Below are 489,033 nucleotides of genomic sequence, written 5' to 3' on the forward strand. Positions count from 1 at the left end.
ACAAGTCCGATTGCGGTAATTACAGAGGAGTTTCCCTGCTGTCTGCCACAGGGAAAGTCATCGCAAGAATCCCCCTCATTCACCTTCTCCCAGTGGCCGAAGAGCTCCTCCCAGAGTCGCAATGCGGATTCCGCCCACTAAGGGGCATAATGGACATGATCTTCACCGCACATCAATTACAACCGCTGTACATGGCCTTCTTTGATCTCACAAAGACCTTTGACACTGTCAACCGTGAGGGATTATGGAGTGCCCTCCTCAAATTCGGCTGCCCTCAAAAGTTTGTCACCATCCTCTGCCTGCTTCACGAAGACATGCAAGCCATGATTCTGACGAACGGTTCCACCAGACCCAATTCACGTACGAACCGGGGTCAAGCAAGGCGATGTCATCGCACCAACGCTCTTCGACCTTCCTTGCTGCAATGCTCCATCTCACCCTCAGTAAGCTCCCCACTGGAGTGGAGCTAATTTACAGAACAAATGGTAAACTGTTCAACCTCCGTCGCCTCCAGTCCAGATCCAAGGTCGTCCCAACCTCTGTCGTCGAATTACAGTATGCAGACGACGCTTGCGTCCGCGCTCACTCGGAGGTTGAACTCCAAACCATCGTCAACACCTTCACCGAAGCGTACGATAGCATGTGCCTTACATTAAACATCCGTAAGACAAAGGTCCTCTACCAACCTGCCCCCACCACACCGTACTACCCCCCGATTATCAAAATCCACGACAAGGCCTTGGACAACATAGGCCACTTTCCATACCTACTGTCAACAAGGGCAGACGTCGATGACGAAGTCCAACACCGCCTTCAGTGTGCCAGTGCAGCCTTCGGTCACCTGAGGAAGAGAGTGTTTGAAGACATGGACCTCAAACCTGGCAGTAAGCTCATGGTCTACAGAGCAACAGTGATACCCGCCCTGCTGTATGCCTCAGACATGGACCATGTACAGCAGGCACCTCAAAGCACTGGAGAGGTACCACCAACACTGCCTCCGCGAGATCCTGCAAATCCATTGGCAGGATAGGCGCACCAACATCAGTGTTCTTGCTCAGGCCAACATCGAAGCTTTGACCACGCTCAATGAGCTCCGATGAACGGGTCACATTGTCCGCATGCCCGATACGAGACTCTCAAAACAAGCGCTCTACTCGGAGCTCTGGCACGGCAAGAGAACCCCAGGTGGGCAGAGGAAATGCTTCAAGGACACCCTCAAAGCCTCCTTGAAAATGTGTAACATCCCCACCGACACCTGGGAATCCCTGGCCCAAGTCCGAACAAAGTGGAGGAGAAGCATCTGGGAAGGCGCCAAACACCTCGAGTCTCTTTGCCGGGAGCAAGCGGAAGCCAAGCGCAGGTAGCGCAAGGAGCGCATGTCAACCCAAGCACCCCAGCCACCTGCCCTTCAACCACCATCTGCCCCACCTGTGACAGAGACTGTAGGTCCTGCATTGGACTAATCAGTCACCTGCAAACTCATTTTTAATGTGAAAGCAAGTCATCCTCGGTTCTGAGGGACTGCCGAAGAAGCACAAGATTAATTAACCCTTTTTCATTGCACAATACTAGATCTAAAATAGCCTGTCCCCTAGTTAGTTCCTCAACATACTGATCTAGAAAACTATCTTGCATACATTCCATGAATTCGTCCTCCACACTATTACTGCATATTATTTTTATATATGACTCCAAAAATGTGTGCCAGGCCCCAACAATAGCATGGGATTTTGCATACTTTGACCTTTATATCCTTTATTATCCAAGTAAGGAAGCTTAGAACTTAGACAAGGTAATGTGACGGATTTCAGATTTATAACACTTACGTATAGCAGCTCATTGGCCTATTGAGTAGAAGCGTAAACATGCTGTGCCACAGAATAGCAGGTTGTGGCCATGCTGCAGCCTGTGGTTTCCTGCCCATTACCGGCTTAATCTCAATTATGCTATCTAAGGGATGCAACAAACCTCCCCAGACAAAGGCAGGAAAAATTGAAACATTATTCAATTTGCATGTCCAGTGAACACTCCTTCACAGTTGACTCAGGAATGAATTGCTGAGAGACATGGCAAGAGGTCAGCTACTCGCTTTGATAATATAATACAATATAGAAGTGTGGCAAACTGAAAATACATTTTAACCAGCAAGTGTTTGTGCAGGGAATTGAAATATATCTACAGCAACTTATTTTGTATATGCTTTAATGCAGTAACTGTTTGAAGGCACTTCATAGAGTTTTTTTTATGTATGCAGGTGCTACAAAAATCATGTGTAGTGCTGGGAAAGCTGCTCATGGTTTTACTTTCTAGTAATTGTATTTTTGGAAGGATGGAAGTAGAAAGTGCTGACCTCAGGAGAGATAGATAGGACAAGATAAACGCGAATACATCAGAAGATACCCCACACAGGTCTGATTTGGATAAGTTATTTTGAATATATACAGACTCATCATCAATATATATATATATATATATATATATATATATATATATATATATAATAGGAACCATCAACAGTAAGCCCTGATGTCAATAAAGAAAATGACAAACTCTGTAAATCTATGGGCTTTATATTACCAATTGCCATGTTAGTTCTTAGAAAATCTTAGTACTCGCACTAATCGCACTGCAGCATATGCAGCCAGCGCTGGTGCAAAGTCTGACATGAAGAGATGCAACAAAGACAGAGATGGAAATAAGAAAAGCAAGTGAGAGCAACTTTTCCTGCATACTGTGCTTTATAAATTGATATTGATTGTTGAAGTACAGTGCTCTTCATGGTGAGGAATATCAGGGCTGGGAATGGAAACTTTATTGTGGGCACTTAGGTGCTGGTATCAAGCAGTGCCGGTATCAAGCACTGCCAGGTCAGTTATAGCTCAGTCAGATCCAAAGTAAAGCTTTCTCTGCCCCAGTAATGTGCCTTTCCCCAAGCCTTAAAATGGACATAATATTGCAGCAGTTTAAACTCTTCCATTTCCCACAAAAGCCATTCTTATGCCTTTGAGTGTAAAATTGCTAATTTAGCACAACTTTTTAGACAATTGTGTGGTGAAGGCTGACTCCTACTACAAACTGCAAGGACCAATTTCACTTAGAGCTCATAGCTGGCAGAGAGTGATCAGTATGAGCTGAATCTTAACCTCAGTCTCCGTGGTAAAGAGTTGTGCGCTAACCCACTGTGCTACACTGTCACGCAGCTAATGGTACTTTTGTTAAAACTGCTTGAATGCCCCAGGCTTATTTTTAATCACATTCCATTTCAAATCAGTATTCCTTTGCCAAAAAAAAGCTACATTTGATACAATGCGTTCCAGTGCAAGCTCATTAAATCGGCGGTATTTTAATTGGCTCAGGTAAGTCATCAAAATGGTCAATTTTTGTTGTGCTATTTTTTGGGTTCTATTTTTGCTTCAATATATTGTTATGGATTTTGTATTTTAAGCTTGAGTGAAGAATCCGTAAATTTTCCTTTTGTTGCTTCCTACTCCTCCCTAACCAATCTTCTCACTGCTTTTTTTTTTACAAAGAAAGATGACCTACAGGAGCTCTGCTTCTTAATGGAAACGTCTTTGCCTCTGCAATCCCTATTTATTATAGATAGACAAAATGTAGCACTAAAACTGCACACAAATATTTCATTTGATGTTCTGGGTCAGTTATTGCATTGATCTCTTCACTGAACCTAATTTAAACATTGACAAATTGTCATTTTGTTTCCAGGAAAACATTTATCAAAGACAAAATATAATTTTAGATTACATATTTCGCCACGAGAGGGAGCATAGTCAGTTCCAAGAAAAAGGTGACATTATGAGCACAATGGATATCTCTAGGTAAAGATTAGAGAGCATGAAATTTCACATTAGATAAATTAAAAATCAATTTACAGATATGCAGTTCACTGTGTCTTTTATTCTGATTATGAATAAACAGATGAACCAAGCCTACTGAGCCTTCAAGAAGCAATCCTCCTAAATATACACTGTTAACACTGCAATATATACTTAAAGCAGTTGGGAATGGTACCTTCAATCTAAACTCTTTACATCCTTATTTTTCCTTATGCTTCATTTTGAAACTTTATTTCTCTTTTACAGGGGTAGGCTGCTGTGAATGACTGTCTGTAATAGCATGCTATATGCAAGTGGAAATGCTCTGTAGCTGTCACATGAGATGAGATGATTGCCATGGAATGTATCTACCAAAAAGGTACTGAGCTCCTACTGGCTGATTGGGATTTATGTTTTGTTTATCAAACGATGACAGTCAAATTTAGCTATTTGCTCGTCAACAGTACAACAATACTTCAACGGGGCTGCTTTTTATAATCCATGCTAGTGAAGGAGGAGAAAGTTTCGAAACAATGCCTATAGTATATTAATTTATTGTACGAACAACTATATTTACGCATGCTCAAACATAAAGTACACCCCTCAAATGATTTAACATAGGAAGGTAAGTACTTTCAAAGCATTTCCTCTTTTTAACAATAAGCACTTCTGTTGTGTTTTGTTTCTGTTCAGATTCCAGGTATTTTAAGAGATTATATATACGATGGAACTTTATACAGAGATAAATCCTTTGCATCTATATTTCTAAAATTCAAGCTTAAGGATTCTACTGAAACCAATGTTAGTACTTCTTCACAGTTCCATACTTAATGGCATTGTTTTCAAAACAGTGATAATATGCAACATTTTATTACAGCAGCCACACAGACTTAGTAACAGTATGTGTCATCCAATATTCCCCCTAATTTTTTTGGGTGCGTGGCCCCTTTAAGTGGCTGCGCGGCGCATTCACAGTTTCGGGACTGCGCAAAATTTAACATTTGAAAAGCTGCTCCCGGGGAGCACGAGACTGGCAGAAAGGGATCATTGGTGTCACACGTGGCTCAGTTATAGCACTCTCACCTCTGAGTCAGAAGATTGTGGGTTCAAGTCCCACTTGAGCACTAAATCTAGGCTGACACCTCAGTGCATAACTGAGGGAGTGCTGCATTGTTGGAAGTGCCATCTTTCGGATGAGTCATTAAACCGAGGCCCCATCTGCCCTCAGGTGGGCATAAAAGATCTCATGGCACTATTTCGAAGAAGGGCAGGGGAGTTTTCCCCGGTGTCCTGGCCAATATTTATCTCTCAACCAACATCAATAAAACAGATTATCAGGTCATTATCACATTGCTGTTTGTAGGGCCTTGCTGTGTGCAAATTGGCTGCTGTGTTTCCTACATTGCTACTGTTTCCAAATTGTAACACTTAAAAGATAATGGCCTAGAAATTGGGTATAGCCCCGCTTGGGGCGTTAGAATTGGCGGAGTGCAAATTTTATAGCCAGACGCAACTTCGACACTTCGTGCGATATTGGGTTGCAGCGCCCCAAAGGTGATTGAGGTGCGAGTTCAGGCGTTACACGGGGCACCTAAGGCGCTAACATGCCGGCGCAACCCAATATTGGGGCGTCCAGCCGCAGCACAAGTGCTCTCAATTACCCAGGGCCACGAGACTTCCAGGCGCCGGCCAGCTCTTAAAGGGGTGGGTCAGGCAGCTCCAGCATCCACAGTCTGCGCCTTGTAGGCCTGCAAATCGGCGCAGGCCCTTCTCTGGCGCAAAAAACTTGGAGCATATGGAGAGGGTGAGGCAGAGAGCAGAGCGCTTCACCAATGAGTCTCTGGAGGAATTGGTGGCCACAGTGGAGCACCGGCAAGATGTCCTCTACCCCGACAATGGCAGGAGGCCTAATCATAAGGATTACCGACGAGCTTGGAGGGATGTTTCTCAGAGGGTCAACTCCAACAGCATGGCGACCAGGAGCCCTGTGCAGTGCAAGAAGAAATTCAACGACCTCACTCGGGTCGTGAGGATGAGTGGAGTTAATGTAAACTTATGCATCCCTCCATTAGCACCTGACTTTATGGCTACAGGGTGCGCTATGCCCCACTGGCCATCTGTCAGCAAGCACCCATGGCCCTTTCTGGTCACACACATGCACATTTGACTCAGGGCATCATGTAAGGGCTGTTCCACCATGGGGGGCATGAGATGATAACCCAGGGCATCATGTAACATCACTTCCCGTCCTTTGCCCTGCAGGCCAAGCTGGCGAGAAACTGCAAGGAGCAGCTTCGCACCGGAGGAGGCCGTCCTCAACTGGAGCCTCTGACGGATCTCGAGGAGAGAGTCCACCAGATTGTGGGAGGACGCCTCAGTGGTCCTGTCACCACTGCAGCTGCCAACCCCATTGTCCACAGCGATGGTAAGGTTCTCTACTATTAGTGGTCACCTTCCAGTTGTTTCCTCCGCCAGCATGCTTTCTCAATGTGGAGCCATGTCATAGCATTGCCGCACTGTTGCATCCCTTGCTGCCAAACTGTCCTTTTGCTAAAGCCACTCTTCAACCTCCCTGCTTTCAGATGTTGCATCACCAGCTCGGGAGCCAGCCCCTCAAGCTGCCAGTGCCAGTGCCTCCAGAGGCGATGACCAGGAGGAAGCCGGACCATCCATGCCAGCCTCAGGGGAGCCACCGCATCTGGAGACTGGGGATAGTAGTTCCCTTGAGGGGAGGGGAGGGAGGGGAGGGCTCTGATGAGGAGCCAGTTGCAGGAACCAGCGGCCTGCAGCAACGCGCGGTGAGTAGGGACGCTCGGGGGCCGTCTCCCCGGAGGGCGAGGCAGGCCACCATGACTGCTGCACAGAGTGCAGAGGAGGTGCATAGCCTTGCCGAGATGAGTGCCCAGGCCCAGCTCAGGCACACTGAGCTGATGGCTACAGTGGGGAGGATGCCGGAGTTGATCGACACACTGGGAAAGTGTGTGCTGGACGTTGGGGCAGCAATGGAAAGGACTGTCCAGGGCTTCGGCCCAGCAATGGAAAGGTCTGTCCAGGGCTTGTCCGAGGCAGTGGAAAGGTCTGTCCAGGGCTTGTCCGAGGCAGTGGAAAGGTCTGTCCAGGGCTTGTCCGAGGCAGTGGAAAGGTCTGTCCAGGCCTTGTCCAAAGCAGTGGAAAGGACTGTCCATGGCTTTTTCCAAGCACTGGCACCCGCCATGCAGGTCCTCACTGCTGCCACGCAGTCACTTGCTGGCCTCGTCCACACGCAAATTGAGGCCACGTAAACACTCTGCTGCCACCCTAGCTGCATCAGGCAGGATCACCCCAGGCCCTTGCAGCACCACAGCAGGCCATGAATCTGTGGAGCAGTCGATTGTGGCGTATGATCCTGTGCAGCCCCGTCAGAGTGCTAGTGTTTCGGCCGACCACGGTGCAGGTGTCCTCTCTCTGCATGTGAGCAGTCCTGATGCCACGTCAGCAGAGCAGCTGCCACCACCTGCGCGGCAGACATGCCCAGTTGGAGCAGCCTGCTTGCAGGACCTCCAAGCCCAGAGGTCAACCAGGCCGTTCCTCAGGGGCTTCAGCGCTTCCAGACACTCGGCAGGCATCCCCCAGCCTTGACGCAGCCACTGGGGTCCAATTACGGAGGAGCTGCAGGGAGGGAAGGGGCCGACCTCCTAAGAGGAGTCGGTCTCCATCAAGGGGTCACCAGTAGAGGGAGGTGCTAAGACGGCTCTTTTTCCGGATTTAAGGCCGTCCACACCTGCTGTGTTTGTTTGTTATGGTTTGGTTAGTTTCGCCAGGTTGCCAGACAGTTATCTGTTAGTTTGTTAGTTATGATTTCTGTTACCATTACGTTGTCATGCTGGAAGGAAGCACTTGTTTGAAAATAAAGAAAACTTTTTATTTACAAATCGAGCTGTACACTATTTACAATCATCGAGGCCTTCATAGGCTTACAGCGAACTGGAGGGCGCTGTTCGAATCACAGCCACCATTCCGTCCAAGGGGCCTAGAACAGAGTCCTTACGAGCCTGACAAACGGCCCTTCCAGTTTCTGGAGCCCTCCCATCTTCCTCCTCCTCCTCGCCCACATGCTCCTCCTCCTCCGCCTGCTCTGCTGGACCTTGAGGGTTGGCTGGCATTGGCTGGGTGCGTCGAATGGCCAGGTTGTGGAGCATGCAGCAGACAACGATGCGCGCCACATGCTCCGGCGAGTACTGTAGGACGCCTCCCGAATGGTCCAGACAACGGAAACGCTGCTTCAGCACACCAATTGTGGGCTCCACAATGTTCCTGGTGGCTGTTGTTGTAATGCTCTTCTGCCGGGATGCTGGGCAAACGGAGCGGGGTCATGAGCCATGGGCCGAGAGGATAGCCCTTGTCGCCCAGAAGCCAGCCTCGTGGGTGAGCCGGGGCCTCAAAAAGGTCAGCCACTGAGGTTTGCTGCAGGATGAACGCGTCACGGCTGCTGCCAGGGAATTGTGCGTTCACCGCCATGATCATCTGCTGGTGATCACAGACCAGCTGCACATTAAGGGAGTGGAAGCCCTTTCGGTTACGGAACTCCTCCGGATTCTGTAATGGCACCCGCAAAGCCACGTGTGTGCAATCAATGGCCCCCTGCACCATGGGGAAGTCCGCAATAGCCGCAAAGCCCTGTGCGCGCTCCCCCTGCTTCTCCAGGGTCACAGGGAAGGTGATTAATTCACGCCTCCTTTTGTAGAGTGCAGCTGTCACTTGCTGGATGCAGCAATGCACTGCAAATTGAGAGATATTTGATATGTCCCCAGCTGCTGCCTGAAACGATCCGCTGGCGTAAAAGTTGAGCGCAACAGTGACTTTCACGGCCACCGACAGAGAGGTCCTGCACCATATCCGTGGCTGCAGATCCCCAGCAAGCAGGTGGCACAGCTCAGTGACAACATCCTTACCAAATCTGAGCCTTCGCAGACACTGCTCCTCCGACATGCTAAGGTAGGAGACCTGCTGCCTGAAAATCCTGGCAGCGTATGGTCGGATTCGGCGACGTCCATTGGCCCTTCTCCTTCTGGCCAATCCCGGCCCTCTCTCCCTCCGTCTCTGTGCCCTTGCCAGTTGTTCAGCCAGGATGACGTTCCCCTCCAAAGCAGCTCCCATTATTCTGGCCGATGAGTAAGACGCAGTCAGCTTTCTGGATCCAACTGTTCTGGACAGGGCTGAAGGTCCCAAGGCTCCTCTGGCTCAATAAGAACAAGTCTGTGTAACTGAAGGTCTGCAACTCTCTCCAGCAGCGAGCAGTATGGCCAGGCCAAATGGCTGCCGGTTTTATACTAGTGCTGTCCCCTTTAAAGAGCAGCACCCCCCCCCCCCCCCCCCCCCCCGAGTCCGAGAAGGACCTGGTAACATTCCATCCAACTGTCACTAATAGCGCCAGGCGGAACGGAGGGGGGCGCCACTGAATTTCCGGTACGGGGCGCCAAAAAGGCATTGCACAATGAAATGACGTCATTATCTGGCTGTGCCCGCGAGCGGGCTCAAAGACTTAGCACCAGCGCTAACAGGCTACTCAATATGGCAGGATGCACTAGGATCACTGCGCACGTCCGAAAATTGGGTAACGCCCCAAATCTCGGGCTCTTTAGGCGCTAATCGCTTGTGCAACCAACCGAATTTCTAGGCCAATGGCTGTAAAGTGCTTTGGGATGTCCTGAGATCATGAAATGTGCTATATAAATGCAAGTCTTTCTTTTTTATGTTTACAAGTGGAGCTGCTGTTTCGCTTATGGATGCCAGAATTCTGTTAGCAAGCACAAAATAAAACATGATATACAAACAAATAAATTTGCTGTTCTACACTAAGAATCAACAGCCGCACATTTGCTTTTACTGTATCATACGTCTGTTTTAGGTCATTGGATAGTCACTCAGCCATTGCAATCTCGAACACAAACACCAGTACCAACAAGCTCAGCTAACTGCATGTTTAAATTACTTTTGCATACCCTATACCCAGCAAATTTCACTTTAATCTTTATGTTTGGTAACCCACAACAACCAAACTCAAGATACACAAATTTTAGTTATGTCCAAAGATGCTTGTCAAAAATTTTTGTCAAATGCATTTTTCTACTGTATTCCAAAGCTATCGCGATGGTTAGAAAATGAACAACAAAGGTGAAATTGTCAATCAGTATTCTCAGACTAATGACTAAATTGAATAAAGTAGATATCTATATCAGGAACCGTAATGATAGAAAGGAACCATTTTGAAGTTATATTGCTGGGACAATGGTATATGCAGTCTCTGTGCACTGCATGTGATTTACAGGGACTCTTCAGAGTAACCAAATGTAATATAAAACATTACTGTATTGCAATGTTATTACCTTTCAAAGAAAAAAAATAATTAATTGGCAAAAACTAAATTCATGAATAAAACTTAAAAATTTCTTTAAATTTGTTTTTGCTTAAGATCCCTTGACTCACATATTGTTTGAGATCATTTCAAGTCCACCTTACATGATTTATTGCTCTGCTTAAATGTCCTGGAAAATATTTAAAAATCTTACAATATTTCAATCTCCTTCACTTAAGCTTTATCACCTAATGGACAGCGAACGTTAACATTCAAAACCTTGCAATGGTAGCAGTCAACCTTGCCCTCTGCAAACACAATAAGTATCCCTCTCTTGGATCCTGTCCCCATGGAAACACACCTGTGTTCTTCAGCAGGAAGACCTGTTACTGTGATTATTTCTGCTGACTAGGTACTATTGAATAGCTCTCGGAGCTGTCTTTATTCAAGCTGGCCATGAATACAGCAAGTCATGGTTTATACACTGGATGCTGAAAGCACCTTTCTTGCAAAGCCTTATATTCCACCTTTGCATTCACCTTTACGTTCAGCATTCCTTCTCCACCAACTGTAGCCTTAATCCAAGCTGCTATCAGCCACCCAGAATCTAAACCTTGACAGAAGAGACCCCCGTCACACTACATACAACGCACACTGCTTTGTGAATGCTTCACTCAGCGTTCGATAATAAGAAAGCAAATTGTATATCTGGCTCGTGTTTTTTCTCCAGAAAAAGTATCAAATAAGATAGTTAACATTATTAGCTGTTACGAACACATTAAAAATAAAAAAGATTTGATTTTTCATTGAATGTCAACAAAACTGGAACATTTTGTGGAACACTGGTTAGGATTATATGGGTACATATGAGTTGATTTGTTGTCTTAAGCTGGTTTGTTCCACCACGACCCCTAATTTCACATTCAACTAAAGAATTTATCCTTTGGCACCATTTCCCAAGGAAAGTTGGAGCCCTCCTTTCAATATTATATTGAAACAGGAACGTAGCAATCTAAAATACTATTTTTTTTTATCATACACTTTCAAAAACCTGCCAACATTTGCAAATGTATCTAATTTTGGGGATATTCACCTATAGTAACATAAGAACATAAGAAATAGGAGCAGGAGTAGGCCATATGGCCCCTCGAGCATGCTCCACCATTCAATAAAATCATGGCTGATCATCGCCCTCAACTCCACTTTCCCACCCGATCTCCATATTATTTTTCTGTTTCCCCCGTTCTCCCCCCCTTGCTGATCCCTCCTGCCACATACGTCCCCTGTATCTGATAGTGTAGACTATTGTTCTACCTCTGAGGAAGGACGTGAGAATGGCCCAGTGATGATGCTCCCAATGATTTTACTTCCCTCTCTGTTGAGAAGCACTTTGCCAATTGATAGCTCTCCAGAAGGAGACAGCTAACACCTGGATCTCATGAAAGTGAAAGGCCAAAGCTACATCTCTCATTCTGTGGCACTTCAAGTAGTTGTTCTAGTTGGTTTCTTTTGTTTGCAGTTGGCTTCAATTGTTGATGAACTGATGAATTGTAGGTTCCATTCTATTCTAATATATCCAATTGTGTCTAAACTGATTTACTGAGTTTCCACAATTTATTTCTTCCCAGGCTGACAGATTGGGCTGCAGTGAAAGGAAATAAAGAGAGATAAAAAGAGCAATTGGAAAATTTCCACATAGCTAATGAGGCACAAATCCAGATTCTATCATTCAGTAGTACAGGAGGTACACAACTCATTGTGCCATTGCATTATTGTAGAAATTCTATTTTTTTAAATTATGATCTAACCTTACTCTGTGCTGAGTTAGTTGATCATAGTTTGAGTGGCAGTAGGGACATGAAAATTGGCCTCGGCAACCTGAGTTAAGGAAGAGAAAATATCATGTAGATGTTTGGCTGAGGATGGCATCAGGGTTGGCTGTGATGGGGTACTACATCAAAAGAATAAATATAGAGAGATTACAGCAAATATGAGATTTAAAAAAGAGATATTATAAATATAGGGTTGCAAAATTCTGCAGGAGGGTGCATCCTGGCGTATGTGCCCACCTGAGACCCTCAGCACTGACCCCGCCAAAGTTTGCATGGTTAGGGTGAGATCCCTTCAAATAATGTGAGAATGGCAGACACCCGTGCCACTCGGGCACTTCTTGGTTGTCCGCCTGCCCCAAAAGGCTGGGAAATCTGCTGAAGTTAGCTTGCTGTGAGGGGTGTGCCGGACCCTTCACTAAATAAAACATATGCTGCCCATTGGCACCCCCCAAGCTGGTTGACTGAAAATACTGAAACATTTTGTAGTTGCGAGGTCCCAAGCCGTTTTCATTCTTGAATCCCCAGGTGGGGCCCATATGGGTCTTTTAGCAGCCATGTATGGCTGGTCTTATGAGGCGTACTGCCATCAAAGAAATGCCAAGTCTGTCTGAGAGTTGGGGATGTAGGAACTGCTGGTTTTGGAAATCTCCGCCCCCAATCCTACTGCATCCTGCCTCAGTGGCTTTGTAAGGGGCAGACGGGGATTCCGCCCCCTACAAAGCACCTTGAATGTCCCAATGTAAGGTTGGAACCTGGCATTTCTGCGTCTGGGCCTAACTTTTGTCCTTTCAGGTGCACTCTTGCTGGAGTTACAATGGGACTGCACCAGAAGGGCTGTAGATTTTGGGCCCCAGAGGGATAATACAGAAGAAAAATACAAGAAGTTTTAAAAAGGAAGCAAAAAAGAAAAGATTAGGAAAGCCAAGAGCACATAACAAATACAAGAGTGTTCAAAGAAGGAAGGAAAACACTTAGCAATGAAGGGGGCCATTTTGTGCTTGAGAGTGAAGGCATGAAAATGCTTAATAAGTAATTTATAGGTATCAGTTTTTAGAGGAAGTTGAATGTAGGCCTGTAGAAATACATGGAAGAGGCACTACAGGAGATAAGTATTCTTAAGGACGCTGTATTAAAAAAACAAATAGGAATAAAAAATAGACAGGTCACCAGGCCCACATGGTATACATCCTACAATGCTGAAAGAGGGTGAGAAATAAATACAGAAGTACTAATCATAGTTTTCAAAAAAATCCTTGAAAATGGGAATCGCACAAAAGAATGGAAGGGTGGAAAATGTTACACTCCTGTTCCAGAAAGGGGAACAAAATAAGCCAGGAAAATATAGCCCATTCTAATCTTACCTTAGTTGTGGATAAACATCTAGGGGCAGATATTCCAGTTCTTGAGCCAAGCTGTATTGGAGCATCAGGGCACAATACATGGAGAAAAACTGGGCAAGTAGTATCACACTCCATTCATTTAAATAGATGGAAAATTAGATCGGCCCATCTACCAGCTTGTGACCTTGCCTGCACAATTTTCTTCTATGTACTGTACTCAGGCAATCCAACGCACCCAGGAGCAGAAACATCCGAGGTGTAGGGTCCCGAATATGATTTGAAATTAGTGAATACTAAGAAAGGCAAGAGTAATCAGAGTTATATGCTATAGAGGTGTAGAGGGCAGGTCCTGCTTGACTAACTTAATTTAATTTTTTGAGGAAATTACATATTATCCATAAAGGTTACATGATGGATGTTATGGATTTTCAGAATAGAGTGCTGCTTGCTATGAAAATTAAGGCACACGGTATGAAAGGGAATGTTGCAGCATGGAAAAAATGTTGGTTGATGGACAAGAATTAGGGTAAATGGGTGTTATTAGATTGGAAAAGGTTTGGAAGTGGTGTACCCTAGGGGTCAGTGCTGGGTCTACTTTTGTCCCGTGTATAAAGATGATTTGGACTTGGGTGTTGGCAGTACAATCTAGAAATTTATGACGCAAAAATAGTGGGGGCGGGTTAGACTAACAGTGAGGGAAACTGTAACAGCCAACAGGAAACCATAGATAGGTTAGTTGAATGGGCAGATAGGTGAAATATGCAATTTAATGTGAATAAATGTCAAGGAATATATTTTGGGAAGAAAACCAATGAATGGGAGTATAGACTCTATGAAATGACACTGAAGGGTGTGGATGAACAGCGTGACATAGGGGCTCAAATACATAATTCCAGGAAAGTGCAAGTACAAGCAGATAAAGCCATAAAAAAGGCCAATAGCATTTGCAATTTTATAAATAGGGGCATAGTGTACAAGAGTAAAGAATGATAAATTTGTACAAAATATAGGTTAGGCTACAGTTAGACTACTGTGTGCAGTTTTGGGCACCATATTATAGAAAGCATAATAAAGCTATAATTAGCATACATTCACCAAAATTATGCCCAGGATGGAAATTATAATTATGAGGAAAAACGAGATACTAGGACTTTTTCCACTGAAGCAGAGAAGGATAATAGGAGATTTAATAGAAGTTTTAAAATTATGAAGGGTTTTAGTAGAAAGACTATTTCCTTTGATTGGGGAGTCAGGGATGAGGAGACATCAATTTAAAATTGTCACAGAATGAGGAAAAAGGTTAGGAGAAATTTCTTCACACAGTAGGTTGTTGGAGCATGGAATGCTTTGCCACAGGGAATGGCTGAGACAGAGATAAATATTTGAAGCAGAGTAAGATACAGGGCCAAGGGAATAGGGTGGGTCAGTGGGATTAATTTTGAACTACACTAGCAAAGAGCCAACATAGGCACAGTGGGCTTGATTGCCTCCTTCTAAGCTATAGATTTCTATGGTTCTATATGGGATGATGGTAGTGGAGTGTTTTAGGGGTCTACTGGGCCTTTTTTATTTATCATATAGGCATTAGCATCGAATAAATTATATTGAAGTTTTCTGATGCTATTGAAGTAAGGGCAAGGTAAACTGTGAGGAAGAAGGCAGATGCATTTGCAAGAGGGCATGGACAGGTTAGTTGAGATGGGAGATAGATAGCTGCTGCAGTTCAATGTAGAGAAATTTAAAGCAGAAAAAATTAATAGTGAAAGGTAAGATTCTCAACAGAATGGATGAACAGAGAGATCTAGAGGTAAAAGAGATTCTGCTTTTTATGCATTGGGACATTGAAAATAAAAAGGAGGAAGTGCTGTTGAATTTGTACAAGACACAGTTGAATATTGGCCCAGAAATTCGGGTCGGGGGCTTCCCGCGGGTGCAAGCCCCTGACCTGCACTTAGCTAGCACGCCGGCCGTTGAGCTGTGGGCCCGCGTGGGATTCCGATCCTGGGCCTCCTCCAGCTGCCGGCGCGCAGTGCTTGCGTATCCCAGGGGCGCAGTTAGTTCAATGCGTCCCCTGGGATCACGTGGGCCATGGAGAGCCAATGGTAGCAGGGAATGCCGCATTCATAAGTTTGACAGGAAGAGCTGTCAAACCTATAAATACTATAAGCCACAAAACGTCACTAAAACCTCAAATAAATTTGAAAAAAACATCACATTTTAAAAATAAACTATAAATTACATGAAATAACTATTTTAAACAATAATTTAAATTTTTGAAAAAATGAATTACATTTTCTAACAGGGCTAAAAATAAACGTACCTTTCTTTAAAGTATTTAAAAATAATAAACCTGTGTAAAAAATGTTTTAATTTAAATTAATTCACCACTTACCTTGTTAAAAAGCAGACCTTGCACCTGCTTTTTAAAAGTGTAACTGCTGGAGACTTACCCTCCCGGAGAAACCTACAAAAAAAAAGTACGTTCAATGTGCACGCGCTGCCTCTCCGGAGCACGCGTTCAACTTCTGAATCCCTCCTTTCAGGGGAACGGAAGTGCCGGTTTCCCGCGCATGCACAAAACCGGCACTTTTGTTGGGCCTACGCACGAGTACCCAGTGCGTACTCACGCGTTGGGACCCGAATTTCTGGGCCATTGTGTGCAGTTCTTTGGCACCCCATTCTAGGAAGCATATTGGAGCCATGGAAAGAGTACAGCAAAGGTTCAGTAGAATGGTACGAGAAATGAAAGCTTAACTTGTATTTTCCACTTCAGTGTTTCTGATGCACAACGGAAGTGCATATGAAGAAATTCCACAATTCCTGCCTACCATTTTCTGACCATTAAAGGTAATTAGATTTAATGGTCATAAAATCATGCACAGTGTGTGCTCAAATTTCTAACATACAAAATTCTTACCGGGCTTGACAGGGTAGATGCTGGGAGGATGTTTCCCCTTGCTGGGAAGTCTAGAACCAGGGTCACAGTCTCAGAATAAGAGGTCGGCCATTTAGGACTGAGATGAGGAGAAATTTCTTCACTCAGGAGGGTGGTGAATCTTTGGAATTCTCTACCCCAGAGGGCTGTGGAGGCTCAGTCGTTGAGTATATTCAAGACAGAGATCGATAGATTTTTGAATATTAAGGGAATCAAGGGATATGGGGATAGTGCAGGAAAGGGAGATGAAGTATAAGATCAGCCATGATCTTCTTGAATGGTGGAGCAGGCTCAAAAGGGCCAAATAGCCTACTCCTGCTCCTATTTCTTATGTTCTTATGTACTCCCAGCCAGTGAGACTTCCTACCAGGAGTGCAAAGTCAAGAAATTACCCCTTATAGTTCCAATGGTTGCAAAAGACAGGGGCTGCGGGCCCATGATTTATTGACCAGCACACCCTGTGACCACCATTCCTTGCCAAGAGTGCCAGATTGGGGAACCAAGCCTTAGAAATCTTGCCAACCCTGCGTTAACTGTGATGGTGCCAGTTTCATACTTCTCAAGTGGCTTAACAGCCATTTATTGAAATAGCAGTTGCATAGGTAAAGACAGCTATGGAGAGTGGAAGTAGGCAGAAACTATGGAACATAGGAATACACAGGACTGTGAAAGACCCTTGTGGCCTATCTGGTCAGTCTTAGGCACAGTAGTGCAGAAGAAAAGGCTGTTTTACTGGTATCTTTGATAATTAGTTGATGCAGTGCTGGAGAAGTGGGCTGATCGATGGAGGTTAGCACCACTAAGGTCATGCTGTAGTGTGCCTGGAAAGATGTAACAACCAGAATGAATGGAAAGTTGCCAAGCCCTCTCCTTTTCAGGCATGAGTTGAGATGTGCAAGAAATTGAGCAATTTTTGGAAAATCATCAAGGTAAGGTAATATCAATAGTTAAAGGATGCATGAAAGGACAAAAATGGATTGCAACCCCATATACTGGAAGCTGCTTGAAATGCAAATGATCTATTGACATCACACATGTCAAATATGGTGTGGTATTTGAAATGAATGAGTAACAGTTTCATAGAGAGTATTGGACTTCACGTATTAGGGAAAAACAACCTGGCTGACACTGCAAAAGCATACTTGTAAGGAAGTCCCACAGTGTCCAATAAAGACAGGTGTCTCTCAGGAAACAGAGGAGGTAGCTACATACAGGAATTCTGTACATTGGTCTACTGTTATTCATAATCTGTGTTTGAAATTCTGTGAGTAAATGGGTTTTTCGGGCTTGGCACAGCAGGGCATAAATGGTAAACGTCCTTTGAATCTAAAATGATGTCTTTCACTCGCCCATTCATTTAAAACAGCTGCATCTGTGCACCCTTCACTAACACTTTGTATCATTATTATATTTCTTGTTTTGCTTAGACCAAGATTTGTGCAACAGCAAAGCCAAGTGTGGGTCTGATGGCTGACATTTCTAGAAGAAGATTGTATGTCCTGGAATGACCACTTAGGACAGTTGATTGAATGACAGAGCTTTTTGTGAGCAAGTGCTCGTGAGATGGATGGCTGACAAATCCAAGAAGATAAATGGCATATGCTGTGCATAGTATTTCTGTGGTAAGCATTACAGCATGCAGCCATTAAATAAATTCATTGTTCACTTCCATGATTGCACATTAATAACAATGCACTCTCCATTATAAACCATTGTTGACCATGTGCTCTCTTCACATATAAAGAGTTCAGAGGTTACGTTCCTGCCACCTCATAGGATCATGATGCAGATGACACTATCAAGTAATTAAAATACAGGGCTTAAAATCTGCATGTCTTTGATCATGTAATAAGTGCTGGGAATGGCCCACTGGGAACCTCTGCCACTGACTCTGCATCTTGGGTGCAGTGGTTGCAAGTGCAGCAGAAGCTGTCCGCTCTGGGGGGTGTTTGGGAGGGACGGGGCGGGGCAAGAGTGCTGGAGCATCCCTGAAAACATGCCACAATTAAGGGGGCAAAAAAGTCTTGCGTCCCTTCAAAATCTTCTAAGATCTAGGTCGAGTTCTAGGCTTGGAGCACAAGGTGCGCCCCACTTGTGCCCTGAAGTGGCTGGTTCCTTCTTTCACTGGACATACCAGCCACTGCTTTTCTGCCGATCTGGGGATGAAGAAGCTCCCAGCCTGAAAGTCCCCTCCAGCTAGCCACACCCCCTCTGTTGTGGGTACCTTGTTTGGGACAAGCAGAAGTTCTGCCCCAAACAAGGCCCTCGGGAAACTAGAGACGGCCAGGGCCTAGCATATCCAGCTCCCTACCTAATTCACGGGCCTTCTGCTGCATTCCCGCTGGATTTACAGTGAAATGGCGTCAGAAGTTCCACTAAAATTCAGGGACACGGTGTTTAGGAGCTGAACTTACATAATCTTTTTCACTCCCCATGAAAAGAATTTTGAAAACTCTTGATAAGGGAGAGAGGTCTGAGTCACCATTAACCCCCCATTGACCTATACTCACATATTATAATAAATATTAAAATTTCAACAAACATAAATATTAAAAATTCAACAAACATAATTTAGTACTAAAATTAAAATGTGGCATCAGTAGAATACTACAGTAGACTCCTATTCAAAAATTCACATCATGCTAATGCCTTTAACAAATGAGAAATTTCAGGATGGCAGTGAAGCAATGCATCATAGCAGCAATGAGCTGTCCTGCAGTGGTAGATGTTACAATTTGGACTTTTTCCAATGATTTTGTCTTATGCTCCTGACAAATGTCAATTCCATAAGTAGACAGAATCTCTTACGATCTAACACCTGTACCCTTATACCTATTCTGTATGGGTTAGCATCACCAGGTTTAACAATTAACTTACAGCGATGGTACAATGTTCACTGAAGAACCCACCATGCTTTCCTGTCTATTCTGAAAATCAGAATATTCCAAAACCTCAGATGCAGGTTTAAGCTATTTAGTCAGATTTATTTACAGGTTAAATAATATACAGAAGCCAAAAAGCATACACCAAGATACTGAAACAGAGCAATACCTATAATAATAAACCAGAATTGGCCCAGCAGAGAACCTTTTTTAGAACGTATTTCTTACCGAGTCTGATAAGTGTCATGATTTGGAATGAAAGTCAGGTTTGTTTCTTGATAAACTTTCCTGATGTGATGTTGTATCTGGATGATATGAATTCCAGTTCATCTGGGGAGTTCAGATCTCCTGCTAAAACTAATGTTGAGCAACCAGAGTTGTGACATATGCCATGTAATATCTCTCATAATTTCCTTGACATAAATAAACAGGCTGAGTGTTGAAAATTTTTTACACCTTGTGATGTGAGCTGATAACGTTTGGACCCTATCCATTTCCTATATACATCTCCGTTAATGGCTCAGCATTTGGATAGATTAGAATGCCTACAGCAGTATCTGTCAATCCACATATAGTAATGTTTCAAATAAGCTTCTAGCCACTAATCAACTTTTGACTTAACTAGTTTTGAGATAGATATTTCTTATTGAATGCACTCTCACAGTCTGATTATACAGTCAGTTATGTGCTGACCACCACTGCTTCAGAAGAATGAGCTCCTTCCAGAGACAAAGGGGGTGATTTCGCCAATGGGGGCGCGTTGGAGGCAGGACTGCTGCTTGTCGAGTCGTTGTCCCGCCTCCATCGACTTGTGGCCAACCCACGCTATTTTCCCTTGATTGACCTTGTTAAGCCCGTCTAGTGGGCTTAGCAGGCCAATTAAGGGGAAACTGGTTACAGAGAACATCAGCGTATGACGTTTCATCTGTCAAAAAATGTTGACAGATGAATTGTCACCGTTTGACAGCTCTGAAGCTGTCAAACACTGACATTCTATGTTGTTTGATGAGTCCTTGTATTCAAGACTCATCAAACCTCTTTCTTTAGCAGAAATAAGATGGTTGTTGCATCGGAGAATGCAGCAGCAATCTGTCATCTCTACCGGTGAGGTGCGAGACTCTCCGCATCCCCAACTGTTGATGCCTGCAGGAAGAAACAAAAGTAAGTAAGCATTTTCTATCACTTTCCACTCACCTCACATACTTACCTCTGCACACTTGCACCCATCACTTATCTTCACAGTGCACTTTTGGATCCCTCCGACCACCGCAGACCCACTGCTCGCCTCGCTGACACTGGTGGGGTTTCCCAACGTCGGGAAGCCCGCGCCTCTGTTGGAAAAATGGGGATAATCCTCTTAACTGCCTGTTAGCAGGCAGTTAAGTTGCTGTAATCCCCTTCCGGCCTCCAAGAGACGGGACCCGGCGTGGGTCGGCTACCTGTCTCCTGGCAAGATGGCACGTAGGTCCCCAGATTGAGCCATTTTCCCGGCAGTCCTGCCTCCATACCCGCCTCCCCAGGGCTTTCCTACACACGCTTTCAGATATAGAACACCACTAGGTATTTTCTCCGGTTCGTCATTATCTGTCAACTGCTGTGAGTGAACCTTGTGCCCCCATTGGAGCAGGCTCGAGGGGTTGAATGGCCCACTCCTGTTCCTAATGTTCCTATGAACTCCAGAGTACCTTTACTGCCCAATACCTAAACAATAGTGTGACCCCGCAACCGTTACAGTAAGATATCTTTATGTGCCCACTGGATACTTTAACCTCACAAGTGCCACCATGTGTGTTCTCCTATCTTTTTGTAGGCTGGACTGATAAGCACTCTAGTAAAAGGAGGCCAATTGTAGGCCAACAAATGGGTTTATTTGTAAATTAAATATAAGAAATAAAGCTTTCACGGCGAAGTTCAATAAATTCCCTTCTGCTTCTTGGATGATATGACAAAAACAAAATTTGTGGCCATACCCCTCTGTTATGGGCCAATCTCACTTACAAGTTAGAATTTGCTGTAGTAACTGGTATTAGTCTTTCCTCTTATAAGCCATATACTTGTTCATATGCCAGCCAGGAACCACTGAGCCTCCCTTGGGCTGATTAGGCAGTGAAAACTCTTTCTCTTCCTGGTTCTTCCAGGCTGAAACTCTAGACCCCTTTATCAAAAGAGAGATGCACAGACAAAGGCTGAATTCTCCCTCGGCTCTGTGTTGAGGATTGGCTTGCTGAACTGCCAAACAAACCTACCACGTTGAATGAGAAACGTCTTCCTTTGGTGTGGAAGCTAGGGCTACTACATGGTCTGTTTAGCTAAGCCCACCTCCCCTGTTGGGCATATTAAATGAAGACCATTCTAATATTAATGGTGCAAATAGCTCTAGAATGTCCTCAATCACCTCCATTGTCTCAGAACTGAAGCAGTATGTAAGAATACATACCTCTGAGGTGGCTCATTTGTTTCAGATTCCAACTAATTTGTCCTAAAAATAATTTCCAGATAGCTTGTGTCTCACTAGGAGTTAATCCTTAGTGAACTGAATCTAACTTCATAGCATGAGTTAAACCAAAATTCCTTCCAGGCCAAATCTCAAACGGTCACAAGTTCCCTAGGGCATTGGAGTTGGGAAGAGAGTTTACCCCCCACAGTAAATGGAAATGTATATGACCCTTCTGGATATCCACTGTTAATTCTGGATTATTCTTTAAGCAGTAGAAAATATTAAATCAATTCTAACAAACCCCAGAAATCCAGAAACAAATTGGAGCAATTACCACAGCAGAGTACTGGAGACATGATGGAGTGAAGACAACCCATAGACATTCCAGCATTCTGCTGTGGGCCTCACTTCTAATTGTTTTGGGTGACTGAGAATTTGATAGCTTTGACCCATCTTTTGGTAGCACAGAGTCCACTGTTTTTGGAAGGTTACGATTAGCTGACTCGGCTTAATTTTATGAATTCATGTCCTTTACTTTCCATCATTATGCATATTAGGGATCTGTGGAGCTTATGTGTTTTGAACTATAAATATCACATACTACAGCTAGGGCTGCTCTCTGCATTAAAAAATGTGTTCCGCCCATGCGGAAAGACCTGGGTTGCCCTAGGTAACAAAACTGGCTATTTGGAATAATGCTATGATGCATTTTGTCTCTCATATCCAAATTGTGACCACAGTATTATAAGAGGAAAGGGGACTAATTAGTATTTCCAGTGGCACTAAAAAGAGGCAGGCACCTCAATGGTGATACACAATTTTATGTTGCCTCAAGAATGGACTCCATAAAATCAACTAGAATGAATCCCTCTTATTCAATGCTACTAACAATGCACCCCAACTGTATGTCTGTGTGCAGTCCTTTGGGCCAATGGACATGTTCAAGTTTATTGTATGATAATGATATGTTCTTTACTGTAAATTTGACTAAAAGAAAAGCTTATATATGATATGTTCTTTACTGTAAATTTGACTAAAAGAAAAGCTTATATATAAACAAAATTAAGGGCATGGATAATACCCCATTTATATATCATGGAATGAAACATGGAAAGCAAGAGGAACTGTGGCAGCCTGATAGAAGCCAGGAAATTGAAAGTTAGGAGGCACACTACACAGTGATAGTGCATAGAAAAAGCCATTCTTTAAAGTCATAAGCAAGTTTCATCTATGCTAAGTAGCATGAATGAACATCCCACCACTATTTTTACTAGTGCAGTGCATGGGAAAACAGGAGTGAACTCCTTAATATTAAAGTTAATGCTTATATGCAAATTCCCATTACATATAAATTTGAGTACATCTGAGGTGTACATACATCTGAGTTACATTCAAATGGTAATTTAAGCATTGAGGACTGTAGAAAAAAATTACAGTATGAAAAATGTTGAGAACTCTCAGGAGTTACATATATCTAGGTTCCATATAAGTAACCATAGCTGTGTATATATATGTTTGCATATCTTTACATAATTGGAAGTCTTGCATCTAGGCATAGGAAAGTGTCTGTCACATTTCAAAGTGTCACACATATAAAGTACACTTGAAATCCTGATTTGCTCAAATATTGTATTCATTAAAAAAAACAAATCTCTGTTAACTGAATAGTGCCTTGCCTCAAATATTACTAAAAAAAGGTAGGAAAACTATCAACAATTTGCAAGCAACTAAAAGCTACCAAACAATACCCACAATAAAACACAAAAAAAAGTTACCAATGAAGAACCAGCAAGCATCTCAAAGCCAACAAATGAAATCGATTGAAACATTTTTGAAAGAGCTTTAAGTGGCGATCTTGGTTTCTCAATAATAATAAACAAATTGTAAATATGAATAACTCTCACAAAAGTCACTAAACTTAGTCATAAATTAATCACTTTTATCTTAGAAATACCTGCAACAATTTTCTCCTGCATAGGCTTTCCCCTTTATTTGAGGCCTGACACTTGGGCCTTGATTTTCATTGAGCCGTGAGGCAGGCTTTGCAACAGGCCCTTGCCTGTTTAACCCTTTCCCCACGTAAAATGCTCCTGGTGGGGATGACACCTGTGAAACCTGGCGTGAACACTATTGGCTTACTGACTATCAGCTGCAGGTCCAACATTAAAGAGGATATTTGATCAGTCATCATTTGCAGGTGGCAGGACTTTGTTGTCTCAGGTCTGGGGGAACTTTGAGAAGGCAGAACCACAGCTGTGGAAGTTTGGAGCCTGACACCCATCTCCAGTGTGACCTCCTGCGAGACCCCTCTCGCCACCCTCACTCAGCGCTTCCTCAACGGAGGCATCTACCAGAAGCATGGGAGGCCTTTTTTTCCTTCCCCTCTTGGCATTAGAGGACCTCCAGCCCCATTCGTGAAATGACACATGCCACAACTGCAGAAGTTGCCATCAGAATTTTTATTTACAATAACCAACTGATGGCATTTTAAAAATAAACACATTTCACTCAAGTGACTACCCTTGTGACTATTAGTGCTTTATTTTCCTCTTACACGTGCTCCTACATAGTGGTTCCCCTGTGGCTTCAGCAGATGTGGAGTCCCCTTGCTCACTTTCCTGCTGCTCCTGTCTCGACACCTTTGGCGGGCATCCTCTGGGATGGCGAGCCTGTGAGGGCTCGCCAGCAGTCTGCTGCTTCTGTGGCTGTGCAGGGGTTGAGACCTCTATCTCCGTTGGGTGTGTACTCCGGCGGGGCTCTGACCGAGGGCTCTGCAGTGGCATGGAAGTGTGAGCGCTTGGAGAGGAGCCCCCACTTCCTTGAGGGCTGCCACCAACCTCCCTCTCATGAGTCAGGTCCCTCTCAGTGCCTTCAAGTGGCTTGAGAGCACCTTGCTGCACATCAGGGGGGCCATGGGGACCTGTATCTGCAATGGCAGTCCTACTCAGAAGGACTTCCATGAAGGTCTGGTTTCCCTGTTCAATAGATGCCCATCGCTCCTCAAGAGATGTCATTCTATTCTGAACACTCACCATGTTTTCCATACCCTGGCGACTAACCTCCTCCATGGCCGTAGCCCTCCTCTCCTCTACTGTAGCCAGCCTTACCACGGAGGCAGCAATCATTTCCACGTAGGTAGCCATCCTTTCCATGTTCATGCGCCAATGACTCCACAAAGGCTCTGCTCATGTTCGCAATGGACTCCTCCATTCACTCCACACTTGCAGCGACCCTAGAAACAAAACCTGCCAGAGACTCCTGCATCTGTGCCTGGAGTTCCATCACCTCTGATCTTACGGATGGACCCAGAGGGTCAACATGCAGCTGAGCCGAGCTGGTAGAGCCCTGCGCCCTCCGACGAGAACTCTCCACTGCTGTCCCTGTCTCCACAATCTGCTGATGCTCACTTGTGAGCTATGATACACCAGGTGACAACTCTACTCTATGTCCCAAAGGTCCCACCGAGGTGTGAGTGTCTGCGCTGGTGCTGGGTGCACTTATTTCTGATGACGCTGCGCCCTCAGAGGTTGCAGATTCCTCTGAGGAGCCCGGCTGCTCAGGCTCTTCCTCCTGCACCGCGGGGACAGGGGTTCTCGATGGTCCTGTGGGGAGTCAAGGAAAAAGTTAGAGATGTGATGGCAAGGTTACATGCACATTGCATTTTGCAGATGATCATAAGTCCATATGATGTAGCTTCAGAATCATTATCAGCGACTCATACAATGCCAATGAGATGGAAAACTATTCTGTCACCAGCTTGCGGGGATGATCCTGCCTGTCCTTCCCCAACGTCCACATCTCGGTCAGCCCCGGCAATCTCCAGCATGCCTTCCTCCCAGGGGGTGAGGTGGGCTAATGAGGGCAGCCCTCCTCCTGTCCTGGCTAGCTCTCTCCTGTTGTGAGCTCTCTTTTCCTGCAATGAGGGAGACAAGTGGAGGTTGAGTGAGAATGAAGGAGTGAGTGCAGAGATTGCATAGCATAGATACTTAGAAGGAGACAAAGATGGAGTGAGGTTGCAATACCATACCCTGTGTGTTGTCAGTTGTGTTCAAAGCATCAGAGTGAGAGGGAGTGTGAGGGCTGCATGGTGGCATAGTTCTGTGAATGTGAGCATAGAGAGAGAGGGAATGGGTAAGGGTGCATGGATGTGCGTGTCGAGTGGGATGTGCAGGAAGACATTGCTAAAGCTGAGTGCTGGTGAGGAAAGGCAATGGGGAACAGATTGAGGGTGATGGAAACATCATACAGTACTTACTTTTCCAGTGCGAAGGTGGTCATGGAATCTTTTCCTGCACTGCAACTACGTTCTTCGTGTTAGCCCCAAGGAGTTGACTTGACCTGCCACCTTTACCCACACAGCCTTGGTCTGGCTGGGAGGCCTCTTCCTCCCTGAAGAAGGGAAGAGGACCTCCCTGTGGGCCCTAGCACCATCTAGTAATGCCTGTAGTGAAGCCCCATCAAATTTGAGCACAGATCTGGCCCTCCCGCTGGCCGTTCCTCCTACAGGCTCCTGTACTATCTTAATGTTGAAGGTTGGAAGCCTGCAGAGGAAGCAAGGCTTGCTGTGGACCTTAAAAGCAGCAGCAATGATGACATCATATTCTGCGACTTTCTGACTGGAAATACTCAATTGCCAAGGCTTCCCATATGCTGGAAATCAATTGGCCAATTGTGTTAAATTTGCATCAATCTCAGACCCATTTACAATCGTGTCGGAATCACTAAATTTCGTCGAAACCGCCAATTCCCCACACCTGATCGAAAATTGACCCCTTGAGTTCTACTCTATTTCCAGAGTTGCTGCACTTTTCTGGCAATATTTCCCTGGCTCAAAGTATGCTGGGCCCTGTGCTGGACGCTAAGGCTGCCGACCTCATTTTGAGGCAATTACCGCCCCAGTAACATCATGTGAAACAAGTTAAAATCAACCCCGTAGTCTTTAAACTCATCTACTGGAGGGCAGAGTGTTCTCCAAAGCCACATTGACAGTGTTGCTATTTATTGTTTTTTGTTTAATTGCTAATTTACTGCATTTAATTACAAGTTTGTGTTGGCGAATATAGTTTAAATATTATATTCCTTAAGTTATTCCTATTTAGTGAATTGTTTTCTTCCCTAGTTGCAAGTGTGTGGACTTGACTTGTTGTGTTACTTTCTACTTTATTTAATTTTATATTGCAACAGTATTCAGACACTTGCCCAATCCATACAAATCTGAGAAAAGCCACTGAATATTCATTTAGTTTTATGTTACAATTTCTTATGAAATTTTGCGATCAACAAGTTGTGGGATATCACTGCTGTGGAAACAGGACGCATTTCAACTTTTAGCATTCAGTGTCTTCATCAAACTCTCTGAGGAAACAGTAAATTAGGACAAAGCTCTCTCTGCACGGTTTCAAAAACATGCTTTAACCCTCAACCTCAGAAGAACTTTTTTCACCACCATGACATTTTCGCATTTGTATGGCGTCTGTTTCCCATTACTGATTGTATTTCACTCTGAGATAAGCCTCATAACTCTAACTGGTGAGCAGGAACCATAATTCACTGGCACTTGCAGCACTCCTAAATTATGGAGCTTTTGTACTTGTTAAATAAGGTAAATAATATGCTGCCATTCGGTGCAATATCCTCTATACATCACTGTAGGTCTGAATATCTTACGCTCGTAAAAAGAACATCATCAGAACTCACGCTTGCGTCGCTTGTTTTATGAAGCTGTGCAATTTATGAAAAAACGACCAAAATGCATCATCACTAAAAGCAGAAGCAACTTAAAAGTGCACTGACGCTGTATGACTTTTGTATGTTTCATCCTCTTCTCGATCAGAGCTCAGAATGAAAACCAATTTGGCATTGGCTGGTGGGAGCAATAAGCCATTTCTGGATCCAACCAGGTGTGGCACACATTCAGAACCACGTAGTATTTATGTCAGTACAGACTATCTCCAAATTATTGACAGCATTGCAAGAACACGGGCAGATTGTTAAACCTGTGTTTTGCGAAGATTTAAAAAAACACGCAGTGATGCTGCAAGCGGCTGGCACATGGTGAAAGGTTACATAGGGTGAAACAAGTGCATCGCTCGGACCTAACGTGACATTACTGAAGAGCAACACGCGCATTTTTTAATTGTACACCTACAGTACATAAACGCTGTGCATATCTTTGCACAAATCAGCTTGTTTACCAAGATTAAAGGACAACGTAAACCCTCCTCCAGTAACGGGTTTAAGTCTCCACAACACATAACCGTATGCATAAGGTCACAAAGTTGTTCTGAATTGTTAATTTGATGTTTCAGGTGAACATGCATCGACCAGAAGTTTGGGACTTATCCGGTTGCTAATGTAGTAAGGAATGGAGCCATCGCTGTCTGCATGCTTATTTATATGTTAATATGTGAACGAAATATATTGACAAAACAAGTCACGCCTTACGATCAGTTTTGACCAATGAATTAAACAAACAACGAATTTTCAGCAAAGTCGTGGAGGCGTCCGATGAGGAGACTGGTATATCGCCGTTTATCTACTGCAGCTAAACATCTCTCATACAGTTCGTTACCATTTGTTTGCCGTCCTCAATATATTCACATTCCCCTTGAGATTTTTCAAACAGACCAGTACAATGAATTAGAAATAATTACACGGATTGATTCTGATTGTAAAGAGAAACGCAAAAAAAGTACAGCAATACAAGTGCTACGTGCTCAGCTTTCCGCAGGTTTTGCAGCAGATCGTCAGATTACAATTGAATACCAACATCGAAATTGTAGAAGAGAAAAACGGGAGAGCGGGGACAACTAAAACAACGAAAGCTGAATTATGATATAGATTTGAATTAAAAAGTAGAACAGAAAGTAATGGAGACTTCCTAGAGCTGCATTATAAGCGAGGCGCGGAATCACTAATTAACCGAAACATTACAGAAAAACACACACACGGAAGGAAGTAAAAGACGGAAGCAAAATAAAAAGACATTGAACAATTAACTTTATTTCCTGGTCTTGTAACGACATCATGTGACGGGTTGGAGTGGTAACATCTCCCGTACGGAGAGACAGTCAGATTGGCTGGCGGAAGCGCCGGCCCCGCTCGCACTCCGCCCATTGTCCCCGGAGCGCGCGCATTGGCGAGCCGCGCTGTCAGCCACGCCGGCTTGGAACGTGGCCCTGGGGCCCGCGGCGCGCGCCATAGGCCGAAGCCATTGTCCCTCTCGGAAGGTTGGGGGCGGGCTTCCGCTCAGGCTCGGCGTGTGTTGGCTCGGAGCAGCAGTTTGCATGCAGCCTGTTCTTATGCAGACGTGTTACACGATGGACAGGTGATGCATTGCAATAGCCTGTTCTTCAGTTCAGTTTCAGGCAACACAGCACCACCTCTTCACGCCCAAACACGAAAACCTCTCGATGGCAGTTTCTGGCAACTGACAAAAGTCTCAAACATTTGAAAAGTGTTGAGAGCAGTTTCTCTTTTTTTTGTGCCGGTTTACAAAACCAAGAAACAGAAATGCCACCGACAACTCTTCTGCCTTTTACTACTCCTAGTACTAGTCGGAAGTCAGTGAACAACAGCTCGGTTTTAATCAACCGGCCCGCCTTTCGACTGACTGAGAAATTCCTGCTGCTCTTAGTTTTCAGTGGCTTCATCACTCTGTGTTTCGGTGCTATCTTCTTTTTACCCGACTCGTCCAAACTGCTGAGCGGGGTGTTTTTCCACTCGCAGCAGACTTCGATTTCAGGGAACGGACCGAAACCGGACGGCAGAGAGTTCGAGGGAGACAAGTTAAGCAAGATTCGCGAGGATCACGAGAAGGCTCTGCGGGAAGCAAAGGACACCCTTCAGAAACTGCCCGAGGACATAAAGCGAGACATCAAAGAGGAGAAGGAAAAAGTTGTCCAGGATTCCGTGAATAAGAAAGTAGGAACCGCGCGTTTGCCGAATGTCGTCTTCCGCAAACCTGTGGGCGCAACAGGGCGTGAACCTACCGACCCTGAAACACGAGAGAGACAAGCGAAGATCAAAGAGGTATGGAATGTTTACAAATCACTTTGAATTATTGATCTCCTTGCTGCTTTATTTTTCTCTAGGTCCCATCACTTTCCTTAAGGGCCAATGTAGGTCTTAAAAGGGTTTTTAAAAAAAACTTAATTCTGTTTTCTTTGCTGTCAGTCTATGTGCATTTTCAGCGAACGTGTTTCTCCATCAGCGGTGCAACTTAGGTATGTCAGTGATCTTCCTGACTCAACTCGGCAGTCCAGATCCGGATGTAAGTCTGAAGTTGTAAACTGGTGCGTTATGTCACAGTAGCACACTACAATGCCGATCGCATAAACCGCCTGGAAGAAAGCAGTAGATGGAGTATTCCCATGGACATTAAAACTACCATTCATTTTTTTAAATGTAGAAATTTAAAAACGCCAACAACATCTTACCTTAGTGAAACGTCATTCAAAAGCCTGTAGCATGTTTAGGAAGTAGTTCTGAAGCAAAAGCTTTAAATTCTGTACTTTTAAACCATTTATGGAATTAACATGGAAAGTGATATATACTCATTTTAATATCTTGGATTTAAAGATAATTGGAATAATGCTTGTCATCATGGATATAAATTGGTCCTTAAAGCTAATATTTTGGAATCAAATTAACTTGAGGAAATGCATGCTGTAAAGTGCTATTTCCAGCCTTGTTAGATTTTATGGTAAAATTAATGTTTTATTTTCTTATAATGGAGTACAGGTAGACTATCCCTTATCTGCAATTCCAAAATTTGAAAACCTCTGAAAACCATAAGTTTTTTCGTGGAGCGTAACTAGAGTATTTATGGTCTATATTTATCCCACTATTTAATTTACCAAATTATTACTGTACAAATAAACTGTAATACTATTTATAGTCTTTATTTATCCCACTCAGAGTGAATATTCATAAGGTTCGCTGCAGCAATATTAATGTGTTTGCTTACGGGGTGCTGCCCAGACCCCCGCTAGGGTGTTACATACTAATTCTGAATACCATTCTGAAATCCGAAAAATTCCAAATTCCGAAAAACATCTGGTCCCAAGGGTTTCGGATAAGGGAAAGTGCACCTGTACATCTTTCCTGACTATCGCTTTACTAATAATCTAAAATGAGCTCTGCAGACTGGATAGTCTCTAGTTCAATTCTGGATATGTCTGAGTTAGAAGTTGGGCATTGTAATTGCCCTCAGTGCTCACTAGGCAAAGGAGGGAAATGGTTTGTGTCCCTGGTCCTGATTGTTGTTTGCTGACCCCTGCTAGAAAGTACGTGTGGATTTGAGGAAGGGATTGGGCTTAGTGTGATGCTCTACCCTGTTGATTAGCTTGCCATTGAAGATTGGCAACTTCAGGAAGTTACTGCAAGGCTGAGGGTGTCCCTAGAAAAGTACCTCTAAGAGTTGACAGGGGAAAATTACACATTGATAAATATTTTAAGTTGGTAGAATATTGATGAACCCTGAAAGTGCACAATTTGTAGTGCAAAAGTGACAGTAATCCTTTTTGACTTTTGTTTTCACATATATATATATACCCTATTTCTTATGTAATTGCATGATTATCCAGAGAACCATTTGTTTCTCACTAGTCGACTCAACTGCTTAATGGATGGCAGCAATGGACACGTATGTCGTATACAAAGTGGTTTTGATTTTTTTTTGGTCCATGATCATTTCCCATTGTTTGCAAGGTATTTGGCATCTAGATCTTGCTTCTATTACATTCTTCACTATAACGTACTCTGTTACACATGGTTCTGTCCACAAACCAATAAACACAGAGAAAGCTTATTTTGGAAAGGCCATGCTTTTAATTTGTTTATTTTGTTAATCATAGCCCAAATGTATAAACTATTCCAGGAAGAGAAAAGCAGATTGGAAGAGAGACCGATTTAATTTTGATGGGGATTATTCATATAATCCTATCTTGTTGACATCTAACTAAAGTACATCTCATTTATTTGGAAGTGTAAAGCAGAGCCAGAAGGAATGCTCTGGTCATACATTAAAAAACATTGAGATTTATCTTGTACCTCACAAGAAGACTTTCCTTGTTCGGTGATGGTAATAATACCATGGAAAAAGTTGTAATTTCCTCTTGGGCCTAACTCACGATCCCCCTCCTAATGAAGTATCACACCAACTGGACTACCACTGCTTGTCTTGCTGCCCCGCAACATCATCAACTTCTCTCTTGAAACCTACAGTCATCACCCCCTTTGTTAAAAACCTACCCTTGACCACTGCATTCACACAAGCTCCTGTCATATCTCCAATTTGCAGTTCCTTTATAAAGTTAATGTCATTGCCCTCTAATCCTGGACCCATTTGCTGTTCAAGTCCCTCAAATCTGCTTTTCTTTCTGTCCACAGCACCAAGATTGCCTGGGTGGAAATTACCAATGTGACTATGGCTGTGGAATGCTATCCCTGCTTTTCCTCCTCCTCTCTTTCCCCTCTGATGTAGTTGTCCATGGTGGCATAGTGGTTAGCACTGTTGCCTCACAGCGCCAGGGACCCGGGTTCGAATCCGGCCTCGGGTGGCTGTCTGTGTGGAGTTTGCACATTCTCCCCATGTTTGCGTGGGTTTCCTCCGGGTGCTCCAGTTTCCTCCCACAGTCCAAAGATGTGCGGGTTAGGTTGATTGGCCATGATAAATTGACCATTAGTGTTAGGGGGATTAAAATATGTGGGGTTACGGGGATAGGGTGGGATATGTGTTGGTGCAGGGGTTATGGGGATCGGGTGGGATATGTGTTGGTGCAGGCTCGATGGGCCGAAATGGCCTCTATCTGCACTGTGGGGTTTCTGTGATTCATTGCTTTCCCTCTGTAGTTCACCTCTGGCATCACTCTTGTAATGCATTCCTTTCTTATCCCAATACAGTCAGTACATTACCTCCAATGGCTTCTTCTCCCATGCTTGCATGATTACCTGAAGCATGCCCCAAGGCTCCATTGTGAACTCTCACCTATTCCTTATTTATGTATTGTCAGGACTTCCTTCAGCAAGACTCAAGCAGAGCATTTGTCCTGCTGAAGAAAATTTCTGTATTACATGTTTTTAATAACTTTAAATAATTACAGCAAATGTGTTTTGAAAATTGGTTTCAGCCAGCAGTATCTCTAGGGACGCTCGCTGTATCAATAGGAAAAGGATTGCAGATTGGTTATTTAAGATGAAGCCCCAGTCACCTCTGAACTGAAGCTAAACACATTCTTAGTTGTTTGAAGGATGGGGATTTTTTATCTTCACTCCAGTTTGTCAGTCAACAATGTCATGGTTTCACTTGCTGCCAGGTGTCAGAACCAAACGGCTTGCAGCTGCTTTTACATTGGCGCTAGAGAGATGCTTGGGCCACCAGTTTGCAACAGGTGGGTCTTGAGCTTTTTGGAAACTGGTGGCACAAGCCTGCTAGCAGCTTCAGTCTAAATTTGCTGGCTTCACTAAGACGAGGAAATTCACATTTGGGTTGCCATCTGGTGCATGAGACCCATGCGTCGGGGAGCAGCACTCTCTAAACTCAATATAAGAGCAGCTTATCAGAGTAACACCTTGTACACAATGTTAAATGAAATGGTTAACATTCTAAGTGATTGACTATTGAGCAGGAATCGTTAAAATGAGCCTGCTTTAACATCATAGTAAAGGCAGCCATTTAATTGAGGAAGAGCCTTGCGGTCTGCATTTCCTTGCTGTGCACTGCTTCAACTTGGCTCTGTGTAAGATCATTTCCTACATAATGTCCATCAGCAACTCCGTCAAAGCCGCTGATAAGAGCTACAAGGATTTTAAACTGTCTATTTTCTTGTTTTGAAGCCATTTATATTTTATGCAAGTGCAAAGTTGTACTTTCAGTCTCTCACTGTGGCTTATTGCTTCTATGTATTCTGTTTGTATATAAATCTAGTAGTTTCAGCTTGAATGCAATGGTCTCACAGCGTGGTATATATCGCTGTTCAGAGTCAGCAGAAGAATGTGGTGAGCATTCTACTTGATTTCTAATGCAGTGTACTGTTGTTAGAGATATGTCAGGTGTCAGTTTATGAGAGACTTGGTCTGATAATATAAACTGCCTTTTACTTTGAGCAAGAATTGAAATGTTGTGACAAAACCACCAGAAACTTTGTCTTGCACTGATTTTTATCTCCCTGGCTGCTTAGTTGGACTAAACTTGACCGTGCACAAGCTTGGTGACTGCTCAAGGCTGATCTGTACATTACACCCCACACCCTGTTCATTGCTAAGACCATTTGCTTTCATCTCCAGAACATAACCTTATGCCCCATCTCATCCCACTCCTCATCACTTCAAGGCGCAATATCCTCTTGCTCTCCATCTTGCCTTCCCCAGCTGCACTCTGCACAAACTCAAATTTCTTCTGAATTTTTCAGTCCGTATCCTATGCTACATTGTCACGCACAATACCACCCTGTCTCTGTTGACTCCGTGTTGTCCTGTCCTCCAGCATATTGATTTCAAAAACCTGTGCCCTCATCTTAAATCCCTATCACTTAGTTTTCTACCGCTTCGTCTACTGTGCACCTCTTTTTTTCCTCCGCATCATCGCTGGTGGAGGAGCCATCTGCCACAAACCCTAGAATTCCGTACCCCTCTCCTTAACCATCTTTGCACTGTTACCTCCTTGAAAAGCATCCTCTAACCTTATCTGTCCAACTATGCTTTTGGTTATCTCCCCTAACTTGTTTTCTACTTGGTGTTCATCTCTGCTTCTGTACAATGCCGAGGGACAACATATTACCAGAAAGTCTGTACAAATGGAGGTTGCTGTTATTCACACCATGCCTTAATTAATTAATTACAGATAATTAGAGATATTAATTATCTGTAGTTCCAACCACAACAGTTAATATCTGTCTTGATTCAGACCCTGATGTTTTAAACAGAAGTGTTTTGTTTGGAGATGAGTCTTTTGCACCTAAATATTGACATCATTATTTCACTTTTTTATCAGGAAGTCAGAATGTTTGTTTTGGCGGATTTCTTCTCTTGGGAGGAGCTGCTTCCTTTTGGTGTTCTGGTAATTTAAGTGCAGCAAGATCATTTGTGGAATAACTGTAGAGCTTGTGTCAACAATAGGAATTATTTTTTTGTTTGAAGAGTCACCTTTCTATCAACAAGAATTATAACCATCTCGGAGAGTGACTAAGTTAGGTTTCTCGTCTCTGCCTTTGCATGTAACATGACTTGGATTTTGAACAGGTTATCCTGCATGATTACAGTATATTTAACAGCTTTTATGATCTGATTGATTTTTCAGCATCACTTTCCTCCCCCTGCGCCCCCCCCCCCCCATTAATGCTGCCTCCCGCAGGATAATCTTAGCATGCATTCTCCAAAGCTGTTGGTGGTGCAGAGTTTATCAGCAGAGAGGAGATGTGCTCCTGTTTGATGAGACCAGTCCCATCAGTTTCTGTTTCCTTTTGCGATGGAATACTTGGTTGTTGTACAGTGCTCTATCTAGTGGCCTTGCAGCAAACTGGCAGAATTCATCAGTTAGGGTGGTAGGTGATTTTGTAACTTTTGGCAGAGACAGGGATTTAGACTTGTGGCTCTTTGGGCTGTTCAAATATATGCAGCTCTGGTGCCCCCTCCCCACAAAAATAGTCAACTTTATTTTAACTGAGTATTTGCAGAGCACATTGTCTGTTACTGGGGAATGATGTGTGACTTCAGTAGCTTTCTAAAGGCACAGGTGTCATGATTTCATTGTTATTTTAAAGGAATTCTATCTTTATTGAAATGCAAATTTAGAATCCTCTTTCCTGTATTAAATAATTGTTATTGGTTCTCAAAATCTAGCTAGTCACACCTCTCCAGCTGGACTGTTATATTCACATCTGTTTGTTACTGTGCCGTAAGTTGCCTGGGGGACTGGCTCGAGTTGCAGGTAGGAAGGAAGATGCCGTTGCTATCAGTCTTTGTTTAAAATGGTGGCCCTGGTTTGTTGTTTTGAGTGTTATGCTGCTCATACTCCTTTTGTAATTAAAAAAAAAAGGTAATTGGTGGAAAATTGAAATAATTCAAGCACCGCCGCTGTTACATTCTTTAAAATTTAACACGGTTGAAAGAGTTGGGTGAAGTTTGTTTTGTGTATAAACCAACAGATAGTATTTCCATTTAAGTACAGTTTTTAATATTGCAATATTTTTGTTTAAGTGAACACCTTATGGTTGCAGCCCCTCATTATGGGGATCCCATATAATGGGATTACTCTAGTAGTCGGACTTGAGATCCACTGACCAAAAATATTGGTGACCATTGGGCCTGGATTTCCCAAAGAAATGCAAGTGGGTTGAAATTGTGCTGCGTAATCTTAGCAACAAAAGTGACTGTTGCTACTATTGCAAAGCACAATTTTAAGCGCCCTGTTCTCTTCTAGGTCAGTGATGCCATCTGAAGAACTCTTTACCATTGAGCCAAGACCGACACTTATGATATCGAGCCTTTAGTTTGTTAATTTTTACGCTGTGGAAACTGTTAGTATTCACTGACATTTGGGAGCCAGTGATTTTGTGCTTCAGTATAGGTTAATGCACAGTACAGGTTGAACTCTGCAGCTGCCGCTAAGGAAACAGAACATACAATTATTTTTTATGTCTGTTCTATTGTGTAAATCAAGCAGTAATTGCTTGTATTAGGTCATTAAGGACTTATTGTTCTTTATATCTATTAAGTCAAAAACTCTCATAGCTAAGTTCAATTTTTTTTTGCCTGAGATACAGATAGAATAAGAACTGCTTTAAAAAAAAACTACAATGAATCTGTCGTCTTAGCTTGTCATTCTGATAATTGACCAACTGATCAGTGTGAAACATGTAGTTTGGTCAAAATATTTTCATCTTTGAACTTTTTTTTGAGCAGATTAGTTCCAGGGGCACCCCCCTGATCATCCTGTTACAGTATTTCTTTTAAACCTGTGAAACCTCAACAGGTCTTCCTGCTTGTAACAAGTTTCAAATTGAAGGGTTATTGGGATTGTCATATCGGCATTGAGCTCCTCTGTAGTCTTGGACATCATGCAAGTGAGAAGCCTCGAGTATGTTTGTTCTGATGTGATATTGGCCACTGGAAAGTGTATGGGGTATGGTAGGGATTATTTTGTCTCCTCTTCCTTCCACTGTGCCTTCAGATTTTCCAAGCAACTGAAAAGTAGTTTTTTTTAATTCAAATAAAATCTGGTTTGTTTTGTTGCTTATGATTTTCAGTGATTTTTTTTTTAGTGCAAGCCTTTACATAAGAGGCGATCAAGAAATTAGAAGCAAAATTAAGCTTTTCTTTACATGGTAGAAGGTAATGTTAGTGCAAGCTTGATAGCTTAACGTTACATTTTTATAGTGTAATGAAATCGGTTTGTCTTGCCTGTATTCGTTTTGCACTCATGTATATTACCCTCCCCCACACAGTGTATAGTTTCACTTCCTCTTTCCTGACTAACCTGGAATGTTCCAGGTCTTGGCTCTTGGCTCCGCCCCTGACTTCTCTTACATAAAGATCCCAGGATCTATATGACTCATTCCTGCGAGCCAGTCAGTGTGTTGAGATGTTAGCTCTGATCTTAGTGATTAAAAGCCAACTTGTTAAGGTCTATAACTTCTAGTTTTGTGGTTATTGAAGGCACATCATATAGATTAACCAGCATTTTTGATGTTTAAGTGAAGTACTGGTACTCATAATTATAAAATAACTTATTTGGGTTCCCATAGTGAACAGCCTAGTGTTACCTAGCACATATTCATTTTTGCTTACTTTTTTAATTAGATCTATGTAGCTAGGAACATTTTGTTTGTGTTAATGGCCAAATAAATATTGAAGCTATGTATTTCATTTAATAATGGTCTAAGTACACAAGATCACCTGATTTGGTAATAACAATGATTGCACACTCTACCCCTTCAGGGCAAAGTTTGTTTCTGGGCTTGGGTGTCCATGTGATCACACACCAGTTAATTTTTAAATCAGTTTGATGTCTATTAGCAGAACAACAGAAACTTAGTTTGTGCCTTCTGGAACACTAAATACACTGAGTAAAGTCAATAAACTAGGTTAATTGTTTTCAACCCCCCCCCCCCCCCCCCCCCCATGCAAGTTACAAATAAGTATATATTTTAAAGCGAAGTTTATTAATATGTCACGTATCAAGTTATGTTTGCAGGTCATGTGTGAAAGTGTTTGGGTAGTTTCCACCGTGTATTGGTAAGTGTTGAACTTAGTGGTTTGGACCTTTGCCTCTTAAAAGTACTAGCAAGTCTTTGCATCTTCCAGCTAGAATTATGGGTTGAGGACTGGAGCTAGTCCAGAGAGTTGTACACTTAAGCATCAGTCTTTTTGGCTGAAAGTGCTGTAGTGAGTGATCTGGAAGGAGAAGAGAAGAGATTTACAAAGTCTGACACTGCTTGAGAATTGTAACTTTTCATATACAGTGTGCTGCATTTGAACTTAAGAACATTGGGAAATATAGTTAGGGTTTGTGCAACATTATACCAAATTTTAAAGCTGTAATCAGGCAAAGGTGACTATCTAATATGCTGGATCGCCATCTACATTAGTGCCTGATCAATTTTTTGTCATTGTTGGTGGATGGCGGAAGTGCCTGCCTGTTTCTGGGTTGGTTTATGTAAATGAGCTGCTGGGAAATGGGGATCATGATATTGCCATCATTTACCACCTCACTTGTACTCAGTCTTAATCATGCCAGCATAAAACTGGCATCCAGATGCTATCCTGAAGACACAACTAAGCTTGAAGGGACAAGCTTATTCAGTTACTGTTAATACTTTATTTTTGTTGTTGTTGACTTGTTGCTGTTGCCACTTTGCTGATTGCCACTGTACCATTTACTATGGGGCTGCCACATAGCTTCCTCCTTTTTAGACAGGGCACAATGGGCTACCCATTGGGGATTCCCCTCTGTTTTTGCTGTTTGGAAGATGATGAGGTGCACCAAAGGGAAGACTGGCTGGTGAGGATACACTGCAAAACCTGGCATCCACCTAATGATGCCTCTGCACTGGAGTTTACAGGCAGAGGAACTACTACCTGCTTTTCACCTGTACGACTTTGCTTTACAAAAGGAAGCTGTCTCAGAATTATCCCATATGCTGCATGTGTGCTAGATTTGTGAACAATTGTGGTTTATAGGAAAGTGGAATGAAATTAGGTAAAAGTGGAATGAAATCAACATCACAAACAGATTATTTAGTCATTATCACATTGCTGTTTGTGGGAGCTTGCTGTGCACAAATTGGCTGCCGCATTTCCTACATTACAACAGTGACTACACTTCAAAAAGTACTTAATTGGCTGTAAAGCATTTTGGGATGTCCGGTGGTCGTGAAAGGCGCTATATAAGTGCAAGTCTGTCTTTCTTTTAGATCAGCATTTGCCCATTTCCACCATGATATGGAAGTGCAATGTGAGGATTTGGAAGAGAGAGACAGACAGATTGAAGTGAACTAAGAGAGTGCATTCAAGTTGGTTAGCTGAAGCAGATCCCAGCCATTTATTGTGTGTAGGGGTGAGAATTGATCCTGTGCACTTTGTTTGAAGGTTAAATTTGCAAATAATCTATACATCATGCACATTTTAACCTATGTGCTTAGGCTTCATGCAGTGTTCTTTTCCACACCCCTACTTCCACTTGCTTTTCTCCCTGTTTTGTAGCGAGGCCATCTTCTGGCGAGGAGATATCCCAAGTTTCTGCCCATACTGCTTGCTTGAATTTCTAATGAGGCTTAGATGGTAGTGCTGAAAAGGACTTGGCTTTTTTTTCTTGTCCCAGTTAACCGTGCAAAGATGAGCAGAGTTGGCTCCTGAGGAGTATAAGGAAAGGCTCAAAGATCATTCAGATCGGTCAGGGAGGTGTAGAGATTGAATATACTCGTCAGATTGCAGCTGAGAGGTGCACAGCATGTAAGAATATTATGCATTCGTAACAAAGTGTGATGTCTGCAGTGTTAACATACTGTTCATAATACATTATAGATATCTTGTAGATCTTAATATCCATCTTTACGAATACATTTTTTTAAAACAGTAAAGTAATGTAGCTTACTTTTGCCTGTTTTAACCAGGTTCCCATATCAAGGGACACCTGCTTATGTGCATAAATTTACCCTGACTTAGTTCAGGCTACAATACAAATAACTAATGGCCTTGCTTCTTTTTGGCTTGAGTCTTCTGAGGAATTGCTGTTCCTAGTTAATTTTTCTGCAATTAAGTTTATAACTTAAAAAAAAAAGGTATCAGAGAAAAATTGATGGGACCGGATCTCCTTCCATTTTGAGTTTATGTAATGCCACTTTTATTGTCCGTTTGCTCTATGAATTGATCAGTACAGACTACATCCAAGCTCTGTTAAAACTGATTGATGTTGGAAGCAAATGCAATAGTGCTTTGGCAAGTGCTATTGCACCCTGACAACTTAACAAGGTACATTGCAAATTAGGATCATAATTTAAAATGTTCGACATCCGACCTTGGAATTACCTTCAGTTAAACATTGAAAATACTGAAGCTATCGTCTTTGTCTTTTACTCCGTCCCCTTGCCACCAGTTCCATCCCCCTCCCGGCCACTCTGACAGGTTGAACTAGTCTGTTTGCAACCTTGGCACCCAATTCAACCTGACCTGTGCTTCCGAACTCTTATCCTGTCCATCAGAAAGATCACCTCTGTAGCATTGCCGCCTCTGCCCTTCCCTCAGCCCATCTGCTTCTGAGGTCTCGCCCTTGCCTTTGTCTATACTCTATAGTTTGACAGTTAAGGTTAATAGTTTAGAAGGTCTTAATTTTGTGGTTTATAGTTGCTAAGGTCTCTGTTGTGTAGCAGGGAGTGCTAGTAAACAAGGGCCCGTGAGTATATTATTTAATTGTAGTGTAATTAGTGGTATTGATTTGATTTAATTTAATTTAAGTTAAAGAGTAAGTCATGGCAGCACAGCTCAGCCCCTTGGCATGCTCCTCCTGCACTATGTGGGAAATCAGGGACACTTTCTATGTCCCTGACGACCATGTGTGCAGGAAGTGTATTCAGCTGCAGCTACTGGCAGACCACATTGTGGCGTTGGAGCTGCAAATGGATACATACTGGAGCATTCGCGATGCTGAAGACATTGTGGATAGCACGTTTAGGGAGTTGGTTACACCGCAGGTAAAGGCTGCACAGGCAGGAAGGGAATGGGTGACCGCCGGGCAGAGTAGTAGGCGCAGGCAGGTAGTGCAGGAGTCCCCTGTGGCCATCCCCCTCTCAAACAGATATACCGCTTTGGATATTGTTGGGGGAGATGGCTTATCAGGGGAAGGCAGCAGCAGCCAACTTCCTGGCACCATGGGTGGTTCTGCTGCACAGGACAGAAGGAAAAAGAGTGGGAGAGCTATAGTGATAGGGGATTCTATTGTAAGGGGACTAGATGGGCGTTTTGGCGGCCGCAAACGAGACTCCAGGATGGTATGTCGCCTCCCTGGTGCAAGGGTCAAGGATGTCTCGGAGCGGCTGCAGGGCATTCTGGAGGGGGAGGGTGAACAGCCAGTTGTCGTGGTGTGTATAGGTACCAACGATATAGGTAAAAAGCGGGATGAGGTCCTAAAAGCTGAATATAGGGAGTTAGGAGGTAAATTTTAAAAAAAAATTAAAAAAAATAGGACCTCAAAGGTAGTAATCTCAGGATTGCTACCAGTGCCACGTGCTAGTCCGAGTAGAAATAGAAGGATATTTCAGATGAATATGTGGCTAGAGGAATGGTGCAAAGTGGAGGGATTCAAATTCCTGGGACATTGGAACCGATTCTGGGGGAGGTGGGACCAGTACAAACTGGACGGTTTGCACCTAGGCGGGACCGGGACCGATGTCCTAGGGGGAGTGTTTGCTAGTGCTCTTGGGGAGGGTTTAAACTAAAATGGCAGGGGGTAGGGAACCTATGCAGGGAGACAGAGGAAAGGGAAGCAAGGATAGAAGCAAAAGACAGGAAGGAGAAAAGCAAAAGTGGAAGGCAGAGAAATCAAGGGTGTAAATCAAACAGGGCCACAGTAAATAATAATTCTAAAAGGACTAAGAGTGTTAATAAAAAAAACAAAAAAAACAAGCCTGAAGGCTTTGTGTCTTAATGTGAGGAGCATTCGTAATAAGGTGGATGAATTAGCTGCACAAATGGATGTAAACGGATATGATATAATTGGGATTACAGAGACATGGCTCCAGGGTGACCAAGGCTGGGAATTCAACATCCAGGGGTATTTAATATTCAGGAAGGACAAGCAAAAAGGAAAAGGAGGTGGGGTAGCATTGCTGGTTAAAGAGGAGATTAACACAATAGTAAGGAAGGATATTAGCTCTGATCTGGAATCTGTATGGGTAGAGCTGAGAAATACCAAGGGGCAGAAAACGTTAGTGGGAGTTGTATATAGACCCCCAAACAGTAATGCTGAAGTTGGGGATGGCATTAAACGGGAAATTAGAGACGCGTGCAATAAGGACACAGCAGTTATCATGTGTGACTTTAATCTACATATAGATTGGGCTAACAAAATTAGCAACAATACTGTGGAGGAGGAATTCCTAGAATGTATACGGGATGGTTTCCTGGACCAATATGTCGAGGAACCAACGAGAGATCAAGCCATCTTAGACTGGGTATTATGTAATGAGAAAGGGTTAATTAGCAATCTTCTTGTGCGAGGCCCCTTGGGGAGGAGCGATCATAATATGATAGAATTCTTCATTAAGATGGAGAGTGAAGTAGTTGATTCAGAGACTAGGGTCCTGAATTTAAATAAAGGAAACTACGATGGTATGAGGTGCGAGTTGGTTAGGATGGATTGGGGAACGTTACTTAAAGGGTTGACGGTGGATAGGCAATGACAAACATTTAAAGATCGCATGGATGAACTACAGAATTTGTTCATCCTTGTTTGGCATTAAAAAAAAAGGTGACTCAACATTGGCTAACAAGGGAAATTAGGGATAGCATAAGATCCAAGGAGAGGACATATAAATTGGCCAGAAAAAGCAGCAAACCTGAGGATTGGGAGCAGTTTAGGATTCAGCAAAGGAGGACAAAGGGATTAATTAAGAGGGGGAAAATAGAGTAAGCTTGCAGGGAACATAAAAACTGACTGTAAAAGCTTCTATAGATATGTGAAGAGACTGGGGGTAAGGTACAGACTTGGATAGAGAACTGGTTGGCAGACAGGAAGCAAAGAGTTGGAATAAATGGGTCTTTTTCCGAGTGGCAGGCAGTGACTAGTGGGGTACCGCAGGGATGAGTGCTAGGACCCCAGTTATTCACAAAATATATATATATATAAATATATATGATCTAGACGAGGGAACTAGATGTAATATCTCCACGTTTGTAGGTGACACAAAGCTGGGTGGGCGTGTGTGCTGTGAGGAGGATGCAGAGAAACTCCAGTATGATTTGGACAGGTTGGGTGATAGGCAGATGCAGTATAATGTGGATGAATGTGAGGTTATCCACTTTGGTGGCAAAAACAGGAAGGCAGATTATTAGCTGAACGGCAATAGATTGGGAAAAGGGGGAAGTGCAACGAGACCTGGGTGTCCTTGTGCACCAGTCGCTGAAGGTAAGCATGCAGGTGCAGCAGGCAGTTAAGAAGGCAAATGGTATGTTGGCCTTCATAGTGAGAGGATTCGAGTACAGGAGCAAGGATGTCCTGCTGCAGTTGTACAGGGCCTTGGTGAGACCACACCTTGAGTATTGTGTGCAGTTTTGGTCATCTTATCTGAGGAAGGATGTTCTTGCCATGGAAGGAGTGCAGCGAAGATTCACCAGACTGATACCTGGGATGGCAGGAATGACATATGAAGAGAGATTGGGTCGATTAGGCTTGTATTTGCTAGAGCTTAGAAGAATGAGAGGGGATCTCATTGAAACTTATAAAATTCTAATAGGACTAGACAGACTAGATGCAGGAAGGATGTTCCTGACGGTGGGAGTCTAGAACCAGGGGTCACAGTCTAAAGATAAGGGGTAAGCCATTTAGGACTGAGATGAGGAGGAATTTCTTCACCCAGAGAGTGGTGAACCTGTGGAATTCTCTGCCACAGAGGGCGGTGGAGGCCAGTTCATTAAATATATTCAAGAAAGAGTTGGATATATTTCTTAAGGCTAAAGGGATCAAGGGATATGGGGAGAAAGCAGGGACAGGGTACTGAATTTGGATGATCAGCCATGATCTCATTGAATGGCGGAACAGGCTCGAGGGGCTGAATGGCCTACTTCTGCTCCTACCTTCTATGTTTGTCACCTTCAGACCGGTGCAGCCTTTGTAGACCAGTCATCGGCCTATGACACGGTCTGGATTGAAGTCCTGATGCTGAACCTTGCAAGGATCATCCCCTGCCTCAAAATACTATGCCTGCTATGGACGATGCTGAGCAATAACGGTTAACTGTTCATTTGGGCCCTGGTTCCTCAACAATTGACTGCCACAAGGCTCAGTACTCGCACCAAAACTCTTCAATGTCTACATGAGCGAAATGCCGCTAATGAAGTCGGGCGAATTTGCATATGTGGATGACCTTTCCCGGGCCACGCAAGCAGCCATCTTCAACGACGTCGAGTCCACCTTGAACAGGGACCTAAACACCATGGAGGAATATTTCCAGAAATGGAAGCTCAAGCCAAACACCCACAAAACAAGTCACTGCATTCCATCTTGATAATAGGAATGCTAAGCGCACCTTGAAAGTGACCTTCTGCGGCAACACTGTGTGACATGACCCCGCTCCAACCTATCTCTGGAGCAAGCTAGACCGCATGTTAATCATTCACGCCACTTGAAGAAGGTAGGCCCCAAGAGTCAACCTGGTGCAGAAACTGACAGGGACAAGCTGGGGAGCATCAGTGTTATGGACATCAGCGATGGCCCCTGTGTATTCCGTAGCTGAGTACTGTGCACCGGTATGAACCAGAAGTAGCTACTCTTACCTTGATGTCCAACTGAACACTGCAGTGCGGTGCATCACTGGAACCCTCAAGTCAACCCAATACTCTGGCTCTCTGTCCTCGGGCTATTGCATTGCTGCAATGAAGCTCAATGTAAGCTCGAGGAACAGCACCTCCTCTTTCGATTGGGCACTTTGCAGCCTGCCGGACTCAACGTTGAGTTTAACAATTTCAGATAATTATCCCTGCCCCCATTTTTCATGCAGTATGATTTTTGCCATTCCCATTTGCAACATTTTATCTTTCCTGCCTCTTACAAAAGCACAGGGTGTTCTTTCTATTCCTTCCTCCCCTCCTAACCCTCCGCCCCCCCCCCCCCTCCCTGTCTCTGCACCTGCTTAATATCTGTTACATCTCCAGCTTTTTCCAGTTCTGATGAAGGGTCCCAGACCTGAAACATTAACTCTGTTTCTCTCTCCACAGATGCTGCCTGGCCTGCTGAGTATTTCCAGCATTTTCTGTCGTTATTTCCAATACTCTGGCTGCTTGTGCTATCGCACATCACGCCCCCGTCGATTCGCTGCGATACTGCAGCTCTCTGGGAATTCCAACGAAACATGGAAAACGAACGTCTCCCCATCCATCAGGATCTCAACAATGCCCCTCACCACTGCTTGAAGTCGCGCAAGGCCTTTTGGAGCCACTTAACCTTCGACAATGTGACTTCAATCCCTGGCTTCGCTTTTCCATGAAGCTTGCAGGCAACCCTAAACTGTATCCACACAAACCATGGTAGATGCGGATACTTGATTCACAAATGGAGAATTAAAAACTCTCCAGTGTGATTGTGGTCACCCGGAACAGACCATGGAACATATAACTACTCCATGCCCGATTCACAAACACGAAGGAGACACGAGCAGGAGTAGGCCATTCGGCCCTTCGAGCCTGCTCTGCCATTCAATAAGATCATGGCTAATCTTCGACCTCAACTCCACCTTCCCTCTGGTCCCTTTTAGTATCTATCGATCTCTGTCTTGAATATCCTCAACGACGACCGACCACAGCTCTCTGGGGTAGAGAATTCCAAAGATTCACTACCCTCAGTGAAGAAATTTCTCCTCCTCTCAGTCCGACCCCTTATTCGGAGACTGTGACCCCTGGTTCTCGACTCTCCAGCCAGGTGAAACATCCTCCCAGCGTCTACCCGGTCAAGTCCCTTAAGAATTTGATATTTTACGTTTCAATGATCATCACAGCAATACACTCCGCTACCCCTGATGCAATTATCTGGCTTAACCACCTAAATGTAAAATTAAAATATTTGCTCGACATCTACATTATCCATACGAAGTGGTAGTAGTACCTCCAGACTTGACTGTTGTATTGTTCTCTTGACCAGCCCCTCACTCTGTAAACATCAACTTTAAACTTTGCTGCTCATATCCTATCCCGCACAAAGTCCTGCTCACCTATCATCCCTGTACTTGTTGACCTACGGTGACTCTCAGTCCCCTAGCGCCTCATTTAAAATCTAATCCTCGTGTTTAAATTGTTTAAATCCCTTTATAGCTTAACCCTTCCCTATTTCTGTAACCTGCTCCAGCATTATTAACCCTCCCCTTCCTAGAACTCTGTTCCTCCGATTCTGGTCTCTCGTGTATCCCTCCTGCCTTTGCTACACCATTGGTGGATGTGCCTTGGGATGTCGTTCTATTTTTGTATGTCAACAAAACAACTTCCATTTGTGCCGTGTCTTTAACATTGGAAAAACTTCCAAGGTGCTTCACGGGTGGGCCTATGGAAAATGTATGCTGGACCAGGAAAGGGGAGAGTAGAAGTGATGACTAAGGGGTGTGTTTTGAAGACATTTTTTAAAGGAGTAGAGAGCAGCTGAGAGCTTTAGGGAATGAGTTATACAGCGAGTAGGACCCAGGTGGCTGCAGACTATTGCCAGTGCTGGAGCAAAGGGAGGGGTGGGTGTGTCAGAGGAATGGAGTTTCTGGGTAGGGATATTGGGCTAGAGGAGGTTTTGGAGATGAGATGTGGTGAGGCCATGGAGTGATTTAAAGATGATTTTAAATTCATGACCTTTGGGTCTAAGCCAATGTACTTCAGCAAGGATCGTGGTGATGGGTGATTGGGCCTTAGTGTGGGATAGGGTACGATGCAGCAGACTTTGTGTTTTATCTTTTTTTTTAAACATAAAAGCTTAGTGTTTCAAGATGATATGTATGTATTAATGAAAAGCCAAGATTTTTTTTACAATATTGAGGTGTGTTGGGGGCAATCAACAGTACACCTTTAAAATTAGCTAGTCCAAATGTCCCATTGTAACCAACGTTTCATTATTCTTTAAAAAAGGAAATACGAACGTAGAGATATGGTAGATTTCTCTACATTACAACAGTGACTGCAGCTCAAAAGTACTTCATTGGCTGTAGTGCACTTTGGGACATCATGAGGTGATGAAAAGGGCTATATAAATGTAAGTTCGTTCTTTCTATCTATGGTCGGTGGGGAAGGGACAAGCAATCAGACACGAGGTGACCTGCTCTCATGGGCTTAACCAGTTCTACTAATGAGAATGGGGTGACTTTTTTTGTCTCTTTCCTGGGAGCATTTAGCCTCCACTCTTGGCGGCACAGCCCAAGAACAAAACTGCTTGTGAGAATTTGTAGATAAAACCCTGTGTTGTTACTTTGGAGCAGGTCCCTTGGATGACCAGCATATTGTCTGTAAAGCATTTTTACAGAACTTCTGAACTGTTTGTGAAGACACTATTTTGGCTGATACTTGGTTTCCCTAAATCTCTCTTTAATCAGTTTCTCTTCAATGCATTAATAACAACTGCTTTTATAATCCATTTATTGGGACGGCTGAGTCTCGTGGGAGAATGTCAGGTTAACAGGGAGCAGCACAGTCATGTTTGTGTGTGCTTGGGCTGCAGCTTTCCTTTATTCTCCTTTTGAATTCTTTCTGAATAAATCTAGGGGGAAATGGAGAGCTCGAGGCAAGGGAGTTAATGTTACTGACGGGAAGTATGTGGAAAAGTATTGTTATTTGTGTTTATTTGCAATAAATATTTTGAGCAGGAGTGGATAACATTGAGTTATCAGTTTGTACCTTTTGTTGTCTGATATTTATTGTGTGGAATGCAGACTTTTAAGGAAAGTATGGTTGCATTGTAGCCTGAGCCATTTCAGAGTGCGGTGTAATTTGGAATTTAAATTGGAACAATGAGTAATTTCATACGTTATATATTTAAACAATTTATGTGGACTTTTTGCTCACTAATGTTTGTTACTGAGTAATTAAATGGAATTTGTGACTCTATTTTAAAAATGAGAAAGGAAAGACTCATTTTAACTGGTTTGTTGTATTCAGGTAAAATTGTTTTCTAGTCTACTAGGTGCAACCAGTAAGATTGAGATTTTCCGCTGTCATCCCCTTGTGCATACTTTAACTGGAGGTTATAATCACACTCAAAATGCCACCTTGAGGACCCTGCCTAGCATTTCCATGAACTTCTCTGAAATGCAACCATCTTACTGCATGAATTTGAACAAAATTACTAATTGTTTTAACACTATCTTGTGTAATACAGTGCTGTCAACTTACCTTAAACCCATTTATGTTGAAATCCCATGTATTTTGACAAAAATGAAGTCCCAGCTCTGTCTCTGCACTTTAATAACATCATAGTTTACTTAACAACAACAACTTGTATTTATCTAGCACCTTTAACGTAGTAAAATGTCCCAAGGCGCTTCACAGGAGTATTCTAAGATACACAATTTGACACCGGGCCACATAAGGAGAAATTAGAGCAGGTGACCAAAAGCTTGGTCAAAGAGGTAGGTTTTAAGGAGCGTCTTAAAGGAGGAAAGAGAGGCGGAGAGGTTTAGGGAGTGAATTCCAGAGCTTGGGGCCGAGGCAGCAGAAGGCATGGCCACCAATGGTTGAGCGATTATAATCAGGGATGCTCAAAAGGGCAGAATTAGATATCTCTGGGAGGGAGGGGGTGGGGGTTGTAGTGCTGAAGGAGATTAGAGATAGGGAGGAGCAAGGCCATGGATGGATTTTAAAACCAATATGAGAATTTTGAAATCGTGGTATTGCTTAACTGGGAGCCGATGTAGGTCAGCGAGCACAGGGGTGATGGGTGAACGGGAGTTGGTGCGAGTTAGGACATGGGCAGCCGAGTTTTGGATGACCAAGTTTACATAGGTTAGAATGTAGGAGGCCGGCCAGAAGTGCGTTGGAATAGTCAAGACTAGCGGTAACAAATGCATGGATGAGAGTTTCAGCAGCAGATGAGCTGAGGCAGTGGCGGAGACGGGCAATGTTACAGAGGTGGAAATAGGTGGTCATGGTTATGCTGTGGATATGTGGTCGGAAGCTCATTTCAGGATCAAATATGACACCAAGGTTGCGAACAGTGTGGTTCAGCCTCCGAGATGTTGGGGAGAGGGATGGAGTAAGTGGCATGGGAACAGAGTTCGTGGCCAAGACCGAAAACAATGGCTTCGGTCTTCCCAATATTTCTGTTCATCCAGAACTGGATGTCGGAGAAGCAGTCTGACAATTTAGAGATGGTGAGGGGTCGAGAGAGGTGGTGGTGAGGTAGAGCTGGGTGTCATCAGCTTACATGTGGAAACTGACAGTGTTTTCGGATGATGTCACCAAGAGGCAGCATTTAGATGAGAAATGGGAGGGGGCCAAGGATAGATCCTTGGGGGACACCAAAGGTAAAGATGTGGGAGCGGGAGGAGAAACCGTTGCAGGCGATTCACTGGCTACAATTGGATAGATAAGAATGGAACCAGGCGAGTGCCCAGCTGGACGATGGTGGAGAGGCGTTGGAGAAGGATGGAGTGGTCGGAGTGGTCAACTGTGTCAAAGGCTGCAGACAAGTCAAGAAGGACGAGGAGGGATAGTTTACCTTTGCCACAAAGGATGTCATTTGCGACTTTGGGAGCCGTTTCGGCACTGTGGCAGAAATCTGATTGGAGGGATTCACGGGAAAGATGGGCACGGATTTGGGAGGCGACAACACGTTCAAGGACTTTGGAGAGGAAAGGGAGGTTCGAGATGGGGCGGTAGTTTGCAAGGATGGAAGGGGTCAAGGTGGATACCAAGACTGGAGTTAATTTGGAAACTTGACTTCAGAATGTTAGTGCAATATTTATTCTTGATCAAAGAAATTGAGTGGAAATTCCAGAAGAGAAGTCTGAAATCTTCTCAGTGAAGCAAAATACCCGATACAGTTGGTGGAAATCTGTTGAATGCATAAAGGCTGAGTATGAAGCAGGAACTCGTGCGTTGTGGATAAAGAGAATGCAGAATATGAAGATTTTTTTTAGCCATATAGTTTAATGAAAAACTTGCCCAAATCCCACCATCATAATTATCACATGTTTATTAAGACGGCCAAAGCTTTGCCGATCAGCTAGCTGCACAAAATGTCTTCACCAGCAATGGGTGGCTTAGTTGCTTCAAGGCTCTGCATGGTGTGCGCAAGAAACTTTGCAGCGAAGGTAAATCTGCTGACTTTACGCACCTCCAAGTGGAAGACTCGTCTCCACAAAATTCTGTGGGACTACAATTCAGGCCATATTTATGACCTGGATGAGACAGACTTGTTATTTAAATGCACCCCGGACAAAACCTACTGTACTAAGAGGTAACTGTGTACTGGTGGTGAAGACCATGGGGACGATATTGGCAGCCCTGTGGAGGCGGGACTGCCAGGAAAATGGCAGAAACTGGGAGCGGGTTCGGTACCTGCTGGGTGGGCTTAACCAGGTCAATCAAGGGAAAATAGCGTGGGGAGGCGGGACTAAAACCTGACAAGCAGCAGTCCCGCCTCCATCACGTCCCCATTGGCAAAATCACCCCCATAGTTTCAGTTCTCCTCATCGCCAACATGACTGTTATCGATGAGCTACAACTTCTCCTCAAAGTCAAAAAATTCGCAACGCTTTTAAAGGATAAATATTTACCAGTCATTTATGAGGGCAATGTCAAAGCTTGAATGTCATCTGATATTTCTGCAAGGTGGATTTAAAAACTTGATCGAAAGATGACAATGCATGGACGGCAAATTCTATTAGTGACGATGATGGCTCTGCCCACCCTCCTGTTAATGGTATGTTTTAACTTTGATTTTCCTCTTCCAAATACCGCATCATTAATCCAAAATCTTAATTACCACTACCAAAAGCTATTAGCTCATTAAAAAGTCGGTAGTTATCGATGTTGAGGAGTTTATGGAAAACCTACTGGGGGCGTTGCACAATTTTAAAACAAGCCTGGAAATTGGTAAAACGAGATGATTCAAAATGAGTGTGCTTTTTACTGTGACCTACACAAGGATAACTTCCATTGATTGTCAGTTGGTCGTGTTGAAGAACATAGAATCACAGGAGGAGGCGATTCGGCCCATCGTGGCTGTGCTGGCTCTTTAAAAGAGCTGTCCAATTAATCGAAGTTCCCTGCTCTTTCCCCACAGCCCTGCAGTTTCCCCCCCCCCCCCCCCTCAGGTATTTATTCAACTTCCTTTTGAAAGTTACTATTGAATCTGTTTCCACCATCCTTGCAGGCAGGGCATTCCAGATCATAACAACTTTGTCTGTAAATTTTTTGCCCGTAATTCACCGCTGGTTCTTTTGCCAATTACCTTAAACTGTTCTCTGGTTACTGACCCTTCTGCCACTGGAAACCGTTCCTCCTTTACTCCTATCAAAACCCTTTGATTTTGAACATCTCGACCCAATCTCTCCATAACCTGCTCTGCTCTAAGGAGAACAATCCCAGCGTCTCTAGTCTCTCCACATAACTGAAGTCCTGGTACCATTCTAGTAAATCTCCTCTGCACCCTCTCCAAGGCCTTGACATTCTTTCTAAAGTATGGCACCTAGATGCCAAGGGTTAAATTACGAGGAGAGCTTATACAAGCTAGGGTTGTATTCCCTGGAAATAAAGATTAAGGGGTGATTTGATCAAAATTTTCAAGATATTAAGGGGAACAGATAGGGTAGATGGAGAGATTTTTTTCTGCTGGTTGGGGAGTCTAGGGCTAGGGGACGTAGTCTAAAAGTTAGAGCTAAACCTTTCAGGAGTCAAGTTAGGAAGCACTTCTACACACACAAGGTGGTAGAAGTTTGGAACTCGCTTCTGCAAATCACAGTTGATACTCGGTCAATTGTTAATTTTAAATCTGAGATTAATAGATTTTTGTTAACCAAAGGTATTAAGGGATATGGGCCAAAGGCAGGTATATGGAGTTAGGTCACAGAACAGTCATGATCTCATTGAATGGCAGAACAGGCATGAGGGGCTAAATGGCCTATTGTTCCTACTGTGGTGTCCAGAATTGGCCACAATATTCTAGCTGGGGCCTAACCCGTGATTTATAAAGGTCAAGCTAACTTTCTTGCTTTTGTACTCTATGCCTCTGTTTATAAAGCTAAGGATCCCGTATGCCTTTTTAACAGCCTTCTCAACTTGTCCTGCCACCTTCAAAGACTTGTGTACAGTCACCCCCGGGTCTCTCTGTTCCTGCATCCCCTTTAAAATTGTACTACAGGAAACTCGATTTACCGGCACCTAAATAACCGGAAATCTCTGTTAACCAGCAAAATTCAGGAGTAGGTTCAGGTAAGTTTTACTTCATATTAGTGGCCGTTCCTGGATCTGTGGCTGTGTAACCGGGGTTCCTGCACCTGGTGCTATGCAACAGGGACACTTGGTCTGTGGCTGGGGTTCCTGCACCTGTTGCTATGCAACAGGGATGCCTGGATCTGTGGCCATGTACGGGGCTCTCGTACCTTTTACTATACCTCTCTGTAATCCGGACTTTTTGGTAAACCGGCACCACGCCGGTCCCGTCGGTGCCGGATAAAAAAGAGTTTCCTGCATTTAGTTTATATTGATGCTCCTTATTCTTCCTACCAAAATGCATCGCTTCTCTGTTAAATTTCATCTGCCATGTATCTGCCCATTTTCAGATGCCGGTGATCAGGTTCTGTATTGAGCTGTACGTTTGTAATTTATTTTTAATATAGTTGGGGAGATGTAGTAGAATCAAAGAGCATTTTAATTCAGTATTTACTCAACAGAATAAATTGCACGTTTCTCCAAGTAACAAGTTTGTGATCTCTGTGCTGCTGTCGAGGGAAGGTGCAGGTGGAGGTTTGATGCTTCTCTTTGGAAAGGGAATATTGTCCAGCCTTGTAAACAGGTTATATGTGAACCCTTTCAGACATGGAATGTGTGGGAGTGGAAAAGGGAAGAGAAACTTTTAAATTTAATAAAACCTCTTTTTTCATTTACAGAAATGCTTTTAATTTCCAGAGGGTAATTTTACTGTTGTAGATGGTTGACACTTGCAAAGGTCACCATACTTGTAATATGCTTATTGGAAAAGGGAGTGCTGTAATACCTAAAGTTAGCACTTCCGCACAACATGCAATCAATTTTAAACTGGGAGGGATAGGGAGTTTTAATGAAGACATTTTGAAAACTCGTTTGGTCATTGCTGAAAGAGCAATGTTTCACTTTAGGAAGAGTATGAATGGCGTATGCAGGATAATATACAAGTGTGCCCAGTGCAATTTATATAGTAGAGACTCTGAATAGTTTTATTGTGATATCTTTGTAGACTAAGTCTTTCAAAAGGGTTGCACCTGAGGAAGTGCCAGAGTTTTTTTGTAATAGTGAAAACCTTTTGAATAGATTTCAAAGCTTCTGCTGACTGATTCTCTTGATTTTGGGAATAGATTGTTCAACAATACTAAGAATGAATACTACGGCCCATGGATTTTGTTACATACGCTCCTCTGAATTGTATTCTGCAGAGCTGTAGTTTTGGTTCCTAAAGATGTTTGGTGAAAAGAACTTACGCCTGGAGTATTAATATTGTATATTTTTGGCTGTTGGGAGCTCCAAGAACTGCATGCCTTCCATATTTGCGTTTCCCCAATTCAGTGCTGTTGTCCTATTCTGTGGCTTTTTTTAACCATGAATTCGATCCAGACACGAGCTATCTTAAAATGCATTTTGAGCAGAAGGCTGCTTCCTCCCTTCCCACTGTCCATTGCCCCAAACACCCCTTCCAGGTGAAACAGCGATTTAGTTGTACAGGAAGCTTTCTGGTATCCGGCACGGACGGGACTGACGTGGTGCCGGTTCAGCAACAATTCCGGATAACCGAACGCTATAGTGAAAGATACGGACCTTGGCTCCGTATGAAGCAACAAACCCTGTTGCTTAGCAACAGCTTCAGAAGAACGTCCACAAGTTGCAAGCGTCTCTGTAGCTTAGCAACAGCTGCAGCCAAACCCTTGCCTTCCTCAATTTGTTGCTGTGCAAGTAATAAAAGTTATAAAAGTTAGCTGAAACCAACTCCTGAATTTTGCCGGTTAACCGACATTTCTGGTTATTTAGGGGCCGGTTAATCGAAAGTTTCCTGTACTACTTGCAATTTAGTATACTGTATTCTTTGCTCACGATGCGGTCTCCTCTACATTGGGGAGACCAAAAGCAGATTGGGTGACCGCTTTGCGGTACACCTCCGTTCAGTCCGTAAGGGTGATCCCGAGCTTCCAGTCGCTTGTCACTTTAATTCTCCACTCCACTTGCGCTCTGACCTCTCTGTCCTCGGCCTGTTACACTGTTCCAATGAAGCTCAACGTAAGCTCGAGGAACAGCACCTCATCTTTCGATTAGGCACTTTGCAGCCTTCTGGACTCAACATTGAGTTAAACAATTTCAGACTATAACCTCTGCCCATATTTTTTCAGGCAGCAGCTGTTGATGATTCTGCCATCCCCATTTGCAACATTTAATCACCCCTGCCTTCCACCCTATCACAGACCTTCCCTTTTGTTCTTTCCTTCCCTCCCCCTTTCCCTGCCTCTGCACCGACTGTTGTATCTCTTTTTCCAGTTCTGACGAAGGGTCACAGACCTGAAACATTAACTCTGTTTCTCTCTCCACGGCTGCTACCTGACCTGAGTGTTTCCAGTATTTGCTGTTGTTATTTCAGGTTGCTTAAAATGTTAACTGCTTCAGATCGTCGCATGTTGAGTGGCAGTTGAAAGGGTGTTTTCAATACAAGGTGGATCATTTTGAAGAGTTCCTAAACAATGGCTTATTACTTAATACAGGAAACTTTTTTTTTATCCGGGACCGGCATGGTGCCGGTTGATCAAAAAGTCCGGATTACAGAGAGGTATACTTACTAAGGTACGAGAGCCCTGTACACGGTCACAGATCCAGGCGTCCCTGTTGCATGGCAACAGATCCAGGAACCCCGGTTACACGGCCACAGATCCAGGAACCCCGGTTACACAGCCTCAGATCCAGGCGTCCCTGTTGCACGGCCACAGATCCAGGAACCCCGGTTACACGGCCACAGATCCAGGAACCCTGGTTACACGGCCACTAAGATGAAGTAAAACTTACCTGAACCTACTGCTGAATTTTGCCGGTTAAGAGAGATTTCTGGTTATTTAGGTGCTGGTAAAAAGAGAGTTTCCTGTAATGTCTGGGCATTCAGGAGACACCTAGGACTGATGTTGATCAATTTCTTTGATCTCTGCTTGTCTTTGAAGGGAAGCTTTAAAAATCAATATAGACACCAGGAGTCAGAGGTTACGAGGGAGAAATAACATCTGCACTGTCAGCAGGGCAGAAGAGTGAATCTTAATTTTCCACGTTTGGTAAGAACCTCCTCATGGGCTAATGTACTCCGCATTCTTTATTTTTGTAATTGTGTGCGAACGGAAGTTGAAATGATTGTACCAAGTGATTTTCATTGTGCTCAATGTTCTGTCTACCATGGAACAAAACAGTTTATGAATTGAACCGAATGAGTGTTAACTTGGTCCACTTTGGGAGAGATGAAAGGAGTACACGCGCTTTAAGGGAGAAACTGACACCACTGAACCAGAGTAGATTCGTGTGGCAGACTGAACATGTAACAGCTGTTTTTGCAAGCGAGAAATAACCATGCTCTTTTTAAGCATTCTGCTCAAAACAATTTGCAGTGTGTCTTTATTTGGGATTAGATTAAAGATATAGCTTTGACTTATTATGTAATCCATGTCTAATTCACTTTAATGCAGTTATGGTTTAATCAAGTACCTTGGATGCTTCACAGAATTAGCAAATTGTTGAAATTGGGATGAACGGTGGATATCCATAAATTGTTTTGTTGAGCAGGAGAGGATGGATATGTGTGGGATGTAGAAGGTGTCCTCGTGTTACTCTAATTGAGTTCTTCATTAGTTAGAATAAAAGAGAATAAAAGATTGGTGAGCTACACGGCAGTAATTGCCAGTGATTCAGTTGATTGGTCTCATGTCTGTGAAATATGAACAATTTAGTTTAGACTTCCACGACATTTGTAGTGTGTTATGAACATACATATGAACATACGAATTAGGAGCAGGAGTAGGCCACTTGGCCCTTCGCGCCTGCTCCGCCATTCAATAAGATCATGGCTGATCCGATTACTCCATATTCCCGCCTACCCCCGATAACTTTTCACCCCCTTGCTTACCAAGAATCTATCTACCTCTGCCTTAAAAATATTCAAAGACTCTGCTTCCATTGCCCTCTGGAAGAGAGTTCCACAGACTCACGACCCTCTGAGAAAAAAATTCTCCTCATCTCTGTCTTAAATGGGCGACCTCTTATTTTTAAACAGTGACCCCTAGTTCTCGATTCTCCCACAAGAGGAAATATCCTCTCCACACCCACCCTGTCCAGACCCCTCAAGATCTTGTATGTTTCAATCAAGTCACCTCTTACTCTTCTAAACTCCAGTGGATACAAGCCTAGCCTGTCCAACCTTTCCTCATAAGACAACCCGCCCATTCCAGGTATTAGCCTAGTAAACCTTCTCTGAACTGCTTCCAACGCATTTACATCCTTCCTTAAATAAGGTGACCAATACTGTACACAGTACTCCAGATGTGGTCTCACCAATGCCCTGTATAACTGAAGCATAACCTCCCTACTTTTGTATTCAATTCCCCTCACAATAAACGATAACGTTCTATTAGCTTTCCTAATTACTTACTGTACTTGCATACTAACCTTTTGCGATTCATGCACTAGGACACCCAGATCCCTCTGCAATCTCTCACCATTTAGATAATATGCTTTTTTATTCTTCCCGCCAAAATGGACAACTTTAAATTTTCCCACATTATACTCCATTTGCCAGATCTTTGCCCACTCACTTAACCTATCTATATCCCTTTGTAGCCTCCTTATGTCTCTTCACAATTAACTTTCCTACCTATCTTTGTGTCATCAGCAAATTTAGCAACCATACCTTTGGTCCCTTCATCCAAGTTATTTATATAAATTGTAAAAAGCTGAGGCCCCAGCACTGATCCCTGTGGCACACTACTCGCTACATCTTACCAATCACAAAATGACCCATTTATGCCTACTGTTTCCTGTTAGCTAGCCAATCTTCTATCCATGCCAATATGTTACCCCTACACCATGAGCTTTTATTTTCCGCAATAACCTTTGATGTGGCACCATATCAAATGCCTTCTGGAAATCTAAGTACAGTACATCCACCGGTTCCCCTTTATCCACAGCACATGTTCCTTCATCAAAGAACTCCAACAAATTGGTTAAACATGATTTCCCTTGCACAAAACCATGTTGACTCTGCCTGATTACTTTGAATTTTTCTAAGTGCCCTGCTATAATGTCTCTAATAATAGCTTCTAACATCTTCCCTATGATATATGGTAAGCTAACTGGCCTGTAGTTTCCTGCTTTCTGTCTTCCCTTTTTGAATAAAGGAGTTACATTCACTATTTTCCAATCTAATGGAACCTTCCCTGAATCTAGAATTTTGGAAAATTAAAACCAACGCATCAACTATCTCACTCGCCACTTCTTTTAAGACCCTAGGATGAAGTCCATTAGGACCCGGGGACTTGTCAGCCCGCAGCTCCAACAATTTGCTCAGTACCACTTCCCTGGTGATTATAATTTTCTTGAGTTCCTCCCTCCCTTCCATTTCCTGATTTACAGCTATATCTGGGATGTTACTTGTATCCTCTATAGTGAAGACCGATGCAAAATACCTGTTCAATTCAACTGCCATCTCCTTATTTTCCATTATTAATTCCCCAGACTCACTTTTTATAGGACCAATGCTCACTTTGTTAACTCTTTTAAATATCTATAGAAACTCTTACTATCTGTTTTTATATTTCTAGCTAGCTTTCTCTCGTACTCTAATTTTTCTCTCATTAATCTTTTAGTCATTCTTTGCTGTTTTTTATATTCTGTCCAACTTTCTGACCTGCCACCCATCTTTGTGCTTTTTCTTAAAGTTTAATACCATCTTTTAACTCTTTTAGTTAACCACAGATGGTGGGTCCTCCCCTTGGAATTTTTCTTTCTTGTTGGAATGTATATATTCTATGTATTTTGAAATATCCCCTTAAATGTCTGCCACTGCAACTCTATTGACCTATCCCTTAACCTAATTGCCCTTATTTAAGTTTAAAATGCTAGTCTTGGACCTACTCTTCTCTCTCTCAAACTGAATGTAAAATTCAATCATCATATGGTCGCTGCTACCTAGGGGCGCCTTGACGGAGGTCCTTAATGAACCCTATCTCGTTGCATAATACCAGGTCTAGTATAGCCTGCTCTCTGGTTGGCTCCAGAACGTGCTGTTGTGTAAATAGTGCAACTTTGTTGAAAGTTGCAAAGACACTGATTACCTAGGAGTAGAAAGTGCATAGCAGCATGTGGATTGGAGTTGGTGTAATTTTAATTTATTTTGCCAGCTGTCCTGTATATGTAAGCTGTTCAGCTTGTCCAGTGTCTTCAAACCAAGCTACTGAGGAATCCACGCACAAATCCATCGTTTGTTTGCCTCATCAGGAATGCACACTTTCTTCCCTATCGGGACATATCCCATTTATCCAAGTGCAGGGAGCCTAGGTGCAGATTACTTAGTCAAGGCCTGGATACTGCTGGAGTTTAGCTGCCTAGAACTGTGCAGCGTGAAGTACTGAAAAGCTTCTGGCAGCTTGTCTAGCCAAGACTACTCTATCTGATCAAGCATTGGCTTGCAAAATGATCTGGAGCTGAATGGGAGAATCTCTGCACCAAGTAACCAGCCTGCCACTCCAGATCCTATTAATGAGCTGGGCTGGCTGACAAATTAACAGTACCCTGGAGATCTGCTTCGCTCAAATATTGGATTATACTGAGACTGCCATGAAGAGTTGACTCCATGCCAATCTTCCATTGCTAGATCTCTTCTTCTCCTGAAGCCACCTCAACCCCAAAGGGATCTTGCTTATATTCTCTTTCCCATCCCCCAGCTATCCAAAGAGCATTGCCACTCGTTGGTCATTAGAAAACTGAACAGTATTTTTAAAATAGACTACAAGTGAGTATTTAATTATGAGGGATAGGCTGTTAAAAGGCAACATAATCGAGAGGCCTTGAGCATCTTTGGTTCATGTTCATTGGAATGGTTGCCAGAGTTTCAAACCAGTCTCGAGGCAACCAAGCCAAGAACAGCTAATGTTGGCAGAATATGCGGCTGTACTCAGCTGGTACTAAAATTACAGAAATTACTTCCCCCTAGCCTTTCCTTCTTTAGGGAAAATGACTGTCTGAAAGGTTAGAATTTGGATTACTATCTTTATCGTTGAAATATGGTCTGTTATTTGTCAACTGCTGTCAGAGCAGAAACAACCCTGTTAATCAAGATGGGAGAACAGAAGTTAACCTTGCCTATTGATTATATTTTACTAGGCAACAAGTTAAATACAGTTTTATTTTTAAGTGGATGCAGAGTAATGTTTGCAGTTTTAAATATGCTTTGTAATAAACCTGCAATTTTTGACCATAATGTCGAGCATTTGTTCACCTGTGTGTCCACTTGTAATCAATTCTTAAGTTAACTGTCTATCTTCCTCGAGTTCTTATCCTCATTGCTGAATAAGTTTCACAAATGGGTAGGGAAAAAAAATGGGGGGAAAAATGTAATTCCCTTGGCTCCAACTGTCTTTCTTTGTAAAACCCACAGTGTAGGATATTACTAAAATTGTAAAGAATAAGCAAGAAGGGAAGCTAAATCAGAAAGTAGTGATTAGGTGACACCAACCTTGAATTTCAAAAGACCAAGTGAGATAAGGGGCCCTATAATACTTCAGGGCTGGTAAGAGAGTTGGGGGTGGGGGGTGTGGTGTATGTAACCTGTACCACCTTAAGAGAACTACCTTAAGAAGATGAACTACTTTCTCTTGCTACTGTATATTGTAGTACCGGTGGTGACCACACCGGTATATAAGCTCTGTGTAGTAATTTGTATAGCAGTTCAGCCCTGACCTTCAAGTAGTAAAGACCTGTAAGTTTTTCCTGTTGTCTGTGTCCAGTTATTTAAAATAAGTATATCTGGAACACACAGACTCAACAGTGGCGACGAGTCGATCTTACCCAGCGGCAATTGCATCCAAGGCAGCTTCATCCCCAGAACGGGCGTCGAGAAGAGGCATCCGCCCTCATCATCCTGCTGAGCACCGCATTCACACGGGAGGCATCGAGAACCCGGGTTGGAATTGCTGACCACGAAGTCCACCATCAGCGACAGGCAGTGATCATCCTTCTTCCACGGCGGTGGGTAAGCCGATCTAGCGACACGGGCAGAAAGTCGGCCGCGTTGTCAGTGGAGAAGGGGGGGCGAGACCGGAGGAAAAAGGGCAGAGAACTCGACCGCAGCCGGTGTAAGGGGCCGGGCTGCAATCGGAACAGACGCGCAGCAAGAAAGGAAGCGCTAATACCCACGAGGACAGCGGGGAGTAAAAGCAGCAGCGTCGGGGGAAACTAAGGACCGCTGGGGGGCGAGAACGGCAACAGCGCGGTAATCGCCATTGTAGCCAGCGGGGGAAGAAGCCAAGCGCGGGAAGCCGCCATTTTAGTCAGCGCAGGAAGAAGACAAGCGCGGGAAAAGCCGCCAAGCGCGGGAAGCCGCCATTTTGGGGAAAAAAAAACTTAAAGAAACTTACAAGGATGCCTAAAAACGGTAACATCACCGCTTTTGATAGCGATGTCGAAGATTGGGCCACTTATGTGGAGCGTATTGAAATTTATTGTACAGCAAATGAGATACCGGCTGAAAAGAAAGCACTAACCCTATTAAACTCGATGGGTGTGAAGACGTACGGGTTATTAAGGCATCTTGTAACACCGGATAAGACTTTCGCGAATATTGTTACTATCCTGCAAGAGCATTTAAACCCCACGCCGCTGCTGATAGCGGAACGATTTAAATTTTACAGAAGAACGCAGCTGAAAGAGGAAAGCAACGCTGAATTCTTAATTGAACTGCGCAAGCTATCAAAGTACTGTCAGTTTGGTACAGGACTAGCAGATGCTCAGAGATAAGTTTGTGTGTGGACTATTAAAAGAAGGAACTCAGAAGCGACTGCTAGAGGAAAAGGACCTTACGCTAGATAAAGCTGTCACCATTGCAGCATCGCACGAGGCGGCAGCACGAGGCACCGTGGAAATGCAGCTAAGGCCATCGGAACTCAGCACCAATCAAATGGCATTGGGTGCAGTAAAGTGCTATCGTTGCGGAAGGACAACGCACGATCAGAACCAGTGCTGGTTCAAAGATCAAGAATGCAGAAAATGTGGCAGACTCGGTCACATAGCGAAAGTATGCCGGTCAGGAAAGAAGACCAGCAACAAAAAATCACCACAGAAGAAGTACAAAAAAGTACACAAGGTGACACAACAGTTCGGATGAACAGAAGACGGATTCAGACTCCAGCAGTAAGGAACTGGGTTGTCTAAGAATACATAATGTGGGTAACACAGCAGACCACCAAACTATTTGGGTTATACTACAGATAGCAGGAGTCCAAGTGAAGATGGAATTGGACACTGGATCGGCATTGACGGTCATGAATAAGCAAGATTACAAAAGGTTATTCTCTCACATTCCCCTAAGGGATATGGAGATTGTATTAAAAACATACACGGGGCAAAGAGTGTACCCCATCGGAAAGATAAAAGTAAAGGTGGTCCACAAGGGTAAAGAAAGCAAAGGAATGGACTTGTATGTGTTACCTGAGGGAGGTCCACCGCTACTGGGACGGGAATGGATCAGGAGAATAAATATGGACTGGCATTCCTTAAAAGCACTAACTGTAGATTCCGGTAAAAAGGACGATGTCAAACCTAAACGACTGTCCAGAATATTGGACGATGCTAAGGAGGTGTTCCAACAGGGACTGGGAACACTGAAAGGAATTACGGCAAACATCAAGGTTGAAGAACATGCAAACCTGAAATTTTTCAAAGCCAGACCGGTACCTTATGTGATACGACCTGCTGTGGAAGCTGAGCTGGAAGGGCTAGAATGTTCAGGAGTACTGTCAAAGGTGGACTGGAGCGAATGGGCCACGCCCATTGTTCCCGTCATGAAGCGTTCATTGAGCAACAAGCCAGGGGAACCGGGGAAGGTTCGCATCTGTGGCGATTTCAAGATCACTGTTAATCCGGTTCTTCACACGGTGCAATATCCGCTTCCGCGGATTGAGGATATCTTCGCTTCGTTGTCTGGCGGGAAACACTTCACCAAGATAGACCTGGTGCAGGCGTACTTACAGATGGCAGTTGATGAAGCGTCACGCCAGTATCTCACGATCAACACGCATAAGGGCTTATATCGGTATAATATAATAGACTGGTTTTTGGAGTGGCATCGGCTCCAGCGATTTGGCAAAGGGCCATGGAGCAGGTAACTCCTGGCACACAATGCTATCTGGACGACATTCTTATTACAGGAGATGATGATGAGGCGCACCTTGCTAATTTGGAACAGGTGCTCACCAGATTGAAAGAGTATGGACTTCGAGTTAATCGCCAGAAATGTGAGTTCTTTCAGAAGCGAATCTCGTACTGTGGTCACGTCATTGACCAGGAGGGGCTTCACAAGTCACCTGACAAGATCGAAGCTGTTGTGAAGGCTCCCGCTCCGGAAAATGTATCCCAGTTGAGGTCGTTCCTAGGGTTGATTAACTAACGATTACCATAAGTTTCTGCCAAATTTATCCACGGTGCTACACCCGCTGAACGCTCTTTTACAAAAGGGAGTGCCATGGAAGTGGAGTGAGGACTGTAAGCGGGCTTTTCACAAAAGCAAGGCATTGATCACCTCTAAGGAAGTGTTGGCTCACTTTAACCCAACGCTGCCTATTCGTTTAGCTTGTGATGCTTCTCCATATGGTATTGGGGCAGTGCTATCACATAAGTTGCCAAATGGCTTGGAAAGACCAGTCGCGTTCGCATCCAGATCATTGACCACCGCTGAGCGCAACTATGCTCAGATAGATAGGGAGGCTCTCAGCCTCGTGTGGGGAGTAAAAAAATTTAATCATTACCTGCAAGGCCAAAAGTTTATGCTGCTGACAGACCACCAGCCGTTGGTTTCCATTTTTAACCCTAAGAAGGGTGTTTCGGTGATGACAGCGCAGAGGCTCCAGAGATGGTCCCTTTTCCTAGGGGCACATCAATATGAGATCGAATTCAAAGGTACAAAGCAACATGGTAATGCTGATGGGCTGTCGCGCCTGCCACTACCTACAGTGGAAGAGGCACCGACAGTTGACCCTGTTGAGTTATTTCACTTGACCATCATCGAATGTTTGCCAGTCACCAATGCGAGTATTGAGAGAGAGAGACCAGGAACGACCCGACACTGTCTCGGGTCTACGAATTGACAGTGAAGGGATGGCCAGCACATGGCGAACCACTGTTACCGGCATTCTCAGCCAGACGAGAACAGCTGTCCATTTGTCAAGGAACATTGATGTATGGAACAAGGGTGATTATTCCTCCTAAATTAAGGGAGCGAGTTCTAAAGGAACTGCATGAAGGTCATCTGGGGGGAGTCAAGATGAAAAGCCTTGCTAGGGCTTATGTGTGGTGGCCAGGTATCGACAAACAAATAGAGGATCTGACTAAAAGCTGCTCAGGGTGCCAAAAAGTTCAAAATGCACCTCCAATTGCACCGCTGCATCCATGGGAATGGCCTTCAACCCCATGGCAGCGTGTACATATCGACTTTGCAGGTCCATTCATGGATTCCATGTTTTTGATAGCGGTAGACGCACATTCTAAATGGCCAGAAGTGATTAAGATGGCGACCACTACCTCGGAAAAGACGATCGCAGTTCTAAGAACCATATTTGCAAGAAATGGATTGCCAGAACAGATATGTTCAGACAACGGACCGCAGTTCGTGTCAGAAGAATTCCAGAAATTCATGAAGAATGGGGTGAAACACTATACATCTGCCCCATATCATCTGGCTACAAATGGGTTGGCCGAGAGATTTGTACAAACGTTCAAAAAGGCGATAAAGGCCATGAGCGAAGACCATATTCCACTAAAACACAAGGTGGACAATTTCCTAATGGCATATCGAAACGCCACACATGCAGTGACAAATCAAAGTCCTGCCATGATGTTTTATAACACGAGGTTGCGGTCCAGGTTGGATTTGTTAAAACCAAATGTGCGTAGGGAAGTCGAAAACAAACAGTTCCAGCATGTAAATAACAAGACCACTCGGAGTTTCGAAATAGGACAACCAGTGTTAGCCCGGGACTATAAGAATGAGAAATGGCAATCTGGAACAATTCGTGCCAGACAAGGACCCCTGATGTACACGGTAGAGATTGGTGAAAACGTAATACGACGTCATGCTGACCAACTTGTAGAATCGAGAACAAGGGTCGAACCCATGGCTACGGCAGAGACACCAGTGGAAGAAATTACTGAACCTGTAGCATCTACCTCAAACGCGAACGTACATGAGGATGTTCAATCCATAAGAGATCAATTAGAGGAGTCACCCCAGCAACCAGAATCAGAGACCCCTGAAAGGCGTTATCCAACTCGGTTCAGGAGGCCTCCTCAGAGACTGAATCACAGAATCGCAGAAACCCCACAGTGCAGATAGAGGCCATTTCGGCCCATCGAGCCTGCACCGACACATATCCCACCCGATCCCCGTAACCCCTGAATCTTTGAACAGTTGCATGAAAGTTGTATATATGTTATCCATGTTATGTTTAAATTGGGGTGTACACTGTTAAGCTAAAAAGGGAGGAATTGTGGTGTATGTAACCTGTACCACCTTAAGAGAACTACCTTAAGAAGATGGACTACTTTCTCTTGCTACTGTATATTGTAGTACCGGTGGTGACCACACCGGTATATAAGCTCTGTGTAGTAATTTGTAAAGCAGTTCAGCCCTGACCTTCAAGTAGTAAAGACCTGTTTAAGTTTTTCCTGTTGTCTGTGTCCACTTATTTAAAATAAGTATATCTGGAACACACAGACTCAACAGGGGGGTGGCTTTGCAGACGAGAAAAGAGATCGAAATTGCAGGGTTGGGGCTGAACATTGGGGCATGGAGATCGGCCAATCACGGTGTTGTAGGGCCGGGGGAAACTCTCCTCCTCCTGGCCCACAAGCAGTGCAGTAAAAGCACTTGCCTCATGGAGTCCTGGGAAATCTGGCCTGCAGAAGTTAAAAATAAAACATTAGTTAAAATGGAGGCACACAGTCTCATTAAATATTTTAGTGACTGACCCACCTCCTGAGAGCGGGTTGATCACCTGCAATGTCTTTTGATTAAGGAGTGTTGGGAGTGTATTTTGAGAGCAGGAGGAATAAGAGGGAAGTTCAGAGCAGCATTGACCAAAGTGGTGTTGATAAATGTGATGGAGGGAGAGGTTAGAGTATTGATGTTGTGCATGCTTTGATGGAGCTTTTGAGTTGTTCATCATTCAGTGGGAAAAGAAGTATTTGGCGTGAAAGAGGAGACAGCTTTAGCAACGGCGGACATGTGGGAGCTCAAAGGTCAGAGGAGACAGTGAAACTGAGAATGTTAATAGACGAGTGGGGATTCTGGGTGGAACCATCAAAGGTGATAGCTGTTGATTAGCTATGAGAGTGTGAGCAACTTTCACAGAAAGTGAGTGTTGATGGGCTCCTTTTTTATTTAGCCAGTCAAAACCTCAAGTTCTCTTGATTGTCGTGATCCCTGTTTTAAAATGTCTAACAGGAAAGTCTGGAACTGAGCTTGTATCATGGATCAGTAAACTTCTTGACACAGAGATGTACACTTTGGTTTGCATGTAGGGAAACACAGGAACCATCCAGCACCAGCAGAGTCCCACAAACAGCAGTGAGATGAATGGCCAGATGACTGGGTTTTTGGTATTGGTTGAGGGAGGAATGTTGACCGGGGACAACGGGAGAATTCTCTACTTTTAGTGCCATGGAGTCTTTACTATCCACCTGAACAGGCAGATGGAGTCTTGGTTTAATGTTGTGCCTGAAGTATGGTGCCTCTGACAGTACAGCATTCGCAGCGCTACACTGAAGTGTCGGCCTAGATTATGCGTCCTAATAACATTTTAGCAATTTTATATTGTATTCAATAAATGTGCAAAGTTACTATTTCAATGTATTAACTGTCGGCTTATCTCTGTGCATTCCTGTTTTAATGTAACAAATTACTGTATGCATTGTGGAATAATTCAACTGAAGGGAATATGACCTTTAATAATTAGTATACAGTTGAGCTGGGCAGCTTCAGTTAACCTCTTCAACTAAGCTGAGGTTAAAAATAAGAAGCCAGCCATAGTTGACGTGTGGGACCTTTTTAGTTTGTGTACTATGGAGTAATTAGATGTGGACTTGTGCCTGCAAGTTCCCAGAACTTAAAATCCTAATTTCAGTTACTCTCAGGGAAGTGGGGAGGAAGGGCTACTTAGTGGCATAAAATGTTTTCCATCAGAAGGGAAATCCGAAGGATAGTCACTCCGAGGGCACCGTGGTGCATCTTAGAAACTGGTTCCTGAAGTCTAAGAGCAAGTCCATGCCTTCCCTCCCTCCCCCCTTTGCTCCCTCTCCCTTCTCTCCTTCCCCCTCCCTCCCTCCTTCCCCCTCTCTCCCTCCCTCCCCCCCCCCCCTTTCTCTCTCCTCCCCCTTTGCTAGGGAGCGATGAAGGGAGATTCAATGAAAATAATTGATTTAAAATTCTATCTTATTTTGTCCTAGAAAAGAGAAGATTCTTACACAAACATTGCAATATATTTATTTAATTCTTGCAACAAATGAAGTAGTTGAAAGCATTTAGACGGGGCAAGTTTTGTTTTTTCTTGGTTTCATGTTTCAGTTTCTTTCAATTTAGAAGAACTGCAAATTAATTTGCAAAACGAAGTGTGCAAAATGTACCAAATGGAAAAATGAATTGTTTTATAGAATTTGAAAATATTCAAAACTTTACTACTCTGATCTTTTGATCTTTGTGCTTTTAGCAGGCAAATTGACACATAATAAGTTAACGGCAATCGCACCTAAGTCCAAAATACTCGGTGATGTGTGATTATGTTGTGCAATTGACCAAGGTCTGTCAGCATTGTTAAAGGGTTATGGGAAATTTAAGGTACTGAGGCTAAGATATGAGGTTGTAAATACATCAATTGTGTAAGATCTATTGTTCAGCAATGAGTGCAATAAAATAATTTGAGAGAATTGTTTGATGCATTTAAAAAGTATGCATTATTCGTGCATGGGCACTTTTTTTTAGTAGGAACAAAGCACTTGTTCATTGTGTCATTCTTCACAGTAGAGATGTGAACTTCAATGCCAATCACTTGCCTTCTGTTTTTATGTTTGATTTTCTAAAATTGGTGACAACCCATTGTGTATTTTGGTAGCACTTCTTTAAATAGGACCACTTGCTAATATCAAAAGATACTTGAAAACTTAGAAGTGCTGTACTGTTCCATGTGCTGCCTGAGTTTTAGCAACATTAAGAATTTGTAGGGTTATCAGTTGATGTAGAAACTACATGTTAAGTTTAGATACTACTGTGGAAATTTGATGAGCAGAAGGACTAATCATAATATGTTCATGGTCTCAGGATCTTTTACCACATAAGAACATAAGAAATAGGAGCAGGAGTAGGCCAATCGGTCCCTCGAGCCTGCTCCACCATTCAATAAGATCATGGCTGATCTGATCCTAACCTCAAATCTACTATCACTCTACATCCCTCCCGAACCCATGTGATCTCCTGGGAGAGGCGAAAAACCAGATAAAAAAACCCAATGGCCAATTTGGGAGAAAAAAATCTGGGAAATTCCTCTCCGACCCATCTAGGCGATCGAAACTCGTCCAGGAGATCACCGTCCCTATATTTTCTACAGTACTTACCTTCTGTAAAAGGTGATCTCCACCCCAGCCAGGAATGATATTGGCAATCAATTAAGATTGACGCGGTACTGGTCAAGCCAACCAAATTTGGTGATTTTTGCACATGGATTTATAGTGTAATGTTATTGGGAGCCATTTACTATGTTTACCATTTAATAAGATTGTTTAAAAATCTGAAGTGACTACTTTTGTAAGAAACCCTCTTTCTACTGTTGCTTAGATACTGGAGCTTTGGTAGATTGGGTGCTAGCAGGCTGAATACGTTATCACTTCAATATTCATAGTTGGTGAATAGCAATCCCAGGATGCAAAAATAATGTTTCTTCGTTAGAACATTTAAAAATTACCACTGTTGGGCAATAATTTAAAGAAAAAGTTGCTTTGTATTTGTAACCTACATTATTGCTATTCTGTCCGTTATACAATTTTTATATTCATATGACACAGATTTATTTTTCAATCCTACTGTACTGTAAGACATAGGTTTTCAATCTGGAGTCCCTAGACCTTGGGTGGTCTAAACAGGGGCCTCTTGTTGGGTGGTGGGTGGACTTCAAGATCATCTGAATTCTATATTGAGTAGAATGTTGTTTCTATTGCTGTATGTTAATGTTTTCTTCAACAATAATAGTATTGTTTTCCTTTGGGTAGAAGATGACAAGTTGTCCCTGGGATTGTCAATATTTGCATGGCATTCCCCTGCACAAAAGATTTAAAAACTGTTGCTGTAAGAATCAATGTAACCTGTTCCAGTTAAACCGGCCATTTATCTTTTGCGTTGGTATAATGTTTATAAGTTACTATAGGAGTGAAATGCTTTCGCAGCTATTCCTTGGACACAATGTTTCTTGAAGGAAGCGAGTGCTATTGTCTACTCCCTGTGGCTAAACATATTGTGGCCTGGAGTTTCCGCTGGGTTTTTTTCAGCGCAATTTGTCAGAAATCGGCCAAACCAGCGCAAAAGATCGAGGAATTTCAAGTGCAAGTTGCATCCAGCCCAAATTGAGTTTTTGTGATTTTTTGTGTTGGTTTAAAAAACCTCGCACTAGAAGAAAGCCCTGCCCACAAAACTGGCCACATCCCCGGATCAAATTAATCACCATTGCGAGTTTTCGCTAACTGTGCCCATTTGCGAACCTTAGAGGAGGCTCTTAAAAATAAGCTTTTTTTAGGCACAATGACCTGAATGAGCATGTTTTAAAAGCTTTTAAATATATTTTAAATTTGAGAAACTAACTACTGTACACCAATATAACACTCAAATGGTTCTGTATAGTGTTTTTAAGTCATTTTCAGTTATTTAAAGTCATAACTGAGTTGGTAGCACACTCGTCTCTGAGCCAGAAGTTTGTGGGTTCAAGTCCCACTCCAGAGCAAAAAAAGCTAGGCTGGCACTCCAGTGCAGTACTGCACTCTGAGGTGCTGTCTTTCGGATGAGATGTTAAACCATCTGCTTTCTCAAATGGATGGAAAAGATCCGATGGCACTATTTCGAAGAAGAGCAGGGGAGTTCTCCCCAGTATCCTGGCCATTATTTATCCCTCAATCAACAGAACAAAAACAGATTATCTGGTTATTATCTCATTGCTGCTTGTGGGATTTGCTGTGTGCAAATTGGTTGTACATTACAACAGTGACTGCACTTCAAAGTACTTTGGCTGTAAAGTGCTTTGGGACGTCCTGAGGTTGTGAAAGGCGCTATATAAATACAAGTCTTTTTTTTTAAATCGGGTTGCTCACAGGTGGTGGACGAGACACTCTGATTAAAAATGCTTATTTTTTTGTGATTAAACCCATTTTCAGCTGTAGTAAGAAACTGCACCAGGTTACCACTCTTAAATATATCAAGGAATATTTTTTAATGCAGTTTTAAAAAAAAAATTATGTGCTAAATCGCTGACCAATTGCGCTGGTTCATGGAGGGTTTTACATATGCAAAAGAGTTTGAGCGGAAACTTGAGCAAACAAAACACTTCTTAAAACTAGCGTAATTCTGAGTGCAATTTGCGCCTGGGTCACCAATTGCACTCAAACTGTTGGCCCTTGTTTCAGTGACCACTGATGATTGACCTTGTAGCATTTCAAAAAAGTTTTAGGATGTCTTCAGCGAATTGTAAGTATAGTAATGTGCTGTAAGATCTGTTTTCTGTGCTAGAAAACAAATCCAGTTAAAATTAATTGTTTGATCTAGCCTACATAGATTTTGGTGCAATTTGACACATTCTGCATTTCAGTATAATTAATAGGTCAAGTGCATTTTTAGAGCAGCAGACTGGATTGAACCCAGCAGCTTTATATGGGCCTTGTGAATATGTCGATCATTCTACAGTCATTGTATCTCAATCCAGTTAATTTTAAAACCATTTCCTAATTTTTTTTTAAATGTACAAAATGAATCCTGGAAATAGTTAAGAGGAAGAGAAGGAAAAGGCCATTTGACCCATCAAAGGTTGTCCCTCCAGTATTGTCACTTTAACCCATATTTCATTCTCAATTTGGTAATCAAATAATCAAACTGCCCAACGCATTACCGGCACCCGGCTACCGACCATAGAGCACATATACCAGAAACGCTGTTTACGGAGGTCACGGTCCATCATCAAAGACCCTACCCACCCCAGCCACAGTCTGTTTGCCCTCCTGCCATCTGGGAGACGCTACAGATGCATTCGCACCCGTACGACCAGATTTAGGAACAGCTTCTTTCCCAGGGCTGTCATCCTACTGAACTCCACAAAAACTCTAAAGCCTGCACATCTGCAAATGCACTTTATTATGGTTATGTTAATGTATTACAAGCCAAATGTATGTTGAATGTTTAAATGTCTTAATCTAAATGTACACTCTCGGGAGCTGCAAGCCTACATTTCGTTGTACTGCACTTGTGCACTAACAATGACAATAAAAGTTGATTTGATTTGATTAAATGGGTTGCAGTATTCATGGAAACCCAAATGACTTTTAGAATCGTATCTTGAAACGTGCAGGTGAAGACTCTAATTCAGATGAGTTTTCTGTGACAAATTCTGGATCTGGAGAAAGTTTGTACGGTGACACAATGTAATACTTGGTTGTGCATATGAAGACAAATAATTGCTATTTTGTTATATTGAGGATTTGTTGAAGTAGATTCTTGATATCTGCTGTATTTGTAGGGAAGGCCAGCAGCAGCAGAGACTAAAGTGTTGAGAAGGGAACCGGTCTCCTTAGAAAGTCGTATTTGCTTGCTAACTGCAACTTATTTAATTAACATGTTTATAAAATGACTCCACCATAATTCACTGACGGTTTCTGAGCTGAAGGGGAGAGCAGGCAGTCTTTCCCAGATTGCCACTTTTGAACCAGCGGCAAGGAGGTACATGCGGATGATTGATTTTTGTTCCCCTCGAACCATGGGAAGGTGCCTCGCGTCTTGCACACCTCTCCCCTCCAGTGGTTGATACTGGACCATACAGGGTGCATAATGTGGACAAACTTGAATGTGTCTTTCTTTCTTTTTTAATGTTTTATGGGGAGCTGATGGTTGGTAGCTAATTCTTCCTTCACTTGAGCACCTAACATTTGGAAATGGCTCATCTGTAATTGGTGATAATCCAATTGCTGTTGTCTGATTATGAATGTCAAAAATTCATTAACGTACACCAACCAGTATGTACAGCTGGAGGTATGTAGATGGGATTGAATCCTATCTGCATCTGTAGGGGATTTGTAATTGAGAAAACCTATTGTAATAATTTGAGGGAACAATTGCCATTTTGTAAATACTTTATTCAGTCTTGAGATGTGGCTGTTGCTAGCAAAGCTGCCATTTATTGCCCATCCCTAGTTGCCCTTGAGAAGTTGGTGATGGGCTGCCTTCTTGAAGTGCTGCACTCTGTGTGGTGAAGGTGCTCTCACAATAGTGTTGGGTAGGATTTTGATCCCGTGACAATGAAGGAATGGCGATGGATGTTCAAGTCGGGATCACGTATGACTTTGAGTGGAACTTGGAGGTGGTGGTGTTCCCTTGCACTGGTTGTCCTTGTCCTTCCGGGTGGTAGAGGTCATGGGTTTGGGAGGTGCTGTCAAAGAAGCCTTGGCGAGTTGCTGCAGTGCTTCCGGTTGTGTACACTGCAGGCAAATTCTACTTTACTTTTTGTTGGGTAGGGGATGATTGTTTAGTTACAGCCTTTTTGTCAAAACATTTCTCTGTCATGCATGCTGGTCTCAAACCGCCTTTTGATGCAGCAGAGTAAGACCTATTTCTCTTTCAAACACATCCTCTGTAACTTGGGAATTTTATCTCTGCATTTTAAACTGGACTGAAATGATAAAAGGGACAACTAGTGCATTGTGGATGAGTTCAATGCCAGGGTGAAGTATTTTTAGTTTTAATAAAGATTTCTGTTGTACAGTATATTGAGAGTTCTGCTTGCGAGTGTGCAATTCCTTGACACCTTCACACATGCACCATAGACTGTTGGATAATGCCTTCTACGTAGTTCCATTGTGTGTGACAGAGTATAGAGATAGCAAACTCAAGGAAGAGGACCTTCAACAAATGGAAGAAAGGAAAAGAACCCTGGAAGATGTATTCATGTGCAGAAACTATACCATGTGATTCGGATTTTCAATAGCTATTAAACTGTCCATCAATTTGTAATAATTTGACATTAAAGACTTCACTTGCACTTGATTCTATGGTTGTAAATTAAATCAACCCATTCAATTAATTTTGCAAATAAAAAGTGAAGTTTTATTTTTCTTAAATGGTATTATAGAAGCGGCAGTATTTGTGATGTCGTAATCAGCTGATGGAATAATAACTACAGGAAAAAAGGTTGCCATGTAAGTCATGTGCATGAGAAATGAACTGCAGGAGTGTGAAGTTAGTGTCGGAGGGGTACAGACAGTGTGTAACTGGTATCTCTGCCAATTGGCCTGACACTGAGCCACTTTTAAATCAAAGCAGTAGGCTGTCCGGTGTAGGTAATATTATCCCAGCTGAATTGCAGAAATCACTCTAATTAATAGAACGTTGTTACGTTGTCAAGGGCCACAGTCCAAACTAATGCCATTTTGAAGGGCCAGTCTCTAATTTTGCAGCGTGCTATACTATGGCGAGAGGAATGGGATGCCGGTCGATCTCTGCGTTCCCTACACAGCGAACTTCTAATTTAAATCATGCCATCGTGGGCAGACATCCAGTGAGGCCCTGTACTTCCCCACAGCAAGAAGAAAACAAAGTACAGGAAAAATAATTCTGTTATAGTTTCATTTTAGTAGAAGTATTTTAATTTACTCTCTTGAGGCTGGGATAACTGTTTTTGAGCTTGCTTTTGATGGAGCGCAAGAACAAGATAACATCCCACAACTTGCCAGGTTGTGAATGGAGGCTCAAAGGCAAGTGGAATAACAAGTCGGCCGAGGGCTGCAGGTGAAGCGGAGGTGGGCCACAAACAGCTGTAGTAGTAGATTTAGAAGAACAAATACTTTGACCAATGCGTATTTCTGGAGACCCATTTCACGAATGGCTAAAGGGTTTCGGTATTTGTGGTTTCTGGAGATGGTTACTCAGTCACAGTTGCATATGTAGAAATAGCTTCACCTGTTATGACCACTTCTGTAAAGAAGACCTTGGATGTGGTTTGTAAAAGTACCTTTTATTAGAAATTTATTTGGATTTTATTCTGTTTTCACTAGAAATTGCAGGGTGGAGTAATCTAACTCAATCTGATAACTTCACACTAGCTATTGGCTGTCACATTTTACTGTGTTATTAGCTTCTTGATGTAAACTACACTCCTGGGATTAGGCAAGTTTACATATTTTAGGAGGATAAATTTAGAAGTAGTGTGATTTTAAACATTCATTTAATTTACACACAAATCTGCACACTATATGGTGGAAGTGTGTTGACATGATTGGCTCCCCACTAGCACTGTTTTACATACTATGCCAAGACAATGCACCAGCATTGAGTAAATAGAGGATTCTAGACAGTATCCCACAGATTACTGAGTCTAGATCAGTAGAGGTCCCACTTGTGGATGCACCAATTTTCTAGTAAATGTGTTGTTAACATATTAAGAGTTTTATTCTTACCAGTTTTTAGTTTGGATTGTCTAAATGTTCTTGATCTTTCTGAAGCAGCCATTGCCTCTGTAGCTGAAGCAGATTTTGCCATCTTGAAACACCACTTTTAAGATGCATAATGGCTAGAAAACTATGGCCAAGTACAGTGCCAACAGTTGTATACTTTAATAATTTGTGAAGGAGTTTAATATCTTAGCTTTCTGATTTATGTTAGTCAAATGTTTAATGCTGGTATGTAGGCTTAAGATATGTTTCAGTTTTAATTTAAAGATAGCCTTATTTACTGTGCCATTGAGTTACACACGAGGTTTAGATTAGCAGTTTTCAGAGCATTAATTGGGACAGTTCTGTGGACTGACGAGAGTGCAGCAAATTAGTCTCCAATCACATCCCTAAATAAGTTATGCCAATGAGACTGTTGAGCAGTAGTTTATTCCTATTATTGTTGCCCCATGAGTGCTATAAATTGGGTTAATTTACAAATGTAATGGCATTCTGCTAAATTAGTAGTGAAAAGTTCTTTCTCCCAAATTTAATTGCTTTTTGAATTAGCAATGGATACAATATAAACAGCCAGTGAAATTGCAGGAGTTATCAAATGTTGAAGCCTGCTTATTAAGAATTGGAAATAATCCTGTAAACTGTTACCCAAGTTGTATGGTGCATGCTGAACAATTTGTGGGGCAATCGTTGGGAAAGTTGCATATTAATGATGACTAGTTGAACCATGTTGGTGAACTGAGGACAGGCGGGTTAGTCCAAAGGATATTGATTACTTCAGTTGGCCTGCTACTTACTCGATCTTCCAGTGCATTGCAAGCAGTCGTCTATCACTGCTGTTGGTCACACTTTTGATTCTATTGTTTCTGACTTTTGATAAAATGAAACTTTTCCTTTTGCTGGGGAAATACCATCAGCATGGGGTTTTCTATTTCTGAACAAAATGATGAAATGTTGGTGAATAATGACTCGGTGGTTGCCAGTCACGAGTTCAGTTTTCTCAAGCGTTTCCTCAACTGAGATTCAATGTGCAGCTTTCAGCAAATTACAACACTGAATTTTCAAATGCTGTGACTGAAAATGTGATGATGCTTACAGGCTGAGTGACCATGGGTTTCTACAGAATGATGAGCTGGTTGGGCCACATTGCTTCTCTTGTCAGTACGATTGTTAACTGTGGGGGGGAAAAAATGTTTTTTTTGCTTTTTAGCTCAAACCTTTTCCTTGCATTCCAAGTCACACTCGGCCCCCAGATTTCTACCTATCTCAATAATATATACTGAAGCTTTGTTTCGGTGTCTTGAATATAAGTGGTTGAATTGATGGCACTGCTCCAGTTGCACCTACCAACACTCCTGGATTGCCCGGGAGTCTCCCGGAATGGGCGATTGGGCTCCTGGGTGCTGCTGCTGGCGACCCGGGAGAAACGGTCCTTGTATGCACAGTTCATGCATGTGCACCATTCTGGCTGTCATTGCTTTTAAGCCAATCAGTGATGCATTCCCTGGTCCCTGCTGGATGCCTCACCCCAGCGAAGTTATGGAGCTGCTACGGAGAGTAGAAGAAGATAGACAGAAGCAAAATGTTGAAGAGCAAGAACGAGTATTGCAAGTGCCTGGAAGATGGGGCAAAATATTCACTGCACGTAGCCAGTCTAGAGGGTAACTACCTAAAATGTCCACTGTCTTCGTAATTTCACTCTGATTCTCTTGAACCTGGGCTGGATTATTGAGTTTATTTTAAACAGGCGTTAAAGGAAGGAAAGGATATAAAATTGGTTCTTCTTTCTTTGTTGTAGTAATTTAGGGTTGCCAACCCTCACGGACTGCCTGGGAGTCTCCCGAGATAGGCGATTGGCCTCCTGGGCGCTGCTGCTGATGACCTGGGAGAAAAATACTTTTGCATGTGCGGTTTACACCTGACTTCCGCGGCACGGATTTTCAATTCCTGCCCTGCACCATCCTGGTTGGCAGCGCATTGAGCGCCAGGGAGACGATCAGCCATTCATTCCATGCTGCAATTTCCTCATGGCTGGTTGCCTTGCTGTCGGAAATGCAGTTTGCTGCATTTCCGGTTAAGTTACTATGGCACAGATCCCTGTGGGGGACACTGATTGAAGAGAGACATCGGAGACAGAATCGGAATTTTTAAAGAAGCCAGGCCAAAGAGAGCGAGAATGCAAGGGAGAGAATTACAAATCCAGTGCGATCCACAAATAAGCAAGATCTATTGTGGAGAAAATGCTGAAAACATTCAGCAAGCCAGGCAGTATCTGTAAGGAACAGAAAATATGAAATGTTTCAGGTATAGCCCTTCATGTAGGTATTACAGATAAACAGTTTATCAGAATAGTGTAGCGAGGGTCAAGGGAATGGGTGAGGGAGGGGGTAAAGGGACTACATACACAAGAAAAGAAAGAATGAGCTATTACTGTAAATTGATTGGGTGGAGAAGAGGACAAGGTTGACAGTCAGACTGATAATGCCTGACAATAGAGGGCACGAAGAGAGATTAGGGAGATAAAGGGCATATAATAGATGAAGATGCAGAGAATCTGAATTGTTAAAGCAGGTTAGCTAAATTGCAAAGAAAGAGCACAAAAACCTTGGTTACCATCTCTTGTTCTCTACCCAGTTCATTTTTTTTTGTTGCTGTGTACCTGATCTCTCTCTTCCCCGCCCCCCCCCCCCCCCCCCCCCAAAACTCCCTTTCCCTTGCTCTGTTCACCTGTAAAATCTTCATGTTCCAGTGAAGGACAGGCTCTGCCTGCAACATGAACATTTTCCTTTCTCAACAGATGCTGCTTGACTTGCTGAGTGTTTCAAGCATTTTATGCTTTTGTTTTACATGAGAGAGTTGAACAGCTTCCATTTCTCAGGGGATGCGCAACTCTGTCAGCGGGGAATCATGCTCTTCCCCACAAGTGGAAACAGTCTCTCTCTATCTACTCTGTCAAAACCTTTTATAATTTTAAAGACTTCTATTAGGTCACCCCTCAGCCTTCTTTTATCAAGAGAAAAGAGACCCAGCCTGTTCATCCTTTCCTGATGGGTATACCCTTGCATTTCTGGTATCATCCTTGTAAATCCTCTTTGCATCTTCTCCAGTGCCTCTATATCCTTTTTATAATATGGTGACCTGAATTGTATGCAGTACTCCAACTGTGGTCTAACCAAGGTTCGATACAAGTTTAGCATAACTTCACTACTTTTCAATTCTATCCCTCTAGAAATAAACCCCAGTGCCTGGTTTGCTTTTTTTATGGCCTTGTTAACCTGTCGCTACTTTTAGTGATTTGTGTATTTGTACTCCGAGATTGGGAACGGTAGCATAGTGGTTATGTTACTGGACTAGTTATCCAGAGGCCTGGAGTAATGTCCTGGAGACGTGAGTTCAAATCCCACCACGGCAGCTGGGAAATTTAAATTCAGTTAATTAAATAAATCTGGAATAAAAAGCTAGTATCAGTAATGGTGACCATGAAACTATCGGATTGATGTAAAAACCCATCTGGTTCACTAATGTCCTTTTAGGGAAGGAAATCTGCCGTCCTTACCTGGTCTGGCCTGTACGTGATTCCAGACCCACAACAATGTGGTTGACTCTTAACAGCCCTCTAAAATGGCCAAACAAGCCACTTGGTTGTAAAAAAACCTCTGAAAAACGAGAAGAATAAAACTGGACGGACCACCCGGCATCGATCTCGGCATAGGCTACAGACATGACAAAGGCACACCCAGCCCAGGCGCCCCTGCAAAGTCCTCCTCACCAACATCTGGGGACTTGTGCCAAAATTGGGAGAGCTGTCCCACAGACCAGTCAAGCAACAGCCTGACATAGTCATACTCACAGAACCATACCTTTCAGCCAATGCCTCAAACTCCTCCATCACCATCCCTGGGTATGTCCTGTCTCACCAGCAGGACAGACAATCCAGGGATGGCGGCACAGTGGTATACAGTCAGGAAGGAGTGGCCCTGGGAGTCCTGAACATTGACTCCGGACTCCATGAAGTCTCATGGCTTCAGGTCAAGCATGGGCAAGGAATCTTCCTGCTGATTACCACCTGCCCTCGCTCAGCTGATGAATCAGTACTTCTCCATGTTGAACACCACTTGGAAGAAGCACTGAGAGTAGCAAGGGCACAGAATGTACTCTGGGTGTGGGACTTCAATGTCCATCACCAAGAGTGCCTTGATAGCACCACTGTTGGCTGAGTCTTGAAGGACATAGCTGCCAGCCTGGGCCTGCGACAGGTGGTGAGAGAACCTACTTGACCTTGTCCTCACCAATCTACCTGTCGCAGATGCTTCTGTCCATGACCGCATTGGTAGCAGTGACCATCGCACAGTCCTTGTGGAGACAAAGTGCCGTCCTCACACTGAGGTCATCCTCCATTGTGTTGTGTGGCACTACCGCCATGCTAAATGGGACAGATTCAGAACAGATCTAGCAGCTCAAAACTGGGCATCCATGAGACGCTGTGGGCCATCAGCAGCAGAATTGTATTCCACCACAATCTGTAACCTCATGGCCTGGCACATCCCTCACTCTACCATTACCATCAAGCCAGGGGGCCAACCCTGGTTCAATAAGGAGTGTAGAAGAGCATACCAGGAGCAGCACCAGGCATACCTAAAAATGTGGTGCCAACCTGGGGAAGCTGCAACACAGGACTACATGCATGCTAAAAAGCAGAAGTAGCATGCTATAGACAGAGCTAAGCGATCCCACAATCAACGGATCAGAACAAAGCTCTGCAGTCCTGCCACATCCAGTCGTGAATGGTGGTGGACCTTTAAACAACTAACGGGAGGAGGAGGCTCCGTGAATATCCCCATCCTCAATGATGGTGGAACCCAGCACGTGAGTGCAAAAGACAAAGCTGAAGCGTTTGCAATCATCTTCAGTCAGAAGTGCCGAGTGGATGATACATATCGGCCTCCTCCTGAGGTCCCCACCATCACAGAAGCCAGTCTTCAGCCAATTCGATTCACTCCACATGATATCAAGAAACAGCTGAGTGCACTGGATACAGCAAAGGCTATGGGCCCTGACAACATCCCGGTTGGCATGCTGAAGACTTGTGCTCCTGAACTAGCCGCGCCTCTGGCCAAGCTGTTCCAGTACAGCTATAACACTGGCATCTATCCGACAATGTGGAAATCTGCCCAGGTATGTCCTGTCCACAAAAAGCAGGACAAATCCAATCCGGCCAATTACAGCCCCATCAGTCGACTCTCAATCATCAGCAAAGTGATGGAAGGTGCCGTTGACCGTGCTACCAATAACCTGCTCACTGATGCCAGTTTGGGTTCCAACAGGACCACTCAGCTCCAGACCTAATTACAGCCTTGGTCCAAACATGGACAAAATAATTGAATTCCAGAAGTGGGGGTGGTGGGGGGTGGAAGCTGTCCACTGGCTGGAGTCATACCTAGCACAAAGGAAGATGGTTGTGTGGTTGGAGGTCAATCATCACAGCCCCAGGACATTGCTGCAGGAGTTCCTCATGGTAGTGTCCTCGACCCAACCACCTTCAGCTACTCATCAATAACCTTCCCTCCATCATAAGGTCAGAAGTGGGGATGTTCGCTGATGACTGCAGAGTGTTCAGAGCCATTTGCAACTCCTCAGATAATGAAGCAGTACATTACCGCATGTAGCAAGACCTGGACGACATTCAGGTTTGGGCTGATAAGTGGCAGGTAACATTCGCACCACACAAGTGCCAGGCAATGAATAAACATCTTCTTAGACAGTCCCTCTGAACCGAGGATGACTTGCTTCCACACTAAAAGAGTTCTTGGGTGACTGATGCCTGAACTTCATTTTAAAGGGTGGAAGATGCCTGTGCATGAATTCTTTTAACGTGGGATGGCCGTTGCACACCAGCTACCACACGGGCTTGACAGAGCAAGGTCTTGGTCCAATGGCAAGGAGATCCAAGACAATTGGGGACCAGGCTCTGCTACATTACATTCTATGCCTCGGCTAATAAAGGCAAGTATCCCGTATGCCTTCTTAACCACCTTATTTACCTGTCCTACCTTCAGGGATCTGTTGACGTGCACTCCAAGGTCCCTCTGATCTTCTGCACTTCTCAGTGTCCTACCATTTATAGTGTATATTCCCTTGCCTTGTTAGCCCTCCCCAAATGCATTATCTTGTGGCGACACGCCACCACTGGACATAATCCGCTCACGGCGGCACGGACAGTCTAAGCAGAAGCCCCCAGCCGGGGGCCCTTTCCTCCAGCAACTTGTTTCCCGCAGGGACAGGCTGCCGGGAGCACTTCCTGTCTGGGAAGTATTTAAGTGGATGCGCGGGCTTTTCTAGTTCCTGTTTGCCATGTGGTTAGAATAAAGCAGTTGTGTTTTCAATAGCTCTGGTCTCGACTCCCACGTTTGCCGCGGTATCTCAACACTGGTGACCCCGACGCTCAGGACGAATCCTAAGCTAGCATGGCGGATACAAACGCAGTCACGGTTAAATTACCAGACTTTTGGGAGAACCTCGCCGAAGCCTGGTTCGTTCAAGCTGAGTCCAGATTCCGGCTGAAAGGCATTACAGTCGACGCCACGAAGTACGACTACCTCGTCGCCTCGCTCACCTATGCTACAGTCCCCAAGGTTTGGGCAGCGCTGCAGGATCCACCAACGGATGGCAAGTACGAACATCTGAAGGCTGCGCTACTTAAAAAATTTCAAACGTCCTCTTACCAGCGCCACTGCCAACTCCTGGACCTCCCCGGCCTTGGTGACGCTTCACCATCAGACCTGCTCTCCCACATGCTGTCCCTCTCAGACGACAAAAATCCCGGCGCCCTTTTTCGCACGCTTTTCATTCGGCAGCTCCCCGCCAGCATCCGCCCGCTCATTGTGGAGTCTGGCTCCACGGACCTGAATGATATAGCCGAAAAGGCCGACCGGCTGCTCTCTGCACAGGCCGCTCGCGACGTCGCGCCCGACCTCACGGCAACGACCACGCGGTCTTCCCGGCCTGTTAGGCCCGACCGCCCTACCACTCCGGGTCACTGCTACTACCACACCCGTTTTGGCGCTAGGGCTCAACGCTACACGCCGCCGTGTACCTTCAAAACCCCCCCCCCTCCGCACCGGCCCCCGCGATGGCCGCAGGGCAGAAGGAGCCCCTACTGTACGTCACTGACGACAGAACCAACCGCCGATTCCTGTGCGACACAGGAGCCCAGCACAGCATCACCCCCGCCTCCGCCCTCGAGATCCAACGCGGCACACGGGGTATCACACTGGCTGCAGCCAATGGCTCTGCCATCCGCACATATGGCACCCGCATGGTCACGCTCGACCTCGCGGGCCGCCGCTACCGCTGGGAGTTCCTCACAGCCAAGGTCCTCTGGCCACTCATCGGCGCCGACTTCCTACGCGCCCACGGCCTCCTCGTCGACATTCCGAGGCACCGCCTCGTCGACATCAACACTATGGCCCCCATCCCCGGCGCCTTTACCCCAGCCCGTTCGGCCGGCCTGACGACCTACTGCCTCGCCAACGCCACGGACGACTACTCGGCACTCCTAGCTGAGTTTCCCGCCCTCACTAACCCGACCTTTTCGGCCAAAGCCGCAAAGCACGGTGTGGAACACTATATCCCCACCACCGGCCCCCCAGTTTCTGCCCACGCCCGCAGACTCAACCCGGCCAAGCTGGAAATCGCGCGGGCCGAGTTCGCCACCATGGAACAACTCGGCATCATCCGCCGCTCCAGCAGCCCTTGGGCCTCGCCCCTCCACATCGCCCCCAAGCCCGGCGGAGGCTGGCGCCCTTGCGGGGACTACCGCCGCCTCAACGACGCCACCACCCCCGATCGATACCCGGTGCCACACATCCAGGACTTCTCGGCCCGACTGGCCGGACGAACCGTCTTTTCCAAAGTCGACCTGGTGCGCGGTTACCACCAAGCCCCCGTACACCCCGCGGACATCCCCAAAACGGCCGTCATCATCCCATTCGGCCTGTTCAAGTTCCTGAGGATGCCCTTCGGCCTCAAGAATGCAGCACAGGCTTTCCAGCGCCTTATGGACTCAGTCCTCCGGGACCTGAACTTCCTATTCGTCTATCTAGACGACATTCTCGTGGCCAGCTCCTCCAAACAGGAACACCTCGAACACCTTCGCGTCCTGTTCGGGCGCCTAGCCCAACACGGGCTCATCCTCAGCCCGGCGAAGTGCCAATTCGGCCTCAGAGATCGATTTTCTCGGTCACCACATCACCCCTGCTGGGGCCATCCCCCTGCCCAACAAGGTGCAGGCCGTCCAGCAATTTCCCCGCCCCACAACCATCAAGGGCCTCCAAGAGTTCCTCGGGATGGTGAACTTCTACAACAGGTTCATCCCCAGAGCTGCAGCCCTCATGAAGCCCCTATACGACTCCCTCTGAGGAAAATCCGGCAAGCTGGACGTAGCCTGGACCACTGACACGGCAGCCGCCTTCGACGCCACCAAAAACGCGCTTGCCGACGCCACTCTGCTCGCGCACCCGAAGGCCGATGCCCGGGTCGCGCTCACCACAGACGCCTCCGACCACGCGGTCGGGGCCGTGTTCGAGCAGTGGGTCAATGGCGCGTGGCAGCCACTTGCCTTCTACAGCCGCCAACTGCGCCCCCCCGGAGGTCAAATACTCCACTTTCGACCGCGAGCTTCTCGCGCTCCACCTGTCGGTCCGCCATTTCAGGTTCCTCCTGGAAGGCCGTCACTTCACCGCGTATGTGGACCACAAGCCACTCACGTACGCGATGGCCAAGCACACCGAACCCTGGTCCGCTAGGCAGCAACGCCAGCTCGCGGCCGTGTCCGAGTTTACTACGGACATCCAGCACGTCTCCGGTAGAGACAACGTGGTCGCCGACTGACTTTCCCGTCCCGCCGTCTGTGCGAATCACCTTGCGGTCGACTACGCACAACTAGCAGCGGCCCAGCTCACAGACCCAGACCTCCTCTCGGCGGCTACCAGCCTGCCAGGGCTACGCCTAGCCAAGGTCGCGCACGGGCCCGAAGCCACGGCAGTCACTTGCGACGTCTCACTCGGCCAACCCAGGCCGGTCGTCCCTGAGACCTGGCGCCGCCGCGTTTTCAACGCGCTCCACGGGCTCTCTCACCCGGGTTCCCGCGCATCCGTCAAACTCCTCTCCAAGCGCTTCGTCTGGCGCGGCCTCAGCAGAGATGTTCGGACTTGGGCCACCTCCTGCCTCACCTGCCAACGGGCTAAGGTACAGCTGCACACCAAAGCACCCCTGGGAGACTTCGAGGTACCCAGCCGCCGCTTCGACCACGTACACGTCGACATCGTCGGTCCCCTGCCGCCATCGCAAGGCCAAACTTATCTCCTCACGATGGTCGACCGCTACACACGCTGGCCTGAGGCAGTGCTGCTGACCTCCACCACCACAGCCGACATCGCCAGGGCGTTCGTTAACACCTGGGTTGCGAGGTTCGGCGTACCGGCCGACATAACCTCCGACAGAGGCGCCCAGTTCACCTCCCGAACTCTGGACGGCCACAGCACGCAACCTCGGGGTGACGCTCCACCGCACCACGGCGTACCACCCGCAGGCCAACGGGCTTTGTGAACGCTTCCACAGGTCACTCAAGGCCTCACTCCGCGCCGGCCTGCAGGACAGTACCTGGACTGACCGCCTACCGTGGGTGCTACTCGGCCTACGCACCGCGGTCAAGGAAGACCTCCAGTCCTCGGCAGCGGAGTTAGTCTACGGACAACCGCTGCGCGTCCCAGGCGAATTCCTCCCGGAGCCTAACGAGCCTTGGTCGGCCAAACAGCAGCGGCTCAACTCTTTCTCTTCCGCTCAGCAGTTCGCCCCACTTCCGGTCAACCGACACAGCGAACTCTCACCTCACGTCCCGCCAAATTTACAGCAGGCGCGCTTCGTCTTCGTGCGACACGACGCGCACCGCGGGCCCCTGCGACCCCCGTACGACGGACCGTACGAGGTACTACAAACCGGGGACAAGGTCTTCAAGCTGCGACTCGGCGACAGGGTCGACACAGTCTCCATCGACCGGCTGAAACCAGCACACACACAACCAGGGGAACAGGTCCCCGTGGCCCAGCCTCCAACTAGAGGCCGTCCCCCCGGCAAGCCAGCACAGCCGGCGGCGAACCGCCCGACCCAACCAACTAGACCGGCGACCACTCAGAGCCGCTGCGGCAGAACCATTAGACCACCGTCACGACTCGTCCACTCCTCCTAAGCGGATTCTGGGGGTAGCTCTGTGGCGACACGCCACCACTGGACATAATCCGCTCACGGCGGCACGGACAGTCTAAGCAGAAGCCCCCAGCCGGGGGGCCCTTTCCTCCAGCAACTTGTTTCCCGCAGGGACAGGCTGCTGGGAGCACTTCCTGTCTGGGAAGTATTTAAGTGGATGCGCGGGCTTTTCTAGTTCCTGTTTGCCATGTGGTTAGAATAAAGCGGTTGTGTTTTCAATAGCTCTGGTCTCGACTCCCACGTTTGCCGCGGTATCTCAACAATCTCTCTCTTTTCCAGATTGAATTCTATTTGCCACTGTTCTGGCCACCTGACCAGTGCGTTGATATCTTCCTGCAGTCTGCAGCTTTCTTCTTCATTAGCAGCCACAAAGCCAATTTTTGTATCATCTGCAAATTCTTAATCGTACTTCCTACATTCAAGTCCAAATCATTGCTATATACTATACCACAAAAAGCAAAGGACTGCTGTGGTGTCACAAGTTCATTGCCATGTCATTTCTAAATCCAGTGCCTCGTTGTCTCAGTAACACTGACAACGATGGCAATTTTGAAAACTTGTTTTTAAACAAAAGGAATAAGTAAAGGGTAATATATAAAAAAAAATAGCATTTACTTAGATAGAATAGTGGTGCACACATTGAAGCATTGGGGGGAGGGGGGGGAAAGGGAATTTTCTTGAAATGAGTTACGCTGCTGTGTCTTTGAAAAAGTGTTACTCCCACTGGTGACCTGAGCTGCACGTAGGTTTCCTTGTGTCTGCTCAGTTACATACCCATTGGAGTAGGCATTGGTGTAAAACCCATGTAAAAAGAATGTAAGTATCTGGACGAAATGGAAACTCGTGCAGCCTTTAAATTCAGTGTCCAGCCTGCGCACTTCAACAGCAGACTGGGGGACAACCAGGTGAGAACAGAACAACGCTTGTCTCTTTCACTTCACTCTCAAATAACTTCACTGAAAGTCTTATCAATATCTGTTATCGTACTTTCCAAGAACTCTCTCTGCAAAGGCCGGTTACTATGTCTAGCCCAACTCCTACCGGCCCTGCCTCAATCACTTTACCTTGCTCATCCTACCTATAGGACAAAGCAAACCTTTAAATATTACCAGCGTATGTTTTACCTCTATCACAATTAGAGGTCAGTGATGTTATGGTATGACCAATGATGATACAGGAGCAGCAGTATGGAGAGTCACAACATTACCACTGATGTTCAGTATGCACTAACAGGTACTGAGTATTTGTAGCATTTTCACTTATGTATAGAGGGAAATCCATCGAATTACCCCATCCCCCTCACACCTAGCCTGCATTGACCAGAGCGTTGTCAATAAACACAGAACAATCAGAAAGGTCATGTGATTAGTACTGGCTAATGAAATTGCCAGAAGCTGACACCACAATCTCATAATTGCTTATATAGGATAAATAGCACAAACAGGCCATTTGGCCCAACCAGTCCATGCTACTGGTTGATAAACTGGCTTAAGAGTGATACACATCAATGAATATCTCAACAAGCGAGCGTCTAACCACTACCCCATGACATTCAACAGCATTAGCATCGTCGAATCCCACACCATCAACATCCTGGGGGTTACCATTGACCAGAAACTTAACTGGACCAGCCACATAAATATTGTGGAAACAAGAGCAGGTCAGAGGCTAGGTATTCTGCGGCGAGTGTCTCACTTCCCGACTCCCCAAAGCCTTTCCACCATCTACAAGGCACAGGTAAGGAGTGTGATGGAATACTTTCCACTTGCCTGGATGAGTGCAGCTCCAACAACACTCAAGAAGCTTGACATCATCCAAGGCAAAGCAGCCTGTTTGATTGGCACCCCATCCACCACCTTAAACATTCACTCCCTCCACCACCGGCGCACCGTGGCTGCAGTGTGTACCATCTACAAGATGCACTACAGCAACTCGCCAAGGCTTCTTCGGCAGCACTCCCTAATCCGCGACTTCTACCACCTAGAGGGACAAGGACAGCGGGTGCATGGAAACACCACCACCTCCAAGTTCCCCTTCAAGTCACACACCATCCTGACTTGGAAGTATATCGCCATTCTTTCATCATCGCTGGGTCAAAGTCCTGGAACTCCCTCCTTAACATCACTGTGGGGAGTACCTTCACCACACAGACTGTAGCGGTTCAAGAAGGCAGCTCAGCATCACCTTCTCGAGGGCAACAAATGTTGGCCTGGCCAGGGACGCCCACATCCCATGAATGAATAATTAAAAAAAAAAAATCCCATTGTTCTTCCACCCCACCCAGACGCGCATCCTCCAAGTAATAAGTGACCTCCCTATTCTTGCTACCAAAATGTAATACCTCACATTTATCAGTGTTGAATTTCATTTACCAATTATGCCCATTCTGCAAGTTTATTAACGTCTTCCTGTAATTTGTTGCAGTCCTCCTCAGTATTAACTATTTTCCACGCCCCCCCCAAAAAAAAAAAAATTTGGTGTCATCTGCAAATTTAGAAATTGTGTTCTTGATTCCAAAGTCTAAATCGTTAATACAAATTGCGAACAACAGTGGTCCCAGCACTGAACCTTGTGGAACACCACTACCCACCTTCTGCCACTCTGAATAGCTACCCTTTACTCCCACTGTCTGCTTTCTGTCTTCAAGCCAGCTAGCTATCCATTCTGCTACTTGTCCCCTGACTCCGCATTCCCTGACCTTATTAGTCTATTATGTGGTACCTTTTTATTGAAGGCCTTTTGAAAATCTAGATAAATTACATCTACTGCATTACCATTGTCTACACTCTGTTACCTCTTAAAAAAATTCAATGAGGTTGGTCAAGCAAGACTTTCCCTTTTGAAATCCATGCTGACTAATCATTATTTTTGGTTTCTAGATGTTCTATTTTCTCCTTTAGTTGGGATTCTATTATTTTTCCTACCACTGATGTTAAGCTGACTGGTCTATAATTCCCTGGACATGTTCTATCTCCCTTCTAAAATATAGGTATTGCGTTAGCTATCCGCCAGTCCTTTGGCACTGCCCCTTTTTCGAACGAATTCGTAAATATGTGTGGTAATGCCTCTGCTATCTCTTCCCTAGATTCTTTTAAAATACCAGAGTTGGCAACCCTATTGGATACATTAAATAGTTTTGCTTCATAGACGTTTTACTCGGCCTGCCTCTGTCCATACCTGCAAGGTTGCATAAATCTTGACTTTTATTTAGAATCATGTATCGAAGCAGAACAATATTTCACAGTGTGCAGATTGTGATGCATGCAGTATATGATCTGATTCGGTCATGCATCTTGCAAAGCTGGGCTCGGGTACAAGTTACTTGTTGAATCCATTAAACTGTTCATTGTGGCACTGATTTTGAGCAAACACGTTGATCTCAAAATATTATGTTAGAGTTTGGTTAATTCTAGTTCTAAGCCACCGTTAACTGCATGACCGTGACATCGGCTTCTGAGACTTAAATCTGCTTATTCCTTACTATGAAAATGTTTCTATTACTCTTCTTCATACTGATATATCCATGCAAAGCTTCAAAGCAGAGCTATTTGCTTTGTGATACAAATTGTGATTGCTGCTTAAATTAATGGACTTCAAACTTCTGTGTGGAGGTCCCCTTGCAGATATTGACACACTTGCGCTGTTCTAATTTTTGAAAGTTGGTGTCGGCCACGTCTGCAATTTTTTAAAAGGTATCTAGCAACAGAACTGAAATGCTAGTATGCAATCAAAGGAGAAATAATGTGTAAGGGATAATAGAAGTCTTCGAATAAATCTAGAATGATAGGAGGGGTAAAAGAGTGCTACTTTGAACTTGGGGAGGGGGTGGGGGAGAGAATAACCCCAAATTGAAATGAAGATGAAGAGGAGAAAAATGCCAAAGCATGAAGAGTTTAAAAACTCAATGCAACTTGAGCAGTGGTGGTAGTGGTAGATATAGTATACAGATTTTTACACGTGGTTGTGGCCAAATGAGCAACGGAGTGGTCCCCATAGAGAGAAATTTTGCAGAGGCTTATGCTTGTATACTAAAATTGGAATGAAAAGTTAATACAGGTTGAACCCTGGTAATCTGGCACCCGACAGTCCGGCACTTTCAGTGGTCCGGCACGAGGAAGGTCCTGCTGTCACATTCCCTCCCTGGGATGGGTCCAGCTCGGGTCCCGGGACCGCCGCCGGGTCAGGATCAGCGCCTGGACCGCGCAGCATCACCGACGGCTCGGCGGAGCGATGCAGCCCGGGATCGGCGGCGGCGGCACAGGGAGGGCAGCAGCAGGAAGAGGAGGAGCAGGTGGTGACGGTGTTTGTGGTGACTTTCGACACCTTCAGTGGTTCGGAATTTTCAATGGTCCGGCACCAGCCTGGTCCCGAGGGTGCCGGATTACCGGGGTCCAACCTGTAGTAAATAGAACCATTTTGACAGAGGTGCAAGTGAGTTGCTTTGATGAGCTTATGCAATAAGCATTGGTTTGTTGGGGAGGTGGGTAGTTCTAGTGGGGAAAAAAGAGAGAATTTATTTACACATGAGATGGAAGAAGGCTGGCTGCAAGCTAGGAATGAATGAATTTTCTGTGGTAAAGGTTTGGTGATATGGTAAGGTTACACTGAATAATCTTATGAGGAGAGAAGGGGATGCATTTGTGAGGTTTAGTTTCTTACAGAAATGGGAGAAAGAGGCAATGGTATCTCGGGTGAATTAATTAATTTGATGAGAGCGCACAGAAAAGTGGGTGTGAAATTGGTTTATTTAGTGCAAGAATCTCATACATTAGGAATAAGGTAGTTAATTTATGGTGCATGTGTAAAGTAATGTACATGTAGTGAATTGGATGATGGTGATATTAGGAAGCAAGTTGGTCTTTAACCAGTAAGGATTCTTAATTCATCTGTAAATTTGTTAAGCTATGGAGGTGGTAATTCTTGTGTTGCCTTGATTGTGGAAGTTTCTTGACTTGTGATGTGGATATGTTTGTAAAGGAAAATATGTTGCTCTTAATGAATAATGGATATGCGGTGGAAGTACCACGTAACAATTGATATGTGATGCTGAAGATGCCAAATTAGATTCAGCCAATGACCCGGATTCACTTATTAAAAGTTTTACAGAGAGCAAAACAAACATTAGGACATACACAAAAGTCGGTGTTCACCATCGTTACCCTTCTGAAACTGACCGTAACTTTAGGATTTGGCGCATGCGCAGATAAACGTGAAAATCCTGAAGTTGCGGTCAGTCATTCCCTGCTCCAACACAGGCTGTGCTGTGGAACTCCCCATAGCTGGCAATCCGTGAAATCAGTTGAACTGATATAAATGTAAGTTTTTCTGATCTAATTACACTGTTAAACTACCCATTAAAAGTTAAACCTTGTTGGAATAGGTGTAACTAGGGTATTTAACGACGTATTGACTGGACAACTGTTCTGGGCCTGAAAAACACATTTTATATTTGTGGAATATCAAAATTCTCCATTATGATAGAAAATGACTAGATTTTTAAAATAATTTGTTTACAATATTTCAGCTTCTACCTTAACCCCATGTGTATGCCCCAATGTTTGTTTTGCTCTGTGTACATTTTTTTAAAAGTGAATTGAATCAGTGCTCATTATCTCCTGGTTTGCTGTCTGTGAGAATTCTTCAGTGTGATTGGCTGCTTAGACTGCTTGATGACATCATTGCTGCATTGCGCTTTTGGGGGTGGGTGGGGGGGATACCCTTATGACAGCGCTACAATCAATTTAATGTAGAGAAGCCTAAAGTTTTCACCACAGAGATAGAGATCTTTTGGGCAGCTTTCTTCGAAGTCAGCAGAAACCGCCATCGCTTTGCTGCTGACCGCAAATTCCGGTCCAGTGTGACCTACCTTGAGTGCAGTTACAAGGATATGTTCTGAAAATATTTAGAAAGTATTGAAATGTATTAAGTGCTTGATAAAAATACATTTTGGCACTCGTGGATGGTTATATAAAATGGAACAATCTGCCTGTTTGGCCTCTGAATGATGTCTCATAGCTCTGTTCTCAGAACTAAATGCTAAACTGGTTCCAGCCTGTAATTTTTATACCGGTTTGGTTTTCCTCCCAGTTTTATCCTGTCTTCTCTTGAAGCTATGATGATTTGTGCTGGGATATAGTTTTGGGACAGCCCTCTATTGAGATCAGCAAACAAGCACAGTCCAGGAATTGAACCAGTGATTTTCCTGGTCTGTATGACTTGGTACCACGTCACATCTTTAATCACCCCTTTTTTTAATTTCCCTTTCCCTTCCTCCCTGTTTCTGTGTTGACATCAATCAATAAGACCTTTTGGTCAGCTGCAAACATCCCCTGTAGTCTCCACTAGTGCTGCTGGTTACTGGATGATGGAAAGCATACTTTGTATTTAGTTAAATTGTTTTACCAATTTATATTAAATAATAATCACTATCTTTTTTTTTAAAAGAAGCCTATTTGATACACAGGATCTATACTGGATTAAAGGAGAGTGAATCAACCAAAGCATTAATTATGTTATGTTATTGTCTACAAGAACAGTTGAGTTTGTATACACTGTGTTAATGGTTCATAGCAAATATGTTTTTGAATCAAGTGTTCATTTCACAGATACAGTAAATACAGTGCAACTGTGGGCTACAGTAGTTAAATGCTAATGTGATTTTCTAGTGACCTTGAAATCCTGTGGTCCAGGGATGCTTTTATTACCAGCTACAAATATTGATAGTAAATCACTCCAGTTCTGTTGCCAGGATGCATAATCATGAAGAACGTCCCCATAAGGCCTTTAGTAGCCTCACATTCCAAATGTTGTGCAAGCAGTACACTGTAATTTTCACAGATGTCATGCAATCCCTCTTTTTCTTAGAACATAAAAGATGTTTTTAAGTCAAATGTCATTGTATTTTTTTCAAAGCACAATTTACTTTAATCCACCTGCAGGTTACTTAACTGTTGCAATAATCTGTTGCAATTATGTGTCAGTTGTGACTCAGTTGGTAGCACTTTCGCCTCATTTAGAAGGTTGTGGGTTTTCAAGATACATTCCAGAAACTTGAGCACAAAAATCTAGATTGACACCTCAGTGCAGTGCTGAGGGAGTGCTGCACTGTCTGAGGGTGCCGTCTTTCGGGTGAGACACTAAACCGAGGCCCCACCTGTTCGCTCAGGTGGACGCGAAAGATCCCATGGCGCTATTTTGAAGAGGAGCTGGGGAGTTCTCCCCGATGTCCCGGCCAATATTTATCCCTCAATCAACATCACAAAAACAGATAATCTGGTCATTACCACATTGCTGTTTTTGGGAGCTTGCTGTGCGCAACTTGGCTGCTGCGTTTCTTACATTACAGCAGTGACTGCACTTAAGTATTTCATTGGCAGTAAAGCGCTTTGGGACGTCTTGAGGTCGTGCAAGTCTTTCTTTAAAAGCAATGGAAAAGCTAGGATCGGGTGGGGTGGGGTGCAGGTAGCCCATGTACTTCTCCCATTTCTCCTTGAAAAGAATAAAATTGGCAAGTATCTCTTGCTTTGATACTCTCTTTTTTTGCAGTCTATTTTTCAGAACTCTACTCTTATCCCAAACTGCTTCAGTGTGCACATTATGCGATAACCACTGTGTGTACCACACGAGTTCTGTTGATCTTATTGGGAGTTCACACTTTGGCCAGTCTAAAGACCAATCCAGATATGAACCTTTCATTTAAGAAAATGTTTGAATTCGATCAGTTCATGGGTCAATGTTCCAAATACGGAAAGCTTAGAGATGCATATTTTAACATATTGGTTCCTAGTTGCCTTTTTGTCTAAAGGAACCAAAATGATATCAAGAACACCAGCTTCTGTGATTTCTATAATGCCTTTAATGGAACTGCACGGAGAGGAGCTGACACTGAGTAGGAGAAGAATACTTAGAGGGGTGCATGGACGAACAAGATTTTAAGCTGGCTTTCAAAGGCTGGGAGGGAAAGGTGAAGAGGTTTATAGAGGGAGGGAGTGGTAGAGGGTAAGGCTCTGCCACTGAAAATTGAGGAAACTGCTTATAGAAAGCATAAATTTCAAAGAGAATGAGGTTGAGTGTATGCAATCCTGCAATCGGAGGAACTGCTTACAGACTCATTTGGCTTTTCCTTATTTTATGGGCGCAAAAGACAAACTACAGTCACAGTGCACTTAATGAAAAGTCAAGTCGACCCATGCTTTACTACTTTATGGCATACTGCACCACTACTTTTTGACATTTGTGTAACACTTCTTGAATAATTTCTTCCTCCTACTTGGGCTTTTCATTAGATGTGTAGGTACACATTTAGCTCTAGTTATTGGATAGGGGTTCTGAGGACAGAGTATAAAATATAAAAACTATCCCGTCTTAAAGTAGCGTACAAAATCTAGTTTACTTGTTGAAACATGGCCAGATATTTGTTGACATTCGAGCAATGCTTGAAATACAAACAGCTGATAACCTTAACAAAAGTCATCACAACCCAGAACCACATCCATCACAGTGCTGTTCTTTTCTGTCCTAAGTAACACAAATAGGAGATATGCTGCTGTCATTTTGCCCAATGAGAGGTGAGAGAAATATTAAAATTTTTACTAGCCAAGTGTTTGGAAGAGCTGCAGTTTATAAAGCTGTGCTTTTTAAATCTATCAATTGTGTCTTTGTAGGGGACAGGTGGGGCTTCAATGCCCTGGACATCATTTGAATCGGAACCTTTTGAGACATGGGGAAAGATTTCTGCTATTTGCTATTTATCGTGAAATGGTAAACGTGTTTTTAATACGTGCCATTTGCTATAACTACAAAACTGAAATCTTCCCTCATTGAGGCTGCTTTAAGTGATTTTGAGAATGGGGATACACTGAACTGTGCACTCTTAAAGGAGAAATTTATTCCCTTGAACTTGAAGATTTTCACCAAACTTCACAGCTAATTTCATCTAGATTTATTTTTGAACTTCATGCTAGGAAGCACAAGTGACTCAATCTCTGCATCTGTATGCTTTCTGTAATTTAATACCAACTTGTCACCTCCAATAACCTCTCAAGATGTGATTTATTTTTGGCCTCTTGACACTGGCGAGCTGAAATCTGTGTGGATATACTCTCTTGATTTCTTAAACATTGACTGATAACTTTCATGCATTAGAGCTACTGTCCCCATAAAGGCGGCGTCTTTTTAAAATTAAAACCATTTGCTAAAAAGCAACTTTTAGTTTTGTGTGTGTTGGTTCGCTGTTGGTGTTTTCTTGTAGCAGGGTTAGTGGGGTGGAGGGGCAATGCAGATTTGGACTTTTTTACATCTGGGCATAAAGGTCTAGATTGGTTAGAAACAGAAAGAGCTTGGAGATGAAATTGGTCTTGGGCAGAAGCGCACAGTGGGAAGTAGGGAATTGGCGGCCTGTTTTACAACCCGCCCGATTTTCTTTTCAATTGTGGAAAAGATGATGCATTCCGGGTAGTTGCATCACGCGATTTCCTGCACTTCAAGCAATTTATACTTCAGACTGTTTATGCCTTTAAAATGAATACGCTAAATACGCCGAGTATAAGATAATCTTGCCTTTCAGGAAACAAAACAACACTTAATGAAACCATTCTGACTAACAAAATATAAACAAGCACTGCTACAGAAAAAAAATTACGAACAAGTTGTAATTTATACAGATTAAACAATTTTCGGGGATTGTTCTCCATGGAGCAGAGAAGGTAAGGGGAGAGTTAAAAGATGTGTTCAAAATTATGAAGGGTTTTGATAGAGTAAATAAGGAAAATCTGTGTGTCGGGGGCTTAAGATGATGGCTTCAGTCTTCCCAGTGTTGAGCTGGAGGAAGTTATGACTCATCCAAGACTTGGTGTCGAACCAATTGTCTTGGCAACGCAGAGGCAGTCATCGGGCCGTCACAGGTAATGGAGCCACAGTGGAAGTGTGAAAGCTGATCTTGTAGTTCCACATGTTACTAAGGGGGCAGCATGTAGATTAGGAAGAGGAGCGGACCAAGGATAGATGCTTGGGAAATCTGGAAGGGTAGTCCCATGGAATTGGATGATAGAGGAGAGGCATTGAGGAGGATGACATTGACCGTATGAAATGCTGCAGGATGTTCTTTGTGACTTTAGCTATGGCTGCCACAGTTTCCATATGTATGTTGACAACTCTTGAGCGCTACTTCTTCACCACTTCCCTCAACCACACTGCGTGTTGTTAGACTGCCTGACTGACGTCCGATCGTGGATTAGTAAAAATGTCCCCCAGCTGAACATTAGGAAGAGTGAAGTCATTGCTTTTGGCTTCTTTCATAAACTTTGCTACCTTGCTACTCATTCAAGCCACTTAGTCAGGCTGTGCATATCCTTTGCATCCTGTCGGGCTAAATTTGAATTGCAACGTCACACACTAAACATCACCAAGATTGTTTATTGTACTATAGCAAAATACTGCAGATGCTGGAAATCCGAAATAACAACAGAAAACGCTTAATCTCCCCTGCTTTCTATCCTATCACTGACCTTCCCTTTTGTTCTTTCATCCCCTCCCCCTTTTCCCAGCCCCTAAACTTGCTTTCCATTTCCTGCTTTTTTCCAGTTCTGATGAAGGGTTTTTGACCTGAAATGTTAACTCTCTGTTTCTCTCTCCCCAGATGCTGCCTGGCCTGCTGAGTTTTTCCAGCATTTTTTGTTATTTTGTTTATTGTACTCCTGCTGAAACCCTTATCTATGCTCCTGCATCCAAAATTTCCAGTTTATTCAAAACTCGTCTGCCTGCATTCTCCTTCCTTGTTGATCTACACTGGCTTCCAGACCTGAGTGCATTGAATTCAAAACCCTTACCCTCATCCTTTATGGCCTTGGCGGCTCTCCCCCCCCCCCCCCCCCCTACCATTGCAACTCCCCGAGCTTTATGTCCCCTCTCATAGCCCTAGTCCTGCAACTTTGGCATTTGTACACCCTCTCCCTTCAATCCATTACTGGTGGGGAAAACCCTTCAGCTGCCTTGGCTCCACTCTCAGCAACACCCTCTGGAACCCTCGCATGGATTTAGTTAGTGCCAAATAAACAGCTGTAAAGCACATTCATATTTGCATTCAATTTTGAATAATACCCACATTTTTTTTAGTGAGGCTTTTTTTTAAAGATCATTTTGTATTTTTACAGGATTCACAACGTGATTTGAAAAGTATTTTGGAAGTACTTTGGTAATCTGGAGTCATGTATCTATGATGTGGCTGAGATAAAAGTTTTGTGTTGGTCAGAAAACTGAAAAATTTAGTGAAGGTATGATACATCTGCACATAGGTACAATGGATTTGGAAAAGGTCACCAGACACTTGTATCTGTTCATTTACTATTCACATTTTTTTCAAGTACACTGATAACAACTTAAAAGATTAAGGGGTTGTGGGGGGTGGTGGAGTTTGCACTAGTAATATCCAGGCGGAACTAGCCGAACTAGTGCAAAAGATCAGGGAATTTTAAACGTGAGTCACCCAAAACCATTGGCGATCGTGTCTTCTGTGTTCTTTTATGCTGGTTTTAAGATTCAATTTGCTGGATCAGGCCCTGTCCACAAAACTAGCCTTGGCCCCAGGTCGAAAGAGAGATTCGGCCGATTGCGCTGGCTTGGGAAGACTCTTCAAATTGCGCTCATTTTATTAGGCCAACATGCCCACTAGTGCCTATTCACCTATCAAAAAAATATTTAATTTACGAAGAAACTGACTTGTGTGCACCAATGGAACCAGTAATTGGTTCTGTATAGTATTTTTAAAGTCATTTTCAGTGATTTTAAACCAGGTTACTCATAGGTGGTGGACTAGACACTTTATTAAAAATGATAAACCCATTTTTAGCTGTATTAATAAAACTGCACCAGGTTACCACACTTAAGTACGTCAAGGAATACTTTGTAATGGGGGAAAAAAGGAAACCATTATGTTCTTTACACTGCCCGATTGTGCTGGTTCATTCAATATTTTACGTTCGTGATTATGCAGGTGAATTTTAGTGGAATCATGAATTGTAACCTAACCACATTTTGGACGCAATTTCCTGATTGCGTCCAGAGTGGAAACTCTACCCCGACATGTTCTTTACATAGGTTTGGTATGAAAAAATATGAAGGGTTTCAAGGAGTGCATAACTAGGCTGTGAGTTTGTTACTTTGTTTTTATTTTTAGCTGTGGCTTTTTACAGTTCTTTTTTCATGTTGCAAACTTTGCTTTGTATATAAAAAGAAATGAATTTCTAGTCAGATGGACCAAGCCTGTAGTAATAAAGGGATTAGCTTTCCAGATGGGGTCACCATTTCACAATCTTTGGTTTATTTTACAATGTTTCGAGACTATATATTGGACTGCAGTACCCTTTAATGTGTTTCTTTTTCAATAATGGGAAATTGGAGACATTTGAAATGAATATTTGTACTGCGGAGAAATGTTTCTGGGGTTAAAATGTTGACTAAATGAACATGACAACTTTGTTTCCCAGTTAAAATTAATTTTTAATTAAAAAAGCATCTGAATATACATGCTTACCAGTATAATGTAGACCCAATTAACTCCTTTTTGTGTGTGATACTTTACAATCCTGATTTGGATTTGGCTGACTGGGACTTTCTGCTGAGGGATGGCATACTTGTAGGCTGCTAAGAAAACCCCTTTTTCTTGTGTTGCATATGTACAAAGGCTGTATCGATCGGAGAGTTTGATGAATCCATTGGCAGGATAGGCGCACCAACGTCGGTGATCTTGCTCAGGCCAACGTCCCCAGCATCGAAGCTTTAACCACGCTCAGTCAGCTCCGATGGATGGGTCACATTGTTCGCATGCCTGATACGAGACTCCCAAAACAAGCGCTCTACTCGGAGCTCCGGCAAGGCAAGAGAGCCCCAGGTGGGCAGAGGAAATGCTTCAAAGACACCCTCAAAACCTCCTTGAAAAAATGTAATGTCCCCACCGACACCTGGGAATCCCTGGCCCAAGACCCCCGCACAAAGTGGAAGAGAAGCATACGGGAAGGCGCCGAACACCTCGAGTCTCTTAGCCGGGAGCAAGCGGAAACCAAGTGCAGGGAGCGCACATCAACCCAAGCACCCCACCCACCCGCCCCTTCAACTACCGTCTGCCCCACCTGTGACAGAGACTGTAGGTCCCGCATTGGACTAATCAGTCACCTGCGAACTCATATCTTTAATGTGGAAGCAAGTCATCCTTGGTTCTGAGGGACTGCCTAAGAAGAAGATGATGATGATGAGGGTGTCCTGCCTCTTTGCTAGATTCTACCTTTTTCAGCATTGATGACTTGTCAGATCATCCTACATGGTCACTGATTTATGATGACTGAATAGTTTAAATTCAATTTTTCCCAATATTTTGGGATCTGAACATTGCAATTCCAGTGATATTCTCTCTTTCCCCCCCACCCCGCCTCATAAAACTGTAAATCAGTAGGGTCGGCCCTCTGAAAGTTTCACAAGATTAATTGGACCAGTGCCACAAAAGTCACCAGTGCTTGAGCCAAGTGTCCTTGTGAGGAAGAAATACATTGTGAAGAGTTGCTTCACTGGACAGCAGTAGCCATACATGCCAACCTAAGAAGGGAGCAAAAGCCGACCAGAAACTTAAAAAAAAAAGCTGATGGCTCAATAATGGACTTGAATGTAAAGCTGTAAGAAGTGAAGCAAGCAGTTACAAAAAATGCAGTAGGACATGGGCTCGTGCCTTAAACTGTAAGTATACCCAACACCCCGTCACTTGTATTGGAGAAAATGAACCATAAAAAGAAAAGCCTGAAGAGATACTGATGTTAAAGGCACATTTATTTTTATGGAGGCGGTGGAACAGACAGTCTGGGGGCATTCTCTTTCCCCGCCCCACCCCCAATTTCCAGGACAAAATGATGTTTTATATGGTGCATTCAGTGGTATTTGGAATCTACATTACAACAGTGACTACACTTCAAAAGTATTTAATTGACTGTAAAGTGCTTTGGGTCATTGTGAGGTTGTGAAAGGCACTATAGAAATACAATTTTGTTCGTTACATTGAACATGTACATTGCATTTTTAGTTGAGAGATTTTATAAAGTTATTGCAAATTGCTCCCTATTTGCCATGTGGAAATTACTTTCCTCTATACTTAATAAAAATGTCTTTCTCCCACTAGCAGCCAATAATTTACTGCTGGGAGAAAAACACATTAATTTTCTGTCTGCCTCTTGCAAAAAAAAAGTGCCCAATAGCAAATTAGGGATTCAAACTTGATATTGACCATAGGATCATAATCAGGGCTGTGGGCAGTAAATTTAGAATTATGCACACCTCTTTGTTCCCTCTCCAATCTCCCAATTTATGCTTCCCCGCTTCAACCTGACAATTTTTCTCCTAGTCATAATCTCTACTCTTACCCCCTGTTAAGCTGGTACTTTTCTTCCCCTCTCCACCAACTCAGTTCATACAGACCTTCTTCCCCACCCCCTCTAACATTTGCATACTGAATTATCATTGGCCCGCAGGCATCTGTAAGGAATACCTATTATATTCACGTGATCACATGCTGAGTTGTCATTGGCCTGCAGGCATCTGTAAGGACCCAGTAGGGGCTTGACTCCATCTTGTCCACACGGTGCTGTACTGTTGAGTCAGAACAAACCTAATGCTTCATTAAGAGTTTAAACTGTAATACTCCGTTGTCCTGCAGTTTATTAGTTTTGTACAAAGTGTGCAAAACAAGACACCCTCGAGTTCAAACAGCCCGCTTCTTGCCTTCCACTCCTCATGTGATCCTGGCATTCTCCTTGCCTCCCATCTTCTCTTCTCCACAACTGCACCAAGTGCTGCTCCCGGTACCTGCCTCCTACTGCTGTTACTCTAAGTAAATGAGCACTTTTGCATGCTGTGGGTAGGAGTTTCTGATCGCAGGAGAATTCCCTCCATAGTGTGCAGTGTGCTCAATTGTTGAGTGCAACAGCTTCAGGAAAGCCACACTGAGTTGTCCATGGGCACTGACCTGGAAACTTTGACAGTTTGCATGAAATACTGACTGCCTCCCTCAGAAACAATAAACAGTTGGAATGTATGAGTATTCTGTATTGATCCAAAAATATAACCACATTAGTGAAGCTCTATATACTATGGGCTAAAAATTGAGTAGCGCCCCAAACTTCGCCGGGACGCTACTATTAGCGCCCTCACGAGGGAAATTGAGTAGTAGCCCCCCCAAGAGGGAAGCTGGGCACTACTGGAAGCTCCCCGCATCCCTCTTGGGGTGCTGCAAGGAAATATCGCAGCGCTATATGCTGCAACGCCGCGGTATTGCAGGCCTTCCTCCCCTTCTTAAAGGGGAGGGGCCTTACGCAGCACGACCCACAGCCCAGCTGGGCCCCCGGGATCAGGAGTGCTGGCAAAAGAGCCCAGCACTTGAAATGCCGGGCTCTTGGAACGCAGCTGGCACTCCGCGGAGGGGTGGGGTGGGGGGGGCGGTGTATTCAGGAGGCCGGGGACGGGAGCGCAGGCAGGTGCTGGCAGGTGGCCAGCAACAAAAATGGCTGCCCCCGCACCTCTCCTTTAAATAGCACCTCCCGACCACAGATCGGACACGGTGTCTGTCGGTAAGTGAGGGGGCGCTCCTGAAGATCGCGAACGGGGCGCTGCGCATGGCGATGATGTCATCGCCGGTGGCAGAGTGCAGGGGGGCGCTACCGGTTAGTGCTGACGCTAACCTCCCGCTGAATTTCGCGGGCGGCGCCGCACCCGGGCGCTAGTTGCTTTGCGCCCTGTTAGCACACTCTTAGGGAGGCGCAAACAGCCTAATTTTTACCCCTATATGCCTCTGATCAGGTCACCCCTCATCCTTCTCTCTTTCAGTGAAAAGAGCCCTAGCCTGTTCAATTTTTCCTGATCGCTCAGTTCTGATATCATTCTTGTCAATCTTTTTTGCACCTTCTCTAGTGCCTCTATCCTTTTTATATTATAATATAAAGACTCTGCACTTTACTAAGTGTGGTCTAACCAAGGTTCTATACGTGACTTATCAGCTTTTCAATTCTATCCCTCTAGAAATGAACCCCAGTGCTTTGTTTTCTATTTTTATGGCCTTATTAACTTGTCGCTACTTTGTGATTTATGTATCTGTACCCCTAGTTTCCTTTGCTCCTCTACCCCATTTAGACTCTTATTTTCCAAGGATTATGTGGCCTCTTTATTCTTCCTATCAAAATGCACCACCTCATACTTATATATATATATATATATATATATATATATATATATATATATATATATATATAGAAATTCATTTGCCAATAATGATCACACCTAGCACACTTATTGCCAAAAACAAAACAATTTGTTTTCCCATCCCAAATATAACCTTAAAGCCTCTTTAAAGGTTTGCTTCGTAGTATAGTACTATCATCCAAAGTGGCTGAGCCTGATCTGTGTAACTCGGTGCCGCATCACAAAGATCATAAGTTCATTTCCCAGTTTGTGCTGAATTGAACTCATTTCAGTCTGGCTGGCAGGTGGCTGAAGAGGGTTAAAATGGCTGTATTTTTTCCTCACCCCTGCTGGATGTGAACATTTGTTGCTAAATTGGGATTACCTATGTTGACCCCTGCCTCACGCAGTCAGTACTTACTGACTGGGAAGGCTGCCATTGTCCACGGAACTGCCACATGTAAGTTATTGCCTTTAGGAGCGGGGAATTTAGGGAATTGGAGGAGAATGAAAATTACTGACCCACTAAAATGTACTTTTACTTCAGGGTGATTGCTTCCAAGATCCCCAAATTTGTTCAGCTCCTCGAAGAGCAATCCCGAAAACACATACACTATAAGTTTCCGGCGTGTGTGTGGGTTAGGTAACAATGTGGAAATTTATTCTGGCCACCTTCTGTGGCGCTTTAATGAGCATAAAATGTGTAATGGAATAAGTGAATAAATCTGCTCTATATGAACACACAGCACAAAATAATTGCACTCTAGTGTGGAATAGCAACAAAAACCTGCAACCAAATTCTAGAGAACGCGAATCTGCTGAAATAAAATTGAGAATATTTTTAAATGTGTGAAATGAAATTGATATTTAGAATACAATATTTGAAAATTTTACATGAAACAATATTCATAGTGGAATATTCTTGCCTTGTTGAGGGACATTCCTCATCTAAATGTGTTTGGATATTACGCATGTCTTGTGTCCATATGCCTTGCCCTTTTAGAAAGTCCATGGACGCCAAAGACACTAGAATACATTGAAAATTCAGCAAAGTTTGTACAAGTTGCCTTTTTGTGTTCTTGCTAGTGTTTTGCTGAATGACACGGTGCTGAATATCTCAGAAAAGACTCCAGGATTATGATTTTTGTCATTGTCCTTTTGCTGTTGCGATTGCTGGCACTATTACTGTACCACATGTCCAAGTAAATTATTGAAGAAGTATTCCTTCTTGGTCTCCCTAAAGCCCACAGTTACATAAATATTGTATTCACTTAGTAGGGTTTGATGAGATGCACGCTTTTAATAAAAACAAAAAGTTTGAGCAGTACACCTGAGCATGAAAAATGAATGAATCTTTTGAAAGATTTTTTACTGCTCCAGGAAAATTGGAAGTGAACATAGAGTAAGTGAGATATGGTAATTCTTGTAATGCCCCTGTGTTCTGTGTTCAACTTCATCGGAGGTCAGAAGGAGGCCATTCGGTCCATTGTGCCTGTGCTGGCTCTTTGAAAGATCTATCCAATTAGTCCCACTCCCCCGCTCTGTCCCATAGCTCTGCAAATTTTTCCCCTTCAAGTATTTATCCAATTCCCTTAGATCTGTGTCCTTTGGTTACTGACCCTTCTGCCATAGGAAACAGTGTGACTGTTAACACAAAGGACTTGAGCTATGTTTCAGCTTTGCGAATTAATCTTTATCCTATATGCTAATCAGTATGCAAAGAGATTCTTTCATGAACAGCAATTTGAATCAGCAGTGGGTGAGACACTGACTTTTCACTTCTGCGATTTTGGTTTGAATTCAGCCCGAGTTAATGTGATACAAATCTCCTTATAGCTGTTGAGTTTGGGCAATCTCAATGATGTTCCTATTGGGCATAGGTCCATAGCATAAAACTGTCCAGAATTTAGCACTAAATTGACAATTTTCACTTGGAGAAATCACTTGGAGACACTGCTGTTCTAAACATCGCATACTGGTGCACTAGGGAATTTTCTTTTGGGTCAGGCTCTGAGGAAGGAGCTTTACTTTTTGTCCAACCAAATTACACCCTGACCAGTGCTTCATGCTGACAGTTTGTGCCAGAAATGGAAAGTGCTCCATTCCCCAGTATGGACCTCTGATCTTGAGGGCCACACAATGAACAAAAGGCCAAAAATATTTTTTAACCGTTGATCCTGCAACAATGCTGCCGACTCAGTGGGGTTCTGCAGGGCTCAGTACTATGTCCCTTGCTTTTTGTGGTATATATCAATGATTTAGACTATCACATTACTGTTTGTGGGAGCTTGCTGTGTGCAAATTGGCTGCTGCGTTTCCTACATTACAACAGTGACTACACTTCAAAAGTACTTTGTTGTGTATGTAACCTGTTCCACCTTAAGAGAGCTTAAGCCTGTTCCACCTTAAGAGATGTACTACTTTCTCAGGCTGCTGTAGACGTAATACCGGGGGTGAACACACCGGTATATAAGCACTGTGCAGTAATCTTGTATTCAGTATAGTCCCTACCTCTAACCAGTAAAGACCTGTTTTATTGTTACTGATTAAGTCTGAGTATTAATTACTTGAACAACTCACAGATTTAACATACTTCATTGGCTGTAAAGCGCTTTGGGGTGGCCGTGAAAGGCGCTATAGAAATGCAAGTCTTTCTTCCTTTCAATGTAGGGGGCATGATTAAGAAGTTTGCAGATGTTACAAACATTGGCTGTGTGATTGATGGTGAGGAAGATAACTGTAGACTGCAGGAAAACATAAATGGACTGGCCAGGTGGGCAGAAAAGTGGCAAATGGAATTCAATCTGGAGAAGTGTGAGGTAATGCATTTGGGGAAGGTTAACAAGGCAAGGGAATACACAATAAATGGTAGGATGCTGAGAAGTGTAGAGGAACAGAGGGATTTTGGAGTGCCTGTCCATAGATCCCTGAAGGTAGCAGGACAGGTAAATAAGGTGGTTAAGAAGGCATGTGGGATACTTTATTTTAGAATATAAGAGCAGGAAGGTTATGCTTGAACTTTATAAAACACTGGTTAGGCCACAGCTAGAATACTGCATACAGTTCTGGTCATTACAGGAAAGATGTGATTTCACTAGAGAGGGGACAGAGGAGATTTACAAGGATGTTGCCAGGACTGGAGAATTCTAGCTATGAGGAAAGATTGGATAGGTTGGGGTTGCTTACTTTGAAACAGCAGGGAAATTTAATTGCAGTGTATAAAATTATGAGGGGCCTAGAGAGAGTTTATAGGAAGGACCTATTTCCCTTAGCAAAGAGGTCAATAACCAGGGGCATAGATTTAAAGTAATTGGTAGAAGGATTAGAGGGGAGTGGAGGAGAACTTGTTTCACCCAGAGGGTGGTGGGGTCTGGAACTCGCTGCCTGAAAGGGTGTTGGAGGCAGAAACCCTTATCAAGTTTAAAAAGTACTTAATTATGCACTTGAAGTGCTGTAATCTACAGGGCTACGGACCAAGAGCTGGAAAGTGGGATTAAGCTGGATAGCTCTTTTGCAGCTGGCACAGACACGATGGCCTCCTTCTGTGCTGTAAATGTCTATGATTCTATGGTTCAGTTGTCCAAAGAATACTACTTCAGCGAGAATAGACGAAACCAATCTGTGAGCCGCTGTGTATTGTAGTAGATGATTGATTGTCCTATCAATGTTTGGTAATTATCACATTTATTGTGAATTGGTAAACTTGTTATGAGTTACTGTTTGTAGCTCTTTGTTGTGGATGAAAATATATTTATTTAAAAGTTGCATATCATGTGGGGATGATTGAATGTGATTGTGGTTCTAATTTGCGACAACCTAATTGGTGGTTATTTAGGCTGATTCCTGACCACAAGGATAGCAATGTTCTTAAAAGTAGCATTTGGAATAACTATGCCTGTAGGGAGTTTATTCAATGTTTATTGGTATGTATGTTACGAATTTTAAAGTCTTGGAAAACAATGTTACAAAGACTGTTACAGAAAATAATTTCTGTTCCAATTCTCTCGGTATGCAATTTGTTGACCACTTGCACAGTCTTTAATGTGCGGCTGTTGCAGGACTGGCTGGAATGCCACTGGCATCAACTATATTCAATTCCATTCAATTTTATTTGCCATATATGTAACCAGTACAATTACAATGGAATGCTTACTCCCTGTAGGGACACGTCAGCTATTCATACAGCGCCGCGTTCAGAAAGTCAATACAATGGCTTCCAGTGGCAGTGGGAGCACGATGTCCCTCAGCCGCTCCGTCCTCCTCGTCACCGCGGCCTCCTCCTCACTGTTGCCGGCTCCAAGTGGTGGCCTGCTTTCCTGCTCACGATCCGACCTCTGGCCGCCATGCCCGGCTCCCTCCCCCCCTCCCAGTCGGACTGCGAGCTCCCTGCCATGGAGCTGCCGGCCGACGTGCTGCAGCGGGACATCTTGGTTGCTGCTCGTTGCGCTGTGCTGCCTCCGCCCGACTTGCTGAACACATCATCGGGATGTGAATGCTCCGGTCGCCGCGGCTGCCTCCTCACTGTCGCCAGCTCCACGGTCCGAAGGCCCGGGGCCCGCTTCTCCCTCACGGTTCGGCCTCTGGCCGCCATGCTCGGCTCCCCTCTTCCCAGTCGGAATGCCTTCCCACCGAGGAGCTGCCGGCCGACGTGCTCCAGCGGGTCGTCGTGGCTGCTGCTTGCCGCGCTGCGCTGCCTCTGCCTCTGCCTGACTCGCCGAACACTTCGCTCCGGTTGCGGGAGCGAGCGGCGAGAGTTGGCTGCCCGAAGCAGGGAGAGCGCGCTCAGCACTGGACCGTCTCGGGCGCCATCTTGACTATGCACCTATTGCCTCTCAAAATAGTTGTTGCAGTAGTTGCTGCGATGCAAAAATGACCGTATGATTCCATAGTCAACGTCTAGAACTGATTTCAGGGGTGGAGTGATGAGAGATCCTACAGGAAGCTGCTTTGCATTGTTTCAGTGTTGTATTGTGCTTATTTTAAAAGTGCTCACGACAGCCTCTAGAAATTCTGGGCAGTTTATAAACTGAATCAGAGCAGAATGAAATGTTTTTGAGGGTGCAGATGCTCCCTTCTATGCAATCAAAATTAGAATTTGGTGGCTGGGAGAGAGAGAGTGTGTGTGTGGGAATGAGAGTTGGATATGGAGCTGACCAATTTAAACAAGCAGTCGAAATTGACAGCTGCAGCCTGTGTCATTCAAACTGTTGCTTTTTTCCATTATATTTTTAATGTTCAAGGGTCAATGATCTGTATTATCTTTTCTAAGTAAAGACTGACAAACCTTCCAATTAGAAGTAAATTGGGTGTGCACAAATAAAACATTGAAGAAGCTATGTTTGTCACGTTAACACTGCGTGCGCAGACTGGTGTAAAGATGGTTTCTTATCGTTCGCCAAGCAACGTGCTGCTTTATTTCTTCCACTTGGAATAGCTCATGCATTAATATTGAGTAATCAAAGACCATTCATTTAGCTAAATTGTGAACTGTTGTATGCTACAAGGTAATAAATTGGACAAAATTCAGGTAAATCTTAAAACTGACTCATTTGGTGTTCTACAATTTGTGCCTGGTGAAAAATGGTGCTTACTAGGTAATTATTCACTAGCAGATTGTCTGCCATTTTTTAACCATCCATGGTGGGTAAATGCAGTGTGACTTTTATGAGATGATTTTATGTTTGTATTCCTATTTGATCCTTCAAGTACCAGTGCACCATGTCTGTTCGCTCTCGCCTTGAGTGATTTTGTTTGCATATTGGTATGATGAAACAAATTGTGTCATTATATACTGTAGTAGAGGATCAGCTAATTTCTTAATGTTTGGTAAATTACATTCAAATTTATCCCACCAACATTGATCATTAAAATTTTTTTCCTTTTTGCAAAGGAGGAGACCACAAGGGAATAAAACTACCTTTTTCCCCTCAAACATTATAAATGTGACTTTGAAAAACATGTCCACCTTAAAAAGCTCCTGCACTTTTCACTTGAGAAAGAAGTTTGAATGTCAAAAGCTGCATACCTAAAGTAATTTAAATACAGTACAATGTTTTAGTGTCTTCCATAGGGAGGATACATGGATTGAGTATGGAAAGTGGCAAGTAGCTTCTGAGTTGTGACATGCAAATAATAATAATCGGCAGGGCCTTGACCGTACAAGAGCAGCAGATGAATTTTAGGAACAGGTAAAGGTCATTTGTGTGTGGAAATCTCTCTCTGGAGGACTTGATCATCATTTCTTTTAACTCCTCTTCTCATTAGTCAAAGTAGGCCAGAATGGTTGCAGCATCCGGTTCTGGCTCTTATTTCACAGGGTGCTATGGTACCACTTGTTGTTGGACTAGTTTTACTCTGAGCCCCAGCTGTGGCCAAAGTATGGTGCAAGAAAGCAAGGGCAAAAACTTATCAAAATAATGGGGAGAGAATTACTAATAAAGGAAATTGCAGTTCTGGAGAAGCAGGAAGGAAAGGTCAGAGTATAAGTGTTGGACTTTGGTGGGGCATTTGGCTTGTTTCCCACCCAAACCCCCCCGCCCCCCCCCCCCCCCCCAACAAGCAAAAACAAATTGGCAAAATTTAGCTCGTGCTGCAAGATATTTTGGCTTAAAGCTTGTGCCTTTTACAATTTGTTTATAACAGCTGTGACATTTCCTCCTCTTATGATGGATTATCTTGCATACTTTATGGATTTTGTGGCTGTTTAATTACAAAATAAGTCAAGCCTAATTCATAACTCTTGACTGGTTTCCATGTTGTACCCTGCTGCTGTGTGTTCCTGTGTCTCTCGTGAGCAGAAATTCTTTCAGTGGCATGCAGGTACATACACTCTTAATAAAATCTGAAGTGAATGTTTTATGCTGTGATGACGGTATTTGACCCTCAACTTGATGATTTGGAATTCTATTTGCATTTGTGAAAAATGAAATGTTTTATTGTCCTCTATCCTACTAAGTCTAACCCCTTAGGACTTGCACCCTGTAGCTGTTCAGTTACGTCTCCATCTGCTGCAACTTTTGCAAAGGCAAGGATCACCGTATTAATTCATTTTTATTGCATCTTTACCTTCAACATGTTGTACTTAACAACAATATGAACTGGCTGCACTAGAAATTAAATATCCATTTATTGTGAATGTAAAATAAACTGTGGTAGCGTATCATGCTGTCAACAATTTCCAGGCACAAGATTGCAAATTAAGTTGTTAAGTTAATGGAAATGAAGCGTGTTTTATAAATTTGTTATGCAACGTATGTTACTCCATAAATGAGTTCAGGTATTTATTTGCTTGGCCTCCAGTTCAATCGGTCAGAGTTTATTTGCTAAATGTATCTCCAGATAACTTGACCTATTTCCTTTCCGCTTGGTGTTTGTTTCACGTGAATGCACTCTTTCTCCTGTAAAGTAATATTGCTTGAAATAACAAAGTATTTAATTTGCTGGCATAATTAGAACATGACTTTTTGAAAATATTTATCACAAGCATTAACAAAAATGATACAATAATGAATTAAAAACTTTTCTTAATGGTCCTTTTATAAACAAACTTTTTTTTTCTTCTTCTATAATATCACATTAGGAAAGCAACTATGTCAAATTACCATTGAAAATAAAGTACTAAAAGCAGATGGTGTCTTTAGACCTGAATATAAGTTGAGATACATAGTCTTATTCTGCGGATTCATTTTGAAAAACGATAATATCATTGTTAAATACAAGGCACTTTACAATCTGATCCCTTTGATGTCTTCGGCCTGGGCTTGCTCTGAACTGGCATATTGGGAATTACGTAGGATGTGCTGCCTCATGGTGTCCACGGCTGCTCCATTGCCATTGTCGGTCTGGTCATAACCTTTCATTAAAATAGTAGCAGCTTCTTAATCTTGGATTGACAACAGTTGAATATACTAAAGATTACAGGAATGGTAACAACATGATACAAGGCTTAGTTATTCAGCAAAATACAGGATGATTGATTTTGCTGTGTAGAGAGGTGCATTATAGTATTTAGCCAGTTTCTAACAAAGCCGATTTATATAAAAAAAAAAATAAAAAAAAACATTTGAAAACCAGGATTAGAATTTTAAACTTGAGGCGCTGCTTAACCGGGAGGCAATGTAGGTCAGCGAGCACAGGGGTGATGGATGCACGTTGGGACATGGGTAGCAGAGTTTTGGATGATCAAGTTTACCTAGGGTGGAACGTGGGAGGCCAGCCAGGAGTGCTTTGGAATAGTCAAGTCTAGAGGTAACAAAGGCATGGATGAGGGTTTCAGCAGCTGATGAGCTGACATGGGTGGAGACGGGCAATGTTATGGAAGTGGAAATAGGCGGTCTTCGTAATCTACTGTATATTTCACTTAGCCGTGGGGCAATGTGTTCCCCATTTTCTATCAAAAGATTTATACCCCTTCCCGGCAGCCAGAAACAGCAGCACGCCTCAGAGTTAAGCGGCGCAGTTATACTGGACACAGCAAAAGCGCTACTAGAGCCATTGAACTCTGCCCACCTAAAGAGATGGAGCAAGCCAGTTGCAAAGTCTGGGCACTCTTCTGTAAGCTTGGAGCTGCTGACCTGGTAAAATGCTGTGAACCCAAAGTGACGGCCAGTGCTGTTGCCTCATAGCTTCTCGGTAACTCGAAGATCAAAGCTGACTAGAAAAGGTCCATAAAGAGGTCTTTATAAATGTCTGACAAAGCCACTTCACCACTATCATCCCCAAATACTCTAAAAGAATTAAACAAGTCATGGTGAATAATAATAGAAAAGCTGCTGGCAAGGATGGCATTCATCCCAAAGTCCTCACAAATTTTGGGCCCACAGGGATGAGCACGGTTGACAGACATGTTCACTGTTGTGCATTCAACGAGTGAGATTCCAAAAAGCTGGCGTAAGGTGATCATCATTCCCACTCCTAAACATAGGAAACCACCAAATGATGTTGGCAGCTATTGCCCCGTATTACTCCACTCCCCAGCTCGAGTTAATGGAGAAAGTCTTACTGGCCCACCGTTTCTCTATCTTTGAGTCCATTGTGCCAAAGGAACAGGTCGCTTTCAGACTGGGATGAAGCTATTGTTTACGTTGGATTACATGAGATATACGGCACAGAAATAGGCCATTCAGCACAACCAGTCCATGCCGGCGTTTGAACTCCACTCGAGTTTCCTCATCATAACCCTCTATTCCCTTCTCCCTCATATGCTTGTCTAGTCTCCCCTTAAATGCGTCTATACTTTTCGCTTCAACCACTCGCTGTGGTAGCGAGTTTCACATTCTCGCCACTCTTTGGTAAAGAAGTTTCTCCTGAATTCCCGATTGGATTTCTTGGTGACTATCTTCTATTGATGGCCTTTAGTTTTGCTCTTCCCCACAAGCAGAAACACTCTCTCTGTATCCACTCTATCAAAACCTTTCATAATTTTAAAGACCTCGATTAGGTCACTTCTCAGCCTTTTCAAGAGAAGAGGCCCAGCCTGTTCATCCTTTTTTTCATATGTATACCCTCGCATTTCTGGCATTATCCTTGTAAATCTTCTCTGCACCCTCTCCAGTGCCTCTATATCCTTTTTATAATATGGCAACCAGAATTGCACACAGTACTCCCAAGTGTGGTATAACCAAGGTTATAATGGTAGCATAACTTCCCTACTTTTCAATTCTATACCTCTAGAAATAAACCCTAGTGCTTGGTTTGCTTTTTTTATGGCCTTGCTAACCTGTGTCACAACTTTTAGTGATTTGTGTATTTTTACTCCAAGATCCCTTTGTTCCTCTACCCCACCCAGACTTGCACCCTCCAAGTGATATATGACCTCCCTATTCTTCCTACCAAAATGTAATACCTCACACTTATCTGTGTTGAACTTCATTCTGCAAGTTTACTAATGTCCTCCTGTAATTTGTTGCAGTTCTCCTCAGTATTGACACTCCATCCTCCTCCCGCTACCCCCCCCCACAAAAAATAAATAAATTGGTGCATTCCGCAAATTTAGAAATTGTGTTTTTGATCCAAAGTCTAAATCGTTAATATAAATTGTGAACAGCAGTGGTCCCAGCACCGATACTTGTGGAACACCACTACCCACCTTCTGCCACTGTGAATAGCTACCCTTTACTCGTACTCCCCTGACTCCGCTGTGACTAGGTGCTCGCTATTACTAGATGCATTGAGGGCTAATTCTCAAAGTTCACTCAGGCACATTGGACAGAGTTCTGAGACAATGCTGATGTCCCAAATAAACACTTGATTGACTGTAAAAGCTTTTATAGATATGTGAAGAGAAAAAGATTGGTGAGGTCCCTTGCAGTCAGAATCAGGGGAATTTATAATGGGGAACAAAGAAATGGCAGACCAACTAAATACATATTTTGGTTCTGTCTTCACAAAGGAGGACACAAATAACCTCCCAGAGATGCTGGGGAACATAGGGTCTGATGTAAGGGTGGAACTGAAAGAAATCAGTATTTGTAGGGAAATTGTGTTAGGAAAATTGATGGGACTGAAGGCCGATAAATCCCCAGGGCCTGATGATCTACATACTAGGGTACTTAAGGAATTGGCCCTAGAAATAGTAGATGCATTGCTGGTCATCTTCCAGAACTTGATAGACTCTGGAGCAGTACCCATGAATTGGAGGGTAGCTAATGTTACCCCACTATTCAAAAAAGGTGGTAGAGAAAAAGCGGGGAATTACAGACCGGTAAGCCTGACATCGGTAGTGGGGAAAATGCTAGAGTCTATTATAAAAGATGTAATAGCAGAGCACTTGGAAAGCAGTGACAGGATCAGACAAAGTCAACATGGATTTACAAAAGGTAAATCATGCTTGACTAATCTACTGGAATTTTTTGAGGATGTAACTGGTAAAATAGATAAGGGAGAACCAGTGGATGTGGTGTATTTGGACTTTCAGAAGGCTTTCGATAAGGTCCCGCATAAGAGATTAGCATGCAAAATTAAGGCACATGGGATTGGGGGCAAGGTATTGACTTGGATAGAGAACTGGTTGGCGGATAGAAAGCAAAGAGTTGGAATAAACGGGTCGTTTTCCGAGTGGCAGGCAGTAACTAATGGGGTACCACAAGGATCGGTCCTCGGACCCCAGCTGTTCACAATATATATTAATGATCTGGACGAGGGAACTGGATGTAATATCTCCAAATTTGCAGACGACACAAAGCTGGGTGGGAGGGTATGCTGTGAGGAGGATGTCATGAAACTCCAGTACGATTTGGACAGGCTGAGTGATTGGGCAGAAACATGGCAAATGCACTATAATGTGGATAAATGTGAGGTTATCCACTTTGGTGGCAAAAACAGGAAGGCAGATTATTATTTGAATGGCAATAGATTGGGAGAAGGGGGTGCAAAGAGACCTGGGTATTCTTGTGCACCAGTCGCTGAAGGTAAGCATGCAGGTGCAGCAGGCAGTTAAGAAGGCAAATGGTATGTTGGCCTTCGTAGCAAGAGGGTTCGAGTACAGGAACAAGGATGTCTTGCTGCAGTTGTACAGGGCCTTGGTGAGACTGCACCTTGAGTATTGTGTGCAGTTTTGGTCGCCTTAACTGAGGAAGGACGTTCTTGCCATGAAAAGATTGCAGCGGAGATTCACCAGGCTGATACCTGGGATGGCAGGAATGACGTATGAGGAGAGATTGTGTCGATTGGGCTTATACCCACTGGAGTTTAGAAGATTGAGGGGGGATCTCATCGAAACCTATAAAATTCTAACAGACCTGGACAGACTAGATGCAGGAAGGATGTTCCCGATGGCGGGGGAGTCCAGAACCAGGGGTCACAGTCTAAGGATAAGGGGTAGCCATTTAGGACTGAGATGAGGAGGAATTTCTTCACCCAGAGAGTAGTGAACCTGTGGAATTCTCTGCCACAGAGGGCGGTGGAGGCCAGTTCATTAAATATATTCAAGAAGGAGTTGGATATATTTCTTAAGGCTAAAGGGATATGGGGAGAAGGCAGGGACAGGGTACTGAATTTGGATGATCAGCCATGATCGCATTGAATGGCGGAGCAGGCTCGAGGGGCCGAATGGCCTACTCCTGCTCCTATCTTCTATGTTTCTATGATTGCCGACTCCACAAAGGAACCAACCCTGGAAACTGTAATGTATATACCTTTTAAGGGGGGAACTACTTTTTACAGCTCATGTATACTGCAGTAACCACACCTGTATTTAGCACTGAGTAGTAATACAGTTCAGTTCCAGAGTGAGCCACGTTGAGTAAACACCTGTTGTACCGTTCCCCTGCAGTCTGGTGTCTTATTACTCTCGGACACAACATTGGCGACGCGACAAATTCGATCCTACCTGCAACTCTATCACCTCCCAGGGATTCGTTCCTGGAGACCAGTAGATTGGAGGTCAAGGCCAGAGACACGGGTGTCGACCACGGGCAACCGCCCAGTCATCCAGTAGAGACTCGAGAATTGCGGGGGAGGCTGTTGAGAGCCAGGCTTGGCTTTCCAGTCGCGGTGGTCCAGCGAAACGGGCTGGCAACAGGTAGTGCGCAGACCCTTCCCAGACAGCGGCGGGCTAGAGCCCGACCGAGCGGCACAGCAAAGGGCTGAGCAGCATCGACGGGGGAGATAGAGATAGAGAAGAGCGCAGCCGGTGTTCAGGGGCCGAGCAGCGTCGAGGAGAGGGAGAGAGACACGCAGAAACCCGCGAGGCGCCGCCATTGCCACGAGGACCGCCGAGAGCGGCGTTGGCAGCAGCGGGGGAGGAAGGAAAGCGTGGGAGACGCCATTTTAAACCACACCCAAAATGCCAAAGAGTGGCAGTATCACCGCATTTGACAATGAAGTCGAAGATTGGACTACATATGTCGAACGAATAGAGGTATACTGCAAGGCAAATGAGGTGTCAGATGACAAAGCGCCGGTATTGTTAAATTTAATGGGTGCAAAGACGTATGGCTTATTACGAAATCTAGTAACCCCAGCGAAGCCAGTGGAAGAGTTTTGGAGACATAGTGACGATACTACAGGAACATTTAAACCCCACACCGCTGCTGATAGCAGAAAGATTCAAGTTTCACAAACGGAACCAGCATAAGGATGAAAGCAATGCTGAATATTTAACAGAACTGCGCAAACTATCGAAACACTGCCAGTTTGGAGCGGGACTGGCAGATACCTTAAGGGGCAAGTTTGTGTGTGGGCTTCAAAGTGAAGGAACCCAGAAACGGCTTTTATCTGAAAAGGACCTTACGCTGGACAAGGCTTTCAGCATTGCGGTACCATATGAAGCAGCAGCACAGGGCGCTGCAGAGATACAACAGAGACCGCAAGAATATGGCACAAACGAAATGTCATACAGAACAGAGAAGTGCTATCGCTGCGGCAGAACAACACACGACCACAATGATTGCTGGTTCAAAGACAAAGTGTGCAGACAGTGTGGAAAAGTAGGACACATAGCACGAGTCTGCAGGTCGGGAAAGAAAACCAGCAAGAAGAAATCTCCAAAAGAAAAGTACAAGAAGGCACATAAGGTGACGGAGAATAGTTCAGACGAACAAAAGAGTGATACCGACTCCGAAAACGGAGCCGAGTTGTCTGAAACTGCATAATGTGATCAAAACGGAGGATCACCGAACCATTTGGGTCAATCTCAAGTTAGCAGGAGTCCAGGTAAAAATGGATTTGGACACAGGATCAGCCCTAACAGTCATAAACTGACGGGACTATGAGCGGCTATTCTCACACATACCCTTGAGAGAGACACACATTATTTTGAAGACTTACACGGGGCAAAAAGTCTACCCCAAAGGAAAAATAAGGGTGACCGTTATATATAACGGTAAGGAAACACCAAAACTAGACATGTATGTATTGCAAGATGGAGGACCACCATTACTGGGACGTGAATGGATCCGGAAAATACAGCTGGTTTGGCATTCCATACAAGCACTGACTGGCTGCCAAAAAGGATGACGACGTCACACCTGGGCGACTGTCAAAGATCCTAACCGATGTGCAAGAAGTGTTCCAGCAAGGACTCTGAACACTAAAAGGCATGACAGCAACAATTGAAATTGAAGAAAACGCAAGCCCAAAATTTTTTAAGGCCAGACCGGTACCTTATGTGATCCGCCCAGCCGTCGAAGCAGAGCTGGAGATTTTGCAACGTTCCGGAGTACTGTCCAAGGTAGACTGGAGCGAGTGGACTACACCCATCGTCCCTGTGATGAAAAAGCCGTTGAGCAGCATGCCTGGGGAACCAAGGAAGGTTCGCATCTGTGGGGACTTTAAGGTAACGGTGAACCCAGTCCTTCACACCGTACAATATCCACTTCCGCGGATTGAAGATATTTTCACCTCGCTATCTGGAGGGAAACGCTTCACTAAGATTGATCTGGCCCAGGCGTATCTGCAAATGGAGGTAGAAGAAGCATCAAAAAAATACCTCACAATCAACACCCATAAAGGTCTCTACCAATACAACCGGCTGGTATTCGGGGTAGCATCAGCTCCGGCTATTTGGCAAAGGGCAATGGAACAAGTCCTGCAAGGGATCCCAGGGACCCAGTGTTATTTGGACGACATCCTGGTCACGGGCGAAAATGACAGTGCTCACCTCGCCAACCTGGAGCAGGTGCTCACTAGATTGAAGGAATACGGGCTCCGAGCTAACTGCCCCAAATGCGAGTTTTTTAAAAAACAGATCGCTTATTGTGGCCACGTTATCGATAAAGAGGGGTTACATAAGTCCCCAGAAAAGATTGAGGCAGTAGTCAAGGCTCCAGCACCGGAAAACGTGTCACAACTGAGGTCGTTCCTCGGGCTGGTAAACTACTACCATAAGTTCTTGCCAAATTTGTCTACAATACTACACCCACTGAACACCCTACTGCAAACTGGAGTGCCATGGAAGTGGAGTGACGAATGTAAACGAGCTTTCCAGAAGAGCAAAACACTAATCATATCGAAAGAGGTATTGACCCATTTCAACCCAGTACTACCAATTCGGTTGGCGTGTGATGCGTCACCCTACGGCATTGGAGCGGTGCTGTCGCACAAATTCTCGGATGGCTCAGAGAGACCAATAGCTTTTGCGTCACGATCACTAACCTCAGCCGAGCGTAATTACGCCCAGATTGAGAGGGAGGCCCTCAGCCTAGTGTGGGGAGTGAAAAAGTTCAATCACTATCTGCACGGGTGGAAATTCACCTTGCTGACTGACCACCAGCCTCTTGTCTCCATTTTTAATCCGAAGAAGGGCGTTCTGGTGATAACTGCGCAACGACCACAAAGATGGTCACTCGAGGGGCGCACCACTGAGATTGAATGTAAGGGCACGAAACAGCATGGAAATGCTGATGGGCTATCACGCCTGCCACTGCCTACTGCGGAGGAAGCACCAGCAGTGGATCCTGTCGAAATATTTCGTTCGACTATAGTTGAATACCTACCGGTAACTAACGCTCGTATAGAACAGGAGACCCAAAATGACCCGACACTGTCTCTGGTATATGATTTGATGGTGAAGGGATGGCCAGCACATGGCGACTCACTGTTGCCAGCATTCTCGACGAGAACAGCTGTCAGTGTGCCGGGGGACCTTGATGTGTGGATCCCGAGTGGTAATTCCACCCAAGTTAAGGGATAGAGTGCTCAATGAGCTTCATGAGGGTCATCTGGGAGGGGTAAAAATGAAAAGCCTTGCCAGGGCTTGTGTGGTGGCCGGGAATCGATAAACAAATCGAGGACCTGACCAAGAGCTGCTCAGGATGCCAGAAAGTCCAAAATGCACCACCACATGCCCCTCTACACCCATGGAAGTGGCCCTCATCTCCATGGCAACGGGTGCATATTGATTTTGCTGGTCCATTCATGGACTCAATATTTTTAATAGCCGTGGATGCGCATTCGAAATGGCCTGAGGTCATCAAAATGTCCTCCACCACGGAGAAAACTATTGCAGTCCTACGGACCATTTTTGCCAGGAACGGCTTGCCAGAACAGATTTGCTCCGATTACAGACCACAGTTTGTGTCCGAAGAGTTCCGGAGGTTTATGAAGAAGAATGGGGTAAGGCATTACACATCCGCCCCGTATCATCCAGCCACACATGGATTGGCTGAGAGGTTCGTACAAACCTTTAGAAGGCAATAAAGGCTATGTACAATGACAACATTCCGCTGCAGCATAAGGTGGACAATTTCCTGTTCGCCCACCGGAATGCGACACATGCAGTCACCAACCAGGCCCCGGCCATGATGTTCTTGAACCGAAGGTTAAGATCTCGCCTGGATTTGCTCAGACCAAACGTACGAAGAGATGTTGAGAGTAAGCAATTCCAGCACATCCGTGAGAAGCCAACAAGGAGCTTCAATGTAGGGCAACCAGTCTTGGCCCGCGACTACCGAACAGAAAAATGGCAGCCAGGAATGATATGCACACGGCAGGGCCCACTAATGTACACAGTGGACGTTGGGGAGAACATCGTGAGACGCCATGCTGACCAGATCCTAGAGTCACAGGAACAAGTCAACCCCATGTCTTGCCCATACGTACCTGGTGAGGAACCCGACGTACAGGTCGCATCTACCCCAGAAACAGTAGCATCGGAAGCTGATGACCCAACCGACGACAGGGTGCCAGAATCGCCTCCGCACCAAGAGCGAGACACTCGGGAAAGGCGCTATCCAGAAAGGATCAGGAAGCATCCCCAAAGACTGAATATATAAATGGACTATTTTCAGCTAGCGTTGTATGTTAAAAGTGTTAATTGTAATTAGTTTGATATTTAATTGTTAAATGAGTGTTATGGTACCGTTAATCTAAAAGGGGAGGTATTGTAATGTGTATATACCTTTTTTTAAGGGGGGAACTACCTTTTACAGCTCATGTATACTGCAGTACTGGCAGTAACCACACCTGTATATAGCACTGAGTAGTAATCTGTTCAGTTCCAGAGTGAACCACGTTGAGTAAACACCTGTTGTACCGTTCTCCTGCAGTCTTGTGTCTTATTACTCTCGGACACAACAGAAACAATAGTCCATATTGAACTGTCTGAGAGCTTCACATGGCATATGCGGTTATTTCTTGTACCTCTAGCAGATGAGAGACCATGCACAATATGACCACGGACACCTGTCGCAAACTACGGACTATGCTAAATCAGTACCCACTGTGGTTGTTTGCCGGTGGCATCTGACTGGTATCAACCCACTTCCAAAGCTACCCACTGGCTCACCAATCTGGACTTGGTTATTTGAATGCTACTAATCACTTCTCTTGCCAATTAAAAACTTTGTATCCAATATATCAAGCTGTTGTGTTTTTAAAAATTAAGCAATCACATAATTAAAAATAATTGCTGTGAATTTGCAAATTAAACTTCGTTTTGCTATAGTAATTTCCTTTCAGTACGATTAGAGTTTCAGTTGTTGTTTATTTGGGTCACAGAATTTTCCCTTGTATTGGCATAGAAATTAAAATGCAATAGCCGTAATCCTTGCTACAAAATGGAGAAGGGCAGTTTGTTCCTGTCATTGTGGAGCGTACTGTTCCTGTGTTTTTAATCCTTTGTTGTAATTATTACAGCAAGTGCAGGCACTGCAATTAAAAAATGTAGATGAATCTTATTCCCCATTTGAGGTTTGATTCAGTGTAGATGAAAATGTTCAATGGCAAATTATTTATTAGCTTACAGAATAAGGATTTTATTTAAAAAAAGAATGTGAAATAGTCAATTATTAAAATATATTTATGGTAAATTATGAAACTGCCACACTGTATAATTAATAAATGCATTTACTAAGAGTGTGGTTGTAACAATTTCTGGGCCTTGAAGCTGAAAAGTCAGTTTTGATTCTCCCTTTTTGCGCCATTATTGCTGGAAGAATGAGCAGATAATAGCGCAGCGAGGGCAACGGGACATCTGGAACCTTGGTGAACAATGGGACCAACAGGATATCTCCTTAATCAATGAGATTTAACGATTGAGAAAGAAACAGAGGAAGGACAGAGAAGGAAATAGGGCAAATTAGATGCAAGAAAGAAAAATAGAGGGAAAGAAAGATTGGATTAAGAGACAGAGAAAAAGAGACACCGGAAAAGCAAGAAAAAAATGAATAAATTTTAAATTTAAAAAATCTAACAAATTTTAGTACCTGTAGGAATGAGACACCACAGTTTAAATTGTTCCTTTTCTAGACTGGAGAGGTTGATTGGCTTTGTAGGAACATAAATCTCCTCATTTAAAAAGGTACTTGCACTGTTACATAGCAGACCTACCTAGTTTTCTACAGCGAGTTTAATTGGTAATTAATGCGCAAATGCAACAACTTCATGAAGCTCTCGGGGAGGTTGAGGGTGAGGTACTGTTTTCGTGAGGCTAACAGTGGAGCAGTGCAAATCGTCTGGAAATTTGTGGCGATTTGCAATTCATGGGATATCTCGTCCTCGCCGTGTGTTGCTGGATGATTTACGGATAAATAACGGCGAGCGTCATTAAACTCACTATTTTAGCAGCAAAATCCAGGCCATTGATTAAAACTGAGCTATGACAGAGCAGATTGTGCTTGGTCTATGCAAGCAGTGGACTTGATGGAACAAATGTCATTTTTTCATTAATGCTTATGTTATTTTAAACAAGTTCCTACTAGCTTGTACAGTATGCACCACTGATACTGTGCTTCCTTTTACATAGGGCATGCAGGTGACTTAATTGGAAGTTTGGCCATTTTATTTGCTGCTTCTGTCCAGTTATTAGGACATCTTAAAATCATTTTGGTCATCTATTTTCTAAAAGACTTCAATTATATGTATTGACTATGTTACGTAAAAGTTCAAATGGAAATTCTTTTAAACTTGTTTCATTAAGAAATATGCATATTTGTGATTCTGATTTCTTGAGCTTTAATTGAAATAGCTTGAGAAGTGTGCACACTATAAAAATAATAATAAATGTGACATGCACTAAAAATGAGTCTGGTTAGTATACAAATAATATTATTCAGAATTACTTCAGAATTATTTGCTTTTGAAATATATTGGATAATGAGCCATTAGAGATTTATGAAATTTTATGCTGAGCTATTTTAAGCATCATAGACAACAATTTTTATAATAGGTAGAGTAATTTTATTTAATGTAGCAAAATTATTCCTATTTGAATATAAGTGTCTTGAGATTTGGGGAGGAGGAACAGCATGCAAGTTGGCTTATTTGCAGCTTAGACAAATTAAGAGAAGGCTTTAGAGGCACATTGACTACAGTAAAATTGATAAAAATAAAGATAGTTCAGAAAGGTTGGAGGCGAAGATGTTGATGGCTAGAGGTGAAAGTGAGATCATCTGTTGGATGCGTTGCTTTATTCATATTGTCCTGTCCAGGAGTGTGAGCGCAGTACTAAGAGTCACCCTAAATAAGGGAACAATATTCAAACCTTGGATGGAGTTGAGCTAGAGAATTGAGTTGTTGAGGAGAAAAGTAGTGTTTGACACAGAAGAGAACCAAGTTTCTTAAAGGAAGCTTTAACAATGAAAGAGATGTCAAAGCTCTATGTGAAGTCAGAGGAAATAGTGAGGCTCAAAAATATTGATGAAAGAATATGGGTAGAACCATTTGTAGAGATTCACGTATCTCTGGTAAACAGGATCGAGTGCAAACCAACATGGTGGGTATATTCTGCTTAATCGGAGTTTAGGACGGAATATAACACACTAGTGATACAGCAGAAACATACGACTGTGACAAGCAGCTGGTACCGGACCAGATTGGACAGATGGCTGGCGTACGCGAACAGTTCCCTGATTATAGCGCCTCTTCCTTTCGTCTGACTGGTGAGCATGGGATCACTTTCGAAAGAGCGCTCGACCAGTCCAACTTTTGCTTAGCTCTCCCCTCCACCGTCTGTGTGGACAACCATGTGGGGTGTTACTTTTATCCTCTTTTTAGGGGTGGGCCTGGGGCCAAGTTTATTGACAAGACCATTTAACCTGTAGAGGTTCCCCATAAACCTCATCACCCAATGGGGCATCAGATTCTTGGATGAAAGCCCTCCCCATTACCTCATCCAATTTATCTTATTGTTTAATCTTTCCGAAGGTTCTTCCTTTGGAATTCGTGTCTTATCTCTATCCTCCTTGGCACAGCAAGTACAAGGCCTGACCTTGTCCCCTTTTAATGTGGAGGCCCAAGCCAGAGCTGTCGTACTTGAGCCAGTCGTTATCTCACTTTCATCTAGCAAACGGCTCATCCTAAGATGGATACCTTAACCTCCTCAAATTCCTTTCATTCTATGTCTTTTCCTAATTAACTTTTAATTACCCCTACAAGCAGCTTTGTTAAGCTAACACCAATTCCTACCTTAGCATTGTATCATGGTTATTGGTAATAAAAGAAGAAACGTAGGTTGAGCCGTCATTGGAAAAATGAAAGATACATTAACAAAGTCAAAACCCTAACTTACAAACAACAGACAGCTAGCCTGGCAGGATGAGGCCATGCTATGGGCCCCTGTGTGGGATGTATATGCCTCATCTAATCTAACTGAAAACATTTTGTCTCAAATTCTAATACAAGTTTTCCAGGAAAATGAAACTTATACATTAACCCCTTACTTGCCTCTAGCAGAAACATACAATCATTTAAACACTATTATTTGCATAGTCATATACATTTTTAGGCACCCCTAGTTTCTAACACATTGAATGTACGAAGTAATAAGTCATTGGATAACTTTGCAAGCAACATGAACTGTGTTTTTTGAAGAATTGGATGAAACAAGATTTACATTGCCTGATCAAAGGCCATGAAGGAAGTTGAGATGTTGTTCAGAGATATTTTGTATTGAATACCTATTTGCTTAGGGCAACCAGTGAGAAATTATTTCACTGGTTGGTGAATCAGCAACAAGGGGTATAGCAGCATCAAAGGATGGAGATTAGAAGAAATTGTTTCATGTCTACAGTTCTTAAAATGTGGAGTGCTTTGCTATACGTGACTATTGAAGCGGAGTCAATCGTGACATTTAAGGGGAATTTGATGTTTGAAGAAAATTATTTGAGTACAGAGGAAAAGCAAGGAAATGGGATTATAGTGGACACCTTTTGTTGGAGGAGCTAGCACTGGCACAAGCATGAAGAGCTGGATGGCTTCCTTCTGAACTGAAATTCTATGGTTCAGTCTACATCATCTTGAGCTGACCATGCTTATGTTGTACACTGAAACATTTGTAAGAAATCACACAACACCAGGTTATAGTCCAACAGCTTTATTTGAAATCACAAGCTTTCGGAGCGCTGCTCCTTCGTCAGGTGAAGTGGAGAGATGCATAAAAACACAGCTTATATAGTCAGAGAATAATGTCAGATGTTTACAGGTAATCTTTCTAACTGCCATTTATCACACCTCGGCAGAGAGATAATCACAGCAATCAAAGGCGTGAATGGTGTCCAAACAGGTCAGTCAGGAAAACATTACATCAAAGAACAATGAGGTGGGGTCACAAGGGTCAAATGTTGCAGATGCTGGGTGGGGTCTGTATGAAAAACAAAAAAACAGACAAAAAACATTTTTTTTGCTGGAAATCACAGCAGGTCCGGCCGCATCTGTGTGGAGAGAACAAGCCAACGACGACTCGAGTCTGAATGACCCTACGTCAGGTGGGGTTACATGTAGTGTGACATGAACCCAAGATCCCAGTTGAGGCCGTCCTCATGGGTGCGGAACTTGGCTATCAGTTTCTGCTCGACGATTTTGCGTTGTGTGTCTCGAAGGCCGCCTTGGAGAATGCTTACCCGAAGATCGGAGGCTGAATGTCCTTGACTGCTGAAGTGTTCCCCGACTGGGGGGGGGAACACTCCTGCCTGGCGATTGTTGCGCGGTGTCCGTTCATCCGTTGTCGCAGTGTCTGCATGGTCTCGCCGATGTACCATGCTCCAGGGCATCCTTTCCTGCAACGTATGAGGTAGACAACGTTGGCCGAGTCACATGAGTCGGAAGTGTTCCCTCCCAGTCGGGGAACACTTCAGCAGTCAAGGACATTCAGCCTCCGATCTTCGGGTAAGCATTCTCCAAGGCGGCCTTCGAGACAAACGACAACGCAAAATCGTCGAGCAGAAACTGATAGCCAAGCTCCGCACCCATGAGGATGGCCTCAACTGGGATCTTGGGTTCATGTCACGCTACATGTAACCCCACCTGACGTAGGGTCATCCAGACTCGAGTCGTCGTTGGCTTGTTCTCTCCACACAGATGCGGCCGGACCTGCTGTGATTTCCAGCAAAAAAAATGTTTTTTGTCTTTTTTTGTTTTTCATACAGACCCCAGCACCTGCAACATTTGACCCCTTGTGACCCCACCTCATTGTTCTTTGATGTAATGTTTTCCTGACTGACCTGTTTGGACACCATTTACACCTTTGATTGCTGTGATTATCTCTGCAGAGGTGTGATAAATGGCAGTTAGAAAGATTACCTGTAAACATCTGACATTCTCTGACTATATAAGCTGTGTTTTTAATGCATCTCTCCACTTCACCTGACGAAGGAGCAGCGCTCCAAAAGCTTGTGATTTCAAATAAAGCTGTTGGACTATAACCTGGTGTTGTGTGATTTCTTACATTTGTCCACCCCATTGTGATTTCTTACATTTGTCCACCCCAGTCCAACACCGGAATCTCCACACCACAAACATTTGACTGAGGTATTGCAGTAAGATGCACTTAAACGTATTCTGGAGGAAATAGAGGTGAGGTGCAAGTTCACTGAGTTAGGATGAGAAAATAATGGAAGTTGTAAAGGGAGCAACGGTATATTAGTATGAGTTTTTAAGAGAATTTGGGGTGGTGTTACTGGATGAGACTTGTGAAGACAGGAAACTGAGAAAATAGAGTATTTGAAAACTGCTGTTCTTGTGAGCATGAAAATCAGGTGGAAATGGAGATTGCAAAGTCAGTGTCTGAGAACTGAGTTCCAAATCTATTACTGTTTGAAGTTCTCGAATATTGTTTAAGTGTCAGCAACTCTGAAGTGGCAGTGGGATGGTGATACATTGACCAAGAGTTTCTGCTTTGGGCGCAATTTGTGCTCAAAATTGCACTTGTTTTGAGATGCTTTTTATCTCGAGTTTCTACTCAAACACATTTGCATATCACCAAATGTAAAATCTGTTATGAACCAGCGCAATTGAGCAGCGTTTTGGAACGTAATTTAAAAAAAAATTTGCATTAAAAATATTTCTTGATGTATTTAAGAGTGGTAACTTGGTGCAGTTTGATTAATACAGCTGAAAATAGGTTTATCACAAAAACATTTTTAATCAGAGTGTCTAGTTTACCACCTGTAAGTAACCTGATTTTAAATAACTGAAAATGACTTTAAAAAGCGCTACAGACCATCTGCTAGTTATATTGGTGTACAGTGGTCAGTTCCTTAAGTTTTTTAAAGTTTTTTTTTAAAAAAGCTTTTAAAATGTGCCTATTGTCCTTGCGCCTAAATAAATGTTTAATTTTAAGCGCCTCCTCAAAAGCCTGCAAACGAGCGCAATTAGCGGAAACTCGCAATGGTGATTAATTCGATCTGGGGGGAGTGGTCAGTTTTGTGGGCAGGGCTGGCTTCTAGCATGATGGTTTTTAAAACTAGTGCAAAAAATCGTGGAAATTATTTGCGCTGAACATAATTTGCGCTTGAAGTTCCACGATCTTTTGCACTGATTTTGGGCGAATTGCACTGGAAAAAAAAAGTGACACCCAGTGGAAATTCCTGCCCAAAGTATTTAGAAGTGCTTCTGAATGAACATACATTTCCTGCAATGTGGGGTTATGTAAAAGTTTCACAGGCTCCTTATTTAAGCAGTAATATACACATGTGCACTCTTGCCAGATTGAAGATAGGCCTGGATCTTCGAAGCATGAGTTTGAATCTCAAATTAGAACATCAGTTTATCTGTAACTTGCAAAGTAGTATATGTGAGATCTGTCTGTCTCCTGTTCAAACAATAAATCTGAAAAGTAAGTGTTGAACTTCAACAAAAATAGACAAAAACCCAAAACTGTTCACCATTCAGTCCATCTGTATGCTGTTATTTACAGCCAGGCTGTTTCTTAGTGATGTGCTACTGTTGTAGGCTTTAGAATTTTTTTTAGCGTTCGTGCCATTTCTGCAACTGTTGATCCATGACATAAAGACTGTTGAATACAAATCAGTAGTAGCAGGGAAGAACGCCATGGCTGTGCAGTAGAAATGTATCAATTCATTGAAAATGGAGTACATTTGCCCTGTAAGATCAGTAGATTTCTTTCAACATCTATTGCTTTTTCCTCTTGCCTCCCTCCCCCTATAAAATATTCTTGGTAAAGTTTATTCGGTCCCTGACATAAGTCATTGTAAGTTGAGCCTAGCAACCATTTCTTAATCGATTTTATGCCTTAAGCATTTTAATGTATTTAGTTTTGCTTTGTTTTTTTAAAAATCCTTGAGCAGTGATTGACTGGCTCGAGTGGACATGTCGCCCACGTATTCACACATTCGATTCTATAAAGCAGTAGACTGATATTTTGTCCCACGATCGTAATGGTATGAAAACCAAAGACCAATCTTAAGGGAGCACTTTGGAGTGGAAACTGTTGGTTGCCAGTTACATAAAGTTCAATTCAAAGCATTTTAATCTTTTGCCTCTTAACAAAAATACATGAACAGAACAAGGTTAACTTTTTTTTCCCAGAACACTCCCCAATAGCAACGTCACCTGTTATAGGATGGGGCACATGTCAAACACAGTAGGCGTGCATGTGCCACTGCTGGACAGTGGGAGGCGTGTTTTAGTATGTATAAACTCCACTGCAAAATAAGGGAAGTCATTCATGTGCTGCCTATCTTGCTCTATCATCTTCACGGTCAGCAAAAGTGGATTCAAAGGATCATAGTGTTAGCTAAAATTATAAAACTCTGTGCAGTGCATTGTATAGTCCAAAACTTTAATTAATTCAAAAAGATTTGGGGAGGGTTTATTTTAATCAGAATTGGGGTTAGGACTGCCTAAATAAAGTTTATTTGCAAGTAATGTTTTCTGATAGGGGTTTAACTCAGTGATAATGCATAAAAACAGTGGGTTAAAGTGCCATCTAAGCGAATTATTGCATCCCATTAAATTATGTAAGGTAACCAGTTTTCAGTGCTATTGAACTGTTTCAACATCTGCAGTATTTATTGGACTAGGACCAGGCTTTACCATCACCCTTGGAACAAATCGTTTGTGTGGAGCTGCCAATGGATTTTTTCAGTGATTATCTTTGCATTTGTTTTGTCAGAGGAGGAATAGAGGAAAGTGGTAATGTGACCAAACTGAAGATGAAGAATCAAGACTAGATCTTACTCCCCAGAGCACCATCACCACAGGACTAGAATGGTATAAGAAGGTGGCTCACTAGTAATGGGCAATAAATGCAGCCTTGCCAGCACCACCCATATACTGAAATGAATAAAAACTTGCAGAAAGCATATACTTGTTTTAGCCCCGTAATATAGGACATTTCAAAGGATCACTGCTTTTAGAGGTTAAGGAGGTACTGATTAGGGCAAGTGATTTGTTATCTGCTCAAACTAGGATTTTCACGGCCAATGGGACTTCCTAAGCAAAATTACGTTGGTTGGCCAGTAAAGTGTGCTGCACGTGGCAAGTGTAGAAATTTTCAGAATGTCCTGACTGAATGGATTCAAATGTTTTGTTCCTGATTACAGAACAGCCCCTTGTCAATGCAGCTGTTCTGGCTGTTAACTTATCAGCAATCATCAGTTTCTTGGCCTGAGTTTCATTTCAGATTAGAGTAAGATGGCCAGCTGCTTTCAGGAGCAAGACACTGTTCTGGAAGGCTCACTAATTTCTCCAGGTATTGGGCAAACAGTTGATATAAATCTTTTACTATGTGGCCATTTCTGGATTTGTTGCAATCCTGGATATACTAGATGGTACCTGCGTGGAAATATAGGCAGCTTCAATTAATCCAGTTCGGTTTATCACGTGTGCAATATGATTCTTCAGGTGACTAGCACTCGTGCATAATTTATTCAACAGGATCTGTAACAATTGCAAAGATGGTTTTTAAGGCATTGCTGCAAGACTATCCAAGACTGTTGGTTTGCTCTGGGATTATTATCTGACAAGTCTGCTTACAATCTATCTTTTATTACATCATTATTCTTGTAATTTTATTTACCCCTTCCAGAATTTACTCTCTTTAAACCCATTTCTCTGCTATGTTCCCTCCAATTTTGTTTTCCTTAACTAAGAATTTCTCAAATATAACAATCCTACTTTTACTAGAAGACAAGTGAAATCTGAGTGGGTGGAATAGGTCAGACTGTGTTTCTCAGTTTCTAGAAATATTTTTAAAATTCATTCTCTGGATGTGGGCAAGGTTGGCATTTGTTGCCCATTCCTAGTTGCTCTGAGAAGGTGGTGGTGGGCCGCCTTCCTCTGGGTTTGATACAACTGAGTGGCTCGTTGGTGTGCGACATATAAGCCAGATTGGGTAAGGACGGCAGGTTTCCTTCCCTAAACTAGTGAGCCAGTCGGGTTTTTTTAATATGACAATCCAACAGCTCCATGATCACTCTTACCGAAACCACCTTTTTATTTTGTTTGTTTTAAACTGAAATCAAATTCTCAAACTGCCATGGTGGGATTTGAACTCGCGTTCTCTGGATTACTAGTCCAGTAATATAATCACGACACTACTGTACCCTTCTTTCTATGCTAGAAATAGATTTTAAACAAACAATTAATCAATTTTCAACGGTCACTTGTGACAAATAAGAGGAACAGACCCATAGAACTGTTGGGGAGCCATTCTGCTCTAGTTGTGGGAGATGGCAAGATTGATGGAATAGTGCTGGCTGCATGTTAGTGGATAAAGACCCAGGCAATTGCCATGGCATTCCTGTGAAGCGCCAGATAGCCAGAAGCTTCCTCACCATTTACTGTTACCTTAATCTCAAGGGGCTATGCTCACCTATTTTTAGCTTGTGCTCTGCTTTCCTGTAGATCCATCACAGCAACAGGGAGGCGAGGCGGAGGCGGCAAGACATTTCTTGTAGTGGAGTAAGGTAGAGAAGAATGATGTGGACCAGGCCAACTAAAACATGACTCCATGTTCCTCTCCCCAGCCCTCTCAGTGCCACGGAGTCATTGGCCATCTTACTCCGATGCACCAGATACTTTCACCCAGAGGAAAGTAGATAATGTGATGCTAGGTGATTGACTGGGCATGTGGGTGCTAGAGGATTGGGAAGTGGGTGACGATATGCCACCTTCTCGGCAGAGGTGGCGCTCAGCTTCAGAGTCGTGGAATCCAAGTTATCCTTGGTACATTGGGGACCGAAGTCTCTGGTTTTAGCCACTCCTACACTGGCTATCCTCATTCGCATTTATTATAGTGAGCTCCAGGTAGGGTATGCGCAAGAGGGCGCGAAAGAGGAATGGAGAATTTGAGGGGGTGGGGGGCGGTTGGTTGTAGAACTGGAGGAAATAACAATAGCGAGGAGCAAAGTCATGAAGGGTTTTAAAGACCAGGACAAGAATTAAACATTTAAGCTGTTGAACCAGGAGCCAAGGAGAGGGGCGATGAGTGAATGGTGCTTGGCGTAGGAACGGACACGAGCAGCAGAGTTTTGGCTGAGGTGGAGATTATGGAGGATCGAGCATGGTAGGCCTGCAAGGGATGGGAAGAGAAGCCATCACTAGAGGTGGTCAGGCTATGATAGCTAAGAGTGGAACTAAGCAAGGACCGTCCCACTGAGCTGGACATAGAGGAGAGAGGTATTGGAGGACGATGGTGTGGTTGACTGGGTCGAAGGCCGCAAAGACTTCAAGGAGGGATAATACACCACAGTTACTGAGGGTATTGATCGTGACTTTGGTTCAGACCATTTCTGTGTTGTGGGAAGGGAAGAAGCCTGTTTGGAGGGATTCAAACAGAGCCGTGGCAGCTATATACTTGAATGAAAAATCAACTTTTATATCAGGGAATTCTGAAGTGTTTTGCGATTCTGCACGTCTAAACTGAGGCAAAATAGAATTAAGTTAAGTGCCTTATTGTGTTCAAAATTTTATGCATAACATAACTTTTAGCTATCTTTTGCCCTGCCAGTACACTTTACACCTAATCCCAGCCTATTACCATCTCGTCTAGCTTCTAATCTCTTTTACTTCTTTTGGTTCTTTTATTCTTTTGTCCGATCGCAGCCCTGCCTTCGATCTAGTTCCTTTTCTCTCCAGTTTTGAAGAAGGGTCAAACCCGAAACGTCAACTCAAATTTCTCTCCACGGATGTTGCCTGACCTGCTGAGTTTTTCCAGCATTTTCTGTTGTTATTTCGGATTTCCAACATCTGCAGTATTTTGCTATCATAACTTTTAGCTACTTCATCACTGGTTGTAAGTGGATGGACAACAAAATTTTGAATGAAGTAGACTAGTTTGACTATTTTTGTTTGGGACTTTAATCTCTTCAGGAAGGTAACTTTTGTGTGAAGGAAGAAAGTGTCTGGTGTTGGTCTCTATTAATTGCATAAATGTGGTTCTACAAACAATAATTGGCTATACGTAGAGAAACTGAAGCATTCCCCTTTCTCCCTCCCTGCCCCACTGTGCCATTTAACCCAAGTCTCATTTTATTACTTGATGAAGTTTTATTCTTTTTGTACATTGTCAATCTTGGGAATAGATCAAAAATTTGAAATTATTTGCCCTACTGTGTGACTGCAGAACTTGGAGTATGCTACGGCGAGCAGCCTACATGTGTTGTATCGCATTGAGGAAGCTCATGACTCGCGCAAGCTTCACTGCAGAGCATGCAGTTTTGGTCATTTCTTGTCCGGCAGGCTGGTAGGGGGGGGAAGAACAAAGTTTCATTAATAAATCAGCTCACATTGTCTATTGCTCCCCTCTGCTATCTTATGATTTGTGCATCTTTGAAAATGTACCAATTCAGGGACTGACTGAAGTGAGAATGAGGTGGTCTTTCATGTAAAGCTTATTTGCTATACAATAAAAGGAGAATTCATCTCAAATGTTTTGTCATATTAGTTGTCAAAACAGAAAAAGGGGCTGTTGTAAGTGTTCAGAACAGCAACATTCCATTGTGAATAAACAAACTACGACTTCTCAATGAAAAATCTTGAATTTTTGCATCCACATCAGTGCAAACGTTATAGTGCTTGATTTATGGTCTAGCTTTGACCTAAATAAATCCAGCTGTTGTACTAACAGCTGATGTACTTGCCTCAAACTTCGTTGAGCATTCGGGAATCTGGGTCACATCTATAATGGAAACTATTTACCCCTCTGACTATAGAATCCCCCAAATCACCACACGTCCATTCTTACAACAACAACTTGCATTTATATAATAACGTAGTAAAACGTCCCACGGCGCTTCACAGAAGCGTTATCAAACATAATTTGACACTGAGCCACATGAGATATTAGGACAGGTGACCAAATGATTGGTCAGAGGTAGGTTTTAAGGAGCGTCTTAAAGGCAGAGAGGTTTAGGGAGGGAATTCCTGAGCTTAGGGCCTAGGCAGCTGAAGGCATGGCCGCCTATGGTGGAGCGATTAAAAATTGGGGGTGTGGAAGAGACCAGAATTGGAGGAGTGCAGAGACCCCGGAGGGTTGTAGGGCTAGAGGGGTGAGGCCATGGAAAGATTTGAAAACGAGGATGAGAATTTTAAAATCGAGGTGTTGCCAGACCGGGAGCCAATGTAGGTCAGCGAGTACGGGCGATGTGTGAATGGGACTTGGTGCGAGTTAGGATACGAGCTCAAGTTTACGGAGGTTGTGAGTTCGGAGGCTGGCCAGGAGAGCGTTGGAATAGTTGGGTCCATGGGTAACAAAGGCATTGAGGGTTTCCCTAAATGGCTCCCCATTGCCTATTAATCGCTTCTGGATACCCTCCTCTGTCTGATCCCTTTTGTCCACATCACTGATGTCTAAACAGGTATACCTAGTAGACAAATCCTGCTTCACAGATGACACCTGGTCTACCCTCACCTGTTAACTTCTTGCTGTGTGCCAATGATCCCCCAGTCTCCATTACTGCCTTCTCTACTCCTAGAAACCTGTAAGGTGACCACTCTCTCTCTGGAATGCCTGCTCCAGAAAACTTTCTCCCTCCTGCTGTTGTGTCCAGTTGACTCGAGCTGTACAAATTGCTGCTCAAGGAGCGCAACCTTTGTACACTTCATTGATATGAACTCACTTGCATGGAGTGAGAGTCCAGGCAGGTCCACATCATTCATGCTGCACACGTCACTCCAGATACTGATCCTGCCATAACTATTTATATGTTTACTCCAACAGATATTTAACCCAGATCCTTTTAAGCTGTTTTTTGAATTATTTCTATTTACTCATTCAAATTTATTATTTTTACTTGATATGTTTTGAAAGTCTTTGTCCTACTCCTTGAAGCTATTATAATATCTGTAATTTAGTCCAGATGAGCAATTTCTTAAAACAAGTACTTAGTTCTTTCTTGCCAGTAGGTTGTTTGTTTTTTTGGTGGGTGGAAGGTGGGTAAAACGATCGAGTGTTGGATTGTTGGGGCTTGTACTATGAAAGGGAAGGTGGCTGATTCACCTGACACCGTACGCAAATATCTGGTTTACAATTTGCTGTATCCTAATCAGCAAATCTGAGTGTTGGGGAAAACTCCCAGCATGCTTCCACTCTCTTTGCGTTTTGAAACTTAAGTCTTTCAGATATTGACATAATTAGTTTCTCATTCAAATGAGCCAGTTGGTATAGCCATAAAACTGAACATAGATTGAAAAATTCAGATCCTGTTTTACAGACTATTCTCGAACCCAAGATGGATTTAAATGTGAATTCTTGCGTTTACTAATGGATTAATTGAGATGGTCTACATTTATGTGCAATATAAATCAGTTGGGCACATTCAGTATCACAGCTATATGCTGTGCAAGGCACAGAATATAAACATAATCATGTACATTTTTATGATTTGTGCAGTATTTGAGCAATCTAAATTTCAGCTTCTAAAAGACCATTGAATTGTTGCTTATTTTGATACTTTGTATATTGAATAGTGCTATGTCTGGTCTTCAAAACTGCCTGCAGAGGCGGTGTTAGGAATCTAAAAGAAAGATGCTGCTATACTGCAGAGAGAACAGAATAGATTCATTTTGTGTTTTTTCCGGTCTTGTATACCATCTCACTCATTGAGAAAAAGGTGATCCTCCCTCGAAAGTGGGACACCACACTGTGGTGCAGTGCAGTTTGTGCATTGATTATGTACCACCAGGACAAAGAATCCTGACAGTGCAAACAAAACCTAATTGTAAGTTTCATCGCTAATGGTCAAAAGTCCGAGCTAGTCTAGTATATGAAAATATCAACGTCTGCATTCTCCGAGGAGGCAGCAAGGCAGCTCTGTAGACTTGGCCTTTGGTGTACTCAGCTGGTCCATTTGAGCTTTTTTGGACCATTTCTACCCGTTTTTGTGGATTATTTCGGCTCTCCTATCTCGGACCATGGGTGAGTCATAGCTCCCCATGCAGCGTTTCCTGCATTACAACAGTGACTACTCTTCAAAAGTACTTCACTGGCTGTAAAACACTTTGGGACATCCTGAGATCGTGAAAGGTGCATGCGAGGTTTTTGTTTCTTGTTTCTTTCAAGAGTGTCCATTCTAGCCTTGAGATCTAGGTAAGCTCACGGTAATGTGCCCAGGATAACCAAACAGAAAATCCTGTCGATTTATTTTAGATACTAGATTTATCCTATGCCTTCATAGATTCTCTCATTTTTGATGAATGGAATAGAGTAGAGTATCAAACCTTTACACCTCGTTTTAAGTTTAAAATTATTAAGCACATTTATTTGATGAAAGACAAACAAGCAAATAATCAGTCAGTAGAAATCCTTCCACTTTACTTTGAGTGGAAAAGTGACCAATAAAAGGATCACAACTCTATGTACTGAGCTAACCCTTTTTGTAAATAACTTTTATATTATGCACTGTTCCTTTTCTTTGGTTCCTGCAGTGGTAAGAAACAAATCTGAACTATCTCTTGGAATTTTCAAACCCATTGAGTTTCCCTCTCAGGAGTTTTAAATTGACCTCTTCTGGGATTTTCAACCCGACAGTCAGATTCTAAGTGTGAATCATTCTTCTCTCATCCCTCAAACTGACCAAATTTATCTCACTGTATTGGGTTAAGCCTGGTGCAAGAACCTGAACTGCATTTTGCTATTTATAAACTACTTGTGTATTGAGAATTGGAAGAAGAGCCACCAAACTCAAAATTAACCCAAGGGACCTCATTTTTGTCACAATCCAGTATGGTTAAAATATCAATGCCAACATTTTCCTGTGTCAGGACTGGGATGACTCCCACTCAAGAAAGGTATTTCAAGAAAATACTTTGTCTCTTGGCAGCACCTCGTCTTAAAGATGGAAATACATAAGACTTACAACGTGGAAATATGCCATTGGTTTACCCTCCATGTTCAAAATGCTGGGAAATCAACTTGTGGATATTATTATGCCATCAACTTGTTAAGGACGTAGAAAATCTGGAGCAAACGGATGCAAGTAATCAGAGGTTAAACTTTGAAGACGGAAAAGATTTTACCTCACATTTACTCTTGTAGTTTGTGAAATTGCATGGTATAAATATTAATTTGGCATCACAGCCCATGTTATCTTGTCTCTCTGGCACAACGTGTTGGAGCATGAACACCCTTCGCCACTCTGTTGCAATGTAATGCATAGCAACATTGGGCATGGGGAAAATGAAGGAAATGAGATGACTGAAAATGGAGGCTAAAAGTAACTGCAAAAATGTAAAACTAGACAGGAAGATGAAAATTTGTCAGGAAATAAAAGGAAGAAAAATAATAAAATTAGGTAATTAACCAGCTCCACATATTCTGCAGCAGAAATAGTTTGGCAAGAGACAAACCCGATTGTGGAAACGATCACTGGTGTGATGTATGCACACCTTGTGGAGAGTTAATTATCTTATATACACACGTAACCTAGGAAGATCACAGCATGTAGAAATAGTGGATGTCTGTCACGATTACTCTTGTCAAATCTCTAGCTTGGATGTACAGCCCTGTCCAATGCAGTGAAGAAAGTTAAATACTGTATGCACCCAAAATCAGCTGCTGAATCTTCTCGGTATCCCACCCTCGTCACGTGGGTACGTATTTAACTTTGTTCACTGCATTAGACAGAGCTGTGCATCTAAGATGGAGATTTGACAAGACGAGGACTCTCAACAAACTCTACACTTTGGTTACCAATGTCCCTTTCGCATCTGACAAAGGCCTACAAGCAGTCAATGTTTTAAAAATAATGTTCTGCGTATGCCAGAGGTTTGCTGCACTTTGCCAACTGGACTCGGCATTGCTATTCTTTCCTTCAGATCACCGATGGGGAAAAGAATGCAGGAAGGCAAATGGTAGTTAAGCAATTTTGTCAGCCCTAGTCAATGTCCTTGTATTTCAAAACATTCCTGGTAATTGCTTAGCCCTATTGTTGGAATATCCCACTCTGGAATGACAGCTAGTTAAGCTGTCTTGAGGTATATATATTTAAAAATCCAAACTTCTAAAGTTCCAAAAATGAAATTTCTGTGTTGTCTCTTGATTTTTCACTAAAGGATAAATAAAGAAAGCATGGAATTAATAATTTGGGGACATGTTGTAACCCTATCCCTTGATACCCTTACCTAACAAACATTTATCAATCTCAGTTTTGAAAATTTTAAAACTCCTAACGCCCACAGCCTTTTGAGAGTGTTCTAGATTTCTACTACCCTTTCATGGAAAAAATACTTCCTGATTTCACTCCTAAATAGGTCTAATTTTAAGATTGTGCCCCCTTGCTCGAGATTCCCACACTAGAGCTCCTCCACAGTCCCTAGTCTCGCACATGGAGAAAATATTCAGATTTCGATTTCTCTTTCTCTGGTCCAAAGTGGGTGCTCTCACATCCCTACATTGAACTCCATCTGCCACAGTTTTACCCATTCACTTAGTCTGTCTATGGCCCTTTCTAACTTAATGCTCCAGTCTACACAACATACTGTGTCCCTTAACTTAGTGTCATCTGCAAAATTGGATATACAACTCTTTTCCTGCATTTAAGTGTTTGATCTTAAAAGCTGATGGGGTGGTGGTGGTGGGGCGGCAGGGGGGTTTGGGGGGCTGCTCCTCCTGGCCAACTAGGAGTGCTCTTAAAAAGCACTAATCTGCTGGAGTCGGCTGCTCCTGTCTCCATTTTGCTGGCATGTTTCCTGAGCCCTGGGTAACCTGGCGGGCAGCTGGTCAATTTAAATCGGTCTCCCAACTGCACTAACCACACCAACAAAAACCCAACTAGCTATTAGTGTGTGGTCTCTATATGCTCACGGACTGTTTAACTGTCTTTAAAAGTTGTGTTGACTGAAGTCATGGCTAAAACGTAGATCCATCACCTGTCTCCAAAGAGGAGTACAGGATGCTTCTATCTTGTTCCTGCAAGGAATCAGAAAATTATTGAGCCTCACCTACTGCTTCGCACCTAGCCTTCAAAATGATGCCTCGTTGCAACTTGAGCCACTCGGATGATGGTGCCTGTTTTATTGAAAAAGTTGCTTTTGAGTGGAAGAGTATGTTGTGACTAGACATGTTCAACTAAAATCCTTTTATAATGTTACATTGGTAGTGTAGCGTTTCGTGTGCATCGCCACTAAATAATCGAGTTCGACTTCGATGAACTATAAATAAGTTGTTTATTTACAGGAACTGGTTAAATACAACAGGTAAGGTAGCAGGTAAGATGGCTGACTGTAGGAGCACCATGGTGTAGGTCTTTCCCCAGCGGGGACGCCATGAGGACTAACTAGAAGTTTCCCAGCTCAACTGCCAGCAGGTTCCGAGCTCAACTGTTGGAAGGTTCCGAGCTCTGATGTCATGACGTCAGAGTACAGGAGAGAAGCCTGAGTATAGTAACAGACACATACAGTAAGGTAAGTTAAAGGGAATTATGTATCTCAATGTAAGGGACAACCGGTGGTACCGCCACATAGGCCCCCCCAGAATTCGCTTTAACGAAAGTCCAAGGATGAGATGGTCTGACGAGCTGGTGGTCTCGGCGGTCGTGCTGCCTCGGTTTGGCGAGCGAGTTCCGAAGATGTTGCTCGTGAGGGGATCCGTACGCGCGTCGTGGCGAATAAAGTGTATCCGTCAGGCAAAGGACCGTGGAGACGTGCGAAACAGCAGGCCTTGTCAGTGACAGGCAGGTTGGGCGGACGCGGGCGATGACTCTGTTGATGTTGGAACAAGTCCTTGTTATAACTAACTCTGCAGGAATGCCAAACGAATGTTCCAGAAGGACTTGACAGGCGAGGTGAGTGAACTCGCCGACAGGTGAGCGAAACCTTCAGGAGGCTGGAACACGCAGAACGGTGCGTGCCATAGTGCTACGACATTAACATAACAGAGGGTGAAGAGTTACTGCGTTAACCTGTGATCAGTGAGGCTAGCAACTTTCACGTGGCTGATTGCGGCCGCAGGATGCCCGTTGGACCCGTCCTCTGTGTGCAGCTTCAGTAGACGTTTGCGTTTGTTAAAGGGAAAACTGGAGAAAGGGCGGCAATGGTCCAGGTTGTTACTGCTTTCAGGAGGGGTCAACTCTGCCTGGAGGGTGGCAACACTTGTAGTTGTTGTAGATTTAGGAGAAAACAGCCGGGAGGGCGGCACGCCTTTTGTTCACGCTGAATCGTGTAGTAGGTAACAACCAGCAGGCTGAAGGGCTGGTGCGTCGTCGGCGGAGAAGGAGTAGTTTTTCGCGAGGGATGGGTCCTCGTGGTTCGCGAGGGATGGGTCCCCGTGTTTCGCGGGGGGTGAGTCCTCGTGGTAACCCTGCAGGGCGCGCTCCGATTTTGTGGGCCCGAACATGCTGTACCCCGCGCTTGGAGAGATGTATACTTGCTGTTGCTTTGGACATAGAGGCCGACGATCCGTGTGGTGGTAGGAAAGACGAGTACGGGGACCGTAAGCAAGTGCGTGGTCGGCATCGCATCGATGTTCTCATCGAACGGGGCTTCTACCTTTTTATAAAGCACGAGGGAGACTGTGGCTCCCTGGATTGCAGTAGCGACAGCAAAATGGCTGGTGCTTCCATGGCGTGCTTCTTTTGTGAAAATTGCTCACAAAAAAAACGAGGTCCGGTTGAGTTTTGCCCGTGTCAAACGGGATCTGCTCCAGACTGTGCTTACCTTGCGAATACGTTTGCAAAGACGGGGTCGCCTTTGGAGGAATCTGTGTTAGGCGGTTGCTGTTCCGTGGTTGTTTGTTGGTTGTGCGTCGGTCGTCTTGTGGGAAGACGAGGTTCAGGCGCGCGTTGCTACCGTGAAAATCGTTCACGGATACGGGTTCACCAATTGTAGTGTTGGAATTGATGAGCTCCCGTACTCACGTCGTTGGGTCACCAATGTAGCGTTTCGTGTGCATCGCCACGAAATAATCGAGTTCGACTTCGAACTATAAATAAGTTGTTTATTTACAGGAACTGGTTAAATACAACAGGTAAGGTAGCAGGCAAGATGGCTGACTGTAGGAGCACCATGGTGTAGGTCTTTCCCCAGCGGGGACGCCACGAGGACTAACTAGACGTTTCCCAGCTCAACTGCCAGCAGGTTCCGAGCTCAACTGTTGGATGGTTCCGAGCTCTGATGTCATGACGTCAGAGTACAGGAGAGAAGCCTGAGTATAGTAACGGACACATACAGTAAGGTAAGTTAAAGGGAATTATGTATCTCAATGTAAGGGACAACCGGTGGTACCGCCACAGTAGTTTGTTTTGGAAGTAGTTGTGGCATGGCAATATGGGAGCAAAAGTACCAATAAAAAAAAAATACACCATAATTCTCTAGTCATTACCTCAACCCATCACAACTCCTCAGCCTTCCTATTCCCCTGTTGCCATTTCAGGCTTGAATAAGCCCACAGCTACCCTCTGGCATTCTCCTGAAGGGCTCTCTACTCACATGGGCTCAAGCACAAGAACATCTCTAGCCACTTGTGTCCATCACCACTCAGACATCCCCCCCCCCCCCCCCTTTCAACCCACTTCCTTCTGCACCTGCCTCATGGAAAAATACTCGACCCCAAGTCACCACAAATGCACTTTCATGCTCTCAACTGCTTAGCCTTTGGCCGTCCATTCGCTATATATTTCTGCAGCTGTCAATTTGTTGAATTACCCTCCACCTTACCGACGATGCCCTTGTCCCCAGGAAAACCTTGTGCTCTCCCATCCTGGTCATTTCCCCAGCTACAGCCTGCCTTCATTCCCTCAATCCCTCAAGTCTGTGGAGTGCAGAATTGAGCGTATCTGACGTCCAACTGGTTTAGCTGTCCATCTACAGATCTGCCCATACCAGAGCAGGTGCTGTTGGGCCTTGATTTCCTCTGCCAAAATCACCCACTATTCCTTAAACTTCTCCATTTTCGCCTCCACCACCAAGTGCGAGGATCTCACGGACATCTTTGCCACTACTTTTACAACCATCGATTAAGTGACCTCTGCAGCGTCACCTCTTCCCCGTGCTCACCAATCCAATCTCTTCCAAGGTTTCCACCTGCTCTAGCCCTGAACCTGCATCTCGCTATACTTTCTCTCCTATCTCCCCTTGTGCCCTCTCTGATGAGTTCATCTTGCACATGTCCCCACCTTCTGCTCCGTTGACCCCACTCCTACTAAACTGCTAGACACCCAGTTTCCTTTCCTGACCCCCATGCTAGCTGACAGTAAAAATGGTTCCCACTCTGCTGCTACTAAGGCCGCCCCTTTCAAAGCTACTGTCAAAACCCTGTTCCACGAGACCAAGCCTTGACTCTTTCCCCCCCCCCCCCCCCCATCTTTGCAAATACCGCCCCATTTCCAACCTTTCTTTCCTCTCAAGTCCTTGAGTATGTTGTCACCTCCAAATTCCTTGCCCATTTTTCTTGCAACTCCATATTTGATTCTCTCCAATCTGGCTCTGCTCCTACCACAGCACCAAACTGGCCCTAACTAAAGTTACAAATGACATCCACTGTGACTGTGGAGCATTATTCCTCCTCATTCTCTTTGATCTTAACTGCAGCCTTTGGCACAGTTGGGCACATCATCCTTCTCCAATGCCTCTCCTTCACTGTCCAGCTCAGTGGGTCAACCTTTGCATTATTCAACTCGTACCTCTCCAATCGTAGTAACAATGCCTCCAGCAATGGCTTCTCTTCCCGCACCTGCACTTTTTTATTTCTGAAGTCCCCCAAAGATATCTCTGGCTCCCTCCTTTTTACATTTCCTTTGGTGGCATCATGGGAGCAATATGCATGCTGACGACACCATGCTCTATCTTTCTACTACCCCTCTCGACACCTTCCACTGCATCTTGTGTTGTCGAGCAAACAGTCTGACATAAGTCTGGGATGAGAAACTGTTTTCTCCAGTTGATTATTGGGAAGACCGAAGCTACGCCTTCGGCCCCTACTGCACATTCCGTACCGTTGCCACAGATTCCAAAACCCTCCCGCGGCCACAGTCTCGAGCTGAACCAGACACTTTGGAACCTTGATGTTCTATTCAACCTTGAGTTGAGCTTCCAACCCTATATCCAGGTGCTTGATCTTATGCTGATAATCTAAACTACCAATTTATGGATTCAGAACTCAGTTCGGGGCCTCAGATGTCAATCCATACATTGCCTCACCACATATGGGATCACCGCTTGATGTCATGATTGTAAATGTCACAAGCTCATTTATTTCATTGTGTACCCATCCTCCTATTGATCCTTTTAGATGTGTGTAAACACATCAGGCTGATAAATCAGTCTGACTAGATACATTCACATTTGAACTCATCATTGTTACACCTAGAATGAGTTTCATTTTGCTATGTTTTTGTGTATTTGAGCTTCAGAAAACCTTTGACAGAGTTCTTCACAAACGGTTGCTACTAAAGCTCAAAGCAGGGAATTCAGCATAAAATCTGGAAAGGCATTAGAAACTGGCTGAAAGGAGGGATGCAAACAGGTACTTATTAACTGGTGCTGGGTGGGGGGGGCAGGGGGATGTGAAGAAACAACTGATTGTAGTAGATTCTGTGTGAGGAGCCCTACTGTTTCCAATTTATAATGATAACCTGGACTCAAAGTTAATGCACAGTGGTCATGCTTGCAGATGATACTGGTGGGGGGGGGGGGAAATATATTGATTTGAGAGAAGCAGCCAAGGAGTTGGATTGAAATCAGTGAATAAGTAGCACAGTGGCATTGCTGCCACCGGTTCGTGCTTCAGGCACAGTATTCATGTTTGCATCAAACTCCGCATGATTCGGCACGTACATCAATGTCCTGTACACTCATTGACCGCATCAGTGCATGTGATGAGCAAGTCCCAGACACATCAGACTGGGTCAGAGAAAGTGGCAGCAAGAACGGTCCTGGTTACATTGATAGACCCAGTTGTGGTCTAATGCGAAAGTGTGCTGAACTACTGACTTGATCTTCCCGTACGATATCTTAGTTTAAAAATCCTGTTAGAATTTGCTTGCTGTGAGAATCAATCAATACATATAACAAATGAAATCCTGTGCAATTTTAACTTTTATAGATTAGGATCATACTGGACAAATTTTGATCTTTAAAAGACTGAATGTTACTCTGGTAGGTATCAGCAATTAACAGCTCATATATTTGCAATAAAATAGCTCTCAAGACCTGCACCTCAAAAAAAGCCTCTTCAGTAGCATTGACTTTCAACTTCCTTACAGTGTGACTGGTTTCTGTGTGAATAATAAAATTGTGGCACCATAAATTCAGCCTGTTACAGGTAATGAGAAATCAAAAGAGCTTGGTTAACAGCCCCACGACAGCTGTTTTTATATTGTCATTTGAATTTGGATTCCAGGAGCCTGCTATCAGTTATATTTGTGTCCGAGTCTGGGGCTCTGGAGAATGGACTTTCAGCATCAAAACTTGGAGCCAGCTCACAGGCACCAGACTCCCAGAATCCAAACTGTTAAGAGAAGGACAATTCCGGTTTAAACCCTTTTACATGGGGAGTTACCCATCCAGAGACACAGGCCACGGTGAAGGAAACAACAGTGAAGGTAAAATAATCCTACAAAGGGTTCGAGGGATCCATCGCAGAAGGACATTCAGAATCCCTCGTTTGTTTGTTTGTTCTTCGTTCTTTATTTAGACATTCGGGAAGAACGTTCACAGTTAAAGGGATTAGAATAGACAGGGCTTTATGGCCGGCGTGGACACGATGGGCCGAAGGGCCTCTTTCTGTGCTGTATAACTCTGACTCTAAAGCCGTTGGATATAACTTTTCACAGGAAAAACGAACCGAATTGCAGAATGTGATCCACTAATACAAATCCTGAAATCCAATTTAATGAAAATGAATTTATCTTATTCAGTCACCTTGAAGCAGTGGTCTTAGTCATGGGCCTTTATCAAGGACTGTTTTTCAGTTGTATTTTTTTTGGGTCTGTCAGCATTTCCACAGCTGTTTGTCAGCTTTTTTGAGTTTTGTAGGCTGTCTTGTATGCAGAGGCAGATGAATAAATGAGATGCTAAAAGTTTGTAAGAAATAATGGGCAACATGCCTTGTATGAATACTGCATAAAGATCTGGAGGTGTTTGTAGATTGAACATTTAACGCTGTGGGGCAGCAATTAACAAAACAAACAGGAGACTGAAATACATTAGTCAGTAGCGTACACCTTTTCTATAACTACGGCCTGGAACTTTTTGCCATAACTTTGGCGTGTGAGTGGCATTTTTTTTTCCTGTGTAAATTCACGTTTAACCGATTTACGGCGGTTTTACACCAAAATATTGCTATGTATGAATTTCCTTGCTGGTTTGTGCTGCTTTGATGTTTGTCCACCGAAACCTTCTACCGTACATTTGCATAGCTTCTGTGCAAAAGACTAGTTCCTGTGTGTTTCCTGCATTTCCGACAGTAAAGCGCTGGTGTAGACTGGCAGCACTACATTTGCACTTGTTTTATGGCAGTTTTTATATGCCGGCACAGGCGAATGATGTTCGCAAGAAATTTCAGTGTATGTTCCTGTCGGCAACAGCGTAGAAACATGCTTAAATTTCAGTGTAATTTCTGCATGATACGATTCAGGCAATTCCGAGCGTGTATAATGCTCTTAGCAGGCTGTACCTTGAGCATTGTGTTCAGTTTTGGACAACTAACCACAAGGGAAGGTAAAACATTCAAGCCCTCGAGGCACTCCAGGGAAAAGACAGAAGACAGAGCTATAAAGGTAGATTGGAGAAACTGGAACTCTTTCGCCTCAAGAGGTGGTGAGTGAAGTGACCTTATATAAGACTACAAGGTAATAATTGGTGTTGAAGAAACAAACCTGAAGCATTACTTCAAGGTAAACTCAAACTGATGAAGGGCAGATTTAGAACTGATTATTCTCCGAATAATCAACACTTGTGATAGACTTCCATGTAGAGTAATGGAAGTGAGAGCTTTAGTCATTCAAAAGCTAATTGGAATGTGTGATAGGGTGCTGTATTTTTTGGGGGGATGAGTTCCGATAGGCCAATCCACATCGTATTTATCTTGGCTCATGAATTCAAGTTCTAGTGTTACACAGTGTCTCAGTGGAGCAAGGTTGTGTAGTGTTTTACATTTCTATTTTGTCTCAATGTTCTGACAAAGGGAGCAATGTGAAGAACTTTACTGAATTGAGTTTGAGGCTGATTCTGTTTTATGGACCTCTGCCCTATAATGGTAGCAATGTTGTATAAAATATAACCAGAACTATAGTGAGACCTGCTTAAACTGGTCTTTGAAAAGTAAAAATATACTGTAATCTCAATTTTTTAATAAATACAATATATGAATCAACAGCCTCCATAACAACTATCTACAATATAACCACTCCACCCACCACTCATTTAAAATACATTTTCATTCTTTGCCCCCAGCCTGTGCTGGTGATGAGCTAGCTGCTCAGAGGTGGTTATTGGAGAGCAGCTTAGGGTAATTTGCTTTTTTTCCTCTTCCCTCTTTGTGGAGAAGGAGCCTGGCCTTTTGCTCAGTGCCTCCTACTAACAGCAGAACTGCGATTAAAACACCTCTATGTTGGAAAGTCTGGGCATGAACCCACACCGAGTTACTCTGTGCCGCAGTGCACTGAAACAGTAACAGATTTACCACAATAAATATAATCTAAAGCTACTGTGGAATAAAATAAATCGTAGCCATGTTTTTGATTGGATTGCTGTACATGCAGAGGAATGATCATGACTGCAAATGTAAATGGTAATGCTTCCATTCTGCAGACTTTAGGCTACAACATCTTCAACAGAAATGTTTCAAAAGGAAAAGAAAACAATTGGATTAATATTTTGTGTTTACTGAATGTAAAATTAAGGAGAATAATTTTCAAGATTTATGGTTCTATGCATCATTTGTGAATTTGGCAAAATCTGCTTATACTAAAGTCTCAAGTGCTTCATTTGAGAGATATGGGGCGAATTTCCCTCTGGCTAATGTCCTGTGTAAGCTAGTTCTCTTGACCAAAGGGAGAGGAAATAAGAGCAGCGACCTGTAATGGACCGACACCCTGTTTACAGTTGATGAGCATTTTCTGGGGTATACCAGGTGTTCGCGGAAAGCTCCTGCCTGAAGTTGGTGGGAACATTTTCATTGTACTGTATGTAAATAGCAGGCTTACACCATGTCCCCAGCATCATTTTCCTCACGTTGCTGGGCAACTGCCTGGAAAGAAAACAGTCATGGAAGATATGTATGTACAGGAGCACAAACCAACTTCCACTTTCCTTAAGTAACATTTCTTCCATTCTTCAGTGCAGCAGAGCCGCACTACAAGGGAGGAGACCGTTTCTGCAATTTCCCTCTCGCCCCACCCCAAGTTGTGGCGTGCGCCCTGATACCCAGGCAGTAGTTCCGCCTGGCTTTCCCCCAGCATGTTCAAAATAGTGAAAAGGCACTGCTACTGAGGCATGAGGGCGGGGAACCACTATTTGGCCTCCTATCTTTTCCAGATTGCCATAATAAAGATTTGCTTGTCTAGTGCTAAGTTCCTGTTGTATTGTGAAATCAATTCCTTCATTACAAGCGAGTATTAAAAAAAAACTGTATTACATGATTTGCTTAATAGCCAAGCAAACCCTATTCACAATACAGTAACTGACTCCGGGAGCCCTTAATTTTTGAACATTGGTGATTGCAGCCAAAACTGGAATTTTCTGTAATTGAAGGGAAAATAACATCAATAATACAGAAAAAGCTAGTGCCATTGGCCACAGTAGCTGATACTGGGACAGAGCTTCGAGAACAATCTTTTCTATACCGGTGTTGTGTGATCTTTTATGCACACTTTCACAGAGAGGTTTTGCACAGAGAAATACTGCAAGAATTTGCTTCTTGAGCAAATACTGCAAATCCACTATGGGAGTTGGGAGTAAAAAAAAAAGTAAATGTTAATGTAACTAACTTGGGAGGTTCTGGAGAAGGAACTGCAAACTGTTACTTGAACCTTAAGCAAATTTGTGAACTGGTAAGGAAATATTAGTACTGTATAAATATGTTCTCGTGAGGCCTGTTTAGTCTTGAGCCATGTAATATTTTTACCTTGGATTGGTCATAGCTTTAGTAAATTTGCTGGTCTCCAGCAATAGGTGAACCACTAGTATCTGTTCACATTTCTGAAATTCATTGGAAGTACTGTACATACAAATGTTTCCTTAAGACAGAATTTGCTTCTCATTTAAAATACATGATAAAAATGTGACTTAAAGAATTTTATGGTTTGAAATGAAATGTGTCTCTTTGGTAGAAAGCATTGAAAAATTTTGTCTAGCTGCAGTCACACAAGATATAATAGCATCAGGAAGCCTGGAATATGCAAAACTAATATGCTAAATCATCCAAAAAGAAACCCCATCATGCAATCTCATCAGAGCTTGGAGAATCTGATTAAGGGGATTTTTTATCTGGAAAGATTAAGTTTTGCTGAAGATGACAGTCAGTTGAAAAAAAAATTGATAAATTAAAGATGGTAAAATACTTTACATGCCAATTTGCAGCCCATAAAATGAGAACATTTTACTTGCATAGATGAAACGGCCATTTTTAAATCTTTTTCTTGTACAACTATTTTTGTTTTCTAGAACTTCATAATAGGGACAAAACTGTTCATGTCACATTGCGTCGCATTTGTTGTCAGATTTCTGTTACAGATGTAGATATCATGTGTTGCCTTTAGATTTCTTTTTACTATCTTCCAATTAGAAATGGACTATTTTGGCTCAGCTGGGATTGATTTTAGCAGCTGATGTTGAGTTTGCTTCCCTCCATTTAAAACTGTACAAAATATGTTGCACTGCATGAAATGTTAGAAAAAAGAAAAAGGACAGACTCTTATTTATATAGCGCCTTTCACGACCTAAAGATATCCCAAAACGCTTTACAGCCAATGAGGTACTTTTGAAGTGTAGTCACTGTTGTAATGTAGGAAACATGGCAGCCAATTAGCACACAGCAGGGTCCCACAAACAGTAACAAGATAATGATCAGATAATCTGTTTGTGATGTTGGTTGAAGGATAAATATTGGCTTGGACTCGGAGAACTCCCCTGCACTTATTTGGTTAGTGCCACGTGATCATTTCCATCCACCTGAGGGCAGCCAAAAGACGGCACCTCTGACAGTGCAGTGTCCACACTCTCTGGAGTGGGACTTGAACCCACAACCTTCTGACTCGGGCAAGACTGCTACCACTGACAAAGTATCTGTTTTTATAAACTGATTGCCATAAGTGAAACTCCCTTTCTGAATGGAATTTATAATAGTGACACAAATTGACACACTCAAAATTCCCAATGTGTTATCGACAACTATGTTGTATAATGAACTTTGTCTAACCGTGTTGGCACACCAGAATTTATATAGCAGTAGCAGAGGACTGTACATGAGTGGAATTTTTCTTGCACCCTGAGGCATGTTAAACCACAAAGGGGGTGAAAGTTCCCCTGTTGATTAGCATAAAAAGTCAGTCTGAGTCCAAATGGCTATTGGGGTATTTTGTCTCCAGAATGTTTAAATTGAGTATTGTAATTATTCTACTTAATTACATAAAATTTTATTTTATTGTGAGTTTGTGATGGGGCTGAAAATATCTTCAGTGTTCCCACTGCTTAACTGGAGGAAGTTACAGCTCCTCCAAATGTCGATACCTGACAAGTAGTCTAACAGCAGAGATTGAGCGGTGGCGCTGTATGCCATCGGTGTACATGTGGAAACTGGTCGCATGCTTTCAGATGATAAGGGGCAGCATGTAGATGACTAAGTGGAGGAAGCCAAAAAATTAATCTTTGGGGTAGTCCAGAGGTGATATGGCAGGGGTGGGGGGATGGTGGTGAGGGTTGGGAAGAGAAGCCATTGATAAAATGGCAAAAGTAGAACCAAGCAAGTGCGCGGGACACTGAATAAGAGTGGTTGGAGAAGGATTGTGTGATTGACTGTTTCAAAGGCTACAGGGAAGCCTTTCTGCCCCCAGCAGGACCTGATCTGCCCTCATCGTCATCAGGAACTAGACCTGACACTGATGTGATACCTGATCTCAGCCGGACTCCCAAGATCAGCCTCACCTAATATTCAGAAGCAGTTCTGGTTAGGCAGGCATCGAAGGAAGATGGAGCAATGAGTTCCATTTTTGAAAATGAGTGGTGGAAAACACCCACTCATTTACATGAAGGTGACTTACTGTGTTACCCCTTGCTGGGTAATGAAAGGAGTGTGTGCATCAACTGGTTTGCGACAATATGGTGGAGAGATTTCTAATCTATGATTTTGGTTAAATGTTACATAGAATTACATAGAATCTACAGCACAGAAACAGGCCATTCGGCCTAACTGTTCCATGCAGTCTTTATGCTCCACATGAGACTCCTCTAGCCTCCTTCATCTAACCTTATCAGTGTAACCTTGTATCCTTTCTACTTCATGTCTTTATCTAGCTTCCCCTTAAATGCATCTATGCTAGTCGTCTCAACTCCTATTGGTAGCGAGTTCCACATTCTGATTACATTGATTAAGAAAAAACAGCTGTAATTATACTTTGGATGTAGGATCGGTGCTGTGGAAGCAGGATTATGGGGGGGATAGCTGTGAAGAACAAGAGTTGCCTATTTATTGGTAGGGAATTGTGTGAGCGAATTGTTTTGGTCATAACCCCACGTATGAATGAAATCAACTGGTCTTGTATGTTGGTGTCGGTTGTGTATATTATATGATTCCATTCTTGACTTTTTTGAAGAATGCACTTTACGCTTCTGAGTGAGATTGTCCAACAAACAGCAGTGCATTACATTAAAATATGATACAGAAAATATTGGTCCTGTGCCAGAGATACAGATGAATCACAGGCCATTTTCATTTAATTAGTAGTTCATGGTTTATATCTGAAAGGGATGTTCTGAACAATTTAAAAGCTCTGCAATTGCATTTTACCTAATTAGTTGTGAGAACTTTTCTGTTGAGTTATTAAAAGGAGGGACCAAAGCAATAGCGAAGGACACTATCGGAGTTGAGAGTCTGGGGCAAAAAAAGGAGCTAAATTTAGTTGTGATTCGGTGGTGCTAAACCTAGGCTTTAAAAGGAAGCAGTGGAAAGTGGAGGTCGTAGAGTTTCATAGTTTTTGAGTTACTGGCAAAGAGCAAGTTAGAGCCGGAGAGAGTGTGATGAGTCTTAATTTCAGCACAGTGAAGGAGGAAGGAACATGTAGAATAGCATATTTGGGATTTTAGATGGAACAAGAGAGCAAAGTTCAGACATAGTATTATCTATTGAGCGAGAGATTGATTGTAGGTTAGCGGTGTGAGGATGGCACCTATTGCATAACTAGCTTTTTACTTGTGTCCTGTCCAGAAGAGGTTGGAAGGGCCTCCCCAGATTGGAGCAGTATTCAAATATTCTTGTGTTTTGCAGAAAGCTAAGATATTCAGAAATGTGTCTAAATTATAGATGGATACTGGATTGGAAACAGTATTTGCACATGTTTTGCCTCTTCTGTTGGTTTTTATTGTTTGGAAGCTGCTTCATCAACTAAATGTCTCTCTGGTGGAGGAAAAATGTGTCGCTCTATGCTGACTCCTTCTGTTCTGGTTGTATCTATCTTGTTCTGCCAGCACTATCTGCAAGTCCAATCAACTTGTCTTCATTCCATCTTCTTACTTGAAATAAACAAGGTTGGGAAAATCAGTGAATTAAAAAAAAAAAAAATCATATGTATGTGCTGATTCAGTCATCTTTTTGGATAGCATTGGTATAATAGTGCATCATCATAACTGGAAATAACTCTGTGGAAGAAGTGAAAAGTGTGATATCTAAATTGCATTTATTCTTTTTTGCTGACCAGCGTGAGATTGAATATGGTGGAGGCATGGTATATTCTCCCACTCCTGTAGCAAATAACGTTTCCTTGACTTGGGCATGGTGGTATTAGCAGAACTGTCAGATTAGAGCATTCCCAAGTTATGTGAAAGTATTGGCCCAGGTTTTGCTCTAATAATGGTGAGGCTGTCGGCACGCTTGTTAGTACAGGGTAAATTTGATGGCAACTTCTGTCATCCGCACATGCGCAGTTAAATGTGGAAATCCAGGATTAGCTGTCAGAAATACCCTGCTCCTCCACAGGGAGCGCTGCTGCAGTCCTCTCCGATAAGACTGCATTGAAATGACTAATAGCGTGAACTTGGGGTATGTACCCACTAGTTCCTCACTAAAAATAACTGAAAAGGTTAGGGCTGGTGCATTTAGGAGTGAGTGAGTTTTTAAAGGTGATAATTACTGCTGAACAACTTTGCTGGCCCTGAAAAAATAATTTTGTTCTTTTATCTCTCTCCCTTAATCCCAACTTTATTTCATTTCCTGTACATGATTTAAATCATTTATATTTCCTGTTTTTTTACTACTTGGTTTGGACTTTGCGTGGCTCAGTGAAGATACTGCAATCTGATTGGTTGAAGAGCCTTCCTGTTGCTTTTCCTGTTCAGACGCCACAGATCTTCTGTAGAGGGCGCTGCACTGAAACAGATGTCCGATGACTGGGTCTCCGCTGACAAGCCCACTTAAAGTCTGTGGGTAACTGTCTGCGAGGTGAGCAGCAAAAGCCGTTCCTTAGCTGCTGAGAACAAAATCTGGGCCATTGCATTCTGAATATTTTCAAACCTGCCCAGTTTAACCTTGAATATGATGTAGCATCACTAGTAATTGATTCTGTTTGGTGACATGGGGTGGGAAGTTGATGAAAGCTGAAGTTAGTCAGCGAATTAGTCACTGGAGAAGGCCATTCAAGCCTATGTTTCAATTTAGTGGATATCAGCAAAAATTGGGAATGCACAACTAGAATTATAACTACAGTAGAAAGACTATTCAGGACGTTAGATCACTTAAAAATGTTGTTCACAACAGAGCTTGCATACTAATCAGTGAGTGCTGCGATGGTAAGTGCACAGCACTGATAATGACATTGAATCAATGACATTGAATCTTAAGAGAAACAGAACATCCAAAATGAATGTGCCAGGTTCCTTCATGACTGAAAAAAGGAACTGATCAATAATCAAAGCATTTAATAAAAAGAGAACATTTGTGTTTTCATTTAAAAAAAAAAAAAAAAAAAACTTTGTGCTGTGGACTGTTCTCTGGAATTTTGATTGCGACAGCCTCAACTAATATCATTTATTGTAGGGCCCTTTTCCGCTGTCAGTAGAGTCTGTCATTCTGTCAGTTGAAATGAGTGTAAAATGAAAATTCTAAAGGCCAACTGGAAATGGCTGCTATAAATCTGAGTTGATTCAGGTTTTACCCATTCAACTGAGTCAGGCCAAAGCCAGACCAAACTAAGCTCTGCTGGTCTGTTTTCAGTTCTGTCCAGTTCATGCCTTTTATTTACTTTCAAAAGGGCAGTGGAGCATGATCTATGCATACTTTGTACATACCCTCCCTGTGAGTGGGCAGTACAACAGTGTATGTCTTACAAAACTTTGCTCATAATGCACTGGTACGGGCAGTATAACAGCAGCATGAAAGGTGAGAGAATAACCAAAAAAAACTGTTCAATGCAGAAATGTCTTGCAGTGCTCACACCAGGCCCTGCTACTCTAATGACTGGAATTGCTGTTGGCCTAATTAGATCCGGGTGGGACATGTGGTGATGCCCCACTTAAGTAATGTTCTGAAACTAAAAAGATTGAAATAATGACATCATTCAAGCATGTATTGTCTGATTCTGCAGAACATTATATTTAATTAGATTCTAAATTGTGATCATCCATCAAATATTTTACCACTAGAGTATTCAAGATACAGGATGATGAATTTTTGTTGTCATACTCCGTGAAAACTTCTCATTGGAAATTGTTTTTGGAGAAAAAATTCAGTCCAATTTTGAAGGACGATAACTTCGCAAAGGATTAATTAATGGATATAAATGATTCAGAAAGTATTAAAATACTGTAGGTATGAAGAGTGTCCACAGTACACCATTGCTTATAATCTTTAATTTTGGGTAGTTAAGACCTGTATGTCTGATGGGCAGATTTTAATGGTGCAGTGAAGCAGTAGAAACCAGTCTGAAATGGGAAATGTGGTTGCCTGTCGTTGAACTGATATTAAAAGCTCCATATTTTGCTGTCTGAGGCCTTCCTTGTTGAGATGAACCACGTTTTCTTTGTCTAATCTGTCATTTTCATTATCCTCGTACTGCATTATTATGAAACAACTTGACCTCCATGCTCCGTGACGGCACTTATAATCAGGGATAAATTGGTACTCTAAACTCCCTCGATGTTTATGCAAATGAAACCCTGTTTCAAATGACATGGTAGGGAATTCCTTCTTCATTAATTTCGTGGTTAAATAAGATCATTGTGTGTGTGGGGAAGGGTAGAGAGGGAAAGTTTGTAATGAATGATTGTCTAAATGCAAAAATTTGATTAAAATTTAAATTACTTAATTTTTACTTTCTAAAATCCATGCTTTGAAATACATTTAGAAGAACTATGGAAATTGAATCTATTTTGCACCATCAGCTTCTTGTACATTTAATGGACTTTTTTTTCCTGCTGCACAAACTGATAACTACATTCAAAGGTAGTTGTTTCTTCACAATGCCATGAGCATTAATGTGCAGGGTATGTGTTATCACTTGTTTACTAGTTTCAGATGCTTGAACAAATTTTCCCAGGCCTACATTATGCCTTATTTAGAAGGGCATATCTGACAGGATGAAATAGCTTCATGCTATGAGAAGTATAACAATTAAAATCATTTGGTATTATTGTGAAGAATCCCAGCACGCATCAACAACAATCAGCTCATCATTAACTGTTGATCATTATAGCTGTATTGCTCTATTAAATCTGCATCTCAAGTGAGAACATTTTGTTTTGGAAAAACATGCAATATTTACTAGGTGAGTTACTTGAATTCTGATCATTTTGAGTGAAATGATTGTTTGTTTATTGATAAAGTAGCTGTAGAACATTTGCATTTGCCGAATATAAGCATTTTCCAGCTTAGTGCCATGTTCAGAGTGTAATCACTTTGATAACATTAGAAATTTGTCTTGCAGCTGTGTGAAGCTAATTGTAAGAATGATTGATTGTTATCACTCTCTCACCTTTTACTGGGCAAGTACTTGGAAAGTCCAGCTCTGTGATCGCTCATACAATATTTACCATTCTTGCACTATGACCTCATGTTAGCTGCTTTCCAGAAGGTGGTTTTATATTTTATTTGCTAACTTTAATTATATGGTGCACTGGTACTTCCAATTAGTAAATGATCAGAATTCTTCTGCTGTATATAAAGAATTAACAAGGCAAACAGTGTTTTTTAGCTTTCAAGACTGACGTTTGATTCCAGCCTTGGATGATCTACAATATATTTAAAATCTTATCTCTGTGCAATGCCTGTCTACCTAAACCATGTTGTCATGTTTTTGTCACACTTTGTCTCAACTTTTTCCATTTATAAATTTTTATATCTACATTTAGAATGGAAACTGTCGAGAGCCACTTGCCATACTGCAATAACTCCCTCCTGCCAGTAGAGTTTTGTGTCTCCTGGTTCCTTGGCCTGTACTGCAGAAAAAACATCTATGCTGCAACATGCTCCACAAATTGCCATATCATTTGCAATTTAGTATTTGATTGTATTGTAGGAATGGCTAGATTCCTAACTAAAGAGAGTCTATCAAACAAACGATGTTTAATACTAATCAACAGAGTTTAAAACGAAAACACAGGAGAACTACATTACAGGCCTGTACTCTTTGGCTCCACGAGGACTGGCTAGGGCAGCTCCCCAGCCTGACGTCATGACGTCATCACGTTTTCCCGCTGCTGGAGGATCACGTGATCAACGTGATGACGTCATCGTGTTTGGTCTCATTCTTAAAGGGACCGTGCTATGTACATGCAATGATATGAACAAAGATACAGATTCATTCTGTAGCTAATAATTTGTTAAATATAATTATGTACATTAGATCAGAGTCCCCCTGGTGGCTCTGCCACATGCGCCCCCCCAGAATTGTCTTTAACAGTAAAAGTCAATCGACTAGGAGGTCTGACAAGCCTGTCACAGCAACTCCTGTATTCTTGGAGTGGACGATGTTGAACTGCGGGCGGGCTGGCGGATGGAAGCCTTCGGTCTGGCGTGGATGCAGCGGGAGGTCGACCACGTCGTGGTGGCTGTGCGGTCTCTACTGGCCGGTCGATGTCCAGGTGTGCCGGTTTGAGACGGTCAATGGATATGTGGTCGGGTTTACCACCGATGTCTACAGAGAAACTCTTGTCGCCTGTCTCCAGTACGCGAAAAGGGCCTGTGTAAGGGGCCTTGAGCGGATCCCTATGGGCATCATGACGAATGAATACAAATTCAGCATTCTTTAGCTCCGCTGGTACATGTGAAGATGGAAGGTCGTGGAGGAGAAAGTGGGCTTGGTCAGCTCCAGGAATTCACCTAATAGGCGAGTGAACTCGTTCGGCGAGGACAACGCGCAGGAGACAGTGTCCGACCTTGCGGAACTGCGGAAGCAAGGGATGGAGTGGAAGGTGGCCGCGTTGACCAATCGACGATTTCTTACATCCACCAAGAGGCTGTTGGCGCATAAGGAATCTGCGCCGAGGATGGCTTGCGCAACCTTGGCTGTAATAAATTCCCACTGAAACCGTTGCCCGCCGAAGCACACCTGGACCCGCCGTTTGCCAAAGGTATGAATGGCCCCGCCATTAGCTGCCTCGAGGGAGAGGCCGTGCCTCCCAGACTGAATATCGAGTGCTGAGGCAGGAAGGATGCTACACTGCGCCCCGGTGTCGCATAAAAAGCGCTGGCCCGAGAGGGAATCTGTAATGTAGAGGAGCTTCCCGGAATTTCCAATCGCCATCGCGGCTGCGGAACGTCCCTCGGACTCGGTCCTCCTTTTCTGGAGTTACTGCTGGTGTTGATGTCGGTTTTTTATTTTAGGCGCGAAACTGCAGGGAGGGTGGCAGCCTCTGGCTTTCGCGCCGAAACGGGCGTGGTAAAAGCACAAGCTGGGGGATGGAGGCGTCGGGGCGGGGGAGGGGTGCCTCGTGGCGGCGCAGTATTGCTGCGTGACCACATAAATCATATCTGCTTCTGTAGCAAGTGCTGCGCAATCTGTGGCTTCCGATCTGGCGAGGGCAGCCTGAACCTGCTCTGGTAGTTGACTCAGGAATAACTCCCGAAAGAGGAAACATTGTGGTTCTGAGCCAAGGAGCGTGAGCATCTGGCTCATTAACTCCGATGGCTTGGAATCGCCAAGCCCGGGCAAAGCGAGTAGCCGGCAGGCACGCTCCGCCTTCATGAGCCCGAAGACCTGTATTAACCGCGCTTTGAGAGTATTATACTTGCTGTCAACCGGGGGGTTTTCGAGCAGGCTGATGATCCGTGAGGCCGTGGAACTGTCGCGTGCGGAGACCACGTAAAGGTAACGGGTCTTATCCACAACGATGTTTCGGAGATCGAATTGTGCTTCTGCTTGGATGAACCAGGAGGCCACCTGTTGTTCCCAAAACTGTGGGAGCTTCAAAGCCATGGAGTTCGCTTCCATGTTTCGTCGCGCTTCGCTTCTTCCGCGAAAATTGTTCATGAAAATTCGGGGTCACCACTGTAGGAATGGCTAGATTCCTAACTAAAGGACTGAGGTCGAGTCAGTCTATCAAACAAACGATGTTTAATACCAATCAACAGAGTTTAAAATGAAAACACAGGAGAACTACATTACAGGTCTGTATTCTTTGCTGGCTCCACGAGGACTGGCTAGGGCGGCTCCCCAGCCTGACGTCATCACGTTTTCCTGCCGCTGGAGGATCACGTGATCAACGTGATGACGTCATCGTGTTTGGTCTCATTCTTAAAGGGACCGCACTATGTACATGCAATGATATGAACAAAAATACAGATTCATTCTGTAGCTAATAATTTGTTAAAGATAATTATGTACATTAGATCAGAGTCCCCCTGGTGGCTCCGCCACAGTATCTTATTTATTGTTACATTAAAAATAAGGATAGAATGTCTGACTTCAAAATGGGGACTGAATTACATCTGCATGCCCTGGTCCGATTATACTGGAACCTCAAATCCCTCTTCATCTAAAGACTATGCTTGGTCAGCTTCCTATTTGCAGTGCCACGGGGATCAACAAGGAGCAAAAATAACTCTCTGGAAAGCTGAGAGACACCTATGTCCACACAGCACAAAACTGCTTATGACTTGACTGCATGTCAATTTGTGCTAAGTGGGCCATAATGATCACTTTTATATGGGCAATGCTGGCACGCTGGGCTTCCTTGATAGCCTGATGGGTGAAGGCATGCCATGGTATAACACTAAACCATTCAAAACTCCTGGATTAGGGAGCTGAGAATTCAGCCAAGATTCTTGTCTCCAATCACTTCTAGTGATTGCTTGTGTGGTAGGAGATTGCAGTAATTATGGGGTTTCAATAGGTAGAGGGGTTCACAAGATCTTTTGCAGTCCCGAGCAAGAGTCGCAGCTGCTTGATTGCCTCTTGGAATCTAGGGTAAGGGACACGATCCATAGTTTGGAAAAAAATTGTATAAGGGGAGGGAGAGGAACCAGTCATCATGGTTCACGTGGCTGTGGCTAAATCCAAGTATGATTAAACTGACTTTTTTTCCTCCCCTTTCTCACTTTCCCCAGCCTCCGTCCCTCCCTCCCTCCACACCACCCCCCACCCCCCAACAAAAAGACGAGCGTCTGGCAAATAGTCAATTCCTCAACTCCACTTTCCTGCCCGCTCACCATAGCCCTCGACTCTCCTGTAGCTCAAATATCTGTCCATCTCCGCCTTGAATATATTCACTGACTCCGCCTCCACAGCTCTCTGGGGTAGAGAATTCCAAAGATTCCTCCTCCATCTCCATTTTAAATGGGCGACCCCTTATTCTGAAACTATGCCCCCTAGTTCTAGATTTCCCCATGAGGGGAAACATTCTTCCTGCATCTACCCTGTCAAGCCCCCTCAATGTTATGTTTCAATAAGATCATCTCTCATTCTTCTAAACTCCAGTAAGTAATAGCTCAACCTTTCTTCATAAGACAACCCCTTCATCTCTGGAATCAACCTAGTGAACCTCTGAGCTGCTTCCAAAGCAGGAGACCAAAACTGTACGCAGTACTCCAGATGTGGCCTGACCAGCGCCCTGTACAGTTGTAGCAAGACTTCCCTACTTTTATACTCTATCCCCCTTGCAATAAGGGCCAACATTCCATTTGCCTTCCTAATTACTTGCTGTACCTGCATGCTAACTTTTTGTGTTTAATGTACGAGAACCCCCTCTGCATTATGTAGTGTCTCTCCATTTAAATAATAATTTGCTTTTTTATTTTTCCTACCAAAGTGGATAATCTCACATTTTCCCACATTATACAACATCTGCCAAATTTTTGCACACTCACTTAACCTATCTATATCCCTTTGTAGACTTTGTCCCCCTCACAACTTGCTTTCCCACCTATCTTTGTATCGACAGCAAATTTGGCTGCAGTACACTCTGTCCCTTCACCCAAGTCATTAATATATAGTTGAGGCCACAGCACTGATCTTTGTGGCACCCCACTAGTTACAGTTTGCCAACCTGAAAATTACCCATTTATCCCGACTCTCTCTTTTCTGTTAGTTAGCCAATCCTCTATCCATGCTAATATATTACCCCCAAACCCGTGAGCTCTTATCTTGTGTAGTAACTTTTTATGTGGCACCTTATCGAATGCCTTCTGGAAATCCAAATACACTACATCTACTGGTTCCTCTTGATCAACCCTGCTCGTTGTATCCTCAAAGAACTCTAGTAAATTTGTCAAACACAATTTCCCTTTCATGGATTTTCTAAATGTCCTGCTATTACTTCCTTAATAATAGATTCCAGCATTTTCCCAATGACAGATGTTAGGCTAACTGGCCTATAGTTTCCTGCTTTCTGTCTCCCTCCTTTCTTGAATAGGGGTGTTACATTTGCAGTTTTCCAATCTGCTAGGACCTCTCCAGAACCCAGGGAATTTTGGTAGATTACAACCAACACATCCACTATCTCTGCAGCCACTTCTTTTAAGACCCTAGGATGCAGGCCATCAGGTCCAGGGGACTTATCGGTCATTAGTTTGCCTAGTACTTTTTCTCTAGTGATAGTGATTGTTTTAAGTTCCTCCCTCTCTATAGCCCCTTGATTATCAATTATTATTGGGATGCTTTTAATGTCTTCTACCACGAAGACCGATACAAAATATGTGTTCAAAGTCTCTGCCATTTCCCTGTTTCCCATTATTAATTCCCCAGTCTCATTCTCTAAGGGATCAACGTTTACTTTAGCGACTCTCTTCCTTTTTATATACCTGTAGAAGCTCTTACTGTCTGTTTTTATATTTTTTGCTAGTTTACTCTCATAATCTATTATTTTTTTTAGTCATTCTTTGCTGGTTTCTAAAAATTTCCCAATCGTCTGGCCTACCACTAATCTTCGCAACATTGTATGTCTTTTCTTTCAATTTGATACCATCCTTAACTTCCTTAGTTAGCCATGGATGGTTCATTGTTCTCGTAGAGCCTTTCTTTCTCACTGGAATAAACCTTTGCTGAGAGTTATGAAATATCTCCTCAAATGTCTGCCACTGCTTATCTACCGTCTTACCCTTTAATCTATTTTCCCAGTCCACTTTAGCCAACTCTGTCTTCATACCTTTTGTAATTGCCTTTTATTTAAGTTTAGGACACTAGTTTCAGACTCAACTTTCTCACCCTCAAATTGAATTTGAAATTATATCATGCTAAGATCCTTTACTATGATATATCCTTAATTAATCCTGTCTCATTACACTTTACCAGATCTAAAATAACCTGCTCCCTGGTTGGTTCCACAGCGTATTGTTCTAAGAAACCATCCTGTATACACTCTATGAACTCGCCCTCAAGGCTACCCTTGCCAATTTGATTTGTCCAATCTATATGAAGACTAAAATTGCCCATGATTATTGCAGTACCTTTCTTACAAGCCCCCATGATTTCTTGATTTATAGTCTGTCCTACAGTGTAGCTACTGTTAGGGGGGCCTATAGACTACTCCCACCAGTGACTTCGTTCCCTTACTATTTCTTATCTCCACCCAAACTGATTCTACATCATGATCTTCTGAGCCAATATCATTTCTCACCACTGCACTGATCTCATCCTTTATTAACAGAGCTACCCCACTTCCTTTTCCTTTCTGCCTATCCTTCCGAAATGTCAAATACCCCTGAATATTCAGTTCCCAGCCTTAGCCATTAGAGACACAGTTGCAAGGTGACCATCAGATCATACCCATTTATTTCTCTGTGCCGTCAACTCATCTATCTTGTTACGAATGCTAATTTTGTGTCTTTACCATTATTCCCTACTCTGACCCTATTTGCTGGTGCACTCTTATGTTTGTACGCTCTGTCTCTTCCTGTCACACTCTGGTTATCATTACCCTTATCGCTATCCTGCACTATTGCCTTCTCCTTTTTCTTTGACTTTCTAAATTCTCCTTCACCTGAGCCCTCCCCCCCCCCCCCCCCTCCCCAATATTTAGTTTAAAGCCCCATCTACTGCCCTAGTTATTCGATTCGCCAGGACACTGGTTCCAGCATGGTTCAAGTGAAACCCGTCCCAACGGAACAGCTCCCTCTTTCCCCAGTACTGGTGCCAGTGCCCCATGAATGGAAACCCATTTCTCCCGCACCAATCTTTGAGCCGCGCATTCAACTCTCTGATCTTATTGACCCTATGCCAATTTGCTCGTGGCTCAGGTAGTAATCCAGAGATTATTACCTTTGTGGTTCTGCCTTTTTAATTTGGCTCCTAGCTGCTCATACTCCCTCAGCAGAACCTCTTTCTTAATCCTTATGTCGTGACAACTGGATCTTTCCCCTCCCACTCCAAGATCCTCTCCAGCCCCGAGGAGATGTCCTTAACCCTGGCAGGCAACACCGCTTTCGGGACTCATGTTCTCGCTTGCAGAGAACAGTGTGTATCCCCCTAACTATACCGCCCCCTACCACTGCTACATTTCTTTTTACTCCCCCCAACTTGAATGGCCCCCTGAACCACGGTGCTGTGGTCAGTTTGCTCATCCTCCCTGCAGTCTCTGCTCTCGTCCACACAGGCTGCAAGAACCTCATACCTGTTGGACAAGTGCAAGGGCTGAGGCTCCTCCAATGCTACCTTCTGGATCCCCATACCTGCCTCACTCGTAGTCACACCCTCCTATCCCTGACCACGGACCAGATTTTAAGTATTTATCCTAGGGGGGGTGGTGTCTGCCTCCTGGATCAAAGTGTCCAGGTAACTCTTCCCCCTCCTCGATGTATCGCAGTGTCCAAAGCTCGGACTCGAGCTCATCAAATCTGAGCTGAAGTTCCTTGAGCTGCAGACACTTACTGCAGATGTGGTCGCTGTGGATCACACTGGTGTCCACTAGCTCCCATATGCTACAGCTGCAACACATCACCTGCCCTGCCATCTCTCTTGTATTTTATTTAACTAATTAGGTTTTTAAGTTTGGAATATCACTTAATTATATATGTATAGTTTTAATCTGAAATCACGGTTCTTAATTTAAACCAATGCCCTAGTTTAGGGAAAAGGAGAAAAAACGAGAAGTACTTGCCAACCAATCACTTGCCTGCTTTCCTGTGATGTCACACTTTGATTTTTTTCCCCCTTTCACAGGTCTGTTCGTTCTTCAGGCAGCCACTCCCGCTCTTTTTAAATCCGCCACTCCTGCTCTTGGCTCTTTTTAAATCAGCCTCTCCCGCTCTCGGCTCTCTTTAAATTAGCCTCTCCTCCTCTCGGCTCTCTTTTTAAATCAGCCTCTCCTCTCGGCTCTTTAAATCAGCTGCTTCCGCTGATCTCCTGAGCAAATAGATCAGTGTGAATTCCCGCTAAAGACTCCCTTCTTGGATCTGTTCAGAGTTATCAATCTTGAGTTGTTCCCACAAGTGAGGTTCACTGTCTGGAGTGACAGTTAAACGTGGTTCCTTTGTGCATCTCCTACAGATAGATGTTTTGTCTTATTTAAAGGAAGACTGCTAATTCAGTGTCTTCTACCTTTTATGGCACACTCTTGGCATCCAGAAAATCTTTAATGTTAACATTTTTAATAGGTGCTGGGGAAAATTGCTTTACAGCCATAGATTGGCATTCTAACAACTTGAAATTATTTGGGATACTTTTTGACTAGACCATGAGACTTCTCCCCGAATTAATTTGCATGCTCTTGTAGATTAAAATAAAATCTAGGTGGTGGTGTGGTTCTTGAAAAAGATTTGGCAAAAGAAATTTAATATTTTAATCCTGTTCTTCCAAACTGTCTGCTCCTTTTGAGCCCATGTTGTTTTGTAGCTTTGGGGTTAAGATGGTCAATCACCTGATTCTTGTTTCGGTATATTCAGTGAAGAGCTTTCAGACATTTGATTCACTCTTTTACTTAGCACTTGATTAGGCTACTTACCCCATCTCAAATTGTTACCTAACATTGTCAGAATTCCAGATTATTGTGAATCTGGATGTAGTGTTTGGTTTGTTAGAATTCAAATCTGGCATAAAAGAAATTATATCTGCAGCAAAGGTCGTAGTCATAACGGCACAGAAGGAGGCCATTCAGCCCATCGAGTCCGTGCCGGCTCTCTCGAGCAATCCAGTCAGTTCCATTCCCCCGCTCTATCCCCATAGCCCTGCAAATTTATTTCCTTCAAATGCCTATCCAGTCTCCCCTTGAAAACATTCAGTGTGTCCCCTTCCACCACTTCCGTCGGCAGCGAGTTCCAGGTCCTCACCACTCGCTGCGTAAAAAAGTTTTTCCTCACATCCCCCCTGTATCTGTTGCCCAAAACCTTAAATCTGTGTGCTAGTCCTTGTACCATCAACTAGTGGGAACAGCCTTTCCCCATCTAACCTATCCAAACCCTTCAAAATCTTGTACACCTTTATCAAATCACCCCTCAACCTCCTTTGCTCTAATGAAAGCTAAGATCCCCCATCCCTGGAACCATTCTAGTAAATCTCCTCTGCACACTCTCCAGGGCCTTCACATCCTTCCTAAATGTGGTGACCAGAATTGGACACAATTCTCTAGCTGTGGCCTAACCAGGTGGGTTTTTCCCCTCTGAACTGCACCTTCACAACATTTTGAGTTGGGATGATGATGATTGATTCAAGGATCAGGCTTTTGTACTGCTTCTGATGCCGTTGCTTAGTTCATGGCTTGGCTATCTGGGCACATGTCTCTACTAAATAGTGGTGTGCTAACTTTTCTCCTATCATGGGATGCACTACTTACGGCCAGCACCATCACTTTTATTCACAATAATGGGTGAGAGTAATGGTCAGACTCACTTTGGATGCTATCAATTGAGTGTAAAACAAATGCTGTGACCTGTACAGTACCACGGGACTGTTGGGCCTGACCTCTGAGAAATACTGAAGCACGAACATATATGCTTATCCACCCATCGAAAATACAACTTGTAAGCTAAAGATTAGCTAGGTTCACAAAGATTTTTCTTTGTGGTGGGTGGAAGACAATGACACGTGAGTAAAATAAGTAAATTAGGCGTCCAGTTATTTTCAAAATGTTTGTTACTATTGATCAGTGATTTTGGAGCCATCAAGTTCTATTATGGTAAATAATGTAAAGTAGTCTTATTCGTACCTGTTGCCATTACAACCGTATTAAACATTGAATAACTGGTGGGACTTATTATTTAATTATGTAACTAAATTATCTATAGCTGTCACGTTCTGTGCTGAGAATTTGACTTCCTGAATAATAACCAAAAATCCAATTTTTGGTTAATTAGGAGTTTTTGACATTAAATATATGGAGCAGGCCAGCATGTTTATGTACAAGGTACAGGGAAGGTCAAGTGTTTGTTCCTAATCTGCTACTCCTAATGTATTCTGGTGTTAGGAAACTGCATAAAGCATGTGGCTTATTTTGTCTATATGTGGCCACCATGCATGATATAATAGAGAGGCAGTGGAAAGGATTCGGGGAAGGACAACAAAGACTCCATATACCTATGAAGGCTAAAGGTGTAAATTCTATTTTCATGAAAAAAATTGAGGATCGCAGAGATGGAAATAGCTGAGATTTGGGTTTTGCTCGAATGTATGCTTTGTACAGTATGCCTCGTACAGTATGCAACATTCCTTTCGTAAGCAGGATGGAAATTTCTACTCTGAGATGGTGTTCATTATATCACGTCCTGCTACATCTTTCATCCTGTATCCTACTTTCGTTCCTTTTAAGATTCTTTTAACTTTGATTGAGCCTTCACCCAGATTTTGGGATAAGAGAGGCGGAAGCCTTAAGAAAGTTTGGGACATAAATAGAACTTTTGTCCATGATTTCTCCTGTCTTTGCTTGGTTTTAAACATGATCTCAAAATGGAGGTTACCTTTTATTGCAAGTCGGCATGTTTTCCCCTCAAATATGATGTGTGGCACCGCCATAGTACCGCTTTGAAGGGGACAGAATAGTTCACTACGCTAATGTCTTGATTGCAAAGTAAAAGATGACATATCACAGGAATACTTCCTGTAATCCCATCAGGATATGCTCTCGTAAGAACATTACTTGCATTTGATCAGAAAAATCAGTGAATTAAAGTCATGGTATGAATGGATTTAATGTCCTATGTGATCATTCTCACGCCTGTGTTTATAGGTTGTAAATACTTTTATATGTTTCTGGGATGTGGGTGTCGCTGGCAAGGCCAGCATTTATTGCCCTTCAGTAATTGCCCTTGAGAAGGTGGTGGTGAGCCGCCGCTTTGAACCTCTGCAGTCCATGTGGTGAAAGTACTCTCGTAGTGCTGTTGGGAAGAGAGTTCCAGGATTTTGACCCAGTGACGATGAAGGAACAACGATATATTTCTAAATCAGGATGATGTGTGACTTGGAGGGGAACTTCGAGGTGGTGGTGTTTGTTATGTATTGTGTGTTCTATTGTGTGTTCTCCTCCCACCTGTGGTGGCGCTGTCACAGGAGATAAATGGTTGGGTGTTCTCTCGGTTAAGTTTAGCTCTCTTTGTTCGGAACTTACCAGAACTTCCTTTCCTTCCAATAAAGCACTTCCTGTTTGAAGTTCTGAGTCCTAAATTGTGTCTAGGTAGAAAGGTACCGACACAACAGTGTTCCCATGTGCCTGCTGCCCTTGCCCTTCTAGGTGGTAGAGGTCACGGGTTTGGGAGGTGCTGTTCAAGAAGTCTTGGTGAGTTGCTGCAGTGCATCTGGTAGATGGTACACACTGCAGACACGGTGCGCCGGTGGTGGAGGGAGTGAATGTTTAAGGTGGTGGATAGGGTGTCAATCAAGTGGGCTGCTTTGTCCTTGATGGTGTTGAGCATCTTGAGTGTTGTTGGAGCTGCACTCATCCAGGCAAGTGGAGAGTATTCAATCACACTCCTGACTTGTGCCTTGTAGATGGTGAAAAGGCTTTGGAGAGGCCATAGGTGAGACACTTGCCACAGAATACCCAGCCTCTGGCCTGCTCTTGTAGTCACAGTACTTATGTGGCTGATCCAGTTAAGTTTTTGGTCAATGGTGACCCCTCAGGATATTGATGGGGGATTTGGCAATGGTAATGCTGTTGAATGTCAAGGGGCGGTGGTTAGACTCCCTCTTGTTGGAGATAGTCATTGCCTGGCACTTGTGTAGCGTGAATGTTACTTGCCGCTTATCAGCCCAAGCCTGAATGTTGTCCAGGTCTTGCTGCATGCAGGCATGGACTGCTTCATTATCTGAAGAGTTGCGAATGGAACTGAACACTGCAATCATCAGCGAACATCTTTCTGACCTTATGATGGAGGGAAAGTCATTGATGAAGCAGCTGAAGGTGGTTGGACCTAGGACATTACCCTGAGGAATTCCTGCAGTGATGTCCTGGTGTGATGATGGCCTCCAACAGCCACAACCATCTTCCTTTGTGCTAGGTATTTGACTCCAGCCAATGGAGAGTTTCCTCCTTGATTCCCATTGACTTAAATTTTACCAGGACTTCTTGATGCCACACTTGGTGAAGTACTGCCTTGATGTCAAGGGCAGTCACTCTCCCCTCGCCTCTGGAATTCAGCCATTTTGTCCATGTTTGGACCAAGGCTGTAATGAAGTCGGGAGCCGAGTGGTCCTGGCGGAACCCAAACTGAGCATTGGTGAGCAGGTTATTGCTGAGTAAGTGCCGCTTGATAGCACTGTCGATGACACCTTCCATCACTTTGCTGAGTATTGAGAGTAGACTGATGGGGTGGTAATTGGCAGGATTGGATTTGTCCTGCTTTTTATGGACAGGACATACCTGGGCAGTTTTCCACATTGTCAGGTAGATGCCAGGTAGATACTATTGGGATTGTTTATCCGATCACCTTTATCTGACCAATTGGATTTCAAAGCAACTGCCTGTACAAATGAATTTGGAGCATTTTTTTTAAGAGCAGTTTGATTTGTTTTGCCATGAACTGAGGTACCTAAATTTGCACTGAACATAGTTGTTGCAAAGGCTGTATTCTGTTTTCACTGAGGAGCAATATAGCCTGCTTCATTCTGAGATGTACTGCATATGAAATCCTGTAAGAAGAATTCAGAGGGACTTGTCCGACTATTTTGCTCGACTAACCCCTTGTAAGCTATCTCCAGACTTCTAGTACCGTATTGCACGAGTGTTTTAACCTGAAGCCCTAGAGCCACACAAGCCCTGACAAATCGGTTTCAAAGCCAGCCAAATGAATTTTGTTTTGTGCAAATATTTCTTATTTGTTCTGTTTGAATTGTGAACCTGGAGGCTTGGAAAGCCCTTTTTCCAATGAAGTTACTGTACCTCATTGGCAGATAAATCTCAAATCTGAACATCAAGAACTTGAGATGTATGGGAACTACTGGGAACATTGATTATTGGTACCCCCGCTCCATGGTATGCATGTGTGCATCCCACAAAGAAAGAAACATAGACATCCTTGCTGTATTGCTGTTTCATCTTTTTCCTGTTTGGTCTATATTGTTTATGAGACATAGTGGAATTCTACGTACAAATATACAATATTCGTGATTGTCTATCCTGCGGCATGCAGCGTCCCACAAACTAAAAGGTTAGGTGTCGAATTATAAGGTTTGCCGATGGAAACTGTCTTTTGTAGGGAGGAGCCATAAAAAGTATTGGTAGCAAGCCTGAATCCTAATGCATGTTTCTGTGGCACCATAGAGGGACCATATGGTTCAAATAGTTCTGCTCTACCAATGTTGTATATTGAGGTTTTACTTAGAACACACCCCACTGACCTAACAGTTCATTCTGCCTCTACCCAAGTATGGCAGTAAAACATGTAACTTGACCATTTGGACTGTTTTTTGCATGTTTTAAACATGATGGTACTTTTGCAAAGATTAATTTGTGAAGCTCTGGGGAAAAAATTCCACCAAAAGGTGTATTTTTGACTTTTGCATTGATTTCCAGTCAAATGAATTTGGTTTTCACAATGTGATTGTTGATGCAGCCTGGGCTAAGTTTTGTCAACTGTCCTGTATCAGGTAAAAGCCATCTTTCATCATCTCATCTGCTAATGATAGTGTTAACATATGGTTTCAAGATTTGCATCTCATGCCAATGATTGATGTCAACAAAAACGACATGGCACACTTTTTCAGAAGTGCTTAATGTTTAAATCAAGGAAAAGGTGTAACAAACATTTAGTTAAGAGATCTTGCAAGGTAGGATGGCTTCATCCAGTGCACCATGTTGATACATCTCTGGCTTCAGCTTATTGGAGGAAAGGCTCCAGGTAATAGAGTACAATAATGGAACCTAATGTTGAACCCTGACATTGGGCCGTATTTTCCGATCGGAGGTTTCCTGCGTGCAGAGGCCTCCGATCTGGAAAAAATCGACGCACTTACCTGAGGGCTCCCGAGGTGCATTTAGTTCCGATGCTGGGCCTCTCCAACTCCAAGTGCGCAGGGCCCACGTAGCCCAGAGGCGCATGCGGTTCGCAAGCGTCCCTGGGATCACGTGGGCCATGGGGAGCCAATCAAAGAAGGGAATCTCCCTTCATGCACTTGACAGATAGACCTGTCAAATATATATGAATGGAGATCATCCCAAAAACATAGTAAAACTTTAAATAAATAAATTAAAAAATCACCAATTCGTTGAAACTACAAATTAAATATTTTAAACAAATTTAACTTTTTGAAAAAAGTAAAGTTTTTTACAGGGCTAAAAATAAACGTACCTTTTTAAAAAATATTTTTAAATGATAAATGAGTAAAAAAATGTTTTTACTTTTTTCAACTCTTATCCTGGTAAAAGCAGGCCTTGCGCTTTTACCAGGCATAAGAATTCTAAGGGTTTTCTGCAGGCAGAGGGTCTCCAGAAAGCGGAACTATCCGCCCGCAGAGGCCCTTCTCCAGGGCCGGTGTCTGATCTGTCAAGAGCATTCTTGACCGATCGGAAATGCCGGTTTTCAGCGCATGTGCTGTGCATGCCTGAAACCGTCATATCCGACATCTCTGCGGGTGGGTTACACACCCGTAGGAATCGGAATATCCGGCCCATTATGAATATTGAACCTGCACCTTCAGTGATACCAAAAGTATTTTGAATAAAGCCACAATTTAATCTTTGGCTGTCAGTACAGTTGAGAAAAAGAATAAAATAACATGTAGCCTCTGTCCAAAACTCTTTCTTGGACCCATCCAGAGGCCACTGACATTAATGAGGTTGACTGTACAGATTCAGGATTTTGAACTTTGAATATATTATGTAATCAGTCAGAATTCAAAAAAATTGCCTGTTGGTTTAAAATGTGTCAATCTAGTATAACCATCAACTTAAATTGCCTTCCCTAATTTTGTTGCATAAAGCAAACTGGCTGATTAAAAGCTGACTGGAATGCACCAGCGTCCCTGATGGTGGAACTCCCCTTGGCTCTATGGCAATTTATTTTCTTCAGACGCAGGCACCAAATATAGCATGCTGACTTGCAAGTGTCAGGCTGCTTTCCCCATACTGAGATGCCAGTGTAACAAAGTGAAAGGTGAATTAATTGTGAGGTAACTTCAATTTTCAGACCAGGCTGGATACTTTGGTTTTCAGAGACTGTACAAGTTGCATTCAGTATATGATCAGTGAGATTCTAGATAGTGCTGTGGCTGGTATAGTACTAGCAACCCACAAGAATGGTCTCCGCGGTTAGATTCTAGTGAAGTGTGGAATACAGCAACAACTTGCATTTGTATAGCGCTTTAACTTAGTAAAACGTCCCAAGGCACTTCACAGGAGTGTTATCAAACAAAATTTGACACCGAGCCACATGAGAGATATTAGGGCAGATGACCAAAAGGTTGGTCAAAGAGGTAGGTTTTAAGAACCGTCGTAAAGGAAGAGAGGAAGGTGGAGAGGCGGCGAAGTTTAAGGAGGGAATTCCAGAGCTTGGGGCCTAGGCAGCTGAAGGCAAATGGACGAGGTGCCAAGTTCTCATGGTTGCTTTGTTTTGATATCAAGTTGGTAGGATCTTTATATTTGCGTTGATTGTGTGCTGATATAAAGTTGATCACATTAATGCAACTTTGATTTAGTAAAATCTCCCAGCTGTTAAGAATTCCCTACAAAATTCAACTTTGCAATTGAATTAACAGACATGGAAACCAGTTATATCTTGGATTCTTTTGTTTGTGACGCTTAAGTGGTTGTTGTTAATTGCAATGATCAGGTTTGTCCAAGAGAATCTGTACATTGACACTGCCAGGGAGCCACACAGACATCGCCTTGCTCAAGGTAATCTGCTAACAGGAGAGGAAGTAACGGGAGATAATCACAGTACTGTAGTGACATTTAGTTCCAGTTACCATGGCATTTGATAAAGTAAAATACATTTTTTTTATTTGCTTGTTCTCACTGATTACCAAAGTATCTGTGAATTAAAATTGTAATATACTTATTAATAATACTCCCACTAACCTATGTGGTATTGAAGTGAAGTATTTAATGGCCATAGTATGTCAACTTCTATAAACTTCACACTACAGTCCAAGTTATTTTAAAATCCTTCCGATCCGCAGTTTGTCATGTACACTTGATCATCAGCTTTACAAAGAAATGCCAGAGGCAGCAGTTGAACAAATATCTGGTACGGTAGCTAGCAATTCTTACTGCCTCTCTTTAAGCCATTACATCAATATAAATAGATTTTTGTAAAAATGTTCTACTGTAACAACTTCCTTTTTATAATGTTCTTTACTTGCATTAATAATACAAGATTTAATTGAGAATAGGATATCAAACTAAATTTATTTTGATGGGGATTTCACGAGATGCTGAACGTTCAATTTAGTTTAAAGGGAATCGGTAGTCTGTAGGTGGTTCAGTATGAGAAGTGACAATTTAAAAAAGATACTCTGATGACTTGCAGAATACTGTAATGATGAAATAATGAAGTGCCTTACAGTAATGGAGTGCTGATTTTCTAGTGGTGTTTCTCAATTGATAACTTGGGTAATGCTTCACTGTTTGAAAATTCACAACCAGATTTGAACTGTTTAATTGTTTCAACCTTACACATATGTGCCTCATAGGGTACAACCACAATTTGCCTTTTTTTAAGCAAACTTTTTTTCTGTTTTGCTTTTAAGCAATTCCAGAGGTGTCCCACTAAAGCTTTTAGTGCAAAAACATTCAGAGTCAAATAGAAGATGCCATTACATACACAGGTGGGCAGGAAACTGTTAGCTGCTGGGGTGGGGGCCGTGGTGGTGAGGTCGGGGGCACGGTGGGAGGAAAGAGGGGTGAGTAATGGTTGAGGACCATCAGCCTCCTGAATGTTTTGTTGATAAGGGGCATGGTGGCAGCAGTCCAGAGAATTTCTGCTGATTCAGTCAGAGGGAGCCCATGATTTGTTTCTGACTGGACCATTGCCGATTTTATGCTGCCCTTGTAGTAAAGGCTGTCTTTTGCCACATGATGGGTATGCACCGGGGAATGGCAAGAAGCAGTAGATTTATGAATTTGACTGGATGGGTCAAGAGGTATCTTGACCAGTCCGCCAAGGGGATACGGAGAGTCTATTGAGATGCTAGTTGCTTCAGCGGTGAGCCATTGGATCATTCAACAATACCTTTTTGCACCACAGTTTGTGTTTAGTAGCTGCACATGTGGCTGTCGCTGGCTCAGTTGCCCGCAGCGCCATGGCTGCTGAGAGAGGGTGAAATTAAATTGTAACACCTGCTTTCATTCTGTTCTAGCAAGTTAATGTGAGTAACCATGTGAATGTTTTTGGGCACATTTGCCATTTATTAACTTGCACTAAATTGTTCGTCTTTGTTGTGTCTGAGCACAAGTGTGATATTTATAGTTGTAACTAAAACCTCAAAAGCATTAATAGGTATTTTGATTAGTGTTCCCGTGTAACCAGTCTAATTATGGGGTGGATTCTGGTCGGACATTTAGAGCATTGTGTTTCATATACAACATGATATTGCAAAAGAAGGAACTACACAGTGACAGCCGAAATTCAATAGAGCTCGTAGTAAAGATCTTTTATTTTCGCCTTGAACAGTGCATCGGTGATTGAAAAGACTCAGTTGTAATTGCAAACACAGTTTTCCAAATTCATACATCTGTGATTTTTGGCTGCAACTGCACTTTAGATAAAAGCATGTGGTGGAGGCCAGTTATGGCTGACATTTTTAGAATAAACCAGAATTAGATAAAGCAAATTAAAAGATTCAAATTTGTATGGGGGAGGGTGATATTAAGAATTTCAACAAAACCTGCACAGGTTGGGAAGGATGTGCCTTGCATTGGTGTTAGCCGGTTTATGTAATGTTTGCTTTGACTTTGTTGAGAATTTATGCTAATGTTGCTGTACAAAAGTCTGATAATTCAGATTCAAATTATGTTTGAATGCTTTCAGGGATTGAAGAGCAATCCCCCACTTTTCCAAAACAACTGCCATTACCCTGGAAGATCCACCATTTAGAGCCATGCCTGACAGTTCAGTCTAATCAGAAGCAACTGTGTGAAATGGAAATTTCAGTGTGTGTTTGTTCCCCAAATCTGTTTAGCTATTGATGTACAGTAATTGAGTTGGAACACAAAAAGGTATGATTTTAGACTTACAATTCATGGAGCAAGGAGAATGCATTTTTTTTGGTGCTAGTGAGAAACTCCTGCAAATGTGTGAGAGAAAGAAATCTTGGAATGTAAGCCACATCTTCATGCAATGTTTTATAACTTGTAAACCTATCATGTGACTTGTGCACCACATGCTATGGTAGTTGAAACACTAACTTGGGGTTGACTAGCAGATTATAATTTTAAGTGAGGAGTTTAAGTGAAACTCAACCTTCAGCTAGTCTTAGGTCAGTCTGGTGCCCGTCAACTGTAGTCTCCAGTGCAGATTTAAAAAGTACCAGAGGGCTTTCGAGCATACAAGAGGGCCATCGTCAAGAAAGTGTGTCGCACGGCGTGGTGCGAGTCATGGTCCTTTTTATTTTTCTTTGGTCAACTTAAATATGGTAACAAGGAAATGATGAATGATGTCAGTTGCTGGTTCTCACATTGTACATTTTGCTGTAGAATTTTAATTATTTTGCAACACTTATGATAGCCAAAGAGACACACATCTGTTCTAATTTTGAATTATTTTATAACATTCTAATTATATCTTTAATAAAATTAAGTTTATTTCCATAAATCAAGCTGTAAGATTCAGGATCACAGGCTCACACAGATTACCCAACAGGGTTTTAGAAGTTGCAAGGCTTTTATTAAAGAGCTACAGTTTTAAAGCATAATCAGATATTACATATGGTTTAAGCCGAGTATAATAGACATACAACCCGTGACAGTAGAAAGCGATCTACGACTCCCGAAGCGGAATGACACGGCCGGACGGACGGGGAGGCAGTAGGGTGGTCTCGGATTGGGTGGATTCCTGCAGTCTGCTGCAGTGGTCACTTCCGTTGGGTCATCTCTCAAGCTGCTGGAGGTGTTAGGCCATCAGCCACCTCAGAGGCTAAACTTGACCAAGGTGTTAGGCCGTAGCCACCTTGGGGAAGCCTTCGCCCCTGACTGCCTGATTTCCTCTCTCGGTCGTCTATATTTATAGTTATTTCGGTGGGCTGGTAATCACCTGGTGTCAATCATTGGATCCCCATCCTATTGTCCAATTGTGAAGCGGGAAGGCAGCCCTCGCCGTCCCTTTCTGCATGGCTGATGAAGCCTCCTCTTATCTTTCTGAGGAATGTTTTGTTATATTTCTTTAAGGACATGACTTTTTGGCTTCATTTTGTCTAGCTATGGTCCCACCACCCTGTGTTGTCTTGCATTTTACGATCCCCTTATCACTTTCAGGCCTTTCAGTGTTTGTTATTTGACCTTGCTGACATTTGTGCTATCTTTTTCCACTTGCCTGTTGTCAGTCTCTGTTCTAAGAATTAAAACCCATCTTTCAATCTAACAGCTATTTCTTACAAAGCTATTAAAATGCACACAAAAATTGACCTAAAATGTCTTTTTTGACAACAGAATTTAATACTTTGAATTACAAATGAGTGTTTGTAGGATTGTTAATCAGATTGTATACAATAAAGAATGGTGAAAAGAAGCAGAATTGTTAATTTTTTTTTTGGTTTTTCCATTCAGCAGAACGGTCAGTAATTTTAACTTGGATATTGATCTGAAACGCAGTCCTTTCTGCCAGTATTTACTGCAGTCTTAACAGTGGAAATATACTGCACAGACATTTTAATAATCTCTAAGCGCATTTAATAAAAGCGAATGTTTCTGCGATAGGGAACACATGCCATTAAGTGTCATTTTACCTGCATTTATAATAAAGCTTGATAAAAGCTTTGGAGGAGGTGTTGGGGGTGGGGGCGCGTTGGTTATGGCAAGACCACAGCAGGGTACAGTTTTAAACAGTTGAAAGTGTGTGAACTGATAATAGACAGTTTTGTGTGAGTTGATTACTTCTATCAAAAGGACTGCACTGCTCCTCATGGGAAGTTGCTGGAAGAAAAATGAACTGCTTTGTAATTCATACAATGTTTAAGCTTGCTCAGTAAGGATCAATACACTGAGCAGTTCAACACAGCACGTGTAGGGTGGATTCATCTGATATGTCAAACATCCTGAGTGTCTGAAGCTTTGTGACAGTTCTTATCAGTGAACATACTGCAATGTGCGTGTTTTATAAAACCCAAGTCAATGAGATGGAGCAGACTCTTCGAGCCAGTAAGATTTTGAATTTGACTATCTAGTATATATTGAAGAAACACAGAGGGGCCTAGGTAAAATAATTCAGATTTATATTGAACAATTGATTTGATAATAGTGCTTATGCCCATGAGATGTGTCACCATATCTCCTTGACTATTATGTGACCAGCTTTCACTGATATGGGAAAAAAATTGAAATCATTCATTACTTGCATAGTTGGATAAATTCCAGGCCAGCTCCTTAGCCAGAATATTGATCTCACCACAGAACCATTAATCTGTGTGTAGAATTTTTTTTACTGGGAAAGAAATATTGTTAATGACCAGGATTGCGTCTGGTTGAGCTGACCAGTTTTGCCATAAAGTTGTTGGACAGGTAATTTAAAATTGGCTCCTAATCTGGCAGTCAAGTTAACGAAACCTGGACTTCACTTCAAAAAGTCTAGTGTTAAACATATAGGTTTTTTTAAATCTCTCTATCTTTAGGGTAATTCAGAGGTAAAAATCAACCGAGAATCAACTTTTCTAAGAATTGGTTTTATTAACATTAAAACACAGGTTTACAGATAGGGAACCTTAGTTAGAAGTACAATTTGAAACTCAGAGTGGTCAAATGTTTCTGCTTCAGGAGTCTGAGGGGTTAATTCTTTATTGATGTCCTCCTTGGTGGTGGTGTGGTCTGTTTCCTTTCACGTTTTAAAATGGCTATCTTTATACCAGGGCTGCTGCTAACAAAATCGGGCTGCCGGTAGTTTTTCCTTTCTCTCTCTTCCCAAGAAGCTGCTGTAGTCATGGCCTCCATAGCTCACTCCTTGTCCTTCGAAAGTACGGCATATCTGGAATTAAGGCTGCAGGACATACTTATCGTCCATGATGTTTTGTTAAAAGTAAGCTGTGTTTCTAATTTATTCTTTTAATTTTAAAAGTCCATATTGAAAGTCCAAAGTCCTTCAAACTGAATGTTATCTCTCTGCTGCTTATGCTAACAAATGAAACGTGTTGTTTATGTAACATATTGTTGAAGATGTTTTGATGTGGGTGGGGGGGGGGGGAAGGGGGGGCGTGTGGGTTGTAAATTTTTGTCGGTAGGTGGTCCCTCGTACGTTAATGGGTGCCATTTGTCATGAGCCAGCATGGGAGCCACACATTTTTTTAACAGCAAATGCTGACATGTATATTTTAATAGATTAATTGCTATTCATTTATATTGATTCAATTCTAAGCAGCAAAGACTCAATGTAGCTATTACAGGATCAGAGGTTAACGAATGGTATTCCTAACTGGGCCACTAATTCTTATACTATTTCACAAGCACTTATTTTTGTGGTAGGTTTATAAAGTCTTTAGGTTGTGACCAAATTTGATGCAACACGGTGGCATAGTGGTTAGCACTGTTGCCTCACAGCGCCAGGGACCCGGGTTCAAATCCGGCCTCGGGTGACTGTGTGGAGTTTGCACATTCTCCCCGTGTTTGCGTGGGTTTCCTCCGGGTGCTCCGGTTTCCTCCCACAGTTCAAAGATGTGCGGGTTAGGTTGATTGGTCATGATAAAAAATTGGCCCTTAGTGTTGGGGGGGATTAAATACGTGGGGTTACGGGGATAGGGCTTGTGTGGGATGGCTGTCGGTGTAGGGACCGGGTGCTAGGGTTTGGATGATCAGCCATGATCTCGTTGAATGGCGGAGCAGGCTCGAAGGGCCGAATGGCCTACTCCTGCTCCTATCTTCTATGTTTCTATGTTAACTCCTGCAGAGAGAGGTCATTCACTTGTTCTTTGTGGATTGAAGGGGGCAGAAGAGTTTAAATGTTTCAAGGGGAGATGTGCAGCAGAGAAGTGCTGTAACCTACAAGGCTACAGACCAAGAGCTGGAGAGTGGGATTAGGCTGAATAGCTCTTTTTTGGCCAGCACAGACATGATGGGCCGAATGGCCTCCTGTGCTGTAAATTTCTGATTCTATATGATTGATGCAAAATATACTGGAAACAATGCTTTAAAATGTGCAATCAGGGACTTATAATACATAAAATGTCAATCGTTAATATTTGACTGCTACTTTACATTAGGAGGGATTGAAGGTCTTGAAGAACAATGTCAGAACCACCAACTCGCTCAGAGCTGCCTCTTCTGAGGCTCGTGGTTCAGATTCTACTTCAGGCATGCAAACCCTCAGATTCCAGGGCACGGTTGTGGTCTCTGTTCACATAAAGGGGATCTAAGTGAACCAAAAGCTACCTGATATCTTGCCGATATCAGTGGCTTTTAAGTTGTTTTGATCAACTGCTTTGGAGGTCCACAGAGTAAAACGGAAGGGAACAGGCTGCACTTTTTTGCATTTGTGAAAAATGTGTAGGGCAAGTTGTTTGTTGCTTTATACGAGGTTACAGAGCATCATAAGTTTCGGTAAGCCCATTCACATTGCTTTCATCGATATTTAATAATGCTTTCAATCTCGTGACTGATGTTGACCCTCTTTGATAAACTGGAAATACATAGCAAATATTAGAATTTATCTGGGATTTGCACTCCAGCTCCAAGATTCATGTAAGGCTAGATGGGAGAATCACTGAATCTATCTCTGTCAGAAGAGTAAGACAAGGTTGCCCACTGTCACCTATCCTACTTGATGTCCTTATCACTGATGTGTTGGGACGATGTTGTAAGGGTCGATTTTGAGTATCTATTCTCTATTTCTGAAAGAATTGTATTGCTCCTTTTCTCAAGACATTTTGTTGTTGGTAAGATCGCCTGAGGGTCTAAGGTACTCTACTCAGCATCTTGAACAATTAACGAACCAGTGGACACCCCCAAGCGCAGCATTATGGTATTTACCTATTTTTTTAAATTTTTTTTTTTTTAATAGGAGAATCGCAAAAATCTGATTTAAAGATACAAAGGGCATCTTTCCTAATTGTTGATTCACATCAGTACCTGGGGCCTTTATGGATACCAAATTCAGCCTGGACACAGTCCTTCAGGACCACACAGAAAAGGGCAAAGAGCACTTTGGGTGGTATTGTCTTTCTTCAATGACAGCAAACCCCCAAACAGGTTTGGGGTACACAAAATGTTCACACGGTTCTCCTTGGTGGTTTAGAAATCCTCAGCATGCAATAGAAGATTTTGTCTAGTTCATGTGAAAGATCCATGGCCACTTATTTACATTATTACATCACTCGCTCTGGTACATGCAAACAGATAGGCCTGCTGTGTTGTGTTCACCACGTGTTACTATCCAGTGGTGCAAAAATTGAGTCTGTTTTAACTTGTAAGAACTATTTAATATATCTGTAACCCTTGAAGAATTTATTTTTGGCTTCAAAAGCAGTTTCCCATCCTAGCCTCTCCATTTCACTCCCACTTCTTCATGCTTGGTGTGCTCATGTCCTCCTTCTTAATGTAAAGTGCTCTGAAATGCCTTGCAGGTGAAGAGCATTAAATAAATGCAGATAGATTCTAAATGGCTGGAAAATGTACTGAAGAAGTGTAAAACTAAGTCTATTTCCTGGGCAGGCAAACCTCCCACAAAATCTTTCTCACATCTTCAGTGCTGATGGGCCCCATTCAAAAAAGTTTCCAAATCCAGAACTGCAAAAACACATTTAGCTTAAGTTACAATAAGCTCATGTGACCAGTGTGTTTACTCGTCACATCATTGGTAAGACTACTGAGCTTTAAGAACATAAGAAATAGGAGCAGGAGTCGGCCATTTGGCCCTTCGAGCCTGCTCCACCATTCAATAAGATCATGGCTGAGCTTCGACCTCAACTCCACCTTCCCGCACTATCCCCATATCCCTGGATTCCCTTAGTTTCCAAAAAATTAGTGACCTCTGTCTTGAATATACTCAACGACTGAGCATCCACAGCCCTCTGGGGTAGAGAATTCCAAAGATTCACAACCCGTTGAGTGAAGATATTTTTCCTCATCTCAGTCCTAAATGGCCGACCCCTTATTCTGAGACTGACCCCATGTTCTACATTCCCCAGCCAGGGGAAACATTTTCCCAGCAATTAACCCTGTCAAGTCCTGTAAGAATTTTGTATGTTTCAATGAGATCGCCTCTCATTCTTCTAAACTCCAGGGAATATAGGCCTAGACTACTCAATCTCTCCTCATAGGCAATCCCCTCATCCCAGGACACAGTCTAGTGAACCTTTGTTACACTCCCTCTAAGGCAAGTATGTCTTTCCTTAGGTAAGGAGACCAAAACTGTACACAGTACTCCAGATGTGGCTTCACCAATGCCCTGTATAATAGTAGTAAGACTTCTTTACTTTTAGGTTAGCTTTTGTTACAAAGGGATTAGAGTATACCATTTGCTTTCCTAATTGCTTGCCGTACCTGCATGTTAACTTTCTGTGATTCATGCACAAGGACACCCAGGTCCCTCTGAATGCAAACATTTCCCAATCTCACCATTCAAAACATATTCTGCTTTTTTGTTTTTACCACCAAAGTAGATAACTTCACACTTCCCCATAATGTATTCCATTTGCCCACTCAGTCAACCTGTCTATATCTCTCTGCAGCCTCTTTGCATCCTCCTCACAGCTTACTTTCCCACCTAACTTTGTATCATCAGCAAACTTGGATACATTACACTCAGTCCCTTCATCCAAGTCATTAATTTAGATTTTAAATAGCTGAGGTTCAAGCACTGATCCTTGTGGTACCCCGCTAGTTACAGCCTGCCCATCTGGAAAAAATCCCGTTTATTCCTACTTTCTGTTTTCTGTCCATTAACCAATCCTCAATCCATGCTAATATATCCCTCCCCCCCCCCCCCCCCCAAAAAAAACCACGCGTCCTAATTTTGTGCAATAACCTCTTGTGTGGCACCTTATTGAAAGCTTTTTGAAAATCCAAATACACTACATCCACTGGTTCCCCCTTATCCATCCTACTAGTTACATCTTCAAAAAACTCTTAACAGATTTGTCAAACGTGATTTCCCTTTCATAAAACCATGTTGACTCTGCCTAATCATGTTACGACTTTCTAAGTGCCCTGTTACCATGTCCCTAATAATAGATTCTAGCATTTTGCCTACTACTGATGCCAGGCTAACTGGTCTGCAGTTCCCTGTTTTATCTCTTCCTCCTTTCTTAAATAGCGGGGTTATGTTTGCTACCTTCAATCCTTGGGGACTGTTCTAGAATCTATGGAATTCTGGAAGATTAATACCAGTGCATTCACTATCTCTGCAGCTACCTTTTTTTAATGCCCTAGGATGCAGGGCGTCAGGTCCAGGGGATTTGTCGCCACTTAGTCCCATTAATTTCTCCAGTACCATGTTTTTACTTATACTGATTTCTTTAAGTTCCTCATTCTCTCTAGACCCTTGGTTCCCCATTATTTCCAGAATGTTTTTCTGTCTTCTACCGTGAAGAAAGACAAAAAGGGCTGAATTTTGCCGGCGCGCTCAGTGCAGGTTTGGAGGCGGGTCAGCTGTCAATCACAGATTGACACCAGCATCACTAGCATCCACACTAACCTTCTCCACAATCATCTGATGTTGCACTGGACACGGCATCATCACTCATGCACATTACTGCCCGGGATGCCAGCGATGGCCTCACCATGTCCAGACTTGCTTCACTTAACATTGTACACCCTGGCTGCCACGTGATGTGCCAGGTTGACACCACCCCACACTAGCACCATAAAGCATCCCTACAATGTCGAAGCCATTCCTTTCACACTCCTCACCATTGGGGGGAAACGTTATGTCTCACCATTCACTGGAACTCACCAAGACACTTTCAATGGTGCACACAAGTCTGTCCAAGAAGGCAAAGTCGTGACAATAAGGATTTCAATGCTTGACAACACAATAACAGAAAGTTTACGCGAACATTGGCTAAAACACCCAAGTGCCTACCCTTGTATGTTAGCTGGTATGATTGAGCTAGGATGAGGGGGAGTGTGAGGGGTGGCTAGTGAGATGGGGAAGTGATGATGTAGATAGAGAGGAGGGTTGGCAGTGCAAGGTAAGTTGGTGTGAGTAAGGATGTGCAGGAGTAGGGTAGGGAAGGCAGAGTGATGGTATCATGAGTGGCACAGCAGGATGAGGTTGAGTATGGCTTTGCAGTAATGTTTTGTGATCTACTGAGATCATTGAAAGGTTTGCGCCATTGCAGCCTGGTCCTCCTGACGACATCCCTTCTTGTGCCCTCCTGTGCAACGTGCAACCAGGCTGCGTTGGTGTCCTGGGGAGGTCTCTACTGCCCATTAGGAGGGAAGAGAGCCTCCCTGCATGCTGAGACTCCCTCCATAAGCCTGAGTGCAGCCATGCACCTTTGTGCAGTGCTTGTCAGTGTTTGCAGCACCTCCACCAGAACTGTCAAAATCATTTTGGACATGGCCCCTTTTAAGGAAACTGGCTGATAACGCATCATCAAATTACGTCAACAGACCTGCTTCCTATTAATTGGCTGAGGACCTCGCAGGGCGGGCTTAAGAAGCCAAATCAACGTAAAATCTTGTTGGAGGTAGGGTTTGAGTCAGATGCGAGGTCCCAATGGACGCTGCCCGCCATGGACCCGCAGAGTTTGGAAAATTCCAGCCCATAGTATTTGTTTCATATCTCTGCCATTTCCTTAGTGCCCATTACAATTTCTCCTGTCACTGCCTCTAATAGGCCCACATTTACTTTAACTAATCTCTTATTTATATACCTAATAGAAGGTTTACACTCTTTTTTTCTCTTTCCTTATCAATTTCTTGGTCCTCCTTTGCTGAATTCTAAAAATCCTCCCAATCCTCAGGCTTACTTCGCTTTTTGGCAACATTATAAGCCTGTTCCTTTGATCTAATACTATCTTTAACTTCTCTTGTTAGCCACAATTAGACCACTTTTCCTGAGAGATTTTTGTGCCTTAAAGGAATGTATATTTGTTGTAAATTATGTATTAATTCTTTAAATGCTAGCCATTGCTTGTCTACCGTCATACCTTTTAATGTAGTTTCCCAATCTACCGTAGCCAACTCGCCCCTCATACCTATGTAGTTTGCTTTGTTTAGACTTAAAACCCTAGTTTCGGACTTGACTAAATCACTTTCAAATTCGATATAAAATTCTATCATATTATCATATTAGATACTAGATCTAAAATAACCTGTTCCCTGTTGGTTTCTCAACATACTGATCTAGAAAATTATATTGTTTACATTCCATGAACTTGTTCTCCACGCTATTACTGCAAATGTGGTTTGCCCAGTCTATATGTAAATTAAAGTCCCCCATGATTACTGTGTTACCCTTGTTACATGCACCTCTAATTTCCTGATTTATATTCTGCCCTACTTTACAACTACTGTTTGGGGGCCTATAAACAACTTTCACCAATGTTTTCTGCCCCTTGCTGTTTCTTAGCTCCACCAAAACTGATTCTTCTACTTGAATTTTGGAGCTCAGATCCTTTCTCTCTGCTGTCTTTATCCCATCCTTTATTATCAGGGCTTCCCCTCCTCCTTTTCCATTTTGCTTATCTCTTCTAAAAGTTAAATATACTGGAATATTTAGTTCCCAACCTTGATCACTTTGCACGTCTCCATAATGGCTATTAGATCAAACCTATTCATTTCTATCTGTGCTATTAATTCTTCTATTTTATTGTGAATGCTTCATGCATGCAGATATAGTGCCTTTAGCTTTAACTTTTTTCTATTTTTCCCTGATATCACCTTAGTCACTGATGCCCTATTACCTTTGTTACTCTCTCTGTCCCTTCCTGACCCACTCTGCTTATTTTGACCCAAAGCTCTGCTTTGCTCTGCTCTGGAGCCTTGAGATTTTTCTTGTTGTTTTTAAATTTACTCTTTCCTGAATCCTCCCAACCCCGTTCATTAGTTTAAAGCCCTGTCTACTGCCCTAGTTATTCAATTCGCCAGGACACTGATTCCAGTCAGGTTTAAGTGGAACCTGTCCCAATGGAACAGCTCCCTCTTTCCCCAGTACTGGTGCCACTGGCTCATGAAGCGAAACCCCTGCCTCCCACACCACACTTTCAGCCATGCATTTAACCTTCTAATCTGCTTATCCCTATACTAATTGGCACATGGCTCCGGTAACAATCCAGAGATTATTACCTTTTTTGAGGTTCTGCTTTTTAATTTGGACCCCAACTGCTCAAACTCCCTCAGCAAAACCTCATTCCTAGTTCTACCTATGCTGTTGGTTCCTGTGTGGACCACGACAACTGGATCCTCCCCTTCCCACTCCAAGTTCTTCTCCAGCCACGAGGCTTTGACATTCACATTACAAAATGTGACGACCTGAAACACTGCTGCAGGAAAAATCCTGCAATCCAATATAATAAAAATGGAATCTAACTAAAGTCACAGTGAAGCTAGGGCCCTGTCATAAGCTTTATTGAGAGAATTTGAGTTTTTTTGAGTTTTCAGCTTTTATGAATCCGTTCATCAGCTTTTGCCAGTTTTCTGTGTTGGCATTAATGGCCCAGAAATTCGGGTCTCACGGGTGAGTACGCACTGGGTACTCGCCCGTAGACCCAATGGAAGTGCCGGTTTCATGCATGTACTGCGCATGCGCGGGAAACCGGAACTTCCGTTCCCTTAAAGGAGTTCAGAGGTGGAATGCGTGCACCGGAGAGGCAGCGCATGCGCATGGAACTTACGTTTTTTTTCCAGGTTTCTCCGGGAGGCTAAGTCTCCAGGAGTTACACATGTAAAAAGCAGGCGCAAGGCCTGCTTTTAACAAGGTAAGTGGTGAATTAATTTAAATTAAAACTTTTTTCCACAGGTTTATTATTAGCCCTCTTAGAAAATGTAATTAATTTTTTCAAAAATTTAAATTATTATTTAAAAGTTATTTTATGTAATTTTATAGTTATTTTAAAAATGTGGGATTTTTTTTACATTTATTTGAAGTTTTAGTGATGTTTTGGGGCTTATAGTATTTATAGTTTTGACAGCTCTTCCTGTCAATTTTATGAAGGGGCATTCCCTGCTACCATTGGCTCTCCATGGCCCACGTGATCCCAGGGGACGCATCGAACTAACTGCGCCCCTGGGATACACAAGCACTGCGCGCTGGCAGTTGGAGCAGGCCCAGGATCGGAATCCCACGTGGGCCCACAGCACAACGGCCGGCGCGCTAGGTAAGTGCAGGTCGGAGGCTTGCACCCACGGGAAGCCTCTGACCTGAATTTCTGGGCCAACGAATTTCACTCGCAGCTGACCGAGAAGGGGAGACGGCCTTAGTCTGGTGTGCAAGGCTAGGTACCAGAAATGAAAGTACAGTGTGATATCCCACCCCCCCACAAAATCCTGTTTAAATATATGCCACATAGCCAAATTATCGTTCTATTGCACATTTTTCTCCTTTTTAGGTTGTTACCTGCTGCGATCACTTATGATGCTTCCACCTTCAGATGGATAGGGTAGGGAGATGCTGGCATGTTGGATCATTTTAAATGTGATCAATATGCCTGATGCAGCTAATGCTAATAACCATTGTAGACGAGATCTAGGTGGGCGGACCTCTTGTTTAAAATTTTGCACTTGTAGTCTTGAAGGAAAAGGAGGAATTGCATATTGACATGACTTAATTATAGGGCTTATTTTTAAGCAAGTAGCCTGCAGTATTTCTATAACAACTAAATTATTAGCTTCTGAAATGGTAGTTACCTTGAGGCAAAATTTTTACAACCTTTAATTCCTTTGACAAAACTTATATAGTTTGAGATAATGGGAAATAATTGAGTTTTTCCTTTGAAGAAATTCCATAATCGATCCATAAATAAATCATTCAGAAGGGTTGAATTAAGTAGAACAAGAAAAGTTTTCTAGCTGCAAGAAATATACATTTTCCCTTTTTTATAACTGACGAAAGTAACCGTACAGTACAGGGCCTCCTTTGTTTTTGACTTCAGTTGAGTAGCAGGCTTTGATTTGTAAACTGCAGAATTGGAGATTTTATGGTTATATACATTTTTTTTCAAGTTAATTTTTTTTAAACTTCAGTTCGTGGTTTTGATCAGACACATTTGCCTTTTTAGAAAATGAATGTGTTGGAAATGTCACAGATCATATATAGGTGAGAACAGGTATCCAGAAATGCTCATTAAAACTTGCATTTTAGCCAAATATCAATTATTTCTCATCATTGGTCAATAGGTTTCTTTTATAAAAGAGCATACTGGAAGATATGCAAGTTCTTCTAAACTAATTGCACAACAAACCAGGCCATACTGCTGCTAAACAAAACTCAAGCCGTCTGACTGCCATGGGCATACTAAAATAGTTACCTATTATCACATGAATGGAACATGTGTGTATATGTTGTATATGCATAAAAATGTGCAATTAATGTACAAAGCAAATATTTATATGCCCCATTCTAGTGTCCCTTTCCAGGATGAAGGCATTGGTTTTATTTTGCTATCAAAATTGCCCTGTGTTATTTAGTAGGTATTTGCTAAATAGTTGCGCTCTAGTATTGTTACTTGGATATAAATATTAGTTCATCTGTGGTATGCATAACCTTTTTTTTGTTACGTTAGTTAACCATGGTATTCACTCAGCGTCTGACATCTGCACCAACATCTATTGTGGTCTTACTGTGTGTGTGTTTCAAGCTTTCAAAATAGGTATTCTTACTATTCTATACAAGTCTGAATGGTTTAGATTTTGAAATTCATTTGGGTCTTGTCCTACTTACACAACATAATCTATCTTGTTCGCCGAAGCCCAGATCTGGGTTGAATGCTTCTATTTACAGTACAATACTTCAAATATAAAGAGGTGTGTACAAATGCTTGTATTTTAATGCTAACTACAGAAAATTGAGTTAATGAATTGAATGGATGAATTATCATCTTCATTCTCAAAGACATAATTGCTCCTGCAGAGGGATTTAGCTGGTTTTCTGGTTTGCTCTATCATATTATAGCACCAGCTCGCCAATAGCAATAGGACAGGTTAGTAGAAACTATCATGGACAGTACACAAAAAAAACTGGATTTTACTAGCGAGTAAATTAATTACTGGTAAAGGTATTTAAATGCAATATTTATTTTCAGTTGAGAGTTTTCTTAATCAAGAAAAGGAGGAGCATGTGACATCTGAGAAGCTCCCCAGCTGCAGATTTAAACTCTATTTTAATTTGCATGCATGAACTGGTCTTTTTAAATCGGCTTCTCCATTATTTCTGATGCAAACCCCATTTGCTTCTGTGTTTAGTTCAGCAGAATTGCTTTTGTTCATTTATTGCTGGCAGAACTTTTGGCAGTATGTGGGCAAATCCCAGCACTTGAATCCTCTCCTCCAATCCATATCTTGGTGAAGTTTCTCCCACTTTGGGTGCAGTCATGCTACCATTTTCATGTAATGCAAGGTCTATCTCTCTGCCTGCTCCCCATTGAATAACTCGGAGATCCCCCTCTAATCATTGGGGGTTTCTGCAAGTGGAGTGGTTTGGATGTTGCACTCTTGTCTCACTTGCTCAAGTCGAGGGTGATTCAATCCAATCTTTCACTTTCCTACAAAGGAAGTCTTTCTTTAAAATGGTAATATTTTTAGATATTTCCAGAATTATCATTCCCTTTCAACAACAAAATCTGTATGTTAGGTTTAAGGAAGATGGGCTGATTTTGCAGCTTCATTCTATATTGATCTATATGGATGTGATGAGCAATGGGTCTTAACTGTATAATTGCAGTTGAGAAGTGCAAGGCTATTTAGCTTGGAATTCCTATCTGTCCAGCAACAACTACCTAGGTGGGATAATTTGGTATACATCGGTGGGCGAAACGATTGCAAAGCCAGCATGATGTTGCCAGCGAGAAGCCCAAACAAGTTGATGGTTGCACCTCATTTGCATTCAACTGGGGTGGGTGTGAAGAGGCATGAAGAGCATTATTGAAGGGAGAGGAAGGGTTAGCAGCAAGGCACGGGGAGAGCTGCCAAATTGTCAATTTTTTTTTTTACCAGACCTGTTTTCAGCGATCTCTTTATTGGACACTAGCTCTGGCTGTTTCAGCCTTTGTGTAGTGGGTGGGTCCAGCACTCGGCAAGTACCATGCTTAACTGCACCAAAATGGAGTTGGGGACCTAACTACATCATAGGGCCCCAATGCATATTGAGTAATGAGGCTCCAGCCTCTCTGGCGAGCGCACAGGATGCCTAAATTGAGGCCCACTCAAAAATGGCTGTGGGCGGGCCAGCAAGTGGCAATGAGTTTAATTTTTGTCATTTTGGTCCTGCAGTAAAATGGGTTGGCACAGAGCCCCAAATTGGGGCCTGAGATCACCAAACAGATCTAATGGTGTCATTCCTGCTCTATTTGTTTATGCAAAATAAATATTGTTTGAGATGTCTTTCAACTGTGACAAAATGCATATCAGACAGCTCGCATTCGCACATCTTCTGTAATTGTCCCTTAATCCAGCTATATTTGGCCATACAGGAAGTTAATTTCATCACAACTTGCTGTGCTGCACTCATTCCATTGCATTATATCTTTGATGTTTTGTGAAAGTTCTGCAATGGCTCCCTGCTATGGACTCTATATCCATCCCCTCCACCACCGGGGCACACTGGCTACAGAATGTATGACCTGCAGCTTGCACTGCACCAACTCACCAAGATTACATCAACAGAATCTCCCTCTCTGTGATCTCTACAACTGGTGAGCAGCAATTTTGGGAACACCATCCGAACCAAATCACACACCATCCTGACCTGGCCATCCTTCACTGTTCCTTCATCTTTGCTGGGTCAGTATCCTGGAAATACCTACCTCTCAGTTGTGGGAGAAGGACTCCAGCGGTTCAAGGAGCAGGCCCACCACCACCACCTCAGGGCAATTAGTGATGGATAATAAATGCAGCCTTGCCAGCGTTGCCTACATCCAGAGAACAAATAAAAAATAAAAATTAAAAAAAAAACTTTTTTAGCTATCTGAATTTACTTAAGTTTATTATTGTTGCAATTTTTCTATCTTGATTTATTCGGGTATCCACTTTTTTCTCTAAACTTGTAGTGCAAATGCACTTGTAGAGTTGGTGAGAAGCCATTTCAGTTTTTTTTACTTGCACTTGTTTCTCTAATTTAAAACTGAAAAAATAAAGTTAAATGTTGAAAGAAAAATTCAATTTCTAGAGCTAGAATTCTGCTTTCTACTTTTTACTGAAAGCAATATTTAAAATATTCAAGTACAGACTCAAGAAATGTTTAATTAAACAGACTTTGAATTATTGTGTGTGGAGAAACCATGACTTTGGCCTAGAACATTCCATGTACAGCTATGTGCCTTAGTTTTATCCAAATTATATCAGAATTTACCATTATGTTTTGTAGATGATGAAACATGCCTGGGAGAATTACAAACGTCACGCATGGGGGTCAAATGAATTGAAGCCTTTATCTAAACACCACCATTCTAGTAGTCTATTTGGTAAGTATTTTTCAGTTGTACTTTTTTCCGTAAATTTAATATTGGGGACTGAAAGCTGTGCAGCATTTATATATATTTTTTTACCTGTATAAAAAGGTGTATTTTATATATTTTTTAAAACTATTGAAGTCACTCATGATGCCCATATAAGTTGATGAGGTTGAAAGACATCTCAAACAATGGTTATTTTGCATAAACAAATAGAGCAGGAGTGACACCACTAGATCTGTTTCCATGGTTTTGCATAATTTAACTACTCAACGTGGCTTGACTATTTAAGCATTCTGTTCTGACATTTGCGCAAAATCTACTGTAAAGGGCTGAAAAAGTAGCCGTCAATAAAGCAGCAGTAGCAATAATGTACATTTATTTCATGCCATAAACATGGTAAATTGTCAAGGTGCCTCACAAAGGAGAAACCTCTTCTCTCACCAGAGCGCTTTTTGCAAACTGTGATGAGGGTTTAAGTTCCCAAATATTTCCTGTTCATAAATTGTTATTCCTTCATCATACTGTTGCATTATGCTGTATTTGCTTTATTCCTCAACCTCTGCATGCATGTTTTGTACGATGGATTGTGTTATTTCTGTTAACTAAGACACTGCTGGATTGTTTGAAGAAAAGTTGCATAGATCCATTTTACAAATACAGGAAACTTTTGATTTACCGGCACCTAAATAACCGGAAATCTCGGTTAACCAGCAAAATTCAGGAGTAGGTTTTACTTCATATTTTTTTGTCTTCTTCCATCTGTGCTGTGCAAGGGTGTGGCTGCAGCTGTTGCTAAGCTACAGAGACACTTGAAACTTGAGGCCATTGTTCTACAGTTGTTGCTAAACAACAGGGTTTGTTGCTTTATACGGAGCTGTCAGCTCTCCCTATCTTTTACTATAGCGTTCGGTTATCCGGAATTTTTGATGAACCGGCACCACGTCGGTCCCGTCCGTGCTGGATAAAAAAAAGTTTCCTGTATGTTTGCAGCAGTGTTTCAAAGAGTCAGGGACCATGCGTCACATGTCCGAATTAACTCGGAATGTTGTAGCTAAATTGTACTGATGCTTTTCAAGCTTTTAATAATTTTCATTATATTGTCTTACCTTTTTTATATGATAGAAAGGTCTTTTTGTTTTTTTTTCCAGTCGCTGCTGAGTATTTGCTACGCCTACATTAGGGTGACCATACGTTCCCGTTTTCTGGGGACAGTCCCTGGGTGAGGTACTGTGTCACTGGGCAAACAATGTCCCCAGAAGAGTCCCCGGTTCACAAAACTCATCCCTGACATGAACCCCTGGGCAGTGAGTGTGACCCCCTGAGCTGTCAGCTTGCAGCTCGAAGGCTAAATTAAACAACAACTTGTAAAATGGCCACAGTGACACACTGCTCATGCGTGATTGGGTGGTCTTTCTGCGCATGTGCCCGTTGTTGGAGGTTTCCGGTCGGGCTCCTGCTGCTGGATTGTCAGCGGCAGAAGAGCCTGGGAGCACGGCAACCGGAGCGAGCGAGTGAGGGAGAGATCGCGGGGGAGGGCCCAGTCACAGTCACCGGGGGAATGGGAGTTGGGGGGGGGGGGGCTAATCCTAGACACTGGGTGGGGGCAAGGAGGGTCAGGTGGGACCTCAGTCACCGGGGGGTGGGTCCAGTGTTTGAATACGCTTCAATAGTGTGACATCACATCCGCGGTAATTCTATACACATTTGTTTTGCATTTGTAGTGTATATGTGCAACTGTTAAAATATAGGCTGCTAAAAATGTTTTACTTCACTACGCTGCGCAACCTGCGTTTTCCGCCCTGGCTACTTTGCTGTGCTCTGACCCTGTGTGTCCCCGGATTCAGTTTAGGAAATATGGTCACCCTAGCCTACATATTGTATCCAAGGAATTGACTGGATTCAGTGGGCTTAAGTCATTTCCACATCCCCAAAAGCTCAAGAATTTCCTCAGCTGGCTACTTTGTATTTTAATAATTCCTCGTTCATTGAAAGTCTACTTGGCAACTTCCCTTCATGTACTGGGGAAATCATTTTCACTGTCACTGATTTTCAAAAAATTTTGTTTTGCCTTTTTGCTTGGGTGATTTCCACTTTATTTCCACCTCACCTAAGTTCCGAAGATATACGACTTCACTTTTGCCTAGTTTCTCAGTTCTTCCTTTCACAAGATGTCTGTATGCTTCCAAACATGGTTTAAAAAAAATTAGCATTTTGGTGAGTAGAGATCCTGAATTGTGCAATTTTCATGCGAGGAGTTTGCTATAGCTAGTTTTAGTTTTTTTTTCTGCATTCTTGTACACGGTTCACAAGTTTTAAAATTCTGATGTCTTTGAGTTAACTCAAAGACATCACACATCCTTTACAATATGAAAGCAAAATACTGCTGATGCTGGAAATCTGAAATAAACCAGAAAATGCTGGAAATATTAGCAGGTCAGACAGCATCTGTGGAGAGAGAAACGGAGTTAATATTTCAATTTGATTTCATTTTTTACCTAGTTTAAGTCAGTAACCAGTTTCAGAATTTCTTAGGAATGCCAGAACCTTTCTGGTGTCAGACCTACTGACTTGTTCTCGGTCAGGATTTTAGCATGCATCATATGTGTTCAAAGCTTAGCACTAGAGCCTTAAGGGCCATGAAAATCACTGGAAAGAAAAGCCTGACTTCCAGAATGTACAGAGCTGATGTGCCCCAGTGCAGCCCTAGTTTGTTAAGACCCCCCAAAAATGTACAGTGAGTAAACAATAAAGCAGGAGTTCTCTGGGAGCTGCCCCCTCCCAGCTGCTGTCCTGTGTAAGCTTGTTTGATTGGGTGCTTCAGCATCTCTCTCAAGTTCCTCCAGCATTGGTCACTGACATACGACCCATACTCCAGGGTTGACCTCCAGGTTTTGCAGCGTGATGCTGATTCCTGTGCGGTGCCCAGCGGCAGTCGCAAGAAAATTGTTCTGCGCATTTGATCCCACCCTTCTGGAACATAAAACTTACTGTTCCACGCTATCAGAAGGTCCACTGAATTTTGTAACTGGCATGCAATCATGGTCCAAATTAAGGGTATATGTGCAGCATGGGAGGAATTGAGTTTATATCACAAAAACAATCTAATATTGGAGTGTACTAATTTGTAGTTCAAATCATTTGTGTAATAAGTGAAGTAGGCTCACTGAGCATCCTACCTTTTTTTCCCTCCCCATTGTGCAATTTTGCAATTGCTATTAGTAATGCTAATTTAAGACTGTAGTGTTTGTAAATTCAGTGACATTTCAAGTTGTATCATGCAGAGATTCACGTATCTCTGATAAACAGGATCGTGTATGGTGGGTATATTGTGTTTAATCGGAGTTTAGGACGGAATATACGACCGTGACAAGCAGCTGGTACCAGACACACACCCTCTCCCTCTCCCACTCCGATGGTGAGCATGGGATCACTCTCAAAAGAGCGTTCGACCAGTGCAACTTCTGTTCGGCTCTCCCCTGCACCGTCTGTGGGCAAGCCCTTGGGTTGTCACTTTTATTCTCATTTTAGGGGTGGGCCTGAGGCCAAATTATTGACAAGACCATTTAACCTATAGAGGTTCCTCAAATTTCATCAACCAATGACAGGTCAGGTTCTTTGTCTTGGTTCTTGGATGAAAGCCCTCCCCAAAAGAGGGTCTCATGACTTCATCCAATTTATCTTGGAGGTTCCTCCATTAGAATTCGTCTTATAGAGTCATAGAATTATACAGCACAGAAAGAGGCCCTTCGGCCCATCGTGTCTGTGCCGGCCATCAAGCCCTGTCTATTCTAATCCCATTTTCCAGCACTTGGTCCGTAGCCTTGTATGCTATGGTGTTTCAAGTGCTCATCTAAATGCTTCTTGAATGTTGTGAGGGTTCCTGCCTCTACCACCCTTTCAGGCAGTGAGTTCCAGATTCCAACCACCCTCTGGGTGAAAAAGTTTTTCCTCAAATCTCCTCTAAACCTCCTGCCCCTTACCTTGAAACTATGCCCCCCTGGTTATTGACCCCTCTACTAAGGGGGAAAAAGTTCCTTTCTATCTACCCTATCTATGCCCCTCATAATTTTGTACACCTCAATCAGGTCCCCCCTCAGCCTTCCCTGCTCTAAGGAAAACAACCCTGGCCTGTCCAGTCTCTCTTCATAGCTGAAGCACACCAGCCCAGGTAATATCCTGGTGAATCTCCTCTGCACCCTCTCTAATGCAATCACATCCTTCCTATAGTGTGGCGACCAGAACTGCACACAGTATTCCAGCTGTGGTCTAACTAGCGTTTTGTACAGCTGCATAACCTCCCTGCTCTTGCCTTCATTAGCCAAGGCATAGAATATAAGTATCCCATATACCTTTTTAACCACCTTATCTACCTGTCCTGCAGCCTTCAGGAATCTATATACAGTACATGCACACCAAGGTCCCTCTGATCCTCTGTCCTTCCTAGGGTCGTACCAATCATTGTGTGTTCCCTTGCCTTGTTAGTCCTCCCAAAATGCATCACCTCACTTTTCAGGGTTAAATTTCATTTGCCACTGTTCTGCCCATCTGACCAACCCGTCTATATCGTCCAGTAGCCTGAAGCTTCCCTCCTTGCTATTTACCACTCCACCAATTTTCATGTCATCTGCGAACTTACTGATCATACCTCCTATGTCCATATCTAAATCAATAACGTACACTGCAAACCGCAAAGGACCCAGCACCGATATCTGTGGGATACCATTGGACACAGGCTTCCAGTCACAAAAACAACCTTCGACCATCACCCTCTGCCTCCTGCCACTAAGCCAATTTTGGATCCAATGTGCCAAATTGCCCTGGATCCCATGGGCTCTTCCTTCTTGACCAGTCTCCCATGAGGGACTTTGTCAAAAGCCTTACTGAAGTCCATGTAGACGACATCAACTGCACCACCCTCATCTACACACCTAGTCACCCCCTCGCAAAATTCAATCAAATTGGTTAGACATGATCTCCCCCTGACACAGCCATGCTGACTAGCCTTGATTAATCCTTGCCTCTCCAAGTGGAGACTAATTCTGTCCCTCAGAATTTTTCCCAATAATTTCCCTACCACTGATGTTAGGCTCACTGGCCTGTAATTCCCTGGTGTATCCCTACTACCCTTCTTGAATAATGGTACTATATTAGCTGTTCTCCAGTCCTCTGGCACCTCCCCTGTGGCCAGAGGTTCTGAAAATTTGTGTCAGAGCCCCTGCAATCTCCTCCCTTGCCTCACACAGCAGCCTGGGATACATCTCGTCTGGGCCTGGGGATTTATCCACTTTTAAGCCTGCTAAAACCGTTAGTACCTCCTCCCTCTCGATACTAATTTGTTCAAGTATATCACAATCCCCCTGCCTGATTTCTATGCCTACATCGTCCTTCTCCATAGTGAACACGGATGCAAAATATTCATTTAAAACCTCACCCACATCTTCCGGCTCTACACATAGATTGCCGCTGTGGTCCGTAATGGGCCCTACTCTTTTCCTGGTTATCCTCTTGCCCTTAATATACTTATAAAACACCTTGGGATTTTCCTTTATTTTGCCCACCTGTGTTTTTTCATGCCCCCTCTTCGCTCTCCTAATTTCTTTTTTAAGTACCCCCCTGCTCTCTATACTTCTCTAGGGCTTCCACTATTTTTAGTCCTTTGTATCTGCCAAAAGGCTCCCCTTTTTTCCTAATCCATTTTTGTATATCCCTTGAGATCCAGTGTTCCCCGAGTTTTTTGGTCTCACTCTTGACCTTTACGGGAACATGTTGGCATTGTTCTCTCTCTCTCTCTCTCTCTCTCTCTCTCTCTCTGAAAGACTCCCACTGCTCTGATGTGGATTTTCATACAAGTAGCTGATCCCAGTCCACTTTGGCCAGACCCTGCCGTATCATATTAAAATCGGACTTCCCCCAATTTAGAACCTTTACTTCCGGTCCATCTTTGTCCTTTTCATGACTACCTTAAATCTCACCGAATTATGGTCACTGTCACCAAAATGCTCTCCTACTGACACTTCTACCACTTGCCCGGCTACATTCCCTCGAATTAGGTCCAGTACTGCCCCCTCTCTTGTAGGACTTTCTACATGCTGGCTCAGAAAGCTCTCCTGGATGCACTTCAAGAATTCTGCACCCTCTGAGCCTTTCATACTCTGACTACCCCAGTTAATCTTGTGGAGGTTGAAATCCCCTACTATTATTACCCTATTATTTCTACATTTCTCTGACATTTGCCTACATATCTGTTCCTCTATCTTCCCCTGACTGTTTGGGGGCCTATAGTACACTCCCAGCAAAGTGCTTGCCTCCTTTTTGTTTTTGAGTTATACCCATATGGCTTAATTAGAGGAACCTGCTAAGAGATCATCCATACTTACAGCAGTAATTGACTCCTTGATTAATATTGCGACATTCCCTCCTCTTTTACACCCCCCTCTGTTTCGGCTGCAGATTCTATAGCCCGGAATATTGAGCTGCCAGCCCTGCCCCTCCCTCAACCATGTCTCTGTGATAGTAACAATATCATACTCCCATGTGTTCATCAACACCTTCAATTCATCTGCCTTACTCGCAAGACTCCTGGCGTTAAAATAAATGCCATCCAGCCTTGCCATACTCCCTTGTGCCATTACATATTTACATAGAAACATAGAAGATAGGAGCAGGAGTAGGCCATTCGGCCCCTCGAGCCTGCTTCGCCATTTAATGAGATCATGGCTGATCATCCAAATTCAGTACCCTGTTCCTGCTTTCTCCCCATATCCCTTAATCCCTTTAGCCTTAAGAAATATATATCAATCCTTCTTGAATATATTTAATGAATTGGCCTCAACTGCCTTTTGTGGTAGAGAATTCCATAGGTTCACCACTCTCTGGGTAAAGAAATTCCTCCTCATCTCTGTCCTAAATGGCTTACCCCTTATCTTTAGACTGTGACCTCTGGTTCTGGACTCTCCCGCCATCGGGAACATCCTTCCTCCATCTAGTCTGTCTAGTCCTGTTAGAATTTTACAAGTTTCAATGAGATCCCCTCTCATTCTTCTAAACTCCAGCGAATATAAGCCCAATAGACCCAATCTCTCCTCATACGTCATTCCTGCCATCCCAGGTATCAGTCTGGTGAATCTTCACTGCACTCTCTCCATGGCAAGAACATCCTTCCTCAGATAAGGTGACCAAAACGGCACACAATACTGGAGGTGTGGTCTCACCAAGGCCTTGTACAACTGCAACAAGACATCCTTGCTCCTTCCTGTTCTTGAATCCTCTTGCTATGAAGGCCAATGTTGTGTATGTACCTTTAAGAGAATAACTGGTCTCAGACTGCAGTACCGGCAGTGACCACCCCTGTATAAAAGGCGCTGGTGAGCCTCTGTTTTCAGTTTCACTATTAACTTCCATCAGTAAAGACTTGTTTTGTTCAACTCCTGCTGTCCGTGTCTCAATCATTCACGGACGTAATACTGGCGACGAGCAGATACGAACCTACCTACAGTCTGCACCACCTCCTGGGATCCATTCCTACAGCGAAGTGAGCAGAGGTCGAGGCCAGAAAGAAAAGAAAGTAAGAGGCAGTAGAAACGGGCGTCGACCGTGGGCATCCGCCCTGTGTTGCGGAGTTGAAGATTGTTGGAGAAGCTGTCGGAAGCGGGGCCTGGTTCCTGTCGACGGTGCTTCAGCTAATCGGGCTGGTGGCAGGTAGTGCACTGATCCTTCCTGGGCTGCGGCGGTCGCGAACTCGAGCGGGTGGTTTGCAACGGGGCCGAGCAGCGTTGTCGGGAAGAAGAGAGAGAGAGGGTGGAGCACACAGGGCGCCGCCGGTGCTACGAAGCCGGGCTGCGTATAGACCCACGAAGAGGGAGGCAAGAGTCCCACAGGGTTGTTCCACGACGGGAAGATAATAAAAAAAAGAAATATTAAACGCGCAAGAAACCGCGAGGTGCTGCAGGTTGCAACGGGAACCGCGGGAAGCAGCGCTAACAGCGGGGAAGAAGGCTAAGCGCGGGAGGCGCCATTTTGTTAAATCGGGGAAGAAGGCAAAGCGCGGGAGGCGCCATTTTAGATTTGCAAGATGCCGAAGACTGGCTGTATCACTGCTTTTGATAATACAATAGAGGACTGGACCACGTATGTGGAGAGTCGAGGTATATTTCGAGGCAAACGAAATAGCGGAGGAGAAAAAGGCATCGATATTGCTAAACTTAATGGGCGCTAGAACGTACGGCCTATTGCGGGACCTGATTACTCCAGCCAAACCGAAGGCGAAGAGTTTTAACGAAATTGTTGCTGTCCTACAGGAACACCTAAACCCTGCACCGCTGTTGATAGCAGAAAGATTTAAATTCCACAGGAGAACTCAGCATAAAGATGAGAGCAATGCTGAGTACCTTACGGAACTACGCAAGCTATCAAAGCACTGCCAGTTCGGAGCAGGACTGGCAGATACCCTACGGGACAAATTTGTCTGGACTCCTGAGTGAAGGAACACAGAAGAAGTTACTATCAGAGAAAGAGCTGACGCTAGATAAGGCTTTCAGCGTGGCAGTATCGTATGAAGCAGCAGCCAGGGGAGCTGCAGAAATTCAACAAAACCACAGGAATACGGCACCCACGAAATGACACGGGGATTTGCAAAATGTTATCGCTGCGGCAGAACTAACCATGACCAGAAGGACTGCTGGTCCAAAGACAAAATATGCAGGCAATGCAGGAAGATGGGACACATTGCACGAGTTTGCAGGTCTGGGAAGAAGACCAGCGACAACAAAAAGGCTACTAAGGAACCGTACAAGAAAGTACAAAAGATGACGGACAGTAGTTCCGAAGACCAGATGAGCGATAGTGAATCCGGGAACAGGAGACTAAGCTGTCTCAAACTTCACAATGTAATCGCAAAAGAGGATCACCGAACCATTTGGGTCACCCTCACGATAGCAGGGTCCCAAGTTAAAATGGAATTGGATACAGGATCAGCGCTAACCGTCATGAATCGACAAGACTACGAGTGGCTATTTTCACACATACCCTTGAGAGAGACATCCATCGTCTTGACGACGTATACGGGGCACAAAGTATACCCCAGAGGAAAAATAAGGGTGCCTGTCGAATACAACGGCAAGAAAATACGGAAATTGTATCTCTACATACTGCCAAATGGTGGACCACCGTTATTGGGACGGGAATGGATCAGGAAGATAAACTTAGATTGGCACTCCATTCATGCAATGACGGTGGACGGTAAAAAAGATGAAGACGTCACTCCTGGACGATTGTCAACAATCTTAGCTAACGCCAAAGAGGTATTTCAACAAGAACTGGGCACGCTTAAAGGCGTAACCGCCTCGATAAAAATAGAAGAGAATGCAGTTCCCAAGTTTTTCAAAGCAAGACCGGTACCATATGCAATTCGCCCAGCCGTCGAGGCAGAGCTGGAGAATCTGGAGAAGGCAGGCGTGTTGTCTAAGGTCGACTGGAGCGAGTGGGCGACACCCATCGTTCCTGTCATGAAGAAAACGTTAAGCAATAAGTCCGGGGAGCCAAGGAAGATTCGCATCTGTGGGGATTTCAAGGTGACGGTGAACCCAGTCCTTCACACAGTACAATATCCTCTTTCAAGGATAGAAGACATCTTCGCCTCACTGTCTGGAGGGAAGCGTTTTACAAAAATTGACCTAGCAGAAGCATATTTGCAGATGGAGGTTGAAGAGTCCTCTAGGAAGTAGCTCACGATAAACACTCACAAACGTCTTTACCAGTATCATCGATTGGTATTCGGAGTAGCATCGGCTCCGGCGATATGGCAAAGAGCGATGGAACAAGTCCTGCAAGGGATTCCGGGGACTGTTAGTTGGACGACATTCTAGTGACAGGTGAAGATGACAGTGAACACCTTAACAACCTAGAACAGGTGCTCACTAGACTACGGGAACATGGGCTGCGAGCCAACCGCCCCAAGTGCGAATTTTTTAAGAAACAGATATCGTATTGTGGCCACGTGATTGATGAAGAGGGGTTACATAAGTCCCCTGACAAAATTGAAGCGGTTGTTAAGGCCCCAGCGCCTGAAAATGTGTCGCAACTGAGGTCATTCCTCGGATTGGTGAATTACTACCATAAGTTTTTGCCGAATTTATCGACAATTCTGCACCCACTGAACGCCCTGCTACGAACGGGGGTAGCATGGAAATGGAGCGATGATTGTAAGCGGGCCTTTCAGAAGAGTAAGGACTTAATCACTTCAAGGGAAGTATTGGCTCACTACAACCCAGCACTGCCGATCAGACTGGCGTGTGATGCGTCTCCCTACGGCATTGGGGTGGTACTGTCACACAAATTCCTTGATGGTTTGGAGAGGCCGATAGCTTTTGCGTCACGCTCGTTAACTTCTGCCGAGCGTCACTACGCCCAGATTGACAGAGAGGCCCTCAGCCTAGTGTGGGGGGTGAAGAAGTTCAATCACTACCTGCACGGTCAAAAATTTACTCTACTAACCGATCATCAACCTCTTGTCTCTATTTTCAACCCTCAGAAGGGCGTACCGATAATGACCGCACAACGGCTGCAGAGGTGGTCCCTTTTCCTAGGGGCACACCAATATGACATCGAGTACAAAGGAACTAAACAGCATGGAAATGCTGATGGATTGTCACGCCTACCGTTGCCGACGGTGGAAGAAGAAGACCTTGCAGTGGATCCAATGGAGTTATTCCACTTGACCATAGTCGAATGTCTCCGTGACTAATGCAAACATAGAAAAGGAAACACGGAATGACCCGACACCATCACGGGTCTATGATTTAACAGTGAAGGGATGGCCAGCACATGGCGAACCACTGCTGCCAGCATTCTCGCCGAGAAGAGAACAGCTGTCAGTGTGCAGAGGGACCTTGATGTGTGGATCCAGAGTAGTAATTCCACCCAAATTGAAGGATAGAGTGCTCAATGAGCTTCATGAGGGTCATCTGGGTGGGGTAAAAATGAAGAACTTAGCCAGAGTGTTTGTGTGGTGGCCGGGAATCGATAGAGAAATCGAAGAGATGACCAAGAGCTGTGCAGGATGCCAGAAGGTCCAAAACGCCCCACCACAAGCTCCTCTGCTTTCATGGGAGTGGCCCTCATCTCCATGGCAAAGGGTGCACATTGATTTTGCTGGTCCCTTCATGGACTCGATGTTTTTAACTGCGGTGGATGCACATTCAAAGTGGCCAGAGGTAATAAAAATGTCCTCAACCACCACAGAAAAAACTATCACAGTTTTACGAACCATATTCGCCAGGAATGGGCTGCCTGAACAGATTTGCTCTGACAATGGACCACAGTTTGTGTCTGAAGAGTTCCGGAGGTTCTTAAAGAACAATGGTGTTAAGCATTACACATCTGCCCCATATCATCCAGCCACTAATGGATTGGCCGAGAGGTTTGTCCAAACATTCAAGAAGACTATCAAGGCAATGTGTAATGAAGATATACCCCTACAACACAAGGTGGACAACTTCTTGTTTGCCTACCGGAATGCGACACATGCGGTTACCAACCAAACCCCAGCCATGATGTTCTTCAATCGAAGACTACAATGCCGCTTGGATTTGGTTAAGCCAAGCGTCCGAAGAGATGTGGAGAACAGGCAGTTTCAGAATATGAATGAAAGGCCGACCAGGAGTTTTAAGATAGGTCAACCAGTTTTGGCCCGGGACTACCGCACTGATAAATGGCAGCCAGGAACGATTTGTACACGGCAAGGACCTCTCATGTATACCGTGGACGTTGGAGAGAGCATTGTAAGACGCCATGCTGACCAGATTCTAGAGTCACTGGAAAACGTCAACTCCACACCACGATCTGATGCACCTGGTAATGAAATCGACGTTCCAATTGCAGCTACCGCCGAAATGGTAATATTGAAAGCAAATGAACCAAACAACGACATTGATCCCGACTCAACATTGCCAGAAGAACCTGATACCCCAAAGAGGCGTTATCCAGACAGAATCAGGAAGCCTCCTCAAAGACTGAACTTATAATTGCTTAAACTTAACCAATGTATCTGGCAACCGTAATTGTGATTGTAATTAGTTATCATTTTAGTTGTTAAATGAATGTTATGTACTGTTTATCTAAAAGGGGAGGAATTGTTGTGTATGTACCTTTTAAGAGAATAACTGGTCTCAGACTGCAGTACCGGCAGTGACCACCCCTGTATAAAAGGCGCTAGTGAGCCTCTGTTGTTTTCAGTTTCACTATTGACTTCCATCAGTAAAGACTTGTTTTGTTCAACTCCTGCTGTCCGTGTCTCAATCATTCACGGACGTAATAGCCAACATACCATTTGCCGCCTTAACCGCCTGCTGCACCTGCATGCTTACCTTCAGCGACTGGTGCACAAGAACACCTAGGTCTCGTTGCACTTCCCCCTTCTCCCAATCTGTTGCCGTTCAGATAATCTGCCTTCCTGTTTTTGCCACCAAACTGGATAACCTCACATTTATCCACATTATACTGCATCTGCCCAATCGCCAACCTGTCCAAATCATACTGGAATTTCTCGGCAACTTCCTCACAGCACACATGCCCATGCAGCTTTGTGTTGTCTGCAAACTTGGAGATATTACATCTAGTTCCCTCATCTAGATCATTAATATATATTGTGAATAGCTGGGGATTTGCTGTGCCTTCTAGGCTGACTTTTTTCCTCTATATTTGGCTGTGCATCACCCCCTACTATAGCTCCACTCCGTATCCCATCCCCCTGCCAAGTTAGTTTAAACGCCCCCCCCCCCGCCCCCCCCCAAACAGTACTACCAAACCTCCCCGCAAGGATGTTGGTCCCATTCCGGTTGAGGTGCAACCTGTCCGACTTGTACAGGTCCCACCTTCCCCAGAAGCAGACCGAGTGATCCAGGAAACTAAAGCCTTCCCTCCTGCACCAACTCTTTAGCCACGCATTCATCTGCTCTATCCTCCTATTCCTATACTCACTAGCACGTGGCACCGGGAGCATTCCAGAGATTAGAACCTTTTTGAGGTCCTGCTTTTTAATTTGCTACCTCGCTCCCTAAATTCTTGTTGCAGGACCTCATCCCTCCTTCTACCCATGTCGTTGGTACCAATGTGAACCATCACCTTGGAGTGTTCGCCCTCCCCCTTTCAGAATGCCCTGCAGCTGTTCAGTGACATCCTTGACCCTGGCACCAGGGAGGCAACATACCATCCTGGAGTCACGTCTGCGGCCACAGAAACGTCGTATCTGTTCCCCTTAAGATAGAATCCCCTATCACTATTGCTCTCCCATTCTTTTTTTTCTCCCCTCCTGTGCAGCTGAGCCACTCATAGTGCCATGGACTTGGCTCTTGCTGTCTTCCCCTGAGAAACCATCTTCCCCAGCAGTATACAAAACAGAAAATCTGTCAGAGGGAGATGGACCCAGGGGACTCCTGCACTACCTTCCTAGTTCTTTTACTCTGTCTGGCGGTCACCCATTTCCTGTCTGCCTGTGCACTCTTTACCTGCGGTGTGACCACCTCATTAAATGTGCTATCCACAAAGATCTCAGCTTCGCGGATACTCCAGTGACTCCTGCTCCAGCTCCGAAACGCGGATTTCGAGTAGCGGCAGCTGGAGACACTTCCTGCACATGTGTTTGCCCTGGACACCGAAAGTGTCCCTGACTTCCCACATGGCACAGGAGGAGCACTCCACAGTACCAAGCTGCCCTGCCATGTCCTACCCTTAATTTACTCCCTTTAATTCCTTTAAATTAAAGATATTAAATACACTAAGGATCTTGCTTCACTTTAAACACTACATACTCTAAACTAGAGACCTTACTTTCACTTTAACGACTGGACTGTAGAAATACTCACCAGATCCTACTTACCAATCGGCTCCTTCCCTGGTTGTGATGTCACTTTAGCGGTTTCGCAATTGTTGTATGACTGCTTCCGCTTTCTGACTCTTCCCTTGGTGTAAAGTAAGAACCAATTCCGACAGGGTGAAAAGTTAGGAAAAACAAAGGTGAAGCAAGGGAGCTCCTCCTTCCACTCCTCACCTAACTCCCTGACTCACCCAACTCGCAGCACTCTGTTTAAACCGCACTCTCTTGACTCTATCCTCCTTAACCCAGCAAGTACAAGGCCCGGCCCTGTCACTCTTAATCATGGCCCCAGCCAGAGCTGTTGCACGTTAGCCAGTCGCTATCTCACCTTCATCTAGCAAATGGCTCATTCTAAGATGGATACCTTAGCCTCCTCAACTTCCTTTCATTCTATGTCTTTTCCTAATTAACTTTTAATTATCTTCGCAAGCAGTTCTGCTAAACAAACTCCAAATTCTATCTGTAGCGATTATAATATGGTTATTAGTAATGGAAGAAACATCGGTTGGGCCTTCACTGGCCAAATTAAAGATACAAAGTCAAAACCCTAACTTACAAACAGCAGATATATCTAGCCTGGCAGGGTCATCGTATGCCCCCCCCCCCCCCCCCATGTGGAATGTTTATGTTTCACCTAATCTAACTGATTAAAAAGACTGTCTCAAATTCTAGTGCAAGCTTTCCAGGAAAACGGAACTTATCATTTAAACACACTATTATTCGTGTAGCCATATACGTTTTTAGGCACCCCTAGTTTCTAACAGTCCCCACCTTGAGGGGGAGAAAAACTCTATTTCGACCTCTCATTTTTAGCCCTCTACTAACCATGCCAGCTCTAAATTATTGGTTCGACGGTTCAATTCACTGTTTCAATTCTGTCCTGCCTGGGGTATCCTCTTTCTTCTTTCTTTCCTGATCTTACCCCACCTGGGGTCTCCCCTACATTACCTCTGATTTCCGTCCATCATTAGTTCATTAGTACAGTTGGTCATGATTATAGATACACATTTGGCTTATGCATCAAAGTCTTACTTCACAGGTTACATATATCAAATACACTATCATTACAAGTTGGAGAACTACCAGAGCGTGTGAAATAATACGAACCTAAGGGTGTGCTGATGTATAAACCCCAATCCCACCAGTGTGAATCTTCCCCTATGCTGTCAATTTCAATATCTATTCTCGAGTTGTCTTGCACCAAAACATAAAATTGCTTTAGGGGGGCGTTCAATCACATCACGAGCTCATGGAAGTCCTCCGACAACAGGAGAATGTTGTACCCGAATTGTACCACATAATTGTGCAGCTCGTACTGGCTTTTCCCACGCTCTGTTACCTACAAAACACAATTATTACAGTCACAGTTATAATTCAGTCTCTCAATCATTAGCACGTCGATTAAGTACATACATTTCAAGTGACTGATGCAAAACAAAGAATACAGAAATTGTGAAGATAGCTACAGTTTAACATCTAACCAGGAATATTTATTCTTGCACAGTTTTCAACTGATTGATATGGTACCATTTAGCCACCTTTTTCCTCCCTCCCCTTTTTCCCAGGGAATTGCACCAGATAAACCGAAGGACTGGCCCTGTCAATAATCGGGAAGGGGCCATTCCACTTTGGTTAAAAGCAATGTTGCTTCTTCCCATAGTTTAGTACCATTACAACATCTCCCACTTGGTACTCAAATGGTCGGGCCTTCTTGTCAAAGTATTTCTTTGCCTGGTTTTTTGATTTGCCTGTTTGTGTAGCTACAAACATGCTTGTTAGCCTCTTGCTGGGCGTCCCCAGCCGCGCGGGTGAAATTAACTGAGTCCATGCCCAAATGGGAACAAACTGCATCTATAACATCCCACCACCCCTTTTATCATAGATTTCCCATGAAATGCATGACAACAGAAACATAGACCTGTTCCACCATTTAATGAGATCATGGCTGATGAACCAAATTCAGTACCCTGTCCCTCTTTTCTCCCCATATCCCTTGATCCCTTTAGCCTTAAGAAATATATCTAACTCCTTCTTGAATATATTTAATGAATTGGCTTCAACTGCCTTGTGTGGTAGAGAATTCCACAGGTTCACCACTCTCTGGGTGATGAAATTCCTCCTCGTCTCAGTCCTAAATGGCTTACCCCTTATCCTTAGACTGTGACCCCTTGTTCTGGACTCCCTGGCCATCATAAACATCCTTCCTGCATCTAGTCTGTCTAGTCCTGTTAGAATTTTATAAGTTTCAATGAGATCCCCCCTCATTCTTCTAAACTCCAGCGAATATAAGCCTAATCGACCCAATCGCTCCTCATCCCAGGGATCAGTCTGGTGAATCTTTGCTGCACTCCCTCCATGGCAAGAACATCCTTCCTCAGATAAGGTGACCAAAACTGCACACAATACTCAAGGTGTGGTCTCACCAAGGTCCTGTACAACTGCAGCAAGACATCCTTGCTCCTGTACTCTAATCCTTTCGCTATGAAGGCCAACATACCATTTGCTTTCTTAACCGCCTGCTGCACCTGCATGCTTGCCTTCAGCGACTGGTGCACAAGGACACCCAGGTCTCGTTGCACTTCCTCTTTTCCCAATCTATTGCCGTTCAGATAATCTGTTTTCCTGTTTTTGCCATCGAAGTGGATAACCTCACATTTATCCACATTGGGCAGATGCAAGGCAAATGCAGTATAATCACCCAACCTGTCCAAATCATATTGGAGTTTCTCTGCATCCTCCTCACAGCACACACGCCCACCCAGCTTTGCGTCGCCTGCAAACTTGGAGATATTACATCTAGTTCCCTTGTCTAGATCATCATCATATATATATATATGAGAGAGAGAGAGACAGAGGGAGAGCTGGGGTCCTAGCACCGTACCCCACTAGTCACTGCCTTCCACTCGGAAAAAGACCCGTTTATTCCAACTCTTTGCTTTCTGTCTGCAACCAGTTCTCTATCCAAGTGTACCTCACCCCGAATCCCGTGTGCTTTAACTTTACACGCTAATCTCTTATGTGGGACCTTATCGAAAGCCTTCTGAAAGTCCAAGTACACCACATCCACTGGTTCTTCTTTGTTCCCCATTATAAATTACCCTGATTCTGACTGCAAGGGACCTATATTTGACTTCACCAATCTTTTTCTCTTCACATATCTATGGAAGCTTTTACAGTCAGTTTTTAAGTTCACTGCAAGCTTACCCTCATAATCTATTTTCCCCCTCTTAATTAATCCCTTTGTCCTCCCTTTGCTGAATCCTAAACTGCTCCCAATCCTCATGTTTGCTGCTTTTTCTGGCCAAATTATATGTCCTCTCCTTGGATCTTATGCTATCCCTAATTTACCTTGTTAGCCTCGGTTGAGTCACCTTTTTTGTTTTATTTTTATGCCAAACAGGGATGAACAAATTCTGTAGTTTATCCATGCGATCTTTAAATGTTTGCCATTGCCTATCCACCGTCAACCCTTTAAGTAACGTTCCCTAATCCATCCTAGCCAACTCACGCCTCATACCATCGTAGTTTCTTTTATTTAAATTCAGGACCCTAGTCTCTGAGTCAACTACTTCACTCTCCATCTTAAGTGAAGAATTCTAACATTATGATCGCTCCTCCCCAAGGGGCCTTGCACAACAAGATTGCCAATTAATCCTTTCTCATTACATAATACCCAGTCTAAGATGACCTGATCTCTCGTTGGTTCCTCGACATATTGGTCCAGGAAACCATCTCATGTACACGCTAGGAATTCCTCCTCCACAGTATTGTTACTAATTTGGTTAGCCCCATCTATATGTAGATTAAAGTCAGCCATGAAAACTGCTGTGCCCTTATTGCACGTGTCTCTAATTTCCCGTTTAATGCCATCTCCAACCTCAGCATTACTGTTTGGGGGTCTGTATACAACTCCCACTATCTTGTTTTAAGTCTGTCCACAATCGCCAGGCAGGAGTGTTCCCTCCCAGTCGGGGAACACTTCAGCAGTCAAGGACATTCAGCCTCCGATCTTCGGGTAAGCATTCTCCAAGGCGGCCTTCGAGACACACGACAACGCAAAATCATCGAGCAGAAACTGATAACCAAGTTCCGCACCCATGAGGACGGCCTGAACCGGGATCTTGGGTTCATGTCACGCTACATGTAACCCCACCTGACGTAGGGTCATCCAGACTCGAGTCGTCGTTGGCTTGTTCTCTCTACACAGATGCGGCCGGACCTGCTGTGATTTCCAGCAAAAAAAAAAAAATGTTTTTTGTCTTTTTTTGTTTTTTACACAGACCCCAGCATCTGCAACATTTGACCCCTTGTGACCCCACCTCATTGTTCTTTGATGCAATGTTTTCCTGACTGACCTGTTTGGACACCATTCACGCCTTTGATTGCTGTGATTATCTCTGCCGAGGTGTGATAAATGGCAGTTAGAAAGATTACCTGTAAACATCTGACATTATTCTCTGACTATATAAGCTGTGTCTTTATGCATCTCTCCACTTCACCTGACGAAGGAGCAGCGCTCCGAAAGCTTGTGACTTCAAATAAAGCTGTTGGACTATAACCTGGCGTTGTGTGACTTCTTACATTTGTCCACCCCAGTCCAACTCCAGCATCTCCACACCATCACTCTAACTCAGGGTGACCGTGACGGAACGTAGCCCAGTCACTTGTTGGAGCGACTGGGTTTGGCCCCAATTCTTCAGCTAGTGCTTTGCACAGTGTTGGAGTCAAACTTCTACTGGTAGTAGTAGTTACTTCCACATTTGGGGGCAGGTTGTAGGTTACAGAAGAGGTATCATTATTGAATTCATCATCCGAGGGTGTAAGGTCACCAAATTGGGTGGCAGTAGTGACTATATTAACCTGCTTGGTTTCTGACGGGGCAGTTTGTCCTGCATAGAGGGGTGGAGACGCAGAGGGTGAGGGACTATTTTGGCAGATGGGGTTATTATTGCACTGGGCTTTTCTTGTTGAATCATCCCAGTTAATACTGGGATCCTCTGGTTTAAGGCGACTAACGGCCGCAACAGCAGCTGTTTGTCTCCCCAGCTTTCCCTTCAATTCCATAATTTTTAATTTGCAGTGTATGGTCAGTGCTCACCAGAGGGGTTTTTTCAAGTAATTCTTTTAAGGCTCCCCTGGCATCCTCAAGTTGTGAGATCAGGGAATTCACTTTATTTTTAAAGCCTTGTTATCCTCAAACACCTGATGGTGGCGTCTTGAGACAAGTCGTGCTTCATCTACCAAGGCTTGCTCTTGAAGGAGAAGGGCACCGACTGTGGCATGTCGGCCTTGCCAGTCCTGTAAGTCTCTTTCAAGTTGTGCATTTTTCTCTTTCAGGAGTACAACTTCGCCCCCCCCCCCCAAGCAAACAGCACACAAGTGGGCTGCGTAAGCCAGCCTATTTCTGGCTTCCTTAACTTTACATTTATTCGAACGCACCTGGGACGCTATCTTGCCCCAAATCTCAGAGTAACTCTTCTCATCTCCCTGTACTATTCCAATTGCTGCTTGGGCCCCCGGAGCCCTAACTTATCCGAAAGACTGTTCGCAACCTTTTCTCTAAAATACGCATCTACCATTTCGTTTTTACTTTACAACCCGATAAGAACGCCTAGTACCATTATAGACTGAACCCGTCCTCAACTCGTTTCGACTACAACAGCCCTGTTGCACTCCTAGCTGGCTCGCCAATTTGTAGAGATTCACGTATCTCTGGTAAACAGGATTGAGTGCAAACCTTTATGGTGGGTATATTGTGTTTAATCAGAATTTAGGATGGAATATAACAAACTAGTAACACAGCAAAAACAAACAACCGTGACAAGCAGCTGGTACTGGACCTGATCGGACAGACAGCTGGCATGCGTGAGCAGTTCTCTGGCTTCCGGCTGCTCTCACTCTCGCTGTTGCTCTCGCTCTCTTTTTCCTCTCTCTCTCTCACTTCCAATGGTGAGCATGGGATCACTCTCAAAAGAGCGTTCGACCAGCCCAACTTCTCTCTACAACTTCTGTTCAGCTCTCCCCTCCACTGTCTGTGGGCAAGCCCTTGGGGTGTCACTTTTATTCTCATTTTAGGGATGGACTTGAGGCCAAGTTATTGACGAGACCATTTAACCTATAGAGGTTCCTCTAAATCTTAATCAACCAATGACTGGTCAAATTTTTTGTCTTGGTTCTTGGATGAAAACCCTCCCCAAAAGAGTCTCATTACTTCATCCAATTTATCTTTCTTGTTTTTACATTTTGAAGGTTCCTCCATTGGAATTCGTCTTATCTCTCTTGACTCTATCCTCCTTAACCCAGCAAGTACAAGGCTCGGCCCTGTCTCTTGATCATGGCTCCAGCCAGAGCTGTCGTACGTTAGCCAGTCGCTATCTCGCCTTCATCTAGCAAATGGCTCATTCTAAGATGGATACCTTAGCTCCTCAACTTCCTTTCATTCTATGTCTTTTCCTAATTAACTTTTAATTATCTTTGCAAGCAGTTCTGCTAAGCAAACTCCAAATTCTATCTGTAGAGATTATAATATGGTTATTAGTAATAATGGAAGAAACATCGGTTGGGCCTTCACTGGCCAAATTAAAGATACAAAGTCAAAACCCTAACTTACAAACAGCAGATATCTAGCCTGGCAGGGCCATCCTATGGCCCCCGTGTGGAATGTTTATGTTTCACCTAATCTAACTGATTAAAAAGACTGTCTCAAATTCTAATGCAAGCTTTCCAGGAAAACAGAACTTAGCATTTAAACACAGTATTATTCGTGTAGCCATATACATTTTTAGGCACTCCTAGTTTCTAATTTTATTTTTATCAGACTAGTACCATTAAACAAAACAGATATTTTGTCTTTTGTTGGTGTAATATATAAAAATTGGATTTCTGGATTGTATTTGGCAGTAGCTTCCACCAACAGATGAGCAGCTTACCCAATACCTTGACTTCCATTTATTAATGGATGGAATTGCCTTTTGAATTCATCGGAGACCCAGTTCCTCTCTATTGGAAAAAGCTCAATCAAATCAAATCAACTTTTATTGTCATTGTTAGTGCACAAGTGCAGTGCAACGAAATGTAGGCTTGCGGCTCCCGAGAGTGTACATTTGGATTAAGACATTTATACATTCAACATACATTTGGCTTGTAGTATATTAACATAAATATAACCATAATAAAGTGCACTGGCAGATGTGCAGGCTTTAGAGTTTATTTGTGGAGTTCAGTAGGATGACAGCCCTGGGAAAGAAGCTGTTCCTAAATCTGGTCGTATGGGTGCGAATGCATCTGTAGCGTCTCCCAGATGGCAGGAGGGCGAACAGACTGTGGCTGGGGTGGGTAGGGTCTTTGATGATGGACCGTGACCTCCGTAGACAGCGTTTCTGGTATATGTGCTCTATGGTCGGTAGCCGGGTGCCGGTAATGCGTTGGGCAGTTTTGACTACCCGCTGCAATCGCAGTAAGGTTGTGGGATGAACAGATTACATTGAGTGCACATGTAATTTGTTCTATGTGCTGTGGATGTTGCAAGATAATTTTTTTCAATTCAGTAAAAGCTTACGGTAAAATTATTTGTAGGCAGTATCACAATCGAGTTATCTGGACACTTGGATCCAGGAAGCAGTCACAACTTAGGTTAGGCAGTGGTACAAGCCTGTTTAGTGGTCAGGGACAGGAGAGTGTGAGTGCGAGTCAGGCAAGTAAGAGGACCCCAAGATGCAGTGCTGGAGGAGCCTCAGCCTTTGACCTTATGCAACAGGCATGACTTACTTGCTGCCTGTGTGGATGAGGGCGAAGTCTGCATGGTGGATGAGCAAATTGATCACGTCACCATGGTACAGGACGCCATTCAAGTTGGGGGAGGGAAAAGGAATGTTGTGGTTGTAGGGGACAGTATAGTCAGGGGATAGATACTGTTCTCTGCAGCCGTGACCGGGAGTTCCGAAGGTTGTGTTGCCTTCCTGGTGCCAGGGTTAAGGAAATCTCCTCATGGCTGGAGAAGAACTTGGAGTGGGAGGTGGAGTATCCAGTTGTTATGGTCCACATAGGAACCAACAACATAGGTAGAACTCGGAATGAGGTTCTGCTGCGAGAGTTTGAGGAGCTAGAGTCGAAATTAAAAAGCAGAACCTCACGGGTAATAATCTGGATTGTTAGCTGAGCCATGTGCAAATTGACATAGGGACAAACGGAATAGAAGGTTATATGCGTCACTGCAAGAGTGATGTGGGGGGCAGGGGTTTTGCTTCATGGGGCACTGGTACTAGTACTGGGGAAAGAGGGAGCTGTTCTGTTGGCGAATTGAATAAGTAGGGTGCAGTGTTTCCTCTAATTTTTTTTTGGATCCCTTTAACGGGCTCCATGGCCCATTCAAAATCTCGTGCATGCACGAAATCTCACATTGAAAAGCCAGTGACCAACCTGTGTGTGACCTCCAGACAGCCACGCAGCTTAGCGGGAACATTGCTAGGGTGGTAGTTAGGGCTTTAAACTAATAAAGCGAGCATTGGGAGGATTCAGGAAAGGGTCAATTCAAAAGCGGTAAGAGAAATGTCAAGGCTGTAGAGCAGAGTAGCAATTTGGATAAAAATAAGCAGAGTGGATCAGGAAGGGACAAGGAGCTTAACAAAGGTAATAGGGCATTCGAGACTAAGGTGATATCGGGAAAATAGGAAAAAGTTAAAGCTAAAGGCACTATGTGCGATGCATTCGCAACAAAATTAATTAATTAATAGCACAGATATAAATAAATGGGTTTGATCCAATAGCCATTACGGAAACGTGACTGCAGAGTGATCAAGGTTGGGAACTAAATATTCCAGGATACTTGACTTTTAGAAGAGATAGGTAAAATGGAAAAGAGGGGGGGGGGGTAGACCTCATAATAAAGGATGGAATAAAGACAGTAGAGAGAAAGGATCTTGGCTAGGAAAAACAAGATGTAGAATCAGTTTGGGTGGAGCTAAGAAACAACAAGGGGCAGAAAACACTGCTGGGAGTAGTTTATAGGCCCCCCCCCCCCCCCCCCAACTGTACTTGTAGTGTTGGGCAGAATATAAATCTGGAAATTAGAGGTACATGTAACAAAGGTAATACAGTAATCTTGGGGACTTTAATCTTCATATAGACCGGGAAAACCAAATGTGTCGCAATAGTGTGGAGGCCGTGTTCATGGAATTGTATTCACGATAGTTTTCTAGATCAGTATGTCGAGGAACCAACTTGAGAACCAGCTATTTTAGGCAATGAGGGGGTTTATTAATAACCTTGTAGTACAGGAGCCTCTATGGAAGAGTGATCATAATATGATAGAAAATTATAGCAAGTTTGAGAGTGATTCAGTTAAGTCCAAAAGTAGAGTCTTAAATCTGAACAAAGCAAACTACGTAGGTATGCGGGGCGAGTTGGCTAACATAGATTGGGAAACTAGATTAAAAGATATGATTGTAGATAAGCATTGGCAAACATTTACAAAATTAATTCATAATTCGCAACAAATATACATTCCCTTAAGGAATAAAAACCCCATGGGAAAAGTGATCCAACCATGGCTAACAAAAGTTAAAGATAGTATTAGATTAAAGGAAGAGGCTCATAATATAGCCAAAAAGTGTAGTAAGCCTGAGGGTTGGAAGGATTTTAGAATTCAGCAAAGGATGACCAAGAAATTAATAAAGAGAAAAGAAAATATGAGAGTAAACTAGCAAAAGACAAAAACAGATTGTAAAAGCTGCTATAGGCATGTAAAAAAATAAACGTGGGTCCCTAGGAGGCAGTGACAGGAGAAATTATAATGGATATAAAGGAAATGCTTTGTATCTGTCTTCACAGTAGAAAACACAAAAAACATTCTGAAAATAGTGGGGAACTAAGGGTCTAACGAGAATGACTAACTTAAAGAAATTAGCATTAGTAAAGAAATAGTACTGGAGAAATTAATGGGACTAAAAGTCGACGAATCCTGTGGACCTGATCCCCTGCGTCCTAGGGTTTTAAAAAAAGTGGCTACAGAGATTCTGGATGCATTGGTTGTGATCTTCTAGAATCTAGAAAATTCTGGAACGGTCCCCATGGATTGGAAGGTAGCAAATGTAACCCTGCTATTCAAGAAAGGAGGGAGAGAGAAAACCGGGAACTATAGGCCAGTTAGCTTGATATCCTAGTAGGGGAAATGCTAGAATCTATTAGTAGGGAGGTGGTTATAGGTTACTTACAAAGTCATAATATGTTTGGGCAGAGCTAACACAGATTTATGAAAGGGAAGATGGTGTTTGACAACCCTGTTAGAGGAAACCAGTGGATGTGGTGTATTTTGGATTTTCAAAAAGCATTCGATAAGGTGCCACACAAGAGGTTATTACACAAAATTAGGGCTCATGGGATTGGGGGTAATATATTAGCATGAATTGAGGATTGGTTACCGGACAGATAACAGAGTAGGAATAAATGGGTCATTTTCGGGTTGGCAGGCTGTAACTAGTGGGGTACCGCAAGGATCAGTGTTTGAGCCTCAGCTATTTACAATCTATATTAATGACTTGGATGAAGGGACGGAGTATAACGTATCCAGGTTTGCTGATACAAAGTTAGGTGGGGAAGTAAGCTGTGAGGAGAATGCAAAGAGGCTGCAAAGGGATGTAGACAGGTTAAGTGAGTGGGCAAGAACATGGCAGATGGACATGTGGAGAAGTGTGAAGTTACCCACTTTGGTAGGAAAAATAGAAAAGCTAAATATAGTTTAAATGGTGAGAGACTGGGAAATTTTGGTATTCAGAGGGACTTGGGTGTCCTTGTACATGAATCACAAAGTGAATGTGCAGGTACAGCAAGCAATTAGGAAAGCAAATGGTATGTTAGGCATTATTACAAAGGGATTGGGGTATAAGCGTAGCAAAGTCTTACTACAATTGTATAAAGCCTTGGTGAGACCACACCTGGAATACTGTGTACAGTTTTGGTCTCCTTACCTAAGGAAGGATGTACTTGCCTTGGAGGGAGTGAAACAAAGGTTCACTGGACTGATTCCTGGGATGAGGGGATTGTCCTGAGGAGAGATTGAATAAACTAGGACTATATTCCCTAGAGTTTAGAAGAATAAGAGGTGATCTCATTGAAACATATAAAATTCTGAGGGGGCTTGACAGGGTAGATGCGGTGAGGATGTTTCCCCTGGCTGGGAAGTCTAAAACTAGGGGTCAGAATAAGGGGTCGGCCATTTAGGACTGAGATGAGAAATTTCTTCATGCAATCTTTGGAATTCTCTCCTCCAGAGAGCTGTGGATGCGCAGTCGTTGAGTATATTTAAGATAGAGAATGATAGCTATTTGGATGCTAAGGAAGTAAAGGGATATGGGGATAGTGCAGGAAGGTGGAATTGAGGTAGAAGTTCAGCCATGGTCTTACTGAGTGGCAGAGCAGGCTCGAAGGACTGAATGCCCTACACCTGCTGCTATTTCTTATGTTCTTAAAACTGAGTTTAATTTAGGAGGAAGTTGCTACAATTAGAAATATATTTAGAGAAACATTCACTCAGAAGCTCAAAGCTGCTTACTTGTGCTAAGTATTAAGCTGTGGACTTCAGTGGCCAGTAATGTTACTGCTGTTGGAGTCGACAGAAATCAACAGGCTGAGACTTTTCTTTAAGCAAAAACAAAACGTGTCTTACTTTAATCAATCTCCACGAGGTCTGAAGGCTCAGCCCCATGCAGGGGCTATGACGTCATCACGCAACCGACGCTCTTAAAGGGACCCTGCACCAATAACCCAACCCAGCATGTACATATCACAACATTGCTATACAAGGTGAATTATGTTTTTATAGGTACATATAACAGCATTGGCTATATATTGTGTTATTGTCCCTATGTGGTCTCCGCCACATACGTCCCCCCAGAATTCACCAGTACTGGCAATGTCAGTCGTTGGGGGGGGCCGGATCATAGGGTTGGAACGGCTCCTCAATTCCGGGGTGGGGACCGGGGGGTTTGTCGGAAGGACCTCGGATGCTCGGTGGTGGATTGAGGGTGTGGAAACCGGAGGTCGGCCTCGTCTCGGGGGCTGTGCCAACTCAACGGGTCGGTCCAGATCCAGGTGGGCCGGCTTAAGACGGTCCGCAGAAATGCAGTCCGGCTTACCGCCGATATCCACGACGAAGGTCTTGTCCCTGATTTCCAGGACACGGAATGGTCCATCGTAGGGTGGTTGAAGAGGTCCCCAGTGGGCGATGTGGTGGACGAAAACTTATTCCGCCGCACGAAGGTCGAGCAGAACATGGGACTGCGGGAGGCCATGCTGCAACGTGGGCACCGGAGCGAAAACCTTGGCGTTGTCCAGAAGGTCGGACCGCTGAACCGGAGCGAAAACCTTGGCGTTGTCCAGAAGGTCGGACCGCTGACGGGCTGCGGACCAAGGCTCCGTTGCGTTGGGGATGAAATCCCCGGGAACCCGCAGCGGCTGTCCGTCGACGGGCTCGGCGGACGAGGATTGGAGGTCCTCCTTGGGAGCGGTCCTGAGTCCCAGCATGACCCACGGGAGTCTGTCGATCCAGCCGTCGTCTCGGAGGCTGGCTCGGAGCGCAGCCTTCATGGAGCGATGAAACCGTTCGCACAGCCCGTTAGCCTGAGGGTGGTAAGCTGTGGTGTGGTCGAGTTTCAACCCGAGGCCTTGGGTGACAGCGTTCCAGAGCTCCGACGTGAACTGGGGCCCCCGGTCGGAGGAAATGTCATATGGGGTGCCGAACCGGGCGACCCAAGTGCTGATGAACGCCCGAGCCACATCGGCGGCCGTCGTTGAAGACAGCGGGACGGCTTTCGGCCATCGGGTGGTTCTGTCGACCATTGTGAGGAGGTGGGTGAACCCGCGGGAGGGCGTCGGGGGGGCCCCACCAGGTCCACGTTAACGTGGTCGAACCACCTCTCTGGCACCGCGAAAGGCGCCAACGGGGCCTTAGCATGACGATGTACTTTCGAGCGTTGGCATACCACGCAGGTGCTGGCCCAGTCGTGAACGTCTTTCCTGAGCCCGTGCCAGACGAACTTGGCCGCCACCAGCTTCTGTGACGGCTTCCTGACCGGGTGGGAAAGATTATGGACGGCGTCGAATACTTGCCGTCTCCACCCTTCGGGCACGACGGGACGTGGCTGCCCATTGGAGACGTCGCACAGGAATGTGGTGCCAGCAGCGTCGAATGCGACGTCCGCTAGTTGAAGGCCCGTGACCGCCGTCCTGTCGGCCTGGACGTCATGCGGGTGTAGTCGATGCCGAGCTGCACGGCGCTGGCGACGGCTCGGGAGAGACAGTTGGCGACGGGGTTGTCTTTCCCAGCCACATGCTGGATGTCCGTTGTAAACTCCGAAATGAAGGCCAACTGGCGTTGCTGACGGGCTGACCACGGCTCGGAGGCTTTGGCCATGGCGAAGGTCAGCGGCTTGTGGTCCACGAACGCCGTGAACGGGAGGGCCTCCAGCAGGAAACGGAAGTGTTGGACGGCGAGGTAGAGGCCGAGAAGCTCGCGATCAAAGGTGCTGTACTTCCGCTCATTGGGGCGGAGCTGCCGGCTGAAGAAGGCGAGCGGCTGCCAGGCGCCGTTGACCCACTGTTCATGGACGGCGCCGACCGCATAGTCCGAGGCGTCGGTGATGAGAGCGATTGGCGCATCGGGCAACGGATGCGCCAGCATGGTCGCGTTAGCCAGGGCCCTTTTCGTGTCTGAAAGAATTGGCCATCTCATCAGACCAGTTGACGACGAGTTTGTCGGGCTTGCCTTTGAGGGTCTCGTAAAGGGGGCCCCATAAGCTGGGCTGCTCGGGGGACGAAATGATGGTAAAAGTTCACCATGCCCAAAAACTCCTGCAGGGCCTTCACGGTGAGGGGTCGCAGGAAGTCCATCACAGCCTCCACTTTCGATGGGACTGGCACCGCCCCGTCTTTCATGATGCGGTGCCCGAGAAAGTCGATTGACGACCGCCCGAACTGGCACTTGGCCGGGTTGACGATTTAGGCCGTGTTGGCTGAGTCGTTCAAAAAGAATCCGGAGGTGGGACACATGCTCCGTCCTGGAGGCGCTGGCGATGAGTATGTCATTCAGGTATACAAACAAGAACGTCAGGTCCCGTAACACGGTGTCCATTAGGCATTGAAAAGCCTGTGCGGCGTTTTTGAGGCCGAATGGCATGCGGAGAAATTCGAATAGCCCGAACGGGGTGATCACCGCAGTTTTCGGGACGTCCTGCGGCCGGACGGGGACCTGGTGATAACTCCGGACGAGGTCCACTTTCGAGAATACCACTTTCTCGGCCAAGCGGGTGGAAAAGTCCTGGATGTGTGGAATCTGATAGCGGTCGGGGGTCGTTGAGGCGCCGGTAGTCTCCGCACGGGCGCCACCCGCCGCCTGGTTTCGGGGCGATGTGGAGGGGTGAAGCCCACGGACTGTTCGACCGGCGGATGATGCCGCGGCGCTCCATGGTGTCGAACTCTGCTTTGGCGATAGCAAGCTTCCCCGGGTCGAGGCGCCGAGCGCAAGCGTAGACGGGCGGACCGGTGGCCCAAATGTGGTGTTCTACCCCGTGTTTAGTGGCGGCTGTGGTGTATGTGCCTTTAAGAGCCCCAGGTGTGCGTAATGCCGGTAATTGCCACTTGGGCTATATAAGCCTGTGTATTGTATATATCCTTTAGAACCCCCCCCCCCCCCCCCCCCCCAGACTTGCTTAGTAAATACCTATGAACCAACTCCTGTCTTCAGTGTCTTTATCTACACACGGACACTACAGTGGCGACGAAATGGAAACGGACTTACCTGCAATTTGGCAGCACCTCAAGGACATCGATTCCTCCAGCGTCCAGAAGACTCAAGGAAGTTATAGAAACTGTGGTTTCACCAGCTGGCCAAGCTGGTGGCAGGTACTGCGCTAATCCTTCCTGGGCGTCAGGCTGGGGCTCCAGCGTCGGGCTCTACAGCTGAGACAGGCAGCGAAATCGGAGGCAAGCAATAACGGACTGGGAGGGTGCACTCGGGAGACGGCCGGCGCGGCAAGCAGGTCAGCGTTTAGACCTCCGTCGGGAACAAGTCTCCAACAGTGAATAAACGGAAACCACAGTAAAACAGCGTTGTTATCGGTAGCAGCGGCGGGAAAGCGCAGGAAGCGCCATATCGTTGCTACAGAGAGAAAAAAAAAGCGCGGGAAGCGCCATTTTTTTTTGTTGAAATGCCTAAGTCTGGCAATATTGATGCTTTTGATAACGAAACAGAGCCTAACTTTGGCAATATTGATGTTTTTGATAACAAGATAGAGAATTGGACCACATATGTAGAAAGAGTGGAGGTGTTTTGCACCGCAAATGGAATAGAAGATGAAAAAAAAGCTTCAGTGCTTCTGGATCTAATGGGCGCAGAAACATACAAGCTGTTACGCAACTTAATCACTCCAGCCGAACCGATGGACAAGAATTTTGAGGAGATTGTTGATACCCTACACTGCCAATTCGAGGCAGGACTGGCAGATTCTCTGCAAGACAAATTCATCTGCGATCCCCTAAGTGTAGAAACACAAAAAAAGGTATCTTCTGGAAAAGATTTAACACTGGACAAGGCTTTCAGTGCAATAGGAGCGGCAAAGATACAGCAAAGGCCACAGGACTTCGGCACCCATGAAATGACACGGGGTTTCGAGAGATGTTATCGCTGCGGCAGATCCAACCATGACCAGAGGGATTGCTGGTTCAAAGAAAAAGCATGCAGGCGATGCGGAAAGATGGGACACATTCCACGTGTATGCCGATCTGAAAATTAAAAAATCCACTAACGGGAAAAGAATCAATCAGGACAAGCACAGAAAGGTACAAATGATGACGGACAGTAGCTCCAAAGACCAGAAGAGCGATAGCGACTCCGGGAACAAGAGACTAAGCTCTCTCAAATTACATAATGTAATTGCCAATGAAGATTACCAGACCATCTGGGTTACCCTCATAATAGCAGGGTCCCCAGTTAAAATGGAGCTAGATACAGGATCAGCTCTAACCGTAATAAATCGACGAGATTACGAGAGGCTATTTTCGCATATACCTCTAAAAGACACATCCATTATCTTAAAAACATATACGGGGCAGAAAGTATACCCCAAAGGAAAAATAAAGGTGCCTGTGGTATACAACGGCAAAGAAATACAAAAGTTGTATTTATACATTCTACAAGATGGTGGTCCACCGTTGTTGGGACGTGAATGGATAAGGAAGATACGTTTAGACTGGCACTCCATTCAGGCACTGACGGTGACCAGTAAGGAAAAAAACAATGATGACATCATACCTGAACGATTAAAAGACATCTTGGCCAACGCCAAAGAAGTGTTTCAAGAGAAACTAGGAACCTTGAAAGGCATCACCGCCTCAATAAAAGTGGAAGATGCAGCAATTCCAAAATTCTTTAAGGCAAGACCGGTGCCATACGCAAGACGTCCGGCAGTCGAGGCAGAGCTGGAAAATTTGGAAAAGGCAGGCGTATTATCCAAAATAGATTGGAGCGAATGGGCAACACCCATCGTTCCAGTCATGAAAAAAGCATTGAAAAATAACTCTGAGGAACAGAGAAAAATTCGCATCTGTGGGGACTTTAAGGTGACTGTAAACCCGGTCCTTCACACGGTACAGTATCCTCTTCCGAGGATAGAAGATATTTTCGCCTCACTATCCGGAGGAAAACGTTTCACAAAAATTGACTTGGCACAGGCATATCTACAGATGGAGGTTGAGGAGACCTCTGAAAAGTTTCTCACAATAAACACACACAAAGGCCTGTACCAGTACAATCGACTGGTTTTTGGAGCAGCATCAGCTCCAGCTATCTGGCAAAGAGCTATGGAGCAAGTCCTGCAAGGGATTCCGGGGACTCAGTGTTACCTAGACGACATCCTGATAACAGGAGAAAACGACAACGAGCACCTTGCCAATTTGGAGCAGGTGCTCACTAGGCTGAAAGAACGGGGCCTACGAGCAAATCGCCCCAAGTGCGAATTTTTCCAAAATCAGATATCATATTGTGGCCACATAATTAATAAGGAAGGGTTGCATAAGTCACCTGAAAAAATTGAAGCAGTTATAAAAGCCCCAGCACCTGAAAATGTTTCACAATTGAGGTCATTCCTGGGATTAATAAATTACTATCATAAATTTTTACCGAACTTATCAACTATTCTACACCCTCTTAATGATCTTCTACACACAGGAGTGATTTGGAAATGGAACGAAGACTGTAAACGTGCCTTCCATAAATGTAAAGACTTAATCACATCCGAGAAAGTTTTGGCTCATTACAACCCATCACTACCAATCAGACTGGCATGCGATGCATCCCCTTACGGCATAGGAGCGGTATTATCCCATAGATTCCCTGATGGCTCGGAACGGCCGATAGCTTTTGCGTCACGCTCATTGAACTCAGCTGAGCGTAACTATTCCCAGATAGACAGGGAAGCACTCAGCCTGGTATGGGGAGTGAAGAAATTCAACCATTACCTACACGGACAAAAATTTACCTTGCTGACTGACCATCAACCCCTCATCTCCATAGTCAACCCTAAGAAAGGTGTCCCCATTATGACGGCACAAAGACTACAGAGGTGGTCCCTCTTTCTAGGGGCACACCAATACAACATTGAATACAAAGGGTCAAAACAGCATGGGAATGCTGACGGTTTATCGCGCCTGCCGTTGCCAACGATAGAAGAGGCACCTACAGTAGACCCAGTAGAGATATTCCACTCTACCATAGTGGAATGTCTACCGGTGACAAATTCTGCCATTGAAAGGGAGACCAGAAATGACCCTACTCTCTCACGGGTCTACGATTTAACAATAAAGGGATGGCCAGCACATGGCGAACCACTGTTGCCAGCATTCTCGCAAAGAAGAGAACAGCTGTCAGTGTGCCGAGGAACCTTGATGTGTGGATCCAGAGTGGTGATTCCACCCAAACTCCAGGATAAAGTGCTAAAGGAGCTTCACGAGGGGCATCTGGGTGGAGTGAAAATGAAGAACCTAGCTAGGGCGTTTGTATGGTGGCCAGGTATCGATGGAGACATCGAAGACATGACCAAGAGCTGCCTAGGATGCCAGAAGGTCCAAAATGCTCCGCCACAGGCCCCTCTACATCCATGGGAGTGGCCCTCATCTCCCTGGCAAAGGGTGCACATCGACTTTGCTGGTCCATTTATGGACTCAATGTTCTTAATCGCAGTTGATGCACACTCCAAGTGGCCGGAGGTAATAAAGATGTCCTCCACCACCACCACGGAAAAAACCATCACAGTATTAAGGACCATATTTGCCAGGAATGGGCTGCCGGAACAGATATGTTCTGATAATGGACCGCAATTTGTGTCCGAAGAATTCAGAAAGTTCTTAAAGAACAATGGGGTAAAGCACTACACGTCCACCCCATACCATCCCGCCACCAATGGATTGGCTGAAAGGTTTGTCCAGACCTTTAAGAAGGCCATAAAGGCCATGGGTAATGAAGACATAAAACTTCAGCACAAGGTGGATAACTTCTTATTTGCATATAGGAATGCAACACATATGGTTACAAACCAAACTCCCGCCATGATGTTCTACAATAGAAACCTAAGATGCCGGCTGGATTTGGTCAAGCCCAACATCCGAAGGGACGTGGAGAACCGGCAGTTTCAGGGCATGAATGAAAGGCCAACTAGGGCCTTCCAGATAGGCCAACCGGTTTTGGCCCGGGACTACCGTACCGAGAAATGGCAGCCTGGAACTATCTGCACACGACTAGGACCACTGATGTATACCGTGGACATCGGAGAAAGCATAATAAGGCGCCATGCTGACCAAATCATCAAGTCATCCGAAAAGGGACAACCTACACCACCACGCTATACATCTAACGATGAAGTAGAGATACCCATATCTACCTCCGATCCGGTGATACTGGAACCCGATGAACCCGACACTGGCCTTCAAGCCGAATCAGCCTTGCCAGAAGAACCTACTACACCACCAGAAACTACTACACCCCCGAGGCGTTATCCGGACCGAGTCAGGAAGCCTCCTGAGAGACTAACTTATAATTAATTAATACAGCAATGTATATTATTTTGCATATAACATGTAATTAATAATTACTTAAAATATGATGTACTAGTTAGCTAGAAGGGGAGGAATTGTGGTGTATGTGCCTTTAAGAGCCCCAGGTGTGCGTAATGCCGGTAATTGCCACTTGGGCTATCTAAGCCTGTGTATTGTATATGTCCTTTTGAACCCCCCCCAGACTTGCTTAGTAAATACCTATGAACCAACTCCTGTCTTCAGTGTCTTTATCTACACACGGACACTACAGCAGCGGATGAGAACGTGGGTTTCGTAAGGTCCGGGAACTGGGCGAGGAGGCGGGAAAACTCGTCTGAGGCCGAGAGTGCGCTGTACAACTGTGTCGTGCTGGACCAGCTGAGGGAACACGGGAACGAGCTGAAGGTTTCCGCGTTGATGAGACGTCGGTTCTTGACGTCCACCAAAAGGCTATTGGCGCAGAGGAAGCCAGCGCCGAGAAGGGGGGTGGACACTTTTGCTGTGACAAAGTCCCAGGTGAACCGTTGCCCGCCAAAACCAAGCGCCACGTTCCGTTTCCCGAAGGTGCCGATGGAACTGTCGTTGGCGGCTTCGAGGACGGGGCCGTGGTTCCCCCCCCTTGAATGTCTATGGTTGACGCGGGCAGGATGCTCACCTGGGTGCCCGTGTTGCAAAGGAAACGACGTCCAGAGTCGGTGTCTGTAATAAACAACAAACTGCCTGAACGACCGACAGCCACGGCAGCCGACGAGTGGTCTTTAGTTTGCTTCGACGCGGGAAAACTGCACGGGGGCCGGCACTTCCTGGCTTTGGGGCTGAACTGCGCATGGTAAAAGCAGAGGCTTGAGGGTTGCTGCCGTTGGGTTATATCAGTGGGGGCAGGGCTCCGCGTGGCCGCGCAGTACTGTCGCCCGGCGGAGAAAAATTTGTCGGCTTCCTTGGCCAGGTCGCGGAAATCGGAAGAGGAAGAGTTGGCTAACGCCGACCATACCTGACCTGGCAGCTGTTGGAGGAACAGTTCCTTGAAGAAGAAGCATAGCGTGTGTGTGCCCAGGAGGGCCAGCATGTGGTCCATCAGCTCCGAGGGCTTGGAGTCGCCAAGCCCGGGTAGAGCGAGAAGCCGGCGTGTGCGTTCGGCCTCGGTGAGTCCGAAAGTTTGTAAGAGGTGCACCTTCAGTGTATTGTATTTGTTAAGCTCCGGGGGGTTTTCGAGCAGGCTCATGACTCTGGCCGTGGTGGAGCTGCCGAGAGCAGAGACGACGTAGTAGTAGTACCTCGTGTCGTCCGCGGTGATGTCCCGGATTGCAAGTTGAGCCTCGGCTTGGGCGAACCAAGCGGCAGCCTGTTGTTCCCAAAACTCGGGTAATTTAACGGAAACGGCGTTCACCGCCATTTCAGATGAGGTCTTTGGAATCGTCCAAAAGAGCAGTGGGGTCACCAATGTTGGAGTCGACAGAAATCAACAGGCTGAGACTTCTTTAAGCAAAAACAAAACGTGTCTTACTTTAATCAATCTCCACGCGGTCTGAAGGCTCAGCCCCGTGCAGGGGCTATGACGTCATCACGCAACCGACGTTATGACGTTCCCGACGCTCTTAAAGGGACCCTGCACCAATAACCCAACCCAGCATGTACATATCACAACATTGCTATACAAGGTGAATTATGTTTTTTAGGTACATATAACAGCATTGGCTATACATTGTGTTACTGTCCCTATGTGGTCTCCTCCGCCACACTGCCCTGCTTCATTTGGATTTATTTGGTATCTGGCATAAAACATCTTCCTAATAGTGCCTAGATAGAGTGAGCAGGACAAGGTAATCACAAATGGGCGACAAAATTACTGACGAGGACATGATTACTAATATTTTTGAAATGACATTGACCAAGTCAGAGAGAAATAGTCTTTATCACTGCAGCTTATCTATCTATTTTAAGTGCCTCTCTGAGGTACAATTGCCAATGTTAATTTGCATAAAATAAGAGGCCACGTTGTAAAATTTGCCTATCCAGGCACTATTCTGACAGTCCTGCTTAGCCTCCAGCTGAGCTTCAAACCTTACATCCAGTTAATAATCACCCAAAACTCCCCACTTCCACCTCAAATATTCCCTACCAGCATCCCTATCTTAACCTCGCCACAGTTCAAAGTTTCACTCATGCCTTTGTGACCTCCAGGCTTGACTTCTCCAATTCATTTCTTGCTGGCCTCCAATTTAATTTCTTCAAATGGCCTTGTCTGTTGAAATTTTAAGAACAGATTCAGAAAAGGGAGAGGATCATCTAATCTAGCATGTGCTAGATAGTTAATGGAAGACCTGGATGACATTCTGACATAGTCATAGTCATAGAGTCATACAGCACAGAAAGAGGCCCTTCGGCCCATCGTGTCCGCGCCGGCCATCAAGCCCTGTCTATTCTAATCCCATTTTCCAGCACTTGATCCGTAGCCTTGTATGCTATGACATTTCAAGTGCTCATCTAAATGCTTCTTGAATGTTGTGAGGGTTCCTGCCTCTACCACCCTTTCAGGCAGTGAGTTCCAGAGTCCAACCACCCTCTGGGTGAAAAAGTTTTTCCTCCAATCAACTCTAAACCTCCTGCCCCTTACCTTGAAACTATGCCCCCCTGTTTATTGACCCTTCTACTAAGGGGAAAAGCTCGCTTCTATCTACCCTATCTATGCCCCTCATTGGGCTGATAAGTGGCAAGTAACATTCGCACCAGGCAATGACCATCTCCAACAAGTGAGAGTCTAGCCACTGCCCCTTGACATTCAGTGGCATTACCATCATCTAATCCCCCACCATTAACATCCCTGGGGGTGGGGGGGTCACCATTGACCAAAAACTTAACTGGACCAGCCACATAAATACTGTGGCAACAAGAGCAGGTCAGAGGCTGGGTATTCTGCAGTAAGTGTCTCACTTCCCAACTCTCCAAAGCCTTTCCACCATCTACAATTCAGGAGTGTGATGGAATACTCTCCACTTGCCTGGATGAGCGCAGCTGCAACAACACTCAAGAAACTCAACACCATCCAGGACAGAGCAGCCTGCTTGATTGGCATCCCATCCACCGTCTTAAACATTCACACCCTCCACCACTGCACACCGTGGCTGCAGTGTGTACCATCTACAAAATACACTGCAGCAACTCGCCAAGGCTTCTTCGACAGCACCTCCCAAACCCGCGTCTTCTATCACCTAGAAGGACAAGGGCTGCCGGCGCATGGGAACCATCACCTCCAAGTTACTCACCATCCTGACGTGGAAATATATCGCAGTTCCTTCATAGTCGCTGGGTCAAAATCCTGGAACTCCCTCCCTAACAGCACTGTGGGAGTACCTTCACCACAAGGACTGCAGCAGTTCAAGAAGGCGGCTCACCACCACCTTCTCAAGGCCAATTAGGGATGGCAGTAAATGCTGGCCTTGCCAGCGATGCCCAGATCCCATGAACTAATTTTTTTTTAAATGGCCTGTCTAACCTTGCAGTGAAGAACTGGAATTTTAAGGGGGACCTGTGCAACCTTTTCTTTTAAGCGGAAGCATCATTGAGTACTACTTAAAAATACTGAAATTAGGCCTAAAATAACTGCAAAAAACAGGAGTCCTTGATTTGGAGTAAATTCAAAGGAGTGGGTTGACTTGTTACTTGCCATCACTGGAAGTTCTAAGCTTGTCTATTTTAACTCTTACATTAAAAAAAACGATCAATTCAATGTAAATGTTATAAACTCTTAAGACAAGTACTTATTGACATCAGTTGACTTTACCTTTCCTTTGTTTATTATGCAATTGTTTACATTGTAATTTATGCACAATTCTTGGTCCATCAGTTTGGCAAGTTGATCTCTTTGGAAAATTAGAGCACATTGGTGGCCCTGCTAATCTATGCTGCTACAAGAAATAAGGACTGTTTTTCGAAGACCCCAGTGCACAGCTAGGATAACTTGAATGCCGAATTCACATGTTGTGAATTAACTGTGAAGTAATTCGCCATAATGATATTTTAAAGTTGTACACCCTTTCACTGTAACCAACATAACAATTCAAATTTGAGTTTTAAATGCACTTAATCAATGAAGAGAAAACAATAATAGGAGTTTAAAAGCTACTCAAATACATAATGCTTAGGAAGTATTGCCGGGTGGTTTGTGGAGAAGCGGGGACTGGGGGGTGCTTGGTGTTGTGGGAGAGAAATAGTGTGACTTTCTGTCTTGGCTTGATAACAGTATAACATCGAAACTGAACTCTAGGTTGGCTCATGGGATTAGAATGCAATCTTTCAGTCAATTTAAAATGAAAGAAAAATAGCCACCGGGATAGTTCTCAAATATTATGCTTCACCAACCTTATCTGTTGCATTGAAATCCTGAAGATTTATTAGCAGTTGCGCAGCACTGAAAATATCGTAAAGTGATAAAGAATATTAAATCCATAACAAAAAACATTGAACCTGAATTTTTGTGCTAAACCGCCATGAAGAGCATTATAAGCAAATCTATTTTTAAATCTGTGTACTGTCTATAGTTATTTGGGCAAATCAATATTGCAATTAAAATGAAAATCTGTTTGGTGATTGGGTTGTGCACTGACTTTTCCTGGGATCTGTGTTTTGAATCCTGCCCCGGCTGAAGGCTCCAATGTGAAATGAGAGTGGGCAGCCTCAATCCAGTTCGGAGAATCTGGGGCTCCAGCACACAAGCAACCAAAGTAGAACCCAGATTGGCATTAAATTGCTGAACTCAGTTACAGAACCCATAGGGAAGATTGCTACAGATAATAGACTGCATTAGTGCACCACGAGTTTTTGAGGTTTACCTTCCGACACTGGTGTTAAGGCATAGAATTGGTGTGTGTTTGGGGGGCAGGGAAGAACTTTACTACAATAGCAACAACAACTTGCAATTATGTAGTGCCTGCAAAATATCGCAAGGTGCTTATCTGACTATGATGATATCACTGGTTGCCCAAAATAGAAAAGTCCTCCCAATCTCCTGCTCCACACTCTGCATCACAGGAAGTGAAGTTTCCTCTGCTGGGGGTGTGCATGGAAACTAGTGGGCCAACACCTGCTGTTTGAGTGTAAAAGTGCTACTGCCATTGAAATCTGCTTTTTAAAAAAAAAAATGACCTTAACTTGGTTATAAAGTAGGGAGGTTGTCTTATACGTGGGTCACATTATATGCAGTATAAACAATACCATTCTCAATAAGTCAAGGAAAACTTTATCAACAGCTGCTTCAGGTCTATTTCCTTCCATAGAGGTGCTCATGACCATTAAAAGTCTCCTGTCGTAATTTACTGCCCTTTATTGGTAGCCCCCCGTTAATCAATGTTTACTTGTTTCCTCTGAGAAAGGGTGCCGATGTACTAGAGCTCCTGAGTCCTGGTATAAATCTGCAAAATTTGTAAAATTTATCAAACTGCTGTTTTTGAGGGGCAATAAGAGTGGTAACTCTGTTCAGTTGAAGAGGTGTTTTCCAACCTTTAAATATGGAGCTTCAATTTGTTTAAGGTCATCAGCTACAACAAGAGAGGAAATATTGCAGCAACATCCCTTAATAATTGAGTCTAAAGATATTTGACCTTCAAACGCTACCTTTGAAACAATATAAAAGTAACATTCCACTTGAGCAAACCAGGAGAAATTAAATTCTTAATCCTTTGAAAGCTTGTGATTCAATCTTGTAATTGCATCCAGAATAGATTAGAAAATACATTCATCAAATCCACTTGGAGTACTTGGTAGCAGGATAACCTGCTTCTCTTGCTGTGCAAGAAACAAATGGCAAATCAGAGACCCTTGAATGTTTTGTATGATAAGTGCAAATGAACAGCCTTCAATGATCTGTTAATCGAGACATTGTAATTGCAGTCATGGAAAAATGCCTTTATAGATGACTCTGGCAGGCAGCAAGAGCACCATCAGTAGTGGACGCTAATGAAACTAGTCTTAGATATTCTGAGACTTGCTATTGTAAAAGCTCCATCTGACTGTGTCTGCAGTGTCTGTTTTCGATCAGGTACGATGACACCTCTGCAGGGACTCTCTCCATTCATATTGCAATTAGAACTGTTCTCCGGTGATCTTATTTATAATTCACTGAAAATAAACTCAAATTTGCTTTGTCAAAAATTAAGTTGCATTCTTTTTGAATAGTCGGTGATATCATAGAATGATACAGCGCAAAAGGAGGCCATTCGGCCTATCGTGCTTGTGCTGGCTCTCTGGTAGAGCTATCCAATTAGTTCCACTCCCCTGCTCTTTCCCCATAGCCTTGTAACTGTTTTCCTTTCAAGTATTTATCCAGTTCTCTTTTGAATGTTATTATTGAATCTGCTTCCACCACCCTTTCAGGCAATGCATTCCAGATCATGACAACTTGCTGTGTTTATAAAAATAAAAAAAAATAAAAAAATGTTTCCTTTGGTTCTTTTGCCAATCACCTTAAATCTGTGTCCCCTGGTTACCGACCCTTCTGCCACTGGAAACAGTTTCTCTTTACTGTATCAAAACCATTCATGATTTCGAACACCTATCAAATCTCCTCTGAACCTTCTCTGCTCTAAGGAGAACAACCCCAGCTTTTCCAGTCTATCCACTGGAATAAAGTTTGTGGTTTAGAAAAACTGCTCTCTTCCAAGTCCTTATATCAGCTAGGTGAACTCCAATGTGGAGTAATTTGTTTTTTTGGTGACTAAAAGATAATGTTGTCTATTGTCATAATGCAGAAGTCCATTTCTCAAGTTGATGATTTTCATTGAAAGTAAATCATAACCCTGATTTTTTTTTTTTAATGCCCCTATGCATTAATTTAGACTAAGTTGATTTCCACGAGTTAAGACGTGTATAGCTTTGATTTCACAATTGTTCAGAGCTTTCACAGACTTCTGGTTTTTAGTTTGTCTTAAAAAGTTTAATTAGGTTGTCCTCTCACCAAACGCTTTTTGAATGGATTTATGATATTTCTTTTAACTTATTCTGACTAGTTAATCCTGGCACTAGCTTTGAAGAGCCACTTTCCCAGAGGATTACCTCCTTGTCCACAGAAATTCTTTCAACTGAAATCTATAGGTGTTGTGTCGGTACCTTTTTACCTAGACACAATTAGAACTCCGAACTCTCAGATTCAAACATGAAGTGCTTTATTCGAAGGGAAAAGGACGTTCTGGAGAGTTCCGAACAAAGAGAGCTAAACTTAACCAAGAGAACACCCAACCATTTATCTGCTGTGACAGCGCCACCACAGGCGGGAGGAGAACACACAATACATAACATATAAGCTCACTGTCTTTTCCTAATCACTGAGTCCAACAATCTTGGACTTGCAGGTCAGGTCTTTTTTTTTGGAGTAATGTAGTTTCAAAAGCAGCTGAAGCCATCTGCAAATGGCTGACTTTTTGGTGTTCGACTCCTACTTTTTCCAAAGTTCCCCCCCCCCCCCCCCCCCCCCTTTGGCTTTCTATGGATAATTTCCTTTTATAATAAGTATTATTCATTAGAAAGATCTTACTAAGACAACTTGAAAGAATGAACTTGTGGTCACTGTTGTAATGCAAGGTCCCACAAACAGCAATGAAATAAACGGCCAGATTGTAGGAATTCGTGAATTCCTGATGAAATTACTAAGAGCGAGGCAATCAGCTAACCAAAACGATGTTTAATGCAAACTGGTGGAAGTAACATTCAAAAACACAGGAGAACTCAAACACAGGTCTTTGCTTAAAGCTGGCTCCACGAGAACTGAGAGGGGAGGCGCCTCAGTCTGACGTCATGACGTCATGACGTCATCACATTTCCTGCCGTTGGGAACGCCACGTGATGACGTCATCACGCTTGGTCTTAACCCTTTAGAGACTGCGCTGTTAACATGCAGCAAATGAATACAGATACCGATTGACTTTGTTACAGGTAATTATGGACAACAATATAAGAACCCCTTGGTGGCTCTGCCACATGCGCCCCCCCAGAATTGTCCTTAACAATGGCAGTCAATCGAAGAGGAGGTCGGACAAGCCTGTTCGAACGACTCCTATATTCCCTGAGAGGAATGTGCTGGGCAGTTGATGAACTGGCAGGTGGAACGATGTGGCCGGGCGTGGCAGCGACAGGCGGCCGACCACGACGCGGTGGCTGTGCGGTTTCGACTGGCTGTTCGAGGTCCAGGTGCACGCGGGCTTGAGGCGGTCCACTGAAATGTGGTCGGGTTTGCCGCCGATGTCGACCAAAAAACTCTTGGCACCCGCCCGCAATACTTGGAAAGGCCCCGCGTAAGGAGGCTTGAGTGGACTGCGATGGGCATCGTGACGAACAAAAACGAACTTGGCCTGCATTAGCTCCACTGGAATGTGGGAGGCTGGAAGACCGTGATGTGACGTCGGAATCGGCTGGAACATCGGGGCAGCGTCCCGGTGGGCGTCGAGTTGCTCGGTTGCGGACCACGGCTGCGTTGGTGACGGCAGGAATTTGCCTGGCACCCGGAGTGTCTGGCCGTACACCAGTTCCGTGGCAGACGACTGCAGGTCATCTTTTGGTGCCGTATGCAAACCAAGCATAACCCAAGGCAGCCTGTCTACCCATGCGGTGCCCTGGAGGCTGGCTCGGAGCGCCGCCTTCAACGACCGATGAAAGCGCTCACATAACCCGTTGGCCTGCGAGTGGTAGACCGTGGTGTGATGGAGCTTGGTGCCCAAACCGATAGCCACAGCATTCCAAAGCTCGGATGTGAATTGTGGGCCGCGGTCGGACGAAAAATCCGATGGGACGCCGAACCGTGCCACCCACGAGGAAATAAATGCTCTGGCGGCATCCGCAGAGGTAGTGGACATCAGCGGAACAGCCTCCGGCTATCTCCTAGTGCGGTCGACCATGGTCAAGAGGTGAGTGAAACCGTGTGATGGTGGAAGTGGCCCAACGAGGTCGACGTTGACGTGGTCGAAACGGCATTCCGGCACTTCGAAGGTGGCCAAGGGGGCTTTAACATGACGTTGCACCTTGGCTCGTTGGCAAACGACGCAGGTATTAGCCCAGTCGTGAGCGTCCTTGCGCATCCCCCTCCAGACGAATTTGGATGCCAGTAACTTCTGAGGCACCCTCACGCCAGGATGTGAAAGTCTGTGTATGGCGTCAAAAACTTTGCGACGCCAGGAAACCGGAATGATCGGGCGGGGAGGCCCCATGGAGACGTCGCAGGGCAAAGAGGTGCCCGCCAAGTGGAAATATACGTCCGTCGGCTGAAGGCAGGAGGAGTCGGTACAGAAAGCTTGAGTTTCGGGGTCAGCTGCTTGGTCGGCAGCCATGTGTGAATAATCTATTCCCAGCTGGACGGCCGCGCGCGAGAGGCAATCGGCCACCACGTTGTCCTTGCCGGCCACATGACGGATGTCTGTGGTGAGCTCTGAAATAAAGGTGAGTTGCCGCTGCTGCCGAGCCGACCACGGTTCGGTAGTCTTGGCCATAGCAAACGTCAGCGGTTTGTGGTCCACAAACGCGGTGAAATGGCGCCCTTCCAAAAGAAAACGAAAATGGCGGATAGCCAGAAACAACGCCAACAACTCCCTGTCGAACGTGCTGTACTTGCGCTCGTTACGGCGCAGTTGGCGACTAAAAAACGCCAGTGGTTGCCACACACCGTTGACCCACTGCTCTTGTACGGCTCCTATTGCGGAATCGGAAGCGTCGGTCATGAGGGCGATGGTGGCGCCAGGCAGTGGGTGTGCCAGCATCGTTGCGTTCGCGAGCGCGGCTTTCGTGTCCCCGAAGGCACAATCCATCTCCGGCGTCCAAACCACGGGTCCCTTTCCCGGCTTTCCTCTGAGAGCCTCGTAGAGTGGCTGCATTAGTTGTGCGGCCCTGGGCACAAACCGATGATAAAAATTCACCATACCCAGGAACTCCTGGAGGGCCTTGACGGACTGTGGCTGCGGAAATGCTGCGATCGTCTCCACCTTTGACGGAAGTGGCAACGCCCCCTCCGAAGTAATGCGGTGGCCCAAAAAGTCCAACCGCTGCAGCCTGAACTGGCATTTGGTCGGGTTGCTTATCAGGCCATGCTGATGGAGGCGGCGAAAGAGTAAACGCAGATGAGCGATGTGTTCCTCTTTAGTGGCGCTGGCGATTAGAATATCATCGAGGTACACAAATAAAAACTTAAGGTCCCGCAGTACCAAATCCATAAGGCGCTGAAACGCCTGTGCCGCATTCTTGAGCCCGAATGGCATTCGGAGAAACTCAAATAGGCCGAAAGGGGTAATAACCGCCGTCTTTGGGACGTCCTGGGGGTGCACAGGCACCTGATGGTACCCACGGACGAGGTCGACTTTGGAAAAAATTGAATTCCCGGCCAAATGCGCGGAGAAATCCTGAATGTGTGGTTTGGGATACTGATCAGGGGTTGTGACCTCGTTAAGCCGTCGGTAGTCACCGCAGGGCCGCCATCCGCCACCGGGTTTAGGAACAATATGGAATGGCGAGGACCAGGGACTATTCGACCGGTGAATAATCCCCAACCGCTCCATTGCGGCGAACTCTGCCTTCGCGGCCGTGAGTTTGCTGGGTTCCAGTCGCCGAGCGCGTGCGTAAACCGGGGAGCCGGCCGTCTTAATATGGTGCTCCACCCCATGCTTGGCGGTCGTTGCAGAGAAGGTGGGCCTGGTTAACTCTGGGAATTCCCCAAGGAGGCGGGTGAAATCGTTGGACGCTGGCAAGGCACAGGAGACCGCGTGCGACGCGGCAGAACCTTGAAAACACGGGATGGAGTTGAACGTGGCGGCATTGATCAGTCGACGATTTTTCAAATCTACTAACAAGCTGTTGGCGCATAAAAAGTCGGCGCTGAGGATCGCTTGCGCAATCTTGGCGGTGATAAACTCCCATTGAAAACGTTGACCGCCGAAACACACCTGGGCCCGCCGTTTCCCAAATGTACGAATAGCACCACCGTTGGCAGCTTGGAGTGGACAACCGTGCCTCCCAGTCCGGATGTCGAGGACCGATGCGGGAAGGATGCTACACTGCGCTCCCGTGTCGCATAAAAACCGCCGGCCTGAGATGGAATCGGTGACATAGAGTAGCTTCCTGGAATCGCCATCGCGACCGTGGGGCAAACTTCAGGTTTGGTCTTCCCGTCGCGCGGTTGGTGCTGGTGTTTCTCCGTTGCTCTAGGCTTGAACCCGCAGGGAGGATGGCCGCATCGGGCCTTCGGGCTGAAATGGACATGGTAATAACACTAGCCGGATGGTGGAGGCATCAGGGCGGAGCCTTTCTGGGAGGGAGGCCTCGAGGCAGCGCAGTATTGTTGCAAGACGGCGTAAATTTTGTCAGCCTCGGCCGCGAGCGCCACACAATCCGCAGTTTCCGACCTCGCGAGGGCTGCCTGCACCTGCTCAGGCAATTGGCTCAGGAACAATTCCCGAAATAGGAAACACTGCGGTTCTGAACCAAGGAGCGTGAGCATCTGGCTCATTAACTCCGATGGCTTGGAGTCGCCTAACCCGGGCAGCGTTAGTAACCGCCGTGCGCGATCCGACTTTGTGAGGCCAAATTCCTGGATAAGCCGCGCCTTAAGGGTGTCGTACTTGCTGTCGGCCGGGGGATTTTCCAGCAGGCTGATGATCCTCGAAGCTGTGCAGCTGTCGAGTGCGGAGACCACGTAGAGGTAATGGGTCTGATCCTGCACTATGTTCCGGAGCTCGAACTGAGCCTCCGCTTGCACAAACTAGGAGGCCGCCTGTTCCCAGAACTGAGGGAGCTTCAAAGCCACTGCGTTGGCCTCCATCATGTCACTGCGTCTCGCTTCCTCCGCGAAGATCGTCCACGAAGAATCGGGGTCATCACTGTAGGAATTCGTGAATTCCTGACTAAATTACTAAGAGCGAGGCAATCAGCTAACCAAAATGATGTTTAATGCAAACTGGTGGAAGTAACATTCAAAAACACAGGAGAACTCAAACACAGGTCTTTGCTTAAAGCTGGCTCCACGAGGACTGAGAGGGGAGGCTCCTCAGTCTGACGTCATCACGTTTCCCGCCGTTGGGAACGTCACGTGACCCACGTGATGACGTCATCGCGCTTGGTCTTAACCCTTTAGAGACCGCGCTGTTAACATGCAGCAAACGAATACAGATACCGATTGACTTTGTTACAGGCAATTATGTACAACAATACAAGAACCCCTTGGTGGCTCTGCCACAAGATCACCTATTTTCGGTGTTGGTTGAGGGATAAATGTTGGCTAGGATCCCCGGAGAACTCCCCTGCTCTTCCAATCGTGCTGTGGGATCTTTTACTTCTATGTGGGAGGGAAGATGGGGATGATGACTCTGGGGATGGTTTGGGAAGTGTATCCAGAATATTTGTGGGGCAGATCCAACCTGAAAGATAGTCATTTTAGTCTTAGTTTTCTTCAAATATGGTTTTCCAGAGAGATGGATTTCTCTACACAATTTCTACCTGTCTACATTTTTCCTGCTGGGTTCTTTGCTTTCTCTCAGCTACAGTTGTACAGTTCCTGGTCCAGATCTGTGAGTACCCCTGTAGCCATTAACCTTATTTAAAACTGGTTTTACAGATTGTTAGTTATCTAGGTCCTTAGAATATAATACAATTGAACAGAGAATTTCTTTGAAGTTTACCATATTTAGTGCTCTTCTGGCAAATGTGCCAAAAAAAAACCATATTGAATCTGGTATAAGCCAAGTTGTTGTATTTTAAAAATCCAATGTAGATGTTGTTGAAATACTTACTTTTTATTAAAGAAGCACAAAATCTTATCTCAGTAGCTACTTTACATCAGGATGAAAGATGTCTATGGGGGACCTGATGTAGTTATAAGAACATAAGAAATAGGAGCGGGAGTAGGCCAATTGGCCCCTCGAGCCTGCTCCGCCATTCAATAAGATCATGGCTGATCTGATCCTAACCGCCAATCCACTATGACAGGACTATCTCCTGAATCTAACAGAATTAGACACACGAAATAGGAGCAGGATCAGGCTACACGGCCCCTGGGCCCGCTCCGCTACCCACAGGGCCATGACCGATCCGAACCTAGACTCATGTCCAAATTCCTGCCCGCTCCCCGTAACCCTTAATTCCCTTATCTTCTAGGACTCTGTCTATTTCTGTTTTAAATTTATGCAATGACCTAGCTTCGACAGCTTTTTGGGGCAGCATATTCCATGGACCTACCACCCTCTGAGTGAAGTAGTTCCTCCTCATCTCAGTTTTGAAAGAGCAGCCCCTTATTCTAAGACTATGCCCCCTAGTTCTAGTTTCACCCATCATCTGGAACATCCTCCCTGCATCCACCCGATCCAACCCCTTCACAATCTTATATGTTTCAATAAGATCGCCTCTCATTCTTCTGAACTCCAATGAGTAGAGTCCCAATCTACTCAACCTCCCCTCATATGTCCATCCCCTCATCCCCGGGATTAACCGAGTGAACCTTCTTTGTACTGACTCGAGAGCAAGTATGTCTTTTCTTAAGTATGGACACCAAAACTGTATGCAGTATTCCAGGTGCGGTCTCACCAATACCTTGTACAACTGAAGCAATACCTCCCTATTTTTATATTCTATCCCCCTAGCAATGAAAGCCAACATTCCATTGGCCTTAATCACTTGCTGCACCTGCATACTAACCTTTTGGGTTTCGTGCACCAGGACCCCCAGATCCCTTTGTACTGCAGTACTTTCCAGTTTCTTGCCATTAAGATAATAACTTGCTCTACGATTTTTCCTGCCAAAGTGCATAACCTCACACTTTCCAGTATTGTATTCCATCTGCCAAATCTCTGCCCACTTGCTTAGCCTGTCTATGTCCCCTTGCAGGTTTTTTATGTCCTCCTCACTCGCTACTTTCCCTCCCATCTTAGTATCATCTGCAAACTTTGATGTGTTACATTCAGTCTCTTCCTCCAAATCATTAATATAGATTGTAAAGAGTTGGGGACCCAGCACTGACCCCTGCGGAACACCACTGGTTACTGATTGCCAGCCTGAGAATGAACCATTTATCCCAACTCTCTGCCTTCTGTTAGATAGCCAATCCTCTATCCATGCCAGAATATTACCCCCAATCCTGTGATTTTTTACCTTACGCAATCTTTTGTGTGGCACCTTGTCAAATGCCTTTTGGAAGTCCAAATACACTACGTTCACTGGTTCACCTTTATCCACCCTATATGTTACTTCCTTAAAGAACCCTCAGCAAATTTGTCAAACATGACTTCCCCTTCATAAAACCATGCTGACTTTGTCTTATTAAATTATGATTATCCAAATGTCCTGTTACTGTCTCCTTAATAATGGACTCCAAAATTTTACCTACCACAGATGTTAGGCTAACCGGTCTATAGTTTCCAGCCTTCTGTCTACTGCCCTTTTTAAATAAGGGTGTTACATTAGCAGTTTTCCAGTCTGCCGGGACCTTTGCTGAGTCCAGGGAGTTTTGGAAGATTATTACCAATGCATCCACAATCCCTACCGCCACTTCCCTCAAGACCCTAGGATGTAAGCCATCAGGTCCAGGCGATTTATCTGCCTTGAGTCCCATTATTTTACCGAGTACCACTTCCTTAGTGATTTTGATCGTGTTTATCTCCTCCCCCCCCCTATAGCCCCCTGCTTGTCCAGTGTTGGGATATTCTTGGTGTCCTCTACTGTAAAGACTGATACAAAATATTAATTCAGTGTTTTTGCCATCTCCATATTTCCCACCATTAATTTCCCGGTCTCATCCTCTAAGGGACCGACATTTACTTTAGCCACCCTTTTTTCTTTTTATATAACTATAAAAACTCTTACTATCTGTTTTTATATTTTTTGCTAATTTACTTAATCAATCTTTTTGTTATTTTTTGCTGTCTTTTAAAGTTTTCCCAATCCTCTATCCTCCCACTAGATTTGGCTACCTTATATGCCCTTGTTTTTAGTCGAATACTATCCTTAATTTCTTTACTTAGCCACGGATGGCTGTCTTTTCTTTTACACCCTTTTCTTCTCGGTGGAATATACTTTTTTTGGAAGTTGTAAAATAACTCCTTAAATGTACACCACTAATCATGTATCGTCTTACCCTTTAATCTATTTTCCCAATCCACTTTACTCAATTCCGCTCTCATACCTTCATAGTCTCCTTTATTCAAGCTTAGCACACTTGTTTGAGATACAACCTCCTCACCCTCTAATTGAATATGGAATTCAACCATGTTATGGTCACTCATTCCAAGGGGATCCTTTACTAGGACATTTTTAATTAATCCTGTCTCGTTACACAGGACCAGATCTAAGGTTGCTTGCCCTCTGGTCGGTTCAGTTACATACTGCTCAAGAAACCCATCCCTAATACACTCAATGAACTCCTCCTCAAGGCAGCCCTGCCCAATTTGATTTGTCTAATTAATATGATCGTTAAAATCCCCCATAATTATAGATGTTCCCTTATTACAAGCCTCAACTATTTCCTGATTGATACTCCGTCCAACCGAGTTGCGACTGTTCGGAGGCCTATAGACTACGCCCACTAGTGTTTTTTCCCCCTTATTATTCCTTATCTCCACCCAAACTGTTTCATTATCCTGATCTTTTGACCCAATATCATTTCTCTGTATTAGTGATTCCTTCCTTTATTAACATAACCACCCCACCTCCCCTTCCTTCCTGCCTGTCCTTCCTGATTGTTAAATAACCTGGTATGTTTAATTCCCAGGCATTGTCACCCTGCAGCCATGTTTCTGTAATGGCCACAAGATCATACCCATATGTAGCTATTTGTGCCATTAACTCGTCTATTTTGTTACGAATGCTACGTGCATTCAGATAGAGAACTTTCAAATGTGTTTTGTGACACTTAGTTCCTGCTTTTGCCCTTTTTATTACTTTACCTTTTACTCCATACCTCCTGCCCCTTCCTGACACGCTCTGGTTTTTAATTTCCCCACTGCTACCTAAGTCTATGACCTTCTCTGTTATTTTTATTATTTGTTCTCTAGGAACCTCCCCCCCACTAGTTAGTTTAAAGCCCTCTCTACAGCCCTAGTTATATGGTCCGCCAGGACTCTAGTCCCAGCATTGGCCAAGTGAAGCCCGTCCCAACGGAACAGCTCCCTCCTGCCCCAGTACTGGTGCCAGTGTCCCAGGAAGCAAAACCCATTTCTCCCACACCAGTCTTTGAGCCACGCATTTAACTCTCTTATTTTATTTGTCCTAGCCAAATTCGCTCGTGGCTCAGGTAATAATCCAGAGATTATTACCCTTGAGGTTCTGTTTTTTAATTTGACCCCTAGCTGCTCATACTCCTTTAACAGAACCGGCTTCCTAGTCCTATCTTTGTCGTTTGTACCAACATGGACCACGACGACTGGATCCACCCCCTCCCACTGCAAGTTTCTTTCCAGCCCAGAGGAGATGTCCTTATGGAAGTAAGATGCTGGTGTCTCATCACTTTGGCCCACATGAAACCAATCTACTCATTTTACTAACAATGTTTTAGCAGCGACTTGCAAGAACTTGTATATGAAAGCAGAACTTGTTATCTTTCCTTATTCAACTATTCGCTGCACATAATCGGCCTGTTTTCTCCAGCTGGGAGAAAATAATCTGAAAAGCCGACTGAGCCACCAGTAAAACCACCAACCATCCCCAGCTCAGAGCTCCTACACCAACACCATTTCAATCTCTCCTTGGCTCAAGGTGGATATAATTTGCGCTTCTGATTCTGTACCTTTTTTATAACATTTGATTTATTATCTTCTTTGGCATTTCATGTTTTTAAAATGTATATAAGTTCCTGTACTTTGTGTAGATCAAGGAAATTAGAGGAGTAGTATTTACAAAAAAAAGGTCTAGAAAGACATCCATATTGGTTGTGTTTCTGTGCTCATTTCTGATGGGATGGGCTGTCTCTTGGTTTGTGGTAGCGGGATTTGCTGATTTTTCACCCATACCTAGCTCAAAGCTGCTCTTAACATTCATTAAAAGCTACACACTCCCCAGCCTCAGATTGCGATTTTGGAACAATGACTGTCACTACATTTCATTTAGTGTCTCAAGGTCACAGACATAGGTTTTGTCTACTCCTCCAAACTGGTGTCAGCCATCATACGTGCATGGTTATTGTGATACTAGCTGCTAGGATTCTGGTACTGCTCACATTTATGAACTGGCTTTATGCAAATGAAACACTTGTCTGTGTTATTAAAAACTGCTCATTCCCATTTTAGTGGGTATGACACAAAGTAATTAATTGGATGTGTAATGCTTTGGTATGTTTTGTAGGCATGAGGCAGTATATAAAGGTGTATGTTCTTATTTCTTATACAATGGAAATATTTACTCTAATTGTAAAAGGGTTTCTTTTTGCCCTTGAGCAAACACAAATAATAATTTGAATTAAACCAGCAGACCAGTTCTCTTTCTCTCACCCCCGCCCCCCCCCCCCCCCCATTGGCTTACTAGTCCCGCAGTCTAATTCTGTCAACTGAATTTGAACCACTGTGGAATGCACTACTAAAACTTCAGTCACACCCTGCTGCTTGCTTTTTCCCCTGGTTTGAGTTGGTGTGAATAGCGGTAATTCAGAATCCTTTCACAGGTCTGAAATTCTATAGCATTGCAGTAGTTACACTGCACTCCTGCTGACATGCTATTTGGGCTGTTGGATATAACTTTTTAACCATATTCCAAATAGAAAAAAGTGTGTTGAATTATCAGGCCTAAATTTAAAAGGAATATTCGTGTAGGAGGAAGTACGTATGAGTAAGGTACTTACCTCTTTGTTCCCACAATAATACATTTTCAAAAGAAGATCTGCAATTTGCAAATAAAAAGCTGGCACCAGTAAAAGTGACCGTGAAGCTGTTGGATAGTTGTAAAAACCCACTGATTCATTAATGTCCGTAGGGGAATGAAACCTACTGTTCTTATCCTGTCTGGTCTATATGTGACTCCAGCCCCACACCAATGTGGTTGACTCTTAACTACTCTCTGAAGTGGCCTAGCAAGCCACTTAGTTGTATCAAACCACTACCAGAAGGCTCACCACCACATTCTCAGCAACTGGGGATGGGTAATAGCACCAGCCTTGTCAGCAGCACCCACAGCCCGAGAATACATTTTTTTTAAAAACCCGTTGAAGCTTTCCTGCATATAACCGCAGAATCTCATTTAAAATCTGCAGTTCTAATGCAGATACGCATTGATGACTTTGAACAGAGATACTGGTAGCCACTAGAGCACACTGAGGCTTGCAAGAATCACACTTACTGTTGAGCTCGCACATTTAATCATCCATCATGAAAGCAGATGTGATCTCAATAATAGACTTTTGAGAGCTCCTAGTATCTATAACCTCTTTATACAGTTCTTGAAATTCATATAATTTCATTGTTTTTATAAGCAGTTATTTCTATTATATTACTTTCATCAATTAAAAATGGAATATGATGTGCTTTAATTGAACATGGAGAATACTGCACAGGTCTAAGTGGTTTACAAGACAGCAATCCAATCAAGAGCTTCAGATTACTTCATGTACCGCAAGAGTGAAGGTTGAGAGGTTTGTTAGTCCATTAAACCCTGAGATTGAATTATTTCCTGCAATCCTCTCTCTATCAGCTTTTCCCCCCACATATATTTATTGGTGAATTTTATGTCCATCAGGGTGAGAGATGTTAAAGATGGGAAATTGAATACTTTCTGATTTTGAGCACCCATTATCAGTCCCCAAGTTCTCCCAGGTAAGGTATAGTGCAGTTAAATGTAAACTAAATTCTCTGACTACCTCAACTGTATACCTCAGTCCTACACGCAGAAGAGATTGCCAGTTAGTAATGAATTAGGGTTAGGTCTTTCCTGTGAGCAGATGCCCAATTGAATCTAGGGCGAGATTTGCCAAACTCCTTTCAAATAGGACAAAGGAATTTGTCATCTTCCGTATAATTCAGTCTGCCTAATAGTTGGGCATGCTGCTGCTGCTTCTTTGTGTTTCATCAACAGTTGGTATTCCTAACAACAAAAGTCAGACGTGGGCAGTTGATGCTTGTTGGTCCCTAGTGATTATGTCTTGCCTAGTTTTCAAATCTGTTAAGTCTGCTGGAGAAGATATTGAGACACCTATCTTGAAGTTGAGCTCATTTGTAATTTTCCACGATCATTCTTCTCCCAAGGTCTTTTGTCTTTGTACGATTTTCATGTTCAATCAGGTCCTGAAATCTTGCCAGTATATCTTAGCTTTATTATTTATTTTGATTACGTGGAATTTTTACATTGGGTTACACATAGGATTTGTTCACTTGAGGGCATTATTTTGTGTATTGATCATTATCCTGTAATATTGTGGACTTTCAGATATCTCAGAATTTTCTTTGAGAAGTGATTTGCTTAGGAGTAGGCCATTCAGCCCCTTGAGCCTGTTCCACAATTCAGTTAGATCATGGTTGATCTGTAGCTTAACTGCATTTACCTGTCATTGTTCCATATCCCTTAATACCTTGCATAACAAAAATCTATCAATCTCCATTTTGAAATTTTCAATTGACCTAGCCTCAACAGCTTTTCGGTGGAAGAGAGTTTCAGATTTCCACTACCCTCTGTGAAGAAGTGCTTCCTGACTTCACCCTGAACAGCCTAGCTATAATTTAAGGTTATGTCCCTTATTTTGTTTATTATGCCCCTTATTGTTTGTTCATGTGGCAGTCATCTCCTCAGTCAGCTCCTGTAAATGAAGGTTTTCTCGGGGCGCAACCAACCACTGCCCAAATTTAATTTACCCTTAAGTGAGTATTAAAGTGGCAACACCTGACTTGGTACATCTGAAAATGTTCTTTTAAAGAAATTTTGTGTGACAATACCTTACTACAGTATTGAGTCAAGAACATTGAATCATTTGTATGCTGAAATCAGATGTAATATGAACAACAGACTTAAAGAACTCTGCTGCCTCCTGTGTCTCTAATGTGCTTTATCTAATGCATAAAGGTTATACAATGTCATTGTTTTTACAACTAGTTATTTCTATTATTCTGGTTTCTTCAACTTAACATGTAATAATACGACTGCATAAACGACATCCAGAAGGCTTCAGTTTTCAATTGCTTAAATGGCAAGAAAATGGCCAATCATTCCTTGTAAGGAATTGTAGGGCTTGCCACCTTAAAATAGCAATTACTCCTTATAGCAGAGTGGAAATTAAGTTTGCTTAGTGCTGTCATTTATTTTGTGATGAGACCTATTCTCCCATTTTATAAATGCCTAATTTTAGAAAGAGTGAAAGAGTTCTGAGGTACAAACATTTTTATTTGAGGATGGGAACTTTGAATCCCCCTCAGTCTTGATCTATATGCCATACAACTGCTGACAAGTGCAGAAGATTGGTTGCTGTCTTCCTCTTTGTTTGTTGTATACAGAATACAGTTGATTTATTTTTCAAATCTTTTTGTGTGTGTGTGTGGCTTAAAAAAACACTGCGTTGAAAATCGAGCCAGATGATTTAAATTAGTGACAAAAATGATGCATGGTTCATCTACGGTAAACAGGAAGGGTTTTCCGAATACTTTCTCATGCTTCATTGTTTTTTTTTATCAGATCTATCCCCAGCCAGTGTTTTATTCTTTTAAAAAGTTGCTGGTTTTTTTCCCCCGTTATCAAATTGATCAGCCTTCCATATGTATGGGATGGTACTCTATACACAAACTTGTACAAAGACTTACCAAAAATGAAACCACCAAGAGTTCTTCAGAATTGTATTCAGGGAAACCTGTTTTGGAAAATAACAACTTGTCTTATGGTTTAATTCCATATTATTAATAGCAAAGGAGTTGTAGCTACGATCCATTTGTAAGAGTGAGTTAATAATGATTTAATTGATGGAAAATAAGCTTTTGCAAATAGATCAAGACACTGTACCAGTAACCAGCTGGTGTTGCTCAGGAGCTTGAACTGGCAGGTTCTCTGTTCATTTTGATGTCCGCAGCATCCCTGAGTGTGTGCTGCAGAGGTTGCTAATAGGATAAGTGCTGATGAATGCATGATCTGTTTAGTCCTGTGAGGCTGAGGTTGTGGGGAGGAGGGGTGGTGGTCATGGTTGGGTGTATTTTTGATAAGTTGCCTCTGGCCTCTGGACACGGCTTCACGTGCCGGCAGGTAAAAACATAGGGGCGCTTTCAGGTGGAACTTCAGCTGGATAGTTGTAGAATCACTTGATCTTGCTAGCAATAGGAGGGGGAGTATTGAAGAAAAAATGTTGTCAGCGCTGACTCCCACTATCGGTGAAAATTTTTGTGGATGACGGAGAATGTGGATGGCCGGGGCACAAATAACAGGTTTCACTGCGCAGTAGTGATAGGTTGATTTGGCTGACATTTTTGGATCAAGGATATATTGAAGCTTACAGTGCAACAATTTTAATGAATTACTGGACAGGGGCACATAGAATATTCGAAGTTTACGGCACAGAAAGCAGCCATTCGGCCCATCGTGTCTATGCCGGCCAAAAAAGAGCTATCCAGCCTAATCCCATTTTCCAGCTCTTAGTCCGTAGCTATGTAGGCCACGGCACTTTAAAGTGCATATCCAAGTAAGGCCACGGCACTTTTAAGTGCACGTCCATAATGGCTGTGCAAAATAATACAAAAAGCATTGTTTGTAAGATGAAACAAATAGCAATAATTGTAATTTAGAGTACATGCTAGACTTATGTTGTCAGTTGTATCAGTCATCTGGTAGTTTGTGATGCAAATTAAGTGTTGCAACTGAAAAAGCGAAGTAGCACTGCAGTGACCTACCCAGCAGCTGTCAGCTTGAGTTAAATTGGTTTCTAAATTACAGTAAAGATAAAACCTTCATGAATAACAAAACCAAATCTTTTGTTGCACTGGGAATTTTAAGTTTGTTTTAATTGGTACATACCTTGGAAACAATCTAGAAGTTTTAATTGTAGTGCTTTTTCACAAGTGTGTTATACAACAACTAAATAGGAAAATTATCAGTAGGGGGAATAAGAGAAATCTGTGTAGATTTTAACATATTTGTGCGTGCTTTGAAGCTGCTGAAGAGCCATTACTGTCCTAACGGTAGAACTCCTTGATTTGTAATGCATGCGTCTCGATAGTGTTTACAAAAGTATTGTGCTTCCTGCATAGTTGAAGTGTCCTTGATGGCATCATATTATTTACAGTTAAAGATTTCTGTCATTGCTCACTTTTCCATTGTTTAGTGGCAAATTAATTTATGTCCCATATATTCACATGTGTCTTTGTGGGTGTATCTTGGGAAATACTTCCTATATTAAATAATTTAGGAGAAACTATTACTGTCAGTTTTCTTTATCCTAAAGACCCGAGAGAAAGCTAAATCAGTCTATATCTTGCTTTGTAGGTAATATTCAAGGAGCAACAATAGTGGATGCCTTAGATACATTGTACATTATGGGAATGCATGATGAATTCAAAGAAGCTAAGGAATGGATTGAGAAGAATCTTGACTTCAATGTGGTAAGTATTTCTGAGAAAATTAATTTTTATTTGTAAAGCAAATGAAAATGATAATGGTATCTGGAGTGTGACCTGCCTAGATTGTGAAGAAGACCGAGGATTTGGGGTAGTCTATCTGGGCTGTGAGCAGGCAGAGGAATCTGGATGGGTGTAGTGGGAAGATTTGGGGTGAGTGTCTAGGCTAAGGACATAGCAATTGGGGCAGTCCTGTCTGACCCATAAATAGAGCCAGACCACTCGGAGTGGACATCCAGAAAGCCCATTTAATATTTTTGACTCCCCTGAGTTGGCGCAGCCCACTGGAAGGCCATCACTTTGCTGGACACTGTGGTAGTAACGTGTGCAGAGGCCTGAATGGTCACTCAGGCACAGAGGTCCAGAAATTATTGAGGAAGGCTGAATTGAACAAAGTTCCAGAAAGAGAGCAACATTCAAATCCCCCAGCCCCTAAGAAAGGGATGGTACCTGGGTGTAAAACTTATTGGACAGATTTGCAACAGAACATGCGCAATTTTGTGGGTAAGTTTGAAGATTTCATTTGTGAATTGCTCACAGTTTTATCTGTTTTTATAAGCCAGAAAACTTTAGTTTTAGCACAGAATGCTTGTGTTACTAATGAACCATGATGTGATCTGAAAGCATTTTTTGTAGTCTTTTGACCAACGTCATTATTCTTCCTTGTTCTCCTTGCTAATTTGTGGCTATCGATTCTTCATTGGTAGCTCTTCTACTTTTCTGCCTGTTCACTAATATTTAAGACAATGGAGAATTGTTTATATTAAGTGAAACATACAAGATCTCCTATGGTGTGGCTCACTAAGTTGATTTATTGTTTATAAAGATAGGAGCATTATACTGTGTAACCAGCTGTTTACAGGCAGCTTTGTGTAATCTGCCATTTCCCTTTTAAGATAATGGCGGAGTCCAAAAACTAGGGGCCATTGATATAAGCTAGTCACTAATAAATCCAATAAAGAATTCAGGAGAAACTTCTTTACCCAGAGAGTGGTTACAATGTGGAACTCGCTACCGCATTGAGTAGTTAAGGTGAATAGATTAGGGCTTATGAGACTGCGGGTAACATATTCGCATGGATGGAGGATCGGTTAGCAGACAGAAAATGGGGAGTAGGGATAAACGGGTCATTTTCCATTTGGCAGGTTGTAATTAGCGGGGTACTGCAAGGATCAGTGCTTGGGCCTCAGCTATTTACAATCTATATTAATGACTTGGATGAAGGGACCGAGTGCATTGTATCCAAATTTGCTGATGATACAAAGCTAGGTTGGAAAGTAAGCTGTGAGGAGGACACAAAGCCTGCAAAGGGATATAGACAGGTTAAGTGATTGGGCAATAAGGTGGAAGATGGAGTATAATGTGACGTTATTCATTTTGGTAGGAAGAATAGAAAAACAGAATATTTTTAAATGGTGAAAAAATATTAAATGTTGGTGTTCAGAGTGTCCTCGTTAGGAAACACAGAAGGTTAGCATGCAGGTACAGCAAGCAATGAGGAAGGCAATAGTATGTTGGCCTTTATTGCAAGGGGGGTTGGAGTACAAGAGTAAGGAAGTCTTACTACAATTGTACAGGGCTTTGGTGAGACCACAACTGGAGTACTGTGCTCAGTTTTGGTTTCCTTATCTGAGAAAGGACATACATGCCTTAGAGACCGTGCACCGAAGCTTCACTAGATTGATCCCTAGAATGAGAGGATTGTCCTATGAGGAGAGATTGAGTAGATTGAGCCTATACTCTGGAGTTTAGAAGAATGAGAGGTGATCTCATTGAAACATATAAGATTCTGAGGGGGATTGACAGGGTAGATGCTGAAAGGTTGTTTCCCTTGGCTGAAGAGTCTAGAATGAGGGGGCGTAGTATCAGGCTAAGGAGTCGGCCATTTTGAGGTGAGGAGGAACTTCTTTTACCCAGGGTTGTGAATTTTTGGCATTCTCTACCCCAAAGGGCTGTGGATGCTGAGTCATTGAGTATATTCAAGGCTGAGAGATTTTTGGATTCTAGGGGAATCGAGGGGTATGGGGATAGGGCGGGAAAGTGGAGTTGAAGATCAGTCATGATCTTATTGAGTGACTTGAAGGGCCTTATGGCCTACTCCTGCTCCTAATTCTTATGTTCTTATGAATAGCATGGATGCCTTTTAAGGGAAGGTAGATAAGTATATGAGGGAGAAAGAAGTAGAAGGATATGCAGATAGGTTTGGATGAGGCTTGTGTGGAGCATAAACACTAATACAGACCAGTTGGGCTGAATGGCCTGTTTCTGTGCTGTAAATTCTATGTAATGATATGCTCCAACCCCCATAAATAGGAATATCCCAAGATCAATTAGAGGTTCATTGTTTTTCTGTAAATTTGCAGCTACTTGTAAATTCCTGGCTCCTACCAAGGTCAGAAAAAACCAACAGGAGATGATTGGCATTCTTTGCTTAAGTGTAGGACCGAAGTTTGCATGTATGCCAAAGTATTACACTTCAAGTGAGACTTGAGATGTCTCAATACTTCGACATAAACTATGGGATTTTCATGGTCATGGCAAGTTAGATGATGCACGATTTTATAAGGACAGGAGTATCTTACCTGATACAATGTATTCTTCTGCTAAGGTGTGGAGATGCCGGAGTTGGACTGGGATGGACAAATGTAAGAAGTCACACAACACCAGGTTATAGTCCAACAGCTTTATTTGAAATCCACTTCACCTGACGAAGGAGCAGCGCTCCGAAAGCTTGTGATTTCAAATAAAGCTGTTGGACTATAACCTGGTGTTGTGTGACTTCTTACATTCTTCTGCTAAAGTAAAGGTGTGTCCCCTGAAAATCAGAATCCAAGGGAGGCCTGTGAGGCTGGAGGGCAGAACAGGCTAGAGCAGGAAGCAAGAACAGGGTATAGTAGCTGGTGGGAGAGGGAAGGCAGAGCAGGGTTACAGCGAAGAGGTGGGGGTGGGAAGTAGAGCACAGTAAGAGGCCAGATTTAGAGCCCTGGGAGGGGTTGTCATTTGGAAGGAGAGAATTGTAGGCCAGCGGAGGATGCTAAAGCGGGGCTGGAACCCCTACAAGGTGGCTACACCACTGGAACCAGTCACACCAGTATGGTAAACCTGGCCAGAGCAGTACTGTGGAGAGGAGGAGGGAGAAAGAATAGGGAGAGGGAGGAGGGAGGGTGTTTGCAGGGGTGGGGTGGGGGGGTGGTGTGTAGAGGTTTTACAGTTCCACACATACAAATATAGAATCATTTTAAAATATAAACAAGAATATGTTCCACACATTGGACGTATATATAAAATATAATTTATGTTAATACAAGGTAAGGTTACAACCCATTTCATGGCTTTACTTTGTGGGAATTTATTTGGAAGCAGTAGTAGCTGGAGCAGCAGCTTGTCACAAGCACCCGCTTGCTATTTTGGGAAGAAAAACATTTGAGGCTAGAACTGGAGAATGGAGTCCATTCCCAAAGATAGGTTGGAGCAGCGACTCTTCCCGAGATGCCGTTCACTGCATTAGAAGAAAAGAATGAGGCCATGGTCAGGAAGTACGATTTGGGTGCTAGAGGCAGTTGAAAGGCCAAAGGTCGGGACTGGAAATGGGACTCCGGCCCTGAAGGAATATATTTTTTTCTCATTTATTCATTCACAGGATGTGGGCGTCACTGGCAAGGCCAGCATTGATTGCCCATCCCTACTTGCCCTTGAGAAGGTGGTGGTGAGCTGCCTTCTTGAACCACTCCAGTCCGTGAGGTGAAGGCACCCCCACAGTGCTGTTAGGTAGGGAGTTCCAGGATTTTGATCTAGCGACGATGAAGGAACGGCGATATACTTCCAAGTCAGGATGGTGTGTAACTTTGAGGTGGTGGTGTTCCCATGCGGCTGCTGCCCTTGTCCTTCTAGGTGGTAGAGGTTGTGGGTTTGTGAGGTTCTGCCAAATAAGCCTTGGCGAGTTGCTGCAGTGCATCTTGTAGATGGCACACACTGCAGCCACATTGGGCCGGTGGTGGAGGGAGTGAATGCTTAAGGTGGTGGATGGGGTGCCGATCAAGCGGCCTGGTTTGTCCTGGATGGTGTCGAGCTTCTTGTGTTGTTGGAGCTGCACTCATCCAGGCAAGTGGAGAGTATTCCATCACACTCCAGACTTGTGCCTTGTAGATGGTGGAAAGGCTTTGGGGAGTCACGAGGTGAGATACTCGCCACAGATGAGTCAACTACATTGCTGTGCGTCTGGAGTCACACACAGGCCAGACTGGGTGAGGACAGCAGGTTTCGTTCCTTGAAGGACATTGGTGAACCAGTTGGGTTTTTATGACAATCCGGTAGTTTCACGGTCACTATTACTGATACTAGCTTTTTTTTTAAATTCCAGATTTATTTCATTAACTGAATTTAAATTCCCCTAGCTGGTGGTTGAATTTACGTCTCCGGATTATTAGTCCAGTGACAAAACCACTATGCTACCATATCCTCAATGGATTCCCCTGCCAGAAAAAAATATTTTCTCTGTATCTACCCTATGGAATCCCTTTCTCATTTTAAATTCATCGATTAGATCAGACCTCAACCTTCCAAACCCAAAGGAATACAAGCCAAGTTTATGCAACCTGTCCTCCTAATTTAGTATTTTAAGCCTTGGTGTCATTTTGGTGAATCTGCACTGTACCTCCTCCAATGCCAGTATATCTTTGCTGAGGTTCAGTGCCCAAAACTCAACGCAGTACTCCAGATGGGGGTCTGACAAAGGTTCTGTAAAACAAATGCATCACTTCCTCACTTTTGTATTCCAACCCCCCTTGAGATAAAGGCCAAATTCCATTCGCCTTTTCAATTACTTTGTGTACCTATTACTAGCTTTTAGTGTTTTGTGTACTTGGACATCTAAATCCCTTCGCTTCTCCACAGCTCCTAGTCATCATTAAGAAAATATTCTGTTTTGTCTTTCTCAGATCTAAAGTGGATGACCTCATACGTCCCCACGAACTCCATCTGCATAGTTTTCCCCACTCACTTAGTCTGTGTATGTCCCTTTGTAACTTCCTGCTCCCACCCATACAACTTACTGTGCCTGCTAACTTAGTGTCATCTGAAAACTTGGATTTATAACTCTCTATTCCTTCATCCAAGTCATTAATATATATGGTGAAAAGCTGAGGTTCCAGTACAAATTCCTTGGGAACATCACTTAACACATCACACCAAACAAGAGAATTAATCCGTTATCTGTACTTCTGTCTCCCACTTACCAACCAGTTGCCGACCCATGTCAGAAGTTTGCCTCCCTTTCTGTGCGCTCTCATTTTTGCTAATAATCTCTTGTGCAGAACCTTATTAAATGCGTCCATGTAGACAACACACTTCCCCTATCCACCATGCTAGTCACCTCCACAAAAAAATCAACTAGATTAGTTAGACATGACTTGCCCATCACAAATCCATGCTGACTCTTTGAACACCAAAAACTTGTCCAAGTGCTCAGTCACTCTGGCTGCGATTTTATCGGCACTGAGAGGGCGGGTTTGGAGGCAGGTCAAAGGTTAAAATTGTTTTGATTGACGGCGGGGTCCGATCCTGCCTCCAAACAATTTTCCCAAGTGTCGGGTCCCCGATTTGCGCATGGACCCGACACCTAGCGGTTGGAAGAGGATTAAAGCCAATTACCTGCCTGTTAACAGGTAGTTGATTGTAGTTGACAGGCTATTTTTTAATTTTGCCACTTCTGCCTTGGGCTTTCTGACGTCCGGACACCACGCCAGGTAAGTGTGGCATGTTGAGTCTGCTGTAATGTTTCTGCATTGATGACAGCTGCAGAAGTGGTGTGAAGGATCCAATGGTGCACTGGTGAGTCTGAGGTAAGAAAATGTTGGGAAAATCATTTTTAATGTCTTGACACATTTCTTTAGGTAACAAGTTTTGAAAATGATGTCCAGTGCCGCCTCATTGGGAGAACCTCTCACCAGTGACAGATCACTTCTGTCACCTCACCTGCAGCTGCCATCTGTTCCAGCCTATGGAGGGAGTCATTGGAGAGCCTGGGTGCAAGAGCTCACTTTTGTACAGTGATTGTCAGTGTTTGCAGCACCTCAATGCTATCAAACACTGAGAAATGAGCTGTCAAAAAATAATTGTGCATGGTCCCTTTAAGAAAACGGGCAGAGCAGGCTTAACCAGGTCAATCAACGTAAAATCACGTCCGTGGGCCGGATGCAGTTGGGGGCCGGACCGGAAGCCGGAAACCACCTGACCCGCTCCCAACCCGAATCCATTGACAAAATCGCGGCTTCTGTCTCTGATAGATTCAGTAACTTCCCCACAATTGATTTTAAACTGACAAGTCTCTCATTAGCTGGTTTCTCTCTCCCTCCCTTCTTAAATAATTGAGTGACATTTGCAATTTTGCAAGGCACAATTCCTAAATCTGGAGAGCTTTGGAAAATTATGACCTAATATATCTGCAGTTTAGGTGCTTATTTCTGATGAGGCGTTATTTTGACCAGGCAGGCACCAGTGCAAGTGAAGCACGATGACTTGAGCACTGAGAAATTTAAAGTTTAAAAATAAAATTAAAAGAACTTAAGAGGGTACCATGGGGAAGGGAAATCAAGACACTGAGATCTGACCAAGCTAGGTAATTTATAATTATTTGGGCAGTTACAGTTAAAATGTTATGTTTAACCTTTTAAAGATTACTTGCTTTTGAAGCTTACTAAGGTGCAAGCAGAAAAATAAGATGGTGGACAAGACTGTGTTTTGTGTAATCAAGTTAGTTTGCAAACTCTTTACGTTCTAGAATACGTGCAGTAATGTAATCCTACTTCATTTTCTGTCTTTAAAGGCAAGAAATATTAATATGTAAATGATCATAAACTACAAATTTAAAATGCATTAAATATTCATTATCCTGTAAGACAGTCTTTAATTTTATTGCAGACTATAACAATGTTGCTCAGATTGAAAGGCTGTACTCAACTGCCCTCAAGCAAATGGAGGAATAAAGGAAAATGGTACAGCAGAAAGACTGCTTTGATACTTGCTAAATTAATATTTTAATTGCATAACATTATTTCAGTGACTACACGTAGTTTGAGTGCAGTAGCTAGATGTATTTGTTTTGATGTGAAATTATTATTTTAAGGTGGGCCTTGGATTCAAAACACAACTGAGGTTTCCCAAACGGAAACATTAATTAGCAGTAATTAACATGAAGCCTGTGGTGAATGCAGTTAGAAGAATCTGATCGTTCCAGGAGTAAATATTATTTATTGTACAAGGTAGTGTTAAAACAAGCAAACACAAATTATCAAGTTCAATACTATAAACAGATGGATTGGGTAATTTTATGAACTCTACAACGTCATTTTGCAGACGTAATATTATACACTGGACGAGTAAAGCTGGAGTGTATTATGTCCGTGTGTAATTGAGACACGGACTGCAGGAGTTGGACACAAGTCTTTACTGAGTGGAGACAAACTGGAACTACTATGCAAAAGTTACTACGCAGGCTTATATACAGGGGTGGTCACTACTGGTACTGCAGTATACAGGGGCTGCAGAATATAGTTCCTTCTGCAAAGTACATACACTACAATTCCTCCCCTTTTAGCTAAACAGTACATAACATTCGATTAATAATTAAATAACATATTTACAATTACAGTTGCTAGATACATTAGCTGAAGTTAAGCAATTATAAGTTCAGTCTTTGAGGAGGCTTCCTGATTCTGTCTGGATAACGCCTCTTTGGGGTATCAGGTTCTTCTGGCAAAGTTGATTCAGGATCAGCGTCGTCGTTTGGTTCGTCTGCTTCCAATGTCACCGATTCTGAGGTAGATGCAATTGCTACTTCGGTTTCAGCACCAGGTGTATCAGATCGTGGTGTGGAATTGACGTTTTCCAGTGACTCTAGAATCTGGTCAGCATGGCGTCTTACAATGCTCTCTCCAACGTCCACGGTATACATTAGAGGTCCTTGCCGTGTGCAGATTGTTCCTGGCTGCCATTTCTCTGTGCGGTAGTCCCGGGCCAAAACTGGTTGACCTATCTTAAAACTCCTGGTCGGCCTTTCATTCATATTCTGAAACTGCCTGTTCTCCACATCTCTTCTGATGTTTGGCTTAACCAAATCCAAGCGGCATCGTAGTCTTCGATTGAAGAACATCATGGCTGGAGTTTGGTTGGTAACCGCATGTGTCGCATTCCGGTAGGCAAACAAGAAGTTATCCACCTTGTGTTGTAGGGGTATGTCTTCATTACACATTGCCTTGATAGCCTTCTTGAATGTTTGAACGAACCTCTCAGCCAATCCATTGGTGGCTGGATGATATGGGGCGGATGTGTAATGCTTAACACCATTGTTCTTTAAGAACCTCCGGAACTCTTCAGACACAAACTGTGGTCCATTGTCGGAGCAAATCTGTTCAGGCAGCCCATTTCTGGCGAATATGGTTCGTAAGACTGATAGTTTTTTCTGTGGTGGTTGAGGACATTTTTATTACCTCTGGCCACTTTGAATGTGCATCCACCGCAATTAAAAACATCGAGTCCATAAATGGACCAGCAAAATCAATGTGCACCCTTTGCCATGGAGATGAGGGCCACTCCCATGGATGTAGAGGGGCTTGTGGTGGGGCGTTTTGGACCTTCTGGCATCCTGTACAGCTCTTGGTCATCTCTTCGATTTCTCTATCGATTCCCGGCCACCACACAAACGCTCTGGCTAAGTTCTTCATTTTTACCCCTCCCAGATGACCCTCATGAAGCTCATTGAGCACTCTATCCTTCAATTTGGGTGGAATTACTACTCTGGATCCACACATCAAGGTTCCTCTGCACACTGACAGCTGTTCTCTTCTCGGCGAGAATGCTGGCAACAGTGGTTCGCCATGTGCTGGCCATCCCTTCACCATTAAATCATAGACCCGGGAGAGTGTCGGGTCATTTCGTGTTTCCTTTTCTATGTTTGCATTCGTCACAGGTAGACATTCGACTATGGTCGAGTGGAACATCTCCACAGGATCCACTGCAGGTGCTTCTTCCACCGCCGGCAACGGTAGGCGCGACAATCTATCAGCATGCCCATGCTGTTTAGTTCCTTTGTACTCGATGTCATATTGGTGTGCCCCTAGGAAAAGGGACCACCTCTGTAGCCGTTGTGCTGTCATTATCGGGACGCCCTTCTGAGGGTTGAAAATGGAGACAAGAGGTTGATGATCAGTTAGTAGAGTAAATTTCTGACCGTGCAGGTAGTGATTGAACTTCTTCACCCCCCACACCAGGCTGAGGGCCTCTCTGTCAATCTGGGCGTAGTTACGCTCGGCAGAAGTTAACGAGCGTGACGCAAAAGCTATTGGCCTCTCTGAACCATCAAGGAATCTATGTGACAGTACCGCTCCAATGCCGTAGGGAGACGCATCACACGCCAGTCTTATCGGTAGTGATGGGTTGTAGTGAGCCAATACTTCTCTTGAAGTGATTAGGTCTTTACTCTTCTGAAAGGCCCGCTTACATTCATCGCTCCATTTCCATGCTGCTCCAGTTTGTAGTAGGGCGTTCAGTGGGTGCAGAATTGTGGACAAATTCGGCAAAAGCTTATGGTAGTAATTCACCAATCCGAGGAATGACCTCAGTTGCGACACATTTTCAGGCGCTGGAGCCTTAACTACCGCTTTAATTTTGTCAGGGGACTTATGTAACCCCTCTTCATCAATCACGTGGCCACAATACGATATCTGTTTCTTAAAAAACTCGCACTTGGGGCAATTGGCTCGCAGCCCATGTTCTCTTAGTCTAGTGAGCACCTGCTCTAGGTTGGCAAGGTGTTCACTGTCATCTTCACCTGTCACTAGGATGTCGTCCAAGTAACACTGAGTCCCCGGAATCCCTTGCAGGACTTGTTCCATCGCTCTTTGCCATATCGCCGGAGCTGATGCTACTCCGAATACCAGTCGATTATACTGGTAAAGACCTTTGTGAGTGTTTATCGTGAGATACTTCCTAGAGGATTCTTCAACCTCCATTTGCAAATATGCTTGTGCTAGGTCAATTTTTGTAAAACGCTTCCCTCCAGATAGTGAGCCGAAAATATCTTCTATCCTCGGGAGAGGATATTGTACTGTGTGAAGGACTGGGTTCACCGTCACCTTGAAGTCCCCACAGATGCGAACCTTCCTTGGCTCCTCAGACTTATTGTTTAACGTTTTCTTCATGACAGGAACGATGGGTGTCGCCCACTCGCTCCAGTCTACCTTAGATAACATGCCTGCATTCTCTAGATTCTCCAGCTCTGCCTCGACGGCTGGGCGAATTGCATATGGTACCGGTCTTGCTTTGAAAAACTTGGGAATTGCATTCTCTTCTATTTTTATCGAGGCGGTTACACCTTTAAGAGTTCCCAGTTCTTGTTGAAATACCTCTTTGGCGTTAGCTAAGCTTTTTGACAATCGTCCAGGTGTGACGTCGTCATCCTTTTTACCAGCCACAGTCAGTGCCTGAATGGAGTGCCAGTCTAAACTTATCTTTCTGATCCATTCACGTCCCAATAACGGTGGTCCACCATCTTGCAGTATGTACAGATACAATTTCTGTATTTCCTTGCCGTTGTATTCGACAGGCACCCTTATTTTCCCTCTGGGGTATACTTTCTGCCCCGTATACGTCTTCAAGACAATGGATGTCTCTTTCAAGGGTATGTGTGAGAATAGCCGCTCGTAGTCTCGTCGATTCATGACGGTCAGGGCTGATCCTGTATCCAATTCCATTTTGACTTGGGACCCTGCTATCGTGAGGGTGACCCACATGGTTCGGTGATCCTCTTTTGCGATTACATTGTGAAGTTTGAGACAGCTTAGTCTCTTGTTCCCGGATTCACTATCGCTCTTCTGGTCTTCGGAACTACTGTCCGTCATCTTTTGTACTTTCCTGTACTGTTCCTTAGTAGCCTTTTTGTTGTCGTTAGTCTTCTTCCCAGACCTGCAAACTCGTGCAATGTGTCCCATCTTTCCGCATTGCCTGCATATTTTGTCCTTGGACCAGCAGTCCTGCTGGTCATGGGTTGTTCTGCCGCAGCGATAACATTTTTCAAATCCCTGTGTCATTTCGTGGGTGCCGTATTCCTGTGGCTTTTGCTGTATTTCCGCAGCTCCCCTTGCTGCTGCTTCGTACGATACTGCCACGCTGAAAGCCTTATCTAGCGTCAGCTCTTTCTCTGAGAGTAACCTCTTCTGGGTTCCTTCACTCAGGAGTCCACAGACAAATTTGTCCCGTAGGGTATCTGCCAATCCTGCTCCGAACTGGCAGTGCTTTGATAGCTTGCGTAGTTCCGTAAGGTAATCAGCATTGCTCTCATCTTTATGCTGATTTCTCCTGTGGAATTTAAATCTTTCTGCTATCAGCAGCGGTGTAGGATTTAGGTGTTCCTGTAGGATATCAACAATTTCGTTAAAACTCTTCGCCATCGGTTTGGCTGGAGTAATCAGGTTCCGCAATAGGCCGTACGTTCTTGCGTCCATTAAGTTTAGTCGTACCGATGCCTTTTTCTCATCGGCTACTTCGTTTGCCTTGCAATATACTTTGACTCTTTCCACATACGTGGTCCAGTCTTCTATTGCATTATCGAAGGCAGTGATCTTGCCAGTCTTCGGCATCTTGGAAATCTAAGATGGTGCCTCCCGCGCTTTGCCTTCTTCCCCGCTGGATTACGATGGCGCCTCCCGCGCTTTCCGTCTTCTCCGCTGCTGCTAGCGCTGTTGCTGGCGTTTTATGCCTTGATGGCGACGTCCTATGGTCTTCGCGCACTTCCCCCCCCGCGCTGCTGCTGACGACGCTCTCCGCGGTTCCCGTGGCAAACTGCAGCTCCTCGCGGCTTTCTGCGCTTCTAATTTCTTTTATTTTCCCGTCAGAGCAACCCTACGGGACACTTTCCTCCCTCTTCTCGGGTGTGTACGCTGCCCGGCTTCGTAGCACCGGCCGCGCCCTGTGTGCTCCACCCCCTCTCTCTCTCTCCTCTTCCCGACAACGCTGCTCAGCCCCGTTGAAAAGCCACCCGATCGAGCTCTAGCCCGCCGCAGCCCAGGAAGGATCAGTGTACTACCTGCCACCAGCCCGATTAGCTGGAACACCATAGCTGGATAACCAAGCCCAGCTCTCGACAGCCTCTCCTGCAAATCTTCAACTCCAATGAATCAGAGGCGGTTTCCCACGGTCGACGCCCGTTTCTTCTGTTTTTTTTTCTTTCTTCCTTCTGGCCTCGACCTCTAACAACTTCGCTTCAGGGATGGATCCCCATGAGGTGGTGCAGAACTGTAGGTAAGTTCGGATCTGCTCGTCGCCAGTATTATGTCCATGTGTAATTGAGACACGGACTGCAGGAGTTGGTTACAACAGGTCTTTACTGAGTGGAGACAAACTGGAACTATTATGCAAAAGTTACTACGCAGGCTTATATACAGGGGTGGTCACTACTGGTACTGCAGTATACAGGGGCTGCAGAATATAGTTCCTTCTGCAGAGCACATACACTACAGAGTGGTTTACGCAGGTGGTCTGGATTTAGAGATAGTGCTGTAATTCCAATGGCTATGCATAGACTTTTTAAAAATTTGGTTTATGGAATGTGGGCGTCACTGGCAAGGCCAGCATTTATTGCCCATCCCTAATTACCCTCGAGAAGGTGGTGGCGAGCCGCCGCCTTGAACTGCTGCAGTCCATGTGGTGAAGGTACTCCCACAGTGCTGTTAGGGAGGGAGTTCCAGGATTTTCACCCAGTGACGATGAAGGAACGGCGATATACTTCTAAGTCAGGATGGTGTGCGACTTGAAGCGGAACTTGGAGGTGGTGGTGTTCCCCATGCGCCTGCTGCCCTTGTCCATCCCCTTCCGTCATGTCTTTTAAAATTTGTTCTTTCCGATTCACAGTAGAATTTTCTTAAAGGCTTGCTGATTAGTGCAGCATTTGCAGGGACCTGAGACACTTCATTGAGAGATGGGGGTTGGTGGGGGCGGGAACGCCTGAGACATCCATGTGAGTTCATAGATCAGTTTTTAAAATATTTTTGTCAAAGTTGTTTTAAGTACAATTTCTTTTTCACGAGAATTCCTGTTTTGAACCGTTGCATAGTGATGGTTTGTGATTGTCAGTACTGTTTAAGTCGCTGGATAGGAAGAAGAGGCGTGTCATGGGTTTGATAATTCCTCAGGTCAAGTTACAGGAAATAATGTCATTCAAAACCGTGATGTCAGATTGAAAGGGAAAAAAATGAAGTCTGCTTCGTACCAGTGGTCAGAAACTGTGGAAGAAACTTAAAAAGATCTATAACTAACTCTATTAATAAACTGGTTCCAGTTTTATTTCTTCTTGGTTCTTTTATCCCTTTTAAGTCCCAGTTCTTTTCATGGAATCCTGATTAATTTTGCCACTTTGAATAGTTTCCCTCGATTTTTTTTTTAAACCATTAAATTTTAATGTGCACATGTATATAAGTTTCTTGTCAAGCCAGGCAGATGAAAGTATTTAGCACACTTTCTAGATGGAGAACTTAATCAAATTCTCCACAGAATTACAACGGCAGTAACTTATTTTGAGAGTCTTTATTCCTCCTTGGAAATGTAAATTTGGATGAAAATTTGTTACTGTTTCATATATTTTGTGGATGAGGAAAGGTGTGGGTAGGGTGGAGGGTGACTCAGCTCAGGATAGATCCTTGGGTGACTCCGGAGGTAACGGTGTGGAGGGTGGGGCGAGAAGCCATTGCTGGAGATCCTCTGGCTACAATCTGATGGGTAAGAGTTGAACCAGGCTGGGGTAGTCTCACTCAGCTGGTCAACGGAGGAGAGGCTTTGGAGGAGGAAGCTGTGGTCGACTCTGTCAAATACTGCAGCAAAGCTGAGGAGGAGGGAAAATGCACCCCGGTCACAGTCACATAGGATGTCATTTGTCACTTTGATTAGGGCCGTTTTAGTGCTGTCGGGGTTGGAAACCTGGTTAGAGAGATTCAAACATGGAGTTACAGGAAAGATTGGCATGGATTTACGACAGAACACATTCGAAGACTTGGAGAAAAAAGGGAGGTTGGAGATGGGGTGGTTGTTTGCCAGGACAGAGACCCCCTCAACCACTGGAAAGGGTCTGCTTCTATCTACCCTACCTCATCCTTTCATAATTATAAACACTTCCATCATATTGCCCCGTAATATGCATTGTTCCAATGTAATGTTTGTATTTCCTTAGACCAGTCAGAATCTGCGTTGTATGTGATCTTCAGGTTTTCTATCTGCTCATCATTAACATTTGACTTTTATATTCTGTATGATTTGTGATAAAACCTAGAATTATTTTATAACCGGAGGCGTTGCCTTTAATGTCCTGTGAAGCTGTCCCCCCAAAATCCCTCTGCTCTTGCACAGCACCGATCCTACTTTGAGTGTAATTACTGCTGTTCTCCCTTAATCAAAGAGGCTAGAATATGGAACTCTGTATCACAAGGAGTAACTATGGGGAATAGCATAGATGCATTTAAGGGGAGCTAAATAAACCTATGAAGGTGAAAGAAATAGAAGGGTTATGCTGATGGGATTAGGTGAAGAGGGTGAGAGGAGGCTCCTGTGGAGCTTAATAGCCGAATGGCCTGTTTCTGTGCTGTAGATTCTATGTAAATTTATGTAATTAGATGTAATCACCTCACACTTACTGACATTGAATTCCATCGGCCACTTTTTAGCCCATTCTACCACATTTGCAGCTATTTGATTATCTTTCCCCTTCCCTCATGTTTTTTATATATTCTTTCAGAGTCACCTCAGAATTTTCTTAAGACTTGCTGATTAGTGCAGCATTTGCAGGGACCTGAGATGAAATTGCTTAAAACTTCCTTGCGAGATGGGGCTGGGGTGGTGGGAGACTGGCATGTGAGCTCACACAAATCAGGTTTTTATATTTTTGTCTTTTTTTTATTGATGTACCATTTTTGTTTCATCAGAATTCCTGTTTTGAGCCGTTGCATAGTGATGGTTTGTGATTGTCAGTACTGTTTAAGTCACTGGAGAGGAAGAAGAGAAGTGTCATGGGTTTGATAATTCCTCGGGTCAAGTTACAGGAAATAATGTCATTCAAAACCGCCGTGATGATGTCGGATTGAAAGATTTTTTATGAAGTCTGCTTCGTACCAGTGGTCAGAAACTGTAGAAGAAACTTAAAAAGATATATAACTAACTCTATTAATAAACTGGTTCCAGCTTTATTTCTTCTTGGTTCTTTTATCCCTTTTTAAGTCCCAGTTCTTTTCATGGAATCCTGATTAATTTTGCCACTTTGAATAGTTTCCCTCATTTTTTTAAACCATTAAATTTTAATGTGCACATGTATATAAGTTTCTTGTCAAGCCAGGCAGATGAAAGCATTTAGCACACTTTCTAGATGGAGAACATAATCAAATTCTCCACAGGATTAAAACAGCAGTAACTTATTTTGAGAGCCTTTATTCCTCCTTGGAAATGTAAATTTGGATGAAAATTTGTTACTGTTTCATATATTTTGTGGATGAGGAAAGGTGTGGGTAGGGTGGAGGGTGACTCAGCTCAGGATAGATCCTTGGGTGACTCCGGAGGTAACGGTGTGGAAGGTGGGACGGGAAGCCATTGCTGGAGATCCTCTGGCTACAATCTGATGGGTAAGAGTTGAACCAGGCTGGGGTAGTCTCACTCAGCTGGTCAACGGAGGAGAGGCTTTGGAGGAGGAAGCTGTGGTCGACTCTGTCAAATACTGCAGCAAAGCTGAGGAGGAGGGAAAATGCACCCCGGTCACAGTCACATAGGATGTCATTTGTCACTTTGATTAGGGCCGTTTTAGTGCTGTCGGGGGTGGAAACCTGGTTAGAGAGATTCAAACATGGAGTTACAGGAAAGATTGGCATGGATTTACGACAGAACACATTCGAAGACTTGGAGAAAAAAGGGAGGTTGGAGATGGGGTGGTTGTTTGCCAGGACAGAGACCCCCTCAACCACTGGAAAGGGTCTGCTTCTATCTACCCTACCTCATCCTTTCATAATTATAAACACTTCTATCATATTGCCCCGTAATATGCTCATGTTTTAATGAAAAAATAGTATTTCCTTAGACCAGTCAGAATCTGCGTTGTATGTGATCTTCAGGTTTTCTATCAGCTGGGTTTAAATCCTAGATCTCCCTCCCTAACAGCACTGTGGGAGTACCTTCACCACACGGACTGCAGCGGTTGAAGACGGGGGCTCACCACCACCTTCTCGAGGGCAAATAGAGCTGGGCAATAAATGCTGGCCTTGCCAGCGACACCCTTATCCCACGAATTAATTAAAAAAAAGCCTCATTTTAACTCGCTGTTTGCAACTTTTTTTGGTTGCTGTGCCTTCATCAGGCACACTGGGTAACAAGTTTTAAAAAAAGTTAAAGCCAATGCCAGTGCCACTGGCTAGAAAAGATGGTGACTTTTACCTTTGGCATCAACATTTCTGTTAGAGGAGTGTAGCTGGCTACTGAAGTGCTGGCAAAAACCACCTCGAGCTCAAGAAAATACTCATCCACCAGTGGTATTTTCAAGATACAAAACCACTTTGAAAGAGGCAAACTGATGTATTTCATCCCTGTGACTGCCCACATAAGAATCAGAACTTTATGGGCTCAATTTTAGCTCAGCCGTCAGGCGGGCTTTGAGACGTGTGGAGGGTTAAAATCGCAAAACCTGGGGGTCGGGACTGATTCCTGACACCTAGCCATTTTAACTCGGGTGTGTCTGATGGTCCCGAATCAGTCCCACCTGCAACAGGCGGGACTGGTCTTTAGGGCCCTTAAACAGCACTCTTGGCCTTTATAATCCCATTTTAACAGGCCCTTGCCTGTTTAACCCTTTTCCCACGTAAAACACGCCTGGTGGGGATCACGCCTGTGAAACCTGGCGTGAGCACTATTGGTTTGCTGACTATCGGCTGCAGATCAACCATTAAAGAGGATATTTGATCAGTCATTTGCATTTGGCAGGACTTTGTTGTCTCAGGCCTGGGGCAACTTTTACCAGGTTTAACCACACCTGTGGAAGGTTGGAGCCTCTCGCACATCTCCAGTGTGACCTCCTGTGAAACCCCTCTTGCCACCCTCACTCAGTGCTTCCTCAACTGAGGCATCTACCAGAAGCATGGGAGGCCTTTTTTTCCTTCCCTTCTTGGCATTAGAGGACCTCCAGCCTCATTCGCAAAATAACACACGCCACAACTGCAGCAGTTGCCATCAGAATTTTTATGCAAAACAAACAACTGATGGCATTGTTACAAAATACACAACATTTCACCCAAGTGACTACCCTTGTTACTATTTGTGCTTTATTTTCCTCTTACGCGTGCTCCTACATAGTAGTTCCCCTGTGGCTTCAGCAGATGTGGAGGTCCCTTGCTCACTTTCCTGCTGCTCCTGTCTCGACACCTTTGGCGGGCGTCCCCTGGGGTGGCGAGCCTGTGAGGGCTAGTAAGCAGTCTGCTGCTCCTGCGGCTGTGCAGGAGTTGAGATGTCTATCTCACTTGGGTATGGACTCCGGCGGGGCTCTGACCGAGGGCTCTGCAGTGGCGTGGAAGTGTGAGCGCTTGGAGAGGAGCCCCCACTTCCTTGAGGTCTGCCACCAACCTCCCTCTCATGGGTCAGGTCCCCCTCAGTGCCTGCAAGTGGCTTGAGAGCACCTTGCTGCACATCAGGGGGGCCATGGGGACCTGTATCTGCAATGGCAGTCCTACTCAGAAGGACTTCCATGAAGGTCTGGTTTCTCTGTTCAACAGATGCCCATCGCTCCTCAAGAGATGTCATTCTATTCTGAACACTCACCATGTTTTCCATACCCTGGTGACTAACCTCCTCCATGGCCATAGCCGCCCTCTCCTCTACCGTAGCCATCCTCTCCTCTACGGTAGCCAGCCTTACCACGGAGGCAGCAATCATTTCCACGTAGGTAGCCATCCTTTCCATGTTGATGTGTTCATGCGCCACTGACTCCACAAAGGCTCTGCTCATGTTAGCTATGGACTCCTCCATTCGCTCCACACTCGCAGCGACCCTGGAGACAAAACCTGCCAGAGACTCCTGCATCTGTGCATGGAGTTCCATCACCTCTGCTCTTACGGATGGACCCAGAGGCAGAGGGTCGACATGCAGCTGAGCCAAGCTGGCAGAGTCCTGCGCCCTCCGACGAGGACTCTCCATTGCTGTCCCTGTCTCCACAATCTGCTGATACTCACTTGTAAGCTGTGATACACCAGGTGACAACTCTACTCTATGTCCCGAAGGTTCCACCGAGGTGCGAGTGTCTGCGCTGGTGCTGGGTGTGCTTATTTCTGCTGACGCTGCGCCCTCAGAGGTTGCAGATTCCTCTGATGAGTCTGGCATCTCGGGCTCTTCCTCCTGCACACTGGGGACGGGGGCTCTCGATGGTCCTGTGGGGGAGTGAAGGATAAAGTTAGAGATGTGATGCCAAGGTTACATGCACATTGTATTTTGCAGATGATCATAAGTCCATATGATGTAGCTTCAGAATCATTATCAGCGACTCATGCAATGCCAATGAGAGAGATGGAAAACTATTCTGGCACCAGCTTGCGGGGATGCTCCTGTCTGTGTTTCCCCAACTTCCGCATCTCTGTCAGCCCCGACAATCTCCAGGACAGCTTCCTCCCAGGGGGTGAGCTGGGCTAAGGAGGGCGGCCCTCCTCCTGTCCTGGCTCGCGCTCTCCTGTTGTGAGCTCTCTCTTCCTGCAATGAGGGAGACAAGTGGAGGTTGAGTGAGAATGAAGGAGTGAGTGCAGAGATTGCATAGCATAGATACTTAGAAGGAGACAAAGATGGAGTGAGGTTGCAAGACCAAGGGCCCTCACTGTGTGTTGTCAGTTGTGTTCAAAGCATCAGAGTGAGAGGGAATGTGAGAGCTGCATGGTGGAATAGTTACGTGAATGTGAGCATAGAGAGAGGGGGAATGGGTAAGGGTGCATGGATGAGAGTGTCAAGTGGGATGTGGAGGAAGAGATTGCTAAAGCCGAGTGCTGGTGAGGAAAGGCAATGGGGATCAGATTGAGGGTGATGGAAAGTTCATACTTAGTTTTCCAGTGCGATGAAGGTCATGGAATCTTTTCCTGCACTGCATCCAGGTGCGCTGTGTGAGCCCCAAGGAGTTGACTTCACCAGCCACCTGTAGCCACACAGCCTTGGTCTGACTGGGAGGCCTCTTCCTCCCTGAAGAAGGGAACAGGACCTCCCTGTGGGCCCTAGCACCATCCAGCAATGCCTGGAGTGAAGCCTCATCAAATTTGGAGGCAGCTCTTGCCCTCCCGCTGGCCGTTGCTCCTGCAGGCTCCTGTGCCATCTCAATGGTGAAGTTTGGAAGCCTGCAGAAGAAGCAAGGCTTGCTGTGGACCTTAAAAGCAGCAGCAATGATGACGTCATATTCTGCGACTTTCTGACTGGAAATACTCAATTGCCAAGGGTTCCCACACTTTGCAAATCAATTGGCCATTTGAGTTAAAATTGCATCAATCTCACAGACCCATTTAGATTCGTGTGGGAAACACTAAATTCGGGGAACCCGACAATTCCCCGCACCTGAGTTAAATTCGACCCCTATATACCCATTAATTAACACTGACTTGTGACCTGAAATATCTAGATTTTCACTGATTCCACTTGTGATTTCCTTCCATCAAATTCTAGATTAATGAAATGAACAAGTAACAAGATCACTATGGTCTATTTGTGGTAGAATCTAAGTCTGTGACATGCCAAAAATTGCCAGGCACTTACTGCCAATGAAAAGCATGAATCTAAAAATGGCTTTCAAGCATCAGATAAAGAATATGTCTTGCTGTATTTGAGAAGATCTAAATTTGTGAAAATGTCACTGAAGTAAAAGATATTTGCATATCTGTTCTCATAACATTTTTAATGGTTTTCACAGCATTCCCCACACGTTATTGTGAGCATTCCTGACACAGTTCCATTTTTGTTAGTTTCACCTTTTAACCCTTGGCTTCAGGGAGCCTCTCATTTCTCTGGGCGGACAGAAATTATTTTCACCTCTCGCACTCATTATAGTAGCCAAGCAACTCAAACACCAGGAATACTCTTACTGCTGTATTATTAACTCTAAACTATTAAAAATTTAAGATGCAATTTTACCTAAGCTATCAGTTCACTGCTTTCCTCCTATTTCCCTTCTGTATTATTTTAGCTTTAATTTTCATAACTGTCTTCAATTATACCTATTGCTACATTTTTTTCCGCTTTTCAATTACCTTTTTACTTGTTGATTTTGGAGGCAGGATTTTTTTTTAAAGAAAGGGTTTTGATTGGCTGTAAATTGGTTTTAAATAGCTGCTTTCCAGCTAATCAAAATAACAGATTCTGTCAACTCAGATTGTTGCGTCATAAATGCAACCAGGTCTCTGGCATCCAAATTTCACAGGGTTGTTGCTGATGAGTTTATTCATCAATGCCCCCCATTGCCCAACAGTTCCTTCGCAACAAATTACTTCCATGGTACCAAGAGTTAATTCTGGCTGTAATTGCACTTGGTTGAGTTATGTTCCAAATTGTGCCCTGACTCTCCTGGTTATTATGTTCAAAAACGTGTAAAGAAGTTTCTATCCAAAAAAAAACTCCGCTTCCTCTATCCTAATTCTGCCCAAGTCCCATTCACCCATCACCCCTGTGCTCGCTGACCTAAATTGCCTCAGAACACCTTCATTTTAAAATTCTCATCATGCTCCAATCCCTACATGGCCTCGCCTCGCCTCTCCCTATCTCTGTAACCTCCTACAATCCTCTGGGAACTCTGTGTCTCTTGTCCATCAACCCCCCCCCACCCCACCTTCCTTCAGACCACCATTTGTAGCCATGCCATCAGCTGTCTAGGCCCAACGTTCTGGAATTCCCTGCCTACATCTCTCCACCTGTCTACGTCTTTAAAACCTACCTCTTTGACCAAGCTTTTGGTCACCTGTCCTAATGTCTCCTCCTTTGGCTCAGTGTTAATTTTAGTCTGATTATTTTCCTGGGAAACTCCTTGGGATTTTTTACTACCTTAAAGGCACCATATAAAAGCAAGATGTTGTTAACTATATCATTGCCACTGGAGGTACTTTTCCATCTTCCCCAGTCAGGTTTCCTTGCTTTTTAAAAATTTTATATTTATTAATGTTTTCAAATGCCCTTTGACTCCCAATAGTTTGAAGTGCTTTGTTCCTGCATGTCTTCACTTTTCAAGCTTTTTATTTTCTTTCCACCTGGAAGTGCTACTTTGCATAATACAGAATACTTGACAGTGTAGCATATGTCCTGTTGAACAGATCCAGTGATAAATTGATCAGAGTGCACGTGTATGGAAAATCTAGAGTTAAAACATACTTAATGAATGCATGTGTGGTGAACTGTGCCCCTATTTCTTTCACACTACATACTGACACATTGTATCCTCCACAACCCCTCACCGCCTTGTCACTCCTCATCCTACTGACTTCTTCATTGTCTAGTGTCTTCACCTATTCCCTCTGTGAGGAGGATGCAAAAAGACTGCAAAGGGATATAGACAGGTTAAGTGAGTGAGCAAGAACATGGCAGATGGAATATAATGTGGAGAAATGTGAAGTTAGCCACTTTGGTAGGAAAAATAGAAAAGCAGAATATTTTTTAAATGGTGAGATTGGGAAATGTTGGTATTCAGAGGGACCTGGGTGTCCTTGTATACGCATCACTCAATTAACATGCAGGTACAGCAAGCAATTAGGAAAGTAAATGGTATGTTGGCTTGTATAACAAAGGGACTATAGTATAAGAGTAAAGAAGTCTTACTGCAATTATATAGGGCCTTGGTGAGACCACACCTGGAGTACTTTGTACAGTTTTGGTCTCCTTACCTAAGGAAGGTTAAACTTGCCTTGGAGGGATTGCAAATAAGGTTCTCCAGACTGATTCCTGGGATGGGGGGGATTGTCTTATGAGGAAAGATTGAGGAGACTAGGCCTATATTCTCTGGAATTTAGAAGAATGAGAGGTGATCTCATTGAAACATACAAAATTCTTAGAGCTGGAAGGATGTTTCCCCTGGCTGGGGAGTCTAGAACCAGGGGTCACAGTCTCAGAATAAGGGGTCGGCCATTTAGGACTGAGATGAGGAGAAATGTCTTCACTCAGAGGGCGGTGAATCTTTGGAATTCTCTACCCCAGAGGGCTGTGGATGCTCAGTCGTTGAGTATATTCAAGACAGAGATCGATAGATTGTTGGATATTAAGGGAATTGAGGGATATGGAGATAGTTCAGAAAGGTGGAGTTGAGGTAGATGATCAGCCATGATCTTATTGAATAGTGGAGCAGGCTTGAAGGGCCAAATGGCCTACTCCTGCTCCTATTTCTTATGTCATTCACGATCTGCTGCAGTTCACCTCGTCTTATGCCTCTCTTTCCTCTCCCTCCAATCTGATGGTCTGACCCGCCCATCCTGTATTTAGACTCCCCTTTTCCATTCCCCTGATGCCTTCCCATATCTTTTGACCCAATCCTGATTACTCTTTTGTCCCCCCATTACATATCCTCTACACTCCCCATCACTTGCTTAACTGTTATTCTACCCTCCAACATGAGCTCTCATTGCCTTACCTGATGAGCCCAATCCCTTGAACAAATTCTGCATCCATATACCCTTCCTTTGCTCCTGATTATCAGTGATCTATCCACTCGGTCCTATTATCTTGCCCTCAACAGTGTGATCTGATTGTGAAACTCAACTCACTTATTCTCCTCCACCCACTCTGCTATTTGGCCATGTTTCTTGTCCCTGGCTTTCTTGGGCTTTGCTTCTTCCCTCCCTCCCAAATTACTTGACCCGGATCCCCATTGCACCCCCACAGTTCTCCGGCGACATTCATTTTGTTTGCTTCTACTGGCAAACTGACTTAAATTTTTATAGTACTGTACACAGAGCAGGACAGAGCAACCATGAGTGGGATGTGCAAGTTTATAAGACTGACAATTGGGCATTTTAAATTTCAGCAGGACAAGCCACCAGGACTGTGTCTGGGAATCCGGAGGTAGTGCAGCAGGACTGGAGCATGGGAGAAGGTAGCTATCAGTACAGAAGAGGAAGAGCAGCATGGTAGACAAGAGGTGAGCAGCATGGCAAGGCATGGAAGGCAGGCTGGCTGGGGTCAGTAAATAGGAGACAGCAGGCCCCACTGAACAGCGGAGCAACACTGGGGCCTCGGCCTATTAGCCCACTTCTTCTTCTTAGGCAGTCCCTCGGAACCGAGAATGACTTGCTTCTACGTTAAAAATGAGTTTGCAGGTGACTGATGAGTCCAATGCAGGACCTACAGTCTCTGTCACAGGTGGGGCAGATGGTGGTTGAAGGGACGGGTGGGTGGGGTGCTTGGGTTGACGTGCGCGCCTTGTGTTGCCTGCGCTTGGCTTCCGCTTGCCCCCGGCGAAGAGACTCTCGGTGTTCAGCGCCTTCCCGGATGCTTCTCCTCCACGTTGTGCGGTCTTGGGCCTGGGATTCCCAGGTGTCTGTGGGGATGTTACACTTTTTCAAGGAGGCTTTAAGGGTGACCTGGAAGCGTTTCCTCTGCCCACCTGGGGCTCTCTTGCCGAGTCGGAGCTCCGAGTAGAGCGCTTGTTTTGGGAGTCTCGTATCGGGCATGCGGACGATGTGACCCGTCCACCGGAGCTGATCGAGCGTGGTCCAAGCTTCGATGCTGGGGATGTTGGTCTGAGTAAGAACACCGACGTTGGTGTGCCTATCCTGCCAGTGGATTTGCAGGATCTTGCGGAGGCAGCGTTGGTACCTCTCCAGTGCTTTGAGGTGCCTGCTGTACATGGTCCAGGTCTCTGAGGCATACAGCAGGGCGGGTAACACTGCTGCTCTGTAGATCATGAGCTTAGTGCTGGGTTTGAGGTCCTGGCCTTCAAACACACTCTTCCTTAGGCGACCGAAGGCTGCACTGGCACACTGAAGCCGGTGTTGGACTTCGTCACCGACGTCTGCCCTTGTTGACAGTAGGCTCCTGAGGTATGGAAAGTGGTCCACGTTGTCCAAGGCCTTGTCGTGGATTTTGATAATCGGGGGGCAGTACTGTGTGGCAGGGGCAGGTTGGTAGAGGACCTTTGTCTTATGGATGTTAAGTGTAAGGCCCATGCTCTCGTATGCTTCAGTGAAGGTGTTGACGATGGTTTGCAGTTCGATCTCCGAGTGAGCGCAGACGCCAGCGTTATATACGTTACAGTCTGCATACTGTAATTCGACGACAGAGGATGGGTTGACCTTGGATCTGGACTGGAGGCGATGGAGGTTGAACAGTTTCCTGTTTGTTCTGTAAATTAGCTCCACTCCAGTGGGGAGCTTACTGAGGGTGAGATGGAGCATTGCAGCAAGGAAGATCAAGAAGAGTGTTGGTGCGATGACATAGCCTTGCTTGACCCCGGTTCGATAGTGAATTGGTCCTGTGGTGGAACCGTTGGTCAGGATCACGGCTTGCATGTCACCGTGAAGCAGGCGGAGGATGGTGACACATTTTTGAGGGCAGTCGAATTTGAGGAGGACACTCTATAATCCCTCACGGTTGACGGTGTCGAAGGCCTTTGTGAGATCAAAGAAGGCCATGTACAGTGGTTGGTGCTGTTCCCTGCATTTCCCTTGTAATTGACGTGCGATGAAGATCATGTCCATTGTGCCCCTTAGTGGGCGGAATTCCCATTGCGACTCTGGGAGGAGCTCTTCGGCCACTGGGAGCAGGCGCTTGAGGAGGATTCTTGCGATGACTTTCCCTGTGGCAGACAGCAGGGAAACTCCTCTGTAATTACCGCAATCGGACTTGTCACCTTTCTTGAAGATGGTCACAATTACGGCGTCTCTGAGATCCCCTGGCATGCTCTCCTCCTTCCAGATAAGAGAAATTAGTTCATGAATTCATGCCAGTAGTGCTTCTCTGCCATGCTTTAGTGCCTCGGCGGGGATTCCATCTGCTCCTGAGGCCTTGTTATTCTTCAGTTGTCGGATGGCCTTTTCAACCTCATGCCAGGCTGGGGTTGCACTGAGATGGTGGCAGGTAGCATGCTGCGGGATGGAGTTGAGGACACTCTCATCGAAGACGGAGTTTCGGTTAAGGAGATCTTCGAAGTGCTCCTTCCTGCGGGCACTAACTGCCTCGCTGGCCTTGATGAGTACCTCTCCGTTCTTGGCCTGCGGTGTGGTAGGGCCTTGGGTGCTTGGGCCGTAGATGGTCTTGACTGTGCTAAAGAATCCACGCACGTCGTAGTTGTCGGCTAACTGCTGGATCTCCTGCGCTTTCTCCACCCACCATCTGTTCTTTAGGTCGCAAGTTTTTTGTTGGACCTCGGCCTTCAGCCGTCTGTAGAGCTGCTTTCTTGCTCTCATTCTGTTGCTGTTTCCAGATCAGGAATGCCTTGCGCTTGAGGCTTATTAGCTCCTGAATTTCCTGGTCGTTCTCGTCGAGCCAGTCTTGGTGTTTCCTGGTTGAGTGACCGAGCATCTCTTCACAGGTGCTGATTATGGAGGCCTTGAGTACAGACCAGGTGCTGTGGGTACTCTGTGTCTCTGCATCACTGGGAGTTGTCAGGTTGTTTGTGAGGCGCACGCTGAATAGGGCTTTCTTAGCGGGGTCTTTGAGTGCTCCAGGGTTGATTTTCCTGCGGCATTGTTTCTGGTGCCGCTGCTGTTTTGGGGCTACATTGATGGAGATGACAGAACGGATTAGGCGGCGGTCTGTCCAGCAGTCGTCTGCTCCTGTCATGACGCGGGTGATGCGGACGTCCTTGCGGTCCTGTGCTCGGACGATGACGTAGTCCAGCAGATGCCAGTGGTTGGAGCGAGGGTACTGCCATGGAGCCTTGTACTTGTCTCTCTGACTGAACAAGGTGTTGGTTATGACGAGGCTATGTTCTAAGCATTTCGACAGGAGGAGGGTACCGTTGGAGTTGGCTTTCCCTACCCCCTCTCTGCCGATCTCACCTCCCCAGAGGTCTGTGTCCTTTCCAACTCTGGCGTTAACGTCGGCAAGGAGGATCAGCTTGTCGCCCATTGGGACTCGGGACAGGGATTGTTCGAGGCTGGAGTAGAATTCCTCTTGTCTCGTTTGTGGTTTCCAGTGTTGGGGCGTACGCACTGATGACCGTAGCGCACTGGTTCCGGGCTAAGGTGAGCCGAAGAGTCATGAGGCGCTCATTTATACCACTAGGGGAGTCTCTGAGACGCCCAACTAGTTCATTTTTTATGGCGAAGCCTACCCCATGGATGCAGCGTTCTTCTTCAGGTTTGCTTTTCCAGAAGAAGGTGTAGCCACCACCTTGCTCCTTGAGCTGGCCTTCCCCTGCCCGCCGGGTCTCGCTTAGGGCGGCGATGTCAATGTCGAAATGTCTGATCTCCTGGGCAACAATGGTAGTATGGCATTCCAGTCTGTCACTGGGGTTGTCCATGCGGGTCCTGACATTCCAGTTCCCGAAATTCATTTTAAAGGGTGGAAGATGCCTGTGTGTGAATTCTTTTAACGTGGGGTGGCCGTTGCACACCAGCTACTACGCGGGCTTGACAGAGCAAGGTCTTGGTCCAATGGCAAGGGGATCCAAGATGATTGGAGACCAGGCTCTGCTTAGCCCACTAGAGCAGCAGGAAGCCTGGAAGTTGGGGAGGGTGGAGAAGGGGCATGGGGATATCAGAGGCCCATGTGCCAAATAATATACAAATTAAAATGGACTTGGCCAGGCCTGTGACGATAGTTTGACACAATGTCGGGACTAGATTTTTCCATTATGTTGCTATGAAATTTTTCCATTATAAATTTCAAAAAGCGTTATCGAAAATCATGAAAACAAGAATTAAGGTTTGTCGACAAGAAGTGCATGCTATATGTAAGACTTTTAGGTATTTCTGTAAATATATATAATTATGGATATATAGATGAGAAAGAGATATAAAATGTACATCTGAGGTACACTCCATCAGTTAAATACAACCATGGTTGGGGACAAACAGGTGGTGATAGATTCCTAGTAAATTATATACATACAACCTGTGATTTGGGCATGTTACAACAGCATGCAGGAAATCATCCTTTCCACTCTCATGCTTAACATGATTGTGCCAAACCACACTTTCTTCACACAATCACACAATTACTCAATCACTCAAGTTCTTAATCAATCAACCCAGAGGAACAAAGTAAACTTAGTAGGAGTATCTTCACAAAACGGATGCCCAGCTGCAATTATGTCCTCCTCCTTACTAAACTGAGTCACAGATCATTATTTCTTAGAAACCGTTATTTCCAATACGTTTTTAACTCGTGTTGCACTGGATGGTGAGAGGGGAAGGATTGTATGAAAGAGAATGTGTACATCTGCATGGTTTTGCAGGCATGGAAAATGTTTAATTTTGTAGGCCTTTTTTAATTAAAGTCGTCCCATCTGCCACGATTATCTAATCTAGTGCAGTGTTATTAGCCACTAGCCACATGTAACTAATTGGAAAGCCAGATGTGGCTTATTGCTGTTTTGATTAGTAAATAAAAATGAGTAACGGACACTCGTTGAGCATGTGACCGCGATAGTCATTTGCTCACTGCATACTTTAAGCTTTTTGTGCGTTTCTTGATAAAATGGTAAGACCAAAAGCAGAGCGTGCAAATTTTGTTTAATTGTTGTGTATGCTTTACTTCCCTGGCTACTGTTTATTGGTTATTTGCTAAAATAGCTTGTAACATGTGAAAAGGCCAGACTTCAGCACCATGGTGTTACGTCCGTGTATCTTAATGTTGTGTCCTTCAATAATCAGACTGCAGGGAACGATTCAACAGGTGTTTACTGAATGAGGGTTACTCTAGAACTAACTGTACAGATCACTACTCAGGGTTTATATACAGGTGTGGTCACTGCCGGTACTACAGTATACAGGAGCTGTAAAAAGTAGTTTTCTCCCTTAAGGTATATATACATTACATACATTACAATTCCTCCCCTTTTAGATTAACAGTACCATAATACTCATTTAACAATTAACCTTTTTAATATACAATGTTATATGAAAATAGTCCATTCATATATTCAGTCTCTGGGGAGGCTTCCTGATTCTTTCTGGATAACGCCTTTCCCGAGTGTCTCGCTCTTGGTGCGGAGGCGATTCTAGCACCCTGTCGTCAGTTGATTCATCAGCTTCCAATGCTATTGTTTCTGAGGTAGATGCGACCTGTACGTCGGGTTCCTCACCAGGTACGTATGGTCGAGACATGGGGTTGACTCGTTCCTGTGACTCTAGGATCTGGTCAGCATGGCGTCTCACAATGTTCTCCCCAACATCCACTGTTTACAGTAGTGGCCCCTGCCGTGTGCATATCGTTCCTGGTTGCCATTTCTCTGTTCGGTAGTCGCGGGCCAAGACTGGTTGCCCTACATTGAAGCTCCTTGTCGGCTTCTCATTGATGTGCTGGAATTGCTTACTCTCAACATCTCTTCGTACATTTGGTCTGAGCAAATCCAGATGAGATCTCAACCTTCGGTTAAAGAACATCATGGCCGGGGCCTGGTTGGTGACTGCATGTGTCGCATTTCTGTAGGCTAACAGGAAATTGTCCACCTTATGCTGCAGTGGAATGTCGTCATCGCACATGGCCTTTACTGCTTTTTTAAAGGTTTGTACGAACCTCTCAGCCAAACCATTTGTGGCTGGATGATACGGGGCGGATGTGTAATACCTTATCCCATTCCTTTTCATAAATCTTCGCAACTCTTCGGACACAAACTGTGGTCCGTTATCAGAGCAAATCTGCTCTGGCAAGCCGTTCCTGGCAAAAATGGTCCGTAGGACTGCAATAGGTTTGTCCGTGGTGGTGGAGGACATTTTGATCACCTCAGGCCATTTTGAGTGCGCATCCACGGCTATTAAAAACATTGAGTCCATGAATGGACCAGCAAAATCAATATGCACCCGTTGCCATGGAGATGAGGGCCACTCCCATGGGTGTAGAGGGGCATGTGGTGGTGCATTTTGGACCTTCTGGCATCCTGAGCAGCTCTTTGTCAGGTCCTCGATTTGCTGATCGATCCCCGGCCACCACACAAGCCCGAGCAAGGCTTTTCATTTTCACCCCTCCCAGATGACCTTCGTGAAGCTCATTGAGCACTCTCTCCCTTAACTTGGGTGGAATTACCACTCGGGATCCACACATCAAGGTCCCCTGGCATACTGACGGCTGTTCTCTTCTGGATGAGAATGCTGGCAACAGTGAGTCGCCGTGTGCTGGCCATCCCTTCACCGTCAAATCATATACCCGAGACAGTGTCGGGTCATTTCGGGTCTCCTTCTCTATACCAGCGTTAGTTACTGGCAAGCATTCAATTATAGTCGAATGAAATATTTCGACAGGATCCACTGCTGGTGCTTCCTCCGCAGTAGGCAGTGGCAGGCGTGATAGCCCATCAGCGTTTCCATGCTGTTTCGTGCCCTTATACTCGATTTCATATTGGTGCGCCCCTAGAAAAAGGGACCATCTTTGTAGCCGTTGCGCAGTCATCACCGGAACGCCCTTCTTTGGATTAAAGATGGAGACAAGTGGTTGGTGGTCAGTCAGCAAGGTGAACTTCTGCCCGTGCAGATAGTGATTGAACTTTTTCACTCCCCACACTAGGCTGAGGGCCTCCCTGTCAATCTGGGGGTAGTTACGCTCGGCTGAGGTTAGTGACCGAGATGCAAAGGCTACTGGCGTCTCCGAGCTGTCCGGGAATTTGTGCGACAGCACCGCTCCAATGCCATAGGGTGATGCATCACACGCCAACCGAATTGGTAGTGCTGGGTTGAAATGAGCCAACACCTCTTTTGATGTGATCAGTGCTTTGCTCTTCTGGAAAGCTCGTTTACATTCGTCACTCCACTTCCATGGTACCCCCGTTTGCAGTAGGGTGTTCAGTGGGTGTAGTACGGTAGACAAATTCGGCAAGAACTTATGGTAGTAGTTCACCAGCCCGAGGAACGACCTCAGTTGTGACACATTTTCCAGTGCTGGAGCCTTAACTACTGCCTCAATCTTTTCAGGGGACATATGTAACCCCTCTTTATCAATAACGTGGCCACAATACGAGATCTGCTTCTGGAAAAACTCGCATTTGTGGCGATTAGCTCGGAGCCCATATTCCTTCAATCTAGTGAGCACCTGCTCCAGGTTGGCGAGGTGATCACTGTCATTTTCGCCCGTGACCAGGATGTCATCCAAATAACACTGGGTCCCTGGAATCCCTTGCAGGACTTGTTCCATTGCCCTTTGCCAAATAGCCGGAGCTGATGCTACCCCGAACACCAGCCGGTTGTATTGGTAGAGACCTTTATGAGTGTTGATCGTGAGGTACTGTTTCGAGGCTTCTTCTACCTCCATTTGCAGGTACGCCTAGGCCAGATCAATCTTAGTGAAGCTTTTCCCTCCAGATAGCGAGGCGAAAATATCTTCAATCCGCGGAAGCGGATATTGTGCAGTGTGAAGGACTGGGTTCCCTGTCACCTTAAAGTCCCCACAGATGCGAACCTTCTTTGGTTCCCCAGGCGTATTACTCAACGACCTCTTCATTACAGGAACGATGGGTGTAGCCCACTCGCTCCAGTCCACTTTGGACAGTACTCCTGAACATTCCAAACCTTCCAGCTCTGCTTCGACAGCTGGGCGGATCGCATAAGATACCGGTCTGGCCTTAAAAAAAAAAAAACTTTGGGCTTGCATTTTCCTCTATTTTGATTGTCGCTGTTATGCCTTTTAGTGTTCCGTGTCCCTGCTGGAACACTTCTTGTGCGTCAGTTAGCATTTTTGACAGTCGGCCAGGTGTGACGTCGTCATCCTTTTTGACATCTACAGTCAGTGCTTGTATGGAATGCCAATCTAGCTGTATCTTCCGGATCCATTCACGTCCTAGTAGTGGTGGTCCTCCGTCTGGCAATACATATAGGTCCATTTTTGGTGTTTCCTTGCCGTTATATATAACGTTCACCCTTATTTTTCCTTTGGGGTAGACTTTTTGCCCCGTGTACGTCTTCAAGACAATCTTTGTATCTCTCAAGGGTATATGTGAGAATAGCCGCTTGTAGTCCCTTCGGTTTATGACTGTTAGGGCTGATCCTGTGTCCAATTCCATTTTCACTTGGACTCCTGCTATCTTGAGCGTGACCCAGATAGTTTGGTGACCCTCCGTTTTGATCACATTATGTAGTTTCAGACAACCCAGCTCCTTGCTGCCGGAGTCTGTATCACTCTTCTGTTCGTCTGAATTACTCTCCGTCACCTTATGTACCTTCTTGTACTTCTCCTGTGGAGATTTCTTGCTGCTGGTTTTCTTTCCCGACCTGCAGACTCTTGCTATGTGTCCTACTTTTCCACACTGTCTGCACACTTTGTCCTTGAACCAGCAATCATTATGGTCGTGTGTTGTTCTGCCGCAGCGATAGCACTTCACTGTTCCGTATGACATTTCATTTGTGCCATATTCTTGCGGTCTCCGTTGTATCTCTGCAGCACTCCGTTGTATCTCTGCAGCACCCCGTGCTGCTGCTTCGTGTGATACTGCAATGCTGAAAGCCTTGTCCAGCTTAAGATCCTTTTCTGATAGAAGCCGTTTCTGGGTTCCTTCACTTTGAAGCCCACACACAAACTTGTCCCTTAAAGTATCTGCTAGTCCCGTTCCAAACTGGCAGTGTTTCGATAGCTTGCGCAGTTCCGTTAAATACTCAGCATTACTTTCATCTTTATGCTGGTTCCTTTTGTGAAACTTAAATCTTTCTGCTATCAGCAGTGGTGTGGGGTTTAAGTGGTCCTGTAGGATTGACACTATGTTTTCAAAATCCTTTTCTACTGGCTTCTCTGGGGTTACTAGGTTTCGTAGTAAGCCATACGTTTTTGCACCCATTGAATTCAACAATACCAGCGCTTTCTTGTCATCTGGCACTTCATTCGCCTTGCAGTATACTTCTATGCGTTCGACATATGTCGTCCAATCTTCGACTTCATTGTCGAACGCTGTGATACTGCCACTCTTCGGCATTTTTGGGTGTGGTTAGACTGGCTTAAAATGGCGCCTCCCGCGCTTTCCTTTATTCCCCGCTGCGGCTTAAAATGGCGTCTCCCGCCAACGCCGCTCTCGGCGGTCCTCGTGGCAAATCGACGCCTTGTGGGTTTCGCGCGCTGCTGCTGCCAACGCCGCTCTCTGCGGTCCTCGTGGCAATGGCAGCACCTCGCGTTTTCCTGCGCGCCTCTCTCCCCCGTTGACGCTGCTCGGCCCTTGAACACTGGCTGCGCTCTGCTCTCTCTCGTCTCTCGCCCCCGTTGACGCTGCTCAGTCCTGAACACCGGCTGCGCCCTGTGCGCTCTGCCCTCTCTTCCCCCGTCGACGCTGCCCAGCCTTTTTCTGTGACGCTCGGTCGGGCTCTAGCTGCCGCTGTCCGGGAAGGGTCTGCGCAGTACCTGTTGCCAGCCCGTTTCGCTGGACCACCGTGACTGGAAAGCCAAGCCTGGCTCTCGACAGCCTCCCCTGCGATGCTCAAATCTCCGCTGGATGACTGGGCGGTTGCCCGTGGTCGACGCCCGTGCTTCTGGACTCTACCTTCTTCCACTGTTCTCCAGGAGCGAATCCCTGGGAGGTGATGCAGAGTTACAGGTAGGTTCAAAACTGCCGTCGTCGCCAATGTTACGTCCGTGTATCTTAATGTTGTGTCCTTCAATAATCAGACTGCAGGGAACGATTCAACAGGTGTTTACTGAATGAGGGTTACTCTAGAACTAACTATACAGATCACTACTTGGGGTTTATATACAGGTGTGGTTACTGCCGGTACTACAGTATACAGGAGCTGTAAAAAGTAGTTACACATGGAAACATCACCTTGGAGAGGGGAGCTGTCATCGGAATCAGCTTGACAAATCGGCATAACCTCTCCAGGCCAGCAGAAGAAAGCAAGAGGTTGAAAATAATACTGTACAACTAAAAACAGAAAATGCTGGAAATACTCATTTGGTCAGGCAGCATCTGTGGAGAGAGAGAAACAGAGTTAATGTTTCAGGTCGATGAGCTTTCATCAGAACTGGAAAATTTTACAGATGTAACAGGCTTTAAGCAAGAACAGAGGCCGGGAGAGGAGGGATGGGAGGAAAGAACAAACGGGAAGATCTATGATCAGGTAGAAGGCCGGAGAGATTAAATGACCAGGATGATGCTGCGAGGCAGAAGGGGGTGGTAATGGGACAAGTAAAGAAACAAAAGCTGGATCTAGAAGAGGTGTAAATGGGAATAGAAGAATCAGATGTTCCTTCCTCTCTCCCCATCCAGCACAACATGAGTTCAAAAAGTGTTGGAAATATCTGTTTCTAAGAAATAATTATCTGAAATTGTTGAACTCAGTGTTAAGTCCAAAAGACTAAAGTGCCTAATCGAAAGATGAGGTGTTTACGGTCAGAGTGGAAGTGGAGCGGAGAATTAAAGTGACAGGCGATCAGAAGCTCAAGGTCACGCTTGCGGACTGAATGCAAGTGTTCCGCAAAGTGGACACCAAATCTGCGTTTGATCTCCCCAGTGTACAGGAAACCGCATTGTGAGCAGTGAATACAGTATACTAAATTGAAAGAAGTACAAGTAAATCGCTGTTTCACCTGGAAGGAGTATTTAGGGCCCTGGATGGTGAGAAGGGAGGAGGTAGTGCAGGTGTTGCATCTCCTGCGCATGCACGGGAAGGAGAAGGGGAGGGGGTGATTGAGGAGTGGCCCAGGGTGTCGCGGAGAATAATACAAACCTAGAAGGTGCACTAAGATGTGCTGTGTCTGATAAATTTATAGCAGAATTCTAAATATCAGTGAAAGAGAAAGAGTTCAAAGTTTTGCACTGTATGGTGATAGATACTTGTTGAGTAAATATACGTGAAGTACAGTACATTTGCCTGTATAATGTGTAAGGAGTTTCTTTTTACTAGAATTAGTGCATGTGATGAAACCAGTGTCACTGTCTCCTGTGGCTAGTCTGCGATTTCTCTGAAACAACATTGGTCTACTGTGACAAACAGCTTTTGGATTTATTTGTTGTAAGTCCCTTCAGTGAAAGAGTTAGACACAGGGCTTCATGGAGGACTCATAAAATTGGCATTCTTTACACAATGACTGTCTAAAAAGTATATAATTGTCTCCAACTTGTGATGAGGCAAGTACTTACAATTTCCATTGTGTACCTCGTGCACTACAATTCACATTTAAGCTGAAAAGGGCTTTTTACTATTCTCTGAATTTGGATATTAGTTGAATTCCACAAAGGGTTCTTTTTGAGATCTGAGCCTTAAGTATAGCATTTTAGGTGTTCTTTTCAATTAATTAAATATTTGCAACAATACATTTGTCTAGTTTTGCACATTGACATTGATAATTTGAGAATATCTGGTGATCTTGCCAGCAGAGGTTCAGGCCAGGTGGATCAGGAAATGTTTGGGCCATGCGGACTTTATTGGAACTGAGTGCAAGATGCTGTATACTCTAATTGGGGTGGAAGAAGGGAGAGGGAGAAAACACATTCTGGTATCTGAGTTCTGTGAATGTGGAAAGGTACATTTTATCTCTACTGGAGTATTTCACTTTTCATTGCAAATGAGGTGCAGTGCATTATAGCTGCTGCATAAAAAGTGGGAGATTTAGTAACGACGCACAACATTCATTATGTTGAGCTTCTATTTAGAGAGCTAAGATGGGACAGGTTGGGCGATTGGGCAGATGCAGTATAATGTGGATAAATGCGAGGTTATCCACTTTGGTGGCAAAAACAGGAAGGCAGATTATTATCTGAACGGCAATAGATTGGGAGAAGGGGAAGTGCAACGAGACCTGGGTGTCCTTGTGCACCAGTCGCTGAAGGTAAGCATGCAGGTGCAGCAGGCGGTTAAGAAGGCAAATGGTATGTTGGTCGTCTTAGCGAGAGATTTCGAGTACAGGAGCAAGGATGTCTTGCTGCAGTTGTACAGGGCCTTGGTGAGACTACACCTTGAGTATTGTGTGCAGTTTTGGTCGCCTTATCTGAGGAAGGATGTTCTTGCCATGGAGGGAGTGCAGCGAAGATTCACCAGACTGATACCTGGGATAGCAGGAATTACGTATAAGGAGAGATTGGTCGATTGGACTTATACTCGCTGGAGTTTAGAAGAATGAGAGGGGATCTCATTGAAACTTATAAAATTCTAACAGGACCAGACAGACTAGATGCAGGAAGGATGTTCCCGATGGTGGGGGAGTCCAGAACCAGGGGTCACAGTCTAAGGATAAGGGGTAAGCCATTTAGGACAGTGATGAGGAATTTCTTCACCCGGAGAGTGGTGAACCTGTGGAATTCTCTACCACAGAAGGCAGTTGAGGCCAATTCATTAAATATATTCAAGAAGGAGTTAGCTATATTTCATAAGGCTAAAGGGATCAAGGGATATGGGGAAAAAGCAGGGACAGGGTACTGAATTTGGATGATCAGCCATGATGATCTCATTTAAATGGCTTGAGGGGCCAAATGACCTACTCCTGCTCCTATCTTCTATGTTTCTATCAAACCTGCATAGCTGTTGTCTCTGCCAGGTATGAAGAACTTGTTTTATTAGTTGCCCTTGGCAGTTGGCAAGTGAGCTCTCATTATGTCAGATGTATCTATGAGAGAGACTTGTCTCGATACGTTAGTCCTTTAATTTCCATGGCACTTTGCAAAGCTGAAGGAAAAAAAAACCTCCTTGGAGCAGCCAAGAAGTGTACTTATTGAGAAGATATTGGTTTCAGAGGGAAAGAAGCATCTTTCCATACTATTTCTTTAGGCTGAAGAAACTAATAGCTTCTACATATGTTGCTTTGTACCTGAAGGCATTAGATTTCCAACTTGAGCTTGAGCAATCCCATCCAAAAGAAGTTAGTCAGTAACACTCCCAGACTTCATTCAGGAATCTGACTATAGACCTTAAGGATGTATACTTAAGAATAATCTTTGATTGAAATACTTGAGCTTTCATAGAGGCAGACTAAACTACAGCGGACATCTATTGATATCAATGGAACAAAAATCCAGCAGTTTCTATAAGTGACTGACGGTCTGCTCCACCAGATAACCACTCATACAGATGAAGGCAAAAAATTACTCCAATATGCTTTGGTTTCAATACAAGAAGGATGCAGGGTGTTAAGTCTGTGTGTTATAATGAGAATTACTACACAGACCACAAGAGTAACTTTTAACAGGTCTTTACTAGTCGAAGGTCAGGGCGGAACTGCCCAATAAATCATTACACAGCACTTATATACCGGTGTGGTCACCACCGGTATTACAGTATACAGCAGCCAAGATAAAGTAGTGCAACTCTTAAAATAGTTCTCTTAAAGGTGGAACGGTTACATACACTACAATCCTCCCTTTTTAGCTTAACAGTATATATTTCCCATTAAACATAACATCATAACATATATACACAACTTCATGTAAAAACAGTTCACAGATTCAGTCTCTGAGGCGGCGCCTCCTGACTCGGTCCGGATAGCGCCTCGGTGGTGTAGTAGTTTTCGGTGGTGTAGTAGGTTTTCGTTGCTGGGGTGACTTATCTAATAGTCCTTCACTGGACTTAACAGCTTGAATTTTCGTAACTTCAGAACCAGCATTGTTGACTTCTAAAGGCTCGAGTACCTTGGGAAGTTTTTCTGCTTCCAGACTGATTTGGCTCAGTTCGGAGGGACCACGTGCGTGACCTGGTAGGGGTGATAATGGTTCAGATGAGTCATCATCTTCCTCATCGTGGGACAACTCACATGAATATACTAGATTGCTGTCCTCCTCAGTATCTACGTCCTCCAAATGTTTTACTATTTCTATTTTTGGAGCTTCAACTGTGAGTGTGGCTGTGGTCTGTGCATTACTTGATTTGCAGCTATATTCACCAGAGCCTTTGGGTGTGAGGTTTGTAATGGTAAGTTCTATCACATTCTTATTTTGTTTAAATTTGTATCGGTCAGAAGATTCGATTAAGCTCTGGTCTTTGTACCATCTGACCATCTTGGAAGTAGGTGTAAACTCACAGCTCAAAGTAGCAGAATGCTTCTCTTCCACTGTAATGTTCTGTAGTTCTTTGACTACCTTTGACGGAGGCTCTTTAATAGTCAGCCTCGCCTCAGATTTTGATTTCCCTGTGATAAACTGCAGCAAGCCGGTCATCTTACAAGTTGTTTTTTTCAGAGTGAGACGATGAATAGTGCCACGATGCTCAATGTCCACATCTTTAGAAGCATGAAGAATTTCACCATTTAGTATCCATTTTGGAGGCTTCGCGTCAGCAACTGAAAGCTCACACTCAAGAATGGTGTCACTTGGCTCTGTCACTTCCACATCACATATGGGTTTAATGATGGTAATTGATTGCTCTTCTACATATAACTTTGCTGTGCTTTGGTCATCTATGGCATCGCACATGTAGTTGCCTTCATCTTCAAAAGCGACATTATTAATAACGAGCTTCCTGTACACATCTTCACTCACAATCTCATATTTATTACTGGGATGAATCTCTTTGTCTTTGTAATACCACTTGACAGCAGCATTTGGCCTGGAAACCTTGCATTCGAAAATGACACGATGTTTCTCCATGCCAATCTTCTCTCAAGGGTTTCACAATTTTAACTGGCAATTCTTTAATTCGAAGCAAAGCTCTGGAAGTAGCGCTTTCAGCAACAAACTTGATCTCTGCAGCATCTTCAGTTTTTGCCTCTGCCACCAATTCCCTGAGTGGCTTATTACTGCTAACACTGCTCACAAAAGGGTGCTCTTTCTTCTTAGCTTTCAACTGATCGATGAATTTGACATATTCTCTTTCTTGCTCAGCTTTGATTCGTTTGGCCTCATCGCGCAGACGGTTTGTGTGTTCCTGTTCCATTTTCTCAATCAGCTGCTTCTGCTGTCTTTCCAGATTCTCCCACTCTGTGTCAAAGAACTTTTTCTTTGCATTCATCTCTTGCTCAAAACGGCGAATCATTTGTTCTAATTGCTGTTGTAGTTTGAAATTGAGTTGAGTTCGAGCCCGGTGTTCCTCAGAAATGTGCATGTCTGTAGACTGGACAGACTCAGAATTCTCTGTCAAACTATGTTGTTCAGTGGAATTCTGTTCTGATACTTTGTTCTCTTCTGAAGCATTTATGCACTCCTTCGTTTTTCCATCATTAGTCTGCAAGTCCATTTTAGACTTGTCTTTTGCACATGGGCTGGTCTTACCATCATCAGTTCCAGAGTCTGAGCTGATTATCTTCACCGAGTTCTCACTCTCTGCTTTGTCACTGTCACTGCTGCATATGCCCTCATCCAATATTCTGGACAATCGTGCAGGTTTGACATCTTTGTTTTTTCCGGAAACTACCGTTATTGCTTTTAGGGAGTGCCAGTCCATATTTATTTTCCTGATCCACTCCCGTCCCAGAAGTGGTGGACCTCCCTCAGGTAGTACATATATGTCCATTCCTTGGTGTTCTTTGCTCTTGTGTACCACCTTGACTTTTATCTTTCCGATGGGGTATACTCTTTGCCCCTTGTATGTCTGCAATACTATCTTCGTATCCCGTAGGGGAATATGTTTGAATAACCTTTTGTAATCTTGCTTTTTCATGACCGTCAACGCCGATCCGGTGTCCAATTCCATCTTCAAGTGGACTCCTGCTATCTGCAGTGTGGCCCAGATAGTTTGTCGGTCAGCTTCCTTACTCACATTGTGAATTCTCAGACTACCCAGTTCCTTGCTGTTGGAGTCTGAGTCCGAATTCTGTTCATCCGAACTCTTCTCAGCCACCTTATGTACCTTTCTGCACTTTTCCTGCGGTGACTTTTTGTTGCTGGTCGTCTTTCCTGACCGGCATACTTTAGCTATGTGACCAAGCTTGCCGCATTTTCTACATTCCTGGTTTTTAAACCAGCATTGGTTCTGATCGTGTGTTGTCTGCCCACAACGATAACATTTCGTTGTACCCGAAGCCATTTGATCTACGCTGAGTACCGCTGCCTTCAGCTGCATTTCCGCAGTGCCTCTCGCTGCGGCTTCATGCGATGCTGCAATAGAGACCGCCTTATCAAGTGTAAGATCATTCTCTTCAAGCAGCCGCTTTTGTGTTCCTTCTTTCGACAATCCACACACGAATTTGTCTCTCAGTGCCTCTGTCAGGCTTTCCCCAAACTGGCAGTATTTCGCTAGCTTACGCAGTTCAATTAAATACTTCGCGTTGCTTTCCTCTTTCAGTTGCGTTCTCGCATAAAATTTAAATCGTTCTGCTAACATCAGCATGTGGAGTTCAAATGATTCTTCAGGACAGCAACAATATTAGCGAAAGTCTGATCCGCCGGTTTAGCTGGTGATAGAAGATGCTTCAATAGCCCGTATGTCTTCGCACCCATTGAGTTTAGTAAGGTTAGTGCTTTATCTTCATTTGATATTTTATTTGCCTTACAATATATCTCTATGCGTTCAACATACGTGGCCCAATCTTCAACATCGGGATCGAAATCGTTGATGTTACCACGCTTAGGCATCCTCGCAATCTTCTTGAGAGACAAAAAGAAATTTTTCTTTTATTTTTTTTTCAAAATGGCGGTTTCCCGCACTCGTCTTCTTCCCCCGTCTACGAAAATGGCGGCTTCCCGCGCTCGTCTTCTTCCCCCGCCTACGAAAATGGCGGCTTCCCGCGTTTGCCTTTCTCCCCCGCTGGCTGTAATGGCGATTGCCGTATCGCTGCATTCGCCCTCCCCAGCGGTTTTCAAATCATGCCTCCCAGCCCCTCTTGCAGTCCGGTCCTTCCCCCCCCCCCCCCCCCCCCCCCCGGCTGTGGCTGAGTTCTCCGCGGTTTTTTTTTTTTTCTCCCGCGCTTACGCTGTCCCGGTCGCTGCGCCTCGCGGCCTCGGTAGCTGCCCGGCCTTTTTCACCGGTCGCGGTTGAGCTCTCTCTCGACGCTGTTGCGTCTCCCAGCCCGCTTGTAGCCCGGTCTCTCACACCGGCTGCGTTCCCGCTTGTAGCCCGGTCTCTCTCACCGGCTGCGTTTGCATTCACCGCGGCTTCCGTGCCTTACGCTGCCCCAGTCTCGGCGCCTCTGGCCCCGACTTCTGTCCGGCTCTTTTCCCCGGCCGTGGTCGAGTTCTCCACCCTTATATCCTCTGTTTTTCCCTCCCCTACTTCACAGCCAACGTGGCCGACTGGCTGCTCTTCGCTGATCGGCTTACCCACCACCGTGATAGAAGGGATGATCACTGCCTGTTGCTGATGGAAGGCTTCGTGTCAGAATTCTTCCTTTGCTCTGCAGACCCGAGTCTTTTCTCAGCAGAATGATGAGGGCGGATGCCTCTTCTCGACGCCCATTAAACTGCCTTGGATGTATCTCTGCCGCAGGGTAAGATCGTACTCGTCGCCACTGTTAAGTCTGTGTGTTATAATGAGAATTACTACACAGACCACAAGAGTAACTTTTAACAGGTCTTTACTAGTCGAAGGTCAGGGCGGAACTGCCCAATAAATCATTACACAGCACTTATATACCGGTGTGGTCACCACCGGTATTACAGTATACAGCAGCCAAGATAAAGTAGTGCAACTCTTAAAATAGCTCTCTTAAAGGTGGAACGGTTACATACACTACACAGGGAAGTGAAAGAGGATGTACTACAGTTTATTTGGAGCTTAGAATAATATTTAGAGCAGTAATGGACATATGTGATAAGTACAGAAAGACAAAGGTGGGAGAAAGAGTGTCTGTTGGAGTTTTTCAGAACAGGGAGCTGCATTAAGGTCTTGGATGGACTTGGACTTTATATTTAAGCACCGTTGTGGGCAAAAAAAAGTGGTTTGCACAAAAGAACAACTAGAATCTCTGAGGCAGCTTTTTTGCTCAGAAGAGATAGTGAAGCCAACAATGTCAATACGTCCGCTAAGCGAAAAGCTGTTAAGAACAAGAGATGATAGCTGGTTGGACTTGTGAAAGACATGAAATGGTTTTGAAGAATTGAAAGAAACAAGATTTTCATTGCCCACCAAAGGGCATGGAAATCAGGATTTGGCTGATACATTGCTGACAGACAAGGCTTCTTACCAGGAGCACCAATCTAAAATTGGCCAATATATTTAAAAGCATTTAATGGAGAGTGGTAAGTGATAAAATATTAGTTATATTTGAAAATATGAAATTAAGTTGCATTTTCAAGCTATTAGAAATAGTGGAAATCTTGAAAGTGCATTTTGTTGATTCTCTCCTCCTCTTTCCCCCCCCCCCCCCCCCAGTAATTTTTTTTTATTGGGGGAGGGGTGCAATAGCCTTGAGACAAGTCACTTATGATCCAAACATTGATCATTTATTGGACATGTTTCACTATTTCCAACTCATCCTGGCATTGATGCTGACCTTAAATTCTTGTATGGAGCAAACCAAACTGCTGAAATAAACTCAGAAAATGCTGGAAATACTCAGCGGGTCAGGCAGCATCTGTGGAGCGAAAAACAGAGTTAACGTTTCAGGTCAATGACCCTTCGTCAGAACTGACAAAGGGTCATCGACCTGAAACGTTAACTCTGTTTCTCTCTTCACAGATGCTGCCTGACCTGCTGAATATTTCCAGCATTTTCTGAGTTTATTTCAAATTTCCAGCATCCGCAGTATTTTTCTTTTGCTGAAATAAACTGTTCTTTTTAGGTACGCTGAATGAAAGAGAAGTCCTGTAAGGACCTTGCATTGCATTTAGTTACTGTGGTCTTTTGAGGAAGTTGCTCTTATTTTTGATTTTTGTCAGCAAAATTATTTATGAAATCATGATGCTGTCTTTGGTTTTTTCAATATATACAAGGATATGGATTTAAAAAGGTGCTATTATTCTCCTATTGTGCTATCCAATTCTGGATTCTTGCGCAACTCTGATTTTAATCTCTTCACCATTGGCAGCCGTGCCTTCAGCTGCCTACGCCCAATGCTCTGGAATTCCCTTCATAAACCGCTCCGGCTCTCTACCTCCCTTTCTTCCTTTAAGACGCTCCTTGAAACCTACCTCTTTGACCAAGCTTTTGGTCATCTGTTAATATCTGCTTATGTGGCTCGACGTCAAATTTTGTTTGATAACACTCCTGTGAAGAGTCTTGGGATGTTTTACTACGGTAAAGGTGCTATATAAATACAAGTTGTTTTTGCATGTACAAATTTGTTACACAGTAAATACTCTTCCAAACCCGTTTAAATCTATTGCAACTACGTTTCCAGAATTGCTCTAAGAAAATAAATTGTGTGTTGTAACAAGTTTAGTAATCTATATAATTTGAAATATAATTTGAATACTGGATATTGGGTTGAATTTTACATCATTTACATTTTCCTACAAGGCTGATTTTGAACTACAGAATTATTCATTAAGTGTGCATTGCTTGACTTTAGACTGGAAGAAGATTATCATGAATTACAATTATATAATGAGTTTATCAGCTTCATAACTGGCCTTGTATTTTGGAAATTTGTGTGTTGTTCAGCCATCTGTGCAAGCTAAATTTCAGCATGTATTTCTACGATGAGTGTCACCTTGAATAATTTCATGGTCTAGGTTCACTAACCAACTGTAAATTTTTATATGCCCTCTTCATTCTGATTAGAGACACTTTAGTATTGATGAACAACAGGAATTAGCATATTAAAGCAAGTGCGGGTATTTTTTGGTTCTTTTAGATTGCTCAACGTAAGAACAACTTGTGCAACAAACAGAATAAAGTCATTTTTGACAATAGGGCGGCAACGGAATAAATATCTTCCCAGACAATGAGAAATACACATTAGATGAAAGGTAACCTTTATCATAATGTTAACACGTGAGGATTTTATTTAACACACTATAATATAAATGTTTAAGGGGCACAAGAATGTAACTCTGATACTAGGAAAAACATGATTGGTGTTTTAATGAGACAGAAAACTTTGTACATTGTTTCTATCCTAATGTAAATGATTTATGATGCGTAGAGGCTATTGTATAATTTTTCACTTTTTATTTAAAAAATTAATCTCTGATTATACGTTTTGGACAGAAATGCTGCTGCTGCTATGTACATGGTTCATGTTGAAAGGTTAATTAAAATGTTCATTTAATATATTTTACTGAATGATTCAAAGTCAACAGATTATGGAAATTGTTAACAATGATATCTAAAAATATTAAGTCAGTTCATCTCATAACAAATGGTAGGGGAGAGGGAACACCAGTGGACTTTCTTTCTCCCATACTAAAAATAGAGAAAATAGATTTTAAAAACTCAATTTATTTCACAGGTCTTGCGTCCCTTACAGTACTGGTATATGTTCAGGAAGGACGTGCGAGAGCAGGAAAGTTGTTTTGATGGGTGACTTCAATGAACCAAATATAAATTGGGAAAACCAAAGTGGTTTACAGTTGGAGCTGTTCAATTTAATGTATGACTGCTTCATGACCCAGTGCATCAACGAAGCCACAAGGGGCACTTTTGATCTAAACCGAGTATTTGTAAGTGACCCAGGTAACATACAGGAAATGGAAGTCACGGTATCCTTGGGGAATGGCGAGCATAAAATGATCAAGTTCAGAATGATCTAGAATTAAGAAATATCAAGGAATAGGAGGCAGGTATTTAATCTTAAAAGGGTAACAGGCAAATTTTGGGGGGTGTTCAACAAAACTTAAGTAAAGGACAAGTGGAACAGCTTTGAAAGCATAATTTGAGCATGCAGGATAATAACATACCTAGAAACCAGCAAGTGTGACCTGAAATGGATTAACAAATTAGAGGTGAAGCAAAGAGGAACAAATGACCTGTACATATTCTACAGGGAGAAAAGGGGACATAGTTCCCAAGGAGGAATATAGGAACATGCAGAAGTATGGTAAAAGGGTGGTTACAGGATCCAAGACCTAGAAAGAAAGCATAGGTGCAGACGCAAAGCATACCAGTAAGAAAGTCTTTCAGTCCTTCAACAGTAAAATGGGCAGTCCGAAAGAGGTGAGAACAGTAAAAGGTCCAGAAACCGAGAATGAGCACCTGATGGGTAATATTCTGAATGATTACTTCCTCTGAGCATTGACAAGGGAACACGTCTTCCCTAAGGATAGATGACCTCAGCAGAATTAATGAATTTGACATAAATGAGATAGAAGTATTAAGACAGCCGAAAATAACTCGTGTAAATAAATCTCCCCGGACAGATGGCATTTATCCAAGAATACTAAATGAGACTGGGAAGCATATTTGTGAGGCATTGAAGATCACTACGAGGCAGTCAGTAGACTCTGGGGATGTATCAATAGATCGGAAATGGGCTTATATGGTGTTGATAACAAAAAAAAACACACTGGCAACTGCATTAGTCTTGCTTTAATCCCTCATAAAATAACAATTAATTATCAGGAGCAAAATGAGAATTATCTATACAATACCCTAATAAACAGCAGTCAATATCGATTCAGAAGGGAATGATCACTGCCTGACCAACTCCCATGACTTTTTGAGGGAGTGACATTCCAAGTGGACAGTGGCAATCACTACAGTATGGTGTACCGAGACTTCTAAAAGATATTTGATCAAGTTCCATGCTAAAAGCTATTTGTTTGACTCTCAAGAAATGAGGATTCAGGGTAAATCTGGAAATTATGATCCCTAGTATCAGTGATTTGAGTTGTGAGGAAAGATGAGAGAAAGAAGCTTGCCTGGGATACCGTCACAGGTTCACTGGCATCAGTCACTCCAGTAAGTAGTTTGAGTGTCTTGGTTTTGTGGGAATTGGATTATATTGCCCTATATCTACTTCTATGGTAGCATAACCCAGGGATATAACCGTAGTATCCCCTTATGATCTTGACCGCACATTTGTGTTTTTCAGTTGTGTATTACTTCAATGAATAGGGTTGATGCAGCAGCAGACGGTGAATGATCATCGGAATACGAAACTCTCTTCCATTGAGACCGCACCTTGAGTATTGTGTGCAGTTTTGGTCACCTTACCTGAGGAAGGACGTTCTTGCCATGGAGGGAGTGCAGCGAAGATTCACCAGGCTGATACCTGGGATGGCAGGAATGACGTACGAGGAGAGATTGTGTCGATTGGGCTTATACTCACTGGAGTTTAGAAGATTGAGAGGGGATCTCATCGAAACCTATAAAATTCTGTCAGGTCTGGACAGACTAGATGCAGAAAGGATGTTTCTGATGGCCGGGGAGTCCAGAACCAGGGGTTATAGTCTAAGGATAAGGGGTAAGCCATTTAGGACTGAAATGAGGAGGAATTTCTTCACCCAGAGAGTGGTGAACCTGTGGAATTCTCTGCCACAGAAGGCGGTGGAGGCCAGTTCATTAAATATATTCAAGAAAGAGTTGGATATATTTCTTGAGGCTAAAGGGATCAAGGGATATGGGGAGAAGGCAGGGACAGGGTACTGAATTTGGATGATCAGCCATGATCTCATTGAATGGCAGAGCAGGCTCGAAGGGCCGAATGGCCTACTCCTGCTCCTATCTTCTATGTTTCTATGTAGCAGCAGACGGTGAATGATCATCGGAATGCCAAACTCTCTTCCATTGTCTCCAGCATGCTGGTTCTGACACCATGTCTGAAAATCAGTTCTTTGAATTTAACCCTTTGATAGCGTTTTTTAACATGGATTGTATCCTGTGGCATCATGGCCTAAAACCATCAAAATGTGACACTTTTGGGGTTCTCAGCCTTGAAACGAGCATCTGGCAGTGATCTTCGAGGTATGCAAGGTAGCAGAGTGTGGAAAAGGTAAATCCAGAAAACTGCTTGAAACTAAATTGAACAATAGAGGTGTTCAAAATTATGAAAGGTTGCTGACTTGAGGGCATAAATTCCAGATCATCCCCAAAAGAACAAAAAGACATGTTAGATTTTTTTTTTACATAGAGGGCTACTGGAACATAAAAGGTGTTGACAGTAGAGTGCATAAAAGCTTTTAAACGGGAGAAAAGAAGAGAGAATTTGCATTTATATAGCGCCTTTTACAACCGCAAGTCGTCCCAAAGCACTTTACAGCCACTGAAATACTTTTGAAGTGTAATCACTGCTGTAATGTAGGAAATATGGCAACCAAGTTGCGCACAGCAAGGTCCCACAAACAGACATGTGATGACCAGAATCTGTTTTAGTGATGTTAGTTGAGGGATAAATATTGGCCAGGATATCGGGGAGAGCTCACCTGCTCTTCTTCGAAATAGTACCATGGGATCCTTTACATCCATCTGAGAGGGCAGATGTGGCCTCGGTTTAACATCTCGCCCAAAACATGGCACCTCCGAAAGTGCCGTACTCCTTCAGTACGGCACTGGAGTGTCAGCCTAGATTTTGTGGTCAAGTCTCTGGAGTGGGACTTGAACCCACAACCTTCACACACACAGGTGAGAGTGCTTACCACTGAGCAACGAAAGTGTTTATATATTTGAAAATGAAAAAACAAACTTCTCTGGTTCAGTGGAGTTAGTCAGTTCTGTAGGTTTGAGTGTCCTTTATTGCAGCGGACTCACACTGCCCTATGTCTACCTGTACGATTGTTGGTGTAACAGTGGAACCCTCTGACTTGAACCAGGTATTTTTAATTTTTTTCTAAAGGTGGACAGAGTTAACACTAGTTGAGGCAAGGGTTAGTTTGAATCATTAAAAGCTGCTTTAGACCACAGTAAGGTAAATGTACACAGCAATAGTTATGATCAAATTCACTTGGTTCAATTGATGTAACTTAACGCTGTATAATCATGTAAAATAGTGAACATGTTACACTACTCCGCTTAAGTGGGTTGTCCTGCTTGACTAACTAATTTCCATGTTATTCTTTCCCTAACCTAGGACTGAACTTCCCTTCTGTCTTTTGCAGCTATTTGCTGCCTGATTGCCTCTGTAGGATCTTGTTTCCAAAAGCTAAACTATCTATTTGGTGTCTGTGTCTCTCTTCTTAACCCCGTTTCACATGCAATCAGAGATCAAAGGGTTTTTCAACACAACCGATTACCAAGGCAACTTTGTTTTTCTCTCCACAGATGCTGCTTGACCTGCTAAGTGTTTTCAGCATTTTCTGCTTTTATTTCAGATTTCCAATATCTGCAGTATTCTGCTTTTGTTTAATTTTTTTTTACTGTTTATGCTGAGGAAAAAATCTACAGTTTGGCACATTAACAGCCCTTCCTCTGGATGTCCTTCTTGGAAACTTCATGAGAATTTGCATTGCTTTAAAAAAAAAACTCCCTAAAAGTAACACTTTGTGTAAGAATGGTGAAAGAATGCATAAGAAACATGACACTATAACTTGCACATACTGTGGTAACAAGCTTACGGTATATAAGGACTAGTGCTTTGATAATTGAGTCAGATTTATTTTTTTATTCACGGGATGTGAGCGTCGCTTGCAAGGCCAGCATTTATTGCCCAACCGTAATTGCCGTTGAGAAGGTGGTGTTGAGCCGCCATTTCAGAGGGGAATTAAGAGTCATTGTAACACATTGTTGTGGGTCTGGAGTCACAGACCAGACCGGGTAAGGACGACAGATTTCCTTCCCTAAAGGGCATTAGTGCACCAGATGGGTTTTTATGACAATGCGGTTGACAATCCGGTAGTTACATGCTCACCATTACTGCTACTAGCTTTTTATTCCAGATTTATTTAATTAACTGAATTTAAATTCCCCAGCTGCTGTGGTGGGATTTGTACTCTTGTCTCCAGATCATTAGTCCAGGCCTCTGGATTACTAGACCAGTAACATTACCGCTATACTACCGTCCCCATGCTTCATTTTTTTTGCTGTGCAGCCTCTCTCTTCAGTATTGTCAGCAGTCTCGATCTTCAGGTCAGCTTGTCCTTTTAATGTCCAAGTTGCATTGTAACACATTGGCCCAGAATTTGCTGGAGCGGGGCATCTCGGTGTGCCCTGTGAGTTGGATTTTTTTCCCCTCACCCTTCTCCTTGGAAAATTGTATGAAAAATGGTCCTTGCGTTGCTAAATACCAGTCCTAACTTTCTGTGGCGAGTTTAATTTATTTTAACTGTGCAAATGCAGCAATTTCTTGAAACTCATAGGGAGATTGACTGTGAGGCTAACAACGGATTGGTGCAAATCGTCCAGCAATTTGTGGCGATTCACAACTCTTGCTGCGTGAGTTTGCTGGATTTTCTTTTACACACTAATAACAGCGGGTGCAGTAAACTTGCTGTTATTTTCCCAGCAAATTCTGGACAATTGTAGTTTACCATGCAAACCATTAAGCACTGTGACTGGCATGGAAATGAAGAATGTAACCAGAAGAGACTCAGCTGCTACCGCTTGCTAATTTGTGATTAATGTTTGATGTCATCATTCCTTTGCATTTTTCACCTGATGAAACTATCTCACTGGTCCTGAGAGTAGGTCTAATTACTGCTGTAGTTTGTTCAATTAAAGGAGTCCAGCAGTAATGGGAAAAAATCCCCACTGCCTTTTCATAGGTCAGCATGCTAAAGTGTCTCATTTCTAATGCTATCTGAGGGAAAAAATGTGTATATAGCGAATCTATCTGTGGTGGTGGAATCCCTCTCCTAATTGTCCAGACCCAGTTTTGATGGTTTGTACTGTCTGGGATGGCTTTAGGGGAGCGGTGAAGTCCTTCCTCAGAGGAAGAGAGAAATCTGAGGGTGTCAATTTTATTGCAGTTATGTATCTCCTTTTGGTGTTAGCAACCATGTTTACAGAAGCCATGGAAACGTGTTGGCTGCCTGCTGTCAGCTTGGGGGGTAGTGTGTAGAATGAAAACCTAGAAAAGGACAAAGATAAAATAAACGTTACACCACTTAAATTTGTGATTTCATGCAAACTAGGAAAATCTGTAGTGCTTATTGTGGTTCCTTTTTTGATGTAGTTACATTTTTAATTTAGTGCTTTTTAAATAGGTTACATTTCTGGAATCTAGTTAAAGTGGCTTGAATGGGGTTGAGTTTTAACTTGTGGGAAGGGGATTAGAGAGTGTTTGTTCATAAATGCCAAGGCGGGTGAGATCTTTTCTTTAAAAAAAATCACTTTAACCACTGTAGTTATCTGACTGTCACTAAATCTAATGTCTCTGAGCATGGTGAAAAGCTCTGACTAAATCTAATCTCTCTGAGCATGGTTGAAAGCTCTGACTGAATCTAATGTTTCTGAGCATGGTGAAAAGCTCTGACCAAATCAAAAATAACAGTAAATTACATTTACTTTTATGTATCAATAAATATGTTCTATGCAAGCATGAATGTAAAGCTGTATCTTTTCTCTCAAAGTGAGCTCTCTTGCCTTCAAAAAGATGGATCCCGTTGATCCAATCTGAAGCCGCAGATGTTTATAAACAGCAATCAAAGACGGTGGGGATTTTTTCCTGTTACTCCAAGAGGGATTCCCTTGGTTCATGCCCACTCCAGTCTGAATAACGTAGAGAGCTCCAAACAAAAGTATTATAAATAAAACTGTTTCTGATGCTCTAACATTGAAAGTAATGACTCAAGGCCAAATACCAGTCTACTACTATTAATGATGGTGATTTAGTTTTTAACATGATGTAAAGAAATGTAGAGAATATTGCAATAAACCTGTTTATTTACAGCACATGGTAATGATGATGCAATAGAAGAGCCCTAAAAATGTGACTTTTTTTCATTTCCTTAAACTTTGCTTTCAACTGAGGTGTAACTCAAAGTAGAAATAATATTGGTGATTTCTCTGATAGTTTGAAACTAAGCTTCTATATGAAGTCATAATATGTTTTTGACTCTTTCCTTTTGAGAGTTATGTTAGAAATTTTAAATATAATCCAATGTACATCAATTACTGGAACCATTGTTCTGTGACAACAGCCAGATAACTTTTTAATGTTCTTGGTAACATATTGAATCAGTCAGTTGCTGGGAATGTAAGACTGCTAAAGCTATACAGTAATTTAATAAAACTTGTTGAACTCTGTGGTTAAACGAAGGAATTAAAAAGGGGAAAAAACTGAAAAGGCATGAACAGCTACCACTTCTAATTGGGTTTTCTCTCGTATGTTGAGTCCTACCTCTGGGGATCCTGGGCTTGACTGTACTCGGGCCTTGGTTAGCCTTAATGTTTCAACTTAGTTAAAATTTTGGTTAGAACTTGAATTTTTAATTGTTTAATTATTTCAGCTTCCTCAGATAAACTTTCAGTTACAACTGTTAAGTGGTTAGAGTTATTTCAGTTTTTGGTGTGGAAGTGTAATGATTTCAATTTGTTGCAGAAACAATGTGCCACTAATCTACCTGGCTAGCGCAGAACAGTCAAAGCAATTTTTAATGCTCTACACATACAATTTATATGGAGGCAATTTTAGAATGTTGTTAAGTATGCGAACAGGTAGTCTGTTAGAAAGTGATGCATTTTATTCAATCTTGACAACATTTGTTTTCCTCTTCTTAGCATGCAGAGATTTCAGTTTTTGAAGTGAATATTCGATTTGTTGGAGGGCTCCTCTCTGCTTACTACCTTACTGGCGAAGAAGTGAGTACCACTAAGCATTGTAACTTTATAAAAATATTTGCATTCCCCTGGCCGCTCATCTCCAACTTGAAGATAAATATTTGTGAAGCAGCTGGTATTAGTCCAGTTACTTGAATGGTATCTTGGTAGCTCAGTATTATGACTCTGTAGAATACATTATAAAAGTATATAAGAAAAATTCTGGTCAGAATTTCCTGTTTTTTCTGTGGGGTATAAGGTGGTTGGCTGCTTCAGGTGGGACCTGTTACTGATCCATTTGCTGATGGGACCTATGGCTGATCTTAGCTTTGTGGCTCAGGTGAGGCATTGGAAAATGTGCCAAGGATCCTGATCGGTATGTAGGACCTCTGCTGGAGAATTGTGATCGTTGGGTGAAGCCAGGTTCGGATCTGCCTGTGATTTTCACCCCTCCCCCTCCCGGCTCCCCTTTTAACAGCACCTGTGAAAACTGTACCTCAGCAAAAGTCAGAGCCTTTGAGGAGAGAAAGGGAGAGAAAATTATAAAGGGAGGTCAGAGGGAGAACAAATGTTGTAATTAAAAATGTTGTAATTAACCTCTAGCTCAGTTAGACCAGTGTCTTTGCAGTTAGGGGAAGGCTGTCACATCTCTGAATTATTTTTAAAAATTCTTTATGTTGCTACATTACAAGAGGTACTTGTAAATTTAGTACATGGTATGTGATTTTTTTGGAATATTAATGTTGCTTTTACAAATTAAATTAATTGTCCTTTTTCTGCTTTTTTCCAAACAGCTTTTTGTAAAATCAATTGCACACAATTACTTCATTCTCTTAGATTCCCTTGCTGCACAGTGCCAACTGTGCATCTTTCCTACTTGCACAGTTGCAACAAGCCCTCAATCAGAAATTCATGACAGCAGGTCTCTCAAATTAAGTACTGCGAGAAATAAAACATTTGAAACTTACTTTTTACAGTTAAGACTGCGGTATTAAGTAATGCTCTTTCCAGAGGGGACACGTCTATAAAATTGGATATTAAAAACATTTTTTTGTAAATACAAACTACAGTTTTCTAATTTTCTTGGAGATCAGTTATAAGAAGAATACAGCTTGAACCCTTGGTGTTTTGCTCCTGGTTATGTGCTCTGAAATTGGCAGGAACCAGGTATAACAGCAGATGTTAGCACTGAAGTATAGAAATCAGATGCTTAATATTGATGCTTAATATTGATGCCCACATACAACAACAAAAATCTCTGGCATTTAAAAGATGTTTGGCTAAAACATTGAAAATTGAGGTTTTGTTCTCTAGAATAGTGAGTTTACATAACTCTAAGTGTGGTGCTGGAAAAGGCAGTTCTTTGCTAAATGTAGCTGAAAAAATGCTTGTTCTAAATGGCCATTTTGGTTGAATTTCTGTCCCCCACATATTTTCTCCAATGAAGAGGTAGAATAGCGTATTGGTTCTAGATCTCCACCAGTGCCCATCTGTAATTAGCTCTGTTGTGTAAAGAAGAAGCTGGTGGTGACTTCCTTGTGTGTTGTACAAAAATCTCTTGCCATCTACCAGCGAGGGACACTGTTTCCGACCAGTGCTTGTCCTTATGGCTTGTTTGAGACTGGGAGCTTGACATATGGCAGAATTTCCAATGTGCACCCTACCATTCTGATGCAGCACACATGGAAAATAAACATACTGTACCAGTACCTTTTAGTAACTGCCTTTAATCAGTGGTATGCTTTCTGTTATTTTGTGTGTTCAGAAGAATGTCTATGCACTGATCAACCTATTTAAGTCCAACAATTTATTCCTGAGAAGGTGTTTGGTCATGCATGAGCATTTGTGCAATCTTAAAATGGATACTGAAGTCAAGGACCACTAAAATCTGCTGAATATTGCTTGCTGATGCAAAAAGGTATAATCTTTTAACAAAATGAAAATGTATTCAGTTAATTTATAATGTAAAAGAAATCATGGAAAATGATGGGATTTTTACGCTAAGCCTGTTTAACCCGGGCATTCTAATTTAAATCAGCTTATTCTTTAAGTGCTTCTTGTTAATAAACATGAAGTAGAAAAGAATGAAGGTTACTAGGGTCTTAATTTGATGACTTTGCATTATGAGCTGACCTCTTAACTTCCTGTTTTAAATGCATAAGATTACTTCTTGGCATCAATCTCCATGAAGATTCTATGATTATCAGTGAGATATTTTAATGTGCAATGAGACTTGTACTATAACATATTATAATAGCATGCAGATGACATATGTGAGCTTGATTATTTGCTAACTCTCACTAAGAAGGATGCTATTTGATGTCATTCCAATGCCGTCTCCAGTTCCAGAGCGGCTCCAGATGGTGGTGGTGTTATAGCTGTACTGATTTAATGTGGGTTGTATCAAGCGACATTAGAACGGCAAATTGCAGTGAATGGGCTGAAGTACGTTGAGAGGTTTAAAATGTATTGATTTGTAGGCTTGACACGAAATATTGAAATGCATATAATGTGAGAGCCAATAGGTATGCTGTAGTCCTGATGGATTTCTGGAATTATAGTGAATTAATATAATACAACAAGCGTTTTCCAAATACTCAGTTCGGAGGGAAAATGGTTATAATGAGAAATTGATTTTGAATGTTAGTATTAATCTAATTCTAGTTTAACAATTTCTAGTCTTCTAATAAAGCTTAATAAGGGATTCAGTTCTGTTGAAGCTTCTTACAGGAACTCAAGAGCCTGAAAGGCAAAATGGAAATTACATAAGCATTGATCATTTTAGAAGGCTGCTATTAATTAGACCCTTAGGTGATTCCACTGCAGTGGAATTCTTATTGCTAACTTCTTACTGTTTCATTTGTTCTTCCCAGGATATTTTTCCACTTGTGATTTATTCAGTTATGCTTATTTCTAGTAGATTATTACTCCCTGGTGCCCTGCTAGGATTATTGCCATTATATTCACTACAGAGTATGGCATGGACGGGTTAAATCACTTTGTGCTTTACTTTAAAGTAAACTACCTCCTCAGTAAGTTGGTTCTGCATACATCATTTCAATCAGATATTACTGAAAGGATCAAAGGTGCCAAGTTGTGCAATTTAACAATATCTGACTGGGAGGAAATGGTGGGGTGGGCCAGGGGCTGTGGGGAGGGTGTGGAAGTCTACTTGTGATACAAGGAAGCAGCTTAGTGGGGCTGAGAGCTGAAGAGGGGGAGGCAGGATAGAAGAGACTGGAGGTGGGGAGGAGGTAGGGCGTGGTCTTACTTATTGGAAGTTGATTTGGGAATACTGTGGGATGAGTTCAATTTCCTATAAATCCATAGGCTTGAACCTTCCCCTGCCCTGATTTATTAAAAAAAAAAAATAGCATTTTCCAAAAACAGAGCCAGTCAAAATGACCCTTCTACCCTCTCCCTATCTTCCCAATAATGGTGTGCTATAAATCACAGGACATATATTAAGATAGAATTTCCTCAAATAGTCTTGGGATTTATCAAATAATGTAGCACAACTTCAGTAATTGTCTGCAGCCAACACCCCCTCCATGCACACACATCACATCCCAAACCATTATTGTACCTTTCATTGCATCTTTTTCCTCCTTCAATTGAACTGCAAAACATTCTTCACATTATATAAAATGTAGCAGAAAGAGAGGGAGAATGCTGCTGTTTGCTGAACAGCTTATTTCTCTCTTTCCACCTCCGCCGATCCACACAATGTCCTGATCTTGTTTACTTTTTGCCCCACACATCCACTTCAGTGGCTTCACACTGTGCAGATTACCACAATTGATCACTACAATTATCCATGATTCATCATCATTGTAAGTGAGCTTGAGAAGGACATTGATGCTGTAGTGTAGGATTCATTGAAAGTCCACAACGGTGCGGTTTTTGCAAAAGCCAATAGAATGTTAGGATGCATTGCCAGGTGATGAAATACAAAACAAGAAATACTACTGTCTCTATAAAGCCTTGGTCAGGCACTTCTAGAATACTGTTTCCAGTTTTGGTTCACTTATATGGCAGGTGATTATAAAGGTTCAGAGGAGGGACACTAGATTGATACCTAGTTTAAATCCCTCAGTTACCAGAATAGGCTTAGAGCTGTGGCTTTTTAACCCTAGAAAATATAGACTTTGAAGAGATTTGATTAAGGCCTTTAAAAAATGATTAGATTTGATCTGGGTGGATAGGCTATTCAATCTAGATAGGTCAGGAAGGACCAAGGGTCATGAGTATGCTACATAAGCACAGATCTTGGTTAGATGGCTTGTGGTACTACTCTTTACAGAGATTCATCAACTACTGGAACAAGTTGCTGGCATGTTCAGCAAGTGCAGATTTAGTGCAAGTATTCAAAAGGAGCTGGACGAGTTCCTGAGTGTGGCTCACATAACTGCATATAGAAGGTAGGTGGCTATTGGGGTATGTCTCCAAGTCACTTTGGTTTCCTGGAACTTGTTTGGTTTGCTTCAGGGGTCGGAGAGGAATTCGAGTTTTTTTCATAAATTGGCCTATGTTTTCTTTCCTCTCTTTTTTAACTCTCCCAGGAGGTTGTGTGGGGGAGATGGGAGTAATGGTATTGAAGGCACACGATGATATTATAGGATAGGCTCGATGGAGCAGCTGGTCTTTTATTTACCTTAGTTTTCGTATGTTCGTAATGTTTCGATATGAAGTTAAATTTCTGTTGATTACCAGAGTGGCGATCAGTGGTGGCAGAGACCAGAAGTAGATATATATTGCTCTGTTGTTACAAAAAATAAAGGTCAACACCTTCGGTCACTAAAAATGAAAAAATAATTTTCTATTGTCTGACAGGAAAAAACCTCTGGTCCATCCAGCCTGTCCCCCACAATTATAGGGACCAGGAGTCGGCCATTCAGCCCCTCGAACCTGTCCCGCCATTCAATTAAATCATGGCTGACCTGCGACCTAACTCCATATAACTGCCTTTGCCCCATATACCTTAATACCTTTGGTTAACAAAAATCTATCAATCTCGGATTTAAAATTAATCTAGCATCAGTTGCCATTTACGGAAGAGTGTTCCAAACTTCTGCCACCCTTTGTGTGTAGAACTGTTTCCTAATTGCACTCCTGAAAGGTCTGGCTCTAATTTTTAGACTGTGACCCTAGTCCTAGACTGCCCAACCAGTGGAAATAGTTTCTCTCTCTGTCCTATCTGTTCACCTTAATATCTTGGAAAATTCCCTTGACTTTCTAAATTCTAGGGAATACAACCCTAGTTTATGTAATCTCTCCTTGTAATTTAATCCTTGGAGTCCGAATATCATTCTGGTAAACCTACGCTGAATTCCCTCCAAGGCCAATATATCCTTCTGAAGGTGTGGTGCCCAGAACTGCTGTAGAGATTCACGTATCTCTGATAAACAGGATCAAGTGCAAACCAATATGGTGGGTATATTGTGTTTAATCGGAGTTTAGGACGGAATATAACACACTAGTAATACAGCAAAAACATACGACTGACAAGCAGCTGGTACTGGACCCGCTCAGACAGATGGCTGGCATGCGTGAACAGTTTTCTGGCCTCTCTCTCTCTCGCTCTCATTTTGAATGTTCCTCCATTGTAATTCGTCTTATCTCTCTTGACTCTATCCTCCTTAACCCAGTAAGTACAAGGCCCGGCCCTGTCCCTCATGATCATGGCCCCAGCCAGAGCTGTCGCACGTTAGCCAGTCGCTATCTCACCTTCATCTAGCAAATGGCCCATTCTAAGATGGATACCTTAACCTCCTCAAATTCCTTTCATTCTATGTTTTTTCCTAATTAACTTTTAATTATCTTTGCAAGCAGTTCTGCTAAACAAACTCCAAATTCTATCTGTAGAGATTATAAAATGGTTATTAGTAATAATGGAAGAAGCATCAGTTGGGCCTTCACTGGCCAAATTAAAGATACATTAACAAAGTCAAAACCCTAACTTACAAACAGCAGATAACTAGCCTGGCAGGGCCATCCTATGGCCCCCGTGTGGAATGTTTATGTTTCACCTAATCTAACTGATTAAAAAGACTGTCTCAAATTCTAATGCAAGCTTTCCAGGAAAACGAAACTCACAGTATTATTTGTGTAGCCATATACATTTTTAGGCACCCCTAGTTTCTAACAGTCCCCACCTTGAGAGGGAGAAAAACTCTCTTTCGACACCTCATTTTTGACCCTCTATTAACTATGCCAACTCTAAATTATTGGTTCAACGGTTCAATTCACTGTTCCGGTGTTCCAATTCTGCCCCGCCTGGGGTATCCTCTGTTTCTTCGATCTTTCTTGATCTTACCCCGCCTGGGGCCTCCTCTACATTGTCTCTGAATTTCATCCATCATTAATTCATTAGTACAGTTGGTCATGATTATAGATACACATTTGGCTTATGCATCAAAGTCTTATTACACAGGTTACATAAATCAAATATACCATTATTACAAGTTGGAGAACTAGCAGAGCGTGTGAAATAATACGAACCTAAGGGTGTGCTGATGTATGAACCCCAATATCCCACCAGTGTGAATCGTCCCCCATGCTGTCAATTTCAATATCTATTCTCGAGTTGTCTTGCTCCAAAACATAGAATGCTTTAGGGTGGAGTTCAGTTGCATCACGAGCTCACTGAAGTGCTTAGACAACAGCGGAATGTTGTACCTGAATTGTGATACACAACTGTACAGTCATACTGGATCGTACTGGCTTTTCCCACGCCCTGTTACCTACAAAACACAAATATTACAGTCACAGTTATAATTCAGTCTTACAATCATTAGCACATCGACTAAGTATATACATTTCAAGCGACAATGATGCAAAGAAAACGGAAATTGTAAAGAAAGCTACAGTTTACATCTTGTGGAATGTTTATTCTTTCACAGTTTTCAACTGTGATATGGTACCATTTAGCCACCTTGGCCCTCCCCTTTTTCCCAGGGAATTGCACCAGATAGACCGAAGTACTGGCCCTGTCAATAATTGGGAAGGGGCCATTCCACTTTGGTTCAAAGCAATGTTGCTTCTTCTCATAGTTTAGTACCATTACAACATCTCCCACTTGATACTCAAATGATCGGACCTTCTTGTCGAAGTATTTCTTTGCCTGTTTTTTTGATTTGCCTGTTTGTGTAGCTACAAACATGTTACAGGAAACTCTTTGGTATCCGGGACCAGGATGGTGCCGGTTGATTAAAAATTCCGGATGACGGGGAGGGTTATCTACCGAGGCTATTTTTAACGAACAAAAATAAAAAAATCAAGAAATGTGCAGTATACAGTAATTGGGTACTCACCTACAGAATGTTGTGTTAAATGGATGGTGGAAGATGCTTGCTTAAGTACAGTACTGCCAGTTGAGGGTAATCCATAACTCTTTAATTACTTAACAGTAAAACAAAGCTTATACAGTAAATGACTGTATACAGCGCGGGAGAATCAGACTCCTGTTATTGAGTTATTCGGACTTCCGACAGCGCCAAGAAGCCGAGTAGTGGCAGTTTGGAAAACTACCCCCACTGACTAACTCGGCCACCGCGGGAGACTCGGACTCGGCAACATTTCTGGTTATTGAGGTGTTGTTTTCGGAGTATGAATTTTCCCGGTTAATAGAGAATTTCAAGCCATTTTTGGTTGGCATTTCCCTGTACTAAGGATGTGGCCGAAGGGGTTAACAGATGGGCTGGCATTCGCAGTAGTCGCCCAGTCATAGCCTGGTAGAGTGAGATACCCGTTGTGTTATGCGGGGTGGATCTAATAGCCATTAGACACATTAGCAACACACTGGACCATTTGGTGGGGTGATCTGCACCAAATTTGTTTAACATAGTTTTCAGAGTTCGGTTTCCTGTTTCCACCACTCCAGATGATTGTGGGTGATGGGAGATGTGAATTTTATGCGAGATACCCATTATCCATTGTAATTCAGTAAACGTTTGGGCGGTAAAGTGTGATCCCTGATCACTAGCAACTTGAATTGGCACTCCCCACCTGCAGATCACCTCACCCAATAAAAGGCGAGCTGCTGTCAATGCGGTGTTTGTTTTACATGGAAAAGCCTCCATTCATTTAGTAAATTTATCAACTATAACCAGACAATGCCGCAAGCCAGAAGGTCCTGTAGGTAAGGGCCCTATAAAATCAATTTGAAGGTGGATCCATGGCCCATCAGAGGAGGGGGACTGGGCAACAGTGCCCGATTAGTGTGGGCACTTGGATTGTGCTGTAAACAGGGCAGACAACGATTCACCCTATGAGTGACATCTGTGACGCAATCGGGAAACCATGCAAATTTGCGTCGTTTCTGAACAGTTGCATCAGCTGAATTGTGCCCTCCTACCGGATGTGAGTGCAGGAGATCAAAAATTTTGGGTGCCATGGATGGGGGAACACTGACAACCGGGAGATCAGATGATAGCCACCGCAAGCAGGGGTTGTACATTAATAAGGAAGCAGGTTCCCCAGACTGATCCGTAGCCAATTGTGTGTCCACAGCCCATGGAGTGGGCTGAGGTAACAGACATCCATTCTGATGCTATGCAATAACAACTGCATAGGGGGAATAACGACTGGAGGGAAGGGAGGTCGATGTCCCCATCTTGGATACTCAAGACTGATCTGAAGGGAGGGGTAGGGGCTTGCCAGAGGTCACCGTTAACAGTGGCATCCTTGGCAGCATGATCTGAGTGCGAGTTACCCTGGGTATGTACGTCTGAAGAACGTGAATGGGACTTTACCTTACCAACATAGACAGGGGCTGATCGTGAATTTAAAGAGTCCCAAAAGAAGCAAAGAGGTCTGCATGAGCAGGGTCTTACCATCCACAGTATCAAAAATTATTCCTAGCATACAGCGGTAAAGATAACAAAGTGTTAATCGCATAGGCACTACCTGACCAGACATTAACAGGTATTTTATGAGTAATTTGGATTGTTGTCACCAGGGCTGCAACTTCAGCATATTGGGCAGAGTGGAGAATGCATTTATACTTAAGTTCTCGGCCAGGCATGACTACTGCAAATCCAGTAAGGGGCTTTCCATCCCTGTGATAGGATGACCCATCAATGTAGACATTCTGGGCGTCACTTAGCGGAGTAGGAGAGATGGGTTGACAGTCGAACTCCAGTGGTGGCACTCATGGCTTCCCCCCTCATACAGTAGGAGCTGAGGTAGTAAAGTTGTCTGCCTTGGCGTTATTTACCAAATCTCTGAGTTAACAGAAGTGTCCAGTGACTGAGTCGGGCAGAGGAGACCAAAGTGTCCCCTGGTTTGAGTAGAAGATTCAAAGGGGTGTGAGGGCTGTGTATGATCGTTTTGTTCAGCCCGGTAATAAACGTGAAGTGTTTGACTGCCCAAAAAGTGGCTAGCAGATGTCACTCACACACAGTGAAATTCTTCTCTACGCCAGTCAAAATACAGGAGGCGAATGCGATTGGCATAAGTTTACCCTGTACTTCCTGGCACAGAACAGCAGCAAGACTCTGATCGGTGGATCCCACCTCCAGGTAGAAAGGCTTATCTCGGTCAGGGCTTGTCAGGGATGTGGCTTGCATAGAAACATAGAAGATAGGAGCAGGAGTAGGCCATTCGGCCCCTCGAGCCTGCTCCGTCATTCAATGTGATCATGGCTGATCATCCAAACTCAGTACCCCGTACCTGCCTTCTCCCCATACCCCTTGATACCTTTAGCTCTAAGAAATATATCTAACTCCTTCTTGAATATATTTAAAGACTTGGCCTCAACTGCCTTCTGTGGTAGAGAATTCCACAGGTTCACCACTCTCTGGGTGAAGAAATTCTTCCTCATCTCTGTCCTAAATGGCTTACCCCTTATCCTTAGACTATGACCCCTGGTTCTGGACTCTCCGACCATCGGGAACATTCTACCTGCATCTAGTTTGTCCAGACCTGTAAGAATGTTATAGGTTTCGTTGAGATCCCCTCTCATTCTTCTAAAATCCAGCGAGTATAAGCCCAATCGACCCAATCTCTCCTCATACGTCATTCCTGCCATCCCAGGGATCAGCCTTGTGAATCTTCGCTGAACTCCTTCCATGGCAAGAACATCCTTCCTCAGATAAGGCGACCAAAACTGCACACAGTACTCAAGGTGTGGTCTCACCAAGGCCCTGTACAACTGCAGCAGGACATCCTTGCTCCTGTACTCAAACCCTTTCGCTATGAAGGCCAACATACCATTTGCCTTCTTCACCGCCTGCTGCACCTGCATGCTTACCTTCAGCGACTGGTGCACAAGGACACCCAGGTCTCGTTGCACTTCCCCTTCTCCCACTCTATTGCCATTCAGATAATAGTCTGCCTTTCTGTTTTTGACACCAAAGTGGATAACCTCGCATTTATCCACGTTATATTGCATCTGCCACGCTTCTGCCCAATCACCCAACCTGTCCAAATCACCTTGGAGTTTCTCGGTATCCTCCTCGCAGCACACACGCCCACCCAGCTTTGTGTCGTCTGCAAACTTGGAGATATTACATCTAGTTCCCTTATCTAGATCAGTAATGTATATTGTGAATAGCTGGGGTCCAAGGACCGATCCCTGCGGTACCCCACTAGTCACTGCCTGCCACTCGGAAAAAGACCCGTTAATTCCTACTCTCTGCTTTCTGTCCGCCAACCAGTTCTCTATCCAAGTCAATACCTTGCCCCCAATCCCATGTGCCTTAACTTTACACGCTAATCTCTTATGCGGGACCTTATCGAAAGCCTTCTGAAAGTCCAAATACACCACATCTACTGGTTCTCCCTTATCTATTTTCCCAGTTACATCCTCAAAAAATTCCAGTAGATTAGTCAAGCACGATTTACCTTTTGTAAATCCATGTTGACTTTGTCCGATCCTGTCACTGTTTTCCAAGTGCTCAGCTATTACATCCTTTATAATGGACTCTAGCATTTTCCCCAGTTCAGTTCTAAGGAGAGACACAGCCGTTGTATGTTCGGTGGTCCGGCCACAGCATCCTCGTCACCCTTTTACAGTTCATATATTGGTTTGGCTAGCTCTGCAAATCTGGGAATAAATGAGCGCTGGTATCCCACTAGGCCCAGGAAGGAGCAAAGTGCAGTTTTGGTTGCGGGCAATGGTAAACGCTGAATCACCTCAATCTTATGCTGGTCAGGGTTGAGTCCCTTTTGTCCCACTGAAACCCCTAAAAATGTCACTTCTGGCTGTAACAGTTGTACCTTTTTGGGGTTAATTTTCAGCCTAGCTTTTAGAAGAAGGTCTAATAGCTCTTCCATTAATTTAATGAGTCTTTTTGTCAGGCTTTGCAAGCAAAAGGTCATAAATATACTGCAGCAGGCAGTCGCGTCTCGAAAAAGGTTTCAGTGCCTGAGCCATCCGTTTGTGGAATATAGTTGTGGCGTTGTGAAAGCCTCGAGGTAAACATGTCCATGTATTGTATAACTTTGATCTTCAAAAGTGAAGGCAAACTTGTACTGATCCTCTGACTTAACAGGGATACTCCAGAAGCCGTTTGAAATGTCAAAGGTAGAGAAGTAGCAGTTAGCTGGTGGAATCTGGGACAGGAGAGTGGGGGGTCTCCCGAGCAACAGGGGCGCAAGCTGGGGTTACCGAATTAAGCTTGCAATAATCAATTGTTAGATGCCAGCTATTGTCTGGTTTCTTAACTGGCCAGGTTGGAGAATTAGTGGTAAAAGTGCCAGTGCAGATAACACCCTGCTTTAACAATGAATCGATGGTAGACCAAACATAAGGTTTACTCTCAGCCGGAATGGAATACTGCTTAACAGGAGGGTGGGAGGGTCCATTAATCTCCTCATCTCCCGACATCCTACCACAATCATGTTTGGGCTTAGCAAAAACCTCTGAAAATTTATGAATTAATGTATTAACCATGGAGTCTTCTGTCCCTGGAAGGGCAAAATCCTCCGATTTTTTAATTGCATATACCGAATGGGCATCTGAAATAGGTGTTGGTGGTCCCTCATTAAAGTGCCACCAAAGACAATCATTAGCGTAGTCGAGCACAGCACAGTGTTTATGTAGCGTGTTACTTCCAAGGATACCTTTCTGGTCATGGGTGGCCATATGTACAGGAGAGGGGACAGCGACGGGATTCCCATTGATGGACAAGACTGTGGAGCTCAATCCCTGATTAGCTAACTGAGTAGAAGTATTAAAGCCATAAAGGTTTAGGGCGGTGCCAGAATGGGAAAAGGGAGCGGGGTCATGTAAAATAATCACAGCAGAACCGGAATCCACAAGCATTACATGGCAGCAGCCTCCATGATCAGTGGCCCGGACAAAGGGTCGTCCATCCTCCCCGTACCAGACAGGAGAAGACGTGGTCACTGTGGAGGCCTCTGACCGTCACTGGGGCCGTGAGTCTGGGAGTGCATCTCCACTACGAGAAACAGCCAAAACGTTTTGCCACCCCCCCCCCCCAACCTGACTGTGCTTCATGGCTTCAACTACTGCCGAAAGGCGTTCTAGCTGCTGCTGCACAGAATTCAAATCAGACCCGATACCTTCACGGATGGGGGGTTGGTAGCGTGGGCCATTATTTGGACGTCGACTATCGCGGCAGTCGTGAGCATAGTGTCCGGGCTTATAACAGTAATAACAGATTACGTGGTGTTTGCCTCCCGACTGGGGAGGGGTTTGTGGAGTCAGAGGACCCTCCACTGCCGACACTTTGGACTCGGTAGGGGTGAGGGACGATTTAACTCGGTCCCAAGCTCGAATGCAAGCGTCCTTCAGATCAGCCCATGGGGTTCCCTGATGAACAGTAATACCAAGAGCGTCCCTTATGGGGGGATAAGAGAGCATCAATGACTGTCAGCTTAAATCCCTCCGTGTCCCAAAACTCTTGACCATTATAGTTTCTCTGGAACTGGTTGTACAAATCATACAATCGATTTGCAAAGGCTACGGGATGCTTGTTAGCCTCTTGCCGGGCGTCCCCAGCCACGCGGGTGGAATTAACTGAGTCCATGCCCAAACGGGAACAAACTGAATCTATAACATCCCATCACCCCTTACTTTTATCATAGATTTCCTGTGAAAGTGATAACTTGAGTTTCCGTGAAATGCATGACAACAGAACTTGTTTTAAGTCTGTCCACTCTAACTCGGGGTGACAGTGATGGAACGTACCCCAATCACTTGTTAGGGTGACTGGGTTTGTCCCCCAGTTTATTGGCCCCAATTCTTCAGCTAGTGCTTTGCACTGTGCCGGGGTCAAACTTCTACTGGTGGTAGTGGTTACTTCCATATTTGGGGGCAGGTTGTAGGCTACAGAAGAGGTATCATTATTGACTTCATTATCCGAGGGTGTAGGGTCACCAAATTGGATGGTAGTAGTGACTATATTAACCTGCTTGGTTTCTACCGGGGCAGTTTGTCCTGCATAGAGAGGTGGAGGCGCAGAGGGTGAGGGACTATTTTGGCAGATGGGGTTATTATTGCACTGGGCTTTTCTTGTTAGATCGACCCAGTTAACACTGGGATCCCCGAGTTTAAGGCGACTAACGGCTGCAACAGCAGCTGTTTGTCTCCCCAGCTTTCCCTTCAGTTCCATAATTTTTAATTTGCAGTGAGTATGGTCAGTGCTCACCAGAGGGGGTTTTTCAAGTAATTCTCTCAAGGCTCCCCTGGCATCCTCCAGTTGTGAGATCAGGGATTCACTTTTTATTTTTAAAGCCTTGTTATCCTCACACCTGATGGTGGTGTCTTGAGGCAAGTCGTGCTTCATCTACCAAGGCTTGCTCTTGAAGGAGAAGGGCACAGACTGTGGCGTGTCGGCCTAGCCAGTCCTGTAAGTTCTTACAAGTTGTGCATTTCTCTCTTTCAGGAGTACAACTTCGCCCCCCAAGCAAACAGCACACAAGTGGACTGCGTAAGCCAGCCTATTTCTGGCTTCCTTAACTTTACATTTCTTCGCACCCACCTGGGACGCTATCTTGCCCCAATTTTTAGAGTAATTCTTCTCCCTCTTCTTGTCACCCTGCACTATTCCGATTACTGCTTGGGCCCCCAGAGCCCTTAACTTATCTGAAATTCTGTTCGCAACCTTTTCTCTAAAATATGCATCTGCCATTTTGTTTTTACTTTACAACCCGATAAGAACGCCCAATACCATTATAGACCGATCCCGTCCTCAACTCGTTTCGACCACAACAACCCTGTTGCACTCGTGGCTCGGCTCACCAATTTGTAGAGATTCACGTATTTCTGGTAAACAGGATCGAGTGCAAACAAATATGGTGGGTATGTTGTGTTTAATCAGAGTTTAGGATGGAATATAACACACTAGTAGTACAGCAAAAACGCAGGTATCGGCCTCTCTCTGCCCCTCTCTCTGCATGGGATCACTCTTTTGCAAAAGAGCGTTTGAGCAGCCCAACTTCTGTTCAGCTCTCCCCTCCACCATCTGTGGGCAAGCCCTTGGGTTGTCAGCTTTATTCTCATTTTAGGGGTGGGCTTGAGGCCAAGTTACTGACGAGACCATTTAACCTATAGAGGTTCCCCCAAAACGACTTCAACCAATGACAGCTCAAGTTCTTTGTCTTGGTTCTTGGATAAAAGCCCTCCCCAAAAGATGGAAGGTTCCTCCATTGGCATTCATCTTATCTCTCTTGACTCTATCCTCCTTAACCCAGCAAGTGCAAGGCCCAGCCCTGTCCCTCTTTAATCATGGCCCCAGCCATAGCTGTCGCACGTTAGCCAATCGCTATCTCGCCTTCATCTAGCAAATGGCTCATTCTAAGATGGATTCCTCAAATTCCTTTCACACTCTGTCTTTTCCTAATTAACTTTTAATTATCTTCGCAAGCAGTTCTGCTAAACAAACTCCAAATTCTATCTGTAGAGATTATAAAATGGTTATTAGTAATAATGGAAGAAACATAGGCTGGGCCTTCACTGGCCAAATTAAAGATACATTAACAAATTCAAAACCCTAACTTACAAACAGCAGATATCTAGCCTGGCAGGGCCATCCTATGGCCCCCATGTAGAATGTTTGTTTCACCTAATCCAACTGATTTAAAAAGACTGTCTCAAATTCTAATGCAAGCTTTCCAGGAAAACAGAACTTATCATTTAAACACAGTATTATTCGTATAGCCATATACATTTTTAGGCACCCCTAGTTTCTAACACTGCTCACAGTACTCCAGGTGTGGTCTAGGCATGGTTTTGTATAGCTGCAGCATAACTTCTACCCCCTTGTATTCTAGTCCTCTAGTTATAAAGCATTTTTGATTATTTTCTGTACCTGTTCATGACATTTTAATGATGTATGTACCTGGACCCCCCAAGTCTCTTTGGACCTCCACTGTTTTTAGCGCTTCACCATTTAGAAAGTACCCTGCTTTATCCTTTTTAGGTCCAAAGTGGATGACCTCACATTTGCCTACATTGAAATCCATTTGTCACAGTTTTGCCCCAAACCTAATCTATCAATATCCCTTTGTAATTTTATGCTTTCGTCCACAGTGCCTACAATGTCGCCTATCTTTGTGTCATTGGCAAATTTGGATATGTGGCTTCCTATGGCATCATCTAAATCGTTAATAAATACAGTGAGTAGTTGAGCCCCCAACACAGATCCCTGCGGGACACCACTAGTCACATCCTGCCAATTAAAGTACCTGCCTATTATCCCTACTCTCTCTGTCCTGCTGCTCAGCCAATTTCCTAACCAGGTCAATAATTTGCCTTCAATTCCATGGGCTTCAACCTTAGTTAACCGTTTCTTGTGAGGGACTTTATCAAATGCCTTCTGGAAGTCCATATAAATAACATCCATAGACATTCCACTGTCCACTACTTTAGTCACCTCAAAAAATTCAATCAGGTTTGAGATCATTGAAAGGTTTGCGCCATTGCACCCAGGTCCTCCTGATGACAACCCTGCTTGTGAACTCCTCTGCAGTGTGCAACCAGGCTGTCTTGGTCTCCTGATGAAGTCTCTTCTGCCCATGGGAAGGGAAGAGTACCTCATTGTGTGCTGTGACTCCCTCCATAAGCATATGGAGGGAGTCATGGGAGAGCTTGGGTGCAGCCCTGCCCCTCTGTGCAGTGATTGTCAGTGTTTGCAGCACTTCAATGCTGTAGAACGCTGACAGCACAAACATCAAAAGTAGGGTGGCCATGGTCCCTTTAAGGAAACTGTCTCAAGACGCGTCATGAATGACGTCACCAGACCCGCTCCATCTAATTAGGCTGGGAAACACGCTGGGCGGGCTTAGCAAATCCCATTGAGAAGTTAATTTTAGGCAGCGGGATGGAGGCAGCAGCGGGGCCACGACCCGCCACCGCTACTGGCTGCACCGGACCCGCCGAGGTGAGCAAAATCTCAGCCAAAGTCATTATTCAACATAACAGAAAATGCTGGAAAAACTCAGCAGGCCAGGCAGCATCCGTGGAGAGAGAGAGTTAATGTTTCAGGTCGAAGACCTTTCGTCAGAACTGGAAAAAAGCAGGAAATGGAAAGCAAGTTTAGGGGCTGGGAAAAGGGGGAGGGGATGAAAGAACAAAAGGGAAGGTCAGTGATAGGATAGAAAGCAGGAGAGATTAAGACATTGCGAGACATTGAGATATTCAAGGCAAGAGGAGGTGGTAATGGGACAGGTTAAGGAATAAAGGATGGCTCTAGATGAAGTGTGAATTGCGCTGGCAGAGTGAAGGACAGCTGCTATGTGGGAGGGAAGAAATAAAGGCCAAACAAAAAGTGTGGATAAAAAAAAGAAAATATATATATTATTCAACATGTCCACCATTTCCTTATTATCATTGACAATATCACTTTTCAAAGGCTGACATTGCTCCTGACCACCCTCTTCTTTCCTAATATAATTGTGAAAATTTTTGTGTTGATTTTAATATCCCTTGCAAGTTTCTTTTCATACTCCCTTTTTGTAGCTCTTGCTATCTGTTTTGTGACCCTTTGCTGTTCTTTGTATCTTTCTCATTCACCAGGATCGGTGCTATTTTTTTGCACCTGTGCATCAGAATACATGCACTTCCCACCCCACTCAAAATCGTGTGATCTCCTGGGAGAGATGAAAAAACAGATTAAAACCCAGGCTAATTTGGGGGAAAAGAATCTGGGAAATTCCTCTCCGACCCCCTTAAGTGATCGAAACCAGTCCAGGAGAGATCTCTGGCCCCGATAGCTCTATGCTGTACCTACCTTTTGTACAAGGTGTTCAGCGCCCTAACCAGAAACCGGTCCAGCTCTCGCTTGAAGGAATTCAGCGAATCGGTGTCCCCCGCACGAACCAGGAGCCTATTCCAGAGGCCCACTGTTCTCTGGGAAAAGAACCACCTTCTGATATCTCACCTAAATCTGGTATTATACAAATTAAAATTGTGACCCCGGCCCCGATCCTCCCTAACCTATTTAATTTGAAAAAACTGTCAACTCGAACACAATCTATTACCTTCATCATCTTATAAACCTGAGAAAGCCAGGCAGGTAGCGTTGCCCAATATGAATTCACGTACGTTCCCTACAGGAGTACATCATAATAGCTTTTAAAACAGAAGTTGATGAATATTAAAACAAGAAGCATTTAAAAAGGCATGGGAAAAGACAGGGTAATGGGACTAAGTGGATAGCTCTTTGAGAGCTAGCATAGGCTAAGTGGCTTCCTTCTGTGCTGTGGAATTCTATGTAAAACTCTGAACCTATGCCTTATTTATAAAGGTCCAGGGAGCTTGGTTGCAGGCAGGCAGAGCCAAGCTATAAGGACCCCCAAGTATACATGGGGGTTGCTGGTGGAGCTTGACCAACTAAAACCAACTCAGTCTATCAGCTCAAAGCTTCCTGCTGTTTGTGAAGTCAGGACCACAGCTAGGGCAGTGACTTGGATTATCTGCAGCTGTATAGGAAGAATCCCAACTCCCAGTAACTGGTCTACACTTCAGGTTCCACCAGCCAGCTAGCCTAGTTCACTATTCAGCCACAGTGCCCCGGAGAACTGTCTGATTCCGGTATCCTATTATCACTGCTGCCACAGGTGACTTACTTGGTTCCAAACTTTGTTGCCAGATCTTGGAACTACCTCAATCCCAGAGATTTGGTTTTCTTCTCCACCCCAAGGAGGGTAGTAATTTGCCGGTCCACCTAATATTTATTTACATATATGTCATAAAATGCTAGATGGGTCAAGGATGAGTTGTAAGTGTATATGAGGAATTATATGTCAGGGATGAGTTATATGTGTAAAGGTGTCAGCTTGGTTTTAAGCTTCCGTGCACATGTAGTGATTCTACATTTTGGTGCCAAATCATTGATCATAGGTCAGCAGTATGAAATCTATTCATTCTGTATTACAATAGTAAATATGAGATTTTATTAGACTAAATAAATCTCAGGAGCTTTTGGAGCCACGCAGTTCCCTTTTAATTGTTAATATGAAACTTGTGAAAAGTACTTCCAATTTAAATATGGTATTGACTCAAAATGAATTTCATGCTACAGTATTTAGTTTTGTGTCCTGATTTTTTTTTGGGGTCATTTTTGTTTAGTGAGTCTGTATAATTGCACCAAATTTTAATTCTTGTATGTACCAATCTCCCATGGTGTTGTGCCCAAGGGGTGTCAAACAGGTGACATTGAATTGGCTGCCCATTACACACACTGCTCGATTTTTCTTTCCATTGAAGTCAATAGAAGGGAAAACCGGGCGGGGTTTATAATGGGCAGCCAATTCGATATCGTGCATTTACTCCCAAGGAGTGAAAAGCCGTACCTCTATGTTTGGAAAGAATGTGATGACAGCACATCCTAAAACAGTGGGCGACAGAAGTTGATGCTATAATGACATTATGGTGATTTTAAAAATCAAGAAAATAAAATGGAAAACTTGTGTTACAAGATATTGTGTTATTGTTACAGAGCAGAAAACCTTAACTCCCAAATTATACGTATGGCCACTCGGTCACAAAGGCAAAAGTTTATTAATAAGCATTACAGAACAGCTAAGCAGACACCAGAAAATTAATGAATTAATACAGCACCAACCCTACTGAATTAATAACCTCAGATCAGTGAGGATGAGCAAATTAAAAAAATTAACATAGCAGTAGGTAAACCTGTAATTTAATAGGTCAATGGAGCAGCAGGCAAATCAACAAATGAATAAGTTGAGAGCAGTGGGCACCAATGTATTAATGAATTAATAGGGCACCGTATACTAGCAAAATAACAAATAACTAGAATAACGGGCAAATCACTGGAGACATGGGTACCAATGAATCCATAAATTTATGGAGCAGTGACCACATAAGTAAATTAATAATACAGTAGTAAGCACCAGTTAATTAATAAGTGAATGGAGTAAATTCTGGTCTGTGCTTTACTCAAATTATTCTATTGTTTATTATTTGGTAAAACTAATGGACCAAAGTGAACAGGCATGGTCCTAATAGTATTACTGAAAGGGCTGGAAAACAAATACAACATTATATAACAAAGTTTCCAGGACCGAAGAAATCAGAGAAGAGCAGCTGTTGGTGCTTTCAGAACTTAAGTGCCACGGTGGGGAGTGGGTGATAGCTAGGAATGATTTAACAAATTTGTAGATGGGGGCGGGGGAAGAAATGGACATGGGAGGGCAGGAGTGTAGTCAAAGCAGCAGCAGGGTGGAGTGAGCAGAAGTGGGTCCATTTTTCAAAATAATTAATTTGTGGGGGCGGGGGGGAAGCACCAGGAAAGATCTCAACAAGTGCTAACAACACTTTCAATGCTTAAAGTGCTGTTGTGGTAAGCAGGCAATAGGCAGGAGCAATTTAACTGGCAAAGGTAGATCAGATCTGGGGAATGAGGGCAGTAGAGCAGCAGCCAGCGGTGGGGCACAGCGAGCTGGGATGGAGGCCAACTTTTCCATTGAAAATAACACGTCTGGTTGGTGTTGGACAGATCAACTAGAATGTTTGCCGCCTGCTGCTTCAGGCATACACTTTGTCCAATGTGGTTATTGTAATGCATCCGTTTCATGTGATGCACAGAATCTGGCCACTTCCACAAATTGTTTGCAGGTATATTAGAAATGTGAGTCTTAAGGGCAAGTGTGGGATTTTGTCGTTCTGTCTTTAACAGCTTAAATTCAGCATGAGTTTTATTTGTCCATTTATTATTGGCTGTTCTCACTTGACTTCTAAGAATGTAGTTAGGTGAAGGATAGTTTCCAGTTCCTGTTGTGTTATGAAATGAAAAATAAACAAAACACTTTGGTAAAAGCATGTCATTTTTTCGCTTAAGTAGATTTCTAGACGATCTGCTGGGAACAGCGGTTGCATAAATCATTGGCCAATTTTGCAAGCTGTTCTTTTGTATAGAAAGATTTGATAAATATATAAATAGAAATATATAAATAGCACTAGTGAATGTGATTAAAACATTAATACATTTAATTTTTTTTTTAACCAACAACATGGGAGATAAGTGCTAGTTAAACGTATTAATAAATTGTATAATGAAGTAGGAGGTTGTGGGATTGAATTGCACTGAGTTGCCAAACTCAAGGGAGCCTAGTATCCAGTTGGAGAAGTTGCTGGACCAAAGAGAGAGAGAACCTCACATCAGCAGCTAGAAGTTGAAATGTTACGTTGACAGCTCTCTAAGTGTAGGTCTGAATACCCAGTTTTCTGAGTGGGGTAATGGATCAAAGCAGACGTCCACGTTTTATTCAACTTACTTTCAGGCTGCCCATTCTAGTAGTTTTCTTTTGGCATCATGAATTGTAATTTTTTTTGTATTTTTTTGTGTTAGCTTTGGTCTGTCAAATTGATATTGTAGGCGTTCTCAACTCCTAACGAAAGTACTGAGATTGAAACTAGCAGTTAACCAAACGTGGTTTAATGCACTGGTAAAAGTGACAAACAAAAACGCAGGAGAAACTCTAAACAGGTCTGTACAATACTTGGTTCCACGAGGACTGTTAGGACACGCCTCTCCCCTCTGACGTCATCATGTTTCCTGCCGTTGGGAACGTCACGTGACCTGCGTGATGACGTCATCGCGCTGGATCGACATTTTACTGAACCCGCGCTATTTATACAGAGCAAACATTTAAAGGTAACAAACCCCTGTTAAAGGCAATTATATACATTACTGCAAGAGTCTCTTGGTGGCTTTGCCACAATATCAGGTTTTTCAGATTGCTTCCCATTTGTTAAATAAATTCGTGACTTTACAGGGATTATAGAAAGTGCTTAAACAACTTGATTGTATTCTCTTATGGCATATGAAGATCTTGTTCCTATACCTCCAGTGGCTGTTCACTGACGGGGATGCTTTCCGAATTAAAAGGGGGACTGCAGTTTACACAATCTCATAGTTCTGTTACCTCAAAAAGAATCACAAAATAGTGCTGCTTTAAAATGAAAATAATCTACTTTTGCTGGAAATGCCTGCCTGTTACAATTTCGAACCGCGAATGATTAATAAGCCCAGCTAATTATGAACATGAAGTGCAAAAATTTAGATTATAGATGAATAGTTGTATGCAAACATTAATATATGCAAATTAATTTCTAAACCACAGTACTTATGGATTTAGTCAATATAAGCTTAAATCAACTTTGGTGTTGATTTTGACCAAAAAAGGCGTTTCAGCTGTGATGTAGTATTTGCCAGTTTAATATATTCATTTCTGTCTTAAACTTCGAATAGTATTATCCTTAGCAGAGCTATTATCATTGGAGCTCAAACTGTATGCAGTCACAGCCATAGAATGCGGATCAAATGTTTATATTTAATATCCATCGGGCGAACATAACGGCTATCAAATGACATTCAGTGGTCTTGTTTAATTCATAGGAAGTTATGGTAACTTCAAGTCCTTTGAAATATTTTTTAAATGGTTGATGAAAGCTAATGGCTTAAAGTGAAATGTCAAAAAAAGGTCCATAAAAGAGCAATTAATTGACACCTCGTAATTTGACCACCTTGATTTTTGAGAAATTGTTTATCACAAGATAAAATATTTCACATAACAGCTGGCAACAACTTTGTAGTCTTGGCAGCTAAAACCCGTTGCATGTCAACAAACAGTTTGCTTTTTCAAGTGGAATTATTTCCAAATATCTGTCTAAAGAATGACTTGATTGATGAAACATGGTTGTCTTGGGAAGATTCAGTTTAAATTTAGATCCATTAAAGTTTAAATTTTGCCAGCTTAAAAATAAAATTAAGGTGAGATAACTGGGTTTTCAAGAAAGGTACGTCTTAATGTAAGTAAGTGCTGTCATTGTGAGGCAAAGTTGGGCAAATCATTTTTTTTAAACTGGTGCAGTAGAGATAAAGGCCCACACACACATTCTGCCACACAAGTGATGCAAGAATGTGTTTTAACATGGTTTATGGCATTGTTATACGTAGTAGCAAAAAGGTTCACCACAGTTTTAAGACAGTTCCCCACTACCACAGACATGGGATTTTAAGTGTCTGTAACTGTTGGATAGCACATTCCCAAGATTTTTAATGACCAAGACTTCTCAATCCACAATTGAAAATTAATATTGGTTCTGACTTTACGTTGAGCTGAATTGACCTGTCATGTCAAATTATTGTTTTGCTTACTAAATTAAAAGGGAAGAGTATTCTATTGAGCTGATTTATATTCAAGTTAGGTTCCAGTAAGTATATATACATATCAGTCATCTGGATAGGTGGGGAGAAGGGTAGAGAGGAAACCAGATCCCAGATGACTGATTTGAATGGTAACTAACAGGTGGGTTTGGATACAGAAACTAAGGGCTGGATTTTCTCAATGGGGAGCTTTTGGAGGCGGGACTCCCACTTGTCTGGTTTTAGTCCCGCCTCCATCGAGTTGTGGCCAACCCACGCTATTTCCCTTGATTGACCTTGTAAAGCCTGCCCAGCGGGCTTAGCAGGCCAATTAAGAGAGAGCCTGTTACAGGTGACGTCAGCGAGTGACGTTTCACCTGTCTAGAGCTTTTGACAGATGAAATGTCAGCGTTTGACAGCTCCGTGAAGCTGTCAAACACTGACAATCTGTCCTCTAACTGAGCCTGAGTGGAAGGACTCAACTTAGAGGGCTCTCCTGAGCAGAAAGCAGAAGGCTGCAGCTTTTGACAGTTCAGCAGCCATTCTGCTTTCTGTGCTGTTGAGTTGAGGGACTCCCGAGACCTGAAGGGAGGAGGCCTGCAGGAAGAAGTAAAAGTGTAAAACATATTAAAACACTTTACATGCACCTCACACACTTACCTCTCCACACTTGCACTCATCACTCACCAGAACACCAGACATCTCGACCCCCTCCGACCGCAGACCGACGGCCCGTCTCACTGACCCTGGCGAGGTTTGGAGCCGTCAGGAAGCCCACACTTCAGGGGTGAAAATAGGGATTCTCAAAAAAGCTGCCTGTTAACTACCTATGAATAGGCAGTTAATTGGCACTAATCCCCTTCCCGCCTCGGGGAGGCAGCTCCCAGCGCGGGTCGGGTACCCGCCTCCTGGGAAGATGGCACGTAGGCAGGATGGGTACCTGCCCCCAGATTCTGGCAGACCCGCCTCCCCAGGGCTGGCAAAATTGTCCCCTTAGTCACACAGGACCTTGAGGTCAGGAAATGCCAGATACTGGGATCTTTAAAGGAGGTAAATCTACATGAAGAATCATATACATAAATGCTGGGAGCATTGTAAGTAAGATGCAGGAACTGGAGGCTGTTGTGGCAATAGTAAACTATGATGTAGTAGGAATATCAGAAACATGGCTAACTCCAGAAGATCTCGAGATCACAAGATAATTATGGACGAGGCACTCGGTCCATATTATTTCATCTATCCAGAAGCACCCTACAGGACCCCTATTGCAGCATATCATTGTTTTTTATATGCATCCAGGGTTTTCACCACCACCACTTTACTGGGAAGGCCATTCCAAATGTTGCTCCCTGCATTGAAGAACCTCCTTGTACAAGTCTTTAAGTTACTTTTTACTAAGTTTGAATCTGCATCCTCTTGTCCTACTCCCACAATTTAATTTAAAGTAATATTTTGGATTTACCATTTACTACCTTGTATACCTTTAAGATCACTTTGACAGCACCTCTACCACTGAAGAATGAGCAGCAATGTTACGGGAATGCCGTCACCTTCAAGTTCCCTTTAAGCCACACACCATCCAATGCTTCATTGTTGGGTCAATATGCTGACATTCCCTTCCTCACACTATTGTAGGAGTACCACCACCAGGACTGCAGTAGCTCAAGAAGCTGGTTCACCACCTCCTTAAGGCAACTACAGAAGCGATCACATGCTGAATGAAAATTGGTTAAATATGACAACAACTTGCATTTATATAGCGCCTTTAACATAGTAAAACATCCCAAGGTATTTCACACGAGCGTTATCAAACATAATTTGACACTGAGCCACATAATGAGATATTACAACAGGTAACCAAGAGCTTGGTTAAAGAGGTAGGTTTAAAGGAACGTCGTAAAGGAGGAGAGGCAGAGAGGTTTAGAGTGGGAATTCCAGCACTTGGGGCCTAGGCAGCTGAAGGCACAGCCGCCAATGGTGGAGCGATTAAAATCGGGGATGTGCAAGAGACCAGAATTGGAGGAGCCCAGAGATCTCGGAGGGTTGTAGGGCTAAAGGGGGTTACAGAGATAGGGAGGGGCGAGGCCATGGAGTGATTTGCAAACAAGGATGAGAATTTGAAAATTGAGTCGTTGCTGGACCGGGATCCAATATAGGTTAGCGAGCACAGGGGGACTTGAAGCGAATTAGGATACCGGCAGCAAAGTTTCGGATGAGCAGAAGTTTATGGAGGGACAGCATTGGAATAGCTGAGTCTGGAGGTATGAAAAAATGCATGGATGAGGCAATGTTCCCTCTAATCTCTCTTTTGGGCCGCGCGGGCCCTTTAATGGACTGCACAGCCCATTCAAAATTCCGCGCATGCGCGATTTTTTTCTATTGAAATGTTGGTAAGCTGGGTGCACGAGAGCTCGAATGCCCCGTGGCTGCGCAGCTTGAAGGGAACATTGGGATGAGGATTTCAGCAGCAGGATGGGCTGAGGGAGAGGCGGAGACGGGTGATATTGTAGAAGTAGGCGGTCTTTGTGATGGAGAGGATATCACACTAAACATGTCCAACCAATGCAGCGCAGCAGTCAACAAAGTCAATAAAATGTAGAAATAGATCATCAAAGCGGTAGAATACAGGTCAAAGAAAGATGTACTGCTGACTTGTTTGCCTTTGGGTTATTCAAGGGTGGGTGAAGTGAAGGTCTGTGACTTTAGCACCCAGTTGTTAAAATATGACCGCACCAGGGGTACAGTTTGTTCAGATGGTATGGGGTAGATTTTTAACTTTCTTCCTGGGTGTAAAACTGGCATTGTGAATGGGTGTCTGTTATGGAAACTGCCCAATTTTTGATTTTCAGTGCCATTTTTTACACCCGAGTGGCAAGTTGAAAATCTACCCCTGTGTGTCTTCAGCGCTCATCTATGTTCTGAAATGTAAATTTTGTATTGGGAATCTTGCAGCTACAGTCTGATTTGGTGCTCCTTGCTTTTGAACTAGTAATCCCAGAATTCACTAAAAGGCTCTGAAGTAGATTGAAGTGATTGAGGAAATAAAACGCCGCAAGTTGCTCCCCCGCGCCCCCCCCCCCCCCCACCTATTGTAAATAAATTGTTTTTCACTGCTCTGGAAGATTTTGATTCTTTGAGCTGGAGCATACATTTTAACTATAGGAACATGTGTTGCTATCCAGCTTCCTCTGAATTACACCATCAACAACCAATTGGCAGAACACTTTGGAGGATACAGTAGTCAAGTTGGTCTCCTTGCTGAGTATATGAAAACTCAGCAAGGTGGTGTCTTAGAAAATGATAAATTACTTCTTTATACACCAGTGGGGATTTGATGTCCATGTCATGTGACACATGCAGTTAACGTGGGATATTTATGTATTGTACTGATAGATCATATAGTTTCAGGACATTTTAACAGCCATCGTGAGTGTTCTTTGGCAACAATGTTATTACTGTTGCAGATAACATTGACACCCAGGCAACAACCTGTTCCATGTATACAAAACATAAGATAAATGAGAAGCAATACTTTTCTGAAAACATAACCTCTACTAATAGGATTCCATGATCCTAATATCCAAAGAGTTTCTTTTTTATGAGGTATGGTTAAGTTCAGTCCCTGAACTGTTTGTTCCGGTGCTGTGATGTCCAGAGAATTGCAACCCGCAATGAAAATAAATTCCAAAATCGCAACATAGTGATGTGCAGTTTGGCTTGTTCGGACTTGATTTGATAACTTAATTCATAATCATAGAGTCATAGTCATAATGGCACAGAAAGAGGGCATTCGGCCCATCGAGTCCACGCCGGCTTTCTATCGAACAATCCAGTCAGCCCCATTCCCCGCTCTATCTCCATAGCCCTGCAAATTTATTTTCCTCAAGTGCCTATCCAATCTCCCCTTGAAAACATTGAGGGCTGGATTTTAATACTGGAGGTGGGACTACAACTTTCGGGGTTGTAGTCCTGCCTCCATCGAGTTGTGGCTGATCCATGCGATTTTAACTTGATTGACCTCGTTGAGCCCACCCAGTGAGCTCAGCAGGCCAATTAAGGGCCACCCGGCAACAGGTGACGTCACAGATTGACATTTCATCTGTCGAGAGCTTTTGACAGATGAAATATCAACATTTCACAGCTGTTTGAAGCTGTCAAACACTGACAATCTGTACTCCAAGTTAACTCCTTCCCCTCAGGCTGATTTAGAGAGATCTCCAGAACAAAAAGCTGAATGCTGCAACTTTTGACAGCTCGCGGCCATTCTGCTTTCTGTGCCGGTGAGATGAGGGACTCTCGAGACCTGAAGGAAGGAAGGCTGAAAAGGTAAGTAAAACTTCTTTAAACACTTTACACACACCAAACACACTTACCTCTGCACTCATGCACCCATCACTCACCTGAACAACGGACATCTTGACCCCTCCAAGCTCTTCAGCCAGACGATCCGCCTTGCTAATTTGGCGTGGTTTGGAGCCGTCGGGAATCCCACACTTCAGGAATAAAAATGGGGATTAGGCTAAAAACTGCCTGTTAACTACCTGTTAACAGGCAGTTAATTGGCACTAATCCCCTTCCCGCCTCGGGGAGGCAGCTCCCAGCACAGGTCGGGTACCCGCTTCCTTTGAAACTGGCATGGAGGCGGGAGGGTTCGTGCCCCCCGATTTGGAGACTTTAACCCCCCCACACGCCTCCAATCCCGCCTCTACGGCCCAATGAAAATCCTGCCCTGAGTGTCTCCGCTTCCACCACTTCCATCAGCAGCGAGTTCCAGGTCCTCGCCACTCACTGCGTAAAAAAGATTTTCTTCACATCCCTCCTGTATCTCTTGCCCAAAACCTTAAATCTGTGTCCTAGTCCTTGTACCATCAACTAGTGGGAACAATCTTTCCCCGTCTAGCCTATCCAAACCCGTCATAATCTTGTACACCTCTATCAAATCACCCCTCAAGCTCCTTTGCTCTAATGAAAACAAATCCAGCGTCTCTAACCTGTCCTTGTAGCTAAGATCTCCCATCCCCAGAACCATTCTGGTAAATCTCCTCTGCACCTTCTCAAGGGCCTTCACATCCTTCCTAAAGTGTGGTGACCAGAACTGGATGCAATATTCCAGTTGTGGCCTAACCAGCACTTTATAAAGGTTCAGCATAACTTCTCTACTTTTGTACTCAATACCTCTATTTATGAAGCCCAAGATCCCATATGCTTTGTTAACCACTCTCTCAATATGTCCTGCCACCTTCAGGGACCTATGCACATTAACTCCCAGGTCCCTCTGTTCCTGCACACTCTTTAAAACTGCCATTAAATGTATATTGCCTCTCCCTGTACCTTCTGTCAAAATGCATCACCTCACTCTTCTCTGTATTAAATTCCATCTGCCACTTGTCTGCCCATTCTGCTAGCCTTTCCATCTCCTGTTGCAGTCGATTGGTATCATCATCACTGTTTGCCACACCCCCATGGTGTGGTGAGTTTCTGATTGATTGGGGGGCGAACTAGGAGGAGAACAGTTTGAGGTTGAGTTCACATGGGTTAATTTCATAAAACTCGCTACTGGTGGGCTCCCTGATAGCTTACTGATTAAATAGATGGCTGGTACAGTAGTGAGCTGTGCAGGATATAAATGTCCCAGAGGCGGTGGGGTAAGAAAAGAGGGACAAATTGCTGGTTCTTAGCTGGAAGTTGTGAATGTGTGGCTGTTGGGTGAAGACAGCTGTAATACTCTCTCTTTCTTTCCCTCCCCCAACCAGTATTGAAAAGTGGGTGAACATTCATTGGATAGGCTCCTAATTAAAGCAATTACCACTTGATAAAGTCCCAGAAAACTGCTGCTGTCAGTAGAATCATGGCCCAGAATGAGTGGAACCTTCAGGAACACTCCCGAGCATCCATTTATCGAGCAGCTGGGGCAAGTTGGGAATGCTCTGTGGTGATTGGGGTTGAGTGACGAGTGGAGGTTAATTCAAGCATTCTGTTAAAATACACAAGCATAATCTGAAGGTAATAACGAAATTTAAATGTATGTTGTCTTAGGTTTTAGCACTCAGTTTTGTTTTGTGGCAGAATCATTCAAGAATCCATAATAAGTGCATCTTCCTTTTGGCTAATGGTTAATAATGTATATAGTAATATAAGAATACTGTGCTTTATAGGTAATTATGGAATAAGGCTTATTACCACTTCTGAAGATGACCTTTTTAACAGGAGATACTTGAATTGTTTAAGTACCTCCAGCAGTGTGGGCCAATGAACTAGTGAGGAACAAACTACACTGAAGATGAAAGCAATAGATTGTCTCTTAATTAACCCAATATTACAATAGATGGTACTTAATGTTTCAAACAGAAGTACTTAACTCTACAATCTTCCTGTCCAATCATAAACAACATGTAGAAAAAAGAGTGTGCAACATCTGTAGCTGTAATCTCAATGATCAGATTCACATAAAGCAAACCTTGTATTCAAAAATATCTCATTATTTTAAATTGGAGGGAAATAATAAAACAAAAAAAGCACACGTTGCACTGGATAAGGGTGGCAATGACATTCTATACAATCTGGCTTAAAAAAATCTATTTTATGAGTGATCCCATTTTTCACATCTTGTAGTTTTTTCTTTGACCCAATGTGTGATTGAATTTCAAGAGGGAGCTGGTGCACTTTATTTCATAATGTGTTTCACCACAAGGTGTCGCAAGCTGAATGGAGAGGGTGGGGTCTCAATTTGCGCGCTCTGTGTGGTCCCTAACTTTATTCCCCTGGAACTAGTAGCAGGTGCAGTTGGATATCACAACAACTAGTTCAACTGCATATTAACTCCTTTTTGTTGATCAGTGTAGCTTGGTCACTTTTTGTGTTTTCCCAATTCAAACTAGATTGATTAGTTTGAGCATTTGGGTATTGCTGCTGTTGGCACTTATTGCTGGCACGTCAGTTGGCGAGATGTGTGGCCCAGTAACTTTAGCTGGTCTGAGGATTTATAACCCCTATCTGCCCTCTATGATTTCTAGTGCCTCCCTGTTGTGAGAGAAAAGTAAAACAGCCTGATTTGTTTCGAGGAACTAACCAGCGGAGTTGGTTTTGAAATTTTAATTTTTATAAGGTAGTCTGTCAGGGCGCTTCTAACTTTAAAAAAAAGACCACTGCTGCATTGTGGGGGAGGAAAAAAGGAAGTTTTGAAGGTACTGTTCAGCCTATATTTCTGTAAAACTTCCAAACAAAAAATTAAACTTTATATTATATTGGTGGCAACATTTCAGCTGCCTTAGGTGTATTTTTTCCCCAAAAATAAAGTGAAATTCTTTGTCTATTCATGTACATGGAATTGAGCTGTCAGTTCCTTACTAAATTTAAATTGACTTCCATGATAAATTTGTATGTTGCCCCAAGGGTTTTGCATGGAAAAAAACATTTAATATATAATCAATGTACTTCAGAATGAGAGATTGTACACAGGACATCCTCTCCTAATACTTGGGCAAAGCATTTATCTAACAGTTAATATTTAAAATGTTGATCATTAATTTAGGGATGCAAAGCTTGAAAAAAGTGGTTCATGTTCCTCTTGCCACTTGTGACAGGACTAAAATGTTCTTTAAATGAGACGTTGTCAAACATCAGTAGTTCTTTTAAACTGAGCCTCTGATACTATTCAGCTGTCAAGTGCTGACATGATGTTTGCATTCCTCAAACAAGTTAACCTTTTTAGAAGTGTGTGCTGTTTTTCTAAGCATGTGGGTTATCAAGTATGGGACTTTTTTGGCTTGGTATTCAAATGGGTTTTCAGCAGACTAGATTAAAATTATATTCATATTTTCATTTTCACACCAGACTACAGACACAATTCTACTTTCCATCTTCTTCTTAGGCAGTCCCTCGGAACTGAGGATAGCTTGCTTCCACACTAAAAATGAGTTCTCAGGTGACTGATGCCCGAACCTCATTTTAAAGGGTGGAAGATGCCTGTGCATTAATTATTTTAACGTGGGGTGGCCGTTGCACACCAGCTACCACACGGGCTTGACAGAGCAAGGTCTTGGTCCAATGGCAAGGGAATCCAACACGATTGGAGACCAGGCTCTGCTACATTATATTCTATGCCTCGGCTAATAAAGGCAAGTATCCCGTATGCCGCCTTAACCACCTTATTTACCTGTCCTGCTGTCTTCAGGGATCTGTGGACATACACTCCAAGGTCCCTCTGATCTTCTGCACTTCTCAGTGTCCTACCATTTAATGTGTATTCCCTTGCCTTGTTAGCCCTCCCCAAATGCATTACCTCACAATTCTCATTCCATTTCCATAAATGTATTTCCACTCCCCACTTTTCACCCTCCTGAAGCTGCTAATTTTTTTGCTAGGGTATGGATTCATAGATGTTCTGCCAGACTTTTGGTACTGATTCCCTGTACCCATTCTTGATATTTGAGCATCAGAAAATGAATGTTGATAGGCTGTTCAACAAGTGGAGAATATTACAGTCAACCCTGACTCCTCCTTTATCTGCCGACTACAAACACACATTCTTCCCCCCCCCGCCCCCAAAACAAAATCCAGGAGCACATCGTGCGGCCCAGCTGCAGATCTGACGGAGATCAGCTGACTCTGCACAGATGAGAAAATTAATGTTTAGTGGTATATTGGTCAGTGCTTTTTCATCCTGTCGCAAATTCCCGATTTTTGAAAAAAAAAATATTTGTGCAACTTTGTAGCACGTTGGGCGCTGGCTCTTCAGTTTTTTAAAACCGGTGTGGAGTGGGAATTCTGGGTTTCTTCTGATTGGTTGTAATTTGTGTCATTAAGCGTGTTAGATCCGTGGTTCAGTGGATAAAGAATTACACGGATGCTGTACATAAACAAACAACAGGTCTTTACTGGAGGAGGGTCATCTCTAGACTGGAGTACAGAGGCATGCGCACAGCTTATATACCAGTGTGGTTACTGCCGGTACTACAGTATACAGGAGCTGTAAAAAGTAGTTCTGACTTAAAGCACATACACTACAATTCCTCCCTTTTTAGATTAATAATACCCCCTTAATATTCAAATAACAATTACATTTTTACATGTACATTCCATAACAAAAAGTCCATTTATAGATTCAGTCTTTGGGGCGGCTTCCTGACCCTTTCGGGATAGCGCCTTTCTGGAGGTTCTTGTTCTTGGTGCAGAGGCGATTCTGACCCCTTTTCATCGGGTTCCACTGCTACTGGGTCTGAAGTAGATGCTACCGGTATGTCGGGTTCATCCCCAGGTACTCGAGACATGGGGTTGACGCCTTCCTGTGACGCTAAGATCTGATCGATATGGCGTCTCACAATGTTCTCCCCGACATCCACTGTGTACATTAATGGCCCCTGCCTTGTACATATCGTTCCAGGTTGCCACTTCTCTGTTCGGTAGTCACGGGCCAAGACTGGTTGCCCTACATTGAAGCTCCTTGTCGGCTTCTCGTTGATGTGCTGGAATTGTTTGTCCTCCACATTTCTTCGCACATTTGGTCTGAGCAAATCCAGACGAGATCTCAACATTCTGGTAAAGAACATCATGGCCGGGGTCTGGTTGGTAACTGCATGTGTCGCGTTTCGGTAGGCTAATAAGAAATTGTCCATCTTATGCTGTAGTGGAATTTCCTCGTCGCACATGGCCTTTATCGCCTTCTTAAAGGTTTGTACGAACCTCTCAGCCAATCCATTGGTGGCTGGATGATACGGGGCGGATGTGTAATGCCTTACCCCATTCCTTTTCATGAATTTTTGGAACTCGTCGGACACAAACTGTGGTCCTGTAGGATTTCTACTATGCTTTCAGAATTCTTGTTTACCGGCTTCTCTGGGGTTATTAGATTTCGCAGTAACCCATAAGTTTTTGCACCAATGGAATTTAACAGAACCAGTGCTTTACTCGCATCTGGCACTTCATTCGCCCTGCAGTACACCTCAATACGTTCCACATATGTCGCCCAATCTTCAACTTCATTGTCGAACGTAGAGATACTGCCACTCTTCGGCATCCTTGGTTGTGCGTTAACTATCACCAATGGCGCCTCCCGCGCTTCCCCTTCTTCTCCGCTGGCACAAAATGGCGTCTCCCGCGCTTTCCTTCCTTCCCGCGCTCGCCCGTCTTCTCCGCTACGGCTTTGCAAAATGGCGTCTCCCGCGCTCTCCCTGCTTCTCCGCGGCTCAATGGCGTCTCCCGCGCTCTCCCTGCTTCTCCGCGGCTCAATGGCGTCTCCCCTTGTTTCGCCCCGCGGACCCTGATCAGCCCGTGATCCCTGGCTGTGCTCTGCGCGTTCTTTTGATATTTGTCGACGCCGCTCAGTCTCGAACCCAGCTGTTTCTTACCCTCTCTCCGGTTTTGCAGTATTTTTCCACGACGCCGCTCGGTGATCAACCCCCGGCTGCGCCCTGCTCTCTTCACCCTTTTTCTTACCCCGTCGACGCTGCCCGGCTCTCTCTCTCTGCCGTCGGTCGGCTCCAGCCGCCGCTGCTCGGGAAGGGTCTGCTCAGGACCTGTCGTCGGTCTCTTACTGCTCGTTGTGGCTTGGGAACCAAGCCCGGCTCTCCACAGCCTCCCCAGCGAAGTTGGATCTCTGCCTGACTGCTGGGCGGTTGCTCGCGGTCGACGCCCGTGTTCCTGGACTCGACTCTTTTTTTGTTTAATGTTGCAGGTAGATTCGCATCAACACTCGTCACCACTGTTAGATCCGTGGTTCAGTGGATAAAGAATTACACGGATGCTGTACATAAACAAACAACAGGTCTTTACTGGAGGAGGGTCATCTCTAGACTGGAGTACAGAGGCATGCGCGCAGCTTATATACCGGTGTGGTTACTGCCGGTACTACAGTATACAGGAGCTGTAAAAAGTAGTTCTGACTTAAAGCACATACACTACAAAGCGGAAGGTCCTTCCTTTCAGCACTATCTCTGGCTGCTTCGTTTCTTTAAAAACAATTCCTCGTGCCGTTTGCAACCTGGCAAAGCCCCCAGACCAGCAGTGCCCTTGCTGCTGAAGTAGACCCAGCGTTACGTACCAGTTTAGTACATGAACTGTAGTCAATGCAACATCCTGTCTACTCCATCCCTCCCCCCAACAGTCCCAGTTATTTTTTTATATAATAATCAAGTGTAGCACTGCTAGAGCGTTAAAAAAAACAAGCCTGAAGGCTTTGTGTCTTAATGCGAGGAGCATTTGTAATAAGGTGGATGAATTGGCTGCGCAAATAGAGGTAAACTAATACGATTTGGTTGGGATTACAGAAACATGGCTCAAAGATGGCCAAGACTGGGAACTCAACATCCAGGGGTATTCGATATTCAGGAAAGATAGGCAAAAAGGAAAGGGAGGTGGGGTAGCATTACTGGTTAAAGAAGGGATTAATACAATTGTAATGAAGGATATTAGCTCTGATGATGTGGAATCTGTATGGGTAGAATTGAGAAATACTAAGGGGAAAAAAACATTAGTGGGAGTGGTATATAGACCTCCCAACAGTAAGGTGGAGGTTGGGGATGGCATTAAAAGGGAAATTAAAGAAGCGTGCAATAAGGGCACAGCAGTCATCATAGGTGACTTTAATCTACATATAGATTGGGCCAACCAAATTAGTAACAATACTGTGGAGGAGGAATTCCTGGAGTGTTTACGGGATGGTTTCCTGGACCAATATGTTGAGGAACCAACCAGAGATCAGGCCATCTTAGACTGGGTATTATGCAATGAGAAAGGATTAATTAGCAATCTTGTTGTACGAGGCCCCTTGGGTCAGAGCGATCATAATATGATCGAATTCTTCATTAAGATGGAGAATGAAGTAGTTGACTCAGAGACAAGGGTCCTCAATTTAAATAAAGGAAACTACGATGGTCAGAGGAGCGAGTTGGGTAGGATTGAGTGGGGAATGGCGCTCAAAGGGTTGATGGTGGATAGGCAATGGCAAACATTCAAAGACCAAATGGATGAGCTACAGAATTTGTTCATCCCAGTTTGACGTAAAAATAAAACAAAAAAGGTGACTCAACCGTGGCTAACAAGGGAAATTAGGGATAGCATAAGATCCAAGGAGAGGGCATATAAATTGGCTAGAAAAAGCAATAATCCTGAGGATTGGGAGCAGTTTAGGAGTCAACAAAGGAGGACAAAGGGATTAATTAAAAAAGGGAAAATAGAATATGAGAGTAAGCTTGCAGGGAACATAAAAACTGACTGTAAAAGCTTTTATAAATATGTGAAGAGAAAAAGATTAGTGAAGTCAAGCGTAGGTCCCTTCCAGTCAGAATCAGGGGAATTTATAATGGGAAACAAGGAAATGGCAGACCAACTAAATGCATACTTTGGTTCTGCCTTCACAAAGGAGGACACAAATAACCTCCCAGAGATGCCGGGGAACATACGGTCGGATGAAAGCGAGGAACTGAAAGAAATCAGTATTTGTAGGAAAATGGTGTTAGGAAAATTGATGGGACTGATGGCCAATAAATCCCCAGGGCCTGATGGTCTACATCCCAGGGTACTTAAGGAAGTGGCCCTAGAGATAGTAGATGCATTACTGATCATCTTCCAGAACTCGATAGACTCTGGAACGGTACCCATGGATTGGAGGATAGCTAATGTTACCCCACTATTCAAAAAAGGTGGTAGAGGAAAAAGCAGGGAATTATAGACCGGTAAGCCTGACATCGGTAGTGGGGAAAATGCTAGAGTCTATTATAAAAGATGTAATAGCAGAGCACTTGGAAAGCAGTGACAGGATCGGACAAAGTCAACATGGATTTACAAAAGGTAAATCATGCTTGACTAATCTACTGGAATTTTTTGAGGATGTAACTGGTAAAATAGATAAGGGAGAACCAGTGGATGTGGTGTATTTGGACTTTCAGAAGGCTTTCGATAAGGTCCCACATAAGAGATTAGCGTGCAAAATTAAGGCACATGGGATTGGGGGCAAAGTATTGACTTGGATAGAGAACTGGTTGGCGGACAGAAAGCAAAGAGCTGGAATAAATGGGTCGTTTTCCGAGTGGCAGGCAGTGACTAGTGGGGTACCGCAAGGATCGGTCCTAGGACCCCAGCTGTTCACAATATATATTAATGATCTGGACGAGGGAATTGGATGTAATATCTCCAAATTTGCAGATGACACAAAGCTGGGCGGGAGGGTAAGCTGCGAGGAGGATGTCGGGAAACTCCAGTACGATTTGGACAGGTTGGGTGATTGGGGAGAAACATGGCAAATGCACTATAATGTGGATAAATGTGAGGTTATCCACTTTGGTGGCAAAAACAGGAAGGCAGATTATTATTTGAATGGCAATAGATTGGGAGAAGGGGGAAGTGCAAAGAGACCTGGGGGTCCTTGTGCACCAGTCGCTGAAGGTAAGCATGCAGGTGCAGCAGGCGGTTAAGAAGGCAAATGGTATGTTGGCCTTCGTAGCAAGAGGGTTCGAGTACAGGAACAAGGATGTCTTGCTACAGTTGTACAGGGCCTTGGTGAGACCGCACCTTGAGTATTGTGTGCAGTTTTGGTCACCTTACCTGAGGAAGGACGTTCTTGCCATGGAGGGAGTGCAGCGAAGATTCACCAGGCTGATACCTGGGATGGCAGGAATGACGTATGAGGAGAGATTGTGTCGATTGGGCTTATACTCACTGGAGTTTAGAAGATTGAGAGGGGATCTCATCGAAACCTATAAAATTCTGTCAGGTCTGGACAGACTAGATGCAGGAAGGATGTTTCTGATGGCCGCGGAGTCCAGAACCAGGGGTCATAGTCTAAGGATAAAGGGTAAGCCATTTAGGACTGAAATGAGGAGGAATTTCTTCACCCAGAGAGTGGTGAACCTGTGGAATTCTCTGCCACAGAGGGCGGTGGAGGCCAGTTCATTAAATAAATTCAAGAAAGAGTTGGATATATTTCTTGAGGCTAAAGGGATCAAGGGATATGGGGAAAAGGCAGGGACAGGGTACTGAATTTGGATGATCAGCCATGATCACATTGAATGGCGGAGCAGGCTCGAAGGGCCAAATGGCCTACTCCTGCTCCTATCTTCTATGTTTCTATGTTAGCTTGTAAACTGATTAATAAAAGTATTTTTTTCTGCCTGTTGTTACAAAGTGGCCTTTTCTATTGCTGGTTAAAAAGCTGCCATAATAAATTGATGAACTGTGTATCTGGTGTAGAAGCGATGATAAATTGTTCATTACAGCCCTCAAAATATAGGAAGGCTTAGTAATCACATCTGATGCACATAAGAAGTAGGAGCAGGAGTAAGCCATTCGGCCCCGAGAGCCTGCTCCGCCATTCAATAAGATCATGGCTGATCTTCTATTTCAACTCCACTTTCCTGCCCTATCCCCATATCTCTTGCCTCCCTTATTATCCAAAAATCTATCGATCTCTGTCTTGAATATATTCAACAACTGAGCCTCCACAGCCCTCTAGGATAGAGAATTCCAAAGATTCACCACCCTCTGAGTGAAGAAATTTCTCCTCATCTCAGTCCTAAATGGCCGACCCCTTATTCTAGACTCCCCAGCCAGGGGAAACATCCACCCTGCCTCTACCCTGTCAAGCCCTGTAAGAATTTTGTACGTTTCAATGAGATCGCCCCTCATTCTTCTAAACCCTAGAGAATATTGGCCTAGTCTACTCGGTCTCTCCTCACAGGACAATCCCTCATCCCAGGAATCAGTCTGGTGAACCTTTTGTTGTACTCCCTCTATTGCAAGAATATCCTTCCTTAGGTATGGAAACCAAAACGATATATAATACTCCAGGTGTGGTCTCACCAGGATCCTATATAATTGCAGTAAGACGTCTTTACTCTCGTACTCCAATCCTCTTGTAATAAAGGCCAACATACCATTTACTTTCTTGCTTGCTGTACCTGCATATTAACTTTCAGTGATTTGTGTACAAGGACACCCAGGTCTCTCTGAACACCAACATTTCCCAATCTCTCTCCATTTAAAAAATACTCTGCTTTTCTATATTTCCTACCAAAGTGGATAACTTCACATTTCTCCACATTATATTCCATTTGCCGTGTTCTTGCCCACTCACTTAGCCTGTCTATATCCCCTTGAAGCCTCTTTGCATCCTCCTCACAACTTACATTCCCACCCAGCTTTGTATCATCAGCAAACTTGGGTATATTACATTTGGTCCCCTCATCCAAATCATTGATGTAGATTGTGACTAGCTGAGGCCCAAGCACTGATCCTTGCGGTACCCCACTAGTTACAGACTGCAAACCTGAAAATGACCCGTTTATTCCTACTCTGTTTTCTGTCTGTTAACCAATCCTCAATCCATGCTAGAATATTTCCCCCAATCTTATGAGCCCTCATTTTGTTTAATAACCTCTTGTGTGGCACCTTATCGAATGCCTTCTGAAAATCCAAATACACCACATCCACTGGTTCCCCCTTATCTATTCTGCTAGTTACAACCTCATAAAACTCTACCTGATTCGTCAAACATGATTTCCCTTTCATAAACCTGTGTTAACTCTGCCCAATCCTATTATTATTTTCTAAGTGCCCTGTTACCATGTCCTTAATAATAGATTCTAGCATTTTCCCTACTACTGATGTCAGGCTAACTGGTCTGTAGTTCCCCGTTTTCTCTCTCCCTCCTTAAATAGTTGGGTTACATTTGCTACCTTCCAATCCACAGGAACCGTTCTAGAATCTATGGAGTTTTGGAAAGTGACAACCAATGCATCCACTATCTCTATAGCCACCTCTTTCAAAACCCGAGGATGTAGGCCGTCGGGTCCAGGGGATTTATCGGCTTTCAGTCCCATTAATTTCTCCAGTACTATTTTTTTTTTTTACCAATACTAATTTCTTATAGTTCCTCATTCTCGCCAGACCCTTGGTTCTCCACTATTTCCGGGAGGTTTTTTGTGTCGTCTTCCATGAAAACAGACAGTTAATTTCTCTGTCATTTCCTTATTCCCTATTATTTTTCCTGTCTCAGCCTGTAAGGGACCCACATTTACTTTTGCTAATCTTTTACTTTTTACATACCTATAGAAGCTTTTGCAGTCTGTTTTTATGTCTCTCGCTAGTTTACTCTCACATTTTCCCTTTCTTTATCAATTTCTTGGTCCTCCTTTGCTTAATTCTAAAATCCTCCCAATCCTCAGGCTTACTACTTTTTTTGGCAACTTTATACACCTCTTCCTTTGATCTAATACTATCTTTAACTTCTCTTGTTAGCCACGGTTGGACCACTTTTCCTGTGGGGTTTTTGTGCCTTCAAGGAATGTATATTTGTTGTAAATTATGTATTCTTTAAATGCTAGCCATTGCTTCTCTACCGTCATACCTTTTAATGTAGTTTCCCAATCTACCTTCTCCAACTCGTCCCCCCCCCCCCCCCATACCTACGTAGTTTGCTTTGTTTAAATTTAAGACCCTAGTTTTGGATTTACCTAAATCACCTTCAAGCTCAATATAAAATTCAATCATAATATGGTCACTCTTCCCTAAAGGCCCCTTTATTACAAGGTTATTAATTAACCCTTTTTCATTGCACAATACTAGATCTAAAATAGCCTGTTCCCTAGTTGGTTCCTCAACATACTGATCTAGAAAACTATCTTGTATACATTCCATGAATTCGTCCTCCACACTATTACTACAAATTTAGTTTGCCCAGTCTTTATGTAGATTAAAGTGACCCATGATTACATTGGTATAAACAAGTTGAAAAGATGACGGGAATTTCTGGCAGAGATGTGGAAATCCTTACGAATGCTTAATCTTTCATCATTGACATCTTTAAAGTGCTACAAAGCCGATACTTGTCCACTGATGAACTATTGTACCCCTGTTTGGTAAGTTGCAGAAACCTGACTATTCCTTGTAGACTGTACAATCAAATTCTGGCAGGTTAGTGGAATTGATGAGCGTCATGCAAGAGTCTGCTGTCTGCTAACATTAAAAAAAAATATGGCTGGGCTGTCAGTCCTCCACATGATTACAACTGAAGCAACAACACAGTAGTTGGCTAGTATTCACATCAGGAGTATAAGAGCTACTGTATTTGTTGTAATTCAAAAAGTCTGCACAGAATAAAATTGGCAAAGCTTCACTTTGCCTCTGTACCTACGGTTACCTCTGGCACTGTCGCCTATAATTCTTCAAATACATAAATAGTTAACCATCGTTCACTGAATCAAGATTTTTAGAGTATGTATTAAACTATGGGATAACCTGTTTACCACTCAATCATTAGAATGATACAGCATAGACGGAGGCCATTCGGCCCACCGTGCCTGATCCCCATTAAGGAATCTTTGCTCCCAGCAGCCACATCAGTCAAACTTATCTGGCTGTATAGTGTTAAACAGCCTGAAAAAAAAATAAAAGGAAAGTAAGTTCTACATCAGTGTGCAAAATGTTTTGAAAAAATAAAACAAAATGAGGAGACTTCTCAATTATACTATGTCGACATTTTGGCTGACCCAAAAATAACATTGCCTGCCTGTAAAATAACATTGACCCATTTCTGATGGTTTTGTTGCTCTATAACAGTCGTTCAAGTTGATATGAGCTGCCTCAGTGTATGTGTGCTGGCCTACAGACTGCCTAATTGTGATCAATTCACCTTTTCTTTCACGAACAGGAACAAGGTAAAATAGAAAATGTACTGAATGGGATTAATTTAACAGCCACAACTGTGTGTTTTTCAGCAGAACAACATTTTCAAGCTATTAGACAATAGTGATGATAAAAATTTCTCCGGGGTAATTTAGATCTTTGCTTTGATCCAATTTAGTCTGTTGGTAAATGTAACTCATTGATGAGGATGAAAAATTAAATAGTTCTGTATTGAACAAGGAGCAGAGGAGATTTCACTGTTTTAATTTTACAAATGTTCACACATACAGACTTTACCCTTGTGTAGAAAAGTTAGGTAATCACAATGGCCTTGAATTTCCAATCGGAGGCTTCCTCCGGGCGGATGCCTGCGATCGGAAAAAAATCTACGAACTTACCTGCTGGTTCCTTAGACCCCGAGGCTTGCGATCCTGGGCCTCTCCTCTTCGAAATGCGCAGAGGCCCATGTATCCCAGGGGCGCGTGCGGTTCGCCAGGTGAACCAATGAAAAAAGGTAATCCCCCTTCATCCTTTTTGACAGTTCCGTACGGATAGAACTGTCAAAAGTATGAATGGATATCACATTTAAAAACACTCGGGCTTCGCATGCCTGAAACTGGCACTTGTGCGTACACACCTTGTGGGGGTCGCAAAATCCGGCCCAATGTCTTTATTCCTCCAGACCTGCAGACAGGGTGATTTAATCTTAAGCACTGTTTGTCATTCAGATAAATTTGACACCACAAGAACTTAGAATACTGCTTATTTTCTTTTAATGAGTGACTTTATTCCTATTCTTCTTGGTTCCATCCGAGAATGGTTTTTAAATCTGTTTTATGCAACTATGGGGTATGGTCAACTCTATTATGTGACAAATAAAAGGCTGTAACGTGGTCTTTTTAATTTAATCGCTGTAATATAAAAAATGTTCCTATTATTTTGCCATTAGAATGCCTTGTACTGTGACATTATGTAAAGGGTGTGCAATGGTGGACCAGATGGCTTCACTCAAATATGTGAATAGGAAGATTCTATGATTATTTTTTAACAGCTATGATTATGTGTGCCTGCCTGGTTAAATTATAATTATTAAATTAGATATTGAATAGAAGGTAGTATTCTTTTCAAGGGATTTAAATTACATAACCACAAGAATAAAATGCATGAAATTCTGAAAACTATCCAGATGCCATTTAATCAGTGCAACATTTCTCTTTTTCACTTTTTCTGGCCCCAGTGCATGTCATACTGCATGTCATGTTGCTCAGATGTTCCTATATAGTTAAGTGAAGACTGAAGACATTTGGATTGAAGGATTAAAGATTCATTTGACATCCTTTGCAAACTGCTGGAGTCGAATCGACCCCAGCCAATGTTCTTAAGAAAACTATCCTAACCCAGTAACAGCAAGTCAACTGGTCTCTTGCTAACTCAGCATTCTGAAGGGACCATTCTCTCCGCAAACCCTGGTCCACTCTTCAATCACCCCCAACACCCACTCCCCATCCCACGGCACCTTCCCGTGCTAGTGCAGGAGATCGAACACTCACCCTTTTGCCATCTCCCTTCTCACTGTCCAGTGCCCCAAACACTCCTTCCAGGTGAAACAGCGATTTACTTGTACATCTTTCAATTTAGTATACTGTATGCATGCTCACAATGCAGCCTCCTCTACACTGGGGGGACCAAACTCTGATAGGTGTCCCGCAAAGCTATCACCCACAGTTTAGTCCGCAAGCGTGACCCTGAACTTCCGGTCACTTGCCATTTTAATTCACCGCCCTGCTCCCACTCTGACCTCTGCTTCCTACACTGTTCTCATGAAGCTCGAGGCACAGCACCTCATCTTTTGATAAGGCACTTTACGCCTTCCACCTCTAGACCCATCTTTTGTTTTTTTGGCCCATTACCACCCCCTTTTTGTCTTGCACCATCATCCCTTTTGACATTTAATTTGTCTTGCCTTCCACCCGATCCCAGAGCTTCCCCTTTGTTCTTTCCACTTCCCCTGCCTCTGCTTGCTTAAACATGTTGCATAGGATTACACATCTCTAACTTTTTCCAGTTCTGATGAAAGGTCATCGACCTGAAATATTAACTCTGTTTCTCTCTCCACAGATGCTGCCTGACCTGCTGAGTATTTCTAGCATTTTCTGTTTTTATTTCAAATATCCAGCATCTGCAGTATTTTGCTTTCGAATTCGGTGTCTTTTTTTTCTTGGTAGTGGTGTTTGAAGGATAATTGTTAGCCAGGACACTGACATCTTCCCTACTCTTAAAACAGTGCCATGGAATTTTATACATCTACCAACTAGGTAGGCAGGCTTTAACCTCTGATCCTAAAAACAGCACTTCTGATAACTTAGCACTTTGTCAATATTGCAGTTAAGTATCTGCCTGGATCTTGTGCTGAGGTGGAGTTTGAACCTACAATCTTCTGACTCCGAGGTGAGAATGTGACTACTGAGTCAAGCTGGTACTTCTGTATACCAGTAGATAATACAGAGGAAAAGATAATTAATCATATAGTTGTGTTAGACATAAGGCTAACGATAGGGTTTTTCAGATTTGCTTTATCAATAGATAAATAGATTTCCCCAGTTTTCTGATCAGTGCTCTTAGAAGGGAATTTGGATTTGGGCAAGATATCTGAAGTTATTTAAATCTCATCAGTCTTTTTCACTTTACCAAAGGAGAGCTTTGCTTAGACTGGGCTACGTGTACAATAGCTTGACTGTTCAGTCTTCCACAAATTGCATTATTTATGCTTTGCAAATGAGAGTATCTGTTTTTCTTGTTAGCAAGAACTCTCTACTTGATGCAAAAGATATTGCCCACATGGTGAGCTTGTGTTTACTCTTTATGGAGTATATTTGTGACCCAAATAACCTGTTATTTATAAGTATTGGGATTTTTGAATGACACACTCAGTCATAAGTTGAAATGAAAATCTAGCATGGAGCTACTGCTGCCACTTAGTGCCTCTCTGCTGTATCTCATACTTTAGTGAAACTAATCCACCTCTGCCATTTCTCCACTTGAAATACAACCATCATTAATTTCATCAAATCCCATAGATGTGGACGCAGCTGTGCTACAAAAAAAACTGCGACTAGTCCCAACAGTGGCATTAGAAATTATCAGGTTAACTTGTATGAGAAATGGAGCTCTCGTCAGAACTATGAGGAACTAAAAAAATTATTTGGAGCAGTTACATTAGATCTAAATGATAAGCTGAACGCTGTCTGTATACATTTCAAGGTAAGCATTAAGGCAGACAGAAAGCATATTTGGGAACAATCACGTTAATTTTTGTGGTGTTGATATGGCTCGAAATGAAAATGAACACTTTTCAACACCATCAATTCTGACAGTGTTAACTGTTACAAGGGGTCTTGGCTTCCCCTCTCTTATAATCTTGAAACTCTCTCTCTTTTCTCTATCTAGTACCCTGAAATGGGTAGTGGATTCTCTCTAATAAGCACATAAGAAATCGGAGCAGGAGTAGACCAGACCACCTCTCAAGCCTGCTCCGCCATACAAGAAGATCGTGGCTGAACTTCTACATCAACCCCACTTTCCCGCCCTATCCCCATATCCCTCGATTTCCTTAGTGCCCAAAAATCTATCGATCTCAGTCTTGAATATACTCATCAACTGAGCATCGACAGCCCTCTGGGGTAGAGAATTCCAAAGATTCACCACCCTCTGAGTGAAGAAATTTCTCCTCATCTCAGTCCTAAATGACCAACCCCTTATCCTGAGACTATGACACATAGTTCTCGACTCCAGCCAGGGGAAACATCCTCTCCGCATCTACACTGTCAAACTAGAATTTTATACGTTTCAATGAGATCACCTCTCATTCTTCTAAACTCCAGAGAGTATAGGCCCATTCTACTCAATCTCTCCTCATAGGACAGCCCTTTCATCCCAGAAATCAATCCAGTGAACCTTCGTTGCACCCCCTCCAAGGCAAGTATATCCTTCCTTAGGTAAGGAGACCAAAACTGCACACAGTACTCCATGTGTGGTCTCTCCAAGGCCCTATATAATTGCAACAAGACTTTGTAACTCTATACTCCAACCCCCTTGCAGTAAAGGTGAACTTACCATTTGCCTTCCTAATTGCTTGCTGTACCTGCATGTTGTCTTTCTGTGATTCGTGTACAAGGACCCTGATGTAAGAAAACTACTAGGCACTTGGTCTAAGCGTTAAACAAAGCTTTAATCAACTGTTTTACAACATGGAGGTCTAGTTGTGTCCTTCGCTAGTTCCTGTGAAGAATGTCCTGCACAAGCTGGGCCCATGCCTGAGTATTTATACTCCCTGGACAGCGCCACCCGTAGGCCACTCAGTATTATTTCATAAGTCTTTCTTTCGTGAATGACTGATTCATGTCAGGCCCTCAAACCTTTCTGCATACCAACATTTACTAATCTCTCACCTTTTTATAAAAAAAAAAAATAAAAAAAAATCTGCTTTTCCATTTTTCCTACCAAAGTGGATAATCCCCATGTTATACTCCATCTGCCACCTTCGTGCCTAATCACCTAACCGGTCTTCTAGCCCTTTGCAATCTCTGTGTCCTCTTCACAGCTTACTTTCCTTCCTAGTTTTGAATCATCAGCAAACTTGGATAAATTACACTCACCCATGTCATTGATATAGATTGTTAATAATTTCCTACATTACAACAGTGACTACACTTCAAAAGTACTTCATAGGCTGTAAAGCGCTTTGGGACGCCATGAGGTTGTGAAAGATGTTATATAAATGCAAGTCTTTTCTTTTGCCATCCTGGAAATGACCACTTTATTCCTACTCTGTTTTCTGTCCTTTAACCAATCCTCTATCCATGCTAATATATTACCCCCAACCCCATGAGTGTGTGGCACCTTATCGAATGCCTTCTGAAAATCAAAATACGCTACATACACTAGTTTTCCCCTATCTGTACTACTAGTTACACCCTCAAAAAACTCTTAATAGATTTCCCTTTCATAAAACAGTGTTAACTCTGCCTAATCATATGATTTTCCAATTGCCCTGTTACCATGTCCTTAAAGATTCTAGCTTTTTCCCTACTACTGATGTCAGGCTAACTGGCCTATAGTTCCCTGCTTTCTGTCTCCCTCCTTTCTTGAACAGCAGGGTTAAATTTGCTACCTTCCAATCCGCGGGGACCGTTCTAGAATCTGGGGAATTTTGGAAGATCACAACCAATGCATCCGCTATCTCTTTTAAAACTCTAGGATGTAGGCCATCAGGTTCAGGGTGTTTGTCGGCTTTTAGTCCCATTAATTTTTCCAGTACTTTTTCTTTACTAATAATTACTTTAGGTTACTCACTCTCACTAGACCCTTGGTTCTCCACAATTTCTACTATGTTCTTTGTGTTTTCTATCGTGAAGACAGACACAAAATATTTGTTTAATGTCGCTGCCATTTCCTTATTCCCCATTATAATTTCTCCTGTCTGTGCCTCAAAGGGACCCACGTTTACTTTCACAAGAACATAACAGAATTAGGAGCAGGAATAGGCCACACTGAAGGGATAATTACAAGTCCTAGCCCTTTTCGGGCTACCCCAGATCAGGCGTATTCCCCAGGCGTTCACCTTCAACTAAAGTTAGAGATAGCCGAATTCTATAACATAGAAACATAGAAGATAGGAGCAGGAGTAGGCCATTCAGCCCCTCGAGCCTGCTCCGCAATTCAATGCGATCATAGCTGATCATCCAAATTCAGTACCCGGTCCCTGCTTTCTCCCCACACTCCTTGATCCCTTTAGCCTTAAGAAATATATCCAACTCCTTCTTGAATATATTTAATGAATTGGCCTCTACTGCCTTCTGTGGTAGAGAATTCCACAGGTTCACCACACTCTGGGTGAAGAAATTCCTCCTCATTTCTGTCCTAAATGGCCTACCCCTTATCCTTAGACTGTGATCCCTGGTTCTGGACTCCCTGACCATCGGGAACATCCTTCCTGCATCTAGTCTGTCCAGTCCTGTCAGAATTTTATAAGTTTCAATGAGATCCCCTCTCATTCTTCTAAACTCCAGTGAGTACAAGCCCAATCGTCCCAATCTCTCCTCATACGTCATTCCTGCCATCCCAGGTATCAGCCTGGTGAATCTTCGCTGAACTCCTTCCATGGCAAGAATATCCTTCCTCAGATAAGGCGACCAAAACTGCACACAATACTCAAGGTGCGGTCTCACCAAGGCCCTGTACAACTGGAGCAAGACATCCTTGCTCCTGTACTCAAACCCTCTCGCTACAAAGGCCAACATACCATTTGCCATCTTAACCGCCTGTTGCACCTGCATGCTTACCTTCAGCGACTGGTGCACAAGGACACCCAGGTCTTGTTGCACTTCCCCATCTCCCAATCTATTGCCATTCAAATAATAATCTGCCTTCCTGTTTTTGCCACCAAAGTGGATAACCTCACATTTATCCACGTTATATTGCATCTGCCATGCTTCTGCCCAATCACCCAACCTGTCCAAATCATTCTGGAGCTTCTCAGCATCCTCCTCACAGCACACACGCCGACCCAGCTTTGTCTCGTCTGCAAATTTGGAGATATTACATCTCGTTCCCTTGTCTAGATCATTAATATATATTGTGAATAGCTGGGGCCCAAGGACCGATCCCTGCGGTACCGCACTAGTCACTGCCTGCCACTCGGAAAAAGACCTGTTTATTCCAACTCTTTGCTTTCTGTCTGCCAACCAGTTCTCTATCCAAGTCAATACCTTGCCCCCAATCCCATGTGCCTTAACTTTACACGCTAATCTCTTATGTGGGACCTTATTGAAAGCCTTCTGAAAGTCCAAATACACCATATCCACTGGTTCTCCCTTATCTATTTTACCAGTTACATCCTCAAAAAATTCCAGTAGACTAGTCAAGCACGATTTACCTTTTATAAATCCATGTTGACTCTGTCCGATCCTGTCACTGTTTTCGCTTAAATGGGTCTAAAGGTTCAGGCTATCTCTCCCTAAAGGAAAGGAACAACTGAAGATGTTACCGTCCTCCGGATAGCACTTTTAATAAGTTGAACTAGACTGTAACCTTCCGGATATTATGAGGGTCTGGAATACCCCCCAGAATTCTGCAACTCCTTACAAAAGAATGTACAGAAATTGGGTTCGCTAGATTGATACAGAAGTACTCGGACAATTTCTAAAATATATAGATTTATTTAAGAGCCGACATTCACTTAACAGCTGTTGAGTCAGTCACAATAATAACAGTTCAAAAACAATTAGCTTACACAATCTTATTCTCAGCGATCCTTATTCTCAAATCTTTACTTCGTTACATTTCCACACTTCTACTTATTCTTAATCCAGAATATCCACCAAAATCAAATACCTTGATTACCCGAGACTCAAAGTTGTAGGCTTACAGAGTGGTTCTGAAACCGAGAATCGCTTGCCCATCTCCAGCGACTTCTGTTTTCCCATTTGAAAATCCTATCTTTTATATCCTTTTTGCAGTAGTAAATCCTTCGATGTTTTCTGCTGATGTAAGCTAATTATCTCTCTCATTCTTTCTGTTGATTTCTTTCTATTCTTACTGCCAATTTAGCTGCTGCGTGCATAATTATGTCTACCTTTAGGTGTTCCAAAAACTTATCAAAAAATGGCTACAACAGATTTATCTGATGTCATTCTTATCGAAGATCTTTCATTCAATTCTTAATATTGGCTTAACTGGTTTTAGCAGACGTTTTGACTCCGTGGTGTTCCGAGTTGAATACAAAAACCATGTGATTGCTTGGTGCATCTATTGAAGTCATATCTTCAAAGTGTTCTGTTGGTATCACATTTACTACATGTAAATCAAAACCACTTTAACCAGGGTGTTTGCTTGTTTTCTAGCTATCTCAATTGGTTACATATTTAATCGTGCTTCCTGTCTTATTTGATACTTTTACAAAGGCACATGGTTTTTTAATATTCTGTGTTTCTGTTTCACGTGTTAGTTCTTAACACTTTACTTGGGTCATTCCATTGTGTTTCTCCCAAACTCCAGACCACCTGGAAGCACCAAACTGCTATTTCAATAGGGCCATTGTATTAGCATTAACAATCAACTCCCCTTTCAAAGCTTGTGTGGTTTTTATAGCTTGTGTTATCAAACTGCCCCATCTCAGAAGCCTGTTTGCAGCCTGTGTCTCCGAGGCTTCAGATTTTTAAACCCAGTATATGTATTAATAATATCAGAAATCTGTTCATATTATGGTGTATCTCTTGGAATATGGCTTATTCCGTCATGACACGGCCCCTCGAGCCTGCTCTGCCATTCAATAAGGTCATGGCTGATCTTTGACCTCAACTCCACTTTCCTGCCCTATCCCCATATCCCTTAATTCCTCGAGTCCAAAAACCCGTCTATCTCAGCCTTGAATATACTCAACAACCGAGTATCCACAGCACTTTGGGGCAGAGAATTCCAAAGATTCACAACTCTGAGTGAAGAAATTCCTCCTCATCTCAGTCTTAGTCTTAGAAGGCCGGCCCCTTATCCTGAGACTATGCACCCTAGTTCTAGACACTCCAGCCAGGGGAAACCATCTCTCGGCATCTACCCTGTGAATTTCCCTCAGAATCTTGCATGTTTCAATGAGATCACCTCTCATTCTTCTAAACTCCAGAGAGTATAGGCTCAATCTACTCAATCGCTCCTCATAGGACAACCCTCTCATCCCAGGGATCAATCTAGTGAACCTTTGTTGCACCGCCTCTAAGGCAAGTATGTCCTTCCTTAAATAAGGAGACCAAAACTGCACAGTACTCCAGCTGTGGTTTCACCAGAGCAATTGTAGCAAGACTTCCTTAGTCTTGTATTCTAACCCCCTAGTAATAAAGGCCAACATACCATTTGCCTTCCTAATTGCTTGCTGTACTTGCATGCTAACATTGTGTTTCTTGCACGAAGACACCCAAATCTCTCTGAACACCAACATGTAATCGTTTCTCACCATTTAAAAAAAATCTGTTTTTCTATTCTTCCTACCAAAGTGAATAACCTCACATTTCCCCACATTATGCTCCATCTGCCACCTTATTGCCCACTCACTTAACCTGCCTATATCCCTTTGCAGGCTCTTTGCATCCTCTTCACATCTTACTTTTCCACCTAGATTTGTATCTTCAGCAAACCTGGATACATTGCACTCAGTTCCTTCATCTAAGTCATTAATATAGATTGTAAATAGCTGAGGCCCAAGCACTGATCCTTGCAGCACCCCACTAGTTACAGCCTGCTAATCTGAAAATGATCCGTTTATCCCTACTGTCTATTAACCAGTCCTTTTTCCATGCTAATACCTTACCCTTAACCCCATGTGCCCTTATCTTGCTTAACAACCTTTTATGTGGCACCTTATCGAATGCCTTTTGGAAATCCAAATATACAACATCGACTGGTCCCCCTTTATCTACCCTGCTAGTTACACCCTCAAAAAACTCTAATAAATTTGTCAAACACGATTTACCTTTCATAAAACTATATGTTGACTCTGCCTAACCATGTTATGATTTTCCAAGTACCCAGTTACCATTTCCTCCTTAATGGATTCCAACATTTTCCCGACGACTGATGTCAGGCTAAATGGCCTTGTAGTTCCTGGTTTTCTCTCTCCCTCATTTCTTGATTTGCTAATCTCCTTTTTACATACTTGTAAAAGCTCTTACAATCTATTTTTATTTTTGTTTCTCTTCCCTCCCACCTCCAACCCCACCCCCAAAAAGGACAAGAACAGCAGAACTGTCCATTTTACGACTTGACATGCACTTTCTGATCTTGGCTAGGATTTCAGCTTAGGAGATAGAGGGTTTACTCAACTCTAAATTAGTTTTATAATGTTCGTACTTGCAGCATAATACTGAGAAACAAAATATATTTAGGAGAACAGCATGAGCTCTTGTTTACTTGGGTCAAATATATACTTTATCATATGATACACAACCAATTTGAGTGGGTTCATCTGCAAACAAGTTACATAAGAAATAGGAGCAGGAGTAGGCCATTTGGCCCCTCGAGCCTGCTCTGCCATTCAATAAGATCATGGCTGATCTTCTACCTCATCTCTACTTTCCTGCACTATCCCTATATCCTTTGATTCCCTTAACATCCAAAAATCTATCGATCTCTGTCTTGAATATACTCAACGACTGAGCCGCCACAGCCCTCTGGGGTAGAGAATTCCAAAGATTCACCACCCTCTGAGTGAAGAAATGTCTCCTCATCTCAGTCCTAAATGGCCGACCCCTTATTCTGAGACTGTGACCCCTGGCTCTAGACTCCCAAGCCAGGGGAAACATCCTTCCTGCATCTACCCTGTTGAGCCCTGTAAGAATTTTGTATGTTTCAATGAGATCACCTCTCATTCTTCTAAACCCCAGAGAATATAGACCTAGTCCACTCAATCTCTCCTCACAGGACAATCTCCCCATCCCAGGTACCAGGCTGGTGATCCTTTGCTGTACTCCCTCTATATCCTCCTTTGGTAAGGAGACCAAAACTATATATAATACTCCAATATATAATTTCCAATGAAGCTCAACATAAGCTCGAGGAACAGCACCTCATCTTTTGATTAGGCACTTTAGAGCCTTCCGGACTCAATATCGAGTTCAACAATTTCAGATAATAATCCCTGCCCCCATTTTTCATGCTGTATGATTTTTGCCATTCCCATTTGCAATATTTTCACAGTATGTTCTTTCAATTCCTTCCTTCCCTCCTAACCACCACCATCCCCCCCCCCCCGTCTCTGCACCTGCTTAATATCTGTTACATTTCCAGCTTTTTCCAGTTCTGATGAAGGGTCCCAGACCTGAAACATTAATTCTGTTTCTCTCTCCACGGATGCTGCCTGGCCTGCTGAGTATTCCAGCATTTTCTGTTATTTTATAATACTCCAGGTGTGGTCTCACCAGGGCCCTATATAATTGCAGTACGACGTCATTATTCTTATACTCAAATCCTCTTGTAATAAAGGCCTACAAACTATTTGCTTTCATAATTGCTTGCTGTACCTGCATGTTAACTTTCAGTGATGTGTACAAGGACACCCAGGTCCCTCCTGAACACCAACATTTCCCAATCTCTCTCCATTTAAAAAATACTCTGCTTTTCTATTTTCCCTATTTTCTATTTTCCCTTCACATTTCTCCACATTATATTCCATTTGCCATGTTCTTGCCCACTCACTTAGCTTGTCTTTATCCCCTTGAAGCCTCTTTGCATCCTCCTCACAACTTACATTCCCACCCAGCTTTGTATCATCAACAAACTTGGATATATTACATTTGGTCCCCTCATCCAAATCATTGATATAGATTGTGAATAGCTGAGGCCCAAGCACAGATCCTTGAGGTACCCCACTAGTTACAGCCTGCCAACCCAAAAATGACCCGTTTATTCCTACTCTCTGTTTTCTGTCCATTAACCAATCCTCAATCCATGCTGGTATATTATCCCCAATCCCATGCGCCCTAATTTTGTTTAATAACCTCTTGTGTGGCACCTTATCGAATGCCTTCTGAAAATCCAAATACACCACATCCACTGGTTCCCCCTTATCTATTCTGCTAGTTACAACCTCAAAAAACTCTACCAAATTCGTCAAACACAATCTCCCTTTCATAAATCCGTGTTGACTCTGCCCAACTCTATTATTATTTTCTAAGTGCCCTGTTACCACATCCTTAATGATAGATCGTAGCATTTTCCTTACTACTAATGTCAGGCTAACTGGTCTATAGTTCCCCGTTTTCTCTCTTTTTTTAAAAGGTGGGGTTACACTTGCTATCTTCAATCTGCGGGAACCGTTCTAGAATCTATGGAATTTTGGAAGTTGACAACCAGTGCATCCACTATCTCTATAGCCACCTCTTTTCAAACCCAAGGATGTGGGCCATCAGGTCCAGGAGATTTATCGACTTTCAGCCCCATTAATTTCTCCAGTACTATTGTTTTACTAATACTAATTTCTTTCAGTTCCTCATACTCGCTAGAGCCTTGGTTCTCCACTATTTCTGGGAGGTTTTTTGGGGGGTCTTCTGTGAAGGCAGTCACAGAGGGCTGGATTTTACCAGCCCTGAGGAGACGGGTTTGGAGGCAGTACTGCTGAGAAAATGGCAGAAACTGGGAGCGGGTACCAACCCCGCTCCCAATCCGCCTCCGTGATATCTTCCCGTGAGTCGGGTCCCTGAGCCGCACAGGGACCCATCTCTCGAGGCGGGAAGGGGATTAGAGCTAATTAACTGCCTGTTAACAGGTAGTTAACAGGCAGTTTTGAGGCTTTTCTCCATTTTACACCTGCAATTGTGGGCTTCCCGATGGCTGCGCACCTCGCCAGGGTCAGCGAGGCGAGCAGTGGGTCTGCGGGGGTGAGAGGAGTCAAAATGTAAGCTGTAGAGGTGAGTGATGGCTGCAAGAGTGGACAGGTAAATATGAGAGGTGAGTGTAAAGTGTTGGAAAAATTTTCCTTACCTTGGCTTCTTTCTGCAGGCTTCAACCTCTGAGGATCCGGAGCTGCCTCATTTCAACGGCAGAGATAACAGAATGGCTGCTGCATTCTCAGATGCAGCAGCCATCTGCTTTCTGCTGAGGAGAGAGGTGTTGGTGAGCCTTCTGTGCAGGGATTGTCAGTGTTTGACAGCTTCTCAAATCAGTGAAACACTGACAATTCATCTGTCAAAACATTTTTGACGGAGGAAGCGTCATATGCTGACGTCATCTGTCACCGGCTTTCCCTTAATTGGCTGGTAAGCCCGCAGGGGATGGGACTGAACCCCGGAAACCAGAAGTCAAGCTTCCAGCATGTCCCCATTGATTAAAATCCAGCCCAAAGTATTTGTTTAATTTCTCTGCCATTTCCTTATTCCCCATTATAATTTCTCTTGTCTTGGCCTGTAGGGGTCCCACATTTACTTTTGCTAATGTTTTACTTTTTACGTACCTATAGAAGCTTTTATGTCTTGTGCTAGTTTACTCTCATATTTTCCATTTCTTTATCAATTTCTTGGTCCTCCTTTGCTGAATTCTAAAATCCTCCCAATCCTCCGGCTCACTATTTTTGGCAACATTATAAGCCTCTTCCTTTGATCTAATACTATCTTTAACTTCTCTTGCTAGCCACGGTTGGACCACTTTTCCTGTGGGGTTTTTGTACCTTAAAGGAATGTATATTTGTTGTAAATTCTGTATTAGTTCTTTAAATGCTAGCCATTGCTTCTCTACCGTCATACCTTTTAATGTAGTTTCCCAATCTACCTTCTCCAACTCGCCCCTCATACCTACGTAGTTTGCTTTGTTTAGATTTAAGACCATAGTTTTGGATTTAACTAAATCACTTTCAAACTCTATATAAAATTCTATCATATTATGGTCACTCTTCCCTAAAGGCCCCTTTACTACAAGGTTATTAATTAACCCTTTTTCATTGCACAATACTAGATCTAAAATAGCCTGTTCCCTAGTTGGTTCCTCAAAATACTGATCTAGAGAACTATCTTGTATACATCTTGTATTAATTCTTTAAATGCTAGCCACTGCTTCTCTACCATCATACCTTTTAACGTAGTTAAGTTTCTGATCTTACAACTGGTGACTGCACCTTTGCAAAAAGCTGTGAAAAGATCTTGTTGTCTCATTTTTGCTGCTTCAATTACTTTAGCAAAGGAGTTTCTGGCAAAGCCCATTGCTCCCAGGTTGAGGTCTAGGGCATCCACGTCAGAGATTACATATCCCAGTTTTTGGCTGTGCTTTAATATGACAAGTATGCATAATTCTTGGGGACCATGTTCTTCTTTCGATGAATACAATCAGTGCCACTGTTCAAGAAACAAGGTACTGTAACTAAACATGATAATCAGACAAAAGCAGAGGCCGAAATTGCTTGAGAACATCGCCAGGATCAGTATCTGCTTTGCTGCAGCACTGAATGACACCCCTCATTGATGTACATTATCCCTTGCCTGGATGAGACCATATTGGCCCAGAAATTCGGGTCGGGGGCTTCCCACGGGTATAAGCCCCTGACCTGCACTTACCTTGCGCGCTGGCCGTTGAGCTGTGGGCCCCTGTGGAATTCCGATCCGGGACCTGGTCCAGCTGCCGGCGCACAGTGCTTGCGTATTCCAGGGGCGCAGTTAGTTTGATGCGTCCCCTGGGATCACGTGGGCCATGGGGAGCCAATCGGAGCAGGGAATGCTCCATTCATAAGTTTGACAGGAAGAGCTGTCAAAACTTATAAATATTACGGCCCCAAAACATCACTAAATCTTCAAATAATTTTTTTTTTAAATCACATTTTTAAAATAAACTATAAATTACATGAAATAACTATTTTAAACAATAATTTAAATTTTTGAAAAAATAATTTTATTTTCTAACGGGGCTAAAAATAAACTTGCTTTAAAATATTTAAAAATAAACCTGTGGAAAAAATGTTTTAATTTTAATTAATTCACCACTTACCTTGTAAAAAGCAGGCCTTACGCCTGCTTTTTATATGTGTAACTTCTGCAGACTTGCCCTCCCGGGAAAACCTGCAAAAAAAAACGTAAGTTCGATGCGCACACGCAGCCTCTCCTGCGTTCGCGTTCGAACTCTGAACCACTTCTTTCAGGGGAACGGAAGTGCCGGTTTCCCGCGCATGCGCAGTGCATGCAAGAAATCGGCACTTCCATTGGGCCTACGGGTGAGTACCCCGTGCGTACTCACCCGTGGAGACCTGAATTTCGGGGCCATTAAATTAATTTTGAAAGGCAAATAAGCTTTTATCTTACAATCTAATTTCTCTAAAGCTAAGATAGTGCTTGATCTCCAAGTTGAAGAAATAATTCAGAACATTCAGAATAATTCGTTCTGAGAATTTTAGATGGTTTGACCTTCAACAGAAGGCATACAGCCATTTTTCTCTTTAAAAAAAATATGCTGCTTTTAGGTTTTTGTTTACAAAAAACACTCCAACATCCTAAATTTACGAACACCTCTGCTTTCAAATAATCTCAAGATTTGGTATTCAGTTACCAGCCTTTTACAGTTATCCTCCTGACAAATGTCCTGTCACTGCAACATGCCATTATTTCCAGTAACGAAATTTGATGTGGTTTTCAGACCATAGCAAGTTTGTGTGTAGATGACGTACTCGATCTTTTTATTGAGCACTTGGTTTTCTCATTTTAACAAATCGAGTGAGCTACAAAGTGAAGAGAAAATCATTTTATATCACTACAGTCAACTGAAGCAGTTTAATTCCACCCGTTACCTAGATACTCAGACAGACCTTATAACCCAAATGGATTTATGTAGAGAACTGATGCATGACAAAGTTTATTTCCAGTTTTTGTTGTATCGTCTGTTTAATGAATTTAAGTAATACTATTGTCTGTAGAGCATGAGGGATGGACTTGAAAACTCTAAACCTGCAAAAACAACTCCACTTTAAGATTGTAAATATTGAATTGTGAATCTCGTGACATTCCAAAGTCACTAAACAAATATTTACCAAGTTAGCCACCTCACTTTGGTAGGTGCAGGAATTTCAGGGCTGTATTTTTATGGGAATGTCCTACTTTGTGTTTTTTGAGAAATAGTCTGTTTGTCTCCTAGACTCACTTCCCTAACCTTTTAATATATGGAAATACATAGACGTTACAGCGCACAGACCATTCAGCCCAACCATTCTGTGTCGACGTTTATCCTCGAAATGAGAAAATAGTTAATGATCACATTTACTCACCCTGTTCCCATATTCTTTCAATCCCTTTTCCTTCATCCACTTATCCAAGCTAAAGTTAAATGTTGACACAGTTTTCTCCTTGACCACTAAACCTGGAAATGAACTCCACAGCCTCACGACTCTAAAGAAGTTTCTCCTCCTCCTGTTTTAAATCTCTCTCAAATTTAACCTTATATCTATGGCTTCTCATTCTTGACCCCTCAACTATTGAAAACAGTCTGCTCTATCTACCCAGTCCCATTGTTCCATACTTTTAAACATTTCTGTTATATTGCCACATAATTTGTGTTCTAATAAGCCTTTCTTCGAATTTGTATTTCTTCCTACCAGGCAGCATCCTAGTGAATCTGTGTTGTCCCCTCTTTAAAGTCGCAACATCCTTTCTATAGAGTGCAGCCCAATACTGCACACAGTACCCATACTGATGTCTTATTAAGGTTTTAAATAGGCTCATCATGACTAGTTGGCTTTTACATTCGAGAGAAAACCTAGAATTCTATTCCCTTTTTTACAGCTTTACCAACCTGAAGTGCTGCATTTAATTTTCAGTGAACCTCTTTCTCTCCCCCCCCCCCCCCCCCCCCCCCACAGTCCCTCTGCTCTTCATGGCACCAAATTTATTTTTGATTTGTTTTATATAAATTTAAGTATTACTAACTAAACCAACATTGTCTGGGTTTTCAAAAACTAATGCTTTTAGCACCATGTTATTTTGTTAAAATAGTAGAATCAAAATGTCCATCCCCTTGAAAGGTGACCCACCGGGCTCCTTGGTAACTTCGTCTCAGTAGTGAGTAGAAAGTAGGGATTATGGGAAAATCAATTCCAGGCAAAGCTCGAGTATCTCTATCCTCATGCCGCTGAACATTGATAGATTGAAATGTTGCCTTTCTAACCTAGACTCTGATGATGGAGTACTTTATTTTTTTGTGTGCTCTTATAGTTTTGGATGATTATCATTTTTTTTTCATCTGTAATTCTGACCTTTTGCATTCAAAAAAACAAACGAAACGCAGTCACAAAACAAGGTATTGTTGCAATCTTTTTTAACTGTGCTTCTCATTCTTTCTGTTCATGGATGTTGATTGTTTCCCAGAGGAGAGGCAGGGAAGAGCGGGCACACCACTAACAGTGGAATTTAAAGATAGTCACGTCCGAATTTTCCACTAGATATTTAACACTTTGTGGAAAATTATAGCATTTGTTCTCCCATTTTCTGTAAGGCTTTTAAAGTTCCAGACAGCAATTTAAAATCTCTACACGTTACTTTCAGATGTTATTTACAGGAAACTTTTGATTTACCGGTACCTAAATAACCGGAAATGTCGGTTAACCGGCAAAATTCATATTTATTTGCCGCCTTCCATCTGTGCTGTGCAAGGGTGTGGCTGCAGCTGTTGCTAAGCTACAGAGACACTTGAAACTTGTGTTCATTGTTCTACAGTTGTTGCTAAGCAACAGGGTTTGTTGCTTTATACGGAGCTGTCAGCTCTCCCTATCTTTTACTATAGCATTCGGTTATCTGGAATTTTTGATGAACAAGCACCGCGTCGGTCCCGTCCGTGCCGGATAAAAGAAAGTTTCCTGTATTCTGTAAATTTATTCCAAATATCTCTAGTTATTAAAGTAATTTCACTAATGGGGCAACATGGAGTGCTGTTTTGCTTAAAATTGCCAATCTATCTATACTTGCATTTCTTTAGCAACTTTAAGGTAGAAAAACATCCAAAGATGCATCACAGAGACATAATCAGACGAAAATAGATGTCGAGTCAAATAGGGAGATATTAGGAGGGGTAATCAAATGCTCGGTAAAAGATGGGTTTTAAGGAAGGCACTAAAGGGGCAGTGGGAGATGGGGAGGCAGAGAGGTGTAGTGTGGAAATTCCAGAGTGTAGGGCTAGATGTAGACAGAAGTAGTGTTGAAAGGTTGTAGGAAGATGTGGATAGTGAGGAATTGAGGAAAGTGGTCAGACACGATAAGGGCCCGTAATTTGCGGTCAGCAGTGAAGCAAAGGCGTTCGCCGCTGGCCCCGAAGAAAGCTTCCCACAAAGATCTCGTGATCTCTGTGGAGAGAAGTTTGGCTTTTTCGACGTGCAATTGAGATCAGTGCAGTGTAATGTACAGGAAACTTTGCGCTATCCGGCACCGACGGGACCGAGCTGCTGCCGTTCCCTCAAAAGTGACGTACACTCCAGAGCTAATGTTGAAACATACAGAGATCCGTATGAATCAACAAACCCTGTTGCTCTAAACAGTCGGCAAGCATCTCAGTAGCGTCTCTAGCTGAAGCTGTTGCTTAGCTACAGACGTTGCAGAGCTTGACTGTTCAAAAAAAGAAAAGAAAAGAAACGAAAAGAATAAATGGCTCCTGATTTTTGCCGGTGGCTCGAGCTTGCCGGACGGTTCGCCTCCGGATAACACAAAGTTTCCTATAATGGGAGATCTCTAACGTGAGCTGCTGTGAAGTCAACAAGCTGACTAAGCAGCCAATCACAATGTAGAATTCTCAGACGGGCAACCAGGAAGTGAAGAAGCTCCTTTTATTCTGACTTTTTAAAAATGTTACAAAGAGCAAAGCACAGATTGGGGCTCTCACATGGGGAAAAGGTAAACCTGAAAAAAATATGAACAAATTTGTAATTTTCAATATAATGGAGAAAATTAGTTTTTCTGGGCCATAACATTTGTTTATCAGTCAATACGCTGTTAAAAGAATATTTTTAAATGGTGAGAAGCTTTCAAATGTTGACATTCAGAGAGATTTGGGTGTCCTCATACAAGAAACACAGAAAGCTAGCATGCAGGTACAGCAAGCAATAAGGAAGGCAAATGTCATGTTGGCCTTTATTGCAAGGGGGTTGGAGTATAAGGGGGTGGTTTTGCCAATGGGGACGTGATGGAGGCGGGACTGCTCCTTGTTGGGTTTTAGTCCCGCCTCCATCGACGTCCGGCCAACCCATGCTATTTTGCCTTGATTGACCTTGTTAAACCCGCCCAGCAGGTTTAGCGGGCCAATTAAGGGAAATCTGGTGACGCACGTCAGCGTATGACATTTCACCTGTCAAAAATTTTTGACGGATGAATTGTCATTGTTTGACAGGTTTGAGAAGCTGTCAAACACTGACATTCTCTGTTGTTTGGTGAGTCCTTGTATTCAAGACTCACCAAACCTGTTTCCTGAGCAGAAATCAGATGGTTGTTGCATCGGAGAATGCAGCAGCGATTCGGTCATCTCTGCCGTGGAGATGAGGCACCTCCCGATCCCCAACGATTGAGACCTGCAGGAAGAAACTGGGTAAGGAAACTTTTTCTAAGACTTTTTCACTCACCTCACATACTTACCTCTCCACACTTGCACCCATCACTCCACAGCGCACTTTTTGAACCCTCTGACCCCCCGCAAACCCACTGCTCGCCTCTCTGACCCTGGCGGGGTTTCCCGACGTCGGGAAGCCAGCACTTGTGTTGGAAAAATGGCGATAACCCTCTTAACTGCCTATTAACTACCTGTTAACAGGCAGTTAAGTGGCTGTAATCCCCTTCCCACCTTGAGGAGACGGGTCCCAGCGCGAGTCAGGGTACCCGCCTCCTGGGAAGATGGCACGGAGGCGGGTTGGGGGCGGGTTTGGTACCCGCTCCCAGTTTCCGCAATTTTCCCAGCGGACCCACCTCCCCAGGGCTGGGAAAATCACCCCCTTAGAGTAAGGAAGTCTTGCTACAATTGTACAGGGCCTTGGTGAGACCACACCTGGAGTACTGTGCACAGTTTTGGTCTCCTTATCTAAGGAAGGATATACTTGCCTTGGAGGCGGTGCAACGAAGGTTCACTAGATTGATTTCTGGGATGAGAGGGCTGTCCTATGATGAGAGATTGTGTAGAATGGGCCTATACTCTGGAGTTTAGAAGAATGAGAGGTGATTTCATTGAAACATACAAGATTCTGAAGGGGATTGACAGGGTAGATGCTGAGGTTGTTTCCCCTGGCTGGAGTGTCTAGAACTAGGGGGCATAGTCTCAGGATAAGGGGTTGGCCATTTAAGTCTGAGATGAGGAATTTCTTCACTGAGGGTTGTGAATCTTTGGAATTCTCTGCCCCAGAGGGCTGTGAATACTGAGTCTTTGAGTATATTCAAGGCTGAGATAGATAGATTTTTGGGACTCTAGGGGAATCGAGGGATTCGAAGATGGGGCGGGAAAGTGGAGTTGAGGTTGATGATCAGCCATGATCTCATTGAATGGCGGAGCAGGCTCGAGGGGCCATATAGCCTACTCCTGCTCTTATTTCTTATGTTCTTAAAACCCCAGTTACACCTAATCCAACAAGGTCTAACGGTAGCATAGTGGTAATGTTTCTGGGCTAGTAATCCAGAGACGTGAGTTCAAATCCCACCACGGCAGCTGGGAAATTTAAAATTCAGTTAATTAAATAAATCTGGAATAATTACTAGTATCAGTAATGGTAACCATGAAACTATCGGATTGTCGTAAAAACCCATCTGGTTCACTAATGTCCATTAGGGAAGGAAATCTACCGTCCTTACCTCACAATAATAAGAATAAAACCAGACAGATCACCCGGCATCGACCTCAGCACCGGCTACGGACAGACATGGCAACAGCATACCCAGCCCAATCGACACTGCGAAGTCCTCCTCACCAACATCTGGGGACTTGTGCCAAAATTGGGAGAGCTGTCCCACAGACTAGTCAAGCAACAGCCTGATATAGTCATACTCACAGAATCATACCTTTCAACCAATGGACTCCCCCATCACCATCCCTGGGTACGTCCTCTCCCATCAGTTGGATAGACCCACCAGGGGTGGCGGCACAGTCGAGAAGGACATAAGAACATAAGTAGTAGGAGCAGGAGTAGTCCATACGGCTCCTCGGGCCTGCTCCGCCATTCAGTAGGATCATGGCTGATCCGAACCTAGACTCACGTCCACTTCCCTGCCCGCTCCCCATAACCCTTAATTCCCTTATCAGCTAGGAAACTGTCTATCTCCGTTTTAAATTTATTTAATGTCGCAGCTTCCACAGCTCTCTGAGGTAGCAAATTCCATAGATTTACTACCCTCTGAGTGAAGAAGTTTCTCCTCATCTCAGTTTTGAAACAGCAGCCCCTTATCCCAAGATTATGCCCCCTAGTTCTAGTCTCGCCCATCAGTGGAAACATCCTCCCCGCATCCACCCGATCAAGCCCCCTCACAATCTTATATGTGGCCCTGGGAGTCCTCAACATTAACTTCAGACACCATGAAGTCTCATGGCTTCAGGTCAAGCATGGGCAAGGAAACCTCCTGCTGATTACCACCTACCACCCTCCCTCAGCTGATGAATCAGTACTCCATGTTGAACACTGCTTGGAAGAAGCACGGGCACAGAATGTACTCTGGGTGGGGGACTTCAATATCCATCACCAAGAGTGGCTCGGTAGCACCACTACTGACCGAGCTGGCCAAGTCCTGAAGGACATAGCTGTCAGCCTGGGCCTGCGACAGATGGTGAGAGAACCAACATGAGGAAAAAACCTACTTGACCTCATCCTCACCAGTCTACCTGTCGCAGATGCATGCCCAGGACAGCATTGGTAGCAGTGACCACTGCACAGTCATTATGGAGACAAAGTCCCATCTTCACACTGAGGACACCCTCCATCGTGCTAAATGGGGTAGATTAAGAACAGATCTAGCAGCTCAAAACTGGGCATCCATGAGGCACTGTGGGCCATCAGCAGCAGCAGAATAGTATTCCACCACAATCTGTAACCTCGTGGCCCGGCATATCCCTCACTCTACCATTACCATCAAACCAGGGGACCAACCCTGGTTCAATAAGGAGTGTAGAAGAGCATGCCAGGAGCAGTACCAGGCGTACCTAAAAAAATGAAGTGCTAACCTGGGGAAGCTGCAGCATGCTATAGACAGGGCTAAAAGATCCCACAATCAATTGATCAGATCAAAGCTCTGCAGTCCTGCCACATCCAGTTGTGAATGGTGGTGGACCATTAAACAACTAACTGGAGGAGGAGGCTCCATGAATATCCCCATCCTCAATGATGGTGGAGCCCAGCACGAGAGTGCAAAAGACGAGGCTGAAGCGTTTGCAACCATCTTCAACCAGAAGTGCCGAGTGGATGATCCATATTGGCCTCCTCCTGAGGTCCCCACCACCACAGAAGCCAGTGTTCAGCCAATTTGAGTCACTCCACGTGATATCAAGAAAAGGCTGAGTGCACTGGATACAGCAAAGGCTATGGGCCCCGACAACATCCCTCCCGGCTGTCATGCTCCAGAACGCCTCTAGCCAAGCTGTTCCAGTACAGCTACAACACTGGCATCTATCTGACGATGTGGAAAACTGCCCAGGTATGTTCTGTCCACCAAAAGCAGGACAAATCCAATCCGGCCAATTACAGCCCCATCAGTCTGCTCTCAATCATCAGCAAAGTGATGGAAGGTGCTATCAAGTGGTACTTAGCAATAACCTGCTCACTGATACCCAGTTTGGGATCCGCCAAGATCACTTGGCTCCCGACCTCATTACAGCCTTGGTCCAAACGTGGACAAAGGAGCTGAATTCCAGAGGTGAGGTGAGAGGAACTGCCCGTGACATCAAGGCAACATTTGACCGAGTGTGGCATCAAGGAGCCCTAGTAAAACTGAAGTCAATGGGAATTCAGGGCGGTGGGGGTGGTGGTGTGGTGGGAGAGGGACTCTCCACTGGCTGGAGTCATACCTAGCACAAAGAAAGATGGTTGTGGTGGTTGGAAGTCAATCATCACAGCCCCAGGACATCGCTGCAGGAATTCCTCAGGGCAGTGTCCTAGGCCCAACCATCTTCAGCTGCTTCATCAATTACCTTCCCTCCATCATAAGGTCAGAAATGGGGATGTTCGCTGATGACTGCACAGTGTTCAGTGCCATTCACAACTCCTCAGATAATGAACCTGTCCATGCCCACATGCAACAAGACCTGGACGACGTTCAGGCTTGGGCTGATATGTTGCAGGTAACATTCGCGCCACGCAAGAGCCAGGCAATGACTATCTCCAACAAGCGAGAGTCTAACCACCGCCCCTTGACATTCTACAGCATTACCATCACCGAATCCCCCACCATCAACATCCTGGGGGTCACCATTGACCAGAAACTTAACTGGACCAGCCACATAAATGCAGTGGCTACAAGAGCAGGTCAGAAGCAAGGTATTCTGCGGCGACTGTCTTGCCTCCTGACTCCCCAAAGCCTTTCCACCATCTACAAGGCACAAGGAAGGAGTGTGATGGAATACTCTCCACTTGCCTGGATGAGTGCCGCTCCAAAAACACTCAAGAAGCTCGACACCATCCAGGACAAAGCAGCCCACTTGATTGGCACCCCATCCACCACCTTAAACATTCACTCCCTCCACCACTGGACTACCGTGGCTGCAGTGTGTACCATCTACAAGATGCTCTGCAGCAACTCGCCAAGGTTTCTTCGGCAGCACCTCCCAAACCCGGGGCCTCTTCCACCTAGAAGGACAATGGCAGCAGGCGCATGGGAACACCACCACCTCCAAGTTCCTCTCAAGTCATGCACCATCCTGACTTGGAAGTATATCGCCGATCCTTCTTCATCGCTGGGTTAAAACCCTGGAACTCCCTCCTTAACAGCACTGTGGGAGTACCTTCACCACACGGACTGCAGCGGTTCAGGAAGACGGCTTACCACCACCTTCTCGAGGGCAATTAAGGATGGGCAATAAATGCTGGCCTTGCCAACAACGCCCACATCCCATGAAATAATTTTTTTTTAAATCTGTGTATTTAACAGCGATATTACCACAGAAAAGCCCAAGTTTTCGTCAGTTTCAATGATTCCCCTGACTGCACTGATTGCCGGCTTGTGGGGCGGGGTGGTGCACACGCAGTCAGTGTTTGAGCAGTAAATGATTGACCACAGCTTCAGGATTTCCGCATTAGGATGCATATGCACTAAATCCTGAATTTGCAGTCAGTTTCAAAGGGGTAGTTGTTACCCACCGCAAATTCTGAGCAATGTCTATGATCGAGAGCAAGGGAAGTAGAGGCCATGTGAGATGGTTAGGTCGAGGAGGTAGCCGTGAATATGGTTAGGACTTGCGACACCAGCTTATAGAAATTCATTATACAGTGAAGTTTAAGTACAGAATAATTTATAAACTTTACAGTTTTTACAAAGAGCATAGTTGCATATCTGTCACACTTTCCTCAAGGTTTACACATCTCAGAAGTGCACGAGAGTTCATAAAATTGCATGCTCTATCAGATACAGAGCTTATGCCACACAGGAGGTTGGGATTGCAGTAATATTAGGTCATATCAGTTTGTGAGATGATAAATGGATTGTATAGCTGGGTGACATGATAAATGATACAGTAAATTAGTAGACCAAAGAGGAAACCATCATGTTTGTCAATCCGTCACGATTTCTTTGAGCAGAGAAGTAATTTTGAAAGACTCCTATTGATGATCCAGTATATTAAATGCAATGTTTGAAACAGAATACAGTATGACATGTTTGAAGGTTATTGTGTTAAAATAATCACATTTGCAGCATGAATACCTTTCTTTCTATTAAATGCTTAGATGTGGTAAGAATAGTAAAGAGCTTTCTATTCCAATAAATTTTTAAGGAATACTCCAGGGACAGCTGAAAAAGAATGTCAGCCAATAACTGCTAGTTGTTTAGATTAAAAACAGGATGCCACTAACTTTTTTGATATTGCAGTTTACATAAAGGTCTTGAGCACTGGCACAAGAAGAATTATATTCAAGTTTGCTGATGACACCCAATTAAGGGGCGTAGCAAATTGTGAGGAAATATGCAGGCGGACATGGGTAAGCAGAGTGGACTGATTAGTGACAATGAAGTTCTTTACAGAGTCAATGAAGTTCTTTACAGAGACAATCACATTCTATTTTACTGCCTGCACTGGAACGGTGTGTTCATGTTGTCTATTGATTGATGTGTAACGGCCTGTTGCAGTGTACTACAAAAAGAATCGGGATTTATATCTCTCATCCACAGGACATCTCAAAGGACTTCACAGCTAATAATTACTTTTGAAGTGCAGTCACTCGTTGTAGGCAAAGTGGCAGTCAGTTTATGCACATAGCAAGATCCTCTGAACAGCAGCTGAATGAATGACAAAGTAATCTGTTTTTGGTATTGATGCTTGAAGAAGGAATGATGACCAGAACACTGGGAGAACTCCCTATGCTCTGTGACTAATGCCATGGGATCTTTTACCTCCACCCGAACAGTCCGGGCCTCAGTTTAACATCCCATCCACAAGATGCTACCTTAAACAATGCAGAATTCCCTTAGTTTTCCATTGAGTGCCAACCTGGATTATGTGCTCAAATCTTGGATTGGAACTCGAATCCACAATCATCTAACTCAAAGGCGAGAGGGCTACAAGCTCAGATCACTTAGTTCAGTGCACTGTAGAACATTACAAACATTTTTCTCAACATGTATTCCAAATGTAATCTCAAATGTAATAATTGTAAAGCAAAAAATGACAGCCTTTAATTTCATGGTTGTCATCTTAATGTGTTGTGCAAATCCTGTTGATGAAATGAATTGGATTTACAGGAATTATGCTTAATTTTAAATCATTAATTAACTAGAACAGGTAGTAGTCTATATTTATCCTCATTTATATTCTTCTTTAATTGCCTGTAGATAAAGTGATAAAAGCTTAAATTAGCATCATCGGGAATCTGCAAATTTTGGGACTGTATTGAAGTTGCAGGTCTTGAGTCATTTAAACCATAACGACGTATGTTAAGTAATGCTCGAGAATAATTGAATGTTTTCAACACACAATTCAATTATATGTACAAAGATCTTTTTTGCAATTGTATTGGTGATCTCATTACTGACTTATCTAAAAAGATGTATTTCCTTAGGTAATTTGTTCAGGTAGCTCATTTTTGAGTGAAGGGAGGGAGGAATAAAATAATGATCCTTCCTATTATACATTGATGATTCGCGTGTCTGAACTGTACCAAATTTATCCCACTAAGATTCAACATTTTAGACAGCTCCATTCTTTTCCTTCTTATGGATTCTTTGAGCCCACCATTTTTATGAAGTTAACCAAATGTAGAAAACAAACTGAGGTAGCTCAAGAGGCGAGATTCTACATTGGGATAAGGTCATTATATTCCACTCATTACAAAATCAAAATGATTTAGTCACTTTTATATTGGCTGAGTTTTAGCTCCAATTATGGGACATCTGTGTCTGTGAACCAGCTTCCAGCATTTACGTGAATTCTAGCTCCCAAATCATGTTTGCTCAACAGAAACTTACATTTATATAGTGCCTTTAACATAGTAAAACATCCCAAGACGCTTCACAGGAACGTTCTGAAACAAAATATAATGCCAAGCCAGGAAAAGTTAGGGCAGGTGACCAAAAGCTTGGCCAACGAGGTAGGTTTTAAGGAGCATCTTAAAGGAGGAGAGGGGTAGAGAGACAGAGAGGTTTAGGGAAGGAATTGCAGAGCTTGGGGCCTAGGCAGCTGAAGGCAAGGCCGCCAATGGTGGAGCGATTAAAATTGGGGATATGCAAGAGGCCAGAATTGGAGGATTGCAGATATCTCTGAGGGTTGTAGGGCTGGAGGAGATTAGAGATAGGGAGGGGCGAGGCCATGGAGGGAATTGGGGGGAAAAAAGGGTGAGAATTTTACAATCAAGGTGTTGCTGGACCGGGAGCCAATGTAGGTCAGCGAGCGCAGGGGTGATGGGTGAACAGGATATACGAGTTAGGACACGGGCAGCAGAGTTTTGGATAAGCTCAAGTTTATGGGATGCCGGCCAGGAGAGAGTCATGTGCTGTAGCTAGTGGAAAGCCCAATCAAACGTGGGCACTGCACTCTGAACCGAATGCTGAAATGCATAATTTAGCTAGGAAATTCTCCACTCATACTTTTATAGGCTGTGTGGAGAAGGGAGCAGATACAGATGGAATCTATTAAAATATTTTGGGGTGGTTGCATATATAGCAGTCAAAGGCATTGATTGGTTTAGGGAGGGTGGATAGTCATAATCCAGCACTTTCTCAGAATTTGGGAGGGAGGGGTTAATTGAAAGTGGTTTATGGGAGGGTAAGCAAGCATGTAATATACAACAAATTTATATTTAAGAATAATTCATATTGTTGAGGCTTGCAGAACTTATTCAATGAGAGGTTTTTAATGATGCTCTAAACTGCGGAGGGCGGGGGGTCTAATATTTTATCTTTGTGGTCTGCTCATGTGCATACCATGGAGCCTCCAGAGAATTGAATAAATACTTGAAGGGGAAAAAAATTGCAGGGCAATGGCGAAAGAGCAGAGGAGTGGGACTAATTGGATAGCTCTTTCAAAGAGACGGCACAAGCATGATGGGCTGAATGGCCTCCTACGCTGTAAGATCCGATGACTAGATATAGATTTTAATTTATATTAATTTACATATATCATGTTGCTGGTACTAATAGACCTTGGAGCTCTGATTAAGGATTTGTTAACCAATGAGGCGACAGGATCTAAAACCATCCTTTCCAAACTTCTAGGTTCAAACAGGACAAACTAGTAAATACGGGGGGAAAAAAGAGGGGGAGGACTGAGGTGTCTGGGCTTTGAGCTGAATATTGGACACCTTTGTCTTTAGCAACTTGTTATCTGTGGAACTCAGACTGAATTACTGTCTTGCAGTCCTGTCTTTTTCTTTTTATATACTAACTACAGTTTTGAATCACAATAAGGAAATACTCTTTAAATTGTTCTGGTGAAACAAAAATGCACCAGAGACCATCAGTGGCAGTGTCACAATTACTTTCTTGAAAGAGTAAAAACTACAATACAATGGCCCAGAAATTCGGGTCGGGGGCTTCCCGTGGGTGTAAGCTCCTGACCTGCACTTGCGCGCCGGCCGTTGAGCTGTGGGCCCCTGTGGAATTCCGATCCTGGGCCTGCTCCAACTGCCGGTGCGCAGTGCTTGCGTATCCCGGGGCGCAGTTAGTTCAATGTGTCCCCTGGGATCACGTGGGCCATGGGGAGCCAATGGTGGCAGGGAATGCCCATTCATAAGTTTGACAGGAAGTGCGTACTCACCCGTGGAGACCCGAAGTTCTGAGCCTAGTGTTTTTGCATGATTCACAGGTTTATACAGTGGTTTATTGAATTGCTCTGCAGTTACTATAAGGAGGAATTCAGAGAACCTGCACACCAAATGGTTTAAAAGGTCATCTGAGCTACATTGACTTTCTCTCGGTCAGTTTGCTGCTGCACAGTAGTTGCTGTGCATTGAAGGATGGGACATATTTTCATTTACAGTACAGCTATTTACTGTAGTAGTTTTCACCCATTTTGTACTGTTGTAACCACATTGCCTGAATTCAGAACTAACTTTTATGCACATCTGCAGTCCGCTGTTTATATAAGTAAAATACATGTGCAGTTTCTGTACTAGAAGACTCACTAGTATTTGATATACTGGTAAGAGCTAAAGTCTGTGATATCTTTAGACTAGGCCAGTCTGGATTCAGCAGCAAAGTTCTGGAATGAAAATGCTACAATAACTAAATATCAATTCACAGACTTTATTAAACATCTTAAGAGAAACACCCCATGCAGTGTTTCAGGTACATCTGACATTTTTGTTAATCCTATGGCGAATGTTTGGTTGTGTAGAATAATGTTGAGCATTGAGAATTTTGTTTTACTGCTGGCATAATAACTATTTTGTGGTAGATGCTGTGTTTTGCACTCTGCCCATATATTGTAGAACTGCACTGCCCCTTGGTAGATTGGTAATGGAAATGAAGATGGTGCATTAAAATTCCAGTAGTTGCCCATAAACCTATTCCTTCTATTACATTTGGTATGATTTCCTGCAGTGCTGTTAAGAGATAGTAAGAAGGAAAGAATTAGCTATGTGATTTTCTTTTTACTTACTGCTTTTAATAAGAACATAAGAAATAGGAGTAGGCCATTTGGCCCTTTGAGACTGCTCCGCCATTCAATAAGATCATGGCTGATCTGCTACCTCATCTCCACTTTCCTGCACTATCCCTATATCCCTGGATTCCTGCACTATCCCCATATCCCTTGATTCCTTTAATATCCAAAAATTTGATTTCTTTTTTTAAAAGAGCAAATTGAAATTTGAAAGCAAACAAAGTATCTCTCAGCGAAACGCAAGAAGGGAGGAGGGAAACTGGTTCAAAGTGAAAGGGGGCTGTGGCCTCTTCGCACCCACCATTGTGGGGGCCACAAGTGGGAGAGAGTGGTGGAGGGTTAAGGATGAGGTAAGCAAGGGGGAAAGGGAGGATACAGAAGTTGAGTGGATAGTTCAGAGTAAGGTAGGGATCGTGAAAGGAATGAGGAGCAAGGAAGAAGGAAGGAAGGTGATGGGACACGGTGGGAGTGAGGGGGCGGAATGAAACACAAATGATTGGCAAAATGATGAGAAAGGAGCCCCATCGAGTGCCACATTTTCTTCCTCAACTACCACCCTAAATGCAATAGTGTCTCCTTTCCCAGCAACACCACACCATACCACCCAACACCTCCCACCCAAAAGAAAAGAAAAGAAAAGGGCAGAAAGAATCCAAGATGGACAGAAAAGAAAGAAAAAGACTTGAGGGGAGAGAGATAAGAAGAAAAAGAGATTGAGCAACAGAAGAGAATTAGCGACATTAGAGATAGCTGAGAGCATGACCATGTGCATGCAGAGACATCAGTTTTTCTTTCTTTCTTCCTATTCTCCCCATTTATTCCCACTGATGCTGAGGCAAATTTTAGCAACTCTACTGCTGTATGAGTGGCGGTCAGCCTGGACTAGGGAGTGAACTTGGTTTGTTTAGCACAGCCACTGAGGAGGTAAATTTGCTGAACCATCCATAGCGCTGACATATCTCAATAGTTTAAGCTACTTAATGGATCTGCTCATGTTTATTGACAAACAGGAGATCAGATAAGGGATATGAGTATTATTGGAATAGTAAGATTAGAAATAATGGACTATTAAAAAGCTGAAGTCGTCATTTCTCTTCTACCTCTAAAGTCATGTTTCTGCAATAAATAATAAACCTGTTTAAAGCAGTAATGAGGATGGGGAGTCTTGAGTGTCTAATGATATTCTGTTGGGTAATATTGATTCCTTGTGATTTATTTCACTTGACTCTGTTCCCCATTTCTAAATGTAATTTGAAGTAACATAATAGAAAATTAAATGTTTTTTATTTGGGTGGGGAGAGAATGGAAGCAGTCATTTGAACTAATGGTACTCTGTTGAGTTTTATTGATTCTTTGAGATTTATTTCACTTGACTGTGTTCCTCATTTCTAAAAGTAATTTGAAGTTACATAATAGAAAATTAACAGTGTTTTGTTTGGATCGGGGAGGGGAAGAATGGAAGTTGTCATGGTTCTCAACCTTTTCTATATTGGGATGTGTGCAAAATCAGAATATTTCACAACCCAGTTACCCAAGGCACTTTTCTCTCCGCTTCAGGTGTAAAGTACAGGAGAGAATTGAAAAAGTTAATACGGGAGGCAAAGAAAGGTTGCAAGAAAAGATTAGCAGGGAACATTAAACTGAACCCTAAAATATTTTATAAACGCATAAAGTGTAAGAGATTAGCTAAGGATGTAGTTGGGCCAATTAAGGACCCAAAGGGAAATCTTCATGTAGAGGCAGAGGACATGGCTGAAGTATTAAATGAGTACTTTTCACCTGTCTTCACAAAGGAAGTGGATGATGTGAAGGTTACATTAAAAGAGGTGAGGGAAGTTATGGACAGGATAGTAATAGATAGAGAAGATGTGATAAAAAGATTAGCGTCACTGAAAGTTGGTAAGTCACCTGGTCCAGATGGAATTCATCCTAGGTTGCTGAAAGAAGCAAAGGTAGAAATAGCAGAGGCATTGGTCACAATCTTTCAATCCTCATTGGATACAGGAGTAGTACCAGAGGACTGGAGGGTTGCTAATGTTACAGCACTATCCAAGAAAGGGGAGAGGGATAAACCAGGAAACTACAGGCCAGTCAGCCTAACATCTGTAGCGGGGACATTACTGGAAACCATTATCAGGGACAAAATAAACTTTCATTTGAAAAGGAATGGGTTAATCAAGGAGAGGCAACATGGATTTGTTAAAGGAAAATCATGTCTGACTAACTTGATTACATTCTTTGATGAGGTAACAGAGAAGGTTGATCAAAGAGTAGTAAATGTTGTGTATCTATGAACTTTTGGAAGGCATTTGACACAGTGGCACAAAGGAGGCTTGTTAAGATGGAAGCCCATGAAATTAAGGGGAAAGTGGCGGTATGGATATGGAATTGGCTCAGTGACAGGAAACAAAGGGTGGTGGTGGATGGATGCTTTTCAGACTGGGAGGTGATTTGCAGTGGTATTCCCAAGGGTTGGTTTTGGGTCCATTACTCTTCAATTTTAATAAATGACCTAGACTTGGGTGTCGGGAACAGCATTATAAAGTTTGCAGATGACATGAAACTTGGCAACATGGTAGATTATGATGAGGATAGTTGTAGACTTCAGGATGACACAGACAAGATGGTGAAATTGGTGAGGGTTAAAAAAGTATTTAGGTTACTGGGTTTATAAACAGAGGCATCGAATTTCAAAGCAAAGAGATAACGCTAAACTTTATAAATCACTAGTTAGATCTCAGCTGGAGTATTGTGGACAATTCTGGGCACCACACTTCAGGAAAGATGTAAAGGCCTTAGAAAGGTTACAGAGGAGGTTTACCAGGATGTTACCAGGGATGAGGGACTTCAGTTATGAGGAGAGTTTGGAAAAGCTAGGATTGTTCTCCTTGGAACAGAGAAGGTTATGAGGTGACCTAATAGAGGTTTTCAAGATGATGGGTTTTGATAGAGTAGATAAAGCAAAAGTATTCCCTCTGGCAATTGGGTCAATAACCAGAGGTTAAAGATTTAAAAATCATTGGCAAAAGATCTAGATGAGAATTTTTTTCACTGAGTTGTCGGATCTGGAACGCTCTACCTGAAAAGGTGGTGGAAGCCAATTCCATAAATAATTTTAAAAGGCAATTGGGCAGGTACTTGAGGATGCGGAACTTACCGGGTTATGGACAGAAGGCTGGGGCGTGGGACTAAGCATGGCAGCTCTTTCAAAGAACCAACACAGACACGACAGGCTGAATGGCCTCCTGTGTTGTAATAAGTTTCTATAATTCGATGAAGTGCTGTTCACTGCCACTCTGCTTATTGAGATGTTTCTTGTTGCCACTGTGCTCTCCACCCGCCGCCCCCCCCCACCTGCTCCCCCGCCCTAAAAGTTTCTCATTCCTGCCACTCTACTCCCAGATGGCTGTCTGTGCCTATCCAAGCTCCTAAAAGTTGGTTTGCTCTAGGCCTAGATTCTGGAAGAATTCCAGATTTGGCAAAACCTATTGAGATCAAAATTCACACACTTGGTGATAAGCAACAGATTCAAGTGAGAGCTGAGGCAATGCAAGTTGTTGTTGTTTTTGTACATCAGGGACAGTAATGACGATATTAGATAATTTAGATAATTTTCCTATCCTGTCTCCTGCCTGCCCATTCTTTAATGGGAGAATTTTGTTATGCATAGTAATGTAATTGCAGTAATACCATGAGGTTTTCAGACTTTTTTCTGCACACTGAAATGGCATGGTGATATTGTGTGCAATAAAGAGAAAATTGTCTTTAAGTGCAGGTGAGGAGAACCAATCAGTGCCTTTTTTAAATGAATTTAGTGTTTGAGAAAGATGAATCTTAAAATGCAAAACCTGTTTCACCGGCTGAAAATATTTTAGATTATGTGAAGGTTTTCAGTAAATGGGCTCCACACAGCTGAGACTTGCTTGAGAAATGAGATGCATTCAATTTACAAGAATATATCCCGGACAACCTTGCATGTCCCAAGGGTATTGAAATTCATAAACAGTTCTTCAGATTAGTTGGGAGTCATGTAATAGTTTGTGAATGAAGTCTGTTTCATTCTTTTATAGAACTGTCAAATGTTATTTTTATAACATTCAATTCTTTAATTTGGTGGTATTGGCTTCCATGGCCTTTCATCCTTTTAAGAAGAAAAGTTTCTGCTTTTCACGCCAGTTAGACTGGAATTGCTTTACTGCAAGATTGTTTTTGGTATACAGTCACTCACTGTCCATTTAAGTGAAGGTTGATTGGAACGTACTATAACACTGTAAAGTGCCTTGGGATGTCCTGAGAGAGTGAAAGACGCTATATAAATGCAAGTCTTTCTTTTATACACGAGCATGAGTCACTCTCTGTCGGAAAGTGGGTGCTCTTCTGCAGCTTAGAGTGGAGCAGACTGTATTACAGGTATATGGTGCTTTGAAGTAAACACGCTCAATGGGAATAAAATGTAAAAGTTCTTCGGCGAGAGAGAATGGAATTTATAAATTAATTTTCTTCTGAGCCTCATTTTTAACTCTAGTAATTCAGTCAAACTGGAGGGACTAGGCTGTTGTAATTCTTGGTGTTCTACTCCAATCTGGTGTGTGTGTCTCTGCTACTATTATTAGTACTGATTACCATACAAGATGTTGGCAGTGCTTCAAAAGATACTGATTAATGGATGCCAATCAGTGCTAACCATTGGATCAGGCACTAAAGATACTTTAATGTAATCAGTGAAAAGGTGAATTCAAAAGGAAGCATTTGTGATTTCTTTTATTATTATTAAGGTCTGAATGGTTAGAAGCGCTGCAGCATCAGGTTCTCGAGTATTTGCAGCCACCTGTCCTGCCAACCTGGGACTGAGCTTGACATTTCAGCTAGATCATCTGACCGAGATAAATAACAAATGGCCAATGAGGTAACCTGCCATATTGTCAAGCTGCTTCATGGCTGGTCGATAATGAGTTGGTGGTGATGGCTTTTGTTGGCATGCCATTAGGCTGTCACCCTGGGCGAAATGGTTGTATGAACTCGACCAGAGAGGAAGGGAAGAAATCTGTTTATCTACCTGCCTCGTTTCTAATGTGAAGTGCCTTGAATCTGCTCGGCATCACCGACAGTACCCTGGCTCAGATCAGGGCCTCTGAACATATGGGACCTGGAGTGTGAACCTGGACTCCATCACTGCATGGCTGCAGTTCTCAATATGCAGCACCAGAATGCTGTTGAAACCGTACATTTTTAAAACTGAATCAAAGTTATGTACACCTTGATTTCCCCGCCCCCCCGTATTATTTGCAATTTATTTTGATCAGACGTGTGGAATTAAATTCAATGCACTTTTCTGGCATTACAGATTTTGTTAATTTCAATGCTCATCAAAGCTCAAAGTAAATCTCCAGAAATTATTATTTTGTCTGCTTCCCACTTTAATTGTCACACTGCTACCTGTTACTTGGGCTGTCATTTACTGTTTGTAGCACAGAGGTGCTGCTATTATTTAAATACATGCAAAACAGTGGCCACTAGAATCTTCAATTACTGGACAGACTGGTAGGGAGGTCCTGCCAACATGCTGGCAGATGATGTGTCGGGTATGGATTTACGACTTTCATTTGCACAGTTGCGAGACAAAATTAGTCTTCTAATTTTTAGGTTGCACAGGGTAGAGCTATGATTTCAGCTTCTATTACCCAGGGACCACATGAAATGAACAAGGGGTTGGGGTTGTGAATGATGCGTTGGGTGAAGCATTAGACTATAATTAGTTGAAAGCAATCAACCTAATAAAATAACATGTCTATCTATACTGTTACAGAATATTTAAAGAATGTTTCAATTTGATCATTTCTGGTTATGCCAGGATTATATAAGAATGTATATGAATTAAGCAAAAGTACCCAGATGTGCCCCATAAAGCTCCTGACTGACTTGCATTGAAAGGAGAAGGTAACCTTGGGAAGGGAGTAAAAACAAATAATTGAAAATTCATATCAACATTCCCCTGGCATGAAGAACTTTTAAAGGTACTGGTCTGATGCTGAAGATTTAAGGCTCCGCTGCATCTCATTTGACATCCAAGCCTTGAGGTGATGCTGCTCTGGTTTCCTTGAAGCTAACAGTCAATAACTGAGAAGCTCCCAAGTAAGTATGAAGATGTAAAATGTCAGAACAACACAGAGCTCGGGATTTTCCTTGAGATTTTGAAGCAAGTCATACAAGGTAGTGTACTTGAATTTTTTTTTAAACTTCGTTCATTGAACATTCTGAGGGGGGAGGGCGAACAGCCAGAGGTCGTAGTCCATATCGGTACCAACGACATAGGTCGAAAAAGGGATGAGGTCCTGCAGACAGATTTCAGGGAGCTAGGAAAGGGATTAAAAAGCAGGACCTCAAAGGTAGTAATCTCTGGATTACTCCCGGTGCCACGCGTGAGTGAGTATAGAAATAGGAGAATAGAGCAGATGAATGCGTAGCTGGAGCGATGGTGCAGGAGGGAGGGCTTCAGATTCCTAGGACATTGGGGCCGGTTCTGGGGGAGGTGGGACCTGTACAGGCTGGATGGGTTGCACCTCAACAGAGCCGGTACCAATATCCTTGCGGGGAGGTTTACTGGTGATGTTGGGGAGAGTTTAAACTAAGTTGGCAGGGGGATGGGCACCAGGATGTAACATTAGAAAGGAGAAACAAAGGGCACAAAGGATTGGGAGAGAGGGATAGCACTAAAGTAAGGAGAAACAATGGGCACAAAGGATTGGGGGAGATGGATAACGCAAGATCTGGCCTGGGTAAATTGGAATCAAAGATTGGCAGCCAAAACTGTAATGGAACAATGGGCTGCCTTTAAAGAGGAAATAGTTTGGGTACAGTCGAGGTACATTCCCACTAGGAGGAAAGGTAGGGCAATTAAAGTCAGAGCTCCCTGGGTGACGAAAGATGAAGCAGAAAAAGAGCGCATATGACAGATGTCAGGTCAAGAATACATCGGAGAATCAGGCTAAATATAGAAAGTTCAGAGGAGAAGTGAAAAAGAAAATAAGAGGGGCAAAGAGTGGGTATGAGAATCGAATGGTAGCCAACATAAAAGAGAATCCAAAAGTCTCCTATAGGCATATAAATAAACAGGTAGCAAGAGAAGGGGTGGGACCAAAAAGGAGACCTATGCATGGAGGCAGAGGGTATGGCTAAGGTGCTAAATGAGTACTTTGCATCTGTCTTCACCAAGGAAGAAGATGCTGCCATAGACATAGTGAAGGAGGAGGTAGAGGAGATACTGGATGTGATAAAAATTGATAGAGGGGGTACTAGAAAGGCTGGTTGTACTTAAAGTAGATAAGTCACCAGGACCAGATGGGATGCATCCTAGGACGCTGAGGGTAGTGAAGGAAGAAATCGCAGAGGTACTGGCCATAATCTTCCAATCCTCCTTAGAAACGGGGGTGGTACCAGAGGACAGGAGAATTGCAAATGTTACACCCTTTTTCAAAAAAAGGTATAAAAATAAATCCAGCAACTATAGGCCAGTCAGTTTAACCTCAGTAGTGGGGAAGCTTTGAGAAATGATAATCAGGGACAAAATTAACAGTCACTTGGACAAGTGTGGATTAATTAAAGAAAGCCAGCACGAATTTGTCAAAGGCAAATAGTGTTTAACCAACTGGATTGAGTTTTTTGATGAGGTAACAGAGAGGGTTGATGAGGGCAATGCGGTTGATGTGGTGTACATGGATTTCCAAAAGGCGTTTGACAAAGTGCCACATAATAGGTTTGCCAGCAAAGTAAGGAATAGTGGCAGTATGGATACAAAATTGGCTAAGTGATAGGGAACAGAGTAGTGGTGAACGGTTAGTTTTCGGACTGGAGGAAGGTATACGGTGGTGTTCCCCAGGGGTCGGTTCTCGGACCACTGCTTTTCTTGATATATATTAATGACTTGGATGTGGGCGTACAGGGTACAATTTCAAAATTTGCAGATGAGACAAAACTTGGAAGTATAGTGTGAACAGTGAGGAGGATAGTGACAGACTTCAAGAGGACATAAACAGGCTGGTGGAATGGGCGGACACGTGGCAGATGAAATTTAACGCAGAAAAGTGTGAAGTGATACATTTTGGTCAAAAGAATGAAGAGAGAAAATATAAACTAAATGGTGCAATTCTAAAGGGGGTGCATGAACAGAGAGTCCTGGGGGTATATGTGCACAAATTGTTGGAAGGTGGAAGGGCAGGTTGAGAAAGCAGTTAAAAAAGCTTACAGGATCCTGGGCTTCATGAGAACAAAAGTGTGGAAATTATAATGAACTTGTATAAAACACTGGTTCGGCCTCAACTGGAGTATTGTATCCAATTCTGGGCACCAAACATTAGGAATGATGCGAAGACCTTCGAGAGGGTGCAGAAAAGATTTACGAGAATGATTCCAGGGATGAGGGACTTCAGTTACGTTGAGAGACTGGAGAAGCTGGGGTTATTCTCCTTGGAGCAGAGAAGATTGAGAGGAGATTTGATAGAGGTGTTCAAAATCATGAGGGGTCTGGACAGAGTAGATCGAGGGAAACTGTTCCCACTGGTGGAAGGGTCGAGAACGAGAGGACACCGATTTAAGGTGATTGGCAAAAAGAACCAAAGGCGACATGAGGAAAAACTTTTTTACGCAGCGAGTGGTAAGGATCTGGAATGCATTGCCTGAGAGGGTGGTGGAGGCAGACTCAATCGTGGCTTTCAGAAGGGAGTTAGATGAGTACCTGAAGGAAAAAAATTTGCAGGGCTACGGGGGTAGGGCAGGGGTGTGGGACTTGCTCAAGTGCTCTTGCAGAGAGTCGGCACAGGCTTGACTGGCCGAATGGCCTTCCGTGCTGTAATCATTCTATGATTCTATGAACCTATCAGCTGCCATTTTAGTTTTGATTTGCCAGGTGATATCTCTCAATGTACCATTGGCTGTGCATCTTGAATGTGCACATTTATTTAGTATGGTAACATGAAGCTCTTTCCCTTAATTAGTTTGTTCAGAAGCGCAAGAGTCTTGAAACAATTTTGTTACTTGCCTTTTGCTTCAAGTTTATTATCTCATATCTCTGCAATATAACTGCATATTAAAATGTCTGCATGATTTCACTTGTAATGTGCCAATATACTAGTACCATTTTAATACAGTAGACAAAAGGCATAGCCATTTGTAGTGCAGGTAATTCAACAGGTGGTATTCTTCATCTAAGTGCTGGAAGGTGTTGGAGAACAATCTTGGGTGACTCTTCCTGCCTCTCTTTTCCCCCCCCTCCCCCCCCCCCCCCCCCCTCCACCCAATCCCCCACCTCCCCCAATCCCCACCACCGTTTTCTCTCCTCTACTGGAAGTCCCAAGCCTTCACTTGGCATCACCTTGGATGGAGAGACTGAGGTTGTTAACTCGCCAAATAGGGAATCGTAGATCAAGACCCACATCCCACCACGCCATAAAATCATAGACTGGATAGAATTAGAAAAAATAAAGAACACTACGGGGGGAAAAAAAGCTTTTTAGAAAGGATTTCCAGTGGATCCATGTAGAAACGTGCTGTCTGGCGTGTAGGCTACGTACACATCTTCGCAGTTTCCCCACATAATCCAAATGGGGTGGAAGAGCAAAGGAATCAGAGTACAAATACACAAATCACTAAAAGCAGTGACACAGGTTTACAAGGCCATTAAAAAAGCAAACCAAGCACTTGGGTTTATTTCTAGAGGGATAGAATTGAAAGGTAGTGAAGTTACGCTAAACTTGTATCGAACCTTGGTTAGACCACACTTGGAGTACTGTGTACAATTCTGGTCACCATATTATCATAAGGATATAGAGGCACTGGAGAGGGTGCAGAGAAGATTACATGGATGATACCAGAAATGCAAGGGTACGCCCATCAGGAAAGGATGAACAGGCTGGGTCTCTTTTGAAAAGGAAAGGCTGAGGGTTGACCTAATAGAGGTCTTTAAAATTATGAAAGGTTTTGATAGAGTGGATACAGAGAGAGTGTTTCCACTTGTGGGGAAGAGCAAAACTAGAGGCTGTCAATATAAAATAGTCACCAAGAAATCAAATAGGGAATTCAGAAGAAACTTCTTTACCCAGAGAGTGGTGAGAATGTGGGACTCGCTACCACAGGGAGTGGTTGAAGCAAATAGTATAGTGTAGGAATGATCAAATTCCTATCTAGAGATTGAGTTCGACGCAGGCAATCAATCAAAAAGGTTTTTAATGTCAAACTAACGAGTTTAAACAGATTGATGCAAGAGAACTATGGATACAGGTCTTAACAGGTCGGAGGCGCCACGAGGACTGCCTGGGCGGTCCCGTGGATGGCGTCATGACGTTTTTCCCGCGTTTGGGTGATCACGTGATTAGCGGCATGACGTCATCGCGTTTGCCCGCGCTCTTAAAGGGACCGCGCACTGTACATGCAAACAGTATATTCAATGGTGCAGATTTAGTCTGTAGCTAACACATCGTTAAAGGGAATTATGTACAGTTGTTCAGTGTCCCTCAGTGGCTCTGCCGCATGCGCCCCCCCAGAATTGTCTTTAATGGAAAAAGTCAAACGGTGAGGGGGTCTGACAAGCCTGTCAGAACGACTCCTGTATTCCCGAAGCGGAAGCTGTTGGACGGCGGGCGGTCTGGCGGGTGGTTGCACTTGTTCTGGCGTGACGACGGTGGGCGGCCGACCTCGTCTCGGTGGCTGTGCGGTCTCGACGGGACGGTCAAGGTCCAGGTGTGCTGGCTTCAAACGGTCGACCGAAATGTGGTCCGGTTTACCACCGACATCCACCTTGAAGGTTTTGTCTCCTGCCTCTAACACGCCGAAAGGACCAGTGTATGGGGCCTTGAGTGGATCCCGGTGAGCATCGTGGCGGATGAACACATAGTCGGCTTGTTTCAGCTCCGCTGGAACGTGAGAGCCCTGAAACCCGTGATGCAATGTGGGAACCGGCGCGAAACATCTGGCTGCTTCCTGGTGGCTGATAAGCTGGTGTGAGGCGGACCATGGCTCCGTTGGTGTTGGCAGGAAATCCCCTGGCACTCGCAGCGGCTGACCATAAACGAGCTCTGCCGCGGAAGAGTGAAGATCTTCCTTGGGGGCCGTGTGAAGGCCCAACATGACCCACGGCAGCTTGTCTGCCCATCCCAGCGTCTTGGAGGCTGGCCCTCAGTGCAGCCTTAAGCGATCTGTGAAAACATTCGCACAGACCGTTCGCTTGTGGGTGGTAGGCTGTGGTGCGGTGTAATTTGACACCGAGTCGTTGAGCCACCGCATTCCAGAGTTCGGAGGAAAACTGCGGTCCCCGGTCCAAAGAGATGTCAGCAGGCACTCCAAAACGGGCGACCCATGAAGAGATGAACGCCCTGGCCACGTCCGCCGAAGTAGTAGATGACAGGGGAACCGCCTCCGGCCATCTGGTGGTGCGATCTACTATGGTCAGGATGTGCGTAAAACCATGGGAAGGTGGAAGTGGTCCTACCAGGTCCACATTAACGTGGTCAAACCATCGCTCAGGAACTGCAAAGGTGGCCAATGGAGCCTTGATGTGGCGCGGAGCCTTGGCCTTTTGGCAGACCACGCAGGTGTTGGCCCAGTCGCGGACATCTTTATGCATGCCCCGCCAAACGAACTTAGATGACATTAGCTTCTGAGAAGCCTTCATTCCTGGGTGTGACAACCCATGTATGGCATCAAACATCTTGCGGCACCAGGCGACCGGCACAATAGGGCGAGGGTCCCGAACGGAGACGTCACACAGCAACGTGGTACCAGCCGAATGAAACCTGACGTCGGCCAACTGGAGGCTAGTGGTGTTGGTGCGGTAAGTCTGCACTTCTGGGTCTGAGACTTGGTCTGCTGCCATGAGGGCGTAGTCGATGTCCAGCTGGGCCGCATGCACGGTCGCGCGGGAGAGGCAATCTGCCATCAGGTTGTCTTTACCGGCCACGTGCTGAATATCTGTGGTAAATTCGGAGATGTATGTCAGCTGACGTTGTTGTCGAGATGACCATGGTTCGGCGGTCTTGGCCATGGCAAAGGTCAGTGGCTTATGGTCGACGAAGGCGGTGAAAGGACGTCCTTCCAACAAGAACCGGAAATGGCGGATGGCCAGAAAAAGGACTAGTAACTCCCTGTCGAAAGTACTGTACGCCCGCTCGTTACGCCGCAGTTGACGGCTGAAGAATGCCAACGGCTGCCACGTCCCGTTCACCCACTGCTCCTGAACGGCGCCGATTGCGTAATCTGACGCGTCGGTGGTGAGGGCGATGGTGGCTCCTGGTAGCGGGTGCGCCAGCATGGTCGCGTTGGCTAAGGCGCTCTTGGTGTCAGTGAACGCCCGGTCCATGTCACCTGTCCAGCCTTGCCAGACTTGCCCTTGAGGGCCTCGTACAGGGGCTGCATGAGCAGTGCTGCCTTAGGCACGAAACGGTGGTAAAAGTTTATCATGCCGAGGAATTCCTGCAGGGCCTTTATGTTCTGTGGGCATGGAAAGGATGTCACCGCCTCCACCTTCGCTTGCAAAGGAACCGTTCCCTCTGTGGTAATGCGATGTCCCAGGAAATCAATTTGATGCAGACCAAACTGACACTTGGCTGGGTTGATAATCAGGCCGTGTTGGCTGAGGCGTCGAAAGAGGGTGCGTAGATGAGATGTGTTCCTCCTTATTAGGACTGGCGATGAGACTATTGTCTAAGTAGATGAAAAGGAACTTGAAGTCCTGCAGCACGGAGTCCATAAGGCGCTGGAAAGCCTGGGCGGCGTTCTTCAACCCAAAAGGCATCCTTAAAAATTCGAAAAGACCGAAAGGGGTGATGACTGCGGTCTTCTGGACGTCTTGCGGGTGCACCGGGACCTGGTGGTAGCCTCGGACAAGGTCAACCTTGGAAAAAACGGTGTTTCCTGCCAAATGGGCAGAGAAATCCTGAATGTGGGGGATCGGGTATCAATCAGGAGTGGTGTCGCCGCAGGGCCGCCATCCACCACTAGGTTTTGGTACGATGTGCAGACCAGGGACTATTCGACCTGTGAATAATCCCCAAGCGTTCCATTGTTGCAAACTCTGCCTTCGTGACCACTAGCTTGCCAGGTTCGAGGCGCCGGGCCTGCGCGTGGACTGGGGGGCCGGTGGTGGTGATGTGGTGTTCCACACCATGTTTCGTGGCCGTGGAGGAGAACGTGTGCCTGGTCAGGTCTGGAAAGTCGCCTAGCAGGCGAGCGAACTCATTCGGAGTCGGGAAAGTGCAGGAGACGGTGCGCGACATGGTGTTACTACGGTGGCAAGGGATAGAGTGAAACGTGGCCGCATTGATCAGCCGTCGGTTCCTTACATCGACCAGGAGGCCGTTGGCGCACAGGAAATTTGCACCGAGAATGGCTTGCGAAACCTTGGCCGTAACGAATTCCCAGAAAAACCGCTGGCCGCCGAAGCACACCTGGATCCGCCGTCTGCCGAAGGTCCGAATAGCTCTGCCATTAGCCGCTTCAAGCAGGAGGCCGTGCCTCCCAGCCTGTACATCAAGAGCTGACGCGGGTAGAATGCTGCACTGCGCTCCGGTGTCACACAGGAACCGACGACCGGAGAGGGTATCTATGATGAAGAGCAGCTTGCCTGCATTGCCAATTGCCATCGCGGCCGCGGGGCACCCGTTAGACCCGTTCTTCATTGGACGGAGTTGTTTTTTTTTTTTGAGAGAAGCTGCAGGGAGGGCGGCAACATCTCGCCAAACCGCGCATGGTAGAAGCACAGCCCCGTGGGCTGAGGAGCTGGGGTGGCGTCTGTAGGGGATGGGCGCCTCGTGGCAGCGCAGTACTGTTGCGTAACAGCGACTATTTTGTCTGCCTCGGCAGCGAGCGCTGCGCAGTCTTCGACCTTGGATTTCGCCAAGGCCGCTTGCACTTGCTCTGGTAATTGGCTGAGGAATAACTCTCTGAAGAGAAAGCATTCCGGTTCGGAGCCGAGGAGTGTGAGCATTTGGCTCATCATCTCGGAAGGTTTGGAGTCCCCGATCCCGGGCATAGCGAGCAGCCGACGGGCGCGCTCTGATTTCATGAGCCCGAAAACCTGTAGCAACCGCGCCTTGAGGGTCTCATACTTGCGGTCCGCTGGGGGGTTCCCGAGAAGACTGACGATCCGCGAGGCGGTAGAGCCGTCGAGTGCGGAGACCACGTATAAGTATCGGGTCTGATCCTCAACGATGCCTCTCAAGGCGAACTATGCTTCAACTTGGATGAACCACGAGGTCGCTTGCTGCTCCCAGAACTGCGGCAGCTTCAATGAAACGGTGTTTGCCTCCATACTGTGTTCCTTTTGCGAAATCCGTTCACAAAAGTCAGGGTCACCAATGTAGAAATGGTCAAATTCCTATCTAGAGATTGAGTTCGATGCAGGCAATCAATCAAAAAGGTTTTTAATGTCAAACTAACGAGTTTAAACAGATTGATGCAAGAGAACTATGAATACAGGTCTTAACAGGTCGGAGGCTCCACGAGGACTGCCCGGGCGGTCCCGTGGATGGCGTCATGACGTCATCACGTTTTTCCCGCGTTTGGGTGATCACGTGATTAGTGGCATGACGTCATCGCGTTTGCCTGCGCTCTTAAAGGGGCCCCGCACTGTACATGCAAACAGTATATACAATGGTACAGATTTAGTCTGTAGCTAACACATCGTTAAAGGGAATTATGTACAGTTGTTCAGAGTCCCTCAGTGGCTCTGCCACAGTAGATGCATTTAAGGGGTGGTTAGTTAAGCATATGTGGGAGAAGGGAATAGACGCTTATGCTGATAAGAGTTAGATGCGGAAAGACTGGAGGAGGCTCGAGTGAGCATAAACACTCGCATGAACTGGTTGGGCCGAATGGCCTGTTTCTTTGCCGTATATTCAATGTAATAATGAGTTAAGATAAACTGAAGATCAAGGTTGAGTCATTTGCAGTGTCCAGCAGATCTGGTTTTTGTTTCAGTTTAGAAATGGAGTGTGATGAGATGAACTAAAAGAATGGGAAGAAAGACCTACAAAATTTTGAGGTGAATGGAAAAAGTAAAATGGCAGTAAAAATACAAACATTTAAAAAATAATACACAAATAATAAACACAGAAGGAAAGACTATATGAAAAAAGTGCAACAGTTTATTAGGGTTGCAAAGGGGTGGAAAGTTTCCGGGAAATTTCCGGAAATTTTCCACGGGAAGTTTAGCTTGGGAATTTTGCCCAAAAAAGCACATGCTAGCATAATATTGTTTTTTTTGTATTTCTTTTTTTTTTTCCACAGATCCTCTCTTAAAATTACTAACAGAGATGGAATCTTAATTATTAAGGAATTTCTTAATCAATATATGTTTATCTTCTTACTTGGCTTGTTTTAATAATTACAAGTTTTGTGTGTGACTGTGAACAAATGTGTCCTGATTGGGTGGATGAGCGATTAGCTCCCTATATTTGCATATCGAATTGTGATTGGCCTGCAGGCATCTGTAAGACTGCTATAGTTTTTTTTAAGATCCAGGTTAGGGGTCCTGAGGGAAGTCATTTTGTTTTCTGCTGATGTTGTGATGATGCAGTAAGTAAATCAGACTTTATACCAAATAAACCAGTTACTTGTTGAACTCTGTTGTCCTTCAATTTAAAATATACAAAATAATACACTATTGGTGATGTAGCGTCGTGTGTGTACAGGTCATGCTTCCATCACATGGAGCATCAGCAAAAATGTACTCACCCTGTTGCAATCGTGCTGATCGACCGCAGTTCGACACAGAGATGAATGCCCTTTATTTCTCTGCATAGAACAATGCCACGTTTACTGTCGGATGTGTGGAAGCATTTTACCCCAGGCATTAAAGATGGAAAGACTGTGTACATGTGCAAACACTGTAGAAAGCCATATGTAAAGAATGCCACAAAGATGCAGCAGCATTTATCCAAATGCAACAACTTCACTCAAAGCTCACAGCAGTCAGCCCAGAGTTCCTCTGCTTCCATTCAAGAAGATGATGGTTCTCATTCTCAGCACGGTGGCATAGTGGTTAGCACTGTTGCCTCACAGCGCCAGGGACCCGGGTTCGAATCCAGCCTCGGGCGACTGTCTGTGTGGAGTTTGCACATTCTCCCCGTGTTTGCGTGGGTTTTCTCCGGGTGCTCCGGTTTCCTCCCACAGTCCAAAGATGTGCGGGTTAGGTTGATTGGCTATGATAAATTGACCCTTAGTGTTAGGGGGATTAAATGCATGGGGTTTCAGGGATAGGGTGGGATATGTGTTGGTGTAGGGGTTACGGGGATCGGGTGGGATATGTGTCGGTGCAGGCTCGATGGGCCGAAACGGCCTCTATCTGCACTGTGGGGTTTCTGTGATTCAGCATCAGGCTCCTTATCATCAGCAACTCCTGGCCCACTTGGAAGGTTCTTCGATACAATGGATAACCATAGCCAGAAGAATGCAGATGAGTGCCTTGCTCGAGCTGTATATGCAACAGGCTCACCCCTCATGCTCACAGCCAATGTGTACTGGAAGAGATTTTTCAATGTTATTCGCCCTGCATACTGTCCTCCCACCAGACATGCTTTGTCTACTTATTTGCTGGAGGCTGAGTGTAACAGAGTCCAAGGAAAGCTCAAAGAAACGATAGCGATGGCAGACTGTGTTGCAGTTATCTCAGATGGGTGGTCAAATGTACGAGGGGAGGGCATCATAAACTACATCGTCTCCACTCCTCTCCCAGTGTTCTTCAAGAGCACAGACACGAAGGACAACAGACACACAGGCACATACATTGCTGATGAGCTGAAAGCGGTCATCAACGATTTTGGATCACAAAAGGTCTTTGCAGTAGTTACTGACAATGCTGCGAATATGAAGGCTGCTTGGGCTCAAGTGGAGGAGGCCTACCCTCATATTACGTCTATTGGGTGCGCAGCTCATGGGCTTAACCTGCTCCTCAAGGACATCATGGGTTTGAGAACCATGGAAGCACTGTACAAGAGAGCCAAGCAAGTTGTTAAGTATGTCGGGGGAAAACAGGTAGTTGCAGCAACCTACAACTCCAAGCAAATGACAAAGAACAAGAACACCACACTGAAGCTGCCCAACAACACTAGATGGGGTGGTGTTGTCATAATGTACAACAGCCTTCTGGAGGGTAAGGAGTCGCTGCAAGAAATGGCAATATCCCAGTCTGGGGATATGGAAACCACCATCAAGAAAATACTGCTGGATGATGTGTTTTGGGAGAGAGTGGTTAGCAGTCTTAAACTACTCTCACCAGTAGCATCTGCAATTGCTCAGATTGAAGGAGATGACGCTGTCTTGTCAGATGTTCTCAGGCTTTTTACTGATTTAAAAGAACAAATCAGCATTGCCCTACCCACATCCCTGCTGCTCAAAGCAGAGGAGAAGGCAATTGTTCAATTCATACAGACGCGTCAAGAATTTTGTGTCAAGCCGATTCATGCTGCAGCATACATGCTGGACCCAAAGCATGTTGGGAGACCAATACTTTCTGGAGAACAGATCAACAGCGCTTACAGTGTGATTTCTACCCTCTCACACCATCTCAATCTGGATGTGGGCAAAGTTCTGGGAAGTCTGGCAAAGTTCTCTACCAAGCAAGGTCTTTGGAATGGGGATGGGATATGGGAATCATGCAAGCATATCAGTGCACATACCTGGTGGAAGGGACTTTGTGCATCTGAGGCCCTGTCACCTATTGCATCGGTGATACTCCAAATCCCACCTTCATCAGCGGCCTCTGAACGAAACTGGTCACTTTTTGGGAATACGCATACAAAGGTGCGCAACAGGCTGACTAACAAGAGAGTGGGGAAACTGGTGGCTATCCGGGCGAACCTACAATTTATTGAGCCAGATACAGAAGTGTCCACCACACAGCTAGACACTGACACAGAAGAGGAAATGGACACGTCAGAGCCAGAGTCAGAGAATCAGGAGGAGCAATGAGGAGTAGAAGACTCAAAGGGACAAAATAAGGACAAATTACAGGCTAAATAAGCTGACGCTCTTTATTTTATTTTAGATGGGTCTTTTTTGTGGGGATTCAATAAAGTTCAAAATTATAACCTAAATAAAGTTTTGAAAGCCTGTTTTTATTTGTATGGAACAGTATGTCTATTTTGACGACAAAGATAATATAAGGGTCAGAGACAAAAACCATCAGTGTGCAAAAAAACTCTAAATTCCTGAAAATTCCCATGGAAAGTTTTCTCGTTTAAAAATTCCCAGAATTTTGCAACCCTACAGTTTATTGATTAATTTTAATTCTTTCCCTCTCCCAGATACATGTTACTTTCCCAGAAAATATTGTGAAGAAAATGATAATTGCTTATTCTGTTTGTGTATGGAGATGAAACCTTCCTTGTTCTTTGTACTTTCATGAAAACTGTGAATTATGAATGAAAGAATAACCCGTCTTTATTAACATTTCATTCAAAGCTCCAAGCAGATTTGATTATATTGAGTGACTTCAGAGTGCAAATTAGTACTGAAATTATTCAGTGATATTCTGTTCCTTTCACATTCCTCCCCCACCAGTTAGTTTGCTCTGGGTGCCATCTTTGAGCCATTTCGTGCTTCAGTACTTTGCCTGTCTATAGAGAAAGTTTGTGTGTAGTGATCAAACTTCATTCATAAACTTCAGACTTGCCCATAAAGAACATTCCATCTCTCCCAAAGACAGTTGTTCCAGTCAAATTTCATTAATTTAATTCTAAAGCTGTGCTGCCACTTCAGTGTTGTAAGCTCCAGTGCTTGAAAATTAGATATTGCAAGGTTATACATAAGGAGAATTGTCTTGTTACATAAACACTCTTGAAAATTATAATCTGTATGATTGTCTGCATTGCTAATGAGATTGCTAATAGGATTCTAGCTTTAAGCTATATTTTTTCTTATCCCTATGAGATGAATGTACAAAACATGAAAAACTCTCCAGAAAGACTTGCATTTATATAGCACCTTTCCTGACCACCGGACATCTCAAAGCGCTTTACAGCCAATGAAGTACTTTTGAAGTGGAGTCGCTGTTGTAATGATGAACATTTCCTTTCAAAGAGAAACAGGGTGCCACACTAACAGATGGAGGCATCTGACTAGTAGACTTCAGCTTGCATTTAGCAGAGGGAAAGGTAGTGTTATGGTACTGGACGAGCAACCTTTCATGAGTTCAAATGCCTCCATGGCAAATTGTGAAATGAATTTTAGCAGGCATCAAAAACAAACCATCAAAGCTGCTGAATTGTCATTAAAAACCCAGCTGGTTCATGTAATGTGCTTCAGGGGAGAGAACATGGCCTCTTTACCCATTTGGCCTAAGTGTGACTCTAATCCACTACATGGCTGTCTCAGAAGTGGCCTAGATGGCCCTTTTCCTGTTTTTAAAAAAAAAAAAAAAATCACTTTCTCAGGGCAACTGGAGATGAATAATAAATGTGCCCTTGCCAGTATGACCCACATCCGATAAATACATTTAAAAATAAAATTGCTGATTACATCGTCTACAGCACAAAAACAGGCCATTTACTTAACTGGTCTATTCCGGCTTTTATGCTCCCACCCCTCTTCATCTAACCCTGTCCACATACTATTCTATTCCTTTTTCCCTCCTGTGTTTATCTAGCTGCCATTTAAATGCACCTGTGCGATTCACCTCAACTACTCCTTGTGGTAGCGCGTTCCACATTCTTGCCACTCTTTGGGGAAAGAAGTTTCTCCTGAATTCCCTATTGGATTTATTAGTGACCAGCTTATATTTATGGCCGCTAGTTTTGGACTCCCCCCCCCCCCCCCCCCCCAACCCCAACAACAGCAACAACTACTTATATATTTATATAGCGCCTTTAACGTAATAAAACGTTCCAAGGTGCTTCACAGGAGTGTTATCAAAAAAAAAATTGACACCGAGCTATATAAGGAGATGTTGGGGCAGATGACCAAAAGTTTGGTCAAAGAGTAGGCTTAAAGGAGGAAAGAGAAGTAGCGTGGCAGAGAGATTTAGGGAGGGAATTCCAGAGCTTAGGACCTAGGCAGCTGAAGGCACGGCCACCAATGGTGGAGCATTTAAAATCAGGGTTGTTCAAAAGTCCAGAATAGGTGGAGCGCAGAGGTCTAGGAGGGTTATAGGGCTGGAGGAGATTAGAAACAAGGAGGGGTGAGGCCATGGAGGGATTTGAAAATGAGGATGAGAATTTTGAAATCGAGGCTTTGCTTAACTGGGAGCCAATGTAGGTCAGCGAGCACAAGGGAGATGGGTGAGTGGGACTTGGCGCAAGTTAGCACATGTGGAAACATTCCCGTCTACCCTGGCGAAACCTTCCATTATCTGCTTTTTAATTCTATCCCTCTAGAAATGAACCCCAGTGCTTGGTTTTCTTTTTTATGGCCTTAATAACCTGCCTCGCTACTTTTAGTGATTTGTGAATGTGCACGCTTAGGCCTAAAACTTCAGTTGCTTTGCACCTCCCGTTAGCGCCCTAAGAGAAACTAGTGTCTGGGCGCGGTGCCGCCACGCCTCCCGTGAAATTCAACGGGAGGTTAGTGGCGGCGGGAACAGCGCGGCACTGCGCCGCCGCTGATGACGACGTCGCTGTGCGCAGCGCCCGGCCGCGATCTTCAGTAGCGCCCCCTGACTTACCACTGAACGCTATGTCTGACAGGGTCAGGGAGACCTACCTGCGGCCGGGGCAGCGCAAATTAAAGGGGAGGTGCCGGGTGGGAATTTTTGTTGCTGGCCGCCTGCCAGCAGCTGCCCCCTCTGCCACCCCCGGCCTCCTCTGCAGCGCGCCCCCCCCCCCCCCCCCCCCAGGCAGGATGTCGGCTGCGTTCCGTGAGCCTGGCACTTCTCGGGCTCTTTTGCCGGCACTCCGATCCCTGGTGGCCCAGCTGGGCCCCGGGTCGCGCTGCGCTAGACCCCCCCACTTTAGTAAGGGGAGGAAGGCCTGCAGTACCACAGCGCAACGTGCATCAGCGCATAGTGCCGTGATATTCACTCGCAGCGCCCCAAGAGGGAGGCAGGGTGCTTCCAGTAGCGCCCCGCCTCCCTCTTGGGGCGCTACCGGTGAATTTCGGCTGTGGGGGCGCTAATTGCTTTCGGGGCACTAAATGTATCAATTTCCCCCCCTTATTATCCAAGCAGTATTTGGCCTCTTTATTCTTCCTACCATCACTTAGCTCTATGGAAATTCATTTGCCAATTGCATGCCCATTCTGCAAGTTTATTAATGTCCCATTCTTCCTTTATTAACTACAACCCCCAATTTGGTGTCGTTCGCAAATTTTGAAATTGTATTTCCAATTCCTGAATCCAAATTGTTGATGTAAATTGTGAACAGTAGTAGTCCTAGCACTGATCCCTGTGGAACACCACTTCCCACCTTTTGCCAGTCTGAGTACCTACCCTTAACCCCTACTCTCTTCCATTTTGTAGCCAGCTTGCTATCCATTCTGCTACTTGTTCCCTGACTCCGCATGCTCTGACTTTAGTCATGAGCAATGTTCCCTGTAAACTGTGCTTTGTTCTGTGCGGCCTGTTTCTTTTAGTGCGTGGTCCCTTTAAATTTCTGCGCATGTGCAGTATTTACAGTGGAGAAGCTGGTGAGCGGCCTGCATGAGACCTTTCCCATTATTGCATGGTCGCACAGCTTAGAGGGAACATTGGTCATGAGTCTACTATGCAGTACCTTATCACAGGCCTTTTGAAAATCCATTACCCTAATGCTTGAAATTTAAAGGTGATCCTAACCACTTCTGTTTAGTGTTAGAATGTTGACTAGCTGGCTGTCACCACTAATTAGTTCTTTACTGTGTCATTTACAAAGTAAAAGCAAATTTCAAATGCAAGTGTTTTCTAATTACCAAGAGCAGCATTGATTGCTTTTGAGAGATCATTAGCAGCCATTTGTCACCAGAAGTGTGACATGGTTTACAATTACAGCTAAGTACGTAAAAATCTATAAATATCAACTTTGAACTTTTTAAACTGGAAGATTTTTATAGAAACAAGCTTTATGCTTCTGATTTGAAGAGTTTGTTGTGTGATTGAGACTGTCCTGGTGAAGGGGAGCAAATAAATGAATTTATAGATTTCCGAGTAATTTTAGATAGCATAATGTGATTTTGTGACATGATGTTAATCTCTGCATTGCAATTAACGGCTGCTCTTTGTAAATCAAAATTGTTCATGTTGAAACTTGTTTAGCATTAGATAGGTGAAATAAGAATGAAAATAATGCTAAGAACGAAGTATTGGAGGGCTGCTTAGTGTTCTGACTAGAAGTCATTTGGCGTATGATCCTTCCCTTGTAATGCTAGTTCTGAACTTTTCAATGATTCTAACCCTAAAGCAGATAATGTTCGTGTTTCCTTTAACTTGGTAAGAAGTTTGGGTAACTGCTATTTTTGCATTACAGTAAAAACTATTGCATATTTTATCCACTTGTCTGATTATCTTAAAATATAGAGGTATGTGTGTTTGGTAATTTCAATCATAGTTAATGGGTTCCTCATTAAATTGCTCCTCAGCACCTAGCAGTAATTAGGGTTTACTGTGTTTTGAAAACTATAAAGTAAATTAGGCACTCAGATTGTTAAATCATGGCTCTGTCCATCTTGTAAGTAACTGAAGAAATTTGCTGACTTGGGAATAAATGATGGAACATTAGGGAATTTATAATGTCTTTTATAATATTTGCCACAGAGCTTTGGGAAGTTGACATGTTAGTCCAGCTTTTTATGAATACAAATGGTGATTCTTGTGTTGTCAATTTACATAATTTGTTAATGCATATAGAAACACTAACCACTTGGCTCATATACAATACAAGCTCAAAATCCATCTGAATATTGACATCTGGCAGATGTGTTAAAAAACAATGATCTGAATTACCGTCCCATCAGTCTACTCTCAATCATCAGCAAAGTGATGGAAGGTGTCGTCGACAGTGCTATCAAGCTTACTCAGCAATAACCTGCTAACTGACGCCCAGTTTGGGTTCCGCCAGGGCCACTCAGCTCCTGACCTCATTACAGCCTTGGTCCAAACATGGAAAAAAGAGCTGAACTCAAGAGGTGAGGTGAGAGTGACTGCCCTTGACATCAAGGCAGCATTTGATCGAGTGTGGCATCAAGGAGCCCTAGCAAAACTGAAGTCAATGAGAATCAAGGGGAAAACTCTCCATTGGTTGGAATCATACCTAGCACAAAGGAAGTTGGCTGTGGTTGTTGGAGGTCATTCATCTCAATCACATGACATCACTGCAGGAGTTCCTCAGGGCAGTGTCCTAGGCTCAACCATCTTCAGCTGTTTCATCAGTGACCTTCCCTCCATCATAAGGTCAGAAGTGGGGATGTTCGCTGATGATTGCACACTGTTCAGCACCATTCGAGACTCGTCAGATACTGACGCAGTCCGTGTCCATATGCAGCAAGACCTGGACAACATTCAGACTTGGGCTGACAAGTGGCAAGTAACATTCGCACCACACAAGTGCCAGGCAATGACCATCTCCAACAAGCGAGACTCTAACCATCTCCCCTTGACATTCAATGGCATTACCATCGCTGAATCCCCCACTATCAACATCCTGGGGGTTACCATTGATCAGAAACTGAACTGGACCAACCATATAAATACTGTGGCTACAAGAGCAGGCCAGAGGCTGGGAATTCTGCGGCGAGTGTCTCACCTCCTGACTCCCCAAAGCCTTTCCACCATCTACAAGGCACAAGTCAGGAGTGTGATGGAATACTCTCCACTTGCCTGGATGAGTGCAGCTCCAACAACACTCAAGAAGCTCGACACCATTCAGGATAAAGCAGCCCGCTTGATTGGCACTCCATCCACCACCTTCAACATTCACTCCCTCCACCACCGGCGCACTGTGGCTGCAGTGTGTACCATCTACAAGATGCACTGCAGCAACTCGCCAAAGCTCCTTCAACAGCACCTTCCAAACCCGCGACCTCTACCACTTAGAAGGACAAGGGCAGCAGACGCATGGGAACATCACCACCTACAAGTTCCCCTCCAAGCCACACACCATCCTGACTTGGACCTGTATCGCTGTTCCTTCACTGTCACTGGGCCAAAATCCTGGAACTCCCTTCCTAACAGCATTGTGGGTGTACCTACACCATATGGACTGCAGCGGTTCAAGAAGGCGGCTCACCACCATCTTCTCGAGCAATTAAGGATGGGCACTAAATGCAAGTCTAGCCAGTGACTCCCACATCCCATCAATGAATAAAAAAAAAACTGCTTTACTTTCACTTTAGATAGAAAATAGAAATAATGGGGGACAGTAGCTTGGTACCCAGCAGAAGCATTTGATTTAGTTTAAACTGAAGTTGTACATGTTCTATCATTTGTTCAAATGATTCTAAACATTAAAATAGCTGATCAAGTTCATTTTGTCATATTTCTATCCAAGGAAACAAGTGTGTAATTTATGATTGAAAAGTGAAAATCATTACACTTGTTACTCAAACCATGACAAAAAAGACAACCTGTATAATTTTTACCCTTCCCCCTCAAAAATGTTTCCAAAAAGTAGGATGAACAAACGTTTGTACAAATGGCAGTGTATACACACGGCAAACCAGCAACAGCAACAACTTGCATTTATATAGCACCTTTAACATAGTAAAATGTTCCAATCTGACAAAAATTGACACCAAGCCAAAGAAGGAGACATTAGGAATGGTGACCAAAAGCGAGGTAGGTTTTAAGGAGTGTTGTAAAGGAGGAAAGAGAGGCGGAGAGGTTTAGGGAGGAAATTCCAGGGCTTAGGCTTTAAACGGGGGATGCTCAAGAGGCCAGAATTGGAGGAACACAGATCTCAAAGGGTTGTAGGGCTGGAGGAGGTTACTGTGATGGGGAGTGGCGAGGCCATGGAGGGATTTGGACATGAGGATGGGAATTTTAAAATCGAGGCATTGCTGGACTCAAGTTTATGGAGGGTGTAAGATGGGAGGCCAGCGGGAATAGTAGAGTCTGGAGGTAACTACAGCATGGATGAGGATTTCGTTAGCAGATGAACTGAGGCGGGGTGGAGACGGGTGATATTACGGAAGTGGAAATAGGCAGTCTTTGTGATGGAGAGCATACGTGGTTAGAAGCTCCGCTCCGGCTCAAATAGGACACCGAGGTAGCGAACAGTCTGGTTCAGCATCAGACAGTGGTCAGATAGAATTGGTGGCTTTGGAACAGAGTTTGTGTTGGGGGCCGAAGACGGTGGCTTCCCTTGCCACTGATTTCAATGAAAAGTAAAATCAGACAGGATTTAAAAACCGCTGGCTGGGTTAGGTTAAAATCAGGCTTTAATTTTTCAGGTATAACACTTTGTCAGAACTGACTGCTGCTGTTGATCTTTCCCATTTTCCTGAATAGAAATCACCTTCTACCAATTTAATTTGGTACACAAGAATTATTAAAGAAAAACGAATTTCCTACCACATTTTAAACTTTTCCCTCCCTATTTGGTCTTTATGCAGTGCGTAGGGCAACATCAGCTCTACCACAAATGGATGGTTTATTATTTTGGAGAAACACTGTTGGCAATTCATCCGGTTAACCTGTACAATTCATAGTAAAGGAACTGGGCACCAGTAAAGTGTTGAACTCTCAATCAAATCCACCCGAGTCACATCTGACATCCAAATTCGTATGCACTCAGTGAGCCATTTTTGATGACACTTGGTCACCTTCTGCTTGAAGAAGTGCTTCAGTGCAGTAGATCACTTACTTTCTAAAATGGGATGAAGTAGTTAGACACTGGAGCATCAGAAGAACATCTGCAGGACTAAGAAATCCATTGTTTGGAACTGGCTGATATAGTGGGATAGATGCAGGTCTTTCACCTCTGTGATCCAGTTTCATATCCAGCCCCGATTGATGGGATGAATATTGTCTCTGTCTACTAGCTGTAAGGACCATATGTGAAGTAAGTTTAGGCAATCTCAGTCCAGTTCTTAGTGGGCATGGCTATAGTACAAAACTGTCTGTAATTCAGCACTAACTGGCGTTCTTTGTCAGAGAGCCTGCAGGGTGGTCGGTATGAGAAGTGGAAAACCTGTCACATTGGAGGAGAGTAGAGGGGAGTTTTACTCTGCATCTGTCTGAGCTATACTTGATCTGGGAGTGATTGAGGCTCATACTGGCTACCTGAAATATGAATAGTTCCATTCCCTAGCATTAACATCCTTTACCTTGATGAAGTCATAAAACAATGTCTGTGATTAACCGACCCCTTTCCCCAACCTTTTGGTTATGTGATGAGGGTAACTATTTTAACCTGGCCACAAATAAGACAACCATTTCCTTTCTCACTTTTTGTCTCTCAAAAATTAATTCTTCCTTTGTTTACTTTGTATTGATCTTCAATGCTTTTTCATTGTTGGCTTCCTTTAGATTTTTTTCTTCATTTTTACTTATTTCATGGCTTAATTTTTTTCTCTTGTATTTTAATTTTGCAATATTTCTATTGGCTGTTTTTTCTCTCTCTATTGTTAAATATGTTGGTTATTTTCTTTGTCCATCACTTTGTTTCCAAGTGTCAAATCTGGTCTGATCATTGGCTGGTTGATAAAATAGCTCATTATTTAATTTTGTCTTTAAATGCATTATTTGCAGACACATCTTGATTTAGTCAGTTAGCATTTGCTGTGGAATTGAAAAAATCTGGATCGCTGTTCGCAGGAAATAAACCATTTTTCTGTGTGCAAACAAATTATTGTTCACTACTTACTTCATAAAGGCTTATTTTAGAAAAGCACTTTGTTAATAATAATCAACATCCTGTTTTACAGAAAGGGATTGATGTGCAAAACAGCAAAATGTTCCCATAGCACCGTTCACTGGTAATACAGTTAACTAGAAATGAATGCGATCTACCTTTGGAACAAGTCTGATTTAAGAAAAGCAAATTGCAGATGTTTGTTGTCAGAAGAGCTGATGAGACTTCAGCCATGCAATAGTGTACTATCAATCAAGCAGCAGCTGCTTCGTAAATCAGGTCCTTGATCTGTTTGGGTAGCTGTTAAACTGTATTTATAGTTCTTTAAACACTGCCTTTGGCCTATTAGCACTGATAGCAATGTCACTGACAGTCATCATTTTGCTAGGTGCTTATCAAAAGGACGCACCGCTCAAAGAAGAGTAAGACTAGTAATCACAGTTTATTATAATTAATTTTGGAGTGGTAATCAGGCGGCCAGGGGCAGAAGTCCTGACCTCCCAGCGCTCTGCCCATTTGTGCTGCGACATAGTTTGTGGTGGGTGGGACCAGTGGTTGGCAGACCCTTCCTGTAAATAGCCATTTTTAGCTGTCAGTCCTGCACACACTTTCCCGCCATTCTGGCATGCAGGCTGTCAAATGTTAATCACAGATGGAATGACAGAAAATTGGGTGCAGTTTGTCAAAAACCCGCCAATAGCTGTTTGGTTCTATACCACGACAAAAATAGAAATTTACCTTCATATCTCGTAAGCCAAGATTTTGACTTTACAACCTCTGTCATTTAAAAAATTCTGAATACACCTAATTTTAGTTTTCAAAAGTCTCTCAAAGTAGCATATCAGATGCACAGCAGATGTGTGGCTCAAATTCTGATTTGAGTAATGCTGGCAGGAAACAGCTGGCAAATCTTGTATAAGTGAAGATGATTTGAGATTTTTTTTTAGTATCTGGTGCTAATTGTTGCAAGGCCAAAAATTGCATATCTGGTGCAGCTGCAGCTTCTAAAGGTCATCTCTCCATATAATGTGCTGTCATTTTAATAATAGCTCGTAATTGTATGTTGTAAGAAATAGTAAAAACTTCCATGGTTACGGTCTTCTGTAGACGACTTGAAAATTCATTATTAATCGTCCATTTATTCATTGAGGCTGCAGTTATACTTCAACCATGGAATTTTACAGCTCTGAAGAAGGCCATTCGGACATCATGGCAGTACAAGCTCTCTGGAAGAGGTATCCATTTAGCCCCAGTTTCCTGACCTTCCCCCATTCACTTTTTTTTCCCCAAAAATATTTATCCACTTCACTTTCAAAATCTGTTACGGATTGTATTTCCACCACTGTGTCTGTAGCACATTCATGTCCTACCAATGCTCTGCATAATCAATAATTCTCCTATCCTCTCCCATCATTCTTTTGGTGGTGCTCATTAATTTGTGCTCTCTAGATACTGACTCACTTACCATGGAAATAGTTGATCTCATGTTACCTTATCAAAACCCACTGAATTTTGAACATCTCTATTGGATCTCCTTTTAGATCTTGTCTGTTCTAGCAAAAAGAGCTCCCTTTTCTTTCAGCCCTCCTCATAACTAAACCCCCTCATCCCTGATATAATCTTAGTAAATCTCTCTTGTACTCTTTCTGGCCTTAACATCCTTCCTAAATTGGACTGAAAATTCTAACCGAGGCCCGACCAATGATTTAGCATTACCTCTTGCTTTGTACTCGGTGCCTCTTTTATTAAAGCTGGGATACCATTTTTTTTCCCAAACAGCCGCATCAACTTGTTCTCCATTTAAAAACAATTGGATATCTGAACCCCTAAGTGTCTACTCTTCTGTCATTCTTCCTCCAAAATGTATCACCCCATATTCCTTTAAATTAAGTTTCAACATGCATCATATCTGCAAACTGTCTCTGTCCTTTTGAGGTTACTTAAAGTCCTCTTCACAGTTAACCACATTCCCTACTTTTGTGTCTCTGATGAGTCACTACAGTGTTGATTTCCAGCCAGCGGTAGTTAATTTATACTACAAGCTGTAAACTGACTCTGCTGGCCAAGAGGAGCTCTGTGTATCTCCACTCTCGGGTGGTAAATTTGAAATATATCGAGAGCATAAGCAAGGGTGTTTATAGTCTCAAAACATGTAAAGCAACTTTGTGTCCAAGGAGTCCAAAAGATCAGTCAGCACTTTCAAAGTTTGTTTTGAGAGTGCCTTGAAGCTGCACTGCACGTGGTCTCAAGCCCCAGCAGCAAAAAACTGCCTCTCTGTAGCTGTTGCATACTGCTCTGTATGTTATAATAGCACTTATGCATTGATGGAAAAATACCAATCTAATTGTTCCCTTGCGTCCTGATGGCCAGGTGGGTAAAGGCACTGCCCAATGTGTGTGTGTGTGTATATTTTATATTTACAATAGATATATCTAAAATATATATTTATATATTATATTTATATTATATTTGTGATATTTGTGTATATTTATAATAATATCTATACTCGAGGCCATCAATATAAGATAGTCACCAAGAAATCAAATCGGGAATTCGGGAGAAACTTCTTTACCCAGAGTGGTGAGAATGTGGAACTCGCTACCACAGGGAGTAGTTGAGGTGAATAATATAGATGTATTTAAGGGGAAGCTAGATAAGCATATATGAGGGAGAAGGGAATAGAGGGTTATGCTGACAGAGTTAGATGAGCAAGGGTGGGAGAAGCCTCGAGTGGAGCATAAATGCCGACATGGACTGGTTGGACCGAATAGCCTGTTTGTGTGTGTGTGTGGCATCGACCCATCCCGCAGTAAATGCACGCACACAGAACTATTGGGATAATCAGTCCAGGAGATGGAGGGGAGAAAAAGCCTGGTGCAGTTTATGAAGTGTGATTCCAAATCTGGGTTTAAGCAATATTATTGTGGCAGAGCAGAGGGAGCACTGGGTGGGAAAGGGTTCCACCACCCAGAATTCTCATTTCCCCAGCTTGAACACACAAATAAATCAGTCTTTTAAAAAGGAATTGTTTATTGGCTTGTTTGGGCAGCCTCTTCTGTGTGGAGAGGCTAATCCTGTCAGTCATTGCATAATAGTAGTGGTTTTGGCTTCAGAGCAACAATAATCTCTCATAATCTGTATTTGATCACCAGTATCCTGAACTCATTACAACATTTTAAATTGAAACATAACCAATTTGATTGTTATTAACTGTGAATTGGTGTCAGACTAGATGGAGCTCTTGTACGTGATAGGCACCTTGCAGTAAGTGTCATGGGCCAGTCTATGAGCTGTGGGCCTAAAAATTCGGCCGTGCACATTTTTGGCTGCGTGGGGGAAATGGCGCACAATTCCTGCACCTGAATGGTGAAGCCAGAGGCGCCTGTTACTGGGCCTCCGGCCTCATTTCCATGGAGCCGGTAAGTTGCTGTTGAAGTGTAATTGGAGATCGGCCCTTAGCTAAGTGAGGAAGGGTGGGTGATCGGGTCGGAAGGTAGCAGTGACCGGAGATTGGGGGGGTGCAATGATGGGTAGAGGTGTCTGAGGGGAGCGGGCCACACTCTTCTATGTGGAGTCGGGAGGAGCACTCCTGCTTCTCCCGACTCCACATTCAGGTAAGTATATTTTTAAAAAACTTACCTCGTTGGTTGCAGCATGTAGGCCTGGCCTTCCTTCGTGTCGCCGGTAGTGGGCCTCAAATATGCGTTTGGCTCCTAATTTGCATATGCAAAGGATGGTTTCAGGCGTGGCCACTGCACACCAATTCTTTTTGGCCTTTACCAATATAACGGGCAACACACTACCAGCTCATAATGTGCGTGCACTTCCTGCCCGTCAGATTGAAGACTCAGGAAGCCGTTTAGCACACAGAAAACAGGCACTGCGCCACCAAATTTCTAGGGCCATGATTTGTTCTCTACAATTGCAGAATACAAATACACGCTTCTGAAATTGTGACAATACCTTTGAAATCTGATCATGGCATTCAGTAGATTTATGATATTGTTTTCAAACTCCTAATTGGATACAAAGTATTTGACAGTTCTCTCTCTCCAGACAGTCCTGCGCCGCATTGCAGCAGGAATAAAACTAATTCTATTTCCAGAGAGAAATCCTATGCTAAAACAATTACACCACTTGAATACGCAAGTGCATGGTTGATTATTATTGGACGTACTTTGGAGTGTGTCATTCCTAAGAGTACTTTACAATTGAAGATTGGGATCAGTTGAATAACAGCAGTCGCACATGCAGCAGTTCTTAACACTGGCAAAAACATGATGAATGTATGGTAGAATATTCTACCAGCTATTTGAGACTAATTGTCCAAACTGCACTTTAAATAATGCATCAGAATAAGTAATCTAAAGTTTCTGTAACAGTGGATATTGTTAATTTTTTAAGAAACAGATGGAACAGGTGACGGTTAAAATTAAGTATTTTGCAATCCGAACTACAGTCCCATTTTTCATTTGCTAATTTTTGCAGCCTAAAGGAATACCTCAAAGTAGTGCAAGAAGGTCCTGAAAATGTTATTCTCTCAGTCATTCCTACAGTATTTTTATAGTGAAAATAGTTTGCTTATTTGACTCAACAAAGTTTCTGTGGCAAACAGTGTGTGATTTCGGGAGAAACTGAGCTGATGTGTTTGACTTATTTGGAAGATTTTCTTTCTCCGATTGTTGACGTAGCATTGCTGGATTGTGATGGTCCAGCTGGCCTTTCTCCTCTTAGTCTGCTCTTGAAACTAGCAAACTAGAACGGACATCTATTACAAGCATACTTACTACTTCAACTACCTGGACTATTAATTTTTCCATCCCACTGGCCTCCACATTTACCAGATTATTTTCATCACCTGATCGCACCATCAAGGACATTGTCCCACGCTCTGGTGGAAGCAGCTTCCTTCAGTATACACGGTCTCTTTGCCACCATCCCAAATTTCCAACTGCCCTCACATTATCCCACGCAGGTGCAACACCTGTCCATTCACTTCCTCTCTCACCATTGTTCAGAGCCCCAAATACTCCTTCCTTGTGAGACTGCCATTTACATCAACTTCCTCTGATCTAGTGTACTGTATTCACTGCTCAGAGTGGTCTCCTTCATATTGGCAAGATCAAATGCCAATTAGGTAACCACTTTGCTGAGCACCTCCTGTTCTGATCACAAATGTGCTCCTGACCTCCCAGTACCTCACCACTTCAATTCCTCTCGCTCCCCCCCCCCCCCCCCCCACCAATTCCATTCCCACTCTGACATCTTCGTCTTTGGCTTCCTGCACTATTGCAGTCAAGCTCAATGTAGACTTCAGGAATAGTGTGTAGCCTCTCTCCTGGGCACTCTGCAGCTCTCTGGCCTGATCACTGACTTTAGTAACTTCAGACCTAAGCTTTATCAGAACAAGAAAAATGTTGCAGGGACTAGAAATCTGAAACCGAGACAGAAATGCGATATCCTCCATTTACTTTGCAGCAAGGGATGATGGTGGGCACGGTTGCTATCCAGGAGTAGGAAGGTAGGTTGACATTCTTCATCAGAAGACACTCCTGGTGGGGGAAGGGGTTGGTGTTTGTTCCTTGAAGTTGCCTTTTTTTCTCTCCTACGAGATTGGTGTACCACTGTGTTTTCAGTATTTAGTTTTCATTTTGGATCTGGTTCTGCAGTTTTACTATGTTGAAGGTGCTGTATAAATGTAAGTTGTCTTGCTGTGTTTTTTTTCCTAATTTTCTGACATTTTCCTTGGGTTGGGCCTCTTGCCACACTAATTATTTTCACCTTAATTTGTTCTTTCATTGTTTTTTTCCCACTCCCTCCCTCACATTTTACATCATCTAACCATCTACCTTTTTTAAGCAAGTTGTAGCTCCTGCAACCCATTAATGTATTGGCTGTCAATTGCTAGGTTTTTCACACAGGTAATCTTCTAGTTTGTTCCTGTTGATCAATTGCATTCTTTTGCCAGTTATTGATGCAAGACTCATTACTAGAGCAGTGCTGAGTATTGCACAAACAGACCGGTTTTGATTCCAAATGCAAGTTAACTGAATTATCCAATCTAATACTACTACACCAACATAAGTGTTTCAAAGTCTAATGATTTTTTTTAACTAAATAAGCTTAATGATGAATCACAGCAGTAGTGGTTACCACCCCAACCTGCATTTCCTGCCTCCCATCGGGACTGCTGCTGGCTGCTCCTTCCCTGCCTGCTGAATATAAAAAGTGATGCAAGGGCACAGGGCCCAGGCTTCTGGCTGATTTTTCCTGGTGTCTGCTATAGTTGCTTCCACTTCCTGAGACCACCATGTGGAGGTTGGCATTATGCCCCAGGAAGCGGTGGTAACAGCCTTGCAGACCGCCAATGGGAGGAGTGGGTCTTTAGCGGCCTCCTCCCTCTTCAATCTGAGCCCCGCTCACCATCCTTTGTCGGCCTTGGTCTCTTCAAGGCCTACAAGGCTGACAGTTGGCCAGTCTCCAAGGCTCTTGTGCCTCTTTAAATGCCTAGCCACTTGTTGCAGCACTGCTGCAGCACTGCTGGCATTTTGTGGCAGCCAACCTCTTGGCAGTGGGAATCCCGCCAGGAGCCTGCCGTGCATCTGAAATCCCCCCTGACCCAGGGAAATGGGTCGGAGCCGCTACAGAGGGGTGTGTGGAAGTCTCATTCCACTGGGACTCCGTCCTGAAGAGGAGATTCTAGCCCCAGGAGCTTAGAATGTTGTACATGGATGTCTTTATTGTTAAATCACAAGTTGACTTTATATAAACTGCTCAGCCAAGTAACTTGGCTTGCAGTTCTGAGAAGGAGTACTGTTAAACAATGAATACACTGAATGTGTCTAATCAACCCCATCCTGTTTCCACTCCACAGCTGCTTGTGCAATACTTCCTGAGGCCAGTGTGTCCAGTCACTCAAAACCTTCCTGCACGAATGCAATCAGTACTAAATGCTACAAAAAGCAGTCTGTGTGTTATAGAGCTGCTGATGGTTTGAGAAATCTGTAGTAGAATAGTCACGTTCTTCATGTGGATTGTTAGATTTTTATTAGTAAATTTAGTACAGTTAGAAAAATAGAGAAAAAGAGAGCTACAGCCACCAATCTCCGAGTTAATGTGCTAAATGACCTGCAAACTGCTAAATAGAAAACAGCTAGATGCTATAACAGATCATCAGTGAGATAATGCAGACAGGAATCATAGAACGGTACAGCACAGAAGGAGGCCATTTGACCCATCATGCCTGTGCCTGCTCTTTGAAAGAGCTATCAATTAGTCCCTCTCCTCTGACCTTTCCCCATAGCCCTGGAAATTTTTCCCCGTCAAGTATTTATCCAATTCCCTTTTTGAAGCTATTATTGAATCTGCTTCCACCACCCTTTCAGGTAGTGCATTCCAGATCATAACTGCTCACTGCATAACATTAATTCTCCTCATTTCGCCTCTGGTTCTTTTGCTAACAACCAATCTGTGACCCTTGGTTAGCGACCTTCTGCCATTGGAAACAGTTTCTCCTTATTTACTCTTACCAAAAACCCTTATTAATTTTGGTCTCCTCTATTGAATCTCCCCTTAACCTTCTCTACTCTAAGGCGAACAACTCCCGTTTCTCTAGTCTCTCCACGTAACTGAAGTCTTTCATTCCTGGTACCATTCTAGTAAATCTCCTCTGCATCCTCTAAAGCCTTGACATCCTTCCTAAAGTGTGCCAGAATTGAACACAAAAATCCAGCTGTGACCTAAGCAGTGTTTTATAAAGGTTTACCATAACTTCCTTGCTTTTGTATTCTATGGGCTGGATTTTGTGAATGGAGGCGGGACTGCTGCTTGTCGTGTCAATGTCCCGCCTCCATTCTCGCCTGACCAATCAGAGGGATTTTCCCCTGATTGAGCTTGTTAAGCCCTCCCTGCAGGCTCAGCAGGCCAATTAGGGAAGAAGTCACTGACAGATCACGTCAACGTCAGATGTGCTATCTGTCAAGACTTCTTAAAAGAAGAAATGACAGCGTTTGACAGCTCTGTGAAGCTATCAAACACTGACATTCTCTTTAGTTTGATGAGTCTTTGTGGTGAGGACTTGTCAAACCTTTCAACTTTGTAAATTTCACATGTCTGTAAGATCGGAGGATCCAACAGCTATTATGTGAAATTGACAAGGAGCATGTCGGCTCTCCCGATCCAGCATGGCTAAAGGCTGTAGAAAGAAAACCAGGTAAGTGCACACTTTTTTAAACTTATCACTCACCTTGCATACTTACCACTCCACACTTGCACCCATCACTCACCTCTACACCTTACTTCCAGGTGCCTCCGACCGCTGCAGACCTCCTTCACGTCTCCTCCAACCTGGCAGGGGTCTCCAAGGTCAGGAAGCCTTCACCTGTGAAGGTAAAATGGCACTAATCCTTCTTTCTGCCTGTTAACTACCTGTTAACAGGCAGTTAAAAGGATTAAAAGCCTTTCCTGCCTCCAGGAGACGGGACCCGAAGCTGCACATCCTCCCGCCTCCTGGCAAATGGGAACGGAGGCGGGATGGGGGCGGGTTTGCCATCCGCCCCCACTTTCTCTGATTTTTACTGGCTGTTCTGCCTCCATGCCCGCCTCCTCGGGGCTTGGAAAATCCAGCCCTGTGTCTCTATTTATAAAGCCAAGGCTCCGTATGCCTTTAACAGCCTTCTCATCTTGTCCATCCACCTTTTGAAGACTTGTGTACGTACACCCCCAGCTCTCTCTCTTCCTGCACCCCCTTTAAAATTGCACCATTTAGTTTGGAATAAAAACAGAAAATGCTGGAAATACTCATCAGGTCAGGCAGCATCTGTGGAGAGAGAAAGAGTTCACTTTTCAGATTGATGCCCTTTTGTTAGAGATGTAACAGGTTTTAAGCAAGTACAGAGGCAGGGAAAGGGGGGAGGGGAGGAAAGAACAAAAGGGAAGGTTTTTGATCGGGTGGAAGGCAGGAGAGATTAAATGACAGAAGTGATGAAGGGAGAGGGGAAGTTGGAGGCGAGTGATATTGTCCTGTTGATTGAAGAACAAAAATAGGAGAAAAAAAGCTTGTCTATGGGGAGGGTGGAGAATCCCTGCTGAGATGAAATGGAGTGAGAGATCTGGTGGGAGTGAAATAAATGATTGCTGCTGAGAGCTTAGTGGACACTAATAAAACAGCATATCCTCCAATTTACTATAAGCAGCATTAGGGGTGATCCACTTCTATTTTAATAAGTCCATAAAGACTCCTTTTTAAAAAGTAAATCATTACAGTTATGGTTAAATCCATTTCCATTGCTTTGGTGAAATGTAGTGAAAGGGTAAGTGCTGCTGAGCTGTATGTGAGAGCTGGTTAGAAGAAACCGGGCCGAAGAGAGCTGAATTCTCATAACAGCAATCATACAATTTCAATTGTGTAACACCCTTCGGTTAATAACTAATCTGTACTGATATTAATCTCCTCTCATCCAGTATCCCCCAATCAGTTCCTCAGTAAACTACCAATTAAAATGATGTGCAAAAGGAAAGGATGTATAAGGGATCATAATTCTTTATATATTTTATTTTAACAGAGAGCACCATTTGGGACATTTTACTTAATGCAAGAAGCATAATGGATTTGACTTGTCAGCCTCCATTCATTCACATCATTAAACTATTTGATTTCTCAGCTGGGCATCTTCCTCCTGAAATGATGCCTTTGTAAAAAAGAAGGATTTCATAAATTCCTGATTCAATATACTTTTGTGAATTTTGTGAATTGTGTACTTTTGTGATCTGCAGTCAATATTTGAGAATTAGAGCAATTCTGAAGCACTAGTTTATCTCAATTAGCAAGAAAAAGGAAATATCTATCCCTGCTTTTAATTAAAATTCTTGTAACTAGCATTTTCTACTGTTACACATCACTTTTTTTGCTTTGATTTCCATTTACTGTACCAGGTGATTATAGTCTGCATAACTGCAGCAGTGGAGCTGAAAGCAAACCTTGTTGATGAATATTTCACCACCAGGTTCAAGTTTGCATTTCCTATGTGAGTAAGAGCAAGGTGCATCTATTCTAAGGCGATCTGTGCCATCACCAATCATTTTCAAATTCCAGAAATTACTTGGAACACCTCCAGCATATGTTCGTTTAGAAGGGTTATGATGGAGTAGTCCGAGAAGTTCAAGAACAGTGTGCCCTTGTTTTGTTTTATCGTTAGTTCCATCTGGATAGCAGTAAAATATTCCTGTTTCCCTACTGGGGTTTGTAGTCCTTTTGTACAATCAAAGCTCTATGGGGGAAAAATTTAGTTGGTTGCGCCTCCCGTTAGCACCTTAAGAGAGCGCCAAGTGGGGCGCAAAGCAACTAGAGGCCGGGCGCGGCGATGTTTGTGCCGCTCGCAAAATTAACTAGACATTTTGCGGTGGCGCTCAACGCTACCGCTACGATCTCCTGCGCCGGCAGATTGTGACGTCAGTTGAGTGCACAATGCCCCGTTAGCGCCCCGGACCGGATATTGAGTGGCGCCCCCTGCCTTACCGCCTGCTGCTAGCAACGACGGGTTCCGGGGAGCGTTATGCTGTCAGAAAGGGACTAGGGGAGCGCTATTTAAAGGCGACTGCTTCCTGCCTCTCTTTGTTGGTGACATTTTGGCACCACGCATTCTGAGAGAGCGAGAGAGAGAGACACTTATGGAGAGATTCAATGCTGTGTGAAGGAGTTTTGAGTACTGAGCAGCACTTTGCAGGTTTATTTGGATTTGCCCTTCCTTGCTTCGCCAGCGCTCTGAGGTAGCGTCTCGCTCCTCGGCCTTTGCGCCTTAAGACGGGCGTGAAGCGCCTGATTTAGCGCTCCAACCACCTCCAGGGGCGATAAAAGCCAAGTTTGCTGTCTTAACATAAGAAATAGGAGCAGGAGTAGGCCAATCGGTCCTCGAGCCTGCTCCACCATTCAATAAGATCATGGCTGATCTGATCCTAACCGCCAATCTACTATCACAGAACCATCTCCTGAATCTAACAGAATTCGACACACGAAATAGGAGCAGGATCAGGCTACCCGGCCCCTGGGCCTGCTCCGCTACCCACAGGGCCATGACCGATCCGAACCTAGACTCATGTCCAAATTCCTGCCCGCTCCCCGTAACCCTTAATTCCCTTTACTTCTAGGACTCTGTCTATTTCTGTTTTAAATTTATGTAATGATGTAGCTTCTACAGCTTTTTGGGGCAGCATATTCTTTCATGGACCTACCACCCTCTGAGTGAAGTAGTTCCTCCTCATCTCAGTTTTGAAAGAGCAGCCCCTTATTCTAAGACTATGCCCCCTAGTTCTAGTTTCACCCATCATCGGGAACATCCTCCCCGCATCCACCCGATCCAACCCCTTCACAATCTTATATGTTTCAATAAGATCGCCTCTCATTCTTCTGAACTCCAATGAGTAGAGTCCCAATCTACTCAACCCCTCCTCATATGTCCATCCCCTCATCCCCGGGATTAACCGAGTGAACCTTCTTTGTACTGACTCGAGAGCAAGTATGTCCTTTCTTAAGTATGGACACCAAAACTGTATGCAGTATTCCAGGTGCGGTCTCACCAATACCTTGTACAACTGAAGCAATACCTCCCTATTTTTATATTCTATCCCCCTAGCAATGAAAGCCAACATTCCATTGGCCTTCTTAATCACTTGCTGCACCTGCATACTAACCTTTTGAGTTTCGTGCACCAGGACCCCCAGATCCCTTTGTACTTCAGTACTTTCCAGTTTCTTGCCATTAAGATAATAACTTGCTCTACGATTTTTCCTGCCAAAGTGCATAACCTCACACTTTCCAGTATTGTATTCCATCTGCCAAATCTCTGCCCACTTACTTAGCCTGTCGATGTCCCCTTGCAGGTTTTTTATGTCCTCCTCACTCACTACTTTCCCTCCCATCTTAGTATCATCTGCAAACTTTGATATGTTACACTCGGTCCCCTCCTCCAAATCGTTAATATAGATTGTAAAGAGTTGGGGACCCAGCACTGACCCCTGCGGAACACCACTAGTTACTGATTGCCAGTCTGAGAATTAACCATTTATCCCAACTCTCTGCCTTCTGTTAGATAGCCAATCCTCTATCCATGCCAGAATATTACCCCCAATCCCGTGATTTTTTATCTTAAGCAATAATCTTTTGTGTGGCACCTTGTCAAATGCCTTTTGGAAGTCTAAATACACTACGTCCACTGGTTCCCCTTTATCCACCCTATACGTTACTTCCTCAAAGAACTCCAGCAAATTTGTCAAACATGACTTCCCCTTCATAAAACCATGCTGACTTTGTCCTATTAAATTATGATTATCCAAATGTCCTGTCACTGTCTCCTTAATAATGGACTCCAAAATTTTACCTACCACAGATGTTGGGCTAACCGGTCTATAGTTTCCAGCCTTCTGTCTACTGCCCTTTTTAAATAAGGGTGTTACATTAGCAGTTTTCCAGTCTGCCAGGACCTTTGCTGAGTCCAGGGAGTTTTGGAAAATTATTACCAATGCATCCACAATCCCTACCGCCACTTCCCTCAAGACCCTAGGATGTAAGCCATCAGGTCCAGGTGATTTATCCGCCTTGAGTCCCATTATTTTACCGAGTACCACTTCCTTAGTGATTTTGATTGTGTTTAGCTCCTCCCCCCCCTATAGCCCCCTCTTTGTCCAGTGTTGGGATATTCTTAGTGTCCTCTACTGTAAAGACTGATACAAAATATTCATTGTGTTTTTGCCATCTCCATATTTCCCACCATTAATTTCCCGGTCTCATCCTCTAAGGGACCAACATTTACTTTAGCCACCCTTTTTCTTTTTATATAACTATAAAAACTCTTACTATCTGTTTTTATATTTTTTGCTAATTTACTTTCATAATCTATCTTCCCTTTCTTAATCAATCTTTTTGTTATTTTTTGCTGTCTTTTAAAGTTTTCCCAATCCTCTATCCTCCCACTAGATTTGGCTACCTTATATGCCCTTGTTTTTAGTCAAATACTATCCTTAATTTCTTTACTTAGCCATGGATGGCTGTCTTTTCTTTTACACCCTTTTCTTCTCAGTGGAATATATATTTTTTGGAAGTTGTAAAATAACTCCTTAAATGTACACCACTGATCATGTACACCCTTTAATCTATTTTCCCAATGCACTCTACTCAATACCGCTCTCATACCTTCATAGTCTCCTTTATTCAAGCTTAGCACGCTTGTTTGAGATCCAACCTTCTCACCCTCCAATTGAATATGGAATTCAACCATGTTATGGTCACTCATTCCAAGGAGATCCTTTACTAGGACATTTTTCATTAATCCTGTCTCGTTACACAGGACCAGATCTAAGGTTGCTTGCCCCCTGGTCGGTTCGGTTACATACTACTCAAGAAACCCATCCCTAATACACTCAAGGAACTCATCCTCAAGGCAGCCCTGCCCAATTTGATTTGTCCAATTAATATGACAGTTAAAATCCCCCATAATTATAGATGTTCCCTTATTACAAGCCTCAACTATTTCTTGATTGATACTCCGTCCAACAGAGTTGCAACTGTTCGGAGGCCTATAGACTATGCCCACTAGTGTTTTTTTCCCCTTATTATTCCTTACCTCCACCCAAACTGTTTCATTATCCTGATCTTTTCACCAAATATCATTTCTCTGTATTAGTGATTCCTTCCTTTATTAACATAGCCACCCCACCTCCCCTTCCTTCCTGCCTGTCCTTCCTGATCGTTAAATAACCTGGTATGTTTAATTCCCAGGCATTGTCACCCTGGAGCCATGTTTCTGTAATGGCCACAAGATCATACCCATATGTAGTTATTTGTGCCATTAACTCGTCTATTTTGTTATGAATGCTACGTGCATTCAGATAGAGAACTTTCAAATATGTTTTGTGACACTTAGTTCCTGCATTTGCCCTTTTTATTACTTTACCTTTTACTCCATACCTTCTGCCCCTTCCTGACACGCTCTGGTTTTTAATTTCCCCACTGCTACCTAAGTCTATGACCTTCTCTGTTGTCATTTTTATTATTTGCTCTCTAGGAACCTCCCCCCCCCACTAGTTAGTTTAAAGCCCTCTCTACAGCCCTAGTTATATGATCCGCCAGGACTCTAGTCCCAGCATTGGCCAAGTGAAGCCCGTCCCAACGGAACAGCTCCCTCCTGCCCCAGTACTGGTGCCAGTGTCCCAGGAAGCAAAACCCATTTCTCCCACACCAGTCTTTGAGCCACGCATTTAACTCTCTAATTTTATTTGTCCTAGCCAAATTCGCTCGTGGCTCATTATTACCCTTGAGGTTCTGTTTTTTAATTTGACCCCTAGCTGCTCATACTCCTTTAACAGAACCGGCTTCCTAGTCCTATCTACGTCGTTTGTACCAACATGAAGCACGGTGGCATAGTGGTTAGCACTGTTGCCTCACAGCGCCAGGGACCCGGGTTCGAATCCGGCCTCGGGCGACTGTCTGTGTGGAGTTTGCACATTCTCCCCGTGTTTGCGTGGGTTTCCTCCGGGTGCTCCGGTTTCCTCCCACAGTCCAAAGATGTGCAGGTTAGGTTGATTGGCTATGATAAATTGACCCTTAGTGTTAGGAGGATTAAATACGTGGGGTTACGGGGATAGGGTGGGATATGTGTTGGTGTAGGGGTTATGGGGATCGGGTGGTATATGTGTCGGTGCAGGCTCGATGGGCCGAAATGGCCTCTATCTGCACTGTGGGGTTTCTGTGATTTCTGTGAACTGGATCCACCCCCTCCCACTGCAAGTTTCTTTCCAGCCCAGAGGAGATGTCCTTAACCCTGGCACCGGGTAGGCAACACAGCCTTTGGGACTCTCGCTCTCGGCTGCAGAGAACTCTATCTATCCCCCTAATAATACTATCCCCTACCACTACAACATTTCTATTTATTCCCCCCTCTTGAATGGCCCCCCGTTCCACGGTGCTGTGGCCAGGTTGCTCATCCTCCCTGCAGTCCCTGCTCCTGTCCCCACAGGGAGTAAGAACCTCGAACCTGTTGGACAAGAGCAAGGGCTGCGGCTCCTCCAGCTCTACCTCCTGGATCCCCGTACCTGCCTCACTCATCGTCACACCGTCCTGTGTGCGCTGAACTTTGCACACCGCCAATAATGGTGCCCCAAATGGGGCGATACCGAATTTTTCCCCCTATGTCTTGTTTAGAAAACGATCTTGTTTTATCTTTCAAAATGGTGTATGTTTATATGTGGTTGGAGACGGCATGGGGGAAAAGTTCAGTTGGTAGCGCCTCCCGTTAGCGCCTTAAGAGGGCGCTAAGTGGGGCGCAAACCAACTAGCGCCCGGGCGCGGCACTGCCCACGCCTCCCGCAAAATTCAGCGGGAGGTTAATGGTGGCGCTAAACGGTAGCGCCCTGCGGCGCTGCGCCACTGGCGATGACATCATTGTTGTGCGCAACGCCCCGGCCACGATCTTCGGGAGCGCCCCCTGATTTACTGCCAGACACTATGTCCGACGGGGTCATGGGGGGGCGTAACTGCGGCCGGGGAGGCGCAATTTAAAGGCGAGGTGCGGGGCAGCCATTTTTGTTGCTGGCCACCTGTCCGCACCTGCCTGCGCTCCCGCCCCCCGGCCACCTGAAACAACCCCCCCCCCCCCCCTCGCGGAGTGCCAGCTGCGCTCCAAGAGCCCGGCACTTCTCTTGAGTACCGGGCTCTTCTGCCTGCACTCCCGATCCCCAGGGGCCCAGCTGCGCCCCAGGTCGCGCTGTACAAGGCCCCTCCCCTTTAAGAAGGGGAGGAAGGCGTGCGATACCGCGGCGCGACGTGCCGCAGCGTGTGGCGCTGTGGCACATAACGCTGCAATATTGACTCACAGCGCCCAAGAGGAATGCAGGGCGCTTCCAGTAGCGCCCCGCTTCCCTCTTGGGGCGCAACCACTCAATTTCCGGCGCGGGGGCGCTAATTTTTCCGGGGCGCTACTTTTAGCGAAGTTAGCGCCTCAATTGGGGCGCTACTCAATTTTTAGCCCCATGTCTTTTATTTTCCAAAATGTATTAGTTTAAGCAAAAAATAAACATATCAGTTTCACTTTTGAATATGTTACAAAACGTTATGGAGACACTACATAAAAATAGAAATAAAATGAAAATTGTGTAGACTCTGAAAGAGAGTAAAATAGCTATAGGTAGCATTGGTCTGCTCGAGCCATGTTTATGTTTAGTGTTCTGAGTCTGCATTAAAATTCGCGTTCTAACTAGTGCAAAAATAAAAGCTGCTCAATATTTTTAAATCAGGACCATCTCTCATTTTGGCGTCAATTTTACTAATTTCATCCATTGGCGTTTTAAAAATATGAAACTTTCAGTTTTTCCATGATTATTTGGTAAGAATGCCAGATTGGTGTATCCTGTGGCGATCTCCATGAGCACTGTAAATTACATTCTTGGTTGACTTGCAGTCATTTAGGAGCAGGAAGGGGTGTTCTCTTCATTGCCCGTCTCTGAGCCAGGACAAGTGAGCATACCAGCCATGCTGTTTTGGTTCAAGCTTTTGAAGTTTGAAGGTTGATGTATCCAAGCTTTATTAAATGGATTGCCAGTGGCTACATCACCTGAATTTGGATGCTGCATGAAGAAATACTTGCGTGAAATGGTTGGGTTTCAAAATCTGCACCACTTTTCCTCAAGTAAGCAGAATTTTGAGATTTGGGTTATTGTGTCCAATTCTGGGCACTGCACTTTAGGAAGGAGGTGAAGGCCTTAAAAAAAGATTTACAAGAATGGTTTCAGGGATGAGGGACTTCAGTTACGTGGATAGACTGGAGAAGCTGGGGTTGTTCTCCTTAGAGCAGAGAAGGTTGAGAGCAGATTTGATGGAGGTGTTCAAAATCATGAGGGGTCTAGACAGAGTAGACAGAGAGAAACTGTTCCCACTGGCGGAAGGGTCAAGAACCACAGGACGCAGATTTAAGGTGATTGGCAGAAGAACCAAAGGCGACATGAGGAAAAACTTTTTTATGCAGCGAGTGGTTAAGATCTGGAATGCACTGCCTGAGAGGGTGGTGGAGGGTGATTCAGTTGTGGCTTTTTCAAAAGGGAATTGGATAAGTATCTGAAGGAAAAAAAATTGCAGGGCTACAGGGAAAGGGCGGAGGGAGTGGGACTAGCTGAAGTGCTCTTGCAGAGAGCCGGCATGGACTCAACTGGCCGAATGGCCTCCTTTTGTACTGTAACCATTCTATGAATCTATTCTATGATTTCCTAACAAGAGTTGCAACTTATGCACCACTATGCTCATAATTTTGCTAACTATTGCAACCCAACAATATCACAATGTTATTTACATTACCAACAATGTGAACTATCCCAATTACCTAACAATAATAAATAGGGGTGGAAAACCTGAGGACAGGACTGCCATATTCAATACTGAAGCTGGAGTCCAAACAGGTCTAATTTGGCTTATCTCATCCTGTAATTCCCAAGTTCTAATTTTGTTATAAAATGCAGAATTAAAGTTTTAATGAATTCTAGACACAAAATAATGAATACATAATTTTTGATCTTGCAAAAATGTGTTTTATCCTTCGTCTGTCCAGCATTTGTTCACTGACTGACCTGGAATTCTGCTAAAAGGGTGGATAATGTGGACATCTTAGTAGCTTCAATCAATACTGCAGCTGGCTTGTAGATTGTGTTAAAGTATAACCCAACGTGGGACAAAATAGAGCTCATTGTTCATGCATTTTATTACATATGGGGCCATGTAACCATAACCATACTGGTATTTGACACTGTTAGGATTTTAACGTCACTGCACCTATATTTTTCCAAGGGCTTTCATTTATACAAAAGTGCATTTGTTCTATGTTTTCTTTTTTCTGTAGTTTTTGTTTTTGGCATTGGTGTAATGTTGCTACATTGCTGGGTTTTTTTTTCAGATATTCAGGACTAAAGCAGTGGAACTAGGGGAGAAGCTTCTGCCTGCTTTTAACACACCTACTGGAATCCCTTGGGCTCTCTTGAACATTAAAAGGTAACCAGTGCAGCTGTAAAGCATTCTGTTCTCTTTTCATAAAGTTGCTGGGTGTCATTGTTTAGTTTATTAATGCATTAGTATCTAAGAGGAATACAAATCAGCATTATCAAAGTTAAAGGCACCTACTTTAGTTTCTCTTCCTGTATTTTCTGTGAGCTGTTCCAATTATTATGTTATTAAACACACAGCAAAAACTTTTTGTTCTTCCTCTCGTTGTCTCTTCTCCCCCGCCCGATATTGACTCGTATGGAGTCGTCTTGTGTGAGCCTACACAATGAGTATTTACAGGCTGTTGGACCATGGAGAGTGGGGAGTATCACAGCTGATTCTGATCCTGTCCCACCCCATGTCCTGGAATTTCCAGCAAAGGCCACAATCACAGAAGTGGGGACTCTGGCTAATTCCCCTCTCCCAATTACCTGAAACCTTCCTGTTCTGAGAGTCAGTTTCACATTGGACAGTGCAATTACTAACTTCAGCCATTAGGACTGCTCAGGATGAAAGTTGAATGAATTGCTTGATGGCGAATGTCATGCTTCTGTAGGCTCATAACAATGTATTTTACCTGCATTTTCTCCCCTCCAGAGCACTGACCAGATACTCATATTTGGTTTTTACCAGCTACTTTATTCAAAAAGCCAATTTTTGGAAAGGAAACTTTTTGATGAAACCAAAGTGTTATTAACCCATTTATTGTCACTGTCCAGACTTTTGATCAATTTACAGTATTCTTAAATGGAGAAGGCCAGGTTGAAGAAGCACTTTCATTTTGAATCTTGTCTAACACCTGGAATCACTCCAATGTGTTTGTCTAAGAGCTGCTCTGTTTATACAGGAGTTAACTTGGATGCCAATGTGGAGCCACAGCGTGGAAATAAAATAAATACCAATTAGATACTGTTGTGCACTTGGCCAGTATTAATGTTTCCAATCTGGGCACCTCTGGATCACACTCTTAGATGGGCGCTAAAGCTTTGACATTTGTATAACTGAATGGAAAGTAAAATCAGGTGGGGTGTATAATGCTCTTTCAAGCTCAAGTCTGTCCAAGACTTAAATATTGCTTCCATATCTGGAAATCTCTTCTAGCAACTCTTGCATTCCTGGACGGGATACAACAATTTGTGTTTATATAATGTAGTAAAACATCTGAAGGCACAAGCTTGCTGTCTGATGCACTTATCCCCCTCTCTCTCACCTCCAATCTCTTGCAACCCTTATTGTCTGTCTTTCTTTTATCGATCTGCTGTGGTCAGTGCTGCTCCAAAATCCCCCTCAATCCCTCAACTCCAAATATACTTTCCTGTTTGCAGCTCCTAATCTCTCCATCCCCACTAAATTGAAATCACTAAATTGCACCAACTCAAATTGTAACTTATTCTTTCCCAGGATATCAGAACAGTAGATCTCCTTGCCTCCTCCAGTCTCTGGTCCCTCTCCCAATCTTCAGGCTTTTAAAATCTAATCTAATCAGTGCTTTCTGATTTATCTTGTCTTTTCTTTTACCTATTTCAAGCTTGGTAGTGTCCTACAAATGTGGGCCTTGGGCCTTCACCTTAGTTTCTCAATGATTTAGGTTGTGACAAAGCTTCAGTGCTGCATGGAAAAGCTGTTCATACCTGCATGCGCCACCACCTACTGTTGCACATAAAACTTCAACGTTTTCAGTGCATTCTGACATCAACTCATCAGCTTACTATGAAAAGGCAGAATATTTTTTACCAGTCTCGAACATAGATTCTGATGTACCATCAATGAAAGATCGTGAAACTTGAACTTGATTATAGCTTTGTTACAGCCAGTGTTCAAACTCAAACTATGATCGTCTTAAAAACTGTGTAGTTTACAAAACTTGTGTCTGTGCACAGTTTGATTTGAATGGTCAAACATTTCATTTTTGAATGTGCGGTCATTGCTTGTTTTTCAAAATATAACTTCGGTTTGGTGAGAGTTTGGAAATGTATTGAATTACCTGTAACAAGATCCAATCAAAAATATGCAACAAAAGAACCTGTATGATGTAAAGTCTAAACATTCTGAAAAATAATGAACAAAATGTGTACACATCGCAGTAAATTGTTCTTTTCAAATGGTGCCTAATGGAGTTTTGTTTTATTAATGGGGCTGCATTTGTAATTGAGATTTGCTAATGAAAATCATCTTCCCTTGGACAAGCTTGGAAGGGCATTGTCCATGGATCAAATAAAATGAGTGATTCATAGAGAACAGTTAGGAACAATTAGCTGTTGTACACCGTAGCTGTTGCTCAAGGACAAATAGACTATTTGGAACAAATCTATTTGCCTAAATCAGGGTAAAATATAATTTTTAAATGATTTAATAATTGTACTCATCCTTGTTATAAAAAAAAATACGTAGGTATTACTTTAGTAATTTGGCTCAGTCAGCCTTGGTGTATCAAAACAAAAGCAAAATACTGTGGACGCTGGAAATCCAAAATAAAAACAAAATGCTGGAAACACACAGCTGATCAGGCAACATCTGTGGAGAGTGAAACCGAGATAACGTTTCCGGTCGATGACCTTTCATCCCAACTGGAAGAAGTTAAAGATTTTTTTTTATTTGTTCACGGGATGTGGGCGTCGCTGGCAAATCCAGCATTTATTGCCCATCCCTAATTGCCCTCGAAGGTGGTGGTGAGCCGCCTTCTTGAACCGCTGCAGTCTGTGTGGTGAACATAAGAACATAAGAAGTAGGAGCAGGAGTAGGCCATATGGCCCCTCGGGCCTGCTCCGCCATTCAATAGGATCATGGCTGATCCGAATCTAGACTCGTGTCCACTTCCCTGCCCTCTCCCCGTAACCCCTAATTCCCTTATCTGCTAGGAAACTGTCTATCTCCATTTTAAATTTATTTAATGTTGCAGCTTCCACAGCTCTCTGGGGTAGCAAATTCCATAGATTTACTACCCTCCGAGTGAAGAAGTTTCTCTCATCTCAGTTTTGAAAGGGCAGCCCCTTATTCTAAGATTATGCCCCCTAGTTCTAGTCTCACCCATCAGTGGAAACATCTTCACCGCATCCACCCGATCAAGCCCCCTCACAATCTTATATGTTTCGATAAGATCGCCTCTCATTCTTCTGAACTCCAATGAGTAGAGTCCCAACCTGCTCAACTGAGTGAACCTTCTCTGAACCGCCTCGAGAGCAAGTATAACTTTTCTTAAATATAGAAACCAAAATTGCACGCAGTATTCCAGGTGTGGCCTCACCAATACCCTGTATAACTGCAGCAAGACGTCCCTGTTTTTATACTCCATTCCCCCTTGCAATAAAAGCCAAGATTCCATTGGCCTTCCTGATCACCTGCTGCACCTGCATACTAACTTTTTGTGTTTCATGCACCAGGACCCCCAGATCCCTTTGTACTGTAGCACTTTGCAGTTTCTCTCCATTTAGATAATAACTTGCTCTTTGATTTTTTTCCGACAAAGTGCATAACCTCACACTTTACAATATTATATTCCATCTGCCAAATCTCTGCCCACTCACTTAGCCTGTCTATGTCCTTTTGCAGGTTTTTTATGTCCTCCTCACTCACTGCTTTCCCTCCCATCTTTGTATCGTCGGCAAACTTGGATATGTTGCACTCAGTCCCTTCCTCCAAATCGTTAATATAGATTGTAAAGAGTTGGGGTCCCAGAACTGCCCCCTGCGGAACACCACTAGTTACTGATTGCCAGCCCGAGAATGAACCATTTATCCCAACTCTTTGTTTTCTGTTAGATAGCTAATCTTCCACCCATGCCAGTATATTACCCCCAATCCCGTGATTTTTTTATCTTGATCAGTAATCTTTTGTGTGGAACCTTGTCAAATGCCTTTTGGAAGTCCAAATACACTACATCCACTGGTTCCCCTTTATCCACCATGTATGTTACGTCCTCAAAGAATTCGAGCAAATTTGTCAAACTTGACTTCCCCTTCATAAAACCATGCTGACTCTGTCCTATTAAATTATGTTTATCCAAATGCTCTGTTACTGTTTCCTTAATAATGGACTCCAACATTTTGCCAACCACAGATGTTAGGCTAACTGGTCTATAGTTTCCAGCTTTTTGTCTACTTCCCTTCTTAAATAAGGGTGTTACATTAGCAGTTTTCCAATCTGCCGGGACCTTTCCTGAGTCCAGGGAGTTTTGGAAAATAATCACCAATGCATCCACAATCCCTACCGCCACTTCTCTCAAGACCCTAGGATGTAGGCCATCAGGTCCGGGGGATTTATCCACCTTAAGTCCCATTATTTTACCGAGTACCATCGCCTTAGTGATTTTAATCGTGTTTAGCCCCTCCCCCTTGTTTGTCCAGTGTTGGGATATTTTTAGTGTCCTCTGCTGTAAAGACTGATACAAAATATTTGTTCAGCGTCTTTGCCATCTCCATGTTCCCCACCACTAGTTTCCCGGTCTCATCCTCTAAGGGACCAACGTTCACTTTAGCCACCCTTTTTCTTTTTATATAGCTGTAGAAACTCTTGCTATCTGTTTTTATATTTTTTGCTAGTTTACTTTCATAATCTATCTTCCCTTTCTTAATTAATCTTTTAGTTATTGTTTGCTGGCTTTTAAATGCTTCCCAATCTTCTATCCTCCCACTAGATTTGGCTACTTTATATGCCCTTGTTTTCAGTCGGATACTATCCTTTATTACTTTACTCAGCTACAGATGGCTGTCTTTTCTTTTACTCCCCTTTTTCCTCAGTGGAATATATTTATCTTGAAAGATGTGAAATATCTCCTTGAATGTAGACCACTGCTCTTGTACCGTCTTACACTTTAATCTGTTTTCCCAGTCCACTTTAGTCAATTCTACACTCATACCCTCATAGTCTCCTTTATTTAAGCTCAGTACGCTGGTTTGAGATCCAACTCTCTCACCCTCAAACTGAATTTGGAATTCAACCATATTATGGTCACTCATTCCAAGGGGATCCTTTACTAGGACATTTTTTATTAATCCTGTCTCATTACACAGGACCAGATCTAAGATTGCCTGCCCCCTGGTTGGTTCAGTTACATACTGCTCAAGGAACCCGTCCCTAATACACGCTATGAACTCTTCCTCAATGCTGCCATGCCCAATTTGATTAGTCCAGTCAATATGAAAGTTAAAATCCCCCATGATTATAACTGTTCCCTTATTACAAGCCCCAACTATTTCCTGATTTATACTCTGACCAACAGAGTTGCAACTGTTAGGAGGCCTATAGACTACGCCCACTAATGACTTTTCCCCCTTATTATTCCTTATCTCCACCCAAACTGTTTCACTATCCTGATCCTTTGAACCAATATCATTTCTGACTATTGCAGTGATTCCATCCTTGATTAACATAGCAACCCCACCTCCCTTTCCTTCCTGTCTGTCCTTCCTAATTGTCAAATACCCTTGTATGTTTAGTTCCCAGTCATGATCATCTTGCAGCCATGTTTCCGTAATGGCCACCAGATCATACCCATGTGTAGTTATTTGTACCGTCAACTCGTCTATTTTGTTACGAATGCTGCGTGCATTCAGATGAAGAACTTTCAAATATGTTTTCTGACTATTTATTCCTGCTTTTACCCCTTTTACTACTTTACCTTTATCATTATACATTCTGTCCCTTCCTGACACGCTCTGGTTTTTAATTCCCCCACTGCTACCTTGCTCTATTGCCTTCTCCGCTGTCATTTTTATTTTTCGCTCTCTTAAAACCTCCCCCCCCCCCCCCACTAATTAGTTTAAAGCCCTCTCTACAGCCCTAGTTATGCAATTCACCAGGATTCTAGTCCCAGCACTGTCCAAGTGAAGTCCGTCCCAACGGAACAGCTCTCTCCTGTCCCAGTACTGATGCCAGTGTCCCAAGAAGCAAAACCCATTTCTCCCACACCAGTCTTTGAGCCACGCATTTAACTCTCTAATTTTATTTACCCTAGCCAAATTTGCATGTGGCTCAGGTAGTAATCCAGAGATTATTACCCTTGTGGTTCTGCTTTTTAATTTGGCCCCTAGCTGCTCAAACTCCCTCAGCAGAACCTGTTTCCTTGTCCTATCTATGTCGTTGGTACCAACATGGACCACGACAACTGGATCCTCCCCCTCCCACTCCAAGTTTCTCTCCAGCCCAGAGGAGATGTCCTTAACCCTGGCACCGGGTAGGCAACACAGCCTACGGGACTCTCGCTCTCGGCTGCAAAGAACCTTATCTATCCCCCTAACGATACTATCCCCTACCACTACAACATTTCTTTTAACTCCCCCCCACTTGAATGCCCCCCCCCCCCGCTCCACGGTACACCCACAGTGCTGTTAGTGAGGGAGTTCCAGGATTTTGACACAGCGATGATTAAGGAATGGCGATATACTTCTAAGTCAGGATGGTGTGTGACTTGGAGGGGAACTTGGAGGTGACTGTGTTCCCATGCGCCTGCTGCCCTTGTCCTTCTAGGTGGAAGAGGTTGCGGGTTTGGGAGGTGCTGCCAAAGATGCCTTGGTGAGTTGCTGCACTGCATCTTGTAGATGGTACACACTGCAGCCACGGTACGCCAGTGATGGAGGGAATGAATGTTTAAGGTGGTGGATGGGGTGCCAATCAAGCGGGCTGCTTTGTCCTGGATGGTGTTGAGCTTCTTGAGTGTTGTTGGAGCAGCACTCATCCAGGCAAGTGGAGAGTATTCCATCACACTCCTTCCTTGTGCCTTGTAGATGGTGGAAAGGCTTTGGGGAGTCGGGAGGTGAGACACTCGCCACAGAATACCTAGCCTCTGATCTGCTCTTGTAGCCACAGTATTTATGTGGCTGGTCCAGTTAAGTTTCTGGTCAATGGTGACCCCCAGGATGTTGATGGTGGTGGATTTGGCGATGGTAATGCCGTTGAATGTCAAGGGGAGGTGGTTAGACTTTCGTTTGTTGGAGATGGTCATTGCCTGGCACTTGTGGCGCGAATGTTACCTGCCACTTATCAGCCAAAGCCTGAAAGTCGACCAGGTCTTGTTGCATGCGGGCATGGACTGCTTCATTAGCTGAAGCAGTCCATCATTTTAAGCAAGTCCGGGGCCAGGGAAGAAAGGTGACCAAACGCAGATTGGGTGATTGTTTTGCTGAACTCCTCCATTCAATCCGCAAGTGTGACCCTGACCTTCCAATCACTCACCATTTTAATTCTCGGTCCCATTCACACTCTGACCTCTCTGTCCTCGGCCTCCTGCACTGTTCCAGTGAAGCTCAATGGAAGTTCCAGGAACAGCACCTCATCTTTCAGTTAGGCACTTTGTAGCCATCCGTCCTCAACATTGAGTCTAATAACTTTTGATCATAACCACCATTTCCATTTTCTTGGACAGCGGGTGCTGGTAATGATTCTGCTGTTGTCATTTACACCTTCTCTGGACCCATCTTTTGTTTCTTGTTGCATTGCCACCTGTTTTTTGTCTTGCACCATATCCTCCATCCTATCACAGACATTCCCTTTTGTTCTTTGCCCGCTCCCCTTGCTTTTTTCCCCCACTGGCTCTGCACTTGTCCACAGATGCTGCCTGACCTGCTGTGTGTTTCCAGCATTTTCTGTTGTTATTTCAGTCTTGGTGTATGTCCTCCACGTGCCATGTTCTCGTATCCCTTTATCATCTTCTCCATTAACCACCTATCTAACTTATTCTTAAATGTAGATATGATCTCTGCATCAATCACTAACTTTGGGTAGTGCGTTCCACAGCATCACAAATTAGTGAAGTTTATGAAACTTAACTGACCTTGCATTTTGCTGTGCCAAAATTCTACTACTTCATTTTGGGTTTTTCCTAAAGCTGAACATATGTAGGACGTGCGGAATTACCCCTCGCCCCGTCCAACAGGTTATAGAGTTCGGGCTTGAGACTTATGAGAAATTACACCAGACACACGGGTTCTGCCTTTAACCTTTTATTGTTCCTAAGACAGATTCAAAACCCCAATCAGTATTCGAGCAGTTCACCAATAATGTTGCAGAAATCATACATACAACCACCCGCGGATGATCAGTCCAGCATTGATTGCCGGCCACGTTCTTTCGACTGCAGCAGCTCTTCACCTTGAGCCAATCAGCCAGGCCCCTCCTTCCGACTGCAGTGCCGATACTTTTCGTCACTGGTTTTTATACAGTTTTCCTTGTTTTTTTCCAGTAAATCAATCATTCAGAAATGGTGAAATGTTCCTTTTAATGCTCTAACGGAGTTGTTTGAGCTGTCAATCTTTCACACTCTCACATCCTGTGTGGCTATCCATTAGTTGCCTTTGTCAAAGCCCAAAATTGTTCATTCGCTCAAAGTTTACAAAAGTGGCAGAAAACCACTTGGTTACAGTTCATGTGTTACGTCGTATCCTGCATTTCAAAACGTCAAAGGTTTGACTCCTCCCCTTTAGCCACCAAAAATCATTTTGTAATCTTGTAGCCTATTTGTTGTAGACACATTGCCTGCAAATCTAAAGGGGTTTGTTTATCTCATTTGTCTATGACTACCCGCCCCCCCCCCCCCCCCCCCAGCAGTCACAGTGAAAGACCGTCTGTTACAACTTTATTTTACTTCAAAAAAAAAACCTTTTGGCCTGGCAAAGCATTTCAATATAGACCAAAATTTAAAAATTAAGGGTTTGTGTATGCTTACAATATTGTGAACAGTCTATGGGCAGGATTTTCATTGGGCCGTGGAGGTGGGATTAGAGGCGTGTGGGGGGTTAAAATCTCGAAATCGGGGGGCACGAACCCATCCCACCTCCATGCCAGTTTCAAAGGAGGCGGTTACCCGACCTGTCCTGGGACCTGCCTCCCCGAGGCGGGAAGGGGATTAGTGCCAATTAACTGCCTGTTAACAGGTAGTTAACAGGCAGTTTTTAGCCTAATCCCTATTTTTATTGCTGAAGTGTGGGATTCCCGACAGCTCCAAACCACGGCAAGTTAGCAAGGCGGACCGTCGGGCTCAAGGGCTTGGAGGGTTCGAGATGTCCGGTGTTCAGGTGAGTGATGGGTGCATCAGTGCAGAGGTAAGTGCATTTGGTGTGTGTAAAGTGTTTAAATAAGTTTTACTTACATTTACTTACCTTTACAGCCTTCCTTCAAGTCTCGGGAGTCCCTCATCTCACCAGCACAGAAAGGCCGTGAGCTGTCAAAAGTTGCAGCTTTCAGTTTTCTGTTATGGAAAGATCTCTAAATCAGCCTGAGAGGAAGGAATTAACTTGGAGTACAGATTGTCAGTGTTTGACAGCTTCAAACAGCTGTCAAATGCTGATATTTCATCTGCCAAAAGCTTTTGACAGATGAAATGTCAATCTGTGACATCACCTGTTGTTGGGTGGCCCTTAATTGGCCTGCTGAGCTCACTGGGCGGGCTCAACAAGGTCAATCAAGTGAAAATCGCGTGGATCAGCCACAACTCGATGGAGGTGGGACTACAACCCCAAAAGTTGTAGTCCCGCCTCCTCAATGAAAATCCAGCCCAAACTCTCCAACCATATACCTGTAATCTCACTACATTGTCAGCACAGTAAAACAATGTTCTTTATTGGATTGTAATCGGACTTCATGAACAGCGCTCTGCCATCATTATTTGGGTTCAGCTATATAGTAGTAATGCTGAAAGCCATCTGTGTATTCTTTTGTGATGTGAATTTGCTCTTGTAATGTATATACCTTTTAAGGGGGGAACTACTTTTTAACAGCTCATGTATACTGCAGTACCAGCAGTAACCACACCTGTATATAGCACTGAGTAGTAATCTGTACAGTTCAGTTCCAGAGTGAGCCACGTTGAGTAAACACCTGTTGTACCGTTCCCCTGCCGTCTTGTGTCTTATTACTCTCGGACACAACATTGGCGACGAGACAAATTCGATCCTACCTGCAACTCTGCATCACCTCCCAGGGATTCGTTCCTGGAGACCAGTAGATTGGAGGTCAAGGCCAGAGACACGGGCGTCGACCACGGGCAACCGCCCAGTCATCCAGCGGAGACTCGAGAATTGCAGGGGAGGCTGTTGAGAGCCAGGCTTGGCTTTCCAGTCGCAGTGGTCCAGCGAAACGGGCTGGCAACAGGTAGTGCGCAGACCCTTCCCGGACAGCGGCAGGCTAGAGCCCGACCGAGCGGCACAGCAAAGGGCCGAGCAGCGTCGACGGGGGAGAGAGAGAGAGGGCAGAGCGCACAGGGCGCAGCCAGTGTTCAGGGGCCGGGCAGCAGCGCAGGAGAAGCGTGCGAAACCTACAGGGCACCGCCATTGCCACGAGGACTGCCGAGAGCGGCGTTGGCAGCAGCGGGTAGGAAGGAAAGCGCGGGAGATGCCATTTTAAACCACACCCAAAATGCCGAAGAGTGGCAGTATCACCGCATTTGACAATGAAGTCGAAGATTGGACTACATATGTCGAACGAATAGAGGTATACTGCAAGGCAAATGAGGTGTCAGATGACAAAGCGCCGGTATTGTTAAATTTAATGGGTGCAAAGACGTATGGCTTATTACGAAATCTAGTAACCCCAGCGAAGCCAGTGGTGGAAAAGAGTTTTGGAGACAGTGACGATACTACAGGAACATTTAAACCCCACACCGCTGCTGATAGCAGAAAGATTCAAGTTTCACAAACAGAACCAGCATAAGGATGAAAGCAATGCTGAATATTTAACAGAACTGCGCAAACTATCGAAACACTGCCAGTTTGGAACGGGACTGGCAGATACCTTAAGGAGGGACAAGTTTGTGTGTGGGCTTCAAAGTGAAGGAACCCAGAAACTGCTTTTATCTGAAAAGGACCTTACGCTGGACAAGGCTTTCAGCATTGCGGTATCATATGAAGCAGCAGCACGGGGCGCTGCAGGATACAACAGAGACCGCAAGAATATGGCACAAACGAAATGTCATACAGAACAGAGAAGTGCTATCGCTGCGGCAGAACAACACACGACCACAATGATTGCTGGTTCAAAGACAAAGTGTGCAGACAGTGTGGAAAAGTAGGACACATAGCACGAGTTTGCAGGTCGGGAAAGAAAGCCAGCAATAAGAAATCTCCAAAAGTAAAGTACAAGAAGGCACATAAGGTGACGGAGAATAGTTCAGACGAACAAAAGAGTGATACCGACTCCGAAAACAGGGAGCTGCGTTGTCTGAAACTACATAATGTGGTCAAAACGGAGGATCACCGAACCATTTGGGTCACTCAAGCTAGCAGGAGTCCAGGTAAAAATGGAATTGGACACAGGATCAGCCCTAACAGTCATAAACCGACGGGACTACGAGCGGCTATTCTCACATATACCCTTGAGAGACACAAAAATGATTTTGAAGACTTACACGGGGCAAAAAGTCTACCCCAAAGGAAAAATAAGGGTGACCGTTATATATAACGGTAAGGAAACACCAAAACTAGACCTGTATGTATTGCAAGATGGAGGACCACCATTACTGGGACGTGAATGGATCCGGAAAATACAGCTGGTTTGGCATTCCATACAAGCACTGACTGTGGCTGCCAAAAAGGATGACGACGTCACACCTGGGCGACTGTCAAAGATCATAACTGACGCGAAAGAAGTGTTCCAGCAAGGACTCTGAACACTAAAAGGCATGACAGCAACAATTAAAATCGAAGAAAACGCAAGCCCAAAATATTTTAAGGCCAGACCGGTACCTTATGCGATCCGCCCAGCCGTCGAAGCAGAGCTGGAGAGTTTGGAACGTTCAGGAGTACTGTCCAAGGTAGACTGGAGCGAGTGGGCTACACCCATCGTCCCTGTGATGAAAAAGTCGTTGAGCAACACGCCTGGGAACCAAGGAAGGTTTGCATCTGTGGGGACTTTAAGGTAACAGTGAACCCTGTCCTTCACACCGTACAATATCCACTTCCGCGAATTGAAGATATTTTCGCCTCGCTGTCTGGAGGGAAACGCTTCACTAAGATTGATCTGGCCCAGGCGTATCTGCAAATGGAGGTAGAAGAAGCATCAAAAAAATACCTCACAATCAACACCCATAAAGGTCTCTACCAATACAACCGGCTGGTATTCGGGGTAGCATCAGCTCCGACTATTTGGCAAAGGGCAATGGAACAAGTCCTGCAAGGGATCCCAGGGACCCAGTGTTATTTGGACGACATCCTGGTCACGGGCGAAAATGACAGTGATCACCTCGCCAACCTGGAGCAGGTGCTCACTAGATTGAAGCAATATGGGCTCCGAGCTAACCGCCCCAAATGCGAGTTTTTTAAAAAACAGATCTCGTATTGTGGCCACATTATCGATAAAGAGGGGTTACATAAGTCCCCAGAAAAGATTGAGGCAGTAGTTAAGGCTCCAGCACCGGAAAACGTGTCGCAACTGAGGTCGTTCCTCGGGCTGGTAAACTACTACCATAAGTTCTTGCCAAATTTGTCTACAATACTACACCCACTGAACACCCTACTGCAAACTGGGGTGCCATGGAAGTGGAGTGATGAATGTAAACGAGCTTTCCAGAACAGCAAAACACTAATCACATCGCAAGAGGTATTGGCCCATTTCAACCCGGCACTACCAATTCAGTTGGCGTGTGATGCGTCACCCTACGGCATTGGAGCGGTGCTGTCGCACAAATTCTCGGACGGCTCAGAGAGGCCAATAGCCTTTGCGTCACGATCACTAACCTCAGCCGAGCGTAACTACGCCCAGATTGACAGGGAGGCCGTCAGCCTAGTGTGGGGAGTGAAAAAGTTCAATCACTATCTGCACGGGCAGAAATTCACCTTGCTGACTGACCACCAGCCTCTTGTCTCCATTTTTAATCCGAAGAAGGGCGTTCCGGTGATGACTGCGCAACGACTACAAAGATGGTCACTCTTTCTAGGGGCGCACCGCTATGAGATTGAATATAAGGGCACGAAACAGCATGGAAATGCTGGTGGGCTATCACGCCTGCCACTGCCTACTGCGGAGGAAGCACCCGCAGTGGATCCTGTCGAAATATTTCATTCGACTATAGTTGAATACCTACCGGTAACTAACGCTCATATAGAAAAGGAGACCCGAAATGACCCGACACTGTCTCAGGTATATGATTTGACGGTGAAGGGATGGCCAGCACATGGCGACTCACTGTTGTCAGCATTCTCGACAGGAAGAGAACAGCTGTCAGTGTGCCGGGGGACCTTGATGTGTGGATCCCGAGTGGTAATTCCACCCAAGTTAAGGGATAGCGTGCTCAATGAGCTTCATGAGGGTCATCTGGGAGGGGTAAAAATGAAAAGCCTTGCCAGGGCTTATGTGTGGTGGCCAGGAATCGACAAACAAATCGAGGACCTGACCAAGAGCTGCTCAGGATGCCAGAAAGTCCAAAATGCACCACCACATGCCCCTCTACACCCATGGGAGTGGCCCTCATCTCCATGGCAACGGGTGCATATTGATTTTGCTGGTCCATTCATGGACTCAATGTTTTTAATAGCCGTGGATGCGCACTCGAAATGGCCTGAGGTCATCAAAACGTCCTCCACCACCACGGAGAAAACTATTGCAGTCCTACGGACCATTTTTGCCAGCAATGGCTTGCCAGAACAGATTTGCTCTGATAATGGACCACAGTTTGTGTCCGAAGAGTTCCGGAGGTTTATGAAGAAGAATGGGGTAAGGCATTACACATCCGCCCCGTATCATCCAGCCACACATGGATTGGCTGAGAGGTTCGTACAAACCTTTAGAAGGCAATAAAGGCTATGTACAATGACAACATTCCGCTGCAGCATAAGGTGGACAATTTCCTGTTCGCCCACCGGAATGCGACACATGCAGTCACCAACCAGGCCCCGGCCATGATGTTCTTTAACCGAAGGTTAAGATCTCGCCTGGATTTGCTCAGACCAAACGTACGAAGAGATGTTGAGAGTAAGCAATTCCAGCACATCCATGAGAAGCCAACAAGGAGCTTCAGTGTAGGGCAACCAGTCTTGGCCCGCAACTATCGAACAGAAAAATGGCAGCCAGGAACGATATGCACACGGCAGGGCCCACTAATGTACACAGTGGACGTTGGGGAGAACATCGTGAGACGCCATGCTGACCAGATCCTAGAGTCACAGGAACAAGTCAACCCCACGTCTCGCCCATACGTACCTCGTGAGGATCCCGACGTACAGGTCGCATCTACCCCAGACACAGTAGCATTGGAAGCTGATGACCCAACCGACGACAGGGTGCCAGAACCGCCTCCGCATCAAGAGCGAGACACTCGGGAAAGGCGCTATCCAGAAAGGATCAGGAAGCCTCCCCAAAGACTGAATATATAAATGGACTATTTTCAGCTAACGTTGTATGTCAACAGTGTTAATTGTAATTAGTTTGACATTTAATTGTTAAATGAGTGTTATGGTATTGTTAATCTAAAAGGGGAGGTATTGTAATGTATATACCTTTTTAAGGGGGGAACTACCTTTTACAGCTCATGTATACTGCAGTACCGGCAGTAACCACACCTGTATATAGCACTGAGTAGTAATCTGTACAGTTCAGTTCCAGAGTGAGCCACGTTGAGTAAACACCTGTTGTACCGTTCCCCTGCCGTCTTGTGTCTTATTATACACGGACACAACAGCTTTCATCACTTACGAATGCTGTATTGGATTTTCACCAAACAGCTGCTTATGCCCTTTTAATGGGTCGGATTTTGCTCTGTGGTGGACGAACGGCGCCAGCCGTTCATTACACTTATACTTGCCCACAGACTTTCTATGGACTTTTGCGGTGATTTGAAATCCATTTCAGGGGATCTGAGACCTGTGTGAATAGGGCAAGCAACTGTGTATCTCTCTAACCAATCAGATTGAAGAATCACTAATGAGCAGCACAGAGTCTGACCTAGGAAGTGTCAGTTAGAATATTGAATTCAATGTCAAATCAGGAACAGAAAGCAAAATAAAGAGAGGGAAAGAAAGATGGGATTAAGAGAGAGATTTAAAGAAAAATCTCCAACACTAATTAAAATTTGAAGGAATGAAACTCCACACTTGTCAAAGTCAAAGTTAATTTTCCAGTACCAGAGAAGTTGTTCGACAGTAGTTAAGACTTATCGCACATTAATAATGTATTTACACAGAAATGGACAAGCCCTAACTTTTTCTTGCATGTTTAGTGGGTATCTATCATATAACTACCGCAACTTCATGCCATTCCAAGTATTTGAATACCGAGTTTCTTGGCAAGATACTGTTGCAGTGCAGCTTCTGGAGGAGCAGGACAACTTTGACAGCAACTTCCTGATTTCTGTGCTTAACTGCACATGTGCAGTCGCCGGATGTTGCTGTCCAATTTACTGTAATAACAGATGGTCTTAAATAGCTTTACTTGATTTTCAGCTGAGCCAAGGGGAAGAAGTACTCCAGGAGTGTCAGAAAATGTTCCTGTTCAGGACAAATGACATTCTATAGTAATTTCAACATGTAGCACAACTCCTCCACTCCAGTGCAGTACTGAGGGAGCGCTGCACTGTTGGAGGTGCCGTCTTTCGGATGAGACGTTAAACTGAGGGCCCGTCTGCTCTCTTGGGTGGACGAAAAAGACCCTATGGCACTATTTCAAAAGAGCAGGGGTGTTATCCCTGGTGTTCTAGCCAATATTTATCCCTCATCAACATCACAAACAGATTATCTGATCATTATCACATTGCTGTTTGTGACAGCTTGCTGTGCACAATTTGGTTGCCATGCTTCCTACATTACAACAGTGACTACACTTCAAAAGTACCTCATTGGCTGTAAAGTGTTTTGGGACATCTGGTGGTCATGAAAGGCACTATATAAATGCAAGTCTTTCTTTATTAAAATACAGTACTACAAATTTTTATGCAGATCACTCAGTTGGTTTGGATGTATGGAGTATGATCGACTTTCAAGCTCCTTCATCAACCTTTGAAACTTTTTGTTCAATTCTGCTAAAATTGTATTGGGGAAAAGTTATTTCCTTGAGTGTTAGCGAGCACTTCTTTGCTTTATATTCTGGCCTCCATTAGACCAGGTTTAGGGTTAGTATATGCAGCAAAGGGTAAAAAGTTGTTTTTCCAATGACCACTTAATACACAGCAGCTTAATTTTTTTAAAGAGTTATTAATTCTAACAGCATAAATATAGATTTAGTAGCAATCAAATGATGGCCAACAGTAGTTGTTCTTCCACTCACATCGTGTAAAATCTAATTGAATTCTTTCAAATTGCTTGTGAAATAAACCCTCTTTCTACTTTCAGTCTCTGGTTATAAGGAGATGCAATTGTGCCTCCTTTCTTCTCTTACTCCCCATCCTCCTCCAAAGAGAAAGGACCTGTCCTGCTTCCCTTAAGAATGCATGTTGAAAAGATTAAACTTACTAATGTCTCACGGTAACTGATCTCTGATCATCAAGGCTTGCAGGAGCAGTCAAACTTCAGATGCAGAAAGCTTTAAATTATTCCATTTATTCTGACCAGGATTTCCACTTCTTACATTGATATGTTATTGATCAATTAATGATGGAATAAACTGTCGTGATGTAATTTTCTCTGAAGAAATTTGTAAACTCTGCGAAATCCGGCACAGGCTCGACAGGCTGAATGGCCTCCTACTGTGCTGTAACGATTCTATGATTCTATAAAATTCAAATTTCTTTGTAATTAAATTTGGATAGTGTAGCTGGGAGCTGGAAACATCCCAGACTGTTGGAAATAAACACACATTGGCTTCATCTCAGCTGTTAATAGTTTACTAACACTCTGAGGCTGTTGTTCAATAATTTATGTGATGGTGTAGTCTAGGGACATAAGGTATGTATTGTGGCCAACTATTTCTGCAGCGTTGAACTGTTGGATACTAAACATTTTGATCTCCTTAATTATGCCTCAGACCCTAGTCTGAGAGCAGGACAAATGTGGAATCCCAGTCATTAAATACTTGACTCATCAATCCCATAGAAAGGTGACCACTGTCTGTCTGTTTAGAACAGTGTCCTTTAACATTAGTCTAGGCTGGATTTGAATAGAGGAGACCAATAAAATGAGAATTTTCTTTCTCTTTTGGATGTAAATGTGTTTGGGCTGTCTCAAACTAGTTCTTTAGGCCCACAGCACAAAACTGATAATTTTGTGCCAAATGATGTGCAATTGCCAGAGGCCATAAGGATGGCAAACTGGGCAGTGGGAATCATGGCAATTATAGAACAGAGGGAGTCCACTTGGCCCACTGTACCAGTGCTAGTTCCTCAATGGAGCTGCATACTCTAAATCCCACTTCCTTGCTCTTTCTGTGTGTCTTTATACATTCCTTTTCAAAGACTTATCTAATTCACTTTTAACTGATATATTCTGTCACTTTCAATGTCCCTCCTGTGTATAGAACACTCCTTCTGACTTTCCCCTCATTCTTTTTCTGGTAATCCTCAGTCTCTGCCTCCTTGTTACTGATTCACCAAACAATGGAAGCAACCCATATTTACCCTCTCAAAATCTTTCATAATTTTGAAAACCACTATTGGATCTCATTTACCCTCACTGTTCCAGTGGAAAAAAGATCCAGTTTTTTGCACCTTTTTTCATTCCTGATACCATTGTAGCGAATCGTTGCTGTACTCTTTCCACGGCCCTAATATTCTCCTTATAATCAGATGCCCAGAACTTTAGATCAGCAAATTGGACTGCATGACATCAGGAATGGTGAAGAAGCCTGTGTGTCTGGGCCTTTACCTTTATTTTTGTTCAGCAGAATATCTGGTCGGTCTGCAAAAAATTGCCATCATCCTTGATTTGCCTACCTATGCAACTGGGAAATGCACACATGTTCCGTTTGATATGAAATGCACACACACTCCCCATTTGGGATACAGCCCACTTACCTGAGCCCAGACAAGTTCTGCACAGGTTGGTAAGAGTCAAGCTTTAGGGACTCCCACCTGTACATCAGAGTGCTGCCGGGGATTAACCGACGAATCTACACAATTCATCAGGACAAAACACTGGGGGGAAACTTCCTGCAGCTTGAATAGCTAGGATCACCCAACCTGTTACAGTACTGGCATGCAGTGCTGTCCAGAGCAGAGTGGAAACAATCTAGATCAACAGTAGCTGATGTATCCCCTTAGGTTCCACTAGTGAGCTGGGTTAGTTTAGCCAATCATCAATAGTGCAGTATGCTGGAAATTTCAACTACTGGGGCGTAAATTGGTCAATAGCAGTACGCCGCCTGTTGTACACCCCGCTCGGTTTTCCTTTCCATTAATTTCTGATGGCGCTTGTTTTACGCCCCGCAGAAGTTGAAAGTTCCACCAATAGTGTAATAAAGTCCTGCCTGGATGAGTTGTTAGAATCTGAATTCTGCCATAGAGGACTGACTCCGCTGCAATCTTTTAATCTGCCAGTGTGCCATCTTGCATCGTCTCATCGTGTCTATAGCACAGAAACGAGCTGTTCGACCCAATATGCCGGCGTTTCTGCTCCACACTATGCTCACGACCTTGATGGGTTTTAAACTAAAGAGTTTTTTAATAGCTTATTTCTTTGTCTTGTGCCAATGTAATCACGATCATAGCAAAACTTCCAATTTACATATATATGCTTTCTCATTCGTTATTGTCTAATTGAGCTTATGCACAGGCAAAGCACAACTTGCCCATGTTGTCTCTGAAGCAAATTCAACTGCTGCAGTACCTAAACTTCCAATTATTCAGATTGTGTGAAGTCTGTGCCTTAAATATTACACATACGTGCCATTGATGTTTGCATAATCACTGTTCTAATGGCCCAGGCTGTGCAGTGTTTTTAAATCATTTTCAAAACTACAGGAAACATGTTAATGGATTTTCAACAAAAAAAGCTATGAAATGTAGCAACCTGAGGGCTTACAAGAGTGATAGTAATGGATTGTAATTCAAAGCTAAAGGACAAGGACATTATTATTTTAGGTGCGCTATAAGAAAACTGAAAGCTCTAGCAAGTTGAATCTGTAAACTCCATTAGTCTTGTAAAAGCCTTCTTGGTGCCTCTAATGATATTAAGGATACTCATACCAATATCTGCTAAGCAAGCAATGAAAAGCTGAGAGTTTTTAATGTGATGTGCAGGTTGTACCACACAACATATTTTTTGTATTTGCAAAAAATATTATAACCAGCTCAATTCAAAATATGTGGTCCAGTGTCAAGGGTAACAGTTTAATGTTTTCATATATAGGGTAACAGTCCTGTGTAAATGCTTATTTATCTTGAAATTTACATAAAACGTTGACTATCTTGATTCAGATAGTAGCATTTTCTTAATTTTAGCTAGTGAATTTTCAGTGACTTCGCTCTCAGTAAGTTAGAGGAGGGGCTGTTTTATGACGGGAGTGTAATAGCATGTATCCCAATATATTTATTAAATATTAAATTCAATATGTGAGGTGTGTGTTTCATTGCAAACTCATTATAAATGCCTGTCATACCTGTTACTCCTATACCTGGTGCTATGTTGGGTATTTTTGCTATTATCAATGTCATACTGTGCGACACACAATAGCTACTATTTTATTGTTGCAGTACATCATCCTGAGATGAGTAATCTGATCACCAGGTTCCTATAAATCACTCAATGTTTTCTGGAAAAGATATTTCAGCTACCTTTTTTTTCTCGGTAATGAAATTTCTAACACCAAAAATAAGGATTTAATCAAAATAAAACATTGAAAAGTTATATATTTCACAACAGGGTGTTTGAATTGATCCATGAATTCCCTTTTGTGTCTTTTAATGCCTTCATTAAAGTTTTTATTTCGAGACCTCGTCTTCGCCCAAAAGCCAGAACGGTAACTCCGTGAGCTGAATTTGGATTGTGCAATCAGAGCATCTGCAGTGTACCAACTTCTCAGGATGCATCAGTACTGTTCAGTCAGCCGTACTGATGGGATATTTTGCTTTACCTTCCAGCACTTGCTACCCAATAGCTTTTGCACAAATAATTTTGAAAAACAAGCAGACAAATTTGATAAGCTTTACTGAGGTCCAGTTTATCTTGAGTGGTTTCTAACTGCATTGTGTGTGTGAGTGAAAACTGACAGTATTCTGATTGCACACCTGTTGTAAGTTCTGCATTTTGTTCTTTAAACTATAAGAAGTGTCTTGAACTGAGGGGGGGGAAGCAAGAGACACACACATAAGTCAGAGAGGAAGAGAGAGAGAGCATTTTGTTCATTTATTGTTAATTTAGTTTTCAAAAACACCAGTTGACTTTTGAATCTAACTAATTAGCTCACCTGGGTTCTGTTTACAATAAAGGCCACTGCTAATTGCGTACACCTGTGGGACAGATTCTAATTTCTCGCACATATGAGACGGGGAGAGACGGAGGAAAGCACAAATACAGAGAAAGGCTGATAAGCAGTTGGCTTAACTCCTAATTTGATTTCTTGTAAAGAAAAAAATTGAATTTTGTAAGTAGGAGACAGATAAGAAGGGGAGGGGATGAGGGAAGCTGAGGGGGCATTGGCCTCTTGACACCCACCCTTGAATGAGTAGATGGAAGGTGAGGTGAGTGACAGTGGAGCAAGTGGTTGAGTGGGTCATCCAGTGAGGGGGGTGGTAGGAAGGGCAGTGAATATATACAAAGGTGAAGAAGTTGGGGACACGATGGAAGCAAAGAGGTAGGGGGAAGAGATGGAAACATAGCTGTTGGTGCCACATTTACTCCACAAGCCTCAACCCGCAGTCTGTAGCTGTGTTAGCTCCTCCACCCCCCTTTTCCCCCTATAACACATAATAACACTTACCATCTTCAACCTTCAAGAAAAGAAGAACCAGCAGGGGACAGATCGAGAAGGAAAAAATAATTAAGGGGTGAGAAGTAGCAGAGAAGAGCAAGAGAGATGGAACAACCACCTGCATTTATATAGCACCTTTAACATAAAACCATTCCTAAGGCACTTCCCATTAACACCAATCCGAAAAGGGAGATATTAAGAGGGGTGACTAACAACTTGGTCTTAAAGGATGAGTGTGAGTTGGAGAGGCTTAGGGAGAAAATTCCAGAGCTTCGGGCCTAGCCTGCGAAAGGCACGGTTGCATTAGGTAGGGCAAAGGGACTGGGTGATGGTTAAGAGGCCAGAGTTTGAGGAATAGCGCACTCTTGGAAGGTTGTAGAGCTGGATCAGGTTACGGAGATGGGAAGGGGTGAGACTATGAAGGGATTTGGAAGTGAGGATGAAACTTTTAACTTGGAGGTATTGGGGGACTGTGAGCCAATATCAGTCAATGAATATAAGGGTGATGGGTGAGTGGTACATGGTCCAGGTTAGGAAATGGGCTACAGAGTTTTGGCTAAGCCTAAGTTTATGGAGGGTAGAGCATGGGAGGCTGGCCAGGAGAGCACTGGAATTGTCAAGTCTGGAGGTAATAAAGGCATGGATAAGATTTCAGCAGCAGATGGGTGAGGCAGGGGCACAGTCGGGTAATATAACAGAGGTAACAGTAAACGGTCTTTGTGATGGAGAGGATATGGGGTTATAAGCTCAGCTTGGGGTCAAATAGATTGTGAACTGCCTGGTTCAGCCTGAAACAGTGGCCAGGGAGAGGAGGGAATCGATGGCAAGGTTACAGAGCATGTTGGGGGAGGGGTGACAAAGACCGCGACTGTGATCTTCCCAATATTTAACACTAGGAAATTATGGGTAAGCTAGGACTGAATGTCAGACAATACAGGCAGTGGGGGACGGGTGTGGGGTGTGTCGAGGGAGCTGGTGTCGTCCGCATACATACGGAACTTGACACACAGTCTTCAGATAATGTAGTCAAAAGGCAGCATATAGATGAAGAATAGGAGGAACCCAAAAAATGGGAGTGGGCCATATAGCCCCTCGAGCTTGTTCTGCCATTCAATTAGATCATGGCTGATCTGTACCTCAACTCCATTTATCCATCTTTGATCCATATCTCTTGATACCCTTACCTAATAAAAATCTGTCAATCTCAGTCTTGAAAATTTCAATTGACCTAGTATTGGGGGAAGAGAACTCCAGATTTCCACTACCCTTTGTGTGGAAAAAGTGCTGCTTAATTTCACCCCTGAATGGCCTAGCTCTAATTTTAAGATGGGTGTGTTTATTTGCCACACCAAAAGCTCTGACTGGTCCCTTTGGATGACAAGTCCTGATTGCTGATTGGTTCCCTTAGAGGACAAGACACACCTAGCAGTTTCTCTGGAATGTGTAATTAGACCCTCCCTGCCTATGTAATCAGCTACTTTGCAAAGTATTGTTCGAGCCATTCTGATTACCTACTCCAGACAGAATAGAGCTCACTCAGAACAGACAGGGCTCACCCTCACGGGTTAAGACCTTCTCCTACTCGCAAACAAGTTCCTGCTCCACACACCCCCCCCCCCCCCCACCCAAGTTTGTGACCGACTCACCATCTTCCCCCCCCCCCCCCAACGCAAGTTCCTGACCTCCTCCCCTGCGCAAATTCCTGACCTCCCCCTGCCCAAGTTCTCCCCCCCCCCCCCCCCCCCCCCCCAACCATAGATGGGGCATTGTGGGTCACTGATTGTTAACAGGTTTATTTGGTATGAAGTGAATAGTGACAGTGTCGTGACTTCCGGATTTCGTCCAGTTCAATGATGTCACTTGCCACACACGCACCGAGCTTTCCGAAAAATCAACCAGGTCAAGGGGGAGGAGAGCAAGAACATGGTGCGGGTGTAAAGGGGATGGAGTTGGTAGAACATGATCCGTCTTGCCATCTGAATCACGTCCTCGCCCTAATTTCTCTCCTCACCCCCCCACCAACCTTAGACCTGGATCATGTTCTTCCCCCATCCCCACTCTGCTCTCTGTACTCTTTACCTCCACAACTCCGCCCTCCCCACCCCAGCTCAGAGTTCCTGACGACCTCCTCTCTTTCCCCCACCCCCTCCGATTCATCTTTCTCCGATTTCCTCTCTCTCTCTCTCTCTCTCTCTCTCTCTCCCCTCCGATTCTCTCTCTCTCTCTCCCTCCCCCTCCACTTCATCTCTTTCTCCGATTTCCTCTCCCTCTTTCTCCGATTCCCCCTCGGAGAGACTTGAAAAAGACAGAGACTAAACAGAAGACTGAGCTTCAACAGGGTAGAAACATAAAGGTAGAGGGCTGAATTTCCAACCTTGGCGGATCCGGGGTGGGCGACATCCGTGGTGTGTGGAAACTTGGCATCTGTCTCGATCCCAGCCTCCAACAAGATTTTACGATGATGGGGCTTGTTAAGCCTGCCCTGCGAGGTTCCCAGCCAATTAATCAGAAGCGGGACTGATGACCTCATTTGATGACGTGTCATCAGCTGGTTTCCTTAAAGGGGCCATGTCCAAATTGATTTTGACAATTGTACTGTCAGTGCTGTGCAGCATTGAGGTGCTGCAAACACTGACGAGCACTGCACAAAGGTGCACGGCTGCACCCAGACTCGTGCATGACTCCCTCCATATGCTTATGGAAGGAGTCGCAGCACGCAGGAAGGTTTTCCTCCCTTCCAGTGGGCGGAAGACTCCTCCCCAGGACACCAACAGAGCCTGGTTGCACATTGCACAGGAGGTCACAAGCAGGGATGTCATCAGGAGGACCAGGCTACAGTGACACATACATTTCAATGATCTCAGTAGATCACGAAACGTTACTGCAAACCACACTCAACCTCATCCTCCTGTTCCACTCATCACATCCCCATCACTCTGCCTTCCCTACCCTACTCCTGCACATCCTTACTCACACCAACTTAACCTTGCACCTCCACCCATCCCTCTATCTATATTATCACATCTCCATCTCACTAGCCACTCCTCACACTCACCATCATCCTAGTCCAGTCATACCAACTGACAACATACAAGGGTAGGCACTTGGGTGTTTTAGCTAATGTTCGTGTAAACTCTCTGTTAATGTGTTGTCTAGCATTTAAATCCTTATTGTCACCACTTTGCCTTTTGGATAGATGTGTGTGCACCTTTGAAAGTGTCTTAGTGAGTTCCAGTGAATGGTGAGACATAACGTCCCCTTCCCCCCCCCCACCCCTCCCCCAATGGTGATGAGTGTGAAAGGACTGGTTTGGACATTGTCGGGATGCTTTATGATGTTAGTGTGGGGTGGTGCCAACCTGCTGCATCATGTGGCAGCCAGGGTGTACAGCGTACAGTGAAGCAAATCTGGACATGTTGAGGCCATCCCTGGCGTCCGGGGGAGCAATGTACATGGGTGATGATGCCCTGTGTCCAGGGTAGTATCAGTTGATTGCGGAGAAGGTTGGTGTGGATGATGATGTGCCCGGTGATGCTGGTGTTGGGGCTGATAGTTTGGAGATTCTGAGGACCAAGGTGAGATCTTTTCAAGAGCACCGATGCTGATGGAATAGATGGCAGGTGAGGTTGAGATGACCGAAGTAATCTGTCAATGTTGAGAGAAGATGTCCCAAGGAGGTGACAGTGGATAAAGAGATTACTCCAAACACTTCAAACATGCATAAAGCTCAAAAGTGGGTTCCAAATACTGTACTGAAGGCTGAAGCTTCTGAGATTGGAAACTAACCAGCTGTAAAATGGTAGGTTTTAAACAGTTATATAAAAAGAAAAAGGGTGGCTAAAGTGAATGTTGGTCCCTTAGAGGACGAGACCGGGAAATTAGTAGTGGGGAACATGGAGATGGCAAATACGCTGAACAAATATTTTGTATCAGTCGTTACAGTAGAGGACACTAAAAATATCCCAACACTTGACAAACAGGGGGCTATGGGGGGGAGGAGCTAAACACGATTAAAATCACTAAGGAGATGGTGCTCGGTAAGATAATGGGACTTAAGGCGGATAAATCCCCTGGACCTGATGGCTTACATCCTAGGGTCTTGAGAGAAGTAGCGGTAGGGATTGCGGATGCATTGGCGGTAATTTTCCAAAACTCCCTGGATTCAGGAAAGGTCCCAGCAGATTGGAAAACTGCTAATGTAACACCCTTATTTACAAAGGGAAGTAGACAAAAGGCTGGAAACTATAGACCAGTTAGCCGAACATCTGTGGTTGGTAAAATGTTGGAGTCCATTATTAAGGAAGCAGTAACAGGACATTTGGATAAGCATAATTTAATCGGACAGAGTCAGCATGGTTTTATGAAGGGGAAGTCATGTTTGACAAATTTGCTCGAATTCTTTGAGGACGTAACAAACCGGGTGGATAAAGGGGAACCAGTGGATGTAGTGTATTTGGATTTCCAAAGGGCATTTGACAAGGTGCCACACAAAAGATTACTGCACAAGATAAAAAATCACGGGATTGGGGGTAATATACTGGCATGGGTGGAAGATTGGCTATCTAACAGAAAACAAAGAGTTAGGATAAATGGTTCATTCTCAGGTTGGCAATCAGTAACTAGTGGTGTTCTGCAGGGGTCAGTGCTGGGAGGTAGTGCAGGGGTCCCCTGTGGCCATCCCCCTCTCCAACAGATACACCGCTTTGGGTACTGTTGGGGGGGATGGCTTATCCGAGGAAGGCAGCAGCAGCCAATTCCTGGCACCAGGGGTGGCTCTGCTGCACAGAATGGGAGGAAAAAGAGGGGTAGAGCTATAATAATAGGGGATTCTATTGTAAGGGGAATAGATAGGCGTTTCTGCGGCCACAAACGAGACTCCAGGATGGTGTGTTGCCTCCCTGGTGCAAGGGTCAAGGATGTCTCCGAGCGGCTGCAGAACATCTTGGAAGGGGAGGGTGAACAGCCAGTTGTCGTGGTGCATATAGGCACCAACGATATAGGTAAAAAGCGGGATGAGGTCCTAAAAGCGGAATATAGGGAGTTAGGAGATAAATTAAAAAACAGGACCTCAAAGGTAGTAATCTCAGGATTGCTACCAGTGCCACGTGCTAGTCAGAGTAGAAATAGAAGGATACTTCAGATGAATATGTGGCTAGAGGAATGGTGCCAGGGGGAGGGATTCAAGTTCCTGGGACATTGGAACCGGTTCTGGGGGAGGTGGGACCAGTTCAAACCGGACGGTTTGCACCTGGGCAGGGCTGCAACCGATGTCCTAGGGGCGAGTGTTTGCTAGTGCTGTGGGGGAGGGTTTAAACTAAAATGGCAGGGGGTTGGGAACCTGAGCAGGGAGACAGAGGAAAGGGAAACAAGGATAAAAGCAAAAGATAGGAAGGAGAAAAACAAAAGTGGCAGTCAGAGAAATCAATGGTTTAAATCAAACGTGGCCACAGAAAATTATAATTCTAATAGGTCTAAGAGCGTTAAAAAAACAAGCCTGAAGGCTTTGTGTCTTAATGCGAGGAGCATTTGTAATAAGGTGGATGAATTGGCTGCGCAAATAGAGGCAAACGAATACGATTTGGTTGGGATTACGGAAACGTGGCTCAAGGATGGCCAAGACTGGGAACTCAATGGGGTAGCATTACTGGTTAAAGAAGGGATTAACACAATTGTAATGAAGGATATTCGCTCTGATGATGTGGAATCTGTATGGGTAGAATTGAGAAATACTAAGGGGAAAAAACGTTATTGGGAGTGGTATATAGACCTCCAAACAGTAAGGCGGAGGTTGGGGATGGCATTAAAAGGGAAATTAAAGAAGCGTGCAATAAGGGCACAGCAGCCATCATGGCTGACTTTAATCTACAAATAGATTGGGCCAACCAAATTAGTAACAATACTGTGGAGGAGGAATTCCTGGAGTGTTTACGGAATGGTTTCCTGGACCAATATGTCGAGGAACCAACCAGAGATCAGGCCATCTTAGACTAGGTATTATGTAACGAGAAAGGATTAATTAGCAATCTTGTTGTACGAGGCCCCTTGGGTCGGAGCGATCATAATATGATCGAATTCTTCATTAAGATGGAAAATGAAGTAGTTGACTCCGAGACTAGGGTCCTCAATTTAAATAAAGGAAACTACGATGGTCTGAGGAGCGAGTTGGGTAGAATTGATTGGGGAATGGCACTCAAAGGGTTCACGGTGGATAGGCAATGGCAAACATTCAAAGACCGAATGGATGAGCTACAGAATTCGTTCATCCCAGTTTGGCATAAAAATAAAACAAAAAAGGTGACTCTACCGTGGCTAACGAAGGAAATTAGGGATAGCATAAGATCCAAGGAGAGGACATATAAATTGGCCAGAAAAAGCAATAATCCTGAGGATTGGGAGCAGTTTAGGATTCAACAAAGGAGGACAAAGGGATTAATTAAGAAAGGGAAAATAGAATATGAGAGTAAGCTTGCAGGGAACATAAAAACTGACTGTAAAAGCTTTTATAGATATGTGAAGAGAAAAAGATTGGTGAAGTCAAGCGTAGGTCCCTTGCAGTCAGAATCAGGGGAATTTATAATGGGGAACAAAGAAATGGCAGACCAACTAAATACATACTTTGGTTCTGTCTTCACAAAGGAGGACACAAATAACCTCCCAGAGATGCTGGGGAACATAGGGTCTGATGAAAGGGTGGAACTGAAAGAAATCAGTATTTGTAGGGAAATGGTGTTAGGAAAATTGATGGGACTGAAGGCCGATAAATCCCCAGGGCCTGATAATCTACATCCCAGGTTACTTAAAGAAGTGGCCCTAGAAATAGTAGATGCATTGCTGGTCATCTTCCAGAACTCGATAGACTCTGGAACAGTACCCATGGATTGGAGGGTAGCTAATGTTACCCCACTATTCAAAAAAGGTGGTAGAGAAAAAGCGGGGAATTATAGACCGGTAAGCCTGACATCGATAGTGGGGAAAATGCTAGAGTCATTATAAAAGATGTAATAGCAAGAGCACTTGGAAAGCAGTGACAGGATCGGACGAAGTCAACATGGATTTACAAAAGGTAAATCATGCTTGACTAATCTACTGGAATTTTTTGAGGATGTAACTGGTAAAATAGATAAGGGAGAACCAGTGGATGTGATGTATTTGGACTTTCAGAAGGCTTTCGATAAGGTCCCGCATAAGAGATTAGCGTGCAAAATTAAGGCACATGGGATTGGGGGCAAGGTATTGACTTGGATATAGAACTGGTTGGCGGGCAGAAAGCAAAGAGTTGGAATAAACGGGTCGCTTTCCGAGTGGCAGGCAGTGACTAGTGGGGTACCGCAAGGATCGGTCCTAGGACCCCAGTTGTTCACAATATATATTAATGATCTGGACGAGGGAATTGGATGTAATATCTCCAAATTTGCAGACGACACAAAGCTGGGTGGGAGGGTATGCTGTGAGGAGGATGTCGTGAAACTCCAGTACGATTTGGACAGGTTGGGTGATTGGGCAAAAACATGGCAAATGCACTATAATGTGGATAAATGTGAGGTAATCCACTTTGGTGGCAAAAACAGGAAGGCAGATTATTATTTGAATGGCAATAGATTGGGAGAAGGGGAAGTGCAAAGAGACCTGGGTGTTCTTGTGCACCAGTCGCTGAAGGTAAGCATGCAGGTGCAGCAGGCAGTTAAGAAGGCAAATGGTGTGTTGGCCTTCGTAGCAAGAGGGTTCGAGTACAGGAACAAGGATGTCTTGCTACAGTTGTACAGGGCCTTGGTGAGACCGCACCTTGAGTATTGTGTGCCGTTTTGGTCACCTTACCTGAGGAAGGACGTTCTTGCGATGGAAGGAGTGCAGCGAAGATTCACCAGGCTGATACCTGGGATGGCAGGAATGACGTATGAGGAGAGATTGTGTCGATTGGGCTTATGCTCACTGGAGTTTAGAAGATTGAGAGGGGATCTCATCGAAACCTATAAAATTCTGTCAGGCCTGGACAGACTAGATGCAGGAAGGATGTTTCTGATGGCCGGGGAGTCCAGAACCAGGGGTCATAGTCTAAGGATAAGGGGTAAGCCATTTAGGACTGAAATGAGGAGCAATTTCTTCACCCAGAGAGTGGTGAACCTGTGGAATTCTCTGCCACAGAGGGCGGTGGAGGCCAGTTCATTAAATATATTCAAGAAAGAGTTGGATATATTTCTTAAGGCTAAAGGGATCAAGGGATATGGGGAGAAGGCAGGGACAGGGTACTGAATTTGGATGATCAGCCATGATCTCATTGAATGGCGGAGCAGGCTCGAAAGGCCGAATGGCCTACTCCTGCTCCTATCTTCTATGTTTCTATGACCCCAACTCTTTACAATCTATATTAACGATTTGGAGGAGGGGACCAAGTGCAACGTATCCAAGTTTGCCAACGATACAAAGATGGGAGGGAAAGCAGTGAGTGAGGAGGACATAAATAACCTGAAAAAGGACATAGACAGGCTGGCTAAGTGAGTGTGCAGAAATTTGGCAGATGGAATATAATGTTGGAAAATGTGAGGTTATGCACTTTGGCAGAAAAAATCAAAGAGCAAGTTATTATCTAAATGGAAAGAAACTGCAAAGTACTGCAGTACAAAGGGATTTAGGGGTCCTGGTGCATGAAACACAGAAGGTTAGTATGCAGGTACAGCAGGTGATCAGGAAGGCCAATGGAATCTTGGATTTTATTGCAAGGAGGATGGAGTATAAAAACAGGGAAGTCTTGCTTCAGCTATACAGGGTACTGGTGAGGCCACACCTGGAATACTGCGTACAGTTTTGGTTTCCATATTTAAGAAAAGATATACTTGCTCTCGAGGCGGTTCAGAGAAGGTTCACTCGGTTGATTCCGGAGATGAGTGGGTTGACTTATGAGGAAAGGTTGAGTAGGTTGGGCCTCTACTCATTGGAATTCAGAAGAATGAGAGGCGATCTTATCGAAACATATAAGATTGTGAGGGGGCTTGATCAGGTGGATGCGGGGAGGATGTTTCCACTGATGGGTGAGACTAGAACTAGGGGGCATAATCTTAGAATAAGGGGCTGCCGTTTCAAAACTGAGATGAAGAGAAACTTCTTCACTCGGAGGGTAGTAAATCTATGGAATTTGCTACCTCAGAGAGCTGTGGAAGCTGCGACATTAAATAAATTTAAAACGGAGCTAGACAGTTTCCGAGCTGATAAGGGAATTAAGGGTTATGGGGAGCGGGCAGGGATGTGGACGTGAGTCTAGGTTCGGATCAGCCATGATCCTATTGAATGGCGGAGCAGGCCCGAGGGGCCGTATGGCCTGCTCCTACTTCTTATGTAAACCACTTTTGCAGCTGTCACCTAATGAAAGAAATGAAGAGTTGTTCAGAGCCCGACATACTTACCTGGCATGATCCCTGAGCGACGGGAACCTCGTGGAAAACTTGGGAAAATGCTTTGTACGTGGTAAAATTATGATTAAATTGCTTTAAACACCCTCTTAACAAGCACAATTGCATGACCTGCCGCTTAGTGACGTTTCTGCAAAATGCAAGCAGAGCCGGCACTAGGGAAACTCAAAAGGAGGCGGGTTTAGAGCAGAATACCGCCCTCTGAGCGCCGGCAAAATTCAGCCCAGCGATTGGGAGAATAAGTGAATTCCACTTCACATCCTTCAGTTCTCCTGGTTGCACTTGTCCAAAAGGTCGGGAAAACCAAAAATGCCCTTTGCCTTTTCTCAACATGGTCCCAAAGGACTGTGTCCAGGAGTAAGTTGGCATTGACCAGAACCCTCAAGAACTGATATAAATCAACAATTGGGATAAATGCCCCTTCTACCTTTCAATCAATACCTTTTTAAGATCCTTTCCTGAGCCATGCAGACCTATAATACCATAATATCATCTGCAAAAAACAAGCACCAATTTTTCCAAAAAGCCTGGAGCAGACTCTCAAGGAGCCATCCAATAGAATATTGGTGAAAACATTAATGGCTTGTCTTTTGAGAGTGATGGGTTGAGAACCTCTCATCTATTCTTACATGGAGCAGGTGTAAACATACTAAATACCCATCTGAAAAAACAAACTACCCCTTCAAAGGTAGGCATTGTGAGCCATCAACTTCAATAAAATTGATATTTTTATAAGATTCTAGAGCTGTGTTGTTGATCTATGAACATCCATCAACTGGAATAGTCTGTTTTGCTGACCTGATTTCACCACAGTACTCTTGACATTTTAACTGCTATAAATGTTGTTCTTTGTAGTGCAGTGTCCTGTGATTATGACAGCCAAGCATTTATTGCTGTACTGCCCCTTAAACTGCATAAAACATACTGCAGCCAGCTTCAAAGTTTTCTCAATATCCTTCGCACTAAGAAATAATTCATACTGTTCTTTATCTACAGGGAAAACTTTAAATCTGTACTTCAGTAGAATTATATTTTAAGATATGAGAAAGCACGGCTCCAGAGATACCCCTCTGATCCAGGAGCCTGCTCACATCATAAACCATGTACAATTTTCCCTGTTTGAACTCAACCAAACTTATTTAATCTTCTGCAGAGAGTTCAGTGAAATTTCTCCCTGACCCCCTAAGGTAATCAAGTGAAACTCAAAGTTATCGAATGTAACATTACAACCTACATTATTCAGCCTCCACAGTTTCTTTCCATAGGCAACATTTTCACTGTCCCAAGAACATGGGAATCGATCTGTTCCATAGAGTATCATTGTCCTTATTTATTTTAAATGCTGTTCTTGCATTGGTATTTGTCCAGTATTAACTCCTTATGATGGCAGTCTGTTCCATATAAATCCTTCTCTGCTGTTTGGAGTGAAATTTCTTGGAAGCATGTCTATGTTTTTGTGGCCTGGTGAATGAACCAACCACAGTACTGCAAGTAACAACAGAGAATGCTGGAAAAACTCAGCAGGTCAGGCAACATCCGTGGAGAGAAATTTGAGTTGACGTTTCGGGTTGAAACCCTTCTTCAAAACTGGAAAGAAAATAAAAAGATCAAAGGCAAAGCTGCGATCGAACAAAAGAAGAAAAGGAGACAATAAAAGGTATTAGAAGCCAGATGAGATGGTAATGGGCCTGTGGAGACAAAAGGCAGCTGAGATTAGGTGTGAAGTGTACTGGCAGGATAAGGACAGCTGCCAGGTGAGAGAGAGAAACAAAAGGAAAGGAGTGGCGGGGGGGGAAAGGAGGACCCAAAACAAAGGGGTGGAAAAAATTAAAAGGAAAAAAGTAATAGAGGCCGAGGTTATGATCTGAAATTATTGAACTCGATATTGAGTCCGGAAGGCTGCAAAGTGCCTAATCGGAAGATGATTTGCTGTTACTGGAGTTTACGTTGAGTTTACGTTTACGTTGAGCTTCCATGGAACAATACAAGAGGCCAAGGACGGTGAGGTCCGAGTGGGAATGGAGCGGTGAATTAAAATGACAGGCGACCGTACTGCAAGTGAAGTCTGACAAATGCATCACAAAGCCTTAGAATATTATTTAGACACTTGCTATCCTGGCTTTATATTTATGACTTCTATTAGCTTTTTAATTCTTTTGCCACATTGTCTAGACATCTAAAGTGATGCGGCTACTGTCACTCCCAGGTCCCTTTCTAAGTCTTCCTTTGGCCAATTCAGTCTCATTCATTACATAGTTGTATTGCACATTGGGCAAACAGCTGTGCATCATATTACATTTGTAAGTGTTAAATTTAATTTACTATTTGTCTTGTAATTGCATCATTTAGAAATAGTCGGAAATAAACTTCTAATCCTCCATCTCCAAGTGGTAGCGCATCAGTAAACTAAATAACACTGCTACCCTGGAGTGAAACTATTGCTTTATCCAGGTTGTTGATAAATTCATTCCCTTCTGAACATTCATACGGATTCCTAATATTTCACTGGGAATTTTTTTTAATACAAAAGTAAGGGTAGGGCACTAAAAACTATTGCAAATGTTGCTAGCTGTCGTATATTAACTCAAATCTTGTTATGCGATTGTCATGATAATTTATTTCAGAAGTCAAATCTTTCGTTTCTGTTTTTATAAACTTAACATTATCCAAAACAATAAATTGATGAGTAAAAAACACCATGTGGATGGGCCATTTGAGTAATAAATTAAAACATTCAATAATTTGACAATACAACATCAAAATTTCCTCTGTTCTCTTCACTATGCAGAATATATGATCATAATAAGTGAAGATTTCAAAACATAAATTGAAAATGTTTTATGCAATCGGGAGGGATAGAAGTTTCAGCTAACAAATGTTGCACTTAATTCAGTTTTTTTTCCCCCAGCAGTGGTCCAATGTATTAGTGCCAATAATATGAGTATTTTTGGATTTAATGATATGCTCAGATTTATATTTCTTGTATGCTCATAATCCTCTACCGATACAGTACAGCTCCGAACTGGAACATTCCATTCACCAGCAGGCCTGGGGGCAATCATTTTTGGTGATCTGAAAACCTACGTGCAAGTTACCCTGGTTTGTTTTATCTCTCTGTTTCCAATTTTTCTCTATCTCTCCACCTCCCTCTTGCTCTCTTCGCCCCTCTCTCCTCCCCCTTCTTTCTCTTATCTCATCTCTCTCACTCTCTATCTCTGCCACCACCCCCCTTAATGCATCTGACCCTACAGAACCTGTTGTAACTTTTCCCAAATTTTTTCGGAAATGTTGGGATTCCTGCCAATGTGAAGTTTCTATATAAACGAGCTGATTTGTTGTCATCCCTACCTCTCCGAATCATTTTTGGGTAGACATATTGCATCAGAGCTAGACTGTCGACAGTGGTGGATTTGGATATTTCTGTAAAAGGTTACAGTGATGAAATTTAATTTCTGCCCAGAGAAAAGTTCGGGTACTTCACCTTTAGAAAATTTTCATCTTAATATTTGTTTCATTATGGAGTAGAAAAATATATAATATACCACACCATATTAAAATCTTATACCTGCATGCACTTCTTGTCAATTTTTTTCTATTATAAATTGTGGAAATGAGTTGTAAATTCAGGAGGAACTTCCTTACCCAGAGATTTGTTAGAATGTGGAACTGTCTGCCACAAAGAGTAGTTGACGTGAATAGCATAGATGCATTTAAGGGAAAGCTAACACATGAGGGAGAAAGGAACAGAAGGTTATGCTGATAGGGTTAGATGAAGTAAGGTGTGAGGAGGCTCGTGTGAAGCATAAACACCAGCATGGACCAGTTGGGCCGAATGACCTGTTTCTTTGCTGTACATTCTATATAAGTCTACATAAATAGCCAGATTGGAGAACGTTACACACTTAAGCAGACCATGTGATCCATCGAGTCGGGAACTTTTTTCTCCTCATGAGCCACGTAGGTTATTAAGAGCAGATGCACACATACATTCACTCACTCACTCACTCACCCTTTGCAACCATCCCTCTATCCATGCGATTGCCTTCCCCTTAATTCTATGTGCCTGTTATCTTTGAGACAAGTCTCTCAAAAGTAAGACTTGCTGTAGAAAGTGATGGTGTACGTATTATTGCAAAATATTTTAAGATCAATAACATAATGAGATTAGAAAGGATATACTTAATTGGGAATCTGGAGGCAAAAGTCCAGATACAATACACATTGTACAAATGAATATAGGCAGACAGAAAAGGGATTGGATTTAGTGTGACTAGGATGCGGCCAAATATGTTTGTGAAGGGAATGGGGCAAATTGTGTGACTGTCTGTTTTGGCCCTGCCTTTGTTTCTGCTGGGAGCTGAGGCCACCAGTGAGTACCAAGATCTGTGTATCTATCAGACTTCTGGATCATAGAGTCACTCCCATGCTGCTCCAGTAATAGCTGCCAGCTCCAAATTCACTGTTGTCAGTTATTTATTTTGTTGTCAGTTATTTATTTTGCTGTCAATTATGTATCTTTATGCATATGTATGTACGTATATATGTATCTATATGTATGCATATTTGTCTCTATATATGCATATATATATATATCCTCATCCATGCCTTTGTTACCTCTAGACTTGACTATCCCCATGCTCTCCTGCCCAGCCTCCCATCTTCCACCCGACATAAACTTGTGCTTATCCAAAGCATCTTAACTTGCACCAAGTTCACCCAATTCCCCTGTGCTTTCTGACCTCCACTGACTCCCGGTTTGACAACGCCTCAATTTTAAAATTCTTGATTTCAAATCCCTCCATGGTCTCGCCCCTCCCTATCTCTAACTTCCTCCAGCTCTACAAGCCTTCGAGATCTGCACTCCTCCAATTCTGACCTCTTGAGCATCCCCGATTTTAATCGCTCCACCACTGGTGGCCGTACTTTAAGCTGCCTTGGACCTAAGCTCCAGAATTCGCTCCCTAAACCCCTCCTCCTTTAAAATGCTCCTTAAAACCTACCTCTTTGACCAAGCTTTTGGTCATCTGTCCTGATATCTCCTCCTGTGGCTCTGTATCAAAAATGTTGTTGTTAATGACGTTCTTGTTAGGCGCCTTGGGACGTTTTGCTACGTGAAAGGCGCTATATAAATGCAAGTTATTGTACCTATAAGAGGGGCCTAATGATCTTTTCAGGCTTCAAATAAAGTAAAAACGTTACAAAAAACGGCAATAAAGAGGAAAAACATACGCACAAAATTAAACAATATAAGAACCAGAAGTCATTGCCATAAAATATATTTTCAAAAATTGTATAATTTTAAACATTTTTGTTTTGTTTGAGAGTGCAACATTGCTGTGGTTTACCTAATGTTAATTAATATGAACTTGATCATTTTTTGTACGCTATAAATGTTTTTAAAGCAAAAGTAAACTATAAAAGATAAGTTTTATTTTTTAATTAAGGATTATGGGGTAATTTTATGACTGCTCTACCATTTAAATTAATGACTGGACAATCGTGCACAACGTGTGCTCCCAGTGGGAGGGTTACTGCTAATCTGTAAATTTATCACAGTAAAAGCCTCACTTTCTACAAACAGTTTGAAAATAAAAATTTATATTTTTAATTATAATCCACATCTTTAAATGCAGAATCATTTTGTTTCTTTTTGGTTTTGCAAGTTTTGTATTGAAGCCCAAAGCGTTTATATGAAAAAAATACTGTTCACCACAGCTGATGAACAGGCAAAGGGGGTCTGTGAAGCTGGGAGAGATAGGCTGCTCCCACTGTCTGTGCATGGATGTGCATGATTGCTAGCTGTTGGGGTGAGGAGCAGGAGAACCACGTCTGTGTACCTGACGGTTGGGTCCAAGCTGGAAACTGTTCGGGTGATAGAAAAATGGGGGGGGGGGGAAGCGCGGGGGGGCAGGGTGGAGTGGGATGGGGGCGGGCAGCCAACCCGCTGCCAGGAGGCAGGCTGTGTATTTAAATATTATAATGAGGCTGGAAGCCTCTCTTTTTTTAACCCCCCATTTTGTGTTTAAGTATAGCTGATTAGGTTTTGCACACCTTGTAAAACTCGACAGCTACAGCAAGGTGAGGACTGCTGCATCCAGGAGGTAAGTACCTTTACACCTACGTCCTGAATCCAGGGTCCCTGCCGAACCCATTGTGTAATAAGATTGATAAATGATTTTTAAAAATTACAGCCCAGAAGCAGAGACTTAATTCACTTAATTAATGAAGAAAAGTGAGTAATGACTTGATGGTTGCGATGTAGGCAGATGGCCATGAGAAGCACGGGAAATGTTATTAAAAAGATAGATACGTTGAGGCTATCCGGTTGAGTTGACTGTTCAATCTCCTTAGTTTTTCAATATAGTATACATGGAAATTAATGTTGGTTTTGGATCAAACCATTTTGAAAAAATATATTTTGACATAGAAATATTGGCCCAGATATTCCTGTCTGACTAGCAATGAGGCTAATGGCACTCGTCGTTATTTATGTACAAAGGGTATAAAGATAAATCCAGCAACTGCAGGCCAGTCAGTTTGACCTCTGTAGTGGAGAAGCTTTTAGAAACAGTAATCAGCGACAAAATTAAGTCACTTGGACAAGTGTGGATTAATTAAGGAAAGCCAGCACGGATTTGTTAAAGGCAAATCGTGTTTAACTAACTTGATTGAGTTCTTTGATGCGGTAATAGAGAGTGTTGATGAGGGTAATGCAGTTGACGTAATGTACATGGATTTCCAAAAGGCATTCGGCAAAGTGCCACATAATAGGCTTGCCAGCAAAGTTGAAGCCCATGGAATAAAAGGGACAGTAGCAGCATGGATACAGAATTGGCTAAGTAATAAGAAACAGAGTAGTGGTGAACGGTTGTTTTTTGGACTAGAGGAAAGTATACAGTGGTGTTCCCCAGGCGTCGGTTCTAGGACCACTGCTTTTCTTGATATATACTAATGACTAGGACGTGGGTGTACAGGGCACAATTTCAAAATTTGCAGATGACACAAAATTTGGAAGTATAGTGAACAGTGAGGAGGAGAATGATAGACTTCAGGAAGACATGGACAGGCTGGTGAAATGGGCGGACATGTGGCAGATGAAATTTAACACAGAAAAGTGTGAAGTGATACATTTTGGTAGAAAGAATGAGGAGAGGACATATAAACTAAATGGTACAATCCTGAAGGAGGTGCACAAACCGAGACCTGGGGGTATGTGTGCACAAATCGTTGAAGGTGGCAGGGCAGATTGAGGAAGCAGTTAAAAAGGCTTATGGGGTTCTGGGCTTCATAAACAGAGGTATTGAGTACAAAAGTGTGGGAGTTATGATGAACCTGCATAAAACACTGGTTCGGCCCCAACTGGAGTACTGTGTCCAATTCTGGGCATCACGCTTTAGGAAGGATGTGAAGGCCTTAGAGAAGGTGCAGAAAAGATTTACGAGAATGATTCCAGGAATGAGGGATTTCAGTTACGTTGATGGACTGTAGAAGCTGGGGTTGTTCTTCTTGGAGCAGAGAAGATTGAGAGGAGATTTGATAGAGGTGTTCAAAATCATATGGGGTCTGGACAGAGTAGATAGTGAGAAACTGTTCCCATTGGCAGAAGGGTTGAGAACCAAGGACACAGATTTAAGGTGATTGGCAAAAGGACCAAAGGCGATGTAAGAAAAAACTTTTTACGCAGCGAGTGGTTAAGATCTGGAATGCACTGCCTGAAAGGGTGGTGGAGGCAGATTCAATCACTGCTTTTAAAAGGGAGTTGGATAAGTATCTGAAGGAAAGAAATTTGCAGGGCTATGGGGAAAGGGCGGGGGAGTGGGACTAGCTGAAGTGCTCTTGCAGAGAGCCGGCACAGGCCGAATGGCCTCCTTCCGCGCTGTAACCATTCTATGATTCTAAATTGTACAGTAACTTCAGACGAGGGCAGATGCGTGGTTAAACTCATAAATCCAAAGTTGCAGTCGGAGATGCACGAATCCGCCATTAGCTTCGCGAAAATGACATGTCTCCACCTGGCTCACTATTGAAATGTATTAAATGGCGTTAAGTTGCTGTATTTGCACGGTAAATGCAAACTAAACTCGCCACAGAAAGTTAAGTCTTGTCCATTCCAGTCTAAGTACCCTTCTAATGACGTGATAAGTTTTAATTACTGCCAATCAACCTTTTTGGCACTGAAAATTAACTATTTATTAAAAGTGTGAAGTATCATTCCATCAGGTTTAATTGTCTGAGATTTTAAAAATGCCAAATTTAAAATTATAACTTTTTTTTACTTTCCTGTCTCTCTCTCTCAATCCAGTATTTCTTTCCCTCTTTATTTCTCTTTCTGTACGTGATTTGACATTGAATTCACCCACTCTAATTTACACTTCCTTCTCAGTCCTGTTAATTTTGCAATCCTTCAATCTGATTGGTTAAGGAGATGCACAGTTACTTGCCCTGTTCACTCAGGTCCCAAATGCCCTGTTTCCCTCATTGTGACGTTATCAGCTCGCACTTCCAGCAACTTCACAGAAAAAAATTTTTAAACCATAAACGTGCATGGGCAAGTCTAACTAACGGCAGGTGCCGTTAGATGCCCAGCTACAGAAAAATCAGGCCCATTAATCTGTTTTGTTCCTTTTATTTATGCATGGTATTTTTAGTATGTGATTTGAATTGTCTCAGTCATATCTAGCTGACCACAGTTGTCTTTAAAAATGCAGCATTCAATTAATCAAGATGTTGCACTGTACTCTGTTATTTTCAAATTAGTATTGTTTACAGAGGAAATGGTGCACAACCTGTATTGAGAAGCATTGCCTGTTTGGCAAATTTGTTTTTAATTCTCCAACTCATTCTTACCCAGGACCTCAAAGCTGTGGAATTCTGTACCTTGCTCACTCTTACCTTCTTTTACCTCTCTTCAACCTTGGTAATGCTCGACAACATTGTGTTTGGCCCTTCACTTATATTTTTTAGTTTAAAACAATTACAGGTAAACTTAACTCCCAATCCTATCCTCATCCAGATTTAGTACAGTTCTATTTAATATTGAAAAACACATTAAAGACTGAGCTAGTTGTCGTCCTATCATTTTTCATTCTGGGCCTCAATTGACTGAGAAAGAACAATCTTTGGGGCTGGTTTTGAACTAGATGCCCTTTTTTTTAATGTTGGTCCCATTTGCAAAATGGATAGTAGGAATAAGTAGGCAGAAGAAACCATTAATTGTTTTAAATTTTTAATAAAAAATGTGGAATAGGTTAGGTTCTATACTGGATAAAATAGACAATTTTGTAATGCATTTTTAGCAATCTAGGATTAATACTAAATAGTAAAACATGCTCTAGGCATTTGAATAGCTTTACTAGTGTTTGCTTCCATGTTGATGTGCGAGCTGAAAACAATTTTATTTTAAACCTAGCTGAAGGGAACCTGAAATCCCAGACAAGATTGCATTTTTAGCCTGGGATTTTCCTGTAACAAAAATGAAAATTCACAGTTGATCATCAACACATTTAAAAAAAGTAATATCTAAGAGTACAATCGTCACATTTGTGTGTAATGTTTATTGGTATCAGAGGGTTTTACTTATTTCCCTGTTATTGTTCAGTAAATTGAGCCCAGCAAGCAGTTGTCCCTAATATGTGGAAGAGGAAAGTTCCCATTCTTCAAAAAGCCTTTGTGTACTGGAGATCATGTTGCTTGTAATGCTGCAGGTCCTCAAATTACACTTGTTTCAAACTGAATAGAGAAGTTTACGAGCAGTTTTTGTAAAGAGCCTTTTCCTTTTGGACATTGATTTGTTTCTATTTGAAAACTATTCCCTTGGTTGCTGAATCTAGTCCAGTTTCATGACCCTGCCTAATCTTGAGATGTTGACCATCTTAAAAATATTTACTTTTCAGTGCTTTAGCTTTTTTTAAACAGGGAAAAGATTAATAACCGCGAATGGACCTGAACGCTAAAATCTAATCTAGGAACTTTGCTGTGTGTTCAACACACCTTGTAAATTGAGATGCTTCCAATTAAACTAGCTTCTAAGGAAAATCACTTTTAAAGCTTAGTCATGCAAGGTTAATACTGTGTCATCAAAAGGATGGATATTGTGACAAATTTCAAAATAGCTAGCTAGTTTATGTGAGTTTACAAAATTGTTTTTTGTAAAAAGTGGCTTAAATAGTGTGCCATTTCTCCCCCCCCCCCCCCCCCATTATTATTTTTATATAGAATACTTTTTTCAGTTTGTGGATATGCATGACTTAATACTTCAAGGGTTCAGGAATGTAGTGCTTTTTGGACAACAGTTCCATCCCCAAGTTACTAGATAGAGTAAATGTACAATGCTTGAGAGTGAATAAAAAAAAGTAACTGCAAAATATTTGCAGTACTGTAAGTGGGTTTCTGCTTCTGATCTTAAGGATTGCCTTGTATGTAAAATTACAAACCAATACAGCAAGACAGATACAGGTTGTATGAGAAAAATGCAGAATATCGTCAATACACTGCAATGCCTGGATATTTACTGCCACAGAACTTCTGTACGTCCAAACGTGAAGACCAGGCCTTTTGGAAGAAGACGGCTATACCAGGGTAAACATCTGGCGCTTGTGGCACAATGTGCTGAGTTAGTTCATCTTTGGCAGGGTGGCAGTAGGATCCCGAAAATTGGTCCCAGCATCCAGATCTGGGGATAGGGAAAATCAGCCAATGTTCCCACTTCTGCATTGGAAAGTATGCATGTGTGGACAGAATTGAGCTTGTGATGCCCAATGTGATGAAATATACTGCTGAAATTCAGTCAGTATTCACAGTTTGTTTGAGGTATTAATTTGGCTGCCAGTGGATGCATTTAGAAGAGGAAGGGTAAAAATGGGGAGGGGGGTGGAAGGAAAGAGGGAAGCTATTTTGATAGTAAATAACATTTCATGATGTTTAACTCTTGATGACTGGGAAATATATAAAATGTAATATATACATTGAACACTTTATTCATTGTCTCATCTCCTTAGTCTTTCCTGGGTTGAATGGAGATGAGGTACATAAACTGAAAAAAAAATTAAACAAGCTAAGTATTTTATATTCCGAGGCCACAACCTCCGCTATTGCTGCCAATTTGGTTTTGTGAAGATATCTAATCTACCCAGAATAATTTATGTTTAACTGAATTTGTTGCCTCATAAAGCCCCTCCCTCAATCTACACTGGTCTGCTTTACAGCAGATTAGTCACTTTAGATCTCCATAAATTTTGTTGGAGGTTTGTGTAATGCTTAAAAGTATAGCTTCCCAGAGATTTCTCTATCTTTCCCCCAGATCCAAGACTAGTAAAATAGATCTCAAGAAAAGTCTGCATGAAAATGTCAATTGAGCCCCAGTCTCCTCCTTGAGACTCAGAATTCTAGTATAGCTGTTCCAGACTGAAGCTTTCTCAAATTGTAAGCAAATTTATGTTGTTTATTTTCAGTCAGATACTGTTTCTATTAAAAAAAATATACCAGAAACCATTCATATATCATCATATCCTGTTTGTTCTGTAAAATTCTTGTCACCTCAATATTTTAACTCTTGTTTGGGTTTGATAAAGTTGTTAAGAGGAAACTACTGATCAAACCTATGTTGATTTATGAGAATGGTGTATGCCCACAAGTATTTCTGTAAGAATAGTTTTGAAATCTGTCAACCAATATCTCCTATAAGCCCACTGACTCCCACAGCTACCGTCATTGCACTTCCTCCCACCCCGCTTCCTGTAAGGACTCTATTCCATTCTCTGTCTCTCTGTTTCCGTCCATCTGTTCTGACGATGCCACCTTTCACACCAATGCTTCAGAGATGTCTTCCTTTTTCCTCAACCGAGGATTCCCCTCCACCGTGGTTGACGGGGCCCTCTACTGTATCCGTCCCATTTCTACACTTCTGCTCTCACCCCTTCCCTTCACTTCCAGAACCACCATAGGGTTCCCCTTGTCCTCACTTTTATCCCACCAGCCTCCACCTTCAACGGATCATCCTCTGCCATTTCTGCCACCTCCAATGCAATGCCACCACCAAACACATCCTCCCCTCCCCTCCACTTTCAGCATTCCAAAGGGACCGTTCCCTCCCTAACACCCTGGGCCACTCTTCAATCACCTCTAACACCTCCCCATCCACGGTATCTTGCTGTGCAAGCGCAGGAGGTGCAACACTTGCCCTTTCACCTACTCCCTACCCCATCGTCCAGGGTCTCAAACACTCCTTCCAGGTAAAACAGCGATTTACTTGTGCTACTTTTAATTTAGTATACTGTATTCGCTGCTTATGATACAGTCTTCTCTACATTTGGGAGACCAAACACTGATTGGGTGACTGCTTTAGTAAACACCCCTGTTCAATCTGCAAGCATGAACCTAAGCTTCTGGTTGCTTGCCATTTTAATTCTCTGATCCACTCTGTCCTCTGCCTACTACACTGTTCTAATGAAGCTCGGGGAACAGCACCTCATCTTTTGATTAGGCACTTTATAGTCTCCAGGATGCGACATCGAGTTGAATAATTTCAGATCATAACCACTGCTCCCATTTTTTCTTACTGCAGGTGTTGGTACTGATCCTGCTGTTGCCATTCACAGCTCCTCCAGACCCATCTTTTTTTTTTCCACTTGCCCCATTACCGCCACCTTTTGCCTTGTACCATCATCCTGTTCGTCATTTAATCACTCCTGCCTTCCACCCTATCACATTTTGTTCTTTCCTCTCCTTCCCTCTCCCCACCCCCCCCCCGCCTCGCCTCACCTCTGTACTTGCTTAAAACCGGTTACATCTCTAACTTTTGCCGGCTGTGATGAAAGGTCATCGACCTGAAACGTTGACTCTGTTTCTCTCTCCACAAATGCTGCCTGACCAGCTGAGTATTTCCAGCATTTTCTGTTTTTATTATTAACACCACAACCGCTTTTGAAATTGAATAACTACAAAGAATTATAAGCTACCTTTAAATACTGGGGCATCGTTGGTATGCATAGTCAAAGTGAAGCATCCCTTGTATGGTTACCATTGTTAGTTCATTTGCAGGCAATCAAGAGCAGCAATTAGCACCAATTCATCCCATGATATCAGTGCTCATCTTTTAAACAATATTGTTAAAATAAATCATCAAGCAAAAGGATGTTGAAATGACTTACAATTGTAACCGGTTTCAAAACCAAGTCCTAATCAGATTTACTCTTAAAATTCAACTTTTGCATATTTGTAAATGTCACAAGATAATGATGTGACTAGGATTAATTGTTTTCTAGTTAACTGTATAAGCTTGTGATATATACACTGCCCTCATTTGGGAATGTTGCAATACAACATTCCATTCATCAGGAAGACCTTGGCCCGGATCTTGCAGCCCTGATGACGGCGAACTGGCAGCGTTCACCGTCATTTTGCCTTTGAAACTGACCGCAACTTCAGGATAAAGCGCATGCGCAGCCTTAATGCAGAAATCCTGCAGTCTGTCATTCACTGCTCCTGCACAGGCTGTGCTGTGGATCCCCTCTTCGCTCTCACCCCCCCTTTCCACCCCCAGCCAGAGCCGGCAATCAGTGACATCACTGATCTGATAAAAACCTCCCCTTTTCTGAACCAATATCGCTGTAAGAAACCCTATAATAGGTTAGACCCATTCAAGTGAGGTGTAACTGGGAGTTTAACGGCAATCTGAGTAATAACTATAGATAAACAACCGTTCTGGCCCTGAAAATCTAATTTTATATTGGTGGAATGTCAAATTTCTCCATTAAGTTAAAAAAAAATTATTAAATTTTAAAATGAATTAAGCATTTTTTTAAAGTTTGTTCAGGATATTTCAGCTTCTGATGACGGCTTCAAGATTAATTAGCAATCTTGTGCGAGGCTCCTTGGGTCGGAGCGATCATAATATGATAGAATTCTTCATTAAGATGGAGAGTGAAATAGTTGACTCAGAGACTAGGACCCTGAATTTAAATAAAGGAGACTACGATGGTATGAGGTGCGAGTTGGGTAGGATTGATTGGGGAATGTCACTCAAAGGGTTGACGGTGGATGGGCAATGGCAAACATTCAAAGATTGCATGGATGAACTACAGAATTTGTTCATCCCAGTTTGGCATAAAAATAAAACAAAAAAGGTGACTCAACCGTGGCTAACGAGGGAAATTAGGGCTGCATAAGATCCAAGGTGAGGACATATAAATTGGCCAGAAAAAGCAGTAAATCTGAGGATTGGGAGCAGATAAGGATCCAACAAAGGAGGACAATGGGATTCATTAAGAGAGGGAAAATAGAGTATGAGAGTAAGCTTGCAGTGAACATAAAAACTGACTGTAAAAGCTTTTATAGATATGTGAAGAGAAAAGGATTGGTGAAGTCAAGCGTAGGTCCCTTGCAGTCAGAATCAGGGGAATTTATAATGGGGAACAAAGAAGTGACAGACCAATTAAATACATACTTTGGTTCTGTCTTCACAAATAACCTCCCAAAGATGTTGGGGAACATAGGGTCTAATGAAAGGGAGGAACTGATAGAAATCAGTATTTGTAGGGAAATGGTGTTAGGGAAATTGATGGGATTGAGGGCCAATAAATCCACAGGGCCTGATAATCTACATCTTAGGGCACTTAAGGAAGTGGCCCTAGAAATAGTAGATGCATTGCTGGTCATCTTCCAAAATTCGATAGATTCTGGAACAGTACCCATGGATTGGCGGGTAGCTAATGTTACCCCACTGTTCAAAAAGGGTGGTAGAGAGAAAACGGGGAATTACAGACCGGTAAGCCTGACATCGGTAGTGGGGCAAATGCTAGAGTCCATTATAAAGGATGTAATAGCAGAGCACTTGGGGGAAAAAAGTGACCGGATCAGACAAAGTCAACATGGCTTTACAAAAGGTAAATCGTGCTTCACTAATCTACTGGAATTTTTTGAGGATGTAACTGGTAAAATAGGTAAGGGAGGACCAGTGGATGTGGTGTATTTCGATTTTCAAAAGGCTTTCGATAAGGTCCCGCATAAGAGATTAGCGTGTAAAATTAAGGCACATGGGATTGGGGGCAAGGTATTGTCTTGGATGGAGAACTGGTTGGCAGACAGAAAGCAAAGAGTTTGAATAAACTGCTCTTTTTCCGAGTGGCAGACAGTGACTAGTGGGGCACCGCAGGGATCGGTCCTTGGACCCCCAGCTATTCACAATATATATTAATGATCTGGACGAGGGAACTAGATGTAATATCTCCAAGTTTGCAGACGACACAAAGCTGGGTGGGCGTGTGTGCTGTGAGGAGGATGCTGAGAAACTCCAGTATGATTTGGACAGGTTGGGTGATTGGGCAGAAGCATGGCAGATGCAATATAACGTGGATAAATGCGAGGCTATCCACTTTGGTGTCAAAAACAGGAAGGCAGATTATTATCTAAATGGCAATAGATTGGGAGAAGGGGAAGTGCAACGAGACCTGCGCGTCCTTGTGCACCAGTCGCTGAAAATAAGCCACATCTTGAGTATTGTATGCAGTTTTGGTCGCCTTATCTGAGGAAGAATGTTCTTGCCATGGAGGGAGTGCAGCGAAGATTCACCAGGCTGATACCTAGGATGGCAGAAATGACGTATGAGGAGAGATTGGGTCGATTGGGCTTGTACTCACTGGAGTTTAGAAGAATGAGAGAGGATCTCATTTAAACTTATAAAATTCTAACAGGACTAGACAGACTAGATGTTGGAAGGATGTTCCTGATGGTCGGGGAGTCCAGAACCAGGGGTCACAATCTAAGGATAAGGGGTAAGCCATTTAGGACAGAAATGAGGAGAAATTTCTTCACCCAGAGAATGGTGAACCTGTGGAATTCTCTGCCAAAGAAGGCAGTAGAGGCCAATTCACTAAATATATTCAAGAAGGAGTTGGATATATTTCTTAAGGCTAAAGGGATCAAGGGATATGGAGAGAAGGCAGGAACAGGGTACTGAATTTGGATGATCAGCCATGATTTCATTGAATGGCGGAGCAGGCTCGAGGGGCCGAATGGCCTACTCCTGCTCCTATCTTCTATGTTTCTAACTTAACCCAATGTGTAATGTAAAAAATCTTTATTACACTTTCTGTTAATGTTTTAAATAGTGATTATTGGTGCTTTCTATTTCCTGGTTCCCTGTCTGGGAATTCTGCATTGTGATTGGCTCGCACTATGAATTTCCACTAGAGTATGTTGCTTTCAACTGCACGACGGAAAAGCCGAACTTCTCGCGACAGAGATCGCGAGATCTTTGCGGGAAGCTTACTTCGGGGCCAGCGGCGAATGCCTTTGCTTCAGTGCTGACCGCAAATTACGGGCCCTTGATTAATTCATACATTCCACAATTCCATATTGCCGCTCCTCCAACATACCCTGTGTGTTTATAGACTGTACTGTTGCTCACTGCAACAGTAGTTCCTGCCAATCACGGTGCTAGAGGTACAAGTGTACGTTATCACCATTTTGTAAACAAGAACAGCCCCGAATTTGCGGTCGGAGGCGTACCTCCGGAGTACACCTCCGACCCGCGAAATATTTCTGAACTTACCTCCTGGCTCCACAGCTACGGAGAGGTCAGGTCCTGTGCCTCCAGGCGTACGCCTGTGTAAAGGCCCACGGATCCCAGGGGCGTAGGCGGTTCAGAATCGTCCCTGGGATCAGCGGGTCAGCTCCTCCAATGAGAAAGAAGAATTCCATTTATGAACGGAATCCCCATAAACCCTAATGGAATCACGAAATAATGAAACAATTTAGACAACTGCAATAACAAATAAATGTAAATACAATATAAAAATAAATTTTTTTGAAAATTTTTAATCCAGGCCAAAATTTGCATTAACTAATTTCAAGTGTTTGTGCATTTTTTATTTTTATTTTAAGATTTATATTAACCCTTACCCTGGTGAAAGCAGGCCCTACACCTGCTTTTACCAGGCGCAAGAGTTTCGTGGGCACTCGCTGGGCAATAGAATTCTGCGCCAGCTAAAGTGTTTTCTCAGTCGGTTCGGTAGATCTGTCGAGGCGTAACCTGACATCGCAAGTTCCAAGTTTTCGCGCAGGCAGAAACCCGGAACTTGCAGAATCCTTTCAGAGGGCTTACGATGGCGTACGCCGAGCGTATGCTGTCATCGGGACCGCAAATTCCGGGCCAGTGTGTTGAAGGAATAAAAACAGAAAATGCTGGAAAACACTCGGCAGGTCAGGCAGCATCTGTGGGGAGAGAGAAAAACCGAGTTAATGGGCTGGATTTTCATTCAGGGGACATGATGGAGGCGGGACTACAACTTTCGGGGTGGTTGTCCTGCCTCCATCGAGATGTGGCCAATCTACACGATTTTAACTTGATTTACCTTGTTGAGCCCGCCCAGCAGGCCAATTAAGGGCCACCCGGCAACAGTTGACATCACAGACTGAAATTTCATCTGTCAAGAGGTTTTGACAGATGAAATATCAGCGTTTGAAAGCTCTTTGAAGCTGTCAAACACTGACAGTCTTACTTCTAACATGTGTCCTTCTCCACAGACTCGGTTAGAAATCTCTCCTGCACAGAAAGCTGAAGGCTGTCACTTTTGACAGTTCGTAGCCATTCTGCTTTCTGTGCCGGTGAGATGAGGGACTCCCGAGACCTAAAGGAAGGAAGGCTGTAAAGGTAAGTGAAGGTAATTTAAACTTCTTTAAACAGTTTAGACACACCAAACACACTTACCTTTGCACTCATGCACATCACTCACCTGAACACCGACATCTCGACCCCTCCAAGTCCTTCAACCTGACGGCCCGCCTCGCAAACTTGGCATGGTTTGGAGCCGTCGGGAATCCCACACTTCAGCATTAAAAATAGGGATTAGGCTAAAAACTACCTGTTAACTACCTGTTAACAGGTAGTTAATTGGCACTAATCCCTTCCTGCCTCGGGTAGGCGGGTCCCAGCACAGGGCGGGAACCCGCCTCCTTTGAAACTGGCATGGAGGCGGGTTGGGGATGGGATGGGTTCGTGCCCCCCGAATTCGTGACTTTAACCCCCGCACATCTCCAATCCCGCCTCCACGGCCCAATGAAAATCCTGCCCAATGTTTTAGGTCGATGACCTTTCATCAGAACAAGTAGATGTTTGAGAGTAATAGTTTTAAAGCAATTATAGAGCCAGGAAAAAGGTGGGGGGAAAACAAAGGGAAATGTCTGTGATAGGGTGTAGGGCAGGAGTAATTAAATGACAAAAGGGATGATGGTGCAAAGCACAAGGGTGGTCGTACTGGGACCAGTAAAGAAACAAAAGATGGGTCCAGAGGAGGTGTAAATGGTTACAGTGGAATGGCAGAGGTGGAGGGAAGCATGGAACATCTGGCAAAGAGGAGAAGGCACTCACGGGCCGGGAGTGTGATGGAGGAGGGTATCTTGCTTTAAATGTCAGCAATACAACTTTTAAGGACCAGATTGTGCAATATGGTATGTGGGTCCTGTAGATTTTAGCATTTTGTTTGTGTGCAATAGGGTGGAATTGATAAAATAGCTGATAACTCAGTTTCTAGAGTTTGATTGCTGCTTCTTGTATTATGTTTTCAGTGAAGTTATATTTAAATTCTGTTTTACCCTTGTCATTCTACTGCATGCCATTGTTGTGCTGTGTGTTGAAATCAATTTGTTTGCCCTTAATGAAGGCAGCCTAGAAACAGTGGTGCCAGCCATCCTAGCACCAGCTATCAGTTTTGCTTAGTGTTTGTATCTCTGAACTGTCATTGGCCTAAATATGATATGGAGTCAATAGAAGTAATGGGTCCAATCAATATTTGTTGAATTTAAATTCAGTGCTATTCCGAGAAATGATTCAATACTCTGGCTGGAGTAGGAGTAAGAGTTAGTGGTGGTGGGGTGGGGGTGGGGATCATATGGGGATAGATATTAGCATTTTAGTCCGCAGTATTCAGTGGCGCGTTCAGTCATTAATGAGTAAATCTGACAGGTTGTTTCAGTCATGCCAGTATTGCCCTTTCTTTGAAATCTGAAACTCAGTTTGTTTAAAAATGTGTTTAAAGGTGAATGACTTCATAGATCAAATGAAAACAAACTGCTTTTATTGAATATGTTAAACATATTGTAATCCATTTATTACTGAAGAGCTCAAGAACATCGTCAGAGTTTAATTTTCAGATTTATTTTGTAACTGTTGGAACAGAGCATGTCAATGTTTTTCTAGGTTAAGCACCTCATTTAGATGAAACAAGCTTGAATTGTGACATGTGTGAGCACCTGATAATTTTTGCACTTAACCTAGATGTGAGTAACTCCATCATTAATCCTGTGTACATCATCTTCACTGGCACTTCTTCAGAATTTCCATTGTACCTCTTGAAAGTACATTTACAGCCTATGCCTATTGGTTCAAAGGCATAGAATTACATAGAAATTACAACACACAAACAGGCCATTCAGCCCAACCAGTCCGTGTTGATGTGAATTAAGAAGAGTAGACTGTACTACAAATTGGCACTGTGCATTCACAGCTGCTTGTTTTACTGACCAAACAGTCTTTTTTCCTCCTCTGAAATGGGCTCAGCCAGCAGGGAGCTGTAAAAGAACTGAAAAACATAGCTACCTTACTCCATCACAAATGAAGTGATTCTTGAGGGGGTTGGTGGGGGGGGGGGGGGCTCCCGATGGTACCCTCTCAGTATTTGCTGAGAGAGATTCAATTTTTTCACTTTGACAGACTTAGTACTGCTGAAGTCTCCTCATTGCAGTGACAGTGCAATATGTGAATACTGGAATTATTTTTTAAAAATCAGTAAAAATGACCACAAAGCTTTTGGATTGTCGTAAAACCTCAAATGGTTCATTAATGTTCTTTAGGCCTGCCGTACTTACCCGGTCTAGCCTACTGTCTCATAACTGACTTCTGAAGTGGCCTAGCAAGCCACCCAGTTATGTCAAACTGCGACAAAGAATAACTTGCAGCGATTTTAAAAAGGCAGCCCCCCCCCCCACCACCACCTCAGGACAACTAGGGAAGGGAATGAATGCTGACTTGGCAGCGACACCCACATCCCAAAAAGTAACAAAAAAAATTCTGCCTTCTTTGCTATTAGATTTCTTGCAATTACGTATAACCCCGTCCATCCCCTTACTTTTGTCCCATTTGTAATTGAATTCCATTCCAAGGACATCTCTGATCATTTCCTTGTATCCCTCTCCACTCACATCCCCCTTCCCCCTCCCAAACCTACTTCCTTCTGTGTCCACCCCTGGAAAAAAACTCTTTCCCCCCCCCCCCCCCCCCCCCCTTTGCCTCCAGGTCACTTACAACAGCACTTTCAAATTGCCAACTGACTAGCCTTTGGCCCTCCATTCACCATGACATTTCTGCAGCTACTGATCTGCTCAATCACAACTTCGCCACCACCTTTAATGCCCTTGTCCCCATTAAAACCATTACTCTCTCTCTCACCCTGGTTGTTCCCCCTGGTATGGCCCCCAACTCCACTCCTTTACGTCCAAGGGACACAGACTTGAACGTTTGCTACCCTCAGTGCTTGGAAGAAGCACTGAGTGTAGCAAGGGCACAGAATGTACTCTGGGTGGGGGACTTCAATGTCCATTACCAAGAGTGGCTCGGTAGCACCAATACTGACTGAGCTGGCCGAGTCCTGAAGGACTGACTGGGCCTGCGGCAGGTGGTGAGAAAACCAACACGAGAGAAAGACCCAATTGACCTCATCGTCGCCAATCTACCTGTCGGAAATGCAGTTGTCCATGATGGTATTGGCCATGGAGTGACCATCGCACAGTCATTGTGGAGACTAAGTTCTGTCTTCACATTGAGGACACCCTCCATCATGTTGTTTGGCACTACCACTGTGCTAAATGGGATAGATTCAGAACAGATCTAGCAGCTCAAAACTGGGCATCCATGAGGCACTGTGGGCCAGCAGCAGAATTGTATTCCACCACAATCTATAGCCTCATGGCCTGGCACATTGCTCAGACTACCGTTACCATCAAGCCAGGGAACCAACCCTGGTTCAATGAGGTGTGTAGAAGAACATGCCAGGAGCAGCCTAAAAATGAGGTGCCAACCTGGTGAAGCTACAACACAGGACTGCGTGCATGCTAAACAGCAGAAGCCGCATGCTATAGACAGAGCTAAGCAATCCCACAACCAACAGATCAGTGTTATAAAACACTGGTTCAGCCTCAACTGGAGTATTGTGTCCAATTCTGGGCACCGCACTTTAGGAAGGATGTGAAGGCCTTAGAGAGGGTGCAGAAAATATTTACGAGAATTATTCCAGGGATGAGGGACTTCAGTTATGTGGATAGACTGGTTGTTCTCCTTAGAGCAGAGTAGATTGAATGGAGATTTGATAGAGGTGCTCAAAATCATGAGGGGTCTGGATAGAGAGAAACTGTTCCCATTGGCGGAAGGGGGCACAGATTCAAGGTGATTTGGTAAAAGAACCAAAGGCGACATGAAAAACTTTTTTACGCAGCAAGTGATTAGGATCTGGAATACACTACCTTAAAGGGTGGTGGAGGCAGACTCAATCGTGGATTTCAAAAGGGAATTGGATTAGTACCTGAAGGAAAACAAATTGCAGGGCTATGGGGAAAGGGCAGGGGAGTGGGACTAGCTGAAGTGCTCTTGCAGAGAGCCGGCACGAGCTTGATGGGCCAAATGGCCTCCTTCTGTGCTGTAACCATTCTATGATTCTATCAGATCAAAGCTCTGCAGTCCTGCAACATTCAGTCATGAAGATGGTGGACAATTAAACAACTAACGGGAGGAGGAGGCTCCACGAGCATCCCCATCATCAGTGATGGTGGAACCCAGCTCGTGAGTGCAAAATAACAAGGCTGAATCTTTTGCAACCATCTTCAGCCATGGTTGGATGATCCATTACGGCCTCTTCCTGAGGTCCCCACCATCACAGAATCCAGTCTTCAGCCAATTCGATTCACTCCACGTGATAATCAAGCAACAGCTGAACACACTGGATACAGCAACGGCTATGGGCCCTGACAACATCCCGGCTGTAGCGCTGAAGACTTGGGCTCCAGGACTAGCCACGCCTCTAGCCAAGCTGCTTCAGTGCAGCTACAACACTGGCATCTACCCGACAATGTGGAAAACTGCCCAGGCATGTCCTGTCCACAAGAAGCAGGATAAAGCCAATCCAGCCAATTATCTCCCCATCAGTCTTCTCTCAGTCATCAGCAAAGTGATGGAAGGTGTCATCGACAGTGCTATCAAGCGGCACTTACTCACCAATAACCTGCTCAGTAGCCAAGTTTTGGTTCTGCCAGGACCACCCGGCTCCAGGCCTCATTACAGCCTTGGTCCAAACATGGACAAAAGAGCTGAATTCCAGAGGTGAGGTGAGAGTCACTGCCCTTGACATCAAGGCAGCATTTGACCGAGTGTGGTATCAAGGAGCCCTAGTAAAATTGAAGTCAATGGCAATCAGGAAGAAAACTTTCCACTGGCTGGGAGTCATACCTAGCACAAAGAAAGATGGTTGTGGTTGTTGGAGGCCATTCATCTCCGCCCCAGGATATCGCTGCAGGAGTTCCTCAAGGATGTGTCCTAGGCCCAACCATCTTCAGCTGCTTCATCAATGACCTTCCCTCTCCAGAATTGGGAATGTTTGATAATTACAGTGTTCAGTTCCTTTCGCAACTCCTCAGATAATGAAGCAGTCCATGTCCACAAGCAGCAAGACCTGGCTTTCAGGCTTGGGCTGATAAGTGGCAGGTAACATTTGCACCACACAAGTGCCAGGCAATGACCATCTCCAACAAGAGAAAGAAGAGGAAGTCTAACAACCTCCCTTGACATTCAATGGTATTACCATCGTCTAATCCCACACCATCAATATGCTGGGGGTCACCATTGACCAGAAACTTACTGGTCCAGCCACATAAATACTGTGGCTACAAGAGCAGGTCAGAGGCTAGGTATTCTGCAGTGAGCGACTCACCTGACTCCCCAAAGCCTTTCCACCATCTACAAAGCACAAGTCAGGAGTGTGATGGAATACTGTCCACTTGCCGCCACCTTCTTGAGGGCAATTAGAGATGGGCAATAAATGCTGGCATTCCCAGCGATGCCCACATCCCTTGAATGAATTAAAATAAACTGGTTTAGCCATTCATCGTCAGATCTAGCTGGACCACATAAAGCACTATTGGGTCCTGCTCTCCCCGGCCAAGACTGCTCACTATTCCAGGATCATCCTGGAATATAAAGATAACCCCCCAGCTTCTCTTCACTACAATCTGTCTTCAACCCCTCTCGCCTGCTCCTTCCACCCTCGCCTCCACCAACAAGTGCGAGAAGCTCATGGACTTCATCATTAAGATTGAGACCCTCCATTTAGCTGCTTCTACCGCTTCCCTCCCTTCCTCTAGCCCACCAAACCAAACTTCCCCATGGTTCTCCTATGCCCTAGCCCTGAACACTCCATCTTTCTCTCGTTTTTCTCTTGTCTCCCCTCATGCCCTCTCCATCACCAAGACCAACTACTTCCACCTCATTAACATCACCTGTCTCCGCCCCGCCTCATCATCTGCTGCTGAAACCCTCATCCATGCCTTTGTTCCCTCTAGACTTGACTATTCCAACGCACTCCTGGCTGTCCTCTTGACTTTCTGCCTTCTGTAAACTTGAGGTCAGATTCTGCTGCCTTTATCCTAACTCTTACCAAGTCCCGTTCACCCATCACCCTTGTGCTCGCTGACCTACATTGGTTCCCGGTTCGGCAATGCCTCAATTTTAATATTTTCATGCTTGTTTTCAAATCCCTCCATGGCCTCGCCCCTCCCTATATCTGTAACCTCCTCCAGCCCTACAACTCTGAGATCTCTGCGATCCTCCAATTCTGACTCTTGTGCATCCCCGATTTTAATCACTCCATCATTGGTGGCTGTGCCTTCAGCTGCCTAGCCCCTAAGCACTGAAATTCTCTCCCTAAACCTCTCCGCCTCTCTCCCTTTTAGGTGCTCCTTAAAACTTAGCTCCTCTTGTCCTAATATCTCCTTGTGTGGCTCTGTGTCAAATTTTGTTTGATAATGCTCCTGTGAAGCACCTTGGGACCTTTTACTATGTTAAATGCAATATATAAATGCAAGTTGTTCTTGCTTACCCTGCTGATCATTTACAAATCTGATTTGAAGAGCATCATTCATCTCAGCAGCTCTGGCACTTATTTCACAATAGTTTAAGCATTTTCTTTCATTTTATAACTGTGTTTGGAGAAAAAGATTACACCTAGTTCCTATTATCAACTAATGAAATACTAAATTGATCTATAGGCAGCATGTTTATAAGAAGCATGCTTATCAATGCATGAACTGATTATATCAGATTATCTGTAAATATTGCATTGCAGTAAAGTGGTAAAAATGTGGATGTCAAAAAGCGGACAGTAGTGAAATCTGTCACGCGCCTGTGCAACAAATCATGCTGAAACCTCTAATTCTCAAACAGTGCCTGTTTTATGATACTCAATATCACAGAAGGCCATTCTTTTCTCTACCTTTCAAAGAATTGGCAAAGGATCTTAATCGATGCAGCAACAATGTTAATATCTTAATATTTGACAAAATGAAATAGAACGTATAATTGTTTCCCCACCTCCTGCCACTGCTTTGAGGCTCTGTTCCTGCCCCAGTTTGTGCGCAGACTCAACAACAACTTATATTTATACTTATATTGATATGACTCTTGGAAGATATATTCTGACTCCTCAGCATTGTCCCTCCATCACAGCTATAATTATTTAGCAACTCGACACCATTCAAAGCAGTGGCAGAGAAAATTATTTCTATTGCTAGGGAAATGGAAGAACAAACTCTGAAGAGACAGCACCCAATAAAACACTTTTTAACCAGTCCCCTCCTTCATTTAAAAAAAAATGTTCTCCTCTCCACCCTCTTCCACTTCAGTTTAACTTTTTAAAGCTCTTGCATTTCTCTTGAATCCCTATTTTAGCATTCAACATTTCAGAGTTCTGTGGTTTCATACTGCCTCATTATTGTCACCTCTTGACTTTTGTACTTTCCACTTTTCAACTGTTGACACAAGGATTTCAATAATGCCCAATGGTCGCTTTGTGAAGTTTTCATACTGTTGCCTCTTCAACGAAACGCTCAACTTTCCTACTTACAGATTTTGACTTTCCAAACTTGGGTTGTATCTGGAATGAGCATATTGAGATACATAAGGCTACCATGGGTGCAAAATATTCTTAATATCATTACTTTATCATTCCTAATCATTCGCGGACTCGTTTCACTGTATTGAAGCACTTTAATTTTGAAAGTTTGAATTATTTTCTTATAGTATCACCTGTGCTTTTTACAGGGTAGTAGACTTCTCCAGCCCCTTGAGGCCAATTTCTGCTGGATTTCCAATTCTGTGGCAAGAAAATATAGATTTTGCGGCAGGTTACTAAGCAAATTTTATTGAAAAACACACCACAAAAAGAAAACAACTATAATTGTAATCAATCATCAACTGAATCACTATTGTAACCAAATATTAATTGCTTTAAAGAGCATTAGCAGCAATTTAAATTTTTTAAAATAGCTACTTTTATATAAAAAAGACACTGACTTTTTTTTTTAAAGAAGTGGATTCAATATATAATCCTATTCAACATGGCATTAAAGCATTTACCTCTAACCTTCAACCCCACCACTGTGTCCTTCCCATTTTTATCTATTGCAATCTTTCTTGTATCTCTGAATTATCAAAACTGTTGTCATTTCTTCTGAACTTTCCAATCATATTTCTCATATTGTTCTGGACCGATGGACATTGTGACATCCTGGATGTTTTTACATGCAATAGCACCCTCTGGTGGCGGTTATTGTGTTAACAGTTTGTAAGCTGGAAAGGTCATCTGTTCCTTTCTTCCTGTGTGAGGTCATTTGACATTTGTTCCTTTCTTCCTGTGAGAGGTCATTTGACCTTCTTACCTTTCTTCCTGTTGACCCCAGGAAGCAGTTTTACCAGGAAGAACCTGACTTAAGTAATGGAGAATTCCATGAGGGATTTTCAATCCAGTGTAATCTGACTTCATATATTAGGCCAAACGCAATATCTGTGAGTATCTTTAGTTCTTAGCATAATAGCAATGTTGTCAGAGTAATATTTTGATAATACTATGTTTGTAAAAGGTTAATATTTAATAGTTACAGAAGTTGTTCAAATGTTAGTTAGTTATACAATTAGTCTATTCTACTGTTGTAAATATGTTTATATCTTGTGTAATATTGAATGTGTAGTACTCAGTTTATGTACAAAACATACTTTGTCTTTGTTTACAGTTTCACAAATTCGTTCAAGTAAAAGCTTCAAACAGCAAACCGCTTCACGAAGAATTATTATGAATGAGTGTTTAACTTGCTGGATAGCTAGATAGGAGCACGTCTAGCGCGGCCAGTACACACATACTCTGTCCTACATGTGTTTCCTCTTCCTTACATTCCTACTGCAAACTCTGATTTCCATAACTTCAATATTGTTGAACAGTAGAACCCCTTGGCTCTTTCAGTCTTTACCGCCTCCTACTTAAAACCCAAAGTTGATGTCACTTAATTGCTACTTTCTGATTTATTGCACCTCCTTTTTGTCCTGCATTATGTCCTTTCACTTTGGTTTCTCAATAAAAATAAAATGAAGTTGCATTCTTTACTAGTTGTAAATTTAGTGTATCGTTGAAGAATCCACAAATGCTTATAACTCAGGTAAACTGTCTAAAGTTTTCTCTCATAATTCTTTAGTCTTTTTTTACCCCTGTGGATAAATGGGTATTTTATAAGTGATGCTGTGCTCTTCATTTTTTATTATGTTATTGCGATCCCTGTTGGCGGTGAGTGATACTATATTTTACAGATGCTGCCTATGTTTCCAAGGTTGCCACTGTTAATAGTTGGTAATATTCCCTGTTACCAGACTCATAACGTATTAATGCATCTTGGAGTTGCTGTGCTGGCTGAAGTGTATTCATTGATGTTAAATGTGCTTTTAGTGAATAAAATTAGGGATGTTGATTAGAGCAGCTTAGGATGGAGTGAGCATTTCCCACCTCATCCAATCACAAGCACAAATTGAAGGGGCCAACTGAAGACTAATAAAAGCTAATTCCACTGTGTCTGTTGGATTTGAGGTATAGACAACCTCTGTATTTTACCGATAGCACTGAACAGTGATATAAACTAAGTGTGAGACAACTGAAAGGAGGACAGAGCTCTTGTATTTTAAGAATGACTGAGCCACAGGTACTATTAATGCTCACTGTAGTGACTGAGAGAAACAAATGTATGTATTCATTTTGACAGCTAGTGAAGCATTGTAAACTTTCAGCTCCTCAAAAATACCTGCATTCCGCCCCCCCCCCCCCCCCCCAACGAATACATACTGGAAATAAATATACAGGCTATATTTTAGATGTAGAGTACCAACTCATTATAGTATGTCCACAAACAGGATGCAATAATTCTCCTGCGAATGCCTTTAATGCTACAGTACAAAATTACAGGCCTTTTGTAATGCTGGGCAGTTTTCCAGTGCAGCTGGATCTTTTGTTAACACTTCAAACACTTTGAAATGTGTTGTGTTAAGGTGTTCATTTTTGATTATGCTTACATGAGCAGCCTAGTTAGTGTTTCATAGAGGTTTGTAGGGACTTAGTTTTAGGCATGCACCTCACATCAGTTTTCAGCCCATTTTCTTCAATCTCCCTTCAAAATTGGAAAGCTGTATATGTGTATTCATGGCTACTGAAGCTGCTAGCAATTTCAGTGCTAACAAGGTCATTGGTGCGAAGCACTAAAATCATAATGACTAGAGTAGACCTAACTAGCAGTAGCTGTGATGGGAGGAGCTGTTGCCCAAAAGGTATTTTTTATCTTTAAAATAATGTACCACATCTCCAGAGACAGGCTGTATTATTTAGGAACTCCTCTGTTTACTGGTAAATCCTATTCAAATTATTTTGTTCTTCCACATTTTAGTAATTCTTATTACTATTTTTGCATAATACACAACCCATTTTGATTTTTTTTTCCAATTTTAGCAGCATTATCTCTATCAAATAACCCTCCATTGCAAATAGAAACTTGAGGACCAGAATTATTTTAATTATTATACACCACGTGTGCACAACATTCCCCAAAATGCTGGTTTGTATCTAGTAAAATCGATGAAAAAAACAATAGCTGGGAGCACATCAGATAAGAGGAAATAATTCATACTGTACTTGGCATGGATGCCATTTGTGGCAAAGGAGTTCAGGAACAGATTGGCTTGTTATAGCAGATCTTCATTATGGAAGATATTATACACTAAAATTGGGTTTAATTTGCATTCAAAGAGGGTTGTAAATAGATGAAACACATTGGTGTACTACTGTACAAATTTAGCTATTGTTGAACTTTATAGTCTACCTTAAAAGTCAAGGATCTGTTATGTTTATGTGGGAGAAAAACATCAGGGATCAGCACTAAACTGTACTGTTGTTACACGATGAGTAGCCTGACTTTAGAAAATAACAGTAACAGTTCATAATCAACTCCATCATTTCTAGTTTATTTACCAGTTAACATTTTTAAAAATATATAATTGAATCCTTTTCTTGGGGGGCAGAGATGTAAACTTCTAGCATGAGACTGTGCAGAAGTGCTGAAGCCAATGTCTGCTGATTCAGTTGGACTCAGTCCTGTTCATCAAAGTTTAAGTTGCGCTTATGTAACAATGTACCTTTTTGCTGAGTCTCATTTGTAAACTACTCATCGTAAACAACATGGTAAGTGTATCACACTTTTAGATCAGCAGTTATCCGTGTCAGGCCATTAAGGGATAGTGCTGAATGTGAACAAGGCATTTTTCCACTCAAGAAGAGAAAATTGAACTCTCGAGTACTTTCATATGCCGCCTCATTGCTGGCATCAGCATAAGGCTAGGACAAGCTGCCTTCTCATACTTTTCAGCCACTGGTTCATACATGGTATGGGAGGAGGAGCACAGGGGGAAAGAGACTGACAGTGAAGGGAATGCAAATGTACATATGTTTGAAAACACTGCCAGTACTACTTATGCTTTAGGCTTCTTGGGCTTCAAAATTGTCAGCTTGATTCAGTTTATTGCACTCCCATCTCTGAGTCGTGGGTTCAAGCCCCACTCTAGGTGATTATGTTGCGTTCATACAGACATACGAACATATGAAATATGACATTCATGTTCCAAGCCAAATGCGGTTAATGTAGTGTATGTACCCGTCTATCTTTAAGGGAACTATTGAATGTAACCGTTCACCTTTAAGGGAACTACTTTAGGTGTGGCACTATTTGTTTGGCTTCTGTATACTGTAATACCGATAGTGACCACACCAGTATATAAGTGTTGTGCCAGGAGTTATTGGGCAGATTCGCCCGGACCTTCGAATAGTAAAGACCTGTTTTGTTTGTTACTTCTGAAGTCTGTGTATTTATTAACTGCACAACCCACAGACTTTACAGTTAAAATATGGAATAATCGTATGCTGGCACTGAGGAAGTGTTGCATTACTGAAGGTCATGTTTTTCAGATGAAACATTAAAAAGTGGCCCTATTTGCCTGTTCAAGTGGACATAAAAGATTCCATGGCACCATGTGAAGAAGAATGCGGAGTTCTTCCTGTGTCTTGGTTCTCAAACAACACCACTTTAAAAAAAAAAAGATTGTTTGTCTCATTTGCTGTGCACAATTGGCCGCTGCTTTTACCTAGTGTACTTCAGAAGTAATTCATTGGATGTGGACCACATTGAGATGTGCTGAGGATGTGATGACGTACTATATAAATGCAAGTTTCTTTTTATATAAAAACATTGAAGTAGAGATTTTCAAACTGTGGTCCTCATTAGATTTCTGATTTTTTTTCTGTACTGACTTATTAGCACATTATTTCCTGTGTACTCATAATAAAAATGCCTTTTTGCAATGCTAACACGGTTATCCTTCAGGTAATTGACACCGTCTTTCACAAGGCAGGGCTGTTGGTTCCTGACAATGTGTCTATTTCCAGAGTCCCCCGGAGAATATCAGTATTTTCAAAGGGTCCCCATACAGAAAGGTTTGAAAGCCCCCACAATACGACACACTTGTACTGAGGCTAAATTGTATCTCCCCCACCCCCCTTTCTCTTTCCTCCATTTGGCCTTTACGTTGTGCTATGCTAAAATTTCTCTAGGTATCAAACATCCTCTGGTACCTCTAGACTGTTTCCGCAACAATTTGCGGCAGAAAATTCCACATTCTAACCTTGTTTGAGTTAAAACACGAACATTGGTATTTTATGAGATCAAAATATCTGTATGTAATGTAAGTACCTAAAAAGAGGCTTCTAAGGCACCTCGGCCTAAAAGCTGATTTCTTTTCGATTAGTTCCTGGGAGAGTTGATGCCCCACAGTGTTCTTTGCAATAGATATATATATTTTTAAATTACAACTTGGAGCAGGCACAGTAGGGGTGTGATCTCCACACTGCCTTAATTAAAAAGACTCATTTTGAACCTCGGTGCTGCCTCTGGATTCTGGCTTCCTCTGAAAATTTGCTCTCTTTCTGCCTCTAATTTTTTTTTTTAATTCTGGATCTGATTTATTTTCCCTCTTGCCTGCCTCTCGCTTCCCAGTATTGATTCTGTAGATCTGTTTATGAATCTGGTATCTAATATTCTAGGTCCTGATCCAATCTTAATATATCTGTTTATAGTTGTAGGAATAAATTGCAACATTATTAAAATACTTTTGTGATCCTGAAATGTGCGTGTAATGTTCAGGCACATTTCAGTGTTTCATTAATGGTACGTCTTATTCATCAGTGTATCAAGTAACAAATGACATAATATATATATGTGTGTGTGTGTGATATATATACACATGTATCAGTTGATTATCAGTTACATCCTTGGCCAAAGTTAAAGGGTTTAAACGTGATGAATTTTTGTTCTTAAATGCTAGCATTAGTTGGGACCAAATTGTATCTTTAGCATGAAAATTACTATGAACATTCTCCATCAAAAAAAGTGATTTGCAAACATTATATGTAATCCTGGTTGTCTCATTTGGTAATTTGTAAACGCAGGGTATCACTGGTGTGGTAGAATATTTATACAATGAATGGATTTTTCTGCATAAAACATAAGCAGTGAAATCGTAAGTATGTTATGCTCTCACAATGTTTATTCTACAAATAGACTTGAATCAGAATGAGCCCCGATTAGTACCTACTCATACAACGAGCTAGTAATTTTAGACTTTAAAAATAAACATAAGAATATCCGATTAATGCATATGATCTCACAATGGGTATAGTAGGTATGCTCTGATTTGTGATGTTTGAGCTACAAAAATGTGTGGTGAATGGGCCTGGAGCCTGGCACTAAATTCTAAATGTTCCCAGTGTTGCACTAGCAGTTGTTGATGTGTGAATCCATTGCTGGAGTACAGAAATAGTTTAGTAATACGTTTTGTAGAAATGGAACAAGAAGTTATTTTGAACGAAATAAAGTTGTTTGAAGGAACACAAAAAATGTTTTAAAGTCTCAAAGACTTTTTGCAGATTTGTAGGAGCTTACATTGGGCCGCATAGTGCCTGTTTTTCAGGCGCTATGCGGCCTCCTAAGGCACCAAAATAGTGGAAAGGAAGTGCGCCACCCACCATATTGGGCAAGGACAAACAAGAGGCGTCCTTTACCCACGCTTGAAGCAGGCGTTGGGTCATTTGCATATGCAAATAAGGAGCCTAATGCCTGCTTCAGGTCCATGCTGCAACTTTGGTTTGCCCTGAGGCAGTAAGTGTGGCAGCCCCAGGGAAAACCAACTTTAAGCATTACCTAAATTTTTTTTTAAAGTTCTAATGCTTGCTGTCGCCGCCGCTCTTGGTCCCAGGCTCGATCCTTGTCCAAGGCCCCGACTTCATCTCCCGAACCCTGATCCTTAACCGAGGCCCTGACTACAGTGTCACAACTTACCTATGGGCCCTACTGTGTGCTGCCAGCTCCAGCAATGCCGCCCTTTTTATGACCACAGACCTCATAGTTTGTGTATGGGCTGTTAACACTCGGGGCGGGGGCGCCCAAAAATGGCCACTCCCGAATTTAACCCCTGTAATGTAATGTTTGGGATTATGGTAGTGCCTTGTGAACATATTTGATTAGTTTTATTTTTTTTGAGGGTTTTTTTTCTGAATCTTTATGTTTCATTTCATTGCAGGAATTAAGTGTTTGGGTTGTATTTTATAAGCTGTATGTCTTTAATTTTTTTACAACATTTGAATAAAGAGGTGATCATGTGGTCCACTTTGCAGCAGTTTAAAGTCCTGTGAAAATGTGGTGTTGCAACACTGCACCTGAAGCAGTTTCCATGGTGTAAACCTTTCTCACGTGTTCAGCATTGCCAACTTGTGTGACCTTATCAAAGGATTCAAAATTTTGGCCTTTTGGAGATTATTTGTTGTACTATCTAATTCATACAACTTTGCTTATGCTATGACATTTATAAAGGTTCATACATGCGCACTAATTTGTGTGCTACATGTGATGTTTACAACTCTGATTTATATGGTGCCCAACAAAAAGAAAAATACTGCAGATGCTGCAAATCTGAAGAGAAAAAAATTGAACAGAAAAGTTTGGAGACACTCAGCAGGTCAGGCAGCATTTGTTGCAGAACATAGGAACATGAGGCCCTTCAGCCCCCTTGGGCCTGTTTCTCCATTCAATTAGCTCATGGCTGACCTGTATCTTAACTTCATCTACCCACCTTCGTTACATAACCCTTAATACATTTGCCTAACAAGTTCTATCAATCTCAGTTTTGAAATGTTAAATTGACCTAGCCTCAACAGTTTTTTTGGGGGTTGTAATGATATCAGCAAATAGTGATGATATTTGCCTGTTTGATTATGATGCCTTGCCAGCATGTTTGCATGTATTGATTACTTATGCCTGACCAGCAGAGGGCATGTGACAGAGACAAGCAGTTTGGTTTGGTTTCAGTTTCGTTCTAGATGCATCACTAGCATGATGTCTCCTGTAAATGCTGTATAAAGAGTTGAACAGACTTTAGATTAAAAGACATTCTCTTTCATAAATGTCTCGTCATTGAACCCACAAAGAAATCAATACAGGGGTTTGTGTTAGAGTTCCAGATAGCCACTACCCTTTATGTGAAAAAGTCCTTTCTGACATCACCCCTGTATGGCCTAGCTCTAATTTTAAGATTATACCCCCCTTGTTCTGGACTCTCCACCAGAGGAAATAATTTATCTCTCTTTACCCGATCAAATCCTTTAATCATATTAATTATCTCAGTCAGGTCATTCCTTAATCTTCTATATTCAAGGGAATACAAGACTGATCTATGCAACCTGACCTCATAATTTAACCCTTTTAGTCCCGGTATCATTCTCCAAGGCCAATATATCCTTCCTGAGGTGTGGTGCCCAGAACTGAACGCAGTACTCTAAATAGAGTCTAACCAGAACTTTAAATAACTAACACAACTGCCACCCATTTGTATTCCAGCCCCATTCCAATAAAGGCCAACATTCTATTAGCCTTTTAAATTATTTTTTATACCTGTCCACTAGCTTTTAGTGATTTCTGTACTTCAACCCCTAAATCTCTGCTCATCCACAGTTCCTAATTTCTCACCATTTAGAAAATAATCTGATCTATCTTTCTTGGGTCCAAAGTGGATGATTTCACACTTCCCCAAATTTGTCATCTGCGACAGTTTTGCCCAATTAATGTCCCTTTGCAACTTTCTGCTCCCATCTACACTATTTACTGTGCCACCTAAATTATTGTCATCAGCAATCTTGGATATATGGCTCGCTATTCCTTCATCTAAGTCATTTTTAAATATAGTGAAAAGCTGAGGCCCCAGCACAGATCTGTGGTAGACACCACTAGTCATATCCTGATGATTGGAGTGCATACCCATTGTCACTACTCTCTGTCTCCTACCTCGTAATCAATTCCCTATCCAAGCCAATAGGTTGCCTCCAACTCCATGTGCTCTCATTTTTGTTAAGTCTGTTGTGTGGAACTTTAGCGAATGCATTCTGGAAGTCCACATAAATAACATCCTTATCTACCTCATTTTACTTCCTCAAAGTTCAACTAGATTTGTTAGATATAACTTACTCTTCACAAATCCTTGCTGGTTCTCTCTGATCAGCTCATGTTTGTCCAAGTGCTCAGTCCCTCTGTCCCTAATAAGATTCTCGTAACTTCCCCACAACAGACGTTAGACTAATAGGCCTATCATTTCCTAGTTTATTTCTCCTACACTTATTAAATAATGGAGTGATGTTGGCAATATTGCAATCCAAGGTGACAATTCCTGAATAGAGAGTTTCGGAAGATTATCACGAGAGCTTCTACAATTTCCTCACCTTTTAATACACTGGGGTGGAAACCATCAGATCCTGGAAATATGTATATCTTTAGTCTCATTTTCTCCATTACCAAAATACGAATCAGTTGACGTTTCAGGTATAAAGCCTTCTTCAGCTTGGTCCCACCCCAAACAAAGTAGCATTGTAAGTCACCGTTAAAAAAAAGTTCTGGGTTGAGTGGTTCTGCCTTCTATTATTCATATTGAGCTCTGATGATTACATAACTAAGTTCTGAACACCATTCATGAATTACAAAGATATTTATGATGTGAATTGTACACTTAGTTTAACATGGTTAAGGTAGCATGATGGCCCCAAATCCTTTTTTATTCCTCTTTATATTTAAAAAAAATATATCTTTTGGGGGGCGGGGGACCCAAAAAAAGTGTTGATAGTGGGTTCCATCTATTGGTGGAATACTGCAAGGTAGTTGAATCGTGTGAAATTCAAAACGGCCAAGATGAGAAATTGTATGCTTGGATCAAGATTTTCATAAAATACAGGTACTGCATATGGGAATAGTATTTAAGAATGTTTGAACTAGATTAAACAGTGTGAAATACTTGTTTTAAAAAAGATGTTTATTCCATAATTCCTAAAGTGCTGAAATGAGCATGTTCATTTATAGAAGACACCTAAAACCTGATTTAACTCCATACTGAGTGATTTTCTATTTTGTTGTATTGAAAGTAGACTTCTGCTGCATTTGGTGATATGAGACAGAAGTTATAGCTAACTTCCTATCCACTCCACCTAAGCACACATACACATCAGCTTTGGTGACCTTCCTCATTCTACCACCTTCAGGCATCTGGGTCTTTAGATAGCCAAGCTTTCTCTCAGCAGTTTGTACTAAGCTAGGAGATAATAGCAGATGATACTAACTGAGTGGAACATGAATTGTGAATTGGTGGTATAGTGAATTGTGAAAAAGACCATAAAATTGCAGTTGGACATAAATAAAGTGAGTGAACAGAAGAATGGCAGATGCAGCTCATCATAAAACTTGAAGTAGTCTTCTTAGGCAGTCCCTCGGAGCCGAGGATGACTTGCTTCCGCATTAAAAATGAGTTCTCAGGTGACTGATGAGTCCAATGCAGGACCTACAGTCTCTGTCACAGGTGGGGCAGACGGTGGTTGAAGGGGCGGTGTGTGGGTGGGGTGCTTGGGTTGACGTGCGCTCCTTCCACTGTTTGCACTTCGCTTCCCCTTGCTCCTGGCGAAGAGACTCGAGGTGTTCAGCGCCTTCCCGGATGTTTCTCCTCCACTTTGTGCGGTCTTGGGCCAGGGATTCCCAGGTGTCGGTGGGAATGTTGCACTTTTTCAAGGAGGCTTTGAGGGTGTCCTTGAAGCGTTTCCTCTGCCCACCTGGGGCTCTCTTGCCATGCCGGAGCTCCGAGTAGAGCGCTTGTTTTGGGAGTCTCGTATTGGGCATGCGGACAATGTGACCCGTCCATCGGAGCTGATCGAGCGTGGTCAAAGCTTCGATGCAGGGGATGTTGGCCTGAGCAAGAACGCTGACATTGGTGCGCCTATCCTGCCAATGCATTTGCAGGATCTTGCGGAGGTAGCATTGGTGGTACCTCTCCAGTGCTTTGAGGTGCCTGCTGTACATGGTCCATGTCTCTGAGGCATACAGCAGGGCGGGTATCACTGCTGCTCTGTAGACCATGAGCTTAGTGCCGGGTTTGAGGTCCTGGTCTTCAAACACTCTCTTCCTCAGGTGACCAAAGGCTGCACTGGCACACTGAAGGCAGTGTTGGACTTCGTCGTTGACAGTAGGCTCCCGAGGTATGGAAAGTGGTCCACGTTGTCCAAGGCCTTGTCGTGGATTTTGATAATCGGGGGGCAGTACTATGTGGCAGGGGCAGGTTGGTAGAGGACCTTTGTCTTACGGATGTTTAGTGTGAGGCCCATGCTCTCGTACGCTTCGGTGAAGGTGTTGATGATGGTTTGGAGTTCGACCTCCGAGTGAGCACAGACGCAAGCGTCGTCTGCCTACTGTAATTTGATGACAGAGGATGGGACGACCTTGGATCTGGACTGGAGGTGACGGAGGTTGAACAATTTCCCGTTTGTTCTGTAAATTAGCTCCACTCCAGTGGGGAGCTTACTGAGGGTGAGATGGAGCATTGCAGCAAGGAAGATCGAGAAGAGAGTTGGTGCGATGACACAGCCTTGCTTGACCCCGATTTGTATGTGAATTGGGTCTGTGGTGGAACCGTAGGTCAGGATCACAGCTTGCATGTCGTCGTGAAGCAGGCGGAGGATGGTGACAAACTTTTGAGGGCAGCCGAATTTGAGGAGGACACTCCATAATCCCTCACGGTTGACAGTGTCGAAGGCCTTTGTGAGATCAGAGAAGGCCATGTACAGTGGTTGGTGCTGTTCCCTGCATTTCTCTTGTAATTGACGTGTGGTAAAGATCATGTCCATTGTGCCCCTTAGTGGGCGGAATCCGCATTGCGACTCTGAGAGGAGCTCTTCAGCCACAGGGAGTAGGCAATTGAGGAGGATTCTTGCGATGACTTTCCCTGTGGCAGACAGCAGGGAAACTCCTCTGTAATTACCGCAATCGGACTTGTCACCTTTCTTGAAGATGGTCACAATTACGGCGTCTGAGATCCCCTGGCATGCTCTCCTCCTTCCAGATAAGAGAAATTAGTTCATGAATTCGTGCCAGTAGTGCTTCTCCGCCATGCTTTAGTGCCTCGGCGGGGATTCCATCTGCTCCTGAGGCCTTGTTATTCTTCAGTTGTCGGATGGCCTTTTCAACCTCATGCCGGGCTGGGGTTGTGCTGAGATGGTGGCGGGTAGCTTGCTGCGGGATGGAGTTGAGGACACTTGCATCGAAGACAGAGTCTCGGTTAAGGAGATCTTTGACGTGCTCCTTCCAGCGGGCACTGACTGCCTCTCAAAAGTACACTTTTGGACACGAGCACAATAGATGTGTGTATAATCTAGATGAAAGAAAGAAAGATGAGGAAGCATTGAGATGAATGAAGAGACTTAAGTGCCCAACTACATAAGCCATTTAAAATATAGCTCACAGGTCCAAAAATTGATCATAAAGATTGCTAAGATGCTGGGCTTCAACATAAGTTTAGAGTTCAAGGCAAAGCAATAAACTGCTACTGCAATTATGCAGAGCATGTTTGGAATATTGAGCATCCCACCTTGGAAAGAATATATTGGCCTTGGAGAAAGTTTAGCTACACTTTACCAGGGTGATACTGAGATACTTGCGAAGTATGGGTTATTAATGAATGTGGGGGAAAAAAATCAGGGAATTGGGATTAGAGCTAGAGCTGCCACAGCTAATAAAAATGGCAGAGTAGGATCAATGGGGCAAATGGCTTACTTCTTTTCCTATGTACCTGAATCATAACTAGTCCATTAATTGCTCTAGATAATGACAGGTAGTGTTGGTTGTTCAACACGGTATGGATTCTTTCCACATTATGGTTTGATGGGTGTTAACCAATCTTTGGTACCTTTCCAAAATAGTCATTTTTCATGTGCGAGCCTGAACGTAGACAATGAGTGGCATCAAGCTATTTGGCTCCAGAGGGCATCGCAGCTCCAATTTCCAGCTTGCGTATACTCTTGAAGTCTGGGATTAAATATCACTCCTTTGCAAAGATGCCAAACCTTGTTAATCTGTCATCAGAAATTTTACAATAACTTGCATTTAATTCTACCTTTTAAAGCCTTGGGATGATTTTAATGTTAAAGAAGAGGAATAAAATAAATAACACTGAGCCATGGAGGGAGAGTTGAGAGGTGACCAAAGCCATGGTCAAAAAGGGTTTTCACTTTTTTTTAGTACGCAGTGGTAGTTTAATGAAGGAGGTCAGAGAGCAAGACCGAGACAGTTGCAGGCCGTCCCATTAGTGTTGGAACAATATCTATTTAAAAAATGCGATAATAGGATGAATAATCAAGGTTCCACCAAATTATAATTTTGTCCTATTTTTCCCTAATCATGTCTGCTACGCTCATTTATGTTGACCTCAGATTCTCGTTAGCAGCCTCTATTGATCACCACCTCTCTAGTCCATATGACTGTACATAAATTTTAAAGTCATATTTGCAATGTAACATCCCCAGCTCTTCACGCAAGGTGATTCACACTGGTTCTCATTTGGGTGTTCACATTGTGCTACAGAGGAGAACCTAATTGGCTGTAGCAGATATCACGGAATGGTTGTGTTAAATGAGTGTGAATCTTATTTGAAAATGTTTTGTTTTTACTTCATAGAACAGCTTGAATTTATGTAGTGCCTTATCACGTATGCCACAAACATCCTGATGCACTTCACGTTCAGTGCAGTTATCTAAGCAAAAGTGGCATGGGATCTTTAACGTCCATCGGGACCTCTATTTCAAGTCTCATCTCTGACAATGCAGCACTCCTCATATTCCTTCTGTAGTTATAGCCTAGATTATGTGCTCAAACCCTGGAGTGAGGCTTAAACCCATAACTTTCTGACTCACAGGCAAGAGCGCTACCAACTGAGCAAACTAGCATTCAAAACTTTTTTTTTAAGTTTCTGTGCAGCACAGGCACATATAAGGCAGTCATGGATGTGAGATTCATTTCATTGTTTAAAAAAAACCAAATCCAATGTTTTGTGTGAAAATTATGGGGTTGTATATGTGAAACCATCCAATAAAAGAATAATTTACTAGCAGCTGAAAGTTTGAACAATTTTCTGTCATGTAAAAATTTGCAAATATGTAAACATAAAAATACACGGAAGTTACAGCACGGACACAGACCATTCGGTCCATCCAGTCTACGTCAGTGTTTACCTTCCAGGCAAGCAACTAGCACTAATTACATTAACCCAGCCTGTTCCCATGTCCCTTCAACCCTTTTTCCTTCATCCACCTATTCAGTCTAATAATGTTGAATGTTGACACAATTTCTGCGTCATCCAATAACCCTGGAAGTGAATTCCATAGCCTCACAACTCTGTGTAAATCTTGCTGCTTAGCTACTTTTTGATAATATATACTTTAGAATTTGTTCATCCCTTCAATAATGCATCCACATTTGACATTATAAGTAACTTCTATCCCTTTTTATCAAAACTGAGCCCTTGATGTATTAATTTCAGCACTTGCTATGCCAAGTTAATGGAGTTTCATCAAATAAGGGTTAAATTTAGCTTAGACAGTAATCTTTTCTGCCTGAATTATGAAAATACAAGAAAAAAATAATGAACTTTAATTTAGACAGCAGCTTTATTATGCCTCTCAAGACATCCTAAAGCACATCACATCTAATTAATTACATTTTCAAGTGTAGTCACTGGCTAAATGCAGCAACCAATTTCATCACAGCAAAATCCTACAGACAGCAAATTAGATGGATGACCAGTTAATCTGCTTTTGGTGGTGGTTGAGGGAATAATTATGGCCTTAACATTTGGAGAACTCCCTGCACCCTTTCAAATAGTGCCACAGGATCTTCAACACCCACTTGAACCAGCAGAACAGGCCGATGTAGTTTTAGTTTAATGTCTCATTCACAGAATGCCACCTCCAATAATGGAGCACTCCCTCAGCACTGCATTAAAGTGTCAGCCTAAATGATGTGCTGTGTCCTTCAGTGAGGCTTGATTCCACAAGCTTCTGACTTAGACGTGAAAGTACTGAACCAAGCTCACACAGTTAATGTAAACCATTTTCCATTTTTAAAAAGTAGTATTGTGGCGGAGCCACGAAGGGACTCTGAGCAACTGTATATAATTCCCTTTAACGATGTTTTACTCCAACCTAAGCCTGTACCAGTCTGTTAGTGATTTCTGTGTTTGTACATACTGTTTGCATGTACGGGGCGTGGTCCCTTTAAAAGCGCGGGCAAACGCAATGACGTCATGCCGCTAATCACGTGACCACCCAAGCGCGGGGAAAAACCGTGAGGATGTCATGACGCCATCCACGGGACCGCCCTAGCAGTCCTCGTGGAAGCTTCAACTTGTACAGACCTGTTTTCGTGGTTCTCCTGTATCGATCTCAACAAACTGTTTAAACTCGTTTAGTTTTGCATTAAAAACCTGTTTGTTTGATCGCCTGAGTCGACCTCAGTTCTCAGTTAGGAATTCGTCAATTCCTACAGTATAGTAATAAAAATACTAATTACTAGTTGTATTTCAGTGCAGTCACCATCGCTTATACTGGGTACGTTGGTGTTCGCATGGTTTGCCCGCAATATGAGGTGGATGGTAAAACGAATAGTGCTTCTCAAAGCATTATCCTGACATTCAAAGTGCCTCAAATCGCCAGTAAATAAAAGTAAACCAGCATGTATGCGGGTTCACAAACTTTACTTATACTGCACTTGTTAAGTAAGGTCAAAAAACAGTAACTTCTCATTTCATTATAGAGCACATAATTGTACTGTACTTTGCAGTTTAAACCACAGCAGTCCTACTTGTCTCCGATGAAGAACTCTAATCTGTGTCTGCACTTTTTTTTCTGGCAGTATGGATGCCAGACTTTTACCACCATTCTTAGCATGTCCCAGTCTGGCTCTATATCGAGATACTGCTGCATAACATGTGTAAACCACAGAGCGAACATCGGCCATATTCGCTGCTGTAGTCATTGTTGTCATCCGACAGAGCACTACAAACAGATACCTAGAAGACTACTGTACTTTGGCAGGCTTCTTGCGGGACTTTCTTCTTCATCTGGACGGCTATCCTCCGAACTGCATAAACTGCAAGAAACTGCTCTGCCACATCATCCCATGTAGCTGCCACTATATTTGTTGAGGAGGCCGCCCCTCATAATCCAAAGATTGTACCTCCTTTAACATGACCTCTAAGTTATGGGAGAGCCTGGGTGCAGCCGTGCACCTCTGTGCAGTGCTTATCCGTGTTTGCAGCACTTCAATGCTGTAGAACACTGACAGCACAACTGTCAAACTAAAGTTGGGCATGGTCCCTTTAAGGAAACCGGCTGATGACGCATCATCAAATGACGTCATCAGACCTGCTTCCTCTAATTGGCCGGCAAACGCGCTGGGCGGGCTTAACAAGCCCAATCAAGGGAAAATCATTTCAGAGGCCGGGATAGCGACAGCAGCGGAGTCGGGGCCCGTCTCCCACCACCGACCCGTCGAGGTCAGCAAAATCGCGGCCTTAGTGACTGAAGAAAGATCCCTTTTATGTCCTAGTGTATGGGCTGGAATATCCCTATACCAATGATTAATTGTAAGACACAATAAATGTTCAAAGAAGTCTTGGTGAGATAGCTTATGTATTGGGCAGTGTATGTGCACAAATCCTGCTTGTGACTCCCCAAGTATATATTTGTTGAAATGTGTTGCAAATTTTAATACACTGCATGAAATTCAACTGGAAAAAGTTGTCTACCCTTAGAATCAGATTGTTAATTTACCTGCCCAGTGACCAGCAATGTGAGGCCACCACTTTTCTTTAGCTCTTAAATATTTGTTTTCCTAATTTCTTTATTTTGGGAGGGAAGTTAATTATTCAGTGGTCCTTAAGTTAACACTGCTCTACTGAATAAAAACAATGAAATATGATTGGTCTAATGGACCAGTAAATATTTACTTAATTGAAAGCTTATTTTCTGCTATGTGCTTAACACTGCGGGAAGCTTCTTGCCCAAGCTTTTTAAAAACACCTTCTAGAAAACTCTAGTATGTCTATAAGGTATATGAAGTACCCATTTAGTTTCTGTTGTGCTATTGGATTTTACTGCAGTCTAATGCTGTTCCTCAGCTGCTGGTCCAGTTGTCCAGTCGTGTTCCATTGCTGATCCTGTGATAATTTGATGTGTTTGCCATTTATAATGTTTATATTTTCTGAATTTTTTTACATTTTGGTTACTTTTCCTCCTAGCTTGGGTTATATGATTTTTAGATGCTTTCTATATTTTGCTCTTGGTCAAACATAAGCTTTCTTTCCCCTTCAAATAATCTGGATTCTTTTTTTATTTTTAATTCCTCTCAGTGCTGCTGCACCTACCCACTCCATGGCCACTAAGTATTGTCTTTTCTCTTGGGCAGTCCCTCGGAACCGAGGATATGTATTAAAGGGTGGAAATGCCTGTGCGTGAATTCTTTTAACGTGGGGTGGCCGTTGCACGCCAGCTACAACACGGGCTTGATAGAGCAAGGTCTTGGTCCAATGGCAAGGGGATCCACAATGATTAAGACCAGGCTCTGCTACATCGGCCTAGCACACACACACAAACATACTCCTACTGTCCTCCTCCCTCCTTCCCGCAGGGCCTCTCTGCCTGGGTTTCATAGGATGCAGTGAGGTCCTCCCTACCTCGCTGTTGGCCCGTGCTGCACCTTCCCTGGGCCCCGACCCTGCTGGTGGTCCACGCTGCGCCAGTCCTGGGTTCCCGCCCTCGCTCCTGGGCCTCGTCCTCACTCCTGGGTCCCGGCCTCGGACATGAATGATGTTGTCTTTCACGAGCTCAAATTAGCACTAATATTCTGGTGAAGGTTAACCCGGGGGAGGTTAGTGGAACCCCATCAGTTTTTTATATTTGTGCCTGTGAGCTTCACGATTCCTGGCCCCGAGTTCCCCTCGCGATAAAATCCCTTATCTACAAGGTTTGTTACCCTCTCAAAAAATTGAACTAGGTTCATTAGACATGACTTACATTTTGCAAATGCATGCTGGCTCTCTCTGGTCAGTTCATGTATGTACAAATGCTCAGTCACTCTGTCCCTAATGTGTACAAAATTTTAGCTTGAGCAGCACCACAAAAACACCTCTGTTCTATCCACAAGTGCAATGTCGAGCTCCCTGCCACTTGCCAGTTCAATTCCCTGTCCCATTTCCACTCTGACCTCTGTCTCTGGTCTTCTATACTGTTCCATGAAGATCAATGCAAGCTTGAGGAACAGCTTCCTATCTATTAGGCACTTTCCAACTCTCTGGCCTCAATATTGACTTTAAAAACATCAGATCTTAACTATACCTCCCACTTTTTAAAAATATTGTACAAGTGTAGTTACAGATAAATCAATTATATGGTGTATAGGTAAAAGATTTATTTAACCAAGTATATAAATTACGCTTTTTTTTAAAGTAGGATTTTCTAACTATAACTGATAGATTTTGTTTGATGGGTCGATCAATCAATCAGAAAACGTTAAAGGTAGAAAATTCTAAATACAGGAAACTTTGTGATATCCGGCACCGACGGGACCGAGCTGTTGCCGTTAGATCAAAACTGCCGGACATGTTGAAACATACGGAGATTTTCAGCTCCGTGTGAATCAACAAACCCTGTTGCTTAGCAACAGCTTCAAATCAGTCGGCTGCAGCTTAAAAGCGTCTTTAGCTGAAGCTGTTGCTTAGCTACAGACCTTGCAGAGCCTGACTGGGGGGGAAAAAAGCAACGAGAAGTAAAAATACTTAAGGAAACGGCCCCTGAATTTTGCCAGTAGATAGAGCTTTCCAGACTTTTAACCTCCGGATAAACCAACGTTTCCTGTAGGTTATTTATGCCCTATTATAAGCTTCGGAAATCGAAACAAGCTTTTGAACATTTCCCTAATTGGGCCAGGTGTGAATGGTGTTTTTGAGCATTCTTTTGAGTAGATTGGGATGCGTACAAACCCTTACTCATAAAGGATTTACGGTGACATGCATTAAAGATATTGCCTTTACACATCAAAAGGTCTCAAAGCATCTTACACAATCAGTTACTTTTTGAAGTAGGTAATAAATCAGGGGAGGCCAACCTTTTGGATCAGAAGAAACAGAAGTTTCAATTATATAGTGCCTTATCATGTCACATCCAATGAAATACTTTGAAGTTCAGTTACTGTTATTATGTGGGTTAGCATAATATCCATTTCTTGCCACTCCTCTTCCTTGGTGCTGTGCACACTAATACTGTAGCTGCCCAATCAGCAGCAGCCAGCAGCAGGGCATTCTCATACCAGTTCAGCTTATTGGAGAGGGAGAGCTGCTCTACTGGGAATTTGAATACAGTGGAAGATCCACACTTCAGGAATAGAAGATCTCGATATGGCTTACAAGCTGTGGGTTGGCCACTCCTGTAATAGACTGTACCCTGAACATGTTCAATATGCAATAAGGAGCAGTTCTAGTTCATAAAGCTTATTGAAATATTTCAATAAATTGAATTTTATATCTCTGCAGAATACTCCAGTTTTTAAAATTTAGTAATTTTGATATGCTTCATCATCAATTGCATTTTTTTATTCGGTGAAATTTGCACACAGTCCACAGCAGTTTACTTACAAAAAATAAATGAATACAAGTGTAGATTTTATCACCAATACTGACATTCAGTTTTGTTGGTGATGTTGGAAATTACAGGTTATTTTGAGTCTTGGCTATATGTTCCATTGTATTTAAGTATATCACTCATCCGCTTCAAATGTTTTAGTGTATATTTGGCAGAAAATCATTTGTATATTTTAAGCAACTTTACTATATTCTACATTGAATGCTTTTACAGTGGAATTGGTCGGAACTGGCCTTGGGCCTCGGGAGGTAGCAGTATCTTGGCTGAATTTGGCACCTTGCATCTTGAGTTCATGCATTTAAGTCAGCTGTCTGGAAATCCAGTGTTTGCAGAAAAGGTCAGTCACCGTAATGTATGATTTTTAATTTATTGCTTCCAAAGTATTGAATAATATGCTGAATAATTAATACCCAAGTCATCCCTAGCCTCTTTATATGTTGAACCATTTCAAACACCTTTCTCACAAAGCCTCTGGAAAGATTATTGTATATTTAGTTTATAAAATGGATGTCCCACTTAACAGACAATGTCTCCTCAAACACCTTTTCCTGATCAAGGGACCCTGCAGCTAAGCCCTTGAGCTGACTGCACTATGATGTGTTAACAGCAGACTCGGGTGACCTGCCCTCTTACTTTATTTCCCTCCTATGTTCATTTGTGAAAGAGCCTAGCACTTCATTCTGTGTCTGATCATAGTGGTACAACCAAGATTGGAAATTCAGCTTGTGGAGAATTGTGCACACTATTCTATTTCAATGGGTAGCACTCTCACCTCAGAGTCAGAAGGTTGTGGTTTCAAGTCTCACTCCAGAGAGTTGAGCACAAAAATCTAGGCTGACACTCCCAGTGCAGTACTGAGGGAGTGCTGCACTGTCGGAGGTGCCGTCTTTCGATGAGACCTTAAACCGAGGCCCCGTCTGCTCTCACAGGTGAACGTAAAAGATCCCGTGGCACTATTTTGAAGGAGAGCAGGGGAGTTCTCCCCGGTGTCCTGGCCAACTTTTATCCCTCAATCAGCATCACTTTAAAAAAAAAAAGAGATTATCCAGTCATTATCACATTGCTGTTTGTGGGAGCTTGTTGTGTGCAAATTGGCTGCCACGTTTCCTACATCACATTTAGAAAAAGTCCTTAATTGGTTGTAAAGCGCTTTGGGACGTCCTGAGGTCATGAAAGGCGATATATAAATGCAAGTCTTTCTTTGCACAGCGATACAGTATGTTGGACCACAACACCTACTTATCTTTCGCCTGAAAACAATGGCCCAGAAATTCGGGTCGGGGGCTTCCCACGGGTGTAAGCCCCCGACCTGCACTTACCTTGCGTGCCGGCCGTTGAGCTTTGGGCCCCCGTGGAATTCCGATCTGGGGCCTGGTCCAGCTGCCGGTGCGCAGTGCTTGCGTATCCCAGGGGCGCAGTTAGTTCAATGCGTTCCCTGGGATCACGTGGGCCATTGGGAGCCAATCGGAGCAGGGAATGCTCCAGTCATAAGTTTGACCGGAAGAGCTGTCAAACTTATAAATACTACGGCCCCAAAACATCACTAAATCTTCAAATAAATTTTTTTTAAATCACATTTTTTAAATAAACTATAAATTACATGAAATAACTATTTTAAACAATTTAATTTTTTGAAAAAAATAATTTTATTTTCTAACGGGACTAAAAATAAACTTACCTTGCTTTAAAGTATTTAAAAATAATAAACCTGTGGAAAAAATGTTTTAATTTTAATTAATTCACCACTTACCTTTTAAAAAGCAGGCCTTACGCCTGCTTTTTAAATGTTTAACTTCTGGAGACTTACCCTCCCGGGAAAACCTGCAAAAAAAAAACTGCGCACGCGCAGCCTCTCCTGCGCATGCGTTCGACCTCTGAACCCCTTCTTTCAGGGGAACAGAAGTGCCGGTTTCCCGCACATGCGCAGTGCATGCAGGAAACCGGCACTTCCATTGGGCCTACGGGTGAGTACCCCATGCGTACTCGCCCGTGGAGACCCGAATTTCTGGGCCATTGTCTTGAATCACGGAAGCACACAAAACATTGCTTTTTGTCTTCAGATTTTTTTCATTTTGCAAGTGAGAATTTTATGACTTGATATAAAAATAAAATATTTATTTAATTTATACTCAGTTTGATGGAACAAAGGGGCATATGTGAGCTGTAATCGGAGCAGAGAGAATATTTGAAACCTAATTAAATATAAATTAGGTTTTGGAACAGAAGCTTTGACTTGCTTTAGCTTTAAAATTGAATCTGCGTTTATTGTAAGTGGGCAATTTTATCAATTTAGAAATTCAAAATGCAATAATTCAGGCTATTTTGACAGATGATGAACATTCGAAAAGTTTTGAATCGTCTGGATAAACCACAAGGACTGTATCCAAATTACTTGAACCCCAACAGTGGTCAGTGGGGTCAACGTAAGTAAATCCATTTGAGAATTAACTTTTCTTTCAAAAATCACGTAAGTGCATGGTCCTCGCCTACCTATTCTCATATGAGGCTTATTCTGTAAGAACACTTCTGTTCTTTTTGTTGTATGCTGCAGTTTTATTCTGTTGCGACACCAGGGAAAAGTGATTTTCACCATTTAATTAAATTCTTCTATGTTCTTTCTCTTGCTAAAAGTGTTTCTGAAATTTTCAATCATCAATATTGATTGGATTTCCTACATTTTATTATCTGTTATGTGTTGGTCAGCAACTGCTTCAGGTGATGTTGCTTTGGACAAAAATGTTCTTGAGCTAGTTGGTTGTTGACACTCGGGTTCAAGGAATACAGATCTTCCAATGGATCCTTTTATAGTCACGATTGGCATGGATTGGAGTTTGTTTTGACTCTCAGAATTGCTTTCAGTACTGTATAGTCTCCTCTAGTTTATTCAACTTGTATCTTCTTGAATATCCAAAACACTGGAAGGTGATCTTGGAAGGAAGTATAGAATCATTTGATACTGCATGAAGCAGTGTCTTGGTCATGTTCCTCACTGAAGCCAATGAAGTGCAAAAACCCGAGAATAGACTAGGTATAGGACATAGGTTATTGCATTCACTCCCATTGAGGGACCAAAGCGCTTGCTGAGTCATGTTCCATATTGTTTCAAAGTCACTGTACAGGGAAGAAGCTGTCAGTATGCTTCATGGGTCTTCCACCTCTTACCTTGAACTTCAAATCCTGATGCAATCTGTCACTACCACACAATTTACAACAATGAAATAATTAGAATATTAGTATCAGGGAATTGTTCCTCTATAGGGGCATCAATAGCTATCTCATTAGGTTATTAATAATAGATTATTGCACAGCCCCAGTGAAAGCCAATCTAGCACCAGTCAGAACAAGAAGTGGAATTCATCTTTGAAGATACCCCAAATCTTTTCTCCGGGCAACACTGGTTCTCAAAGACATCAACTTTCATATAGTGCCTTAAAATGTCACAAAGTACTTCATTGTTCAATATCTGATCTGAGTAAGAGAAGATTTTGGGGAGATGGTCAAAGGCACAGTCAAAGAGGAAGATTTTAAGGAGACTTTTGAACGCAAGATGAGATGTAAAGAGCGAGCCCCAGAGCATGAGTGGATATAGCTGAAGGCTCAGTAGAGGGAGCAGGCCAGAATTGGAATGCTGAGTATGAGCCAGGATATGGTGCTGGAAAGAGCAGGGTGCAGAGAGACCATGGAGGATGGGTATTGTGAAATCAATGCACCGTGTGATGGGGAAACAATGGAGGTTGGCAAAGATTGGGTGTTAAGTGGGAAGTCCTTTCATACTTGATTTAAAAGAAGGATTCTTCTCCAACTTGACAGCCATGCACAATCTCACAACCCATTTGCCAAGACCGATGCACTCTGTCCAAATTTTAGTCTCCGCTTCAACTAAAAAGGGTAAGTTATCAGTGGTAGCTCAGTTATAGCCTCAGCTGAGACACTTCCTCCCTTGTGGTAAGGTACTGGTGCTGGCCCATCCAGTATTAGCCTGAAGTCAATCATGTCCTGGCTTTTCTCTTGCTTTCAATCCTTAGGCTTTCAGGATTTGTCACCTAGATTGTTAAAGTTTCACATGACGGTCACTGCACCTACACTGGTGGAAACTTTGGTTGGAGTGTGTACATCTGGTGCTTGTAGAGATTCATTAAAGGTGTTTTTGATCTCTTCAATCCGTTTGAACCCATGATACAAAATAAATGTTAAATTAGCTTTGAGAAAATTGCACTGCTTGCTCTCATTTCTTAGAGTCAATGAGCTTCATGCTTAGATGGTGGAACCATCTTGTTTGCCATTTGTATTTGATAGTCCTAAGCCCATATATGAAGTTTATGCCTAAAATTGGCAATTGCCTCAAAAAATCACAGTACCTTAATTTGTTGAGATAAAAACTAAAGTGTTATACCAAGATAAGTTTTTGTATACAGTGAGAGTTGTGGGTGTGGTGGTGAGAAGACCATGGGGGAAAAATTTGGTTGATAGCGCTTCCCGTTAGCGCCCTCTTGGGGTGCTAACGAGGCGCAAAGCAACTAGCGCCTGGGCATGGCGATGTTTGCGCTGCTCGCGAAATTGACCAGACATTTTGCAGTGGCGCTCAACACTACCGCCACGATCTCCTACGCCCGCAGATCGTGACGTCAGTCAAGCGTGCAGCGCCCCGGAACGGATATTGAGTGGCGCCTCCTGCCTTTCTGCCTGCCGCTAGCAACGACAGGTAGAGGGGAACATTTTGCAGTCGGGAAGGGACTGGGGAAGCACTATTTAAAGGTGGCCGTTTCCTGCCTCCTTTTGTCGGTGACATTTTTGCACCATGCATCCTGAGAGAGAGACTTCTGGAGAGATTCAACGCTATGTGAAGGTGTTTTGGGTACTGAGAGCACTTTGCAGGTTCATTTTGATTTGACCTTCCTTGTGTAGGAATGTCTAGTTCCTATCAAGAGACTGAGGTTGACTCAGGCAATCAAACAAACGATGTTTAATGTAAAACTAACTGAGTTTAACAAACAAATGCACGAGAACTACGAATACAGGTCTAGTCAGTTCGGAGGCTCCACGAGGACTGCTTGGGCGGTCCCGTGGCTGGCGTCATGACGTTTTTCCCACCGGTGGGGGATCACGTGATGAACGGCGTGACGTCATCGCGTTTGCCCGCGCTCTTAAAGGGACCGCGCTCTGTACATGCAAACAGTATATACAAAGATACAGAGTTTAGAAGATTGAGAGGGGATCTCATTGAAACCTATAAAATTCTGTCAGGTCTGGACAGACTAGATGCAGAAAGGATGTTTCTGATGGCTGGGGAGTCCAGAACCAGGGGTCATAGTCTAAGGATAAGGGGTAAGCCATTTAGGACTGAAATGAGGAGGAATTTCTTCACCCAGAGAGTGGTGAACCTGTGGAATTCTGTGCCACAGAGGGCGGTGGAGGCCAGTTCATTAAATATATTCAAGAAAGAGTTGGATATATTTCTTGAAGCTAAAGGGATCAAGGGATATGGGGAGAAGGCAAGGACAGGGTACTGAATTTGGATGATCAGCAATGATCTCATTGAATGGCAGAGCAGGCTCGAAGGGCCGAATGGCCTACTCCTGCTCCTATCTTCTATGTTTCTATGACTCAGGCTGTAGCTAACATATTGTTAAAGGGAATTATATACAATTGATCGGAGTCCCTTAGTGGCTCTGCCACATGCGCCCCCCCAGAATTGTCTTTAACAGAAAAAGTGAAACGGCGAGGAGGCCTGACAAGCCTGTCAGAGCGACTTCTGTACACTTGAAGTGGAAGCTGCTGGACGGCGGGCTGGCGGGTGGTTGCGCTTGATCTGGCACGGCGACTGTGGGCGGTCGGCCACGTTTTGGCGGCTGTGCGGTCTCGACCGGGCGGTCAAGGTCCAAGTGTGCCGGCTTCAACCGGTCAACCGTAATGTGGTCCGGTTTACCTCCGATATCCACCGAGAAAATTTTGTCTCCCGGCTCCAGCACGCGGAAAGGACCAGTGTAAGGGGCCTTGAGCGGATCCCGATGAGCGTCGTGGCGGATGAACACATATTCAGCGTTCTTCAGCTCTGCTGGGACGTGGGAGCTCTGAACGTCGTGATGCGATGTTGGTACTGGTGCAAAACACCTGGCTGCCTCCTGGTGGCTGATGAGTTGATTGGATGCGGACCATGGCTCTGTTGGAGTCGGAAGGAAATCCCCTGGTACGCGTAGCGGCTGGCCATAGACGAGCTCTGCTGAGGACGAGCGAAGATCCTCCTTGGGTGCCGTGCGAAGACCCAACTGGACCCATGGTAGCCTGTCAGCCCATCCAGCGCCTTGGAGGCTAGCCCTCAGTGCGGCTTTGAGCGACCTGTGAAATTGTTCGCACAGGCCATTCGCCTGTGGATGGTAGGCTGTGGTGCAATGTAGCTTGATGCTGAGCCCCTGAGCCACTGCGTTCCAGAGCTCAGAGGAAAACTGCAGTCCACGATCAGAAGAGATGTTCGCCGGTACCCCGAAACGGGCGACCCAAGAGGAGATGAATGCCCTGGCCACGTCTGCCGAAGTGGTGGATGACAAGGGAACTGCCTCTGGCCATCTAGTGGTGCGGTCTATCATCGTAAGGATATGTGTAAACCCATGAGAAGGTGGAAGTGGCCCCACCAGTTCCACATTCACGTGATCGCACCGTCGCTCCGGAACAGCGAAGGTGGCCAATGGAGCTTTGACGTGACGCTGCACCTTGGCCTTTTGGCAGACCACGCAGGTGTTGGCCCAGTCGCGGACATCCATATGCATGCCCCGCCAAACGAACTTGGACGACATCAGCCTTTGCGAGGCCTTCATGCCAAGGTGTGACAATCCGTGTATGGTGTCAAAAGCTTTGTGGCGCCAGGCGACCAGCACGATAGGGCGAGGATCTCCTACGGAGACGTCACAAAGTAGCGTGGTGCCTGCGGCATGGAATTTGACGTTGGCCGCTTGGAGGCTAGAAGGGCTGGTTCGGTAAGCTTGCACCTCTGGATCCGAGGCCATGAGGGCATAGTCGATGCCGAGCTGGACTGCCTGAACGGTCGCGTGGGAGAGGCAATCTGCCACCAGGTTGTCTTTACCGGCCACGTGCTGAATATCAGTAGTGAATTCGGAGATAAACGTTAGCTGACGTTGTTGTCGGGCTGACCACGGTTCGGCGGTCTTGGCCATAGCGAGCGTTAGTGGCTTATGGTCCACAAAAGCAGTGAAGGGACGTCCTTCCAGCAAGAACCGGAAATGACGGATGGCCAGAAAAAGAGCCAGCAACTCCCGGTTGAAGGTACTGTACTTCCGCTCGTTTCGCCGTAGTTGACGGCTGAAGAACGCCAGCGGTTGCCATGTTTCATTTACCCACTGTTCCTGCACTGCGCCGATGGCGTAGTCTGACGCGTCGGTGGTGAGGGCGATGGTGGCACCTGGCAGCGGGTGCGCCAGCATGGTCACGTTGGCGAGGGCGCTTTTTGTGTCAACGAACGCCCGATCCATGTCGACCGTCCAGCTTACTGGGTCCTTGCCAGACTTGCCCTTGAGGGCCTCGTACAGGGGCTGCATGAGCAGAGCTCCCTTAGGCACAAAACGTGGTAAAAATTTACCATCCCGAGGAACTCCTGCAGGGCCTTGGTGCTCTGCGGGCGCGGAAAGGATGTCACCGCCTCTACCTTCGCTTGCAAAGGCACCGCTCCCTCCGATGTAATGCGATGTCCCAGGAAATCAATGTGGGGCAGACCAAACTGACACTTGGCCGGGTTGAGAATCAGGCCGTGTTGGCTGAGGCGTCGAAAGAGTGTGCGTAGGTGCGCGATGTGTTCCTCCTTATTCCGACTGGCCACGAAGATGTCGTAAAAGTAGACGAAAAGGAACTTGAGGTCCCGCAGCATGGAGTCCATGAGGCGCTGGAAGGCCTGGGCAGCGTTCTTCAACCCAAAAGACATCCTCAAAAATTCAAAAAGGCCGAATGGGGTGATGACTGTGGTCTTCTGCACGTCCTGCGGGTGTACCGGGACCTGGTGGTAGCCTCGGACCAGATCCACCTTAGAAAACAGTGTTCCCAGCCAAATGGGCAGAGAAATCCTGAATGTGGGGGATCGGGTATCGATCAGGAGTGGTAGCATCGTTAAGTCGCCGATAGTCGCCGCATGGCCGCCATCCGCCGCCAGGTTTCAGTACTATGTGGAGAGGCGAAGACCAGGGACTATTGGACCGGTGAATAATCCCCAGGCGTTCCATCGTAGCGAACTCCGCCTTCACGACCGCCAGCTTGTCGGGTTCGAGGCGCTGGGCCCGCACGTGGACCGGGGGGCCGGTGGTGGTGATGTGGTGTTCCACACCATGCTTTGTGGCCATAGAGGAGAACGTAGGTCTGGTCAGGTCTGGAAATTCACCGAGCAGGCGAGTGAACTCATCCGGAGTTGGGAAAGCGCAGGAGACGGTGCGCGACATGGTGTTACAACAGTGGCAAGGAATAGAGTGAAACGTGGCCGCGTTGATCAGCCGCCAGTTCCGCACATCGACCAGGAGGCCGTTGGCGCACAGGAAATCCGCGCCGAGGATGGCTTGTGAAACCCTGGCCGTAACAAATTCCCAAACAAATCGCTGGCCGTCGAAGCACACGACCCACCGTTTGCCGACGGTCCGGATAGCTCCGCCATTAGCCGCTTCGAGGGAGAGGCCGTGCCTCCCAGCTTGTACATCAATAGCGGACGCGGGTAGAATGCTGCACTGTGTACCGGTGTCGCATAGGAATCGCTGACCAGAGATGGAATTGGTGATGAACAGCAGCTTGCCAGAATTTCTGATTGCCATCGCAGCCGCGGGGCATCCGTCAGACCCGTTCTTCTTTTGCCGGGGTTGCAGTTTTTTTTGGGAGAGAAGCTGCAGGGAGGGCGGCAACATCTGGCTTTCGCGCCAAACCACGCATGGTAGAAGCACAGCCCCGAAGGTTGGGGAGATGGTGCGGCGTCTATGTGGGGATGAGCACCTCGTGGCAGCGCAGTACTGCTGCATCACCGCGAAAATCTTGTCCGCTTCGGCAGCAAGCGCTACGCAGTCTGTGACTTCGGACCTGGCCAGGGCAGCTTGTACTTGCTCCGGTAACTGACTGAGGAAGAACTCCCTAAAGAGGAAGCATTCCGGTTCAGAGCCAAGGAGCGTGAGCATTTGGCTCATGAGCTCAGACGGCTTGGAGTCCCCGAGGCCGGGCATAGCGAGCAGTCGGCGGGCGTGCTCCGCCTTCGTGAGCCCGAAGACCTGTAACAACTGCGCCTTGATTGTTTCATACTTGCGGTCGTCCGGGGGGTTCTCGAGCAGGCTGACGATCCACGAGGCGGTGGAGCTGTCGAGTGCGGAGACCACATAAAAGTAACGGGCCTGATCCGCAACGATGTTCTGTAGTGCAAACTGGGCTTCGACCTGGATGAACCACGAGGTCGCTTGTTGCTCCCAGAATTGCGGTAGCTTCAATGCAACGGCGTTTGTTTCCATGCTTCGTTCCTTCTGCGAAAACCGTTCGCAAAAGCCAGGGTCACCAATGTAGGAATGTCTAGTTCCTATCAAGAGACTGAGGTCGACTCAGGCAATCAAACAAACGATGTTTAATGTAAAACTAACTGAGTTTAACATACAAATGCACGAGAACTACGAATACAGGTCTAGTCAGTTCGGAGGCTCCACGAGGACTGCTTGGGCGGTCCCGTGGCTGGCGTCATGACGTCATCACGTTTTTCCCGCCGGTGGGGGATCA

General features: G+C 43.7%; 1 protein-coding gene across 3 annotated transcripts; it reads left to right on the forward strand.

Moving 5' to 3' along the window:
• The first annotated feature begins 27,290 nt into the window (after positions 1 to 27,290).
• LOC147112720 (mannosyl-oligosaccharide 1,2-alpha-mannosidase IA-like) lies at positions 27,291 to 481,754 on the forward strand. 3 transcript variants are annotated; one of them, XM_085997308.1, is made up of 7 exons: positions 28,598 to 29,624; positions 184,618 to 184,714; positions 240,045 to 240,160; positions 290,653 to 290,733; positions 404,329 to 404,423; positions 479,509 to 479,632; positions 481,625 to 481,754. In XM_085997308.1, exons 1-7 carry the CDS (start codon positions 29,106 to 29,108, stop codon positions 481,724 to 481,726), a joined length of 1,134 nt encoding a protein of 377 aa, XP_085853434.1. In that variant the 5' UTR covers positions 28,598 to 29,105; the 3' UTR covers positions 481,727 to 481,754. The 3 variants fall into 3 exon arrangements, with proteins under 3 accessions (XP_085853436.1, XP_085853435.1, XP_085853434.1); XM_085997309.1 differs by lacking the exons at positions 479,509 to 479,632; positions 481,625 to 481,754 and adding an exon at positions 460,571 to 462,976 and having other exon boundaries at positions 27,320 to 29,624; XM_085997310.1 differs by lacking the exons at positions 404,329 to 404,423; positions 479,509 to 479,632; positions 481,625 to 481,754 and adding an exon at positions 291,486 to 293,577 and having other exon boundaries at positions 27,291 to 29,624.
• Positions 481,755 to 489,033: the final 7,279 nt, after the last annotated feature.

The sequence above is a fragment of the Somniosus microcephalus genome, chromosome 9 (genome assembly GCF_052327205.1).
Source record: "Somniosus microcephalus isolate GS21.2 chromosome 9, FLI_Smic_1.0, whole genome shotgun sequence".
In the NCBI taxonomy this organism is placed as follows: Eukaryota; Metazoa; Chordata; class Chondrichthyes; order Squaliformes; family Somniosidae; genus Somniosus; species Somniosus microcephalus.

Excerpts from the sequence above, each read along its gene's own strand:
- LOC147112720 (XM_085997308.1), top strand. The coding sequence starts at position 29,106 with ATGCCACCGACAACTCTTCTGCCTTTTACTACTCCTAGTACTAGTCGG. Across the intron at positions 290,734-404,328 it reads ACTACCTTACTGGCGAAGAA|ATATTCAGGACTAAAGCAGT; the intron begins GTGAGTACCACT and ends TTTTTTTTTCAG. Across the intron at positions 404,424-479,508 it reads GCTCTCTTGAACATTAAAAG|TGGAATTGGTCGGAACTGGC; the intron begins GTAACCAGTGCA and ends ATGCTTTTACAG.